Source organism: Abramis brama, assembly GCF_963993115.1.
Source record: "Abramis brama genome assembly, chromosome: 5".
Classification (NCBI taxonomy): domain Eukaryota; kingdom Metazoa; phylum Chordata; class Actinopteri; order Cypriniformes; family Leuciscidae; genus Abramis; species Abramis brama.
The window spans coordinates 16185441-16762156 of record NC_139967.1 but is presented as its reverse complement, the minus strand read 5'-3'; the positions used below and the strand labels follow the sequence as shown (position 1 = coordinate 16762156).

General features: G+C 37.3%; 14 protein-coding genes across 31 annotated transcripts; 4 read left to right on the top strand and 10 right to left on the bottom strand.

Annotated features, from left to right (window-relative positions):
• Window positions 1–13611: 13611 nt before the first annotated feature.
• On the bottom strand, window positions 13612–151483 carry zmat4a (zinc finger, matrin-type 4a). 2 transcript variants are annotated; one of them, XM_084115302.1, is made up of 7 exons: window positions 151343–151483; window positions 132264–132365; window positions 111209–111298; window positions 92246–92402; window positions 82995–83219; window positions 68441–68537; window positions 13612–14382 (listed from the first exon to the last, which is right to left on the bottom strand). In XM_084115302.1, the coding sequence occupies exons 1-7, from the start codon at window positions 151427–151429 to the stop codon at window positions 14346–14348; spliced, it is 795 nt and encodes a 264-aa protein (XP_083971428.1). In that variant the 5' UTR covers window positions 151430–151483; the 3' UTR covers window positions 13612–14345. The 2 variants fall into 2 exon arrangements, with proteins under 2 accessions (XP_083971428.1, XP_083971429.1); XM_084115303.1 differs by lacking the exon at window positions 13612–14382 and adding an exon at window positions 53176–54690.
• On the top strand, window positions 17341–18380 carry tcima (transcriptional and immune response regulator a). Its single transcript, XM_084115707.1, has one exon. It carries the CDS (start codon window positions 17547–17549, stop codon window positions 17847–17849), a length of 303 nt encoding a protein of 100 aa, XP_083971833.1. The 5' UTR covers window positions 17341–17546; the 3' UTR covers window positions 17850–18380.
• Window positions 151484–171704: 20221 nt separating the features above from the next.
• On the bottom strand, window positions 171705–183440 carry sfrp1a (secreted frizzled-related protein 1a). Its single transcript, XM_084115670.1, has 3 exons — window positions 182700–183440; window positions 179979–180059; window positions 171705–173205 (listed from the first exon to the last, which is right to left on the bottom strand). The coding sequence occupies exons 1-3, from the start codon at window positions 183211–183213 to the stop codon at window positions 172880–172882; spliced, it is 921 nt and encodes a 306-aa protein (XP_083971796.1). The 5' UTR covers window positions 183214–183440; the 3' UTR covers window positions 171705–172879.
• A 22780-nt stretch (window positions 183441–206220) lies between these two features.
• Window positions 206221–233378, bottom strand: loxl2b (lysyl oxidase-like 2b). The gene is given in 15 exon segments (XM_084114002.1): window positions 206221–207532; window positions 208327–208438; window positions 208570–208706; window positions 208878–208993; window positions 209749–209871; window positions 209873–209990; window positions 211109–211274; window positions 213415–213582; window positions 213670–213827; window positions 214880–215063; window positions 216280–216496; window positions 218862–219073; window positions 230568–230743; window positions 230964–231333; window positions 233274–233378. Coding segments are annotated over 14 exon segments (2298 nt in total). The 5' UTR covers window positions 231304–231333; window positions 233274–233378; the 3' UTR covers window positions 206221–207461.
• Window positions 233379–234825: 1447 nt separating this feature from the next.
• On the top strand, window positions 234826–236869 carry drd7 (dopamine receptor D7). The gene has a single exon (XM_084114788.1). The coding sequence runs from the start codon at window positions 234993–234995 to the stop codon at window positions 236322–236324; it is 1332 nt and encodes a 443-aa protein (XP_083970914.1). The 5' UTR covers window positions 234826–234992; the 3' UTR covers window positions 236325–236869.
• An 830-nt stretch (window positions 236870–237699) lies between these two features.
• histh1l1 (histone H1 like1) lies at window positions 237700–239123 on the bottom strand. The gene has a single exon (XM_084114789.1). The coding sequence runs from the start codon at window positions 239047–239049 to the stop codon at window positions 238447–238449; it is 603 nt and encodes a 200-aa protein (XP_083970915.1). The 5' UTR covers window positions 239050–239123; the 3' UTR covers window positions 237700–238446.
• Window positions 239124–241461: 2338 nt separating this feature from the next.
• LOC311083334 (histone H4) lies at window positions 241462–241816 on the bottom strand. The gene has a single exon (XM_084114790.1). It carries the CDS (start codon window positions 241789–241791, stop codon window positions 241480–241482), a length of 312 nt encoding a protein of 103 aa, XP_083970916.1. The 5' UTR covers window positions 241792–241816; the 3' UTR covers window positions 241462–241479.
• Window positions 241817–242544: 728 nt separating this feature from the next.
• On the bottom strand, window positions 242545–245519 carry cyb561a3a (cytochrome b561 family, member A3a). 11 transcript variants are annotated; one of them, XM_084114815.1, is made up of 7 exons: window positions 245434–245512; window positions 244890–245003; window positions 244440–244636; window positions 244001–244209; window positions 243425–243579; window positions 242997–243165; window positions 242545–242811 (listed from the first exon to the last, which is right to left on the bottom strand). In XM_084114815.1, exons 3-7 carry the CDS (start codon window positions 244624–244626, stop codon window positions 242788–242790), a joined length of 744 nt encoding a protein of 247 aa, XP_083970941.1. In that variant the 5' UTR covers window positions 244627–244636; window positions 244890–245003; window positions 245434–245512; the 3' UTR covers window positions 242545–242787. The 11 variants fall into 11 exon arrangements, with proteins under 11 accessions (XP_083970941.1, XP_083970936.1, XP_083970937.1 ...); XM_084114810.1 differs by having other exon boundaries at window positions 244838–245003; window positions 245233–245506; XM_084114811.1 differs by having other exon boundaries at window positions 244838–245003; window positions 245434–245506.
• Window positions 245520–246533: 1014 nt separating this feature from the next.
• hdr (hematopoietic death receptor) lies at window positions 246534–252657 on the bottom strand. Of its 2 annotated transcripts, none has more exons than XM_084114805.1 (10): window positions 252456–252657; window positions 249829–249970; window positions 249607–249735; window positions 249332–249443; window positions 248779–248870; window positions 248528–248617; window positions 248401–248441; window positions 247984–248265; window positions 247294–247330; window positions 246534–247189 (listed from the first exon to the last, which is right to left on the bottom strand). In XM_084114805.1, the coding sequence occupies exons 1-10, from the start codon at window positions 252474–252476 to the stop codon at window positions 246897–246899; spliced, it is 1239 nt and encodes a 412-aa protein (XP_083970931.1). In that variant the 5' UTR covers window positions 252477–252657; the 3' UTR covers window positions 246534–246896. The 2 variants fall into 2 exon arrangements, with proteins under 2 accessions (XP_083970931.1, XP_083970932.1); XM_084114806.1 differs by having other exon boundaries at window positions 248167–248265; window positions 252456–252623.
• A 2000-nt stretch (window positions 252658–254657) lies between these two features.
• On the bottom strand, window positions 254658–437325 carry unc5db (unc-5 netrin receptor Db). Of its 4 annotated transcripts, none has more exons than XM_084115269.1 (17): window positions 437024–437325; window positions 318704–318919; window positions 292786–292929; window positions 290899–291002; window positions 282193–282373; window positions 280758–280925; window positions 278834–278998; window positions 277750–277782; window positions 275205–275390; window positions 271506–271862; window positions 270716–270800; window positions 265605–265776; window positions 261443–261670; window positions 260173–260322; window positions 258217–258381; window positions 257160–257338; window positions 254658–256335 (listed from the first exon to the last, which is right to left on the bottom strand). In XM_084115269.1, the coding sequence occupies exons 1-17, from the start codon at window positions 437136–437138 to the stop codon at window positions 256152–256154; spliced, it is 2832 nt and encodes a 943-aa protein (XP_083971395.1). In that variant the 5' UTR covers window positions 437139–437325; the 3' UTR covers window positions 254658–256151. The 4 variants fall into 4 exon arrangements, with proteins under 4 accessions (XP_083971395.1, XP_083971394.1, XP_083971397.1 ...); XM_084115268.1 differs by having other exon boundaries at window positions 277750–277785; window positions 437024–437270; XM_084115270.1 differs by having other exon boundaries at window positions 255999–256335; window positions 258217–258315; window positions 277750–277785; window positions 437024–437270.
• Window positions 437326–520253: 82928 nt separating this feature from the next.
• htra4 (HtrA serine peptidase 4) lies at window positions 520254–545182 on the top strand. The gene is made up of 9 exons (XM_084114101.1): window positions 520254–520869; window positions 524650–524749; window positions 525686–525890; window positions 542230–542424; window positions 542528–542560; window positions 543217–543331; window positions 543410–543467; window positions 543557–543652; window positions 544647–545182. The coding sequence occupies exons 1-9, from the start codon at window positions 520461–520463 to the stop codon at window positions 544810–544812; spliced, it is 1377 nt and encodes a 458-aa protein (XP_083970227.1). The 5' UTR covers window positions 520254–520460; the 3' UTR covers window positions 544813–545182.
• A 624-nt stretch (window positions 545183–545806) lies between these two features.
• On the bottom strand, window positions 545807–550019 carry tm2d2 (TM2 domain containing 2). Its single transcript, XM_084114102.1, has 4 exons — window positions 549478–550019; window positions 549260–549347; window positions 548563–548678; window positions 545807–546281 (listed from the first exon to the last, which is right to left on the bottom strand). Exons 1-4 carry the CDS (start codon window positions 549837–549839, stop codon window positions 546068–546070), a joined length of 780 nt encoding a protein of 259 aa, XP_083970228.1. The 5' UTR covers window positions 549840–550019; the 3' UTR covers window positions 545807–546067.
• Window positions 550020–551423: 1404 nt separating this feature from the next.
• On the bottom strand, window positions 551424–555298 carry tbx3b (T-box transcription factor 3b). 3 transcript variants are annotated; one of them, XM_084115917.1, is made up of 7 exons: window positions 554962–555298; window positions 554058–554325; window positions 553650–553796; window positions 553454–553530; window positions 552831–552964; window positions 552157–552707; window positions 551424–551929 (listed from the first exon to the last, which is right to left on the bottom strand). In XM_084115917.1, exons 1-7 carry the CDS (start codon window positions 555255–555257, stop codon window positions 551618–551620), a joined length of 1785 nt encoding a protein of 594 aa, XP_083972043.1. In that variant the 5' UTR covers window positions 555258–555298; the 3' UTR covers window positions 551424–551617. The 3 variants fall into 3 exon arrangements, with proteins under 3 accessions (XP_083972043.1, XP_083972044.1, XP_083972045.1); XM_084115918.1 differs by having other exon boundaries at window positions 551434–551884; window positions 554962–555222; XM_084115919.1 differs by having other exon boundaries at window positions 551661–551903; window positions 554962–555222.
• Window positions 555299–570201: 14903 nt separating this feature from the next.
• On the top strand, window positions 570202–575536 carry lman2lb (lectin, mannose-binding 2-like b). Its single transcript, XM_084115286.1, has 8 exons — window positions 570202–570430; window positions 570968–571086; window positions 571229–571346; window positions 571439–571521; window positions 571708–571869; window positions 572119–572233; window positions 573984–574103; window positions 574189–575536. The coding sequence occupies exons 1-8, from the start codon at window positions 570226–570228 to the stop codon at window positions 574329–574331; spliced, it is 1065 nt and encodes a 354-aa protein (XP_083971412.1). The 5' UTR covers window positions 570202–570225; the 3' UTR covers window positions 574332–575536.
• The last annotated feature ends 1180 nt before the right edge of the window (window positions 575537–576716 follow it).

Here is a 576716-nt window from a genome sequence, read left to right as displayed (position 1 = left end):
AAACTGTATGCTAATTGTCAATCATATTTGACGGTAGTGGTCCTGACAGAATTCTAGTAATATGCATGCTAATTAGCCATTAGTTAATAGTGAGTATTGGACCCTAAACTAAAATGTTACCATTTTTATCCACCTGTAGCCAGTGGCGTCAGGTACTGAGGGAACTGTATGAAACTATTATATAACGTTCGACTACGCCACCCGGTATATACCGGGAACTATCAGCCCCAAATCAGGGAGCGCACAGGTTCGTTACCAAAAGAAATGGGTAAGCAGAGAGATAGGCCAGGGAATATCAATGATGAGGCAGTTTTATTCAAATACAAAATTTAAAACTATCAATACATTAATCTATCAAGGGCTCAATATTCACATGTCAAAAAGAAAAGGAAAACAAACACCACTTTACAAAACTTCAAAATAAAGAAATAAATACAAAAATACAAATACACAAGAAAGCTTAATTAGGAGGGAGATGGCCTGCTGTGACCCTCAATTCACACAACACACTTAATATCCACACACACCCGCTCTGGTGAAGTCAGGTCACTCAAACACAGCACTCAATGTAAACCCCGTTAAACAGCAGCTATAAACCCCTCCTCAATACACTTTCTTCGTCACGTTGTTTACGAGAAAAAAGAAAGGACACCGTCAGTTCACAAACATTAAATAAATAAAAATACACAAACCAAACATAAACTAATTAAACTTAAACAAAGAAAAATAAATTACATACAAAATACGCAAAAATGAGCACAAGACAAAAATAAAGAAATCTAAATTAAAATTCGAAACAAACCAAAAGACACATCAAAATAAAACAAACATGCCACGATCGGCCGCACACACACTCAAAGAGCAGAACAAGTCAGCGAGGAAACAGCCGCGCTTCCACGTTAATTCGCACACTGCGGCGAGGAATCGTCCCAGCTCGCTGTTATGCAAGTTCAAGTTCGCTCCAACGAAAAGACGACAAAACTAAGCCCAGGCAAGACAGCAGTGCGTTACGTCAACAGACGCGCATCTCTTCCCGCAATATAGAGGTGAAACCCTTGCTCTCGTCACTCAAATCTGTCGAACATGAAACAGAAAAAATTACTAATAAAACAATAAAAGGGACAAACCACGCGAATGGCTCTCATACATACCGGAAACGTTCTCAGCGCAGCACTATGCGTGTTCGCTGGCCTCAACATACCGCCGGTTGCTCGTCAATGAACTACACAGACTCAAAATAGTAAATACACATTCCATTGATGAAAATCCTCAAAACAGACGTAGGTTACCAACCTCAAAGCCCGGGGCAGACTGTGCACGGCCGCACAGAGCCGAGACAGCACTTCATACTCTCCATTCATAAATGGCGGCCTCCGTAAAGGGGCGGTACGGGTGTCGACGACGTATCCCAAGTGACAAACAACCTCCCCATTTTATACCATGACACCAGACTGTTGATAGGTTCAATGGTTTCACATGACACTGGCCAATAATCAACACAGATACACTTCACCCTGCTACATTCCACCCCCACATTATGAATCGTCGCCCCGACGATTAGTCCCCAGCCCCAAGAGACTCACCTCTGCCGTGGGTCCCAGCAAACACTAAGGGGGAACCTTATTATGAGTCTTCTTGCCATGACGGCTATACAACGAAAAACACAAATGAGATACTTGTTACAAGTACTCTGCCATGACGGCCACACGACGAGGAACAAGTGATACACAAGTTCTCAGCTACGACAGCTACACAAGAAACACGAATGAGATACTTGTTACAAGTACTCTGCCATGGCGGCTATACGACGAGGAACAAGTGATACACAAGTTCTCAGCTATGACAGCTACACAACGGGAAACACGAGACACTGGTTACAGTGCTCTGCCATGACGGCTATACGACGAGGAACAAGTGATACACAAGTTCTCAGCTATGACAGCTACACAACGGGAAACACGAGACACTGGTTAGTGCTCTGCCATGACGGCCACACAACGGGAAACACGAGACACTGGTTAGTGCTCTGCCATGACGGCCACACAACGGGAAACACGAGACACTGGTTACAGTGCTCTGCCATGACGGCTATACGATGAGGAACAAGTGATACACAAGTTCTCAGCTATGACAGCTACACAACGGGAAACACGAGACACTGGTTACAGTGCTCTGCCATGACGGCTATACGACGAGGAACAAGTGATACACAAGTTCTCAGCTATGACAGCTACACAACGGGAAACACGAGACACTGGTTAGTGCTCTGCCATGACGGCCACACAACGGGAAACACGAGACACTGGTTACAGTGCTCTGCCATGACGGCTATACGATGAGGAACAAGTGATACACAAGTTCTCAGCTATGACAGCTACACAACGAGAAACACGAGACACTGGTTACAGTGCTCTGCCATGACGGCCACACAACGGGAAACACGAGACACTGATTACAGTGCTCTGCCATGACGGCTACATATGACTGAGAACAGCCAAATAATTCCCGCAATGCAAATATAACTAGTGCAATCCCCCCGTTCAACACTAGGGCGAAGCCTAATCTCTTCCCATGCTTCCATTGCTACACACTTACCACATGCAGAGGGAGTCACCAACAGAGGGGACTTACAAACACACTGCTGCCTTGCCTTTAGAAAAAAAAGAAAAGAGAAAACAAGGAAAAAAAAGAGAAAAAAAGAAAAACAAAAAGAAATTAAACTTCAAACATACAATGTACCAACAGTAAAAAAATATATAAAATATTGCCTCAAGTAGCCTACTCCCAGACCCACTTCTCAAAATAAGCTCACCCAAAATATGGAAACCCTGCCGACACTACGCCAAATGTAGCCAGTGGCGTCAGGTACTGAGGGAACTGTATGAAACTATTATATAACGTTCGACTACGCCACCCGGTATATACCGGGAACTATCAGCCCCAAATCAGGGAGCGCACAGGTTCGTTACCAAAAGAAATGGGTAAGCAGAGAGATAGGCCAGGGAATATCAATGATGAGGCAGTTTTATTCAAATACAAAATTTAAAACTATCAATACATTAATCTATCAAGGGCTCAATATTCACATGTCAAAAAGAAAAGGAAAACAAACACCACTTTACAAAACTTCAAAATAAAGAAATAAATACAAAAATACAAATACACAAGAAAGCTTAATTAGGAGGGAGATGGCCTGCTGTGACCCTCAATTCACACAACACACTTAATATCCACACACACCCGCTCTGGTGAAGTCAGGTCACTCAAACACAGCACTCAATGTAAACCCCGTTAAACAGCAGCTATAAACCCCTCCTCAATACACTTTCTTCGTCACGTTGTTTACGAGAAAAAAAGAAAGGACACCGTCAGTTCACAAACATTAAATAAATAAAAATACACAAACCAAACATAAACTAATTAAACTTAAACAAAGAAAAATAAATTACATACAAAATACGCAAAAATGAGCACAAGACAAAAATAAAGAAATCTAAATTAAAATTCGAAACAAACCAAAAGACACATCAAAATAAAACAAACATGCCACGATCGGCCGCACACACACTCAAAGAGCAGAACAAGTCAGCGAGGAAACAGCCGCGCTTCCACGTTAATTCGCACACTGCGGCGAGGAATCGTCCCAGCTCGCTGTTATGCAAGTTCAAGTTCGCTCCAACGAAAAGACGACAAAACTAAGCCCAGGCAAGACAGCAGTGCGTTACGTCAACAGACGCGCATCTCTTCCCGCAATATAGAGGTGAAACCCTTGCTCTCGTCACTCAAATCTGTCGAACATGAAACAGAAAAAATTACTAATAAAACAATAAAAGGGACAAACCACGCGAATGGCTCTCATACATACCGGAAACGTTCTCAGCGCAGCACTATGCGTGTTCGCTGGCCTCAACATACCGCCGGTTGCTCGTCAATGAACTACACAGACTCAAAATAGTAAATACACATTCCATTGATGAAAATCCTCAAAACAGACGTAGGTTACCAACCTCAAAGCCCGGGGCAGACTGTGCACGGCCGCACAGAGCCGAGACAGCACTTCATACTCTCCATTCATAAATGGCGGCCTCCGTAAAGGGGCGGTACGGGTGTCGACGACGTATCCCAAGTGACAAACAACCTCCCCATTTTATACCATGACACCAGACTGTTGATAGGTTCAATGGTTTCACATGACACTGGCCAATAATCAACACAGATACACTTCACCCTGCTACACACCTGATATTTGCTCTTCTCCACTGTATGAAAGAGTCTAAAAAACTAAATTTGTGCAAACTCATTTTTTTTCCCATGTCCACTACAATGGACACCAGGACTGAAGCAACAGAAAAATTCTTCATATATAAAAGAAATATGACCTATAGTTTAAACACAGTATGTGAACTAGCATTGAAGAGTTTGAAAAGAACACATACCGTAATAATGAGCAATGCAATAAGAATGTAGAAAAAATGTAAGATGATAGAATAAGTCTCAAAACACTTATTTGATTTTTTTTTTTTTTTTGTCAGTTATACATTGGTAAATATATGTGTGTATAATATATGTCTGGGGTGTTTGTGTGTACTAGCTGATTTTGATAAATATATGATTGTGTGCATATAGCATCAAGGCATCAGTGTGTGTATTTGTGTGGTGTGTGTGTGTGTGTGTTGCTGTGTATGCACTCATTTCACATTCGCTGTTGCTGTTTTTCACTAAAACTAATGAAAAACTTCACTAAAATTCACTAAAACTAATTATAAAAACATAAAATCTTATTGTGGCTATCAAAACCATGTGGTGTCGATTCCAATGGCCGCATGGCTTTTGTCTCTTTGTGTGAACATTTTTAGAGTGATATCTTGTGAGTGTAGCCTAAGTATAATTGTTGACCACTTGGTGGCAATGTCCCCAAACTGCTCAATGCCAAGAAATAAACATTAGCCTATTGCCCTCACTAAAATGTCTGTCTTCCCAAAGTTAGACAGATTTTCCAGAAAATGCTGCTTTATGCCACACCACGACGAATATGTTGAAACTACAGAAAGGTGTTATGGTTTGTCTTTGTTTGTTCACTTTAAGCCTAGAACACACACCAAGCCGACGGTCGGCCGTGGTGCAGTTTTTGTGCGTCGGCCGACTAAGTTTTCTCAGTGTAAGACAACTGTGTAATCCGCACGGTTCCGCACAGTCGGCTGAAATTGGTCCTCATAGGCTTTTTTTCGGCTGATTCGACATGTTGAGTCGGCGTCGGGCCGTCGGTGAGAAAGAGAACTCTTGGCTGAACCTTAGTGAAGGAGTCACTGCACGAGAATAATAGCAAAACAGTGAGCAAAGAATTCAAAACGGTACAGATAGAAGGCTGTTATACGTCATCTTACCTGAGTGTTCCTTGCCGAATTTTTCAATATTAACATGAGCGGAGTGGAATAAAGAAAGTGTTTTGAATCTGCTTAGGCCTAGCATTATGTCTATTTCTAGGTTGGTTTTCAGTCTGTTAATTGGTTCAGTTCTCTCCCTGTATGTTTAACAAACTGAATATAATTTAATCGTAAAACTTACAGACAATGCTTTCTACAGAGGAATTATGACCAATAGCAAATATAAAACATTAATAAATGATCCAGAACAAACATAAACAGTCTTTTTTTTTTCTTTTTTTTTTTGATTTCTTGTGAATAAAATAAATCAGATTTCTCATCACAAAGTTAAACCACAGATGCTACATCTCATTCAATCACTAGCCTAGCCTACTTTTATCTGAGTGTTGTTTACATAACTTTTTTTCTTTCTGGGCACATATGAATAATGTGCTCTGTTGCTAAACTCTAAAAACAGAAACAGTTAAGGCCACAAGAGGGCTTTCCATGACCACTATTTGCACATTGTCTTGCAGATTCCCTTTTCACATTGTGAAATAACTCTTCATTGTTAGTAACAATTAATACAGTGTGTGTGTGTGTGTGCGGTGTGTGTTATTGCATAATGGTGTTACAGCTCGAATAGGTTGACAACAGTGAGCATTCTGAGCAATAAGTTCTGCTACATTTTCTGAGGACACCTCAGTGTTTACAGTAAAATAGTATATACTGTATGAAGAGTTCAGATGCAAAAGCCTCTAAGTTCCATCTGAAATTTTCTTCTAGAATGATCATTTTTATCAAGCTCGCATATTTAAGTTCAGCAATTTTGCTTAAATGGCAATGAAAATAACCTATTAATTGTCATTTAAGTGAAATTACTGAACTTAAATATACAAGCTTGATAAAAATCATTCTAGAAGAAAATTTCAGATGGCACTTAGAGGCTTTTGCATCTGAATATATATGTATATAGTCTATATCTCTATATATGTATATGACAATGTGACAATGACAATGTTTTAAGCTTTCATCTTTTAAATCTTTCCTTTTTGCAAAAGAAAAGTGGATGCATAAGTTTGTTTAATTTCTTAGTCTGTTTTTGTTTTATGCATTTCCCTCCAGTCAATGATGAAAGGAAACTTCTATAGAAAGAGGGAAAGAGAAGAGCAGACATTGCATGTGATTTGTTTAGTCTTCTCTCTTTTAAGTTTTATAGAGATGAAGTGATGGAGATCTCATCTCTCAGATGTCAGGATGATGTAATTGCTTTTAAACTTATTAATATGATGTCTGCGGCTTGTTTTATTCATAATACAGTCCAAACGTCTCATTCACTGTCTATGTGTGTATCTGTTAAAAGTGACTTATTGTTTAGCCGACTTGATCTGTTTTATATGATATGGCTTACCATGTATCTCTATTTTATTGCATAGCTTATACTGTATAGCCTATATGGAGTGCATTCCAGTGTGTATTCCGTCTGTGAGGACAATGAGTTGGCATTCAAATGTTTGCACACTGCAGATGTAAGAACGTTTGCATTCATACAACAGTGATTGTGCTGGGGATAAATGATCAGCTCCAGCCACAACAAATGGCATGATTGGCACATGTGACTCTTTTAGGTTGTGGATCTGTGTTTAATTTGCAGCCTCTAACTGCATCACCACTTTAAATGGATGAACATTTGCTGTGTGTATTTCTGCTGATATTACCTCAATGATCTGCTTCCCCCATTGTCAGTGCTTCTGATGAGTATCCAAGGCTTTTCTGGTGAGTTAAATCTTCCGCAAGACTGATTCCTTAGTGACTGGTTCAAAGCTGCTGACATACCAGGCTTTTGTTTTCCACTCACTGCACAGTGCCTGCTCCAGGCACCCATATTAAACCCAATTAAACCACAATTTCTCAAGCTAATTTGAGCAGGGCACTCAGCAGAAAGCTGTAATAGGACAGTGGAGGCATATTTTTTTTTTTTTTTTTTTTTTTTTTTTGCTTTTGATGTTCTTGCATGTGGCTGTACGTCTTCTTTACGATTTCTGCTGATGTAGATGTTATTGAAGTTCCAGTTTCAGCATCCTGTATGACTCAAGTGCTATTTTCCCTTTACTTAGATTCTACAATCTGGAGAAGAGGTTCTTGACCTCCGATTAAACGGATTTCTGTGCATATCTTCTACCTCTGGATATGAAACATGAGCATACACTGTAAAAAATTTGCTGTAGTTTTGCAGCTGTTTGCCAGTAACTTACTGTAGATTTAAATCGATGTTATTTACTGGCAACAGTTTGCTCAAAGTTAAATGAACATTAAACATTAACAAGTCTTTGTCTTTACAGAATAAAACTATAAAATAACAACATAATGCAAAGCATTCTGGGAACCAGAAATCTTCATCAACCTTTTTCTGTTTTTTTTCCTTCAGATTTTGGTTCCCAGAATGCTTTGCATGAGGCTGTTATTTTAGTTTTATTCTGTAAAGATAAAGACTTGTTAATGTTTAATGTTCATTTAACTTTGAACAAACTGTTGCCAGTAAATAACAGCAATTTAAATCTACAGTAAGTTACTGGCAAGTAGCTGCCAATAATACTGTAATTTCTACAGATTTTTTTAACAGTGTACCTTATACACCAACTCTGTACCACAGTAATAAAATGGGCCTTCTTACAGTATAAGAAAATATATAAGAAATATATAAAATAATAAACCAGGTTTTATATTTATTTTTCAGATTTTAGGAAAATCTGATCCTTTAAGAAAAAAGAAAAAAACTAATAGCCTTCATACTTCAGTGGCTCAAGGCTAATTTCCCAAAGCTTGTCATTCTGTCTCACTCTCTGTCTGTGTCTCTCCCATGACCTGTCCATGACAGGCAAGATCTCTTTGGTGGACAGCCAAAAGAGAAAGAGAAAGAAGAGCCTGGAGTATGCCGACATGTTATTGTTCATCCTGGCCAGGGAACAAGGTTGAGGAAGGCTGCAATTCCCTGCCTGCCAAAAGGCTTTGACCAACAACCCACACCCTGTCAGCCGTTTCCTGTTACTTAATAATAAAAACTGGCCCAATTGCCAAAACACTAGTTTGGACAAACAGACAATAGGGCCTCTGTCATATGGTTGTTCATCACCTAAACACCTTTGTTTGACACTCCCACTAATATTACAGACCTGTACCAGGTCAAATACTGGCAGAGGTTATTTATGACCAGTTGCACAGGAAAAAAACATATAAGCAACATATGAATTAAACCCTCTATACACAAAGGACTGCATACTTTTCCTCTTACTTATTTTTCACATTCTAAAGTTCCAATCACAAAAGTGACGAAAACAGATGAAATTGATGCCAAAATAGGAAAAAAGTTTAATGCTTTATATTTCAGTATAATTTGAGGTATTTTAATGGTTTGAATTATTTTATTTGTATTCCAAGCTTTAATATATTCTAGTTTTAGTTATAGTTAAGGAATCCACTGAGGAACCAAGAGAACAACAGTTTAGAGTTCCTTCTAAATTAAGCAAGATCTCACACTTGTGTCCATACAATCTCAGGAAGCACCGCATTAGCTCAGTGTGTCTGCCACTTCTCGTAAAGCAAACAAAAATGAATACAGTAAACTATACCACAATGTTTAAAAAGAAATTCTCTGCCCATGTAAATGCTTTCCTGTTTGGACAACAGTATGAGGAGAGCAACTGCAGGGCCCTCAGCGATAGGCTCGTGCTAATCTCACATTGGCAACAGGAGTCCAGGTTTACTCATGGCTAATGAGGATCATTTGGAGAATGTTTGTCAGTGTGACCGCACTATGACGCAGTTTGCTCTCAAAACACTCTGCGTTTGTGACTGTGACAATCTGTAACATCTGTGTGAGTTTCCCGTTTGTAATGTAAGAGCACAAATTCATAATGATTTTTTTTTTAAGAGTGGGCCAAACTATTTTCAAAGTCAACACATGCTTTATCTAAGTTGTATTTGGGCATGCTTCCGTTCTCCCACGTTTATACTGTCATGGGGACAGTGGCTCACAGAGACCAGATACCATGACGACGCTCTTCAGTAACCATATACAGTGTAAACACTGCTGGTAGTGTTTACAACACAATGAGTCTCCAAAGCAGTGATAAGAAACAGTGGCAGTTATGATGTACCACAGATTTATTTTTTTTATTTTTATAAATTCACTTTATAATACTTCCACAATTTATATATAGATTTTTTTTAAAAGTGCATAATTGAAAATTTTTTTTTTTTTTATGTTATGATACACACCGTTCAAAAGTTAGTAGGCTACACTTTTCTTTTTTTAAAGAAATTAATACTTTTTTTATTCAGCACAGATGTTTTAAATTGATCAAAAGTCACAGTAAAGACATTTTATAATGTTACAAATGATTTATATTTCAATAAATGCTGTTCTTTTGAACTTTCTATTCACCAAAGAATCCAGAAAAACAATGTAACTGAGTTTCCACAAAAATATTAAGCAGCACAACTGTTTTCAACATTGATAATAATAATAAGAAGAATAAATGTTTCCTTGAGAACAAAATTAGCATATTAGAATGATTTCTGATGGATCATGTGACCTACCTCTTACTGTGACATAGGCAAAATACATTCTTTTTTCAGGGTTCAGGGTTTTTTTTTTTTAGACACATAAGGGTATGATACTGATATGATTACCCATTGACTTGACTACGTTATCAACCAGCTAATAATGTGTTACACACATTACTAATTGTGTAATGTTACACAAACCATGTTTCCGTTCATCATCTCAGAGTCAGACAGCTGCCTTCTAAAAATCAGCATCCTTAGAAACACTTGGAACATCATAGAATGTCAGTGGAGAAAGGTATAGTTCATCATGACATCGTAATATACATAATTCACTCGCTATATTGCTAAATCTACACGATTTTTCATACCAACAGAAAAATATACCGGGATAACCTGGCTTCTCTTGAGACTTATCATTCAGTTAATGATATGCTAAAGACCGCCAGCACGGTGATGTGATTGGTTACATGTTTGTGACGTACAGAACAGGGGTGGTTTCAAACTGTTTTTGAGACTGTTTTTGGTAAACTGAAAATACTCAGCAATGGTGTTGACTGATGAATTTGTGCATGGTTTGTCTTAAAGCATATTTAAAACTCCACATATAAAAAAACCCCCTTGATTTTCACCGCAGGGTTGACAGTATTAACTATGACTCAACGACAAATGCTATAAGACTCTATTCTCCGCTCCTCATGAATCATTAGCCTTCATGTATAGCATTTTTCGAGTAAAGAAAAAGCTGTGCTTCTTCAAAGAAGTTCTTTATTTACCCTTGCAAACAAGCAGAGACGGTCCAATCTGAGTTCAGCACTTCATTCACGACAGAGGCGGGGTGGAGTTATGAGGTTTGACCGACAGTTTGAGGTTAAGTCGCAAGTTCTTTTAAATACTTTTTATTGGTTAAATATTTGCAAAACCCACAGACGTAAGGGTGACCAATAGTAATGATTTATGATAAAAATGATGAAATATGGAGATACAAGCTTCTGCCCGACAGCAACAATATTATAATTCATAAAGTAATTCTCGTACAGAGTTTTAGCATTTAAGTGAAATAATAATAATAACAATAATTATTATAATATCAATAATAATAGCCTATATATTTCTCCTCATTGAAATTGTGCCTTTTTAATGACTGTCCTGCACACATTAGCCTTCTATTTTGTCACACTGACTATTGAAATGATTGTCTGTGGTAACTGACAGTGATGTCACAGATGGAGCTTAACCCAGAATATCCCTGTGATACATTGTCATTTGTGAGTACAGTTTGCATGTTGATAAACATACATTATACTTTATGTTAACATTGTTGTTGTTAAATATCCACCTAACTGCTTCATGATCCAGAACAATTATAAACAGCGATCAGAACGCTCAGTACGGGACAAGCGGCTCGTGGTGTGAGATATTCAAGGAAGTGAGGGGCTTCATGGAACAGGATACTGAAACCACCTAGGGAGAGGGAGAGATTGAGTTGCCCCTGCCTGACGCTGTGACCTTAGCAAGCTATGGCTCACAGTGCTAACTCGGACACACGGGGTCCGGCTGTCATCAATCTGACTGTGAGATATCACACTTAATGAAAAGAGTGGTTGAAAGAACAAGAGAGATAGGGAAACAGAAACAGAGGGCAATGCACTGTGAGATAGGGAATGGGTGGTGCCTTAGCCGGTTCTGGCTAGTTTCGTGCGTAATGCTGCCTGGGTGCCTGTGTGGGAGAAGTGCTGATGACTCATGTAATCCTCATGCTCGGGCTTGTCCCTGGATGCTGAGCGTGTGTGTGTGTGTGTGTGGAAGTGTGAGGAAACACAAGCTGTTGCTCTTGGTACTGTGCCAGTGGCCACTATAGTGTGTTCTACCCTTGTTGACCAATTATACACCCTCTCTGGTAGTTATGTGTGGGTTATGCAAACTCTGGGAAAAGAGGATTAATCCATTATTATTATTTTGTTGTCTAAAAATCACTATGGATTATTTCAGAAACATTTGAAGCTTTCTCCAACAGATCCAATAATATGGCTCTCCCTCTAATATTAACTCTGAAATCACCATGAAATCAAAATTGATGCATCTTCTTCTTTGTCCTATAGCGTGTGTCCCATATTTGCACAGGGTCCGCTTTTTCGCATGCCTTTGGCTCGATCCAGGGCATCATCAGGGGCGATATTGACTGCGTGCAATTTTGATTTCATGGTGACTTCAGAGTTAATATGAGAGGGAGAGCCATATTTTATGCATGATGCATGTTCCTGGTTTTATTGTCATTTAATTCATAAGTGCATGTTATTTGAAAATATCTGCACTTTCAGAAAAAAAGCTGTCACTGGGGCGGTACCTTTTCAAAAGGTACACTTTTGTACCTAAAGTGTACATACTAGTACCTAAAAGGAACAAAACCTTTTTAAAAGGTACCGCCCCAGTGACAGCTTTTGTACCATTTTTTTCCTGAGTGTGCAGTCAAAATGTAATAACTCGCTCTTCCACTGAAACAGTAGCATCCATATGATAATTAACCTTTTAGGATCCAATCAATTCCCTCAAAGTAATGAGATAAAAAATGTAATTAGACAAAAAGAAAGTCAAAATTATGAGAGAGCAATAATTATGACATAAGTCAAAATGATGAAAAAACAAATTTTTTTAAAGAGTCTTTTTTATCTTATAATTGTGACATTTTTAAATAATAATTCTGACTTTTTATCTTGTAATTATGATTTAACAAAGCATGATTTTAATGTGGCGGAAATGGGATTGCATTAGTTTCTCTTAGAAATCAGCTGTTTGCTTATTTGGGGGACACTTTTATATTTATTTATTTGAACCATTAAGATTAATAAAAAACAACAACAACAAATATCGAATTCTGAAAGGAGATTGGTTTATAAATGGCCAATCCTATAGGCTTTTTGTTAATAGGCATCCTTCTTTGAGGTTTAGGCATTTTGAGGGTCCAAAAGAGGGAATATGAAGCACTTTAAGAAGATATTGTTCATGTCTGAGAGATATTACCGCCAGTGGCTTTTCTCTCTTAATATGGTCAGGATCCTTCCGGTTCCATAGTCGTTTTGGCCAAGCAAAGACAACAGGAGAATGTGAATGGTATTTGGGCCAAGATTTAGCATGCACCACTGGCGGACTACCAATAGTTCCTTTGGCGTTACATGCTTGTTTAATTGCTTTTTCTTAAGAAGTTGCCTTTCCATGCTGATCGTGGTTTTGCTGTTTATGATGGATTAGGTCAAGACATGAGTGTTTGTTTAAAAAACTGTTAGATGCCAGATCTCTGTCTTTTATTGTGGATCCATGAAGCACAATGCCAAAACTGGGATTGCAAAACACAGCACTTGAGTCCCGGAATCAGGCTGTCATAAAAGACGATTACCGTTAACCTTACATCTTCCTGTAAACGGCCTCCAGCAGGCATTATTAAAAGGTGCCATTTGTAAGTCTGTGAACTAACAAATGCCGAGTTATTAGATTAAGCTGCATAGTTGTGGTTTTGGAATGACTGAGGCCTGTGGTTTGAGTAGTTGTGAAGGTCAATAAGTTCAGTTCCAATTTCCATATACTGTAGTATGACCTGAAATCTGACTTTTAAAAAACACATCTAATAAGTTTAGAGTTGTTTCAATGTCACCGTTGATGAAAGTTTTTGGTAAAAAAAAAAAAAAATGAAAAAAAATGACTTGCTGACTACTTGGACAGTATGTTCAAATGCTGAATCTCTACAAACAGATGCAAATGATACTATTAAAAACAAGTCCTTTAATTAAACTGGAATCTCCTGCCACAGACATTCCCCTGTGGCCAGATTTGACTGCAGTGCCCCGATGCCATTACACAACCACTATTATAGCAACAGTACTAATGTTTCTGAGAATTGTGTCAAAGGTTTGTGTTGCTGATTATATGCATGTTTACATTTTATATATTAGAGTTTATTCAGTTCATAAAATATGACAACACAGTTTTGCAAATAAACAATGAAACCTGTTTTTTGAACATAGGCTAAACAGATTAATCAAAACCATTAAAATGCATGCATATTCAGTTACACTATCATTGTTCATTTTTTCCAAACAAGTTAATACATCAGTCTAAACTTACAGTCTGCACTGAATGGCTGATATGTCATGTCTGAGTTATTGTAGAGAATTGGGTCAACTGAAATTAATTTATGCACCATAAAATATAAAGGCTGCAATAGGTCTCTTTGTTTAAGAAGTGTCTTAATGCATTTTCTTGTTTCAGAATTTTCTCATAGGCAAAAAATAAAACGATGATGACAGCATTACAACATTTGATCAATAATTCATGGTCAGAGTTTAAAAGTTAAATGAAGTTTGGTAATGCAGGTAGGTCTGCTGCAGCACATCAAGTCTTCTGCTCCAGGGACAAATGTTGTCACATCCGACAAGATGAAGACTCGGGTCCCACAGTGCTGAGATAAGCAAAGCATGCAGGAAGGGACGAAAACAAAGCACAACATTGTTTACTTCATACAGCACACTGAGGTAAATGCTTTTTTTTTTTTTAAACATCTTCACAGCTGCTTCCTTTGATTTTTGCCATTCAATAATCCTTACATTCCATTACATTGTGTCACTGTTTGTTTTGTTGCACGATGTCATTCTCTACAGAGATGAAAGCTGCAAGCTTATAAAATATTAAAATAATGAAGTGATGATTCTATACACACAATAAATCTGTGCAGTTTAGCCACAATGAATGTTAATATCTGTTAACATGGCAATCCTGATCTCCATTTAGTCGCATAACGTCATTGCAAACAGCACAGTAAATGAAATGCCTTCATGTGTAAAACTACTTCATTTTCATTTACTTTATTGCTCTGCTTACTTCTCCTCTGCTTTGAAGTTTTATGGGCTTGAAAATGGACAGCAAATAACAGACTGGCAGTGTAGTCGGAAAATGATGGATCTATGGAGACGATTATATTTTAGAAGTTTGTTTATTATTTATTTATTAATTTACATTTTATTTTACATATTATTTGTTCGAGATCAATTTATGGAATTTAAAACATTCAATGTATAATAATACAAGAAGGTATAGTTCATTTTTTTTATGTAAAAACCACATACACTATCATGTATTTGCACAAATTTGTCTCCAATTCAAAGGAGTACAGTAATGTCCGTGTCAGTATGGGTTCTCAGTGTTAAGTGGGTTTACTCTTTTAAATCAGCTATGGCTCCAGGAGTGTGCAGGGGAGGGGACTCTTTATCCTTCAGACAGACCAGCTGACGCGACTTTTGACCTGAGATAAATTTACTTTTCCCATTGTTAGGATTGATAAAGTACACTCAGCTTGTGTTAAAGAGGGCAGGACCAGGCTCTCAATCCAATGCTTCCTTTTCCCTGTCAAAAGGTCATATCGTGCTCTATATGCAAGACTCCGGAGAACGCTCTGCTTATTTTTATGACATGTTCCTGGCGTCTCCTTCTCCACATTTCCCAACCTCCTTGACTCCAGTCATAACTGTGCCAGCCTGAGAAAGACAAGTATCCTGCTTCACGCCAGACTCACAATGAATGCCAAGTAACAGGCATTCCAGAAGATTATTGCAACAATGGCACATTTTTGGGGGGTCTCTGGTGGCCAAATAATATGTCACTACAGAACTTGGTATTTTGGAAATCCCTTTGTCTGACTTGCTTGTTTTCCACCAAGACTGCAATGAAGGTTCAACAGCAAACCAGAAAGAGAGTAAAACAGAGTGCCCGAGAATGTGTGTGTTGTTTTGTTTTACTCAGAAAATGCTCAAATGAGTTCCTAGTTATGTTATCTAAAAAGTCCTCAGCGATTTAGCAATTATCATTCGTTTCCAGCTCAAAAGTAGAAAATGGATATTTATAGTTTTTGTTTTTACTGGAAAGCCTTTAATTGTTTTTTTATTTATTTTTTTTATTCCCAAACCTATCTTAGTTTTACATTATAAAAAAGACACAAATATGAGTTTTACTGGATAGATGGCTATACTATGGGCAATTTCATAATATTATTGTAATAATATTAATGAAATCGGTCTTTTAAACAATCATGTGAATATTACCTAATCCATGACATAGTTATAAAAGAATTTGTTATACAGGTTAATATATTTAATGACTCCTAATTAGAGCACCATTGTGATGACACTATAATTATTCAGAATTCTAAGACAAGAGTCAAGTGAGTTTTGTCACGACAATACAGTACAGTAATTTAAAGTGTTCGCAACAAGAACACTATGTATCAAATGACCATTTAACAACACACTGACACTGTAAACAGTATTTTAAAATTTACAATATCCATCTCCATTTGCATTCAAGTAAACACAAAATACAAATGCAACCAAATGTGAACCCATGTTTTGTTCTCTAGTAAATATAGGCCTAGTTTATTTATTTAATACTAACACTATACTATTCTATCCTATTCTTTTTTTTTTTTAAAAAACTTGCTATGTGTCCTGTAACTGGGACTAGTCACACTGGCATATTGTTGCTCTTTTGTGGGTTTGATTGCTTCTATTGTTCTCATTTTTAAGTCACTTTGGATAAAAGCGTCTGCTAAATGATTAAATGTAAGGATAATTGCTCTAGTTCAAACGTTTGGTGTCTGATTTTTTTCTTCATTTCATTCTTTGATGCATAGAGTTAAAAAACAACAATATTTATTTGACATAGATTTTTTGTAGCAATGTAGAATTATTTGCTCTCATTTTAATGCTGCAATTTAATGTATTCTAAAAATAGTTTATTTAAAAACAATCTTACTGATCCCAAACATTTGAATGGTAGGCCTAGTGTTTTTGTTTTTTTTTTTTTTTTTTTGTTAGTTTGTTTAGGGCGTGAGGTCAAGTCATCTTGCATCGGGCACAAGAATCACCACCAGATTTTAGGATTCCCATCCAAAATCCCAGTTTAAAACTTACAAAATGTGCTTCCTGTGGTAAAATCTAAAAGATCTGATTTTATAGTCTATATTATTTTATAGGGCCTGGTTTCACAGACAGGTTTAGATTAAGCCAGATTTAGTTCAATTAGGACATTTGAGTAGCTTTTATAAACGTGCCCTAGAAAAAAAAAACATTACAGGTGTGGACCTTGAGACAAAACGGCACTGATATATTTTGAGATTTGTCAGTGAGTGCAAGTTGCTTTCAGTTAAAACTGCTCAAACATGCATTTTAGTCTGGGACCAAGTGTAAGCCTTGTCTGTGAAACCACCGTGGGAATATGTCTGAAGGGTCAGGTCAGGTAGAAAAAAAAACAAAAAAACTCTTTAGGTTGCAATTACACAACTCTATCTATGAGATAAACCTTGCGCACTTATGTCGTCAGCATTCTCATCCATAATTACTAGCATTTCCAAAGCTGGTGGCATGTTGGCGAAATAGCAGCTGAAGGCGTTTCTCCAGAGAGGCAGCGCGGATGATGTCATCTCCGTGAGCGGGACATGAGCGGGCTCTCTATAAAGAGCAAGCCGTCACTACAAACTCCTCACTCTTCTCAGTCACACTCACAGCCATCAAAGCTGCTCAGCTCGGTCGAGTTGGCGACTCCAGCGCTGCTAAACGACACAAAAGCCGCAAGATGTCGACCGACATGTACTCAGAATCTCGCCGGGTCTGCCCTTCGATCCACGGCAACAAGTTTGACACAGCGAGCCGCAAGCGGGCAGTGGCGAACATCTTCGAGAACGTCAACCAGGACGCGCTCATGAGACTCTTCCAGAAAGCGGGAGACATGAAAGCCGAGGAGAGAGTGAGAAGCATCTTCTCCTTCGCGCAAGACCCCGAAGAGACGGCCAGAGCTCTGATGGCCCTCAAGCAGAGGAAGAAGGACAAGTTCCTGCGGATCGCGGGGATGCTGCGACACTTTCTGAAGCTGCGTTGAGCGTCTTCACGCGATGACTCGCGGCTGCAGGGTCGTTCATTTCAGACCGCCGGTGTCATTTACAACCTGGCGATGACGGACACGTCCAGAGCGGACGAGAAAGGTCCACACGGACATGAAGGAAAGCCTCGTCAATGACACCAGCCCATTGACGCAAGACATGAAGGACGGGACGCACAGTATCTGGAGCTGTGGAGGAGCTCAGTGTGAAGGAGTCCCCTCGTGCATCATACTATGAAGACGCGCGAAAATGTTTCTCGTGAACTATGCATTTTAAAAATGGACATTTTCACGTACTACTGCACCTTATAGGTGTATTTGTTGGAGCACAAGAACTGTGATTAGAGACAGAAGTTATATTGCCTGAAAACTGCCTATAAATAGTATACCTTGTCTATGCCACTTTGATATTGTGATACGTGTTTAACACAATGGCCACTTATTTATTTGTCACAATGTTATAATAACACCAGTTAATGCATTTTTCACAATACTATTTTTCATTATTTGTATAATAAATTATTAACTAAACAGTGACTCTTCTCTTTCTTGAATTTACATTTGGTTTTAAAATGCCTGGGATGGAGTTAGATGATTTAAAGTCAGTTCTCTAGGCTGCTTAATTGTACATTGTTTTAGGCACTTTCTATTAATTAAAAAAAAAAAAAAAAAAAAAAAAAAATATATATATATATATATATATATATATATATATATATATATATATATATATATAATTAAAATTGGGGGTTCTCCTGGAGTTGTTCCCAACTTTAACTTTAATAGATACGGCCTTGTTTGCCGTTAAGGTCCCATATATCTACTCTACAAAATCAAGTTTGACACATTGATGTGTGAAATCTGAAAACTATACAGCTATTGCTGCAAAGCGTAACCCACAAACCCACAATTTCAGTTGTATAGTACAAAATATAATATCAACAATACAGCTTTTATTAGAGATCAGAGGTATTACTTCTTTTCTTTTTACTTTCACTTTTTGTGAAATAAGGCTGAAATAAGGACGGACGGTCACACCTGTCACTCATCACTTGGTCTGGTTAATTTACATGCAGGCTCGTCCCTTTGCTTTGCAGCTTACCAGACCAGCGTGAACCAGTTTCTAGTTGAATCAGCCGTTTGTTAAAGGTGTAGGCTATTGCATTACCGTGGTGTGTAGATAAGAAGCTTTAACAGGGGCTCATCTCTTTAGATCTTTCTCTGTGTCCGTTTTTTTTAATAATTTGATATATACACTGTGAAAAAAGTTGCTGCCTTAAATTTTTAAGTACAATCAACTTGGATGTTTAAGTCATTTAAACTTAAATTTCATTAAACTGACTTTTAAAAATGAATTGAATATCATACAACTTATAAGAAAAGTTGAAAATTGCTTAACTTATTTTGGTGAGTTAAAGCAATGTAAAAACACATGTTGTCATAACTTATTGATCATATATATATATTTTTACAGTGTAGCGATAAGTAGTTTAGCACATTCAGGTGCTTTGTCAGACTTTTGGCATGGTTTAGGATTAGGGCTGCAAGAGGGGAAGATCAGTGGATGCCTGATAATCTTAATGCTCTGATCAGTTGCCGTATACTGGCTCAAACCAGTTCTGATGGGCTGGGAATGCGTCATCTGACATCTGACTACCTTGCGGTCGTGTAAGGTCTAGACGACAGAGAGCTCAACCCCCTACCTTTGCTTCATCGCTGCCAAGAGGGAGTTTCCTATGTAAATATTCACCTGGCAAAGGTGAATGTGGTGGAGACGAACACACACACACACACACACACACACACACACACACACACACACACACACACACACACACACACACACACACACTTAAACGTGATTGTTACAGGCAGTGTGAAGTGTGAGCTATTATTAAAACCTTTTGAACTAGAGCAGCTGTGGGAGTTTAATAAAATAATGACATTCAACATGACATTGTTAGAACGCAGATGCAGTGTGCTTAATCATCCAACTTTCTGTTTAAGCAAACTACAATATATTTTTTTGTTCAATTTGTCTGTCAGCATTCATTTCCTTGTTTTTTTTCCTTTTATGGTAACATGCTTGTTTAGGTCTACTACTGCTAAATATTTAAGCCAATTGTCCTGTCTGTCTTGTGTGCTGTATGATATGCTTGACACAAGATTGTCCTCTTTCTCCCACCCATTTCCTGTCTTTCACTGTGTTCAGAACAAGGAACTTTGAAGTGAATAGACTGCGTGGAAGCAATATGTGTATGTGTGTGTGTAAGTTGCTATAGTGACAGAAGGAGCAAGGTAGAACTGACAGCAAAGCTGCTTTTATCAGTTTACACCGGACTCAGGCCTCTCCGGTACAAACTCGTTCAGAGACTGACAAGTGATAAAGGAACCAAAACTGCTTGTGGTGTTGCATCAGAAAAGTGAAAAGAAAAAGGTTAATTTAGGTGAACAAGAAAAAGTGGCATTTTGTGGACTTAAAGTAAAGTCCACTGTTCTGTTCTGAGTTAGTTTTTTTTAGTTCCAGTATAAATTAATGTCCCAGGTCCATTTTGTGTTAACATGGTTTCCAGATAGCAAGTGGAATATTTTAATGTTTGCATTAACATACTATTTATTTAACCTGTTAACTGTCACTCCACTTTTTCAGCATAGATCTGAACTTAAATGGTTGTAATTCATGAATGCTTTGGAATACAGACATAAGGTTGGTATTATGTCTGATGCAGACGCGGTGTAGAAAAGTTATAGTAGTTTAATTTTACTGTAAAGCAAATGTACCGAACTAAACATTTTTTATTTTAAACAAAATATATATTTTACTAAATATTTTGGACTCTAAGTCATTTGTCTAACCAAGCTGTGCTCCAAATTTGAAGTCAAACCACTAAATAGTTTAAAGTACAATTACCATGGTAATGCAATGTCCAATTGCATTACCACAAGCTGTGTGTCGTGCTTATCTCACATTAGCAATCGCTCCAGCTGCCTCGTTCCGCTCCAACGGCTTTTGTAACGTTAATAAATCTTTAATACATTACTGGTAATCCATGAATATGAATTCTGGCCGAGTCCTGTCATATTCTCCACCTGCTGTAGAGGTGAAGACAGCAACTCCCATGATTCCGCGAAATCAAGGCGTCATCAAGCTATGCCTTTGTTTTGAATAAACGACCTCTAGTGGCGAAAAATTACATAGTGTTCCTTTAAGCTTTCAAATTTCGAACCAATATCAATAATCAATAAATAATAACCAATATCAATAAAAAAATTGGCATCTTTAATTTATTAACAGCTGTTGTTTGGCCATTATTTAAAAAAATAAATAAAAATAAATATATATATATATATATATATATATATATATATATATATATATATATATATATTAATAGTCACCTATTTTTTCGCAGAGTGTCCACCTTTTTACTGAGGTGACTGTTCACTTAAAAATACATAAATTCAGTAATCAATTCAGTGATCTAAAATAGTGATGTCAGAGTGGTTGAGTTTGTAATTATTAGTCTGTCCGTTTCCAGCAGTTTAAACCATTCAGGGAATTTTGTTGACTGAAAGTTTAAAAGTACTTGAATTTTCCTCTGTATTTTGTGGTTATCTTTTAATATATCTCTGGTTTGATTTTTGTACTTTTGATTATCTAGATCTGAGAGAACCGGGTATCGCAGACACATATTGTCCTCCGGGGTTTAATGGATTTCTGCATGTGCACATAAATTCAGTTTGCAATTGCAAGAGTTTTTCCATTTATACTGTACCTTTAGGCTGAGAATTTAATATCTGGGTGTAACATTTAAATTCATTCTTAAGTTGGCATGCCATTGGCTATTTTTGTTTTAGATAAAGCTGCGAACATTATAAAAGTGATTCCATTTAATGTCTTCTGAAACAAATGTGGTTGTCACAAAAGCAGAACCAGACAGCTTCACCCAGACATTTCTGTACACATTTTTCCTCAGCTGAGTAAGAAGTCTGTTTCTGTCATGTCACCAGCCCAGCTGCTGACAGACTAGTTTCTCTACACACAAATGCTCATTTAATGCGCATTGTGACCATGGTTCCTCTATTGGCATCAAATAACCTATTATGAAAGTGGTGATAGGGAAATATCCACCACACCACAGCCGTCCAACAGACGTCAAGCAGGATGAGAAATGCTTGTTTTACAGGAAAGAAGGGGTTACAAGTGGGGCTGGCATTAAGTGGTGTGTTCAGACTGCTTTCCGCTATGCATGCGGACATGATTCTCTGTTTCCTAAAAGCACATACTTTTTCTGTAAGTCACTTCAAGCCTAGATGGCGCTGAGTGAGAGATGACCCACAATGTTGATGAAAAGCCCATTGTTACCAATGGATGAATCAATTCTTTGTGTTTGTTTGTATGTGTATGTCTACATTTGTGCGTATATGTGGTACGTCAGTGCAGTGTATTACATCTGACCTCTACAGCCCCGACGTCACTCGAGACCAGCTCTGCTGACTTGTGTTGACGCAAAATCCACATCCCAAGCAAAATATTTGGGACATTTCAGCCATATTTCTGCAATTCCCCGTACACTTATATCCATCAAAAGTGATGATTTGATGATTTTTGCGGTCGATAAATGAAAATGTAACATAGAAAATAAAAAACAAGTGTACAAGACCATGTTTTTGAGAATGAAGGAAACAGTTTAAGCCAATCTAAATGACTAAGTGACACAATCTTAAATCCCATTAATATTCTGTTCAAAAGTTCAGGGTCATATAATTATATAATCGTCTTATATAATTGAAAATACTGTGTATCTGCTACTGTTGATGTTGGAGTGTTATTTTCGAAAACGAATGCTTTACACACTATTGGACCTCACATTTTATTATTATTTTTATACTCTTTTCTCTGAATTGTTTTTGAGGAGACACCGTAAAAGCAACCCTTTGTCACACTCGTACAAAATGCCTCCGACAATAAGATAGATGACGCTCTAATCGTATTAAGTGTTTTTCTGTGTTAAATCTGCAGGCTGAGAAAAGAATATCTGTGAGTAACATCAAAATGTATTCTGAACCTTTTTTTTCTTTCAATGGAGCAATATGAACAAAACTATAAAAATGATTTCAATAAAAAGGTGAAAAAAATGGCAAATGATTTCTTTCAGATTTTTTAACTTAAATTTTAAGTATAGGACTAAATCACCTAACAATGTTCCAGGTAAATCTGAAAGAATAATCATTTTGCAGCATGCAGTAATTTACATTCACTGCCCCATATTGCACTTTAACCTTGTGTTTCTCCAGGACCTCGGATAGACTCAGTCATCAAATGCGTTCTCTCTGGAGGGGATCTCCTCTCTATTGTTCTCTCCCTGTCGTGTGTGTTCTGGACAGAGGAGTGAAGCCTCTTCCTGTGTGGCTCTTCTGGCTGCCCCGGGCAGGGCGGCTGTCTCGGCCCGCAGACTCTCTGTCTCGTTGCAGTTCCACTGGCCGGCCTTGCCATTGTTCTATCCCTCCTCTCCTTTGTCCTGCTCCCCTCTCCACCTCTCTCCCCACTCCCTATGTCCTCCTTTTTCTCTGCAGGTGTTGAGAAGGAAGCCCTCTCAATACCACACAATGGCAGAACAGCCCTACTATTTATATATCCATTTCTCTGCTTATTTATTTATTCTCCTGGGTATTTTTGGAGTGCTGTTAATTGTGCTCAGAAGAAGTGATTTAATAATAATGGGCTTATAATTACTTAATATAGAGAGACAAACAACTTTTATATATAGTTGGTTATATATTGCAACCATTTAGATACTTTTTCTTAGAATTGATCAATATATTGGCGGTTATATGTGCCATTTTGATAAATGTCATACAGATAAATGTATGAATTTTTAATGTTAGGTATTGGTCATCTAAATAAAAATGTGCTGATGTTTATATTATATATGTATATATGCTTCAAATGACACTAAATATCATATATATAGATATACAGGGTGGGCCATTTATATGGATACACCGTAATAACATGGGAATGGTTGGTGATATTAAAGTCCTGTTTGTGGCACATTAGTATATGTGAGGGGGCAAACTCCTCAAGATGGGTGGTGTGTACTAATATATACTAATGTGCCACAAACAGGACTTTAATATCACCAACCATTCCCATGTTATTACGGTGTATCCATATAAATGGCCCACCCTGTATATATATGTGTGATATTTAGTGTCATTTGAAGCATGTAGGGATCTAGATGACTCTTAGGAAAAATGGTTCAATTGGATTCTATATAAAACCCTAGGGCTCTTGACTCAATTTTATAGAACTTTAATGCCACAATGAAGAAGAAGAAATGTATATAGCAGAAGAAATGTCTTAAATTAAACTGAAGAAATCACATGTAAGAGCTCTTGATAATATTATTCACTTTACCTGTATTACACAGAATGAAGGAGTGTAGAGTTAAACACGTCACAAAATGTTTCAGTGTTTCATCAAGGCGAATGAGGTAACAGTCTGTTTCAAAACTGATGACAGGCTAAACATCGTCAGAATGTTGTCTTAATCTTTTAAAGACTTAAAAGTTTGAATCTTGTGGTTGCTGGCAAAGTGTCAACTGTGTGTGTGTCAGATATAAAGATGTGCGAACTTTTGGAGTCTTCACTAAACATGTTTTCTGTTGACAGACAGCCAGTGTCTAGTGGCTTAGTTAGACAGAATACTAGAATCCTGCTTAAATCACTGATTTCATCACATCAGCATTCAACAAATCAGAGAGGCTGTTCTTTGGCCCTTGTTACGTGGCTTGTTCAATTACTCATTGAGCGTTGTCTGGGTAACATGGTAAATGCTGTGCTACCTATTTATCTACAGTAAATGATTTCATAGTACATCCTGTCTGTTACGTCATATCAAACTCCGAGAATGCCTCTTCAGAAATTCATTTTGCGTGAGGTGTTTCCTCTGAGAAGCCTCTTTAAAAAAAATAAAAAGTCAAAGAAAATAATAAAACAAAACATATTACAAAATAAGATTTTGTAAAATTATTTTATTTACTTTAGGGAAAACACCTCATCCTCCTCATAAAATACTCAGATAATTGTAGCTAGAGAGAACAGTGCATCACAGAAACATTTTGCGCACACAATTTCAGTACAGGTGTGTTTCCATGTTATGCCCTCAGGAATATATGCGTGTAACACTGACATTTGTGTATTTCATAATCGAGATCTTGGCTAATACACAGTTTTCTCATCAATAAAGGTACGACTTCTGTAGAACTACCCAGCTGCGCTCTGTTTAACATAGGAGGTTGATAAGAGAAACGCATGCTGATAAGATCCTAATATACAAGGTTTGAACCTACAAACGACTGGGAAGGAAGTGAAAGGAGCCTGGCGTTGTCACCTTTTTCCAGTTCAGTCTCTCGCCACATTGAGGCCCTGCAAATGCTCTTAACTTCCTATACATGATGTTATCGCACCGAGTCATGGGAAGGACTCATTGTTATAGATTCAGGTGAAGCATTTATGATAAAATCACAAAGAAAAGCTATCATAAATTATGTCTGCTATTGTGAGCCTGCCTTTGTGAAGAGCTCTGCCGTTTCCTCGGAAAGATGTAATCAGTGTTGATACTGAATCTGAGTTACTTTTCTTTATAAACTCTCACTCCCGCCATGCACTTTCCAGAATCCTCTGCCTATTCTTGCATGTAGTTTTATGTCTTTTATATAACTTGTGATATTTTAAGGAACAGTAGGAGGTCATTATTTTGCTCGTTCCATCCATCTGGGCTTTTTATCACTGCTTCTGCATTTATTCCCACATCGAAAAATCGGTCCAAATAGATAGTGAGGAGAGAAGAGAGAAAGCAGTAAGAATGCAAAAGATGAGATGGATGAAGTAGTATGTCGGGTGATGATGGTGAGGTATCTGGCAGGACAAGGAGGCCACATGATGGGAGTATGACCACTGTAGTGGGAAGGATTAGAATGGGTAGCCAATGGCAAATGAGCCAGGTCACATCAGGGGCACCGATAAAACAATGTGACCTAAATAGACACCAGCTGACTAACATATTTGTAACTTGAATGGAACATCTTGAAGGCATCTCAGACAGGTCTAGTTAGATTACAGTTTCAAACCAAACAGACTCACTTTTTGACATTACTGTGAAGGTTAACTTCTGGAAAAAAGAAAGGACAAATTAAAAAGTCATTTGCATCTAATTTCTTCATTCTTCTGTGTAGCTCAAAGAGTAGAGCACTGTACTACAGCAAAGTCATAGGTTCAATTCCCATGGAATGTAAGAACTGATAAAATGTATGCTTTTTAATTGCAGTTTGAGTTGCATTGGTTTACAAGCCACTTAACTACATGCAAAATTGGGTTCAATTCCTTTTGCCTAAATAAGTACTAAAATCACTAACTGAAAAATAAAAGCAAAACTGAACTAAAACGTAAAATAAAACTATTTAGAAAAATACAAAAACGAATAAAAATAACAAAATACTAAAACTTAAACTAGTTACTTAAAAGCTTCAAATTTAAAATAATACAAACTATAACAGTAAATAAATAATACTAAACCAATAATGGACGGTTTTCACTCGTCTTAAATTATCTAAATGTTTTTAACAATTTTGGCCATTGATTGTTTTTGTAAAATGTACATAACGTAACTCTCCTGTCATTCACAATAACATTACTGATTGCATAAGTCTGCAGCGCCTCGGTTTAGTTTACTTTTTGTTCAGTGCTTGGGAAGAGTTCCAGCATAACAAAGCCCTGCATTGACTCCTATTATAACATAACATTAACAGAAAAGACCACACTGAAATGATCAAGTGTCAAAACAACAGACGCAGCCCCAGACCCCATGACACTTTTGGAGCCATCTGAGATCCAAGACATCTGGCTGTGTTTTTCTAGTGGCAGCAGCAAGTGAATGCAGGTGCTCTGGGCCTGTGAAAGAACTGGTCTCAAACCTGTTCAGCTTAACCACAGCCAGATCAGTCCAGAAAGAGTAGAAGAGAGAGCACATGGGCTTAATGCTGCCGCCTGGTATCTAAAGCCATTAAGCAGCTCAGCTCTCCGAGCCGTGCACTGTCAACTCCACTTCACACCCAACCTGGGCTGCGATGTACAGCAGCACGAAACCAGTTGCTTTTTGATACTTTTGGTGGGTTTGTTTGGTGTAACTCATTTTGGAATCTGTTTTATGCAAATGCAATTTAGGTTTCTTCCAATGCCCTCTAGGCTAGTGAAATGTGCTCCTGACTGAAGCTTTAGGTCACCTGAACACTCATCCTTACCTCTGCATTCCTGCTGGAACCTGATTAGCTGGTTCTGAATGACCCCTCTTCATGCTGAGATTATTTGAGATATTCATTTTATTATGGGTTCAGATAGAATTTGGTTGTGAGAAACAAGTATTAGAACATTTATAAGGGGAAATTTGGCAGGTGTATTGTACACAAAATAATATATCAGTCAGAGAGGTAATAGTAAAGATGCAATTATATCATATACATCTCAGCATAAGTTGCTCCGCAAAACTTTAAGATCCTTACTATAATAGAAAAACAACAAACTGGGCAAAGTTGAGTTGTGTATTAAATCACTCCATGCCCTTCAGAGAGAGTGTAAAGAGGGTTTGTTTAACAAAAGTATGTGGCTCTGATCCAGTAGGGGCCAAAAATAGTGTCTTAAGATTATTTATCGACTATTCAGTTGTATAGTTTACCCGACTGAATGTGCCAAAAAGACAAGAGCTATTTGTTTATGTAGACTGCTTCTCCTTCAGTTAAGGCCAGCCAGGCACGTGGCGTCTGCTAAGAGCATCCCGTTTGTTTGAGTGAGTGTGTGTGTGTGTGTGTGTGTGTGTGTGTGTGTGTGTGTGTGTGTGTGTGTGTGTGTGTGTGTGTAGAGGAGGATGAAAGAATAAGCATGCTTAGCTCAGGTCAGGCATGCACTTTCTAAAATTGTTTTTGTGGACCTGTAAAGGAATGTGTCTTTTCTGAGTGTACACAAACAGAAGAGAAAGGAGGGAAGTAAATAATTTTGCAGGCATTCAAAAATAAGACTGATCTTTCGTCTAATTGGCCTGAATCCTTGGTCTTGAATGCTCTCGTTTTTTTTTTTTTTTTTTTTTTTTTGGTTGCTATTGTTAGTCAGTGATGATCATTGTAACATTATTTTGTTCTATTCTGCTCAAACTTGCTGCAAATGGTAACACTTTACAATAAGGTTCATTAGTTAACTACATTAGTTAACATTAACTAATAATGAACTGCACTTATACAGCATTTGTTCATCTTTGTTAATGTTAATTTCAACATTTACTAATACTTTATTAAAATATTGTTAACATTAGGTAATGCACTATGAACTAACATGAACAAACAATGAACAGCTTTATTTTCATTAACTAACATTAACAAAGATTAACAAAAACAGCAGTAAATGTATTGCTCATTGTTAGTTCATGTTAGTTAATACATTTACTAATGTTTAATAAAGGAACCTTATTGTAAAGTGTTACCCTGTAAATAAATGAAAACACACTTGTTGCTTTTTGATTCCTTTAGGGAAATGGTCAGGGGAGCCATCTAGTGGATAATCAGTGAAACACACCAACAATATGTATTTTGCATCAATATGAATATACTAAATGAAAAAAAAAATTTGTCCATTTGGAATTTGTGTACACTTAAAAAAAAAAAAAAAAAAAAAAAACGCCAGTATTGTAGTATTCTACTTCCTCATATTGTTTGAAGCTCTCTTGTTGTATAGAATAACTAAAACAATTTTGGGGTAAAAAACAAACAAAAAACAAGAAATTAAATTCAGAATGAGAGATGAAACTGTTCAATTTCACAAGATCATTTCTGACTAAAAGTGATATGAAAGCATGTGATATACAGTACATGTGTTGAATATGTTTGTGATACTACCATCTTGTGGTGAAGAGTTGTGAAGGGGTCAAGGTTTGATAGGCTTGGTCCAGTTAGATGAATTTTCTATTTTGTCAAAATACACAGATATTTTTTAAAATGGCAGTCGGTGCACTTTGCATTTGTCTTCGTCCACAGAGAAATTCAAATAATTATAAAGACACAACATTTCAAGTCGATCATACCAACAGTACTAGTTCTAGTCATTTTTAGATTTAGCATCATTATAGAATCTATGTCATTTGTGTGTCCTCAGAGTCAAAACACACACACACACACACACACACACACACACACACACACACACATATATATATATATATATATTTGTCCTACATTTAAAAAAAAATCGTTCATTCCTTTCAGGAGTTATAACCATGAATAAATTATGCCATTTATAATACTTTTAGTTGCTGGTATGTGTGATTAAAAATTCAGCATGTTTTTGATAATTAAAGGGACCCCAGAGAATCTTTCTGCACTAGTTTTATTTTAATTGGCTGAAAATCCGTTTCATAAAAAAATGGAATAGCACATGGCCTGTAGATTTGAGCCCACTTAAAGGAATAGTTCACCCAAAAATGTAAATTATCCCATAATTTACTCACATTCAAGCCATCCTAAGGGTGTAAGACTTTCTTTCTTCAGCCGAACACAATCAAAATTATATGTATATATATATATATATATATATATATATATATATATATATATATATATATATATATATATCCTGGATCTTCTCAACTTTGTAATAGCATTGTGTCCGAGTTTTTGCTAAGAGATCCAGTAAAGAAAGCATTTGAATTCGCCACAAAAGTAATAAGTCACTTTGTCACTTCGCTGCGAGATCTAGTGAAAAGCATTCCAATTTCTCTGTTATTAACCTATTAGATCAATCTCTATTAGATCAAACAGCGCTGACGTGGAAACCAGGAGAAATTGTGTGCCAATGAATAGGATTTAAGTCCACAAATCAGCAACATTCACCATAGATTTAATGTAGTAACACTAACTGTAATCATAACCATGGAAGTTTGGCAGGAACAGTAAAATGATTTCAAGTACATCACACATCTTTTCCCAGCACTTCAAAACTCAAATATTATCATATTTAAATGTTATTTTTAATGTGTAACGTACCGAACCGTGACACCACTGTCGCGTCGAACCAAACCGAGAATTTTGTAAACGGACTCGATTGTTCACCACACCGGCATCAGCCGTACCCGCATTCCCGAGAGAGTCGAGTTGGTCGGCGGAAGGGGGACCTCTGACCCAACGTATGACGTCGCTCCTCTTCTCTTATATCGAAATCCTCCAAAAAATTTCTTTAAAACTTCTCATTTTAGACTTCTAATTCGTGACCAGCATTTTGTCTTGCTCTATCCTCTGTGCCTGCGCATTCATCAATTTTCACCTAAGCTTATGCTACGGGTCAACCTACTTAAAGGATTAGTTGACTTTCAAAAAGTTTTTTGCTGATAATTTACTCACCCCGATGTCATCCAAGATATCCATGTCTTTCTTTCTTCAGTCGAAAAGAAATTAAGGTTTTTGAGGAAAACATTCCAGGATTTTTCTCCATATAATGGACTTTAATGGCAACTAACGGTTTGAAGGTTCAAATGTCTATCTCAATGCAGCTTCAAAGTCTCTACACGATCCCTGGCGAGAAATAAGGGTCTTATCTAGTGAAACGATCAGTCATTTTCAAAAAAAAAAAAAAAAAAAAAAAAAAAAAAAATATATATATATACTTTTTAACCACAAATGCTCATCGTGTACCATCTCTGAGATGCGCCACGCATTGTGTCATCACGTTGGAAAGGTCACGAGTCACGTCATCTATCTAAGTTATTTGTCTGTGTACTCCGGTTCAAAAAGGTAGGGAAGGGCGAAAAATTCCATCTCGTTTTCTCCTCCAACTTCAAAATCGTCCGACATCTTTGTTTTAATTTATTATTATTATTATTTTTATTTATTTTCGTGACCTTTCCAACGTGATGACGTAATACATATATATCTATATACATCTATATATGCGCTATATATATATATATATATATTTTTTTTTTTTTTAGAAAATGACCGATCGTTTCACTAGATAAGACCCTTATTTCTCGACTTGGATCGTGTAGAGACTTTGAAGCTGCATTGAGACGGACATTTGAACCTTCTTTGAACATTGAAATAGTTGGTTGCCATTGAAGTCCATTCTGTGTAGAAAAATCCTGGAATGTTTTCCTCAAAAACCTTAATTTCTTTTCGACTGAAGAAAGAAAGACATGGATATCTTGGATGACATCGGGGTGAGTAAATTATCAGCAAAAAATGTTTTGAAAGTGAACTAATCCTTTAAGATGGACTATGACGCTATTTTCTTCTAGATCTGCTGTACAGCAGAAACAAACTTTGTTGCATTATTTTCCTGTTATCACTGTAAAGCAGCTTTGAAACAATCTGTACTGTAAAAAGCGCTATATAAATAAAGGTGACTTGACTTGACTTGACTTGAGAGGTCACCCTCCCGCGACCAACTCGACTTTCTCGTGAACGCGCGTTCGGCCGTTGCCAGAAGCCAGTGATTATAGTTTATAAAGATTTAAATATGGATATTTTTCTGGTATAATTTTTATTTTTGGGTTAACTATTCCTTTAATTAATGGAAAAAAGAAAAAGCTTATTCTAACACATACTGTATAGGTCCTGAGCAATTTTAAATTGCCATTTTGTGGCAAAACTTTTGAAGGCACATCCTTTCTAAAACTGAAATCACTGGCTACTAAAATAAAATGAAGGCAGAGTTACAGGGATGTTTTCAAGGGGTCAAGGTTTGAACTGTTAGCATGTCCTTGTTCTGACTAAATGAGATTTGCAAGCAAAAAATATTTTAAAAATTAAAACAGTTTAATTGTTTACAAAGGATTCTTGTACGGTTTTACTCCCAGATGGCAGAAAACCTAGGACAAAGTAAATTTTTCATAAATGGCAAAACCTTTTTTGCAGGAAAAAAAAGATGTCCTTAGTTATGAGTGAAAATCAAATTGTGCTCATTACAGCGGCAGTGCGGCACCTAGTGTTTCGAGAAAATATGTGCATCCATCCACATACCAATGTTTGAGTAGTGCGGGACCATCCTACCCAGTTTGCATCTCTGTGCTTTACATGCTGTGACGCCCCGAGACATTTGAGGGCAGAAAAACAAGATGAGGAAGGTCAGTGGTTACTGAACATTTCATGTCAAAAATCCAGTCCACATATTCCCAGTAAAAATAAACAGAAGTTTTTATCCATCTTTCGGTTTGACCTTAACTCACTTCCAGCACTGCAGTAATGCAGCTCTTCAACCCCCAGTCCATCTGTCTCCTACCATTAATCTCAGCTTCATTTTGCCCTCAGCAACGAGACATAATTGTACATCCTCCCCCTGGTTCGGGTCACCTAATCAGGGCAGCACTCTAAAACCTCCTACATCTTCACATCTCACTTCCACTTACATTCTCTCTCTGCACAAAACTATAGTGAGATGACATGACTGCGTAAGTGGCCACATGACAACAATCAACGACTTGACAGCAATAAAATAATTATTCTATGACTTTTAAGGGTTTGCTTTTGTAAAGGAATTTGTATAGGTAATTTTTGCTTCTTGCACAACACAAATTGTCTTTTTGGCTCAGTTAGACAATTAAAACCAGGTTTTGCTTCAGGACCCATTGTACATTAGGCAACCCTATGTTGACAAACCATCTTTATTCTTGTGCAAGTGAACCTGTATTTAAAAGTCTGGGTCTTTATATGTTCTCTTACTTTGCTTTAAAGAGAATGTCAGCTAGTTTCTACAAAGTGATGAATTTGTGCCAAAATATCTTGTTAACAACAAAAGATACGGGAGGCATTTTTTTTTCTCCTTTGATGCCCATGTACATTTATATTTACTATGAATGGTTAGTGTATATACTACCGTTCTAAAGTTTGGGGTCATTGTGTGTGTGTTTTTGATAAAATTAATACTTTTACTAAGTTTTAAATTGATAAAAAGTGGCAGTAAAGACAGTCATAACGTTACAAAAGATTTATATGAATGCTGTTAATAATAAGAAAATGCTGCTATAATAAGAAATGTTATGTTTTTTTTATTGTAATAATAATTTACAATATTAATGTGTTTACTTGGTGAGCATAAGGGACTTCTTTCTAAATCAATAAAAAATCTTACACTGTAAAAAAAAAGTTGCTGCCTTAAATTTTTATTTACAACTTGTAACTGTTCAAGTCATTTCAACTAAAATTACATTAAACTGACTTAAAAAATTACTTGAATCTTGTATAACTTATGAAAAAGTTGAAAATGGCTTAACTTATTGTAAAAACATACGTTGCCATCACTTATTGATCATATATATTTTTCACAGTGCACCAAATTCTAAAGTTTTTAACTGTAGATATTTACACTTAGGAAGTCACTTGTAACAAAAGTCCACTGAGTTGCAGTGAGAACCCAGGTGCAGTTTTATTAACAAAACAAACTAAAACATGGACTGGACTAGAGTGGACTGGACTGGACTTGACTTGACTCACCAAACAATGGGTTACACGGATAAAGCAAGACAAGAGACAATGGTATACCATGAGGGCTATATATGCACAACCATATATGCATAACAATCGGCTTGCATAAATCATGCATAAATTTAAATCACCTGGCTTGTCGAATGTATGCATCTGAGAGTGGCACAGCAGTAAATAGCATGCATATACTGTAACTGCAGTTTTTTTTTTTGTGGGGAGAGATTTCACAAAAACATGAAACTCAATTAAGCCTCACACAAGGACATGCAGAGAATGTAAAATGGGCTGCGTTTAAAGCATCTGTCTGTTTATCCATTCACCTGTCCAATAGCATAACTTACTGATTTTCCTTTTTGATCGTCACTTCTGCTGGTAAAAAGTGGCTAGTAGGGGGTTAGAAGAATGTATTTGCACGTAGTGTTGGGGATAATGTTTCGGATAATAATCTAGTCTCCTGGTGATTAATTATAACAGTAATTCATCCATTCACTCATCTGTCCATATAGCTTAACTTTCTGATTTTCCCTCTATATCTTCAATTCTTCTTATTAAAATACCATTGCACAGGCAGGCAGATGAACACTTTCTTCAGTTTGCACATAGTGTTGGAGGATAATGTTTCAGATAATAATCTAGTCTCCTGTTGATTAATTATAAAAATAAGAGGATTTCGTTTCAGACGCAGAATACCAGGATAAGATCAAAAGGAAGTCTCAAGTTATTTCTCTACAGTGTTAACACAGCCTATTTTTTTTTCAATAAGATTGCCTCAGGTTAGACTTAAGCTTGTGGTAATCATGCCTCAAATTTTTGTTTACTGGTAATAACTGAACCTGCTCCAAACTGTGGGAATGTTTGATTTGTATTTTTGCTCCAAACAAGTCCAAATTCAGATAGTATCTACTTGTAACCTCAGTAACAGGTCAGCAATTGGCTATTGGATTTTTGAGGGCTGGAGAAATGTCAGGTCACTGCAAAGTTTCTATAGCAGTGTGTTGTTCTGTAGCTGTTTCTTCTCATTCTTTTCGTCTCTCACATTCTCACTGTGTATTTCCCAAATCCTTGTGACAGAGTAGCTGCATTACCTCTAAATCATCGTCCCATGAATAGCAAACAAAGAGTTGACATAAAATCATTACGGAAACATGTTTGCTTGTGCTTCTTGTATATCTGTTTGTAATACAATTCAGGCAGTCCAGAGGCAACAAAGCAAACGGTCAAGACAGCAAATCTCTGTGGAAAAAAAAGGAGTTGACTCTAAATGTCTAAAATCATCACCTTTTGCTTGTACACTACTTTCACTAACTGACATGTTGTTGAATTGCACCCGCGAGCCTTGTGCAATCTATTTTCCGTGATCTGTCTGCTTGAGAAATGGCTTGTTTTGTGTGGTATTATAGCTGTAGTGGGACAAAATGGATCGGTACCTCAGCATGATATCAGTTATTAGTCTCTTTATTCAGTTTGTGATAATGAGGCACTTATAGAGCAAATAATCATAGCAGCTTAAACTGATTAGCTTCTCTGAAACAGTTAATAATTCAGCACATATGTCTCACTTTATTAAAGATGACCTTTTGTTGGTAATATTAAACATAATGACTTTCTGCCACATTATCACATTGCACAGTCTAGACTTAATTTAATAGCATATTAATAAGCATATGTTCGCTCCTCCTTAGTATTGCATTCTCTGAAGATCCTGTGGCACAGGTTGTTAAAATAACTCAGTGCCTGTCTTTCAGGTTTTTGACACAGAACCTTGCATTTGATTTTCTGTGCTAAACAGAAATTGATGAATAGCCTTAGCTTGCTAGTATGGCAGTGTCAAAGTGCTTCATTTAAGTTTTTTGACCTTTTGACTGACACCAGATCAATACTTTGACATTGTTTTTATCCTTGTCACTGCATAGAATACTTTCATTGTGGAGCAGTGTACAGTCGTTGTTTCGTTTAACAGTCAGTGAACCACATCTGTATTCTAGAGGATGAAGTGCACATTATGGTCAATTCAGAATGTTGTTAGAAATAAATGTGAACATCCATACATCCAAACGTGGATAATTTAGTGCATGTAATTTATGTGTGTCATTTTATTCATTTTTTAAATTTATTTTATTCAATAATCCAAGCAAAACTGCAAATAAACCTGACAACCAATGATCATAATGCATTCTTGTTGCATTGAAAGAGCAGCTTTGATATTTTATTCCATGGGTAAAAAGTAATATGAAATACGAAAGGCTGACATGAGGGTGGGTAGATGATGACAAATTTTTTGTGTAAAACGACTGACCAAATGTACACATTTTTCTTTAATTCTTATGATAATAATAATAATAATATTTTTAGTATAATAATTCTATACAATAATCATGCAATGTAACTTTCAAAGATGCAAATCTTTTTTAGAAGTTGCATTTAATATCCACTTGGCTCAAAAGTCAGTTTAATGGGCATGATACTTCTGGCCCTGTTGGCACTTTTGGAGTTAGTGTAAAATGCTCTGCTCAATGGGTTCCACTGAGAATAAAGTGGGGAACAGCCAGATGGGCCCCTACAGCACATAAATCAAGATTAATGGCCATGCACTATTGACTGCCAGATCCATCCATTATTTAAATTTTGAAAAGCTACAAATCAATTGTTTCTATGTAGGGGGAGGGAAGATGCTATAACACACCACACATGCTTTTTATTCATTTTAAATGTCTAACGTTTCAAAAAGATTTATTTGCAGGATGTATAATATGATAGGAGTTTTGCTACATTGCAGCAGGAAAATAGATAGGAAACTCTTTCCTTGCATGTTAAAGTGTAATCAATCATTTTATCCCTTAAAACTCATCTTTGATCACCAAAATGACATATTTAAGCGCTTTTTCCATGAAATTTTTTGATGACTTAAAATAGCTTGAATGTAACTCTACACCCTTGCCTCATTTAGTATGCAAATTAGCCCCGCCTCCACTCAGCTCAGAGATCAACTGGTTGAGGATCATACATTGACGTGATTGGTTACAAGGTAGTTGGATTTCAAACCATGTTTTTGAGACTGTCTTTGGTTCACTAAGGAGAAAATACTCAGCAATGGTGTTGACTTGTGAATTTGCACATGGTTTGTCTGAAGGCATATTGGAAAAAACACATAGACATACAGTATAAACAATATTAAAACCTTGATTTTCACCACAGGGGGACTTTAAAATCTCCCTAAAATTGTGCAATTGTCAACTTTTTCTAACCAATCTGACCATTACAAATTACTTTCATGAGTTATTGTAATTAAGTTGATTTGCTCATATAAAAGAATTTTGACTTGACTTTTTTTTTAACAAAAATATAGATATTTTGCTTCCAAGCTTCCAGTCATAAATCTCACCTTAGGGAAGGAATGGATATTATCTAATAGTATTATTGTGTGTATGTGTACTTGTAAATCCCTGATGTTGTACATGGACCATTGTTAATGAATGATTTCAAAATCAATGATCCTGCATCAGAGTCTGCATCAAGTTTTATAGCCCGGCAAACTGCACTTAATCCCTTTTCACGGTCATTTAAATCACCAATTCTGACTGGTATTGTGCTGTGTAAAACAAAACCTTCTGAAAAGCGAATGTGTTTACCATGCGATCAAAGGCAGAAATCACTGTTCCCAGAACTATGAGTCAAGCAAAGACGAAAAAAAAAAACCATAGTGTGGTGGACCAACACTTGTGTTTTTGCCCCGCCATCTCATTTAGCACGCATTTCCTCTTCGCTGCTAGATTATGCTGAATCTTCAAAACATGATTAGGATGCTTGTGACACAACATTCCTCATCTTGATCTGCATTGCATTTTCTCTGCCTTTCTTCTTCTCTCTCGCTGCAGCTGTTAATTTCACAGTCAGAGTAGATAAAGAACCCCAGTTCCCATTCAATCATTATGCTTGTAAAGTGCTAGTTTGGGGACACTATAAAATGAAATGCTCAAACAAACAAAATGGTCTCTCTTCTCTACTCCGTAATGCATGTGAGTGATCAAACACATAGGTTAGAAAGGAAATTGGACTGATCCTCATTAAATATGTCCTCATTAAATATGTTCCTCATGATTTATGTCCTCAGGAATATAAAATCAGGGGGCTATTGGCATCAAAGGGAGGCCGGACTGAACAGTCTCTTTAATGTCTGTTTGGAATTCACTTCCAAGGATACTGAAGGCTTAATGTCATTAGTTGCATGGTGCATATTTCCCCTTTTTCTACTGACGCATGTGGTTTCATCGAACTTGTCAAACTGGAGATCATTTTTAATATTTAAACAGCATTTTCTACTTCTACTTCTTCTAGAACTATTTCTGACTATCTTGTTGAAAAGACTAGTTTAGACCAGTGTAAGCAGGCTGGTGTGTCCTATAATGCTGGTGTTGTGCTGTAGCATCAATGGTCGCAGTGAGGCTGGTTGACCACGGAAGTCTTGCTGGTTAAGCTGATTAAACAGTCTTGTGGAGACATCGACACACAAGAGCATCCAATACTGGCCTTTTTTCATCAGGGTCAATGGTCTCTTTTCCCTTCAAGTTCTTAGAGTGTGAATTTAAATGCTGTTTCCTTTATAATTCGCCTTCAGCACGTAACATAGTATTTCAATTACTTAGGCCTTGAGATCAGTGGAAAGGTGTTTTAAGTTGCAGCCTTTGAAGTGAGAGCTCAGATATGTGGGTATCAGCACAGTCCCGTTAGATTTTAAAACCCCCACCCCATCCTCCCACACTAGAAGAGAGAAATGAGAGAAACATCAGCCTAGAATAATGTAGCACTACTGCAGGGTTCGTTGAGACTCAATGTCACCCATGACTAACTGTAGCCATATGCCTTTACATTCAATCTCTCACAGAAAAGCTGATTGTTTCTGCTTTGCTTTACTGGGATATTGTTTGCTTGCATTTTATTTTGGCCTTTGTATTTAATGCTCTTTAAATAAATTTAAATTAAACTTATGCTTTTTTATTTTAGGTTGGACACACTTATTATTGCTTGTATTTCACATTTAAACTTCCCTGTTTTTTGTAAAACTTTGAAAATCAACTCATGTTGTCTCTGAACAGGTAAAGCTAAATTGTAGAACAGTTACATGGCGATACCTTACAGTTCGGTTAGGTTCCATTTGTTAACATTTGTGACCCTGGATCAATTTTTGAAATTGAGATTTATACATATATACAGACCCTTTCCAAAAAATTTGAATATCATGGAAAAGTTTATTTATTTCCATAATTCCATTCAAAACGTTAAACTTCCATAGATTATAGATTCAGGGCCCACAACTTAAACGATTTCAAGTATTTAGTTGTTTATTTGTACATAATTTGGGCTTCCAGCTCATAAAACCCACGAAAACAGGATTTCAAAATTTTTTCCATGATATTCTAATTTTTTGGAAAGGGTCTGTATGTGTGTGTGTGGGTGTGTGTGTGTATAAATGCTGTTGTAGTGTAACCTTCCTGGTCTACGTAAAAGACTGTTGTAAAGCATAAACATTGTTTAAAATAAAACTTTTAAGGTGTAAGGCTGAAACTGGTTGAGGAAGTTAGGGGTTGTAGGTAATGGAACTTTAACTGGATTTCTTCAGCCGTGACTTTTTAAAGGTCAGCGCAAGCGCGTTAAGAAGTCCCTGAGGATTTTCAGTACTCAGAGACATCTTTGTTCTTGCCTTCTATAAGAAGACATGCATTTATATTTCTATTGAGTCCAATTTTGAGAGCATGTGCCCCCGAGAGCTTATCTGTAAAATGTATGTATTAGCTGATCCTGCTGCATGTATAGACTATTGTAATTTCAAAACGATTTCTAAATCAATCTCCCTGTGTTGCTCTCTGTGATCCCTACAGCAAACAACCAAAACTTTAAAATCCTGTGACCATCTCCCACGAAAATGGCCACAATTTACAGAGAAAAACTTGCTCTTGATCAGATCACAATAACCAAACCCCTGCTCCACATCACTTGTTCATGTTATTCAAGCAAACATTGCCCACAGTTCTCAGACAAAATTACATTCACACCAGTGGTCCTTTGTCACAGAAACAGTAATGTGAATCAATTTCATTCCTGCACACTAATTTAAGAGTCGTAATTATTGCTTTCCTCTGCGGTTTCCAACCGAATACAAGAGCCTCTCTGGCACTGGTTGATTAGCACAACATTTGGCATTGAGGACACATCAAGAGAATAACTCCAGATGTGCTTTTGTTGCCTGGCGACGGAGATTATGTCACTAAAACCTGACAATTCTGACAATGAGCCAGATTTCCTTAACAGTTTGCTGATTCAAAAATTTAGAAAAATACTACTTTTGTTGTGAAAGGAAAATAATTACTACATATCTAATTGCTACATAGAGGATATAATAAATACTGTACATTAAAGGTATGGTATGGGATTTGCAAAACGGCCGGCAGATTTTGAAAATACATAACTCAAATGGTCCTACCTTCTTTCCTCCAAAGCTGGCCATGACTCCACCCATTACTCTATCTCTGTCTCTCACGGTCACGCACGCGAGGGGGATGGGGGGAGGGGGGTATGGTACGACCGTTTGACTGACGAACTTACTGTCCAATGATTCTAGGTGGTCTTGGAAATGATTGGCTGGAGTTTTTCGAGTCCTGCCCGTTCCACAGATGATTAAATTGCTTAATTTTAATTTCAGTGCTTCTAACTCAGTGGCTGTAAGTGGGTTAGGAATAGGATTTCAAGTGATTTTGAAAAAATGGACAAAAAAGAAAATCACATACCCCACCTTTAAATAATTTTTATTGTAAAGCTTCTATTTCAGAGATGTGTCTTGCTGGCTATTTTAGCATACTTAATATATGTTTTGCATATATTCAATATTCCTTATTTACTGAGATATAACAACAAGTTTGTTTCTGAGGTTTCCATTATGGCCCAGGCTCCTAGTGTGATATCAATAACAAAAGTATCAGTGGGCCGATCTCTCCCTAGAGGCTCGCTGGTTCCAGCACGAGCGATCTGCATGCTCCATATTAATCCAACCCAGTTTCCGCTCGATCAGAGTTGAGTTTAAGTGTGTGGATCAGCTGAGCCATGCCCTCCATGCAGTCTGCTTGTATAGGTCATCACCAATGTTTGATGCAATTATCTGCCAGCAGGAAGGAAGTGGGGTGCAGGGAATGGTTAAAAGCCCAAATGTCAAGTGATTCCACAGTGAGATGATGTCTATGAACCTGCGGACAGAGAAGCAAAAACCTTCCCTATATGAAGCCTCCTGAGAGAACTTGTCACCTATCCAACAAGTTTTAACTGCGCTGTTACTGAGGCTTTGAAAAGCAAAGCTAAGAAACAAAGAGGTCTGATTATTTACGACAACATTTGCTTTTTGTGGTATCCTGTGCTGTGCTACATGCTACCAGTCAGTGACATCTGGTAAAAGAAACATCCAATTTGTTTCATAATGTGTGTAAAGGGTAATTTGTACTTCAGTAATTGCTGAATAATTCAGCTGATGACTCTGTGCTCAGCATTGTGATTGATCTCAGATATGATTAATGGAATAGTCTGCTTCCTAATAAAGTATCTCCCTAGGTTCTGTATCATTTCTTATCACTCTGCACTACTTATTCTAAGCTGCCGGAAGTAGAGAACAGTGCCTATGAACTCTCAGTCATAAATCAGTTTGTGTTTACTTTGGCCAGATGAGTCATTTTAAATAGACATTTACTGGAAAATTAATTGGTTTCAATAATACTATCACTAAGTAAAATATGGTAAAAATCATCACAGTGGCATCCATAAAAACAACATTATCTTAATAACTGGCAATAAAGTTTAGTGCATTGGTGCACTCTGATGGAGTAGGAGTGATCACTTACAATTTAGCATGACACAAACCCTCTGGGAATTCCAATTTTTTGCCACACTTTATTTATTTTGTCATGTTGTATGTATTTCATTTTGTTTGTTTGTGTGTGTGTGTGTGTGTGTGTGTGTGTGTGTGTGTGCGTGCGTGCGTGCGTGCGTGCGAGCGAGCGAGCGAGTGAGAGAGAGAGAGAGAGAGAGAGAGAGAGAGAGAGAGAGAGATCTGTGCCTAAGATGCTAATGGCAGAAACAGTGTCAGGATTTGGAAATGTTCAGTGCTACATAATTTCATTCGTTTTTACTGATCGGATAGCTCTCTGATTTGTTAAAACGGTTCTTCTGCAGCGATGCGTGTTGCGGTAGCGCCGTAATATCTGGCTATAATATGTCATAGCCTAGAACATGCTCTCACACGTTTATTTTCGAACATTTTGGGAGGAGTAAAATGTACACATGTGGTTTCAACAACCAGTTGCAGACTTGTCCAGTTTCGTCTGGAATGCGGCCCAGACCACCTTCTGATGTGGTTTGAGTGATCAGATTTAAATCCGTCTGCGTTTTGGAGGGCAGTAAGGCTACACCTGGTCTTTTCGTGATCGGACAGCTATCCGATCTGAGAGAACGCATTAAAGGAACACTCCACCGTTTTTTGAAATAGGGCTTATTCACCTTCTTTCCTACATTTAGATAGGTGGGCAAATGCATTTTTGTCTCAGTGCATGCATTGTTTTAGTTTGACAGGGTTGGCCCTAGCTTAGCTTAGCATAATGAATGGAATCCTTTGTTGCCAGCTAGCATGTCCTGAGTAAAAGAAATAAAAAAAATAAAAAAAACCCACCTAATTACTTATTGTGGCCTGCGTATTCACAACGAGTACAAATAGCGATGCAGATTAACACTAGGCGATTTCCTAGGCAGATATTGACTTGGGACTATATTAGGGGGAAGCACAGGCGAAGCACTGCTACTTGGGCGCAGAGATATCACGCCCAAGTAGCAGTGCTTCGCCTGTGCTTCCCCCTAATATAGTCCTTAATATATAAGTCAATATCTGCCTAGGAAATCGCCTAGTGTTAATCTGCATCGCTATTTGTACTCGTTGTGAATACGCAGGCCACAAGAAGTAATTAGGTGGGTTTTTATTTATTTTTTATATCACTTTTACTCAGGACATGCTAGTTGGCAACAAAGGATTCCATTCATTATGCTAAGCTAAGCTAGCGCCGACCCTGTCAAACTTAAACAATGCATGCACTGAGACAAAAATGCATTTGCCCACCTATCTAAATGTAGGAAAGAAGGTGAATAAGCCCTATTTCAAAAAACGGTGGAGTGTTCCTTTAAGTGACCAGGTGTAAACAGGCCTATGTAGTGCTGAAAAGTGCATTATTTTAAATTTATTTTATTTATGTTATCAATTGCCCATTGACAGCATCACAAAAAAGCTTACATCAGTATCACTGAAAATAAATAATTCCTTTCTTTTTCTCTCTCTCACACACACTTTCATCTTCATGTCAAGCTGACATTTCTTTGGTGATGTGCAGGAGGAACATTATAAGTGTGTGAAAATCCATCTTTGCCTCTCTCCTCACCTCTGTCTCATCACACATAGAAAAAGCCTCACTTCCCAATCCTCTACGGGGGTCTTTTAAACTGCAGTCAGGGGGAAAAACCCACCAATGTCAAATCACCACCACAATGGCATACTAGCTTCCTAGCATCATAACTCATTATAAATCTTTTCCTGACACAAAGCTGTTGCCTGACGGGCTGTGTAAAGGAAAGGCTCATGTAAATGTCATTCAAAACGATTACTGAAACAACCTTCATGTAAAATAGAGCTGGGTGAGTGGCCCTGACCAGCTATAACCTATTGCATAACGACATCCTAGGGCCAACCTTAACAGCACTTTTATTGCTAGAAAAAGAGAGAGAGGTAAGAGAGCAGCAAACATAAGGAACTGAGAAATATTCCAGAATTTTATATAATAATCTATTTTTTACAGATTTATTTATTTATTGGTTGGTTGGTGTTCAAATCAACATACAGAAACTGTGGCTAGAGAAAACAAGGATTTGAGCAGTTGTGTTTTTTGGCTCAAAATCATATAGTTATTGTGATTTAGGGCCCTATTTTAACGACCTAAGCACATGGTCTAAAGCGCAGGGCACAAGTGCACTTAGGGCGTATCCGAATCCACTTTTTCTAGTTTAACGACAGGAAAAATGGTCTGCGCGCCCGGCGCATGGTCTAAAAGGGTTGTCCCTATTCTCTAAATGAGTAATGGGTGTGTTTTGGGTGTAACGTGCAGTAAACCAATCAGAGTCTCATCTCCCATTCCCTTTCAAAGCCAGTTGCGCTCGTGCCATGGCGGATTTGCTATTTACATGCCGGAATTCGCAAGCGGAAAACAATGCTCCTCTAGCGAGGAAACGGATCTGTTAGACCATCTACGGGACAAAGTGTACACACGTTGTGGACCCGCCTATTAGTCCAGTCATTTTTAGCCAAAATGGGGGTCAACCTAGGACAAATTGCAACAGAAGCAAACTCAACTGATTTTGTATCCTCAATATGTCCCGAGTAAGGAAAAAATCCTCGAAGAATCCCATTAGGGGAAAGTTTCGAAAAAGTCCCAAATATAGCCTATTTATACGCCTATTCATTCTTTTTCTCGTGTGAATAGGGTAAAAATTTTAACCTTTAGATATCACCATGAAACTTTCTGAGTTGATTACTTACATCAAGACAAACAAAAAATGTATTACAAGTTTTTGGAAATTGTTTGTTAACATGGGCAAACAGTGCATAATCTAATTACGTATGTGCTAATTTGCATAAATACCACAACAGATCTAAACATTGGGTCTAGACAGGTGGAAATGTCTTGTTGAATCTTGTTGGCATATAACAGTAAAAGACTTAATGTTAAGGTCTGAATGGAACCCATTTAGGCTACCGATGAGCATTAATACATAGAGGCAGGAAGAAGTACTTTAAACCAGCCTTTATTAATTATTATTGCAGAGATGGGGTTTGGGGCTGGGTCCGTGGGACTGTTTCTGGGGGATGAGTCTGAGGGAAGAACAGGAGACAAGGGTAAGGAGAATGCAGAAGACAAAAGGTAGGTAAAATAAAAAGTAAACCCCCAGAAACAGTCCCACGGACAGTCCTACAGATTGCTCTAAGATCATGCCTGCTTATTTAAAGGCATAGTTCACCCAAAAATGAAAATTCTGTCATCATTTACTCACCCCCAAAACTTGAAAAGAAGATATTTTGAAGAATATGGGTAACCAAACAGTTGATGGGCCCCATTGACTTCCATAGTATGGAAAGAAATACTACGAAAGTCAATGGGGCCCATCAACTGTTTGGTTACTGAAATCCTTCAAAATATCTTCTTTTATGTTCAGCAGAAGAAAGAAACTCATACAAGTTTGGAACAACTTGATGGTGAGTAAATTATGACAGAATTTTCATTTTTGGGTGAACAATCCCTTTAAGGATCCTTGGCATCAAAAAGTTTGAAAACGTTGAAGTTGTTTCTGCAGGCATAATTGTACATTAGCAATGCATCGTAACTTGACATTGCCTGACCACTCAGCTGAATCTGATATTTTGTTTCAACTGCAAACAGATCCAGCAACAGGTTCTGAACCTGGCCGCAGTCATGTGTAGTAGCAAGGTTAATAGGGGTCAGTGCATGTCTTGTCTCCTCTCACATCTGAAGACCACCTGATACTTGATGCAGTCTGTTAAAAAGGTCTGATAGCTCATATCAGCTATCTAACGTGAGAGCAATGCCAGCCGGTCAGCTAAAAGCATGTCGACATGTCCTTTCCACATCACTGCTGGGGACAGTAACACAGCACTGGTGGTGAGTGGAACTGGGCTCTGGGGCCTTTGTCCTATATTATACAGAGGTTATGACCTATCTCTATTTGAAAAAAAACAAGCTGTAACTTCAGAGATGTGTCTTGTTCATCTAGGCTATGCCTCTGAAAAGAGCGAATAAGTAACAGTTGTAAATTATACTCGATTGCATTAGAAACATTTTGATGCAAAATACAAACTTCTGGATCAGTTATTTTACTATCATTTAGATACAATTAGTTTTGTTAAAATATTTTAATAATATTTATAATCTTTTTTCTGTCTTTTTGTCATTTTTTAAATGTTGTCATTGTTTTTTTAATGTCTATATTGTTTTCATAATTTTTTTATTTCAGTTTAAGTTTTGTACTGAAAAAAACATAGGTTCACATGGACACTATTAACACGACTATATGCATGAAACCATTCAAAAAAATTTGGCCACAAATGGGTTAAGCTAAGGGCAGAAAACTGACTATTGATAAGCATCCTGATTACATTTGGCAATACTGTCTAGAATTGTGATAGGTTTATTTTAATGTTTACTTAGTAGAAACAGAATTATAAAATATTCTAGCCACAGATTGAATCAATCACATCTCTAAGTGAAACAAGCCATTTTAATAGGCTCCGTTATTTGAACAGATATAATCTTCTTTCCCATAATGGTTCAATATTGTGGCAAGGGAAACAAAACAGCTGATGTAGGCTAAAGCAGTAATCTAAAAAAAAAAAAAAAAAAGAAAGAAAGTTGCAGGGAGGACTAAACGTGAATGTGAATGGATGTGACCTAAATCTATTACAATAACACGCTGTAATATATATATCTGTGTCTCATAACTGTATTTCATGTCATCTCATAATGTGGCTCCTTAATGGCCCATGTCCTCCCCTTTATTGCTGATGCTGGATCCACTGGAAAAAAAACCCCATTTAGTTCACAACATTGCACTTAGACAGTGTACTCTCTCACTGTTGAGTGGAAAAATAACAACCATTCAAGAGTAATCCGTGTCAAATGCTATGACCCTCTCTTATGCATCATATTGCAATTAGAGGATATTTATTTATGTTTGATAAAAGCAATGAATAATTGACGACATACAGTTGTATTATTAGAAAAATAATGCACACCTGATGTGGTAATGTGGCTAAGACTGTCAATGTCTTTGTGTGTGTTTGGTTCTTTTGCTGTAAGGACCTTTGAAAGAACTGTTATAATTTGGTGAGGTGATATTGAACTGTAATGCGGTCAAGATCTGCCTGGAACTACTTTAGCTGTGCATTTACTGAAAAATAATTGCACACCTTAGAACATTTGTCAACTAATCAGAATCAAACATTCAACAGCCCCGCAGTATAAAACATGTAAATGGAGTTTGTTATGCATCAGTTAAATCACTTTTAATAACTGAAGCATGAGCATATGGCATGTACACACTGTGCACTAATGATTAAATCTCTCTTAATTCCAGTCAATTTGTGTGAAATTCATAATCATCCTGCAATCATGACAGCCTAATAACTTATTTTTGTGTCATTTTTGTGTATAAATTTACAGTATCTGCAGAGTATTGGAGAGAATCATATAAATGTATAAATGAAGGATTGCCACAGAAGAACCATGGTAAATCTTGGAGAAATGGAGCATCCGCCACTGCAGAGTTATAAATTAAAGGCGGATTTCATATTAATGAAGATAATTTCCTCTTTCACAGGAGACACAGATGTAAAGCTTGCCCATTTATGATGAGGCACAGTTTTAATCATAGAATATTATATCCTGGGAGTGATATTACAGCAGGTCAGGTGCATCTGATGTTAAACCTAGTTCTATCATTTATAAATTAGATACATTTTAAATGTTAACCCCTGTGAATGTCCAGCAGAGCTCATTTACAACAAACTGCAAATGTCTTTCACCTGTGATTAAGGGACAATGACCCGCTAGAGAGCACTAAGCCAGAGATCATTTTACAATATATATTTTATATTATATATGTGTGTAATATCCTATGCCTACATATAGCTCTGCCTTGGGCTGCCTGCAACCAACCTTTTTATATGAGCTTAAATATCTATCCATCCATCCACGCATCCAAATAAGCTTATAGGCGAACAGTGCAATAAATATACGTGAAAAAAATCAGGATGCAACTTTCTGTTTTTTTTTTACACAGACTGACTAATCTTCATCAGTGACAGGTGTCATGTAAGCATGCCAGACTAATGCAAACATAACTATCTTACATGGGTAAGTGTCCTAGATGTCAGTCAGCGGTATAACATGATAAAATGAAAATAATCACATGCAATATCAAAATAAAACTCAATATTCTCTGATTTCACATACAGGCTTCTTTTAGTGGTGTAGTTATAGTATTTTTTTATTCAAATCTGAACATTTACTTATCCCCCTTAATGTCTGTGGTGGTTATGGCCCTGACTCTAATGTCTTCGTTTCATTAAGGATGAATGAAAGTAGAACTAGATGTGGGTGTGATAGATAGATGTAGATGTAGACGCATGATGTGCATGATATTCATGATAGATGTCCATGAGAGGTTCAAATTTTTGCAACATACAATGCAATATGCACACACTAAGTTCGTAGTAGACCTTAATTGATTTATTGTGTCTTGAAGATGCACAACTCAATAAGTCATACCAGTGAATTATTAAAGTCTAAAGAACATTAAACCTTTGTACTGTTGCCCTATGCTCAATGTTCATCTAAACACATACAGTAAATGGGTTGAAGCAGTGGCGTATAGCGTAGTAGGGTATGCACGTGCATATGGGCCCGAGGCAGATTTATATAATGTTTGATCACCAGCACAGTAAAAGAAGCTCAGTCTGACAGCTGAAACTTGCACACAAATTATACAGTGCAGGATTATGGCCCTCATAAATAAAATAAAAAATGTAATGTTTGAAAATATTTACCTTTTAGGTGAATCGGTTCTTGAATGCTGTGAATGGAATACTTGACTAGACCTTGATTTGAAGGCCTCTGGTCCTCTCCTCTGATCTCTCGTTATTATGCTGTTGCAATAACAGTTTGTGAATGTCTTGAGCTCTTCTTCAATTAGACCTGAAATGAATTGGGATATGCTATACAGAAGACCCACTGCAGCTTGAATTTGTTAAGACTGATCCCACAGAGATGAAGGAAAGGAGAATGAGGAGAAGGAAGAGCGGTTGCACTCTGGAGTAGCTGCTGGCCTTTGAACTGATGAATAATGGATGAATAGATGAATTTATTCTCTGAAGCTTGAAGAAAAGTTTCATAGTACAAGCTGAATGTTTTTTTCCTCAGCGACTAAAAGTGAGTAATGTACAGCTTATGAAATCAGTAAGTGGAAGTTTTGCACCCATGATTTAGTTGGCAGTGTTGCACTTTTGTGAACTGCCAATGTTGGATTTGCACAGTAATATAAACATTTTTTAATGAATGATGAAATCATGATGACTAAGTTGAACTGATTTAAAAACATGTTCATAAACTGCAATCTTTAATTAGGATTAATTCAAAGTAAAAAGAACCGAAATATATACGGTAATAATCAACTAAATAAACATCATATTAGTAAACAATACACCGTGCTGTTTTGTTCCATTGTTTTGCACAAATCTGTTGAATAAATTATTCAATTACTCATTCATAAAGACTGGCTACATTCGAATATGCATACTTCCCAACTATGTACAGTAGTAGGCAAAAAACAGCATGTGTCCAAAATCATTAAAAAAAACCCCAATATGGACACTTTTAACTGTCACATAGTTATTACTGTACTTATTTAAAAGATGTACCCACTCAGAGAGCACGCGATTTCGGATGTAGCCACAGTCACGTTTCTTTCCAGAATCAGTTCATTTGAACAAATCGGTTGAATGAAGGACTCAGTCAATTATGCAGAAATAGTTAAGGGGTTCCAGGGACTGAAACTAATTTATTTATACTGTGTAAAGTCATTTTAAATACGGTATTAATACAAAAACTCATTTGAAATGCAAACCTTGTTCTATACAGTTATATCTTGATTATGTATGCACAATTTTCAGACAAGCTTTCCTGCTTTTCATCACAATCTGCAACAAGTGAATACATGATCAGTTCTTCAATTACACGATTTAATAATTACATTTAAATCAGCTTTATATTATTGTCATGCAGAGCATTTCATCCAGAATAAATTGTGGTCTAGTGGAACATTAAAAAGATTATTAATTTTATGTCAGAAAGCCACAGCACATATTATCCTTACTGTGCTTCCTCACGTCGGGAAATTACAGTGCCGTGTTGATGGGGTTAGGAGTCACGGACGGTCACAAAAACCTTGGGGGAACAGGGGTTAAATTAAGTCGCCTTTCGAGGAAGGTGGCCCCGGGCTGAGGATATGGGTGCCAGGGTATACGGCTCTGGCTCTCTGGAGCTTTGTGATGCTGACTGGCACAAGCGCGGCAGAAACATTGCTCCGATTTAGCCTCTGACTGCAGGCCTTGACTGGTTGCGAACTAACATGCACTGACAGACATTCCACCCCCTCTGCCCACAGCATAGTAATGTCTGAGCAAGCAAGAGAGAGATGGAGCTGTTTACAAACACGCACTCTAAAAGCAAATAACCACTATAGTGCCGCAGCGAATAGATGCACATGGCAGTGTGGGGGACGGGCCAAGGGCCGTATTTTCCTCATAATTTGACATACACAAAATACATTTTTGGGCTCCACCCCAACCCCGGTAGCTGACATGCATACTAATATCTGACTGATCTAAACTAAATAAACTAAAATGATGAACTATGGAGATACTAGTTTTAAGATATTTTAAATTGTATTAATTTATATAGTAAATGTCTTAATGTGTTTTACAATTACAGTGAAGAAAAAAAAAAATTCTATATATATATATATATATATATATATATATATATATATATGTTTTTCCTCATTGTAATTGGGCCCCCCTGCATGGAAGTGCGAGCATAGACGCGTGCCTAGAATGCCTATGCCGGGCCGGATGGATGTACCCTGCCAACCTGTATGTCTCCCACTGGCCAAAGCCTGGGCTTCATCCATGCTGGTGCTAACTGGAACAGACAGCAGCTAATCTATTCTGCGCTCTCCTCATTCACAAACCTACTCTATATGACTCATTCCATTTATGTTCGTGACCGTGTATGAGCATTAAGGTTAGTTGTTAACAGTGCTTGAAGAGAAAAAAAAAAGTGCCAGAGGTTCCCCCTCGGTTGAAATCGAGCTCCGGGAGTGGGGGGGTTGGACCTTCAACTTGTGAGAAGTGCCTGTACGCATAGGAAGGTGGTGTGGTGTTTCAGGTGCATTGAGGCAGTTTATCTGATTGGACCGAAGACGTTTATTATCATATATGGAGATTGTAACAAGGTTTGTGTTCAAGGAAGGAGGAGGCGGGAACCAGCGAATGTTTAACATAATCTTTAATCCAAAAATTGCTTTTCGTCAGCTTGCGAACCCCCTGCAGTTCTCTTACAAACCCCCAGGGGGTTTCCCAAACCCTACCCTATAATCTGTTATTTATTTATAAATTACATAAATATGCGTAAAGAATAGAATGTATTAATGCATCATTAATTGGGATTTATTTTTCTTCTAATGCCTTTTGTCGAGTTTTATTGTAATGCCCAAAATCTATTTGCAAAAAGAAAGAATTATAATAGCATTAAAGCAACACTAAGGAACATTTTTTACCTTAAAATAATGTTTCCAAAATCGTATCAGTGGTTCATCAAGTCGTAACAAGGTGAAAGGCACTTCTGGATTCGCTTTGCAGCCCTATATCTGCTATAACCACACCATGCAAGTTTGCCAAACCGGGTCGCGTTTCTGTAGTTCGAATGAGACATAAGAAAACTACAAATTTGACTTGCTTTACGGCAAGCGTTACAATAGTCATTATTTAGTTTTCCTTCGTTTCTGATGTCGCAATACATCATACTTTCATGAAATCATGCAACATACTCTACTTTGTCAGTGGACATTGTTCATTCCAAAGCCGGTGCTAGATAAACAGCGAGTGTGCGTGCGACAGTAGGCTGCGGGCGGCGAAATTATTTACGACAGCGGTAATGGACAATTCCGCTTCCAACCTGTAGGGCGACCAAAGAGGAAAAGTTCCTTAGTGTTGCTTTAAAGTTTTAAATTAATATTTTCATTTACAGTGGAGACTACAAGGTTCAACAATTTTCCCTGATAGCCAGTCGGGCCAGTAGTTCCTACTTGCCTTGTATCAAATAAGAATAATCTGTTTATTTCTGGCAATGCATTTTTATTGTTTGCTAAAAATAGGTATAATTTCCATTAAACAGATTATTTTTTTCTTTACAAACCTGGAAAGTATATAAAGATAGAAAGCAACTCCATGAATTCATAAACACACTTGAGTGTTCCATCAACCTGACCTGGGCCAGCAGGCCATCCCAATAATGAGCCGTGGACTAGCAATAGACACTTTCCATCACGTTTTCATATATATTACATCTTCACATGCAGTTATTTAGTAGTGAAACCATGTTATGCATGGTTTGGGTAGATTGTTGATCTCATGTACATCTACAAAAACATTTGATCTCTTCACTAAGTGGATGTTCTTAGAAAACACAAATGTGGAAAAACGGATACCCCTGATCGTTTCAGGCCTCCAATGGATCTGCTTTTCCAGTGCAACGAAACAGAACAGGGACTTGGAGGATTAGATTATTTATGGCTCTGGTGAGTTGCGGTCTATGGGGCCTAAAAGGCACTTACCTATATACCAAAAATAACAATCAGGCGGACGGAGATAGCTCTGCCATCCTGAACCTGAGTGAAACTGAAAGCACATCAAAGCTTTCACATTGAACTTAGGGATGAGTTATATATCGTTTTTTTTCTTTTTCAGGCCAGTCCCTGGACTCTGTTGGGATGGACAGAGCTGCTTTATTACATACTGTCATTTGCTCACATTAACATCACCCCACAGACAGATCCCTTTTGGGAGCATTCCCCATTTACATTCCATTATTTAAATTTCCTCATGAGCAGAATTAATGACTCAGGCCTTCTGATGAGGTGCCGCTGTTGCCGGCATCACTTAATTAGAATAATCTATCTCTACGGGTCAGGATGCATGAAAGGGGAGCACAGCAATGGAACGTTTCATTAGAAAAGTTCATTATCAAATAAATGGCTTTGACTCGCAGAGAGACCGAAAGTGCAGAGGTGCTTAGAATGAACATGGTTGTCTGAATATCTGTCCTTAGAGAGGGAAAGGAGGACAAAAAGCACAACAGCTGATTTCTTTTTTCTTTTCTTTTTTTTTTTGGTATCTAAGGTAAAGTATCAGAAGCATAGTGGGATTCTGCCAGTCAATTTCATGTCATGCTGCAGCTTAATTAGTGTCGGAAATGGGACGTCTGAATGTTAATTACATTTGATGAAGGCCTGTGCTCACTGCAGAGTGAATTATGAACCTGTGTCATTCATTGCAGCTCAAATTGGGAAATAATGATGTCCCAAAGAGAAATGACCCACTAAGAATATAAAAAAAGCATATCTACTGTAAATGAAGGTGAAAATCAAAACACTGTATCAGAAGTGATTTTAAGTGTCTTTTATTTTTTTTAGACACAGTAGATCACATGACCCAGAGCACAAAGAGGGAGAGAACAGGATTTTTTTCCCTTTTCTCTCTTTAAAGGGAACACACACTGGTTCCAATGAAACAATGCATAAATGAATTCTTCCATCTTTGCGACAGAGCAGTGATTATTTGTGCACTGAATTGTTTTCGGTTAATAATAAAATCTTTAATTATATACATTATGACCGATTACATCCGGCCACACTTGGCTAAATAATATGTTATGTTTTGCTCAAGAGATCTGGCTTTGATAAAGTGTTATGTCATGTGTCAAATATATTTTGCTTTTTCCTGATTGCATGAAGGGATAAACATATTTCTATAAAGAGTAAAATAAAGAAGGAATACTGTACTGACAGTCAACCATTATCACAAAAAAAAAAAGCGTCAGGTGTCCTTTATCAACCTAAAGGAGTTTATTTCGGGATAATGACCATGTATCTGTACATTAACGTACACATTTTTGAGATGATATTGGTTGAAATTATTCTATTAGCTCAATTACAGAGACAATAGAGAAACAGAGTAAAGGATTCTTGGATTCCACAACTGCCATTATGGAGAAATATTTGACAGTTGAATGCAACAATTGAATTGAATTGAATGGACCAATCAGAATCAAGTATTCCATAGAGTCATAAATTAATACATTTTTAAAGTAAACTGCTATTTTTACTCTTAAAAAAAATAATTAAAAAATAAAGAATAGAAATGCAGAAAGTGCAAATCAATAATGATCATTGAATAATTATATTTAATATCTTTTAACATTTAACGTTTTTAATAATAACAATAATTTTCAAGTATTATTAGAATATTATTAAAAACCAATTATTACAGTATGTTTGCACACATCTTCTAACCTGTTTTCACAGTGGCATGTAAAAAGAAACGGGCATGTAAAATAAGTGATGGATAAGGAAGGATTAGCTGCTTGATCTGTGTTTTCTGATCTTCTTTTGAAGACTTATAACTTCATTTTGTCCAAAACTTCAAAAACGTATTAAAAACCAGACCAGAAATCTAAATAGGCTAACATTAGCTTACAAATATTCTCAAATGCCCATTCATCAAACAGCTATCTACAGATCACACATACACATACAACAAACACATCTAGTAAATTTTGTTTCTGTAGAACCCTGCCCCGAATGCCCATATTTTTAGGCCAAAAACACACAGATATTTGTATAACGTGTATTGTTTGCACACAAACAACAAAGAGTGCATACAAATGAGAGACAGAAAAGTAAATGTGGACAACAGTTTCTATAGAGTGCATTCTCTTTTTACGTCAACTTTTGTTATGATTTTAATGATTCATTTGGCAGATTTTTGGATGGATATTGCTTAGCTGAGAAAGTGACCACAAGTACGGTATTCAGTCATGCACACAACAACTGACTGAGTTTAGCTATATAAACTTCTGGTGCAATAACAGAATAACTAGCAGATGGGTGTCACTGGATGAAGTCACATCTCCTCCAGAGATTCAGAGCCTGATGTCTGTGTTTGAGTCATGAGGAGGTGAGCTGCTGTAGAGGAGGCTGGGAGGTAGAGAAAGGGTTCGGGATGACTAAAGGCTGACTTTAAGAGGATCTTTAATCTTCTTTTGCAGTCAAGTTGAGAGTAAGACAACAGAGTAAAAAAGAAGGAGAGAGAGAGAGAGAGAGAGAGAGAGAGAGAGAGAGAGAGAGAGAGAGAGAGAGAGAGAGAGAGAGAGAGAGAGAGAGAGAGAGAGAGAGAGAGAGAGAGAGAGAGAGAGAGAGAGAGAGAGAGAGAGAGAGAGAGAGAGAGAGACAGAATAGAGGCAGAAAATCCCGGGCAAGCTGATCACAGCTTGTCTGACATCAATCCAATCATCTAGTTTTTCCCATTGGCTCACTGGACACACAGCTGATTTTTTAGGCTAAAAAGAGAAAAAGAAAGTTCAGAAGGTCAGATGATACCTTATAATGCTCATTACAGAGAACCACTGTAGAAACCTTTGAATTTTCACCTATCCAACCCTGTAATCTAATCGGAAAGCTCAAGGAAAACATTTCAGACCTCTGCTTTAGGGCTTGGAGTGGTTGGTGTTCAATCCCGTGTCTCTATCAGACAGGTTTAAAAGCAAAAGTCAAAACACAGTACATGTACCCCGCACTCAAAACAAAAGTACCCATCCATTTCTCGCTGTAATGACAGGATGGAAAATCTGTGAAATTTCATTGGAACAAAAGATAATAATGAGCTGTGTAAAAACATGAGGGTGTTATGTCATTACACATTACCATAACCCGAACTCTAATGCTATACCACCAATGCAGCTACAGGGAGAGAGAAAAAATAGATCTTGCAGTAAAATATAAGGGGGAAATTTTGCCAGCAGAATCATTTCTATATCCTGTAAACCATGTTCACGTCTCATTAAATATTTACAATGAAATGTAAAAAAGTGGCTTTTACCCTTGAAAAGGACAAATCTTTAAAAGTAACACAGTAAAACGGTGGAAAATTGGTGATATTTGTCTTCTGGTTGTCAAAGAATATTCTATTGCTCCGACGGTTTTACACGGTAAAACTTGAATCAGGTTAGCAATTCAAGGATCAAGCTATAGCCATTAAATTTTGTCATTTAGTACAAGTTGCGTATAAACGGAGTAGAATTTGTCGAATCTTGCAAGTTTCTAATAACTTGTGTCCAATAAAATATCCTATATTTTTTTCTGGATAACACCACAGTTATAAGGGATCATTATCCAAGAGTTACGCTATCTCAAGAAAAGCTGAAGGTTCAAGAATAGAATAGAATAGAATAGAATAGAATAGAATATAATAGAATAGAATAGAATAGAATAGAATAGAATAGAATGAGGCATTTATATAGCGCTTTCATATGTACTACTGTACACCCAAAGCGCTTTACAATCATATCAGGGGATCTCTCCTCAACCACCACCAGTGTGCAGCATCCACTTGGATGATGCGACGGCAGCCACAGTACAACGGCGCCAGTGCGCTCACCACACACCAGCTATAGGTGGAGAGGAGAGAGAGTGATAAGAGTCAATTCAGTGGATGGGGATTATTAGGAGGCCATGATTGGTAAGGGCCAAGGGGTGGAATGTGGCCAGGACACCGGGGTTACACAACTACTCTTTACGAGAAATGCCATGGGATTTTTAATGACCACAGAGAGTCAGGACCTCGGTTTTACGTCTCATCCGAATGATGGATGAGAACATTCTATAAATTCAGAACATTCAAGAACATTCTATAAAGTTAGAGATTTGTGGGCTCTGTTGATTCAGTTATCAAGAAGGAGAGGCTGTAAATACCTAGATGTTTCTAGAACAGGCAGTCATTCAAAACTCTCCACACAAGCAAGATAAAGACTTTGTATGGAAGCCATGGAAAAGCAGTAATGAGTTGTAAGAGCACCAGTAGACTACAGTATATCAAGAGCTCTGCAGAACACTTGTCTGCAGGTGATGGTGAAGCTATTACTCAAAAAGAACCATGTCATAAGAAAGTGATTGTGTCTGAGCTGCAATGAATGTGAGGGATAAAACTGATTAAATGATCAACATCCCTCTAAACCTTATCTAAAGAGGAATGGATGGTAAAAAAAAAAAAAAAAAAAGATAATCTGTTTTACCATAAATTCAAGCTTGCAGGACAATGACCTTAAACATTAGATCAGATTAACACTGGAACGGCTCAAGAAAATGCAACAATAGTCTGATGTCAATCCAACTAATATATAAATCTGTATTTGAAAACACAATAAACTGTTCTTGCTTTGGATAAAAGCATTTGCTAAGTGACTGAATGTGAAAGTAACCACTTTAAAACATCCATGACAGTGTGCTATTTTTTTTTTTTTTTTTTTAATAATGTGTAATTTTTTCAGTTCTTTGAAATGAAAGTGTCAAGAAGGTGAAATGAGAGACTTGATAAAGGTTCTGGTTTATAGTGCACCGTATGTGATTTGTAACCAAAAACCAAAAGCAGAAAAAACATGTAGATGGCTCATTATGTTAAATTAAGCCCACAATCAGAGTAACGCTAGAACTGATTGCATGGAGCAATAACAGCAACAGCGAGAGCACTAAATGCAGCCCTAATCTTTGATGCGCTCCACTATTGTTACAACCAACATGAGCCAGAACGGACACAAAAACCCTGCGAAAACACCACTTCATGTGACATATCGAAGGACTCTGCTGAGGTTCAGGTCACTTGATACAGTGAGAGGGAGAGGACTGTTTATCTTTGCCATAGTAATGAAATACCCCAGATGCCTCTTCAAAGGGCAATTTGCATTCCAGGCCTCAGCACTAAAACCATCCTTCATTTCCAAATGCCAGGCCTCAGAGGATTATACACATAAATTCTGTAGCACACAATCTTTTTAAAACAGCCCAGTAAAATCTAGGAAGACCCCCACCCCCAGTTGTCAAAAGTAAATGAAAAGCCTTCAATCAAGACTCTCTCTTTGACCATCACTTGAGTGGCTAATTGTTTCAAAATTGCTTGAATGCAGTAAAACGGTTGTTTTACATACTGTGGCATTCAATTATAATTTTGTTTGTTATTTCCTCATAAACTTCATATTCTTTCACAATAAAAAATACAGTTATTTATGCATTAAGCATTACAGCATATCTTTATATTTGACTATTTTTACTGTGCTACGTATTTAAATGAACAATACACAACTTTGGAAAGTTACATTAGTATATGCATCACATGCATCATTTTTAAAGGTGCACACAGAACCTTGGCCTTTCTATCCCCATCTGTGGTCTTCTGCACAAATGAATCTGATGGTTTAAGGTAGACGCATGGTTGCCTGTGATCTCCATATACTGTAAGAGCAGATCTGTCATTCTACACCATGACCCACTGACATTAAGAAGAAAGTCCTAAAGTCATATATGGATGCATAAAATGTTACCTGAGCAAGTAGCATAAACTGCCAGTAGTACATTTTACCTAAAAAAAAATATCTGTAATGCACCTTTAATGCAGAACAAAGCAAAAACATTAAATGGGTAATGGGTCATTGGATATCATTCAACAACAAAAAAAAAAATATATATATATATATTTTTTTGTCATAACACAAAACATGTATTTTTGTATTGTCTTTATTGCGAATTGTTATCAGCAGCCAAAAATAATCCAAGCGCTGAAATGCATTAATTTTGCATATTTTTTTTAATTTTTTTTTACTTTTATGACAAAGGTAAGCTTTATCCTATTTCCAAGATGTTTCTGATTACTTAACAGGTCAAGCTCACAAGCTGAAATTTGTTCTGCAGAAGACAAACTGTAAGCCTACCTTCATCATGATGTTTTCATACAGCATTTGAACTTGTTGCCTTTCCACTTAAAATAGCTGTACAAAACATGCCATCCGTAGTTAATAATTTACAGTTCTCACATCCCAAATTAAGCAAAACTAAGGTAGCCTGGAGCAAAATATTACATAATAATCTTCACAGCTTTAGGTCCCACGTTCAAACTAAATTGCTGTTGCCAAACCAACGCTGACCTCCATCCACCTTCTCCCTCCTACCTTCCCTTCTTTCCTCCCTCCAGTGTTATTTTCAAGTGCTGAGCTTAAGTACAACGTAATGGTCCGATTTACACCCGTGCAGTGTTTTATGGTTCTACCTTGCAGTGTAATTGAGATTCTGAACAAATACATTTAACAATTTTATATTTTAGTTTTGTGAAGAAAACGTATTAAATTTAAAGTGTTAAATGAAACAAACATTTCATAAAATTTCACACTGACATTGTACTTTTGATCCTGAGACCCTGTCAATTCCATGGACTGACACAGGGTCATTCATGTGTGATTTCAATAACACAGACCTCTGTATGAGCAGGACTCGGGTAGCAGGACCCTAAAAGTAAATGAGTTGCAGTTGTGGTGATTCATTCTTCTCCTAAGGCAATGCTCAAGCAGCTTCCCTATTAAGCTTCTGAGTGGAGGGTGGGTGTCTCAGGATAGAGACATCAAAGAGTCATGGTCTGATCTTCTGCAATCGCAGCTGTGATGTAAAATGGAGGAAGCACTTGGGGCATACAATTTGCATTGACGTTGTGGGATTTTGTGTGCTAAATGCTGTTCTTCATGCGTAGGGTCTTCAGAATGGATCTGCCCTCTATAGTGATATTTCAGAATTTTACAGTCATTTACAGTACATAAAAAAAGTTGTCAATACTGATTTTTATTTTTTTTTAAATTAAAGATTCATTGAGTCAATTTCTGTCATGACAACTCTGAGTGTTTGACACGGTAATGGATATGAAAATGTTGATATGTTAGATCTGCTACGCTGCTGCTGTTGGTTATTGCTGCTGCTGCAGAGCAAGTACAGGACTTGCTACTGCCAATACATACACAACACTCTGCTGTGAGCATGACAGACATACTGCTGCTGTACAATATAGCATATATGAATTAACCATAGCAGATCTATACAGGTGGAGCTGAGGAAGGTGGAGGGTTTCTGAAAACGCGCTGCAACTGCTACAGCAAATGCTGAGTATTTGAAGGTTGAGCAGCGATACAGCAGGAACACTGTAAAAAATGATTTTTTGGTGAAGTAAATACTACTGAAAAAAAACAATGTAATTTACATGAAAAAGTTAGTTCAGGCAAGAATAAAAAAAACTAAGTAAATTCCATATCAGTACTTAATTCAGGCGAGTAGAAATGAAAGCGTAAATATCAACTCAATAAAATTAAGTAAAAAGTACTCAACTTTTCTGATACTGGGGTTCCCATCATGCACTGGACCTTGAATAATTAATGAGGTTCATTTTTCACTGGTTTCCAGCTGTATTTACACTGTTTTATCATTGCTTTTGTTGTCAGGATTAGTAACCTGCCATTTTGTGACATTTCGAGTACATTTTCTGCTCAAAATGACACATTCAAACACAAAAATGATCCATCAAATGTTACCGTCATTGTGTATTGTCTACCAAGTATTGAGGTCTTTGCATTCACATGAAACTTAACATCTGACATGATGTAGTATAAATTACTTAGATAATCTAAGTAAAGCACATACTATAAATGACTGGTATAATTCAATATTATTGTTTGAGTCAAATGTAATGCAAAGGAAATTTCAACTAAATCGATATTAATCAACCTTTAACTAGCCAAGTTAAAATTACTTATTTTCTTTGTTACTTTCACTTAACTAGGTTAAGTAAAGTTTACTTAATTCCATATTCCAAGTAAATTTAACGTAAAGATTTCTAATTAAAGCTACTGATAAATATGTTTAGGTTTTTACTTGGCAAATCTTTGTAATTTTACTAGCATTTTCTGAGTGGAAAAAGTTGCCTAGCTTTTTTCAAGTAAATCCTACTCCAAATTTTTTTCAGTGAACCAATTAGCTGTGCCCTATAAAGGAATGATGTGATTGCAAGCAGATTGAGTAAAGGACCTATCAGCCTGCGCCATCTAGAGTTTCATGACAGAACTTTGTTTTAATAGAAATTCAGCTTTGTGTTAAATGAAGAGGCTGTTTAGGCTTGTTTTGACAGACCTGGATGCTTATCTAGGATCTGTCCAGTCTAAAATCCAAGATGGCAATCTACAAGCAAACATTACATGTAACAGTTTAATATGAACAATAAATAATAAACAAAAGATAAACTTTTTGGCATAATGTTTCCATGAAGAACATTCATAGAACTTTTCCATTGGACCGTTTTAGTGGTTACCAGGACAAAATCAGCAATGCTATTGAAGAACCATTTTTTGTTCCCCAAAGAATCATTCAGTGAAAAGAACCTTTTTTTTTTCTTAGCGTAAAAAAACATTAAAATAATTGAAAACACCATTGAACACTACACTCCAACACTACAGGACAAGCAGTTGAATGGATTGGATGAGAGCAAAAATGGAAATTCTGTCATGTTGTTCTAACCTGTATGGCTTGCTTACTTCTGTGAAAAAAGATGGTATTTTGATTTATTTATTTTTCTCTCTACACAATGAAAGTTAATGTTGGCTAATGATGTTTCGAACTCCACTGACTTTCCTTTTATTTCTTCAAAATACCTTCTTTTGTGTTCCACAGAAGTAATAAACAACATGAAGGCGAGTAAATGCTATACTATCCCAGGAGAGTAGTAGTTACTTTTAAACATTTGTCTTCTCCACATTGTAATTTGTCAAGACAAGTAGCGTATAATTAGTTAAGCGGAGAAGAAAATAATTTTTAAATGTATCAAATTAATTTCAATCTCTCAAAAGACGATACTCATTTGACATGATATAAATCAAGTCAGAGCAACTGGGATACAAACGTATGTTACTTTAAGCAAAAATAACTTTTTACTGTGATATAATTTTGGGATTAATGGGACTTAAGCGCAGAGTAAGGCTGAATAAACCAAAAACACACCGCTTCTGTCTCTGTTTTTATCCTCTGTCACACATAATAAGTCTCATCACAATATGAAGCCAAAAGCAAACAATTTTGTTTGAAGACTGTCTTAGGCTATTTGTTCAGACTGTAACAAAATCAATACTTCATGTTTTATCACTGCTTGGAGTGTAGACATGTTTATTTTACACAGAAAAATCAAGATTACCCTAGGGAGCTTACTTCTTGTGTGAGACAAACAAATCAGCCAAGATGGTGTTTGGAAAATGGGGCAAGCAAGATTGAAGGCAAATAGCTTGTTGCAGACAAGATGAGACTGGAATCAAAGAGCTGTCAGGTGGCTGAGCGCACAGAGACATATCTTCCTGGCTGTAAGGTTGCTGAGCAGGAGAATTGTAGGGGGAATGAGATGACGGACAGGAGAGGGACCAGGGTGAAAGGATTTCATTAACCAACAGGGTTAAAAGCGGCAGTTGGGGTAGAGGAACATTGATGAGAAGTTCATAAGGGAGGCATTTTATTGTATACTGTTCAGTTAAATGTACTGAACATCACCTTTAATAACTTGCTGAAAAACAATGGGGACAGAAGAGATTCCTAATACATTTTATAGGCACTTTCATTACCGTTAAGTTGTCGTTCGTGACAGCTAGTAAATTGAGATTTGTAGTCGCCATGTGTGGGAGTCTTTTTATTTAAAGGTAGGGTAGGCAATTTTTGGAGAGGCTAGCAACAGCAAGCTAGCTTTGGAAGCATAAGATCAAAGCACATAGCATTACAATAACAATGAATGTAAACAACTTAAAAGACAAAACTTGTACCACGCTTGTACCAACTTGTACGACAAAACTCGTACCATCTGACTGCTGCCGATTAATTTCCGTGAAAATTGCGCATAATTGCGAGTCAGAAGACATTAACAGCTCTGAGTAGAATGTCACGGGTTGCCATCTCTTAAACATGGCATGAAGGCAGCATAAGCTCATTGGGTCACATTCACTAATTGCGTGGATTATTTCGTATTTGTACGCACAGGAGAACTTCTCATGAAAAATCTCCACCTAATTCATAACACGTTCGTACACACATGAATTTGTCCTTAACATCATTCTGATGTTAGTGAATTTGGAATATTCTAAATGATCGGCCAAGCACAAGCTCAGTAATTTGCATAAGACATGCCCAAACCATCTTCATATAAGGGCTTTCCGCACACGCTTTCCTCACAGCCTTTCATCATTCTCGTCAAACTTGCCGCTGTTTGCAGACACGCTCTCGCCCGATCCTTGAGCAGTGTCAAATGTGCCATTCTCACAATAAACACCTTTTATACAGACCCAGATTACAGACCTCTCATTAGCCAGCTGTGCACACGCGTATATCTGCGTTATTCAGAAAAACCTCGCAGCTGAACATATAATGCAGATTTTCCTACGCTTTAACTGTATGTATATGATGGAATGTATTTAAAATAAATTAAATTGTATTATTTAATAATTTTATTATAGAATTTTATACTGTATATGGGTTATATAATACAGTTAATGAAACATACTTCAATATAAATATAGTCATGTTAGGATGAAATATAACTTCTTAACACGATTATAAGGCAGCACAGAGCAAGTGCTTTTTGTGTACGTGTGGTTTTAGTTATATTTTTTCGTAAATTTAGAATCAATTTTATTACAAAATTTCTGGTGAATCGTGATTTGTTCTTAAATACGTTCAGACGCACATTTCACGCACATATTTGTGTGTACGCATGCTTAGTGAATGAGATCCATTGGTTTGGTTTAGGAGGAACTGTAAATGGTGGCTGTTGTTTGTTTGTGGTGCTCAGTAACTGTCAGTCTACAACTCTGCATAGCTTCATGGAAAATGCTGTTGATGTCTGCGTGAGCAGGGTATGCAGAGGTATGAAAATACATACATTGACAGGCAGGTAGGACATCCTATATATATAACAATTGTCTTTGTTTCTGTTTTCTACAGTTGATATAATGTGATGAGAGACTGACAAGCAAGGCATCTGCTTTCTGACAGACTCATTAAATCTGTATTATCAGGTCTAACAATATAAATGCAACCTAAAAGGTGTTCAGCTGTCCTTTTGTCATTAATATAAATTATATATTATATGTCATTGTATATTAAAATATACAATATAAAAAAAAATACTACATGCATTTGTTTTATTTATTATTTAGAACTATTACTTCACATTAATATTTAACTATTATTTTTAAGTTAAATAAAATATGTGTGTTCAAATTAGTTTTTGCTGTGGTATAGAATTGATAATCGTGAAATTTGTCTATTGGTACCAACCACTGAAATTCTGGAACCATGACAACACTGGTAACAAATGTAACTGAATGGTGATATTAAGTAATTTTTCACTGTAGAACAACAAATATTTTCCATAAGAATGTTGTTAGTTCTTAGACATACTTTATGACAAAGGACATGAACACAGTGGGAAACAACAGTTGCAGTTACCAGTTATCAATTTATAGTGAAACCTTTCAAAACACCAACCAGAAGTGCTGTACACTGCATAAGAGAAAGAGTGTTTGTTGATGATGGGAATGGAGGAAGGTGTGATTTTGTATGTAGGAAGCATGCTGTTCCTGTGCACATGCTTTGATGGTGGGACACTGATGGATGGTGCAACAAGAGTGTAGTGATGTCATGGTAATGAGCCTGTCGGCCAGGCTTGACCTATTGATACTGAAGTTGAGGAGGAATGAGTCTTTTTCCTCTTTCTTATTCTGTCCATATCCTATAGCCTCTATGTCCTTTCTTTATCATCGGTCTTCTCAGTGTTAATCTGAAAATCACATGTAGGCCTACATAGAACCCAGGTGTCACTGGCCACTTGCTTATGAGTGTGTAACCACACTAAAATGTTTGTTTCTTACAGAAACAATGTATCAGACCAGAGCCACTTTATTAGGTACACCTTGCTAGTTCCTTCAGAACCGCCTTAAAGGGTTAGTTCACCCAAAAATGAAAATTCTGTCAGTAATTACTCACCCTCATGTTTTTCCAACCCCGTAAGACTTTCGTTCGTCTTCGAAACACAAATTAAGATATTTTTTATGTAATCTGAGAGCTGTCTCACTCCTAGGCTCACGCATCACACACATGACCAGTGTCGGCCAATAGTGAGCCTACGTGGTGACATACAACACAGAAGCGCTGCGCTGTTACACTATGTGAATTCACTCAGGCCCACACAAAAGAAAATGAATAGTTGAATAAAGTTGTTATTTTTGTTTTTTCCCCCCACAAAAATTAGTCTCGTCACTTGATAAACTTATGGTTGAGCCGCTGTAGTCACTTGGACTATTTTATCGATGTCTTTACTAACTTTTCTGGGCCGGCAAGTTTCGATCCCATGGAAGCCTATGGAGGAGTGATCCAGCTCTCAGATTTCATCAAAAATATCTTAATTTGTGTTCCGAAGATGAACGAAAGTCTTACGGGGTTGGAACAACATGAGGGTGAGTAATTACTGACAGAATTTTCATTTTTGGGTGAACAAACCCTTTAATTATTCATGGCATATATTCAACAAGGTGCTGGAAACATTCCTCTGAGATTCAGGAGAGGGATCTCAGATGAGGTCTGAGATGAGGTCCATATTGACATGATCGCATCATGCAGCTGCAGCAGATTTGTATTTATATATACAATTGTTTGTGTATATACAGTACACACACACACACATATACATTATATATATAAAAATACACACACAATTGCATATATAAATACAAATCTGCTGCAACTGCATGATACAATCATATCACACACACTACTAGACACACTACAGTATTACTAGATAATACATTCATCAGCAATGCCATGCCCCCAAATAAACCTAAGAAACATGTGTTCCTCTAAATTAAAACACTCCAATGGAGAGTAGATAATACAGAGCTGAATTGAATTACTCAATATAAGGTTGTTCTCAATTTGGCAGGGGAGACATATTTGGCTTGTTGGCTGAGAGTGTGTTTGATTGAATGGAGAATGGAAGGGGCAGGGGGGTTCATTTAGTCTGTTGGAGGACATGCAGTGTGTGTCTATTTAGACTGTTAAGCAGGCTTATCAGTACTCTTATCACACATACACACACAGTTATTTTGAGTACCATATAGCACTGAAATAGACCTCTGTGGTCAGCTCAGGTCATGCCCAAATATCTGATACAGTTTCCTGTGTGCAAATAGCTTTGGTCTTGGTCTTTTTTTCCTGTCAGCCACTGCAAGGATCAGTGGTTTATGGAAATCATTTTCATCAAGTTATTTGCCACAGGAAAGAATATACTACTTAGTTTCAATATGCTACTCAAGTTTTGATTCCGAGTTAAAAATCAACAAGCAAATATATTGTTGTTAGAGCCATTTTTTTCCAATTAGGGCCTTAAAGAAGCTTATTTTTTATCTTTTAATGACCTAGAGACAGTCTTTAATGCCTTCATTTCAATAAGGCTTGATTGTTGTAATGCCCAACATGCTGGTGTCAACCAGTTTTCCCTTTCACGTTTGCAACTGGTTCAAATTGCTGCAGCTAGTTTCTTGACGGGGAAAAAAAGAGGGAGCATATCACCCCTGTCTTAGCACATGTGTAGGATTGAAAATAATCCAAGATATTTTAAATGAACAAAGATATTTGCTTTACTGTTTCCACCCCCTCTTTCTACCACAAGGACCATTTGGAGTTCCTAAAGGCACAGAGGTTTCTGATAGTGATCTAGGCCTGTAGGCCAATATGTTTGTACTTTGGGTGTCGATGAATTGTCACACCTTGAGTACGGTGGGGGAAGTGTAATTATCTGATTGGTCAGTTTGAATGTCTCACATCTGGGTTTTAGTCACATGGTCAGGAAAGGATAAAAGAAGATTGAAACTGTTGCTCTGTCTCTTTTGATGCTCTGGCTCTCTTCTTCTCTGGGTCCCTTTCTTGGGTCTCTCTCTCTCGTAACATTTTTCATCTATGCTGCGTACAATTAATAATATAAGTTATCATCATCTCATACATCTATTTTGTAACTATTTTAAGTGTAACCATAACCATATTTTGTCATTAAACCTTTTCAATTACAACTAATGTGCTAACTAGTTTTGATTTGGCATTGAGTGCTACAAATTGCAATACAATACTGTCACTTTCTATAGCAACGCTCTCCCACATATTAAGCTATTGTAACTGCGCTTATTTCCGTCGCTGGTATACGTGGCAGTGGGTGGAATAGACAAGAAATGTGCAGTTTTCTACCATCTTGCTAATAACGTTTCTTTAGTCATTCGGCAGTCTTGCAGCTTGAACCACTGCAGGAATCCACCCTTACACATGTACACTGGCTACCGGTAAAATTTAGAATTAATTATAATGTTTTAACTTTTGTATTTAAAGCCTTGCATGGCCTGGCTCCAGTTTACATTACAGATCTTATTTGGTAACCCTGATTCTAAATTACAAATGTAAAACGTTACTTTCCTGTGTGAAAAGCCCTTCTGTGTTATACAGTAAAATATAATTTTTATAACTGGATTCCGAAATTCCTTCTGCATTACAGGGCAGACTATATATGTGCAACACGCCAATGTCCAGCTCTGTTTGTTTGGTTATACATTTTTGTGTGTCAGTATGTATTTGTGTGTGAAACTAGTTGAGGTGGTCCACAAACTACCTGAATACAGATCAGCAGACAGAGAACAGAACACCCCCAAAACATATGCTACTGGACCACAGGATAGGGAAGACATCCAATATGATGATGAAAAGGCTGGACATCTGACAGCTATGTAGGTGGAGTGAAGCTGGACGTTTTAAAGGACTTTAAGATATAAAATAGCAGATTTTTTTTTCTACTGAGGAGAAACGTTGAAGGATTTTTCTTAGTGATGCACTGTAGAGCTGACTGAGAGTGTAGTCTTAATGCTAACTAAAATCTCAATTTTGGATGAGCTCCTAATGTTTGCACAGCTAATGACCCGCACGTGTGTGTAAACAGAGGAACTGGGGTCAGCACCAAAATTATGGAGTAATTATTTAAAATAAGCTTGGAGCAGAGTGTTGAAAGAAGGGGGAGGCTCCAAACAAAAAGATGAACTGCCAATTCAAAGTACTGAAAGCACAAGACTCATAAAGCCAAGAATACAGTAGATTTAAAACAGGCCTCATTCACGGGTATATCAATGGGAACAAAAACTCCACTTTAATGATCAATAAATTCAAGAGCAATCCAAAATGCCCTGGAACCTATCACCACTTCCAGGAAATCTATTTAGTACACTAAATACTCCAACCTTAGACATTCTACTAAATATAAATAACTCAACTAGCAGTCAATAGAGTGTTAGTAGTCTATCTGTTTAATATCTGCTATCACTTTATTTTGATGGTCCCCCAACAGACATTCTACTGACTATTAGTAACTTTTCAAGTACGTCAACTTAATCTACCCTAACCTAACAGTCTACTAATACTCTAATGAGAGTTAGTTGACATTTAGTTGCAAATTAATTTGAATTAGTTGACATGTAGATACAAAGTTACTTACAGTTAGTTAAATGTCTAAGGTGAACATTCAAAATGAATTGTAACGGTTTAGTCTCCTTTTGTATCATCATCATCATCATCATCATCATCATCATCATCATCTACTGTGACAATTATAATATCTCACTTTCATTGATAGACATATATATATAAATACATAAATATAATATTCTCCCAAAGCAAACTGTGGTAGTAGCACATTTCAATTAAATGTTGATCACAACTAATTATATTATAATATAATGCATCTATGTTTTTAACTATAATAAACATACCATAAACATAAACATTTGAGTTAATTATATTAAAATAAAAGGTTTTATTTTTAAGGTCCAGGAGCTTTAAATACTATGTGTGGATTGTATCGGTATTTCGACATTTCCTCAAGGTTTAATTTTGTGCTTAATTTTCCTCACAATTTCCACACACTGCTCTGGACCAGAATTTGCAGTGGCAATGTGTAAAAATAGCTGCCCACTGCTCCGGTTGTGTGTGTCCACGTTTTGCAGTGCGTGTGTGTGTGTTCACAACTCGCTGCTCCTAATGTGGGTGCACTAACTTGGATGGGTTAAATGCAGAGGGCAAATTCCGATTATGGTTTACCTTACTTGGCCTTGACATGTCACTTTCAATTTCACTTTCACTTAAGAGTACACATTTCACATTTGCACTTACTTATTTTGGTGCTTGGAGCCCTGCAGGTGTGCATGATACTGTGCCACTGAATTCAGTGTGACACTGCAGACATCACATGTGTAGCAGCGTTTTAGACCTACACAGAAAACAGACACAAACAATTTTGTGTTATTAGCAAGTACAAAAAATCAAATGCACATAACCTAACATGGCAACCAAGAAGCTGTGAAATATCATCACGTATGCCTTTCTATGACATTATCTTTATAACATTTAGAGGACAAAATGTAATATTTTATTTTGTTATATTTGGGTTGTGGCATTAAAAAAAAACAAGCACTCTTGTTTTGCCCACGGCCTCTCCACCATGTTAGCTAAAAGCAGAATGGTCAATAAACCCTTATCATGTCATTCCCGAGAACAGAAGGACAAACTGCGGAATGAGATAACACTGGTCTCGATCTCTCTCAGTCAGCAGAGGCTCACACGGGTCACTGCTCGGCTGTGTTTCGCAGTTCTGCCTGATCAACTCTCCTGATTACTGTACCCTGAGGGAATGTGTGTGTGTATGTGGAGAGAATCAATTAGAGACATACATATAGAAATGCCTTTTTTATTTATTTATTTGAGTTTTTAAGAACTACTGTGCAATTACAATGGAAGGTCTCTCCATGAAAAGAGATCAATGTCGAGGGAGGGGGGACCTTTTGAGGAGAGGAGGCTCCTGTGTTCTCTCTTGTGTGTGAGTCTGTGTCAAGTGACATTATAAATAATTGAGAATACCATGTGGCTTGTAATGCAGTTTGGGATACTAATGTTGTCGCACCTGTAAGGGCGAGAGAGGGGAAGCCAGGAACCAGGTCGCTCTTATGCAGTTATGAAAGAATATGAAAAGAGTGAAAATTGGCTGAAATGAAACAACACTTCATATTATTAATCCGTGTTTGGGAAGCCACTTTAAAACTTTAAAGCTGCTCATAATTTTAAGTATAGTTCATAAACCGATAGATGATGCTATTAAATTTAGCAATTACAGCACTTAAAAACATCTAAATTAGAATGAAAGCATTAAATTGAAATAAACTTGAAGATAAGTACAACTAAGAAAGCTAATTTAGTACTAATTCACAAATACTGTATAGTGTCAAATACTCTAAACAACTTTACAAAATATTGTGCTTCAAATTACAACCCTGAATGTGTGGATGAAAAAAAATATTCAGGGGATAAAATATATCAGTAAATTGTTTTTTTTTATTTTTATAAATGTATTTTTTTTATTGTGAATCATTTATTCAATCAGTGAATTGTTTTTATTTACATAAACTGTGAAAAGTTATCCACTATTTATTTACAAAACATATACATACATATATATACATACACACATATACATATACACACACACACACACACACATATATACACATACATATACACACACCCACACACACATATATGGGTGATTCTCCAACTAGGAGCACTTTTGGCACTGTGAGCTTATGGAAAATCCACTCTCTTAAAACACACTTAAAAGAATCTTCCTAGCTTCATTAATTTGTCTTCTAACCCAATATAACAGTGGGCAGTTTTAGAATTCCATGGAATATTATTATTTTTAGCGCTTTCAAAGATGTAATTTCCACCACTTTTCAATTTATGTATTTTATTACAATATAATATTGTAAAACTGATTATATAAAATTATGTATCAGTCAATAACATCAGTGACTACCTAATCATGTAACAAAATAAATCTTAATACTTCATGAACTTAATGTATTTTTATTTAAAGTTGCTAAATGCCACGAGTTGCCACGAGTTGGGATTTTTGCCTACAGCATTTCATTTTTGCTCACTCACACATATATTGTAAGTAATGAACTATTACTACTTGATTTAAAATACATTTAGATCCATGTCATTGGTTATTCTTTTTTTTTTTTCTTAAAAACTGTAGTGGTGGAAAGTTGTGGAAATGACGGTTTATGGTAGAAAGATTGTTTCTGTTTATTTTTACTTAAATTGCCAGTCCAAAATATTTTTAACCATGTATTTTATTATTTAACATATATGAGTTGAACAGTATACCTAATAGTTTTAAAAATAATGATTACAAATGATATGCAAATTATATGAACCTGCTCAAAACATTCATATAAATATAGATAAATAAAAATAAAAATAAATATAGAGTGTACTGGAATGGTGATATATAAAGTTCTCAAATATGTCATGAGAACATGCAAATAGCGCACAAAAACGGCATATATCATGTCCAAAGCTACGCCTGTAATTTCTCAGAGGTGGAAATGACATTTTAGCGGTTTGTCTATTTTATTTTCATATTTGTTGTACATAATTCAACCGAACTACAGCCAAGGTGGAAATGATGCTGAAAAAAAAATCTATACATACATATATTTATGTATATGTATATATTTATGTATATGTATATATGTATATATGTGTATATATATATATATATACACATATATACATATATACATATACATAAATATATATATGTGTGTGTGTGTATGTGTATGTGTATATGTATTATATATATATATACATATACATACATATATATATATATATATATATATATATATATATATATATATATATATATATATACACATACACACATATATATACACATACATACATATACATACATACATACATACAGGGTGCGATTTGCCGGGGGGGATGCGTGGGATTTCCCCCTTTCTGGTCAATGTATCCCTGCCTCTGCTTAATAATTTTTATCCCCCACTCAAAGTGATCAGTGCTACTACACTAGTGGAGAGACGGATCACAAAACTTATCCCGGATCCGTGGTTTGATTAAAGTCAATTTTATTTTAAAATGCGCTACTTTGGCTGGCTCTGACCATAGACTGTAAAAAATGGCTCTGACATAGCCTCTTACCACTCTGCAGACTTGTTCAATGTCCCGCCCACGGTGCTATCTGATTGGTTACACCTCACGAGTAATAGCCTATCAACACTTGCGAGATGCCACCCACTTTTCAACAGGCCCACCCAAAACTAAAACTAAAATCATAATGTGTACTAAAATAGTCTAAATGTTTAGTTTTAAAATCAATTTTAAAAAGCTGGCTATGTCTATTTTGATGTTTCTGCGCAAGTTCTGCAGACAGTGAGGTTCGGGTTTGTTCTGATCAGAGCTCATGAGCGGAGAGCGCATTTCTGAATATTCGCACCGCTCGCTCATTCTGCAGGGTCGCTCGCTCAACCCAGAATGGCCTGCTGGTTCGAAAATATGTGAAATAAGGGCTCCCTCCGACTAATTTTTTTTTTCTAGTCGACTAGTAGTTGTTCATTTAAGCCATTTGTGGACAAATCGCCTCTTTATATTAATTTAATTACTTAAATATGCTATATAACCAAATATTAAATATGCTATATACAGGATAATGAGCGTTATGACAGCACGCATAAAGCTTGCCACAAAGAACCGGTTAAAGTAATGATTATGAATGTGTCTAAATTAGCAAGGAGACATTTAATTGTTTATTAATAAACTGGTGTTTTCTATGTCGCTGCAAAGATGAAGTTGACGATGCGGACTCGCCATGAACGCCAGAGAGAAATGCACATTTCATGGATTACATAATCAGAGAGTAGCCTATTTATTTTGGTTTGAATATTTTCGTTTAAAAGTAGACATTTCAAGCTTTCTTTAATATATAGCCTATATTTCTCAAATCTGTGAGGCACAAGCTGAGTTTCGGCGCCCTCCAGTTCACGTGCAATGCAAGTGATTGTGCCTGCGCCTTATTACATTGTCTGCTATATATTTGCTTCTTATTTATTAAATACGGGCAATTGGTTGATAAAACATTGATCAAAATTAAGATACAATTTATACAAAACGAAAATCTTTTAAAAAGAGTTTTCTACAAAACAAAACTTAATGAAGTGGTCAAAATCATGTTTTACCAAAAACAGCGCCATTGCTAGGAGGGCGCCAGCGCCTCTGCCTCGCAAGTGGATGATAGCCCTGAAGACGCCTAGCAATGACATACCTTTAGTTAAGTTATACCTTAAGAGTCTTCGTAGCGCGCTAAGAGACAACGTCAATGGAAAATGCAGCCCAGGTATGATGCGTATGATGCGTAATGGAGATTCCAAAGCGCTCTTCTTTGGTCAGAACCACGGAGAGCGATCGCGGATAGGTCTGTCCTATGCACCGAAACTTTTAACTATGCAACAAAATATTTAAAGAGCATCAAGCTATTAAAATCTAGATTATGTATACGCACAGATAATATAACAGTAGGCTATATTAGTCAATATTTTTTTAATAGGTTAAACAGTGATTGGATAACGTTTTTAATTTAACGTTTTTAATTTAAAGGAGCTGTATGTAAGAAATGTATTTCAATTAATCATAAAATGGCCCTGATATGTCACTAGACATTAAGAAATCATTTTCATTTCAAATACTTATATCACTGACAACAGTAGTCCGGCCAGGATATTGTCATTTAAAAAGTGAAGTTGCAGCCCTCAACTGATGTTGATGTTGTCATCTTGTGTTTTGGCGTGAAGCGCCACCCTCCACCTATCTACCAATCACAAAGTCAGTAGTGTTTCAGCATCCGGGTTGCCAGCTCTGCTCTAGTTACCACAGCTACGTATGCTGGATCCTGCAGCCTATCTGGCAACCTCGAGAGTGATTGCAGTACCAGTTTTGGCCACAATCTTACATACGGCTCCTTTAAGGCTCACCCACAATTGGTCTGGCCCATCCAAAACTGGAATCCTGGCGCCGTGCCTGGGCTAAAGCAAAGGTTTTTTGATTGCTCACTCACTCTTGAGCGTCTGGTGCGAGTGATTTCAATGTTAAGTCAATGTAAAGAGGTCCTGCGGCGCGAATGAGGCGTTTAGCGGTATACGCGAATAAGGCGAATTGACTAACACACAGATAATGCATCTGTCTTTTCTATCATTTCACTGTAGCTCAGCATCGCGATGTAAAGTTAACGTTATTACTTTAACAGCAGCAGTAAAACTGTTTCTACTGTGATGGTTTAACTTTGCAATCAATCCGTGGTTCAGCAGAGGCTGATATATGACAATAGATGACATTGCGGCTAATTTATCCGATCCTGTCCATTAGCTTTGATCCATGTACGGCTTTTCAGAATGTCACCAAGTACAAATATTTATGTAATTTCAGCGCAAAAACTCTAGCTAGCTAGCTGGGAACAATGAAAAGGGTCCAGAGCAGCATATCATCATATTTTACAGGACCGTCACAAAAAAAAAAAAAAACTAAAACTGCAAATGAGAATGTTACTACAGGTAGGATGGACGGCAACTCCCAGCTTCAGCAGAATTCACAGTCCCAGGTTGACTCAAATGAACAAGGACCACAGTGTTGGGAAAGATAAGCTATAGAGTAAAAATATTGCGTTAGGCTACTTCATGAGTTAATAAGAAAAAAGATGTTACAATTCCTGCAAATGCAGTGATGAAGTTCATGTTCTCATGATTTATTTTTATGAATAAAAATGTTTCAAAACATCCCCCCCTCTGTTTTTTTTCACAAATCGCACCCTGCATACATACATACATACAAACATACATACATACATACATATTATTGCCTCAGCTAACTCTGCTATATAATAAAACATGGCAAAAATAGAATCATATAGCATTCTGTCACATCACAGTTATACTTGTTAGACACAAATGGTCACTACTAAAAATGTGGATGAGTAAGTAGCATCACTACTTATAGTTCGTTACTCCCCTGCAGTCTACCCGTTTTGTGTTGACTTTGGACAGCAAAAAGCTTGTGACTAACATGACACAGAAACACTTTGGCTCTCCATCAGTGCCGTTTCCTGCCTGCGCCCCCCGTTATGGATTGAGCGTCCCGTGTAATTGCTGTCATGTTGCACTAATGATATTGTAGCTGGAAAATGGCTTTTGCAATCTCCTCCACCAGATTGAGTTAAACCCATAAACAACGTTTGGAGGAGAAGGGCATGCAGAAATGTGTGTCTTACTCTTGATTCACCATCATGCTTAATTTTACTCATTCCCATACATCTTGAGTGTGCTGTTGATATGCACTTGCTGTGTATTACAGCAGGTTAGCCAAAAAAAAAAAACTCTGACACTGACAGACCGGGAACAAAGCCTTCCTTGTGCCTGTCTCTGTTATACCCAAGAGTCTGATTATTTCAGCCACTGGGCAGCCAGCAGGAGTTTTTAAAAGTTGCTAATCATATCAGCAACAGTGAAACTGAAAAGCACAGCAAAAAATGTCCTTTCCCTCCACAACTTTTTAATGCACCTAGATACACGGTCATAAACAAAATATTTTTTGACTTCAGCAGTTTAACATTTGTACAATGTGCTTATGGTTTGTCTCAGACGGATGGCCCATAAAGAATCTGAAGATTTTGGGGTTGTGCAGAATTCTGTGAAAAGTGTCTTTCCGCTGAGTTTTGTGGGTACCGATACAGTCTGGTCTGCTGATGACCATATTCAGTGTATTTTATTGGTGGGATAAATAAACCCCTCCTTATTATCCACACACACACACACACACACTCCAGGGTACTGACATTGAGAGGATGTGGCGGAACCGTGTATCTTGTGGTGACTCCCAGCTGGCCTTTTGACAGGCCGCCTCACAAACGCTTTTTGAAAAGGTGAAATAATGGAGCACCGCCCAGGCATCCATCAATGTTGGCCATCAGTTCCGCTTGTCGCGCTGCCCACGGAACACATGAGCAATGAAGAGTCGACCAGTGCGTAACTCCTAGAAGTCTCTCTCATCTTTGTCGCCATTGTCTCAGATTTATTACTGTTAGCACAGAACATCTTCCAAGTGGGAATTAGAGGAACCACAAGTGGAATAAATGAACTGAGATTGAATGTGGCCTCTTTGCTCACCCAGTTTACAGCTGGTTATAAATACAATACACAAACTTTCACTCACTTAAATAGAAATGTAGAAAGGAAAGGATTTTTGTATACATTACATTTTGACCATTTGGCTGAGAATGTTATTCAGAATAAAAATGTGAAGAAGATGGAATGGAACCAACAGCTTGCAGAATTCCTGGGGCACAATAAAGTTTAATGATGCCTTCAGGGATATTATCACCTCAGGCTTCTCGTCTCGTCAGGACAGGGATCATAACACCACTGAACTGGGACATGCCCTGGGACATTCTTACTGAGATCCCCATCTGTCGATCCTATAGTTTATCGAACTTAAACTACTTAGAATAATAGTTAGACTATTAGTCACTAACCATTACACACACACACACACACACACACACACACACACACACACACACACATATATATATTTTAATTACTATTTTACCTCTTCCACATGCTCTCTCCACTCTTGCCTCTACATATCTGGTAATGGTAATGCAGTACAGGACAAGCTCTCTGGCAAGTTGAACATTTATGAGCTTTAAGGCAACACTGGTTCATCTATTTTTACCTCCAGGCATCTGCCTGCCTGATGGTACAGAACAGACCTCGCTTCGACCCTCTCACTGAGCCAGGAGACCCAATATGATTGTAACGGGAAATGAGAACAGAAAGATTTTTAAAATTATAATTACATCATTGTACATGGGCAGTGATCCATGCATGAGCATAAGGACAGAGGTCAAATTCAAAACATCCCATAATGATCAGCACTATGATTATCGAGCACTAACCTGTCAGACATGCTTGAATCAGCATGTTTTTAGTGTGAATGAACAATGTTTATGCCACAAAGTTCCATGTGATTACATCATTAGCTCTGCTGTGTGGATTTAAATATGGGCAAAAATATGCTGAACAACAATGAATGAGAAAAATATGCCCATATTTGTACAGCGACAGGCAGATGGCATCTAAGTGGTGGGTAATTCAGCAAATGTTGATTCACTTCTGCTGCAGAAAAAAACACATCAACCATATCAAATTGAAAAAGCCCGCGGCTAGTGCCCATATTTAGCAGTGCAAATACAACACAATTCAATTAGTATCTTACCTGATTATATTCAAATAGGCTACTAATAATTACAGTACCTCAATTATGTGGTAAAAGCACCTTATATAGTTTACCCAAAATATAAAATTCAGTCATCATTTACCTGTATGACTTTCTCTTTTCTGCAGAAAACAAATTTTGGCCCCTGAATAATTCACATAAGTAACCTAGAGATACATATGTGACCCTGGACCACATGGGTCAATTTTTTGAAATTGAGATTTATACATCAAAGCTGATTAAATAAGCTTCCATTGATATATGGTTTGTTAGAACAGGAAAATATTTGGCCGAGATACAACTATTTGAAAATCTGGAATCTGAGGGTTAAAAAAAAAAAAAAAAAAAAAAAAAAAAAAATCGAAACATTGAGAAAATTGTCTTTAAAGTTGTCCATTTATGTTCGCAATTGTGCTGCATTCACTCACAAATATAAATGTTTTATATATTTACGGTAGGACATTTACAAAATATCTTCATGGAACATTCCCAAGTGGATGCTGCACATGGGTGGTGGTTGAGGAGAGATCCCGATATGATTGTAAAGCGCTTTGGGTGTACAGTAGTACATATGAAAGCGCTATCTAAATGCCTCATAAAAAAAAATTAAAAAAATAAAAACATGACCTTTACTTAATATCCAAATGATTTTTGGCATAAAAGAAAAAATGATAATTTTGACCCATACAATTGTTGGCTATTGCCACAAATATACCCGTGTTACTTGTGACTGGTTTTGTGATCCAGGTCACATATTAGCTATAGTGTATATTTTAAAAGTGTAAAAACAGCTAAAATGTTTTGACAAATATTTTCTTTTGAGTTCCACAGACGAATGTAAATGCAACATGAAGATAAGTGAATGATGACAGAATTAAATTTTTTGGGTGAACTATATATATATTTTTTTTTAACGGAGCGAGGGGGTATGTCTTAAATGAGATATTTTTCCAAGACAGCTAGAAAAATTATGTAGCCTAATGCTTTTTTTTTAAGAGTAAGATTTACAAAAATCATTTAAGAAACAACAGCTAACTTCTTACCAAAAACTGAAAGTATAATTTCAACCAAGACTAGAGAATACAGCTAACATGTCACCTCAGCATGAAAACGCATTATCCACCAACACTCCTCGATCGGTTTCAGAGTGGCACGTGAGGCCAATCATAGACTGAAGCACTAGGCAGGAAGAATGTAATTGCACAGTCCTTCGGAGTGAAGATGCTGATTAACTGATGAGCCAAATTATATCTCCCATTTTGTCTTTCCAATTAACCAGCAGGACAGTGTTTGGATATATGGAACTTGTCACAGGCACTACCTGATTAGCTTGGTGATGACACTAAAAGAAAATAGCCATAATCACTTCTGAAATCAGATAATTTTGCATTATATCAGCATTCTTCATTATAATGAGGACAGCTAATGCTGGGTACACACCAAAATATTTTTTACATCTTATAAGACTTTCAAAATGTGACAGACCACAAACATGAGGACAAAAAATCCTAGATTTAAGCGTTTTGCTCCTATAGTGTGTGGTGTGCCATGATGTGACAAAGACAGCACACCACACACAAACAGATTTTCAACCAGAGTCTCGACTGTGAACACAGGAAATCTCGCAAAATCTCGTGAGACTTCAGAATAAGCATGGCGGATGATATGCAGGAAGAAATTGCGATGGTAGCCTATTGTTTGGAATGATTTTCACAGAAAATTCACGTGAAAAAAAACACATTGTACCCACCATTATATATAACCGTTTATACATAAATATATTCATTCTTTATTGTCTTTATTTATTCTTTATTGGACTTATTGTCTCTTCAGAAAAAGTTATTTAATCCCTCTATAGAACCTCACTGAACCCTTAACACTCAGCTTCCTGCAAGTGTGTGTGTGTGAGAATGACCGTGTCTTCCATCATCTCACTTTCTGATTGGATATTGTTTCGTTTCACGTGATAATCTCCAGAACGTGCACGCGTTTGTCCTCGGAGTTCCCCCCACACATCAGGATTTCTGATCGTAAATATTAAACATGTTGAATATTTACGATTCGCGATCGGGACGGCTCCGACGTTCTTCCGAGCAGGTTCGGACACTCTTAACACACCTCACACCAAGGGAAAATCTGATAAGATAATCTGTTGAACCATCAAGATAATCGGGACATTGCTAGGAATTGTTGGAAGGGGGGAAATCGGCCCAAAATCAGCCCGATTATCTTTTGGTGTGTACCCAACATAAGCAGACTTGATTGATAAAGTCTGTGAAACTAAAGCTCTTTTCCTCAAAGGCAAACCAAAGCATTAACCAAAGTCCAGTTTTCAACATTTATTCCAGTCATTGTGTTGCTAAATATATTGCAATAATAAAATAACTGTCTAAAAACACGACGAAAAGCAAGTTACCATGCTGTTTTGTTAAAAATGTGGTGAAAACCTCAGTTTGATGTTACATATTCGATGGTTTTGTGGAATGTTGCTGCTTTGCAGTGTTGCATTGCAAGCATTATACTTTCTTTGAATAGAGAATATGGATATATTTTTTGCACTAATTTATATTTTGAAAACATAAAATGTTGTCAGTGTGAAAACTGCAACATGATAGCTGTGTGAGACTGTTAAATGTGAAAAAAGAGGCCACTATGCATAATTCCGACACATTGCAATGACGGCTCAAATCACAAGGGCTTCCTCCACTCTCTATCAGAGTGTTGTGAAAGAGGAAAATAATCCCCATTTGCTGCCTCTTCTTCAAAATGACTATGGATTGGCACTCTAATGAGTTGGGTTTTTGTTCAGTGTTAAGTGTTAAAAGGATGTGTTGGATGAATGCGAGTGTGAAAATAGCAACTACACACTCATATATGAGGAAAACGACTCAGAGCGAAGAGCAAAAGAGGAAGAGACAGAAAATGAGGTTTGCTCTTCAGTTCACTGCAGAAAAACTAAAATGTGACAGGCTTTAGACACCTATTACTGCACACCACAAACACCTCACTGTACTGATGTAGTTTAGTCCCAGAGCAGGAAACATTTCTGTGCACTGAATATGTCGGTACAAACAAAATTAGGTCCTAAAAAAGCCAACAAGGATTAAATTAAAATAAAACTTAAAAGGAGGAGATAAAAGGGAGGAAAAACACCTGCACACTAACAGCAAAAAAGATAAAATATATAGATAAGTTATAAATACACATGTAAATAAATCATTAGCTAACCGCTACAAATTATGATTTTCAAATACATGTATTAAGTTATTGCATTTTATTGTATTTTTGTCCTTATATATTCAAATATAACTTCTGATCAGGACATCATGAAGAAGAGATGACCTCCAAAAAGGCCTGTCAATTATATTATCTGTATCATGAATGTGTGTATATTACAATTTATTTATTTATTTATCTATACTCCAATCAACTTATTTTAACCCATCTTTATTTCAGTCATATGTATCAAATCATATGTATTAAATTACTTATATTTATTTATTTTCCTTATTATTGTTAAATATCTTTTGATCAGTACATCATGCTTGCTAGTTACAGAGAAGCGATGACTGCAAAATTATTTGTCAGTGCATCATAAACTGTATAACTGCACCAATCGCTGCATACAGTTGAAGTTCATAGTTGTAAAAAACTGTATGTATTTGTTATAATGTTCAACTGGCACCCTGATGGAGTACTGTACACCACCTGAATACTGGCCCTGTTTCTACAGTGCAGGAGAACCTCTTGATGTTTACCCTTCTTAAAGCCTGCAGAACACAGAGGTAACGGGTAGCCCTCCCTTTGTGTACTTTAAATAGAGAGGTGCTGCAATTCAAAGCCGCAGGAAGAGAAAACGTGCATTGCACTCACAGATACACACACACATTGATGAGAAACCACGCAGACATAGCGCTCAACAGAAAATCTATGAATATTTCATGATGTTGCGGTCTTCAAAGTGTGACTGCTGCCTCCCTCTCTGATGTTCTGAACAGCAGACAACACTCAAAGGATGCCCGGGACAGATCAATGCAAAGAGAGGAAAAGGAAGAAAAGTCTAAGGCAAGCAGACAGAAGGAGAAAAAAAACATGGGATGGATACTGAAAGACAGACAGAGGCAAGTGTTGTAGGTGTTAACGCTTTGTGTGAAAGATGAGCCTGCCACCAGCAGCTCCCAGCCCGATGATTTAGGCAGCAAGTTCTCCTGCAACATTTCCCTCTCTGGCCGTTAGGGTGATTTGCCACATCATTACTAATTGATAATCACGTTGGAGAGAAGCCATCAGAGGCGTACTCCCAAACGGTGCGGTGTCTGCGCTGACATATCCTGGCTGGAGTAATGACTAGGTGACATTAGTGGGAGACCTTGCAGACAGTGAGAACAAGCAGCTGAGGGGAAAATTGCAGAGATGGTTGGCCCATCCATTTTCCCCTCCTTAACCCAGTGAAAAGGAAATGTGTATGAAAGATTGAGTATGAAAGACAGTTGTGGTGCAGTATACAGACTGGCTATTTCTACAGGTCCATTTTGGTCCACGACTGCCTGATCCACAGATGACAGTGTGTGACAGTGAATGCTAACTGAAAGCATCAAAGTAATAACTGAAAAACAAACAGATAAATAGGGAAGGCTAGGAACAGTTGTAACACCATCAGTTTAAACCAATTTCAATTGAAAGAATGATCCTTTGATGAATAGAAAGTTCATTTATTTGAAATAAAAATCTTTTGTAACAATATAAATGTCTTTACTGTAACTTTTGATCAACTGAATGCATCTCTCCTGAATATTGAAAAGTATTGTTAAAAATCTCACTGAACTCAAACTTTTGAATGGCAGTGTAAAAAAAAAGAAAAAAAAAGAAATATCAGGTCCAAAAAAACTGTGAAAGTGAATAACATCCTCACACACTATCTGTTATGATTTTTCCAACCTCTTTGCTGATTTAGAATAAAACGTTCCCTAAATGTTTCTTTAATATTTTTTTTTAATGAAATTGGGTGGATAAACGTGGGAAAATTATATTCAAGTTTGATATAAATAGAGCAAAGATTACTTACATATGAAGTGAAGTGTGTTACAAAAATCCCATCCCCCACTGTAAAGTATTACCTATTGTGCGTACAACAAACAGGTATAAAATAAAATATAAAACCTGTTCATTATATGCTCTTGGAAAGTGTGGATAACTGGAGAAAATCCAGTTTATTTTCTCATTCAGCACTCATCCTAATTGTTTTTCTATTTTAATCTTGTGCTGACTGAGCCTGGCCAAGTCTCCGTGTGTCTTCCATTAACAAGGAAGCTCTGAATCCACCATCCATCACTCTAAGCTGGGGATAACCTTCAGTCCAAACAAACTAAACCCAACATCAGCACAGTCTCACAGCAGCAATCTCTCCAAAGCTTTGAGCTGTACCGGAGTGAGTCCTGTAGCTCTAATGAGTGGAAACATCCCATGTTAACAGTTCTGCTAGGCAGTGGAATCCCTTGCAGCAGTGGCCGCTGGCCTGGACTCTCTCGCTCAGCAGAGAGAACATTTATTAGTAATTGTTATTGACATAATGTGAGCCATGAGACAATGGGAGATCACACTCTTCATCCCATAGAAATTAATAGCCTGTATCGGAGTCTCTGGACGCACAAACCTATTGCTTTTATTCTCTTGGAGCCCAAGCTAGAGATGAGGCAAGGGAAGTAAAAGACACATTGAGAGGAAGTTTTATTGTATTATGTGAGGAGTTTCATTAATCTATCAAGGAAGTGAGCCCCATGGCACCAACTATCGCTCTGAGCTGGGAATAGCCTTCAATAAAAAACAAAGTGATATAACATGAGCAACAGAGGTTTGTGACCTCACAATTTGGCACTGAGCTCTCATTCTTTGAGTAACAGTCACACAACTCTGAATTCCTTCTTCAAGAGAAATAAAGTTACTTTTTAAAGACATCACAGCATCAAAGGAAAATGAGCAAACATTTGTGACATTTCTGTGATGCATGATAGACAAGTCTTAAAATAAAAAATAAAAAAACTGTAATACTGAAACAGAAAACATGATGTAAAAATGATTATGAAATACTTCAGCTTATGCACTACTTTTAGGTCACTATTCAAAATAGTCAATTTGTGACATCGATCAGATGATGGTCAGATGTTCTATATTTCTGGGGCGGGGCATAAATTGAAATGTAAATCAGTAATGTAAATCACACTAAGAAAGACTTCACGAAAACCACATTGAAAAAATTTGCATTCAACCCATTTCCCCATGAACATCAATAACCATATAACGGCAACGTACCTAGTCATTTCAAGCCTAATTATATGACATAGTATGTAATTTCACATAGCCAATACATTTCCAGTCAGCTGCACTGCCCATTATCATCAGCATTCTCATTCACAGGACAGTAAAGCAATACGGATCTTTTATCATTCAATTCAGTGGCTCAGCCTGAAATGAACTAATAGCGAAAGTAATCATGCAGCCATAAACAGCAATTAAGACAGGGTTTAAAAGTCAGTACCTTTCATCTCTCCCATGTCTAAAGTCTTCCCTAGTTGTTCCAGCAGGTCTGCACGTGCTGCGTTCTTCTTGTGCTTTTTGCCATCGTAGTGTTGCTGTGCCATTCCAGGGTTGTTGAACCAAGCATTACACAGCTGACAGTAGCGATCAGAATCCCGGTGCTGACGGGTCGAGCTCACAGGTGAAGTTTCTGAGGAGGGTGTTTTCACTGGACTAGGTGGCACCTCTGAAGAAACAAAACAGAACAAGGCTTACAATGGAATAGTCATTTATTATTATTTATTTTATATTGGGTGTATTAAGACTTTGGATTTGAGCGCAATAGCAAAATATGCTGGGGGAAGGTGTGTTTATTAAGTCTGCAGAGGTTTGGCAACCAAGGACAAGATGGTAAATTCTGTATATTGCTACATAAAACTTAAGTCAGTGGCAGAGAGTCCGTGCTCTGTGTGACACACCCCTAAATATTCTAGGAGAGATTCACCGCAGGTTGCAGGAGACAACTTTTATCTCCACATTTTCATTACACTCTCTGTACATCAAGTTTTATGTTGGACAAATTGAGAAAAAATACTGGTCAATAATATTTCTTGGCCATGAACCTGTACTTTGAATTATTTTTATTTTAAAGATATATACAGTGCCATTCAAAAGTTTGGGGTCAGTAAGATTTATTTTTAATTAATGCTTTTATTTAGCAAGGATGCTTTAAATTCATCACAAATGTCAGTAAACACTTTTCATTGCTACAAAAGACTTATATTTCAAATAAATGCTGTTGTTTTAAACTTCCAATTTATCAAAAAATCCTGAAAAAACTTGTTGTGAATGTTGTGAACTTGTTAAAAAATATTAAGCAGTGCAAATGTTTTTAACAATGAAAATAATAACACATATTCCCTGAGCATCAAATCAGCATATTAGAATGATTTCTAAAGAATAATGGTTGCTGAAAATTCAGTTTTGTCTTCCCAGAAATAAATGACATTATAATAATATATATATATATATATATATATATATATATATATATATATATATATATATATATATATATATATATATACACATTTTAAAAAGTTTTAAATTGTAATAATAGTTATATTATACAATATTACTGTTTTTACAGTAGGCTACTTTTGATCAAATAAAGCCTTTGTGAAGTTAAGAGACTTCTTTCAAAATCATTTAGAAATCTTACCAACCACAAACTTATGAAAAGTAGTGTAAATGTTATTTTATTATATTAGCCATTTTTCCATTCATATTTTGGACAAACATCACAGGATGTCACTTGCAACATTACTGTATCCGTCGTTCAACTGCACATGCCAGAAAGATTGTGATTGTGTCTTTCTTGTTATTTTGGAGAATTAATGTAGATAATATTCTACACATTATTTGCAACAGACTTCTGGAGAAAAAAAGCCTTTAGGCATCCTATATAAACAAAAAGTTGTTAAAAGAAGTGAGGATCAGAGAATGTTTTACTGTTTGTACTTCTTTGTTTTGAATAGCTCACATCCCTTACATCATGAGGGGCAGACTATCTGTCTTAAAGCATGTAATGTTGCCATTTCTTATTACCCACTGGCACTGAACTTTGTTTTATTTACTTGCCAAAGCCAAGTCTTACACTCAATTGAAGAATGTGATTTTGGATCCTGGTTGGAATCCAGATAGCTTGAGGATTTTTGGACCTCTGTCTCCACAAGTACAAGCTCAGAAAGCAAATGAGAAACTCGTATAAATTATTCCCAGCAGTGCAAGTACATTTTACTGCTTGGATAACCCAATGAAACAAACAATGTGTGTTTTATTCTCGTTCACCACTGACTAGTTGGAAACTACTAGAATCAAAAGTTATTTCTGATCTTGACAGCAACAACACAATTACTGAGACTGTATCTGTCCTTCTGTTTAGATGTGTATTCTGCTATACAACTAACAAGCCTTTGTCATTGACTTTAACAAGATGGTGAAGCTTTGCACTGTTTGACCCACAATACACAACACCACACACAAAGCCAAGCTTCTTTACTCATTTTGCTGTATGCTTTTATGCATTCCTATGCATGAATGTCACCATCACATCATCATCATCAGTTTTAACACCTCAGTGGCTGTCCACTCTGCCATAGACAATGTTTACAAAAGCTCTGTTCACCATCGACATCACATCCTATTATTCAGCAGAGGAGACAATTGGAGAGAATAGGCCACTTTGTGTCTCAGTTTGTCAGTGTTCATAGGTGTCACTGAGGGGTGACAGTGATCTGACCCAGTATCTTTTCCAGAGTTGACAATTCAACATAGACTTACACAGAACTTACACAGACTTACACAGAAAGTAAGTAGTCATTTACTAGTTAAGTTACAAATTATGGTGGAATAAATCGAACTCTGTTCTCTGTTCAGCCAGCAGCTGCATCACCCTGTAGCTCAAGACAGGACATTTATACCCCGCCAAAACGTGTCTATTAGTCCTTCAGTCGGGTTTTCACTCTTCTTTCGAGCTGGGTTGATACAAGTATAATGCACGCTTTACTTGGGTCACAAAATTTAATTTAGGCAATTAACAACCACTGCTGCAAAACTGAAATTTGATACTGTAAATTAAAAAGCTATATGAGATGAAAATGTAATGAAGATAAATGAGCTGCCACAAGAGAGGGCGACAGTACATGAGCAAGCAACTTCATTTCAATAAAGCTCAATTTAGTTTATTTTTAACTGACAGTGATTCTCTGTCAAGAAATGTTGCAGGGCTTATCAGTTCATGTCACTTTAAAAACACATAGAATTTGCATTAAAGCCATTAAATTAATTAGTCCTGTGTCTGAAGATTATTCACACCTCTTCCTTTAGAATATTTAGATAAACAAGCATTTTTATGTGTGGTAAGGCTAAGCAGTTTAAGAACAAATGTTGCCTTGACAAACCAAATGTTAAAAGTGCAACAAGCAAATACAAATTTAATATAAAAGAGACAGGAAAATAATGCACATAATGTGTTAAACTCCCTTAAGTCCTGGCTGCAGTTATTGGAGTATCTGACAGACTCTTGCAGTATAACACTATGGATATTAGCAGAATCTGGCACTGAAACAGAGCATTGATTTAGAAGCTCACGGGTTTACAGAATGACATCCATCAAAAGGAAAAACAGGAAAGATTCTAGTTTCCAGGAAACAAACACAAGAGCATCCCTGTACAAGATAGCCATTTCATTTTACCATGTGTCTCTAGTATGTTTATTATGGCTTCTTTTTAATACAGGGCTTATACAAGCTTTTTGACATTATTTACTAAATTATTTGTACTGTTGTGTTCATTGTTCCCTTTGAGTCATGTGTCACGTAGTGAAAATTATAGTTTATAGAGTTGTTTTAAGTGTCACTTTCACTTTGTTTTGTGTGTGGAATAGAATATGTGGAGATGAATGTCTTTATTCATTGTTATATCAATGCGTGTACTCAAAATGCCATATTCTGCACAGATCCTCATTATAAAACATTGCTTGCGTGACATTCGAGCAATGCATAGCCTTATTTGTGTGACAGTTTACTTTTTGAAGAAATATTGTGAAATATTATTACAATTTAAAATTTATTTTTATTCCTGTGATGGCAAAGCTGAATTTTCAGCATCATTACTCCGATCACGTCACATGACACTTCAGAAATCATGCTAATAAGCTTATTTGATGCTCAAGAGACATTTCTAATTATTATCAACATTGTGCTGCTTAATATTTTTGTTTTTAAACATTGTTTTTCAGGATTCTTTGAGAAACAGAAAGTTTAGGAGAACAGCACTTTTTGGAAGTCTTTACTGTCACTTTTGATCAATTGAATGCGTCCAGTATTTTTTAAAAAAAGAAGAATTGACTGACCCCAAACTGTTAAACCGTAGCATATATACAGTATACACTGCATACTACTGCTCATAAGGATGAAGTTGGTGGTGTGAAGTGGAAATATCACGCTGGGCATATTTAAGCATATTAGATGAGCCCCCACAAAAATGATAAAGGATAAATTAATATATTCCCAGGGAATGTCTCCAATAACACCATCACTCCCCATCACTAGGTCTCCCAATGCAGACAGCAGTGTCTCGCCCAATGTAATTACAGCAACCCGACTTCTGCCTCTACAGTCCGTCTGTATTGCTTAAATTAAATTTTGTGCCATGGGCCTGTGACACTAAAGTCATTCATTACTGCCATCTCAGTTTTACTTAATGTTCTCTTGATCACTACAGGTGGCCTCAACCTTGTTCTTAACCGCTATTCCTCACTCTGTTTTTGGCATGAAACTAGCTCTTTTACATTATTTTAGTGTATCATTAGCACCTTACTATTCACTCCCCCCACTGTGCCTCTCATTGCCAAGCTCAAGAAGGATTGATGAGCATGTCTGAACCCCAAAAGTTGGAAATACCTCCATTCTTCCATTCATTTGCTGCCCTTTGCCTTCTGCAGCATAAAAGCACTTTAAAATCACTTAGAATGCTCCTGAGTATCCCTGGCTAAGGATAGGCTAATATATAACAGGAATGTAATTAGGGACAGAGGAGGGGATAGCGGGTCAGAAGTGAAAACCTTTGTGCTAAAGAAAACCTTCATAATGCAGTGACTGAAATCACCTCAAGTTTCTTACATTCAAAAAATTCATTTCAGGGCCACTGCAGCTGTAAAAAGATTGACCGGCAATGCGTTTCTGTCTTCTTTATAACAAACAATACTCTGACACTAGCAGGCAGGAGATATGAAACATTAATGAGATTCTGTGGGAGGAAATAACAGAGAAACTTCAGGTAATTCCAGGTGACAGTTTAGGCAATAAGGGAAGAGTCATCTATCAGGAGATTTACTGCAGGCACAAAGACAGCTGCAAGATTTGGGTGACATAAAGATGGAGAGGGACATTCTGAGAGATCATTCATCCAAGCATAAGACCTGCTCAAGTCATATGCACAAAACTTTGTTAGGTTGATTTCTAGGCGACAACTGCTGCACCCACACGTCTGCACACTTTTATCACATTCAGTTGTGGGGGAAAACATGCAAAATATCCGATATATTTAACAAACGAACATGCAAGGAGCAGGGGATGAGTGTACAACTATGTGAATGATCCTTTGTCAAACTTTACAGATTCCCTTAAGGCCTAGATATGAGGTTTATGCTGCCTTCACGTGTTACCTGAATTAACGTAAATTCGTACTGACTCAGAGGTTGCACATATACAAGTCGCAATTTCCAAGTCAATATTGTAAATACAAATACATATATCAGAAACCAATTGATGTACATTTTATAGTTTTAACAGACAAAACATCATGAAACCATCAAAACACCAACATTCCATTGTGCGTACAGTAAAGCTACATTTTTGCAAATGTCTTATTTACATTCTAACTACATTTATATTATATTTCACCCAAATACACAACTCGTGTATTGTAAACAGCTTTGGCGTGCAGAAAATGGCATGAACCACCGAATATGCATTTCACGTGCATTTCACATGCAATCTTATCCCAATGCAATGAAGGTATACAGCTTGAGAGAATCCATTTCTGGATCAACCAGAACAGGATCAAGCCTTTTCTTCTTTTTAAATCCTTGCAGTTATCTGCTTTCCTCTCTGAAAGAGTCCTTATAGGAGTGTCTGTACAATTTTCTCACTGCAGAATCTCATCCTGTTCCCTGCATAATAGAAGCCGGAAATTTTTGACCACATATTTGGAATATTTTACAACGTGAAAAGGTCTTAAAAATAAAGAAAACTGAATGCTTCTTGAAGACTTAAAAGGAAATTGTAAATAATATGATATATTATAATTAGGTATCAAGCACAATAAACTGCTGTATATCTAGTCTAGACACACATATGCATGAACAAAATATAATTTTCCCATATTCACAAGAGGCAAAAACATTCAGTAACAGGAAGCATAGACAAAAGCCCCTTTCACACAGAGATTCCGGAAAATACATGGATAAAGTGACCCGGGATTTGACCCGGGTTCGTTTGATTTTGGTTCATTCACACTGCCAGTGATTTTCCGGAATCAGAGAGTGCATTCACACACAACCCATAAAAATCCCGTAAAGACATGTGACATCGATGTGACTTTAATGTCTCAGCAGCGTCTTAAGTTTGCTTATGAGCTGCGATTTCTCTCTCGAAAAACCACGCTTGTGCATTTTTTCTCTGATTCGATCATAAACTTGCGCATTACGCACCGTTTCACAGCTGGGGAACGATCCTGGCTTCAGCGTCATCACTACGACACGGCATTATTACGGCTTTTGTTCACACAGCGCGAGTTCCGGGACTGAACACGGCAATGTTACTAGGTCCCCAACCCGGCATCGATCCCGGCATAAATCCCGGGTCGTGTTTGCATTCACACAGAAGGCGCTCTGGCAATTTGCCGGCAATTTCCCGGGTTCAAAGCGCTGTGTGAAAGGGGCTAAACAGACCTGATGGCAAAACACCCTGCTAAGTAACTTGATAAGATGGATGTAGTAGCCTCAAATGTCATGTATAAAGACGGATGTAAATGCAGGTCAATAATAGATGCGGCCTTCCAGTGGTTTCTCATTTGTCTTAATGAATTCAGAAGAGGAGGGGGAGAAAGAGACAGAATGTTTTGTGTTATTGGCTGATATCCGGCTAAAACAACAGTGTTTCCCAGGAGATGAGCTTGGCTCAGGGTCAGTGGCTTCACTCAGCCGCGTCACTTTCTGTTATGCAGAAATCAATAAGGGTCGCCTGTGAACGGCCTGGTTTTATTTCAATACTGTGGTAGAGCCACTGAGATCCAAACCCATCACACGATACATGTTTACTTCATGTTTACTTCAAGTATCTTCATTAAGCATTAATTAATTGTGTGCACATTTTTTTTTTTTTTTAATTGATCCATTAAATTATTCAAAAAAACATTAAAATGCAATTGATAAAGACAATGACTTGAATACACATCTATGACGAACATGATGTTTTTAATTTCTAAAATTATGTTGCCATGTTGCCAAGTCTCAATGTCAAAGTGGTGACCAGAGATTGTGATTTTAAAAGATAAAAAAAAATAAACAATAAAAAACCTTTGGCATACTTTGGCTTTTTATAAAAAGGTCATGTTAGTTCAGATAAAATGAGTAATTTCATTTGAAAAGTAGGTTTGAAGACTTTGAAATGTAATGATTAAGATGTGTACTCGAGGTTAATGGAAAATATTGTATTTCTTTATGCTTGACAGTTATATTACTCAACATTTTTTTAGAGTAATTAAATCAAAATTGAAAATGATCTAAACATTTTTCATAAATTAAAACAACATGAATACAAAGATTACATTTCTAAGAATGCCACACTTGTATTTCGGGCTAGATAAAAAAAATAAAAAAAAATAAATAATTTTCAAGACATGATCATTTGTCATTGACCAGGAACAGACTTTGAGGTAGTTCGTGACAATATTTCTAATCTAAAAATCAATAAACCACACATTCAAACATCACCTACCTAATGTCGTTCTCTCAAAAACACTTTTTGGCTACTGTGAACAAATTTTGAGGAAACACTGCAACATGTTTACAGTTTGTCCCCAGATTGTCAGGGCACTGAAAAGCTTACTGAGTTTAAAGAGAACTCCTCTCTGCTCAGTTAAACTGGGCCTGAGCTCGTCTGTCTCAGTATGCCACATGTCAGAGGGATTGATGGTCTGCCTCAATCCCCTCAGAGTGGGACACAAGCCTCGTCTGTCTCGAGCCATCAGACGCAGATGGCACAGCTAATGATGGCATCAGTCAGTGACAGGAAACATGGGAGGAACAAGCAGAGAGAGAGAGCAAAGGAAAAATCAAGACTACAGTAGCAATTCATTTTAAGCCAGACATGCTACATAGCCTTGTATTCAAAATCAGACTGTGAAAAAACTGAACCACTGAATTTTAAATGAACATGGCACACAAGACCATTAAACAATAATTAGGGTTGATAAGTAAAAGATTAATATACAATCAGTCTGTCATTACTGCAAAATGATCCCATTCGGGGGTGATCAGGTCAATGGGTTTATTTTGAATAGAATTTTAATTATTTAAAATTATTATTAAAATTATTATACACTTATAATTAATCATAATAATAATTTGTTTTTATTTAAATGTATTTTATTATAATTATTAAAACAATTTAAATAATCAAATTAATAATAAAAATACCCCTAAATAATAATACTAATTATTCCACTAACTGCACAGCCAATAAATGGGCATGACATTTCTGAGACCACGGGAGTCCTGATCAACCTGTCAGTTTTTATTCAGTGCAAAGTTTTCCCAGATAATGGTCAGTTATGTTGTGTTGCTATGGACAACATGGACCAATCAGAATCAAGTACCCCACAGTGATTTTCATCCACCAGTCTGCCTTGTACGCCCATTAGATTACGTCAGTTTGATACACAGAGTGTATCTCAAGCGTTAGAATTGTGTAATTGATCCTAAACACTGGATGTGATATGGTTAGCCTCCTAACTATGCCATATGTGGCGCAGCTGTCTATTGAAGAGTGCAATTAATAGACACATTGGGCATTTGGCGGCACAGCCAGTAGGAAAGCTGGTGAGTAATGGATGCTGAACAGAACTGAGAGTCAGCGTAGTCTCTCTCTCCAAAGGCTGAAATCGAAATGACACACGAAGCTTCCCTCTACTGTACTGTATTTCCTTTGTGTGTCCTCCTACAGGCAGATGATTTCTGAGAGCCCACTGATCCCCGAGTGTTTCCTGCTCATTCTCGACACAATCTCACACCCGCTATAAAGAGCTATAAACAGGTCAGAAACCTAACATGCACAGCAAAGCACTGCATGATAGAAGCATAATGCAAGAATGAACACAGACATAAACACAAATATGCAGACAGTGTGACGACTATTCCTCAAACACACTGCTTTCAGTTGGCTGCTTCCATAAAGCTCCTTTTATAAAGCCGCAGACAAGACACATAGGCCTTCTTCCTCCTTATTTTTAGGTCAATTACCCCTGTAGGCAAGTAGGCGGTGAGCACTGATGTGCAGTGCAAGGCTGAGAGTGTCCGGCTCTTTCAAACGCCTGCCCTGATCCTCCAGCAACACACAGTCTTCTCCGATTGATCTCTTCATCATATATAAGCACCCTCCCAGAGAACTTTTTAGTGCTATGTGTGTGTGAGTGCGCTACGCTTACCTTTGGCTGTTATGGCAGGCTGTTCGCCCAGCAGAAGTTTGAGCCTTTTAGCATGGATCTTGCCTTGGTAATGAGACTGCGCTACCACAGCTGAAGTAAAGGACATGTTACACAGCGTACAGCACTTGTTCTTATCCACATCTCCCTCCTCACTGCCCTGCAACACATCAGACACATTTATAACGGTCAGAAGGTCAGAAAGAGCAAGGGCATGGGGTTGAAAGAGGAAAGCAAGAACCTAGAACATTTTTTCTCACAGCACTTTTTTCTTCTAACCTCGGAGGTCAAACCCCCCAGGAACACTTGAGGGTAAATGTGCTGCAAATATAACAAAGTGAAGAATGAAAGCAAGGGGGGGAGAAAAGGTCTCGGCTACTTTGGGATTGCTTATGTGGTTCCTGGTAGGATGCAAATGGAGGTGATTTTACAGTAATAGGGCCAGTTTGATTGAACCATCACAGGCAGAATTTCACCCACTGACTGCAGTATGATCTATTACACATTTTATACAAAATAGAAGATGTGAAATCTGTGAAGCCATTTCATGACTGAGTTCATCTTTTCAGCGGTACATTCATAAGTATAGAATTCACTTTTAGGGATGCATGATTTCTGGCCTATACCAAAAAGCCAGCAACTAAATATGGTAGATATTAAACCTCTATATGATTTTCTCTACAAAAATAAACAAAAATAAACAAGGCATCCCAACATAATAAAGTACAGTATGAAAAATGGATACTCATTTTGAGATTGGTTAAAGATGACACTAATATAAGAAGAATAAATGTTTCTTGAGCACCAAATCAGCATACAATTATCACAGCAATGACTGCTGAAAATTCAGCTTTGATTAAATTTAAATGATACACTACTATTTACAATTTTGGGGTAAGTAGGTTTTAAAACAATAATATTATTATTATTATTATTATCATCAAGCATTTTAATTGCATTAAATGGTTTAAAAGTGACAGTAAAGACATTTATAAATGTTACAAAAGATTTATATTTCAAATAACTGCGCTTCGTTTGAACTTTCTATTCAGCAAAAATCCTGAAAAAAGAAAAAGAAAAGTATCACAGATCCCACACAAATATCAAGCAGCAAAAACATTATTAATAATTGAGCACCAATAATAAACAGATTACCAAATAAGAATGATTTCTGGAGAATAAGGACACTGAAGACTGGAGCAATGGCTGCTGGAAATTCTGCTTTGCCATCACATGAATAAATTACATTTTAAAATATATTCGAATTTTAATAATATATCGCAATATTACTGTTTCTACGTATTTGTGATGAAATAAATGCAGCCTTGGTAAGCATAAGAGACTTCTTTCAAATGTGAAACAAAAAAAATCTTAATTATACACATTTATATTATCAGATGATAACCGATACGCTACCCATATATTGTGCATCTCTAATCACTTTACAAATTAACTTATGCCCTCCACCCCTGACAGATATACCAACTAGTAGCCTACCTTGGATACTGGAATGGCTCCAACATCCCAAGAATACAATAAAGACACCAAACCTGATGTGATGTCTTTCTTTTTTTTGTTTGTCATGCCAACTCAAAGGTCTACTCTTCTCTTCCTTTCCCTAAAACATTGTAATTTTGTAAAGCTTCCACTGTGAACTTTGTTAGTCTTTGGCCTTGTTGGATGTTCCTTACAGGCGTTGTAGCTGTTAACTGTAATTACAGGGAGAGACTTTATATTGATGGTAATCAAAAACAATGGTTGCCCTACAGCTCAGTTTCCAGCTCTATGAATAAAACAAGGAACTAATTTACATAAATTTTCCAGCAATTTTGTTCCATTGCCACGGAGCCTTGGACTATAGGAAGGGTAAACTGGTGTGACACAAGTGTAGTGAAAACAGTCTTAGGTTGTGCCTGGACTGGAGGCATTCTTACACAAGCATGCAAACACACAAACTCCCTCTGTCTGAGAAGGAAACACATCTTCCTAAATTGCAAAGATGAAGAGACGTGTGCATGACAATCTGAAGTAGCCTACTAGAAAAGAGAGTGAGACAGGAAGAAGGTCAGAAGTATTTTCTCTATGCATGCAGATAGTATACTGGACACACATTACAAAACATACTACTGTACATCTGCAATGTTGGTGTTGTCCAAAGTATATTATTTGACTTATGACATATTAAAAACCACCATGAAAATAATTTAACCATAAGGAACAACTTTCTTGGTTCCTATAGCACTTACACTTCAGGGTCACAGGTTTATTATCAATAAAAAACTTTGAAGCTATTTTTCTCCATTCTACATTTTGCCTCTGAATTCCATATTGTTTACTTCATTTAATATACTGCTTTTGCACACTGTGTAGCAGGGAACTATGCACTTAGACTCGAGACTGGTCTGTAGAAAAGCATTGTCTTCTTTGTTTGTAAGTATCATGGAAGCCAAGCACCCTCAGTGCTAATGGAGGGAGCTGAAAAGACAGCACACACAAAATCAGCACTTCTCCAAATGACCTTGCTCTGTGCTCCGGTATGTGCGCTGTACATTCAGCTTATCCATTTATCCATATATACCTCAGCAGCTCTGAAAAGCAGAATCTCCCACACGAGTCCTCGTACAGTGCATTCAGTCTTTGTGTTACAGCGACATTCACAATATAATACAGCAAAATGAAATCATTATCAAAATCAAAACATAATGACTTTCCATTAAAAGCAAATTTGATAAAGAATACGGGTGTTAATGACTGTCATCTGCAAAGGTGTTGGAAAGTCACCATGTTGCAAATCTGCATTGGCTCAATGTACTGTAGTTTAAAGGGTTAGTTCACCCAAAAATGAAAATTCTGTCAGTAATTACTCACCCTCATGTTGTTCCAACCCCGTAAGACCTTCGTTCATCTTCGGAACACAGACGCGCTGCGCTAAAACACTACGTGAAAAAACTCGAGGCCCAGAGAGAAGGAAATGAATAGTGGAATAAAGTCGTTATTTTTGTTTTTGTTTGCGCACAAAAAGTATTCTCGTCGCTTTATAAACTTAAGATTGAGCTACTGTAGTCACTTGGACTATATTAACGATGTCTTTAATGCATTTTCTGGGCCAGCAAGTTATAACGTCTTTAGAAGCCTATGGAGGAGTGAGCCAGCTCTCAGATTTAATAAAAAATATCTTAATTTGTGTTCCGAAGATGAACGAAGGTCTTTGGGGGTTGGAACAACATGAGGGTGAGTAATTACTGACAGAATTTTCATTTTTGGGTGAACTAACCCTTTAATTGTTAAATTACTGTGTATGATTGTTTTAGACATTCTGAAAGTGTATTTGATACGCACAATGGTGCAAATTACCCTTGCAAAGCAAATTTGCATTGGTTATACAATTTTAGATATTGCAAAAATATTAAGTTTGAATTTAAGCTCAAATTAAAGGTGCAGTAAGTGATTTCTGAGAAACATTGTTGAACACTGTTGGTGAATACACAATACAAGAGTGGATGTCTCTTTAACATAGCAGAAGCGATGCAAAATAATAATTTGCGAAAAAAAGCGAACATGACAAATGAACGTCAAGAACAAAAAATTAACATACAGTACACAAGAGTATACAAAAGCAAGAGTTCATTGTTAGTCGCCAGCACACAAAGCTCCAGACAAACAATGACACTCAAAGCCAATGTTATTTATGTATGGAGCAGAAACAACAACACCTCTGTTTTTAGGCCTTCCCACTTTGGTCTCTCCAGCGCTGGAAAGCTTTTCTAATATTAATGCGGGTCCTAAAAGCTCTTGCCCGATCATAACCCTTTTTTCCGGTGATATTCCTCTGACAATTTCTCTTTTGTAATGTCTCTCAGCCGTCTCTCTTTCTACAGTCCTCCTTCAAATCTCCCTCTTGCTCACTCTCTCTCCTCCCCCATCATGAGTGGATACGCCCCCTACAGCTGATAGACTACATGTGTGTTGGTGTTTGGTCCGATCCACTTTCAACAGCACTCTTCAAAAATCACTTACTTCACCTATAATATGCAATTAAAAACTGCTAAATGAAGACTTTATGTAAGTGACTTTTACTTAAGCACATTTATTTTTATTTAAAAAAGGTTAATGTTAACAAGTGGAAAGATGGTCCACCAAATTCATGCGTCAAGATACTTTCTTAAAGCCTATGCCTGGTTTTATTAACAAACAATCAAACATTTTTTTTTACATTTTCTTCTTTTGAAGAAACTTTGGCATTGAAGGCATTCTGGTGTGACGACCAATCAACCCGGATTAAATCAAGTCTTGTACTACATATTTTCATGTTGGCTGATCTGTTTCACTTGGAAATACATCAAATTATGAAAGCAAACTGTGTTATGTTAACCCTTTGGCCACCTATATAATAAGTCCAATAAAGGTGAATTGGACTTATTCAGACATTAAAGATTAAATTATTGTTGTGCAGAAAAAATATACTTACACTGTTACCGGTCATTACAAAAGTTTTTACAAAAATAAATAAATGGGAAACAGGCATTTTTTTATAATTGTATTATTTTTTTACTTGTCATATTGTTTATAATGAATTGATTGAGGAATACTAAAGGTGGTTGATGTCTAACTTTAAAAAAATGAATAAGCGTGAGGGTAATGAATGACGTCCCGGGTCACTTAAAACCAGAGGTATGCGTTTAAGGGTTAAAAAATAATTTTGACTTTAAGATGAAAGAAAAATAAATGCTTATATCCAAGCATCAAATCATGAGTCAAAGGCAAAAATTCACAAATATGTATGTGCATGAACAATATACTGTATGTTGAACAGAAAAATGACATCCAGGAATCTTCTATAAGAAAATGCAACACAAAACCCCTGACTCAGCTGTATCCCTCCAGATTTAATCTCCAATGTGATTTGTCAGATATGTGCGGCTCACTTATTCTAAAGCCATGTGCAAAGCTGAAGATAATTACACATCTGAATATACGTCTACACAGCAATTCACAGCCTGTCACTTAGAAAGACGCATTGCTCCGCAGCAAAACATATGTGTCTTTTTCATTCATGCAATAAAATAATCTTTTTTTTTTTATCTGAAAGCAGCAAATTCATTTTTCTGTCAACACAAAAAATAGTGTCTTCCCCAGAGCTTTACAATAATAACAATATTATTGCAACTTCAATTGCTGAAAACAATCAGGGTATAAAAGGTTTGCATCTTCAGAAGACTGTTATAAACTCCATGCCACACTACTTTCCCTTCTTTGTGAAGTAGATTTGATTTAGTAGTAGATTTTTAGTAGATTTGTAAAATTCAGTAAACTTGCTATGTCATTAGCAAATAAAGTAAAAAGTTAACTTTTTTTACACTACAAAATCTCAATGTTAAAGATTTAAGGTATAATGTGTAATTTTTAATGCCACTAAATTCACCATTGTTCAGACAAAACTGGGCTAAATCATCAGCAGAGCACACTTCAGAGGAAGCAACAAGCAAATGTCTTATTGTTGTCCCTACATATTACAGTGGGAGAGGAGAGAATATTTTATATTACACACATCACTAACTGAAAATAAACAAACACTGCATGTCAAAGAAATGCAACTATGACCTGGGTACACACAACGCTCTCTTTAATTATTTTCCTACTCAAGATTAATGCTTGGTGAATGCTTGTTTTCTAAAGCAGCCCATTTACACACAACAATTAAGCTTCTTTGCATTCAACAATCATCAGCTTCAGCGATGCTAATCTTTTCCCATGAATAACCTTCGCCAACTCTACTCAGTTTAGAGCATTATTCCATTTTGGGTTTTAGCTAATGATAGAGACAGCTGAGAGGAGACAGAAAATAAAGGAGGGAGAGTAAAACGAGAATGAGAGTGGGACCCGTACATGACACATGAGCAAGGTTTTGCATTCCCCTGAGAAACTTTATGCAAAAGGTTTTGAGAACAAGTTTGCCTTTTTTCCTCCCATCCCGTAATTTTCCTCCACCATGACCCTTTAGGGGCTCTGTAACATTTCATTTCAACAACAAAATCAGTTTTCTTCCTTTTATGATAATCTGTATAATTATTTAGAAACCAATATTATGTTTCGATTCAATTCACTTTATTGGAATGATGAAAAAAAGAATGCGTTGCCAAAGCATAAAGCCACTCATGCAACAAATGTGAATCCATTAATCCATATTAGGTTAATGTACTACCCTTAGATCCTCAGAGCTCTTCTATTGAGAGGGACTTCCATGTTTTTGCATATGTTCCAACTTTTGTTAATGGCCCTGCTATTGTTAATGGTCTTGTTTTGATTACTGCTGTCGGTTGACACTTCATTTTACAGTATAGTATAATTTTCATACTCTTAAATGAACTTCACTTTGTACTTCATGCTGTTGTTCACTCATTTCTGACAACTGCTGAGAATAAAATCATGGGAAAATCTAACTACACCGTAACCTTTTCTCCAATGGATGCACAATAATGTTGGTTAAAGGGATAGTTCACTCAAAAATTAATTTACTCACCCTCAAGTCATTCTACACTGTAAAAGAAAAGTTGCTGCCTACATTTTTACGTATAATAAACTTGGATGTTTAAGTCACTTCAACTTAAATTGCATTAAACTGACTTAAAAAATGAGTTGAATCTTGCGTAACATAAAAAGTTTCAAAATTGCTTAACTTATTTTGATGAGTTAAAGCAATTTAAAAACATATGAATCATGTAATTTTTTACAGTGTAGGTGTATATGACTTTCTTCTTTCAGACGAATACAATCGGAGTTAAATAAAAAAAATGTCCTGGCTCTACCAAGCTTTATAATGGCAGTGAATGGAGGATATGATTTTGCACCCGATATCCTTCATAAAAGTACTCCACGAATTAGAAGTCTAAAATTAGATTTTTTAAAGAGAAATGTCGGAGGAGCTTGAGTTTGTTGCCCAGCCCATTTGTTTGAACCGCAAGAGGTGTCAAAGCTTTCACTACTCCTACATCCTACGTCATATATCATCAAGTGTTACTCTTCTGGCGTTAGTCAACTTGTGTAGGCCATCTGCCAGAAGCTAGTTATTTTAACTGATAAAGTTATAAAAATGGATATTTTTCTTACACAAACGCATCGCTTCACTTCAGAAGGACTTTATTAAACCCCATGGAGCCGAATGGATTACTTTTATGATGGATGGATGCAATTTTTTTGGGCTTCAAAATATCATCCTCCATTCACTGCCATTATAAAGCCTGGAAGAGCCAGGACATTTTTATATATACATATATATATATCTCAGATTGTATTTGTCTGAAAGAAGAAAGTCATATACACCTACAGTAGGAAGACTTGAGTGGAAGTAAATCATTTTCATTTTTAGGTGAACTATCCCTTTAACATTTAAGACACCGACTCATATACCCTGTGCAGATCTTGGTAAACACTTTCCATTATGTTCATTTTGCGGTTGCCCACATGCTAAAGCATGTCCAACTTACTGTGTCAAGGATCATATTGAGATCATATAACTCAAACTGAGTTTAGAGTTTGAAAGCTGAAATCAGTTTGTTTCATATTTTAGTGCTTAATTTGTGCAATAGGCCTGTATTTTGCATATCTCTAAAGTATTGTGTAAAGTCAATTCAAAGTGACAAATGACTGCCTATTGCCCAACTAAGCAGAGACAGAACTGTTAGTCTGACAGGGTTCATCAGGGCTTTGATGGAATAATCAGGAAGTTGATAACCATCTGATTGGAACAGCAGAACCAGCCTGTGGGGAAAAAGATGCTGAATTTGTAATAGCTGTCCAAATACCAAGAAGAGAGAAGGAGATATGACAATGTACACAGAGGATCAGTGAGTCCCTGAAGGAAAGGATCCTGTATGTATATATACACAAATATAAATTAAAGATACAAACTATGTGTTACTTTATATTTGTATGTACAAAAATGACATAAACAGTATATATAAAACTGGCTGAATATAAAACTGCCACAAATAAAAAAAACATTTAATCTGCATATACACATATAAATATACATATATACATACATATATGCATATATATATATATATATATATATATATATATATATATATATATATATATATATATATATATATATATATATATATATATATATATATATATATATATATATATATATATATATACACACACACACACACACACGCAGTACGCAGTATACAGTGAGGAAAATAAGTATTTGAACACCCTGCTATTTTGCAAGTTCTCCCACTTAGAAATCATGGAAGGGTCTGAAATTGTCATCGTAGGTGCATGTCCACTGTGAGAGACATAATCTAAAAAAAAAAATCCAGAAATCATGATTTTTTAACTATTTATTTGTATGATACAGCTGCAAATAAGTATTTGAACACCTGAGAAAATCAATGTTAATATTTGGTACAGTAGCCTTTGTTTGCAATTACAGAGGTCAAACGTTTCCTGTAGTTTTTCACCAGGTTTGCACACACTGCAGGAGGGATTTTGGCCCACTCCTCCACACAGATCTTCTCTAGATCAGTCAGGTTTCTGGGCTGTCGCTGAGAAACACGGAGTTTGAGCTCCCTCCAAAGATTCTCTATTGGGTTTAGGTCTGGAGACTGGCTAGGCCACTTGGTTATCCTGGCTGTGTGCTTCGGGTCATTGTCATGTTGGAAGACCCAGCCTCGAGCCATCTTCAATGCTCTAATTGAGGGAAGGAGGTTGTTCCCCAAAATCTCGAAATACATGGCCCCGGTCATCCTCTCCTTAATACAGTGCAGTCGCCCTGTCCCATGTGCAGAAAAACACCCCCAAAGCATGATGCTACCACCCCCATGCTTCACAGTAGGGATGGTGTTCTTGGGATGGTACTCATCATTCTTCTTCCTCCAAACACGTTTAGTGGAATTATGACCAAAAAGTTCTATTTTGGTCTCATCTGACCACATGACTTTCTCCCATGACTCCTCTGGATCATCCAAATGGTCATTGGCAAACTTAAGACGGGCCTTGACATGTGCTGGTTTAAGCAGGGGAACCTTCCGTGCCATGCATGATTTCAAACCATGACGTCTTAGTGTATTACCAACAGTAACCTTGGAAACGGTGGTCCCAGCTCTTTTCAGGTCATTGACCAGCTCCTCCCGTGTAGTTCTGGGCTGATTTCTCACCTTTCTTAGGATCATTGAGACCCCACGAGGTGAGATCTTGCATGGAGCCCCAGTCCGAGGGAGATTGACAGTCATGTTTAGCTTCTTCCATTTTCTAATGATTGCTCCAACAGTGGACCTTTTTTCACCAAGCTGCTTGGCAATTTCCCCGTAGCCCTTTCCAGCCTTGTGGAGGTGTACAATTTTGTCTCTAGTGTCTTTGGACAGCTCTTTGGTCTTGGCCATGTTAGTAGTTGGATTCTTACTGATTGTATGGGGTGGACAGGTGTCTTTATGCAGCTAACGACCTCAAACAGGTGCATCTAATTTAGGATAATAAATGGAGTGGAGGTGGACATTTTAAAGGCAGACTAACAGGTCTTTGAGGGTCAGAATTCTAGCTGATAGACAGGTGTTCAAATACTTATTTGCAGCTGTATCATACAAATAAATAGTTAAAAAATCATATATTGTGATTTCTGGATTTTTTTTTTTAGATTATGTCTCTCACAGTGGACATGCACCTACAATGACAATTTCAGACCCCTCCATGATTTCCAAGTGGGAGAACTTGCAAAATAGCAGGGTGTTCAAATACTTATTTTCCTCACTGTATATATATATATATATATATATATATATATATATATATATATATATATACACTGCTACAAGGGCAATGATGTACTGGTAACAATGTAAAAAATTCATGACAAAATACACATTGCATCATATCTTAAATATACATAGTACCACCATAAGAGCAACAATACATCTCCAAACAAAATGCACAAATACTTTTACCCTTCACACCTTTCTTTCAAAAGCTACATTCTATTTTCTCTGTTTTTATTTTTTTATTTTTAGGTTTTAGATCTGATACTGAGGCCTGTGTGCCTCTAAGAAAAAAAATTGTGAACAATGAAAGACCTCAGTTCAGCAGTGTACACTGTCTGAGGCTCACAGGCAATAGCTGCTGGTGAAAGTGCTCTGGGGGCTTTGCGGAGATTGCTTTAGTGTAAAAACCTTTTGAGGTTTAATTCTGTTTACACAATATATATGATTCTACAGTTGTGAAGCATTGCTATTCCATCATGGTATCAGAATCCTCAAAACCAATGTCACAAGAACAATGTGCTTTTAACTGGAGCAGGTATATTCACAATGATTATTCACTTATATTTCTTATTGTTTACTACATGTTCAATTTCAGACAGAACACAAAAAAAAGGTCAGAGATCCCATGACTCAGTCTGGTCTCCATGAGAACAAGATGCCATGCCAACCATGACAAGCACAGTGCTGTCAGTTCACATCGCATCAGTCAGGTTCCAACAGATACTTAAAAATCACTGTATAAAACCATCCCCGTATTTGAGACACTTATCTTGCAGGCCATAAATATATTTAGTTCTTACAAATTTATCCCTTAAGGTTTAGGTTCAAACCTGTGTCCCGTACATCAGCGTCTCGGACCAGTTAAAGTTAAGCTACATTCTGTTTTGCCGAACCTGCAATGCAGTGAAGCAGCATCGTCATCTTATTAGATCACAAACTAAATGTGCATTACCACCATCTATTGTTATATCACGCATCTCGCGGCATTACAGTTGACTGAGAAAAGATCGTCTGATGATTATGTTAAGGACATATAGAAGTGAGTTGTTATTTCACATAAATCGACTAGTAAAGGTTTTGAAATATTTGAAATAATTAATCAATTTGAATTGATTGATTATCCTCTATATCAAATGTCTACTTCTGATTTATGACTTGCAATATTTTAATCTGTCCAACAACAGTTTTGTAAACCAAAAAAAAAAAAAAAACTCTTGTCTCAAAAAAACCCTCAAAAAAAAACATTGTATTTTGCGTCGTTGCTTTGGCAAAATCATCTGTCAAAGCATCTATCAAACAGAAAACAGAATCACGAAATAGCTTGGTTGAAGCTCATAATTTGCGTCTCAGAGCGGTGCTGTTCACAGTAAATGCTGCGAGCTTCATCACTGCATATGCTGTGAGTTTAACATGCATTTTTGACTACTCTACTCCTGTGTATCCAATTTAAGTTGCATAACTTGCATACATTTTGTTCTTTTATTGATGTTACATTTGTAGCAATTTTAACTTTATATTTGAGTATTGTGTGCATCTTTAGATAGTTTACAAAATAAAACAATACTCATAATTTAAATACAATAATCATAATTGTATTGCATTATTTTGTTTTAAACCCCAAATCTTTTACTTAAAACTTTCTTCATTATCAATTATTCAGTTCACATTCACATGTCATTTGTAAGACGGTGTGCTATAGTATGATCCTAGTATGAATTACGATCCTAACCTTTACCTCCATAGCGAAATCTCAGTTGGCCAGACAGTGACTTATCTTTTTAATCTTAATCATTAAAATATTGGAGGAAAAAAGATATATATATATATATATATATATATATATATATATATATACAGTAAAACACAGTGAGCCCAGAGACTGTAGTGTACACTTCAAGTTTTTAAAAGTTTAGCTTAAAGTTGTGGTTTAAATGAAAATGAAACGGTATTCGATGTGTCTCGACGCAGCAAGTGGATAGAGCATTGTTTCTCAAAATAAAATAGTCAAAAAATAACATTTCTGGATTGTCAACAAAACTACTAAAACTATATGACAAGTGAGTCAAATCAAAGCGTGTTGTTATTGTTAACTAAAACTATTAAAAATATATATATTTTTTAAATACAATATAAAATATTAGATGCAAACTTAAATGAAAATTAGACATTATCCCCTGGCAAATACCTTTAATTTGGAGTACTACAATTAAATTAAAGCTAAACAGAAATGTTAAATAAAATTAATAAAATTGACAAAAGCACATCACAAAATTACTAAAACAATCAAAACTAAAATGAAAACTGAAAATCCACAACTAAAGATAACTCAACAGATTAATAAATTATAGTATATAAATAATACTAAAATAACACTGATCAGAAATGATAATACGATTACTGACTTTACATCATTTACTACAAATATAAATGTATAAATGCAGCAGAAGAGCAGGTCTAAACAAAGCCAAGTTTATGCTTTATCTGTGCACACACCCCATTAAGTCATTTCCTGCAGAAAAAAACAATCAGTGTTTTTTTTTTATACCTTTAAAATACACATTGTGATTATTGATGCAAGTGGAACCTTGATTGCCCATTTATTAAATTAGTTCTGCTAATACACAAACAGCATTCGAATGAAACGTAAACTCAAATGTAAATGTAAATAGGACACTAAACTGCTATATCAGTCTCATGTTGTCCGGACATTCCACACACAGTCACTGATCTGTCTTTAACTGAGTGAAACCAAGACTAGAACAAAAGCTGTAGATCGAGGCTCGAGTTCCAGCTCAATTTCTACTCTCTACTTTCTTTCTGGTCCTCCACACGCTCCCCACCTGCCTCCTCCCCCATGGAAACTGGAGCCCCAGCAGGGGTTGATTTAAATCACCGCTAATTAAATAGGAGTAAGTATCCAATGGGCTATTCGATCAGTGCAGAAGTTGTCCCAGGCTGCTAATTGTATCCTCCACCACAGCCCCTGCATAGAGTTACAGCGCTAGAGACTTGGGGAGAGATTTTTAGAGTGTCCTTAGGGGACCATGTAGCTATTAGTAGCTGCTGCCGACAGCTGATTTGTGTTAAGCAGATGGATGTGGTCAGTGATCTCTTGTACGATCTGCTGCCGCTTTATTAGGCGTTGAGAGAGCAAAGGACAGCTTGTTAGAACTTGGCTGCTCAATGACTTTTAATGCAGGTGGATTTTGCTTCTACACACTGGTCAAGGGCCAGTTTACTCTTACACAATCCTACGCTCTGAGAAAAGAGCGTTCTTTTTTCTGGTGAAAAAAAAGAAACCTAAAGAAAATGCAGGCAGCACGTTGTGTGTAGCACAGACTGACAAGTACAGTTGGACAGGTTGACATTATAATTAAATTAAGCAAGTTAAGTATTGACATTTCAACATTACACTTAACATTTAAACTGTTGAAAAGTTATTGCGTGTTTTTTTAAGAATGGCTTGGGGTGATTGATGAGATCAAGAAAAAAGTGATTAATGAGATAAAAAAAAAAAATCATTAGATCCAAGTAAAACTGCTTTTTTTTCTTTTTCTTGCTGCAGTCTCAAAAACATTACAACAATATCTGAGAGCAGCATACACACAACAGTAGCCTTGTAAAGTTCATTGATCTATAAATATCAGAAAGGGCAATGTAGTGGAAAAATAATTGCTCTCTGTTCAACTCTACTCCCTCAGTCCCACTGTGAAAAGTGCTGATTTTGACTGAATGCCTTCTGACTCCTGAGTGTTCACGTTTTTAGGTTAATGACAGCGAAAAGGTAATCACAAAAAATTCCACATCTTGCAATTTTTTTTATATTGATTTTCAGAAGTACATTAACTGATAAGTGATAAGAGAGCGTAAGAGGATTAACTCAATATTTAAGTGGGAAAAATTTGAAAGTTTAGGGTAAATTAATTAACTCAAACTAAGACTTAATTTAACAGTTCACTCTCCCCACAAATAAATATATATTGTAAAAGTATCATAAAAGTGATTTATATTCACATGCTACAGCATATTCCAAGTCTCCTGGAGTCATATGATTGGTTGAAAACAACCCTGAAAGGTTTTCACACCTTGCTCATTTGGAGTGATTATTTTGTAACCTGGCGGATTTTCTTTCTTAGCTCGGTTTTGTTTGGGGATATATAAATAAGGCAATCATGCTCGGATTCACACCAAAATATTATGTACAAGATCAGCTGAAGGAGGTCGTCTTGCTCTGATTAAAAACAACCTCTGGAGCGCAATCCAACCTAATGAACCAACAAACCAAGCTATACCATAATTTGTCATGTAAAATGCATTACGTAAAAAGCAGCAATGTCTAATTCTGTGGGTGAGCACATTAATTATCACAGTTCAACACCTCTTCATCTTAAAATGTAACCTACAGGTCTGAAAACACCCTAACTTGGTCTTGTAAATGTACTCCAAATACATGTCCAAATTTCTACTTCATTAACATCAGCTTCAGTGAGTTAATGGCTCATTAAAATTTGCACAAAGTCTAGTTTGTCTGCAGCCTATTGACACAACATGGAGATTGATGACTATTTGAATGTATGTTCGTTGTTACTATCGATCTGATACAAACTTAGTGTTAAAGTTCAGTCGAAAAAGCAGCACATGGTCTTTTGAAATCTGGCCATTGAAGGTGGATGTTCCCTACATGATAATCAAATACTAATCACCTTCATTACTGCTGCGAATATGTCCAGTTCTCTTCCAGTGTCCTCACCTAAATGCCTTGTCTAATGATGCATTCAATTACTGTGACCATATGGAATATCAATGAAACATACAGTATACAGCGTTCAATATCATTTAATTCTAACTGCATCCCATAACCATAATCTCTGACTCCCACATAAACATTTAGATGTGCATTTGGCCTCCTGTGGTGAGAGCTTTGTTGGTCTGTTTGGAGGCAGTCTAAATAACATAACATCTGCAAAAACCACAGGCATTATATACATTCTCTGCACACCAGAGAATGCAAAAAGGCTGATCCCAGCAACATTCACACAACCTTATGCTTGTGAACCCCTCATGTTGTGTGAATAGCCCAATAACACTGCAATAAAGCAGAAGCTTTGCTTTATCCTACTGCGAGAAGAACTGCAGACTGACTATCATCTCAGCAAGACTCATCTCAGATGATGGCTGAAGTTGAGAGTTTAGTTAGACTTGAATGAAACTTTCTTGTTTAATTGTTTCTTGAATTTAACTTGCCTTCATTCAAAATCTACAAACACAAGCTTAAACGCAGCAACACACCTTTTAACTCAGTGACAATGCAACACAAAACCAGATGGATCAAAACATATTTCACACTTGTCAAGCTGTTGTCTCCTTATGATGATAAGATGGACTAACGTGCTACAACTCTTGAGTCACCATACCACTATATTCATACATAAACAGGGCACCACCAGTCACTATAAGAACTCACAGACAACCAAACTGTAGTGCAGGGTTGCCAGAGCTCTCCTATAATCTCTGCAAATACACTTGATTTTAGGAAAACTGCCTATGATTTCACTCATAAACACAATCAAATATTCCCAGCTATAAAAAAATATATACATGAAATAAAACTAACTTTTGATTTTCTTTTTAAGTTGTTCTTTTTTTAAATGGTTGTGTAGATACAGTATGCGTCAATGGCTCATTTTTATTCAGTTGCGCTCCATCTTGCTGTTTTTAAATGAAAGAACATGTCCTACATGAACAATGTCTATAGTATCTCACAAAAGTGAGTACACCCCTCACATTTTAATATATCTACTCAAGTGACAATACTATAGAAATGAAACTTGGATATATTTTAGAGTAATCAATGTGCTGCTTGTATAGCAGTATATACAGTGAGGAAAATAAGTATTTGAACACCCTGCTATTTTGCAAGTTCTCCCACTTAGAAATCATGGAGGGGTCTGAAATTGTCATCGTAGGTGCATGTCCACTGTGAGAGACATAATCTAAAAAAACAAATCCAGAAATCATAATGTATGATTTTTTAACTATTTATTTGTATGATACAGCTACAAATAAGTATTTGAACACCTGTCTATCGGCTAGAATTCTGACCCTCAAAGACCTGTTAGTCTGCCTTTAAAATGTCCACCTCCACTCCATTTATTACCCTAAATTAGATGCACCTGTTTGAGGTCGTTAGCTGCATAAAGACACCTGTCCACCCCATACAATCAGTAAGAATCCAACTACTAACATGGCCAAGACCAAAGAGCTGTCCAAAGACACTAGAGACAAAATTGTACACCTCCACAAGGCTGGAAAGGGCTACGGGGAAATTGCCAAGCAGCTTGGTGAAAAAAGGTCCACTGTTGGAGCAATCATTAGAAAATGGAAGAAGCTAAACATGACTGTCAATCTCCCTCGGACTGGGGCTCCATGCAAGATCTCACCTCGTGGGGTCTCAATGATCCTAAGAAAGGTGAGAAATCAGCCCAGAACTACACGGGAGGAGCTGGTCAATGACCTGAAAAGAGCTGGGACCACCGTTTCCCAGGTTACTGTTGGTAATACACTAAGATGTCATGGTTTGAAATCATGCATGGCACGGAAGGTTCCCCTGCTTAAACCAGCACATGTCAAGGCCCGTTTTAAGTTTGCCAATGACCATTTGGATGATCCAGAGGAGTCATGGGAGAAAGTCATGTGGTCAGATGAGACCAAAATAGAACTTTTTGGTCATAATTCCACTAAACGTGTTTGGAGGAAGAAGAATGATGAGTACCATCCCAAGAACACCATCCCTACTGTGAAGCATGGGGGTGGTAGCATCATGCTTTGGGGGTGTTTTTCTGCACATGGGACAGGGCGACTGCACTGTATTAAGGAGAGGATGACCGGGGCCATGTATTGCGAGATTTTGGGGAACAACCTCCTTCCCTCAGTTAGAGCATTGAAGATGGGTCGAGGCTGGGTCTTCCAACATGACAATGACCCGAAGCACACAGCCAGGATAACCAAGGAGTGGCTCTGTAAGAAGCATATCAAGGTTCTGGCGTGGCCTAGCCAGTCTCCAGACCTAAACCCAATAGAGAATCTTTGGAGGGAGCTCAAACTCCGTGTTTCTCAGCGACAGCCCAGAAACCTGACTGATCTTGAGAAGATCTGTGTGGAGGAGTGGGCCAAATTCTCTCCTGCAGTGTGTGCAAACCTGGTGAAAAACTACAGGAAACTTTTGACCTCTGTAATTGCAAACAAAGGCTACTGTACCAAATATTAACATTGATTTTCTCAGGTGTTCAAATACTTATTTGCAGCTGTATCATACAAATAAATAGTTAAAAAATCATACATTGTGATTTCTGGATTTTTTTTTTAGATTATGTCTCTCACAGTGGACATGCACCTACGATGACAATTTCAGACCCCTCCATGATTTCCAAGTGGGAGACCTTGCAAAATAGCAGGGTGTTCAAATACTTATTTTCCTCACTGTATGTACTGTCCTCTGAAAATGACTGAACATATAGCCATTATTGTCAAAATAGCTGCCAACATGTCCTATTCATCATGTTCATGATTTTGTCTGCTTGACAGGACCATACAAATTGTTGTATCTTGTATTAGAGCAGTTAAAATTTGTGCTTTTGAGTACAATTCTCTCATACTGACTACTGGATGTTCAACATGGCACCTCATGGCAAAGAACTCTCTAAGGATTTGAGAATTAGAATTGTTGCTCTCCACAAAGTTGACCAAGGCTATAAGATTGGTAACACCCTGAAACTGAGTTAAAGTACAGTTGCCAGGTTCATACAGAGGTTTTCCAAGACGGGTTCCACTCGGAACAGCCCTCACAAGGGTCAATCAAAGAAGTTGAGTCCTCATGCTGTGCGTCAGGTGCAGAAGCTGGCTTCAAAAAACAGATGCATGAGTGCTGCCAGCATTGCTTTAGAGGTTGCAGAAGCGGAAGGTCAGCTTGTCAGTGCTCAGACCATACACCGCACACTGCAACAAGTTGGTTTGCATGGCCATCATCCCAGAAGGATGCCCTTCTGAAGCTGGCTCACAAGAAAGCCCGCAAACAGTTTGCTGAAAGCAACCTGTCCAAGAGCATTAATTACTGGAACCATGTCTTGTGGTCTGATGAGACTAAGATAAACTTGTTTGGCTCAGATGGTGTCCAGAATGTGTGGCGATGCCCTGGTGAGGAGTACCAAGAAAATTGTGTCTTGCCTACAGTCAAGCATGATGTTGGTAGCATCATGGTCTGGGGCTGCATGAGTGCTGCTGGTTCTGGGGAGCTGCCCTTCATTGAGGAAAACATGGATTCCAACATGTACTGTGACATTCTGAAGCAGATCATGATGCCCTCCCTTCAGAAACTGGGCCGAACAGCATGATAACGACCCCAAACACACCGCCAAGATGACAACTGCCTTGCAGAAGGTGATGAAGTGGCCAAGTATGTCTCCAGACCTGAACCCTATTGAGCACCTGTGGAGCATCCTCAAGCGGAAGGTGGAGAAGTGCGATGTGTCTAACATGAGCTCTGTGATGTCATTATGGAGGAGTGGAAGAGGGTCCCAGCAACAACCTGTGCAGCTCTGGTGAATTCCATGGCCAGGAGGATTAAGGCAATGCTAGATTTACAATGGTCCTCACACAAAATATTGACAATTAGGATACAGTTTTGACATGTTCACTTAGGGTGTACTCACTTTTGTTGCCAGCTATTTTGACAATATTGGCTGTATGTTGAGTAAATATATAGACATATCCAGATATATTCCATGGCAGGAAATGCAATACATTAATAACAGCAAAACTGTCCACAGATGCAGGGTGCTTCTTTGTAATTAAAATGTATTACTGATTTATTAAAATGTATTAGAGATTTCAAAAGATGTTTGCATCTTGACTACACAAGAAAACTTGAGTCTATTTAATTAAATGTTTGGATGTGTGAACAAAATGAAGTGTTTTAATGGCTGGGGTTCATGAAGCACATTACTGTGAAAAGGCTGGCTGTGGAGAGCACTGGCTAGAAAGCTCATTAAAAGAAAATGTTCACCACCCTGATCTTTTCAAAGAATGGTTCAGGGCAGAAGGTATGACTACAGCTATAATGTGAATATATGCTGGGATAAAAAAAGCAAGTGCAGTCATTTATGAACACATAATAGGGGTGTCATTTCTATAAAATACTCACATCATCTGTTCTGAGCTTCTTAGCTGGACATCCCCCATCTACTGGATGCAACATGTAATACAGACGCACTTTGTTTGCATGTTTCCGGCTCTGAAAGAGAAGAGTGGGGGTGGGGGGGTGGGGGGATGCGTGTTTATTAATTTTGTACACAATCACATTGTTCTGCAATCACAGTATTGTAAGAGAATAAGATGGCTGTATTGAATCAAAGTGAAAGATCTGTGCCTTTATTATCCTTATACATTTTTATATTTAATGGTTCACCTATCTGAGTTTACAATCCTTGGACAGACTAGAACATTTATGAATTGTGAAGAAAAACTAAAAAGTAAAAAATATCCAATAAAAGAGAGCACTGGAGCAGACTGAGTGAAGCGATTGGCAGCACCCATCATATGCACAGGCCAATAAATAATTACTGTGGTTGGCGTTAAGTGAGTGTGGAGCCACAAATCACAAACCCATCAATTACCTGGATTTGACAGCCCAGCTTTCAGAGAGTGGGCCAAATCAATTCACGGCTCAGTTTACCTGAAAATGATGTTGTTTGACAAGAGGGTAATTGAACTTCATCCTCAACACAAAGGCAAGAGGCAAAGTGTGCAAATGAAGGACAGAATGGCACTGGAATAATCTGCATTGAAAGCCTTTCCTCTTAAAGAAGTAAAAGATTTCCTGTCTGCTTTTCTTAGACTTATAAAAAAAAAAAATGACACATGGACCTGGATGAAACAGATCTGACGAATCAGATGAATGTGATATGTCACCTTGTGTTTGAAGATTGTCTGAGAGAATCTTATTAACCCAGTCCTCCTATTTCTCCCCTCAAGAGAGTAAATGCGAAAAAAGACATGGAGAGATCGAAAGAGACAGATGGAACTATTGAGAATTATTGAGAATGATGCAGCACCTGGAGAGTGTGCAAATACATACATACATATTTCTCTTCAACCTCTTCGACAACAATTCTATCCATAATTTCCTTTCAGTTTCCCATAACACCAGCAAACACTAAATATGCAAATTTGTCTGTATACACTTTTGCCTGTCAGTGTTTAATAGTCAGGAGCTATCAATTGATTTAAAAAAAATAAAAATTCACATTACAAAATATATATATTTTTGTTCTGTTTTCTTTTATTCAGAAATGAATGATGTGTTGTATTGATCAAAAGCGACAGTAAAAACATTTATTTTAAATATAATTTTTGTGACATTGTAAATGCTTTTCTTTTGAACTTTCTATTTATCAGAGAATCCTGAAAGGCACAACTGTTTTCTACAGAGCCCCTAAAGTGACATGGTGATTGGGGGGGGATGAGATGGGAGGAATAAATATAATTTAGTGATTTTGCATTCGCTCGCAAAATTTTTCTCCCTATCTCATATTTGGGAAGAAGAATAAAAAAAAAAAAAAAGAAGTAGGCCTAGTAGTAGTTTGAGATTAACCGCTTTACAGCCACACTCCTCAGCAACAAATAGTGGGGTTGCATTTGAAGAAATTACACTTGTGGACTAATCTGACCCGAAGTATACTGTTAAGTACTTTTGATTCCTGTCCTTATGGGAGTCTTGGGTAAGGTTATTACACGATGGAGGTAGACTAAACTAGTCTCGAAGAGTGAAGTAAACTCAGATTGGGGTTGAACTGTCACAGCAATAGATGTAGAGAGCCACAATTTAGCTCTAAGCACAACAAGCACATGATGTTCCAAACCTCACTGTCATTTGGCCAGAGGAAAACATCAAGATCTACTCATGGGTAAGCACAAGGGGAAAATAAATGGCAAATAGAGAAAGCTTTCAAGACTCATTACTGTAAAAGGACCCACACTCCACTGGTATGGACTGCTGGCTGAGACGTGTCTCCTTCAGGGTTTGCTTTATGTTTTCACATCAAAAGTGAGTTAAAGAGTAGATGACCCAATCAATACTGAGGGCTGTTCCACACACCGCATCCAAGTTTATTCACTTGAATAGGACTCAGTTTTACCTAAAACATATAATCACAATACTCACTAATTTACCTTTTTAAACAAGTAGTGTAGTTGTTGGAGAATATTCTCCTTTTCCAAGGGGGCTTTTTGAAATGGATTCATCAAGGGAAAAGCAGAAGCACCTTTAGAAATAACACCAGTTTGCATGCCATAAGGACGCACAAATTAAAGCCAGTCAAAGACTGTTTGGTAGCACATAGAGACTTCCATGCTGAGACACATTTTAGAAGAACCCCGATGGCAACCAAGCACTGAGTTGAATTTTGTCTTGTAGATTTTTCAATCTGACAATGTAATTGAAAGGAAAAATGGTTCATAAGGAAAAGACCAATTTATTCAACACATAAAATCCTGCTCATGCTGCGAACTGTCCTTAAGTTGTTCTGGGATTTTGTCAATACTGATTTACTGCATGGCTAGCTAGCTTGGTAGGGTTTTGACTGCTAGAAGAAAGACAGAATTATGTCATTACCATAGGGGGTAATGTTTAAGCACATTTCTAAAATATAGTTCAAAATATAGGCAAGGCAAGACAAGTTTATTTATATAGCACATTTCATACACTATGGCAATTCAAAGTGCTTTACAGAAAGGAATTAAAATAATCACAAAATAAAAGCAAGGAAAATTAAAACAGTTATAAAAGAAATTAAAATAGATATATGATACAGTTGAGCAATTGAATTGAATTAAAAGAGTAAAAAGATGATATATAGATAAACTTCTCATCTGGCAAAACACCGGTGTATCATATTTTTCACAACTCCCAGTTTTACTCTGAGATGTTCCCATGGTGATTACACTGTATAGTAAAAAAAAAAAAAAAAAAACCAGGCCAGGATTTATGCATTGGCATTCTAGGCATGCGTCTATGCTTGCACGTCCGGGGAGATTACAATGGGGAGAATTAAAAAAATAAAAAAAAATAAAAAAAAATAATAATAATAATATATATATATATATATATATATATATTATTTCACTCTAATGCTAAAACTCTGTAAGATAATTACTTTATATATAAATATATATATATATATATTTATATATATTTATATATAAAGTAATTATCTTACAGAGTTTTAGCATTAGAGTGAAATAATATTTATATATGGACCCAAAGGCTGTATTTGAGGAGCGGAGAAGAGTGTCTTAGTCTAGCATTTTCTGTCGAGTCATAGCCAGTACAGTCTTAAACAGCATGTGCGTAGCACTTCATCTTTTATAACAAGAGGTTTGGACAAATCAACTACAATAAACTTCATAACCAGTAAGTTGAGGAAAAAAAACGTACTGCCTCAGGTCATTCTAATGACAGAAAAAAGCACAGTCTATGTCTGACATTCGCACGTCAAAACCTTCGTAACTTCATGAGGTTGATTTAGGTAAAATGTTAATTATACAATGACACATGCAAGAATATGATCAAATAGAATACCACAATATAAACTTTGACAACACAGTGTTTAAATTATGTTTTTAAAAATAAAGTTTTTCCATTTCCTCAAAAGTAGCATTTTTTGGTACCAAATTTTTTGCCCTGAAAATACCAATAAAGTTACACCATTTTCCAGCACCACTTCTAAAGGTATACCAAGATATAAAAAAATGTGTTAAAGGGATAGTTCGCCCAAAAATGATATTTAAGCCATGATTTACTCACCCTCAAGCCGTTCGAGATGCATATGTCAATCTTTTTTCAGACGAACACATTTTCAGTTATTTTAGAAAATGTCTTAGATCTTTCAGTGGTTATAATGTGAAGCAATGGGGTAAAAAATATACATATTTAAAACTTTATAAACTAAAATAACTGGCTTCCGGTGGCGGTCGGTGCGCGTTCACAGAGATGGATGCTGGCGTATGACGTATGACGTAGCGTAGGAAGCGTCGTGACGTAGAACGAACGTTGAGTTTTGTTTTGCTCTGCTCTCTGGCTCCGCTGTCATGTTTGTTCTACGTCACGACGCTTCCTACGCTACGTCATACGCCAGCATCCATCTCTGTGAACGCGCACCGACCGCCACCGGAAGCCAGTTATTTTAGTTTATAAAGTTTTAAATATGTATATTTTTACGACAAAACCGCACGGATTACCCTCAGAAGGCCTTCGTTTATCCCCCTGGAGCCGGATAGATTATTTTTGAGAAGGATGCATGCCCATTTTCGGACCTGAATCAGCTGGACCCCATTGCTTCACATTATAACCACTGAAAGATCTAAGACATTTTCTAAAATAACTGAAAATGTGTTCGTCTGAAAAAAGATTGACGTATGCATCTCGAACGGCTTTAGGGTGAGTAAATCATGGCTTAAATATCATTTTTTGGCGAACTATCCCTTTAAGTTGTAAAAATCCAACAGATGGTGCTGAAAAATAAATGTACAGCTAGAAATTTAAATTAGTCATCTGCATCAAATTATCTGGGTTGACAACATGCCACAGATACACTGCATATTCTATTCCAAATCACTATTCACATCTTCCCTATTTGGCCTCCAGTTGCTTAGTCATTATACCATGTTCAGACCCAGAGTTTGGGGAGCAGGAAGACAGAATGCCAAGAAACAGAGTGGGATTTCAGATTCAAGCCAAAACGACCTTGCACCGGCATCTGCACCATGCGTCAGGTGTTGGAAGATTGATAGACACCTCTGGTGGTGGTACAGAAAAACAAAACTAGGACAGGCTTTTATTGCTTCTTATTGTTCTTCTTGTAACATTATTTTGTGGAAACATTTCAAACAAACCCTCAAGACATATTTTAACATGAACACCCTCCAGCAAAGTATTTATAGAAAAAAAGAAAGAAAAAAAAAACATGGATCTTCTTCTTATTAAAAGGAAAACATAACCTGAATGTGTATGAACTAAGTACTACTGGGGGGAAAACAGCCTCGAAATAATGAACAGACAAAACTTCATTAGCATAAATACAAGACAAACCAAATACTTCTTTACTGGTAGTAAAAATCCTGAGCATCATCAAACAGTAAGACATAACTTGACATTCTGAAAACATGGTGCATGGTGAATCTAATCAGGGATTAAAGTGTGGAAAAGTGAGTTCATTAGCAATCAGTTTTCGTCTTGGGTATGAAAGACTTCAGTTAGACCCAAGGACTCTTCACATGATATGTGTTCATGTTTTTCTGACAGGCCCTCATCCATATTTCATCAGTTTCACAAGCCTTTGTTCTGTCCATTAACACTTTCATCTTCCAATTTGTTTGCCGCTCCTCTCCCTCCTAAGAGAAAGCATCAGTAAAGACGATGAAGAATTTTGCTACGGCTTTAGTTTTGCCAGATAATCTGCAAGATTCTCAAAACATAACAACCCACTGCTTAAATAACGAAGATTTAAAAAGCATCTGCTTTCCTGAATGGATGTATTGTGCTTTGTGTCTTCAACAATACAATGTAAATTTCATGCCAATTAAAAAACAAATCTATTATGTATTAGGGCAGTCACTCACTAACAGTTATTTTGGAAATAGAGTAATCAATTGATTATTTTGAGGATTAATCAAGTAATCAGATTTTATTGTGGTAATAAAAATAAAACTAAGTGAACAATAACTATTAAAATTAATTAAAATGACTTAAAATACATAGGTATAATAGCAATGAGGCAATACTATTTGGTTCAAATTAAGTATTAAAAGCAAGTAATCATATGGTTTTATTGAACAACACTGTTAAAATACATAATATAAACAATCAACTTAAGTACATTACGTATTATAACAAATGCCTGCAGAGGGTGCCAATGGCCTGGTGATTGTTGTTGTTACACATACAGCATGATCAAATCCTTGTTTAATAGAGTGGTGCAGGTAGGACGTCACTTTGTAGACCAACAGGCAGTTAGCGTCACACTGGTTCCCTTGACTAAAACACAATAGCATTTTTCTATAGGCTTTTGGATTAGCGCAAAAAAACAAGTTCTGTGATCAACAAAAGTTTATGATACTTGCACATTTTGTCCATCAAGATAATTTTCAAAGATGCAGTCGCAGAAGTAAAAAGCTAAAGGTAGGCTATAAACAAACTACACCATGGTCCCACGTCACCACCACTAAGCTTCCGTTCAGTTTTTATCTAAAAACATTTTCCCAGAATGTTTGAGTTGGAATAGTTTATAAGAGCACAATCATAAGCAAAACGAGGCTATAAAAGCGGACTGAGTCTACCTGTTCGGCGTGATGGCGTTTAGTCTCCTCGACAGCCTCTGTAGTCCCATTTAACCACTTGTTAGCAACCTCCTTTTTCAACAGCCTAAAAAAAAAATCACGAGTGGGGTAATACTGATGTATTTTATGTCATAGAATAAAACGTGAAAGGGTCTTGAACTTGTGTTCGCCACAGACCTTATTTCAGGCATTTAACCAAAATCCCATTCAAAAAACCCATTGACTTCGGGACGATGGAACCAGAAGTGCTAAAATGCTAACTCGCTTTGGCGTTTTGGCCTACAAAGTGATGTCATACCTGTACCACTCTATATTGGCCAAACAACATTTTTAATTCAAATGTCCGCTTAATGTTTAATATTTGGCCACTTCTTTATGTTAGAAATGCTACAGCCACTGTAGTTTTTTTGAACAAGAACATGTGGACATCAAAACAACTTGAGTGAGGGTTTAAACTTTTATTTCGAAATCGCGATGATCAACAGTTTGCATATTTAGAAACAAATCAATGCATTCTTATATGTTGGCTTAGATTTATAAATGATTTAGGCCTACGTTACAAATCTGGTGAAATAGCGCACTTTTACCTAGATGAACGTTATAAGAAAATCAAACTCGCAGCATATGCAGAGAGAGATAGAGTCTGTCAGTCGAGCTGCTGAGATTTAAATGATAATAGTCCAAAATGTTGCATGAAACAAAGCGCATCAGACTTTATGGGTTCCCAAAAGCACGTTATTGGAAACCCAAACAAACAGCAGATGGAGAGGCTGAGTTTGTGTAGAGCTACATTAACTGTGAATGGAGTAGCTCTGAGAAACACTTGTACACATTTTCACAACAGCACAATGCTATATTATGATTTAAAATATCATGCAGCCTTTGAAAACCGTCTAATAATGCGGTTCATGGATTCTCATTTGTGGAATGTGCCACTTTGGGTATTTTGACGGTTAATCGACACAGACAAAGAGGATTTTTTTTAAATCAAGGAATAGTGACAGCCCTAATATTCATTAAAAAATTAAACATCATCCGAAATAGATTAAAAACATTTGGGGGGTTTACGGACTGTTTTTGCTCTTAATTTAAATATGTGACCAAAAACCATTTCACATTGCAAACAGTAAATCTCCCACTGTTATGGCTAGTTTGGCTTCTAATGCTAATCAGTGACAGAAACAAACCTGTGAAGTCACTGCTCTGACAATGAGAATAAACAGAAAAACATGTATGCAGGTGTGCATTAAGAACACATAGGGCCTTGGGACAAACCCACGGGCCCCCTTCATCTTGGTGCCACAACGTTTTCTACCGTAGAAATTAGTATTTACATATGTTCCGGGCTACAACACATTAAAAGCATAAATTCAGATATGAGGTCAAAGCAAACAGTTTTATCATTAGAGGGTCTTCTTTCCCTTCCTTAGAAGAGGAGAATCATCGTAATAGTTCTTGCTGTTTTGGCATGCTTCTGTCGCGAGCAACAATGCAGGTGACAATAGGATACAGAGATATAGTGGTTACATTTAACCATAGTTTACATTTGTTGGTTGGATTCCCGGAGATGTTCTTTTAGCCGCTGGAGGTTGTTGGCATGGTCTAGGCCTTTCCTCTGTATAGATCAGCCCTCCATTTAGCTTGGTCTTGCGCTGCCTGGGTCCAGGAGTTAATTGGTATGCTGAAATCTGTCAGATCTCTTTTTTTTTTTCTTTATACCCGTTTGGGTCTACTAACAGTGCAGGCACCCTCTTTGAGCACACAGTGCAGAATTGCATGGGGTATGTGGTAAACGGTAGAGTGTTGGCGCTTGCAATGCCCAGGTCATGGGTTCGATTCCCAGGGAAAGCAAGAACTGATAAGAATGTAAAATGTGTACCTTGAAATGCAAAGTAAGTCGCTTTGGATAAAAGCGCCTGCCAAATGCATAAAAATGTAATAATAAACTATGGTGAAGGGGGTGGATTGGAATCCACTGCTGCTTCAATGTATATGTAATGAGTGATTAATAATCAAGGATAAGCATTTCTACATAAATCATTTCTATATTCAATGAGTGATTCAAATATACTTTTAATCATATGGTTTGTTGTGAGTGTTAACCAGCTGCTTTTAGGTACATTCTTATGTGACCCTCAACATGTGTTGTCTATATATCTGTTTCTATCTGACGAGTTAAGGTTACAGGGGTCCACCTGTAACCTTAACCTGTACGTGACTTCACCTGATTTACAGAATTGTACCTCTTTCATGTGTATTTCTCTAGAAACTAAAGTGAATAGCAGTGATGGGGACAACGGTGTTATAAATAAACGGCGTTACTAACGGCGTTATTTTTTTCAGTAACGAGTAATCAAATTAATTACTGTTTCCTCCGTTACAACGCCATTACAAACGTTACCGTTACTGTCAATAAAATGCGCCGTTACTATAATTGAGCTCACTGAAGCGGTTTTCATCCGAGTAAGCTCTCTCTCAGCCATAGGAGCTGCAAAGATTTTTCTCTGGTGTGTGTGTGTGTGTGTATGAGGCGCCGGACTGGACAAAAGCGAGGCGAACGCCGCGAGTGCGCTTGACAGTGCACGAGAGAGACCGAGTGTGTCCGAGAACACGCTCGACAGTGTGTGAGAAAGACCGAATGTGTCCGAGCATAAATTTACATTTACATTTAGTCATCAGAGTAGCATAAGCCCGATAATTGAGGTTTTAAAGGGAAAGTTTTTTTTTTTTAATGAGGTTAAGTGCTCACGGAAGAGATGGGTTTTCAGCTGTCTTTTGAATGTTGTCAGGGATTCTGCATTCCAGATGAGGGTGGGGAGCGCATTCCACCAGCATGGAACTGTGAATGAGAATGTTCTGGAAAGTGACCGACAGAATGTTCATTTCTGTGACCGACAGTAATGCAGTCTCAGTAGAATGCCCTTTCTTGAAGCCAGATTGGTTGACATCCAGCTGGTTGTTTAGAGACAAGGATGTTACTTGGTTGAAAACAGCTCTTTCAAGTGTTTTCGCAATGAATGGTAGGAGAGAGATAGGTCTGTAATTCTCTACAGATGATGTGTTTAGTGTTGGTTTTTTAAACACATACTAAAATAAATACTTTATTCATAAATAAATTACACATTTCAGCATTAGAATAATCTCTGTAGCATATTGGTATCATATGCAATGTTTTAATTAGTTTATATAACATGGTTATAAAATAAAACTCCAAAATAACCTGCAGGGAACGTTCAAAGAAAACATCTTTGTTTGACCGGTTGTGAACACGGGCGGCAAACACGACTAGAATTTGGCTAAAATAACCTCTGATGATGAAGTTCTCTGTAGGTTATAAAAATAAACCCCCAAAAGATTATATTTTATTATTATTATTTATGTTGGTACATTGTTCAGTATTATATTGACAGCACTTTTTGTTAAACTTACTATTGTGAGGAAGAAAATACTTAAAGTAGGCTATACAGTATGTTTACCAGTTGTGTGAGTTTTAGAATTTTAATTATATGCACTAGTGTATGTGTATGTATATTTTTTATTTCTATTTAATTATTTTTGGTACATTTCTTAAGCATAATTTATTTTTAGACTTATGTGTTGGCCAGTTGTGGTCTGTGCAATAAATATTAAAAGTTCTAAACCATAATAGTAATGATAATATTTTAATATTTAAGTTAATAGGTGCCTCTCACATTGTCCCACAGCAACATTAAACTAGTGTAGATTAGTGTACAATGTTTTATAATAATAAGATGTTCTATTTGGTGTCCATTTCATTCATTTAACATTTCATATTGGGGGTATCCAGGAAAGTTCTTATATTTAAACTTTTTTTAAAAAAAAAATTTTAAGTAACGCAATAGTTACTTTCCCTGGTAATTAGTTACTTTTGTAATGATGTAATTCAGTTACTAACGCAGTTACTTTTTGTGAGAAGTAACTAGTAACTATAACTAATTACTTTTTTTAAGTAACTTACCCAACACTGGTGAATAGTATCTGTACTTCTTCCTGAAGAGGGAATGTATTATCAGTATGTTTTGGTAGTTTGTCCTGATGATAGTTAGCTCAGGGCCTCTTCAACCTTTGAGAAACTGCGATTCCCTAGTGCTTTTGTGTGTGTTCTGTGCAGGTCTTGTATAGGAGATATGGGACAATTCGGCATGCAACAACCGACCTAAATCTAAGAATCGTGCGACAACTATCTTGACTAATGGTGACATACTCTCCTATCTATCCATTTGTGGAAATTTGCTTAGACTATATGTGTTCTTAGCCAATCAGAAACTGCAACCTGAAGCAAGGTGTGAGTCTTGAAGCTGACTTCTGCTGATGAAACTGCAAACTATCTTCAATAAAACTTTTCTTCAATTTATTATAATTCTGTTTCCGGGTCTTCTTTCAAACATCTAGTCCTTGGGTCCTAAACTGTTACCCCCTAACAATGGTATTTGTAATGAACTCTTAAACACTATAAAACAACCTCTATAAAAGTGACTTGTTTGCCCTTATATTACCTAATATTTAATGTAGGCTAAGGATAATAATAGTAACATTAATAATGAATATCAGAATGTCATATTTCTACAGCTTTAGAAGCCTAACTGCATGGTAATTTGTATAGTGGTGGTGCTGTGTGTTTTGAAAAGCTTGTAATAACCGTTGTGTACAGTTTACCCCGACACATCAGTTTACGTGGAGCTATTCGATCTGGTTTCAGGTTCACCACAGAGCCTTTAAATCAGGGTCCCTCAAACTCGGTCCTGGAGGGCCGCTGTCCTGCAGAGTTTAGCTCCAACACTGATCAAACACACCCGAGCAAGCTAATCAATGTCTTCAGGATCACTAGAAACTCACAGATAGGTGTGTTTGATCAGGGTTAGAGCTAAACTGTGCAGGACAGTGACCCTGTCAGTGGCCCGAGTTTGAGGAACCCTGCTTTAAATGTTCACATATCATGTTGTGCTTGTGTCGAATTCAAATGAGTGAAGCGACTTGCATTGGTTATCTCTCAAATAGAGTGGCAAAACAGTCCAGCTGCTCACACGCTGCGACTGCTGGATGTGCACGCAGTTTAATCAGGTAGCCGTTTCATCGCTTGGCTTTTGGTCTTTGTTTCCCAGGCGTGCCATAATAACAGCGCTTAATATGTGGGGGTGTGGTTTATGGCAATCGGCCCAACGGGAAAAGTTCAGGTGCTGCCAGTGGCCATATCAATCTACTCCACAGCCAATTACGGGCCCCCTGCTTACTCGGGCCCTGAGGCTTCAGCCCTGCCTAGCCCGATAGTTAATGTGGCCCTGCATGTGTGGTGCATTTATCCTTTCTTGAGTAAATAAATAAATATAAATAAAAGGTTATCAGGTTGGCTTGACAAACATGCTTTATATAGCTGCCTGTTCTCAGCAATGAAAGGGGAAAAAATAGTCACATCAGCTTACAATGGATTCATTATACTGTAAAAGTGCAATATTAGCTACTTCACCCACAAACTGACTGGTGCCTTTTTCATACAAAAAATAAATAAAATTGAATTTGAAAGAGATACTGGGATGTAAAAAAAAAATATATATCTTGTTGAATGGTTATGTAATTTTATTCTAACTTGTTCTAATTACCACTATCTGAAGAAGCCCCTCACAGATAAATTATTTCTTCTCTTTATACAATTCTAACGGTTATTAGGCCAACAAGAACATCCTGATTTAGCCAACTGCACTGGAGCTAATTGAGGCAGCTAAATTTAGAGTCAAATTTAAAGACATTGCTGATCCTCACTTAGATAATAACAGAGTAGATGTGTTTAATAGAGTTGTGCTGAAACAAAGTCAGACCTCTCAAAAAAAATACACGTGTAAGGCAGCCTATATCTTATAACGTGAGGGCATTTAACCCATGACATATTTCCTGACTGATTTTGGATGTTGTACTGATTGTGAATGTTTTGGATCACACACTGTACTTTTGTGGAAGACAGTTTCCACCTTAAAATTAAAAATGGCAAAAAGATAGTTTAAAATAAGAAATAAAGCATCGTTATAATCATTATAAAAATTATAAAGTCACATTTACATCATATAGTCACATTTTGTAATATAAATGTTTTTTTACATTTGCGGTAGAAGCCGGCTTATTATACACACAATGAATATATAAACTATTGTTCAAAGTTTGGGGTTAGAAAGATTTATTAATGTTTTTGAAAGAAGACTCTTATGCTCACCAAGGTTGTATTGAATAGGATCAAAAATACTGAAAAAAAAAAACTGTAATAATGTCAAATATTATTTACTAAATATGAATTATTATAATATAAATAACTTCTATTTTAATATACATTTTTTAAGTAATTTATTCCTGTAATGGCAAAACTGAATTTTCAGCAGCCATTACAGTCTTCGGTAGGGGAGCGCGGGGCACAACGTAACACGGGGCTAGTTGTAACACGCTTGTTTTAAATACTTCCGCACAAGCTTGGATGACGAAACTTTGTGTATTTACTAGTTGCCATATCAACACTATATAGAAAAAAAAATTGCGCCAAAATTATAATTTTTTTTGAAGATATCCATAGACATTTATTAAACCATAGCAAAAGTAAATTTCTTACTTAAGTTAATTTTTCATCTCTATTTTTTGTGTTTATTTAAAATAAGACAAAAATGATATTATTTTAATCTCCAAGATGTTATTTAACAGTTGAGATAGTTATTTAATGCTTCGCTAACTAGCAGAAGACACTAGCAGGGTTTAAATCCCAATTGTGCAGGCGGGGCATGTTGTAACACTGCGTTACAATGTGCCCCTATTAGGAATATGCTATTATATTCTATACTTTTATTAATTTTATTGAGAAAACGTGAGAAAAAGGTGAATAAAGACTGAGAGTCAATGTTCAGAAATTACTAATTATTTATTTGTTTTGAACTATGTTGTATAGCTGTGTTTTCATGCGTTCATAGTCAAAACTCAAAAATTAGTTTATATTTAATTATTAAAAATTGCCATTATTTTATATGAAAAAGTTTTTTAATTGTATTTTATTTAGAAAATATTTTAGTTTGTTTTGTATATTTTTTTTATTAGATCAGATAACATTTTAAGCTGTCATATGTTATGTTACAATGTGCCCCTCACATGTTACAATGTACCCCACCTATGTGGCATGTTGTCACATTTCACTTCCATTCTTTCGGGTTATATCAAGAAAAAAGTATATAGGCTACTGTATTAATAAAACAAAAACACATAATTGTAGTAGACATGTGGGAAATTAATGTGGGGGAAAAAAAAATACTCTGAACCATAAGTAGATTTACACAAACTGAGAAAGTCAAAAAGCGTTACTTTGTGCCCCGCGCTCCCCTAATGGTTCATTATAATATGCTGATTATTTGAAAACACTTTTTTTTTGTTTTTTTTTAAACCTTGATACATTTTTTTCAGGTTTCTTTGATGAACGATTCAAAAGGACAGCATTCATTTGATATAGAAATCTTTACTAACATTACAAATGTCTTTACTGTCACTTATGGTCAATTTAATGCATCTTTGCTCAATAAAAATATTAATTTCTTTCAAAACAAAATCTTATTGACCCCAAGTTTTTGAAATGTACACACACACAGAGACAATATTCAGAAAGATCACAGAAAAATGCTGAAATGTAAAACTTGGTTGACCACCATTTATAGCATTAATGTAGATGAGGTGTAATTCTAAATGGTAAGTCAATGTATTTTTTTCTATCCTAATTTTAGAGGAAATTTTACATTAATTCTGTAGTATGTATTTTGACCATCTGCATAGGTCTTGTTTTGTGTCAGGTTAGAGAAAAAAAATAAAAAATCAACTAGCTTCCAAGCAATAGAATAGCACAGCGATTCCTGTGTTGATCTATGCACATTAATAGTTACTTACAGCAAGAACAATTCACCTGTGATTAGAGGTCGACCGATTCATTGGTTTTGCCGATATAACGTTACCGATAGTTGATTTGTGGAACTATCGATATCGGCAAAAATCCACACCGATAGTTTTTCTGGGTTGTGTCCGTTTCTGGAGCGGCTGAGAAGGGTGCGCAGTCATTACACAGTATGACAGCGCTGAAGAGACTGCTGGCATTATACAGAGCGAGAGTGGCCACTAGAGGCCAAATAAACTATCACTGGCTGAGTTGTTTACGTTAACACATGAGGCACGGAGAGAACACGCGCTGACACTTCAGATGCGCATTTAAAACACAGACAGCGAAGTGGAATGAATACAGAACACTAGAGCCCGACCGATATATCGGCGGGCCGATATTATCGGCCAATATTAGGCATTTTCCTAACTATCGGTATCGGCATTTATAATGGCCGATAAATTAATATTTAAAAAAATGCAGCGTGCGATGATTTATGTAAAGATGGCGCTGCCAATAAAGCACCTAAAAGCTGTCACAAAGAACTGGCAAAAGTGGCAAAAAATAACGGCCGCGTCCGGTGTAGAGTAGACACAGTGTTAAAGCTCATTCTGCTACGTTACAACATCAAGCAATATTCCAATAATTTATATAATTATAACACTTTATATAGGGCCATTTTGCATTGAGAGTAGCCTAGTTTCACGTTTAGTACATTTTGCTTACTACTTATTTAAAATAGTATAAAACTACTGTACATATGTAATTATAAACGTTTTCATTATGATATTATTAATTTTACTTTACTAAAAAGATCTGAGTTCTTCCTCCACTGGTAGATATTAGAGAAATTAAGATTAAAAATAGAAGATAAGGTTTTGTCAGTGACACTTTTGATATATTTATTGATACAAGTTATGTTTTAAATAACGTGACTAAATTAAAAGACAAAGTCGTTAGTGAAGATTATGCAACAGTATTTAGAATATAATATAATATAAAATGCAATGCAAACTAGTTTGGTTACAGCTCAAATTCTCATTCTATCATTCACCCTGCCTCCATTACATATCTTTGTCACACAAGTGTTTGATCACCACATTTGAGTGATCATTGCAAAACGTTTATATATTTATTCTGTTTATACTGTGTATTCTATATACAGTACCCATCAAAAGTTTGTACACACCAATTGGAAAGTGTGTCCAAACTTACTGTACTATAATACACATAAATAATATTGCTACTGTATTATAATATACACATAAATAATATCGGCCGATATATCGGTATCTGGCTTTTTTTTAATCGGTATCGGCATCGGCGCCCAAAAATCCATATCGGTCGGGCTCTACAGAACACTAAAGTACATATTGCCATATCATTATAAAGTAATTAATTTGTTGACTAGATGCTGCATTAGCAGAGAAAGAACAGAAGTATGTTTGCCGTCGAGTCTGAGAGGAATAACATTAGTATGGCTACCTCAAGCGGTTAAAACAATGTGACAACACACGCAAACCTGACCCAAATGTTTTATGTTGCAATTGTTACCATCTATTTATATCCAGCTGGTCACTTTTATGCATTCATTAGCCGGCGAATTTCATATTTAAAGCTAGTGACGTGATTGCTTTCTCAACATTGATATGTTCATGTAGCCGACAGAAACATAAGCAAATCAGAAACGCATTCGATTTCAGTTCTTTTTTCTTTAATAGCATATTGTTATTTAGATTATATATTTATCAAGTGTTCTAAAATAGAAGCAAATAAAGTGAGAGACTATACATGTAATATAGGCCTAGGTCTACATTTATGTAATTTTAATGCTCTGGCCTTTGCAGATATTTAAATGGCCATCTTCTTTAAGCATGACTCTTTGGATTTATATGAAATGGTAGCACTTTACAATAAGATTACAATTTTGTTAATTTCAACATTTACTAATACATTTTAAATTGAGTTTTAATTTTTATTTCATCTGTTATCACCTTAGTTAATGTTCAATGAACTAACATGAATGATCAAGTTACAGTTGTACTGCTCAAATATTAATACATGCAGTAAAAACGCATATTGCATAATGCATATAGTTCATGAAAGCTAGCTAATACATCCTTGTTAACAAATGGGACTTGCAAAGTGTTACCTATGAAATTTACATAGGCTATGTTTCTAGGTTATAGCTAAAGAAACACACATCTGACCTGTAATATTTTAATGTTTAAATTATTTTCTGTAGAGTCTTGGAAGCGTTTCCATGCAAAATTGAATAGGAAAATCTGTTTATTTGTCATTTTGACACGAATACATATTAATAAATGTCCTTTTGATGTTTAAAAGTGTCTAGGTTTTGACATAAATGCAAATATAAATGTAATTTACAAAATATGATCGATTTTCAAATACTGCTGTATTGAATGAACAGCTTTTAGCAAACTCTATTGCTATACTGAGATGAGGAATATATACTGTATGTGTTTTGTCAAAAATAAAGTCATCAACTAACTAATGAATGCTTTACTTTGAAATACGTATGACAAAATGTATACTTTAGTTTTGAAAGACGTTGACTAGTTTTGAAAAGATTATAAAGTATGTATGTGCATGCATATATATATATATGTGTGTGTGTGTGTATATATGAAGAGTTCAGATGCAAAAGCCTCTAAATGCCATCTGAAATTTTCTTCTAGAATGATCATTTTTATGAAGCTTGTATATTTAAGTTAGCTATAGGTGACACACCTGAATGAATGGCTCATTAAGTATGCAGGGACATTGTCTCACCAGGTGTGAACTACTAAATATGCATGATGCTGTTGGAGCGTTTACGCCCCATCCGCATATTGGCTTTCCAAACTAAAAGTGTTTCACAAAACTAAAATCAATGTATCGTTTTATGTGAATGATTAGGCAGGATGATTTTCACATCATTTTGAAGAAAAAACTCTAGGCGATGAAGTCAAAAGTATTATTGCCACATATTTAGTATGTGTTTTGTGGCCTTATTTCAGAAACTTTAATTTTTAGTTTTTTCGATAACCTTGCATAAACATTATTCTCTCAAAAATGAAAACATGTACATACATGTGGCTCACATATTATGGAAGTCCTGTTTGTGCTATATAGAGTGAATTTACACCTTTGCCATTAATATGTTTATAAGCAACTGAAAAAAGCACAAATGTCAGGGCATGTCAGAACATCTCAAGGACCCCAAAAACACCCCAGAGGGTTAATAAGGATTAGTCTATATTTAATTTATAATTTATGCAGTGCAAACTGTTTGATAACTTTATTCAATTTATGCATGTCCAGTCCTACCTGTTAGACAGTAAGGGCACAGGTAAATATGACATTTATTTTATACTATTGTACTATTGAGACAATAACAAGTTTGCAGTAATGCAAAGATGTCACTATTTAATTTTGTAAAAAATATTATTTTAATTTGAAAACACTGTGCATTTAGTTGTTGTTGCTAGTTTGAATTGAGAAATACACATTTCAGCATTATCACTAATCTGTGTGTGCATTTTACTTGAGAACCAAGCAAGGTGACTCATGAAACCATGTGTTTATTATATCGCAATCGCAATATTGACCTCAATAATCGCAATATGACAATTTTCCCCAAATCGTGCAGCCCTAGAGGAAACGCATAAGCCAAGGGGACAGTAAGAGAGAGAGACAACAAAAAGAAATCAACTAGCATAGTGCACCACAGAGATTACACCCAATGGGAGACACAGGCCACAGACCTCGCTTACTGCTTAAAAGATGCCAGATAACTTTTGTTTGCTTTAGGCATTGCATACCTATTGTCAGTAGTGGATATATAGAAAAAAGGAATCTTTAATTTCCTTATACCAAATGCTTGGATTTAACATTAAGAAGATGTTTTCCTGGAGCTCAACAATATTTATATCACTTCTATCACACCTGTACATGTGATATTCTCAGTCTTTGGTAATACACATGAAAAGGTATGGAATAGCATTGAGCACATAAAGGAAACTACCGGTGCCTTGAGGACTCTAAAATGGAATCCAATTCTGGAAGGGCTGTTCCTGTCAATGATTGTCTTTCTACATTATTAATGTCCCTTTTAATACAGCTGATGTTAATTTGTTCAGTTCAGATTTTCTCTCCCTCTTTTCTCCCCCTCCAATCTATCGCTCTCTGTCTCACATACACTCTCTCTCTCTGTCGTTGGCTCTCTTTCGTTCTTTCAGTCTTTGATGTTTCAGGGGTGAGGATTAAAAGCTCATCGCAAAGAAAAAAAATTGTGCCTCAGCATAATTTCTAAAACCATGACCTGAGAGCTAAAGCCTCTGTAGATGTTTCGACTCTACAGTTCAGATCCAATAAAATGAGCTCCAGGGCAATTTCAATGGAAACAGAATTTTTTCTATATAAAATCTAATGCCAACGTTTTTTGCACCTTATTAGTTCAGGAAAAATGTTTAAGTTTCTTTTGAACGACAGAAAGGATTGAGTAGACTATGTGCATACTTCAAATATGAATTTTAGTAAATGAACCATGCAAATGAATGAAAGTTTGAGTCATTTGTAATTGTTCTGTAATGCAGATGGAGAGGATGATGGGTGATAAACAGGATGTTTATTGAAAAACAAGTGGTGAAAATGATGGAAATTACGGTGGGTGACGAGGCAGATAAACACAGGAGGGAATGGAGACACTGTGAAAGGACGAGACGCTGGAGATAGTCCACAATGTGAAAACGAGACCGGACGATGAGCTGGGGTGAGGTGTCTGAATTTATAGAGGCAGTGATGAGGGTGATGATGAGGTGCAGGTGTGAGTGACTGGGAATGACGTGCAGGTGGGAACCAAGGAGAGTGATGGGAGATGTAGTGCAGATCTGTGACACTAATATGTTTCAGTTTATTGATTGCCATTGGAGTGTACTTGAGACATGCCCTTTATGTTCAGAGTATATATTTAATTTCAAAAGCATGCTGGTAGGGATGCACCAATATGAACATTTTGGCTCATACAGATAACCGATAATTCTTTATATTCGAAAGCCGATAACCGGCATATTGGCCAATAAATCTAAATCCTATTTTTGAGAGCCTGATTACAAAAAAAAAGTATCATCAGTAAAAGCCATGTCCCAGGCACACAATTATAATGTTCTCATTATAATTTTATGTAGCTTATGTGACAGATTTGCGCTGCACATGTTGCACTGAATTGTATTTTCCTTTTTTTGCATATTTCATATTTCAAACAATTTAAAACAATCATGGCAAACAGTGCACATCTAAAGTGTCTCAGCTGAAGGAAATAATCCATTATTTACTGCCTTTAATATATCAGCCAAATTATTTTTTGGGCCGATAACAATAACATTAAACATTAACATATCGGCTTATACCGATATGGTGGCCGATATATATCGTGCATCCCTACATGCTGGTACTCCTTACTGCATCTATGAAAATCATGATACAATGTTTTTTTTATATGGAGATCAAATATACTTTTTCCTTTTTCTGCCACTATAAAAATACATCATCATAAAAAAAGGTGATATTTGCTGGGCTGTAAATAAACACCAATTCTACACTTCTTCTGTATGTTCCCAAGCACTTTTCAAAGCCTCTTATAAAGACTTTAATAAAATGCTTAATAAGTCAGACATGTGGCTCTTTAAAAGTGGCGGTTAAATACTAATGTTTTCTCTAATAAACGTGGATACCTGAGCTTGCATTCGTTACACTTTGGAGTTTGTCTGAAGTGAGACAGCAAGAGAGACAAAAAAACTCTCCTTCACAAATCTGGGTCTCCACAAAAAATTACAGTTCCTACTGCATGTCTTTCCACATTAGGAGCATGACAGCATTTTTCATTTAATGCCTGGAGGTTTGCAAAATCTAAGCCAAAATCATCAAAAAGATTTTAGCTTTTTAGCAGCTTTTAGCAATTTACCCAGCTGTCTCAGATGCACTATGGACAGCCTTTTTCCACCGGATAATAAATTAGTAATGCCCCGAAATTAATTTTTTACTAAACCGCAGAAACCAAAGTATTCATTTAGCCGAAAATGGAAACCGAAAATAAAATCTCTGTAATGACATTTTGGGTAATTTAACTTTTCAGGGTGTGTTCACAGGTGATTAACCAGTAGTGGTAAAATTAACCAGCAAAGAGCATGCCTCTCAATATTTCAGCCGAACAAATTTTACACATTGCTACTCTACCATTTTGGGCGATGAAGTGCATTCACACTGTGTGAACTCTGACACAGTCAAAACGCATCAGAGTAAACAGTTTCTGTCAGTGACTGACCCAGCAGCCCAAATAATTTTTTGGTTTTTTTTGCTGTTTCACTCAATTAATTTCGGTTGCTGAATTTTCGGTGCATTACTAAGTGAAATTGTACTAGTTAAATAGCTAGATCGTTCAGTCCTCATGGGACAATCGAAATGAATTACATGCTCACACAAAACAAAACCAGAATGAATATTTTACACTGACCAGCAAACTATCTTCTTCTTGTACTCCATGCCTGTCTGGGCAAATACATTATGTTCCCGTCCGGGCCAGTTCAGGTTACAGCTCTGTTGACGAGTGGCCATATAACTCACAGTTCAGTGACCACAGGGAAACACTGTGCAATACAGCTAAGCTGCTATTCCTCACAACACAGATCAGAGGACATGCACACAGAGCCTTCTATGAGCAATCACAGAAAATGTCCAGAAAGCACGCTAACAGTGTGGGAGCTGTATTTACTGGTTGTTACTACTGTCAGTGTCCTTGAACAAGGCACTTAACCTCTGGTGGCTCCAGAGGGATTGTCCCTATGGTAAGTACACTTTGGATAAAAGCATCTAAAATTACTACCATCAAACAAACAAAAAGACAGAGAGAGATTTCTATATACAAGCAGACAGGATGTAGACAGAAACCTGGTCTCACCTCGTAATGCGCCACTCGCTGAGACTCTGAGATGAGCTGAGCGCTGCACACTTTGCAGTAACTGTCTGTGAAAAGGCCTTGATCCACCTCTGTTGACTTCATCTAGACAAAAAAATATATTTTAATATTGTTATATTTAAGCACTACATTATGCACATTACATACACTTTCATCACTAGGAACAAATTAATTTGAATATGATAGAAGTTGAATTGAAACCACTGCACAGCTATTATAGACGTACTTTAGGGAAAAACACAGTGCACTGTCATGAAAATGTGTCACATGAAATATTCATGAAGGCATGTTGTTTCCGTCACTTTAATTATTTCAGCATGCGTCACATATTAAAACACAGAGCAAGCACAAGGTCATGACATGTCTCTATTGGAGCTGCTTTTCACTCCCAGAACGGATTTTAAACAGACTGGAGTGGTTTAAGAGCAACAGATAAAAACCTTCATATGATTTTCATGTGACGAAATATGCATTTTTCAAATGGCAATCTAATGCAAAGCACCAACAAATAAAATACATTTTCGCAAAGTTAACTTTAAACCTCAATACCATGTGCTTTGCAGAAGATAACTGAACAAGTCAAGGGCTTAAAATTCCCATATTAGTTGCAGTCAGATACAGGTAGAGGAGAAAAAGTAATAAAGAGCTAAAGAAACAGTAAGAAACCTTCACTAAACAGCACAGCTTTTTTTTATTCTAGGTTATACATTAGGCAAATGCTAGAAAGAAAAATTTGATTTTGTACATTACCAATTTTTGTACAATGTATTTGTGTGCGTCCTGGATAATGAATGAACTGATCACTCTGTAGTTGTGCTTTGCACACTTTGCCTCGTGGACGAATTAGAATGTCTTTATTACAACCAATTACTAACAGCTGCACTGGAGACAAGGCTTTAAAAGGCCACTGACTGTGGGTGCATCTCAATTCGCAGGCTGCGGCCTAGTAAGGCTACATATCTAGGCTGCCACATCATCAAGCTCCGTCTCGAATTGACGGATTCTTGTAAGGCAGTCTTCGCTTTGTGTCCTTCGTTTGGATTATTTTGAAGGATTATCAAGTGTATCCTTAGCATCCTTTGCACACATTCCAACTACAAATAAAGAATTAGCTGAAAATGAATCTGCACTGAGCTTGTCCAATTTCATTATGTACTGCAATAAATAAATAAAAATCTGAGAGAAAGGCATTATGTTTTCTTTTGCTTTTTGTTGTAAATCACTCAATGCTAGCTCATAATGTAAGCCATCGGGAGACCAGACAGTTGTCATTCACTCTACTGCATTAATAGAAAGTCAGTTAATATAATTTTTTTTTATATTTTTCCACAATTAATTTTAATAGTATATTTGTTCTGTGACCGTGGGGGTGGAAACCTTTATGACATAGCTATGCACACTTACTAGTTTCATTCTCATCCTATTTAATGCTGAGGAGGACTCTAGTCTATGTATTGACTAGACAACAAAACAAATGTATTGCTCATGGTTCATGTTAGTTAGCCTAATACATTAATGTTAATAAATCAAACCACATTTACTCAGAACACCTCTTAAAATGAGAATGTAAGTGTGCTTACCCCATTTTTTTTTTTGTAAGAGTGGTTAGCAAGATTTAACCTTAAACTACAGTATTTTCAGGTTATTTATATGACAATGTGTAGAAAAATTACCAAAAAAAAAAAAAAAAACTTTTAGTTTAGACTGGATTTTGGAGTGAGGTGAAACCTGAAAAAAAAGTGCAAAGCAAGTTGTTGTTAGCTAGCTGCTAATTGTTTTCAATTGTATATGGTAGAAAATTAGACTATTAGTTAAAACAAACTTTATCCAGCAGCCATATCACCCTGTAGCCCAAGACTGGTTGCCCGCTGAGGCTAAGCAGGGCTGAGCCTGGTTAGTACCTGGATGGGAGACTTCCTGAGAAAAACCAGGTTGCTGCTGGAAGAGGTGTTAGTGAGGCCAGTAGGGGGTGCTCACCCTGTGGTCTGTGAGGGTCCTAACACCCCAGTGTAGTGATGGGGACACTATACTGTCAAAGAGCACCGTCCTTCGGATGAGACGTTAAACCGAGGTCCTGACTCTCTGTGGTCATTAAAAATCCCAGGATGTCCTTCGAAAAAGAGTAGGGGTGTAACCCCGGCATCCTGGCCAAATTTGCCCCATGGCATCCTAATCATCCCCATATACTGATTGGCTTCATCACTGTCTCCTCTCCACCAGTAAGCTGGTGTGTGGTGGGTGTTCTGGCGCAATATGGCTGCCGTCGCATCATCCAGGTGGATGCTGCACATTGGTGGTGGTTGAGGAGATTCCCCCCTTCCATGTAAAGCGCTTTGAGTACCTAGAAAAGCGCTATATAAATGTAACGAATTTATTATTATTATTATTATTATTATTATTATTATTATTATAAACTTTTTTAATGCAACCTTTACCAAAATAATTATTAGGTCTAACAAAGAACAATTTTATCTTACAAAGCTATGAAATCCAGTGGTAAAAATCACAGCTTTAAAAAAAAAAAAAAGAAGGGCAAGAAAGGATGACAGTGTCCATCGGCCACCACCGAAGACCAATTATGACCCAGGAAAAACCCTGTCGAGGGGAGGGTCTATGGACGAGTAAATGTATACTATGGGCTTTTGCCTTTTTCAGATCTTTCAATGTAATGAACAAAATAAGCTTGCGCAATTTACAGACCATGCTGACCACTCACTTCTATCAGAGTGTGTGATAGAAATCAGGAATTGTGGGAGAACATTGTGCTTGGTACGTTTTTCGTCTTCAAACCAAACTTGGGTCATCAGCCAAGTTTAAATGTGACCCTGGACCACAAAACCAGTCACAAGTCGTCAACAATACATTGTATGGGTCGAAATGATCGATTTTTCTTTTATGCCAAAAATCATTAGGATATTAAGTAAAGATCATCCATGAAGATATTTTGTAAATTTCCTACCGTAAATATATAAAACATTTATTTTTGTGAGTGAATGCAGCACAATCGCGAACATAAATGGACACATTTAAAGGCGATTTTCTCAATGTTTAAATTTTTTTGAACCCTCAGATTCCAGATTTTCAAATAGTTGTATCTCGGCCAAATAAGGTCCTATCCTAACAAACCATATGGAAAGCTTATTTATTCAGCTTTCAGATGTATAAATCCCATGTGACTGGTTTTGTGATCCAGGGTCACAAATCACCTGTGGCTGGTGCGTTTCCCATAATGTGCCCTTAATAAAGCTCTTTTGCGGCTGTTCAAACACATTCGACCACATCTAAACTACGACCCCGTTTACATGTCATCCACTTGAGATCCAATCTAAAACACATCTTAATACCAAGTGTAAACAGGGCCCATAGGATGCAGTCATCTAATTAAGAAGCAGCTGACATGCTGCACAGTCAGTCACTGATTTAACAGACAAGAGTTCTGTATGAAGACACCCAAGGAAACGGAGTTAATGCCAAGGAGGTCTGTAATACCTGGAGAGAGATGTCCGCTAACATCCCTATTCATCTCAAAGGCACGTGTGGAAGTGTGCAGCATGTTTGCTGCCATCTTAGCTTAAGGGCACAATGTTCTGCTAACATACACCTTCCCACACTCACAGGATTGTGGGAGATCATACATCTATGCTGCCTCAAAAAATGACCAGGCATCCAACGGTTGTTGATTGGATGGAGGCAGATCTGAATGTGAGATTACCGTTGATTGTAAGAAAGGGGTGGGTTTTAGCGGACTAAATTATTGGAGAAGTCCGGCATTACGTCACCAGAGAAAAGCCTGTTGTTGAAAAAAAATAATAATAATTATACATAAAAAAACAACAACAACAACAACAACAACAACAACACATGCATGGAAAAATCATTCACAATAAGATAAATAACATGCAATTAAAATATAGATGGGTGATAGGGTTGCGCGATATGCTCCATTTTCATATCGTCCTATCGTCAGCCTGTGAGATCGGCGATACACGATATTATCGTGAGGGGTCGGGGCTTACTTATTTGATTATTAACTTGCTTATTTACTCATCAATTTGCTTGTTTTATTACTTCGTTTTAAATGAGAATCTTTTTTCTATTTTGCTAGCAAAGGTGGAGTGTTTATTAATAGGCTAAATCAGGTTATTTCCTGGTATAGTGAGGTAAAAAAAAGATCCTAATCATTCTTGTATCTGACTCGGAGTATTTCAACATGTCAGCGGGAAATTTACGGACACACATTATCCTCTCATGCCGTTACAGATCTGCAGCATTTTGACTGTTTGACGAGATGTGAACACGTTTTAATTTCTTGATTCAAGAAAGAGTCGGAGTCTGCGATATATGTCCTCCTACCAGTGCTCTCTCTGTCTGGATGCACTTCACATGCGCACCGCACTTCAATGACGCAGGTGTTTTAAATGCCAGGAGAAATCAGAGGCAAAAATCTAAAAGTCGATCGGTTATACGCCGACTTAAACTTATGACTTGACTCTGATAAAGGAAAACGGGTTAATCCGTTTACATGACCACATGCATTGTCAGTTTATTCAGCATAATCGAGTTAATAACGTGCATGTAAACGCGCTCAATCCCTGAAAACGAAAGCAGAAACGGACTGAGCTTTCGCTGCATTAACAGCACGTTCTCTCAGAGTCGACGGTGGATAACGGTAGGCTACAGCAACTATCTTAATTACTGGCTGAATATTTCTCTTGTGGACTTACATTATTGACAGCGAAAAAATTAGAAGAATATTTCTTGTTAAACAAGTTTGAAGTTGCTTGTGATTTTCACAGATGGCAGAGTTTCACAGATGCTTCGTGAACTAAAGACTTTATTAGGCCTAGGCGGCCTATATCATTTTATTAATATAATTATTATAATTAATATTTTGTAATTGTATTGTTTTTAGTGTTATTCGTGTCATTAAATATTTTGTTAATGTGCTATGGAAACAAAATACTGACGAACAACGATGCCGCGTCTTCATCTAGGCTCTGTATAAAAATTATGCATCTGTTAAAGCACTCTTGACAATTTGTGAATGGATCACCTTGCAATGAAATTTCGTTTTGGGATGTAGTTTTTGTTTTGTCTGTTTTAAAAACATTTTCTTTGAGGAGTCCTCATACGCGCGTGATATGGCGCAAGTGTGGTTATGTGGTGATGTCGTTATGAATTTAGGCAAGGCATATAATTGTAGTTCCTAATTAATTTAATAACTATACTAGCTTCATAATAATAATAATGATTTAATACATTAATGGAAAAACGAGCCAATTATCGTATTGATATCGTCAAAGGCATCTGCCATCGGCGATATCTCTGTCTATCGTCGATACACGATACTATCGTCTATCGGCACAACCCTAATGGGTGAATTTAATTTCATATGTACTTTAAATTGGAATGTCCGTCAAGATGTTTCAATATATGTTTCAAATCAACAAAACTGGGAAATCAGATTTTTTTTCTTTAGCTCAAATTACAAAAAAAACATGGAACACAATGGATTATTTACCATTAAAATAATAATGGTGGGGGTGGGGGGGGGGGGGGGGGGGGGGGTTGGTTACTTTGGTGTTGCTGGTCCCTCTCTTGTAGCCTTGCTGTTAGCACTTTTATGTTGTGCAGCAGCTCTTGTTGGAAGCCAGATTAAGACACTGGGATCTAAACATTTTTAGCATGACCTGATTTGCAAATGCTAATGACTGCAACTTCTCTAAAACAGAATAAATAAACATACTGAATAGTTTCTAAATGGAGTCTGTTTGTTACACTAATTCATGCATACATATTAGATAGGCTATCACTCTATTACAGTATTCAAGATATTCATATGAACTTATTATAATTTTTCATTCAGTGGCTCAAATCTATCCCGTGCAGGGTGCCGCTACTCTAGAAATGTTCTAAATCTGCTTCAGATTTAAAGCTCAGGTAAATCTTCAATTGTGCTCAGTTGCACTCTCAACTCTTAATTTGAGTTTCTGATATGACACTGTTCTCATAGATTGTAGGGCAATGTTCAAAGTACTTTGCTGTTGCAACTTGTGACGCATCTACAAAAATATGTAGTAGCAATTACGGACTCTATACGTGGTCTTTCAGCCTTCTTTTGTTTGTGTCCTCAGTTTACCCATCATCAGAGAAAAGGCAACCTTCTCTGACAAACGTCTGTAGATGTGCTGAATTCAAGAAAAAAGTTTGCACAGTTGTGTCTGAAGTAGCTCTGGACAACAGATATAGGCATTCCAGCAGCAAGTTTACAGATATGAGAGTAAAACTATAAAAGATAACCCAAGCTGCTGCAGAGTAGGGGAGGAAGGGACAGAGAGAATAAAAGGAGAAGAAATAGAAAGAGGGTGTGGGGAGAAGAGCTCACTATCCCGCTCTGAGGAAACTGTGCATAAATTCAGCAGAACAAAATAGGCAAAATCACTGGAGCCCAAGCACCATTGCTCTGACGAACACATACACACACAGCTCCAAGGAACAATTGCATTATTAATCAGTCTGAGGCCTGCTTATAGTGAGAGAGATAGGGCAGACAGAGTTGAGTTTTCTCCCTCATTTAAACAGCGAAAGTTTTCATTATTGCCATGTGAATGTGATTAAAAGACAACATAATACAAATGTACCCTATTTCCTTAAAGTCTCAGGCTTTATTTTGCACGATTCATCAGTGCATGTTTTTCAAAGGTTTTTCTATATCTTCAATCAAAAACTTTCTTTGCCTCTGCTGCTGTCAAATGGATCACAGAAAAACAAGCGAAAAGCACTACACAAATAAAAATAACGACTCAAACTTCTCTCCTGATATAAACAAGGTTTATAATAGATTTTCAGACTTTTAAATGCCAAGGGGTGAGTAAGATTGTTTTTTGAAAGATGTTTTTGAAAGAAGTCTCTTATGCTCACCAAGGCTGCCTTTATTTGATCAAAAATGCAATACAAATTTTAATATTGTGAAATATTACGGGATTCTTTGATGAATGGATTTTTTTTACAGTGTAAAAATGTTTACTGTCACTTATATTCACCAAGGGCGTATTAAATTTATCAAAAGTATATGTTCTTTAAAACAAAAACAAAAAACACACTACCATTCAAAAGTAAATTTTTCACACAGAACTGCATGGCGTTTTATGTGGTATTTTACCAAATCATCGTCAAGACTAGACAAACCAAGTGAACAGATCTTACCGTTGAGCAATCAAACTCTATTCCAAACCCCACACCAACTGCATTAAAACAGAGATATGAAACAAAATATGATTTTGATTACTGTGCATGTGTGCTCGCAGTGAGGAGCATGCATGTGGGATGCAGCAGTAAGTGCAGAGAGGGCAGTGCAGTGGGCGGCCCTGACAAATGTTCCGGCTGTCAAAGGTGTGCTGTAATCTGTGGGAGGAGGTACTGCTGGACACCAGCTGCTTCAAGGTCTTCCTCTGTCACTTCAGCTGGAGAAAGTCCCGACACTGCAGACTCACTTTCAGAACTCACTCGCTCTTTAAAACATCAGGAAGTCACAGATGCTCCGCTCACAATCTCCAAACCAGTTTGGTGCTTTGGCTTCTTTGACCTCGACCCTAAGCTCAAAAATTTATATTCAGCACAACAGCACTCTTCCTCATGTGATATGGGTTATGTATATTTGGCTACTTTGTCAAGTGATTTACAAAAGGATGCAACCAAGCAAAGAAGCATGCTAACCAATTCAGTATGTTCCCAATCCCTGCTGGTGCTACAAACAGGCATGCACACACACACACATCAGTGCTGGTTGCTGAGTAATGTCCTCATGTCCTACTTGAGCTCATTAGCATTCCGAAGCAACACATCCCAGTGTACAGAGAAAAGCAACTGGAATCACAGGGAGAGAGTCTGTGTCCTCTATACTAATAAGAGGAATTACCATAGACAGTAGCAAGCACATGCACAGACAGACCCCAAGTGGTGCTTAAGCACCTGCACTTTTGGCCTCTGACTAGAGAAGTGCTCTTTTTGCAAGACATTTTTATTTTATATTATTTTAGTTTTTGTTTAAATTTGACCTGTGGCATAAATTCTCAATTAAGTGTGTGCCAGACAAGTCATTCTTAATAATTCTGTGAGACCGCACAAGCCCCTCCCTGCACATCCACGTCTCCCGGTCCTGCCTTCATTGATGACAGCGGAAGGTCGGAAATGCTACCAAAATTAATAAAAATTACCCCAAAATTCAGGATATGATTTGCCCTTGTATGAGTTCTTGTATTTTGTGTTTAAGTTAAGCTATATCACATGAGCAAGAAGGCTATTTTCTCGAATATCAACACGACTGCAAATGTAATATTCATTTTATACAACTATTAAATAAACAATAAGTTCATTATATGAATTGAGAATTATTAGACGCAATTAAATAATTAAATGTTGACTGTTTTTGCTCTATTTTGCCAACGAAAACAGTTCCAAACAAAGAAGAATAGTTGCGCCTTCCAGCAACAGTGGTTTTGTTCTTGAATGCACCGTTTTTGAACGTATCGGGTGAGTCAATGATTCAATGACACATTTATAAAGTCAGCGGACACTTGCATCTTTCATGAATGAATTAGCCAGTCTGAACGAATCTGTTGCCTTTTTTTTTACTTGAGCAACTGCCCCCCAAAATGTCTGTGCACGGCCCTGGGCAGCAGGTCATTATGGAGAAACAACTCTCATGGTTTTGTGTTAGATTACCTTAATGAAAAAAAAAAGAGAATTAAATGAACAAGGATATAAAGAAGTTAACAATGATTGTGCTGTTATCATACATTGTGAGTGTGAAAAGCTTTTCATGTCAGTCTTAATATGCTAGACTGGATTTTAATGAACCGATGCATGAGGGGGTCTAGAGCAGGATGTCGTTCGTTAAATTACTACAGCAACTCCATAACAGCTGTTTTGCTTGCCAAAAGTTAAAGCCAGTTTTTTTTTCACTGCCCAAGGACGAGCATGTGAAGAATCAGTGGTTAAAATAAATTTTTACCATGATACCACAGCAGTATAATCCTAAACTTTTGCTGTGTTCCCTTTATTTTACTGACGACTGCTTCTCAAATCTCGGAGTTCAATGCAGGATTCACAAACCACTTGCTCTTGAAAGATGGTGTTCAAAATACTTAGTTTTGAGTTTTATATTGTGTAGGTCTCCTGCTAACTGGTTAACTCACATTATTATTGTCTTACTGAAATTCTTCTGCTAATCAGTTGTGGGCCACTATTAACGTTACCTAAAACTGTCTATTAATGCAGATTGTCTGTCGTTCTCACTACTTTGAGGAAAGATTAAGCATGGAGCAAGATTTGTTTTAGCAACGTTTATGTTACATCAGTCATTCACGCTAGAGCTCAGCTAATGTATGCACTGTTATTGATACAGTTTCCACATGTTCACCACAATTAATTAGAAAAATACTTGGTAAATAAATAAGTGTAAGTAAAATAATCGGTTTGTTGATGGACATGCACTTGTTAATGCTGATGGTGAGGAATTAGTTGCAACATCTCAATGTACCTCAAACTGAGTAGTGGATTACTGAAAAATGTCCTGCTCGAGTTGTCCTTGCGATGGAGGTTTGGGTTGAATAACTAGTTCTTCCAGTGTTCCACTCGCGCTCGGATTGATATGGTAAAATACTGTGTTTAGTTTACGGTGTAGGAAGCCTCAGTACAAGCAGAGCTGACCATGGACTTATGTATGGTCTTATCACTCCGCAGAAGTAGCAGTGCTTCGCCTTCTGAGAATATAGTTCCCAGTATGTATACGGTTAGAAGATGGCTGTGTCTCATGTGACCTTGTTATTTGTACATGCTGTGACTATACAAATCACAACATGTAAATAGGAAAATGTTGCCGTTATTTTGTCACTGGAGCAGTATGCTAGCTGGAGCCGTTTACCTCCAGTCTTTGTGCTAAGCTAGGCTAGCGGTGGGTGCGTCAGACAGAGTTACGGCACGCACGGAGATGAGAAGGGTATGTATGGACTTATCTAACTCTGGGGGATATGGTGAATAAGCTAAAGTCCCAAAAAGACAGCATGTTCCTTTAATAATTACATAAAATATCTAAATCATACAAAATTATTATTCTAAATAAGTGTTCCTAAAAGCCAGACGATTTTGTCTTTATTTGCTATGTAGTGACCTTTAATTTGGAGTAGAAACAGGTGGAGTGACTTTATCCTTTGCTCACAGCTGATTGGTTCAATTTTCAGTTTGAGATCTCTTACCTGGAACATAACCTGCCCCAGACCAGGTTAGCCGTGGAGCGCAAGTTACTATGGCGATGAACACTGCTAAAAGCCAAACCACTTTCATGGTGCCTAAAACCCAGGGTTGGTGCAAACTAAATGGGAGCAAATGCTATTTAAACAACGTGGCGCAGGACGTGAAAATGTTAACTGCGTCGGACAGAAACTAGCAAAAACACTTGCGTCGCGCTTGGCGCTGCATTGCACCGGGTGTAAGATAGGGCCCTATAGGAAACTTTAAAATAGCATAATAGGGGCACTTTAAAATCCTCTTTTTTAAAATCTATCCTTTTCCTGTGCTGGCAAAGCTGAATTCTCAGCAGCCATTACTCCAGTCTTCAATGTCACGTGATCCAACAGAAATCAATTGTTGCTTAAAGAATCCTTACTTTTTTTTATCATCATCCATAATGAAAACAGTTGTGATGCTTAATATTTGACTAGAAAGTTCAGCATTTATTTGAAATGGAAATCTGGATTAACTTAATGCATCCTTGCTGAATAGAACTATTAATAAAAAAATAAAAACGTTTTTATCTAAACTCGACTCGATAAGAAGACTGAATGAAGGACAAAGATTTAACTTTATAAGCAAGGGCTATGTGCTCATTTGAAAATCAGGACAAAATTAGGACAAGCAAAGTGGAAAGACAAAAGATGTACATCTCTGTTACTGAGTGTTACTGAACTTTCAAGAACAGACAGAAACAAATTATAATATCACTATAAAGCTGGATTTAAAAGGTAAAGAGTATAAAATCACAAAGATTATTATCAAAACCATGTTTCATGAACCTAGAACTTGGTGACACTGACTTTGCTGCAAAAAGTTAAGTTCAGAAAATCCCTTAAGTAGGTCTATAAGCAGCCAAAAGCAAACAAGACTTCAGGGCAAGAAACAAGATTTGTTCCCTTTTCCCTAAACAAAATAACAGATCCCAAGCAGCTCCTCATACTGCGTAAACAGGAGTGACAGAAGAAGATGTCTCAAGAAAATAAGATAAATAATGTAAAAGAGAGAAAAGAGAGCCTTGAACTGTTCAGCGTCGGCCTGTTCTCAACTGCTAATCTTTCTAATGTTGTGTTGTATTCACAGTTGTTTAGTCTCCCTGACAGGGCTTTGAAACTTCCCTTGGAGTGCTTATGGATAATTCAGAACCTGTGCACAATATGTGCCGAGATAAATAATGAGAGAAAAACGATGCTGCTTGACTCCTCACCATCTCCAGAAACAGCTTCACACGCCAAATGCTGGGTGGGTCGGGTCCACTCCTGACCCCCAAAGGTTTTCAAAATAAAGCAACAGAGGAGATTCTTTTACACAGCAGATGTTTCGATGCACAAGAACAAAGTAACTCTCTCTTTGCCAGACTCATGAATTTTGGATGCTTCATGGACATGGGCTGTTATGTGGATATAGTACAAAATGCTTTTTCCACCATCCCACAGACGACAGTGGTGTTATGTGTCCAGGGGATGTGGAAAACATCTGCTGTCATGTGCAGAGGAGCAAGGAGATGTGATAGAATTTATTGATGCATGATGAAGGAAAGCGACCTGCTCCTGACAGCAGATAATAAATTTGTCACAGTGATTATCATGGAGTAAATTAAGATGGCTTTATGTAATAATGTGGCCATATAATAACCCACCATCTAACTAATTAAATGCTGTGTTGGTGAGCTGGACCTGTTTGCAATCAACGAACAATAGAACCGATCACATTTCTGACATTTTTAAAACCTTCTAGATTTAGCACAACACAAAGCACAATTACCAGTACGCTTGAAGGAAATATCTTGAGAAATTATCAACTTATTTCCCTCTTCACCTTTGCAAACGTATACCGTTTCAATGTCAGTCCATTTCTCAGAGCAAAACATTGCTCACTGCTTCTTCCCTGTGGCTAGCTGAAGGTCAAACATCATTATCCCGTTCCCGTTCTAACACTTTAATTGGAAGTTGTGCAACATTGAGATGGGCCTCCTGTGAGCAAAAGAAACAAAACCAGAGAGACAGGAGGTGTGTGACCCTCAGGGGGCCCATGGCAACACTACAGGGGGTCTGCCAATTATTTTTGGATCTCAAACAATCATGTTAAAAAAAGCTATTAATAGCTTATTGTATTGGCCAGAATTTGAATATCAGTGCTTCACACGGTCGGAAAGTGGTTCTCAACCTGGGGACCTCAAGAAACTTCCAAAGGGGCTGATTTAAATTAATTTTAAAAGTATGATTTCTAGGCCTAGAAGTCATATAAATTTGAGCAGGATGTTGTTTGTTCAATTACTACAGCAAGCAACCCTAAAACAGCTGTTTTGCTAGTCAAAACTGACAAATTGTCAATTGGTTGCTTTATCTGGTTGGCTCAGCTGGTGTGATTGAGTGGAGGCGGGATATAATTAGCATATTCATTGACATGCATATACTAAATCAAGGAAGGGTGTAGAGTAAATTTTTTTTTTAAATATGGTCCTTTAAAGGTTCTTTACATGTAGTAACAGTTCTATTTAGTACCGTATCGTCCTGAAGAACCCTTTATATGCTGAAATGGTTCTTTGTGTTGGAATTTAGGGTTCTTTATTCCCACCTTTTTGTTTTTCAAATCTGTAACTGTCAAAGCCTCCTCATTACTGATTTTCTGGAGCTCAGCTATACTACACAGATTGTCAACATACTCTCAACAGGTAAATTATTTATTTCTTAAAATGTCTATAAATTATAACTTTAAAAATTGTAACAATCATTTAATTTTCTCTTTCAGTTTAACAGAACATGTAGTGTGAGCAGCTCTGTTCAGTTAAAGGATAATCATGTTCTCTTCTCCACAAAGTAAGTAACAGAGATATGGAATTTATGATCCATATTGTTTGATTTTTTTTTTTATTATGACTTTATGCCTAAACATACCCAGTCACAAAAAAAAGTTAAAGCTATGCCATGACTTTATATCACTTTTAACATGGTAAAGGGCTCATTCTGTCAATTAAAAAAAAAAATAAAAAAAAAATAAATAAATATTAATAATAATAATAATAATAATAATGATAATAATAATAATAATATGAAGATAATACACTAATAGTAATGAAAATAAATATTGTTGAAAAGGTTAGTTATAACACCATTAAGGTTCTATATAGCACTTTCAAAGCATGGTTCTTTATTTAGCACCAAAACGGGTTCTGCTATTGTTACAAGCCAAAGAACCCTAATTTGGTACTGTTTAGAACCATTTTTCTTAGGAGTGTATTTTAAGGATGAATACAAATTTTCATCACATGGAAAAAAATGTTTAAATACAGTTGGGGTCAGAATTATTGGCACCCCTGGTAAATCTGATCAAAGATGGCTGTAAAGAAATAATCTGCATTGTTTATCCTTTTGATCTTTCATTCAAAAAATTCAAAAAAAATCGAACCTTTCATTAAAGTAAAATAATTGAAAGTGAAAAAAAAAAAAAACACATTATGAAATAATTGTTTTTCTCCAAAACACATTGGCCACAATTATTGGTATCCAATTTTATCCACACCAGGGTGACTAGGAACATGAAATTGTCCAGCCATGACTTCTTGTTATAACTTCTTGACTAGGAGTATAAATATAAGGAAACGCAAAGGCCAAATTCCATTAATTATCCATAACAATGAGTAAAATATAGTTCTGATGTGCATCAAAAGATTGTTGAGCTTCACAAAACAGAAAGTGGCTGTAAGAAAATAGCTAAATCATTTAAAATTCCCATTTCCACCTTCAGGGCAATAATTAAGAAGTTCCAATCAACTAAAGATGTTATGGATCTGCCTGGAAGAGGACATGTGTTTATATCGTCCTAATGCACAGTGAGGAGGAAAGTTTGAGTGGCCAAAGACTCTCCAAAGATCACAGATGGAGAATTGCAGAGATTACTTGAGTCTTGGGGTCAGAAAGCCTTAAACCCCCCAAAATCATCACAAAAATGTGTCACTGAGCACAAAATGAAGCTTCTGCCACTGCCATCCAGTCCACTGACCTGAACCCTGTTGAAAATGAGTAGGGTGAACTGTAGAGAAGAAGCGCCAGCATGGATCTGGCAATCTGAGGGATCTGGAGAGATTCTGTATGGAGGAATGGTCTGTTATCTTGGCAAAAGGAGGTTGCAAAAAGTATTTAATAAAAGGGTGCCAATAATTATGACCAATGTGTTTTGGAGAAAAACATTTATTTCATAATGTGACTTCCCCACCACCTCAATTCTTTTACTTCAATGAAAGGTTACATTTTTGCAATTTTTTTGAATGAAAGATCAAAATGATAAACAATGCAGATTTCTTTGTACAGCCATCTTTGATCAGATTTACCAGTGGTGCCAATAATTCTGACCACAACTCTGTCATTTTGATTTTAAAGGATAAAATTATTGACTGCAAGGGGATCAGAAATACAGTAAAAACAGTATTGTGAAATATTATGACAATTTTTTGTTGATATAAAAAAATCGGGTAGATTTAGCAATATAGTGAGTGTATGATGTATATTACGATCTTATGATGAACTATGCCTTTCTCCACTGACATTCTAATGCTGGTTTCACACTGCAAGCGTTAGCAGAGCTATAGCGTTAGCACTATTTTTGCTGCGCCGCTCATGCTGAATTAAAGCGACAATGCATTTATCATGGCCAAACTACACAGCAGTTTTACCCAAAAAGCGCATTGATGATATCTATTGTGTTTTAAACAGTCAATCAAATGACCTACAGCAATTTAAAAAGAAAACAAATGTCCAAAAACAAACTTTTTGCCCGAACTACAAAAACAAGTTTAAACAATTTATACTGCCAGTTTAGCTTAAGTTACATTAATTTAATTATGTGTGTGTATATATATATATATATATATATATATATAAAAGATGACAATAATGGACGACACGTCTCGTCATGGAGGTTGAGAAGCATAAAGTTATTTATGATCCACATAATGTGCTTTATAAAGGCTTGCAGGCAAAGATCATTTAAGTCATTTAAAAGTGTTTTTGACAACCTTTCTCTGGCCCACGAGTGAACAACAACTCAATATAGAAAGAACAAAAGAATAGACCAAATAATATAGCACACATACAGTATAGACATCTATGATGTGCATGAGTTTCCTCCAGTTTCCTCTACATAATATGGAAACATCATTCCAATGCTGTAATGTAAGTGAGGTGGAAGAGCACATAACTGTCTCACACCTGAGCTATGAATCAGCCTATAGCCCAAAGCCAGAGAACATAACAGGGTAAAATGTGCCTTTTTTGTTTTGCATTACTTATTTGTTAATTGGAAAACAGTTCATAATGCCCTTCTGTTCCACTCTAATGCCCCTGAATGGTGGACAGGCCACCCTGCATTACCTTGGGGCGTTCATCAACCGAACCCCTCCCCATTTCTTTCTTTATTTCAGTTATTTATTTATTTTTTATTTTTCTCTCCTTTTTCCTCAAATTCTCTGCCTTGTAGATACATGAAAGATATAGGTACACATGCACAACACAACCTCACACACTTCACATAATCACAACACTTTCTTGTTTTATTGTTATGATAGTTTGTTTCAGACTTTTGTATTTACAATGCTCTCTTTTTATATATTGTATTACCATGTCCTGTCCTAGAAGCTAATAAAAAAAAAGAAGAAAAAAAAGGTTCTCAACCGACAATGCATTCACTGGGTATAAGGACAAAAAACGACCTTGAACACCGCCATTGGTTATGCACTGTGACTGTGCCATTTAATTTGGAGCTACCTTTTTGCACCTTTAATATCTGCAGGGTGCTTTCAAAGCCAGCTAAGAATACACACCCTCAGTGTGAAGCCACACAACAAACATGCCTTACTCAGTCACACTAGGGCTTTTCTGTCGAATATGTATTATAAAATAGATTAATTGAGAAAACTAATTTTCTTCATCACACTAGGACACAAATAAAGGACACAAATACTCAACCTTCCTCACTCCATCAAACTTAATAACCCTTCCTGCCGATAAACAATACAAGACAATGAGCAGTATATGTTGAGACAACAATTGAGTTTTTCCTACCCATTTTACAAAATAAATGACCACTTAACACCATATTTTCAGTAAATATGAACACGTCTGGCACTTTAGGAGGTTTTTATCAGCATATGGTGCATTGAGCATAGCTAGTATTGCTGTAAATACTGCAGAGAGTCTAAACCTCAGCTCTGCTACTTAATTCCTGTGAGCAGAAATGGAGATAGATGGCGAAAGATAATATCATATCATATATCATATCCCTGGGCTTAGGCAAGGCATTTTCCTCAACAAAAGCTTTTCCATAAGTGTGGGCTTTGTCCCTCCCAGTGGAAAAACAGTATTGGAGAGGCAATGGGCTGTCACTTCTGGCTCAGAAGTCCTGGGAGGCGAATTACAATGCTCTTGTTTTTTCTTTTCTTTTTTTTACTGTATGTTATAAAAAAAACTTTGTGAAAATTATGCCACAAATCTGCTCTTATTATTATAAAACATATTTGCTAAGATATACATTGTGATCTTAACTGCGGCTCTTTTTAAATCTTAATTATTGCAATTTTATCACTCAGTAAACAAACTCTGAAGTATAAGCAGCCCATTACAGTGGGTAGGACAGTCCACAAAAATGAACCTCAACAGAAAATGCATCTGTAGGGTTAGGCAGGCTTTGCACAGGAGTGCAAAAGAAAGAAAAAAGGATTCAATCAGAGGTCATTCTGAGCATAGGTGTCTCTACACTAACAGAGCCACCTTGTGGTGCAAGGGATGAACATTTTCTGACAATTTAAACCAACCTCCCACCCAAAGCTGTGCAATTTCATTTCCCCGAATACTGAGAAAAAAAAAGAAAATGGCTTAATTTTAAAAACATGGCACGAGGCAGGGAGGCACACGTGTGAATCCTGACAGGAAATAATGGTCAAATGAGCAAACTTTGAAGTTGTTCTACTCTCTTATCGCTGAAAAGCACACTACAGTGGGACGGTTCGGAATATGACGCATCTATAATGCATGAACGCAATAAAAGTGATGCTGTTATATCTGGTATTCCTCTCTCTTTGTACTGTTTTCCACTGGCTAGCTTGAAGGCAGAGAATGTTAATTCGTAAACACGCCATATTAACAGAAATTAAAGATGAGCCCATTTTCTCTGCACAGGAAAAACACTGTCAAGAAAACATCAATAATTCACATCTTCCTCTCACTCTACTCTCTCCAAACAACTGTTTATTAGCTAAGCTTGTTAGACAGTACAGCAATGAATGGCTAAAATTGAAACATTATTTTTGTGTCACTTTTTTCATATTTAACCCTAATACTAGAATTTAATATAACATACACAAATAGTCTAAACTAGAGAAATAAGATCTGGCTCTTTACTTGACTAACTACAGCAAATATCAGCTGAAATATTGGGCAGACAAAGTACACATCCAGGGTTAATGAAGAGGGAAGCTACTTATTACGAAAAGACATCTGCTTTTGTGTGACATATTTGCACTCAAGGAATATGAAAGAGAAAATTGTATGCTGCCATTGTTCCCAAAAAAGATGATCTAAGCAGCACCTGGAGGAGAAACTTTAAAGGGACAGACTCACTTTCAAAGGCTAAAAATAAAAGAACGAATAGTTTAATACTTACATGTAATATACTTAGAATAAAAATATCTGCATGTGCATTATATTAGTTAACTAAATAAATGCAAACAAGTCACATTTATTAATATAGTGCTTTATAAAATACAGATCATTTCAAAACAGCTTCACAATAAACAGTACAATAACAGTGTCAAAAGGCATCAATGATGATAAAATGCATGAATTTAAATAAATATGACTACTTATGTGGGCATAATGCTTTTATGGAAAGAGATCACAAAACTTACAAAGGCTGCAAAAAATTAAAAAGTTTATGAAACATTCTGCTCCAGTCCTTTGTACGTTCAGTGTTCTGTACTGTAAACTGCACACAGCTTAAGCAATAACATTCAGCCAACAAGGATTCTGAAAAATAATTATTACTTTAAATAACTGTTGTAATTTGTTTCCTAGTACATAGTAAAACTGTACATTTTATATTATAAGTCCAAATCAATTGGTCTCCCAGTCAGCAAGATATAGGACAGGTAATAATCCTACAATTGCCCAGGGCACTAAATCCTGATATATTCAAGGGTTGACGCTACAACAGTCAAACAGCCAGATCACAACAGGTGAAAACGAAGATCAAAGCGCACTTGACTGAAAATTGACACTGTCTGCATCAACAGGGTTCCCGGGACTGTACGGTGATACATAATTGATCATTTGCAGTAAATGAAACAGCTGTGAGATTGACGAAACCGAGAGCAATGTCAACAGTGCCTCGTGCCACCAATATGTGCTTTTTTTAAGGGTCATCCTTGCTTCTCGTTGCAACAAAGATCATACGAAAATGATACTGTTAAAACCTCTCAAAATTAAACGCAATTACAATACTATGAAGTGTATCTACTACAGTTCCAACGTCCCTTAGCATGTAAACATCACAGCACGCGGCACATTCATCGAGCTCGCGCTAAAACTGGCGTTTAGCGTTCAACAGCGTCATGGAATCTGAGAAAGTATAACACTGCCATATTTTAGAGTACGAGATATCTGGTCTGGCAGTGTTGCTCATATGTTTGACAAGTATCTCCAAGAGTGTCGAGAGAAGGGTTCGTTTGGAACCGCGCTCATCACCGCGACTTTGACTTCATTTTTTAAAACATAGCCTACCTGTAACTCCAAGCTATAGTCCTCGCAAAAGTGCGTCGGGTACACGGTCAGATGGTGTTGCACTTGGAGAGAGAAGGTGTAATCCATTGACTGTGTGATGTGGGCGCGTGTGTAGAATCGAGGATGCTCGTGTACAGCTGCCTGCGGTCCTTTAGTTCAATTGCAGAGCGTTCTCCGCCCCACCGTCCTCCATTGGCTGGATTGCTGGAGTAGTTTTTTTCTGCAGTAGTTGCTTTACAAGCTGGGATAGATAATAAGACAACAGTGCGCGAATAAGAAAGATCAGAGAGAAAATGAAGCAGAATCAGATTAAGTCAGGATTCAACAAGCCAAAAGAGTATTTTTAAAGTGATTCTTTATTATTAAGTAAAATACTTTTGGAGTGGAAAAACATGACGTCCTCAAGATGTATATTTGACTATGTTATCTGACTGATTATCTTTTAAATAGCCTAGATATTGAAAGGTAGGCCTACACTATGTAGCCTATTTTTGTTTTGTTCAAAATGGCAAATAATGAGACAATACATCATCAATCCTTCCATCAAAACGTGTTGTCTTACCCTGATTCACTATGGTAAGCCTATTAAAAGGGTTTATACTTAGATCAGTGCTTTTTTTGTGCATCTGGTCTAGCCTGGATCTGAGTATGACGACGTCAGGCTACAACTGGTCATATCCATAAATAGAAATGTTGCTCCAGCTGCTCTAACACCTGTAAGGTGTAGAAGTGGCATGAATTTTTGTCACAAAAGTGAGAAAGATTGACATGAAGCATGCTAAGTCTAGAGAGAGAGAAAACACAGAGGAGAGTCTGCTGGCAAAAAAAGAACACGACCTTCACAGAGCTCATAATAAAACGAAAATCAACATTGGCTTGGCTTTTCGGAGATGGTGAGAACTGAGGGATTTGAAATGTTGTAAAGACGACGTGGAGATGAAGTTTTTATTACTTACTTTTATAAAGGTGTTTAAGGTATTTTATTGAACTGATAAATTCCCACGTTGTTTTCTAACAGAGTTGATTGTAAAGCATTGTGAAGGGTCGTTTCATTATGCTGTGCTGAAATTCAATAGTAATGGGTATAGCTACTGAAACGACTTACAGCTAGTCAGATCCTTTCCATCTAAATTGGTTATATCTCTTAAGCCTATTAGTGAATGTTTTTTGATATCTCTCTCTTTTTTTAGTTATGAGAAAGAACCGTATTCATACTATAGTCATGACGAAGCACAACCAAAACAATGTTCTTCCGCAAAATGCATTTTTTATCCGCTAGGGGGCCAAAAGTTATATAGTGTTCCTTGAAATAGTTTTGCGTGTTTTGTCACATTTTATGTTATTTAGTTAATGGTTAAAGTCACAGTGAAATCAAAATTGATAATTCGTATTACAGAATATTGCAGTATAGGCCTAATTATTATAAATACCCTCATAATCTCTAATCAATGTAACTTCCCTTCCCTCTTGCAACATTTCTTCTCTGATGATGTGTTTACTGGCACAAGGGAGGGACAATCTGGACACACACATGAGATTACATGATTTTCCTAATACCCATAATTGCGGTCTTGGCCATCTGGCACATGTACATAACAGGAAGTAAGTACGCAAGACTTTCCCACATATGAAAAATGCCAAAGCTCAGTGACCTTAACGTACACTAAGGCTGCATTCGAAATCACATACTTCCCTACTAGGCAAAAACAGTAAAGAGTAGTAGCCATATGTTAGAGTTCACAGTATTCATAAAATAGTACGAAAAGTACCAGAATGACTTACCACTTCCAGCAAGTGCACATACGTTGGAAATTTTACCATCCCATGAGGCCAGGAGAGAGGATTTGTTAATGGTATTGAAGTGACACAACTGACACTGGAAGGTCACATGACAATGACAACATTGCGAAAGTAGTAGGCTACATCCAGATTACATTCATACTATATAGAACATACTTTTTAGTGGTCACAAAGTAACTTATTCAAAAGTACTGTGATTTTGGACTCAGCCTCCACACTTCAGAGCAGTATTTGAGGCGTATCCCATTATTCATCATGTTCAGGAACTCCTGTGCCTCCAAAAAGTTTGAGGAAAACTTGTAAGTTAAATTAAGTTAAGTAAAAGTGTAAGTTAAATTAATTAAATATTACATTTAATTTGGTAGTAAAATACATTGTATTAGTGCAGACATGAGTCTGAGTATTTTGTTAAATGTTTATTTAAAACTGCTTTTTATCACATAGTTAGAAGCACCACGATTAAATTGTGTTGTCGGTTACATAAAGACTAAACAGACATTTGGGGCCAGATTTACTAAACAGGGCAAATTAGCGTGAGAGTGCAATTCCAAAAAAAGCTCAGATGGGAGTGGAAAGTTCTGCGAGTGATCTGACGACGCGCAAATTAAAGAACAGAGATGCAGCCAGATCATTTTTTATATTTGCGACCTTAACACCCACTTGAACACTTGATCAAAATACAGTAAATACATCATGCAGACAAGTACAAATACCACAAGTGTAGGTATTGAGACAGCCCTATATCTCTGCAATTCTTGATATTTTTGTATGTAAGTGGACCATTTGTTCTTAGCAGAAGATTTAACATACTTTTCTGGTAAGATCATTAAAATCTATTCAGTATGTCTATCTATTATTTTTTTTATTTTTTTTGGTGATCCATTTTATAGCAAAATGTGATGCATTATCACAGTATTATATGTGAATGTGAATTTCTGGGAACCACAGCTGCAAGGTGTTTTGATTGTTGTTGTTTGCTTTTTTAATTTAACATGATTTTTTTACAGTGCAGGTCAACGAGTGAAGTTCTTTTCTGACAGCAGGCTAAAATAAAAATGCATTTCCTCTTGGGGCTTTCAGAGTTTACTGCATTTTCATGTGCAAGTGTTTACCTTGAAAAGGTCCTAAAGAAAACATATCACGTGTTTTTACTCTGAAAAATCCATTGACCTTAGAGTGAATTTTGATTATGATTTGAAGTGATGCCAGGCTGTGTGGGGAGCAGTTCATCAGGATGACACTAAAGAGAATGTGGCCTTAGGCTAAACTCGACTTAGAGATCCTTTGCAAAACAGCAAATATTCTCTTTTGCTACAGAACCATTCATAAGATAGATTCCCATACATCTGTACACTACACATCAAATTAAAATTCTTTTAAAATAAAAGACAAAGATTCATATTGTGACATTAGACCCCCCTCCACATTTATAAAATGTCCGATTGATTTTGTTCATTCTGCTCAGCATTGCTTATGTTATGACATCAGATCATTACTGACATAATTATCTCAATGAATGGTTTTCTGTCATTAGCACTTCTTGTCTACACTGTTTAATAAAGCATAAATGCCTAAAAGATTGTGTTTATCCTTGGGTTTAAATAAACACAAAACCGTTCCACTCACTTCCTGTGGCTGTAGAGCCACTCAGCACCAAATCTCATTTTCAGGTAACAAGCCATTTCAGACTTTCAGGCCAGTTTTTTATGAGCTGTCATGCTCTGAAAATGTGAGCATTCGCTCAAGCTTCACAAACCCCACTTGAGAGGCCATGCTCCAAATCTGTGAGGTGTATAATGTAGGCAAAAGTGTGACACTAAATGATTAGAGGTTTTTAAATAAAATGTATAGAATTTTTCCTCCCTGTGGTGTGCCAGTTTTTTCTCTGCTATTCGTGTTTTTTAATGTATGCGCCTGATATATTTGGAATTTCTTGATTGGCGTTTTGGCACTCATGCTTCTGTTTGAATAAATGGACCACTGAAAAAGCAATTTATTCTTTCAGAATTTAGTGTCTTGGGACTTGTCAACTCGCCGGAGACGCATTTATTGATGTATCAATGCTTTTATTTAAATATATTATCATCTGGTTTATTCGCTGGTTGCTATATATGCACAAGTTTTAATTTGTCTCAGCTTGCAATTTTCAAGGCATTGAGTATATTAAATATATTTCAGATGTATTATAGAGTTTGATTTGAGGCACAGTAAATGGGACATCCTTGAGCTTAATTGTATATTCAGAAAGTCATGCACATTTGTTTGAGTAGATGATGGCAGAATGTTCATTTTTGGGTGAATTATCCCTTTAACTTTAACTGAACACCTGCAATGACTTGTTTGGCCTACTAACCAGAATTTGAGCTGCATATCTTAAAACATAATAAAATAAGAGCTTTCCAAAAATTAAAGGGCTTAATTATGCATTGATTTTAAAATATGATTTTTTTTTTTTTTCATTTTCAGTGTACACCAGAATACTTTGTGATACAAATCTATTATGTTAAATTTAAAAATAAAAAATTCTTATTATATCACCCTAATCATATAATAGACTCCTTTGTTACAATAAAAAAGGAGCCTACTTATCATTCTCACAGACTATTCTGAGATTCTGGAGAATGCCTGGAGAAAAAAAATCTCCTGTGGATATTCTTCCCTTTTCATTCGGTTCTTAGTCTCGTAGCTGGCTACATTCAAATTCCCAACAGCTCATTAACATTCTATTCAGGAATTCTGGGTAAATAGGCATCTAGAATTCAAAAGTAGAAGCTGCTGCATGGTTACTGCATGACTTTCTCTGTTCAATTGCCATTTCATACCAGCATAATAAATCACAAAGGCAAGCAAAGCAGCCATGGCAGATTGAAACAGTGGTGTGGTGTGAGGATCCCTAAATGGTTGAAACAAGTAAAAACTATTTTAAAATTTAGAGGCAGTGCCCTCTAAAAATAGAGAATGTGAAATAATGTAGCTCACAACTTATGCTAAAATAAATAGTCATTAAATGTACCACTGAGGTAGATATATAGCTTTGCTATATTGGTTGGTTGGTTGGTTCAGTCATTCATTCAATCATTCATTCATTCAATAATTCATTCATTCAATTTAAATGTATTAATATTTTCTGGAAAAGCATGATTAAATGACAATAATAAATAAATAAATAAATAAATAAATAAATGATTTGCTGGCATTTGATATATTGTAGCATAATAAATAAATAAATAAACAAGGATGAGGTTCATGCTAATCTTACATAATATGTAATACTGAAAATGCCAGGACATATAGTTTTGAATCCCATATGAAATGCCATGCAGTTTGATTTGGTTTTAGAGGAATTTCTAGATCATTTTGAGCAATTATATATATATATATTTAATGTCAATTATTATTACATTTATTTGTTTATTTTAGATCATATTTTCTGGTAAAGAAGTCAAACAAAATTAAGGGACAATAATTGCCAGTATTTGATATATTGTGGCATAATAGGTTGATTAGGATGAGTTTAATTTCCTGTTACTGTACTAAAAATAGAGATTTTTCTTACTGACAATATGGATGCTGAGCTCTGTACACAGGCATTTATGTCAGTTTTAAAAGTATTTATGTTATGACACAGTCAGCCACACAGGTTGCAGCTTTCTCCAGAAGACAGGAAAAAATAAAGAAAACCTGGTTTACACCTTCATTCAGGCTTTAGGCAAATGCACCTCAAAAGTTAAGCTAATGTTCTGCTTCATAGCCACTGCACAGCTCTATGCCTGAGCACACACACGTTTTAACACATGCACGCACACACTCGTACCAGTTTCCATACGGCTGTGCCTGACGGGGAACCAAGGTCACCTACAGTAATGTCACAGCTTCTTCCTTAGGCAACTCCAATCCCCCAACACAAACATAAAGAGAAAAGAAAAAGGAGAGAGATGGGGGAACTAATGGGCTATCAGTCCACTAGAGAAATGTTCTATAAAGATGGACATGCAGTGTGTCAAGATTCTAACAGCAATGCATTTGATCCAATTTCTATCCTTCATGCTTTGTAAGGCAGGATGTAATGCAGGATTTAGTAATAAAGGATTCAAGACACATTCAAGAAATTATGACATTCTGAACTGAATGTGACACAAAGTTGTTTCTATACTACAGAACTCTGCTAGAACATATTGGATATGCTTTCCACTGAATGGAAAATTCCCACTATAATTGACCAATATGTTTCCCCCCAAACCTTTGCTAATGCCTCATGTGAATATACCTGTGGAAAAGTCAAGAACCAGTATAAAAAGCACTTTATTTATTTAAAACATAAAAACGAGGAATTCTATAACCTCAGGCTAAAACATTCACAGTGATGTCATATTCGATGTACCCACAGGTGTCAAGACCTCACTCTTGGTTATGCTTGAAATGGTTTGGGACACTTCAATACCAATTTTGCCATTTCCTTTCCAACGCCCAAGGCCAGGATAAGAGAAGCTAAGATAAGCACATGAAGGCAGCCTCAACCTGAAACCTGAAGTGAAATAAATTCCGTTTTCAATTTAAAGGTAAGATGTCTTATCAATGCATGGTTGATTCTGCTGGGCTGTCAGTCACTGTGCATAGTCATTTTTAAAGTTTGATAAATGGTAAGGGTGAATGAATACGCCCAAGGAAATGATGTGAGGAGATGTGATTTTTCTTCCTCTGATATCATTCCAAGTGTGCACCAGTAGTGTAGCAGAATCAGGCCCTTGTGAAATTGAGGTCACTCACTCAGCTGCAAGCTCTTGTGTGCCACCAATGGTGATGCTGAGGGTTGTAAAGGACAGCTTGTAGCACTCTGTGCCAGTGTTCAAGGCTAATTTAATATACATTCCTGTGTGCTTACTGTCAAAAAAGAGCATTCATATTTCCCTTTGTCTTTTTATCAAGTAAACACTTCTAGACATTTTATTGTATTCTTCAGTCTTCTGGTTCAGAGGTCAAGGTAAGACCTCACAGCACTTGTGGCATAATGTTGATTACTACAAAAATTAATTTCCTTGTTCCTCCTTTTTTTGTAAAATGCAAAAACGACATTATACAGTCGCTTCAAGTCGAACACACCTATCCACCTTTTTCTGCAAACAATGAGTGCCGCCATTATGGATACTTACGTTTTGATGCTGTCCTGTTCTGGTCTCCATAGGATCCCATTGATAAAACGGGTTAAAAAAGAGAGACTAAATCAATTACATCACATCCATTATGATGAGCCTTGTGTTCTACAAAGGGGGATGGTAGGATAATGTTAGATAAACCCAGTTTTCCTTACAAAGCAAGTTTTGATGCTAACAGTTCCAGATAACTTTAAAAATTCTACAAAATATATTGAAACAACCAGAATATCAATTAATGGCATCGTCACTTTAATTTCGATATGATGATATATAACAATGATATAAGTAATCATTCGGATTTAAATCTACCTTGTATTTATAGTGTTGACTATAGCAGCTAAAGCATTAAAAGTACAATATGTAAGATTTTTGTTATAAAATATTCAAAAACCACTTGCACAGTGTGATATTTCATGCAGTTGTGTACTTACATTGTCCCAAAAGTTCCCAAGTATTTGTAAATCCAGAGAAATTCCAGTTTTAAATAATGGCTCGTCCCTTGTCATTGCCGCATATCAATGACGCAATATCCGCGTTATCCTCGGTTCCCGCTTGTAGAAACCATAGATTACATACTGTATGTAGATTCCTCATTAGCGCCCGTTTCAATGGGACGCTATACGTAAGTTGCTAATTACGAATCTATGTGTATATATACTATGATACAGTATCTCGCACGCCGCTGTTGTGTCGTTCAGTCATCATGGTTCACGATTATTGATTGGCGAGTACAGAAAATCAAAAAAAATGTAAACGTAGATTAACTGAGGCAAGCAGGCTTTAAGGACATAACAGAGAAATAAAACAAGGATCAATATCGGCGTGGCATTTTCGAGATGGAGATAGCTTCGCGAAAAACTTGGGCTTGACAGAGACTGCATGTGTTTTAATTGACAGGTAAGCAAATATATATTATGTATTGTACACATACAGTTATATTGCACTTTGTTTGTACTTCAGTAACTCTTTTTATCAAGTCTGGTGACCAAGTGGCAGTGAAATTAAATATAGTATGTGTTGCACAAAAATATTTAGCCATTACTTGCAAAATAATTTGTTCAAATGTATACTTTTAGTATGATTTCTTTAAACGTGTAAAACTGCGCAGCATTAACCCACCAAATCATTTGACAAATAGTCACATATCAGTAGCCTAACAGGCTAATATAGCATTATATTTCATGTTCCTTGCAGCTAATTGATTACGATGACATAAAATAGTGTGATCAAACGTATAGGTAATACAAAAACTAATTGATTAGCTGATATATAATAGCCTATAATTGTAACGTTTCTGGGCTGTAGAAAAGCACACGACGAAGGATATGCAGAAAAACAAGGTATTTAATAGTAAACTCGGGAGTAACATACACGTTCACACAAACAATAACTGACCAATAACTGGCGGCGAAAACTTTGATTGTTATCAAACAATCTGATTGTTAAAAATTGATCTGATTGTTAACAGGCTTTTCCTGATGTATTTCCCTGGTTTCCAAGGAAACACAATTCCATGACCACTGGTTCTTTGGTAAGTTGTAAGGATCACTGTTGAGTAAAAAAAGCTTTTAATTTAAGCTGATAATCGTTTATTTTACTCCCGTTTTCGCAGTTTCCTCTATAAAAGTCAGGAAGTTTTGCCACTCAGCTGGGCTGAGGAGGCATGTCCCGGCGGGAAAGTGATGTAAATGCATATCCTAAAACCAGCATGAAATGAAATTTCACCCTGTCTATTTTCTAAATACATGCTATTGATCTATTGTGATGAATGGTCCATTCATGCATATGTTTGTTTTTTTATTGACCTTGCCATTTTTAATCAAAATGTCATAATTTGACATTCCGGCAAAACGACAGGCTTCTCAAATAATTTAGTCCAGTTAAACCCCGCCCCTTTCTTACAATTTCCCGCAAGCTCGCATTCATTTCTGCCTCCATCTAATCATATAAAATGACCATATACCATATAATTGAAGAACAACTTTAGCTCAAATAATACTAGCTTTAATGGAATAATTAATGTAAATGCTTTCGTAAAATTGGCCTTATTTACTTTCATTGGAAGTGCCTAACTGTAACTGTTGTCAATTGAACTTGTATTGAACTTGGAATATTCCCTTAAGCTATATTGGGAGGGGATCTATGCTGCATTTAAAAAATATATATTCGAGGCATTTCCTCACATGCTCTACTTTTATTATTGCTATGCAACAGAGAGTGAGATAGGCGACCTATTTGTTTTAAATAGTAAAAATTCTTGTTGAGCCAGCAAATGAGGCACAAATCCTCCCCTAACCTTATTAATAGCCTGTTTTGTTTGATGTATTTGCAACAATACAGTGAATTAGTGCACAGACAAACTATACATTCTTTTCTTATAGCAGTAGCCTATCTCGCATCATTGTCTGTCAACTTAAAAAGAACATAAGAGATTTGAGAACACTGTAGGCAGAGAGGGCTAGGGATATTCATACAATCTGCCCACAAACACCCACAGATCAATGTGCCCGAGAGCAAATACTGCATCCATCAAACTACACACAAGGGGCTGTGCTGTTTATGATGGAGGTAGAATATGCATAAAGAAATCAAGGTCCATTTACAAATTTTCATTTTAATGCCTCTATTAAAATGTATCCCTTGGGAACTGTAAAAGTATTTCTCATCTAAATGGTTAATGATTTAAAAATGCTCTTAACACCAAAGTAGGCTGTTTCAAATGATTTTGTCTCCCTCTTGTGGTGGTCTGGAAAATATTGATTGACTACAGAAAGTTATAAAAAATTGTTTTTAAAACATATTTTTTCAGAAGGGAGTCAGCGGCTGAGAGCAGCAAAACTGGAAGGAAGGCTGTAGTTATTGTGGATTACGAGTATTTGGGCTTCCCTCTTCACTCTTCATTCCATACTCTTTCATTCCCTAAACCACATTTCTAGTCTGACTCCATTTAAACAAAATTTGGTGGGATGGAATATAAGCTGGAAAACTGTGAGTGAGGCATTCTGGGAATGTGTGGTGCTTGCAATTAGAGAAGGTGGTCAGAGCCAATGAGGTTCTGGCAGAGAAGTGCATGATGGGAGCCAGCCTTGCCCAGAGGGATGGAGAAGAGCCAGTGACTGTGCTGTTAGTCTTGGAATCCCTCTTCATCACATACGAGAAGCCCCCATCTTCCTCCCAGATGGAGTATCGGGTTGGGGTGTAAATGTCCAACAGCGTCTCACCTCCTTTCACACTGGAGCTCACAGTAAGTGAATCATAGTGAACGATGACTACCTTGCCTGCCGTGCCAGAGAAGACAATTTTCTTTTCCCAAGTAAAAATGAATGAAAAAGTTCAGGTTTCAAGTTTGTTTCAGGCCCGGCTGACCCTTGAATACAGTTTACAACAGTATATGGTGAAAAACAGTAAGCATGAATATATATCTGCAATTAACATCATGGGGGTGTAGAAAGTTGTTTTGATGCATCACTGAGTTAAATAGATGTTTCTGTTCACAGATAGTTTTATCTATATACATTAGTTTCAGTAAATGCTGTTTTAGAAAATATAAATGTTGTCATATAGCAATAAAGCAAAGTTTTTAGGAAATGCATTATAGTAATTTTGGCTTATGAATTGCCTAATGACAACATTCATATTTTCTAAAACAGAATTTATTTGTGGAAGTTTCATGTATGAATATACCAAAAAATGAATTTAATTAGTGAAACTAAAAATAAAAAAAATAAAAGTTACAGGTACAGAGTATGGCAGCACTTCCCAAATATTTGTTTGTTATTGGATCTATTAATATGCTATACATATATACATTCATACATTCCATAGAGTGTTAAATTGCTACATAAAGTAAATAGATACATTTTCAGCGCAGCATGAGCATGTCACTGCTGGTGTCTTTTAACGAAGTTTATGACTTAAGTTCAGGAGGAGCTTGAGCTTGCACTCAATTTAAGAACAAACTTTACCAATGGACAGCACGTCAAACATTTTTTCTATACATTTTTGCCCTATGATTATTTGATCAAGCGAACTCATGAATTTGTGTATTTCTCCTTGACATACATGAACAAGCAAAAGAATGAAGAACTCCTATATCAAATAGCAACAAATTTAACAAAGGCGACTGTCTAGCTTCAGAAACGTTTTTTTTTTTACATTCTGTGATCTGGTGAAAGGCTATAATGTCATTATCCACTTTTCTCCAACAGGGGGAGACTTGAGACAGACACAATTGTGGGAGTTTTGGCAAACTTCAGGGAAACTGATTCTCCAACAGATAAAATAACTTTATCTGCTCTCCCTGTTTTTTACTTTCTTCTCTTTTTTTAAAAAGTAAGGTAACGTTCAGTCAAATTTAGAAAAAAATAAGGTCTCTTTCCTCAGACTCTCTCTTTCTCTCTCTGTCTGACTAGCCATAGGCCAGTGGTTCTCAAACTGGGGGCCGCCAGATGGCGCCAGGGGGCGCACAGAAGTTCTAGAAAATTATTATTCAAAAAATGTTTTAATTAAAATATGTAAATTAAATGTTAGATATTTATCGGCATTTACTGTGAATAGTACATTAATGTTCAAAATTATTCACTTTTTAAGGGTATCGGTCAGCATGATAACTGGCCTATCACGGTGGCCGAGTAGGCTACCACCGGCAGTGGTAAGCCCCAAAAAAATGTTTTTGTGCCTGTGAATGCTAGTTTAAGTGGATATCAGGACACGAGTGAAGTAGCCTACAAAGTTTTGTTTACAAAAGAAATGGTTTAGCAACCAAAATGATATATCGCGACCATGGAAACATTTGGATTTGTGCCGAATGAGAGAGAGGTAGGCCAACGTGAGAGCCCATAAACTATGCTAAGCCAACACTATCTCACGACCAATTCGTACGAATTCGTACGAATGATAAAAAGATGGCTAATTTGTCTAAACCCACGTGATGGGTAGGTTTAGGGGCGGGGTCAGGGGTAGGTCATTCGGATGAATTCATACGAATTGGGCAATTCGTAAAAAAATATGTACGATTTTGCAAAAATCTTACTAATTCGTACGAGTGAGATCGTATGAATTCGTACGAATTAGCCACCTCGTAGAATTTGTACGTTTTCCCGTGAGATCGGGTTGGCTAAGCCATGTGTTGGTTTATTCTGTTTTGCGATTTTCCACAAATTTAACAATAACCTATTCCATTATTAGCCTGTTCCTATGGACATGGAATCTCTTGTTTCTTTTCCCAAATCGTAACTCGCTTCTCCTTTCAGAGGGGATTAGCCTACTTTCTTTCGTTAAATTTTAATCCCTGTATTCGCATCCTTTACTATGGCAAAGGAGAAAAACACTGTATCTCGTTAGTTTCAATCTTTATCTCACGTCCAACAAATCTTTTTTGTGCTTGTTGGACACGGTATAAGGCACGTAAAGTTATTTGTATAAGTTAGCGCATTTCACACACGCAGGTAACGTTAGCCTAATTCAGTTTAGTTTTCTTCGGCAGCACAGCAGCATCAAATAGGCTATTCATATCTTGCTCGTGTGGGAGATAAAATTCGCTCTTCTGACCTTTTACAATCAGTGTTCATTGCTTTGTAACATTGGAAGACAACACACAGATATTATGACAAGAGATGGGTTCTGTCCTGGTTGTGTCCCACAGTCACCTCAAAGGGCAGAGCGGGATATATACTACGAAACATTTAGCTAGGCCTATCTTTGTGGGGAAATATAATTAAACTTGGCTTACTTTCAAAATTTTCTGGCTTACAAAAATCTCATGTAATTTCTATTTGAATTTCACTTTTAAAGTTTGAATCACATTTAAAACGTAATTTCGGCATTGTTCATTTCTGCATAACATTCTACAGTTTTATGACAATTTGTTCCATTTTATGAAATATAGAACTATAATCAAGCATCAGAGAAATAGCCTAAGGCTACCAATCAACATTATTGATGTTCCAGCATTGTATAATTTAATATGCTTTTGCTTTTAATTAAAATTGTAAGTTTGAGGCTGTTTTGTGTCATGAATTGTCTTTGGGGGGCCCCAAAGTGATGCACCCTACACAAAGGGGGCCTTGCGCTGACAAAGTTTGAGAACCACTGCCATAGGCACTTGGAAAGATGATAGTCCTCCATCTCCAAGTCGAGCACAAAGACACATTGTCCAGGAGAAAAACACAGGTATGACTCTAGTTGGAGCTCATTAGCTCAGTCCATTCTTTAATGAGAATGCATTTTTTTTGCGATGCTTCACACATCTTATAAGATGTGTGTTCAGAAATTCTGTTTTAGTGTGTTCTGGATCCAGAATACTGTAACTTTGCATATACAAAAGTAAGAGAAGAGGAGAAATTTAGAAAGAAAGAAAAAAGCTGACCTCGTAAAGAGAGAAAGTTTGCCCAAAAATCAACATTCTGCCATCATGTAAGTTAACATCACGTCATTTTAAACCTGTATGATATACTTTCTTCTAATCAAAAAGAGATGTTAAAGTTCATGCTGTTATTTTTTATCAAATTATGTGTTAAATTACTAGGGGCTTTTAAGTATGACAAAAACAAGTCAAACTAACCAAAATTGTAGTGTTGTGTGAGTACAGACCAAAATTTCAATTGAAAAAGGTCAATTTAAATTTATATCCCCTCCTCTGTAACTCTCAGTTCTCTCTTTTTTTCTTTTCTTTTTTTTTATGTTGTCATTGGGGCATTTTTTTTATCATTTTTCTCATGGTCACCATTTACTTCAAATTATCTCCTTTTGAGTTCCATGAAAAAAAAAAAAAGAAGAAAAAAAGTCATACAGGTTTAGAACAAGTAAATTAATGTTAAACATGAAAAAAATTATGATTCTTTTTTTTTTTTGTAAACTGTTCCTTTAAATTGACATTTTGCAAAGATAGAAAGACCATGTGAAACTTAATATTGCATTAAACTTGAAGGTGAGTAAATGACGATAGAATTTTCATTTTTGGCTGAACTATCCCTTTAAATTGCAGAAATGAAACTGGGCACCATTCAGTTATGAATATTTTTTTCAGTTACAAAGATACAAAATCTTCTGACCAAAAAAAAAAAAGGAAATAGATAAGTAAAAGTTTTTTCTAAAAGGATCTATCTATCATTTTTCACCAAAAAATAAAAATAATCTGAACATTACAAGTGATTCTTGAGAATGCGCTGTATACTTTACCGGCACACACAAACTAATGATGATTGAATGATGGAATGAGCAGTTTGTGCATGTACATTTATGGCTCTGTGTGTGCTGGAGTCCGAGTGGGTTAAGTGTGTTTACAATATGAATAAATGTGGGTGCTGTATATGCTTGGTATAAAACACATTCTAACCATGACTCACCTCCCAAGCTCCACACTAAAATGAAAAATCGAGCCACAAGTGTGTTTCTGGTCAACGTTCTGTAAGTGGGAGCTGGGGGAGAATAATAAACAATAGTGGTCTGAGGTGCCTCAGGAGTAAGCTCCCCTTGGCAGATCTGGGAGGCGCTTTATAAATTAGAAATGAGTCTTGTGGCCAGGTGCACCAACAATAGCTGCCTGAGCTGCTTAGCTGGCAAACCCTGTCCTCCCACACCCCCACCCCTACAATCTTTCAGTCCCCCATCTCTCTCAGCACCCCGTCTTCTCAGAGTGTGAGGGGTCTGGAAAGCTTTGCACATTTCTGTTCATCTTAGTCTCGAGACACCTTGAAGCCAGAAGAAAATTAGAGAGAACGGCAAGTATGTCTGTTATATTTAAACCACTATAAAGTCGCTTTTGTGTGATCACGTTTTGTTCTCGTGAACCATAAATAATATGGCATATATGTAATGTACAATTACTGGACATTTCCCTGAGGCTGAAAGCTTTAGTGCGACATGTTTCAATAAAACCCTCTAAGCTAACCTGTACATTTATTTCTCTGCAGTAATGCTACCATTTTAATTTCCCTGGTCACTTAACACTTCATTACTCAATGTAATGTTTATGACTAATTTCAAGAAAGTTCAACCCTTAACCTTCATTTGGTTCGTCTGGTTTTTGGAAGGCTTAAAGGCGAGCGTTTCAGGCTGTAAATTACTTTTACATTCATGTTCCCTTTAGGGTCTTGCTATACCCAAAGGAATCCAACAATAGCAGCACAGAACACTGAACTTTCAACTGAAACTCCTGCACCGAATAAATTTATTTTTTCTTTTCTTTTTTCTCTCTCGTTCTATTGCAAACTCTACGTCAGTACACGGGAACCTGTTAAATAAAACCCTGGGTTTGCCAAATTGCGTCCTTTTTTCCAGCAACGAGAGACTAGAGGCCTTCATGAGAGCTGTAACAAATAATGGAACATTATGAAAGACTGAAAACAATATTAAATATATATATTTTCCACAAACTATTAGGTTTAAGTTGATTTTATAAAGTAGGTATTTCGTTTTTAAGTATCAATGCACTTTGCATGAGGATTTGAATGTTGGATTGTAAGATTGAGATGTTTACTTATTTCATTTTATGCTCTTGGGTTTCTTATATTATTAGGTGACCTACATTGATAAGTAAAGAGTGATGTGATGTCTAATCTATTTTTGAAAGCTGGACCACTAAGCTGCATTTTAATTCAAAGTTATAAACATCAGCAACAAATCATGGATATTTCATTCCTATCAAGCAATAATAAAAGTTTAACATAAAAGTGATTGATTCAGATATTTTTCACTTGCCTATATTTGTGATGAATGACAATGTTGCAAATATTTTAGTGAGTTGCATTCATATTTAACAATTAAAATGTCCTTATATTCACTTGCCATGGGTTGTTTGCCTTTGCTTCACCACAAAACTATTATTGCTAATCTGTTCCTAGGTTCCAGCCACCAAAGATTGTCTACATAATTTGATTTAACAAATATGTCAAAGTGTTGTCCTAAAAGTTTATATGATATACTCAGGGGAAAACATTTTTCTCTCTCCAGTCAGGTCAGCTGTACCAAGGCATGAGCAAAATCTCAACATCTAGAACTACAGGAATTCAGCCAGGTCAGATGAGTGTGTCCACTCATCAAATATCAGACTTGCTGGAAAGACCAGACCTCCCACGTTGCGCCAGAGCGCTATGTTAGATCTGTCTTGGCCACTGCATGAAGATAAGTAGCACTTACAGTTTATATTATGCCTTTAAAAAGTACAGAGGCTTTTTTCCAGCTTTATCAGCATTTATTTAATCAAGAGGTTGCTTGTTATCTATTCCTGGACATTATGAAGCAAATTCCTATGCAAGTAAGAGAGGAGTCAGAGACAAAACGGGCTAGAGGTGACTGAGAGATGCAAAGCACCTTAACATACTTTGATGCAAGCATTTTACAGAGTAATCATAACATAATATGTGTAAGGAATCTAAACGAGCATCATCTCATGAAAATTCCTTTTAAGTATCATTTTGGTTTTGTAAATAGATGCAATTCAAGAAGAGGTGTAGAAACAACCTGAAATGTTTTTTTTTGTTTTGTTTTTTTTCTTACATTTTCATTTTTTTAGTTTTAAATTCCACCAGCTGCTCTTCAAAATACAACACAGTTTTAAACATCTTTTAAAAAATAAATTCATATGGGACACAATTTAAAAGCACAAAAACTGGACAGGTTTAAGAAACATTAGTCAATCAAGAATCATGTATGAATTTAAAAGCTAATTTTCGTATTAAACTGTTCAGTAGCTGTGTTGAGACATCATTGATCATTCTGTGTTTCTGAGAAAAAAGTGATAATGAGGTCCGTGATTAACATTACAGTTGAAAAAAGCTTCTGTTTCGCCTTTAAACCTTTCCTTGGGGGGGTATTCCAGAAAGAAAGGTTAACTTACCGTCACAAATCTCGGTTGATTAACCCAAACCTTGCTGAGGTATTCAGATTCCACAACCGCAGTCTGGAGTAGGGCCTAAGTTCAGTCAACCTGGAGTATCTATATAGTATGAATGTGTGTTGTATTTGTATAAATGTAATCTGGATGTACTACATTCACCATGTTGCATATATCATGTGACCTATCAGCGTCAGTTGCGTCACGTCACCGCCATTCACAAATCCTCTCCCGTGGCCTCATGGGATAAACGTTTGCACACTTCAGAATCTCCTTGGAAGAAGTAGTTCCGGTTACTTTTTGCCTACTCTTTTGTCACATACTGTTTTTCGCCTACTATATACAGCAGTATGGATGTATGCGATGTTGCTTAGTAACGTGCATCCTATCACTGTTTAAACTGCCCTGTCAATCATCTTGTCACAGATAAAATCCTCCACAAATTGAATTTAATTTCCTACCGTTTCGGAGAGAAATGTTGTAGCACATTGATCTGTTAGTCGTGAGTCTTTCAATATAATATAATGTGCATAACATTGAATAAATCAATTTTGTCAGGTTAGATACCCCTTTATCTAAACCTCTCTACTTAACCGTCAGACTCGCACAATCGGCGAAAAACGATGAACGACGAATCCTTGTCCAACGCGCAGTGGGTTGTGGGCAGTATTAGGCGTTAGAGTGTGCACGGATCTGCACTTCGGATTATAACTGGAAAAAGTAGACCATCCTGGTATCTTTGTAATACTCATTTGAACATACTACGATTTGGGACAAACTAATTCTATTTTCAAATACTATTTAGGACGGATAGTATGTGAATTGGGACCCACCATATGTGTTTGGCCATACTTCTTTTCATCTTCTTTAGTTTAATGTCGATTTGCATTCTTAGTGCATATCGCCACCTATCGGGCGGTTTTGTAATCTTTTTTAATCTTATCTTTTAGAATTATATTGTTTGTTTGATAAATATACCAATTAAAAAGAAGAGATGGATTGACCTAAAAACAGTCTGAGCTTTCAGAGATAATATGGCTGTATAAGTTTTTACTTCCACACTTGTTGTGAGATGTATAACATATGCATTTTTTTGGTAGAAATACATTATACAGAAAATGTTATTCTTATTTTCATATTTAAAAACTTATTTTCATTCAGATGAATCACCAAATTAATCTATGATGTGTGAGAAGAGAATAAAATAAGATAAATAAATTGTAAAATAACATTGCTTTATGTTATGTTAATATACTGTATAACTATATAATAATACTGTGAAATATGTTATGCTCACTGGAGCCTCATCATGCTCTGAATACCTCTGAAACAAACTAACCCTTGAAAAGAACTTCTGAACCTGCTCCGGGGCAGGTTATGTTCAGAGAGTAAGTTGCTACTTACCCTGAAAGATACCTCAGTTTTTGGAACTGAAAGTCGAGGTTATCCGTTTACTCTGAGTAAACTTACCCGGGTATGTCACATAACCTGCTTTCTGGAAATACACCCTGGTATAGATCTCAGCTGTGTGTCTGACACTATGAATGTTTATCAAGTAGTTTGCGCTTCAAAATCATTTGCTGAAATCAAAACACTGATGGTGAAAGGTGAAAGGTGAGCACTAGCCAATGGGATTACCACTTTTGCATTAGTCTCGCCCACTTAGCGCCTGAGTATAAGTATTATAAGTAAGCATTGTTACAAGAACTCGAAAAAATGGCAGAAATTAACCTGGAATGTACCACTTATAATGGATGTAACTGATGTGTATTCAAATGTGTGGTGTGTCAAGCTTTTTGTATGCCAAAATGACTTATCTGATCTACAACAAGGTATAGTTCAGGCAGTCATTGACAGAACATACTACTAAGAATTTAGATGAGAATGACTCTTAAACAAGTTACTCAGCCTGTTATGTGGATTGTGCATCTAATTTATTTGCCCACACTTTTCTCTTGATCAAAATGATGTTTGTCCATATTTTCATAGCTTTCATTATTATTCAAACTCATCTCATTGATGTTTTACTATCGTAACCTCCAATAAACCCCACTGAAAGTATGCAAAACTCTAATTAAAAGCAGAAGGTGTTGTCTGACCTTTGGAAAGAGAGAGAGAGAGTTTTAATCATAGATTGTTTCCTAATAAGGCAAAGTTGCATCCTGACTCTTTCCAGGCTTTTGAAGACAGCTGCTTTGACTATGACAGGGATGAAACCACATCTGAAATACATTTTGCAATACTAGGTCATTTTCTAAAACCATATGTCCAAAGATTGGTTTTGGTATTATTCCTGCATTTTTCATTCTTTTATGTTTTTTTCTATTGAGATACACGCCAAAGTAATTATCTTTTTATTCATTACCGGTGTTAACAGGAACTCTGCATTTATTGGCATTTTAACAATAGTTCTGTGTTTGAACATTGCACCAATCAGTCTTGTTTCACTGATTGATTTAACATGTTAATTGACCGGTTGATGTGGTTTCTTGTTACCTGAAAAGATGAGTCATTGTGCCATAATGCTGTTTTATGAAAGGCAAGGGCGCTAAGCTAGACCACAAACAAGGACTATTCAAATGTAATTTTCAGAGCACACAAATGTTGAAAGGTGAAGAACCATTTCCAGCCTTAAAACTCACACCTCACCTCACACTCACCTTAAAAATCACAACATTTGTCATTATTAAAACCGCTCTGTCAGCAACGACCGTGCAATATATTTGGCGGTGTATAGTTGGTATATGGATATGCCATCAACCAAGACCAACTCTGTGAAATCAGTTTGACAGCTGGAACATAAGAGATTTGTAAGAGGTAGCATTTCATACCATGACCAAATTGAAACAAATACGAAAAGCATGCCTATGGGATTCTTCTCAAAACAGACTGAGCATAAAAACAACAATTAGCTGTATCTGGCAGTCATATCTGAGGATGCAGACAGTTTGATTAACTCTGACAGTCTATTGTACTCATCCATGCAATCGTTTCCAGAGCTGGCTTGTTTTTTTTTTTAACGTAGAGCCTGGCCCATAAATCATCTGAAACATGGCAGTGAAATTGCAGTTTATTGAACTTGTGCTCATTGTTGATATAAGACTGTTGCAACATTCCAGACAGGATTAACATGCTTAAAAAACATGTGACTTTAGACAGTAAGAATGAATACTGTTATAAAGTATGTTGAAGTAAAATCACTTTGTGAATAATTTATCTTGGCCAGCATGCACATACTCTTTTCTCTGTAATTATGTATCAGTGTGTGTGTCTGGCCTGAACTTTTCAGCTGCTACCTGTCATGGCATAACTCTCATTATGAAAAGTCCCTCATAAATCATAGTGCACCAAATTCACAGATATACTAATATCAACTAAGCAAAGTCAACAAGAAAATAATCTTAATGTTCCCAATGTGCAAACTGAATTCTAGTATGAATAATACAAGTGTTTTGTAATGGTGTGACCATACTGGTCAGGATGCTCCGTACATATATGATGTTTAAGAAACATTTTCTGCCTAAAACTACTAGTTTAACAAAGACTGGAAATAACATGGTGTGCAGAAGACATCAACAGTTTTATAGTGTTTATTTTATATTTGTGCTAGAATTTTATATACAGAATGATTGCCAACATAAAAAATGGGAATTGAGGAACATTGAAACTAAGAGTGAGTTCTACACCACAGCAAGATCATTTTAAGGAAAAAAATAAGAGATGCTTTACGTAATGCACACTATGCATTCTTAAATGATTAGTTTAGACAAAGCTTTTGGCTAAAATGTTAAGAGTTTTGCAATTAATAAAACCTCATTTGCAAACAGCGCTATACACTAATAACAGTAGCGAGTTGTGGGATTACATGGAAAAAATGTCCTGTACCAATGAACATTTTTAGCAGTATTGTTGATATAATACTATATACTGTTGAGTACTGTTCTTTTATAATCATTTTACTAGTCAGAAAACATAGTTTGTTCTACAGCAGATAAAGTATAGGCCTATGCATACAGTATTCTACCATCAAACAGAATCCATTAGCATCCCAATCATATGGGACTGGGTAATGCAATTCATCATATACATGGATTGAGCAGTGCAATAAATGTTATGCATATATATCTTGTCAATACTTACGGAAAGCAGACCTCTTATTCTTCACTAGTGTCAACAGAGAATTGCTAATCAAGTTTGATGACTGATTGCTTGATGGTCACAGTACAGGTCACAGAAAAGTATGTAACCAATGAACACTGCAAAATAATTTTGTCTTTTAAATTTACGGTAGACTCAATATGCTTAAAGAAATGGCTTATATGGTATTTGCCTTCACAGTGTGTATAAAATTGTACCAATAAATTGTGAACTATGGGTTGGAAATCTGTCATGTTTTAGTTTTTTTTTTGTGTGTGTTTTTTTTTTTTTTGTTAGAAAAGAAAGGTCAACAATCAATTGCAGGTGAATTCTGATAATTTCACAAGATATTATCAACAGTTACATATTTGGATATATACAAAAGTGATCAGTTGGTCGTGGTGGAGAGTTTGTCTACTGTTTCATTCATTATCTTTTCAGTCTTAAACAGCACAGATCCAAGACAAAGACAAGAGAAAACATCTCAAGTGTTTGATCTACAAAATACATGAGAAATATATATATATAGTATATAAACAATGAAAAATAAAACAATATTTTGGGTTGCCTGGATGTGCAAGTTCATAAAGTAAGTGGGAGCTCTGAGAGTGTTTATTTGAAGACATTCTCATAAGCAGGGCACTTGTGGCTTTTGAGTTTTTTCATGGCCTTTTTGAACTCTTTGCTGGATTTGTCCCACTTGTGAATATCGGTGAGAAGGTACTGTTTGTCCACCTTGCGTCCCATGATAAGATATGTGTTTCCGAGATTTTCTAGCTGCGTGCAGGGGCAGTCGGCTCCGTTCTTCAGGTACAGAGTGAGTTTCTTCAGGTCTTTCTTCTTTAAAGTGCCCATCTTTAGGGTTTTTTTCCTCTTCTGCAGGATCACCTTGCGATCCATGTTCTCCCGTTTGACCTCCTTGATCTTAGTCTTTATGGCTGTGGATAAAGAGAAAAGAGAGAACTGCGATCAGCTTTCTGAAGTTATCTTCTCCGGTGGGTGGAGAGGAGACCGAAGATTACATCATCTTGCCAGTAAATATTAGTATTCTGTATTTCTTCAAATAAGCCATTGTGTTCATTATAATGACATGGAGATTTTGAGAGCTGCCAGGAAAAGCCCCCACAGTGTTTTTTAAACACTGCTCCCACCTACTGCATCTGTTGTGGTCTATGATATTCCTAAGCTTCATTCAAACTTATGTTGTGTCCGGGACTGTGCAGCGCTCTCACATCTACAAAAAGTCATCTAATTTCCTCAGGCCATGTGCTGGGTTCAAAGAGGCAAAGAAGGGTTTGGGTTGCAAGGGGTATCGCTGGCAGTTCCCAAACGTCCAAGGCCATAAAAGAGAGATTATGCTGCCAAGTAATGCAAGGGGCAAAAGAGAGATGAAGGAATGGAAGAAAAAATGAAGAGAAGGTGTAATCAAGATCAGGCCTGTCTTCTCTGCCAATGGTCTCAGGGCAAAGCCATAATGATACTGGTCTCTCTGTCATGAACTCTGTCAAGTTCAAGAGAAAGCATCGATATCCATGCAAACCAAAACCGCTCTCATTGCTGTATTCTTTTCCCAGGGGGGCAAGAATGTCCCAAATTGCAGCTTCACTGCCCTCTGCCCCTCCAGATGTAACAGGATACTAGGTTTTGTTCCTTTGAATACCTCTCTTATAAGCTTAAGGCAATTAGTCAAAGGTCAAAAAATTTCTAGATGGATATATTGGTTGTAGGTGAAATGGGTCCCATTCAGCTGTTACTCCACTGGAGAAAACCATCAACATTTATCAAATATCAAAAGTATCCATGCACCAGTAACTAAAATTATGCTTGATACCTTGATAACTATTTTCCTGTTATGGCTGATAACCAATAAATGGCTGATATTAAAATTCTATACCATTTTGCCAACAATTTATATAATATATAGAAAATATAAACTAAAAAACTAAAATCAATTGTTTTAAATGAATTTAGCATCATTATAATGTACAGTATGTAAATTGATATTCATTCAACTTATATATTTGCTAAATTATTAGTTTTTAAAGATTAAGTGATTAATAAAGTAATTTAAATATAAAATGGGGGGAATTAGCAATTTAAATGAGCAAGTAAATATCTAATATTAACTGATACAGATTTAAAAAAAACTAATATATAAAAAAAACCTCTAATGGCTCGTTTCCACTGAGCGGTACGGTACGGAACGGTACGCATTTATTTGCGTTTCCACTATCAAAAGTTGTTAATGGTACCAAAATGCCGAACCGTACCGTACCACTTTTTAGGTACCCTTCCATTGGGGTACCTAGCACAGTGGTACGGTACTAAAGGGTGGATCTAGACTCGCTGCAGGACGTTGATTGGTTGACAGAGAATCGTCACTTGCGCGTGCTACAAGGGGAATGACAACATAAGAAGCGCCATTTTTTTATATACTGTTTAATATAATACTACTGTTACTGTGTCACAAAATGTAATTTTAAGAGTTTTTCAGGCGAGAATGTACTTGTTTAAAGCTCAAATCTGTGGTTAATTTATAAAAAAAAAATTCCCCCGGTTGTGAGATCCATGTGATCAGCGGGCGCTCGGCTCTCATGTTTCCCGGCTGGATGAGCCTTTCCTCGGCTAGTTCTTCTGACGTTCGCCGCTGACAGTAGTGGTTAAACATGAGAGATAATTCGTCTTGTGTAGACCTAACGGGCGATCTTTGGTCTCGTGAATATATTATTCATTCCGTCAATCGTTTTGGCTGAGGGCTAAGTTTAGTTTCATATTAACGTTATAGGCTATTTGTATTTAACTTTACTGTTGTAATGTTAGACTAGAGTGCTGCATTTGGATATTTGACTGAATTGTTTGCTTTATTTCTTATTGTATAGCTTCTTGTACCTTTTACTTAAACTTTTATATTGGCTATTATTGATAAAACTGAAATTTTACAAAAAGAAATATGGTTTCTTGTCATTTTTTATTACAAGATTATCACTACAAATGCATATATTGCCTGGAATATGTTTATTTTTTATTTTTTTAAACGAAAAGAGGTAACGTTAGGGTTGTGTTTTAAATTTCGTTTTGTTATAAATAGAATAACGTATAACGTGCAGTGAATAATCAATATGCGTTGTGCATGAACCACATTTGTGTCCCTATAATGTTTAATTTATTTAAATGAAAACGAAAAGAGGGAGAGTGGTGTTTTATAACATATTTCGTTTTATTGTTGCTTAAAATGTACATACAGAGTAACAGAGATAACCGGAGTAGCAGAGTGAGCTGAGTGACGCTTTTAAGAACGCGCTGTACCATTTATGTAGGAGTCGCACATGGCAAGTACAAACTTTGCGTACTTGATATTGAGAAAAGCCTAATGTCAGCGCTTGTCTTCTTGTGACAAACATGTCAAGGAGCAAGAACAAGATCTGCTGTATGTCATCCATTGTAGTTTACTATCTTCTTCGCGCGAAAATGACGACGATCGAAACACCACGCCTATCAAGTAAGGGTACTGTTGGCAGTGGAAACGCTAGCCAGATCATGGTTAACAGACCCGAACCGTACCGTACTGTACCGTACCGTACCGTACTGCTCAGTGGAAACGAGCCATAATAGTGGTAGATAACAGATGTGGTACCAATATACTGTGTAACCCTAAAAGTAACAGACAACCATTGGTAAAAACCAATGCAAAGATTTCATTTAAAAATTATGTACCTTGCCGTGTTTAATTGTAATATCAGACTCTTTTGAATTTTACTAGGTCATGACCTTGTAAACTCAGTCATGACCACTATGTTGACCATTAAACTCCTGGTTTAATCTTATGCCACATTCTTAGATTTGTCTTAATCTGTCTGATCTGTTAGTAAACTCTCTTTAACCTGTTAATCTTTTCATTTCCTTAACCTTCCAATGCACGAGTCAACTCCACGGTGGTCCTGCCAGAGAGTCAAACTTCAATGGCTGTTCCTCCTTCACACCGCCTTGCAGGTGATTTTTTTTTTTCGTCCTGGGTTAACGATGGAGAAACTTGCAGAGCGTAACATCTTATCATCTTCAGCTGACTAACATCAGTGACCCACAAGTGAACTTCAGGCCACCTTCAGAAGAATTTGGTCCAATTAGCAGGCCGATTCTAAAGACCCGTGGAAATGAGCAGACATCTACATTGAGATTTACTGCTAATTATGCTTTAACAACCTGATCAGTCGCCACTGGCTGTCAATGAGCAGACCACAATGAAACTAAATCCTCCCCATATCCTGTTGAACCTTGACTTATATAAAATCTCTACAGCCTGAAGCGAGAAAATATAATGCGTGGTCATTGCCAAGGAAAGTTAAAGTCCCCATCGAGACCCCTTTTAAGTCAGAAGAGTAGCTCTTAACAATTTAAGACATACTGTAATTCAAAAAGCTACATGATGAAATGTGTTCTATGCTGCAACCCATAACCTCACATCTCACACCTTCTCACTTCTAATGACTCTTGCAGAAATAAGCCAGTCTTCCCAGTATTATAAGTGCACATGGAAGGGATTAGAGCTTGATCTGAAGTCTATAAAAGGGCTTAGTGTTTGATGAAATAAAACAAAAATGGTCTGAAGGTTAAAGCATTATCAAGTCAGGCTAGAAAGAGTGTTGCCTACCTCCCACAACCACTTTATCTTAGCTTAAATCCCACTTTAACCCCATGGTGAACTCATTTTCCACTTTGTGTTTGTGAATGTAATCCTTACAAGTGCAAGGACATGGGGTACAGTCGAATACCTTCAGATGTGGCTTTACAGCTAATATATGTAACGCCACACTTTTATGAACAATAACAATGGGAAAGCTATAATAGGGTTAGTCTCTCTTGTTCACTGTAATCCAGTGTCTCGAAAAGGGCACGCCACAAAAAAGTGCCACATAAATCAAGCCATGTGAGGTGCCTTTCTAATCTCCCTCAAACTGATAAGACAATACTAGTTCCACTAGACTTCACAGATCTACATCAGCAGAACTAGTTTACTGAACCATGTGAGGATAATAAGCAAATATTGTGCTCAAAGACTCCGCATACAGATGCTGCATCTATATCGCATACCACAAAAACATCAAGCAGGCATAATAAAGCTAACATTTCCGAGCACACGCGGTAGATCATATTCTAAACACAAACCCAAGCAGATAATGTTTCAGTCTCAGATGGTCCAAATAAGTACTTCATGCATGAAAGCTTTGGTAAATATTTGATAAATAAGATATAAACAGAGAGAGCATATCTCAGAAATCGTGCGGTCACAATCAGTGTTCTTTCCAAAATGAAATTAATCATTTTGATAAAAAACAGTTAAAGTATTCACATTTCTTCTGTGATTAATATTACTTAAAAAACCTTTTAACCTTTGTCCCTGATCTTTGACCTCGCTTCCTCTGTCATTTTGGAGACATGTCCGCAGCCAGATGTAACGATGCCATAAACTCAGTAGGGAGAGTTTGGGCTGAAACAATTCACAAACATGGCACCTGTGGCTCGGGGTGAGCTCCACTTAAAATAGTGCTGCAACATAGGCTACAGTTTTACTACAGGAAAGCTGCATGCATCACTGACCACAGGATAGACAGCCAACTAAAGTGCGCTAATGCTGTACTGATTTGTCGGACAGCAAAGATAGAAAAGCAAAGCTGGAATGGCAATAAAACTCTATTCATACTTTGTATTCTGTTTCCATAGTCTATATTCAAATATATATTCAAAATCTGGATGGAACTTAATGCTTGATAGGAGTATCCAGGGCCGTTCGAAATGTCTAATAAGACAACAATATGTATTTAGGCTGGATGGAGAAACTATTCCTTGCATTTATTTTAATTTAATACTTCACAGCGTGAACCCTGTCTTCCTTCACTGTCTGTCTGTTTCAATTTTCTGTTTCTGTTTCCTGGATTAGAAATTTAGCACCGAGGTCACAGAGAGAGTGTCAGTGTTGTTGGTATACATAAAACTGACCAGAGAAAGGACGGCAGCTTTCCAGAGATAGCTTACCCATTTCAAACACTAAATGAAACTTTATGGTTTTGTCAGAGGCTAACCAAAACCAGCTTTTGTTTTCCTCTTCAGAGGAAAGCAGGAAGTCACTCTCACACTGCTCTCCTTTTGTTGAGGTTAACTCCTGCTGTGATTGGCCTTAATGGCTCCAGTTATAGGCTCATTTAACAGTCATTGTTGTTAACCATCCTCAAATCTAAATGCTCAGTCACCCTGAAAATCTAATAATTAAACCCGCTTTTCATAACAGTAGATAATACAGACCACCAATGTACCAATGTCCTACTATACACTACCTTTCCAAAAAAAAAATTTTTTGTAAAATAAGTCTCTTATGCTCACCAAGGCTGAATTTATTTGATCAGATATACAGTAAAAACAGTAATATTTTGAAATATTATTACAATTTAAAATAACTGCTTTCTATTTTTATCATTTGAAAAAGTAATTTATTTACACCAGTCTTCAGTGTCACATGATCCTTCAGAAATCATTCTAATATGCTGCTCAAGAAACATTTATTATCACTATCAATGTGGAAATGATAAATACAGTGATACATTCTTTCAGAATTTTTGATGAACATAAAGTAAAAAAAAAAAAAAAAGAATTAATTTGAAATATAAATCTTTTGTAATATTATAAATAAATGTCTTTTGGTCAATGTAATGCATCATTGCTGAATAAAATTATTAATTTCTTTAAAAAACTCCACTGACCTTATGAAACTATATAGAGAGAAATAATCTGCTGGAGGGTGTAACGGGTTCTCTGATTTACCCCAATGACCAAAGATTAAACTCAGACTTTTGTCAGATTCTGCCCAGAGGTCAACCCCTGGGCTGTTGTCACATCCAGACAGAAGAGCAAACATCCCAATTTAGAGCTGTTAGTAACAGCCAAATAAAGACTTTAGGGCCTCTGCGAATTACCTCAATTCATTAGCTAAACAGTTGTGGCCTCTCAAAGGGTAATCCAAACCATGACATAGATTTACAAGGGTTAAAACATTCTGCTGCTGCTGTTTTAAGTGTTTAAAACCATTGCATTGTTCTATTAAAAGTGGTTTTGGCAGTCAAAACAACCAAATATGTGCAAAATAACAAAATCTTGATCCAGTGATTCTAAAAGTGCTTGAATCTGTCCCAAAAGCAGTGTTAATGGCCATGAAATAAAATATCATTCTGGCACTCAACATTTATGGCTAAAGAAAGTTATGACTCAAAATGATGACTTAACACTGGTGAAAGGTGGACCTCATCTTTAAACTAAACTTAACTGAAAGATTCAATATAACAATAAGCAAGTCATTATACATTTTTTTTTTTTTTTAAATCATTGCTATGGTTTCCACTCCTGAAAGAATAAAGTTTTCCCTCATTATTCTAACATAAGACATTAAAAAATACATTTAAGATGAGCAAAAACATCTTTATGAGCCTGCTGGGGAAGCTGAAGGAATAGGTGAGTAGTTCTGGTTCAGGACTGTGTGGTTTTGGCTGTTCTTTCAAACTAATATATATCAGTCTTGGCTGTCTTTCATGCTTGCTCCATTTCCAGAATACAGACGATGAGAGGGGAAGATGGGCTGCACTCTTGGCAAGTTCAGTATGTGAGTGCAAAATAGCGTGAATGTGTGTGTGTTTAATGTGGTTGTTTAATGTATTGGTGTTCTTACCAAATTCACTGGCGCACATGTGCTCCAGAATCACATCCGTTTTCATTTCATTGTCACAAGGAGGACACACTGGAGAGTATCCTAAAACAGAGGACATGCTGTCAGTGAAATATCAGAGAAATTTGTAATTTTATTTATTTTTTGTCCACTTTGGTTGTCCCAAAGAAAATTGTGTGTGACTCTCTGGCAAGTCTGCAATTGACTTTAAACAGTGGGGAACCATTCACAGTGCAAAAAGAAGAGAATTCAAACTTCTTTAACTTTCTCTAATTATCTACCCATCAGGCGAGCTATGGGAATTTCTTCCTGGCTTTCTTCTATTTTTTGAAAGTGCCTGAAATACATCCTGTGCTTTGAATTGTTAGTATACTTTGGTGTTTTGCTTTGCTGTGCTCTTCTGATAGCATTAAAGATTAAAGTAAAAAAAAATGTTTGCCTGTTTCTTTCTTTGCCTGTCACGTGGTAATATGAAGTAAACTAATATGATTGTGTTATTTACATTTGTATATAACTATTGTTACGCAGGTTAGAAAAAGGAGGCATGGGACAACACCACAATAACTGGGGCTGACTGTAATTAGAACAACTATTGTTCCATGAACGCCTCCCTATAGTCATGGAAACAGGGAAATTAACCCTTGAATGAAAACTCTCTTAGTCCCTTTCTTAGATTTTGATTTAAAATCTATTCAAATTCAAGCAAATTATCATTATAATGTATTTTTCAACAGGATAAAACTCCCGTCTGTCTTTAATTATGCTAGACTTTGATTTAATTTCTGTTAACTAGTTGTTTTTTCATTTGAATCTATTTAACGGATTATTGTGGAAATTGCACTCAGGTGAAAAGAGCTTGTAAAGACAGCTGTTTGCAAGGAATTCCAGAGTAAACATTTTTATGTCACAACTTTTCTGCATAATGTAAATTATCACCCAATTACAAGCTGCCAGTGGATCAAAATTGTGCCAAATCTAGTATTTTAAAGCAACGCTGCATTTTTGGATGATGATATCAGCTCTAAACTTAAAATGTCCTGCGGAAGATAAAACAGTTCAAATTTCAGTGGCTCTTTTTGAGCGTTACTTTCTCCACAGGCATTATTACCATGCAATCACAAGAAAATAGTGGACAAATGGTAAGGCTTAGCCCCTTGTAGAGAAAAGGAAGTCCTTTCTTGTCTTTAACCCGGCACTGCTTGAAGTTTAACAGTGGGTCGATATGCGAGGGAGGGTCTAATGTATTAGTGGCTTTGGGTTCATTTGACTGTGATGCTGACAGCATGTGATAACAGCTGACAGGATCTCTATGGGGTGTTTATTAATTGAACTTCTCTGGTATTCCAGCTTCCAAGCCACCATGCTAGTGTTCTCTCACTCTGTACTGTGCGTCACTAACAGCAGGCTAGGGCAGATGGCTGAAGTCACAGAAGTATCTTCTCTCAGTGTGGTACATCGTTCTGGCACACAGTCTGTTCATACACCATGTTGTAACTTTGGAAATGGAAATTCCCTTGTAATTTATGAGCCATCTACATAAGCTAGTTTGTACTTTCCCTTGTCTGAGACATACAACTGTAGGGCTCAAGTGTTTCCATAGGGAAAGTTTGACATTGCCAGATGCCCTGACTTACCTGGTAAAATACTCCACATGACGACAAAAAGATATTCTGCAATACTCTAACCTACATTTGGTTTAAATTACAGGGGAGGTTTTTAATAAGAGTCTATAAGAGTGTGAAAATGTATTTATTTATTATCTAACCACTGAAAATTTAAATTTTCTGCTTAAGTGCCACCAGTAAATAAAAGCAGCTGTTCAAATCTCTCTGTGTGTCTGAACTAAGAGTACTATCCTCCTGCATTACCTTATGAAAAAAATGTGTTAACAAGCACAGCAGGGAAGCCTGGAAGAGGGTTTGCTTTAAAATAGCAGTATATTTACAGAAATAAAATGGTTACTCATATATACAGTAATTCATTTTAAGTCATGTTTGCTGCCTGCCTTCAGTGTCTTTTTTGCAAAGACAATTAGCTATTCCAGTTGCGAAATAACACCAAATAAATAGATATGTAATGGTCCGTTGTTGGAACACATCCCAGTGTTGTCCTGGAACTCAACTAACACCCTGAAATCAATTGCTACCAGCTGTTAAACAAGCAAAAACTTAAATATTTATCTATCAAGTTTTACAAATAGAGGCCACGTCCCCTGTGTCTTCTACAGATTTTTTATTTTTTTTTTGATAACCATGTTACCTAGAAATGTTCCCAAAACTGAATCATTTGTCCAATCGGACACAAACATGAGGTATTGAGCGCCCAAGAGGAAACAAAAGGTGTGATAACTCTAGATGAAAACCCCCAAATGGACGCCAGTCCCTGAAATAACATTGCAACTGCTTTTAAGAAGTTTAGGTGTTACTTCTCACACACAGCAAAAGGTGAAAGGTTGTAAAGTGGGTAAAATAATACGAAATGTATATAGTATACATTGAAACAGTCAGTATACCCTTACAATACATGATAAAAAGTGCCATCGCTGAAATATACATATGTAAAAAATTATATATTTTTTTGTATGTCAAAATATGCATTCTAATATATTTACGAGACATGTGTTTGGTTAGCTACACATTTATCTTCACGATTTAATGAAATGATACCTGATAAAAATGAATGAGGCCAAACTGAAAGTTTTCATAATTAGCCATTTGGACTTACCACTGGGATTGGTGGCCTTTGTGGCATTGGGCGCACTGATGCACACATCACCTTCAGGAAACTTATCGCAGGTGAGCATCTCAGGCCAGGGAAACCCAAATGCTTCCATGATGGGGGTGCAGCCATCACGAACATTTTCGCAGAACCAGCGGCATGGGTGGATGGGCCTCTCCAGGCACACAGGGGCAAAAAGGGAGCAGAGGAATACCTGAGTTCCCGGGTGGCAGTTCTTGTGCACCAGGGGCACCCAGCTCCCCGCTTGCTGCTTGATCTCAGCCATAGTCTCGTGCTCCAGCAAGTTGGGCAGCAGCATCTGGTTGTAGCCCACACCGTGACAGAGCCTCAGGTCATCTGGGATGTCCACACACTGGGGAGGCTTGTCGTAGATGCGGCCGCCGTTGTACACCTCTGGCTTCCAGTTATCGTAGACATACTCAGATGTCTGGCCCAATGAGACCAGTGACATAATCAAGATGATGATCCGCCAAAGGAACAAAGATGCAAGGGACTTCATTGTGACTCCTGGTCAGGATCCCCCAGTCAATGCAGCCCCCAAAAGTGGTGAGCCTTAAGTGAAATTAAGTCCTCTTTGTCTAGAAAATGGGGAGGGAAAGCCAAATACCTCTAAATTTTATAAGACTCCGAAGTCAAAGTAGCCTATTGAAGTTGTTGAAACTCCACCTCTGAACTGAAGCCCCGTAGCTGTTGCTGACTCGCACGGCTGAGTTGCTTGAAATGCGCAGCGCTCGAGACCAGGGGAGACTGAGACAGCCTCGGCGACCAATAGGAAACTTTCCGCACCTTTTGCTTCTCGTGTGTCAATCAAAGTATTCAATGACCCAATGAATGAGCCAATATCCCCGCCCGCGCGCGTTTCTCTCACTCTCCCTCTGTGGAAACAGATCCTTAATAACTTCATTTTGATAACATTATTCGAGGCATTGAAATGCATGAGGATTTATTCGCTTAAGGCTTGTGATAACTACATATTCTGAAAAGCCGGCAAGAGCCATTACCTGCAGAGTAAAACATCCACGCATTACCACGAAACTGGCGTGCATTTTTAATACCAGGCAAGTCTCTTTAAAACGCGAGTTAACGTTACCTACTTTAGCTGTAATATATTCTTGTTAAGCGATTACATAAGCGATTTCTCCACACACCGTGAACGTTTAAAGGTGCATTTAATAGCCTACCATAAGACATTATTTGCACTATGTTCATGGTCTCATTTGTATTTCAATGAACCAAATTAAGTTAAAATGTGACGTGTGAAATCGCCCAACGCATATTAGCTCTCCTCTGCGCAGTTGTTTTGCTAATCACATTGGTGAGAATGAGATAATTAAGTCTGAGGATAGCTCAGAGCTCATTACCACCAACTCACGTTGTCAGGACAATTTAAAGCAACTCGGCCACTACAGTGTGCAGAGTTTTAACTTGGGCTACTCGAGTATAAAAACAAAAATTATTACCATGTAGAATACACGCGAAATGTTTCCTCAACTTAGTCCTTCTGTGTAGAAAATTAGGAAGCTTAAGATGCTGATGTGGATAGATGCCACTGGAATGGTGTGTCTGTTAAAACACAAGGTTATCTCTCTTTTTCCAGTTTAGTTTCAAACGATGATTAAATCATCACAAATAGGATGGCATTCCTTAGAAATTGCAATTGTTGGTTTATACAACAACAATTAATAGACATTATTACATTTTTAATTATTAATTAGCTCTACACAGCACCATAATATTTGATACATGAACTCTTCTAAATTATCTGCATGATCAAAACATACTTTTTTAGTAAGTAAAAGGTACAATTCTAGAAATGTCCACCTTTTTTTAGCTGTGAAATCTTTAATGATTTTATAAAGTAAATATAAGCATGACATTTGTAATATTTCAAGATGGAATATCATCTTAAAACACATTATCCCCTGGTTTAACACACAAGGCTTAAGCTAGTCCCAGACTAAAATGCATGTTTGATCTGTTTTAACTGAATGCAACTTGCAATTACATATCTAAAAATATGTCAATGCCATTGTTTCCTCTCAAGATGCACACCAGTAAAGGCCTCTTCCCCTCCTGGAGTGTGAGCTATTCTCACTAGGCTATATCATTCTAGAAACTTTTATTTATTTATTTTATTTTTTTTTTTACATGATTTTGTCTAAAGGTTAAAAAAAACTTATTTTTAAAAAGAAAATTTTACATGTTTAACTTCCACTAGGTTTAGTAATTTACAATGATAGACATTAATTTGGAGATTTAAAATATAAAATTTCTGCAATCAAGTGAAATTTGTTTAAATGGTGACACTTTTGATTTTGAGTTTGATCTAATAAATTTTCTTAAATATGCTGACTCTTTTTCTATTTTAAATTTCTATTTATTTATTTATTTCAGTATGGCTACAAGTAACTAAGGAAAACTTTATAGATAAAGATAATAAATAGCTGTATATAATAGTTTGCTAAAATTAGAAATATGATGATGTGTTCCATGCTCCATGTATTTTAATATTTTTGATGTGGTTTCGTTTACCAGTGAATCAGGCTTTTGGAGACCTTAATTAATATAACTCACATTTCCACAAACACACTTATGCATTAGGTCTTCTATCATGAAAGACTATATGTTTCTATGAATTTGGTTAAACACACGTCAGCTGAAACTGCATTTCATCTAAACAACATGAAATGGTCTACATGATGTGGGTGAACATATCTTAAAGATATGGGGCTAAAAAAAACAATAGTGTCAGTAAAAGGGAGTGCTAGCTTATCGGAAGGAACAACGTGAAACCCTCAACAGCTCTCAACTGAAGCATTTTTCAGCCAGCACCTTTCCAGAGAATTTCTTGGCCGGCTGGCCGGCCGGCCTGGGAGTTTACGGAGTCTTTTAAGCTGAATAAATGAATGCCTTTTTCTGTTTGTATAGCCTCTGGTATAGTCCGAGAGAAAAGGACTTGATCAAGCTAATATCACACTGAGAGATGCCTGCATGAATGCTAATTGAAAGGCTGTGAGTGGAAAAGTGACCCAACAGTAGGCCTCTTAACATAACATTTAAACTAACAAAGCAAAGCTGTGGTTGTTGTATTGAGTGCCCATTGGACCTTATGCAAAGTGGTTTCCTCAGCCACAATGGAGATCATTATCAGTAAAATGCGCATGCAGGTACACGAAAGGTCTAATCTTATACTAACCGCAGTGCCTAAACACATCAACTTTTCCTGATTTAAAGGAGAATAGAGGGATAAATGCAGGAATGTGATGATGCATAATGGGAGGTCTTTGTCTCCCGCCGTAGTTCCAAACCCATGTGTGAAAAATAAGAATTCTTAATTAAATTACTCTACAAATTGCATCAGTACTAATTAAAGTGAATTCCAAAGTAGCCTGTATATGTTCTGTTAAATTGGAAATATGCATGCCATTTCATTTACTCACTACTTATCCCATTGAAGACTATCCTCATTTAAAATAATGTTGTCCTGACACCTCCTGGGGAATTCACAAGACTGTATACCGCATTTCCACATTTTACACCAACCTGTGAGTGCTTGTCTGCATGTGTTGCAAAGCCAATGACGAACATTTACAGACAGCTTGAACTTTCATGTTGGGATGAGGAAACAGAGAGAGAGAAGGAAATTCTTACACTCCTGTTGATTTAGGCTAAGAGCTCTTTACATGTCACATGTCAAGTTATAAAACATGTTCACACTCCATAATCACTCAGAATGGATAAAGCAGACTGCTTTATCGGAGAGAAACTGATTCTGGTTTATTGCATGTTTCTCAAGACTCTGCTAGACTTGAATTGGTTGCTTAATTTGTGTCTTTGTTAAGGCTTGTCAAGACACTATAAATGAGATGAAGCAGAGTGTCATCCTTGTGCCTTTTGGGGGTTGGCTGCTCTGTAAATCTTTAATTTTACGGTTTAAACTAGACCCAAATTTCAAATTAATTATAGCCAACTCTGCCTATGTCACATTGATTGCCAAGGTGGATCATAGCAACCATTATGTTTATGAACAAACAACTAGTTTATGTGGGAGTAGGAAAAAGTAACTGTACAGTGAAACATTTTGACAGTTGAAAGTTCACGCTCATTAAACCCTTGAATGTGAAGCCAGATATTTAGCAGGAGACAATATTTAAAAAATTCACATTTAATTGGGCATAGCAATTCAATCCTTTTTTTTTGTAGACCACCATAACATCTCCAGGGCTTTTCGGGATAAAGAGACAATATATCCACCATGCTGCACCGCAGGCCTTCAGAAAGTTTGCCAAAGAGTAAAAGATGGACTCTTAGACATTCACAATGTTCTCTCCAGCCGCCAGCAGGAATGACAGATTGATTTGCCCTGAGGAGAAAAGAGAAAAAAGTGAGGAGCAGTAAAACAAACATGCTGTTACTTTTCTTTCACAGCTCAAAGCCAAGGAAAGCAGAGAAAATCCCTTTGCCTCTAAAAGACCATTTAGGAGCCTGTCCCATGACGGTAGTAGCATTGCAACTGATAACCACTCTAGTCTATAGTCTACCGACCCCACTTTTTTGCACACCAAATGATATCATCATCTAACCTCACACACTATTACCAGCTTGTGTTCGAGTAGCCTATATCAGCTCAGAACTGACGCTGCCTATTCTCATTTTAATGTCTGTTTATAATCACAATATGACAGCATGCATTAAACCACTTATGACATTTTTCAAATTTGAGCAAAATGGAGGAGAGCTGCATAACAATTTGACTGCATTTTATCTTCTAAACTACTAGTTTATTATGATTTTGGATATTTATTTGTAGAACCATCTAACAATAGCGGCTTTCATAAAATTGACTGTTTTTTTTATTTTTTATAAAAGGGACACGGACAACAGGGATTAAACAAAAAATGGACTGTATTCTGTTATAAAAGGGGCATGGACAACAGGAATTAAACAATATTAAATGCAAAAACTTAAATTCAATCCAACCAGTTAGGAGAGCTAAATAAATAGGCTTATCATAAAAAGGGAGGAGCATTGCTATCTCTAAATCACAGGAGGCAGTCATATTGAAAAGGTTTTATGTTCCAGAGAGGAACACCGCAAACTGAGTCTTTACCAAATCCATGTCAGAACATCTTAATAAATATGGGGAACTAGAAGGGAGTGCTGGAGCTCAGAGCCATTTTGACATCCATCTGTTTATAATTACAGGAACCTCATGCCACCAAAAAAAAAAAAAAAAAAAAACGTTTTCCTCTTCTGTATTTTACCACTGAAACATATTTTCATCCGTAAATCAAATTCAGCCGGTTTGTCGTTTTATTTCCTTCTTCAAGAAGTGCTTCGATATTCCTGAGGGGTCTCTTTTTTCCAATTAGATATAAATAGGACAGACTTTAAAAAGAGTATATGTGGTTAAAAAAAAATAAAAAATAGACCCTAGCCCCCCGCCCACACACAATTAGTTTGTCTTTTTTAATTATTTCAAAAATCTGTTTTGATCCATTACATGTACATACAGTGCTGCCAGCTGTAAAAAACAGACATGTAAATAATCATTATGATCTAAATTAAACAGCATAATTATAAGGCTTACAAATCAAAACCACAATAGTTTTTCACCCATGGCTCTGGGAACTCCAGCACAAAGAACGACTAAAGTATAGGAATTAGGTTAGCTGATGCATGACATTCACCAGACATAGAAACATGTGTTGCGGTGTCTCTGTGACTTCATGCATGGGCAGAGACATTTGTCCAGCACTGCAACCTCGAGGCTCTCGTCTTTCTTTTGCATGATGCTAAACAGGACTCTTGGGACACCCTCTTTAACATCAGCACAAATAAACCCTCACATAAACAACATTTCACAGCCATGCTAGCTAAAATGAGTGCCATACATATAAACTGTCATTTCAGTTCATTTAATTGTGAATCACTGTTTGCCTGAGACTAGCAAGTAAATTACAACAAATCTTCCACTGCTAACTTCAGTGGATTTATTCTTTAATCAGTGGAGATGTGCTGTTAAATGAGTGCCTATAATTAAAGAAATGATGGTGTTGATGACCCTAAAATTCAGTGGCTGCTGATTATTGCAGATAAGGCTATTTATGTGACTTGTATACAGCAGCTGTTCATTGTCCAGTGAACTGAACAGAATGTAACTAGCATTGTGTTTTTTACAACAAAGAGTTTTTACATCATTGGCACTGAGAGCAACACTACACTGGTGACCATTTAAACAAAATGGGAACCTGTCCAGCTCTATGCATTTCTTTTTTTCACAAAGCAGCCTTAATGTGGTCTCATCAGGAACTCATTGCATTTTAACGAGGAAGGCATGGTGTGTTGCATTTAGTTATTCCAACCACTGAATAATCTGTCCTTCCAGAACCTCCACATTTTACCCACAAGTCTTTCTTTCCCCTGTTTACTGCAACATTGCTTTGTTTCTGGCATATGTGCAATAGCTTTTGTACAATACATCTATATCTATTATCTAGCTTACAAGGAACATTGTCAGAACATTCTGTAATACTTCTCTCAAAGTTACAAACAAAAGATTCTACAGAATCATTAACTTTCTTTCAACATTATCAAGCTTGATAAACATTCACCAAAATGATAGCATGAATGAAAAGCATTAATCACACTTTGTTAGAGAAATCTATAGGATTTAAAAATTAATATATGTCATTTGGATCATTTTTGTTTTAAAAATTGATATATTTCTATTATGTTTCTAAATTAATATATTGGTTCTGTTGAGATAATGTTGATCTTCACTTAATATTATGTGTAATTCCCACGTTAATACATTTAAAAAGAAAAATGTAGTAACTGAAAATTGGGCAAAGGATTTCAAATTCCCAGCATGCTTTGTATAAAGGACTGGATAAGGAATATAAATGTTGAAATAACTTAAAAATTTATGCTCATGCTACAAATGATTAAGTTCTTCTAACTCAATGTAGTTTGCTGGTTGAACATAATTTAGTTAGAAGTCGTAATAACTCAAAAAGACTGTTGCGAAACATTTGCATAATCATTCATAGAACATAAAGTTGTAAGCTGGGTAGAAGAAGCGGTTTCAAATATGCAAAATAAAAGCAAGTTCATATATTCCAAGATCTGTTTTTGATTTCTGACTTACATGTATGGTATATCAGCATGGACGTATGATTAATGAAAGGTCCAGCTGCTCCTAAGAGTGAAGTACAGGCCAGGAAGGTCACCTGCCTGGTGGCAAAGTTCCCAGAGAAAACAGCGTTCAGTTCAGTTCAGTTCAGTTCCTTGCTTAAGGAGACAGGCTGGATGTGACAGGAAAAGGGAGGGTTTTCCAGCCCACAAGCTTCATGGGAGTGCTGCCTCCACCGGCGCGCAGTAGGTCATCCCGTCGTCGTCTCAACTGACTGTCAAAATAATGTGAGTTTTGGCAGCCCATGGGCAACTTGATGCCATTAAGTGTGGTTCTAATTTGACTTGTCTGGTCAAGACCGTTCCAATGATTACACTTAATCATGGTCTCTAAATCTATAGGCTACACAGGAACCTAAAACTGTTAGGATATAAAATGTTTGGCAGTAATTTCATATATTTCTCTCGCCCCTTAGAGCTTATTCCAAGGAGAGCATTTCAAGGCACTGGAAAAGCAATTAAATCAAACATGGGTGAGTGACTACAGGACAAATGCCTTGTCAGCACTTCTCAACAGCAAGGGAAAGCTAGTCAGCTTTTTAAGGGAATGGGCACTGAAAAAAAAAAATGGTCGAAGGAAAACCCAAACAAAGGGAAGGAGAGAGAGTATGAAGAGATAGACAAGAGGTCAGTTACATACCGCCTTCAAATTTGGGGTCAGACACAGTGTTTGACCTTTGACCTCACAGTTCACATCACCCCATAATTGCCTTTTTGCAGCAACCCTCCTGCCTTCCATGGCCAAAGACAATGCAACAATTTGTCTTTTCAATTGTCTGTCACTCACTCAAGCCTAGAGCCTTTCAGAGGGCGTATATGGTTTCTTTCTCCATTCCTATTTATTTATTTATCTTGAATGGCAAAAGTGGGGGTCGTCTGGACCCTGGAAAAAGAGGCTCTTTGTCTAAGCTGGTTTCACATCTACCCCCTCCACTGTTCACTACCTCTCCATATTCAATCCTTCCCACTTTATGCCTGTAGGGGTCTTTAAGAGGGCTAAACATGCTTTACCCCTGGGCCATTTCAAGGTGGATTTCCATCCTCCCAAACTCATCAATAAGCTTTAATTTCCCTTAAATCTCAACCTGCGATTGTAATGGTCAGGATTGCAGTATATAGGCTACTCTTGTTTTTCCCTCAGCATTTTCTAAACAAATGAACATATTTGTTAGGCTATTTTTTGTTCTTCCCTTCCTTGTATATAATCAAAATGTCTTGATTGCATCATTTGAAACATAAGGACACTCAACATTCATAATCTGTGCCAAAATGTATAATTTAAACCTTTGCTTTGCTTGTTGTTTTAGTCTAAACATGTACCAGAATTCAAAAATCTTCATTGATCTCACTTGAACCTAAATGAAGGAATTCTAAAGAGTCAAAATTATTTTCGTTATTGCTTCACAAGAAAAATATACTTGTCACCCAGGCAGTTGAATTTGAGATGAAAAAGGAAAAGCATTTTTCTTTTGTTATTCCATTTTCTTTGCCTATATCAAAATGAGTGTTTTCAAGTGAAAGTAATTAGAAGAGAATGAAAGTCAACATTGTTTGCTTGCTTAGGAACAGCTTGACATGCTGGTAATTGAAACAAAAATATTTATTGAGAAATTTCAGTTGGGATTAAGCTGGTAGGATAATAAAACAGGTATTTGTGAGTCACGAAATGGAGACTTCGGAAAAGTTCTGGCTCCTTTCTGTCTTTCTTATATAATCACGTGTGCAGAGATTAGCTATCTTCAGCTGTCAGGAGTGTGATATCCCTCTTTCCTTTTTTCTCTGTTCCATTTCCCCCCTGTGTTGCTTGTTAAAATGTCTTGGTTCTATTGTTAAATATAATCAGAAGATTTAAAGGCTTAGTTTGGAAACATGCTACATTCCTTTTACACTAGTTATACATCAGATGGAGTGATGTAGCTTGTCTATTACTTTCGAATTTGGAGAGGCTGTTTTGTAATTTTAGATATGAAACTTCCATTTTATCTCAGTGTCATCAGCTATTTTATTATGGTGCTTCCTCCTAAAAAGTTACCAATCCAGCATAAATCATATTTTTGATTGGAAAAAGCCTGCGTATATATTTCCTATAAAAGTCTTATGCTTAATGAAAAATGAAACATTTTTTATAATCCTGATGGTTAAATCGAAGAGGATCCGACAATGAGCAAGCAGAAAAATGTTGTGTCCTTGTTTGGAGAAGAAATGGCTTTACGGAATGTAAAGGCATTCCAGAGAAATATCTGGTACAGATACTGTTACAGCTGAGATAGAGTGATAAACGCACTCTGAGACATGAAGTCTCTTTGCTAAATACAGCTCAATGTTTAAACACAGCATATTCAAAATGAAATATCTACAACCCTAATGCCCTTTTTTCCAACACCTCCAGCCTTGTTTCTCATGAATCATAAAATTTGAGAAGAACAAATAAAAAAAAAAGATGATAGTTTTATTTGGTTTTTTTGTATGGGAGAAAAGCCCAAACCCAGTTAAACAGCCCTTTTTATCATTTATAAATGATAAGTAGTCTAAATTGCCTAAAGCACACTGTTATATTAATTACTTATGAACTGTGTCAAACATTCAATGGTCTCCATGCTGGAAAAAGTCCCACTGAGCACCAAATCAGCATATTAGAATGATTTCTGAAGGATCAAGTGACACTGAAGACTGGAGAAATGATGATGCTAAAAATTCAGCTTTGCCATCACAGGAATAAATAACATCTTAGAATATATTCAAATAGAAAACAGTTGTTTTAATTTGTAATACATTTCGCAATATTGCTGCTTTTACTGTACTTTTTTATTAAATAAATGCAGCCTTGGTCAGCATAAGAAACTTCTTTCAAAAAAAACAAAAAAAACAAATGTTTCCATAACGCACTCCTATGATGATTTGTTCATTTGCAGCATTGGCCTCTGCATGTACATTTTTACAAATAATCAAGGAAGGTATACTACTCCGTCAAGCACAAGTTTACACACATGCACTAGTGTGGGAGAGAGAACAATAAAACTGTCAAATTTCACAGTATAAATGTTTGATTAACAGTTTTTATAGAGATGAGTGCAACATGAAGTAATTCACCTCTGGTTCAAACATGCAACTTAAATTAAATTCACTTGTTGGGTACAACTAGACATGACCCCACAGAGCCAATGAATGTCATCAGCAACATGCAAACCCTATAACTAGTCCAAGTTTCCCACATGCTTTACCACAAGGCGGGAAACCTTACTTAATAACACAAGTGTGATTCATACTCCATTTCTATTAAATATTAGAGAACATTTGGTTTGAAGGACAAGGGTTATTATAAATCTATTTTGATAGTGGCAAGACTTTGACCACAGGTTCATTGTCACAGCTTAAGCTAGAATAACAAAACTTAATGTTACCCTAAAAATGTGCTTGTGAGACACGGAGAGCAAAAGGAGCTAGTGGGTTGAACAGGAATGCAATGAATAAAAAGGAATCAAATGTAACCCGAATGATAAAAGAGACTCTAAGCAGGATATTAAACAGCTAATAAACATTAAGAGACACACTTTGCTTCTCTTTAATGCGTACCAGCTTGACAAAACAACATGGCTCACTTGGAAAAGTACAATTAATGTGTTTAGGGCACATTTTCTAGTAGTCTTCCATGTGTTGCAAAAACAAGGCCTCATTAGTTACAAACCAATGTTTGAGACTAGCTTAATTCAGGATATGTTGAGCACATGTTATTACTTTCTTTATATAGTTTTTTTTTTGTTTTGTTTTTTTTTGTGCCAAGTACTGTGCGTTTATTGAATATTATTTCTTATACTACTGGACGGCATGCTTGCTGTGTTAACACGTTTCATATCAGAAGATGCAGCTTAAAACAATTTATCAAAACACAAATTTAGAAGCCAGGAATACACTGAAATCCATCAGAACGTAAAACAGACATTTGGTTTATATTCTGGTAAATACAAGTGAAAATGTGTTCCAGTTGTATGTCCATATTTATTAGTCTCACAGTTATAAATGGCATTTTAAAAGAAACCAGCTGGCACATCTACAAGGCAACGGAGCAGCAGCCAAAAACCAGGGTAACCCTTGTCTAGAAATCTATCTATACTCACTCTGAATGATGTCATCTATAAACAGTTGGATGGCTAGTTCAATACTTGACAATGTATGGCGTAATCAAGTGTGAAAAATGCTGGGCAGGGAGCGCTCCAAGGTTGCACATGTCAGAGTTGCATGCACAACTGGATGAGATGGACTGAGCTGAGATTCTAGTCTCTTTGGGTCCCGAACATAATATGACCCAAAAACAAAGGCTGCATTGAAAGTTGATATTGTTCCTTTTTAAACAGTCCTAGAAGATACTTAAAAACATATTTTAGAACTTGTAAAGTTAAGCACTACTCTGTGAAGCTGACTGGGCTCAGCATTTCTCATTTTCAAAGTCATGGTGGAAAAGAATATTTCAGATAGTTTTTGTCTCAATCTTTTTTTCTTTTCTTACTTTTCTTGTACAGCTGGGCCATCCTGACGTTTGGCATATTGCATTCTGCTGATGGACTCGATCCAGGTATGGTTAAAGGAAGCTTTATTCTGTGCCTCAGATTCACCACATCTGTTGCCTATTTGTGTTTCTATTTTGCCCATAAAGCTACCATTTTAAAGTGCACATAGACATCACCGTGTTACTTTGACGTAACAGTAAGTCCTCTGCCTGAGTTACCCAAATCTGAGATAACATAAGAACAGATATTTTGATTATTGATTTGATATTGTGTTGTTATATTCTGTCATGGTCACTCTAACATCTGTTGTTTACACCAATTACCAATCATCTCAATAGAATGCATACGTTTTGGTGTGTAATGTGTGCTGGAAATGTGACATGTGGAGTTGCACATATGCTACAAATCAAATGTGAGTCATATTGTAATAAAATCAGTTTAAATCACATGTTCTTTGACCAGTTTTGATTTTATCCTTGAGATTTACATCAGTGCACTGCATTATTGCCACTATTTCCATTTTGCACATTTCTCATACATTTACATAGCACTTACTGCCATCTGTAGCATAGATAAGGTACTGCTTCAATAGAAGTCACATCCCTTGATAAAATCAACAACTTGTTGAATTATTTACCATTTATTATACCAGATTGCTGTGTTGCCATAATTATGTCATTTCACCTTAAGTTTGTATTGCAAACTGTAGTGTGACCACTACTCTGGGGAAAAATACCAGAAAAATGAACACAAAAAAAGCTGATTTACTTTTTAAGTAAATTCCTAACCCTCAACTAATGTTATGCATTTCTTTTATGTATTGTGTTTCTTCTAATCTGAAAAGGGATTGTATGTGTAAAAGTAAATGTGCTTCCAACTAAAAATGCTTTGTACAGGCTTGAATTAATAAGGATTTAGGGTACAGGGAAGCTGTGCGAAGTGGATACACACACACACACACACACACACACACACACAAATTCAAATGCTCTCGCACATGCCATAATAATACTTGGCTTTCTCATGAAACTGTAGTTCACATGAAATACTTAAAATTCTAGACTGCATTTCAGTTGCATGGTTTGTAATATATTATATCCCTCCAATTCCAAAAACACACAAGCCACACTCTGACAATGGAATTGAACTGCTTTTGAAACTGTGAATATTGGTACAACAGTACTATCATTGTCTTTAATTCCATTAGGGGCTGTGGTGGAAAAGGTTGGTGAAATGCTGAATACTTTTACTTGTCTCTCTGTATTTTCCATTGGCACATCACTGGTCTGCTGGCACAAAATAAAAATATCTTAGGTTATGCATGTAACCATGGTTCCCTGATAAGGGGAATGAGACACTGCATCCTCTAGAGCAGTGGTTCTCAAACCTGTCCTGGAGGACCCCCAACACTGCACGTTTTCTTTCTCTCCCTAATCAAACACACCTGATTCAACTCATCAGCTCATTATCACATGGGTTAATGAGCTGATGAGTTGAATCAGGTGTGTTTGATTAGTGAGAGAAAGAAAACGTGCAGTGTTGGGGGTCCTCCAGGACAGGTTTGAGAACCACTGCTCTAGAGCAGTGGTTCCCAACCCTGCTCCTGGAGTACCCCCAACACTGCACGTTTTCTTTGTCTCTCTAATCAAACACACCTGATTCAACTCATTTAACCCATGTGATAATGAGCTGATGAGATGAATCAGGTGTGTTTGATTAGGGAGACAAAGAAAACGTGCAGTGTTGGGGGTCCTCCAGGAGCAGGGTTGGGAACCACTGCTCTAGAGCAGGGTTCACCAATCTCGGTCCTGGAGGGCCGCTGTCCTGCAGAGTTTAGCTCCAACCCCAATTAAACACACCTGAACCAGCTAATCAAGGTCTCACTAGGCATACTAGAAACTTTCAAACAGGTGTGTTGGAGCTGGTTGGAGCTAAACTCTGCAGGGACAGCGGCCCTCCAGGACCGAGATTGGCGAACCCTACTCTAGAGGACACTTTGGGGAACACCTCCAACGTGACCAGTGTCTGAAGCATGTGTTATAAACACGACAATGTCATTGGTCGACGACAGTCCGTGACGTCACTACTGGTGTGACCGTGAGTTTAAAAGGGCACCTCTATTAGACATCATCAACTTCTTTGTCTGAAGGAGATGTAGATAGGCAGGCCTGATGCATGGCAGAGAGACACGGTGTCTTGTTTCCCTTCTCAGGGAACCATGGTTACATGCGTAACCTGAGACATTCCCTTATGAATGGGAACTTGCACTGCATCCTCTAGAGGATACTTTGGGGAACAAATGCCCACTCCACCATGCTGAAAGAATGACTCCTTAATTGGCTGTGACAAACACAAACAAGGACTCAACGGAATTAGATGCCGGAGTCAGATTCCCTTACTCAGGTCCACGGAACTGTCAGTGACACTATTCCCAACGGCCACCACTCAAACTTCAACCCCTAAGACGGGTGGAGCTCAAGGTCTGGTTATGTCAGCCGCTACGCCGAACATAATCTTTAAGGGGTTACTGGCGCAGGAAAACAATGGTACCCTCACCTGTCACTCATGACCTAAGGGAGGTGTCTACTTAAGATGTCTACTTACGCTATCAGGGGGAGACAGCTTCAACTTTAGTTTTGACTCATGAAGGGGCCACCTGCATGGAAACCCAGCCTGTGGGGAGGCAGTCTTGGCTTCACGAAACATAAGGAAGCTGCCTACTTAAGAAACCCACAATTAGGGGAGGCATCAACCTTATATAAATAGGGGGGATCTGTTTCAACCCCTAAACACCACAGGGGAGCATTTTACTAGCAAAATGCTTAACACCATCTGACGTAGGATCAGCATCTCGTAAGGCCAGCACTCCTGAATCAACCAGTAAGAAGGAATGCAAAGCTCAGGCAAAAACCCCTTCTCAACCAGAGCCCAGAGATGGGTTCTCTGGGGAGCTGAGGACTCAGCAGAAAGACCCTCTGAATGAGGGGAATCCGATGCTCACCCAAAACTGTGACCTCCAACTTTGACTAGGCTAGAACCAGGGACGATAGACCCTAATAAAGTCTCCCTTGTTTCTACTTCGCTGCTTACTCACCTACTTAATAACCCATTATAGTAGAGGCAGCTACGACCTTGCGAATATGCTCAAATTTGCATTCTAGGGAAACTGCCTGTTGAAGAACCCTAATAGGGAGGCAGTTTCATCTAGGTAAATGAAGGAGCCTTCAACGTGATGACTCCGATCTTCAACCAGATGGAACTGGATAATATTCTGAATGTTTCAATCCAATCATAATCATACACTGTTTGTTCGTTGGCCAGAGGAGAACTGGCCCCCCCAACTGAGCCTGGTTTCTCCCAAGGTTTTTTTTTCCATTATGTCACCTGATTGAATTTTGGTTCCTTGCCACTGTCGCCTTTTTCGTCCTTGTCGCCTTTGGCTTTTGGCTTGCTTAGTTGGGGACATTTAATTTAATATTCAACAATATTATTGATCTGCCTGCATTGACACCATTATAAGAGAATTGAACTGAGCTGGACGATGACATCATGGTTTTCTCCAGAGCGGCTATATACAGTATATAAATGAACTAAATTAATAACTTTTTTACAACAAAAATGAACCATCACTGAACTTACTTCAGCTGGACTGTGACTCTGTTTTCTTCTAGAAACAAACTTTGTTGCAATATTTTCCTGTTATCTCTGTACAGCTGCAGTTCTCATACAACAGCGTCAGTATAGTCAGATCAATAATATTGTTGAATATTAAGTGTCCCCAACTAAGCAAGCCAGAGGTGACAGTGACAAGGAACCCAAACTCCATCAGGTGACAGAATGGAGAAAAAAACCTTGGGAGAAACCAGGCACAGTCGGGGGGCCAGTTCTCCTCTGGTCAACAAACAAACACAGTGTGATTATGATTGCGGGAACAAGGACCTTACTTAAAACCTCAAAGGAGAAGGTGCCTCACCCTACCAGCATAACAAAATTAGGGTGAAGAGGCTTCACTAATTACCTGCAAAGGAATTTCCTACTTAAAGGGGCTCCAAGACTTGGGAGAGGAAGTTACACATCACTATCTAAGGGATCCACCTTCTTAAGGAACCCACTATCAGTGTGAGGCAGCCTCAACAAAATCCTTGTGTGTAGGGATGGGAACCGAGAACCGGTTCTTCTTCAGAACCGGTGCCCAGTAAATCGATTCCTTGGAACCGTTAGCATGCCTGCTTAACGATTCCGCTTATCGGTTCCGCTCGTTCAAATGTGACACGACGTCACACACGTGCTGCGTTGTTTTGGTTCAGAACGTAGCAAACACTATGAGCAAACATGGCATCGAGGCAGAAGCGCTCTGACCGCGTCCTAACTACATGCGACGCGACGGCGCGACACGCGATAAAAAGTATCATTTTCCATGTTAATCAAAGTTTAACCAGCCGCGACACGCGACGATTCTATTTGAAACGGATACTATTTTACTGCGACGTCGCGCTGGAACAACAATCTCAAAGTGTAGCAATGATAATATCAGGTACTATTTTTGTGCTTTATTTAATGTTAAAAGCGTGTATAATGTGACTGAATATCATTTAGTGCTCCCAGCTTTGTAGCTGTAAAAACAACAATGGATAAGTCACATCAAATCTTGAAATTAAACAAATGGAAACAAAAACGTTCAAAATGTGAAGAAAACCCGTGTATTATTTGACAAAGATTGTTTTAGTAACTCAATAGCCTAATCCAAATGAGCACTGTTAATATTCCAAAAGACACAAGCTCTTCCTAAACTGTTTTCAGTCTGTGTTTTTAGTTTTTATGGCACATAAATGGCAGTTTTATTTATTTTTTTGTCCGGACCAATGAATGTGAAAATTGTCAATTTCCTAATCCTAAGGCACTCTTCTTGATAATCTTTCAAGGCACACAGGTTGAGAAACACTGCCCTAGGCTATAGGTCCCTGGACTTTACTTTGAGAAGTAGCTCGCCTACTTTTAGGTTTGTTCTGAGGTTGCTACACATAATTTGTGTATACTCTGTGCTGTGTCTTCTGATCATAATTATATTAAAGCGAGTTAATACAAACAAATTTGTACTTATTCCCTCACCCAATAAGAATCGATAAGAGAATCGATAAGGAATCGGATCGATAAGCAATATCGATAATGGAATCGGAATCGTTAAATTCTTATCAATTCCCATCCCTACTTGTGTGTGCGTGTACACTTGGCGAATAAAGCTCATTTTGATTCAGATTCTGAACCCATTCACACTGGGGGAAGCAGTAACAGTTTCTGAGGTAAACCGCCCGCATAATAGAACCCACCTATGGACTTTCGTAATTATAAGCCCACACCAGGGAAGGCAATCTCCTTCCACATCGCACCTCAAGCACACCAACACATAAAGTCCTTCTACCCAACCTTCAGAGCGGTAGGGCATGCAATTTTAAAAACATGCACTCCACCATAACATCATTAGTTCAGTTTCAGGAGCTGTGTGTTAGGCATGGAAAACCTCTGTTACCACACCCCCCCTGAAATAGAGGGGAGGGGGAGGGGGGAGAAGGAGTGAGGGGTATGAGAGGAGAGAGGATGTTAATTCATTGTAAAGGTGGCTGTTTACCAGCACGCTTACTCTCAATGACCTTTCTCAAATCCCTCTTCGCCTTCCTCTGGTCATAACTTTTCTGTGTCCTGCTCCTGGAGGAGGAAGGGTACAGTTGGTGATGCTCTGCCTCTAAGCCTGTCTGTGGTCCTCAGACTGCCCAGGACCCCCGAGGTTTAAGGTGCAGATCTTGGGCGGCACAGTATAAATCTGTTAAACGTTGCAGACTGCACCCTACACTCTCTGAAACTCTCGACCACTGCCTTGAAAGATGTGTCGAAAAGCACAGAGGGTGATACTGGTGCTTCGAGGAGAAAGTGCTTTTCTTTCTCCCCGATATCTGCCAGGTTAACCCACAAAGTCTCTCTGTGGTCACCATTGCCACCGTCGAAAGGCCGACAGTGGCAGCTGTTTGTTTGGTGGCCCAGAGAGCAAGATCTGTGGTTCGGCACAGCTCAGTGACTGCTTCAGGGGACAGCCCCTGGCCGTCATCCAGATCTTTAAGCAGGTCCGCTTGGTAGGCTTGCAACATAGCCATTATGTGCAAAGCCCCACCGGCCTGACCTGCAGCCGCATATGCCCAGCCATTTAATTGAGAGGTAACCCTGGCTGGAGTCTTCAACATCAATATTTCACCCATAGAAAGATAGCACCTTTCATAGGAGGCATCAATGCTTAACCATGCTCGCGCATTCCCCTCAACGTTTGCATAATTCATGTGATAAAAAGTAATTCACCCTCCACAGCCACATCCTGCTCTTCCTGTCTGGAAGCCAAAAGGGCACTGTCTGCTAGATTGGATGACTCAAGAGAAGTCACGTCCGTATCTAGCAGCTCACTAGAATGAGTGGCAGGGGTATGACAGATAGCCATACCTCGATCGAATTCCTCCAGCAGCTTGACCTCTCTGAGTCTCCGGGGGGTGCAGACGCCTGTCCTAATTCCTTTTAGAAAACAGACGTAAACGAAGCAATGGAGACGCCCTTGCAATCTGCACATTCTTCTCCCTCGAGAACAGAACGCACATGATCTTCTCCAAAACAAATGACGCACAAGTGTATACCCGGTGTAAGATAACACTGACACAGCAGAGCACACTTCCTGAAATGCTTGTCAGAGGATGCATCCACTATCGCCAAAATCACGATTCAAAACAAACAGATTTCTTTTTTTCTCTCCTGAAGACAAAAAAGCTGATTTTGTCTAATACAGGTGCCCTTTATACTCACGGTCGCACCAGTAGTGACGTCAGGGACTGTCGTCGGCCAATGACACTGTCATGTTTAAACACATGCTTCAGACACCGGTCACACTGGAGGCATTCCTCAAAGTGTCCTTTAGAGGACGCAGTGCAAATTCCCATTCGAAAGGTAACAAGAATGTTGTTCACTTAGCGATTCATTCAATGTTATCCACTCATTCAGACTGGATTCTATAATTTGCTGGCTGCTGTACTGGTCAGTTACCTTGATCCACATCTAAATTTAAATTAAATTTAAATTTTCACTTAAAGTTTCAAATATTGTTAACATTAGATTACTATTTACAGTCCCAAGATAATAAATAAGTTACTTATTTTTAATATACTCTCATTTCTGCCAAAACTGTAACAAGATCAGATTTTGCTGAAAAGTGCTGAGTCAAAAGTGCTGAGTCACCACCGGAAGAGTATCTTTAATTAAAATACTTCCTCTTAAAGTCATATCTATTGATTCATATGTCTTTATTTGGCTACCCACCAAATAAATAAATACATGGACATGAAAAACTGACTTGAAATAATTTTAATAATTTTAATTGTATAAGCTATATCTTAAAGCTTCAACTAAGAAAATAAATGTATCCAATGCAACGTACAAATCGGTCAATAATAACAATAATACTGGTCTGTTGAAGTCACTGCAATCAATAAATGAAAGGCAAAATGGTGCTAGTTGCTTTATATGAAACGAGAGAGCCAGTCTGCACTGTGATACAACATGGTGATCGGATGAGCAGACTGATACAATCAACTCTATTATACAGCTGATATACAGCATAGCTAGACAACATGGAATATCAGGAAATATCTGACTGCTAAATGCTGCGAATGACCAATCAGAATCAAGTATAGAAAGCTGTGTAATAAGACTATCTAGAATGTACTTCATCATCCTCCCTGTTCTATGAATATGGGTCTGCTGTGAACTAGTCAGACAGTATAAGAAAAAAAAAAATCTTTCATTGCCTCTCTCAGGGCTTCTTTGTCATCTTGCATTCCTTCTCCGGTTAAGCAGACAGGATCAGACAGGACTCTAACAAGCATCATTTTGGGTGACCATTTAGATGCCATGCAGCTAGTGGCTGGTTTTATTGCTCAGTCTGTATTAAAGCAGCATACATCTTCACTGACTGACCAGTGTGGCCCACAGCCTTGATTTATACTGGGACAACACAATCATATAGCACAGTAAAACCTACTCTTGAGGGGTCATTAGATCTATCCTGATCCTTTAACATTTGACAACAATTAGGCCTACTCATGGGAGCTGTGTTGAAGTCACTCTGTAAATGTAGTATTTGTATATTATTTTGTGAGAACTATTTCCTGAATATCAAAATACTAAAAAATAAAAAAAAATAGGTAGGTATTATTTTAGGAGAGGTATTATTTGAAGAACACTTTATTAAGTTCACATACAAATATTTTGTAAAAAAAAATAAAATAAAATACTTATCAAAATTACATGGCAAAATGGACTTACGTTTACCTAAATGTGGACAATTGTTCTTTGGATATTACTTTTGGATATTAAAATAAATAAAAAATGTTTCTCTATAACAGACATAACCATTTATTCAGCCTGTCAGATTTTGAAGAAAGCCTGTGAGAGATGCAAGCATTAAATCACGTCTAAGGTTTTCTACACTTTTCCTCTTGTAAGGGTAGAGACAATACAAAAATCAACAATTTTTGCTTCTTCACTTCTCTTTTCTTAAACATTTCTAATTTCCCATTTAAGTTAAAATAAAAAAAATGTAAAAAACTGAACCACAGGCAAATGAAAAGCCCATTGAATTATATCTGCAGCTTCAATTCTGTAATACAAATGTTTAAAAAAAAAAGATATTTGAAGGGTGAAAACATGTTTTTACCCACTGAAAACTAAGACTTAGTGTTTGAATTTGATGATGATGAAGTTCTAGCATGTTTTTATCTTCTCTAAACAATGTCTGATATTGTATAACAAGCTACTTTATATTCGCACACTGTTATTTCAAGTTGATTTTAGAATGGTCTGCTGTTTATTTTTCTCCCAATTTATCTGTCATCGTCTAATAAGGCAAATACTCAACTGAGACATTTTGTAAACCATAGTTAGTAAAAATTGTCTAGGATTAAGCAGAGTGTTTTTTTTTTAATCAGAAATCAGTCATCCAAGTAGAGTAACAGTGAAGTCTGCATGAACGCCATGTCTTCTTTAGTTGAGACATAATTAATATCAATTCTGCCTGCTATGTTATGCAACACTACCCACTGTCCTGCCTTACAATGTGCCTAAACAATGCTGTAGACTACCGCTTTATTCATGCACATAAAATCACTATCTATCATTGTCTTTTCATTTAGGCCCCTATGACTTAATTCTTTTTTTATTTAACATTAACTTACCATTAATTATACATCTGTCTGTATCTACAGTTCAATGAGGACAGAGGATGAAACCCAGAGATGAGTCAAGCATCAAATTGTTTGTGTTTTAATGACTTGTTTTAATTATGTTTTGTTTATATTACTATTTAGTGCTGTTTATGATGTGCTGTGGCACTACCTAATATCCCTAAATATATAATCAAATCTAACTTAATCTAACATCTACATAGAATTAATAAACAACAGAGAATCAATTTATCTTTTTTTGCTGTCCCATAATGACTGTCAACATTTTTACACATTTAGTCCACAGCCATTTAATTCTAAATTAGACTAAATTAGTATTCAATAAAAAATATTTTCCAGATGATATCCAGAATATCATCCCATAAGTTCCAAAAGAGAAGACGAATTCCTTGAGATGAGTGAGCACACAAAGATGTTCGTCTGAATACTGAATTGAGAGGTTTTCAAACTTGTGAAATCACAGAGAAGCATAACTTCGATTTTGACAAATCCTGGCTACTTACAGTACCCAAATTCCAAGTTTCTGCATGCTCTGTTTTTTTTGTTGTTTTTTTCATGTAGAAAGATATAACCGATATAACAGACATAACCATTCATTCAGCCTGTCAGATTTGGAAGAAATCCTGTGAGAGAAGCAAGCATTAAATCACATCTATGGTTTTCTAGATTCCAAGACAAAATATGAAACCTTTTGGATGAAACTTCTGGTGATCTAATGAGGTGAAAATTGAGATGCGTGGCTTGAAAGAAAAGCTCTATGTTTGATGCAATAACAATAACCAAAAAGCACGGTGGTAACAGCAATAGCTATGAGGTTTAGCAGGAGAAAAAAGCATGTTACCATGAAAACAACGCAGATGGAACCACTGGCTATATAACCTCACATCTTGGCACTTTTAAAAAAAATACTTTTTCTTCTTTTAGTCCCTTTTTTTCCCCCGCTGGTTGTGTTCTTACAATTATTGTCTAAAAGACAAAGTCTAAAAAGTGTAGCTACAATAAATGCTGATGCATAACACTGAATTGCTCTAAACAGACAACAGTACCACATAAAAAAACTGACTGGTTCCAGAGAAAGTGCATTTGAGGTTGAGAGTGAAGGTCTGCAGTGCAGCCAGTCTCCATTGTCCTGGAAATGCAATTCAATATAGGCTAATTAATACATTTATTTCATTCGATGTTGTTTATGAACATGTACACATTTTCATATTCTGTGGGTGGTCTATGTACGTTTGAGGTTGAGGTTTAACCAGTAAGAACAATGACCATTCTCTCCAAAATAGACCTCCAACATCTAAAAGGTAAATCTAGGAAAATGATCTGTCATCGAGAGGAAATGACTCTGTTCCCACATGTCCTGTAGCAATGAATAAGATGAACTTTAATCTCAAAACTGGCCATCATCATTACTTTTAATACATAAACAAAACAAGAAATTATACACTCAGATTGTTTTTGTAAAAACAGATACTGTATGTAATTATTCATATGAAGAGCTTAGCTCTGTTTACAACTGAATGCTTTAAAAAACAAAGTGAACACATAGGTCCTACATTAATCTTCATAGACTCTGTATGGAATGGTTATGATAAGAAACATCTTTCAAATTCTGTTCATTTTATCATGAAATTCAAACAATGAATGTAATTAATTTATTCAACAATAAATGGCGTTTTGATGCTCTTAAATGTGACGTGACAGATCGCTGTAGGCTAGTCATAGATAGGCTATATAGGCCTACATTGTGAACTACTTGTGAACAATGTCACCTAACGTTGCATTTACCTAGGGAAATTTATCTGATATTCACAGTTCGTTTGGTTAGCAATAAAAAACACTAGAGGAGCTAATTTAATTTGATATATTATATATATTTGAATAAATGAAGACAAGTGCTTATGAAAACTATGTGCAACTGAGTTGTATAGCCTACAAACATTTAAGTTTTTACTTAATGTGTAATTATTATATATGAAAATAAAAAGAAGTTAAATAATACCCCTGTTGTTAATTGTAACCTCTAATATTATAGTAATGTACCAAATTAGAGGGTTCTATAGTTTGCAGCAATATTTGGGAGATTTTTTTCTTCTTAAGAAAAATCAAACTATCAGTATCAGCATCGGCATATATCATTCTGAATAATCGGCAGTCGTTATTGGCTGGGAAAATTAGTATCGGTGCATCTCTACTATGTAGTACACATGCTGTCTACTAATTAAACAATTGTATGTGAAACAGTATACGGTATGCAATGATAAAATTATCCAATCATTATATAGCTACAGTACATAGTTGTCAGGGTACATAATGCACACTGTGCAAAAAAAAAACCCCAAAAAACACTAAAGTACTGTAGAGTCCTGAGGTCTATCTTCTTTTTTTTTCATTTTGTTACTAGAGTATACTTTAGTGGATGAAGTGAATACAGCATCTGTGTTTCCCACCTTGGAAAACACCACAAGAGGGTGCAATGGGGAGGAGAGGAAAGAATGACTCCTGGAAAACAACTAGAAGAATGAACAGGCATACTACATATTGTTTTTCTTTGCCAAATAATGCATGTTTATTATGCTACATCGCATTCATCCATGATTTTTACATCCATTCAAGTAAGCATAATATAAAAGTAGCTGATATGGTCCCTCAAAAAACAGAGGATAACACTATGTTAGCACCAATGACAGACAACAAATGTAAGACATTCCACATTGAAAAAAGAAGAAATTACGAAATAGAATTTGAAATCCCTGTCTTAAAATAAGTTATTTAAAACTTACATGATGAAATACTATGAATGCTTGGAAAGGATCAGACTGCTTGTGACATTTTCAGTCAGCTTCATAAGAGTTACAGAATGGAGAGCATAAATAATTCATAATGATTGTCCACAAAAACTGACCGTCAGTCAAGGTCTGAGAAGAACAGGCAGGAAAACAACAACAACAACAACAAAAAAATTGTTTAAACAGGGTCACCTGCTCCCGGGATGCCAGTGTTTATGAACTTCTGATCTGAATTGGAATGCTTAAGGCTACTGGCAATATTTAAAGTATTCATACATTACAATTCATAATGTAAAATCATTTATAATAATACTGATAAAATAGGACTTTGGTAGAAAATATTATCCGTCTCATCATATCTTTCTTATGTATCAGTTGTTTCCTCTACAAACCCATATGACACTTAAATTATAACCAATAATATCTATAAGCAGAAGTAATCAGCTTGGTTTTCAAAATGCCAAAGTATATACCTGAAATGCATGTCACTAAAAAGGAAAGGAAATGGTCTCTTCAGGCCTTTATTTTTTGTAGATTTATGTAATATTCTTTCAGAAGACTCATCTGAGGAAACTCCTCTCACCTTGTCCAAACGCTTACGAAAAGACCTAAACCACAGATCCTTTTTAAAAGTTAAAAAGTGCACCAGAGTTCCTTTCATGTCTGAAGTGAGCTCACTTGAGAGTTATCCACAGTTTCATCTTCAACACCAGCAGCAAACAGAGAAAGAATGAGGTTTCAGAATTGCTACTGGCTCAGCGGTCAGAGGGGATAAAAAAACAGCTTTTCAGTCTGTTAATCGAGTTCTCTATTGAAAAAGTGATGTTCAGTCCTGTAATACAGTAGAGGAATGTTGTGACACTGAGCATAGTTGAACGAGTACCGTGAAATTACTGAGAGATGAAAGGTCCTCAAGAGAGGTGTAGTGGTTCAGGGCTCTTGATAATCTCACTGGTTGGCCGGGGTTTCTAGATGTTCTTTATCACCTCTCTTTTACCTATGGGTCACCTGGTTGTTGATCAGGCCAGGGAAAGTGTCTTCTGTCTCGGCACTAAAGGAGCCCCCTTAAAAGAGACACAGAATCACAGTGACGTTCACTATACAGGGTTCTATGCATGTTCATTCTAAGCATGACATTTCATGCAATTATGGTCCCAAAAATATCTGAACACTTTAGATTATACATATCAAGCCAAGCCTCTTCTTTACATTTAGACTACTATTCAAAATGTTGGGGTCTGTGAACTGTTTTAATGTTTTTGAAAGAAGGCTTTTTATGCTCACCAAGGCTGCATTTATTTGATCAAAAATACTAAATATTATTTTTTAAATATGAATAGAATTTAAACTAACTCTTTTCTTTTTTTAATACATTTTAATGTGTAATGTATTCCTGTGAATGAAATCATTCAAATATGATTTCTTATTATTATTATTGTTAAAAACAGTTGTGCTGATTCATATTTTTGTGGAAACCGTGATACATTTTTGCAGGATTCTTTGATGAATAGAAAGTTCAAAATAAAAGCAATTATTTCAGACAGAAATCTTTAATAAATGTCTTTATGGTCACTTTTGAACAATTTAATGCATCCTAGATGAATAAAAGTATTAATTAAAAACAAAAACAAATAGACCCTAAATATTTGAATAGTAGTGTACAAGAATAAGCTAACTTTTCAGGTAAGATAAAAAAAATAAAATAATAATCATAGTTGGCATGAAGGGACTAGTCACTAAAAAGAAGACGTATTTCTAAGTGTCACTAAAGCGTCCAAAAGTGAATCATTTATGTGAAAAAAGTAAGTCATGTTCATGACAAGACAATGTGAAGAGGCATTCATGACGTTTTGTTTACCTATATGGCAATTATACATCCATATACGATGACCATCATATCGACATCTGCATTTGACAATGTTATTGGTGTAATCCGACTCAGCAACCTCATAATTGGGGTTAATTACAATCTGTCAGAGAGAGTGAAAACAGTCAGCTCAAAGATCTAATCACGATGTCAGTTTCCAAGAATCAGGATAATATGATTAAAAGAATTTCTTTGGTACTAAAATTACTACTATTTCAGAAATGTCATTATTACCTGGAATGTGTAGTCTCCTGGTTTAACATCTGTAATGTCCACCCACTGGCAGTCAATATCATGCCTGTATGTATCCCAGCAGCCCACTGTGATCCCCTGCTCACCAAAGTTTGCACACTCGTATCTCTTCTCAATTCCTTAAAAAAAGTCAACAATACAAAGAGCACGTCATCAAGTTGATGACGAGTTTACGCTACTATAAAAAAGGAACAGAAAAACATAACTATGAGTTCAAAACCACAGAGTTAGAGTGAGGTCAACTTATTCTTACAATTGTCGGCTACAAAAACATGCACGTTCTTTCATACCTTCATCACATTCTGAGTCCTCCAGACAGAAACTTGCTTTGTGTCCTTCTGCCACCTTGGTGCCATTGTTGCTAAGTAGGTCATAGTGGGTGAACACTTCCATACTATGATAGTGCCTGTAACAGTAAAAAGAAAATGATTTTAAAAACATTTACCTACAAGTAAAAGCCTACCATACCATTTAAAAGTTTGTGGTTGGTAAGATTTTTTAATTGTTTTGAAAGTAGTATCTTATGCTCACCAAGGTTGCATTTATTTGATCAAAAACACAATAAAAATAGTTTATATTGTGAAATATGACTAATTTAAAATAACTGTTTTCTATTTTAATATATTTTCAAATGTAATTTTAAAAGCTGTATTTTCAGTAGCCATTACTCCATTCTTCTGGGTCACATGATCCTTCAGAAATGATCCTAATATGCTGATTTGCTGCTCAAAAACATTTCTTTTTATTAGCAACATTGAAAACAGTTGTCTCGCTTAATATTTTTGTGGACACCATGATCATTTTTTTTTCAGGATTCTTTGATTAATAGAAAAAGTTCAAAAGAACTGCATTTATTTAAAATAGAAATCATTACAAATGTCTTTACTGTCACTTTTGATCAATTAAATCTGTCCTTACTGAATAAAATGATTAATTTCTTTAAAAAAATAAAATTACTGACCCCCAAGTTTTGAACGATACTTTCCATGAGTACAAAAATGTAAACTGATACAGTTAGCCCCATCTCTGTTGTTTACCTATTTAGTATATTATTTTTGTTCATGATATCAAAACATGGATATATGTAATATATTTATGCTCTTATGAATGATATCTGAATTCTACCTCTATTGTCTCCAGCAGTTATCAGACCCCCCTCACCTGTGGCAGTCATGCCAAACCCAGGTCTCTCTGGAGGCTTTGGGTCTGAAGTCAGATTGTCCATTGTTGTGGATCTGGGAGGAGAAGCGGAGGAGTCGGCGATAGGAATTGGCTGGGGTGGCCACTGGAGGTTGAGCCCAGGCAGTTCTCCTCATAGGCACACTGTAACATGATCATAGGTCGGTCTTCTAAGTATGTGGTCTGTTCCACCACCTGGGGGTTGAGCACCAGATCTGGGGCAGCTGGACGGAAATAAAAAACTCTTAGCTTATGTTTTAAAACAAGTGTTCCTGTCAGAGTTCTAAAGAAAGGTTTCTTTTTCATTGTTTTTAACTCCATATGACCTGAAAAAGAGATTTGTTTTAAACACATAATATACCACAAACTATATTAGTAATCATGTAGTAGTATGCTAAGGGCCCTATCACATAGCCCGTGCAATGCGGCGCCAGGCGCGACGCAAGTGTTTTTGCTAGTTTCAGCCCGACGCAGTTACCATTTTCACGTCCTGCGTCACGTTGTTTAAATAGCAAATGCATTTGCGCCCATTTGTGCGCCCATGGGCATGTTGGTCTGAAAACGAGATGTGTTCAGGCGCATTGTTGGCGCGTTGCTATTTAGAGGCAACTGAAATATTCAGTATAATATTCGCAATATTTTTTTGTTATTTAAAGGGCGCATTAGTAATATGCGCCTATAGGCGGGTCCACAACGCGCGTACACTCTGCTTATTGCACACACAGGGACGTGCAGCAGCACACAGACATGCCAAATATTAAAAATAAAAGGATTATAATGTAAAAGATTAGTATTGTGTACATAAACATATGGTGGAATCCAGCTTGTCCCGTAGATGGTCTGCTCGCGTGCTTTAACCTCGCGCACGGGCAGATTTGATTCCTCTCTGGAGAATCGTTCAGTCTTTCCGCTTGCAAATTCCTCCATGTAAATACTGAATCCGCCATGGCGCTAGCGCAACTGGCTTTTAAAGGGAATGGGAGATGAGACTCTGATTGGTTTATTGCACGTTATGCCCAAAACACACCCATTACTCTACTTTTAGACCATGCGCTGGGCGCACCGACCATTTTAGCAAAAGTGGATTCAGACACGCCCTAAGTGCACTTGCGCCGTGCGATTTAGACCATGCACTTAGATCGTTAAAATTGGGCCCTAAGTGTTGATGACACAATACAAACAGGCTTGCATGGAATTGTCAAAGAGACCAGTAGAGGTCAGTGTTTCTCCAGAAAATAATTAGTTGAAGCTAATAGAATTACATACATATAGTAAGAACTCTGAAAGTCGATGCATAAATATAAGAATAACTGTATCTGAATATTCTGATGACAATACTTACTCTCAGAGCAGGAAACTCCAGCAGCAAAGCGTCCTCCACCTTTAGGGCAGCTGAGATATTGTCCATGATGCAGACAGTGGGAGAGAGACATCTCTGTTCCAGCACACCTCACCCCACTCATAACCACTGCATCTGCATTCACTGAACCAGGCCAGTACCATGTCTCCTATACAAACACAAAATCCCACCTCAGTTCAAGTGATTCATCCATCCCACAGGGGAAATGAAAGGTAGTGCATACACTGAATATAGAGACACCATTTATTATTAAACAAATGGCTACAGTATTAAAGATGCATCCAGTCATTTTTACTCATTAAAGTTTTAAACATAAAGAAAGTAATAGTAATTTTGAAAAACATGTTTGAAATTAAGACATTTTAAATGGAGCGAGTTGCATCATGGGAGCAGACATGTTGAGGTGTGTGTAATACTTATAAGACGTATATAATACTTGCTTTATCACAGTAAAGTGATGTTATTGTTAACTAGATCTATTCAAATAAAGCTGAAATAAAAATTAAATACAAATATTAGATAAAAAAAGAATGTTGCATTGGCAACTTACTGATAAGTTTATGTTGAAGTACTAAAATTACTCAAACTAAAAACTGAAATAAAAAGAGAATTGTTTATAAATAATACTAAAACAACACTGTCTCAGTAACCTGTCTGTTACTGGTCACTCTTTTAATAAAGGAATCAAAGCTTATCCAATGGCATTGGTAACTGAAAACATTTCGTTATGCTACATTCACATCGCTAGGTGTCACTATAAGACTGGCGTGAACTTTTTTTTTTGCACCAGTCTTATTGAATGCACCGTTATGAAAGAACATATGTTAGATATTAAAATGAGAGAACACAAAGTTGAGGCAAAATGTCAACAGAGAAAGAGAAATCACTAACAGCTAAATGTAAAATAACCACAAGATGGTGCTATTTCCTGTCACCTTATCAAAACCTCTGGGACTTTTTGTTCTAATCGAGAAAAGTCCTCAGCAGCAGCTAAGACCTAGCTTTGCACATCCGTGGCAAAATCAAAACACTAAATAGTATCCTAAGGAGAATTAAACGTAATACCCAGAGCAACAAAATGTTCTCTTTGATGTCATATTTTTATAGTAGGCTAAGTTGCCTACACTAAAGTCCTATCGGTTTCATATAATTGAACCATTTAATTATTTAAAATAAAAACAAACAGAGTCCGTATTGTTTAACCATTTCCAGACATAAATTACTTGTCAACACAACAGTAACATCTTCAAAAGCAAACCTCTCCTTCCCTGCGGCAGTCAACTGTTTCGTTCTTTCTTATCTATTTAAGATCCATTTGATGAAGAGATATAATTTCCTCTTGGAATAGACAGTCTCTAACTCTCTTAAACACTTCCCAGGTGTAACCGTTTATCTTCAACGCTGTCAAACCAGAAGGGAGTAATGGTTTCTCTTGGCAACCGTAAACACAGACATCTATAACAGTCAGAAAGCATGTATTTAAGAAGGTTAATCTGAGGAAAAAATACATGTCTTAACATCTGGTTGTTCTACTAATTACCATTAGAAACATCATTCTCACAGGACGACTTCAAGCCGAGCTGTGCCTCTAATAAAACGGATTCATTTCAGACTTTAAATATACAAGTACACGTTTTCTTGCAGTAACTCGTTTTGTCTAAGGCTATTAAAAGAAAGAATTCCACCTTGGACATGGTACAAGTGAGTAGAGAGTCAGTTGCACTACTGAAAAAAAAGTTTCTTTGTGGACATATTTGACAAATAAATCACAATACATTCTTTAGAAGGTACACCAGTCTATTCTGTTTACAAAATCCCTTCTGTGAATTGATCAATTAAATGTCATTAGACTAGACAACATGCCTGAGTATTGGAATGCTGCGATTTCTTATTAACAACCAGCAGGAACAGTTAAAGGACACCACAGGAATCCCATTGTCACAAGATAGTCGATAAAAATCAAATTGACCTGAAACATTCCAGAACTGATTTGATTTGGTTTTAATAAAGTTCAGAAATCATAATAGAACGTCACCGAAAAACTTTCAGCCCACACAGAGCTTTGATTTCACTAACATCAGTCCTCCACCATCCCTGCTTATACAAAAATAGCTGAATAGTAATGCGAGTTTGGAATACCATGAATTTCTTCAAAGGGCCAACATCCAATTTACTAAGATCAAGGGATGATCTGGTGAGAAGGATAGACATACAGCCTGTTGAGGTATCAGCTGTGTAAAAGGATCACAATGTGAGACTCAAATGTTCATTTCGAGTAGTAAACATACCTGGAAAGCACTGCTTGCAAAGCCCAGGCCCAGCTGTCTGCAGACCACCATGGCCTCCATAGTTCCCCAGCCCTCACCACACACAGTCCCCCACACCAGAGAACCGTTGCGCTCCATAAGAACCTCAACACGGCCTTCAAAGGGGTTATGTCCTCCACTCAACCGCAGCTGCAATAATAAAGAGCAGACTGGCCATGGTATACTATGACAGTAAAAATGCATTTCAGTAGTCAGTCAATTTGAGTGAGTTTTTACCCTCTGTTGGAAGCCCATGGCAGGAACATTGCACCTCACGCCTGCGTCCTCCTCGTGACTGCAGCCTTCAGAGTCTTTATCCATATTGAAGGGACACTCAGTGACAGACTTCTCAAAGCCAGAACATTGAACCTCATTCATATGTACAGGGCCCATTCCTGGAAAAATCCAGACACACCCATAAATGGTCATAGACACATGTTTAGTCCTAATAATAAAATCCCTACCTATATACACATATCTAATAACCCGAAATTTAAGTACATTTTTGAAAGTATTTGGGAAATTGTTGTTTTCAAGAAAGAAAGAACTGAAGGAATTGAACCTTTCAATCCAGAGTTTATATGAATCTACTATGCCATTAAAGCTGCAGTCCGTAGTTTTTCCTCTTTGTTGCCATCTCTGTTCGAAATCTGCAATTGCAGTTATTCACGATTTATCTACTTTACGTGGGTTGTGCCTCGGCATGGCACAGCGCGGATGAATCCAATGTTTTGAGGAGAATGTGCGGCTGTCAGTCACAGCGCTGGTGTGGATACTGACATTCAGAATCACAGATGCTACTTTTTGGAAGTATGACCAACATAAGAATTTTCGCCGTAAAATGTCATCTGAACAAGTAAGTAACATCCAGTTTTGTTCTGACCAACTAAGGGAAAAAAAGCATTGCAGTAAATCACGCTGATTAAATCTAACGATTGCTTATCATATCACGTTAAACCATGGAAATTATACTTTGTTCTCAAATTATACTTTGTATACTTTGTTCTCAACTGTTAATGTTAACAACATCAGTATTGCGTGACTACATTTAATGTGTATTAGGGCTACCTGTAGGTCAGTGCTCCGTAACTGTATGAATTAAGTGAACAAGTGCGCTATTGTTACATAATTGAGTAAAAGAGTATGTAATACTTTCTTCATGTGCAAATGTTACCCAATCATAGCAGTTCATGACCCCTTTAAATAACTGACTTTTATGTTGTTTATATTTATATTGTACTAAGGCCAAAAGAAATAATTAAAATATTATCTGAAAAATATTATCTGTAATGTCAGACCAGAAGAGAAACATTTTCAGCTTAATTAATTTTTATTACTTTCATTATAACATTGTATCAATTCCCTAAAGCACTTTGTGCTATGAATCCCTTAAAAGGGTCCAAGTAAATGCATTGAAGTCAGGGAGGTTGTAGCATTCCATACACACCTTGTCCAAGCTGACCTCCAGAAAGCGCCTCCTTGGCACTCCCTAATCCAAGCTCACGACACACCACAGTAGCTGCTACGAGATTCCAGTTGTCATCACAGATCGTGCCCCATTCTCCATTCTTCAACACCTCCACACGCCCCTCTCCAACTACAGCGCCACCTCTGAGACGCACCAGGGGTTGCTGTATGTGAAGGAAGAGGAAGACTAAATAAGAAAGACAGATTCCTTTTTGCAGAAAAGCTAAAGTGCTAAACTCAAAGTAGGAATTCATATTTGAGAAGTTTTACAGTAATTCAGGCAACGGGTTTACATCAGATGTGCATGACAAACTTTAAGAAATCATAATTAAGATGCTCATTACAAAAGTTGTTAAAACCATTATAATTATTCAATTAAAACACACTGTTGGGGTAACGTTTGGGGCCAGTAAGATTTTTTTTTTCTCTTATGCTCACCAATGCTGCATTTCTTTGAGCAAAAAAAAAAAAAAGAATAACAGTAAAATTGTCAAATACTATCACAATTTAAATTTTAATACATTTTAAAATGTAATTTATTTCTGTGATGGCAAAGCTGAATTTTCAGCATCATTACTCCAGTCTTCACTCAGTTTCACATGATCCTTCAGAAATCATTCTAATATGCTGATTTGGTGCAAGAAACATTTATTTTTATGATCAACATTGAAAACAGTTGTTCCGCTTAATATTTTTGTGGAAACCATGATAAAAAAAAAAAATCAGGATTCTTTGATGAATAGACGAAAAGTTCAAAGGAACAGCCTTTATTTAAAATGTATGTTTTTTTATAACATTATAAATGTTTTTTTTCAATTTGATACATCCTTGCAAAATTCCAAAACCTTCATCATTAAAAGAATGGATATATTCAGCAGGAATTCTTTCAGGATTACACAACAGACACTTCAATGGTGCAGATATACATCATGCTAATGAACTCACTGACCTCGCTGAATGGTATGTAACAGGCAGGCTTCCACATGGACTACTTAAATATGTAATTTGGAAAGAGTGATGTCATTTTCGGGTAAAATGTCTGTCATCATAAGGCTTTAGAGATTTAAAAATATCCTTTTCTCTGCTCTCTAACATTAGTATTCATGTAATCACACTTTGCGGCAACTGAAAATACTGGACTCGAAAACTGCCACTTTTGCCATACATTCTTCTTTAAATAAGTAAGAGACGATTCACTTTAAAGTAGCCGCTTAGTCTAGATCAAGATTTTCTATAACCATGGTGATAAAGTGTGTTGAGATCTGTTCCATATTTAATAGTCTTCTCACAGGTGAGAGTCAGAAGTTCAGTGCAAAGCAATACCTCATGTAGACATGTGGCTTCTTGTATTTTTGGAGTAAATGTATCATCTGGCCTCACCTCCTGTCTGAAGGCCTTCCTGTATCCTGACATGGGAGTCGGGGCGAAAGCTCTGCCAGGGACGCAGCTCACTACCACAGGAGTGCCCTGCTCACACGTGCTATTGGCTTTGATGGTGAGCGTGTGGCCCAGCTTACAGCTAGACAAATGAGCTTCATTTCCGGTGCAATTTATGGAGTAATCCCAGTAAGTTTGCTTTCTCCTGCGGGCAAACATCCTGAGAAACAAAGGAAAGGGAATTTGAGAATTGAGTTGAACAAACATAACTCACACAAAACCCATGTATAGGCCCAAGTGGAAGATTCTAGCCATAATAGGGCTAGTAAAGATTCATGACTGCATTAAACATTCAATACCCTTTGAACTGCAAAAGGATGAAGTGCAGCTGACGTGACGTCACATATTCCTGCAGGAAAAGCATTGCTCATCCTACAAAGAGAATATTTAACAAGCTCCACTGTCAGAAGTATACTGGCCATCATTCACAAAAAAAGACACAATCCACATTTGTTTTTTATTTAGACTCTAAGGGAGAGAATGTCTCACACTAGACTTGCTCCGAAGTCTATGTCAGATCCCAACTATTGGGAAAACAAATGTAGACAAACACGCACATAGGCTTTGAGAGATACAAAAGAAAAGCTAGACATAACATTTAACTCACAGATTTGATCTAAAGTTACAGAAGAAAAATTGTTACAAAAGCTTGAACATATAACCTGGTGTTTAATTATAGTGTTTGTGAGAACAGCTGGGAGAGCTGTTATACTTCCATGCTATATCATCTGAGAACATCATCTGCTTGTTCCAGCCAGGGAAAGACCCATATTATTTACAGGAGCCATTTACAGACGGTCCTCTGAAAGGATTGTCCAAGTTTTCTTATGAAAGCACGGTATAAAGCCACAGGGCAGACAGAGGTAGTTGAAAGGAAGCCCATTTTGGCTCCACGCTGAAAAAACTACAGCTTTCGGCTACGTGTCCCCCCTCCCCCCAACATAGAGCACAGATTTTAAAAAAAACAACGGTGCCTGCACATTTCATAAGGCACAGCATGTGCGGGGAAGCACGTAGCTTAGCCGAACAGTCCGAGATCATACAACCAACTATAAAGCTTTCATTTCTATTGTGCCTAAGTGATTGCTCATAAAGCACATTAATTACCATTAATAACTAACTAGGCATTTTAGTGCTGATTTCCACATAGTTATGAAAGTGCTCATGAAGATTTATGCAACTCTTGAGAGTCATTACGAACACAGTATGGAATGTAATAGCTTAGCAGAAAGTATGAGTTCAAGACTGTTCTCTGCAGATTTTCTCATTTATTTGCAGATTTTATATCAGGCATATACAGAGATTAAGAAGTCTTGAAGACTCGCTAGAAACATTCTTCATGATGCGTTTTCAAATACGGCAAATAATGTTTAATTTGCCTAAACCAGGTCAGGTTTATCTGACCAATGCTGATGGAAAAGCAGCTTGTCTATCTTTTTTATTTCCATGGGAGTATTTTCAGTCAGGCCTCCTCCCAACAGTTAATGGATTAAGACTGATGTCTGTCAGACACAAAAAATTACTGCTGTTCTTGATGAATGTGTCAGACTGTTTACTCTAAGAGATACTCTAACATATATTTAAGCAAAACAGCATGTTAAATTAAGATATATGATGTTTACATATGAATAAAAGGATCAAGGATCAATTCAAATTTAAAAAGCAATGCTATAGCTGAATTTGGGAATACACTACTAACAATGTGAAATGTCATGAGATGTATCCTGGTATGATTTAAAAAATATATGAAAATATATGAAAAAATAAAATAAAATTAGTTTTGTAATAAAACTCAAACTTTGGATAACTTACAGTTCATTAGTGTACAAAACTAAAACCCTACATATTTTACAAAATGTATATGGCCCAGTTTCACAGACAGGGCTTAGATTAAGCCAGGATTAGGCCTTAGTTCAATTAGGGCATTTAAGTGGCTTTTATAAATGTGCCTTAGAAAAAAAAACACTACAGGTGTACTGACATATTTTAAGATTTGTTAGTCAGTGCAAGTTGCCTTCAGTTAAAACTGCTCAAACATGCATTTTAGTCTGGGACAAGGCTTAAACCTTGTCTGTGAAACCGGGGGCATATGTTTTATACATCAGCTCACAGAGCCCCAGCAGTACCTTTATGGACCCCCAGGGGTCCCTGGATCTATAATTGATTACACACTATTAAATCACAATGGATGACAATTATGCTTCGTTCCATAGTTTAAATCCTGGGATGGATTTCCACAGACAACATGAACATCTTTTCAAGCAAAACATTTGGCAGCATAAATTCCAAATGAAACTATGACCAAACTGTGGACCTCCATGTTGTGTACTCTGTTAGCATTTTGCTGGAGTGGGAATGTAATGAAGTAGGAAATATTATCATAAGGCCATTTTTAATTATCAAAAATATTTTTTCTAAGGCCACCAAAGTTTCTTTAGCTTGTATGCAGATAAACCCTATAGGTTATATTCTAAAGAAATATCTGCACAAAAGACACCTCAACTTAAGGGAAAGCAGGCACTCACTTGTACACACGGGTATTATATCTCTTGTCTCCTGGAAAGCCGAACATGCCGCAGATGACCCTGCTGTTCATCTGAGTCCAGTCATCATCACAGATCTGCTTCCATTTGCCTCCATCCTTCACTTCCACGTAGCCCTCTGTCACTGGGATGCGCTTACGATATGATGACAGGATGGGGCGAATACGAACATCCTCCACCTGAATGTTCAGACTCTGAAGGGCAAAAGAAGTCAAGTATTGTTACTGAAGTTGATTTATGATGGACATTGATTCTTGTATTAGCAATAAATATAATAGCAGGAGGGTGACAAACTGCAGGCCAGACATTTTAGACACATTAAACATAAGTTTTAACAAGAAATGCCCTGTCTGTTAATAAGGTTACTCCATTTTCATATAATAAGGTTCCCTCTCAATAGCGGAAAGTTTCCATTTGTTCTGTGTTAGCATTATTCAATGTACCCATGTTGTGAAACTCGTAACTGGACACTTTAACCACGGCCACTATAAAACTAAACCGGTTCTACAGTACCATACTTCATTATAAACATCCTATCAGCAGGACTTGTTGACCTGCTCTACCTCTGAAAAATCTTCCAACTGTGTTTACCCTCAGGCCAACAACAATTCACGTCCGTGGCGAGACTATAAAAATGCATTTAATGGCTTCTGACGTATATAGTAGATGGATAAAAAGGCAAACAAGAGGTTACTGCTTTCAAGCTCGCATCAAATAATCCCAGACACCTCGATAATCAGGCAAAGGTGTGTGGTTGAAATTATTTCCCCAAAATGTACTAGAAAGTCTGGAAAATTTAAGCACATGGAGAGCATATTATGCAACACTGAAATATCAGAAGGCACTTCAACATACTGTATGGCATTAGAACATAGCGGCATCTAAATGCAGCTCATCCCATTTATTTATTTATTTATTATTACAATTTTGACGGATTCCACGGTGTATCTAGGCCTACATGAACTGTAAATCCATCAGGAGGAGTGAAGCTAGATCATTTCAGTAGACTCCAAGACTACATGAAGGGCTTTAGCTGCAGATTTACATTCCTGTGCTATGATACCATGTGGGTTGAGTTTTGAGAGACTGTGTGTTGCTGTGCTCAGCAAATACAGTGGCCTAACCATTCCATTGCCCTCTGAGTCTGAACCTCATGCTATAGAAGAGTGGTGGGACTGCAGTGGATTTCTGCCAATCCACCAGTGCCAATTATTGTTTGGTGTTGAACTCATATTTGTGAAATTCAAACCATTCAAATGTTGCCATTGAATAAAGGTAAAGCCATTGAATGATTATAATTAATCAAAATATTTTTTTGAACTTTCTATTTATCTAAGAACCATTTAACATTGATAATAATAAGAAATGTTTCCTGAGCACCAAATCAGCAGCATGTGGATCATGTGATACTGAAGACTGGAGTAATGGCAGCTAAAAATTCTGCTTTGCCATCATAGAAATAAAATACATTTTAAAATATATTAAAATAGGACATTTTTCATAATTTTACTGTTTTACTGTATTTTTGATCAAATAAATACAGCCTTGATGAGCATAAGAATATTTTTTCAAAACAATAAAAATCTCACCAACCCCAAACTTTTGAACTGTAGTGTATGTGTTAAATATAACATTAAAGTTCAATTTAACCAAAGCCAAAGTTAAGGCACTAAGGTTGAGCTAAACGTTTCATTGTCTCTCCCACAATACAATTGTATTAAGTCAAAGGAAAAGGGAAATAACTGCAATGACCAGACATTTAGGGGCTCTTTGGCCTGAAAAGAAGTTGAAGACCCCTGCTGTAGAACATAATTTTTCCATGAAATGAGTATGAGAAATGAAGTGGTCACCACTGGGAGACTCTTTCCTCTGATTCCCCAGACAACATAAACCGGAAAAAAAAGATGGTGTCTTTCATTAAAAAAAAGTCAAGCAAGTAATATAAGCTGAAGTCAGGGATTTCAAACTAGGAATGAGAATGTGGTTGTGGATAAACACGTGGCAAACTAAAATGGTATCCTTACTGTACCACACTGGAAATGCAAGCAGTGCAATTATGTGGGTTTATTCCAACATGGATACACTTTGGATAGAGTTCTAGAATGATAAGGCTATTATGTATTTTAAAATGTCTAGCATTTCCACATGAGGTAAAACTAAACAGATGAACCACCAAACACTCAAACACAAAATAGCCATTCCTGTAAATCAAGAGACTTTTTGTGAATGGAATGGTCAGTCATTTTCCCAGTGTCTCTGACCAAGCTGTTAGAGCTGCAGGTTGAGCGGATTTAATGAAGAACTGTGTGTTTCCAAAATCTAAATTGGACATTGTGGTCAACAACAGACTTCAAAATATAGAAGTGGTTTCCGTGTCATGGCGCAAAACCAAGTAAACTTTTCACAAACAGTTATTGTTATCCAAGCTACTTTGTGATGCAACAAAGCATTCCCATCAAAGGTTGAAATAATATTTTTTTTTAAAGATACGGGAATACACCAGCTAAAACGGCACAAGCAACAAAACCATCCTTACACAGCATCTTAACAAACAGCTTCATGAAGTTTTTAAATGCGTTAAATAAAACATTGTTTGATGGATAATCCAAGTAATTTCCCATGCGCCCTAAGAAAGTAACTCGGTAGTCTTGGTAAATGGGTTTTTCCAATAAATGAGTGAAGTCACCATTTACTTTGTGACTGGATCAGCGAGTTTAATGACCAGTGCACATATCTGCAGCTACACAGGGTTTCCATTAACTCTTTTCTAAACAGGCAATGTGCAAGGTTTCAAAACAGCTTGGAAGAAAAAAAACAACTGAGGTGAGATTTATTAGCACAAAAGAGGAAGAAAAAGATTTCCTAAACATGTGTGACTGGCTTCTATGTTAACTGGAAGAGGAGGGGATTCTGCAGAAAATCGGAAAGAAAAATAGAGCAGCTGGGATAGCGATTTGTGAGGGCTTGTCCTTCTGTAGATGCAAGTAAGCATCTCAGGAGATTAGTCTGTCTTTTAAAAAGAAAAAAAGTGAGCCCTTCTACTGCTCATACAGAAGAAGGAGTCAGAGGCACATGTGGTGAACTGACAGGCATTCTTCTACTGGCCGGTACTCAGACTGTGCAAAGGAAAATGTCACACAGCCCACATTGTTTTTCCATTAAAACAAGAAGAGTGAGAGAGCATGCATGTTCTCTTCAACTAAACAGATAAACCAACGCTTTCAGTCCACAAAAAAGGCAAACACACATCTTATGAGTGTTTTCTGTAAAAGGAATAATTACATAAAAGAATACAAATAACATAAAACTTTTCCACAATTCAAAAATTCAAAAATATAATGAAGCAACATGAAGCTCAAATGTCCGTTAAAATGTTCTACCTAAAAACTTTAACATTGAAATTAATGATTTTATTATTCTTTTTTACCACTTTTAATTACTTTACTCACAAAGGAATTTGAGATACATCTCGGAAAACAAAAATTTTGTACAAATGGCAGATATTATTATCAGAAGAAAACTGGATGGAAACAAAGAAAACAAAGACATTGTGGTAACATTTTTTAAATAATCGAATATAACAATCATCTTTCTGATTCAAAATATGTTTCAGTTAGTGTGACCTACCCCCAGAAGAAACTAAAGTAACTAAATATGGTGCCCTCTTTTAAAAACTCTAGTGACTCTTGTCGTTAATTGTTTGTGTTTGTAACTCTCTCTTTGCAAAGACATGTCAAAGAATGCCTCCTCTTCAGATGGAACCTATTTCCAACTACCCATTTCCCTCCCCCAACTCATAATAGAACAATGTTTTAGCAGTTAGCTCAAAGTTTTTGAATGCAGGTCTGTTACTGAGCTTTTCAAAATGGTCTAGATCGACAACAGTTAACAAAGAACACATAGACCATTGCTGGACAACAGTCCTGGCCTGTCTCGGCCTGAGCCATTACACAAACTGATGATTATCTGTTTCTTAAAATAGCAGGATTCGAGTAGCGTGGTCCATTCCACTTATCTGGTGCCCATGTATAATTGGCTTTAATTCTTTTTTCTGACTGCAACTCTTTGACCAGTTATTTCTGACCAAACAGTCTCCTATAAGAACACTGAGGGAAAAAAACATTAAACATCAGTGTTTTGTTTTCAAGGAAAACTTATACATACAGACATCTTTGAATCCTCAGGAATGTGAAAAATGTGTTTTTCCACTTGGGTCAAAAGCAAAATGTACTATGAAAACCACAAGCAATGATCGCATAATACGCTGAATGTGGACAACAAAGCATTAAAGGCCAAGCTAAGACTTAGGAACATAGAATAACTTCAAGTCTTCCCACAGTAAATATTACTGCAAGTCACATTAGCTGTGGTTAGATTGTCATTTTCAGAGATTACACTTGAACTAGAAATAAACATCCTGTTAAATATAGGGAGTGTCACCATCCCAAAAGTATGTAACTTGAAGGGGAGAGGCAGATAAATAAACAAGATGAAATTTGTCTAAAAGACAGAGAGAAAGCAATGTAAGTAAAATCCCTGCATTACAAGTAAATGCAAGTGATACCTTGTTACTAAGCAAATAACAGATGAGTAGATCGAAATGTAGTAGTTTAAGGAACATTATGGGTTATTTTCAATCTAACATCCATCAAGCATCTGTGGCATGCTATTCATTACCACAGACTGTAATTTTGACTCATTCCTCAGTTTTTAAAAGCAGGGGAAAAAACATTTACAATGAAATCCTATAACCAAAGTATTACTTTTTCCTTTGTCTGCACAAATGTAAGATATAAGCGAGTCATAATTTGACCTTTGTCTGTATAGGAACACATAGCTGCATAACATTTACATTATATGTATGCTTAATAAGAATATTATTAAGAATATCTGGAAATTTTGGTTTGAAAAATGTTTTAAAAAGGGGCTTTTATGGAACCTGTAGAGTAAGAATAAATGTACACATACTGGGCCAGACTCCAGAGAAGAACATATCAGTCACTAGAACAATAAAGGTGTTTCTGAGCTGATCAACAGCATCTGTCTGAGATGAAGTTCTGGCAGTGATCATGTTTAACTTCAGCTAACAAAACCAAATGATTTCTAACAAGAATTTCTATGAAATTCCTTACTATAAAAAATACATCCAAGTCATGTTGAGCCATTTGTGTTGTAACACTGTGAATGTTCCAGAATCCTCTATAGAGCTGAAAGAAACACATTCATCAACTCAACAAATAAATAATGTAACTTCTCTGAACTCTGTAGTTTCTCATAAAGGCACAAACCCCCTGTGATTGTAATTAAGGTATTGCATAACATGTGTCTGTATGACACAGGCTTCCAGCTGCTTCTGCGTGTCCCACTCTCCCATGATTATGGTGGACGAGACAAATTATGCTAATTTTATCGAGGACTTGGACTGTCTAGATTTATCAGAATAAAGAAAGTTGGGTTTATTCAGCTTTCAGGTATAACGCTAAATAAATGGACTAAAAGCCTAGACACAATAAAAAAACTTATGACTGGTTAACCAACCAGTCAAATTTTTTCTTTCCAAGCAGGGATAACATATTGTTCACTTACATTAAAATTAGGTTGTAAAAAAAAATAATTCATAGATTCGACCTGCCGATCCCCTAAGTCGTGCTGTAAACAAGTCATGCAGATTATAAATAATTGAGGCTTTTTTAGATGGGCTCAGAAAAGTACATTGTATCTTTGATCTGGTTTTGAGTCCAAAAACAACTTTAACAAATAATTAGATCAATGTATATGATAAAGTGGATTAGTGACCAAAAACATTACAGTTTTTTATGACAACTGTTATCCATATCGCTGCCTGGAAAATGTAGCGTTCACGTTTTCTCCCCATGGTCTGTTTGCATCTTGTTTTGGAGTCTCATCTTTGGCCTCTCCTCCACATCTCTGCACCACACTTGCATTACATCATTTTTCCCATTTTAACTCAAGGAAGGCTACAGTGGGTTGCTTATGAACATTCCCAGATGACTTGGATGTGGCCAGCATTATGGTGAACCTCCCTGTGATTTAACTGCCTTAATGTGGAGCCCCGTGCAGGCTATCAGTAGATGGAAAAGCTGACTCTGGCTTTCTCTCCAGGTTTCTCAGCTGGAGACTAGTAGAAGCTGATCTAAGATGTCTACTTTCCCCTAGCCCTTGCTTGACTCATATATTCCATGTTATATTAGAAAAGGCAATAATACTTTGAAATGAAATTCAGACACAATAGGCATCGTTTTGAAAACTGCGTATATTTATTCAGATATTTTCTTACTGCATATTAGTGGTGAATTCTGACTGCTCAGAAGGGCTTTCATTGAGGTTTCCATTTGGCTTTACACTGAGAATCACAATCAGGGTTTCCAAAATCTTATTTGTCACATCCTCTAAAGTCTGTGTTTCATCATAAGGCTCGAACTACACTTCCCTTTGTTTACATGAGTGCCTATCATGAAATATTTCTTTGATTGCTTAATGCATTCTTTCTAGATGACACTGTCGGCTCAAAGCAGCTTGTGTACGGAAAGAGACAGAGGATGGGGACAAATCCTGTTATTACTCTAACTGGACAAAGAAATTAATTGAGACAAAGCCAAGCAGCATAAATATGGGTAGTGTAAAAAATGTGTCAAGAAGGTGTTTGAACATTCCATTGCCATATTCCTTGCAACCAAAGCCACTTAGCTCTGGGTGGAAAAGTAAATGGAAAAGAATGCATTGAGGGACTGGAAAAGTGATCAAAAGGAAAAAAGCAACAATAGTTTCAGAGGTGTTATGCACCTAGTTTTCCCAGCCTGGAATGCAATTTTACGGGGGGCCACCACAGCAACAACCTGCACCTGGTCCCTGGACCCTGAAATCAACTGCCAGTGAGACCCAATTATATGCTTTTGAATTATGAACCAAACTGAGAACACAAGTTATTAACACCTTTACTGTTGCTATTCCAGAATATTAACTTTGTACCCGCCATTGACTGAATTTTCCGGGAATCTATGGTTTCACTTTTATATGGTAGAAGGTGCTATTATGCATCTGAAAGGGGACAGAATCTCTATATCAAAACACAGGCGAAAAAGAAGCAGAAACAAATGATAGAAGCATTGCTTTTGCACATGTTGTAGTCTTCACCAAAAATGCTTTTTGTTCAAAATGTTGCCACATTCCATTGTTAATAAAAAAAAGAATGCATGAATGGGCCATGAAATTTTTGTGAAAATTATCAAAAATGCTGGTGGTAGCTGGCAACATGTTAAAAAAATGCTGGCGGGGAAAAAAGTTACGAATATTAGGCCTATAAGTCCTGCATCAATTCAGTCTTCCACATATTCTGTAGCTTACAGAAACAAATGAACTGAACTGAACTATCAGCACTGGACACCACAAGGCTAAAATGCACCTTATCTCTGCGTTTGTGAATCAGAGGCTGCATGTCCGCTATATGTGACAGATTGCCCATGCAGTTCGGCCAATCAGCAGAAGTTTTTTTTTTAAAAAGCTGACATTTAAATGGATATATAATACATATCTAATTAAATACTAAATCTCTTTGTTATGTTGACACAATTTTGGAAAGATTCCCCCAACCACTTGCACACAATAACGGGTTGCTTCTGCATAAACCACATAGGTTGAATTACATATTTTGGCTTCAAAATGGCAAATCGGTATCGGGCCCGATACTGAGCTCATGTACTCGTACTTGTACTTGTAAAAATGCTCCGATACCAACAACCGATACCAGGCAGCGTTTTTACACTTGTGTCCAGACAAAGAAACACTGACAACATAGAGTATAATGGGGATAAAAAAGAAGGCTGTGAAGTAAATGTATCTTATTAGTGGAATATTAAACGAAATTTAGTAACACATAGCTGTGGTGCGCCAGCTGATACGAGAAAAACAAGCAGTGGATTGAGCGCGCAGCTGCACAGACGCACGAGCGCATCACTTTTTCACAGACATCAGTGGAAAGTTTGTAGTTCAGTCAGATGTCAATGGCAAAGAAAGAAGAATGAGGTATGTAGCTTATTATTAACGTTAACTGACGAGAGAGAGAGAGAGAGAGAGAGAGCACTTCTGTTGAATGCTCTTGATTGCTGATTGTTCACTCAGCACATGTTATTTGGATTCAAACTAAATCATATATATGCAAGTAAAAAATGAACTGTTACCTGATTTAGGTATAACGACTGATGCCCTACATTATTACAGGACGTGTGCAAGTCAAGAAGTTCCATGAACGGAAACATCCAAAGCGCGCACCCCCAAAACCAGCGTCTCAGCGCGCGAATACTGAATTGAATTGTCTTTCACGTCTTGCGCTTGTACTGACGAATTCAGACACACACAAATTATGCATTATATTTAATCAATAATCCAGCAAACTCACTCTCCCAACAAAGGCCCGTGAAACTTCCCCCAAAACTAACATCACAAGTGAAGCTAACACACTGGCAGAACGCGGTGTCCTGTTACAGGACACATTGAGACTGATAAGAGTTTTACGACCCCAAAAAGGAATTTGCAGAGGGCTGTGACGGTCACTTAATTCTTGCTGAGGATTTTAAATAAACCATGTTAATCCTATATATTGTATATATAACCACTTGAGAAATATATATAAACATGTATCTAATTTTCTCATCTAATGATTTTCCTTTTATGTGGTTTGGCCTTTGTATTCTTGTAAACTTTTGGGATTAATGTTTCAGACTTTGTTGCATACTATGGTTTACCAAAATCATATGTGTGGCATGTTTAGTCTCTATAATCTTCGTCCCCCATTTGTTCATTTACATTACATTTTGCTAACTTTGTGACGCATTAGTATTATAAGCATCTTAAAGATTCTTGTGTTAAACATCCAATCAAATTACATGTTCAAAGGCCTGCTTGAACAATGGGTCGTAAAGAAATTTCCCTCCAAAGGAAAACACTTCTTATTGGCTCACACACCTCCAGAGGGTGTGACATCTTCACGCTTTAAAAATCACTGATCACAAGATCAGCTCTCTTAGTCCCTTTCTGAAATGCTGACGTGAAGAAGATGCTGAACTAGAAGTTCCTAAGGACCCCCAAGCTTGTGCCAGGCTGCGGCCTTGTCTTTCCATTCACCAGCGATCCTCTGACTCCCACTGGTTCTCTCTCATCAAGACCACATCAGCAAAGATCAACTGGAGCCTCAACAAATTGCATCAGGACGGTTTAATTCAAATGGGCGAGACATGCAAGTATCGAACTTAGTCTCATTATTTGATACATTAAGTATCCTTACCCCTTTTAAAGAAGGGCGTGTTAGAACTAAACTGATGGTTTGCTCAAGGCTGTTGATCTGCTGAACTCCAAACAATGCTATAACTTCTTGCTTTCCTGTATTCAGCTTCAGCTCTCTTTCTCTTGATAAACTGTATGCATGTATGTCTAGTTAATAAAATCTTGTTCATGTCACATGTAAAGTTGTCTGTGTCTCAAGCTCATAACTGGAGTCACTAATCATAGTTTTGTCTACTTGCTCTTAGTAGTACTGTAAATTAAGAAAGACATTTCCCCATGCCCCGGAAATGTACATTTCTTAGAGTTAAAGGGGTCATATAATGGTGCATGCACTTTGACAAAGTTGATGCACAAGTTGATTGTACTGAAATGTGTGTTGGCAGTGCCTGTACACAACCATCATAAAATGATAAAAATCCATCCAGTGTTTTTTTTTTTAATCTTCTTATATGTTTTCCCCTCTCTCAAATTAAGCCGTTCGATTTTGTGACGTCACAAAATCGACACCCCTCCCACGATTGTTGATTGACAGCAGCATTTCAACACAGACCCGCCCACGCTCGTGAGCGAGCTGTCAATCATAGTCCGCGCGGACCGGCGCGGCCATTGTTGATACGCTGGAGCACTGTCTATGAGCAGAATGGCGTCTAAGCGATTGTGGTGTTCTGTTCTTGGGTGTAATAAGGAACACAGCAGTCATTTTGATGTTCCTAAATCCGAACCGCTGAAGAAGCAGTGGCTGAGTTTGTTTTCGAAGGGAATATTCCCCACGATCAACAGCGAGGTTAATATAAAGCTGGTTTTGCTAAGAAGCTGCTCCTGAAAAAAGGATCGGTACCAACTATTCGTGTTCCTGCTGCACCTCCAGAAGAAGAAGTGAGTGTAACGTTTTATTAACCTTTATATTAATATTTATATTAATCTTTGCAAATCGCTTGCTGCACGCTTCACGATGAATGTGGCTGTTTACACTCAGGGTATATTACGGCATGTTTTTGACCAGGTAAAATTTGTGTTTTCTTACAGTACTAATGAGAATTTTTAATTAATGTATATTACAAACTTTTAATTTAGACCCTAAAGAATCATATTAGCTTGTACAAAAATGGCATTATATGACCCCATTAATAAACAATTAACATTGAGTGTTCACGGGACAAACAGGTTAATTGATTGTAATATTAATTTACGACATTAAGTTAATTATAATAACTGATTCAAATATTCATAATCAATTATAACCAGTTATTATTGATTATTAATATTTCATAGAGCTAATTTGCTACAACAGTATATTCAAATGGGGTCCGTGCGTTCGGTCTTATAAACCTGCTGCAGTGTTTTAATGTTAATCAAACAAAGGACAAATAAATTACTCACTACTCTTGACTAAATAGGCTACCTTTTGTAACTTTACAAAAAGATCCATCTATATTTAATTTATTCAGTAATGAATATGCAGTGTTTTTTTTCACATTTTCACATTTGATTGATTACTGTAGTTTTTGTTGTAGTATCAAAATTGGAATAAAGAATTGATATTTGTCCAAACATTTGTACCACTGACTCAATCCTCAGCACTGAGCCCTGCTGGAGCAGCTCTAAATATGTGCTGTACTACTAAATGAAAAAGATAGAATATGATAGAGCAATATAATGAAGAGTGAAAGTAACAGAAGCTCATACAATGCATTTTAGCAGGCTTAATTAAGCATCAAAAATATTTATTTGATGAACAAATTAAGCCAACTATATGATTTATATTCTTTTGGTTTCTCTACCAATACATTTAAAAATGACAAATGCAGTGAAAATACAGGTATTGGTTATATGGTATCGGTGAGTACCAAAAATGAAGTATCGGTAAAAGTCGGAAAAGTATCGGTATCGAACTCGATACAAAAGTTGTATTGGTGCATCCCTACAAAAAGGAGATCACTTTGGGGGACTATTCATTTTGTACAAAATAATAATAATCACATGTTTATTTTTGTCTATTGGAAGTTGCATTCAAAATCCATTTGGCTCAAAAACTTGAATGGGCATGACGCCCCTGAATAGTTTTATACAATTGTTTAATGTGCTATGAATCATCACTGGTAGCGTATATATAGTGTAGACCTTTTACAGTATAGTTTTATACTCATATAATCATTTGTATTTGTTTTATCATTTTTTACCTTAGTATGTTAGCGCTCATTTCTTATTTCTTGTTAATTTTGATATATTATTTCTTTCTAATTTTTATATTGTAGAAATAACTTGTTTGTTATGTGTGGTGCTGTGTTTTTGTGTGTTGAAGCTGCTGTGACAATGCATTTTCCTGTATCAATAAAGTATCAACAACAACAATAACTGTGGAAACACATCTGTGCTGAAATTACTTACATTGATGTTGTTGGTCAGGGTGTTAACAAACTTGAATCCTGGGATTCTCTTGTCGCTGCAAACCACCCCGACATCCTCAGTATGCTTGCAATCAGACACACCTATGCCATTAGACTCACACTGAGCCAAACTCCTCTCCTTCCCCGTGCAGTGGACATTGTCAAACCAGATACGGCCTAAAAACACAGAAAGTCAATGCATATATATTATGACTAGTCATCAATTATCCATGGAAGAATATTATATTGAATGATTAAGTTTAACAATATAGGATGTAAACTGGCATTCACTTATATTTATTTTATATATTACATGTTATAATACTATACTGTACTATTTACTGCGACGTCGTTTTAGTTAGTTTTAGTTTATACATTCTGAACACAACAAGCTTACCTTCTCCCTTCCCATATTTAGATGATGGAAACCAAGAGACTGCTTCAAAATAACCCAGTTCTCTGCATACAACTTGGGCTGCGTGAATGGTGAAATCATCATCACACACAGTCCCCCATTCCCCTTCATAGAAGACCTCAACGCGCCCTTCGTTGTGCTTGCGTTTCTCTCCTGCCAGACGTAGCTGTATCCTGGGCGTATCTGCAGGAAGCTCTGGAGCAGTGTAAAGATCCTGGGAAGAGTCCTGGTAGCCCGGAGGGTAACCCAAGTGCTCATACTGTGCGTAGCTCTGACTCCATGTACACAATAGTACAAATGATACAGACCAGAGGGCCAGCATAATGATAGAGGCTCAGATGGTTTTTATGGCCTGCAAAAAAGCAAAAGTGAAGAAATGGATGTTTTAGAAGGACATGTTTGATGATAAAATACATAATTCATGCATTTTAAGATTTCAAGCCACCCATTCATCTGTACTTTTTTAATCAAAATAACTTTTATTAAAGCCATAAGCTGTGGGAGAATAGCATGTGAAGTCTCGTTCACCAAACCAGCCCACATCAAAGCGAGCAATAATGAGAACGCAGAGGCTTGTTTAGACCCCACTGTGGCAGACTATTCATCTACATTGCCCATGACCTAAGCAAAAAATAATTTTGAATACCATGGAAAAGAATCATGTTCTTAACAGAAAATACAGTTTAATTGAGCGTAACTGTTTGACAGATGTTTAAACACTTTGATTAGGATGGTAGATATTCTCTTTCAGTGACACAAGATAATGTGCTGATGGAAATATGGTAAGCATGAGTAGATGAGGTAACTGCTTTCCTGACTGAAAAAAAAAACAATTTATATACATGGAGTATAAAAGTCCACATTGAACATCTGGCATTCAAAATACATCAAATTGTATGGTTTTGAAATATGCAAAACAACTAAATGTTAGGATGTAAAATTAATAATAAATATTTAGGATTCTACACTAAGTTCTTTTGACATTGAGAGATATTTTGTGCAAAATGTCATTCTCAAACAATGTTGGTTTTGCACAAACATGTGCAGTGCTTTTATTTTTCCAATCCAGTTGACTCAAATTCATGTGATGATCATATAATTTGACTACAAAAATTATGGATAGAAAATTAGAAAAAAAGCAAAATATAAGACATAAATAAATGACATTCTCAGTGCAAAAATATAATCTGATTAATAGAGCGAGCCTTCAAGACTTTTATGTTCTCCAGTCTGGCACGTAAGCTGTTTCTTTCCAAAGGCGAGAAAATCAATAATGTAACCTGCTTCAAAGGGCTCCCGTAAGATTACCACTCCAAGATAAAAGAGGCACTTCTACAAAAGCATTTTTTAAAGACTTCCACTGACTTTCACACACACACACACACACACACACACACACACACACACACACACACACACACACACATTCAAAATGTTATTGTCTAAAATACATAAAAATGGTGAAGCTTGCAACCTAAACTAAAACTATTATTTACTATTAAATATTTCAGGATTATTAAAACAATGCATCTTCAAAATTAATCATCCAACATTTCCATCCTCTGCTCTACAGCAGCCAAACATCGCATTTATTTAAAGATGTGCTTGGTCTGAAGTGAATCTCTGTAAATCCCACCTCTCAGTACAGATAGTTCAGAAATGTAGGCTATTTGTGACATGCTTTTGTTCGTCTGGACAAAACCTATAGCTTTGTGTCTTCTACAGCTTTGGAAGTGACTCACATTCCTGTCCTAAAGAGCTGTTTGTCTGTTAGCATTCTGCACTTCCAGACAGCAAGTCCCTTGACCACCATGAATAGGATTCAGACCAGGATACAAGGGTTCACAAGTCAAAGGATCACAATTATGTGTAATACTACCTAAACACAATAACCCAGTGTTCGGCCTGATATTAATAATTAATAATAATAAAAATTTGTTGTTAAAAAATATGAGTTGATCTTATACATGCAGTCACATAAAAACACGGCACATCTTTCATCACTCATTTAGAAATAAAATGCTTGTACTTGCATCATATTCCACTGACTCATATAAGCATGTATATAAGCATGACGTCATACGTAACCATTAGAAAAAAATATTTTTTTCAAATATCTTACAAGAAAACGTGCTGTAGTCTACTGTAAAACAGAATGAAGCCAGAATGTAAGATGTTTAAAAACTAAATATTCAGTAGCCTACAACTCTCATGCTTTTTCTTTGAAAGAAGCAAAAACGAGATTATAAAATACAGTTTAATAACTCAAAGCAGATGCAGTTGTTAGCTTACTTTTGCTGCGAGTGCAAATTTCACAGTAGAATACTCCTCCGAAATGTGAATCTCTGCTTCTCTCAGCTGTTGCACACATCCCCTAAACTTTCACTGGTTGATCTCCTGTAATTTCAGGAAAGTCGAAACAAAGTTACGCCTTGTTGAACTGCCCCCTCACGCCCACCATTGAGCTGGTGACCTCATGGACCTCCAGTCGCACGGGGACATAACTGGAATTTTTTTTTAGAAACAGACATTATGTACGTGCCCAAAAGAAGAGGGTTATTTTAAACCAAAAAAAAAAAAAAAAAAATTATGACCTATTAAATAATCCCATAGCACAATGAGAGCACTGGGTGACGTGAAGGGTTTACGAGGGGAGGAAAACAAAACTTGCCTAATTTGATAGTGTAGACTTTCTTATGTAAGTTGGTTTTGTTGGTTAACGAGTGGTTGTGGTGAGTGTGTTCCAGACAGTAAGACGAACGTCGGTCGACAGATCTTTTCGGGTTGACAAAACCAGATTGAATGATTCATTCACGCAACTGAATCGGTCTGAGCAGTTCACGAGTCAATTGGCTTAATTCGGTATAGCATATTGAGCACAACGCTTTTCTTTCTGCACAACGCTTGTATTCCTCCTAGCACACATAGCCTACATCTTACTATTTCTACCACATGTAAAGGTAATGCAGCAAAAAGGGAAATAATATGGTATTCTGAATATAGCCATTGAACTAATAAACACTAAACTAATAAAAAATATAGCTAAAGTAGGCTAGGCTAGGCTACTACTTAATTTGACCGTTTTAACTGATGGTATATAGGCTACGAAATATTGGTTTACATAAACACCTCTTTTACAACAAAAATATAGATTATATGTGGTAAATAAACCTTGAACTATTGTGTATTGCAATGCAAATTATTATTATTATTATTTTTGCAATGTAAATTATTTGAAGATGTAATAGTTGCGATGTCAGAGACTACGTGATGACGCGTTTACGCAAAGACGTAGCCTATAATAACAGCTGAATCCAAAAAAACAAACAAAAAACAGCTGAATCCTGGTTCTTTGAAATGAACTGTTTGAAGGAATCGTTTCTCCTGAATTTGGAATTTATCGGACCGGGACCTTTCATCACTAGAACCTCTGTCTGTTTTCTTGTGGGACATTAATGTAGCCTACGTATACTGCCATCTTGTGGATAATGGTGTACATACGGGAGCAGAATTGTAAATTAATCCATAAACGCTAATTAAACTCCATTAGTCAGACAGCAGCTGTGTTCAAAGAAACATGATTTTCCACTTATGTTGCTTTATTTCTTTAATTATAAACATTCAGATTATTTCTATAAAGCCTAATACCCAATTGAAAACATAAAATATATCATAAATAAATAGGCTAGGCTAATACATAGCCCTAATTTACATGATATGAGTCACATTCTCCCCCTCTCCGTTTTTTTCTTAGGCTCCTCCCCCTAGTCCTACTTCCAAGATCATTAGTCTCACCCTCTGCACTGTATTCTCACTCACTTCTCTGGTTGAAGGAAGGAGGGAAGGTTATTTCAGAAATGTTCAAGTATTACAGGCAACTCTCTCATTAATGGATTAATAATTCCTTAAGTCTTTGGATATTAAACTGTCGGCAAATGTTCCCCAGAGGATGGATGCTTGATCAAAGACATTTTTCAGGTTGCAGCCAGGGTAATAGGGACATCCCAGAAGATGGTAAACCAGACTGAAGGTTATGTCTCAGAGCTAATAACTCGCTCCACGACTGCTTGTCTGCTTTCTATTTTTGTGCTGTCCACCTTTCTAGGGAATGCTCTGGTGTGCACCGCGGTGGTACGGTTCCGGCATCTGCGCTCCAAAGTGGCGTACGTGTTTGTAGTGTCTTTGGCTGTCTCAGATCTCTTAGTTGCCTCGCTTGTGATGCCATGGAAGGCAGCAGCTGAGATTATGGGTTTCTGGCCGTTCGGCAGTTTCTGTGAAGTATGGATAGCCTTTGACATCATGTGCTCCACTGCCTCCATTCTTAACCTGTGCATCATAAGTGTGGATCGTTACTGGGCTATTGCCATCCCGTTGAGCTATGAGCAGAAAATGACAAGAACAGTGGCATTCGTCATGATAGGAGTGGCATGGATTCTCTCTGTTCTGATCTCATTCATTCCCGTGCAGCTGAGTTGGCATAAGACTCCCGGCCATGAAGAAGACCTGGTAGAAATGTCTGAAAAATGCGATGCCAGTTTAAACCGCACTTACGCCATCACTTCATCTCTAATCAGCTTCTACATCCCTGTCTCCATAATGATTGTCACTTACACACGCATCTTCCTCATAGCGCAAAGGCAGATTCGAAGGATATCAATGCAAGAGTGCACCATTAAACATGTTCAGTCCTGCCAAAGCTGCAATAAAGCTCCTGAAGAGAAGTTAAAAAGCTCATTTAGGAGGGAAACCAAAGTCCTGAAAACTCTGTCGATGATCATGGGTGTGTTTGTCTGCTGTTGGCTTCCTTTCTTCATTCTCAACTGCATGGTGCCATTTTGTGACCCTGGCCTCCACAATGCCGGGCAGATCCCATGCGTCAATAAGACAACCTTTGACGTGTTTGTGTGGTGTGGATGGGCAAACTCTACCTTGAATCCTGTAGTCTATGCCTTTAATGCAGAATTCCGCAAAGCATTCTCCAGTCTCTTGGGATGTGGGAAGCTGTGTTCTCGGAATACTGTTAAAACGGTTGACTTCAGCAACGAGCTGGTGTCGTATCATCGCGACTCCACGAACCTTCGAGACGTTCACCTCTTCGGTCACCCCTGTCTGCATCCGCACGCTGTCAGGGAGGGAAGTGACAAAGACATGTGCTTTGATACAGTGTCACAGATGGATGAAGTCCCTTTTGAGACTGAATGTAACTTTGTTTATGGGGAAAGGCCTCCTATGGTAGATCATGGAGAAACAGAATTATCCTTGGATAAAATCATACCATTTACAAAAGCAGACGAGTTATTGTCTCATAATGAGGGTGACTCTCCTATCTCTGGGATACTGTGATCTGTAAATATGTTTAGGTGTACTTTGACTGAGAGTCATTATTTTGTATGTATTAGACAAACTGAGTGAGACTAATTGGTTTATAAGCCAATATTCTCTATAGAGAACAGATTTTGAATGCTGTTTCTACATACTCTGCTGCTCATGAATCTTTCAAAAGGTCACTCTCACTATGAGATATGATTAAATATCCTATAGAACCATACATTTAGTTTACCAGCTAAAGCTCATAATACTTTATCAACTGTTATTTCTACTTGAAAATGCCCAGTCTTTTTCGGTTTAACTTAGTGGAGGAAATAATAATCATATTCTGTCTGTCATTTTTGTTCACTTTGCTGAAAATGAATAACCCCCGACTTTGAAATGTCCTCTATTCTCTCTTAAAGGGAAAGACAGATTTTTTGTTTGTTTATTTGTTTGTTTGTTTGAGCATGGCATATGAGATTAATGGAAAGATTCATGCAACTATCTTGAGAATTATAATCTGTCTGGCAACTCTTTTGTCCAAACAAAGCTTCTGTTCATGTAATCGATTTGTTCACAGTATGTCCAACCTGTTGCAGGCTGGGATTTTGTTTTAAGATAATACAATTGAAACTTAAAAGATATGGATGTATAAAAGGATGGTTTACATGAAATGCTTTAAGGAAGTTGTTGTCCTGCAGTGTGATATGCAATACTCCATCTTAAATATTTCATTATTTTATCTTCTGTTTATATATTATTTGATTGACTACTTGGAAAAATTTGTACACCTGCCACTCCGCAGGACCATTTAAAAAAAAAACAAAAAAAACAATCACAATAGACCTTATTCAAAGCAGCGCCATGAGGTATGAAAGAGAGGCTGTGTGTTTCCAATGGCATCCGCTGTAAAAAGCTTTATAAGGCTCCTATATCACTTATAAATTTCCACAGCTCATGTCGTCTGTAGTTTTTTTTTTTTTTTTTTACTGGAATGTTTTTGCAGTGTTTCGTGAGCACAACAATCAAAAAACACATTCAATAATTGTACAACTCACTGAAGAGAAATGTATGTCTATCCCTGCAGCCTTGCTTTCACTCCCGTTAAAAATCAAAGAAGCGCTGCTGTGAATAAGGTCTATGGTCAAACTTTGAAATCATTCAGTAACAGGATCTTTTCATATACATTCATATGAAGTTTAACCTAAATTGTTTTGTTTTTTAAATCCCCCCACCCTCCTTTTTTTTCTTTTACAGAAATAATTAAATGTATTGATAAAACAAGGTCTACCCAAAATATGTTCACAAATTACTTTTAATAAGAATACATTCTCCTTAATTAAAAAACGAACAATTGAACAAGTGTAGCCTACATTGAGCAGATAAAGACAAATGAGCACTCAGATCATTCTGATATAATTTTTTTTTTTATTAGGAGTTTTATAACAAATTTTGAACAAAATATAAGTTTATGGATGTTAAGAACAACCGTATACAAAAAAAACACAAACAAGTCATTTCACTGATGGAATGTATTTTGCCTTTGGTAGTAACCTTTAACAAACCATCGCTTAACTATGAATAAATTAAGTGTTTGTTCTGTATTGCTGTATTTACAGGAAAGTCTCGTATAATCCAATACAAAATATAAATATAACGAATCATAGTGATAAAACACACTCATCATCTTTTTAGTCACATACGCACGTGCACTCACGCTCGCACACGATGAACTTTGAACAAACTGTAACGTTATTTAACGTATGCACATTTTGGACACTTTCCAACCAGCGGACTCTTCTGTATAATCTCTGAAGGGTTGAAAATCTACACCAAGTAATCGGCTTTGTGTACGTTATCAGGTACAGAGGTAGAGACTGTCGTGTGTTTAACGTTATACAAAGTAAACCGATCTTGATAAAAGTCTTCCACAGCATCTGCCCGCTCGCGCTGGTGATATTTTTTAGAAGCAATGAGACTCTAAAACAAGACAGCTCAAAACAGCGTCACATCCAACCTAAAAATCATTTTCTCAGTCTATAAAAAGGCAGTAGCCTTCTTAACGTTACATGCATCAGACAGGAACATTTGCACTTCAGTGAAGATGGGGTGGCTCTTACAAGAGCCTTTGGTTTATGGAGTGAAGTCTGTCAGTCTACTTCTTCCTGGCGGATGTCTTCTTCCCCTTGGCAGCCTTGGGCTTTGCGGCTTTAGGCTTCACTGCTTTGACCTTCTTAGGACTCTTTGCAACTTTCTTCACAGCCGGTTTCTTCACTTTCTTCGGGCTTTTGGTGGCTTTCTTGGGCGCTGCCGGTTTCTTCACTTTCTTGGGAGACTTCTTCGGGGCAGGTTTCTTTACCGCTGCCTTCTTGGGCTTCGCCGCCTTGGCCGCCGCCTTCTTCACTGCTGGCTTCTTCGGTTTCGCCACAACTTTCTTGACGGGTTTCTTGGCGGCTGGTTTCTTGCTCACCTTGAAAGATCCGGATGCCCCGGTGCCTTTAGTTTGAACAAGCGCCCCCTTTTTCACCAGAGATTTCAAAGCAATCTTGACGCGAGAGTTGTTTTTCTCAACGTCATATCCACCACCTGCCAAAGCCTTCTTTAGAGCCGCCAGGGAAACTCCTTTGCGCTCGTTGGAAGCGGCCACCGCCTTCATGATAAGGTCTGACACGCTTGCTCCAGGCTTTTTCGCCTTTGCCGCCTTCTTCTTCGGGGCTTTGGCCGGAGCAGCCGCGGGAGCAGGAGCAGTTTCTGTCATAGTTTCAGTAAACTTAGAGCCGATGTCTCGTAGTACAGAGCTGTCAAACAAACAATGTTTACATCCAACAGCTGAGGGCGGGATTTAAACGGGAGATGAGAACCATATAGACTCAACCGCCTCAACCGACGCTCTCAACAGGACGGAGTCGTTTGTAGATGTGCTTTCTGATCTTGAAAAACACAAGGTTTCCCGCGATACAGAGTGATAGATTGCAGACTTTAAACCACGTCCAGATAGCTGAGTCTTTCCTCTTTAAGGGCAGCTCATGTTTCGTGCAAAACATCGGTCCGTTTATTGTACAAAAATAAAAACGCGTCCAAATTTAGTGCGAGTCTCAGCGGTAAACGTCGCACTTCCTCTGTTCTTTTGTAGATTATATATTAAAATTCAAAAATCACAACTAAAACGATAGATGTTTTGCATAAAGGAGACCCTAATGTACACATTTGTGGTGGTTTTAGTCAAAGAATACTCACGGAATAAAAAAATTAAGCGGTTTTCTTTAGTGGAGGTAACACAGATCAGCGCTGTCGCCATTTCAACCTCCCCTAATCTCTCGGACATTCTTTCTACAACGACCTATCAATAATCATATCTGAACATCCAAGACATGATTCAAGTAACTTATTTACAAGCAAGTTTCCCAACATTACACACATTTAAAGACGTTGTCCGTCATTAATAAAACGGGAGTAGGCTATGTATTGTTTGTCCGAAGAGAAAGTGTAGAGGTGTGCGACAACAGCAGGAAGCAATCTTGGAGTATAATGTTGTATTCATGTATTTATTACCGTTTTAAATACTTATACACCAATACTATTAAACACTTTACTATTATTCTAATTATATTTAGTCGTTGTAAAAAGGTAATTTAGCCCCTTTTTAGGAGGCATAACAGCGAGGATTTTCAACACGTTGCTTCATTGGCCAGCAGGGTAATAAAATATTGCACTTTGTGTACTGCGATGTTGATCGACTTTAAACAATAAAACTATTTATCTGTCACAGATATTTATGAAATATTTCATAAATGTGTGTGACGAGTCACGTTCAATTGTAAACGTAATTTGAGTTTAGTAGGCTATTTAAACATTAGACTAAACTGAAAGCATGTGGACTCAAGCCTGTCATTAGCAATACTATCAAACATCAACTATGGCACCAAAAACAAATTTCTATGATAAATGATACTTTTATTAACAGTTGATTTTCACTCAAAACAAATCACAAAACGGATAGTTCCGGCCCTGGATGCTGATTGGTCAATAAGTTGTTCCAGCAGATGTAATTACTTTGACCTGTTAATACGCCTAGCAGCTTTCTGTTGTCTGCTTGCGGAACAATAAAACTTAATGAAGTTGCTTATGAAAATGTGCTTATGTTTTAGTGAATATTTGTATTCTTAATAATTTTATTAAGCAGATGCATTAATTGTCATTCCTAGACCACATAAAACTGCTTGCATTATGCAACAAAAAGTAAGCATTAATGAAAATTTGTGTTCTTAATATTATGTGGTGTTGTTTGTGAATAAGGCCATGCTGTGTTGTGCCTAACAACGCTATATAAGCCATGCATGGCTATATTCACAATTTAGCAGACCTCTTATAATAATTAAAATACACTAATTGCAGGCCAGGAATTTTGTGCTTACTCGAGTTTGTTGTTAAAAGTGAAAATTTCATTAAAATGTTATTTTACTAAGCAAATTCTTCCAGTGCCATTCCTCCGCTTGAAGATAAAGGCCGTGACATTACAAAACGTAGTTATGCAACTAAATAAACTATCGTTGTGTAATCTAATTATGTAGCTACTAGCCTACTATTTACCAATCAGCACTGAATAGGAACGCGTTACGATGTCTGGGACTATCTCATTGAAAAAAATAATGGTGGTTGGCTTGTTTTAAATTGTGTCCCTAATATTTTTTATTATGGTGTAACTGTTTTATAAAAGCAATAATAAATAAAGGGCCTTTTTCATGTGCGAATTTTTGCGCACATATTCATGCATTATTTATTATTTTATTAATTATTAACTTTACCCAATACATATTATAATTAGTAGTTTATACTAATAATTAGTAGTTTATATACATTTAAGAGTAAATGAAAACAAAAAAATCCTCACATTTCTGTCCGAGCACCCACTAATTAATGAACTGTTAAGTCATGTTTATGTTGTTAAAAGTAGTAGCCTACTGTTAATTCATGTAATTAACCATAAACAGCTTGCTTTTTTTGTTCCATTTTAAAATATGAACACAATAAAAAAGACGACTTAATGTGTTGTGGGAAACTTAAAAAACAATTATTTAAAATAAATAATAAAGAATACATTAAGACAGATTAATTTGCTCTTTTGATCGAATGTTTGGGCGGCTCTTAAAAGAGCCTTTTTTTTTAAAAAATCCGGTCCGGGTGAAATTTAACCGCCAAAACCATACAGAGTACGGCCTTGACGCTTCAGAGCGTACACTACGTCCATAGCAGTCACAGTCTTGCGCTTAGCATGTTCGGTGTAAGTTACAGCGTCGCGAATAACATTTTCAAGAAACACTTTCAGTACACCACGCGTCTCTTCGTAGATCAGACCAGAAATACGCTTCACACCACCGCGACGAGCTAAGCGGCGAATAGCTGGCTTTGTGATTCCTTGAATGTTGTCTCTCAGGACTTTGCGGTGACGTTTTGCACCACCTTTCCCAAGCCCCTTGCCGCCTTTTCCACGACCAGACATGGTAGCTAACTGAGATTTTAAAGAGCACGAATGAAATGGGATGGGCGTACTGGGGAAGACTGACAAGTATCTTTAAAGCGGACCTTGTTGAAACCATGCTTGTCACAACGCCACTGCGGGCGGAGCTCATCACGTCATGTAACAGTGCAAAACAAGAAGGGAAATAGGAAATGTTCTATTGAGCTTCTGTTTCTTTTCGAGTACAGATCATGGAATGGAAGAAAATGTATAACAAATAAACCATAGACTGTATAAAATAAAATAAACATGTATAATGTTGGGGTATTCACGATATTTCAGTTATTAGGACAGACCTCCTTATCCTATATCCTTGTAATATGCTGTCTGCTAGTTTTTCTGAGTACTATAATTACATTACTTTTGGGACCAAATTTAGTATGGATTTGCATTACATTTGTGTTTTAGTGCGTATATTTCAAACTATCAAACAATAGCTGATTGGATTTTTACTGAAATATGTAAATTTCAAACACCTCTGCCCAGCGCTTTGATTGGTACGAGACTGTCTCTGTTTCCTATTGGTTATTCACTGATGATGACGCGTGGTGGTTTGTCCCTGTCTGGTTTGAATGCCCTTCACAGCCGGTTTGAACCGGTTTGACAAACAAAGAGGAAAAACCTTCATCTGGTTTTCCTTCACAGACACAAACATTGATGTTTCATAAAATGATATTAATCATTTCTTATATACAGAGGCCTTCTTTAATAATAAATTAGCACAAAACACTGACAAATAGGCAGTGATTATTTATGATATTTTGCCTTTGCTCTACACAATTTCAAACAGCAGCAGCAACACAATCAAATCTAAGCAAAAACACATAAAGAGACGGGACTCTTCCCAGGAGTGCTCGGTATAATTAGAAATACAAAGACAAATGGTTGGAATTTTAGGGGATTTTGATTCAATTGAAGAGAGCTGATCAGTCAGAATGCAAATAAATATAACATTTTCAGACATTCAGCTTTGAGACATCAGCTTCCATCATATGCCAGGGGCTGAAAATGAGAGAAAGGGACAATATAAAAACATTTCTGTCAGAAAAAATTACTCCTATGAATACTTTCTTAGTTATTAATTTATGAATATAGAGAGGTTTATACTAAGGCAAGATAATTAAACATGACTTTTGTCACAATATTAGCAAGCCATTTCTTCATTTTCTTAAAATCCTTTGTCTTACCCTGTAAACTCCCTCATCATAGCCTGGCTCAGGACGCTGCCATATCTGATTGGACAAGATTTTCAAAACAACCAATCCAAATGCTACAATGATGACTCCCAAAGAATTTGCAGTGATTGCCTCTGGTGGTAATGCAGAATAAGACAGCGTCTCATTGGTGTTTGCTTTTCTGAGGAAAGAACCAATAGAAGAACGCATTTGCTATGGCACCACACTGAAGCTATTGAGAGCTCTACATTTATGAATACATGTTCTTTTCTATCTTCTTCTTTCTACATCATACTGCAAATCTTAAAACATATCGATTACAGCATAATGATCAGATCTACCAAATCAAACAGCACAAACGATCCATGAAGATCTCTCAAACATTAGTAGCCATATATACATAGGTTCTTCACCTGCAATAGCAGATTCAAGTCACTTACAGTGCAAAAAATAGCTTTTCGTTGATCCCTGAGATGCAAGATACAATGCTCAGTACCAAGATGATTCCTCCCATCCATACATGAGCTGGCTTTATAAGGGCACGTGCAGCCATTGGGGTGCAAGGTAAGAGGAACACGGTAAAACCCATGACCCACTGGGGGGGAATAGAGAAAAGGACATTTTTTTAGTTCCTGTGGGAAGACTCATACTTTTAATTTACTTCCTCTATGGAAGCATGTTTCTGCCACGGCATAAAACTAAAAAAGGTTATCGCAATTGTGAGTTTATATCTCACAATTCTGACTTTGTAACTTGCAATTGCAAGTTTATAGCTCACAATTCTGAGAAAAAAAGTCAGAGTTGTGAGTTATAAACTCATAATTGCCAGAAATAAAGTCAGAATTGTGAGATACAGACCCACAATTGTGAGTTTTAAGACAAAAGTCAGAATTACAAGATAAAAACTCGCACTTACCTTTTTAATTGTGTTTCATAGCGGAAACACGCTTCCATGGTCCTTCATATAACATATGAACATCTACACTGTACATGAGCAGTTTCAACACGATACACACCTGTGCAGTGAAAAGTGCAGTGGTACAAATCCCCACCCAGCTATGGAGGGAATAGAGGTTGGGTGTGTGGTTTTTGTTGTGGAAGTCGAACACAGCACAAAGCCCGAGAACAGACAGAATGAGAGAAAGGAGCAGAAGCCCAGCATGTAACAGCTTCCACGGGAGCTTATTGTGACCCCATGTCAGAGGAATACGGTACACTACGGCCGCTGGTTACAAGAGAAAAGGACATTAAGTTGACAAAAAAAAAAAACAAGTAGAATATTTTTCCCTATAACTAAAATCATATAATTTCACAAACAATGTAACACCGCAAACTAAAACAAACACAAACTTTCTACCACATACAGCTGAAACTATTGCTTGTGCAATGTCATGTGTTATATTACAGCTACAGTAGCATGAAACAAAAGGCAAAATAATACCCAATCAAACGTACCATTCCCATAAAGAACCACCATTCCAGTGACCATGAAGACCGGGTGCCAGTTGAAGTGCTTGGCTGAGCCGTCCCATGCAAATCCACCTCGGTAGGTGTAATTCCAGTGAGCTACTAATACCACACAGACAATCCCCAATATCAGGCACAGCAGATAGGTAACGTAAAATGCAACAATTCCTCTCATCTTGTGAGTGCTGCCGAGACAGAGAATGCAGATGAACTTTACTTACACACGTATTCAATCATAGAGGTGTTCACAAAGACAAACAACAACATTAATAAGCATTTAATAATATTTCAACTTGCCTTATAAAAACGCGTTGTGTCAGACTCAAATAAATATAATGCAGTGATATTTAAATAAAAAGAAAAAGAAAGAAGCAGTCAAAGTGTACCTATAAAAGGCTATATAAGCAGTGCAGCACATCTGAATGTACTGTAAGCTACCTTTATCTGGTATCTCACAAATATCAAACAACCTCGTGACAGGGTTTTTTTTTTTTTTCTGACTTGATCTCAGTTCCTCTTTCCATAATTCCCCATTATGATTTTCGATTTCGTCTGCAAACAGACCAGATGGCAAACAATAAATATTAGAAGAAATGAGGAACAGCAGAAAGGGAAAAACTAGCAATAGTAAGCATGAAATGGAAATTATGTCACTCAAAACTATAAATACTGTACAAAGAGAGAACTATACAAACTGCTTCCATGATGCAATGACATAATGTAACAAAACATTAAAAACATTTTGGTGTCAAAGACCTGTCGTATAAAAGAATAGACTTACGGAGCGGTTTATACTTTTTTTGTCTTACATTGCAGTTTGTGTCTTACATTACAGGTTGTTTTTGGTTGTGACGTAATGCCAGTCTGAGGACACTCGAAAACAGACGAGGTACCCACGCAAACTATTTTAAATATTGACTGTTAACGTAAGATAATATGATTTAATCAGATGTGATGCAAGAGAAAATAAGCGTGTACAAACTTTAACGACCAAGCTCTTGCGCTGATGATTTTGGGAAACGCAGAACCCAACATGGCATTTCCTGTTTAACTGCAAGGGTGCATGGGAAGTGTAGTGAACACGACCTATTTCGCAATAAAATACGATTACACAATTTATTTGAATTTTATCTCTTAACATTTGATAATCTAAAAAACACTGACGTAAGTAAAAAAAAAAACCAAAAAAAAAAAAAACCAATACAAATAATAACGTACAATAAGTGCCTATAAGGTGTCTTTAAAAGGCAATTACTACACAATTTTTTACACACTGAATCTCATTTTTTAAAACCAATACATACTGTAAGCTACGTAAGGCAAATGTCCCCAAAATGATATTTAAACACACACACACACACACACACACACGTCTGGTTCACTATCGTTGTGGGGACTCTCCATAGACTTAATGTTTTTTATACTGTACAAACTGTATATTCTATCTCCTTACACTAACCCCTAAACCTACCCATCACAGAAAACTTTCTTCATTTTTACATTTTCAAAAATATATAATTTAGTATGTTTATTAACCCATTTCCCTCGTGGGGACCGCTGGCTGGTCCCCACAATGGAGGTGATCTCAGGTTTTACTATCCTTGTGGGGACATTTGGTTCCCACAATGTAATATAAACCAAACGCACACACACACACACACACACATAAATATTCATATATATATACACACACACACACACACACACATATATATCACAAGTTAGGGATTTTGCACACGCGTCTTCAGAATGCACTGACAGCGTTCCTGTGTCATTTAGGATGAAGTGTTTTTCTTTTGCACCACGGTGGTTTGAAACTTGTTTTCCAGTGGGTCCTGCATCTCTAATCTGTCACTGTCATCCACTTTTTTCAACTATTTGTAAAGCCTAAAGATACATTTTGATGTTGAAATCCATATTTCGCAGGAGATCAGGTGACCTCTGGTGGCGAGCAAGCTGAAATACAGTTTTTATATACTAGAACTTGTAATGTATGCTGAGTTTGCGGACACTATATTCAGAACCTTAACATTATTTAAAACGTTATTGTAAAGTCACAATCATTAAGGGAAAAACAAAATGTACAAATGAATTGCTTTTATTAGTTCACAACAAAATAATTCACATGACATATGTTAACATATTCGAGATCATAATGCACAACAATTTTGTCTACAAAATGGGAAATAATACGACCACAATAATAGTAACACAACATTTCATAATATTAGAAGTCTTAAATATCACTTTTTTTTTTCCAAATGTAACTAATATTTGTAAACAACAGCATAGCATTTGTCTTTTCTAAACATTTGAACATTATTGGCCAACATAATAAATATTGAAACACTTTCCATTTTGGAATAGTTAGGAAATAACACTACATAAGGTAAGCCTTTGCTACCTGAGGTCACTAAAAGGGTGACAATATTTGTTTGTTTCCAGTCACTCATCTTCATATTTAAAGTAACCATTACTAATTGCCTTTGTCACAATATTGTCTGCTGACAGCCTTTGGTCTAAATAGATTAATGCTTCAATAAGACTGTTGAAATCTGCCTTCAGTCCCTCCTTTTCCATCCAGATTTTTAACAGTTCATAAACTCTGTCTTCTGGAAAAAGAGAATCTGTACTTTTGATTGAATTATCACTCAGTCCAATGAACCTGAAGAATCTGTTATGATAGTGGACATCAATTTCTTCAAAGAAATCAAACGTTTTCTTCAACGATTCATCTCCTGAAAAGGTGAGATGAAGTAAAACCAATTCAGCATAACCCTTTTTTTTTTCTTTTTTTTTAACGAATGCTGAAATTATGCAAGGAAAAAAGGTATGACCCTACCGTTCAAAGGAACAAGTCTTCTTGACAACTCTCGTTCCTAAAAGAGATGGAAGAATTTCATTTCATGGTAATTCAATTCAATTCACATGTATTTGTATAGTGAATTAATGTGATTTACTGATAGTTACAATAGCGGTTACTGGTGGTACTTATTTTTGAACAAGATGTCAACCAAAGCTTGACAAATCAAAATTTTAAATAACTTAGTTTTAGTCAATCTAACTTGTCTCACTGAGAGAGAGAGACAGACAAACAAACAAACACATATTTTTATACAGTATAAACTGCATATTCTAGATCTCTTGCCATACAGTCTGGGCTTCCAGATCAATATAAACATCATTATTTAATGGAGTAAGACATATTCCCAAAATTGACAGATTGCTCAAGAGTTACAGGAGACGTCAGGTCCAAAAATGCTGAACAAAAGGCATAAGCTGTCACCAATATCTAAATGAGTGCAAAAATATTGCGAAACATGACCTCTCCATGTTAAATTTAGTTTAAGATAGCCTGATTTTACAAAATATTACAAAACATAGAAAGTCTTTATCCTGAAAGCAAGCTATGACAATGCAGACACCAACAGATAGTAAATCTGCTACTTCATCCAGGCTTAGGAAATATTAAAAGCAGAGACTTAAGCATTGGTAGACGTGTTGTTAATACAAAGAAAGCGGCAACTCTCACCAAAGTGTGAGGCTGCCAGGCAATTGCAGAGCTTGGAGGCTGGTTAGTGTGGAGGGGCTGGAGGTTAATGGGCACAGCGGACATGGCCAGGCTAATTTGTGAGGAGTTGGCGGTGTTTGGGAGGCTGTCCCCTAGTCCCCTGTCTTTCTCCATCTCTGATGAAGCAGGTACATGGTTACACACCGCATAGTTTTGCTCAAGAAATGGCTGGAGCTGAGAGGAGTCATCTGTCTTGGAATTCTGGGCATTTTGCCTCTCCTCTATCACCTCCTCGCTGTCACCCTGCATGGCAAGAAAGACGTCATCTGGTCGTCATATTTACAGAGTTCAAATCAGTGCTGAGTTGCATCAAAATACATGAGTTTCTGTGGTTGGCTGATAAATCAAATGCACCAGATGCATGTCTTGTTGACCTACCATACAGATCTTAACCATTTCCCTTGGACTTCTTGATTTTACTGGAATTAAAAAAGATTTTGTACGATAAGCAAAAAAGAAACAAGGAAGAAATATTGAAAGAACTGAGGAAAGATGTGTGCCCTACCTGCTCCTTTACTTGGTTTTGACTTTGTCCAGTAGACGATACTCAAAATGCATGCCAGCATTGCAATTATTGGCACAACAATGAAAGTCACTGTAGGACAAAAGGGATGCAATCGCTATGAGAAACACTATGGAAACAAAACCTTTACAAAAGACAAATGTTGGACAGAATATCCCAGTTAACAACTATAAGTTCCTTTACTGAAATCACTGAAATCACTGGGCAACAGAGTGAGAAAGGTTTTCTACTACCTGAGATGGAGCTTCCCGAAGAGCTTCTCTTTCTACAAACTGTGTTGGAAATGTGTGTACAGCCTTTTACAATCTCCTCATCCTCTTTGCATCTGGGTTCAACAAATGAAATGATTTTGAGTCCAACAAATGAAACTACTGTCATCAGTTACTCACCTTCATGTCGTTCCAAACCTGTAAGACTTCCGTTCATCTTTGAAACACAAATTAAGATATTTTCTATTCCACCAAAACTTTGATGCTTCAAAAGACAGAAATCCCGGGGAATCGAGCCGTTTATTCCAAGAGTTCTGAAGAGATACTATTGCTTTATAGAATGAACAGATTTTATTTTATTCACATATAAACATTGATGAATGCAAATTAATAGAGCACATCAAATATAGTAAATAGAAGCTCAAAGTGCTTGCTTGTCATACCAGAACCAACGAAGTTTGTTCGTGCACATTTTCATTATTGGGTGTGCTATCCGTTCATGCTGATCAGTTTGATTAACATGAGACTTCTTTGTCCAAAATCTAAGTTTTGATCAAATTTTACATTAAGAACTTACCGGCTGCATTTCTTGCACACCTCACATGCCTGGTCAGGTAAGCAAAACGACCCCTGTTTGCACTTGCACTTTGTGTTCTGGGTAATTGTGCATTTCTCAGTGGTTTCCTGATCTACAGAAGGAAAGAAGGAGCACAAATAGCAGGCAATTTACAATTAAATATATCTGAAGGAAGTCTATCATGTGAGCACAAAATTGATTTGGCTTGCATGACCTTAAAAAATTTGCATAAATCTGAAAAACTTGACAATATTCTGTTCAAATAACAGAATTACCTATACGGCACATGGTGCACGATAAACACTTCTTCAGTCCATTTTCATGCTCAGTGTATGTGTCAAACTCGCATGTTTTACACTCTCCTTTTTTTGAAGCAGTAAGGCAGGCTGTTTTCACATAGGTTCCTGCAAAAAGATGAGGTGGTGGAATGTAAGTGCACATGCAAGACATTGTCTAACCAGAACTTAAAGTGTTTTTATTTATTTATTATCATGCACCAGCAGGGCAGTTCAGGCAGCAGATGTTATCATGTTCATACTCCAGGCTCTCTCTGCAGGAAACATCCCGGCTTGATCTGTTCTTGATGGACCCTTGAGCGCAGGACAGATCCAAGTGACTGATATTTAGCAACAACAAAACCTACACACAGAAGAAACAGTAAAAAGATGATGTGTGCTTCAATAAAGACTGACTTTCTGGTAAAAAGTGGTGTTGTATCTTATACTGACACCTATTGGTGTAAATCTTAGCGTACCTTTCATTTTATGTCTCGGAACACTTGAGTTTGTTTATGTGTGTTAGAAACTTAAAGGGATAGTTCAACCAAAAATGAAAATTCTGTCATAATTTACTTACCCTCAAGTTGTTCCTAACATATATGAAGTTCTTTGTTATGTGGAACACAAAAGAAGATATTCTGAAGAATGTCAGTAACCAAACAGTTGTGGGGCACCATTATGGGGCGCCGTTTGTAAAGCGGCTCACTCTGAAAATAACAGCAACATTTTGTCACATTTAGCTTCAAACTATGTTTAAAAAACTGGTATGAATTTTTGACGGTCACTTTTTAGCACATTTACAACAATATTTATCAACTTAGAGATATTTTAAATAGTTAAATATAAATATTAAATGTTACACCTAAATGTTAAATGTTAAATCTAAATGTTAAATCTAAATCTAAATGTTAAATCTAAATCTAAATGTTAAATCTAAATGTTAAATCTAAATCTAAATCTAAATGCTAAATCTAAATCTAAATGTTAAATCTAAATCTAAACCTAAATGTTAAATCTAAATGTTAAATCTAAATCTAAATGTTAAATCTAAATGTTAAATCTAAATGTTGATTCTAAATGTTAAATCTAAATCTAAATCTAAATGTTCAATCTAAATGTTTCGGGTGAAACTAAATATATAACTAATATGCAAATTCAAAATGCCGGTAACCGGAAGTGCCAAAATAAAAGCGCGAGGAGGTCAGTGTGTGTTTATAGCACGGTTTAGTGTCAAATAACGAATAAAAACCATTTCATCCGAGGAAATGGTCTCTTGGACATTGATTATCGTGATAATAACTACATAAAATAATAATCACGTTTGGAGAAACTGTATTTGTATATGATGACAGAGTGATGACATGACATTCAATCAAAGTGAGCCCCCTCGTGGCTGACTATTATAGCTACAGGTCATAAGTCCCGCACCTTTCATAAAAGTGACACTAGCCTACTCAAATACAGTTTCTCCAAACGTGTTGATTATTTTAGGTACTTATTACGATAATCCATGTCCAAGAGAGACCATTTCCTTGGATGAGATGGTTTTTATTCGTTATTTGACACTAAACCATGCTATAAACACACACTGACTTCCTCACGCTTTTATTTTGGCACTTCCGGTTACCGGCATTTTGAATTTGCATATTAGCTAAATATTTAGTTTCACCCGAAACATTTAGATTCAACATTTAGATTTAGATTTAGATTTAACATTTAGATTCAACATTTAGATTTAGATTTAACATTTAGATTTAGATTTAGATTTAACATTTAGATTTAGATTTAACATTTAGATTTAGATTTAACATTTAGATTTAGATTTAACATTTAGATTTAACATTTAGATTTAGCATTTAGATTTAGATTTAACATTTAGATTTAACATTTAGATTTAGATTTAGCATTTAGATTTAACATTTAACATTTAGGTTTAACATTTAATATTTAGATTTAACTATTTAAAATATCTCTAAGTTGACAAATATTGTTGTAAATGTGCTAAAAAGTGACCGTCAAAAATTCATACCAGTTTTTTAAACATAGTTTGAAGCTAAATGTGACAAAATGTTGCTGTTATTTTCAGAGTGAGCTACTTTACAAACGGCGCCCCATACACCATTGACTTGTATAGTGTATATGAAAAGAAATACTATAGAAATCAATGGTATTTCCCCCACAAATGTTTGCTTACAAACATTCTTCAAAATATCTTGTTTTATGCTCCACATAACAAAATAAATTTGTATATTCATATATATTAACCTGAAAAATTAATAGTCATGGAAATAAATAGGTTGTTTGTGTGTATTATATTAGGCTATATGCTATATATGTGTAAATTATATATATAATCTGAAAATTAAGTCAGAAATTAATCAGAAAATTTAATAGGCATGGAAATAAATAGGTTGTGTATATATATATATATATATATATATATATATATATATATATATATATATATATATATGCACAACCTATTTATTTCCATGCCTATTAAATTTTCTGATTAATTTTCTGACTTAAGTTTCAGATTAAGTCATTATCAATCCAATTTCCACGTTAAAACTGTTAAAACAGACTAAAGTTATGTGAGGATTTGTATATAGAGATAGATCAAATATAGATTCAGAGGTTACTCCATGGTTTCTAATTATTTTAAAACTTCTGTATTTTTTAATTGACAAAGATCTGTTGTGCCAGGTGGTTTATCGCCGCCGAACAGTCCAAGCATGTTTCAATTTAACGCGTCATGAAGCAAACTAAATTTCAAAGTTTCTCTATTACGACATTCAAATATACGGTATCTAAAAACAAATTAAATAAATGTTAAATTCACTTACCAAGAAAATAATGTATCGCATAGTAGTCAAATCATTGTGTCACTTTCTCCGTATAAACTGAAACAAGATTAAGTCCCAACACCAACCCACGGATAGTGCACCTCAGTATTTAGCTGTTGAGAAAACTTCCGGTCTTATATCATGGAATTGAGCGCTTCTTCAAACCTGAACACGCTGAATGCGAAGTGACCAATCCTACTATGGCCGAGGCTTTCCTTATGAATATTAATTAGGTTTCTTGTGACGTTACCCTTATAAGTGTCTGAGCGTTAATCACGTGGTCTAATTATTTTAGTGAACCAAGCCTTCGCTATAGTGGGATTCATACATTCTCAGGACTTCCCGAGACAACCTGGCTGGCACACAAATCGCTTACAAACTTCACATCGTGTTGAATAACTACTTTATATAATTCAATATTTTAAAATATGTCCGTCTATATTTTCTCACATCTTGGGAAAATATAGGGCCAGATAATCTTTCTACGTGTAAAACTTTAGTCAAATAACCATGTGAGTGAATCTCCAACAACCGTATATTCTCAGGACATCTGAACGCACACATACCATTATTATCAGTTTCCGCAATGCAAGGCCATCTCTGTCAGTTTGGCGCTATCTAGCAGACAGTTGACTGTGACAGTGCGATACTATGACTGTTGAGGGACACTGTAAACACAGGAAGCTGGCGGATGCTCTAGTTGACTGAGGAAGGTGGGACTTCTGTTTGTTTATTCATGTATCAAGTCTAAGGGGAATTTCATACTGATGCTTCAGAATGCAGACAAAGGTCGCTCCTTATACTCAAACACAATCAACCATGTGATCCATTCATTAGCAATATTAGATTAGCCTACACTGGGATTTTTCAACCAATTTTTAATTGTATTAGTGATAAGTTTTCCAGATAAACTACAATATTTGTATGGCCTGTTGTAAGGCATTACTGTGGCCCATTGAAAGCAGCATTCTTTCCTTTCGACAAATCTAGTCACTAGCCTAAATTGTTTTGTTGCTTCCTGAAAACTGATTTAGTTTTCTTCCCTCTGCCTTTCTTCAGACAGAGATGCCAAACAACCAATTACAGCAACATTAAGTGAATTTTCTTTAATGGAATTGCAGGCTTTATACACACTGTTATTGTATCATCTTCAAATTGGAGTTTTATTAATATGTATTTGCTTATTCATATTTCTCAATGTTGCTCAAAGAATTGATCTAACATTAACAAGAACAAACAAACAAACTCGTAGTTACCATGGTTATGAGGGCTGACTCTTTAGTCCCTTATGTGTCCTTTGATAAGAAGTTCCTGAAAGAGGAGGGGTTGTTTGAGATAAGACTACCAGCTGTGGACTTTGCATCAGCCATTTATAAAACTAAATTACGGCATGTCTGAGACATTAAATTTGCTGAAATGAACGTTTTCATTTCATTGCACTATTGGCTACAGTTCTGAGGATATTGGGCTGATTTACTGTATGCCTTAAACACAGAAGTGTATGTGTTAATCGCCTTGTTTTGTAGAGATTCATCAGGATATTAGTTTAATTTTTAAGAACTAAATTTGCTCAGATTAAGAGGAACAAGTTGCAGAACAATGCAAACGTCCTGTGCCGTTTCTGTAAGGCACAGAAACGGACAGAATAAAGACATGGGGCATGTTTGCTAGAGTTGCAGCTCTCTTTAGCTGTACATTTATTTCCAAAAGACTGCATATACATCCGCAAACTACTGTACAGAAAACATCCAAAATGTTCATAATCATAGATACAATATACCACAAAGCTGGCCTGGCGATACCAAACAAGTATATTTAGCACTAGAAAAGCTCTTGACCCCTGCATATCAGTGTAATATAGTGTTTGTTTTTTTTTAAACTGATATTTTACAGTACATTTGCATGATTCAGAACCATCTTCAGAACCTGTACAACATTCACCATTTACAGAAGTTATACAAGGCACAAGAATCATAATTTGAAGCAAAGGCCTAAATATAACATGAACGTGGGAAGGATTATTATCAACTTTACCGTTTGAAGGCTTTCTGGAAGTTTATCAAATAGTACCACTATAACTGTAGTCTACAATAATAGGGCAAAATCAGTTTTGCTGATTTTTGTTGTTGTTGTTGTTGTTGAAAGTTTTTGCTGAAGTTTGGTTTGATAGCCATTTCTAGATTTTTTTTTTTTTTTTTTTTTGCTTGAATTATTTCTGTACTTGAAGCTTAAACGTCATGTTCCATCATTTGGACATAAATATGAACTTGAATAAAGTTTAATGAGCACAAAAGCAATTTTCTTTCAAATTCATTAAAATGATGACACGATGTGTTTTAATTCGATTTTAGAGGGGGTGACAGCAAATTTGGTAATAAAATAAAATCAAGATTTTAATTTATTTGATAGTTATGTGGACAACTGGTGGTTTAGCAGCGTCTAAATAAGTCAAACAGGCTACTGATCTCAGTGCTGATCAGATTTGTTAAATGCTTCATAAAACTTATGTTAAAACTACAATTAAAATGTGGTGCGCATTGTAGTGTCTAAAACTAAAAAACAAATAAAATGAGCTCTTGGAGGCATTTCTGTTTGAGGGAGAAGGTTAATGAAGTAGATAACTTGGAAAAGCAGGACATAACTTTTTTTCCCCTGCAATTCTGACAGCATTTTTCCACATAGCTCCTTTCCTTTTATCAGACCTTAATTATAACTCTCTCTGCTCACCGGCCCGTGTTCCCCCATTGTGTTTCTCACTGCACGGTGGAATTTGGTCAGAGGAGATAAGAGAGGCTAATTTTACAGAGGTCTCTTGGAGCTCTTCCTTTTCAGCTGCATTTCAAAAGAAAGCTCTAAATGTTAACAAAAGGTATGTGCTGCCGTTGCACGGCGTGAGTAAACGCTTCTTCAGGTCGTCTCAGGCCTGACGCTCTCTACAAAAGGCATGATACCGCTCCTGATGACTACACACGCTCACAGGAACAGAGTAATGCATTTAAGCGTGTGATGGGGTTATGCTTTAAGGTCTTCAGAGGGAAAAACGTAATTGATTTTTTACCTCCTAACCTGCATAACTTTCATAGCTGAAAAAAAGTTAGAATCTTTATATCACCATATATTATTCATAATTATTCCTCAACTGATCTCATTAAGACGGCAAAATGACAATAAAACAACAATAGAAATAAAAGAACAGAGTGAGCCACAATCACAATGTGTTTTCAGGAGTGCATTTCCTTCTCTTCCCTTCTCTAAACATCATATAGTGCAAACAAAGCACACATCAGTAGTAACATGCAGAAGGAATATAAATACTGCGGAACTCTGGGACACTGTTGGAGAAATAGGAAAAGATTAACGAAATGCTCAAGAAAATCCCTGCCTGGCCACCAATCAAATCCCTCACAAAAAAAAAAAAAAAATCATAAACACCAAAGAAAGGCTAAGGCGGAATTTCATGTAACATGTGATGGATTGGCACTGTGATGTTTGCTTCGAGAAAAGCATCTTGAAGCTGTTGAATCTGTGCCGAATTCATGCCAACTTGCACATGTACAACTTTGCACATGGTCAGATACGTGAAACTGTCTGATTGGTCGCCTCCTTTCCCAGGCTTCTCTCAGCTCGGATACCTTAGCTGGTTGAAGATGCTGGCGAATTGCACCTGGTGGAATAAGTGTGGTCTTCAATAGTCCCTCAGAACGTAAAGTCTGTTTCTTTCTCATCTGGACTCTGAGGCAGACTTTTACAGTGGATCTTTCCAATCTCCTCCAAAGCACTTGCAAGTGAGTCAAGATCTCCACTGTCCTGATGCCTGGCCTCCCAGAGACTGAGAATGACAGCAGAGGGACTCTTCTGCTTGGTAAAGTAGGACAGGTTCCTGTGCAGGAAGGAAATGGAGGGTTCACAATAGAAGAAAATGTTAGTACATAGCAAGAGAATATTTTGAGTGTCAACCTACTCTCCTTCTATTGTTTTATTAGGTACAACAGTCTAAACAGATACATGTCGTGTGCACTGTCACATGTAAAGTGCCAGTAGATGGCAGTGTTGTAATATAATTCCAAACTCAAATGGTCATGTAGCACAGCATAGGTTCAAGTAAAGGTAACATAATGTTTACATAATTCAATTCTGAATTGCCATTTGATTATTTTAAATGGCACAATTTACAGAACTGTAATACCAGTTCATATCTTCAGAACTGTTCTCATAAATGACACATTAAAATATTAGTAGTAGGCTACCAGGGTGAATGAAAACGTCTTCAATTGCTCAGTTCTCTTTTTATTTGCATGGTTTCCTTTTGTGGAGTTACTTGGTTGCAAGTCTTGTTAAAAAAGAGCCAACTGACCAATAAATCATTCAGATTTAAAAGGAAAATTAAGGGTTTCAGCTCGTAGATCATCTACACAGAAATAAATATCAGCATAAACTATCAATATATGTCATACAATCGCTTTATAGATAAAGGGAAGGTGGCTCTCATCTCTCCAGTCTCTAGTGGTTATTTAACTTCTAACCTTTGCAGAAACTGAATTCAATAAAGATGAAAAGCCTGAAGAGTATGAGTTCTGAGTGAAATGATCGAGCAAAGTGGAGTGCAGTCTCAGCTTATTATTCAAGGGCATTGTTAACAAAGAGCACTGCCGCAATAAGTTTCAATCAGTCCTGTTGCCTTGGCTATATCTCTCCGGCGCTCACCTTTGAATGTGGAGTTTCTGAGCTAAGAGCTGCCAGTCCTTGCCCTTGGCGTTGGCAGTATCGAAGGTGGTGCATATCCGCTGACGTATGGACAGGGGGATTTTGAAGGCTTTGGCCCCTGTCTGTGACGTCACCGTGCAATCTGCCTGCATAAAAAATGGGACCGTCTCTTTCTCACTCTGAAAAACAACAACCAAAAAAAAAACTTTTTTTAGCATGCATTTGTGTTCATCTACAAAGGGGCTTGAAAAACCACTGACACACTAGAAAGGTTTAGAATATATTTTCCCCATATAGTAAAAGACCAACATTTTTAAAAGAATAGTTAAAGCGAAATCTCTTTCATTATTTCTTTATTTTATTATTGGTATTAACTAATTTAACTATTTTTGTCATTTCAAACCTGTAAAAAAGAATTTCTAAAGATTTATAAAAAATAAAATAAATTCAATACAACAACGTTCAATATGGGCTGTTAAGCTCTAAAAAGGACAAAAAAGCAGTCCAGATGACTTATGTGCGCTATATCCCAAGTCTTCTGAAGTTGTATGATAGCTCTGAGTGAATTTAAACTGAAATTTAAGTCACTATTCACATTGATCTTTACCTCTGCTGTGACTCTAAAATCAAATACACAAGATTCCAAAACTGAAAGTTTTTGCAGCAATGCCATAAAAGTACTATATTGGGTTCCCCAAAAACAGTTCTTAAAATAACCATTATTTTCTTAGTGTGAAGAACATTTTAATAATCTTAAAGAACCTTTTTTTTTCCTGCTTTTTGCACAGTGGAAAGGTTCCATGGATGTTAAAATTCCTTCATTGAACCATAGATGCCAATAAACAACCTTTATTTTTAAGAGTGTATAAGCAGCATATTTGACTTGAGAGCCGCATGCAGCGAAGGTGAAAAATCAGTAAATATTTGTTTGGAGCTTGACAGCCTGTTACAGTAAGCTGTCATTGTTTGGAAGAGACTTCTTTTTTTGACCAACAGGAAAAAAATAAACATGAGGCTGAGTAAACAGTGACAGAGATGACATCAGAGTGAATCTGACCTCTCCCACCGATGAGTAGACCTGCAGGAGCTGCTCATGACCTTTGACCTGCCGCACACTGATCTTGCAGGAGAGCTGGGTGGTTGAGGCGCTATGTCTCTGCAGCGAGAAGGCACAGTGCACAGGCTGCTGGTTACTATACCACACTTGGGTGAAGGAGAATTCCTGCAGCAGAGCGGGATGAGGACACCAGGAATGAAGAGAAGGAGAGAGAGAGAGAGAGAGAGAGAGAGAGAGATCAGAGAGCTGAGTCAGGAAAAGCACCTGATCCATGAAAAACGTGGAAGCATGCGTGTTAAGAGACTCGTCTATGAGACCATCAGTACAAAAGAGACACAAACTCTAATCCCTGTTAATTCCGATGATAGGGGTCACTGCTGGGGTATGTACAACACACAGAATCTGGGAGCAGGGCAGGGGAAGAGAAAGCAATTGCCTTTGATGTATTATTAATTTCCGTGAAGCAGCACGTCTGCAGGGAGTGTCCTTGACCTCTCCTGCGCCATTTCTCTAGCCTTGCATATTGAAATGACCTGTGAGATGCTCTAATGTCAACAGTGATAGGAACCCTGAGCAGAAGAAATGCTTGATGGGATGCCTTAATGCCGGGATTAATTTCTCCCTTGAGCAGGCATACAAATGCATGTTCAAGGAGACAGAAGCACTCCTGAACAGATCAATTGCATGAACCTAGAACCAGATACTGTCTTATCACTGTGTATTTGTATGCTAGGTAGGACGGTTTCGTTCTTCAGGGTTGAAACTTGTAGTTTCAACAAGACAAAAATATGGATCACATAAACTTTCCTCATATTGTATATGTATATTGTATACCTGGGATCTCCAAGCGTGTCCGACTTTGTACAGCAGTATGAAACAGACAATTAGCACCTTCCACTAGAATCGATGATAGTACCACGCTTCTTCTACTTCACTTTCCTTGCTTTTTTTAAGGTTCACAATCGCCACTTAGTGATTAGGCATACATATCATATTACACTGATCAGCAGACACCACAAGTCATCCTGTTTTGTTTTTAAAGTATTGTATTTATGAACTTCCACAGTAAATTTTAATTTTATTGAAGGGGTAGGGTTAAAGGTAGGTTTTTAGCTATAATTACCATAGCTCTGTGTTTGATTGTATACCGTATATACCCGAATATAAGACGAGGTTTTTGTCCTAAAAATAGGCTGAAAAATGGGGGGTCGTCTTATATTCGCGATATAGAAAAAATTACGGGGGGAAAGGGAGAAAGAACAACGGAATTAATATGAAATAGTGACTGAAACGCGACCCATTAAGACAAATGATTTCGGCTATACTTGCATGTAAAATTAGAGAAGCAACATAATATCTGTGTTTAACTGAATTAAAACGCTGCTCCTCTCTGCCATGCGAGACGAGAGAGAGGTGCGCGCGGGAGAGAGAGAGGTGCGCGCGCGAGACGCAGAGCAAGAGAGAGAGAGAGAGAAAGGTGCGCGCACGCGCTGGAAGAGAGAGAATGAATTATCACTGCAATTTTAAAATAAAATAATTTTCTGTTAAAACCAGATTTTTTCCACAAAAATCTCTTTTTGTCCCAAAAATAAGTCTGGAAAATAGGGGGTCGTCTTATATTCAGGGTCGTCTTATAGTCGGGTATATACGGTAATTTATTTTACGTTTTAATAATAGCTGTTATTTCATACTGCATAAGATTCGAAAGCAATATAAGTTAGCCTTACAAACATTTCATACATAAAACAAGAAATAAATGTTCTTGAAAAGATTGTTTCAGTCAATGACATCCACGCTTGTTTCTTTGCAGGAGGCGTAACTCGTGGGGGCGTGGCTGGTAGCACTGCGGGATGCAGACAGACCCTTCGCGGGATGTCTGCAATGCAATCGTGTAGGCAGCTGCCTATGGCACATTACAGCACTGGTCCTAGTAGCTTACTAATATTACTATGTTACCTGACAGGTGGTGAAGGGTTTGATGCTCCACAGAAACTGAGGGATATCCTGGATGGACACCTGTAGACTGAGACAGTTTCCTTTGAAGAACAGCGTCTTGGGCTCCTCTAGTAGTTGACCTCCTCTGCTGGTTTCAGCAGTGACCACTCCCTTTGGAAAAAATGGAGGTACAAGAAAAATAAAGTGAGAACACGGAAGGGCAGAGAGTGGTACAGAAAGAAAATGTGGATACATTTGACAACCTAGAACCACAGTATTGTGGCTAATCTGTTTAGAATGTGCTGAATGTTTATCCAGTTCAGAAGATAACTTAAAATGGCTAAAAAGGCTCAAACACTTACACACTGTGGTTAAAATTCAATTATAACAAATATTATCTGAAGCTGATTTCGAGTAGCTAAAAAAAGTACAATGTCTGGAAGGAACAAAAGCTTGACAGCTAATAAACATTCAGAAATATAAAAAAGTGCTTTCAAACAAAGTGTTGGTAAAAGCTTTGAAAAGAAAATTGAATTTAAATTGATTACTGCCTGCTTTGATTTCAAGCATGGCAGTGTTCATCTGTCAAAACTGCTTTGTGTGTCATTGCATTGCAGAGATGAGTGTTCTCTTTGTGTGTGTGTGTGTGTGTGTGTGTGTGTCTGAGCACTCGTGTAAGACAACAGTAATTGACTTTGACTTTTGTATCCTCTCTGTGTGCTTGTTTGAAAATAGCACTGACCATTTCGGTCATTCTGGTTACACAAATAAACTATAATAACTCCAAACTCACATTATTACTATTATATAACTTTTAGACCCCACTGCACATGCAGTCTAGTTTTCCTATAATATTGTGATGCACCACAGATTTACATTTAAACTTTGATTTGAAACATAAAAGTATAAAAAAAATACAAAATGTACAAGACTGTGTATTTTTAACATATTTTTAATTTTTAATGTATTATTCTTTAATAAGGGAAATAATTACAATCCCAAGAAGCATTGCTAATGACAAATTAAAATGATCACAAATATTAACTAGAAATGAACAATAAATACACATATTTAAGACATTTTAATGGCCTTAAAATCAGGAGATTCAAATTGTAGGCTATTAAGAGTTTTTAATGATCCATCGGAACACTGATATATATCAGTTTATACGTTAAAATTGTTAAAAATCAATTCCACTATGGAGAAAATGAAATGGGATTTGTACTTCCGGAACCCAACTGTTGCTCTCTATTTGAGTAATGTGAACATATGTTGACTGTCCAGCTCTCACCTGAAAGGCATGTGGTGTGTCATCTACACAGTGTACTCGCAGGTTGTAGTCCATGGAGGAGGCCTCCATGCTGCCGAACACAGCAATCCTTAGTCTCTTTATGGCAGAATCGGTGACGGGTTCCCCCACCAGTGCATAACAGCCCGGCTGATCCAGCAACAAATGACAGCAATGCGAGTCCATCAAGCAATAGCAGGAGGTTGATTCATCATCTACTGACATTATTTCCTGTGAACCCAAGAAAGAGATCAAATTATGATAACATGACATGCTCATGAAATCATACATACAAAGCTCTGTCATGAAACTAGATGACGCAGGCTAATAGGTCCTTAACTCAACCTGATTATAATCACATTGTTATCTACAGGGCACAACTGATTGGTTCCTGCTGTATCAGTAGCCAATGAGCTCGTTGATCAACCTTCAAATACTTGGTCAGCATTTGCTGTAGCAGTTGCAGCGCGCTTTCAGAAAACCCTCCACCTTCCCCAGCTCCACCTGTATAGATCTGCTATGGGTAATACATGTACAGCAGCAGCATGTCTTAGCAGCATTGCTCACAACAGAGTGTTGTGTATGTATTGGCAGTAGCAAGTCCTGTACTTGCCCTGCAGCAGCAGCAGCAGCAATAACCAACAGCAGCAGCGTAGCAGATCTATTCTGCCAAGACCAAACATATCAACATTGTCATACTCATTACCATGCCAAACACTCAGAGAGTTGTCATGACAGAAATAGTCACTTCTTCAGTGAATTTTTGATAGTGTATAAAAACTTGGTATAAAGTGCATGAACATATGAACTTTAAAGGGATAATTCACCCAAATATTTTCCACCCAAAATCCATTTTCTCACCTTCATGCAGAGAGTCATACAGGTTCATGAGGGAGAGTAAATGACAGGGCTTTTGTGCCCTTTTTGAAGCTTGAAGCCTCAGTCCTGATTCATCGTAGATGCATGGAATAGAACCACCAGTACATTTTTAAACAAATATCCTTTTGTGTTTCATAAAGGGGAAAATCATACAGGTTTGGAACAGCATGATGGTGTATGATGATGACAGAATTTTAATTTTTGGGGTGAACAATCCCTTTAATGGAGCAGTCGTGCTGTCACAATAAAACCGTAGGGAACATTAGCAATTAGAGTTAATTAACCTTATCAGACCTTTATCAGCCAAAAAGCTTATCAGAAACTGCATGTGCTAAACAGGGTTGCCTACAAAGTGTACATTTATCATGGGAAATGAGGCCATATTATATAAGGGTACATATGATTTTTTTTTTAAATGTTAATTTCACCAAGATGTAGGAGTGGATTTGTTTTAGTGTCCAGTGCTATGAAAGGTTCAAAGTAAAATGCTGCTCCCAGTAAAACATATCATGAATGTAGCTTTCAGGGGCCATGAACTGCAATTATTTTTATTTTATATATTTTATTTTAGAATTTTTCTTGGGGTGCACTTATAATGGCACTTATGATTTTTACATTGAAAACTGTCATAATTTAGAATTAAACTATTTTTCCTACCTTGACTTTAGTCCTCTAATTTGAACAATCTGTTTGAAGGGGCTTCAGTGTAAACGCCCACTGCTGTGATTGGCTAACATCTTTGCATTTGAAATTGTTAAGAATTACATGTGGAACTCTCGAAAACTTTTAGCACTTTTTACTGTTACAGCTCTCAACTAATCATGAAAAATGTTGATTATAGCATTATATTTAGATCTATAGCTTTATATTTAGATCTATAGCATTATATTTAGATCAACTCCCGTGGCATGAAAGGTTGCAGTGGATGAGGATTGTAGCCGATCACAGACATGTTGAGCGCATGAATGCAGCGATCTCATCATTGCAACTCGATTTCTGCACTCTCACGAATGCTTTCATCATAACTAACAGTGCAAACACGATGTAAATAAGAGATTCATTGATTATAACGGGAGTTTTGGCGAGAGCTCCGAACTCAGTCATTGATAAATTCACGCTGTTTGATTGACAGCTCCAGAGATTGTAAAGGGAGTGTTCTTTGATCGCTTTCTGTATATAATTTAATCACAATTTAAATATCAGATCATTTTCATCCTACTAAGAGAAACAATGTGAAGTTGACTGTTTAGTCACTGGTTTGATTTACTGAAAATAAACGAGTTTGAGACAAAGAGAGTCTGACTGTATATGTATCATTATATATCAGAAATCACTGGTCACTGGTGATTTTGGTTAGACATGTAGTGTACACATAAGCAGCACAACCTGGCACTGCACAACATTTTGCACTCTTTAAAGGCAGGTGTATCGCTTAGTTGCTCGATCCAGTGTTAGCGTCAAGTCTGTTATTTACTGATGTAGGTCCTGTCCAAAATGGCACCCTAAGCACTTGCGGTCTTCCTACGAATCTGCACTTTCGTGACGTAACGGCGTTTTGACTTTCGGGAAGAAGTCTGCTGTGGAGTCCACACTGCAAGTCCACAAGACCGAAAGTGCATATGAAATGTGTAATTTGGGACAGGGCTGTAGAAGTAGGTGTTGCTCTTCTTCAACAGTGGCGGTATTTCACCTATCTATGAGTCATTCTCTAGGTTTGGTTTCAATAAAAGCTGTTTTTGGACTAACAACGGAGTTTTCAGTTCTGAAACTTACAGGGTATTCTTATTGTATGATGACCTCTTATATTTAAAAAGCTGAAAATTGTTCCTTGATTCCAAGGTTTCTCATTGATATGGAAGCCTTCAAAGGAACCATCTTCATACAGACTTACAGCTGCTGCAAGATGTTTTTTTCACCTCAGCCAGTATTTTTGCCAGTGTAACTGTGTGATCAGCCAGTGAATGAAAAAGCTAAATTCACTCAGCCACACTGACATAGAATCACTCACAAATCTGCGAGGTCACTTCTCGCGCACAGCATGCGCATTTCTTTGACAAGGTTAGGCTAACATCATGTCAAGCACAGACATTTATACAATACATGCTCTTTTCAAATTTCTGACAGACAACCATTTATTTATGTGACTGCAGCTCTTCAAAGCAACGTAAATACCAAACAAAATGAACTCCTTGGGGAACCCACCCTTTGTAAACTGATAAAAAAAAAAGTAGATGTGAAATTTGTACTACTGCAGTCTTTTTCTGACTAGTCGGTGATTTAGCCGGCAGTTTTTATGTAATTACTTCAGCCATCACCAACACTGGAGCTGTCACTGGCTCAAATAAAACTGTTAAAAGCGAGGGAAAAACTCTTGACAGCAAATGAGTTTCCGTGAAGACTGCTGGTAGCAATCTCAAGGATAAGTACCGTGCATTGGAACAATCTGAAATTCATCGTAATAATGACTCGCGCTAGTGGTCAGACACAAAAGGAAGGTTATTATCTAATCGTCTTCAATAACGCTAGCAGCTTACAATAAACAAACTCTGTGCCGCTACAGTAAAATTTCATTGATACATCAACTTTCAGATCTAACAGTGTTAGGTTTTCAGAGGCTGATGCCAGAGTAAACATGGGAATAGGACAAATGTTAGTGATTGTAGTAGGGTCAGGAAGGAGGTTCCGTCCATGACTCCTGTCCTGATTGCCTCGTGTCAGCTCCTTTTTCAGGTGGTCCTCTAGTACAACCAGATCGATATATCCTGGGACTGATGGGACGGCTTGCCCTGATGCTCCCGCTGTTTGACTGCCATGAACTGTGTCTTCCCAGCTATTACAGGCTGTAATTGTTTTTTCCTTGAGCACTTCACTGCCGTAGCCTCCTCTGAGGAGCTGCTGTCCCTGGATCTCTTGTCGAGAGCGCAGGATCGCCTAATCAACACATTTTTAAAACGCTCACAGCTCCGAAGGCTGCCACAAGGATGTGGTTCAAATGCATTTACTTACAATTGGTTCATGGCACAGTTTGCAGGTTAACTGTAGCACAAGGATTTAGAAATATATTTAAATGGATTCAAAAATGTTTAATCGTCAGGGACTGGTGCTACAAAAGTGTTAAATCATTTTCAAATGGTATGTTGCCAAAGGTTTCCAGTGCATTGTACTATACTGGCCCAATGATAATAATTGACAATGTTTTCAAATGTAACATTCTTATGAGTCACACTAAAAGGAATTTGAAATGCATTTGCAGTGAAAAACACAGAAGTCATGTCTTTGTTCCTACCTCCCACTTGTTGTCCTTGGTTTGTCTCTTGAGTTTAATGTTCCAGTTTTCAGCGCTGACTTCAGCACAATGAGCTATCGTCATGGCAACAGGATAGGACAGGTTCAGCCCCGGAGGTCCATATGTGATCTCTGGCCCTAACAGAATCTCACACCTTTCCTCTGATTGGGCACTAGCAAAACAAGATAACACATATCACTGACAGTTTCAAGAGAAACACCCCTCATTATTTCAAAATAAGTAAGTAAACAGTTTGGGCTCAATTTAAGATTATGGTTTGAAAATAATAATAAAAATGATAATACTTTTAGTCAGCAAGGATGCATTAGGTTGATCAAAGGTGACAGTAAACACTGTACATTTATATTGTTACAAAAGATTTCTATTTCAAATAAATGCTGTTCTTTTAAACTTTCTAATAATCAAAGAATCCTGAAAAAATATGGAGCAGCGCAACACTGATAATAATATGAAATGTTTCTTGAGCTTTGTTTATTCAAAACTTGTAATAATTTTCTATACACTGTAACCATTATGATCACAACTTGTAATAATTGCTTTAATGAGATCATTGTTTCTGCCTAAATGAATACATGAGATTAGCTAACTGCATGATTTGTACCATCTTAGAACTGTACATTTTTGACATATGGACATTAATTTGATACAGTCACCCGTGATAACAGATTACTCTACATTGTAATGTAGAAACATGCAATTTTCTGTAAAGATGCTTTGAAAGTTTCCTGGTCAGAGCTAGAGCTCAACCAAATCCAATGTGTGTGTGTGTGTACTCTTTTGTTACGGGACCTGACGTTCGTGATGTGAACAACTGGCACGCAGGAGAGGTGAAATAACCATCTGGCATCCAGATAATCTATGGAGATATTCTTCTGACGAACAGCCGTTTGTGGAAAATTTTCTACGTTTATTTGTGTCTTAACCAATCAGAATCATTCAAACTGACTTGATGACGTAGCTTAGTGACCTGTGTAGAGTATAATTGCTGTTGTTTTGAGAATGAACGGCAGGGCGGACTACAAACTCCTTGCTGAGTGCTGAAGCTGGCTTCTGCTGATGAAACTGCAAACTAAACTTCAGTAAAATGTTCTTCAATTTACTGCATCTCTGACTCCTGGTCTTCATTCATCATATCTGTAAAATCCCCTATACAGGTATACTGTACATTTGATCAGTGCATGCAATTCTTGGAAATCAGTCCATGACCTTGGCTAGAGCTACACTCAACTTCTTGAGCTACACTAGACCCCTTTGGTCAATAATCAAAATAGTGAACACATTTAGCTAAATCAAATAAAGTGATCAGAAAAAGAAAAGAAAAAACACAATGAAATCTACATCACAACCCTCAATTATCCTGCATAGATACCGTAATGATAAAAGCTGTCACGTCGGCAGTCTACAGAATCATTAAAAACACGACTCAGAACCTTGATTTAGGGGAAGCTACTGATTCTCTGAGGGTACCGGAGTCGTTTTACCAGCTCCTGCATATTCATTAGTCATTGCTTATGATCTTCAGGCCATTATCGCTACCTTCCATATTTTCCTTGTGGTGGTAAACCATAACAGAAAACCCATTAATGAGAAAGAGTTAATGAAGGCTTTGGCCTTTCATGCAAATTTAGAGGTAAAAAAGAAAGGAAGGAAAAACCTTCCGGTTGACAACACTGCATATTTTCACTGCATATGAATATATATCTATAAAATATGTGGCACTATTTATTTTTGTTATTGTCTATCAATAAAAATGATCAAGTCATCAAAATGTAATAGACAAAATTGTGGGGAAAAAAACCCTCCAGGCAGGCCTGTGAATAGTTGTAAATTTAGCCAAAATTGTGTTAGATCATATAAATAAATAATTCTGTTAAATAATAGTTTGTCAAATGTATCTAATAAAATACATTGGGATTTGTGCTTTTAATACTAAGTAATGGGACACCAAAGTGCCATGTATATCCAAAGTTTTGTTCTATCTTTTCAACTAACCACATTGGAATATAAAATTCACAACAAACTTTGAAAGTCGAGGAGCACCACATCAACAGAACTTGCTTTAAGGACTTTTACAGTATGCCCAAAGGACGCCAGAAGCTTTTTCAGTTTATCTGAATCTATATTAATTCAGCTTTGCTGAAGAGGGAATAAGGACTAAACCACTCTTTACAGCCAATCAGGCCGTCCTCTTCCAAACTCTCTCCAAGTGTTCTTCTATTTACATCTAATTACTATTCAGGCATGTCAGGTGTGTAGGAACTTCAATGCGATTTAAACCACATTCAGGTTTAACTAAAAGAGGCTGTATGAAGAACAATGCATTATGAATGTTTGAAATGCCTTGGGTGTATCTGTTTGACATTGGCATTAAAAGTGAAAACATCATCCTTCAATTAACTTTTCTTTACTAGTGTGTATTTAAACAACAAGCAAGAAAATAACTACTTAATTGAAAGGTTTATTGTCTTTACATTTTTCAAATAATATCCTTCTTGTTCAACGGATTAAAACAGATAAAACTGCAAAGTAATGTCAGGAAAGTACTTAAAAGCTACATTTCATTATACCTCTCTGGTATTCACATCACAGAAAACCGAATTTCTCTACGTAAACAGTTCTTCACTGCAACACAACACTAGTTTGCATGTTTCATGCGAGTCAAGGATAGAGGCAGGTTACCTGGGTTGCATAAGGAACTGCACTTCTAAATGAGTCTTCACTCTTGTACCTTAAGTGTCTTGTCATGTTTTTTACAACTCTCCTCCTCCTCATCAAGGGTCTTATCCTGCAAGCTCCTAGGTCTGTATTGAGAAGCATTATTCAAAAAGACTGATGAGTCACTGCTAGGGGGTCGAGCAGCAGAGTACCGGAGCATTAACGGACACTGTAGGAGGCGATAGGCAAACTTAATGCTTCTATTATGTATTCATTCTTTCATTTAAGCATCTGACTGTGACTTAACTTCAGTGTGGCAAATTGATCAGTAACTTCATTTAAAGGAGTAGTTCCACAAAAATGAAAAGTCCATAATCCCTTACTCATCCTCATGTCTTTTAAAACTTGAATGACCTTCCTTCTGTGGAACACAAAAGGAGTTATTTTATATCAGTATGTCCAAACTGCTCTTTTCCATACAATGAAAGTAAATGGTGACCATGACTGTCAGGCATGATTTCAAAAACAAAGATTTCAAAGCAAGAATATTTGTGAATAAGCACCCAGTTATATTGCTTCGGAAGGGTTAGTTCGGATATTGCAGTTCGGAAAAGAAAAGTCGGGTGAGAGGCGTTAAACGATTAATGCTCTATATTGTGCAAGGAATCGTGTAGAAAGGAGTCTTTATTAATCGATAATCTGCCCCTGGCCGTAATCATTATTTGTGTAAAAAGGAATATGGGTTGTTGCCATTTTATTGCCTCTAGGGCTAATTTCAACTGGAAATTGCAGTGAATTGTATGAAAAGGTACGTTTTGGGAGTTTTGCACACCTGGAAAGTGATCTTGAGAAGTCACAACCCATTCCATAATATGATGGAGCAATCACCTCATGAGTACATCATTTTACATAATTTGTGAAAAATGCTATTCATTTATTTATTTATAAGTAAAACTATTTTTTAGTGTGGATAAACTTACAGAGTGCACCTTGAAGCTTCAGTCTAAATCAGTGATCTGCCACAGATGTGGTGAACAATGACTCATAATGTCCTCATTTGACACTCCTTAGTAGTAACTGTTTCCTCCATCATCCTGTGCCGTTATGAAGATGTATTCAGTCAGAGCAATAACAGTTGGCAGTTGTGTTAGATCTCCTTCAGGTTTTGTCAGAGTGCAACAGACATATTGTCTCCAGAGACACATCAAGACTCACGCAGGCTCATTACCTTTACATGCTGAGAATACATAATACACAACGTGTCAAAATGTAAGACCTTCAGAAACTCTCAAGTAAGTTTTATCAGGAAACAGCCAGATGGGGGCATAGACCATAACCTATATATGCCAAAACATCTCTCATAAAATGATCACTCAATGATCAGGATAAAAAAGATTCACTTCTGTGAACTTCACGTTTGACATGATAAAAGAAAATCAAGTCATAATCAGACTTCAGCTTTTCACCGAAAAGAGTTCAATAACTCATGAAGTCAGAATCCTGCTTGTTTGACAGAGCTTTTAAGGCATGACACGCTCCAGTGTGAAGTCAGACTACATCTCTAATATTCATAATCAGATCTCACTTTAAGGTAAGAGAGTCTTGACGATAAGCCAACTCTGATATTTTCATCCTGTATTAATTTGTTCCAAGTAATGGTATTTCTTCCTATAATACAGACGCCATCCCAGTACCAAAAAGCACAAATATATAACGCCATCTGCAATGTGTGTATGTCAATGTATCTGAAATGTTCATTTACCAAATGTTTATCCATTCATCTAATGTGTTACCATTTAAAACTGTAGCATCTGACTTCAAGAATGTAACCATTTAGAACAGTACTGTAAATAAACCCCAATAAACCACTGCATAAACTAGACTTAATGCTGATTTAATGATACACAATGCATTAACAACAGTCACATTTTAGCAGTTCTCTCCCACATATTTAGCTATTCTAACTGCACTTTTTCCATCAGTGTATAAGTAGCAGAGTGATTTTTGTCTTTCCTACAGAAAAAAAAAAAGAAAAAAAAAAAACATCCTACAACTGTATTACGACATGTCCTTGAAAGTCAATAGTAAATACATGGAAGCTGAAATCAAACGCACAAATATTTCTTCAAATTGCCTAAATGAATTAAAAGAATGTGTTTTTCAACAAAGTATTCAGAAACTCTAATGAACATAGCCCTAAACTATTTTGCTAATCTTTTTATTTTATTTATTTTTTATCTAAGTCTCTTATTTGGCATGAGTGGATTATATAAATTGAAATAGGTCTATAGTTTGAACATTTCTGTTTATTGTATAATGCTGGGCCTTGTTAAAAGCTTCTTGAACAACAGAAATTGGCATTTGTTAAGAATGAACGCTAATACTTACACAAAAAAATATGAAAGTGATACAGATATGCCAGTCTACAGTCTTACCTAGACTCCCCCTGATTTATGAGCATGTACATTTCCCAAGAGGTGTCATCAGCAATCGCCCCGTGAGGTACCAGTAAGCTCACTCCTAGAAAACCAACACCGTAAACATCAACACTGAGATACCATTTATGTGCAGCTACACAATACACATTTATTCCTATATTACATTCAATTAATGTCAATATCAAATTCATTAATAAACTAAATAACTTTTTATATCAAAAATTATACCATGTCCTTATATTTACAAATTAAAATATGTAAATTTGATTACAACCTTGTGAAAGTTCAAAATTCTCTCAGCAGCTGAACTGCATTTTTAAAATACAAAAACTTTGTAATCATCTTCCTCGTCTATTTATTACAGTTAACCTAATAAAAGTACATGTGCACTTGAATAACAATAGTTGTTTTTATGTAATCAGACTTTTTTTTCCCTCACTTCCCTCATGCACACATACAAGTAAAAATAACAATAATTGTGATTTTACGTCTTTCTTCTAACAAGCATTAGCCAAAGAGAACATTTGCTTGTGGGGCACTTATTAGATGCAAAACAATGATTAGAGAAAACAAATATTTCACATGCTGTTCATAGTTACCAAAGCCATTGTTTTGTGGGCTTGGAAGGGAATTAGTGTGAGTAAATGACAGTATTTTCATATTGGGTGAACTCTCCAAAACCAATTTCTAAAAGAATATGAATGACTGTAGCTTTCCTGTACCTTAAGATTACCTCCTATCTTGGTCATCATAAAAATAAAACACAAAAACACATACTTTCACTCACCTGCATTTGGAATGACCAATCGGCCACCCAGATGCCCAAACACTGCGCTTGTTTTCAACCAAGTCTTCCCGGGTGTGTGAAGTCCATTAGCAGCAATCAGGGTCGTCTTCTTTCCTTCTACTGTGCTGTAGTTTGGGTGAAGGTTAGCAGGGAGGGTCTCCAGGTGGGTTTTCACATGGTACTCGGCCCGGTCCGCCACACCTAGTGAAACCATAAAGGAGCTCTGAACTTTGACCTTGTCTGGCAGGGGGTCAAAGAGCTCTTTGTCTATGGAGTCCTGAAAGCAGATTGGACCGCTGTACGTCTGGCCGACAGTTAAATCGGGCTGCATGGAGGAATTCAGCAGAAGTGGATTGCCTGGGGAGATGAAAAGGCAGTCTTTGATATTTTGGGAGTTTTGTTGATACAGGTAAAAAGAAAAGAATACGGTTAGATGGGGTCCTGACATGCCAACTCCAGTGCAGCAGACCATGGCTTAAAAATCAAGGCGTGCAACAGAAAAGGATTAAATATTGAATTTACTGTTTTGGCTAAAATATTCATTCTAAGAGTGCTGGAAAAAGGGAAAAAAATGTATCTTGAAAAATACAAAAAGTGAAAAGGACAATTTTAAGTATGTGAGAGAAGTAAATGCTCTGGCACCAACTCAATTATTTAGTTAGGTTAGTTTAATTCTTGGCCCTTCAAAATCTATCCTTCAATCCTCCTAAAATGTGGTTCTGAATAGGTGTTAGTATATTAAGAGTATAGATTTTTAATTCCATACTTTTCTAAAATGTTACAGTCCATTTTATGACCCAGTTCGTTTTCTGGCTTGCATGGCAGCAATACGCTGTGTTTTCCAACAACTGGCAACCCGGGGTGTCGAAATACTAATGGGTAAATTGGCAGTGGGCAGGATTACACAGACCAAAACAAAAACAGACATTCCGACATGGAACGCACATTTCAAAGTAGAGGCTGTAGCATTGTTTTTGAGAGAAACAAGTATGTAAACTTAGCAACTTAGTAACTTAGTTTCCTAAATATCTGCAAACAAAGGGCATTTTTATGCTTTAGCACAGTCAAAGAAAATTACATACAGCACCTTTAATTAAAAAAGTATAGTTACACAGTTGTGCTGTGTGTTTCTGAACTACTTTAGAGCACACAACTTTGCATAATTTTAGATTATGCAAACTGACCTGAATAGCTTATGTACTTGTGTTTTTAGACCTTTATCATCAAAGATACAGTGCAGACCCTTTTGCTAGCATTCAGCTTAATTGCTTCCATGTTATTTGACTACTAGTCAGAGTAGTTTTTCATGACAACAGTTGCTTTCATGCATTGATTGATGTTAACAGTCACATCCTTAAATGGCTTGTCATCACCCATTACCACAGTTAGCATTGGTTCGCCAGTGGCATCATTAGGGATTTGCGCTTTCGCATAAAATTAATTCATTAAGTGAGAGAGCAACTAAATGGAGACAAAGATATATGAAGTATGCCTAAGTGACCTTTTTGTTTTTCCAAGTTTTTAAATCTGTCGCCTCCCAGCTTGGGCTCAGAACAGCTCTTGGAAGGGGGTCTTCATCTCTCGCTGTTGCTCTCTCACCTTTTCCAGTCCGAGGCAGACACACACCATCACAGAACCCCCACGATTCATCCCGATGCCAAAGTAGCTCTAACATTTGAGTCACTTAGTCCTTGCTGGCCAGCTGCTGCACAGTGAGGGGTGAGAGGCAGGAGGCTAATGGATCTTTATTTTTAGGAAAATCGTTAATTACCCCAGTATGGGCTGATCGGTGTCAGGCATTTGGGATATTTCTAGTCGCCATGCTTGGGCAGGCCAAGGCTTGTTATAGAGTGACAAGAGGTTTGTATTATAAATTTGACTGGTCCTGCAAAGTTCCAAGGTGTCAGGATGGGACAAATAATGGTGGGAAACTGCTGAAATTTAGGAAATATGCTGCTGCATACTCACATTTGGGATTATGAAAACTTATTCATTACCTTTTAACGGGTTTATTCACCTGAAAATGAATTGTCTCATCATTTACTTTCCCTCATGTTGCTCCAAACCTTTATGACAGTCGTTCTTCTGTAGAAAATATTTTGAAGAATATTTCCACTGTTTATGTCCATACAATGAAAGTCATTGGGTCTTGTCCAAAATAATTTTGGACCCCAGTGACATTTCTCAAATTATCTTATTTTGTGTTTCACTGAAGAAAGTAATTAATGCAGGTTTGGAATGACATGAGGGTGAGTAAATGATGGTCAATTTTATTTTTGGGGTGAATTATTCTCTTTGACCGCTCCTATAGAAGAGAACTGAACCAGATTTACCAGACATATACAGAGATTACAACATATTAAATGGTTCAAATTCTTAAATTCTCACCCACAACAAATCGTTCCCCCCCCCCCTATATCTCTTCAGAAGGAGGATATGATCACTGTGGGGCAGAAAATCTTTAAAATGGCAGTGAAATGAAAGGACGAGAAAGCAGGATGATAGGAGTTAATGAAACAGGCATGTAGTGGGCACCTTGCAGAGAAAGATCTGGAATTAGAGTCGTGATTAAAATGACTCAGTGGCTGAGATTTCAAGAGCAGACAGACGGGCAAAGGTCTGGAGTATCATACTGTTACCTGTGATTTAGAGAGTGGAATACTTCAGAAGCTTTATTATAATTACACACACTGAGAAAACTGCAACAGATATCATGTAGTGAGACAATGCATACTGAGTGAATAATGAATAATGAGAAATTATTTTGTAATAAAATAATAATAAATTAAATTATTTTTAATGAATAAATACAAAATCAAAATGAAATCAAATGCGCTACAATTTGGATTAATGTTTAAAATTGGATAAATGTTTAAAATGTTTAGTGAATAACTGTTTAGTGAAGCTTATAATTTCTCATTCTACATCCCACATCCTTAAATGAACATCCAACATGTTCTCTTTTCTATTGCATGGGGTTTGGTCGTTCCTGTGAGCGCTGATGGGACCCGGATTGGTTGTTGGAACAGGGCACAGCGGGAGGCTGAGAGAAAGTTGGCCTTTTTAAATAGGATTGATGACCTGACAGATGCGGCTCAGCTGAGCCTTGATCCCCCTCTTTCCTGTTGCATGGAAAAGGAGGGTGTTGCCATCTCAGGCCTTGAGCACAATAAACACAAGCTGCTAGTCGCGGGCTTTCACTGTGCTGTCACAAGCAGCCAGGATTGATTACCCTGTGGGGCGATGGCTATCACTTTCCCTGACCCAGAAGCGTCAGCGGTGGTAATATGGACGCGTGTAGCGGAACCAAATGTAGTTCAAACGACCGTAGACGTGGTCTTATCTACAGAAGTTATCGGCACAGCTGACAAAAAGGCAGAATTTAAGTTAGCGTAGCATGACTTTTTTTGGGTAAGAATGTGTTTAGTCAGGGGAAGCGGTTTTTGTGAGTAAAAAACATCTTAGTGTTTTACTGTGAAATAAAAGCATATGAGCATATACAGTGCATTCGGAAAGTATTCACAGTGCTGTATCTCATGGATTGTGTGTCTGTATGCTTTAACAAGCATTTCTCTATTTTGGAATTATTAAATATTCATTATGGTTTAGCCCATTACTGTGACTAGCGGCGCATGAACTTCAGAATCACAATAAATCAATTAATTTAACCGAAGCACTTTATCTACAATGAACTCTTACCCTGTCTGGTGGTTTTGAAGTTGAAGGACTGGAAGCCCCCAGCAAGAGCAGATGAGTCAATGACATCCACTCCGTACTCGCTCTGACTCTTCCTGTAGAGGGTGATAGCCACGATGAGGACGACCACAGCGATCACCCCCGCAGCCAGACCAGAGTACAGCGCAACATCAATAGAGTTCTCCATGCCTGGGATACAGCCAGAAACACACACAACACATATTTAGGCTCCATGGGAAAACTATTATTTATTGTGGAAATAATTGAAAATATGAAAATATACCAAATAGCACACATTTGATCAGGAAGTTCTTGAACAATTTAAATAAATATCTGTGCAACACATGTGAGCTACCTTACATAAATTATGATTATTAAATATAAAAAAAATCTTTAATATAAAATCTAAAATATTTAATAATAATAATATAAATATAAAATTACTTTAGATTTGGATTTATACACTTAAGGGTACAAAGTTACTTGGACATAATTTTTTGTTGTTTTTTTTTACTTTCTTGTAGTGTCATCATCGTTATTATTATATTTATTTTTCTTTTTTATCTCTTTTATTTATTTATTTATTTTAAATATTTTATTTAATTATTATTATTATTATTTTGCATTAGAAGTTACTGTTTTATTTGTGAAGGAGTTGGCTGGTTATAGCCATTCCCACTGGTTTACCAGCTGTTTTGGAATATTTTGTTGTTTCATCTGATATATGTGTTTATACCCCTGTAGCATACACAGTTGCCTCGTTTTCATTTACAAGTTTAATGTTAAGTAATATTTTATAATATTTCATAATTATTTTTTCTACAACTATTATATGGTGTTATGAAATATTAAAATAAGAAATGGTTCATTTAATAGTTTTGTAGATTTGTGCAAGTAAAATGTTTCACAATGCCATAAAATAAAATAACTAAAAAAGAATTAAATGTTTATTATTTCTGTGATTATTTTATTGTGATATGATGAAATGTTTAAATAAGATATAGTTTGTGTAATAGTTTTGTAGATTTTTGCAAGTGAAATGTTTTCACGCCACCGGAAAAAAAATACATTTTGGTGACGGAAACATTTAAAGCCGTCACGCCTGGTCATTGTGGTTAGGCTTGCAAATCTTTCAGACACCTGTGCAAATGGAACAGGTGCAATATGCACATGTTTAGCAGTGTATAAAGATATGCTTGGCACGTGAGCGCAGTTTGGGAGGTGTGAATTCCAGGGCTCTTACTACTTTAATAACTGGCAGGGTGGTGTGCCAACACCCCACGCAATGATACATCTGTTCAGCTGGCATCTATAGCACTGGCCCAAGTGACCTCTGCAGCAGGAGGGTTGGGCGGACCGAACTCGCCAGATCACAAAGGACACAGAGGACATTAATCATGCCGTGAGAGGAAGAATATGTTTTTAAAACTACAGCACTGCATTTCAAATATCCTGACACACTACATAAAGTTGAACAGGATTACACGCTTCAAGCTGGAAACAAGTTTCTGTCCAAGGGCAAAGGTGAATTAATTGCAAGTCCATCATGCAACAGATTTAATAGATTTAATTAGAAGCCTTATAACCCAGCTCACACATCAATGCACACGGAAGAGTCTCAGAGCCATAGCATTGTAACAATGCAGAAGCACCTGGTACTAATACATATTTAAAATGATGTTGTGCAAAGTGCCTCAATATGGTTAAAATAATACACAGGAGAAATGAAGACATAATGCTTGACGAGGTGAGTTAATATTCAATGATTACACCTCATTGCTTCCTCTAAATATAGCACGTTCAAACGCCACATCCAATCACTCACGCTCTCTAATCTGAAAGGACACAATACATTGTCTAGCACTTTGAAATTCTGCAAAATGTATAATATGGACAAGTTGATAAGAACACCTACAAAATATTTAGGATCCCTTAATCAGTGACTTTGACTTGTTTTCCGGATAAATTCAGCTGAGAAGAAAATTGTTGTAGGGTAAAAATACTTGTTTTAAATATTCTGAATATCTAAAATAATAATAATAATAATAATAATACAAAACTTACCACATTTATTTTATTGTTCCACTGCCAGTCCCCCCCCCCCCCCCCAATTATTTTATGAATAAACCTTTTTATTTTTATTTTTACTTGACTTTTCTATTATAAATGTATTATTTGATTTCATATTCTCTAACAACCCTTTTTGCCATACATAAACTCTTATTTCTCAAGGTTATTTGCTGTGGGTGCTTTAATTGGTTTGTAATTTCCATACTAAAATTAAAATTTTAGAGACTGTATTCTTGCCAATTAATCTTCTGCATCTTTTTTTCCACTTTGTTGCGAATGACACCTGTTGTCAGCATAATGATACAGGGTAACCAAGCGTAGAAGTGAACACACATTTGAGAGGATTGAGCTTATCTTAATTAAGGAGGGAGTAAAAAAAAAAAAGCTTTCACACAAATTCTAATTTCAAAAAAGGAAATTTAAGATAAAATGATTCAAACCAAAGTTTACTTAAGAATTCACATGGAGGAGAACTCACTCTGAGGATTGACATCATGCATCAGCTTCCCATCTGCTGGGAAAAAGAGACAGAACAACAAAAAGAAAGAAATAAAGGGAAAGAAAGAGGGAGAGAGAATTACAGTCCATCCCTGTAATGCCCAATTTTGGGCTGTCCCAGACGAAAGATGACCAATAGTGGGATTTCTCTTCGTACATTCAGAGAGGTTCAAGGATGGTTGTTGTCACGGTCTTGTGACCAAAGATAGCCAGTGTCAGAAATTTATTATGATCATCTCACAGTTTGCTTGCAGCTATGACCTATGTCTACTGACTAGCCAATAAAAATGCAACATGAAATGGCGTACTGATAAACGTGAAATGGCGCTAAAACCTAAAACCACTTACCTCAAGCTCCATTTGCAAAATTGGCATGACAAGTTGGCCTCTTTTCCCTAACAATGACCGCATCCTTATTCTCCTCTTTTGCGCACATAAAACCACAATTGCTGGTGTGATTCATCTCGCTCTATTTGTTTGCCACTAGCGCATGCTGATGACATTTTATTAATCTATTCTAACTTGCGTCGTAGACTACGATTCAATAGAATTCATCATCATACAGTCTACATACCCAAGTCATACCCAAGTTTATTAGATCCATGTCGAACAATGTGATCTGTAATTATCTTTTAGGATCTGTTACAGCAGGCATTACTTATAACAAATTCACTCTCTGATTCACATCATGGGTCGATGTCCAACTGCAGGCTATGCCAACATCAGCTGTGGATACTGTTGCTTGGCATCATTGCCATGGGAAACTACTGGCAGATGGTTTTGGATCACTTAGGCTGCATGATGTTTCCATCCTTCATTAAGAAGGAGAAATCAGAGAGCGTTCTCATCATAATAGCTATGAGGGAGATATTGAGAGGGATGATGTCGTCACTTTCATCCATTTTTAGCAGACAATTATCACACTTCCTAAAACATCACAATTCACACACTTCAGCTTTGTGATAAGTGTCAAGATCTAAGTGAGCAATAGCATGACCAACATATGATGATGATTGATGAAATGACAGTGTTTATGACACATTGAGGAATCAGCACATACTTACTCTGCGTACACAGACCCCCTGTGCAGTTCTCCGTGCCTTGACCTTCTCCCTCACACATCTTGCCTCTGTGACGGGGCGGGGGAGCGTTGCACTCCCTCCATCGCTGCCTCTCACACTGCGCGCTACACATCGTCCACTCGCTCCACTCCTCCCAGACTCCATCCACTGCAGAGCACACAACAGGGTTGCCGTTTAAGGAAGGTGAACAGCTGCTCTGTGCATTAACCGCACTCTGCAATGAACTTATGAGATTTCTAGAGACTTCATAAACTTAATTAAAAGTGTTTTAATAATCCAATTCTTGACCACACTGGCAGGGTTACATGCATTACATCAGCATATTTTCAGCCAATTGATCAAATTCTTAATAATACCTTTAGCTCAGTTACAGTTTTAATCTGTTCATCATCTTCTTTTCAAGCCACATAAACAAATTATTGTTTAAATAGCTTAAATAATGTTTGTGTTCTGAAGCTAAATATGTACACTGCTGTTCAATCGTTTGGGGTCAGTAAGATTTTGTTTTTGGAAAGAAATTTTCAACTGTGACAATAATAAATGAATTGAGCACCAAATCACTGAAGACTGGAGTAAAGATGCTAAAAATTCAGCTTTAACGTCACAGGAATAAATTACATTCTAAAATAGAAAACGCTTATTTATAATAATATTTCAGAATATGATTTTGGTAACACTTTATTTTGATGGTCCCTTTTGAACATGCTGTTGACTAAAAGTAATTTTGCAACTATATGTCAACTAACTTTCATTGGAGTATAAGTAGACTGTCTGCTTAATATCTGCAAACACTTTATTGTGATGGTCCTCCAACAGACACTCTACTGACTATAAGTAATTTTGCAACTACATGTCAACTTAATCTAATCCTAACCCTACCAGTCTATTAATACTTAACTAACACTCTAATGAGAGTTAGTATACATGTAGGTGCAGCGTTACTTATAGTCAACAGAACGTGTTAAAGGGACCATCAAAATAAAGTGAAACCATGATTTTTTTTACTGTATTTCTTTTTTTATATCAAATACAGCCTTGGGGAGCATAAGAGTCTTATGAACCTCACACTTTTTTGTAACATTGTTAAGCTTAATATGTAAAGGTACGTGTGTTGCTCATAACTTGTTTTGCTGCTTATAAAGATGCATTTTCACATGTGAAGAAAGTAAATACTGTGATATTTTAATCTACCTAATGGGACAGATGAGGTTTGATAAAGTAAGAATTTAATTATAAACAATTAATCAACAAAATATATTGAGTCATTTAATACATTTTTCAAAAAATAGTGACAACTATTTTATACAATTGCCTACTATTAACTATGGCAGAATCAAAGGAATGAATTTTTGCACCATAAGCCATTTGAGAATGCTATAAACACTATTAAATTTAATTTCTATAAAAATGACTTAATTTGTTTCTTAATTGTCATCGCATACCATATATAAACTCATTTCATGATTAAGAAATAAACAAATTTAATATGTTTCAAATTGATATGAATAATATGAACAAATTGAAATGTATTATGCAATCCAACTGTAACCATGCATCTGATCATAAAGGCAAAATGTATTTAAATATCACAAAGCCAGGCAATCAACTGAGTACAATATGAACAATAACTCTTCTAATTAAATTACACTAACTAGGGATTATTTCTTCATTCTCAGAGAACAGGAGGTCTCGTTTACATGCATGTTGTAGATCCTCAGTAATTCCATCATAATACCCTTACTTTGAATTATTACAGGACGTAGAGGGTATTACAGTGTCTGATGTATTATGAATGAAAAACACAGCTCTTAAGTGCTATATTGACACTAAAAACAGCTGTGAGTTTGGATGCTGGAAGACAAGCTGCACCTCCTCATGGTTGTGTTGGGGTTGAAGAGAATCTGACCTGGGCAGAGAGCATTGCAGGTGATCTTCTGCACAGACATGCCCTCACAGAACGCTCCTCCGTTCAGAGGAGCGGGGTTAGTGCAGGTACGAGATCGCTTCTGAACTCCTCTCCCACAGTTCACGCTGCAAGAAGACCACTCAGTCCACAGAGACCAACCACCGTTCACTGCAGAGAGAGATCATCCACTGAACAACACAACAAATTAACTTAAGAGATTTCCTTTCTCTCACCCTGCCAGAAGAAACACCCGGAGGACAAGTTAACTAAAAGGTTAAAGGAAAATCTTCACTTATATGTGTGGTTTGACTTTTTGTAGTCTAGCTTTGATATGTCTTAGCTGTACAACCAGTAATACTGGCACAACATTTTAACACCATTTTTTTCTGACATGGTCACACACAGCAGGAAAAAATAGAATGCTGAATACAAATAATAAAATACAACTAATCATATAATCATTCATAGTTAGACTAGCAAAATATACAGGGTTATCAACTTTTTGTTTACATCAAAGTCCTGTCTGTCCAATTAAATTCTATACTGCAATTTGGCCAAAAATCATTTGGCACTTTTGTACAAGCTAGCCAAATAGCCAGATACCAATATGGACAGTTTGTGTGACATAAACTCATTTTCGAAAACTATGCAAGGTTAATAAAAAGACCCGTTGCAAATATTACATACTGCTTCCAAACTGCTCCTTTCCAAATGTCTACCTCAAAAACCAACACTAAACACTGCAGTAGTAGATAACTACAGATCTGTATCTCTGCTTCCTTTCCTGTCCAAAACTCTTGAAAGATCTACTTTCAAACCATTCTGTTTTTTTTTTTTTTTTTCAAAGAACAACCTGATGGATACCAACCAATTGGGCTTCAAAAGTGGAAATTCCCCTGAAACGGCATGACTGGTGAAAACCACAAAATTCTGCTTGATCTTTCTGCTGGCTTCGACATGGTGAATCATCTGATTCTCCTATTAGTCCTGTCAAATGGGGTATCACTGGTAGTGTTCTTCATTAGCTTGACTCGTTTGGTGGAGTGTCCGAATCAAACCAGCAAACTCTTAAAGTAAGCTAATGATTGCTTATGTGAAAATATGATTATAGATTGTATAATTTCAGTTCTTTTGTACTTTGAGTGTCAATAATAATGATAATATTGACACATATATATATATATATATATATATATATATATATATATATATACACACACACACACGCACACACACACACACACTATATAGAAAGTCATGGGGGTGAGTAAATAATATAGACAATTTTCACTTTTGGATAAACTATCGCTTAAATGGGGTGTACAACTTAATGAATTCACTGTGCTGTTGCAAGCAGAAAGCCATTCAATAGTATTTTTAGCAAAGCTGAGGAGACAGAACATTAAGTCAATAAAGCATATCAGTGTCGTCTTACCAAACACAACTACAGTAGCTGTAGCACTGCGTCGTTTTGCGACTATGTTACTGGCGAGGCAGGTGTAGTTGGCGGAGTCAGAGAGTCTGGCTTCATTGATTATCAGATTGTGGTCAGCACGAGTGTCAATGTTGTCGTCTCCAAGGGAACGGACCAATTCTTCATTTTTCAACCACTCCACCTGACAAAAAGAAAAGCATTTATTAACCAAAGCTGCAATTAGCAAAAGAGATACCAGTTTTTACACTCTATGACACATTATTTTAATTTAAAATAATTATGTCCGCTCGTCTCACGGCACTGCACACTGCATTTATTCTAAGGAGAATTAGTTCCTATGTCACACCACAATGAAAACTGTCGCTTATTTTTGGCCTGTTTTGCCAGTGCTTTTTTTCTAGTGAGATCTGGCAACACTGACAGGAAAGTAAAAAAAAACACAGATGGAAGGGAAAACAGTGCTGTAAAAATACAGTTACAGCACTTAAAACATGATCATGTAAAAGTGCCTTTTTAAAAAGTCTTATTAAAGTTTAATTCCTGAAAATTCTACTCAATTACAGTAAAATGAGTATTAGCATTTAATTACTTCACACCTCTGGGAGGAACACAAGGGCTGAGACTATTGTGTTTTGTCAGTTTCTATCTTCAGTCACCATGAAATCAAAATGGACAATTCTTATTTCTTTACAGAATGTTGCAGTGTTTATTATAAAGGATTAATCTGTGCAAATATTTATTTCTTTTTAATTCATGTGCACTCGTAATATTTCATTAAAAATGTTAACCTCCCCTCCCCCTCGAAAAGGCATCTGTTCTCTTCATGATGTATGTTTCGACAGAAGATGGGACTAAATATCCTCCATAACTAACTGACTGCAAACTGCCATTCAGATCTGCCTTAATTTAGTTGGCAACGGCCAACTTCCTATGATCCAATCAATTCCAGAAGAAGAAATCCAGTCCCACCCCACATTTTTTTTCTCATTCCAAAAGCAGTTTCAATCGGATATACGTCACAATAGGGAAGAAAAGACTACTTCCGTTTCATGCCGACTTTAATTCAACAATCCGATTTGGATAGTTATTTTAATAGAACATGGTTACAAAATTAGTCACATTAAAGGGTTAGTTCACCCAAAAATTAAAATTCTGTCATTAATTACTCACCCTTATGTCGTTCCAAACCCGTAAGACCTTCGTTCATCTTCAGAACACAAATTAAGATATTTTTGATTAAATCCGAGAGGTTTCTGGACCACCCATAGGCAGCTTTCAAGGCCTAGAAAGCTAGTAAAGACATCTTTAAAATAGTCTGTGTGACTACAGTGGTTCAATCTTAATATTATGAAGCGACAAGAATACTTTTTGTGCGTAAAATCATTCTCCTGCGCTATGTCCCCCAAAGCATTTTTTCACACGGCTGGCGTATTTTTTCAATTGTTTTCAATGGGAGCGCCACGTTTTTAAAACGGCATGAGCGTAATGAGGCGTTGAGCATCTTTTTCACGCTGAAGCGCTGAGCGTTCTTTACAGGTCGCCGAGAGTTGAAGAATGTTCAACTTTGGGTAAAACGCAGCGCTCATCACTATCACTTTTTAACCAACCGTCCAATCACAGTGGAGGAGGGGCGGGACTAATACCACACCGCCACATTCTGCTTGTACAACGTCAACAGATGACAACAACAAGCATAATAACGGAACAAAATCATTTAAAACAAGAGCCAGAGAAAATACATTACATTGTATCGACATTTTAATATAGAATCAACACAGAAACAAAATATGTGTGACATGAGATACTAGTAACACTTTCACGGATATTCCGTATCATAACAAGCATGTCTCAACTGAAAAAAAACGCAACACTTCCAAAACGCTCTCAAGCGCCCACAGCTAGGCGTTTGCAGCAGAGCGCCTAACATTTTCAGCTGGCTAAAAACGCTTTGGTTGGCACACAGCCTTAGGCTCACTATTGGTCGACGTTGGTCATGTGAGCACCGCGACACAGGCGTGTGATGCTGCCGCAGGAGCTAGCCAATAATAAGCCGACGTTCTGACGTAGAACCAGGAAGCACCGCGCAGTGTTTACACTACGTCAACAGCGTATGAGGTGGAAGAAAAGAGATTGTTGAATAAAGTCGTTATTTTTGTTTGTTTTTTTTTGATCTGCCTGCATTGACACCATTATATGAGAACTGAACTGAGCTGGATGATGACCATCACGGTTTTCTCCAGAGCGGCTATATATATATATATATATATATATATATATATATATATATATATATATATAGTATATATAAATGAACTAAATTAATAACTTTTTTACAACAAAAATGAAACATCACTGAACTTACTTAAGCTGGACTGTGACTCTGTTTTCTTCTGGAAACAATCTTTGTTGCATTATTTTCTGGTTATCTCTGTAAAGCTGCTTTGAAACAATCTGTATTGTAAAAAGCGCTATATAAATAAATGTGACTTGACTTTATTATCTTTCTGAGCCTAGAAAGTTGCAATGACGTTGCTGCCTATGGGTGGTTCGGAAACCTCTCGGATTTCATCAAAAATATCTTGATTTGTGTTCCGAAGGTCTTACGGATTTGGAACGACATGAGGGCATGAACGACATCAATGACAGAATTTTCATTTTAGGTGAACTACCCCTTTAATGCTGTGTTCTGAGCAGTAACTGCAGTGATTCCCTCTTTGCCCTCTCTTCCTCAATCTCATCACAGCACTTTAGACTTTGCTCTATTCACAGATCATTTCTCAGAATCACATTAGCCCTCATGTTCATAGCTCACAGCATGCTTTAATTATTTTATAACTAATCCAGATGTATGATTACAGTAATTAAGTTCACAATGTTGCACTATGAAGCTGTAAAAATACAGTTGGTAAAGTCTTAAGTAAAATCAAACACTGTAAAAAAAATTATTGTAATTTTAATGGTAAAAGACCATTGTAATTTTAAAAGGTAAAAATATGCTACAGTAAAAAATGTCCTGGCAACTACAGCTGTCAGTTGTTTTTTGTTTTGTTTTTTTTTACAGTGTATTGCTGGGGGGAAAATAGCTTAATCTCCCAGTCTGGACAATCCTATTATCCAGGTATGTCTTGCTAGTTTAAGAGGGATTTTGGGCACTTTTCGGTTAGTCAGACAATGAAGACAGCTGGCCAGCCAGCTAAGACAAACAAATCACCTGGTTTAAGCTGTTTTTCAGCAGGGAGTCATACTACTTGTGTACTGAAGCAGAGAGCGCACTTCTCTAATGTATTTACTCAATTTTTCAGGGAAACTTGGGAGCTGAAATAGGCAATTAGCACACAGTGAAAGCAGAGCTCTCTGTTGAGACATTTGCCATGCTCTGCATTCTTGAGCACCACTTCCCATCAGCCTTTGAAAGGTGCAGAACACAGAAATGAAGAGCAGAGGGAGAAAGAAAGAAAAAAGGGGGGAAGACAGGATAGAGGAAGAGAGGCAGTGAGAAGAGGAAAGGTAGGGGACAAATACAAATTAGCTGGGTAAATGTGTGGCAGAAGATGTGAGAAATGAATGGCCTAATTGGCACATTTGTTTCAATTACAGCGTAGCTAACAGTGGCAGGGCTGACGGAGGAGTTTCCACAGTCTCAAGAGGATCTTGTGATTTCATTAGTGCCTCTATCCTGACCGATTAAGGTCCTGTTGACAGGAAGAGATCAGCCGAAGTGAAGATCTTACTATTATCACAGAACACAGGGGCTATTCGGCTGGCGCTCATAAAAGTGGGACAGGAGGTCAGAGCAGCTTGATAAGATGTCCAAAATATTTGGATCGGTTTTTGCAGGTGGTGTTAGAGGAGTTGTGAAGTGTGTTCATGTGTGTATGGTGGAGAAGAGGCTGTTGAAACTGCTTCATGTTTCAGCAGAGTAATTACTAAGATTAAACAGCTCTGATAGACGGCCCTCAGGGAGCAGAAATATAACGCCGCCTCACTGACTGTGAATTCAATCAAACCCACACGAGCACAACACATTGACAAGACTGACACAAGCAGACACACCTACAATCACTTTTTAAATTGCTTTTGACACCAACCTTTGATAGTGCAGATAGCTAAATCTGAATTTCTGCAAATGCTTTTGTTTTGATCTTTGGTATATAATGAGCATGCAATTCAACAAACAACTTTAAAGTGAGTATTAAGTTTAAACAAACTACTGCCGTTTCATCTATAAAATATGCTTGTGTAAATTCATTCACTTATAATTAATATTAGTTCACATTCTTGATGTATTTGTTGACTCGACATAAAAGGTTCTTGATGAGTAGCTGTCCAAATGTACACAATATACTCCACACAAGTCCACTAATAACATTAGGCAAGGTTTCTTGCACCAAAAACAGTCGTGCTTTATTTTCACATGACCATTGGTCCACCTTTCCTTCTAACATTTAGAATTAAACATGCTGCTTTTTGCCATGGTACCTTTAAGATTTCCACATGTAAGACATCTAAAACATCTGCCGTGACTGGATAATGTTTTTGCATGTGAAATGAGATTATTAACCAGAAAATTAACCAAGATACCGGTGTTTATATATGGCAGAATCTTTCTTGGGGACCCTTGCAAGGACGTGGCAGGAAGGGCTTACTCCAGTCTTGAGAAATGGCAGACCATGAGCTAGAGAGTGTGGGCAACACAAAGTGTCTGCAGTTTCTGAAAATTATCCAATTTTTCCAAGTTATTCAAAGGCTGCCAAGTTCTGACTGTGACTAGTGCTATTAAGCTTAACTGCAGAAATGCCAGGGCTTTGAAATCATTGAAATCATCATCAGCCAATCATTTTTTGCAAAAAATAGTCACTCTAAATCAGCAATCATCTCTGAAATGGTGTGCAGTCTGAAATAGTGAGGTCAGTTCATGGGTGGATGTGATCCCCAGCATGATCACCAGCTGTAATTCAAGTCATCCCAGTTAAATTAATGCCTGCGGTCTCAATCCACAAATTAATTCTATTTGCACAGACTTTTCTTATTCTCATCATCTCAATTTCAGAGTCAAATTCCAATTTATACCCAAGCTTTGATATCCCTTGATGCACTTTGAATTAATTATGATTCTTAAAATAACACACACACACACACACACACACACACACACACACACACACACACACACACACACACACACACACACACACACGCACACACACGCACACACACACAATGAATAAACCCCAGACCTGGAAAACACAGAGGAAAATGCTGTGCAAACACTCTAGGACTATGTTGGTCAATAATACAGAAGTAAAGGCAACCACAAGCATAAAGCACAGAGTTGTCCCTTTCATCCTCTCCTCAACACACAACCACATTACCATTCTTTCCAGATCAGCCTTATCACAGCTAAACACATAGAGACAGGATACCACCCAGCTCCGACCGGCCTGTAATTGGCTTGTTAGATCATGGGGATCATCACTCACTTTCATGGTGGCTGGAAATGGACAGGAGAGAGAAAAAGCAGGAAACAGGTAGGAACACATGAAGTGAGTGCTGAGCTATCGCTTTTTGAATGGAATGAAGCACTTAATGGTGCTAAGAAAACTTAATGGTGATCTCAATTATGTTTCATTGAAGTATCAACTTGGTCCCAGATAATACAATTAGACACAAATGAGACAATGATTATCATGCAGAAAAGGTTATAGAGCTATAAACGTGGATCGCAAAGGCTCAGATAATTTGGCCTTAGAAGAATTTGATGAGTTCATGTCGAAATATCTGACTTTTGATTGCAAATGCTGGTATTTTGACAAATTATTTTAAGAGATTTTTTTTAAAAAACCTTTATATGAGGAACATGCTGCATGATCTTTTCTTACAAGCAAAATATTTAAAAAATATCTATTTATACAAATGTAACTGTTTTCCCCTATGGGATCCTCTTAAAGATTTCTAAGTCAATAGCGGGTAAAGAAAACACAGTAAAAGGGAAGGTGTGAGCATTTTCTAACTTAAAATCAATACGTGCATTTCACAAAAAGTTTTGGGAGCAAAATCTCTCTTGGCCAAATTAACACTATTCCTCAGTAGCAAATTCAGAGTGCATAATCTCATTAAGAAGATTTTTATGATGACAGAGTCTAGACCAACTATGCAGAAAGGCTTAAGTAGCTCTCTGGGGAAACCCATTTATAGTTACAGTTTAGCTGTAAAACAGAAAACTTGTTCTTTCTAAAAGGTCATTTCAGAGTTTTTTTTTATGTTTAAGTTGTAATTACCGCAGTGCTAAGAAGCCCCCCTGCGTAGACACAGGATCATATCACAGTTTAATTCACCACTCAGATTCAACACATTAATACTGCTACTATTTAAAAGGAAAACACACCCATTTAAAGGAATAGATAACCACCAAAATAAAGATGTCATATTTTACGCTCCTTCTAACCCTGTGTTATCTTTGCACTTCACAAAAGGAGAAATTAGGCAGCAGAATGTCCAAGCTTTTGTGTCCCATACATTGAATGTGGATGGTCACTGTAGAAATGACAAAAAGCACAAATAACCATAAAAAAGCTTGCTGTATCACATTTGAAGGCCTATAATTTATCAACTTGAGCAAAACTTTTCTGGAAAACCTGTTGTACACAATCTACTACATGCCTTCCTTTGTCTGATTGATAGTTTACATTTTAGCAAGAAAAAAGGCCTTTAGTATAAATCTAAAAACATTCAAGTCATGGTTACACATGTCTTTTTTGCTGTGAAATATTTAAAGATTTTTATAAAGTAAACATAAAGATAACTTTTATATTGTTAGATACTGTATATATTACAATATGAACACTATACTGGAATGAAGCAACTTAAGTTTACTTTATTATTCATGCATAATGTTTTAGAAAAGTCAGGTTAAAAACGTGAATATCAAATATGATACATCAGGATTTTGAGGAACGTTTATTTGTACATCTCTCAATCACTATTGTGTTTCGTTGCATTATATGCTTTGTAGAATATATATATATATATATATATATATATTCTAAATATTACTACTGCTTTATGTCTTTATAAGCCTGATAGCTGTGTGTGAAGAGAGGGAAGATTAGCATTATCAATGAATAAGGGCTTAAATCTCAGTCTCTTCTTCACACAAAGCTATTATATGAAGAGGATGTAGTACAGAACACTTACAATATAGTCATCTTGATCACTTTTATTATGCTTTTTGTCTGTTTTTGGAGCTGGGCTGTATAAAACACCATACACTTTTGTAGTATAAAATAAAGCCGCTCAGATATTCTGCCTAATAAGAATGCATGCACAGTAACAATGACCAGCAACCACATTTACTTCAAAACACAATGGTATTTGTTTACTTATTAGAACAAAGATCAGGCTGGTTAATTATCCTAAGAGCCAACAGTGATGACAAACTGACTCTATCCAGAAAAATGTGTCTCATTAGCTTTGTGACCACAGAAATCCTACAGAGCATTTCTCAGAGGGGGTGTTTATGACAGTTTAAAACCACAAACACAGTCCACTAGGACAGAGCAAAGGAGAAGGTGAGAGAGATAGAGAGAGAGAGAGAGTTAGCATCTAGCATGCTGGTAAAATTATGCCATATAAATCTTTGCACTCCCCCTCACAGCTTGGATTTAAATTTTTCATGGCGGAGGTGTGCTGGAATGGACCCGATCGCCGATTGCTGGTCTGCACTCTACATTATTCACTAGCCCCTCTTATAGCTGACTTCATTTATGTTGACAAAGTACTTGAAGGGAGATTCTTGTCTTCCAGTACTTCCCAGATTTCCTCAGTTTCTGTCCAGCATGCACTCGAATAGACAGACGCTGGCAGAGCTCTTCCATTTCATCACTGAATCATTCACAAAGCATTGGTGGCTGCCAAGAACCAAATCCTACTATAATCACACACACACACACACACGTATATGGATATATCGTCTGCTCATAACCAATGATATGTGGACCTGTCGTTTTTGTCCCTTACTTGACCCTTGACTGCACACGAATGTGCATTAAACTGAAATCAATCCATCAAATTTGATGACAACAGTCAGTGCACTGTAAGTTGATGTTCTCTTTAGCGGGATAGTTCGCTAAAAAATGAAATCTGTCCATCAATTACTCACCCTCATGTCATTCCAAACCTGTATGACTTACTTCCTTGTGTGGAGCAGGAAAGGAGATATTTTTTAAAATAATTAGGGTTTTTCTGTCCATTCAATTAAAGTGAATATGGTCCTATACTTTTTAGTAGACCCCATTGACTTTTTTATATTGACCAAAATAGTTTATTTAAAACATCTGTATGACTTTCTTTTTCACGTAAAACTCAAATGAAGATAGTTTGAAAAAAATCACAGTGTTTGTTCCAGCAATGAAAGTCAATATGATCCTATGTTGTTTTGGACCCGATTGACTTTCAATATAAATGGGCCAAAGCAGTTCTTTAAAATATCTTCTTTTGTGTTCCATAGAAGAAAGAAGTCATACAGGTATGTAACGGCATGAGTAAATTACAATTATCTGGATGAACAAGCACAGAAACAGGCATCACTTAGTATAGATGTTTAAAAAAGCGCTGATGCTCTTTTCCAGTCAGCAGAGAGCATGTACTGCCCTTCCCAGATATCCTCCCTGTGGGAATGATGTCAGAGGCTGTGAGGACGGGTCTTACCTCTGCCATGGGCACTCCCTCTGGGGGACGGCAATGCAGCACAATCATGCCCTTGATTGGCACTTCCTTCCCTTGAGGATCCTGCTCGAAGTTTTTGCGAAGGTCTGTTTGAAAAGATAAGAGGCAGCTGTCACAGCGGGCAGAGTCCGAGCCGATATTTGGCCTATCTATGCCAATCGCTTTCACCGCTCAGCATGCTGCACTCTCTATGCCCCCTGCCTTTCGTTTTGGCAACCTTAGAAAGGCAGGGTAAAAGAGCTGCAGAGTGCAGACATTCTCAAGTGTGCTCCGGCCATCTGCTAGAGTTGCAGGTGTCATTGGTTCAGTTCAGTTGGACAGTTCTGCCTCATCCTCACTGTGCTTATACAGCAATAGATTTTTTTTTTTTTATGTACAATGCAAAAAATCTTTCAATTTGTAGAAAGAAAACACTAGAAAAAATGTCAAAAATGGTCCAGCTTCAGGTAGGATAAAAATAATGCTCCCTGTATTCAAGTGGAATAAATTTGTGAACTGATAACAACTGAATGATACAACATAATAATTCTTAAAAACAATAATAAATGATAATGATGATCACAGCAAATAATAATAAAAATTAAATAAAGCTGTTAATATAAATATGCCTTCAGATTTAACACATTACAAAACTTGTAAACAGAAAACACAAAACAGATTCTTGCCCCTTTTACATCTATGTGTTTATATTACGTTACAGAAAAAACACATGTGGTTACATGTGGAACACATACTTTGCAGATGGGAAACATGTGGTTTTGGAACAGTTCCCATGTGATCACATGTGGTGACATGTCAGGTGTGTTCGACTTCAGCTGCGGCTGGATGTAACCGATCTGCGAGAGTTGCCGCGTGCAGTCGGGGAGGAGCTGAAAACGGAGACGTGAAGTCGGACACTTTCTGCTCCCGTAGTGACGCTCGTGCTGTGTTTGCATACTTTAAATTCAATATTTGTCAAATACACAGATGTTTCAGAGACATTTTCATTGTACAGCTTAATACAGCATCTGTTTGTACAAGAATAAAGTTCAACATAAGCATATACTATTTAAATACCATTGTAGTGGGGTCTATTTTTTTGTATCAGTTTTTTTTGTGATAATTGACACAATATAATATCGCTACTACATGATAACTTTTACTGTTATGAAAATAGAGATTTGTGAGCATTAGTGGAACTGAAGGTGTCAGAATAAACACGAAATGCACGTGATCGTTGTCATGCGACAAATCGTGGAACAGCTGTGTCGTCATCAGAGCTCGTGCAGCCGCTCTTGAGAAGCTGCGCAGGCCGAGTCAGCCGTCTGTTCTCGAATTGCTCTCGCGGTACTTTGATGCCATACGTCACAGTCACATGGCATCGGCGTGGTCTCAAGTTGGACAAAATTCCTAACCGCCATGCACTGCTTCAAGTCAGCAGCCAATCGGTCTGCACAACGCTGCATGAAGTCGAACAAGCCTGTTGTCAACATGATGTGGAAAACGTGATCACGTGTAGTTTTGCAAGCTTTTATCTAAATCAGTTTCAAGAGACAAAATGCTAAAGGAGAAAAAAAAAATCTGATTGTTTAAAAGATTTGATAAATACAAGGGGTATTTTCAAACTTTTTGATACCCAAGACCCTCAAATTTATTAAATTATATCTTCGCATTTTTATCTTTTTCTATACAGTAGAGTTGTTCAGATGCATAAACCTTTAAAAAAATATACTCTGTTTTTATTTCTTATTTAAAAAGTAGCACTGTCAATACAAAAATTGCAAAAAGGACCACAATAAAAAAAATTGTGTTTTGACATCCTTAAAAACATTTCTTTATTATTTTCCCCAATTGGAGACCACCAATGGTCCCCTGACCTAGCATACTCACAGGCTATCCTCACTGTGGCCTTACGGCTCTTCGAGGTTCCTAGGTGACTCCAGGCCACACACAGGCACCAGTAGTCTTCTGGACCATGGAAATCCTCCACCTGCTGCCTAGTAACATTGATCGTCACTTCGCGGATTTTCAGCCCTGTATAGCGAGAAACAGAAAGCATTAACTTCTTCATCTGAATTCACTTCAGGTCAGAGCCCATTAGGTATTGATTTTCAGTGTTTGGTCACTTCAGTCAGGGTCCTTAATGTCGATTGACTGTAAGAATATACGCTGGGTGTCAGAAGGATGAAAGGGTGCCAGAATTCACTGAATTCTGAGACTGAAGTTTAAAAATATCTTATGCATTGTTATTATAATTTTTTTTTAAATCAATGAAAAATGTAATGGCCTCTGGTTGCTTTTCCATTCACGAGCTGCCCTACATAACTCCAGTTTCATGTCTCTCTGCTCCAAGTTTTTGAGTGCATTACTGAAAGAAAAAAAAACCTTTTTTTTTCTCCCTCTCCCAGGAGGCCCTTCCTTGTTGTCTGTGCCACAGATCGTTAGCTAGATGAAAATAGCTAGTTGAAGTTGCATTAGCCTAAAAGCACAAGAGCTAGGGATGCTTGTTACCCCTAAGGCTTCATTTAAGACAAATATCTTCAGATGAGATTGTCACAACCTGACCCCCCACTTCAAACTCTCAAATCTATGATTGTTAAAACTAAGGCGATACAATTTAATGTTCCTTGACTTTCAAAATGTCTGACTTTCCTGTTGTGAACCTGAAGTCACTCTTGGCAGATTCGTTGCATTAGTAAAGGCTTTCACTGTTAATCAGTTTCATCTTCCACATTTTTCCGACAGTACGCCTATACCCTACAGACTTTACAAAATAGTACAAATGGAATTTTATGCTATATGTTGAGAACCACGATAACCAATCCAGATTGTTTGCTCCACTTTAATGCACTCCACTTTTTCAAAAATAACTATCAACTATGTAATCTGGAATGCTCCTGTACCATACGTTTCCTAACAACAGTGCCAGAACACTTTAACCAAATAAATATCAAATAAATCTGAAAGTGCCTGCCAACTATACAGGGATTACTATTGCTGCTCAAAGATAAAAGGATGGAATGCATTTTATGTAAACAGATCAGTTCAAGAAGGCACAGCTCATTTTGAAACAATTTTCTTCTTGTGAGATTAGGATGAGCCCCAGTGCGGGGGGATAAACAGAAGAAATAATGCTGACACTGCATTCTGAATTTTGCCCTGGAAGATGGCAGCAAAGAAGACCAAACAAACATGATACTTCTCATCCGGAAGTGTTTCAAATCCTCACTTTTCCTCTCTCAAACTATATAGCCGGATATTGTGGTTCTCCTTAATACCAACACTACTGTTCAAAAAGGTTTTTTTTTTTTTGTGTGTGTGTGTGTGTGTGTGTGTGTGTGTGTGTGTGTGTGTGTGTGTGTGTGTGTGTGTGTGTGTAAGAAATGAATACTTTTATACAGCAAGGACACATTAAATTAATCAAAAGGGATAGTTAACATTTATAAATGTTACAAAGATTTATATTTCAAATGAATTATTTTCTGTTTTCTGTTCTTTCTAACTTTCTATTCATCGAAGAATTCTGAAAACATAGTTTCCACAAAAATTTAAGCAGCACAACTGTTTTCAACATTGACAATATTAGGAAATGTTTCTTGCGCACCAGATCAATTATTGATCTGGTGCCCAAGAAACATTTCCTATTAGAATGATTTCTGAAGGATCATGTGACACTGAAGACTTGAGTACTGATGCTGAAAATTCAGCTTTTCCATCACAGGAATAAATTATATTTTAAAATATATTAAAATAAAATGTTATTTTATTGTAACAATATTTCACAATATTATTGTTTTACTGTATTTTTGATCAAATAAATGTAACCTTGTTGAGCATGAGAAAAAAAAATAAAAAAAATGTAAAAAAATTATGAACGGTAGTGTAGTGTGTGTCAATGTACAACAAAGAGGATTTCAGACCTGAAAAACATTGGTGTGATTGCTAAAGAGGAATAACATTGTTATCGAGGCAGCTAAAACAATGCAAATCAGATGGGACGTCTGCCTCTTTACTGGTGACGTTTCGGCAGATCTCGGGGCAACTTTGAACAGTTAGATACTGGTGCAAAAAGCATTATATAAGTGGCATATCTGGTTGGTTGTTGAGAACAAATATTGCAATAATAATGGTTGACTAGACTGTTGGACAAGAAAGTTTCAATATCTTTTTTTTTTTTTTTTCTGAATATTTTTTTGCAGTGGAAGGGATGAAGCTTCTCAGAGAGGGGTTTAGCATGCTGGCAGTGTCTGCACTTTAGAGTTTAGTAACAGTAACTGCCAGACTGTCAGCACACTGAATTCCTCTCTATATTCATCCCCTTTAAAGCACCACTGCTCCAGCCATCAAAGCACTACTTTTGCAACAAATTCACCGCCCTCAACCAAAAAAAACTTAGACAATCCCTGCTGAAAAATCCAGCATAAACCAGCATGGATTCCATGGTGGTCCAAGCTGGTTTATGATGGTGTAAGTGCTGGTCCAGGCTGGTTTATGCATGTATAGTGCTGGTCTAGCTGGTGGACCAACATATTTATGCTCTCAAGCCAAACTGAGCTGGTTACGCTGTTTCACCAGCATGGTCTTGCGGGGTTGAGTATGAGTATAGTCTGTATGCAAGCAGTGTTTTGGAGACAAGTATTGTTTTTGCTTACATATTTAACAACAATTTAATTATGTAAAGTAAAAAAACAATAAATATAAGATTAAAACATATTATTGAATTATTTGATTATAATTATAAAATAAAATAAAATAAAAAAAATTACAAAGTTTTTTAATCATCCTTTGGTGAGATATTGATTTAATTTGTAGTTGATGTCATCTAAGGCTGTGTGGCTGTAAGTCAGTTGTAGTTGTTTTGTTTCTGTTCATCTTATCTTCAGTGATTCTGCTAACCACAGTGTCATCACTAATGCTCAATCATCACTTGTAGAGTGAATCTACTTTATTTCACTACTTTATAAGTAAATTCTAAGCACAAAACTTTGCAAGTTTTGTTGTGGTCGTACTGCAACCAGCATCCCATACTGGGGACCAACAAACCAGCAACCAGCACTCCATGCTGGAATCCAGAAAAACCAGGAACCAGCATCCCATGCTGGGATCCAGAAAACCAGCAACCAGCATCCCATGCTGGGATCCAGAAAACGCCTCGGTTACGACTGTAACCTCGGTTCCCTGAAGAGGGAACGAGACGCTGCGTCGATTGACGTTAAGTGAACGCTTTGCATGATGATGTCTTGAAGCACATGTAAAATCAGTCCAATGGTGTGGCGGAACGTCAGAGGCGGGTGACGTCATGAACCAGGAAACTATAAGGCCTGCCCATACAAAGCAGCGCTAGCTTCTTAAGGTCTGAGCAAGTCGCTTACAGGCACGTAGGAGATATGGCAGGTAACGCAGTGTCTCGTTCCTTCTTCAGGGAACCGAGGTTACAGTCGTAACCGAGGCGTTTCCTTTCAAGGGAACTTGCGCTGCGTCGATTGACGCTAAGGAAACGTCTATAGCAGTGCCACCATTGCGAGAAGTGTCTGTCCTGTATGAAATCATAAGAGCAGCAATAGGATGAAAGCACCCGAGACCCAGGTGTAGAGTCCAGGTCCAAAGAGTAAAACCTGACAAATGTATGCGGTGAGGACCACCCAGCCGCATCACAAAACATCCTGGAGGGGCACTCCTGACATTAGACCCTTAGAGGCCACCATACTCCTAGTAGAGTGGGACCGGACAGCCAAAGGTGAAGGTTGTCTGGTCGACTCATAAGCAAGTGAGATAGCCTCAACCACCCATTTGCTCATTCTCTGCTTACACATACGAACATACGAACAATTGTTCAGCTTTACGCCACAGGGCAGCTCTGTGGACATAGGCATCCAGTGCCCTAACTGGGCACAGCAGATTGTTCTTTTCCTGGTCCGAATCTTGAAAAGGAGGAGGACAGAGGGCCTGCAGAACTATAGATCTAGCCACATTAGTGGGGACCTTGGGAATATAGCCTGGTCTAGGGTGAAGGAATGCTTAAACCATGCCAGGCGCAAATTCTAAGCACAAGGGTGCAACCGACAATGCCTGTACTGCCGTGCAAAGGCAAAAGACCGTAACTTCGTTTTTGGTCGAAAATGAGTTATTTATATTTTTGGCACATTCAAGACCTCCTTTATCATGTGGATAAGTATCTTGAATCAATTCCGTTGTTTTTTCGAGAAAATAATTAATTGTCTTAACAGTAACTTCCAAAAGCCCATGAGAAACAAAGTCAGAACACCGTAACATCAGTTACCGCTCTGTGGCTTTGTTTTGGAACGCTCAAATGGAGTTACGGTGATCTGCCTTAGTTTAGCCGCGCGTCAATATGAAGTTATTGTGCCAGTGTTCTATCAGTTAATGCTACCTACCAGATTGTACGCTTATCAGTCCCTCTAACTTCTGATGTCCTCAGAGCTTTGTCCTGCACAGTTGCGGTCAGAACATTTGGTATGGTCTGAACCCGCCGTCGACAAACGTACGATATCGATCGCGAAGGATTATGCAGAGTTGACAGAAAAACGTTACACATTGCCGTATCAGATGAATACAACCAAGAATTAAAGCCCCACCTCACTCAGTTTGGGTACAGGACCTGGTTGAAACACTCATGCATCTAGCTGGCAGAGTGCCAAAACTTCGCCGGCGCCTTCAGCCCCACCCTAAACACGGTCGAGCCAACGCTGGACTAATATATCTATGGAGATATTTTGTCATGTCAAATGTATTAATAATGCCATCAGAATGCAACAAAAGCGCATGATAGCAATAAGTAGATGGCTATAAATAATTGTAAATCATACAAAATAAATGCCATGATCACTAGATTTTTATACAGGTGTTACTATAATGATTTTGTTAATCGTGATCAGCAACCAGATATTGATAATGTGGAAGTTACTGCCTTTTGCCTTGGCATGACTTCTCACTTTTTGCTGACAATACAAAGGCAGAGTACAGTAACTTTAAAATAGTGGTCAAAAGTCAAGTTTGAGCTCAAGATTTTTTTATGTATATAATTTCCATTACTAAAATATCTATTTGCCAGATTTCCAGTGTCCTACCTATAATTAATTTGACGGGACAACTAAAAATCTTTAAAGTCATTTTTCTCAGTTCCACACTCTAGCGACTTAAGGTCTTTTGCCTTTGTAGGGCAGTGTAGATCTCTTTTTCTTTTAAAAGATGAGATTGCGAGGAGGAACAGAGCTTTCAAAGTAAGAAATCTAGCTGGCACCTCCACCAAAGGCTCAAAGGGAGCCTGGGAAAGGCCTTGAAGGACAATGGCCAGATCCCATGTCGGCACCCTGGTGCGAGCTGCAGGCCTCAGCCTTAGAGTACCATGGAGGAAAGGAGATACCAAGGGGTCTTTACCCAAAGACATTCCACCTGAAGGAATGTGTTAAGCACCTATGGTCACCACAGAAACCTTTAAAGTGGATGGGGATAGCCCTGCAGTGAACCGCTCCTGCAGGAAGTCCAGCACTGTACCAACCGGGCAGCTAATTGGGTCCAACCGATGGTCACTACACCATGAAGTGAAGACTCTCCACTTCAGAGCGTAAAGTTTCATTGTGTATGGAGCTCTGGATTGTAGAATGGTCTCCACAACCTTGGTTGAGAGACATGTCGCTACGAGCTGGGCCCCCTCAGAGGCCAAACCCACAGTTTCCATAGTTCTGTTTGACAGAAGGGACAGAAGGTCCCTCCTGACGGGTAGCTCCAGAGAAGGCCCGACGAGGAGAGACACTAAATCGGGGAAACAAACTCTGCCCGGCCACCGCGGGGCTATAAGAAGTAGGCATACATAGTCCCTGCAAACTCTCTCAAGAACTCCCGGGAGTAGAGCGATCTGGGGAAAAGCATACAAACGTAGCCTTGGCATAGCGGACGCGAGCACAAACCCCCCCATATAATTTATATAGGCGACCACCGATGTGTTGTCTTTGCAGACCAACACATGGTGGCCCCTGAGGCAGGGCTATACAGTGCGACACGTGCTACAAAAAAATTGGTCTGTGCGATGGATAAATTTACCACTGTAGCACTGCGATACAGTTTTGCATGTTCCATAACACAGCCGCTTAGTAGTGTGAAGTGATTATTGTGCTTGTTTGCATGTGAGATTGATGGCGCACTGCTATTATACTTGGTAGTTGTAGTATATTGCGTGATTAAAACTTGTGTCCCGGCTGCATTGAGTAATTTTGTCCAACTCCATTTCCCACAATTCCTAAGTAACGCACCCATAATTTCTATGCAGCTGCTAGCTGACGAGAAAATGAAGCGCTATTTTCAGGTGATCCAAGAAAACCCCAAACGACCCCGCGAAGAAGAATCGACAGAAGCAATTTTACCAAATCAAAGCAAGGGAGAAACAAAAAGGAACATTTATAGATATAACCCCGAGTGGAAAAAGGATTTTCCGTGGTTAACTTAGATGCTGACCAACAGCTCTTTTTTTATAGCTGGTGCAAGGAGGCTCCAGAAAAGATTAAAATAGACAACCCCTTTGTGATGGGTAACAGCATTTTTTAAAAGGATAACATAAAAAAACACAACATTTCCCAGCGTCATCTGCTTGCAAGAGATGCATTCATTGCCAAACGGCAGGCTGGCACGCTGCTGCACACCCTCAGGACCCAGGCGGCCAAAGCAGATGATGCTGATTTCCGTGAAGTTAATATGAAAATGAATGTAGCGTATTGTATCGCTAAAGAATAACTTCCTTTCATGAAGTTTAAACCTTACGATAACCACGTATGATGTACAGAGATGATTTATCTGATAGCTGATGGAATGAAATTCGATCTGGCAGAGAAAATTAGACAATTTTTGAGATGGTTTGTATTTTTTGTGCTCTTGGTGGAACATCAATGCCTCTTTAAGTGATGAACTCCATTACTTGTGTTTGTTTTCAGGGATGATAACAGACGTTTTATACTTGTGCTACAACTGTTTGGCCTGTGCTACAAAACTTTCAACCTCTGTAGCACCAGTGCTATGTGCAAAAAAAGTTAACGTACAGCCCTGCCCTGAGGTCTGGGAGGAAATTCTTGAGGGCAAGAAATACAGCCAACATCTCTAGGCGATTGATGTGCCAGGAGAGATGATGGTCCCCCCATAGACCCTGAGTCGAGCGTCCTTCCAGGATCGCTCCCCAGCCCGTGAGGGAGGCATCTGCCATTAGCATCCTGCGACGACAAGAAGCTCCCAACATGGGGCCCTGGGACAGGAACCAAGGTTTCTTCCACATAACCAGGGCACATAGACATCGCCGCGTAACCCTGATCATGCGAAAGGGGTTGCTCCTCGGGGAAAACCCTTTGGTCCTGAGCCACCACTGCAAGGGTCTCATGTACAACAGGCCAAAAGGTATCACGTTGGACGCTGCTGCCATCAGACCCAACAGTCTCTGAAACTGTTTGACAGTGAGTGACTGGCCTAGCTTTATTCTTTTCATGGCTGACAGGATAGACTCTATGCGTGCTGGTTATAGGCATGCCCACATCAACATAGAATCCCAAACCACGGCCAGATAAGTGGTCCTCTGTAGTGGAGAAAGCACACTCGCGTTTAACCGTGACCCCAACTCTCTCACGTGGGCGAGAACAACATCTCGATGCCGAACCGCCAACTGATGTGACTGAGCTAGAATCAACCAGTCGTCGATGTAGTTCATGATGCGAAAACCCTGCAGACACAGTGGCGCCAGAGCTGCATCTACGCATTTCGTGAAGGGGGTTAGTGCTAGGCCGAACGGAAGAACTCAATATTGGTATGCTTTGCCCGAACTGACTGCTCTGGGACCCTCCTCCGAGGGGGCAGGCATCCCAGGACCACTATGTTTCCGGGTGGACCCTGAGATATGTGCTCGCCGGAGACCACTGCACCCTGAAGCACACGAGGTGCATAACGGTATCCTGAGGGCACCGAAGGGAGATGGGCACCGCATAATGAGGTGTTGACCGCTCTGCTTCGGGGGGGGACTGCCCTCATTGGCCTGCGCCCTTGGACGTCAGGCATCCTCAGATCCGTCTTACCCTTTGAAGACTGCGCTTGAGAGCGTGTCCCCAGCGTAATGACCACACATAAACCTCTTCTGACAAAAAAAAACTGTCTTACAAAGTTTAAATCAATGTATTGTTTTATGTGAACGATTAGGCAGGATGATTTTCACATCATTTTGAAGCCAGAACTCGAAGCGACAACATCCATTAGTCAAAAGTATTGTGGCCACATATTTAGTATGTGTTTTGTGGTCTTATTTCAGCAACTTTCATTTTTATTTTTTTCAATAACCACGCATAAACATTATTCTCTTAAAAATACAAACATGTACATACATGTTGCTCACATATTATGGTAGCTCCGTTTGTGCTATATAGAGTGAATTTACACCTTTGCCATTAACATGTTTATAAATAACTGAAAAAAGCACAAGTGTCAGGCATTTCAAAACATCCCAAGGGCCCCAAAAACACCTTGGTCCCCAGAGGGTTAAATAGCGTGGACAGGGGTGCACACACAGTCTGAACTGCTGCTGCTTACTTGCCATAATTGTATATAATTTGTATATATATATATATAGTGACAATACAACACCAAATAGACAAGAGAGAGTTTTACACAGAGTGCTTGTGAAAACACAGAAGCTAGTGCTGCTTTGTTTGGGCAGGCTTTATAGTTTCCTGGTTCATGACGTCACCCGCCTCTGACGTTCCACCACACCATTGGACTGATTTTACATGTGCTTCAAGACATCATCACGCAAAGCGTTCCCTTAGCGTCAATCGACGCAGCGCGAGTTCCCTTGAAAGGGAACCAGCAACCAGCATCCCATGCTGGTCCCAGCGTGCAAAACATACCTTGTGCCGGTGACCAGCAATGTTGTTACTGTTGATTCCAAATATGTTTTTACTTGCACATATTCAGATGATGGCTACCGCATTTTATCTTCTTGTTTTTTGTTCAGTGTCTCACACTGTGTTTTTAACCATTTAATGGACACATTAAGGGAAAACAGGGCAAAATTATTTATTTCCATTTTGTTACTCCTTAAGGTAATAAACACAAAGATTAATCAGATAGTGTATTGAACATTTACTGTTTTGTTAAATATGTATTCTATGTGATGTATTGAACCAGATATCTGGCTGCGTTTCTCAGAAGCATTGTACTTAGGCTTACGGTGCATTTGGGAAAGGCCACCCTGGTCTGTAGTAGAATATATGTTAATTTTCAATCCAAAACCGCTATGCTAATTTATTAATAACATCATGATTAGAAAAATAAATTGCAAAAACAATTTCAATTGCACATTATTTTAAGACAAAAAAAACAAGTTCAAGTTAGAATGACAATCATGGCCTGTTGTAATTATTAATATTAAACCCTCAATTAGTGTGTTTAGGGTTCTAATCACTATAATATAAGTTTTTGTTTTAATAAACCAAAAATGCATCTGTTTGTCAGAGGATGTGTCAGGAGTGGGACACATTTGTTTGCATATTCTTTCATGACTTCCCTAAAACAGATAGCGAGAACTGGCCAAATCATTCATGGCAAAAGTGGGGACACAATATATGATATTTTGAAGAAAGTTGGGGTCCAAACAACATCTCAAAAAGAGAGACATATTTCAAAAATATCTTCATTTGTGTTCCACAAAAGAAAGTTTTTCTCAGAAGAAAAGTGAAATTTCTTTAAGAGCAACTAGTTAAATAGTCATTCAGACATCCCACTGTCTAATCAATTTTGAAGATATGTCATTTAGTGCATTCCCAATTACGTTGTAGGTTTGCCGAAATTCACCTTCTGTCATTATGTGGTTAACAAAATAAAGTTTCGCAAATGAACACAAATCTTTAAAGACAGATCCTGCTGAGATGATGACACAAAATGAATGTTGTTCGCACCACATACGGCACTTACGTCTGATTTAGCAAATTTGGATGTGATTCTTCCCTTAATAAATGAGCAGCTCTCAGCCACAGCGGAAAGGAGTCATGGGAGAGCGGGGAGGCGAAACGCTAACATCTCATTTAATCAAGTGCCTTCTTGAATTGGTTTTCTCCCAAAAATGAATGACTGCAAAGAAAAAAGCAGACCAGAGCAGTGTGGTGCATCATGTCTGTCCCACAGGTTTATTGATCATGAAAGCAGATTGCCTTCGCTTCTGAGCTGACTCTACATGGTACTGTTAGTCAGGGGTAAACAAAGCAAGACAGACACCTGTGTTTCATGGACACTCTGAGAGACACAGACATTATTCATCATTCCCCAGCTGATATGTTCTATTGACAGCATAGTGTGGGGGATAAAACTCAGTGGCAGCCGGCAGGCAAGAAAATCATGACTAACGACGGCGTATAATCCTGCCTGATAGATGAAAGTATGAGTAATATGTTAATAGGAGATGGTCTTTCTCTCTGTTAGAAAGTCACATTTCCTGCAGGAATATCAACAGGTGACAGGTGACATTACGGAGAGACCTGCCTGACATGTTTTTATCTGTCAGCATCACTTTTTACAACAACTCTGGTCGGGAATCAGCAAGTACCTGGAAATACAAGGTTAAATTGACATTGGGGTCACAATACAATTATATAGAGATTCTCTGTTTAGAGTATAGATATTGAATATACAGTATACAGCAATCTTTTACTTTAAGTGGACTTTGTGGAATTACAGTCCTAACCAGACGCGACACACGATAAAAGGTATATTTTCCATGTTAATCAGAGTTTTTGTCCTAAACAGCTGCATTGGCAATACAAGGCTACTCTATTTTAGAAACGGTTTCTATTTTTGTGATGTTGAGGCTGGACAACAACACAAAGAATGACAATGGTAATCTCAGGTTCTCTTTATGTGCTTTATTTAATGTTATATGCGTTTAGTGAGAGTGAATACAATTTTGTGTGCCCTTTATAGCCACACTGAAAGCAACAATGAATAATCCACCTCAGATCTGTAAAATAAATAAAAGAAACATGTACTCTATGTACTTCTCCTAGTGGAATGATGTAATTTCTACCCTTCAGCATCTCATTTGCCTTTTGACACTGACCAAGATGGTCATCATGGGATTTAACTATGTCAGTAATGTAAAATAAAAATAAAAACACAGATTTCAGGTCTCCTCTAAGCTTTATTTAGAGCTAGTTAATCCAGCCTGCCTCAGCTGCAAAATGTGCCACTGCCACGGACTCAATTTAATGGCCAGAAAGTGACAGGACGTGACAATCATTGTCAGTTAATGCCTTACTAACTTTGCATAATATTATAAACAAAAAATCATAATTGTCATGTCGTTTGAAGCTGTGGCTCAAGCAGTATTAGATCTACTAAGCGGATGCTTCTTGTGCTCTGTGCGCAACGGACTGTTAGAGCTAAGTCTGTGTAAGCCTATCTGAGCGTCAGCCGGACAATAGGTGTGCTACATGATGAACATGAACTTAAAAACCTGATGTTAAAATGTATCTGATATCTTAATAAGATGTTTAGATAGGAGGCACATAGTTGTGACAGCATAGAATATGAAAAGCAGCACTCAAGAAGAACCACACTTTCAAGTTCACAATAGTACAACATCAATCAGCAACATTTCCAAGTCACATTTACTGTGCGTTGCTTTACACCAGTTCCTTTCATAATACTTCACTAGCTAGACTCAAAGAAAGCTGCTTACATTAAGAGGCAGCAGCCACAGGGATTGACTTTAGTAGTATTTCAGTGTTTGAACAGACTTAGAGCAGGACATGGCACAGCACAGCGAGAACTGTGTAATGTTTTGTTCCATGTGATTCCAGCAAAGGCTTCCAGCAACTGATTTTCAGCTTTTGTCTCTCCCGCTGTAGCAGAGAAAGATTATTTCAGCACCATGGAGAGTGACCTCAATTGGAGGACCAGCAAGTGAAGCTGCTGCATTCATACAGTATTTGGTGTATTCCAAATCAGATTTTTTTGCTTGCGTATGAATTTAGACTGGATAAATTAATTTCAAGTACTTTAAACAACCTATGGCACTATGGCAGCTTGGCATCCTAAACAACCAACAGAACTAAAAGTAAACATTTCTAAGTAACTGATGAGGAGATCAAGTAGCTAAAATGTGACATGCTATACTGCAAATTAAGCTTGAGCTTAAATTTGAGTTCATATGAATTAAGAGACCTAAAGGAAATATTGTACTTTTAGAAATTAATTTGTCACACACAGAAGTACCATGCCCATTCAAACTAAAAGAAGCACATGCACCTCAGAATTTTGAGCCAAGTGGAATTTAAATGCAACTCACTAAAATAATTCCCTGAAAATCTTTGAAAATTAAATTGCACTATTATTGCTAGTATGTAAGTATGTAAAACTGCCACTTGTAATACCTTGAAATAAATACATAAACATGATTGTAACATCACCTAAATAAAATGTTGCCCTGGCTTATACAATCATATAAATAAAAATACATGTATTTTTTATTTATATCAAGGTATTATTGCATATGGATTTTTATATATATATATATATATATATATATATATATACACACTCACCTAAAGGATTATTAGGAACACCATACTAATACTGTGTTTGACCCCCTTTCGCCTTCAGAACTGCCTTAATTCTACGTGGCATTGATTCAACAAGGTGTTAAAAGCATTCTTTAGAAATGTTGGCCCATATTGATAGGATAGCATCTTGCAGTTGATGGAGATTTGTGGGATGCACATCCAGGGCACGAAGCTCCCGTTCCACCACATCCCAAAGATGCTCTATTGGGTTGAGATCTGGTGACTGTGGGGGCCATTTTAGTACAGTGAACTCATTGTCATGTTCAAGAAACCAATTTGAAATGATTCGAGCTTTGTGACATGGTGCATTATCCTGCTGGAAGTAGTCATCAGAGGATGGGTACATGGTGGTCATAAAGGGATAGACATGGTCACAGGGATTAAAGTGAAAAAAATTCTTCTGACTGAAATTTTTTTTTAGGCCAAGTCATATTCCTTTAACTTTTTACATAGTCGAGACCAATAGCGTTTTAAGGGGAGACGTTTTAAACCGCTTTAATATTGCCAGTAGGCGTATTTTAAAAGCTATTTTAATCTATGAAAACGAGGCAGGGAGCATGTGTAGGCTACTGTAGAGCACGAACGGCAGCATTGTGACTAGCTTCTGATTGATGGTGACCTAGCACTTTTTTGCCATTATTGCCATATTGAAGTCTCCTGTGACATACTGTGCAAAGACACGTACCTGGTTGTTTGATTTTTTTAGTCCACAAACTAAAAGGCTTGCCATTCTCCCCCCATTTCGCTAAGCCTTCCCCTTTACTTAAACTTTCGTTAAGTAAAGGGGAAAATATTATATATAGGCAAATTATAACACGTTAACACAAAATTTGTTAACACACACAAGTACTTTTCCCCTTTACTTAACATAAATTGTAAGAATATAAAGACTAGTAATAAATAAACATTAGGCCTATGCTAAAGCTATTAAATAGCAGTCCCAAACTAGTTTTTGTTAATACAAAGTTGGTATGAGCCACTATAGTCATTTAAAAATATAAAAAATAATACAAAGAAAAATAGTGGCATTTTGGGGTTAATATGGAAACGACAGTTACCATGGCGAATACACAATATTAACAATAACTGTTAATGAAACATGGAAACTGCTCCTGGTGAATAGAATGAAAATCATCCCTGCATTACTTTTATTTCGGGTAATTTACAACGTAACGGCGTTGCATGCTCGTAGTTTCTTTTGCACTAGCTTGATCAGTGAGGCGATACAGCACGCGCCGCTGCATTTGCGCGTGCAATTGAGTGTGCGCTACGAGAACAGTATAACGGCTGACAGGACAAGAAAGTCCGTTTTTCTGAGGTGAAAAACTATATTTCAGCGTATACTCATGTCACTGCCTGGTAGTTCCTATTGTGCTGGGTTTTCTGAAGTAGTCATGATTCGCCTCTCATAACATGCTCTAATAAACACGCATGCAGAGTGGAAAAGGAGGAGCGGAGGCGCGGGGAGCAAGGATTACAGCTTAAACTATATCGATATATGCGATATGGTCTAATTCCATATCGCATTTCAAAAATATATCGATATATTTTTTATATCGATATATCGCCTAGCCCTACCTGCATTATAAGTGTGTCCATGGTAACTGAAATATAGTTATTCTAACTCAGCGCGCAACTGTAGCCTGACATGCACTTTCCGTGAGCGGTAATTGAAAACCCGGAGTGGACCATGAGCGACGTGATTACAGAACGCTTAGAATGGAGAGGAAGGTGCTTTTGCTCCACTCCAGGCTTTGATCACATCCCCCTCAGTAGGGTGAATACACCTCGTCTTTCCTTAATTTAAGACCTATTTAAACTAAAATTAAGACATTTATTACACTTTTTGAGAAATGAAATCCTATTTACGGCCTTAAAATTATTAAAAGTGAATTTAAGACATTAAGGACAGACTGGAACCATATTGACGGAAATCCGTCATAGACCTGCTGCAATTAACGGAAATCCGTCGTAGCGACGGAGAACTTTAATCCCTGTGGTCAGAAACAATGCTCAGGTAGGCCGTGGCATTTAAACGATGCCCAATTGGCACTAAGGGGCCTAAAGTGTGCCAAGAAAACATCCCCCACACCATTACACCACCACCACCAGCCTGCACAGTGGTAACAAGGCATGATGGATCCATGTTCTCATTCTGTTTACGCCAAATTCTGACTCTACCATCTAAATGTTCCAGTCTTCAACTGTCCAATTTTGGTGAGCTTGTGCAAATTGTAGCCTCTTTTTCCTATTTGTAGTGGAGATGAGTGGTACCCGGTGGGGTCTTCTGCTGTTGTAGCCCATCCGCCTCAAGGTTGTGCGTGTTGTGGCATCACAAATGCTTTGCTGCATACCTCGGTTGTAATGAGTGGTTATTTCAGTCAAAGTTGCTCTTCTATCAGCTTGAATCAGTCGGCCCATTCTCCTCTGACCTCTAGCATCAACAAGGCATTTTCGCCCACAGGACTGCCGCATACTGGATGTTTTTCCCTTTTCACACCATTCTTTGTAAACCCTAGAAATGGTTGTGCGTGAAAATCCCAGTAACTGAGCAGATTGTGAAATACTCAGACCGGCCCGTCTGGCACCAACAACCATGCCACGCTCAAAATTGCTTAAATCACCTTTCTTTCCCATTCTGACACTCAGTTTGGAGTTCAGGAGATTGTCTTGACCAGGACCACACCCCTAAATGCATTGAAGCAACTGCCATGTGATTGGTTGATTAGATAATTGCATTAATGAGAAATTGAACAGGTGTTCCTAATAATCCTTTAGGTGAGTGTATATACACACACACACCATTTTAACCAATTTTCTCACTGTCAGCAGATATATAAACAATTACACGTTGCACCCACGAACAGGGCATTTAACCCCAGCTTGCTCCAAGGGTGACTAACCAGATAATAAGAGTTGCTTTATACTAAAGCATCAGTTAAATTACTACTTGCATTACTAATGTGGGCCTATACAGTGTGAGATTCCAAATGGCTATGGGTAACAGGTCATTTCTCAACTAACTTATACAGCATTAGAGTGACCTCCTCCAAATGACTCATCTCATTGTGTGCATGTGTGTGTTCTTGAGCTCACAGTGGCGAATGTGACACTTTGCTCAGGGGGTAGAAGCTTTAATAGCACATTAATGTCATCCTCCATCACACGCTCATGTTCTTCCCACCCGCTCTGCATGGCAGCTCCCTCCAGCGTAACTCCAAATAAACAATTATCATAACTGTCATGGCTATTAGGAGCAATGAAGGGAAGACTTTAAGAATTTAAAAATAGAAAAATGAACTGAAAGACATATACGCATATATCTATATTCAAGGATGTTTCTGCAATAGCATGTCCATTGCATCTAAAGTTTGAATTCCTTTACATGCTACCTGAGGAACCATTACAGGTCTTTGAATTGTATCATACCAATGTTTCAGGGCTAACATTATTTAATTTTTTTAATTTTCTCTCATTATATACTGCACTCTGTAAGGTAGAGCTGCACGATTAATCATTAAAAGATCGCAATCTCGATTCAAATACCCACGCAATCTTATTACTAAATGACAGCGATTCAGCTATGTCTATTAAACCTTTGAAAAGTATGATCACAGCGAACATTAAAATCAGTGTTGGCGCTGTCACTGTGTCAGGTCCGGGTTGAGGAAGGAGACAAGCCAAGCGAAGTACCAAAATAACAAAGGTTTATTAGCAGAAGGAAACTCAAAACAAACAAGAAACAGTGTGCTGGTGCACAAACAATAACCGACAAAAGACGAGTGAAAACCAGGAACTTAAATACACACACAGATGAACACAAGACAGGTGATGCAGATGATGATAACGATGAACAGGTGGGTAATGAGGGAGTGAGTTCAGGTGTGGAGGCAAGGAGGATTCTGGGAACTGTAGTGAACAGGACGAAGACAGACGGTGAATGTGACACACTGAGCCAGTGAGAGCAGTTGTCATGTATAGGTATGAAACAGCTTCACAGTCTTTTCAACACAGTATCATTATTTGTTTGTTACAATAATTCAAATTATCACAGAAGTACTGGGATAAAAGCTTATTGTCAGGATATTAACACTGATGTCTATGGTATCAAAATAGAGTAAATCACCTTTTGAAAGTAACTTGACGTTTCAAATAATTACATCGTTACACCAGTAGGTGGTGACAAGTGACTGTTAAAAAATGTATTTGTCATTGAATCATTCATTTAAGAGATTCATTCAAAAATGCTGAATCATCCAGTAATGAAACAAGAGAAGTATTTATGAGTCATTGAATCATTTATTCAAACCAATTGTTTTTAAATTATTAATTTAATTATTAATTTATTTAATTATTTAATTATTTAAATTAGTTACACATTACTATTTTCGACCCTGTTTCCCACTCTTAGAATTAGGCTGTTTTTGTTACGGTACCATTAAAGTCGCAATGAAACGGAAGCTGTGTAATATATTTTCTTCTGTATTGTGACATACATACAAGCGAAATGTATTATTGCAAAAAAAAAAAAAAAGTAAGGCGAGCCAGAGTTTTATCCATTGGTTGTTGACTGGATTAAGGCAGATCTGAATGTGAGTTTGCAGTGGATTGTGAGAAAGGGGCGGAGTTTAAGCAGACTAAATGATTGGAGAAGATCAGCATATGCCACAGAGTCTTTCGTTTTACTGGAAGATCGAGGTTTGATTTAAAATTACGAGCTCAAAAATAATTAAATGAATTATGCTTGGATGAATCGTTCACAATAAGATCAATAAGAAGCATTTAGAAAATAGATGAATTTCCATTTCCATGGCAAAATATTAGCTGTTAATTGTACAACAACAAATGAAAGCTAAATTAATGGTTTCTGATACACAACAAATTACATATATAAATATGAGGGCGATATAATACATAAATGTCTTTATCTGAATCTTTTAAGAGAGATTGGAAACTATAAAGCGTACAGCTACAAAGAGCATTGTGTAACCCTGTTGAAAAATGGTTTAGTATGTGTCACCTCTGTTGGATCTGTTGACTTAAGGCTTGCCAGTTAACAGCTATCTAAAATTGAATAGCTTTCCTTATGAATATTAATGGCACGAATTGTTCACCCACGCCCAGTAGTCCAACTGATTTGCTAAAAGTTAGACATTGATAAGCAAGTGCTATATCCATTGTAGGATTACCGCTTACCAGTTTGTTCAGTCTACTGCTTACGCTATTGGTTAGCCAAGGCTTTTACTTGGTCTTAAAGTTGTCTACACCAAACCAAAACTGGTTTGGTCAAAACCAAAAAAACACAATGATTACCTCACAAAAAGTGGAAAGGACTAACATAACATTTTTAAAATACATATGGCAAGGACATATTCTCTCCAGTTAAATGGTTGCTTCACCCCTTGCTATTAAAGAAGTCCAACAGTCTGAAACTTGAAAGGCACAGGTTTTGCAGGTCTGATTTAAATTTGTAATTTCTCATAATATCCTCCCTCTAAAAAAAATAAAACAGCAAAATGAAGGTTAATGCCCTGTACTTGTCCTCTTTCACTGCCCTTGCTTTGCAGTCAGCTTCCATTTGTTGTGCTGCAAAAGTCCTCTCTCTTTTTCTCTGTCCTTCATTGGCAGTCAGCTTCCATCTATAGCGCAGAGGCACTTTCTCAGAGAGAAGCTTTTTTTTTTCTGAGAAGCTGTCGCTAACAGATGTCAACACCACATCACATGTCAACTCTGACACGTCATAACTCGCAGTAGTCAGCTGGCTCTCTCTTCCATGACACAGAGCTGGACTGAGCCACATGAGCTACAACTGCCCTGAAGCTTTGTGCAGTCATTGAAAAATGATTTGAGACAGAGGAGAGAAGAAATTAGTATAAATAGAAAAGAAGTGACACAGTAACAGGGCATTACTCTTAGATTTGTGTTTAGGAAAACCTGTAGCACTAAATTCAAATATTTATAGGCACAATCACAATGAGTTTTTTAATGCCACATACTGATCCAGTCCAATCAGAAAAAACAGTATAACAAGCAAATGGAGTAAAATACACAAAGCAACACAGGATACACAATTCAAATTCAACATATTTATGCACAAGCAAGCACTGAAAAATATAAAACTATATTAGATATCTTTTAGATCTTAAGACGCATTCATTTTTTCAGTTTCCATTGAGTTACCAGCATCAACAGTAGCCACAGCTGATCACATTATAAACCAATATATGTAACACGGTTTATAACATTCATTATTCATTAAAAAAAACTTTAATGAAAATATTGAAAATTCAAATATGAAATGAATGAGACATATAATATGGCGCACATGATACGAAAAAAAAAAAAAAAACGGACTGCTTGATGAATAAATTTACCATAGCATGCGTGCAACAGTTTTGTATGTGAGACAGAGTCGTCTGTTTGTGTGAAGTGAGAGTTTGTTGCGTCTAGATATGCAACGCTCTGCTTCCATTGCATTCCCAAATATATTTGCACAGCAAAAGCAACTGTAGCTACTGCTTAAAGTTTGACACATTTGAGCGATAAAGAAACATGCATGACTGAGTAAAAGCACAGAATGCTATTAAGCACAATAAGGTGCGAAAAATAACTTAATGCAGTACTTGCATGCTGACTCAAGCTTTGTTTTTACTTTCACAAAGCAACAAAGCAAAAACAAATCAAAAAATCCTCTAAACCAAAAGATGTATGATTTCGCATTCAAACACACTGAAGCCTCGTCTTCGCTCTTTGCACATGCATATGACTTAGACGTTTGAGGAAGTAATATTCGATCGAGGTATTTTAGGCAGGTCTGGATCAGTGTTCTCTGCTATATAGAATAAATTGCTTTCTGGGAGACTATAAGTTTTGTAACTTTGCAGATCGTATTCATGCACAAACAGATACATAACATAGTTAAGGAAAAGGAAAACATTTAAAGAATCATATGACCCCTTTAAAGTATAATAGTGGAATATATAGCACAGTTTAAAATAATTCTAGGGGAAATACAATATGCACAAGAAAAATGGGCTCTGAGCAGCAAAAGGTTCAACATCTGCAGCACAAAAAGTTAACATACAGCATTTGTAATTTAATAAGCATAAATTATATAATGTTTGTTAATAGTATTGATAATTATTACATTTACCAGTATGAAATGAATACCAATTAATGAAAGCGAAACCAATTTTTTATGAGGTGCACTTTTTTACTTGATACAATTTACTAAGGTAAAGAATATGCTTATGAATAATTAATTTTGTTATATGACTTTTGCCCAGAAGGCCTAACTAACGAAAGCAGAACAAATGATGGCTGAAAGGCAGATGATGTTAGGTGAGTGCTAATAAACTGGCAAATTAACACATCCATATGGTGAATCCTACTAAGGTTGCCAAGCAACTTTATATTTTAGTAATATTAGTAATATTCATACAAAAAAATAAAGTGAATGTGAACATACTAATAGAAATGCTAATATTTAATATGCAAGTGTGTACAATTCTAGACATTTAATATGCATATGCCATAAAATGCAGGTTTTCTCAGTTGGACTTGGAAAGGAATAAAACAGCAGCCAATCGCAGTGTGAAAGCGAACAGCATGACATGACAACTACATCAGTCCCATTATAATCAATTAGGCTGTTCAATGCAAGAGCGATAAGACATACAAGAGTTTTTATTCTGTGTTTTATTATATATACTTTCACAGGTTTTGAGTGGATGACAGTTGCAATATGCTCATAATTTTCTCTCAATTGCGTGAGAAAAGCTAGGGTTTTGAGCAGGCAACAACTCTATCTGTTTGACAGCTGCATTACTATATTCATGTGGAGCTGAAAATAAAGAATGAAATAAAGGACTCTGAACAAAACCAAATGCTTTAATGTTGAAATAAAAATTGCTCTTTTTTAAGTTGCAAACACCACAAAGTATATTTCAGATCCTAGTTAACAACTCCCACTCATTCAACCCATAAAACTCCAGGAACATATTGAATTGATTCTCGACAATAGCAGCCATTAGAATGTGACACTCCATTGCAAAGAAGAAAAGCATGCAGACACACTGCCAGGGGCCAGATCTTGTCATTGTTAGTTTGTCACTGCTGCTTGGTCGCCAGGACTCAAGGCCTTCACTTCAGGTATGACAGGGACACAAAGAGCTCATTATCAGGTCTAGGCATTGCCTGTGCCCCCTATGATGTTTAGAACTTGTCTGGATCTGCCTCTTTCTATTTGCCTCTAATCTATAGACAGGAAGAAAAAGCTTTGTCTAGTTTCTGGTCACATTCAATTGGATCCTCTCTCCACCAACACTATCAACACAGATTTATTTTTTTTATTTTTTTTCCACAATCCACAGGTTATAATCCTAAATGGAGTAGTCTGTGGGGCTTATTTGTGTGCTGCTGCATAAAAGTTTCAGCTTGTCATTTATCGGTAAAGGACAATAATAGAGGCACAGCGAGCAGCGCGGCAGTCGTGTCTTCCTCCTTTGGCAAATCCGTGATAAATGACTTAGAGGAGGATGATTTTTCATAAGATGGTTATGCTCTATAACTGTTCTCATGGGCTGATACTGCAGAGCCTGTAACAAATAAAACCTGAGGTAGTTCTCCAGGATGAGGTTCATCGAACACCTTTGAACATTTCAGATCTCTTCCCCAGTCAACACTGAAGAATAAAAAGGAAATATATTACACGTTTTTATATATTGTTTCTTAAAGCAGTATTAATGCTCATGTTGGAAGGGAAGAGAGCATCTTGCTGTTTTACCAATCACTTTAAGACTAGCATAAACGAGACGTTTTTCAACTCCTGCTGTGCTACAATTTAGCCGAGCAAATTACTGAAGCACCAGGGATGCTCAGTAACTAGCATCATAAGCGACATTCATCACCTTGAGGGTTGGATTATTAAGGCATTCAGTACATCAGCAATTGATTTGCTGGGGCAAAAACCGTAAGAGAGCATATAATTAGCTGATGTATTAAACATGTTTTTGTCACTGATTATGGCACTAATGTGCAAAAATATTACACTGCACAGATATATCCATCCATTCATGGAATTCCGGCAATCATGGAATTCACAGCAAATTTGCAAGTACCGTCAATCACAATGTGTGCCTCCAAGCAGGAATAGATGGAGGCACTATCACTTTGCTTACAATAATTTGCAACAATAATAAACAACTTTGCTCATGAAAATTTCCACTGTGTATCAGAAGAGACATTTTATAAATAAAAGATAACTGTTAGCTGGTCATTAATCACAAACTTACCATTTCAAAGTTTGTGGTTGGTAAGATTTTTGAATTGTTTTGAAATAAGTCTCTTATACTCAACAAGGTTGCGTTGATTTGATGAAAAATTCGGTAATAATGTAAAGTATTATTACAATTTAAAATAACCAATTTGAATACATTTTAATACAAGTATTTAATAGAGCCATGTAATGATTATTATAGTGAAATGGATGGGCCTGAATACTTACATGAGGTCTATAAAATTGACAGTAATAGAGGACAGTTTTCAGGATCATTCTCATTAAATTGTCCATTTGTTAAGAGTGACTCAATATGAAGGCATATTAATTGTCAGTTCTCACCAATTCTTCCCATCTGTATTGCCAACAGAAGTGTTTGTAATTGCGGAATGAGAGGAGCAATATTTGTGTGTTGTAATAGGAACTTTATCTGCAATAAAACATATTCTAACTAAATAAACTTTCTGCCATTACAAACATTTTCTGTCACACCCATATGTGTGCGTTCACCAAATTGAGAACCACATTAAAGAAATGCCAGTTAATGCACCATGGGAAAATGTTAAATGAATTTGATACAGAGACACATTTGAGTTGATCAACACTGTCTCCCGTTTCTTTATGAAGGAGAAAATCAGCTATATTTATCAGCTATAAACATGACAGTCCCTTCTGCTGGCCTTCTGTCATCTGTTTTCTGTTCCTAACATAAGAGTGAACATAAATTAAGACTGGATTGGATTGGATTGGTACCTCTCGATCTGCACGTGAACTAAACTCAAGGGCAATGTGTTGCTGCTTATCTGTCTGCCTGGTAAATAAGAGATCTTATCTTCCGCTTGCGATGACATTGAAGACCCATGCTTTAATCAATAAAATCCAATTCTTTGTAAGATCTGTGGCTCTGATTAGCGTCCTCCTAATCCCATCACCCTTTTTGTTATCCATTATGGTGGCATGCTGGGGTGCTATAAAGGATGTCGTTATCACTGGTTATGAGTTTAGCACTGATGTAAAGCTGGCAATGTGATTGGCCGAATGGAGACGTCCTCTGGCTCTTCTAATTGCAAATCCACTTGGGTCCGGACTGATACATTTCATCGCCTTGGCAACACTGCAGGCAGTGAACCTGGTAATGGGGGAAGTATATTCTCAAGAGAGGAAATTACTGATTTCCATATTGTGGCTGGACAAAGGCAGAAGGCCAGTAGGCAACGGTGAGCAACCTGTCCTAAGACATCTGCTCTAAATCTGTTGTACAACAGATAGCAAGCTAGATAAAGAAACAAAACTTTAAGTGGAATGAGCATGTGACTTCCTAGAACCTAAAGCATGCTATTTCACATATGAAATGTGATCGTTGTGGTTCGTCATTTATGACCACTGGACCAGACTCAAAGTTGTAATGATGATATGTCCTTTGAGGGCAATAGTGTGATGAATCTGTGTGCAAGGATACGTGAAATGCAAATGCTCAAGGGTGCAGAAATAGGGGTGAGAAAACATGCTGCAAAGTCTTGAGCATGCATGTACAGTATCGAGATGAAACTGGGATCAGCAAGCAGAAAATCTGTGTTAAATCGGCCAGCTAGCTCACCAGATGAATCATCACCTAAATAATGTCACCTCCATCTTTACTGGGGACAAAATGGTTCCAGGCTTTTCTGACCAATTGCTAAGCATATAATCAATATAAAAGCAGAAATTGACCATCTTAAGATGTCCATTTCAGTGATTACATGCTGAATGTACTGTAGCTTCCTCTTCCTGTTCTAAGCCACAACAATCCAGCACTAACTGAGTACAGCCATATAAATGTATGTATTTAAATTAGTTATTAAATTACACTCACCTAAAGGATTATTAGGAACACCTGTTCAATTTCTCATTAATGCAATTATCTAATCAACCAATCACATGGCAGTTGCTTCAATGCATTTAGGGGTGTGGTCCTGGTCAAGACAATCTCCTGAACTCCAAACTGAATGTCAGAATGGGAAAGAAAGGTGATTTAAGCAATTTTGAGCGTGGCATGGTTGTTGGTGCCAGACGGGCGGTCTGAGTATTTCACAATCTGCTCAGTTACTGGGATTTTCACTAACAAACATTTCTAGGGTTTACAAAGAATGGTGTGAAAAGGGAAAAACATCCAGTATGCGGCAGTCCTGTGGGCGAAAATGCCTTGTTGATGCTAGAGGTCAGAGGAGAATGGGCCGACTGATTCAAGCTGATAGAAGAGCAACTTTGACTGAAATAACCACTCGTTACAACCGAGGTATGCAGCAAAGCATTTGTGAAGCCACAACACGCACAACCTTGAGGCGGATGGGCTACAACAGCAGAAGACCCCACCGGGTACCACTCATCTCCACTACAAATAGGAAAAAGAGGCTACAATTTGCACGAGCTCACCAAAATTGGACAGTTGAAGACTGGAAAAATGTTGCCTGGTCTGATGAGTCTCGATTTCTGTTGAGACATTCAGATGGTAGAGTCAGAATTTGGTGTAAACAGAATGAGAACATGGATCCATCATGCCTTGTTACCACTGTGCAGGCTGGTGGTGGTGGTGTAATGGTGTGGGGGATGTTTTCTTGGCACACTTTAGGCCCCTTAGTGCCAATTGGGCATCGTTTAAATGCCACGGCCTACCTGAGCATTGTTTCTGACCATGTCCATCCCTTTATGACATCCCTCTGATGGCTACTTCCAGCAGGATAATGCACCATGTCACAAAGCTCGAATCATTTCAAATTGGTTTCTTGAACATGACAATGAGTTCACTGTACTAAAATGGCCCCCACAGTCACCAGATCTCAACCCAATAGAGCATATTTGGGATGTGGTGGAACGGGAGCTTCGTGCCCTGGATGTGCATCCCACAAATCTCCATCAACTGCAAGATGCTATCCTATCAATATGGGCCAACATTTCTAAAGAATGCTTTCAGCACCTTGTTGAATCAATGCCACGTAGAATTAAGGCAGTTCTGAAGGCGAAAGGGGGTCAAACACAGTATTAGTATGGTGTTCCTAATAATCCTTTAGGTGAGTGTAGTTATCAAAGTAATGTTTAAAACATAGCAAATCACTTTTTGTTTGGCAATGCATTTACAGTATGTGACGGTGGCAAGCAAGTTTGCCTAAACTTCTCTGACTTTTCCCACATGTAAATGAGAAAATAATTTGTTGTGATTTTTCATTTTTCAATTATAAGGCCCTCAACAATTTCACAGCACAGCAATCACACAATAATGAACTTCCAGAAACAATTAAATGGCTCCTCCTGCCACAAAGCCGCCATGTGAGGCAAACACCTATGTGGACTAATCACGGTATGCATCAGAGGAGCTGGTGGATTAGGCGTTTTCTTTTTTTGGTAATACAAAAGCAGAAATCCTCTAATAAAAGCACTGTCGAGTGTGTACCTATGACAGTTCCTGTAATTCAGCCTAAATTGCACTGGAAATTATTGTAGCCGGCAAGTTGCCAAGGAAACATGAAATTAACTTTACAGAACTTACAAAACAACATTACAGCCGACTTCACAAGTAGAGGTGGGGAAGAAGAAAATTTTTTTTATATGAGGTATTTTTTAGCTACATTTTTTACAGTAATTTTATTAGAAAAAAAGATTTCCGGCGTATTGAAGCATTAGTCAGTGCACACTCTATTCCTTTTCAACCAACTGCACAAAGCACTGATGTCCAGTGATGCTGAATGAGAAACAAGTGAGTACTGTATTATATCACAGTTCTGAATCACAAGCATAAAGAATAGCAATGTTATTGTATCATGAGCTAACAGGTCACAGATTTAAGTGAATTTGAACTACAGATTAACCAATAGGCTTGCCTGGACATACATAAAATATTCCTTGGAAAGAAATGATTAAGTAGGAGACAGTAGCAGTAAGATCATGTGTGTCTTACCAGTGTTTTGGTCCATGTACTCTTGTGAGGTATGTTGATTCTGATGGACCCATTCCCCGTTACATTTGAAGAAGATCTGCAGGGAAGGAGTTGCACGGCAGCGCAGCTTGATTGGGTTGTTTTTGACTATGTAAGCATCCTCAGGCTCTTGCAGGAAGTAGGGTAATGTCCCACCAACTGATGACAGGGAATCGGCAAGGGTATCACTGACAGCTCCTGTGAAATCAATGAAAGCATGCAAGAAATGAGCACATTTCTCCAGCACATTTATTCAGAATTTAAAGAATCTTAATTTTAGGACCATTTTTTAATTAATTAACATCCCAGACACATCATTTATATGTGTGCCTAGTACTTACAATTATTTGATGAAATATCTAAATGTGGTCTGCATTTCATACTACTTCAGGTTTGGAAATATGGTGCTTTTTCCTCTGGGGAATGTTCTTAGCTTCCCATTGATTTTAAACTGTGTGCCAAAGAGACAATTGCACTAAAACAATTCAAGCCATTTTCTACTTTAAAAACGCATTAGGTTTCCCTGAGTGCTTTTGTGATGAAAAGAATAAAAGAATTAGTGATGGAAGAGGGTGCGACTGATTGCTTTGTGTTTGACTGATGAGCTAAAATGCACCTCGGTGCAGAAGAAAGTGAGAAAGCTTTTCTTTAGGCTAAGTGTTTGTTTTATTTTTCTTTCTTTCTGCTACCATTCTCTTTAAAGGAAGGAAGAATTAAAACTGTAGAAAAACCAATATAGAAGAAGAAAAATAAAACAGGTTAAGGGGTGTTGATGATAGAGGGAAGAAAACAGGATTTTAGAGATATTTTACATCCATGTTATTTTAATAATAGTAATTGCACACGCATCCCTTGGACTCTGGAATAAAACTCGCCGCTTTTGGGAGACCGGCTGTAAAGTGTTGAATACTGCAAAGTCTGTCAGATGCGTAAAGTCCCATGAAAGCCATTAAACAAGCAGCTAATTCAACTCTGCCCACTGAAATCTAATGGTCTTTCATTCTATACCACCTCCGACATTTGCCGTCATTTGAAATGGATTGGAATTTATGGAATTTAGGCAAAAACATACACACTGGGTTTCCATGTTTTATGGGGACTTTCCATAGACATAATGAGTTTTATACTGTACAAACCATGGCTCTGAACCGGTACTAGGAAACAAAAAAAACAGAAACGAAAGAAATTTTGACCTGAACAAACAAAAGTGAAAATGAAATCAAGTTTAAACATTTTAAACAGAAACATTTATTTAAAATGACCATTATACCGTTTAACGTTATTTTATCGTTATGTTTAAGATTTTAATTAGGCAGTCAACCAATCATGAATTCAAATAGTACGGCCTATGCAAATGTGGCGTTGACGCATCCAACGTGAATTAAATGTCCACTATCAGTTTTCTAGTTTGTTTTCTTTATTTTACAAAAGCACAAAGATTTTTGTTATTGTGAGTGTACACAAATAAAAGACCTTTCATAGTTTTGAATGTTGTGTTTACTCTTATCTGTATGACCAAAAATTAGCGAGTATTTTAAGTTCTTTCCAGTTTTATCTAGAAAAAATGCAAGTGATCGCGCCGGCACCTCCAGGTTAGTATGCATGAACATTTAGATATGCGACAATAACTGCGCACATTTATACAGGTTACCATTAGAGCGAGCAGCCATGTAAAGTGGCAAACGTTAGGCTATTATGTACACGGTTTAAATTCTAAGCCATAGTTAGGTTGATGAATTATAGGCGAACATTTGGATTTCTTGCCCGACATACTATAATTACATCATGATCTGTCTTTCATGGACTGCATGACTTCGCCACTTCCTGTGGATTTGTTTTTCTGCATCTAACTGACTAATTAAAATAAGGTCAACTAAGCCTGTTCTCGTAGACTAACATTTGGTCAACTATTAGGGGCATCCCTAATTTTTTTTTTTTTTTATATATATATATATATATTTTACATTCCTCATGGGGACCAAAAAATTACCCCACAAAGTCAAAGATTTATTTTATTGCCATCCTTCTGGGTTCCTCACAACGTAGGGAATACCTGAACCAACCACACACACACACACACACACACAGTATGTTTTGTGAAGAGCAGTTTAGTTACATACTATTTCAGATTTTATTTTATTACTTTAGATACTGCAAGAGAACAGATTTTTAAGAAATTTATACTTTTATTCACCAAAGATGCATTAAATTGATCAAAAGTGACAAAGACAGTCATTTATAATGCTTACAAAAGATTTCAATTTCAAATAAATGTTCCTTTAAACTTTCTATTCAAAGAAAAAAAAAAATCCACAAATATTAAGCAGCACAACTCTTTTCACCATTTATGGTAATAAAAAATGTTTCTATGAATACTAAATCAGCATATTAGAATGATTTCTGAAGGATGCGACAGTTGTTTTAATTTGTAATATTTCACAATATAATTGTGTTTTTGATCAAATAAATGCAGACCGAAAGACATTATTAAAAAATCTCCAATAATCATTTGATAACTATAGTACAGACTATAATCATGCACCCCTAACTGCAACCAAATTTATGTAAATGAGCATTGTGTAGACTAGCATTGGAAGTACAAACAGCAAAACACCACCTCATATAGTTAGATACCACTGTCTGGACGGCTACTATAATAACCCAACAGCGTGAATGGCCCGGTGACCTTCCAGTGATTTAATTGCAGTCAATGTGAACAGCACTCAAGCGTCATCTCCCTAGCTTGTTTGTGAGAAATTTAGTGTTACAATTGCCCCTGGTCTCTACTACTTAACTTCAATCTTTAGACAAATGCACTGTGATTAAGAGAAAAGCAGAGAGCACCATTCCCCTCTCATCTTACATGATTTTCTTGACAAGCTTTTCTGAGGGGCAAAAATTTGCTGAAGAGTGGACATGTTAATTATGTATAAAATTAAACATGCCAACAGTATTTAGCCTCCAATTAAAAAACCTTCGTTGTTGAATGCTCTTTTGCTGTGTATTGAAAAACAGCTTGAATATGCACGAGAAGAATGACATTATTCAGAGTTATATTCCTAGGAGTGTGATACCTAGTTCACAGTGAAGTGCATTCAGATATTTGCAGAATCACCAAGTGGAAAAGCACAGTCACACTATATGTCAGGAGAATGTCACAGATCACCCCATGCCATGGGTAAGGAGGCAAAAGCAGGAAATCTTAGATGCACAATATTACACTGGGTTTCAAAGTTCAAGGTACAAAATATGGAGCTCACTCTAAATAATTCAAAAATGAAATGTTACTCTTCCTCTGCAGATGTTTGCTGGCAGTCTCATAGTGGGAAGGAATTTGTCTTGGTTGCACAGATTCACTAGGGGGAGGGGAAACCCACACGATTACACCAGTTTTTAAAGCATATTTGACTTCAGATCCTTCGTGAATTCTGGATGTTTTTGACCCCCATGACTAAAATTGAGAAAACTGTGAAAACTGTGAAATCTTTGATGTCAAAATCAGTTCACAGCTGTTATTTATTCAGTTTAGTATGGGGGTGATAACAGTTCAAAATTCTGGAAAGTATCACATTCACAGTTTAAAAAATTATTTTCTCTATGCATATAGACCACTTCGTAAAGCTTGTTTGAAAGACAAATGGATTTTAACAGAACAGGCCTGAAGCTTAAATCACATCAGTTCCCTTCCATTGTGTAAAAACGTGAATATCCACAGCATTTTGCTCCCAAGTGAAAGAGAAAGAGGACACAATCGTGCTGTGCAGTGTTGCAGATAGGTGGGTGACAAGAGCTGAATACGGCGGCATCACTTCCCTCCGCTACAGAGGGTCGATGGTAGAAAAGGCAGCCACAACCTTTGGACAGAATTCATTATTCTTCTTAGAATCTGTCTGGATCTGCCACTACAAAACCGAGTGCATCGCTATATTAGCTTGTTTCATGCAAATGTCTACCCTGCACGTCACTTGGTATATCTCCAATTTAAATGGTTCCAGTTAATTTAGTATTAGAAGTACAATTTCCTGTGAGTAGTCTGCTCCTTTCTATACCAGCACAAACACACTTTTTCCCCATATCTGTTGCTCAAATTTCAGTGATGAATAGAAGGAATAACCTGAAATTACTCCTGATCTATCTGCTGCTGTAAAGAGAGCATAAACTTTATTTTATCCAAACTGCCTTGCAATGAATTAAACATGAATCAGACAATTCAAATTGAGAATATGAGAACATTTAAATAGCTTTAAATATGAGAACATTTTGAAAGATTTAAATGTCATATGCATGTTATGTTTTTGACCTCTTGCTCTGTCATCTAAACGCAAAAGTCTATTGATCTGTACAAACTGATACCATCAATTTATTTGTAGAGCAGAAGAGCGACTTAAAATGCTATTTTACATTATGGGTCAGTGGGTGAATATGCAAGATCACTTTGTACTTTGACTTTGTCACTATTATATTTAAGCAATTACGAGATTAATTACTATTGACTAGTCACGAGCAAACCTGCATGTATGCTGGTTCAGCGATGGAAGGAAAGGCGTTTTAAAGGGATAGTTCACCCATAAATGAAAATTTTGTCATTTGCATTCTCTCAATGTTGTTTCTGTGTGCTTTTATTTATTTAGATGAAAAACAAAACAAAGAGGAGTCTTCATTCAGCTCGTTTTCACTGTTTTCATAGTGACCTTGTCTGTTACGTTAAAAGAATTACAGACACTAAAAAAACAAAAATCATAAAAGTATGTTGATATTACTTGTGCACTATGTTCAAAGACTTCTAGGCCTGGTTTCACATACAGGGCTTACATTTAGCCAGGATTAGACCTTAGTTCAATTAGGACATTTATGTATCTTTTTAAACATGCCTTAGAAAAACACTACAGGTGTGCATCTTGAGACAAAACAAAGGAAAAGTCCTAAAATTTAAGTCAGAAATAACAGCAAAGACCAAAAATCGACTCGTTTTCACTTGGTTGATCAAGTTAATAAACTTTTTATTTAAATTTTTTTAAGAATCAGAGTTGAACTCACTCAATTAATGATCCAGTCACAGAAGTTCTACTTTTAACATCTCACTATTATCAGTAAATAAGAATTAAAACATTTCTGACACAAAACTTTGCATGGACTTTTGCTAGTTTCTTAAAATGTTTGTATTTTAATACGTGAAAACGACATGAGGGTGGGTAAATAATATGTGAACTATCCCATTTATCTTCTAGGAAAATTTAATCAACACCAAGTTCAGCAGCAAGACAACAGTACAGTTGTCCATCATAAAACACACCTATTATAAACACCTTCCCATTTGCAGATTCAATGATGAACAGTAATGAAGTATAAAATAATGAAAAGGAGGTGTGGAGGTTAATGGGGTCTTGCATATATCCAACTAGGTTCGAGTTCACACTGATTCCCAGAGTGCTAATTGTTGGCCTTATCCTTTTAGCAATGCCTGCACACTTACTGCAATAAAAGGTAATGGATAATTGGCACAATCCATGCTCTATAAAAACAGAAGCCATTCTGGCTGCTATGATAAATTAAAGCATAAATTAGCATAAACGCAAGTCCTAATAACTAACAAGCAAGCCACAAATAAGGCAATCATTTACTCATGCTAGTAAATTTTACTACAACCTCAACCTGCAAAGAAGGTCCACAGCTTGTCCAATAGTTAGCAGGTAGAGAGGTATATAATATAGGTAATTCAGCAGGCGATTCAAATAATGATGAGCGTTTCAGTAAAGACTGCAAAAACTGCATAATGATATGTGTTTATCACACTCTTATAAAAACTGCAAACCATGCGGCGGCATCACACCAGCTCCCCAGAGTTTTTTTTTTTAATATGTGTGTTTTGTGCACTTCTCGCTTTCAACTCAACTGTCAGTTCATTACATGCAGTATAATATGCTCTGTTTTGATTGTTAAATCGTGGCCTTGTCTGTCTTTAGTGAGATTTATCATTTAAGTTAGGGCTGCACGATTAATCGAAATGAAACCGTACGCGATTTGGCAAAGGCTGCGATCATTTTATGTGCAGCTTGCCAGTGCAGCAGGACTCAGTGATGAGTAGTGAATGCTGCTCCATCTGAAAGCAAGAGGGCGCTCTCGCGCAGACACTCCAAATATGCCCCACAGAAGTAGATAAAGCAGATCATTGATAGTAATAAAATACAGAAATGAAAGTTTATAATATCAGGGCAGTTATATGTATTTGAAAAGCTTTAAAATTTGTATTATTTTTATAAGCTTTTTGTTTTGTGATCTCATGTTTGAAAGAGTTTCAAAGTATATTGTGAGATCGGTGTTATAAAAGGTAATATACGACGGTTTCTTTTGAGTTATTTTTGTCTTATGAATATAAAACTTCGCCAAAATAATTAAAAGATTAATGATATCATTTTGTTTTTCAGAAAAATATGGGTTTTGAAAACAAAGTAAAATGTCATGAGGTTCTAAATTAAGAGACCTATTTATTTTTTTGTCATGTCTATTTTAAAGGAGCATTCCGTAAGTTCTGAAATTTCTAACCGTTACTGACACCAGTGGCCGTTAGAGGAACTGCAGCCAGTCTCATGCTCGTTCTCGGTGCGCACGCTCGTACGAGCACGACCACATCAACCAGGGTTGCCGCGGCAACCACTGACGGCTCATCGAGATTCACCACTCACCAGCATAATGTTTGAGGTAGGAAAAGTTACAGTACTGTAAGGTTATTGTTTGACAGACCATATTTTAGTAAAATGTTGCAGTGCTGCTTTATATTATCAACTAAAGTCTACTTCTAAAAGTATTTTAACACAACACTGTAACACACACTCCCAGCACTCACAGACCCCTTATTTTGACTATTGTAGAGTAACGCTAAATTATATAACTGAGTTGAAGACGTTATGCTTATTTTTAGATACAGTACAATTACTATTATAGTTGTACTACTATACTATTTTGTAGAATAGCAATAACATTATGGTATTAAAGGTAAAGGAACTCTAACCTTGATGTATGAGCTTGTCATGCTTTATTTTCATTCAGAATACCACATGAAATTTTGCACTAAAAACACTTGTCATAGTAAATAATTCGTTTTTTTTTTTTTTTTTACACTTCCGAGGAGTGTCGGTGGGTGTCTGAGTTGTGCTGGGGGCTGGTCGCTTCTTTCCATCCGCAGAGTCCATTTGAAAACACCGATTGCCGCTGCTTACTATAATGGCTGCCGTGCCGTACGGTTGTAAGCCCAAGTAGACGAGAACGCGCATGACGTCACATTTTGTGAATTTTCGCGCCGATTCGGGCCCGACTCCTCCACACACGATTGAGCCTACAGGCTGATAGAGGCAACCGTGGTGGACAGTCGAGGTGTCATTCTTTTTATTACATCATGGTTGGCTCAAACATGTACAAATGAAAACTCTATCTTAAAGATTTTTTTAAGTAAAAACCTACGCAATGCTCCTTTAAAGTCAGTCCAAAAAGAAACAGAAAAAGGGCAATACAAAAATAAATATTCAATATCTTCAAGTGATGTGTTACAAAAAGTAAATTTATCACAAACAGTATGAATATATCTACTAATGGCTGCATTTACAGGATAACATCTATGAATAATTTTGTACATTACTTATTTTACTTTATTAGAAGAAATAACCCATTTATAGGGTAATGTCCAAATGCTGTGCCAAGATATACAATAAGGTTTAAGCCATTTTGATTTACAGTGCTATGCATAAGTTTAGACACCCATGCTAAAGTTGACTAAAAAAAGGAATAAAAAATCATCTTTTGGAAATTGAACTTAATGCCTTAATTAAAAAAATGAGGAAAAATCCAACCTTTAAGGACACCAATTTTCTTTGTGAATGAATAATGTATCGTAAATAAATAAATGTTCTTCCTTAAAAAGTCTGGACACCCCTATGTTAAATTCCCATAGAGGCAGGCAGATTTTTATTTTTAAAGGCCAGTTACTTCATGGATCCAGGATACTATGCATCCTGATAAAGTTCCCTTGGCCTTTGGAATTAAAATAGCCCTACATCATCACATAGCCTTCACCATACCTAGAGATTGGCATGGTTTTATTTCAGTTAGCCTAATAGCTGGTTTAATTTGCATTGAGAGATGATCTTATGGAAAGTACTCCATGCCAATCTCTAGGTATGGTGAAGGCTATGTGATGATGTGGGGCTATTTTAATTCCAAAGGCCAAGGGAACTTTATCAGGATGCATAGTATCCTGGATCCATGAAGTAACTGGCCTTTAAAAATAAAAATCTGCCTGCCTCTATGGGAATTTAACATAGGGGTGTCCAGACTTATGCACCCTGTAGGAAGAACATTTATTTATTTACGATACATTATTCATTCACAAAGAAAATTGGTGTCCTTAAAGGTTGGATTTCTCCATTAAGTTCAATTTCCAAAAGATGATTTTTTTATTCCTCTTTTTAGTCAACTTTAGTATGGGTGTCTAAACGTATGCATAGCACTGTACATGGAGGACTGGACACTGGACATAACATTAAAGGAATTTCTTATAAAATTGTTATTAAAACTTTTATCAAATAAGGAGAGACCATTTACAAAAAGTTGAGTATTTTGTAAGGTTGCATTATTAATATCTAAGTCTGAGAATTTGGTTAATATTATGATGCCATTAGGGATAGCCTTAATTACTTTGTTAAATTCTTTTTCATTTACAAATAAACCATATTTTGAAATAAAATTAGGGTACGTGTAAAATTGCCCATTCTTGTCAATAAGCTGGTTTACAATTAAAATGTTGTGTCAAACCCAATTCTCCATGTACAATGACTTCTTATTATGAATTATATTACCATTGTTCCATATAATACACCTGCTTAGGGCTGGGAATCACTGGGTACTTCACGATACGATACGATACGCGATACATTGTTCACGATACCGATAATATCACGATATGGCGATACTGCGATAATCGATATATTATCAGTAATAACTCACAATATATCATGTTTTAAGAAATAAATTTATTTTATTTTTTATTAGGAAAATGAATCTCCATTTATTTTTTTGGATGAAACAATAACAAAAACAACTTGTGTCTTATCAGTTGCAACAAAACAGTCACAGACACTATTTTTGTTTTGCTCGCAGATTATTTTTTTCACTCGGGAGAAATCGAGTGGAATCGGTGATGCTCGCATGGTCGCGGCTCGCAGCGTGTGAGAGGAATTACAAGCCGAGCCGAGCACGTTACGAGCACCTCCCGACCTCCCGATCATTTTTAAACATGTTTAAAAAATTCGGGGAGTCGGCCCGATTTTCACCAGCTGTCCCCTATTGCCAAATCATACACAACCACGTCGATGGGGCTATACCTCAGTGGCAGCAACCATACAGCATGCGCATACACTGTCACTGTCACACACACACACACACACACTTCTCTCTCTCTCTCTCTCTCTCACAAGTTTTTATGTTGAAAGGAATGGCTACTGTTCTCTGCTTTTCAACAAATCATTTGCACACACATTTATGTCATTTTTCTATCTGAAGCTTTGCCTGCATGCATGCAACATGACGGTCTCTGTGTTTAGCGCGAAAGCCCACGTGATTGCTGCCGGCTCGGGATAAAATTCATGCAGGATAGTCGTGCCGTGTACCAGCTGCTTTGACGCGATTATCAGTTAAACTGACTCGCAACGTGTGCAATATCTCACGACCTCCCGAGTGTCCGAACTCGCACCGTGTACGCCCGCCCTAACGGCTTTTAAGATCGATACTTGGCAAGAGCGCATCGAGAATCGATCGTGGGAGTAAATATCGCGAGATATCGCGAGATATCACCATATCGATATTTTGGCGCACCCCTACACCTGCTAGGAGAAAAATTGTGTTTGTACAAAAGCGACCAGAACAGAAATGCTTGTTTGTGATAATTGGCCAAAGCAATTGTAAGTTTACCAGATATATAAGGACACTGCAACAAACAATTTAATCCCCCAAGTCTTTCAAATAAAAATATGGGACTATATTGAAAATACTTGTTTGATTTTTTTTTTTAAGTTTAAGTTTTTAAGCCAATTCATTTTTAGAATTTGGTTGAAAATAGTAAAATTAAGAACATTTAACCCACCATCAGATAATTTATTAACAAGGACACTTTTCTTAATTTTATGAGGTCTGTTTCTCCAGATGAAATTAAAGAGTAATTTATCCATTTGTGAGCATATATCCTTTGGGGCACTAAGTGAAGAGAAAAGATATGCTGCTCTCGAAAGACCTTCTGCCTTACTCAATAGAATTCTCCCTTGAATAGAAAGATCTCTTGTTAACCATGAGTTATATTTCTTATGTATTTTTTCAATAACAGGTCTGAATTTAGAGTTGATCAGTGCATCAGTGGTTTTAGAGAAGCTATTAATCATATTTAGAGCAAAAGGTACCTCAGAACTATCACCAAGAAATATTGTCGTGTCATCAGCAAGTTGCGATATTTTTAATTTGTCTTTCATGAATTTCAATTCCTTTAAAGGGGTGTTGGTTTATCATATTACTTAACACTGGAGCTACAACTAAAAAAAGGAATGCAGAAATTGGGCTGCCTTGTCGGATGCCTCGTTTATTTCAAATCTGGGAGATGTTCCGTTAGCAAGTTTAATAGAGCTATTACTACCATAGTACATAGTTTTTACACTTTTTTATGAAATATTCAGGGACGTGCACAGGAATTTTGAGGGGCAGTTGCTCTGACCTGAAAAATCGTGTGATTAATCGTGCAGCCCTAATTTAAGTTTTTGATGACTTTTTGATTCTCTCCATGGTTTGCTGGATTTCTGTTCTAACAATGTCATATCCTCCATGATATAATGGAGGTTAGGCTATTTTGTACAGCTAATTCTAGTTGAATTATTAGTCTGATTCATAAAATTGAGCTTACTTGTCATATTTTCCTGCTAATTTATTGATCTTAATCTCTTTCACCCACATAAAAACACAAAAACAATTGAAATTATGAAAAATACTTCTTTTTTTTTTCAAGCAATCCATTTTTTAAATAAATAAACAATAATTTAAAAAAACTGCTTATTTAATTTATTTATTATTATAAATGGATTTCGGAAGGATCATGTGCCATTGAAGACTGGAGTAATGGCTACTGAAAATTCAGCTTTGCCATGACAGGAATAAATTACATTTTAAAATATAATAAAAGAGAATGCAGTTATTTTAAATTGTAATATTATTTCACAATACTGTTACCTACACATGACCTTTTTACTGTATTTTTTATTTTTAAAAATGCAGCCTAGGTGAGCATAAGAGACTTGTTTCAAAAACATGAAAAAATTACCCCTAACTTTTCAATATGTATGCTCATTTAAAAAAGAAACTAAATGAATCCTTTGAATAAATAAAAAAAAAACAGAAAAAAAACAGACCTTTATATGTCTTTATAACAACCAAAATGTTTCACAGTGTTTCTGTCAGACTGATGTTGTTGACCATGACTGAATTCAGTCATTACGAGTCAGTGCAACACTAAACCTCTCATTCTAATAATTTTAAAGCACATTTCCAAATAGCTCATAATGTGTCAGCAGCAATTCCCATGCCAGCTATTTTGGCCTCTCCAGCTTCCTGTAATGAAAGTGCATGGAAAGCAGCTTGGCTGGTGGAAGTGGGTTACATGGAAATGCATTTGACACATCAGTCTTCATCACCAAGCACCCACTTGATGTAGTTACACATCACGGTTTCAGCACATGCACCAAAAGCCCCTGCCCTTTAAAACCATGCACTTTACTTTCTCACCCAAGCCTCTCATGGATTTCAGAAAAGGGTTTGACATGAGAGGAGGAGAGTGTGTGTACAAGTGAGCATGGGGGGGTTATATGGTGAGAACTCTGTTGGATTTCAGCAAGCTGAGGATTTTAAGGCAGAAGTGTCAGAAAGAGTCAAGATAATCCCAGCTGGGTGAAAGGATGAGAGTGAGAGAAAGGAAGTGTGACAGAAAGTGAGAAAGCGTTTAAAAGGGAAGGAGGCTTTTGGGTTATAATTGATGTCTCAAATATCCCTACTGTTCATTCAATCACAATCCACGCACTGTCTACATGTAGGGCTGTCCCTTTACGTTCGAAAATCGATTGCACAATCGATCGGACCAACCAACACAAGTTTCGAAAACGAAAATAGGGAATCGATTTTAACGGTCTTTTCTCGGAGCGCGTCCAGGTCGTCACGATACGCCCGCAGCGAACGCGCGTCACACAGCAACTGCAGGCTCTGACAAGCACACATAACAGCAAATTATACTTCTGCATAATGTGCCTCTTTTTACTACAAAAATGTGAATTCTGTTGGTATTCAGACTACAGATTCACGGCATACAGATTTGAAATACAGCACGAAACTTCACGCCAATAAATCATAAGAAATATTGCTGACTTGTGCGCGTCTCAAGCGCCCTCTTTATGTTCATCCTAATGCCTGTTAGTTGTCCGTGGATTTGCCTATATTTGGCGTTTAAATGGAAACGTCTTTAGACATGGAAAATCGATTTTACAATCGATTCAATGAACACTTATGTCTCAAAAATCGAACAGGATTTTTTCACAAAAGTGACAGCCCTATCTACATGGGTCAAGGAAAATATGTGTTGCTGTGTTGCTGCCTTTAATTAACAATAAAGAAAAATAGTAATACTATTAAAATGATTCATTGTTAGTTTCAATACAAAAAATCCAATGTTTCCAATACAGATATAACAGTGAGGTTCATTAAATCCAGGAATAAGGTGAAAATAGGTTAGTTACACACAGAAATCACATTCAATTATGAGTGAACTATTCCTTTAAAATATAAGCAGCATTCATTTTATTTGTTGGTATTTTCTTTACCAGTTGGTGGAGTGTTCTCAAATTGCTCAAGTTCCCTCCAGGAGGAGAAAGATATGACAAATTCAAGTTTTCATTTTAATTAAACAAAGCAATGCTAAGATACCAGCTCATTCTCGATTGGCGTCCTCGTTGCCAAATTTGTTGATGCGCTACACATGAATAGTTTGGTCAAACAAAAATCTTAACCGGCAAGATGTATGCTGTAGGCCGGGCATGTCAAAAACAATAAGTGTTTGACAATTTCAAAACTGTGAAAAAATCCAGCTGGGCAGGTACTGACCGTATCTAGTTGGGTGGAAATACCACAAGGATCACTGAACCTAGCATGAACCAAGGAATCGTGGAAGAATTTATCTTTTTTGATATCCACAAAATATGTACATGAAAATGTAAATGGTTGGTGGTGCTAGATAGATGGTTTGAGACTCCAGATGGATAGATTAAGTTTTATGGGCCAATAGTCTCTCAGCCAGCAGAATATTAAAGAAAACCAACAGAAACAATACCAAAGGTGTCGTCAAAAATCAGGAGACAAAGAGCAGGGTCGGAAAAAAACATTATGGAATTGTTTGGAAAATAGAGATCCTGTTAACATAAATTAATTGAGGGACCCAGTGGGCTTTGATTATTTGATGAAGATCTTTAGAGCACATGACATTTTATGTCACTCTATGCATCTAATCTCGACAAACTTTCTGGCTTATTACCACTGAAGAAATATGCTTTCATGGTAATTAACATCACACTCATGCTGAAATTGGTGATCCTCTCATGCTTAGATGAGAGACACTTCATTTCCATTTTGATAAGTATCAACATTTTCAGCTGGTTTCTGGTCAGACCATGACAACATCTTAGGAAACTGAACTACAACTATCAAAAGCACCACAGCCAAACCATATAGTACAAACTGGGGCTAAACGGGAGTTAAACTGAGCAAAAGATGGAGTAAACCTAATGTCCAAAATACAGCCCAGACGGGGATTTTAAAAAAGAACATTCTTACTTCTGATGCAATTTTAGCTGTGAGTTGAGAAGCGATTGTAACAGCTCTGTCAACCATCTACTGTCCTGCATCCTTCACTAATGTGACAAGGAACAAAAAGGTTGCGACTGCAATAAGATGACTGCGATGAGCACATGGGCCTTGAGGACAAGGCTGACATGCTGTCTCTGCATGTTACTGATGGTAAAAGCAGAAAGCTGTCGAATGCTACTACTTAGATCATGTCACTTGTCAATACATAAATATTTTATAGCAAGTGGCGACCAAATGACAGGATGAACCTGTTGGTGACATGTTTGATGAAGGGCATAGATTATTTAGAGGCTAATATAGGAAGAGAAAAACCAGACTCAGCTCTTACAAACTATACAATCCACAGAACAAAGACCAATAGCTGCACACTTATACAGTAAGCTTTAAAGTCCCCCTGTGGTGAGCTTTTAATGTTGTGTATATGTCTATGTGGTGTTTTTAATATGCTTTAAGACAAACCATGTGCAAATTTATAAGTCAACACCATTGCTGAGTATTTTATCCTTAAAACTGCAGTGAACCAAAGACAGTCTCAAAAACACGGTTTGAAATCACTGGTGTTTATGACGTCACAAACTACCTTGTAACTAATCACGTCAATGTGTGATCCTCAACGAGTGGATCTCTGAGCTGGTGTGAGTGAGTGGAGACGGAGCTAATTTGCATAATCATAGAACAGCGTATACTAAATGAGGCAAGAGTTTAGAGTTATATTCAAGCTATTTTAAAGGACAATTCCGGTGAAAAATGAACCTAGTGGTAATTAACACATGGTTACCGAGTCGATCGTTCCCTGGGATGCGTTTTCATGAAAATCGAATGTAAAGAGTTTTATCTCTAAAAACAGATTAGCTTATAACGCTAGTATATGGGGCACAAAGTAAGTAAAAGTAAATCGCTAGTTACATGCAAACCGAAGCATTGAGAACTTTGTAAGTGTACAGACAGTTTAATAAGAAGATACTTTATAAAGACAGAACATTACGCGTTTACAGGCAGGCGTCATCTTGGAAAACAGTCTCAACTAATCGAGTCATGAACGCCGTGCTAAGTGAGCTGGTCGATAGGAATTACGTTTGTGAAATCTAACGTAGCGCGGCGTTCGTGACTCGATTAGTCGAGAATGTTTTCCAAGATGCCTGCTGCCTGTTAACGCGTAATGTACTGTCTTTATAAAGTCTCTTCTTATTAAACTGTCTGTACACTTACAAAGTTCTCAATGCTTCGGTTTGCATGTAGGGACCCTCATTATGCTACCGTGTTAGTGTGAGGCTATTTTGAGCCTTGTTAGTGGTATTAACTAGCGATTTACTTTTACTTACTCTGTGCCCCATATACTAGCGTTATAAGCTAATCTGTTTTTAGAGATAAAACTCTTTACATTCGATTTTTATGAAAACGCATCCCAGGAAACAATCGACTCGGTAACCATGTGTTAATTACCCCTAGGTTAATTTTTCACTGGAATTGTCCTTTAAGGCATGACACATTTTTTAAGGAATTTTTTCTTTTTAAATATGGCATTTTGGTGATCAAAGATGAGTTTTAAGGGATACAATTATTGACTACAGGGGGACTTTAAGATATATACTGATGAAAAACAGATAAACATATATTTTGTAATGATATCAAACACACAGAGCACAACATTAACAATTGTTTAGAGAGAATACTACAACATCAGTGACAAGAGTAAAATAAAACCGTACTTTCCAAAACCTTCACCTTCTCTGTTCCTCTATGGTGGACCTATCAACATCTGGTGAATAGTCTAAAATGACTACACTGAATAATTAATAAATAATATAATTTATATTATCTAAATAATTTTTAAACTTAAAAAAAAAAAAATGATACTGTGAGTAACAGACTCACCAAATAGCATCCTCTCCAACTTGAGTGTTTGAGAAATATAAAATCTGTTAATTTACAACTACATTGCATTTGACTGAAGTGGCAGAGTAAGTGAAAATGAGACAAATAAAGGGAACCGTTGCATAAATATACACCTTTATAACAAGTTTTATATATGCATGTTTGCTACTATCCAAATTGTCACACTTTTTTCCTTTAAAAGAAATGAGCTATTCAATCAAAATAAATATATCTATTTTTATAATGCAAGTTACATATACATACATATACATATATATATATATATATATATATATATATATATATATATATATATATATATAAATTATTTGAATATTTTGTCAGTTTTAATATTTCAAAGTTGATGTATCTTTTTTACAGATTTAACAAAGGCAAAGCAAAAGCAAAATCTTTTTAAAAAATCGTTTATAAAAATCTTTTATAAAAAAAAACAAAAACAATTTCCAATAACATTTCAATTATAGTAACTTTATTGGGTCCAGGACAACTAAATAAAAACAAATATGCAAAAAACAATAAACAAGTTGGCATATGGAATTAATTGTACAGGGCTTTCATTGTGAGGTTGAGTTACGACCTGAGGAACATAAAACCTCTTCAGAGTTCTCTCTGTGTGTGTGTGTGTGTGTGTGTGTTATTAGACGAGCTCCAGTTCACGTGCCGGCGCCTCCGTGTCCTGATTATCTTTTTTCTAATATATTTACTTCTTATTTATTAAATCCAGGCAATTGGTTGATGAAACATTGATTAAAATTAAGATACAATTAATACAAAACGAAATTCACTTTAAAGATAGGCTTTGTGCTTTCTGTTTTTTGGTCTCTGTGAAAGTTTTAAAGCAGTCTTTTAGTGCCGCTTTCAGAGCGCTCAAGTCCGTAACGGAGAACTGTCCCATCTGTAACATTGTTTTTTTGTTTTTTTTGTGTGAAATAAAATTCTAAATAAATGTCCAGTGCGACTTAGGCTATATGTTTTTTCTTCTTCATGACGCATTTTTTGACTGATGCGACTTATACTCCGGAGTGACTTATAGTCCAGAAAACATGGTAAGTTATTTATTCTTTCTGTGCCGCCCGGTACCAAATGTCCCACAGACCGGTACCGGTCCGCGGCCTGGGGGTTGGGGACCCATGCTCTAGACAACAACATCCATTAATCAAAAGTCTTGTGGACACATATTTAGTATGTGTTTTGTGGCCTTATTTCAGAAACTTTAATTTTTAGTTTTTTCAATAACCATGCATAAACATTATTCTCTCAAAAATACAAACATGTACATACATGTTGCTCACATATTATGGTAGCCCTTTTTGTGCTAAATAGAGTGTAATTACACCTTTGCCATTAATATGTTTATATAAGCAACTGAAAAAAGCACAAATGTCAGGGCATGTCAGAACATCTCAAGGACCCCAAAAACCCCTTAGACCCCAGAGGGTTAAAGAGCTAGGCATGTCTCGCTAACCATATGTTTCCTTAGCCTGGCTCCGCCCTCCTGCGTACTTCCGCTAAATTTTATTTCCCTTCAGTACTACGTCTGGGATTGTGGTGTATTCTTTGGTTTTCTCCGGCCAAATTTTTTGCGGCCCAATCAGCGAACAGAGGGAGTGGCTGAGAACGATGACGTTGATGTTGTGCGTTAGTTTGAGTTGTAGGGTTACGTCACGACCAAAGGTTAGCGATTGGTTATGGCAGATCCAGAGTGACTCTGGGCAGATCCAATAGTTTTAAACTTCAACAGAATACCCGCCTACAAGGAAGTTAACGCTTGTCAATGGAGAGAGGCCAGACTCTCTGTACAAATGAAATGTACGAAAGTCTGGTAGAACCAGGCTAATGTTTCCTGACCGCTGCACTAGAACCTGCTTAACTACCCCTGGATGGCAATCACTGTTCTAAAGGGTGGCTGCATGTCATGCAATAGAGAAAATTCACAATCTTTGATAAAATCTATAAACTAAATCTGTTGAGATTTCAAGTTATAGAAGTACAACCCACAAAACCCCCCAAACAGCTTTACACATTCAAATGAGTCTGGGCAGACTTCATTTCCTCCAGATAATAAGTCCAACACTCCTATTTTCACTCGAAGAGAAAGTTTTTGTTTTAGTTCCAGTTTTTTGCTCACTAACAGATGTGGCCTGCATGTTAAGAAAGTAGTTTCACAAGCTGAACGTATGGTCAGAAGTGTGAAAAGCAGCCAGTACTTGAAGCTCACACAAAAGCCTTCTCCTTCACTCACTTTTTTTCTCTCTCTCTCTCTACTTCACAGATCTGACTCTACTCTCAATTCCACACAATCAGCACTCCAGTCACACTTTTTCATTGTTGGGCATTCATTACAGGTGTCATTTTACCTTATCAGCAACATTAGTTCTCGGATTTGTCTGCAGTGACAAAGAGGAGTTTGCTGGCTCCCTCAACCCCTCTCACATTTGCCTTAGACTGCACTGATGCCCATCTGCTCTCCAGGCACTAGGAGCCATCAAACCAGCCTGGCAGAAGAGATCTGGGACAAAAAGCTCTGCTGCATCAACAATCCTCACAGTTAGGCCAGGGTTGACTGCCTTTTAGTGGCTAAAACAATAACATCAAGACTACTTGCTTTTTGTATTTTGCCATCTCATGGTGCCACTAATGATGCCCGTTGAGGATGTCAGATTTTGTCATTTTTAAGCATTTTTAAGAGTTTGTACTGTCTGTGAGCTTGCTAAAGGAGAAAGATACAGCACTCCAGCCTCCACTTTTGTAACTAATAATGATATTAAATCAAGAGAGTAATTTCCCAGAGAGCTTATCTGTGGTTTTCCTACACAGGTGATTACAAGAAATAAGTGGGGTCTGAGAACCCTCAAAGAGCGGCTAGATTAATTACATTTGCAAATGAGAAATGTTTGATGATTGAATTTTCTTTCTGCTTCATGTTGCATACTGGTATTTCCTGAAATTCCAGATATCAAATAATATCAAGTAATATCAATTAAATAACAATTGACTTGTTTCACTTCAAGAGATTTCATAAAGTAACAATAGATTAGAAAAACTTTCAGTTAGCTTGGGCCCTCCTCCAATGGCTTTAATTTTCCATTCTCTAGATAAGGCAATATATTCACAGTGGATACATAAAAGACGCACTTGAACAATAGAGCTTTAATGTCACGAATGCTGTTATGAGCAATATAATACGACATTCCACATTCAAATGCAACCCCACCTTACAGACATTCATTCCCATATTGCATTAGAAATCATCTAAAAGTAAGATGAGATAAGAAAATTCATTAAATTGAAACTACTGTCGTTTGGAGGGAGAAAAGTGAATAAATTGAATGTTAAGTGGTGAGTAAGTAAAGCTAAAAGAAACTCTTTCTGAGAACAATCACTCTCATCAAGTCACATCTTCTGTTTCATGCATAACATTAGGCATGTTTTATAATAGCAGAGAATATTATTACAGCAGCTACTGACTTTCTTGCCTTCCAGTAAAAAAAAAAAAAGAAAAAAGAAAAAGGAAAGAGTGAAAATACTATGACCAGTGTGTGCAGAAATATATTTTGGCCTCTTTATTCTAATAGATGGCAGTGATACAGTGAACAGTGATAGATGGCAGTTTGACTTTAAATGAAAGACTTTCAAGGGTGTTTTTGAAAATAAATCTAAGCTATCTAAAATCCAGTCAAATTAAATAACACCCAGAGAAATAAGATCCATTGCAATAAAGTACAAATGAAATGAAACTAAATATGATCAAATGAGATACAGTAGTGGCTATTATCCTATCAACATAAAATCTAAACATTAGTCTTTGGCTTATCTAAGTTTAGCGTGCACAAGCATTGAATGTGAATCATTTAAGCAGCATTCATATTCAGCACTCTTCCAGAGCATTCTGTTTGAGTAATCATATGAAATGCATTCATTCAGTATGAACATAAAATGGGTCACAAATCATAAAAAAATGCATAAAACTACAACTGTACATACACACAAGCAATCCAACACCATCTCCACTGTACTCTACTCTGTATTATACTTCTTTTGTCTGAAAAAATAATGCTGTATAAAAAGCCCTCTGTACAAATAATATCTGTAAAAAATACAACCAAATACATACCATTGTGGCACAGCAAAGAGCAGACAGTCATGTCTTACTCCTCTGCAGAAGATGAGAGAGTTTGACAGGCTCATTTATAATGACTAAATGTTCAGGCAGTTTTATGTGAATAATAGAATAATGTATTTGATGCACTGGCTGCTTCATTTGTTGTACAAATACTAAGCAGAACCTTTGTGTCTTGACTTGTTTTGGATGACACAAAGCATAAAAAGGTTAGAATGCATACTAATCTTAAAATACATCACCTTTTTCTTCCTCCATTTCTGTCTCAGTTCATTCTTTTGTGGCTACAGCCTCCCTGTAATTGGCAGGTGAGTAAAACAGCCCTCTCCAGCTCAGTGGTTGTGAGGTAAATTAAATCTCTTCAGAGGGAAGTTAGGTCACATAGGCTGATTTATTTACCATGTGGTAATACGAGGACTCTCAGGGGCTAGAGAAAGATCCAGGGGAAATGACCTATAAAACCAAACACTGGCCCACTCTGATCAATCTTTTTTAATACCCACTCTTCTTTATGCATGAGAACGAAGAACAAATAAACCCGTTTTAGCTATGGAAATAACCAATCGGACAAGTTCCGATTCTACAAGATTCTACTATGTAAATGACTTGCTTCAGAGTTATTGCCCACAGCATGCTCTCCTCACTTCCGAAAAAAAAAAAAAAAAAAAACATAAGCTGAATTATGTGTGCATTAAGGCATAAATGTGTGTGTGTGTGTGTGTGGGGGGGGCACAAATCAAGTGTGCTAAAAAAAATAGCTAACCACACAAATGCACTTACAGTATTTCATGAGTCACTATTAAAATGATGATATACATATACAGGGCCATTTCAGATCCATTTGCCGCATTGTAGCCAATTGTATTTCTTAATTGTACCATTAAAGCTATAGTGTTTCAAAAAATATGAATATAAGCCACTTAGCCCTCCATAATGTGCTATGTTCTAAGATAGCAGTGGAAGAAACAATCCAATGATCTTTAAATAGAAAAAAGAAAAATGTTGTCACTTCATTAATCTGCAAGTTTAACGTAATAAAGTCGATTACTTTCTCTCTACCCTCTCAAACAATTATATCTCCCAATATCTAAATGTAAACAAATCGTGGTACAGAGTTTCAATATTGCATCACTTTAGCGCCACAGTTGAAGCCATTATCCAGAGAAAAGTAACATGTTCACTGAGCAGTGAGCAGAATGTCAAATGGATTCAGTAGCAGATCCTGTAAACACTGATCCTGAAAACAAGGCCACCATCTAATAGTTAGACATCTAGTATATAGTTGTAGCCTATTTGTAATAGTAAAAAACGGTACATAGATATACAATTTTAAAAACTAATAATAATACAATTAATTTGAACAGATGTACTTAAATCATTTTACAGCTCAAATTAATAAGGGGAACATTAACATCATAGCTTTTTAAGTCTTATCTTTTTTTCTTTTTCTTAACATGGTATATAAGCCTCAATACTAAACAGAGAAAGTCAAAGAGAGGTCAGCTGTCCCCTGAGGCAATGTGTTTTCTGGAGCTCAGACTCTCTAAACCAGACCCGGTGTATGGAACAGAAAAATGAATACAATTACATCTCTTAGCAATGCAATCCATTTATGCTCACCATTTAGGTTATTAAATATGACATCACCACTGATGTCTTGGTCTATGTTGTGAGCTGTATCTTATTTGTAACTATCAATCATATTTTTCCAGCAGACTATGTTCATGGGTATATGGATATTGACATGGCAGACATGCAATACCGAAACTTTTCTGAGGCATCTGCTGTGCATCAGTTGCCAAAATGGCAAAAGAGTGAGCAATCTCATATAATCCAGCCCAACCTTAATGCATCATTCACTTCATATCCCAGTCCACCTGCCACCACTCATCGACTGACATTTTACCGCAGAATTGTAAGTCAACACTGTAACAGATTTTTCCCTCAAAGCACATTTAACCTTGTGGAATATGATGTCTAACCACACAGATGAAAGTATTCAGAAAGGTATACCAACACAGCTGGACATCATTTTCTCTGAGATTTTCTTGAAAATGGCACTGTTATCAGAAATAATGTTGTTTCATCACACATGGCAAGCAGTCGGATTCATCTCTGCATCAGCTGCAAGATATTCCCTTCTAACATGTAGCCTAATCTACAAAGTATAGGTGGGTGAAATGCAGACTACAAGATCAGTGGTGGCTTTTCATTATGTGGGTGCAAGTGTAAAAGTCTAAAGTGCAAACAAAATAGATGACAATAGCCTATCATTTAATTCATTTATTATTTATACTTCTTTAGCTCAAGCTAATATTGTAATTCCTTGCTTCATTAATAGTACATGATACTGTAAAATTCAATGTTGGATTTCACCATTTTTTTCATGATAAAAAAACAAACTTAGGAACTATATGAAAAAAGGTAAATAACAGTTTTAATTTATTAGTTTTCACATTTTTAATTTGAACCTCCTAATTATTTATTTGTGGTATAAATTAAACTAAGGAACACTTATTGCAAGAGGAGACATTTTTAAAAGTCACACATCCTTTGCTACTGTGGTTAATGCCTAAACATGAATTACTGTAGTACTACAGAAGAAGAAATTGAAGGCAGGAGATTAAGAAAAATAATCCCCTGCAACATACACTGTAATTCAGAAGATTCCAACTGGAGGACTAGGGCGATGTTATAGATTTATCGAACCAGTTCCATCTTTGGTCAGTCCTCCTCTATTGATCCAAACTTGGCATGTAACCTTGATGGAACTCAGTCGTGGATTTAATTAAAACTAAAAGAGAAGATTGACTGACATTCTAGACAGGTGAGTAAGGGGGGAAAATCAATTATCTGAAATGTAAAAGGGTTTTAATGTTTTGAATACTCCACAGTGTCTGGGAGTCAGAGGTACATCTTCAATGCTAATTTAAAAAATACTAATGTAATAGTATACTAAAAGTATTGCAAAGTCTAAATCAGATTATCTGATTGATGGTAGCTAAATGAGGGCTGTGCATTCAAAGGAAAGAAATGAATGAACCAGTCCACAATCCAGTATTAAAATTTTGTAATGATTGATTTACAAAACTGTTACAATAACCTGATAACCTGAGACAATACAATAACCTGAGAGTGCCCTGCAGGGCTAGATTTATGCATAGGCATTCTTCGGGAGTTGAGATGTTTACATGACACAAGAAGAACTCTTCACTCCAGTTTACAGTGAATTTTCATTATTCTGATTATTCGCTAATAAGTATGGTATACATACAGTATGCATGTTACCGGCCATTGTTTTAATCTACTCACATCATTATTCGGCACCGTGTTGAACATCGCAATACCGATGTTGTGCCGAACTGCCAGCCAAATTATTACCCCACTCGCTGAAGTCGCTACCTGATTGCCTAATCCTAACCCCAACCCCACAACTAATTCTAAACCTACCTATACTAGGGTAGTAATAATTTGGCGAGGGTCAGAATTTGGCACAACACCGGGTTTGCCTATGCTGCTGTCGCGTTTTTCGTGCCGCCTGGATGAAGATATGGAGCAGAGACTGCGCAGCGAGTTGTGTTGTGTTTAGCGATTTCGAGAAGAGAAAACTTCAGAATAATGTCACAGAGTTCATTCATGAAATTGTGAACAACACACGGCATCCGTGTAGAACCGAGTACATTCACACTTTGGTCAGAGCGGTAATAATGCAATTAAGGTGTTTACATGCCTGTTTATCACAATCAAAATCGGTGTACGCCACATAGTTTAATGCGAATATGGCTACGATTATGATTACATTAGTTTGTTTGAAGTATTGCATTTACAATATTATCAAAATCCCATTATCGCATTATGAGGGTGCATGTAATTCAATTATTTATTAATTATGCAATGTAATTTTATTATTAGTATTTTACTCTAATGCTAAAACAATCTAGCATTTGTCACTGAGTCATAGCCAATACTGTCTTAAATGGCCTCTGCGTAGAACTTCATCTTTTATAACAAGAGATTTTGGTCAAATGACAGAAAAAAATTGAGCATACACATAAGCTACAATAAATTTCATAACCTGAAAGTTGATGAAAACGTAATGCGATGCACTTATTGCCTAAGATGCAGCCATTCTAATGACAGGGGGAAAAACACGACATCAGAAACTTTGTAACTTCATTTGAGCTTAATTTTGGCAAAATGTTATTAATATAATGACACATGCACTTATATGATCATATATAACAATATCATCTTTGACAACACAGTTTTTAATTATTTTTAAAAGATAGTGGGGGTTTTTTCACTTCCTGAAAAGGTTTCAGACCAACAGTGGGGCAGTGTTTACAAAAATTGATTTTGCCTATATGTCAATAGAGGAAAATCCTGCCCTGGTGATTTTTCCCTCCAGCTAAAGGAGAAGAATCACTGATAATTGGCAGCTGGCAGTTTTTTTAAGGCGAGAAGTGTGAGAAGTGATTAATGCTAATTAAGGCTGGTGGATGAGATGAGGGGAAAGAAAGACAACGAAAAAGAGCGAGGGAGACGGCAGGGGCGGCTCTAGGGCTGGGCTAAGGGGGCTTAAGCCCCGAATGTTTTTAGTAAAGCCCCGAATATTTTGTTACCTTGTCTTTCTCATAGAGCAAAACAATTAATCAGAAAAACAAATGTGAATAAGATTACAGCAGCCGTGATTACCTAATCATGAAAAGTGCATATTACAGTTTTATTTATATTTTTCCCTTTGCATTAAAGGTACTTACGATGTGCTTTTGCAGCGTTGAGCATTGTAGCCAATCACAGACATGTCTGTTGAACGCGTCGGCCAATCAGAGATGTTTAAGTGAGTCGCTGTGCTGAAGATGTGTTTTTCGCGAGCTCACTGAGTTCTACACTTTCGCAAACCTGTCATTATTATTGGCAATAAACTTAAGATGCAAATAAGAGATTCACTGCAATGTATTTGATATTCTTGATGCTGCTCTGATGCACTTCATTAAGCACCGCTCTGTTAGTTGTTAGGATGACTAAAAGTTCAGCGGTCTAGCTCATCAGTGTCAAAATGACTAAAGAAGTGAACGAATGCCTGGTAAAATGTAAGTAGATAAACATTTATTTGACTGTTTTACAATAGAAATGTAAATAAAACTACTGACAGTATCCGGTGATGCAAATTACTCAACTTTTTTTATTTATTTATTAAATTTTGCCTTTTTGAATTGAAAATATGCTAGAATTTCCTTCATTCATTTAGAGAGAATGCATGCATAATTAAAAATTAAATATTATTTTCAAATAGTTACAATTATTTCACTAATACAATAAGCCTTTCTTTTTCTTTATTCCCTTAAATCGCTTTTATAATTAATTAATTCCTTTATATAAAATACCCAATTTTAGTTTGGGCTAAAGCCCCGAATATTCACTGACCTTAGAACCTCCCCTGGGAGATGGTATATAAGTATTGTTGGAAAAACCTCTGGCAGATGCACAAGAAAACATGATCAATAAAATAGACAATTATGATATTGAAAAAAACATGATCAATAAAATAGACAATTATGATATTGAAAAATCTGTAGTTTTTGTAGTTGCAACTAATATAGATATGTGCTGTCAAAATTAACACGTTAATGCATGTGATTACTGTTTTCAGTTGAATTTGTAAAAAATATTTAACGCAATTAACGCAGCATCTGTTTTTTCCCACCATCCTTTGCCTAGCGTTACATTGTATGACCATGCTCTTATTCATGCAAATGTTTTACACCATTCAAGTGTGATAAGACACAAAAGAGAACGCAGTGCAGTATTGGTGCATGTCTGTAAATCTCCTGACTCGTGTGCACAGAAAGCTGCTTTAGACAGCACTTGAACGGACAAAAACACACGAAATTATGCCAAAATTCCCGTTTTGTCGAGTATCCTCGCAAGCACAGTCTTAAATGAGATAAAGGAAGTCAGAATGTCACAATATGAGGTAAATCCGGCCCTGGTGCCCTGCGAAATGGATTTCACAGGTTATTCAGTTAGGGAATTCAAAATGTAAAAAAAAAAAATAATTAATAATTATATATATATATATATATATATATATATATATATATATATATATATATATGCTCAGTCTGAAAGACACTGCAAACAGAATAGGGAACCATTATGTAGGTTGTACTTAACAAATGGAGAGAGAAATGCACACACCATTCATTGCTCACCGCATCACTACTACAGGATCTGGCATCTACATTTACATATATCGGGAATGGTTACTAGGCAGTTAACAGTCAGTATAAAGAGCTTGACAATGCATGATCATGGGTTACATAACATAAAGAAAACAAATGTACATGTAGTAGGTTAATAAAATATTTGTCATATTAAAAATATTACAATAATTTATATAATACTGTAAATGTAGGGTTTGGGCTTTATGATTTATATTAATTTAAATGTATAAAACATATATTTTTTATATAAATGTACTTGAATATACAGTATCACAAAACTGCCATTTATATTTATTTATACTAGTAAAGTACATTGAATGGAATTTTATTGAGTTGAATATACTTTGTACCATTTTGGGGAATTTTGTCTTAGACTTCAAATGACATGGCCTGTTTTCAACATTAGACTCACATAACACATTTAATTCAAAATACAATAAAATGAAGAAGAAAAATAGTACAACAATCCAAATATATAATATATAACCCAATTTGGGAATTTTGTATTTAACAATTTAACCGAAGTTTTTGGTTTACACATCAGAATTCACCCCGAGAATGCTTTAAAATTCTCATGTAGGATGTTTTGTCAGTTGAAATTTATTTGGCTTGTTTTAAAGTAGACACCTCATACAACTGAATGGATCATTTTTTTCCACCCATAATTTTATGATTTATTCGATTTTGATTGAACAGTCAAGTTGCAATATCATCTTATCAAGCTTTCAAAAACAGACTGATAAAACAAAATCCCCAAATGCTTTTAACCTTCACAAAAAATTTAGCCTCTGCTGCAATCCAGAACACAGACTATTGAGAAGGCCAACATAATAAATTGTCTATATAAACACCCAAGTATATTGTAATAATACCGAAATCCTGAATCTGTTGTCACTGACATGACAGTTTGTTCAAAATGTGAACTTCCACAGAAATATCCTGCTCAGTGTGTAGTGTGTATTGAGCAGTGAACACTGCGAAGGACCCTGTGAATCAGAACATAACTTTTGACACCACATCCCCTCCCCCCAGCTAAAGGAGAAGAATCACTGATAATTGGCAGCTGGCAGTTTTTACAAGGCGAGAAGTGATTAATGCTAATTAAGGCTGGTGGGAGAGATGAGGGGAAAGAAAGACAACGAGAGTGGAGACGATATATAACCATTGTTGGAGAAAGCTCTGGCAGATGCACAAGAAAACATGTTCAATAAAATGGATGATTATGAAAAAATTCTGTCATTTTCTGTCTTTCAACTAATATATATTAGTGCTGTCAAAATTAATGCGTTAACGCATGCAATACATTTTTTCAGTTTAATGCGTTAAAAAGTGCAAGTGAAGTTTTAGCTCAAAATACCCAACAGATAAATGTTTAAATTGTCACTTTTTGGGGCTCAGAAAAACGCACCGTTTTAGTGTGTATCACTTTAAATGCAAATTAGCTGCAGCTGCCGACCCAGAGGGCGGAGCCTCACGAGCTCAGCTCTGTCAGGACAATCTCATCTCACAGAATGATAATATCAAAACAGAAACACTCAGTAGCTGTGTTTATTTCGACCCAGAGTCGAACAATAATGCCCACAGAGACAGAGAATACATGCTTGTATGGAAATAGAACAGGTACAGTCTAGTTTAATTACGGTTATAACTTATTTTTCATCTTGCTTTTATCCACTATTAGTACAAGCCTGTTGTAGCGGACGGTGTCCGAATGATGGCCAAAAATATATGGATGAGTTCAATGAAGTTTATTGTACATCACACAAAAGATGAAGCGTTAGTTTTACTCCAGAGAATCACTGTAAGAACTGAATAAACATAGTACCAGTAGTGCGCATTAAAGTCTTATCCATAAACTCTCTCTCCCTTTCATTATCATCAACATACACCGCGAATTACACCAAACACTTGTTACAACTAACGGTAAACATATATATACACACCTTTTCAGTGGATGCTTAATAAACTGGTAAACTTTATATCCGTAAAACGACTCAATGAGCTGTAATAAAGTGTGCGCTCTCACTTTCATTTCTGCCGTGATCAGTAATGTTAGGCGGCCTATCACTCCAGAGACTGTAAGCTGGATCACGAACAGATGTACTGATCCATCCTCGAGTAACAACGAGAGTAAATGAAGACTGGTATGTTCATTCTTACATCCAACAACATAACACCTCAAACGCTTAGGAGACATTCTTGTCTACAGCTGCTCCAGCGTCAAAACAATGGCGGACTGTGTTTAGCTCACTCGGGGCGGGTCTACGGTAAACCTGCAGTGTCAGTCAACAGTTGTGGGAGGGGCTTGTGCAAAAGTACGTCACATTGCCCAGAATCTGAGAACGGCTTGTTCGGAGACAGTGCTTATGATATATAGGGATTTTTAAAAAAGCACTGGGTGGATTTTTATCATTGTAGGGTGGTTTTGTACACACACTGCCAACACACATTTATGTTCAAACGCCATGTAAAAGTGAATTTTGCATATTTCCTACCTGTTAGACCTACCTAAAAACAATATTTTGAGCATTTTGACAAGGCAAGTAAAAATCTGAACTGGTCTGACTGGGTCAACAGAAATAACTAGTTATTGCACTATAACTAGTGCAAAATGCCTGTGCAAAATCAGTTTGTGTGTGTGTTTTTAGTAATTGTTGGTTTGGTGTGTTTGAGTGCTCATTGTTACAATTACACAGCAAAAGTTCAATGACATTTTTATTTGTGCATGGTAGAAAGCACACAGTGAACTCAGAGAAAACGCTATGCTTGAGCAAACAGTTTGTGAATAGGCTACTACAAATGATGCCCGTGAAAGAGACTGTGAAGGCATTGAATAGGATATGTTTAGTTGGTGAATAGCATAGGCTACTATTACACAGTAGCAATAACGTTAAGCGCACCAGAATGAAATATAATATTCAGAAGTAAACAGCACAGCTGACTTACAGATTCAGTTAACATCCACAAATGAATAAGCTCGTCGAATCAGGGAGCAGTGCAAAGTGCCCGTGCAAAATCAGTTTTTGTGTGTGTTTTTAGTAATTGTTGGTTGAGTTTGAGTGCTCATCGTTACAATTACACAGCAAAAGTTCAGTGACATTTTTATTTGTGCATGGTAGAAAGCAAATACTGATACTGACATAATGACATACAATAAATGTGGAAAATTGAACTACACGATTCAGGGAGCAGGCTACACAGTGAACTCTGAGAAAACGCTACTTAAGCTCCGCTGCTTTCTTCGCCCCTCTCTGTCTCTGGGCTGTGCTCACTCAGTGTGCAGTGTGAGAGGGGGAGTGGCCAGCTGTGCTCACTCAGTGTGCAATGTGAGAGGGGGAGGGGCCAGCTGTGCTTACTCAGTGTGCAGTGTGAGAGGGGGAGGAGCAGCAAAAGCCAGTGTGTGCTTCTTTTACCAATATATATTTAACGATATATTTTGCATTTCTAATCAACATCAAACTTGGCACTGCACTTACTCATGCTGTAGCAAGACACCTGTCAAGTTGTCTTGACAGGTGTAAAAACACCTGAAATCTACCGGACTAACGGTTCGAGAGATATGCGAATAACACACACACAGACAGAAAGACGTTCACGTAATTTATAGATAGATATAATATACAGAAGTAACAGCGTAGGTGACTTACAGATTCAGTTAACATCCACAAATGAATAAGTGCGACGATTCAGGGAGCAGGCTACACAGTGAACTCAACGATTCAGGGAGCAGGCGACGATTCAGGGGGCAGGCTACACAGTGAACTCGACGATTCAGGGAGCAGGCTACACAGTGAACTCCGAAAAAATGCTACGCTTGAGCAAACAGTTTGTGAATAGGTTACTACAAATGATGGCTGTGAATAAAATGAAGAGTTTGGTTCCAAAACGCAATAAATGCCATTTTTCCAAAAATTTAGTTCCTGCAAAAATCAGTATTGTGTAGGGTCGGTATTGAAAAGTCAATTTTTAATTTGACTTAAAATGTGATATCCGCCGTGTTATTTTGTCATGTTTTCTCCCTTTCTTTCCACACAGTGACAAACGCCAGTCTCCTTTCTCTGCAGAATGCGATAAATCCGCTCAACCAATCACAGCGCACCATTCCACGCATTGTAAACAGTAACGGCGGCACTTTGAATACACCCGGCATCCTAGTTTTCCTTATCTACTTTGTACTTTTTGATCAACAAACAAACAAAAAAAATAATACATTTGACTGTATTGAAGAAACTGTGGTGGATTTTGCTGTAGGGAATAAACGTACGCCATCAAAATCTAATCATCAACGTGAGGAGTTTAAGAAGATGAGGCACTCGGGGGGAGGAAAAATGCAGACTGTTGCTTGTTCTCACACGACAGCATCAAACTTCTGTCACACTGACACGTTGACCCCAGGGGATCTTTTAAAAAACTTTCAATTCTTGTACTCAAAGTCAACGAAAACCGAGCAGGACCAAGCCATTTTACAGCTGATCGCCTGGCTGAAGCCAGAGCCAGATTTCTGGCTGAAGCCAGAGCCAATGGTGAAAGTCTCAGCGCATGGAGACCCCGCCCCATTTTGGAGGTTCTGCCCACTTTTGGAGTTCATGCCCTATTTTGTGTTTCAATGTGTTGTAAGGAGAAGACACAAGACCTGTTCTAGGTTTCAGCCATGTCCGTTTTATCTGCACTTAACCCCACCCCGTAGCCCCAACATTACATTTATGCTTCAGGGTGGCAATAGGTGGCATTTATTACATATCATTACATCTCTTTTTCTTTTTCGTTTTTACATTCTGCAAAAGAACTTCAGTCACCTTGTATATAGCCCACGCCCACCACTACAAAACAAATGAGTATCACTGCACAGCATAACACAACAGCATTCCTTATTTATTTATTTTTAAAAGCATCTGTCAGGCTTTCATTTAACATAGCACTGTCCTTTGAACTGTGACATTGTTTAAACTTAAGGAAAAATCATATAACTACTCCTCAGTAAGCCTTCTTGGTTTTGAGACTACTCGTCCACTTGCAGTTTTCACAGGTAGACTTGAGAGTCCATTTCCTATTTTTCCTCTGTGTTGTCACACCCATTTTGTTGAGTCACATTTTGATTGTCCGCGTCCTTCCTTGGTGTGTCACTTTGTTCTTTTGATTTCATTAAAAACATTCTGTTCCTTCCGTACAACTTCACCTCAGGTGTCTGAACAACATAAGATCTTGGCTGCTCAGAAAGTCCAGTAACTTCAGCTGGATTCCATGTGCCATCTTGCCATATTCTTACATTGTCACCAACCTGAAGTTTCTGAAGAGGTCTGGATCTTTGGTTGAAATATTCCTTCTTTTGTCTGCTTTCTAACAACTGCTGTACTGGGTTAGTTACCATGCAAGGCTTCAACAACTCTGATGTAATCGGAAGTCTTGTTCTCAGTCTTCGACCCATCAACAGTTGGGCTGGAGATGCTCCGATATCCTCCATGGGTGTGCTTCTCAGTTTCAGCAGAGACAGGTAAGGATCTTTCCCATCAGCCTTAGCCTTCTTAAGCATATGTTTAACAGTCTGTACTCCTCTTTCTGCCATTCCATTCGACTGTGCGTGATGGGGGCTTGAGGTTTTGTGCATGAATTCCCACTCTTTCGCAAAATCTTGAAATTCACGTGAGCTAAACTATGGCCCATTGTCTGAAATTACTGTTTCAGGAATTCCATGTCTGGGGAATTGTGACTTCAGATGGGTAATGACTGTTGTACTTCTTGTATCTGATCTCAGCCATTCTACTTCAATGAATTTGGAATGATAATCCACTAAGAGTAGATACTCCTGTTGGTTAAAGGTAAACAAGTCAACACCTATTTTCTGCCAGGGTCTTTCAGAAACACTGTGTGAATGTAATGGCTCTTTGGTTTGGCGTTTTTGGTGTGTGCTGCACACATCACAGTTGTTTACCATCTCCGTTATGCTTTGTGACATTCCAGGCCAAAAGAGCACATATCTCGCTCTCCGTCTGCAGCTTTCTATGCCTAGGTGACTTTTATGAATTCGCTTTAGCATTTCTGCTCTCATTGATGCTGGAACTATGAGCCATTCTCCTTTGAACAAAACTCCATCCACAACTGAGATTTCCTCTCTGAAGTTCCAATCTCCTTGTATTTCTTTTGCTGCTTGGCTCTTCATTTCAGGCCATCCATTTAGCACTGTCTCTTTGAGTTTTGTCAGAATCACATCCTTTTTAGTTTCCTTTTTGAATTCATCTAGTTTCTTATTTGACACAGGTAAGTTTGATATTACCATATGCACCTGAGCTTCTATTTCTTTATCAGAAAGAGCAGGTTTCTGGTTAGTATGCTCTGGATAATGCATCAGCTATCTACATTTCCTTACCTGGCTTGTACTGTACATTCACTTGATATTTTTGTAATCTCATTAACAGTCTCTGTATTCTAGCTGGAGCACTGCTCAACGGCTTTTTCATTATTGCTTCAAGTGGTTTGTGGTCAGAGTGTATGTCTACCTCTCTTCCATAAACATACTGATGAAAACGCTCTGCTCCAAACAAAATTGCCAACTTCTCCTTTTCTATTTGCACGTAATGCTGTTCTGTTTCAGTCAATGCACGTGATGCATAAGCCACTGGCTTGTCTTCTTGAAGTAAAACAGCACCCAGTCCATTTTTAGATGTATCGACAGAAAGTGTTACTGGTAGCCTGACATCATCGTATCTGAGCAAGAGGGCCTTGTAAGCATTGTTTTCAATTTGTTGAATGCGCGCTGATGTTCCTCCTCCCACTGCCAGGCAACACCATCTCTGGCAAGTACACGCAATGGCTCAGTATGTTGTGACATGTTTGGAATGAACTTTGCGAGGTAAGTGAGCATGCCTAGAAATCTCTCCACATCCTTTTTGCATTCAGGAGTGGGCATTTTTCTGACAGCCTCTATTTTGGTCTGATCTGGTTTCAAACCATCCTTTGCGAAGATGTGACAGAAATATTTGATTTCCTCTAAGCCTATCTTGCATTTCTCTTTATTCAGCTTGAAGTTCTTGACCCTTTCTCTCTCTAACACTTGCCTCAGTTTGTAATCATGCTGCGCTTTTGTTTCTCCCCAGATCAAAAGATCATCAATGTATGTCTCAACGCCTTCAATTCCCTCAAAAAGTTGCTTCACCGTCCTGCGAAAAACTTCTGGAGTGGAGTTGAACCCAAATGGGAGTCGGAGGAATCTGAAGTGGCCAAAAGAAGTGTTGAATGTGCAAAGGCGAGAGCTGGCTTCATCTAATTTGAGTTGCCAAAAACCTGAACTAGTGTTCTCTCATTACCGCTTGAGATTTGTTGAGATCTCAGGGGTCTAAACATATTCTTAATTTCCCATTAGACTTTTCCACAATCACAATGGGGTTGACCCACTGAGTGGGCTCTTCAATTCTCACTATTACTTACATTTTTTCCATTCTGTTCAGTTCTGTTTTCAGGTTCTCTCTCAGGGTCACTGGAATTTTCCTAGGTGGATGAACTCTCGGAACCACATTTTCATCTAGCCTATTCAGATTGTGTGCTCGCTCTCCAGGCAACCTATGCCCTCAAACACATCAGCATACTCTGTGAAGATATTCATTTTGCGAAGGAAACTGACAAGAGGGGAAGGAGTGATGAGGTGTTAATTCTGCAAAGTCTCACATTGATGTGCTGGTTTCTCTGATGGATGAAGAAAGTGTGTTGTCAGCTGAGCTGCAGTCAGAGAGCAAGAAAGGGTGAGCAGTCCACAATCTACCCTGAATGCCAACAACGCCTCAGCCTGCAGCCCTCAAAATAACAACTGCTTAATAAGCAACGCTGTCCGCTAATGATCCCTGGGTCAGAATTTACAATGAATTATGACAGTATAACAGCATGTAATTGCATGCACAGTTTAAATAAGACAATGTCTAAATTCTTCCATTATCACTTAGGGTTTGTTTAAATATCGCTACACTGGGCTAGACACTATTGATCTGGAAAATCAATTACTAGCTGCACAGCTGATTTTGGACTGAGATTTAATAGCTCATAGGTAATTGTATAGCATAAACTACATAGCAGGACATCCTTAAAGATCCACAATACTTTCTGAGTATAACTAAAGCACAAGGTCAGATACAGCAGTAATCCCATTCCTAATCCTGACCTTTACTATACAGTCGACTAAAATCCAGTGATGGGCAGTACATCTGGACAAGTCGGTGTGGAAGTCTTTCTTCCCTATTGTGACGTATATCCGAGTGAATTGTTTTCTTGAACAAGAAAAAAAATGTAGGGCGGGACTTGATTTCGTCCATCGGGTATTGATTGGATCACTGAATAGTCATGTTTTGCTATTGCTGTGTGATTGACAGGTTTTCCTGCCCTCCCACCAGTAAGCACATCTTCAGAGAAGAGATGTCGCTGCAAGAGGGAGGTAAAGTTAGTTTTATTAAAGATTACGAGGAAACGAATTAAAAATAATGAATTAAAAATAATGATGTGCATGGATAACTCCTTTATAATAAATTCTGCAATATTCCATAAAAAAAAAATATTAAAAAAAATGTCAATTTTGATTTCAGAGTTTGATGTTTTAAATGTACACTGGGGACAAGCATTCCTGCAACCAAAGATACTGCAATTAGTAAAATGATTTATTTAGTTTATGATTATTGGATAAATTAGACAGAATATGTTATGACTTCATATGTTACACTATTGTTGAAAAGTTTTTGGGTCAGTAAGATTTGTATGTTTTTGAAAGAAGTCCCTTATGCTCACTAAGGCAGCATTCATGATCAAAAATAAAGTTAAAACAATAAAATTGTTAAGTATTATTGCAATTTAAAATAACTTTTGTATTCATTTAAAATTTACAATTTGTAATTTATTGTGATGGCAAAGCTGAATTTTCAGCAGTCATTACTCGAGTCCTCAGTGTCACATGATACTTCAGAATAATTCTAATATTCTGATCTGGTGCTCAAGAAATATTTCTTATAATTATCAATGCTGGGAACAGTCGTGCCACTTAATATGTGGAAACCGTGATACATTTTATCCATGATTATTTGTAAGGAAAATTCACATGATGCTATAATCCCAGATATTATGTGACACAAACCCACATTTTATTCACAATCTTAGCAACTCAAGCAATGATTTTACATCACCCTGACATGTTGAACACAACAGAATAACAAGTCTGGTTTGGTATTCTTTTCTGTTTGTCAAAAGATGTAAAGAAAAGAGCACTGAAAGCCATGGTGAAAACATAATTTGGTGCCCATCTTTGCTCCTTACATTGTTATGGCACAATGAATGACATTTAACAATGGCCAGATGGAGAATTGACCATCCTGTTCCTGACTCTGTCTTTAGATATAATGAGAGCATTTCCGACTGAGTCTAAACTGTCAACCTGAAGGGTAAAAGCAGATTTTTTACTAGATATATGGTATAACAAGACAGGGAGTTTGAAATGACAATGACTTGCGAGAAGTTTGAACTTTAATGGTGTGGTGTAGTGTTGTCACGATAATAGAATTTCTAACTTCGATATGATACCTTGAAAAATATCGATATTCGATACCATTTTCGATACCACGGAGGAAAAAAAAGCCACAATATTAAGTTTTTTTTTTTATTGTTTAAAGCTAAATATAACAAGTCTAGAACATGACAATGAGGTATATTTTACATGAACAAAAATGTCCTGAGGTAGTGCACTTGTTCAAAAGCATAAATGCTGCTAATACATTAACGTTTTTTGATGAACAGATTTAAACGCAAACGTGTGTGCATCACACGCGAAAACAATGCTCACTGGATCGACATGAAGTCAAGTAACGTCACCTTTATTTATATAGTGCTTTTAACAATACAGATTGTGTCAAAGCACTTAACCGTATCAAACTGGAGGACAGAGTGTCAGTAATGTAGGCTATAATAATAAGATTAAACATTAAATTTTCAGTTAAAGGCATTTCATTATTGAATTCAGAGATGTCATTGTCTAGCTCAGTTTAGTTTAATTAGTATCTGTGTAATCAAATTGATGATAATCGCTAATGAAGGCAAATTGCAGAATTAAATAATTTTTTTGAATAAAGTTAAATAAGCACAAGTTAATTTACATTTGACCACAGTTAAAATATTTACTTGTCTAAGATTCCTCAGTCAGATTACATTAACTTTAAGAATTACGGTGAAAAAACGAGACAACACACACTCATATCAACAACAAAGGCCATCTTGGTTAATGTTTCAGAAATGTTAAAATGAGAAGAGTTACCAACCTCTCGAAATTATTTATATAGATCCGGGTGTCTGTCTTTCAGGTGCTTTGCTATATTAGGCCCAGATCACTCAGGTTCGAAAACGCGAGGTGCACAGCACTTACCATCACACAGAACGAGCAGTGCGCTGTGTTTTTTATGTTGCTAGGCAACCACTGAAACAGCTGTCCTGTCAGTCAAGTAAACGTCAAATCAGCCTTTTATTAACTTTATTTACTTTCTGTTAACATTGTGGTAGTTACGGTTCGTGAAGTCGTTAAGCTCCTGGTAACCCGCGAGAGCACCACAAGTTTATCCTCCATCATCGCACTCTCCGGGCGTTCAAGCAACTAGTTTTCATCACTAAAACGGAAGGCCCGCATCTCCATTCAATCGATTGGACAGTGGAAAAAAACGCGATGACGTCGGGCACTTTTTCCGCTCGGAGTTGCTTTTTTTCCAACTTCAAAAACGCGAGGAGCAGCAGGCGCATTCACAGCACTCAGAACGCTCGCTGCCATAGGAAACCAATTGAAAATAGGTGCCTCTCACTGCAAAAAAACGCGTCAGGTGTGATCGGCCCCATTCACTTTACTTTTGCTATTTAACCAGAGCGAATGAGACGAGTACGCGTGTGATGTTTGTCAACGCGCCTTTGGAGAGAAGTGAAAGTGACAGCTCGGCTAGTATCGGTGTATCTATACTTCGGGAAATTAGTATTGGTACCGTTCAGATATTTCAGTATTGATATTTATCGAAATATCAATATTTTTGACAACACTAGTGTGGTGGTCCTAACAGACCAGGAAAATGCCTTTCTGTTTACTTACAAAAACTGATTCAACGAGGTGCACATGAACTATTAAAAGTGCAAAAGTCAGTCATTTAGATTTATTCATTCAGCACAACAATAAAACATATTAAATCAACTGTTAACCAAAGGGCTGTACAGTAAAATCAAATAGAAGAAAAAGAATACCCCAAACAAGTATGTTTTAAGGAGTAATTTAAAAGAAAAATTTAAAGGAGCTGTATGTAAGAAATGTATTTCAATTAATCATAAAATGGCCCTGATATGTCACTAGACATTAAGAAATCATGTTCATTTCAAATACTTATATCACTGACAACAGTAGTCCGGCCAGGATATTGTCATTTAAAAAGTGAAGTTGCAGCCCTCAACTGATGTTGATGTTGTCATGTTGTGTTTTGGCCTGATGCACCACCCTCCACCTATCTACCAATCACGAAGTCAGTAGTGTTTCGGCATCCGGGTTGCCAGCTCTGCTCTAGTTACCACAGCTGCAGCTACAAACGTTTGTGCTGGATCCTGCAGCATATCTGGCAACCTCGAGTCAGGGGGGAGGGGGAGGGGATACACCACTCTACAGCAATTTGAAAGTGATTGCAGTACCAGTTTTGGCCACAATCTTACATACGGCTCCTTTAAATGATGTGCCAATTTGACAGTGGTCTTAAACTTGTTGCATCTTGATGTTATGTTGCATCATGCAAGAGCTTTTATTAACTTTTATTTTACGCTGCAGTGATGAGTTATTCCAAAGCCACCATGATCAACTTATTCTATGAATGAAAGAATCTCGTAAAAGGTGGCTGTGGCGAGCAGGACGAGGTCGAGGGCCGTGGGAGGGCGGCGCAAGGCCAGTGGCGTGATTAATAATGAGCGACACCTGCGCGACGCACCTGTCTCGTATCTCTTTACTTTCGTTTTGTATTTGTTTATTTTACGTTTATTAAAGTCTTTGAATGTTCGCCGGTTCCCGCCTCCTTCTTCCTATAACATCTAACTTTGCTACATTGGTGCCGAAACCCGGGAAGAAGGAGGAACGTGCTGTCAAAGAGCCCTCGCCGCTGTGGGGAATCCGCGGTGCCGTCGAGCATGATGAGCAGAGTCCATCGCCATGGACGTTTGAGGTGAGTTGCCGGGGAATTGGACGAGCTTGCTGCCGGCTGCCTGGGTGCTGGAGCCGTTCGCCGTGGGCCGGGGCCTGCTGCCATCCACCATGTTGGGGAAGAGCAGGGAACGGGGGACTCCTGCGATCTGCCCGCACTCGGAGGAGCCGTCGCCGTCGCCGCCTACCAGGCGGCGGAGGAGTGTCGAGCCGTCCACCAAGGGCTATCCAGCACTACCGCCAAGCACCGCGGAGAAGATCACCCAGCTGGTGGAGGACCAGATGGCAGTGCGTTGTGGGAACTGGACCAAGATTTTTATTTATTTTTCCTCTCTCCCCTTCTCTCGTCTCTGTTGCTCCTCATGCTTCGTTCTCCTTTTCTCTCGCCTCGTCTGACCATACCCCTAGGTGCCGCGGCCGCCATGACCGGTCCCCGGAGGAGGTTAGAGCGCAGTCTCGGGTGTACCCCCCCCCCCCCCCCCATCCCTCAGGAGGCGACACACAAAAAAAAAAAAACATCTTATTTTTGGCCACTATGAGTCTTCATTTCATGTTACTGTATATCCTTTTAAACATTTTTTCATTTATTTTTCCTTTATGGTGTAAAACTGTTTTAAATGACAAAAAAAAATGATTAGGGGATGAAAAAGTCAGCAAATAGAAAAAATAATACTTTAAGAGTTTAAACACAGTCACGACTACCCTTAAGATGCTTTTTATGCTCTACACTGCAGTTCCTGTCCCTTTTTTACCAGTACATAAAATAACCTACTCCTCAACAGATTGTGTGTTCCTTTCATCAGGCACTTAATGAATGAAGTCATCTACTGAAATATTTGAAGACAAACAGTCAAGGTTTTATTACCTACAATCAAAGAGGATAAGGACACAACATATTTTACTCAGAAGGAAAATTTAAAGCTTCATCCTGAATTCATGTAGGTTAAAGCTTTAAAGTCATTTGTATTTATTTATTATATACATAAATTGTAAATGTAATGATGCTCATTTTAAATTAATAAAAAAAATAATCAAATGTTGATAAATAAACTTTATATAAAAAAGTAAATATAAATATTTTTAGATACATGCCATCATAAATAAATAAATATTTACATAAAATCCTATTCTCTCATTTTCTTTTCTCTTCATTTCTCTCTGACAGACCCTGTCTAGGGGGAATTCATTTATGCTAAACTCTTTTTGAGTTTGCAGCTTTCATAGTAAACTGGAGAGTGGAAAAAAGCCCAAATTGTGGTCAGCATTTACACAAATTAATTAAACAGCATACAATTATCTTCTGCTCTCATCTCTCTTTTGTCTAAGCTGTTCCACTCACAGAAAGTGCTGACTATTTTAAATGTGCTCTTCAGCACTGAAAACACAGAAGAGCATGCTTACATGCCAAAATAGAGATAGCGGGACCATAATGGATTTACACCCCATCCTTTTCAGCAACCTGTTATAAACACTATAAAAGTCATGACTTCAATTTAGTGCAGTGTTTTATGCAATTATGGGCAGAGCATGTGATTTAGGTGAGTTTGAAAGAGGACAGAAGTATTGGCCTAAGGGTCACTCCATCTCGGATACAGTAAACACCATGGGGATTCCCATGCCACACAGAGTGTACATATATAGATTAGGGCTGCACAATTTGGGGAAAATGTCATATTGCGATTATTGAGGTCAAAATTGCGATAGCGATATAATAAACAAACGGTTTCATGAGTCAGCTTGCTTAGTTCTCAAGTAAAATGCACACACAGATTAGTGATAATGCTGAAATGTGTATTTATCAACATTGATGTCTATGGAAGCGGCAATAACAATCCTATCAATTATAAATTGATTACGTGTTTAGATACACATTGTGTAGGTAACTATAAAATGTACTCTATTCTTCTCACACTTCACCAGTCACTTACTTTAATGTAGCCTATTTCGGGAGAAGTGTATGAATTAACGTGTTGTAGCCTGACAGATACAATTATCTGAACTGCGGTGCGTAGCCTACTAATTGTGCGTTATAGATCAAGTAACATGAATCATGATCATTATAAAGGTTTCTTAAATGACAAAACACATTCACTTACATGTATTTAAGAATAAAAATATCAGCCAAGGACTGACTGACATTTAACAACCAATCACAGTTCGTTATTTGTTCCGGTCATGTTTAGTGTGAAAATGTAAAGTCGATGTCCATGTACATCTAATATTATTCATTCAAGCGAACCTCACGTACTTTTGAAAATCCAGCCTTCAGTTGATCCTGATGAGCGCTCATTGTCACAGTTGTAAATGCCGGCGTTCTTCCACGAGGGGTTTCGCGATACAGCATAATTCTAAAATAATGCTCACCTTGTCAAAGAGTATAGAAGCACCAAGAGGCGAAACTCTGTTGTAGTTTTGACAACATCGCTAGATGGCGCTGCTGTCGCCATTTTGGACTGAACCAACGGCTTTACCGTTAGCACAACTACCGTATACAGCATTAACATTATGTCTGGAAATAATTGGAAAGAAAGAAAACAGTGTTCTGCCATCAACTGCAACAACTACCAGTGTACAACCAATCAACTAGCATTTCATAGATTCCACAAAGATCCAGAGAGGTAAAGTAGAAAAGGTTTTTATTAACGTTAAAGTGAGCTAACGTCAACGATAACAGGTGATCAGGTAAATCACTATCCAAACTTAAATGGTTGTAATTCAAGAATGCTTTGGAATGGTTGGTCTTGTTTTAAAGAAGACATTTGCCAGATTATTGTTGAAGTGAAATAAATTATGAAAGTGAAACAGAAAAAAAGTTATATAAGTTTGAGTTTATTAAAATGTACAAATTTATAAATATAATTATTTATATTTTATATAAAATATATATATTACAAAATATATTTTACTCTATAACTGCAAGAAAATGAAAGAAAAAAATCTGAACAAGTTGTGTTCCACATTTTAGGTTGATATCTCAAAAAATGAGCTTTCAGTAAGATTTTATTTGGGCGTAGTACCAAACTTTTTCACTAAATGGACAGCCAAGCTTCCTTACTGACCATATAAGGGCGCCTCTATTTTCATATATGTTTTGAGTGATCTGATCTGAAACATGTATTTCCATAATTTTCATACAATTTATGAAGTAGACATCCTATTCAGAGGTAGTATGGGTGGTTTGGCAGTATTTGATTTGAATTCAACCTCTAATAAACACATAAAAAGAGCACATATATGTGCGTTATAGCTCGCAGCCGCATCACAAATCGAGAATCCATAATATTTTTCTTTATGTCTAAAACATTTTCAGGCACACACGCACATTAGCACACACACGCAAGGTCTCTCGCTCCCTCACTCTTTCTGCCGTGTGCTCTACACGGTTTGGAGCTACGCGCTCTTGCTCGCTCGCTCGCTCTAGATTCCGGGAGATTTTAGCTAATTTGCGGGCATCAGGGAGCCGCTATCAATATGTGGGAGACTCCCGGAACTTCCGGAAGACTTGGGATGTCTGCTATAGAGATGTTAAAAACTTGAAACTACTATTTAGTTCCCTTAACCGCTTTTGAATTGGAACAGGTATTGTTCAATTCTATGACAGCTGTGTTGCGTTCAGTCCAAGATGGCGGAGCATTGGGTGCGTTTATTGCAATGGAACGTTCTTTTGAGTTTCGCCTCTTGGTATGCAAATTTGATGTGTTTTGTATTTAGACTAATATATTTACTATTTATATTTGAGAATTTTTTATTAAATTTTTTTCAAAAAAAAACAAAAACATTCTTTAATGTCATTCACCATTGTTTTGAGGCTCTCTTTTTTTTAAAGTATCGGTTCAGGCCGTTTAGGAACCGGTACCGTTTTAAAAATATTGTTTTGGCACCGGTATAAAAAATTAAAAAAAACAATACCCAACACTATTCATAATCCGCCATTCGCCGAATCTGCCATTTTTGTCCGACAAAGAAAGCCAGGAGAGTTAGTAGATTAACATCGGTGGATTTGAACTTGAAAAACAGTACTGACGTCTTTCCACAGTTGAAACATTCCTTCTGTTGCTTATTCATATTTATTTGATGCTAAATTAACTAGAAGGAAGAAATGATCGGTTAACGAGCAGCTTTAACTGAGGCTCTACAGCGATCTGTTATGACACATTTAAGATAAATAAACATTTATTGTTTAAATTTCTTTAAAAAATTACTAAATTTAAAAGGTGATACTTTGTTTCATATCAAAAGCAACCTGCTCTGTCCTGTCTGTCATCGCATTGTCAGTGTCCTCTTCGCTCCGCAATGTATTTTTCAGTGCGTGAGAACATGGTGTGTGGCATGAGAGCGGCATGGCTTGTCGGACATAGCAAGAGTAACTAAATGGAGCGGGTCTTTGCGAATGGTCAATTCCATTGTGTTGTGGCTTGTTTCCGTTGTGTTGTTTAAATTTCGTTGTGTTGTGCACTAGGCCTACCACCGTAAGACAATGCTCCTGAAAAGCCTCTTGTCCTTAAAATGACAGATTTAAGAACCAAAAGACTAGTCACCAAATCGCAAATTCACTTAAAATAAGCATTATACACTAAAATAAAGGGATAGTTCACCTAAAAATTAAACAAATGATTTAACTATTTAGAAAAGGGTTCCCACACTTTGGTTAATTAACTTCAAATTCAAGGACCTTTCAAGGACTTTCCAGGTCCAATACCCTCAAATTCAAGGACTTAATTTGGGGACACATTTCAAGTGAGAGCAAGGTTACATCGTGTTACCTTGTAAGATACATCGTTACAGTTTTGCGCGCGTGAACATGGCAATGCTTTCTCAACATTGATATGTTCATGTAGCCGACAGAAACATAAGCAAATCAGAAACGCATTCGATTTCAGTTATTTTTTCTTTAATAACATATTGTTATTTAGATTAGATATTTATCAAGTGTTCTAAAATAGAAGCAAATAAAGTGAGAGACTATGTAATATAGGTCTACATTTAAGAAATTGTAATGCTCTGGCCTTTGCAGATATTTAAATGGCCATCTTCTTTAAAGGGATAGTTCACTTTGAAATTAAATTTTGGTAAAATGTAGGTGTCTTTTTTTCCGCAGTAGTTTCAATTTTGATATTTTTAGGTCAAACCGTTCTTGTCTGTCAGTCATATAATGCAGGTCTTTATTCAGAGTCTCCGCCTCTATGTAATCCCTCCCCCTTGGAATGTATATAGCCACCATGCATACTGTATTAGAATTAGATAATGTTGGATTCCTGCAGCCACGTACAGCGGAGTTCTCAATAAAGAATAACTTCTGTTGAATGCGATCCCAACGTCTCCTGGTCTCTGCTTCGATGAAAGAAAACTTTCCAACACCTTTAAGCATGATTCTTTGGATTTATATGAAATGGTAGCACTTTACAATAAGATTCCAATTTTAACATTAACTAAGGTTAGTTAGTTTGTTAATTTCAACATTTACTAATACATTTTGAATTGAGTTTTCATTTTTATTTTATATGTTATTACCTTAGATAATTGTTAATGAACTAACATGAATGATCAAGTTACAATTGTACTGCACAATTATTAATACATGCAGTAAAAACGTATATTGCATAATGCATATTCATGAAAGCTAGCTAATACATCCTTGTTAACAATTGGGACTTGCAAAGTGTTACCTATGAAATTTACATAGGCTATGTTTCTAGGTTATAGCTAAAGAAACACACATCTGACCTGTAATATTTTAATATTTTTGTTCTGTACAACTTCTCATTTTAATATAATATTCATATTTATATATTTATTTCATTTAGCACATTTCAGTTCAGCACTGTTTTACTTGGAGTGTTATGTTTGTTTTTAATCCCAGTATCCATTAAAAAAAATATCGGTTGAATAATCAGTTATCGGCATGTACGGTCAAACCTAAATATCGATAAAATCCACTATCGGTTGACCTCTAATATGCATATGCATATGCAAAGTGTAACTGAGAACACTTTCAGATTTTTAACAGTCAATTTAGATGCCCAAATTTTTGTAAATGTTTTGTTTTAAACGTTTCGTTTTAAACTATGTCGTTTCACCAATGTGAGGATGAGAGTAGCCCCATAAAGTTGAGTGCATTTCAACAAACGTTTTTTATGTGCATAGAATAATGAATAATCTGTCAGACACCCAACTGACATTTATTGCATGAAAAAACTGTTTAAATATTTTTTCAAAATATCGACTACGTTTAGAACAACACAAGGGTGAGTAAATAATGAAAGAATTGTATTTTTTGGGTAAACTACAGTACTGTGCAAAAGTCTTAGGCACTAAGACTTATACTAAATAGAATCCTAACGCGCCTAAGACTGAACTGTATCTCTTTACATTTGCACAGCACACAGTGGAAAAAGATGTTGTAACATTTCTTTAAAGCCAGCCCAGCATCCTGTAGGTATTGAGTTAAGAATGGAGTATCCATAGCTGTGAGCGAGAGAGAGATGAATGAATGTCAGTGCATCTCCATCACTCAATAGATAAGGTGCCATTTACCCTGACAAGCAGGGATTCTTCTCTCTCTCTCTCACACACACAGGTCTAGAACCTCTGTATCATTAGCCTGCGAAGAAACCCGAGGAGCAGGCCTCATAACACCGCTGCTCTGGGACATCACTGGGTCAGAGGAAAGAGCAGGACAACCACTCAATTTCACGCTCACCTTTAGCTATTATTGATGAGGTAAGAAATGTGTAGAATATAAATGTGGTAAAAACAGAAACCAGAGGTTTGGTTTGAGGTAATTATGCCCATTGTGTGTTTTTACATGACATGGTGCACTCCACCATTTAAAAAGCACATTACAGCAAGAGACATTATGGGTCAACCGAGCATAAACCAAATAGTAAACATGTTGTTTTGAGCCTTTCTGAAACGGTGTTATGCTTTCGGGAAAAATCAATATGCTGTCCTGTTCTAACCTATAATAACTCTATAGTTTACCTAGAGTAAGACTGGTTACGAGATCATAGATTTCATTATGCATTTTATATTCAGCAGATCATCGCTGGAGATTGGCAGGTACCTATTCCATCATTAATTTAGTCCTCCTTATAATCTCTGAAACCCTGACAGTCTGTATTGTAATATGTGATGTTTAATTTAGCACTCTTTTTATCATTCAAGTAATAGATCTGTCGGAAACAAAGTGGAAGTTATGGACAGACTCCAAATAAGTCTTTCATCTTACGAAAAGCTTTTTAAATACATTTAAGGAATGGTTCAGCACTGCAAAACTACAGCTGTACAGTATATAAACAGTGTACCTAAAGAATCTGAACTCAAAATCTATTTCTTTTTCTGAGAACTTTCAGTTAGTCAAGGTCAAAAGGAAAATTGAAAATTCAAACAGCAATAAAAGTTGCAGAGGAGCCTTTATTGCTCTATATTAAAAGCTTTAGTGTTGGAAATTAACCATTAAAAAGCCAGACCACTTCAATGCCATATGTGCCACACAGAGTAGGGCTGGGACGGTATGGATTTTTTCTTACCGCGGTTGAAAAGCAAGAAATTCCCGCGGTATAGCGGTAAACCGCTTTAAATCAACCCCCCCCCCCCCCCCCCCCCCCCCACCCCCACCCCCACCAAATCTGTACATCTCACAGCACCCGCACCCAGTTCTTGCGTCTAGATTAGTTGCTTAAATAAACAAAATAATCCTACAATAGTAGACATAAGCCCTTTAAATACAAATAAATAGCCAATATAAAAGCCATGTTTTATAAAATTGTTCACAAAACTAAATGAAAATGTTGTATGTAAGATAACGTTAATTAAGTTGTAGGTTACGTTTCTAATGTCACAGGTAGCCTAATAATCTCAAGGTTTACTGCTTACACGATTCTTTTGTAGTTTGGTGTACTAAAGTGTTGTTCTAAAATAAACATTCACGAGTGTACCTTATTACTTCTTCTCACTGCTGATTCCTGATGGTTTAGAGGACGAGTCGCCCGCTGTCGTTTCAAAGAATAGTATACGGCGAGCGCGTCAAGCATAAAATGCCTCGTCCACTTGGGGAGGCGCGCGCGCAGTCAGAGAAGAAGAGATAAAAGCCCACCCACACTGACAACTGATTGGTTGACTTACCGAAACGGGCCAATCAGGATGCTCTCTCTCGCTTCCTCTCCCTCTCTGCCGTGGGCGCGCTACACGGTTTGGAACACAGGCTGCGTTCGAAACCGCATACTTCCCTACTATTTAGTATGGGAAAAAGAGTAGGCGAGCGAAAAAGTATGTACGAATCCAAAAGAGTAGGCGAGAATTACCTGGGCGACGTACTAATTATCGCGAGATTCGGACTTAAGTGCGTTCGAATATGCCTACTTTCCTACTATATAGTAGGCGAAAACAGTACGTGAAGGAAGCAGTACGTTCGAAACATCGATATTCATAAAAGAGTAGGCGAGAAGTTCCCGGATGGCTTACTGATTCTGGACAGATTTTTGAGTGCTCAACCGATGGATACTCTTCTATCCCAGGAGGCCACGCGAGAGGATACGTCATAAAAAAGAAGAAGAAGGATAGGTCATACTCGAACGTGACGGAAAGGATGACGGACGAGACTGTTTTCAAATGTGAGTTTTACAAATCAAATGATCGCATGTGTTGAACTACTGTTCAGTAAACTGTTGAATTGTTGAAGGTGTAAATACGCTATATGTTTGTGATTTTGCTGTAAATCACATTTTATTATGGGATAGGATGAGCAGCTTACATATAGCTAACAGAGAAGCTCCAGTAAGGACACATACGTCTCCAAAGTGGATTTGCATACATTTTAAACCGTATACATCTTAAATACAATTACTAAATGTCTATTTAATATCTGGCAAGAAACTCTTCTATAAGAATTGCAGATTACTACGTCTAATAGACATGAAATAGGCATCTGAGTGATGTGTGCTATTATGTAGAACCAATCTATAAAGTAACTAAACATAAGTTATCTATTTTATTTGTCCATTAGTACTGTTGATAAATTAAGGAACATTTATGTAGGATAAAAAGTTAAAACAACCTCAACATGTAAATGTAGTGTTGAGCTCATAAATCACAGAGGTTATGTGAGTCTGGTCTGGATGTTACAGGGACAGATGAACAGATGTGTGTTCATGAAGCTGAATGCTGCCATCAAAGGCTTTGTGACATTACAGAAATGAATAACAACAACTATTTAAATATTAAGTTGTAGTTTATTTAAATTATTGTAATTTCAAACTGAGCTACTACAGCACTTTTCTGATTCTTGATTTCTGTGCATTTGCTGCACAGCTGTTGTGGTGGAGCAGGACCTGCAAGGAAAGATGATGGCGGCATTTGTGGAAAAAAAGCATTTTTGTCTTCTAAAAATAATGACTGCTTTTGTGTTATGTTTGTGCATTTTTGCAGCATCTGAAATGTCAGCAGACTGGTGTGAGTACTGAGGATGAGGAGCCCAGAGCTGAATCCTGGAGATGGTGCCATGGATGAGACCCTCCATCACTCCACCTGCCCTTATGAGACCCTCCACCTGCCCTCATGAGACCCTCCATCACTCCACCTGCCCTCATGAGACCCTCCATCACTCCACCTGCCCTTATTGCCTCAGATTGTGAAGCACAACACATCACGCAACAACCTCAGGCACGAAGGCACGGCTCACCTCTGGCGGTCAGCTGATTCATCAGAATAAAGCCACAGAATAGGAACCGCTGTGTTGAGACGGCAGAAGGATGTGGGGTTCAGCGCCTGTAGCCTACATACATGATTGTAGTTTGAATAAAGCTTTGTTTCATGTGTTGACTTGTATATGCATTTGTTTATTGTGTGATGGTGACTTTGATTCATTCTTTAACTAATTTATTAATATTTCTCATTGTTGTCAGTAAATAAAATACAATTAATTCATGCTTTATTTATTGTTTGAATGAAAATGTAGGTATGTTCGCTATATACACATCTAGAGTGTATTCATGCATAGCTATTTCAAATGACATACATTACATTTTGTTTGTTTTATTGAATTATATCATTTTCAGTAAAAAGTAATATAATTAATTGGTCAGCATTTATCGTTGTTATTATTGTATGTTTTGGGGTGGGATAGCAATGCAATTCGTTCTGGGGTAATATTAATTTTTAATAATGATACTTAAATTTTTCGAGTATAAAATCAACAGTTTTCTCCAATCTTCGCACAGCAGCCCTTTGTGCAGACATTACAAACGCTGAGGAAAACCGTTCTAGGTAGGACTGTCGAGTTACTGATGTTATGAGATATATGTGTATATATATCTATCTATAGGCCTATATATATATATATCAATCATGGGTTTGCAAACATGAGATTTTATACACAGGAAAAAACCTATAAGGTTGAATATCTAAATATATATTTTCTTAAATAATTAATTATATAATACATTTAAAAAATGCATTTTCTGTTATTTATAGGCCTGAGGGATGAAACGAGAGTTAAATTTAACAAGAAAAAGAGGAAAACATAAAGCAGTAAGCCACTTTTGCTTATGGATGAAAATATTTGGATATAAAATAAAGAAATTAACAACATTCAAGAGATGACAATTTTGGGATTTCGTAATAAAAATAAATATCGTTAAGGATAAAACGGTGGGTCACATTAGTAGGGTATAAGAACTTAAATCAACCCTAAATGTACTCACAAAATAAATGGGCAGCAGTTTCTTCAAAAAGTCCACAAAAGGAGCAAGTTTAATCAATATCATGATATTTACAGACAGATTAATTAAACGTGTCGTTCAAATCTTTTAAGTTGTTGCGCGTGTGATAACGCGTCGTAGGTCACATGATAACGTCAACATGGCAGATGTCCGGTTCTCATTCATACTCAACGAGATCTGGCTATAAAGTACCTACTCTTTTAGCGCTCGTTAAGTAAGTACTTATTGAAATTAAGTACCTACTCATTGAGTATGCGGTTTCGAACGCAGCCACAGTCTCTGTCTCGCATGCGCACTCTTGCTCGCTCGCTCTAGATTCCGGGAGATTTTAACTAATTTGCGGGCATCATGGAGCCGCTATTTATATGCGGGAGACTCCCGGAACTTCTGGGAGACTTGGGATGTCTGTAGGTACTCTCGCATATAGGCCTAATAGTCAATACGAATGGAATGTTATTATGTGTCATGGAACATTGCGCTCCCCAACTCGCGAAAGGTCGGATGTGCTCCATCTTTTGATGGATTCAAGGTTTTCTAAACAAAACTTATGTAAGACACAATGTCATTAGATACAATCCATGTCATTAGAATCAATGTAATTAGACACAACGTGCACACATGTGCAGGCCAATGCTTTTTTTTTTTTTTGCGGTGATGACGGTGACGAGCTCAGACCCGCGGTAGGCATCATGTGACCGCGGTATTGCGGTAATGCGGTAACCGCCCCAGCCCTAACACAGAGGCTAAACTACAGTTCAGAACTTTGCTTTTGAAAGAATTTATTTTTATTTTTTTTCAGCCAGCATGCATTAAATTGATCAAAAGTAGCAGTAAAGACTTTCATAAAAGATTTTTAAAAAAAATTAAAAAAATTGGCAACTCGAAACTTTTACAACGGTTGTATTTGTAACATTGGCAGTTGGTTTTGATTTCTGTTCTTGTTGGTGTTTGGTTATCTGTTTATTAGTTCAGTTTAGTCTTCCTCCACCCCAGCCTGTTTCTTTCTATGCTTACATATTGATTAGTTAGTTCTGTTCAGGTGTGTCTCGTCTTATCTTGTTAGCTCTCCGGTTTGTTTGTGTATTTAAGCCCTGTGTCTAGTTCAGTCTTTGTCAGTTCTAAATGTGACCCGCTCTGGCGAAATGAGTCGGAAGTCGCAACGTTCCATTTTAGGATATGGGCCGATTATGTGGAAAAACAATGAAATAATTTTTTTTTTTTTTTTTGTGCTAATTTCAAAGAACAGACATTAAAAAATAATCTCCCAAAGTTTCGTAGTCCACATAATTGAGTAAAGGTATTTAAATGACTATTAAAGTTGACAAAGTTTTACTAAATTCGCTGGAAATGAACATTGCTTTTCTCAACTCCTCTCATCACCTCTGAGCATTTCCCGGGTATCCCCTGAAACGTCACTATCTCTGCTCTCCAAATATGGTGTTACATGTTGTATAGAACCAATCAAAAAGCTTAGAAATGTACACAAACGCTGATCATTTGTCAATGGGAAGCCCCGTTTCGACTGACCGGCACACCATTGGTCCAGCCATCCTCCTGTCAGACTCGCAGCGCTCTGTGTAAACAAGCTAGCAGATCTCCTCAGAAAGATTAAATATTATTAATTTGAGAAATGTCGCTGTCAAAAGAGAGCAAAGTCGCCAAAAAGTCGCCAAAGCGTTGAACTCACTGGAGGCTTCCAACCTAAGCTCTGCTGCTGGTCAGCAAGAGTGGCTAAGGCTAGTCAGTGATTTTTTTGGATCTGGAGACGTGTCATCCTCTGATGACAGCGACAGCGAAAGTGACAGCCCTGTGGTATTTATTGTGTATGGATGTGAGTGAGTGCAATTATTGTGTGAGTGTATTTATCTGCAAGGAGAATCCATTACAATGTGTTTGATTTATTTTAACCCAATATTTAACTGTTGGTATCTCCGTTATGAATTTGTTACACTGTTACTAGCCTACACAAAGATATGATTGCATAGGCTAACATTATTTGTTCTCTGTTTCCTTGCCTCTCTGCCTCTCTCTCACACACACACACACACACACAGACAGACACACACACACACACCCTCTCTCTCAAGCAAAAATGTAGCACCTCTGTTTAATCTTTCTGATTTTAGTAATTTTTTGTAAAAGTGCCTTTTAAATTATTTATTCAAATAAAAACTTTAAAATAATTTGAGCTTCAGCCTGGTTTAATAGCATTTATATATATTAATGTCTTTGGTCAAATTAAGCTGTAAAATAAATAGTTTATCCCTTTAAATGCAATGGATTTTGAAAGATATCAACAAAAAACGGGCAAAAAACGTTAAAAGCGATTTTCTCAGGTTTTCAATTGGAAAAAGAGGGCAGACGACCATAATTCAAATGTGTATATCTTTACAGCCATTCAAGGTATGACATTGACTAGGATATCATTTGAAAGCGTATGGTCGCCTCTTTCCATTAATACCAAAATCTCAATTTTGAAATTTGGGTCACTGTGACTCATTTTGCTGGATCAGGTCACCAATGTAGTACTATGTTGGTTGTGCCATTCCTGAGTCCGAGTCCGTATTTGTGAAGTTTTGAGTTTAATAAAAGACTGCTGCACATGGATCCTGCTTCCTCCTCTGCTTCAACCAACGTGACCGTATTAATGTATGTCATCAAATGAATGATTTTATTGAAATGTTCGTACAAAAATATTAGTACAAATGTTTTCAACATTGATAAGAAATGTTTCTTGAGCACCAAATCGGCATATTACAATGATTTTTTTAACTGCAATCACAAAAATAAATTACATATACAAATGACAATAATATTAAAATAGGGTAACACTTTATTTTAATGTGTCCTTGTTACACACGTTACATGTATTTACTATAGTAATAACTCTAAATTATGCATAATTACATGCAATTAACCCTCAACCAAATCCTGATCCTACCCAAACCCTATAGTAAGTACATGTAGTTAATTATTATTACTCAGTACTTAAATCTATAATTACACTGTAACAGGGACATATTAAAATAAAGTGTAACCTAAAATAGAAATTGTTGTTTTAAAATGTCTTGGTAAGTATAAAAGACATTAAATAAAATCTTGGCAACTCGAAACTTTTTGAACGGTTGTATTAATGTATGTCATCAACTGAATGATTTTGTTATCAAGTCACCCACCACACTGAGAAGAATGTGAGGACAAAATGACTGTATACACCTGAAGATAAAAAATTAATGTGAAAGCGCATTGTTAAAAATAAATACTGGGGGAAAAAAGGGGAAAAAAATCAGTATTTGTTTTTCTTATTTCACATTAAAAAAAAATCTAAACATTATTAAAATGAATAAGGTATTCAACTTAATATAGCAATATAGAAAATTGTTGTTGTTGTTGTTTTAAATATGAGGTTTATTGTTTGAAACAACCTAAGGAAAGCCATATGCCAATGGGTTAGGAAAAATAATTGAGCAATTGCACTTGTGTAAATTTATGTATTATATTAGATACAGGAAAAAATTAAAATACTGATATAAAAATACTGACAATAGGAAAAATACTATTTTGCAATTAATGCAAACCACAGAGAGAACACCTACAGCTTGCTTGAGTGTGGACACAATGAGACTAAGATAAACTGTGCATGTGTATTCAGCACCTTTAACGCAGTGTTGTTGAACTGCAGCGCACTGTACACAAAGGGAACAGGTGTGAACCTGAGAAGTTCTGCACAATGGGTTTTTGTGTGTAAGCATTGTCATGACATTGCATCATTGCCCTGCTGAAACTTGCACAGATAAAAACCAACTGCCTACTGGTACCAGAGAACAAAGTTGAGGATGGATAATGAGGACTGAATGCTGATTTTTTTTTTAAATGACACCAACATACTTAAGCCTCAAGAGACCACAATGACAGTTCTCGTCTTTGCTCTTGCACCAGGCCACTGGAAAGCTCCCTAGCATCTCTGGACCACAGCTGTGGCACAGGGTCATTGAAAGTTGGCTGTTTTGTAGCCTGTGAGCCGGAGAGTCCCAATTAAACAGCCCCACCTGTTCTCCAGAGGTTCAGCGACCCATCTGTCAGCCTGCTGCCCTGCTACAGACAGCTCACCTGCTGCAAATGACTTGTGTGAGGCTTGTGTGTGCTCTAGGTCTCTAAAATCATCACAATTTCCAAATGCTCCCCGTCTCCCGCTGACAGCACTTTGCTAACTCTCATATGAAAGAAGCATTTCCAGGTATTAACATCTGTTTAGCAGTTACAAAAGATGCCCCAAGGGAGCTTTTTAAAACTTCTGTAGATCAACATTCTGGGGCTCAGGGATTAGTTGTTGGATTGGTATCCATTCAGACACAACAAGGAGATGCATTAAAAAGTAAACTAACAAAAAGACACCACATGAATCCTCTAATCCTCTGAGCATAACAAATGACGTGAATTGGGCGATGCGGTTGCTGTGAACGCTCGATATTCGCCTCAATTGTGTCTTCCGCACAAGTTGAAAAATTTCAACTCAATCATAAAATGTGCATGGCGCGTTGTCGCGCAAGCCAATCAGTTGACAGCTTTTTGATAAGTCCGTGCACTGGGCACCTGTCATCCTCAAGTAGTGCTGGAAACGGCTGTCATTCAGGCGCAGTTCCTGGAGTAGACGGTGCAAATTACCAAGTTGTGTGCGCCTCTGGATGGTGCTGTGAACCCAGACACCTCGGCATTTGAGAGTTCCACAACAGGTACAATGCACCGAGAGTAATTATCTCCAATATGGTTGATGACTGAAATGGCAGAAAGAAATGTTATTGTTGTTGTTGATGACGTGCATGACACATGATGCGCAATGTTTTTATTGGCGCAAGTGAAGCGAAAAACAAGAAACATCCTTTAACCCTCTCGGGACGGATTGGGCGGTACCGCCCAAAATGGCATCCTTTTACAAATGTGTAATTATCTTAAAAACTATTAATGATAGAGAGATGCGGTCTTTTTGCCGTCTTCCTCAGATTCCGCTGAAAACAATGGTATATGGTATACACACTTCCTTGTTGCGTAATACCACTGCGTATAAGGCCAATGAAATCGATGTTGTTAGGAATATTCCACACTAGAGTGCGGATCGGGACGAATTTTTTTGTCCGAGCCCGGCCCGCGTCCGACAGAGCAGTAATCGAACCCGACCCGAGCCCGACAGGCATAAAGATATTTATGTCCGAGCCCGACCCGAGTCCGACAGTTAAAATCCCTTTTTTTTTCTCATACTAATGACACATGTACGTTTGTTTGTGTGGAAAACCCGCTTTTATTAAGCAACTGTAGGAAGGCATTCGGAAATGTCAGCAGGATAAGTGCATCAGCGCGCACGGAGCAACAAGCGCACTTAACGCAGGCGCGCATGCACGTGTTTCGTTGTCACGGCTACATAAACAAATTTCCGCACACAGGAAGACAGATGTTAAGGTAATATTTTACATGTATTTTAATCACAAAAACGAACGTTTGCATCAAGTGAAAGCATCAGGCACATTGGCTACCAACATAATAAGCTGTTTTAAATTTAAAATGTTCAATGCCTTATCGCGCTGATGTGACCGAGCCCGACCCGAACCCGAACATAATTTGTAAATATCTGTCCGAACCCGACCCGGCCCGTCGGGCTCGGGTCGGGTATCCATCCTCTATTCCACACGCAATGACCAATGGAAAAATTGCCGCTGGGAGGAATATTTTTCTTACCCAATCAGAAGAAGGTTACCATGACTTATTCTAGCTAATCAGAGGACTCTGTAGCCTTGCAAGGGGTGGTACTATAGTAAGTGATACGATGCAAACAGCCGCGTCGAGTGGAGAAGGAGACAGAGAGCGAACGGAGCAGCGTATTACACACAGAGATTTATATGAGAGAGAGACAGAACAGAACGATTATAATATTTATATATATTAGCAATATTTAATATTTATAGCATATTAGCAATTATAGCATTATTATTTTATTGTTTTAGCACTTGTATGATGGCAAGCAGTAAAAGATTTACCTCAGAACAAGCTCTGGAACAATTACTGGAAAGTGACGTGGAGAAATCCGAAGCTGACAGCTTTTTGAAAAAACGCTGTATATAAAGTTAATTATTTCATTGTTCTTTACACTTTTGATTGAACAATTACAAATATCTGTCTAGCAAAGGGTTTGAAAAATATATTTTTTGTTCAAAAACTGTTCACTATTGTTGTGTTAGGTGTGATTTTCAGTAATAAATTACTAAAATAAAATTTTCGTTTTTTGAAATTCTTTAGTTTATTGTACATTTTTTACTCATACTTCCTTTATAAACACATTACATGCATTCTTATGTTAGCTTAGGGTCTTCTGAATCCATAGATACCAAACACATGGTGTTCCATCTCCATTACATTTGGTTTATAAGCCCAAATGTAAAAATAGAGAAAACGGACCAAAAAGGGCTTAGTCCCCAGAGAGTCAAGGGGCGAATTTTCACTTCGCTTTGGTGTGAACACACCATTACAGTTGTCACAATCTTTTTATTTAGTTGTACTCTTATGAACTTTTGGTTATGAACTTTTGGTTATAGTCAGTTTCCTTTGTTCCTTGTTTCCTAGCTGCCAGTCATCAGTTTCCATGGACACTCATTAATCATCACAGCTGTTATTATCACTGTGTATTCCTGTGTTCTCACTTCAGTTGTCCGGTATTGTCGTGTATTACACGCTGTTACGTTACCTGTTCTTCATCTGTGGACTACTTGAGTTTGTTTTAAAATAAATACCTTTGTTTTGTACCTTTTGAATTTTCATCTTTATCATCTAGACCTTAACGTTACAATAGTAGAGGCCACAAGGTTTTAAAAATGTGAAAATACAGTTCAGGTCAAAGGGTCAGTAAGAACCAGAGATTTCTGGCACGGATCTGGGCACGACAACACAGCAAAGCTCAATCCCACAGGCTTACTGGACAACCCTGTTTGATGACATAATGATGTACGAGTACCCATTCAACTCCCCTCTTTCTCCTTGCTCTAAGGAGCAGGTGTGCAGATCAGTGCCTCTTGATCTGTCAGTATAAATACAAAAATAGCCATTACAATTCAGCTGAGACTGAGACTCCAATGACCAAACCATTGAACTCCAAATTGACCTTGACCAGCATTTCAAGGTTCCTGACATTTATAATTAAACTAAAAGCCTCTCAAGGTGAATTGGTCAATGATAGTATCCCAGATCTCTATTCTATGATCATTAAAGCGATCTTTCGTTCACCTGAAAGAAAGGTGCATTTTCATCCAGCATCCAGCATTTTTAAGTAACCCTCTTATCTTCTCATGGTATTGTATTGAACCATATGTTGCATTTTACGCCAGTTGTTTGGCCAGTTGTTGTATTCTACAGCAAGTTCTGCCCGATGGTCCAGAGTAAAAAAAAACCTGAACTTTTTTTTCAGATTTTGTTACTAACTGTTTAGTTAAGCTAGTTGTTTTTGCTGTGGTGTTAAATTGGAATCGAGAATTGTTATATTTTGCTGCTATCTAAAAGTTTGTTTTATTTATTAAATAAGATACAAGATTACATGGGTCAAAAACAATGGGAACATTAACTTCTATTATAAGTTATATTTAATGAATACTAGAGAAAATGCATTTGAAAAAATTATACATGATTCGTGATTAATATTTACGTTTACATTTAATAATTTAGCAGATGCTTTTATCCAAAGCGTCTTACTAATGAGGAGAGCAATTGAAGCAATCAAACCAACAATAGGGCAACAATATGCAAGTAGTGAGTTTAGGTATAGGGATGCAAAGCCAGTGGTTGTTCTGTAGGCAAACATCAGTGCCTTGAATTTGATGAGAGTGGCAATTGGCAACTCGTGCATTTTTATGACGAGAGGTGTGACGTGTGCTTTCTTAGGCTCGTTAAAAAACACTCTTGCTTCAGCATTCTGGATCAGTTGCAGAGGTTTGACAGTGCATGCTGGAAGGCCTGCCAAGAAAGCATTACAATAGTCCAGTCTGGATAGAACAAGAGCTTGAACAAGAGCTTGGACAAGGAGTTGTATAGCATGCTCCGATAGGAAGGGCCTGAACCTCCTAATGTTGTATAAGGCAAATCTGCAGGACCGGCAGGTCTAGCAATGTGGTCTGTGAAGTTTAGTTGATCATCAATCACAACTCCAAGGATCCTGGCTGACCTTGATGGAGTTATAGATGACGAACATAGCTGAATGGAAAAGTTGTGGTGGAGTGTTGGGTTTGCCTGGATCACAAGCAGTTCTGTCTTTGCAAGGTTGAGTTGCAGGTGGTGGTCCTTCATCCAGCAAGAAATATCTGTCAGGCAGGCCAAGATGCGAGCAGCTACCATTGGATCATATGGCTGGAATGAGAGGTAGAGTTGTGTGTCATCAACATAGCAGTGATAGAAAAAATTGTTTCTGAATGACAGATCCTAGTCATGTAGACATGTAGATGGAGAAGATAATTGGTTCAAGCACTGAGCCCTGAGGCACCCAGTAGGTAGATGTTGCGACTTAGACACCTCACCCCTCCACGACACCCTGAAGGACCTACCTGAGAGGTAAGACTTGAACCATTGGAGAGTGGTTCCTGAGATTCCCTTCATCATAAGGGTTGACAGGAGGATCTGGTGGTTAACTGTGTCAAAGGCAGCAGACAAATCCAGCAAGATGAGTACTGAGGATTTGGAAGCTGCTTTTGCTCATGTCAGAGCTTCAATAACCGAGAGCAAGGCAGTCTCATTTGAGTGAACGCTTTTGAAACCAAACTGTATGTAAGAAAGGTAGAGACTTGTTTTAGCAATAAATAGAAGAAGGGAAGTCTGTAGTTTTCTAAAAATACTGGATTTAGAGTGGGTTTCTTAATCAGTGGGTTTATCCGAGCCTGGGGGATGATAAACAACTACAAAGTGGATTTTAATAGGGCTGGTGATAGTAATTGCATGTGATTCAAAGTAGCTATTGTCACACGGTAGTGGAAAAAGTGGAGAAAATTAGTGGAGATGGCTGCAGGTGTGACAGTGTCCTCTGGTCTGATCTAGGTCTCAGTCAGGGCCATGAGGTTGAGACCTGAATGACTAGTAATAGATGTAATGAAGTCTGCTTTGTTTACAGCAGACTGGCAATTCCAGAGACCAATGAGAAAATAAAGTAATGTATAGAGAACATAGGGAAAGTACGCAGGTTGTTAGGATTGTGCTGCCTCCAACGTGTGACATGATTTACGAGTGTTAGAAATAGTAGGGATTTGGAAGCACGTAGTGAAGACAGGTCACAAAAACAGACAGATGAGAACAAGCTGTATAAAAGAGGAAGGAAATACAAAAAGAAATACTCAAGTGCCTTGGTGTCCTTGCTCAGTGGACTTGCACAGGTAGACTTGATAGTCTTTACACTCTTCTGTCTTTACACGATGAGGGCTTCACACGAGGGCTGCCGCGTCCACTGCCGCAGTATACCAATTAATTATAAACCCACCTGATACATCGTTATTGAATTCAGTCGGCCACGCCTTAGTATTTAACAGAACGAACCTGACAAACCATGCGACACAGCACGGTAAACAAAATGTTTCCTAGCAATGACAACTGTGCTAAAATCAAATGAAAATAGAAACAAATATACTTACAGGATGCTGTCCACTTCTGTTGCTTGACTGCTTCTCCTAATTAGTGTTTGCTAACACTGTTTAAGTACTTTACCTGGCTTTGGCCATGCCTTAGTATTTAACAGAACGAAACTGACAAACCACATGACACAGCACGAGAACAAACACAACTTTAGCATGGTAAACATGCTGCTTGACTGCTTCTCCTTGACTGCCTGTTAATCAGACCAAATTAAATTGTGCATTGAATAGAAATAAAACATTCTGTTTGCAAAAACATTTTTTTAAGAATAATCAAAACCCAGAAAATAGTGTATTGATTAAATTCATGATTCATTGAGATTCACAATTAATTTTTTTTCAAATACATTTTTCTGTTTTATTCTTTAAAGAATGCCGACCCATAAATTCACAGCCCTAGTAACTATTGCTTTAAAAAAAAGACAACATTTTCTGAAAATTACATTAGTTACTTTTTTTAAGCTTGATAGCAGTAGTCAACATTCACTTTCACTGTGTGAAAAAAAAAAAAACATTAATACCGTGTTGCACAAATAAACAACCTATTCACATTTAAAGCAACATGATAGTGATGGTTCCTTTTTGGCTTAACTATCCCAGGTCTAGGCAACCAGCACTCAAAGATCCTAGCTACTTTAACAGAGCTACTATGAGAAAACAGACCTTTAAAAAACAAAACAAAAAAGAGAAGAACAAAAAAAGAAAGAAAAGAACTACTGCAACCCAATTATTTCCCCTTATCTCAACAACCCCAGAGTAAAACAGACAACAAGAAGCACCTTTAAATATCCAACTCCATTCAATGTAATCCCTCTATCCCAATTCTACTGTCGTCAACATGCTTGCTCAGTGTTCTCCGTATCAGCCTTAAGTTCCAGTGAAAGTGCATCACTGAGAGTTTTCCATTGTGGTTTGTTGTTGGTGGTGTTGGTGTGGGTATGCAGTGTCAGCATGTTGTGCCGTAATGAGGCTGAACAACTACACAGAACCTATCACCAACCACCAGCCAATGTTCGCAAACTGCTGCCTCAAGTAATTACCCCTTCAGCACTTTGGATCAGCCCACCTAGCTTTCAATGTAAACACACCTCACTCGCCACTCTCAGAAAAAGACTGGTCCAATAGGTAGTTTCTCCTGAACATGTAACCTGCAAATATAGAATACGATTCAGTGGGCAGACTTGCCTTTAATAGGAACGGTTTTCCATTTTTACTCAACATGCCCCATTACCCAACACAAGCTCAGGCAAAAAAGGAGACACGTTTCATTAGGTAACAGGTTCTGTTTTCCCCAGTGCTGTAATTGTGATGTGACCAGAGCCATCATAATCAGGTCCATCCCTATGGCCCTTTAGCAGAGGTTCCGTAAAGAGCAGGGAACGGGGAACAGAGCACAGACAAGGGAAGCTATGGTGAGGCCCCCTGGCACAGACAAGGGTGGAAGAAGATAAAATCTTATTACAATATAGAGCATCGCTGTTGACTCTGCACTAATTATGTCCACTGAGTTTATATTATACTACCATTAGGGTCGGTAAGTTTTTGAAAGAAGCCTCTTAAGCTCACTAAGGATCAGAAACAGGGCCGGGGGGGGGTTATATTATATAACTACTATATAACTATACTATACTATATATTAGGGGTGGAACGGTACATGTATTCGTATTGAACCGAAACGGTACGGGCGTCACGGTTCGGTGCATGAATATACACGGAGAATACACGGTATAAAAATAAATAAAACTTGCGTGCAAATTAATTAATGTAATGCGGAACTACTGTTAGATACGCGGGTTCTTTAGGGACACCTAATCTGTAGCCCTACCTTAGCTCTGAAGCTCCGTGGCTATAATGAACATAATGAACAGGCTGCGACGTCAAGATTGCAATGCTGGAATATGTTGTGCGTGCGTGCGTGCGAGAGAGAGAGAGGCGCGGGAGCGATCGAACAGGGGAAACATATATATATATATTATTCTGTGTAAGAAACTACATCATCTGACAGAAGAATGCTCAACTGTCATTACGAAGGAGTAAAAAACTTTATTAAATGTTGTCTTTTGTTGGACAAGAGGTTCATAAATGCTTCTTATGTTCAGAAAGACGTTTGACGCGTTATAAGCGACTCGTTGTGCTTTCAGATGGAGCAGCATTTACTACTGATCACAGAGCCTTTTCATAATCGCAATAAGCCAAATCGGTTTAAGCGCGATTTCAGGTTAATTGAGATTAATCGTGTAGTCGTTCTGAAAGGTATATCTGAACTAATGCCTATATATCTAAATGGGTGCATGCAGAAAGAAAACGGGAGGAAACAAGACACCGATACATGCTGAAAGACAGCGATGGCATAAATTTAGCTGAAAAATAAACCAAGCATGGCCGTTTAATTGGCCTCTCTAACTTGGCCAGTCCCAAATCTCTCGGGAGCCAGAAAGCCCCTCATCTGAACAGCCATCAGAGAGAGAGAGAGAGAGAGAGAGAGAGAGAGAGAGAGAGAGAGAGAGGCTTAACAAGACTTTATTATTTACATAATAAAAACATTATTCACATCATCAAATACTCATTAATCAAAATAAAATAAATTAAAAATTCAGAACCAACTGGCCCTCATCAATTACACACAAAACATTTTTAAGACACCAAATATCCTCAAAACACCCCTCATTTTTTATAAGATTATAATATACAAACTCTATATTCAACCTTCCAGCTACAAGATTCTTGAACATTAATTCAGCATCAGTACTAAGAAGATTCAGCCCTTCATTCTTTCTCGTCTTCCAAATTGCTAATTTTGCAGTTCCGATCAAGTAGTTTAACAAACACGCTTTCCTTCTGATTAAAAATCTGTACATCACACCCCCAACAAACACTTCTTCTAAGAATTTCTCATCAAATGCTTGAAACCATCTATCAAGAAGATTAAAAAGACCTTTCAACCTATTACATCTTAAAAACAAATGTTCCAAATTTTCTACCATCCCACAAAACCTACACTGTTCACCCACTGCTGGATTCAGGTGCGCTACATGTCTGTCCGTAGCTATCGCCCCGTGAATAAGCCTCCACTACAGATCAGCAGTGCACTTCTCTATGGGAGGCTTATACAGGGCTCTCCACCTGTCCCTCACGAGGAAGTCTGGCTTCAACAAACCTGGCCACCTGGAGGTTTTCTGTCCTTTAAGAGAGTCCTGGTGTAAAACTTTGACTGTAGAGTGATATATTGCTTTTTTTGATGCAGACTCAAAATATTCTAGCTGCGGGGTTTTAAAAGATAGAATTGACCCCACATCTTCATCTTCATTTTCCGTCTTTATAAGATGAGAGATTTTAATTCCTGGGAGTTCCTGTTCATTCGACATGTCCATCCAAGTTCCAAGTTCCTCTCCCAATGTACTTTCTGTAACTACTTGGTAAGGTATTGACAATCTCCTCCATCAACTTTTCTGTCAAGCGTGAAGATCTTAAGCCAGTCATTTCTTTAAGTTCCTCCAACGACTTCCATCCATCTCTATTCAAGAGGTGTCCCAGCTTGACAATGCCATTTCTCTGTAAGCATGCACTTACACTTACAGAAGACAAAAGTCTTGTTTGAGTCATTGGATTAAAAAACAATGGTTCCTCTAGCACCCAGTTCCCAGGTTCATCAACCTCTCTTTCAACTTTAAAAACAGTTCTCCATGAATGCAACATTGTCCGGTAAAAATGCGAAAGCTCAGACATGTTTATCTTCTCCAGGTTCATTAAAAATAAATGTCTGTCCAATCCAAGGCCCCCAGTTTTTTGAAGAATTGCCTTTGCAGTCTGAGACCAAACCAAGTCCTTGTGGTAGAGAAGTCTCTGTGCTGCTTGGATTCGGAAAGCACAGATTCTGCTCTTCACTTCCACCAGACCTTGGCCTCCTTCTTCAACTGGAAGATACCGTGCTGCTGCACGAATCCAGTGCTCTCCACTCCAGAAGAAATTCACAAGAGTCCTTTGTATCCTGCAGATCAGCTCATCAGGTGGCTCCAGTACCATGAGTCTATGCCACAGGACAGAGGCAGCCAGGTTGTTTACCACCAGAACTCTTCCTCGGTACGACAATTGTGGTAATAGACATTTCCATTTAGACAATCGAGCATTCACCTTCTCCAGCATTCCCTCCCAATTTTTTCCTTTAAATGTTGTATTTCCTAAAAAAACACCTAAAATCTTTAACCCTTCACTTACCCACAGCAATCCACCTGGTAATTTTGGAGGCCCTAACCCTCCCCACTGACCAATAATAAGCCCTTCACTTTTCCCCCAGTTCATTTTTGCTGAAGATGCCTTCTCATATTTTCTAATAATTTCCGTTAAAATGTCAACATCATTTTGACTCGTGATAAAGACTGTGATATCGTCTGCATAGGCAGATAATGACACCCTACTACTACTATTTATACCAGGAAGTAAAATTCCATTCAGATCTCTCCTTATCCTACACAACAAAGGCTCAATAGCCAGACTATACAATTGTCCAGAGAGTGGGCAACCCTGCCTAATACCCCTTGACACCAGTACTGGTGCACTTAATCCTCCGCCCGCTTTAACCATCACAAAAACATTTGAATATAACAACTTAATATAAGATATAAAGTTCTCTCCAAATCCAAATTGTTTTAAAACCTTTAGAAGATACACATGGTCAACCCGATCGAATGCTTTCTCTTGGTCCAAACAAAGAATACCCAGGATTAAATTGGTTAAAATCAATTACATCCCTCAATAAAAAGAGATTATCCATGATTGTCCTTTTGGGAATGCAATGCGTCTGGTCATTTTGAACCAATAATTCTAAATAACACTTTAACCTATTTGCTAAACACTTTGACAGTATTTTGTAGTCCAAACATAATAGAGAAACTGGTCTCCAATTCTTTAGAAGACCTAGATTTCCTTTTTTTGGAAGCAAAGACAGTACAGCTCTTCGGCAGCTTATAGGAAGTGTTCCACTTCTGATGCTTTGAATGAGTACTTCATACAGATCTTGTCCTAATATATTCCAAAAAGCTTGGTAAAACTCAACTGGCAGTCCATCAATTCCCGGAGAATGTCCTCTTGATAACGGTTTCATTGCTTCTGTAATCTCCTGAAAAGTTATTTGACTGTCTAGTGATTTTCTCCCCTCTTCTTCCACCTGAGGTAAATCACTCAGCAAATCAGAAGCACTCTCAACGTCACAGTTCTCAGCGTCATACAGGTTTTTGTAGAAGTTAACCGCCAGCTTCTTTATTTCCACTGGGTCTGACGTTATAGTCCCATCAGGCCGTTGAAGATGATATATTTGTTTCTGTTGGGAGCTTTTCTTTTCAAGGTTGAAAAAGAATGATGTAGGAGCGTCCATGTCTTTAATAGAACAGATTCTCGCCCTTACGATTGCTCCTTTCACTTGCTCCTGTAATAACGAGCCAAGTTCTTTCTTTTTCTTATTCAACAGCTCACTCTGCCCAGTTCCATTATTATTAAAAATAGTGCTTTCCATTCTTTGAATGTCTTTCTCCAAGCTTTTTACTGCAAACTTCACCCTTGATGTATTATGTGAACTGTAATTTTGACAAAATATTCTTATATTTACTTTGCCAACATCCCACCACTGACACATGTTTTCAAAAGAATCTTTCTGCATTTTCCATTTATTCCAGAATAATTTAAAACTATCACAAAATAAAGCATCCTGTAATAATTTAACATTAAAATGCCAAAAATAATTTGGCTTTGTAATTGCCTTCATGTTAAAAATCAAATAAAACCAAGTGGTGATCTGAAAACCCAACAGGTAAAATAACAGCATTCATCACCTTATTATTCCATGTTTTATCAATATAAAATCTGTCTAGTCTTGCCCCACTAACCCTATTCTCAGATGCTTTAACCCATGTATATTGTCTAATTCCTATATTTCTTATCCTCCAGATATCAATCAAATTAAGCTCTTTTATGATTTTTGATAATACTACACTTGACTCATTATGAGGTTCCTCCCCATTCCTATCAATTATAAAATCAACAGTACAATTCCAGTCACCTCCAATGATAACACACACCTGATCTCCAATTTTCTGAACAGCATTTTTTAGTTTCATAAAAACCTCCACCCGCTCAGGCCCAATATTTGGTGCATAAACATTTATAAGCACAAACTCAGTTCCCTTATATTCTATATAATACTCTTCCCTTTACAACTTCTTCTACAACTAAAACGTTTACATTTATATTTTTTGAGAATAGTATGGCTACACCAGAACTCAAATTTGTCCCATGGCTTAGCACACATTTCCCTTCCCACCATCTATCCCATTCTGACTCATTTTCAGTATTAGAATGTGTCTCTTGCAAAAAAACAATATACACCTTCTTAATTCTAAACAATTCTGACACCATTGCCAACTTATTTCCATCCCTACCCCCATTTATATTTAAGGAGCCTGCTCTCAAACACTCCATAAAAAGGGAAAAATATAAACAGGACAGAAATAAAGTGAAAAGACAAAGAATAGCCGACACCCTGTGTGTTTTAATCATTTTGTGAAGCGTTCGCCTTACTCTTTCTTAACTTCGTTAAGATCTTCCTTAACCGAAATCTTTTCTGCTTGCTAAGAGCCTCATGACTAACGTTTCTTTGTAACAAAGTCACCGACGCTATAAATTTCCCTATATCTGGGAAGAAATCTTCAGAGAAATTATCATCATCTCCCATTTCAGAATCAGTACACATTTCAACACTGTTAACTACTTCAGAATCATCAGTTTGAACCATTTCAACATTTATTTTTCCTTTGGTGACATCATCAGTCATCACACTACTTTCCCCCATTTTAGATGCATCATTTTGTCCAATAGAAATCTCGTTTTCCTCAACATCATCTTTCTGATCATTACGGTCAATCAAATCAGCATTAACAACATTCCTTTCCCCTGTAATCTGAGTTGGTACTTTCTCATGATTTGCTTCATCAGTATTAATCTGGACAACATTTTGTTCCTGAACATCCTCAGCAGCAGCCCTATGTTCAGCTACCTCTTCCTGCCTATCCTGGGCCTTATGTGGGCACGCCATCCGCTTATGCCCAATATCCCCACACTCGAAGCACTTCATGCTACCAGTATTAGCGTACACCACATACGTTTTTCCCTCGTGGCCAACTCTAAATGACACATCCAGCTCTGGCGGATTCAAAAACATAAACACTTGCCTCCTGAAAGACATAACGTGCTTCAAAGCTTCGTTTCTGCATCTCAGTGGAATAGTTCTAATCCCACTTGCAAACTTTCCATATCTCGCTAACGCTCTTTCAATTTCATCAGAGAGAGAGAGAGAGAGAGAGGTTTAACAAGCATTTTATTATTATTATTATTATTACATGAACCACCTTACATCACATTACATTACTGGCAGTTTTAAAAAAATACTAATACATTTTTTAAAATAAATTACTTAATTAAAAAAATCACAATGAGCTGATCATTTTGTACTATACATAGTACCTCATTAAAACACCATACATCACAAGTCAAATTCGATTTTCAGTCTTCCTATTACCAACCGTCTAAACATCATTTCAGGATCTATTGTAGCAAGTTGTAGACCTTTGTTCTTTCTTGTTTTCCAAATTGCAAGTTTAGCTGTTCCCATCAAATAATTTAATAAACATATTTTCCTCCTCATTGAAAAACTATATTTCAATCCCCCAATAAACACTTTATTGGAAAAATCCCCATTAAAACTTTGAAACCAAGTCTTAAGCAAAACAAAAAGGTCTTGTAATCTGCTACACCTTAAAAACAAATGTTCTAGATCCTCCTGCTCCCCACAAAATCTACATTCCCCAACTACTGCCGGATTCAGGTGTGCCACATGTCGTGGCAGCAGCAGTACGTTTCTCTACAGGGGGTTTATACAGGGTCCGCCACCTGTCCCGCATGAGAAAGTCTGGTTGTAACAGTTTTGGCCATGTAGAAGCTTTTTGCCTCTTCTATGAATCTCGATGTGTGACTTTAACTGTAGTGCAGTATATTGCTTTTTTTTTTAATGGTCTAGCTGAGGGGTCTTGAAAGATAAAAATCGAGTCTGCAACTTCAGCTTCATCTTCTTCATTTATGACAGGTGAAATTTTTATTTCTGGAAAACCCTGACCAATTCTCATGTCCTGTTTTTGTCTCAGTCCTATCCAAGTCCTGCAGCTGCTTGGTAGTGCATTACAGATGTCTTCTTTCAATTTTGAAACAAGACGCAAGGACTTTAACCCTGTCATCTCTTGAAGTGCCTCAATGGATTTTCAACCCCTCTCATCCAGGAGATGTCCAAGTTTCTGAACACCAATCCTCAGCAAACATCTCCTCAAGCTCACGGAGGACAACATTCTAGTCTGGACCATTGGGTTGAAAAACAACGGTTCCTCTGGAGTCCAATGTCCTTGGTCCTTGAATATCTCTCTCCACTCTACAAACAGTTATCCATGTCTGCAGCATAGACTTATAAAAGGGTGGAAGCTCTGACAAGCTTACTTCCTTGAGTTTCATTAAAAACAGGTATCTATCAAATCCAAGTCCTCCTGCCCGCTTCAAAAACGCACTTGCAGTTTTGATCCATACCACATCCGTTTTGTAGAGAAGTCTCTGCACAGCTTGAATCCTAAAGGCCCGGATCCGACTCCTCACATCCACCAAGCCTTGACCGCCCTCTTGAACTGGTTATACTGCAGCTGCACGGATCCAATGCTGTCCACTCCAGAAAAAAATAACAAATGTCCTTTGTATCATAGAAATTAGTTCTTCAGGAGGCTCCATAGTTATAGTCCTGTGCCACAACATCGACGCAGCGAGATTATTAACAACCAGAGCTCTCCCCTATAGGACAATTGTGGCAATAGCCATTTCCATTTCGACAATTTAGCAGACACCTTCTCCAGCAGACCCTCCCAATTTTTCTTTTGAAATTGGTCATTCCCCAAAAAAACTCCTAGCATTTTCAATCCGTCCTGCACCCGGGAGTTGAGGAAACCCAGTACCTTCCCACCTACCAATAATAAACCCTTCACTTTTAGACCAATTAACTCCAGCAGAAGAGGCTTTTTCATATATTCCAATAGTTTGGTTTAAGGTTGTAATATCCTTTTGACTTGTGATAAAAACACTAATGTCATCTGCATACGCAGATAACAATAATTTAAAATTATCATTTGAATTAGGAATTACAACTCCTTCAAGATTCTTCCTCAATCTGCACAACAAAGGTTCAATAACCAAGCTGTATAATTGCCCAGAAAGTGGACATCCTTGTCTAATGCCTCTTGACACAGATATTGGTTCACTTAATCCACCACCTGCTTTCACCATAACAGAAACACTGCAATACAACAACCGAATATAGGATATAAATCTGTCACCAAACCCAAAATACTTTAACACATTAAAAAGATATCGATGATAAACTCGATCAAAAGCTTTTTCTTGATCTAGTGACAGAACTCCAACAAGTCTAAACAGTGTTTAAATGATAAACATTTGGAAAATATTTTATAATCAGAACATAATAAAGATACTGGTCTCCAGTTTTTGATAATGCAACTGACACATTGCCTCTCTAAGTTCTTTAAAAGTGATTAAATTGTCCAGTGCCATTTTCTGTTCATCCCCAAGCTGAGGTAATTCCTTAAGCAAATCATCAACACTTTCAGTATCACAGCTCTCAGCACTGTATAATTGTTTATAAAAATCTCTTGATAACTTTCTCATTTCAAATGGATTTGATGTTACTGATCCATCCTGACGACAAAGATGACACATCTGTTTTTGAGTAAAACATTTTTTCGAGATTAAAAAAGAAAGCACTTGGAGCATCCATATCTTTGATAGTGCAAAATCTTGCCCTTATCAATGCTCCTTTGGCCTGCTCTTGTAGAAAATAATTCAGTTCTTGTTTTTTTCTTTTTCAACGCATCACAATGTACACCTTCATTATTAGTTACAAGATTTTTTTCCAACAACTCAATGTCCTTTTGTAGAGTTTTTACTGTTGTTTTGACCATAGTTGATGTATGAAAAGCATAATTCTGACAAAATAATCTAATATTCGCCTTTCACACATCCCACCATTGACAAAGATTCTCAAACAAAAACTTCTTCAACTTCCATTCACTCCAAAACACTTTAAAACGCTCACAGAAAAAAAAAGCATCATGTAATAATTTAACATTCAAATGCCAGTAATAATTAGATCTTAATGTCTTCTTCACATTTAAAACCAAAGTGATCATGTGGTGGTCTGAAAACCCGTTTGGAAAAATACAAGCATCAATTACTCTATTATTCCACTTTTCTTTCATATAAAACCTATCCAATCATGCAACCCAAAATCCATTCTCACACACTTTCAACCATGTATAGGCCTACTGTTTCACACACGATATTTCTTGTTCTCCATACATCTATTAATTGAAATTCATGCATAACTTTTAACAGTGTGCTACTTGATTGACTATGAGGCTCTTCCCCATTTCTCTCCACTGTAAAATATGTTGTGCAATTCCAGTCCCCTCCAATTACAAGACACACACTATCATCATACTTCTGGATGGCATTTCTTAATTTCAAAAAAATATCTTGTCGCTCAGGACCACTATTGGGGGCATAGACATTAACAAACACAAACATATTTCCCTCATACTCAATTTCTATTAGCAATAATCTATAATTCCACATTTAAAAAGTTCATGAAAATAAAATAACCACTCCCGCACTATTAAATGCAAAGCAGACTTGCCTTCCCAGCACATACCCCATTAAATTTCATTATCCTTATTCGTATGTGTTTCTTGTAAAAAAGAAACATTAACCTTTTTAATTTTAAGAAATTCTGAAACCACTGCTAATTTACCCCTGTCTCTTCCCCCATTAATATTTAGAGAACCCACCCTCAAATTATCCATGTAAGAAGAGAAGTATAGAGTGAGGAGAGACAGAAAAAAACAGCAAAGTATAAAAGCCACGTGAGATTTATTCATCTTGATGTCTTTGAGAAACAAATTTATATTTTCGCAGTTTTGTTACCATCTTCTTCAATCGAAATCTTTTCTTCTTATTCAAAGCCTCATAGCTAACCTTTTTCTGCAACAACAACACTGTCGCAATAAATTTCTCAGCGTCCGGAAAAAAAAAATCTGTCACAACACCACACCGTCTTACCAAATGTAGAATCTAGGAAGTCATTTATCTCTTGTAAAGTGTACACCTCTCCCACTATCTGTGAGCCCATATCAGAAATCTCGGAAAGCGTATCATCATCTTTTATCTCTGTATCACAACTTTCTTCATCCCTTGATGTATCAAAATTAGCACTTGCTACTTCACCATAAATGTGGTCACTCACATCATTGGGCATTGGAGAATGTTCTTTCTGTGAGTTTTCCAAAGACAAACACCACTCATATTTGTAAGTAATACTATACTTACTATATTACTCCTGTACTTGCCTCTCTACACTGGCTACCGGTAAAGTTCCGTGCTAATTTTAAAATTTTGCTTTTTGTTTTTAAAGTTCTACATGGATGTGCTCCCCAGTATATTTGTAATCTCCTTACTCCATATACTACCTCTAGATCTCTTCAGTCATCAAATCAATTTCTCCTCTCAGTCCCTCGTTCACATCTTAAAACTAAAGGCGACTGGGAATTTTCTATGGCTGCTCCTAGGCTCTGGAATAGTCTTCCCTTTCACATAAGATCTCCCCCTTCTATTTCTATGTTTAAATCCTCTTTCAAGACTTTTATTCTTTATGTTTTAATTCTGTTTGAGGGTGTATAATTTTCATTTGTCCAATTGTTTTTTCGGATGTTTTATTATGTTCTTTATTTGTTGTACAGCACTTCAACATCTGTTGTTTTTAAATGTGCTTTATAAATTAATGAACTAAACTAAACTATTTACCTTTGTTCAGTGTTTTGAACAACATTACAACTCTCTATTGTTAAACCAAACAATGTTTTACAGCTGTGAAGTACTAGAAAATTGTTGATGTACTGTAGGCTATTGCTCTGATTGGGTTTATTTGCTCTCATTTTCATTAAATATAAGATATCAAATTAAACTCAATACCCAGAATTACAAATTTCCCCAACAACCAGTGCAGGACATTTGGAAACAGAAAAAAATTGTAATAAAAATATAACTGCGAGCAGCGATTACGGGCCCAAGCCGGTGGCACCGCAACCCCGGTGCCTTTAGTTACCTAAAGGCACCGGGGTGGCGGTGCCGCCGGCTTTGGCCCTTCATCGCTGCTCGCAGCTATATTTATATATATATATATATATATATATATATATATATATATATATATATATATATATATATATATATATATATACATACAGTGAGGAAAATAAGTATTTGAACACCCTGCTATTTTGCAAGTTCTCCCACTTGGAAATCATGGAGGGGTCTGAAATTGTCATCGTAGGTGCATGTCCACTGTGAGAGACATAATCTAAAAAAAAAAATCCAGAAATCACAATATATGATTTTTTAACTATTTATTTGTATGATACAGCTGCAAATAAGTATTTGAACACCTGTCTATCAGCTAGAATTCTGACCCTCAAAGACCTGTTAGTCTGCCTTTAAAATGTCCACCTCCACTCCATTTATTATCCTAAATTAGATGCACCTGTTTGAGGTTGTTAGCTGCATAAAGACACCTGTCCACCCCATACAATCAGTAAGAATCCAACTACTAACATGGCCAAGACCAAAGAGCTGTCCAAAGACACTAGAGACAAAATTGTACACCTCCATAAGGCTGGAAAGGGCTACGGGGAAATTGCCAAGCAGCTTGGTGAAAAAAGGTCCACTGTTGGAGCAATCATTAGAAAATGGAAGAAGCTAAACATGACTGTCAATCTCCCTCGGACTGGGGCTCCATGCAAGATCTCACCTCGTGGGGTCTCAATGATCCTAAGAAAGGTGAGAAATCAGCCCAGAACTACACGGGAGGAGCTGGTCAATGACCTGAAAAGAGCTGGGACCACCGTTTCCAAGGTTACTGTTGGTAATACACTAAGACGTCATGGTTTGAAATCATGCATGGCACGGAAGGTTCCCCTGCTTAACCCTCTGGGGACCACAAACGCGCCCGCGCGTTTTGCTCGTTTTTTTTTTTTTAGCAATGAAAATAAACACTAAATGCTCTGTTAATTTTGATCTTTCATTTTCGTGTAATACATCAATCGATCCTGTTCAGTTTCTATTTTTTTTCTGTATACTCACAATAAAAATAAAGTGTTTTGCTTTTTGACAAATAAAGAAAAATTAACATGATGCGATTTCTGCCTTCTCTCTGTCAGTAAACTCCCATTTGAAACGCGTTCGAAAATGATCTATAACTCCGCGAAAATTCAGTCAAACAGGCAAACAGACCCACGGGCATAAAGCTTGAGATCGCATCTTTTAAATGAAGTCATTTATATAAAAAACAAATATTCTCAGCTTCTGTAATCTGTATAAAAAGAGAGCGACTCCTGTCGAGCTCATTACGAGCTAATTCACAGTAATGTGACCACTCCCCGGAGAGCGCGTGCTATTCAAACGCAAATTCTGAGAACTATTTCAGAGCTGTGAAACGCCCACATCAGCTGTAAACAAAGCGCGTCGCGACTCCTCGCGAGTGAGACATTATAGCCTACCTTATGGAGAAAAGATTCCTCAGAACAGTGCTGATGAGGAGCAATATCTCCTGAAATGAGGAGCAGATTCCGCTGAGGAGTGAGGTAGGCTGTTTTCTTTTCTCACGTGTGGAATAACGTTATGGAATAACGTTAGTGTAGGCCTATGTAAACTGCAAAAAGATGAATCGCATTTCTATAATATGACTCGCCTTTCTGTGAGATGAATGAAGGGGACATATTTGTAAAGACTGTTTAGCCTAAATATGAATCGCTGTGTGTGAAAGAATAAACTGCTTTGCTATAGCCTACTGAGATGAGTAAAAATCGACTGGAATATGTTGAAATAAAATGTATTTGTATAAGCAACGTATTAAACTGCAAAAAAAAAAACTATTTTTGTCAAAAATAAATTCATAGACTAAGATGTTAGATGTTCCAATGTTGGCTATATTCAAACTAATGAATACATATGATAAAATGTAGGCCTATAATCTTTTTTTTTTTTTTTTTTACAAAGAAAGAGTACACTTGAAATATTGTTGAAATTGTAATTACTGTTGTAATTGTAACATTTTTAATAAAATAGCAAAACATATTTACAAGAGAGATGTAAGCGAAATCTTAAATGGTCAATATAAGTCTTCTTCTAAATACATCTTTTGTCCTTGCATTGTGGCTCAGTCAGTTTCACACCTGAGTGAATGGCTCATTATGCAGAGTGGGTGGGACATTGTAATCTAAGGTGTAAACTACTCCTCCCCCTCGCATATTGGCTTTCCAAGCAAAACCTGTTTTACACCATTTAAATCAATGTATTTTTTTTTTGTGAACGATAAAGCAAGACTATTTTTACATCATTTTGAAGCTAGAACTCAAAGGGACAACATCCATTAGTCAAAAGTCTTGTGGACACATATTTAATATGTGTTTTGTGGTCTTAATTCAGCAACTTTCATTTTAATTTTTTCCAATAACCACGCATAAACATTATTCTCTTAAAAATACAAACATCTACATACACGTTGCTCGCATATTATGGTAGCCCTGTTTGTGCTATATAGAGTGAATTTACACCTTTGCCATTAACATGTTTATAAATAACTGAAAAAAGCACAAATGTCAAGGCATGTCAGAACATCTCAAGGACCCCAAAAACAGCTTGGTCCCCAGAGGGTTAAACCAGCACATGTCACATGTCTTAAGTTTGCCAATGACCATTTGGATGATCCAGAGGAGTCATGGGAGAAAGTCATGTGGTCAGATGAGACCAAAATAGAACTTTTTGGTCATAATTCCACTAAACGTGTTTGGAGGAAGAAGAATGATGAGTACCATCCCAAGAACACCATCCCTACTGTGAAGCATGGGGGTGGTAGCATCATGCTTTGGGGGTGTTTTTCTGCACATGGGACAGGGCGACTGCACTGTATTAAGGAGAGGATGACCGAGGCCATGTTGTCACAGTTCTGTCACCCTTGTTCTGGGTTTTCTCTTGGTTGGTGACAGAGCTGTGACACTCCCGGTTTGTCATGTGTTTGTGTTGTTTGGTCTGTTGTGAGCACATGGCTGTCATGTTATTTCCTTGTGCCATGTGCTCTCCTGTCTATTGTCTAGCCCCTCCCATCTTGTTATCCGATTATTGGTTAATTTGTTCCACCTGCCCTTCTCGTTACCCTCCTTTGTTTGTTCCCCTATTTAGCCTCCCTGTGTTTGTAGTCCTGTGCTGGTTCGTTTGTCCTAGTTGCTTGTTCCTGGTGTTTCCTTCCCGTTTTGCAATCTGAGTTTTTGAGTTTGTACCTTGTCTGCCGGTTAATAAATTTCCTCTGCATTTGAATCCTCGTCTCACATTCATCCATTCCGTGACACATGTATTGCGAGATTTTGGGGAACAACCTCCTTCCCTCAGTTAGAGCATTGAAGATGGGTCGAAGCTGGGTCTTCCAACATGACAATGACCCGAAGCACACAGCCAGGATAACCAAGGAGTGGCTCTGTAAGAAGCATATCAAGGTTCTGGCGTGGCCTAGCCAGTCTCCAGACCTAAACCCAATAGAGAATCTTTGGAGGGAGCTCAAACTCCGTGTTTCTCAGCGACAGCCCAGAAACCTGACTGATTTAGAGAAGATCTGTATGGAGGAGTGGGCCAAAATCCCTCCTGCAGTGTGTGCAAACCTGGTGAAAAACTACAGGAAACGTTTGACCTCTGTAATTGCAAACAAAGGCTACTGTACCAAATATTAACATTGATTTTCTCAGGTGTTCAAATACTTATTTGCAGCTGTATCATACAAATAAATAGTTAAAAAATCATACATTGTGATTTCTGGATTTTTTTTTTTAGATTATGTCTCTCACAGTGGACATGCACCTACGATGACAATTTCAGACCCCTCCATGATTTCTAAGTGGGAGAACTTGCAAAATAGCAGGGTGTTCAAATACTTATTTTCCTCACTGTATATATATAAAAAAAATATATAAAAAAAAAAAAAATATATATATATATATATATATATATATGACAGAAAATATTACTTGACTTACCTTATTCTGATTTTATGATACACTCAAAATATTCCACAACAAATCCTTTAAATTTAATGTAAAAATAAAAACGAAAGTAAGCAGTGTTGGGCTCACGTAACCCTCTCTTTAGAATCAAAATGTTTCAACATTTGCAATGTATTTGGATGCTAAACTATTCTTTATTATAGGCTTTGTACTTCACTCGTGTTCCAGTATCGATGGAAAAAATCATCCTATTCACACGTGCAAAAATATGTTTGGAAAAATCACAGTGGAGTGGTGCTTACTGTGAATGTATGAATTGTACTACTGACTATTTAAACAAAGCAGTGTAATTTTTATATGTTAGGTTGACTATTTTAATTTTATATATTTTATTAAGGCTATAATGAACAGGCTGCAATGTCAAGTTTGCAATGCTGGAATGTGTGTGTGATTTAACAGTAGACACATAAAAACATACTCCGTAATTTTGTTAATTCAGGACATCATTCAAACTGCCAAGTGTTTACTTATATTTATGTACACTCGCAATAAAACAACATTGTGCTTTTGTAAAATAAATTCAAGCAATCCGCCCCCCGAAATGGCGTTAATTTTAAAATTAAACTAAAAGCCCATGGCTTAACAGGCATTCACAACTGTGCGTGCCCACGGCGAGGAACGAGCAGAACAGAGCGAACGTTTTTTAGTTCATTCCTACTTTCATTGGAATTCGTTGAAAATGCTCACTCTACTCAGCACCATTATTAATGTCTGTGCAGACGTTTGTATTTTACTTTAAGTTAGCGATTTAAAAGCCCCCAGCGGTGTCACACGTCTATTAACCGGTGGGAAAATTTTCCCACAGTCACACCCTAATATATTTATATATAAATACAATAGGCCTACCTGAAAGACAATTTTACTTGCCCGACCAGAGTAGCCTGATTAGAACATCAATGACAAAAAAAATAACTTGTGAATCACTAAAACGAGAGATTATTCAAATTTTATTACATTCATTTTAAGTTGCAATCAACAGTTGATAATAAATGTATTACTGATCAATGGTAACAAGGTTGCGATGCTGAGGCTTGTGCAGCTTCTCCAGGAGAAATGTAAACGAATGAGCGCAGCACACAAAAAAGAAACCCAGTTAACAACACTAATACGGACTATAAAAATTACAAATATGGAGTTTTTATATATTTTATAACATATGATAGAGTTAAGCAACCTCACTTGACGAGTAGGCTACTGTTTCCTGAATACAATCACGATTGAAACTGTGACATTGATTTCATACAACTTTAATAAACAGTTACAATTAAGTCACTTACATTTTAGATGCAATATTGACTGTTTTTGTTCTGTTTCAGCAGCAAAAATAGATAAACAAAGATCACAGCAGAACCATCGCAGATCTCACAGCAACTTGTTTTCTCATTACTGGATGATTCAGCATTTTGAACGAATCGGTTGACTCAAAGATTCAATGATCAATCCATAAACATCTGTCTCAATCATGAATGACTCAGTCATTCGAACAAATCGTTTGAACGAATGAATCAATGACTCGGTCATTAAGACGGTCGCCTGGCGACACCTAATGGCGGTTTAGTGTTATGTTTAAAAGTATCATTCTTTCCAACGTGTGTGCACCATTATCAATGTCCGTGCGGACATCCGTATTTTACTTTCACTTGTATATGGCGATTTAAAAGCACCCGCTCGTGTCACATGTCGATTTTTGTTGAACCAAATAGCACTAAATAGCCTGTTTTTAACTTTTTCATACTTCTTGAATTGCAAAAACAGAATAAAAATGGGTTTAGTTCTAATATTTGTATAATTTTATATAGGAACGAGCACTAAAGGCACCAGACACTAAAGGCACCAGGGTGGTGGTGCCGACGGCTTGGGCCCTCCATCGCTGCTCGCAGGTATATATATATATATATATATATATATATATTACATTTTTAGAAGATATGAGGCTTTTAGTGTTTCCTTTTTTGAAATTCCTTTAATCCCTCGCCATAGCAACACCGTTTGAGATATTTAATATCCGTTAACAATTTAGCATCTTTAATGTATTTTCATCATGTTGAAAAAGTTTGGTGTGAATAAAATAAACCACTTAGGAGAGTGTTTTAAACCACTAAAAACGCAGAGTCTGAAATATCCAAAAAATCTACATTCAAACCAAAATATCTGACTTCCTGTTGCTCGGAGCTAATGACTGTAAATTAGAAAATTGTCCGGCTCGATGAGACCAATAAGCGTACTGATTTTTGTAACTGTGGGTAAAAGTAACCCCCCCTCTTTTGTCAAAAGCATTTTGAAAGTGACGCACTTCCTGCTACCAGTTGGTGGCGCTCTAACTTTGACTCACAATAGTTACATCCATCTGATCTGCCTCTTACCACGAACACACTGCTGAAGTTTCATCAAGATCAGTTAATGTGTGCAGAAGTTATAACACTTTGTGTTTCTCTTTTCTCGCCATAAATGTGTGTCCTCGCCATGGCCAAACCGTTCGAGATATCAAAAATCCGTCCGCAATTTAGCATCCTCAATGTCTTGACTTCATGCTGACCGAGTTTGGAGGCGATTGGATGAATTGGAGTACATCAAATTCCACAGCATGCGTTTTTCAAACAACCCACAATAACCGACTTCCTGTTGGGCAGAGCTAATAACTTAGAGTGCAGAAGTTGTTGGGCCAGATGAGATCTATGTGTGTACCGAGTTTCATATTAATTCATGCAAGCGTGTTTGATATATGGACCAAGTTTTCAGACCGTGTTCAAGGGGGCGCTGTTGAGCCCCCCTGCCACGCCCGGGTACCAGCTTCAGCCCGGCCCTGATGACCGTGGGTTCTGACCTGTGTGAAAAGTTTCAAGAGTTTTTGAGCACGTTAAGGGCCCCAAAAGCCTGTGAAACCTTGAAAAACAAAGATTAAATGGAATAGCCAAATCCCCCCCAACCCCTCCACACACACACACACAGAGACAGAGAGAGAGAGAGAAAATTCTCCAGAAAATCCACATTCAAACCAAAATATCTGACTTCCTGTTGGTCTGAGCTAATGACTGTAAATTAGAAAGTTGTCCGGTTTGATGAGAACAATATACGTACTTACTTTTGTGATTCTAGGAAAAACTAAGCCCCCATTTTTGACTAAAGGTGGCGCTACTGAGCCATTCCACCACGCCCGTTTCTGAAACTTTGCACATGTCTACTGGATAATAAATGTGATGTGTCTGTCGAGTTTCATGCATTTTCAAGCATGTGAAGAGTCTCAAAAGCATCCGAAAAGAATATTAAATTTTGATGCGTTGCCACGACAACAGTATCTAAGATATCAATTATCCTTTCACAGGTCTACATCTGCCGTGTGTCTACATTACACACATAAAGTTTTAAGCAAATCGGGTAAAAATAAGAGGGTGATTTCAAAGCATTTTGAAAGTGACACACTTCCTGTTGCCAGTTGGTGGCGCTATAACTTTGATTCACAAAGGTCACATCCATGTGATCGGCCTCTTACAACGAACACACTGCTGAAGTTTAATCAAGATCAGTTAATGTATGCTGAAGTTATAACACACTTCCTGTTTCTGTTTTCTTGCCGTAAATTCGTTTCCTCGCCACGGCCAAACTGTTCGAGATATCAAAAATCCGTCTGCAATTTAGCATCCTCAATGTCTTGACTTCATCCTGACCGAGTTTGGTCGCGATTGGATGAATTCTCTAGGAGGAGTATTTCAAATTCCAGAGGATGCGTTTTTCAAACAACCCATAATAGCTGACTTCCTGTTGGGCGGAGCTAATAACATAGAGTGTGGAAGTTGTTCGGCCCGATGAGATCTATATGTGTACCGAGTTTCATATTAATTAATGCAAGCGTGTTTGATATATGGACCAAGTTTTTGGACCCGGTTCAAGGGGGCGCTGTTGAGCCCACCTGCCACGCCCGGGTACCAGCTTCAGCCCGGCCCTGATGGCCGCGGGTTCTGACCTGTGTGCAAAGTTTCAAGAGTTTTCGAGCACGTTAAGGGCCCCAAAAGCCTCTGAAACCTTGAAAAACAATTATAAAAGCAAATCTCTCCTAACAGACAAATCCCCCACACCCCACACACACACACTGAGACACAGATACAGAGAGAGAGAATTCTCCAAAAAAATCACATTCAAACCAAAATATCTGACTTCCTGTTGGTCGGAGCTAATGAGTGTAAATTAGAAATTTGTCCGGCTCGATGAGCTCAATATAAATACCGATTTTTGTGAGTCTAGGAAAAACTAAGCCCCCATTTTTGACTAAAGGTGGCGCTACTGAGCCCCTCACCACGCCCATTTCTGAAACTTTGCACATGTCTACTGGATAATAAATGTGATGTGTCTGTCGAGTTTCATGCATTTTCAAGCATGTGAAGAGTCTCAAAAGCATCCGAAAAGAATATTGAAGTTTGATGCGTTGCCACGGCAACAGTATCTAAGATATCAATAATCCTTTCACAGGTCTACATCTGCCGTGTGTCTACATTATACACATAAAGTTTGAAGCAAATCGGGTAAAAATAAGAGGGTGATTTCAAAGCTTTTTGAAAGTGACACACTTCCTGTTGCCAGTTAGTGGCGCTATAACTTTGACTCACAAAGGTCACATCCATGTGATCAGCCTCTTACATCGAACACACTGCTGAAGTTTCATCAAGATCAGTTAATGTATGCTGAAGTTATAATACACTTCCTGTGTATCTTATTCGCCATAAATTCGTTTCCTCGCCACAGCAAAACTGTTCGAGATATCAAAAATCCGTTCGCAAGAATTCATCCTCAATGTCTTGACTTCATTCACACCGAGTTTGGTGGCGATCGGATGAATTCCTTAGGAGGAGTATTTCACATTCCATTGTATGCGTTTTCCAAACAATGTATAATAACCGACTTCCTGTTGGGCTTTTGTAAAACTTAGAGCACGAAAGTTGTTCAGCCCGATGAGATCTATATGTGTACTGAGTTTCATATTATTACATGCAAGCGTGTTTGATTTATGGACCAAGTTTACGGACCCCATTCCAGGGGGCGCTGTCGAGCCCCCCTGCCACGCCCCGGTACCAGCTTCAGCCCGGCCCTGATGGCCTGATGGCCCTGATTCGCCCTTTCAGGGCTTGGGCCCTAATAATCCTTACGAAAACAATAGGGCCTTCGCCCTTTCAGGGCTTGGGCCCTAAAAATAATACTACCGAAAACAATAGGGCCTTCGCCCTTTCAGGGTTTGGGCCCTAATAATCCTACCGAAAACAATAGGGCCTTCGCCCTTTCAGGGCCTGGGCCCTAAAAATAGCTACTGACTGCAAAGTGTGGGTCAGTCTCTCAGATTCCTTGGGTGCCTGGTTAATTATAGCCATTTCCTTATATAGAATCTGATAGGCTGCAAAAGTAAATCTTACTTATATGAATATTTTATGTAAATGTCCTTGTCTTTCTGTTGGCTTCTGGTCCTAATGGAGTCTAACACTGTGCCATTGTGCATCCACTGTGAAACACGACTTCCTATTCCGTCTGTGAATAGAGGAAGTCAACTTATTGGCATTCAAGTGTTCCAAACATTATCTTTCAGCTGGCATAAACTCATTCTCACTTTTCAACGGCAAGGCAGATCAGATTCCTGCCTTCATTAGTTATTCATTGCTTCTGATGTCCAAGCAGCTGGTCAATCATGAACAATATGTTACGAATCACTAAACTCTCAGAGCAGCGCGATGTAACCAAAATGATTATGATAGCTTGAAGAAAATCCCACCTCACTTTATACTAAGAGCAACGATTCATATACAGTGCTGACATTGCTTTAAAACCCTTCAAGAACAGAGTATTTGAATAATTCAAAAGAATAAGGAACAACAAAACAAAGTAATAAATAGGATGGACGAGGGTGTTTGAGGCATGATGAAATAAACATCTCTTATGAGAAATGTACACATTCACATGCACATACATCAGCATACATACATCTTCATCAGCCACCATGTCTCAGTTCTCTGAAATTCCCACTCAGATGTCTGCAGCGAACAACTCAAGTGTCATAGAGGTGTGAAAAACTCAAAGGTATGAAATTTTACCGGAGCAAGAAAAATCCATTAGACTCAAACTCATACGCTTTTCCCAGAGCAGTGTGAACGACAAAAAGGATTAAACTTTAATTATGGAGTCACACTCTATTCTACCTCAAGGCTTTAGACCAGCCCTACACCTCTCTCTTTCTTACCCTCTATCTATAGGCAATGCAGTACAAAATATGTTAATATGCTGAAATATGAGAGTGGTGGATGGAACATCACCTCAGGATTATTCTCAAGTAACACAGATGAATCTCATCAAGGAGGAGAACAACAGATGGATGCAGTACCACGCTCTAAGACAGAATCCATAAGAAAGTGAACAGAGATACTAATAACCTTGGGAGGAGAAAGTAATTAGAAATCATAGATGTAGGTGTGTCATAGAAATGGAGGAGTCTTCTATGCCACTTTTCGTCAGGGCTGTTGTAAAGAAAAAAACATATTTGCTTCAATGTGCTTTTGTAGCTGTGGGGCTCAACACCGTCAGTTTTCTTAGGGGTGTAATGAAAACACACAAATAGGCCACAATTGTAACAGATTTGTCAGCAACCTCTGTCCTGACTTATGTTATAGCCTGATGCCCGGAAACCTGGTACAATAAGATTCAATAAGATTCCTCCATTAAATCTGAGTTAAGATGAAGTGGCAGGAAGGTAAACCAAGCACGGTCAGCAAGACTGATTATATTACAGTGTAATCATTGCGGTTTAAATCAATCACTCTCTGCTTGATGAGTTCAATTACTGTCCATACATTTGTATGATATTGCTTAGCTGGAAATTACACATTTGGAAAATTCAAAGAGACAGTCAGACACCGTTTTATTAAATCAATGAGAAAGCAATTATTTATGAAGTTTGAAGGACAAAGGCGGCAAAATCAATAAAAAAAAATGCCCATGCAAAACTCACTGCCACAATGCCAAGGTGTTTTGTTTGGTTGCTAGGTGGTTTCATACTTTACCAAATTAAAAGAGGCCAAGTCTGTGATATTATGGTCCCTAGATACAGTTCTGATCTTCTTTTAATGGAAGTCTATAGAATGTTTTGTACGTTTTATTTTTCGCCAGGCCAAACATTTTTTAGAAATGTAATAGCAAAGCATTCCTCAAAAGCGTAATACTCAAAATCAATGTATTAGCAACAGTAATACTCTTAGCTAGCACCACTATTAAGAAAATTAACAGATGATACATTCACATATGAAGCACTCAGTAGTTACATAATTCAAAAAGGAAAAGCTAAAATAAATCATTAGTTCATTGTCACATGAAATCAAAATGAAGATATATGTATCAATATAAATGAAACTGTCAAACAAACCCCCGAAACATCAAGACGCAAAGAGAACAGAGAGGCGTCCGCCTGAGCTTCTCTCAAGTCTTTGGAGCTCCATTGAAGAGCTGTCAAGAATTTGCTCAAATGAACTTCATCTGTCTCTTCACCATGTCACAACAAAGTTGATATCAATAATTCATCTGACTGCTTAACTCTCTTCGGAGTCAGTTCTGAAACAAAACATTGTTAGCTGGTCTGGCTTCAGGTCTTTTTTATTATATTCTCTCTGTGCAGTCGCTGTGTGTTATGGAGAAGATCATTAGAATATATCTACAGTACATGACTGTGTCCTTTAAAAAAGCAAGGGAATCAGGGCAAATGTGAGAATGTTCCTGTGAGACAGTCGATCTGACAGGCAGGTTCTGTCCTAACTCCCCTGAGCCATTCCTTTTAAAATATAAACTAGGGCTGGGGTAAACGATTATTTATTAAACGATTAGTCGGGCGATTATTTTATCAATTAGTCGACTAATCTAACGACTAATTTGAATTAATTATCCTGTCTGTTATTCGCATATCTCTCAAACCGTTACTCCGATGGATTTCAAACTTGACAGCTGTCTGGGCACGAGTAAGTGCAGTGCCAAGTTTGACGTTGTTTGGATGAGAAATGCAAAAGATATTGTTAAATATATCAGTAAAAGAAGCACTTAGAAGGTTGTGGTTTAAAAAAATAAACATTCTGACATAAACACACTGTCAGCTACAATGTTTACTTCTGAATAATATAGTATAAACGTGATAAATCCATTTTGATTAATTTGAGTAAAACATTTATTTTCTTTACCAAGAAAGTGGCAAGATGAAAACATCCATTTTCTGTTTCAAACTTTCACATAGCATCTTTAGGTTATAATAACATAAATAATTCAAATCCAGATTTTGATTTTCAAAGATTTATTATAAAAACAGAATATTTTTTCCCAAAAATGCAATCAATTCATTCTGCAGAGAAAGGAGACTGGCGTTTGTCGCGGTTTGGAAAAAGAGGGAGAAAACATGACAGAATAATACGGCGGGCGGTGTGTGTGTGGCGAGCTGTACCTCCGGGAATGGTACAAAAAAACACCGCTACAGCACTAATATAAACTTTAATATATCCTTATATTGAAACGGGTGCTTTGCTATGCAAAGAGACATTTCGAAACATTTCACCCACTGGCTGCTGGTACTTTCACTTTTGCCGCAGAGACCCTTTATGTTCTAAATGTGTCGTATTTTTGACAATCCGCGCACATTTCAGTCGACGATTCTGTTTAAAGTTATTAATAACATGAATGAATGAGAAAGAAAAGAGCAGGATGTGTTTTATATTGAAAAAAAATATTAAAAGCGCGTTAAGTCGCGAAAGAGAACTGAATTCTACTGACAGGATGCTGTGCGCGCTCCGAGCGCAACGCGGACAAGCATAGTAGCCTTTGTCTTCGTTTGCGCGCCTAAATGGCCAAATAAACTCAGAAATATATCAAAATGCCAAGTCGAGTATTCCCATAAACACAGTAGATGTAAGTACGGTGTTCATTCTCTCTCTCTCTCACATGCACACGAAGAGGATTTATGCTCATTTGTTGGTAACTCAACCTCACAGTGAAAGTCCTGCACAATTAATTCCATATTGCAACTTATTGTTTGCTGAATATATGTTTGTTTTAGTTGTCTATGGACCTAATAATTACTACTGTTGAAATTTTATTGAAAAAAATCACGTTTTTAATAATAATATTATAAATTAACCCCACCCCACCCCACGATATCATCGTCCATCGTCAACTGCCAAATTAGGGGACATCGCCCAACCCTAGTCTGTGTTCTCTTCTTTGTGTCCGTCTTTCGATTAGACCAGAGCAGAAATGCGTAGTGGAAACATCAAGCCAAGGCAGAACAAATGATGTGTGTGAGCAATAAAGTACTGACTATTAAAACCAAATTGCTGAACCTCATCTTAGGCTCAAAATCACTTAAGAGTCATTCAACTTTGACAGCAGTATAACTATTAGCCTGTTAATAAAATCCCAGCATGCATCTGTGTTAATTAATCTATCAAGTAGCTCAATGGACTGTAACTAAAACAAATAAGAGTGCAAATGCAGGCTCCAGATCTTATCTATTTTTATATTTATTTTTCATTTCTCTCTGAATACACGCAGTGATTTTTTTACAGATTGAATAATGGGTATAATTAGGACTGCAAGACATATGCTGATTGGCACAGCCAGTCTAATACTGATTTAATGTGATTGTTATGACACACCTCATTCATCTTGATATGGCTGCTGAAGCGGTGAATGACGCTTTGATATATGGGGTTCAAGATTTATTATCATAAAGAATCATGTTTAGATGTTGGGTATGGGCAATTTATCTTTGTTGACCATGGATTGCCTCTTTGCATGAAATTTAGCGCCACCGTAATACCACAAGTGGTCCTTAAGCATGGCTGACACATAAAAAGCCTTTCACTTTCAAACCACTATGGCTGGCATCAATTGACAATAGTGAACTCGCACAAACAGCTTGAAACAAAAATCACTACTGATAAGAGAGTGGCTCTACAGTCAACCAAATCAACAAAAATGGTTACGAATCAACTTGTGTTCAATGCAAAATGCTTGTATAAAAGCAATCTTTAACAGCCTATTTGTCAAAAATGTGTTCTAACATCTCCAAAAGACCATTCAAAAGCTGCAATTTCCCTTTATTTAACTATGCCACCCACCCTGTGCTGGACTGCATGAATCATATAAGCTTATTCGACAGGTAAAGTGCTGCCAAGCACAGCTCCAAAATTAGCCCTCAGAGAGGACATAATTTAAAACATAACAATTGGTGACCTCCAGAATAACCTTAAAGGAGCTGGAGAGCCACACCAGGAGCACAACACAAATGGCAGTGTTTCTCCCAGGAGGAACAGTTTGTTCTATTGTGCAAAGCAAACACCGTTAGACCCACAGATCCGCAGTGGTGTGGAAATCAGAAAGTAATGTGAGTCCAGAAGGCCATAGGATATGCAGAGAGGAGATTGTTCCTGTGATTGAGAGGTTGTCTTGGACTAAGCTGGAGCTCCAATTCAAACTGTGCCATGGATTACAGACAAATGTGCCAAACAGCACAGGCCAATTCAGAACACCTCATTGAGCAGCAATTTCTTCCAGTCTCCCTTTCCTTTTCATTTTCTCTTTCTCACTTTTGTTCTTGCACCCAAGCCCTTATTCAATTTGTCCTTTTCCATTTGGTCTGCCTGATGCATGCTGTCCCCATAAGAGGCTTCCAATGAGCATATCCACATTCTATGCTCCTAATTTACTCATTCATTAAATGAGTGATGATTAGCTATGGGTAATCAGTTCAGAGGTAGGACAGAGGTATCATCCTGCACTTTCAATGGTCCATTTGTTTAGGGCCATTAGGAAGAGTTGGTTGTAGCTTGTGGTACAATTAACTCTAATGCCCTTACACTCCACAGCATATGGCAGGGAAGCTCTACAATGCTTTGGTAATGGATAAACAGTTTCAGGTCCACAAGAACTACTGGGTATATCAGCATAAATATTCAATAATGATCCCACACAGCAGTTCTTTAAAGAGGAGCGTGCTACCTTATTCAGTATTTTATTTAATTTGACAGGAATGAAAAAGAGGCTGTGAAGGATTGACTACACTCTCTTCAATGGGTTGTACTACTAGTTGGCGTTGATTATTCAGCAGATGAAAGATTGGGGGAAAAACACATTTCCACACAATCATTAGACAAAAACTCCAATCTTTAAGATGTGTGTGACCATCATATGACAGTAAAGGAGCACACACAAACCTTATTCTAATATGGAATTGTATTGGAATGGTAAAGAGTGTTGGTACGTGACAGGAGGGCCTCCACTCAAGGATGCAATATGATGAACAAGTCTAAGAATGTTCCACGTATGGTTGAAAATACCATAACTGGCCTAGAAAGATAACATTCTGGGAGTCAAAACTATAAAAGAGGAAGGATGCCCTCCCTTCACTGTCACACTCTGCAGCCACTCTGTGTGACTGTATGACTGCTGACCTTTTCTGGCAAGAAAATAAACCTCAAAGACAATTGGAAATGTTTGTCTCTTATTCAGTGATATAATTTTGTTTGCCACCACAGTTACTTTTTTCCATTCAAAAGTTTGGGGTTGGTAAAATGTAGTAATGTTTTTGAAAGTATTTCAGTTTAAGTTTTTTACACTGATCTTACTGACCCCACACTTTTGATCACTAGTTTACTTGCTCTACAAATCTTTTTCAAGGTTGTGTCAGTACAATGTGTGGATTGCTAGAGAAGAGTAAAGGAGAAAAAGACTGAAAAGGAAAAATGTTTAATAAAAGCAAATAAAGTATATACTTTATTTATTAAGCTTAAGACTATTTGTATCTAAATGGCACATTAATTCAGTATGTTTTCAAAAATGTGTGTAGCAAAAAAAGTAGGCAAAGTAAAAAAAAAAAAAACCATAATTAGTACTCGTTCTAGAATATTAAATGAACCAATTACATAGTTGACTGGTATCTATGTGAGATTACTGCCAACAACTAGTCACTAATCTTTTAGAGGAAATGAATTAGAAATGTGAAAATTGAATCTCCACCTCAGTAACTGCTGGGGATTTACCATGGATTAATGAACTGCTTCCCTCACCACCAACACGCTTGTTTTAACTGTCAATCACTTTGGAGACAGCGTCTTTCTGTTATTCCACTCGGAATATTAAAGCCAAGACAACTTGGCCTTGGATCATATGCTTTGTCACTCAGAGAAAACGGGATTTCCAAGCAAATCAAACTTTTATGCATGTAAGCGGCTATCTCTAATTCAACAAAAACAACTTCTCATTTTGTCTATGCAAATGAAAAGTAGCTAATTTATTAAAAGGCAGTCTCTGGGTGTTAAGATAGCCTGCTGTTTGAACACTGATAGGACATAATGAGCAATCCTTCATAGAGACAGAAGCCAGGCCAGATGAGGTAAGTATTAAAATCCTCTCTCAGTGTTTTCTACTGTAACGGTTTTAGTTTGGTTGGTTCTTATGGAGCATATGACTTGTCTACTCTTAACCAGACTTCCTCATCACCCCGAGGCATTCTGTGCTTCTGTCGCTTTTACATTGCACAGTTCATATCGACACTGGTTAAACCTGAGAGGGAATTTCAGTCAACTTCCTGGAAACCTAAGTAGCTGAAAAACATCCATCATGCCCTCAGCTACTTTAAATGCAGACATCAAAAATGTAACCTTTTGCAATTGATCTCTCTGATCACGTAACAGATTTTGTGTCTGCCTGACTGACGGCTGTAATGGGATTCAGCTCTCCTTTGGCTGATAAGAGACCTAACAGTTCCTCAGGCCACCACGGCAAAGTTGCACACAATAGTAAATGGGGCTTCTCAAAACCATAACCTCTCAGGGCACATCAGGTAAAATTGGCAAGAGACTCAGTCAGGGGATAAATCCCACTACCACAAATAAGAGTGAGAGTTCAATGGTAACCATCTAAGTGAACATACTGCCAGTAATATCTTTCTTGGAAGAAACAACCCCATATGGCTCTAGAAATTTGTAAAAATGCTTAATATACTGAAGACACATATCATATATCATCATTGGGGATGTTGCGATCACCCGATTTCTCAATTAACCATGATAAAAGATTATTAAACAGCAAGAATTTGGAAGCTACAGTTAAAAAAGTCTATATAGTTATAGTCTTTCAGACTGGTGTCAACTTGTGCCACATGTTTGCTGTGTCCTGTGCCTGGATGCTCTGTGAGGCAGTTGCTATATTTACCGAGTTCACTAGGTGACTATGATTGGGTTATTTGAGACAGTCATAATCTTTTTAGATGTTTCTTTTTCAAAAACATTCATGATAGTACTAATAATCTAGCAGTGTTATTTTTTCTTATTTTTCAACAGTATGCCTACTTTTAATTACAATTGTTTCTTGATATAGTTTTGAAAACGTGCCGGGATGTCTGGAATCACTTGATAAAGATGAAAATAGAGTTAAGTGGAAGTTGTGCAGCACCATAACATTATAATAAGAACGCCATAGAACGTTGTGAGTTCTTTTTGCTTTAGTTGTCCGTGTTTCAGCACATTGTTACAGGAAGAGTGCATCCACAACGGGAGTAACACTTTCTGGCTAGCACTTAACTTAGTTCACTTGAATTTGGGTCCTTTTGTGCAGATACAAGTTGTAATGTTACCTTTATGTTGTGTATCTAGGATATCTGATTAATATCATATAATTATATAGAAACGGCTTCAGTTTACTGCTCATTTACTCTTCAGCTTCACCTCATGCAGCTATTCCTTTTAGATGTTTCATTTCAAAAACATTGATGCATTATTGATAATCTAGCAGTGTTATTTATCCAGTCATATGTTTTCATATTTTGATAGACATTTGCATGTCATATTTTTATTTGTCAACATTGATTTTAACATTGTAACTGTTTAAATAAAATAAAAGAATCATTTTGCCATGACGGACACGCCCCGCCCCCACACAAGCCCTGCCCTCCAGTACTAGTTTTTGAGATATATCAGTACTCAGAATGAAAAATTAACCTAAAAAAAACAACAACAAAAAAACACACATCCCTACTCCTGACTAGCCTGGCTAACGTCAGACCTCTTCTCATTGAGACGTGGTCTGGGAACCACATGTTCATTTTCTCGTATTTGAGGCGTGGTTTACGAATGCCCAGAGCCGTTTATTGGGCGCTACGAATGTCTATCAAATGTGCCTGTACGTAGCTCATAGCCAATCGTTTCAATTATACCAGATGACGTATGTAGAGCGGCAGAAATTCGACGAGGAAGAAGACGAAATAAACTTGCGTTCTAAACTACTTAGAACACTATCTAAGGCTGCATCGAAAGTAGGGCTGAAATGATTCATCGAGTTACTCGATTACAAAAATTCCTCGAGGCAAAAACTCTGCCTCGAAGCCTCGTTAAATTCTTATGACGCGCACTATACGCGCAGGGATCTGATTGTTTCACACGGACCGTTGTTCAATGTGCAGGAAGCACACCATAGCGCGTGATACATTTTGAATTTAGTTGGCGAGATGGCGGAGAGTAAACATGTCCATAAACGGCAGAGAATGTCTAAAGTTTGGGATCGCTTCCTTTCAGCATCGCTGAAACAAGGTAACGATTCTGTCCCCTGCATTTTTTTTTTATCCAGCGCCAATATTTCTGCCCGTGCCTAAGCCTATACATTGATGTTCGCTGATTTTAATCCCATACTGTATTTGTAGTGATGTCGTGATGCGGGTTGACTAGATATGATGTTTAGCTTTGATGTTTTTAAGTAGTAAACGTATTCACGTTCAATTGCAAGAGAGTAGCCTATAGCCTAGAAAAAGAACCCCTTCACACGCACCCTCGTCTCTCACACACGCCAGTCAGACCAATTGCGGCAATGCATCACATATGCTTAAACTTTTATGTAGCCACGCAACAATAATTTCAGCATGCATTCACTGTATACACCGGGACGTGATGGAGGAACAAATATTGTATTGCAGTCTTTGCGAGACCTTGTTTGTAGGCTATGTCACGACTGCCAAATAGTTACAGACAACAACAAAAAAATGAAACTCCCCAGCCTGCTTCTCCAAATCCACTCGTACTTTTGGGGAAGACATAATCGGCTACCAAAATAATTGAGCATAGAACATTTTCAATTAACAAAAAAATATAATACTACAAAACGTGCTAATATACTTAAACTAGCCTAAGTGAAAAACAAAATGCTGTTCTTTTTCTATTTAACAAAATGCATATTTGCAATAAAACATTCCCTTTTTCAAAGCTACACTTATTTTTTTTATAAATTGTATACATTGTGTACCTGTTTGGCTTGATATTTTATATTCATTTCATTTATTTTTGTTCTCCGGTGGGTAATTTGCAGAAGGTGCAATCCTTTTTTTGTAATGTTGTATTAAGAAGACAAAAACTAAGGCCAAATGGCCTTTACTATTTAAGTTTGTATTCATAGTTTTACATGTTATACATGTTTTACAGTAAGTTGACTTAACTGTATTGTTATATAATTGTTGGCACTGGCACTTATAAACACTAAATGGGTAAAGATTGCAATAAATAGGCTTAGTTTTGGAGCCAAATGTTGGAGTTGGAATAAATACCTCATTTTCGTTATGCATTATTTGTTTTGGTTGTTTAAAGGGGGGGTGAAATGCTCATTTTCACTCAATCTCCTGTTAATCTTGAGTACCTATAGAGTAGTACTGCATCCTTCATATCTCCAAAAAGTCTTTAGTTTTATTATATTTATAAAAGAAAGATAGGCTGTACCGAGTCTTTCCGGAAAAAAACGAGCGGCTGGAGGCGGGCCGTGTGGGCGAAGCTAAAGCTGTGCTTACGCGCTGAGCTAACAACAACACAGAGACATTTGAAGCAGTTTTACTCACCGCCCGGTTCCAACCACGACCGCGAACCTTTATCATTGCGACTGCTCGATCCTTAAGCATTAGACGATCTGCAAATCCGTCGATCTGGGCTTTGTTTATAAAAAAATCATCGTCAAATGCAGGGAACAAACAGTCTTACACAACTCCGTTGATGCTCAGGAAAAACAAACTCCATCCACTGGTCCCTTAACGCTGGGTTCTTTGGGAATCTGTGCAGGGTTGTCTTGCCCTGGCAACCAAAAACACACTTCTTTGGTGACATTGACTTCCCAAAAGCCGAGCAGAGCGCTTTGATGGCGTACTGCTTTCGCTCTCTTGCTCTGGTCTACGAGTGCGCGCGCGCCCGCGCTCTTCCAGGAGAAGTGCCCTTAGGACCCATATAAGGAAATCCCGCCCCAGCTGACGTCACACAGACCCATACTCGAAAAAAACTTTCCGAAACTTGTGACAAACCGGAAGGACAATTTTTGGCACAGAAATACTCATTCAAACGTACAATTTAATTTTTGAAACTTTGTCCATGTTTAGCATGGGAATCCAACTCTTTAACAGTGTAAAAAACATTTCACCCCCCCCCCTTTGCTTAAAAACACACAAAAAATTTTTATCCGATTACTCGATTAATCGATCAAGTGCTAGATTAATCGATTACAAAAAGAATCGATAGCTGCAGTCCTAATCGAAAGGTAACTTCGTGTCTGATGCCATGTTGGATCCATAGATATAAACAAACTGCTTCGGTGTGTCGCATCGACGTCGTCATCGTCTTGCTGCTCCCTCCCCGTTCTGTGATTGGTTCCCTTTTTGAGGGGAAAATCTAGTCCATGGTATCCAGGCTGCCTAGCAGCGTGAATAAAATCGTGCTGCGCTCAAGGCAGCATGGGGAAACCCAGGCTAACTCCTGACAACAAAATGGAAATATTTGCACGACTTCCTAACATTTACGGGTGGAGAATATAATGTACGCAGCAATATATAATGAATGTTCCTGGGAGATCCGTAGTTGCGCGGGATGTGGAAGCGCGCAAAAGTTCCAGAACCTTCTACTGCCTTGAAAAAAAAAAAAAAAAAAACTCACAAGCTGCTGTGCTGGCCGCCGCTGCAGCAGCAGATCATTTTTGTCAAGTTCAGCACAACGTTGGTTGTACAAAAAGTGCCCTGGCCTTGAATGACAAGGTAAGGAAAATATGTTTGGCACATTGTATGGGTCACTATATCATAACAAGGTAATACAATGTGTAATCAAGTGATGTCAATTCCAGCGTTATGGACGTGACATTTGCAGTAAAAACTTGAAATATAAATTCTCAGAAAATGCATTTAATACCAATATACTGAAACTGTTTATATATCCATACTCCCTTAATAAAAGAGTCATGCGTTTTATATTTAATATGAGGGAAATAGGCTACACATGCCGTGGACGTGACACAAAAAATCTTTAACTTTTAGGTGGCAAAATATTTTTTTGTAATTCTGTGAATTACACTGCAAACCAAAGTAATACTACCCACCGGATGAAGAAGGGTTGGCTCTCCGCAGAACATAACATATTAATTTTATTTTATTTTTCATGTTCGCATTTATGAGGAAAAAACAATGTTACGGACCGGACCGCTCTGAAAGCTGCACTAAAAGACTGTTTAAAACTTTCACTGAGACCTCAAACAGAAAGCACAAAGCCTTTCTTTAAAATGAATTTCGTTTTGTATTAATTGTATCTTAATTTTAATCAATGTTTCATCAACCAATTGCCTGGATTTAATAAATAAGAAGTAAATATAGCAGACATATAAACACGACACGGAGGCACCAGTGCGTGAACTGGAGCTCGTCTCATAAACGAACCGAAACTCAGCGTATAAGGTAGCCTACTTGCCTGACAGACCTGAGAAATATATCTATAGAAATGTCTTCTTTTAAACAGAACAATTCAAAACGAAAGAAAACTGACTGCTGCTTGTGTAATCCGTATGAAATGTGCATTTCTCTCTGGCGCGTTCACTACTGCGAAGATCGCGATTCAGCATCGTCAACTTCATCTATGCAGGGCACTGACACAGAAAACACTTGTTTATTAATAAACAATTAAAATATCTCCTTGCTATATTTTACATATTCATAATCATTACTTTTGCCGGTTCTTAGTGACAGCTTTTAGGTGCTTTATTGGCAGCGCCACCCTTACATGTTACATGAACGCGTCACCACCGCATCAGCACCGAAAACATGGAGATTATTTTCAATCCCTGTTTTGGCAGGGGAAAAACTGATCAGAAAATGTACTTTAACGAAAATGTAACAAAACGTTGTAGAAATTTAGTGGAGTAGAAAGTATAATAATTGCTGCAAAATGTAACGAAGTAAAAGTCAAAAGCCTATGCACTATTGATTCTACTTAAGTAAAGTACAGATACGTGAAAAATGTATTTCAGTAAAGTAACGAAGTATTTGTACTTCGTTACATTCCACCACTGCTGATTAACAGTTATGTAAATGCTAAATGTCCTAATGCCTGTTGATACTACAACAATGCAAAGTATATGCTCTTAACCTTGCAGTTTTTCACATATCATGTAAGACTCAATTTCTCCATTTCTTTGCACAAAACTCTCCAGAAAGTGCCATTTAATGGTTTATTTTTCAAAAAATATTCACGGGGGGCATATACACCCCCCCCCCCCCCCCCCCCCCCCACACACACACATAATAAATCCCAATTTAACCCCTGTGTATAAGTATTGTTGATTTGTTTTAATGTATTTTATCTGACATTACACCTGCCCTAAACTGGCACATTGACATAAATGTTTATTAATGTGCACTGTCCCTGTAAACACTAAACTGTATAAATAAATAAATAAATAAATAAATAAATAAATATGCATAGGAGCCAAGTTCGAGATGTTTAAAGGACGTGGAAGTCAAACCTTTGGCTTATACTCAGCTTTGCTGCAGCTGCAGGGTCGGTGTAAAACTCGGAATGACCCCATCCATTGGGGCCATACTAAATGGATGAGGCAGGACTTATGGCCGCCTTCGCTACTTGTGTCCTCCATCACTCAGCACAATGTCTGACCTTGTGTTATGGCACGGCATCCCTCCTCTCTCATCCTGAGATGAATAGTGTCTCTACTGACTCAAAGCCACTCCACTAAGGGCCGCTACTGACATTAACAGCTTCACTCTCATTGTCTAAGTGTCAAGGCAGCAGGCATCATCTATTTCAGCTCAATCAAGGACACAAAATGGGGGGAAATACAATCTATATGTGGTGCATGTGGAAAAACATTTAACATGTAAAAAAAAAAAAAAAAAAAGTTATTTGTGCTGAAAAAATAGTGGCTGAGGACTTGGTGTTACTTTGGTCGACTGTCAATAGACTTTCTAGGTTCTCATTTGATTTACAGCAATATGAAAAGCTATTCTTGTAATGTTAACCCTTTACATGCAATGTTTAAATAGGAAATACAATTGGAAATGTCATTTAGGTAACCTTGACGGAACAGATGGCTTATAAAACTAAGAGAAATCTGGGAGACCACAAACTAATCAATCAAACCAGTATAGCAGTCTTACACAAGCTACAATTAGAGAGAGAAAAAAAGCTTACCGAAGCTGTAAGCATTTTAAGTATGACGTGAAATAAAAACAAATGAATACAATGCTGCTACAAAATCACCCTTCTGTAATCCCTTTAGGACAACTGAGCACTTTTTCCAGATAAGATGGGTGGAATTAGTATTCAATAATAGGAGCATAGGCAATGCTTAACTACATCAGGGAAAAGACTAACAGAAATCTCATTTACATTGCTTCAAACACAGTCCCCTAATAGGCTAAAGTAATTCAAATTCAGAAATACTGTAGTCTCGCTGGCACTCACAGGCTTTGAGTTTCTACCATCTGTTTTTGAGCCAGTAACAGCAAATCTATAATGATTAGGGGTATGCGGTGGAACCTACGGCGGAGATATGGGCATATACTGCGGCAGCATTGCGTGCATGCAGCGTAGAGCACATTATGAAGAGTAAAGGTTTGGTGGGAACGGATTGGATTATGATGTGTCAATGAGAATGATTCCAGGGGGAGGAGAAACAGCTGTTGCCATTGATTAGCATGATGATTCTGGCACTGAGCCGTCTGCAATGAAACAGAAATCATAGAGGAAAAAGCTTTCTACACACAGCTGACTCTTAAGCTTCCTTGGCACCATGTTCACATTACTTTCAACAGGTATTATAAGATGCAGTACATCAATCATTGTCTTTTTTTTTTCTTTTTTTTTTTGGCTAGCAATTTCCTGAAAGGCAGTGATTTTTTTATTTTATTTTTTATTGCTTTGTGTTTTAACATTGTCATTTATGATTGTTAAACTGGCATGACAAAGTCGAAGATGCCAATTCGAAGTCCCTTTTGATGATTTCATAATTTCTTTCAGCTTCAATGTTGTGTAGTATGCTTTTAAAAAAAATCTATATATATTTGATTGTGTTCATTTCTATTTCTTTATCTGCTTCATCCCTCAATCTGAGTGCTGAAAACGCTGGATTTATCAAAAAAATATTGTCATATATTGAGAAACATTACTTGAGAAGCAATTAAATTATGGAATAATCTGACCAGTTTGAAATGTAACAGGTACCAAAATCAGAAGATGGTATTCATGGACAAGGTGACTTGCACTTTATTTGCATATAATTTAAGGACGTGAAGATAAATCTGCATAAATCAGGATTATGGAGTGACATGTTTCTATACGGCCTCTCCAACTTAAGTACAGGTTTATGCCCAATCAGCCATTCAGACGCCTACAACATTTTCCCAGTCAGTTTAAAGCACTGCTAACAGTAATTATTATTCTTGCTATTTCATTCTATTATGTGGTAAAAACTAAGGATGCATGATTTGAAGGGAAATTCTTTCTGATAATAACTGTGATTGTGATTTCTTTTTTCTTTTTTTATCCAGATTGTTTTTGTAGGGATGCACAACTTGTTCAAAATTGTATATCAATATGGCTATAATAATAATAATAATAATAATAATTTGTTACATGTATTTAATGCTTTTTCTGGGTACTCAAAGCGCTTTACATGGAAGGGGGAATCTCCTCAACCACCACCAATAATAATAATAATAATAATAATAATTATATAATAGTAATAATAATCAGTAGTAGTAGTAGTAGTAGTAGTAGCAGCAGTAGTAGTACAGTCATTTACTAAATAAAGCAAAATAAGAAATATTACACTTGTAATATTTAGATTTAAAAAAAAAAGAGTATTTATGAAAATTTGAATTAGGCTATATTTTTATTTTTCATTACAGCTCAAATGTATTCATTTTTAAACTTTATACCATCAAACTTTTATTTTGACTCAAAACTGCAGGGAGTACTTAAAGCTTCTCTTTTGTTGAGAAGCACTTCTTATTAGAAGTATGGGAATGGTTGGCGAATGTTGCGTTTTCAGATGGACATTAAAGTAACTCAGAGCACTTGCAGAGATGCTCATGTGGAGCAAAATTTACCGTGAACTGAGCCACTCTGAGATGCTGCAAACATGCAAGAACACACATTAGTTTATTTAATTAAATCACTGCTTCTGATAACTGCAATAAGCCATATCGCAATTTTGGTTTTATTTTGATTAATCATATAGCCCTCAATGAACCTCTCAATTCTCAAAAGCAATGTAAACATATTGTGCAGCTAGCTTTTAGAATTAAATGTGGTGCATAGGTAATCCTAATTCCCATGTTTACTGGAACATACTTATTAAAAACTAAAGCAAAGCTGTAATTGTGGTGCCATTAGCAGGTAGGCCATCTCACTCTTACTCTTTATGCAGATAATTATTGCAGATACACTAATAAATATGCTGTCATCAGCAAATATGATGGCTTGGTTGTTCTTTTAGACTGCACACAGCAGTCTAACGTGAACAGAAAGTACAATCTGAGGCTCAGATAGCAGTCTTTCAGAACTCCAGGGTTAAGAGTTGACTAAGATTCCAGCATGTGTCTTGCCAAAACTCTGACAACAATCTCCCTGTTAACTCTTACATGTCAACAAATACATGTCACTTTGACACATAGGAATGTGTATTTAACCATTCAAGTCCAATTAGTCGGCAAAAAGCACTGTCGCTCTGCTTCTCGGTGCTTTCTGAGAGACGTCTCTCAGAGAGCGCACGCATATACTGAAATTAGTTGTCTTTCACTTCTAATTGCGTTCAATGGTTTAAAATGGTTTTAAACCGCAGTGCTTAAAAACATACGCAAACGATAAGCTTTCATGACAAGCTTTTGCGTGATAAGCTTTTGCACAGCAACGTCACATGAGCGCAACCGAGATAGAGAGGTTAATCGTGTCTACCGGTATATCGCCAATCCCTATATCCTGTTTAGGTGGTAAAACTCAATCTGTCAATCAAAGCAATAGAAAGTCTTAAAAATCATTACGGTTGTATGATATTCAACAGTCAACAATCATATTTCATCTACTTTGCACATCTTTCTTTCTATTCTGACAAAAACTCATGAAATCAATCATGACTTGTTATCTTGCTTATGTTTGGTGTGAATACTTGGAAAGTTCCAGAATACATTCCAGAAAAAAAGTTTTTAATTAAAACTTTTCTTCCTTCTTGGCTGCCAGCCCATCAACAGCCTTCCCGCCCCTTAGTCTGTGAAAACAAAACTAAATTAGCTTTAGCACTCTCCTGCATCTCCTCTAAATGCAGAGATAACCCGTTTACTGTAGGAAACTTGTGACAAAACATGCTCCAAGAAAACAAAGGCAGCCGCAATGACATGTAAATGTCATACTAAGAGGAACCACTGCACCATTTTGTCATTAATGTAATAACACCACCCTCATCTCTCTCCCTCTAAATGATCTAAAAAGGCATTCAGGCCAATCTCCAATCCCACAAGTGGATTTTGGTCCAAAAAAAGGCTTCCAAGGTGCATTAGCAATGCCTCTTATTCACTTGAGTGGACTGGCATACTAATGTGACTTTCCAGTCCACACAGTGTTCAGGAGCGCAAAGGCGGTACTGTGCTGAAGGCCTTTTATTAGAAATTATACACATACGATTAATAAACATCATCCCAGCGCTGTCCCCTGGGATGTGGAGCCAGAAAAATTGGCCACTGATAATGGAGGCGTATCCATCTTGTTTGCCTGTCATGTCGTCCTCGCAGAGCCACATCTGCATGAAAAAGTGCTGAAGAGAAGCAGAATCATAAAAGCTGAGAGGAAAAGTTTTATAAAATACAATACACAAATTACATATGTTGGACAAAAGAGGAGATTAGCACTGAATTAAGATCATGATCTTGCTCATTCAGACAACTAAAAAAAATGGGTTAACAGAAATGAGAAAGCTACTATTATTTTGTATTTACTTATTTTTTCTTGCCCCACTAATGCAAATACTTCCAAAAGAAGCCAAAGAAAGATGACGCACAGAAAAAAAGAAGTAAAAAATTCTAGTACTGTTGGACTAAATAGACACCCTTGGAGAAATGCTTATGAAATCAAATGAGTAGACTGCAATTAATTGTTGCATAAAACAGTTCATAACTTAGCACATAATTGCAAGTATGCATATTAGAAATACTGAAAGGAACCGTTCACCCAAAAATAATAATTCTGCCTTAGAGCAGGGACATTTGAGCTTCCATTTACCATATTTGATAAATCTATGTATGTGCTTTGATCAATATTTATACATGAATAAAAGCCTAAATTAAATCTGTTCATCATTTAAAGCGACCATGTTTTTTCAGAAGACTTGGAATAAACGATTCAGATGTCAGTTTTGGTGGAATAGACCTTAGTGGAGAGGTTTCATTCAAAATACATTTCGAAGATGAACGGATATATTATGGGTTTGATATGACATGAGGGCAAGTAAATTATGATCATTTTAAATTTTGGGTGATCTATACCTTTATAGATCAATTTACACTGCACCGACAAAGGCCGGCCAACAGCCGACCAACATAATGTATATCGCATGACAATGACTACGTTTACAAGCTGTTAAAATTCGGGTTATGGTCGGGTTAAGGTCACTATTTGGGTTTCTGAAACATTCGGAATAACCCGTTTACATGCGTGAGCAGAGAGAGTTACTCCTGTATACATGGAATTTGTAATCAATTGGCAATATCCCGATGTAAACGGCGACGCACGGTTAGCATCTGGACGTACGGACAACCTTAAGACGCAATATGCGTCATTTCCGATTCTTCTTCCTGTATCCAAAGACAACAACAACAGCAGCAGCACGCGGATAATGAATAGTTTGGGGCAGATAGCGATCGCCTTTGTTTGCGCTTTCCTCCTCGCTCCAAAAGTGTGGTGCTGTGCTGCGTCTCGCCATGTTTACCTCTACTTCTTGTTTACTTCCGGTATACTGCACGCGGGGTTTTGTATGCGCCATCTCTCCTCAAAAGACCAAGATTCCTTGCGAATAGAACATGCGCAGAACATAGGGGTGTAACGATACACCAATGCCACGGTTCGGTTCATATCACGGTTTTGGAGCCACGGTTCGGTTCGGTTCGGTTCTGTTTGCTGTGGGGGCAGGGTTCATGGCTGGGCACCAGCAATAATAACACTAGATTCACTTTTAACTTAATAAAAACAACAACAACAACAATAATCTAACTTATTAACTTTAACTTTATTAACTTAACTTTATACAGTGGCTTCACGTTTTCTTTAGAGCAGTTAGCACACCTGAGTTAACTAAAATGAAATAAATGCCTCCACTGACTAGTCAGAAATAAACTGCACACCTGAGTAGGGTTGCCAACTTCAGAAAAGGAAAATGCGGGACAATCGTGGTTCTTTATAGGAAAACGAGGGACACTCAAAATATTTGTACTGTATCGCACAATGTACATAATTTCAGTGTCTGCAAACTGTAGTTAAGTATATGTTTAAAAGGTTATCAGACAAACACATTTGTATTGCTTAACCTATTTATGTACAATTTAATTCTAAAAATAATTTTAATGTCATACAAACAAAATGTCACATTACAAACAAACCACCATTCAAAATAACAGCATTTATCTGAAATAGAAAGCTTTTTTAACATTATACATAGGCCTACAGTTCAAAAGTTTGAGGTTAGTAAGATAATTTTTTTTGGGAAAGAAATTAAAGAAAGTAATTGCCTACTTTTATTCAGCAAGGATGCATTAGGCTAATCAAAAGTGACAGTAAATTATAGTGTTACACAAGCTTTCTATTTCAAATAAATCTATTATGATCTTTACATTCTTCAAAGAATCCTGGGGGAAAAAACAAAACAGTTTTAAACATTAATAATAATCAGAAATATTTTGCGAGCATATTATTCCCTCAGGTAGATTTCATGTTTTCTTGCGTGGCTGGATGTTGGACTCATGAACAATAATCACGTTGTTTGCATTCGGCAAAATTGATTTGCCGAAATCAAAACGTGGACAGTGAGAATTACCGTTAGCGCGAGACGAGTCCGGCTTGAAGCGGAAGCGACCAGACGGCAGAGGATTATGTTCGCAAATCAAACAATGATTTGTCTCAAAACGATGATTAAAAAAAGCTGTGATATGTCATCATATTGGATGATGACGGTGTCGGTGATCATTCTCAAGTGTCGTGATCAGCACTGCTGCTGTTGTATCAGTCAGTGGTTGTGACCGGAGGGTCTTCAATCTCAATATGCCGCGGAGTTGCCATCCTGAAGTGCGTATGTAAACTCCCGAGCGTGATCGATCACCCAAATCACGTGACATGCATTTTATTTAGTAAATAATATTTAGTAAAACTACAGCTCTTATTAGTTGTTAAAAGTGTACTCATTAATAACTATTTAATCAAATGTCAAGGAAGAAAAAAATAGTTTTGTGACAAAGTGATGTGAGAGTTGGGCCGGGGCAGCAGGGGGCGGGGCGCGTTCGGTTCGACATGAGAGTATCGCGGTTCGAACCGTGGCTGTTGTATCGCGGTTTTTCGGTTCGGTTCGAATATCGTTACACCCCTAGCAGAACACAAATCAATGTTCCTTTTGATGGGGATATGCCGATACGCGTTTACATGACCAAATATTCGGGTTAGAAAAGGGGTACCCCAGGTATTATATCCGGGTTTTTAAAAACCGGGATATGAGCATATCCGGGTTTTTGCCGGTGTTTACATGGCCGTGCGCGACCGGGTTATTGCTAATATTCCGGTTTTGAACAGGTTATTGGCTGCATGTAAACGTAGTCATTGTTATGCGCATCTCGTCAGTAAAGCCGGTTCCTTGATTAGTAGTAAATCGCCATCGCCTGCTTTCAAAAGGAGCAGCATTTACTACACAGAGCCGTAGTTCACTGACAAGCTGAGCCATATCGCATTAATTATCACGGACGTATCGCCTGCGATAATTAATGTGATATGGCTCAGCTTGTCAGTGAACTACGGCTCTGTGTTTTACCTGTCGCCATCTGTTGCCATTGGTTGGTTCTTGTTTTTGCCGATTGAACATGATGGTGCAGTGTGAATTGGCCTTCAGATACCAATATATTCTGTTACATAATGAACTGTCAGCTACATTTCTTAAGTTCAAACATTCTTGATAGTGCTCTTTTCTTGCAACACAGTATAGAAGAGAAGACACATGCTGTGTTTAAAATGTCAGTGAGGATTACAGAGAGATGTGCTCTGACAGAAACACATGACGAACGGGTTGATGGTTAATTTACAGTCATAACACTTAGAAGCCATTCACACAAGACGTGTGCTTGAATTTAAAAACAGCGGAGCAAAATGAATTGTGCAGAATGCAGGGAGCAAACATTATTAACTTCAACTTTCAACTTTAAAAGTTCAACTTCTTTTAACTTGACACTACATCTTAAAAACAAGGTGTTCATGGCCTGAGACACTAAAAAACATTTCAGTCATCCAATGAGGTCCATCTAGCAAGTTTACATGAAAAAGCACTAAATTAAATACTGTGAATAAAGGTGCAGTCACATTTACCGCTGTTCTGCAAATTTTCCATGCGATCTTGAATTTCGTGTGAGGTCAAAAGTTTTCCCCACACTGATTTCGCAGCGTGAATCCTGATCAAGTTGGTCAATCGGATGTACAGTGTTGACCAACAAAAACCCTTGAAAATGACTTATGGTTTGAAAGTGACCTTTATGTGAGCTGTGCTTCATAAAATCGCTACACTATTGACAATGGAACTTTTTTGCCTGTGAAATTTCGCTAATGTGACTGTACCTTAAGTCTCTGTTTTAGTACTTTTTTTCATATGAACTTTTCATTCACTTTCATTGAAAGTCCACAAAGACAATAAAAACAACAGAAAAAATAATTAAAATAAGATTGCGCAAACTCCGCAAAGGAATATTCTGCAATGTTTTGTATTGGTGTAAGTGGCATCTACAAAAGCTCTATGCTCTGTTCATGGTTTCTGCACAGAAATGCCTACATGATCTAAATAGAGATGAATTTGGCCCAAATTGTTCGGACTGTTGGAAAGAGGATTGTTTTCCGATATGCCTTGAATAAAAGCAGAGCAAGTAAAGCCTGCAGACCTGCTGCATAGAGAGCTCAGGGATTGTTCTCCTTTAGCAGCCCTGTAGCAGACCAATAGAGATAAATGTAATCACTGCACTTTGTTCTCCCCTGTGATATCATGCCTTCTTATTACTTCTCAACCGGTCTGCCTCTCAGTCCAAGATCAAGATCTTATTTTGTCGCACATTTGCTTTGGGCTTCAGCCCTCTCCGATTTCAGCAGGTAATTACACTAGTGTTGTTGTTGCCCTTAGACCGAAGACACATCAAGTCACAACTACGTTTGATAAAGCTGTGGAAAGCGCCAATGCAGTTTTTGTTTGTCCTTTTAAGATGAACTAATAGACCATGTATAATGAGAAGTATAGGATTTGAAACCAGTCTTAGATCAGTGAAAGAAGCTAATTCTAGCAGTGCACATGAATCCTACCCTGACATTTATGTCAGTGTTTTTTTTTTTTAAATCCTTATAACTGTGGCAAGTTTCAGCTCATCAAAAGGAAGTGGTGATGATGCCAAAGGTGGCCTTTAAGAAAGGCCTTTGACTGAAGACAAACCAAGGAAAATAACATTTATCAAAGTCTAATACCATGCTGCTGATGCAAAAGGAAAATGTCATTTATCAAGATATGCCACAATGCCAGACAATCCGTAGCATTATTATGGATTTTCTGCTAAAACAGTCTTGCCTTAAATGCAGATATTTTTAGATATCTGAAATTGTTAAACCAGGTTACGTCAAAAATCATTCCTAAATTTAGTCTTAGGTCTTGAACTTGACCACAACCCAGTTTTGACAAAGGAAGATTTGTAGCATATAATTTTATTTGTGCTTGGATTTGTGATGGTATTGTTTATCGTGTCAGCCAACCCCATTGTTGGTCACTAAAAAAATATTGAAAAAATATCATTTATCTATTTGTGATTTTGCTTTAAAATTACCACTAGAGTCTTTGACTTATCCAACAACAACAAAAAAATCAATGCCATCTCAATCCCCAGATTATCCCTCATGCCATGCTAACAGCTTTCAATCCAAGTTTCTTTATAATTAATTCAGTAATATTTATTAGATCAGATGGAGTATAAGGGATTATTATCTAGAAAAAATATCTGACAAAAAAAATAAGAAAATTTAATTGTGCAGGAATAAAAGAAGATTACCTTAAACCCTATTCGGACGGGACTACTTTTCTAAACGACGTTTGAGTTACAATTCTGATCACTCAATGTCTGTGATTTCATGTACCAATTTCGACAGGACTAACGATAAACATCTTGTTTATTACAGAAGTGTGAGTGTGTGCTTTCTAGACGTGGCCATTACAGAAGGTCATGTGCTGTGCATGCGTCACGTATGTCTTTTAATTTATTATTTATTGATATGACTTTAATTTATAATAAATAAAAAAAATGTAAGTAAACTTTATAGCAGTAGATGTTTATAATAAATAAGTGAGCAGAGAAATCTAGACAAGTATCTTACTCTTACCTGACACTGATATTAAAATATAAGCAGTCTTCACAGTTTTCTCATTTTGGCTCAATTTATTAATTGTATGTGTTATTTTTCCATCGGATACCATCCATATTGAAACTAAATTAAAGCATGCCAAAGTTTTGTGCGCAAACGGTAGCTCAGGTAGGTCAAAAACACATGAAGAGAAGCGTTAGGATAATACAACATCAGCAATCACAGATATTTGTGGGATTAGAATACTCACAGGACCACTGACATTGGCGAAAAACAGTAGGTAATTTTCCCCTGAATTTGTGTGAACAGGTTGTGTGAGAAAAACACAGACTTGGCAGATTCGGACGGGATTTAAATCGCAAAGTACGTCTGTGAAACACAAATTTCTCTAACGACCCCCTAGAAAACTAGTCCCGTCCGAATAGGGCTTTAGAGTGTAAAAACCATAGACTGTAAAAAAATATGGACGTAGTGTCCGTGACGTCACCCGTAGGTTTCTGAAGAGCATTTTTGAAGCCTAAAGTAGGCGGAGCCGGCCGTCGCCATCTTGGCCCCGCGTCACTCCCGGATAACAGAAAATAGGCAAACAGTGGAGCTGAGGAGCCGAAATCACCTAGCTCGACGTCATAGATATAAACACTGTTTTATATCTATGTTATAAAACTGTTTTATATCTATGATATATCTATAAACACTGTTTATATCTATGGCTCGACGTGATCGAGTTAGCTGATGATGTAAAGCCAATTAAAAGTTCCTGTTTTTGCCCTTCGAAATATTATATTATAATATTTAAAAGACATGGCTACAAGTGAGACTGTGTATTGTGATTCTGTTATATTCTGCTAACGTTAGTTGAAAATGTATTATGCAGTAACTTAATATTACTCTGAGAGCGTGTGTGTGACAGTGATTTATGTGCACATGTCAGTCACTCTTTCTTATGGTCCGTCAGCACGGCATCGCTCGTCAAGTTCGTAGAGAGCTTATTCAGTCCATTTTAAATTCTGATTTTGGCCGCCTCTCAAATGGGTTATAGATATATTGCCTATGAAGTTCAAGTAAATGCGCTAGAAAATCCGCGCTCATTCATGGATGTGCATTTATAGCATGGACGGAGAAAGCGCCGACGCCTGCATGATTTCATCTGACGGTACATAAGCATATTATAATCTATATCTGTTCCGTGAGAGCAGAACGAACGAGCCTTTATTGACGTTTTTAAATCTGAAAACTCCAAAAAGCAACGAAATTGTCAGACATCCATTAGTGCATGTTCACAGAGGAAAACTGAAATACAGCGCTGGTTGTTCTCTCGAACGATACTCGACGACAACAATCCTAAGCCGTGGGCGAAGTTAACGTTACTTAATGGGTGTATTCAATTGTATGAAATAATCCCGAAAAAAAAGCACAAAACACGGCAGAGATGGCAAGTTCAGCAGCTAACATTTGCTGAGGTGAAGTGACGGCTAGTAACAACAGACAAGCGGCTAGCATTGACATCAGCGACAACCCACCTGTCACTCAAGTGGCCACACCCTTAATTATGCAGAACTTTAAATATTAATCAACTAAACGGATGAGTTATAAAAAAAATACACCCCCCTCACAGTTGTCATGAAGGGCAAAAATAGCTGTATAGACCAAAGCCACATACAGACACCAGGCTGTAAACACGTTTTTTTCTGCTGTAAAATTTGGCATTTTAACATGGGGGAGATACAGATTTGACTCACTTTTGACATCAGCCTCAAGCGGCCAGTCAACGAATTGCAGTTTAACTCACTTCCGTGTTGGTTTCAAGAGAGAGACGGGGGAGGTTGCCGCTTGGTAAAAACACACTACACACCACCCAAGAGAGTGGTTTGTAGTATTTATTACAATATCCACACCCTACTGTGTCTAAGAGTCACTAATACTACTGCTGGAAATTAATCACGGACCAAATGAACCCCAGCTAATTCCCCTCCTGCTTTCTGTGCCTTTCCCTCTACTGATCTGAATGAAATCAGAGCCACAACTGTAACCACCAGACTCACGTGGGGATTCAAACCCATGAGCACAAATGGATTGAGCTGCCTCAAGTGCCACAAATGACTGGTGATCTTATGTTATCTGGCAGTACACTAGAGAGGTTTCAGCTACACAGTACTAAGAATTAGGAAAAAGATATTTACTCTGAAGTAAAATTTAAGAACACATTTTGCAGTCTGCTGCTTTTTAAAGGTTAAGGGAATTTGTGCATACTTATCTATAAAAATAATAAAAAAATCGATCTCAAGCATAAAAAAAAATTTAAACTGCTTCAACTTAATTGAAAATAAAATTAAACTGCTTTAACACATTTTCCTGTGCATGTCTTTTTCAAATGGTAATTTCAGAGAAGATACATCTCAAAATAGGCCTGGATGTAATAATCACTGTTAAGTTGACAGACCCTGTACCTTGTCTGATAAAGTGATTCAGTGTTTAAGTGACATCTGCTAAATTACTGGCGTGCTATTTTAGCAGCCCAGCAGTGGCACTGAATTATAGGCTTTCAGTCATAACCAAAGTACTGCAGATTCTGATGTGAAAGTTCCAAAATTTCATATTCAATAATATTTTTAGGAAAATGTGTTGAAATTCATACCTTGGGTCCAGCAAATAGAAAAGACAATAACAGTACAACAAACCTATGTTTATATCATGAATATGTAGCCTTAGGCTTTGAAATCATTACGACCTTTGACCTCAGACACATCATAATGATATAATGACAAAGCACTGCAATTCTCTCTAGCAAGGAACATAATTACTTTGATTCTGCTCTGATATTTTCCCGCAGCGCTCACTGATGAAAAGCGAGCTCACAGATTGATGTTTTGTTTAATATTTAGTAGAGGGGCTGGGTTTACTTTTCAGCCTTACTGCTTCAAGTGAAGTACTTCATTTAGACAGCATAAATATTTCAAAGTACCTCATTAATTATTTGAACCCTGGATGCACAATCAATGCGTTTCCATTAATTACAGTTTATTCAAAATTTATATTCGCCTGCCCACTCATTGATATATTTACACAAACAAATTACATCGTTAGACATGTATGCCCATTCTGTTGATGTAGTAGCTCATGTTTCCCTGATAAAATGTCACAGCCATTAATGCTGTCATTTTTGCCGACTCTGTATTCATACAAACAGTCCCTGAGTCCTGACCATAAGACATTCTAACGACGTTAGAAGGACAGTTTTAAAATCCCTGTCTGACCTAGAGTCAGTCTTTACATTCAAAGAGCTCAGGTGTGATTTTAATAGTATTTCCTAATTTGATATTTGCCCTTTGGATAGTAGGTAGTTTATACACAACAAGGACAAGTATTATATGGAAATTGGAATGGGGGATCCTTCAGTTCGCATAGATGGCTTTTATCTGCGTGTCCTTCCAGTGCCTGAGACATTAAATCACTACGAGCCAGATGCATCTATGAAGATGAAGAACAAAATGAAGGACAAGGTATGCATGCAGTAAACCTCAGTCATGCGAGCAGTCCTAAAAACATGCTTCTAGATGTGCACATATGGTGAACTGACATGATCCGTCACTTAAATGTATAACATGTTGCAAGGCAAGCAATACTTTAAGCATAGAAAACATAAACTGAGAAAAAAAATTGTATTTCATTAAAGCTTCATTGCTCAAGTGAAACTTCTTTCAAACTATAACTTTGAAATACTATGCATAAACAAAGATTTAATGCGGAATATTTACTAACAGCATTTTTTGTGATATGAATTGAATGTTTGATGATGGTCTGTGTTTTTATATTAAAAACGTATACGCTCATAAAAGCAAAAAAAAGAAGAAAAAAAAAACACTAAAAATGTAGTTATCAAGTATTGCCCTTTTTAAAAACTAAAAAAAAAAGGTTATTTCTGGCACTGACCTAATGTGCAATGTGATATTGTAAAGCACTTCAAGGTGAGAGTGTTATTACTCAGAGGGTTTTCCATTTGATTTAGTTTTCTCCTATCGTCTTATTGCTGTGTAAGCTAAATCTCATCTGGCCCATCAGCTGACCCAATGCTCTGACCCTTATTCTATATATGGATGTGAGTATATGGTCTGAGGTAAGAGCTTGAGATGTCTTCAACAAAAACTGTCCCTTTGAATACTTTTTAAGGTTTTATACACTGTTATAAAACCCTCCCACTCACCCTTATTCTGTGCATATGCCTCAAACAACGTGAATATCAATATGACTATTTTTGGACTACACATAATCTCTGGCAAATTTAATTTGAGTCATTGATATTGGTCACCTTCGTGTTAGGGTAGAAACATTGGCAAAAATGCTTTATAATCTGGGAAAGTCTTCAATAGTATGTGCCATGGGGTGCCTAATTGGTTGCTTATGATTTAAAGGTAGATTAACCTCTAAATGAACATTACGCTACTGGCTTGAACAGAGAACTGGCTGGTATATGAATAATCAACAGTTCTAATTTAGAAGAAAAAGCTGAAAGCTAATACATGAAACTGCACTGTTTTGCAGTATAATGTTTATGACCTACTTCATTCTAATGGATCAAAGGTATTGTGAAATTACTACAGAATATTCCAGAACACTTTTGTCCTTTTCTAGTTTTCTAGTCCTAAATGCAGCATCAAAAAAGCACAAGAATTACCATGACCCTTGGTGTAGGTGTAGGTTAAATCAAGAAAAAAGCTGCCAAGCATCCTCCTGGGATGGATAAGAAGAAATGTAGTGTCAGTGAGAGGCGGGTGGAGCCCACTGTAGGTTGCACTCAGAAAAACTTAGGCACTGGAACAAAAGAAAAGGGCACTTATGATCGAAACTTGGAAAGCACAGACAAGAGAGAGCAAAAATGGCTTGAGGCACTCAAACAGTGATTTTACACCACTCAAAGCAGATCGGAGAAAGTGTGTATGTATAATGTGGAAGTTAGTCAAGCAGAAAGAAGAAAAAAAATCAATAAATGCCACCAGAGATGATGAAAGTTTGGTTTCTCCCCCCACACTTATTGCTTCTTTTGATCTCCTGTTATACACGCCTACATAATTGTGAAACAGCGATACTACACATAACTTACGATCCAAAAAAGTCTGATTCAAACTATAGGGGAATGTATCACTCACTGCATTTCTGGTTATACAAAAAAAAACTTTGATAAATAGTGAGAAAAGGGAGATTTAAAAAAAAATGTATCCAATGGTTTGCACCTTCATTCAGAGACAGAAAACTGTGCTTCTTTAAGATGCACTTTCGAATTGCAATAATACTTTTCTGATGCCTTGGGAAGGCCTGCAAATTGTACTTTACTGCATGTAGCGGTAAATAAATCTGTAAAAGAGAGGAAGAACACTTTGGATATTTCATGGTTCACTTTAATGTGAGTGGATAAAACAATTTACTGGAGGACAGAGACTGATCTTCTTGCAGAGCAGACACAAATAAATCCTGCAAACCTAACAACTGCCTGGGCAAAAGGGACTATCATAAAACCGGCTTATAAAAAGCTCATTTGGTCTGTGCCATCTGTAAACACTGGTTCCTGAACCAGAAAAACACAAGGTCTAAGTATAATTGGCTTTTGGATTATTGCCGAAAATAAGCTCTGTGACCAACAAAAGTTTATGGATTGTACACATTTATTCATCAAGATAATCTTCACAAATTAACAACTTTTAAGAAATTTGATGCCCAAACATAATCGGCAGAAGTAAAAAAAAGCTAAGGTTAGGCTATAAATGAACTATAAATATAAATGAACTACAACTTCAGAATCTACATGTTGGAAAGTTCAAGCTAGAATCTCCCTCTTCTCGTTCATTCAGTTAAACATGCCCCCTGTCACAAGCGCAGCAGTTCATCTACATTACTCACCGATCAAATAAGACTTTGGCGGGCGCTAAAACAAGTTCAATTCAGGAAAATTCATGCGTGAATTTAACTGAGTAGGCTACATGACCATGCACTCGCACAAATGTGACCACATAAAATTTTAACTTGCACATTCTCAAAAAATGGTCGCAGTCTGGAACCCTGACAAGGTTGTAAAAGCAGTGAGTTGATGAGTTTTCACAACAACAACAAAATTCTACTAAATTTCTAGTTCTACTGATGTTTTTTTGTTTTTTTTTAAAGAATAAAATGTGAAAATATCTTGACACTAGGGCTGGACGATATGGCCAAAGTTTATATCACAATATATTTCTTAATTTTGGTCGATGCGATATATTTCTGATATCGATATGAAAAATATAAAAGCCTCAGAAAAAGAGCCAAGAATGCCCACAACGGATGTCTGTACCTACAAACTTCTGAAAAATGAATTTGCCAAGTCTATGAAACCTATAAACTATAAAATATTTTATAAAATAAAAAAGGTACAAATAAATTAATGTTCACCTTTTATTTGTATTTAGCCTTCATCCAAACAAGAAATGTGAAATCACTGTCAAATAAACAAGACTCTCAACTTATTAATATTAATATCTTTAAACTAGTGCTGCATGATTAATCGTATCGCAGTCGCAATCGCGATGTCAAGCCTACGCGATTATATGACGCAAAATGCTGCGATTTTATATTAAATAAACAAATTAGTGCTGTTAACAGCATCTGTTAATTTTTGGCATCCTTTGGCTAGTGTTACATGATCTCGCTCTTATTCATGCAAATGCTTTTAAACCATTCATGCGCGACAAGACAAAAAAGAACGCGCTGTCAGTGAATGTCCTCCTGACACACACACACACACGACCCAGATAGACGCGCGCCAGTATCGTACAGACAGCGCGCCAGTATCAAGTTCTCTTTCGCTGTAGAACGAACAACACACATGTATGCCAAAATCAACGCGCTGCCTGTGAATGTCCTGACTGTGACACACAGAAAGACTTGCGCTAATATCGTGCGTGCACACAAAACAGCATGCCAGAATACAGTTCTCTTTCGAGCTTGAACGAACAATAACACACACAATTATGCAAAAATGTCTTTTCGTCGAGTATCTTAACATAACATAAGAGTAGTCTTATGATGAATGTGAGTTGTGACTCGTGAAAGAATGAGGCGCGTGTGAGATCCGCGTCTCTGACAGCAGCGGCTGGTCTTAAAGGGACAGTACACAGTAGCCACTAATTATATCTGTCGCTAAAGTTAATCAAAGAACAAAGGGAACAGAGAAAAACACTCACTGTTCTTGACTAAAGAACTTTTTTTCTTTAGGCAGATTATCACTAATCTGTGTGTGCATTTATTTTCCTTGAGAACCAAGCAAGTTGACTCATGAAACCATTTGTTTATTATATCGCATATCGCAATCGCAATATTGACCTCTATTATCGCAATATGACATTTTACCCAAATCGTGCAGCCCTACTTTAAACTATAAAATAGGCTGATAATATTATTCTTATAGATTGAAACAAAACTGCTTCCGCCAGGATAAAGAATATGAAAAGTGCTCAGAGTTGCTACAGAAAACAGAAAAAAGAGTGATCAACAACAAAAACACAAGTTGCTGGGGCAAGGACATTGTTGAGTGTTTATGGCACCCTGAATCCATTCCGATTGATCAATCTGAATGTGGTGTTTACATGAACGCTAAACAAGTGATCGGGTTGATGTGCCCGCTTCAAATCGGAATATATATTTTTGACATGCGCTCACTGTACAAAAGAGTTTCCCGATGCTTGCGCATAACCATTCTTATTTGTTCTTTATTTGTTTTAAACAGCAGACTTAATATTTATCCGTTTCTGGTCATAATTTGGAGACAATGAGCATACAACCGTTGTGCCGTGCTGCTTATATTTATCACGCAGTAAAAATGCCCCTACCCACGCCCAAAACCAGACGTCTGTGGATGAGAATCGGAAACTAGGACTGGTGGGACGTTGTCCTGCTCCACTTCACAGACGCGGAATGAAAGAAGAATTTCAGAATGCCAGGAAACTCATTTATATGACACTTTATTCAATAGGAAGAACAGCTCGTTTCGTGCATCATTACGCTATTCTACGTCACTGCACATGCGCAGTCCTTTCAGTTTCGGTTGTCAATATGATCAAGTGTTTATATGTTCTCTCGATCTGATCTGATTAGAAAAGAAATAAACCACCTATTTTATTCGGATCAAGCTCAATCTGATCGATTAAGGTGTTTACATGAAGGCTTTGCAGTCTGATTAAGCCGTCAATACGATTACTAATGGATTATTTGGGTTACATGTAAAGTGCCAGTGACAAATGCTGTAATGATTATTGGAAATGTGTTTAAAAATCATATCACCGGTATTGAAAAAAATATATATCGCGATATACTGAATTATTGTCCAGCCCTACTTGACACGTGTTCACCACAGACCTTATTTCAGGCAGTAAACCAAAGACTAGGGCTGCACGATGTGTCGTTTAAGCATTGATATCGCGATGTGCGAATCCACGATAGTCACATTGCAGGATGTGCGATGTAGGCTGTCGTAGTTGATCCGTGATTCATTAACCGTACGGGCCAGCTGCTCCCCGGCCCTTGACGCATGTGATTCGCGGATTAATTGCACAGCTTAACCATCATAGAGTGAAAGTTTATCATTTGCATGTGTTTTTAAGTCCTGTCAGTTTAACAGGGCGCATATATGAACGAGCAGAGAGAGAGCGAGAGAGCCCCGGCCGCGCGCGCGCACTCACCTTCACCGTCTTCAAACAACACGAGCGCTGTCTTGCTCTCTCTCTCCCTCGCGCATATTAATCAAAATCAATTGACACGATGGTGTCGAACAAAAAAAAAAAAAACTATCCAGTGATGAAATGTTTTCTGTGTTGACAAATCTTGTGCGATATCCTAAACTGCCGAGAAAATTACACAACGCGTGCCGTAGACTACATGTCCGATTCGAGAACTAATGATTCCTTTGAACCGATTCAATTTAATGAATGGTTTAAACAACTGACCTGTCCAACACTGAACTCACGAGACGTCTGAATTGGTGTATAAAAAATCTGTAACACTTTACAATAATGTTCTATTCATTAAACTATTTAACTACATTAGTTAACATTTTCTATTAGTAAACTGCACTTCTACAACATTGTTAATTTCAACATTTAGGCTATAGCCTTATTGAAATCAAAAGTTGTACAATATGTGTTAACATAGTTAATGCACTGTGAAGTAACATTACCAAACAATGAACAGCTGTATTTTTATATAAACACAGATTAATAAATACAGTAACAAAAGTACTGCTCATGGCAAGTTCATGTTAGTTATTAGATACATTAACTAATGTTAACAATTCAAACCATATCCTAAAGTTACAAACAAATAATTTACTCTAATTTAAATAATACTCTGATGTTTAAATCATTTAAAATGAGAATGTAAGTGTGCTTACCCCATATTTGTTTGTAAGAAAAAATTAGATTAGATTTCATTTCATATCGCAATATATATCGCAGAAAAATAAAATATTGCAATGTCATTTTTTCCCAATATCATGCAGCCCTACCAAAAATCCATTAAAAAAAACATGACTTCCCAATGAAAAAAGCGAACTCATTTCCAGGTTTAAGGACTCATTCCTGCAGCACTCTTTACTGTCTTTGACATTAAACGAATTTACAACAGCAAAACTTGTGTAATTCTGTACACCACATTGCTCTACCACGGTGATCTACCACACTACAGTGATAAAGATAGTGCTGTGTGCTTATTTGATTTTTATTTAGCTACAAAAGTAGAAAAAAAAAACATTCATATGCATGATTGAGTTGGTCCTGTACACAAAAAGAAAGGGTAAATGGGGATATCTCTGAGGACGTGAAAACTGCAAGCTTCCAGATTTTATCAGCAATGCAATTTAGAGCATTTGTGTAGATTATTGCAAGAAGATTTGTGTTATTCTCTAGTCAAGGCAAAAAAAACAGCAGGTAAATATTCATTTTTAACCTTAAGGTCAAAACATATTGTGCATCTCTAAAGAGAAAAATAATATGCCATGAATAAGTGCATGTTTGATGAATTTAATTCTCTCTCTGTTATCTATGCTCATCATTTGTCTGGTAAAGTTGCATTCATAATGCCATTCACTCTCACCTGATGCTCAGGAATGCTCCAGCACACTGTATTCAGCTTTTAACAAGATCCACTCATTTAAAACTCCCTAAATTATATTAACATTTACTATATAACCTTTATTTTGCTAATAACATCTAAATCATTCACAAGAGAAGTTCTGTGTAAACGTATAGATAAAAAAGTGCTCTGTCAGCAAGGTATTTTATCATCTCTAGACCGACAAAAACTCTTGGCCTTGCCTATTAATAATTCTGATAACATGCCAGATGAGATGGACTCGGAAATTACGGTGATGCATTCGTCGTTTTGTTTATTTTTCTGACAATGTATGCACATTCCAGCGAATATATTTGTATTCCAGCAAATATTCCAGAGTGTTCTATTCTCTTCACTCTTTAGCCTATACAAAAACCTTTTAAAACTGTAGTTTAAAAACGAATGTTTATATTTATGCAAAGTTGATAGACTCCCCAGTCATTTATTTATGTTCTCCGTTTAAAACCTTAAGTCTTTGTAAATGTATTTACCCTATTATTAATATTACTGCTGTTGTGATAAATAAAGAGATGCAACTGGGAATACTAGCTACACTAAAGTAGTAATGTTTTTTTATTATTATTATTCAGGCTTTTAGACATTTTTTATTTTTTTATTTTCAATGTTAGAATTATTTTCACATGCTTTATTTGTTACCTGTTTGTTAACCTGATCAAAGCTTTTATTTATTTATTGATGTAGAAGTGTGTTTTGTTTTGTATGCAAGGAGGGAGTTAAATTACAGAAATTACAGTTTTGAAAAAAAAAGTGTTAAAACAGTTTGTTCAGTTCAGTGGTGTTATAATATAATTGTATATAATTGTCCAAATTAAACAAATATTGGTTCTTTATATCAGTTATCGGGGACATAAACATGCAAATAATCTGTATCGTTACATATAAAAGTGAATTTCTAAAATCAATATCGGTTGATGTCTACTTAAGACAATCATTCTCTAAATGTAAGTATTTAGTTAGCTACCGTATAAATCATGCACTGATGGTAGAAGAGTAATTTTTTTTTTTATTCTAATGCTCCAATTATCTTGATTCCAAAGATCTAACACGTATGACTAATACAAAATACTGCACATGTCCACATGTTATCGGAAGTTATCTTGCAAATGTTGCAGAATGTGTGAAAGCATCTGCTGAGCCCAGATATTATTTTGCGTCTTCAAACATAAGCTTGCATATCCTTAGAATAAAGGAAATTTGAATGACACAGAAATGCTAAAATGGGACATTTCTTGAATATGAGTGTGTTTATAGCATGTAAAAGCTTTTACTGACTGCACATGGTTAAACACTGATCATTCTGAAGGTGGGAGAGGTGTTGATGAAAACCAGAAAAAATGCCTGATGGTGGATAAGCCCACGTAGCTTCTACTTTAGACTAATGAAGTTAAATTCACTCTTTTGTCCAAAAAAAAAAATTATATTTGCACAGAGCCCCTAGCTGAAGAAGTGCATAGAGAAAGCAGTCACAGCAAGCCCATATTATTTTCTTCACACTCAAGTGTGGCAATAAGTTAATAATGCTCAAGGTTACACTACTCTAGGTACTTTCTCTTACCAGATTTATTCCATCTCTGGAGGCCATATATGAGAATAGTTTTTCTATCACAAAAACAAGGATCGATCATGTAATTTCCTTATATACCAACACAGATCCCATTAGGGCCTAATAACAGATTCAGGTAGAGAATAGTACTTTTGCAAAACAAGGAGGTGGTACTTTTTTTACTGACTCTCATCTGTGAGTGTTCAGTCATTTGGTTTCATTTAAATGTAAATTTGAGCAGTGAGCAGCACTGCATTGGCACACTGTTAGCAGAGCCGAGTTGGAGATGGATTTTTATAACCTCTGTCGCTTCCAGATTGGCTGCTTTTTCTCACCGAACGGTCCACTGGCAGAGTTTGGCGGTTAGACGATTTCGCTACTAAAATTAAATTGTTGCTGCTAAAACCGCATTGTATATGTGTGCAATAATTAAGCACAAGGCAAAAAAAAAGTTTACTTGCGCAGTTCTATAGTGGGTTTTTGCATAGTTAAGCTACATTCTTCATCCCTCTGCCCAAGTGTACATTACACAATGCTCAATCAAAAACTTGAACATTAAATAAACAATAGTCTTTCGGAGCATGTGCACAAGGACAAGTGTAGTCCGATTAGCGTACACGCAATTATGGCACACCTTTGCAAAGTTGGACTAACAGAGACCTACGTAATGCTATAACAAACATGAAAAAAAAAACAAGGACTGGTTAATTTTCAGTCAAACTAAAGCATTTACATGAAATTAAAAATATAATAATATTGTTTTAGTCTGAAATTGAACTTTTAAAGTGCGTATAAGCATATTTATGTATTAAATAAGAAAAAGGGTATCACATTGCATCCATATTTAAGTGTACAGCAACTTCTAATAAGAGGCATCTATAGCAAGATCTAGTAAAAAAAATGTGGTTAAAAGAGATGCATTGCCAAATCTACCTTTTCAATAGTGAGAATAAATGAATGCACCTCCGCCAAAAAACATATATGAACCTATATGGAGTCATATATTAGCTCAGTTTTTTCCAACCTTGCGCTGACGCACCTTAATTTACTCTCATGCAATCTGTGCCGCCTTCTGCTAGGGAAAAGAAAAGAAAGCTAACCATCGCGTGCCGTTATGTGGGGTCCACAGGGCACGCTCGCTCGGGTGGATGCATTGAGAACCCTTTTAAAGTTTCATATAGGCCCCATTGGGCTTGCTGAGAGCAGTGTAGCACGCAAGAGGTCTCAGTTCCTGCTCCTTCACGTGAGTTGCTCTCATTGTAAAGATTTGGTGTTATCCACACTGATTTCAGAATAGCTAAACCTGACAAGCTTCAAGACGTCCCAGACAAAAACAACAAGCCGTGACTTAAAAGCTGACTTTTTGTGCAGCTTACACAGCCTTAAGGATTTTACAGTCGTTTGTGACAACTGGATAGTTAAAAAAAAAATAAAGTTTTATAAAGATTGCACTCACAAACGATCGATTTTTAATCAAATGTTTTTGGAAAAATTAGATTTTATATAAGTCTGATACTTTAGCATTTTATTAAAATATTTTAAAAAAAAGTTCCATATGCATAACATAATTAACATTATAATGACCTTAGTTAACATGAAATTTCTTATAAAGCATTTATTACATTATCAAAATCAAAAGTTATCTTTTAATAACGGACAGATACAGATACAGTTCAACTAACAATGAACTGATGTATTTTTAATTAACTTACGTTTACAAAGATTAATAAATACTGGAACAAATGTATTGCTCATAGTTAAGCTCATAGTTAATGATAGCTAATTGCTTATCGTTAACTAAAGGGCCCTTATTGTAAAGTGTTAGGCTACTGTACACGAATAAATTACAAAACATGTAATAATACCAGTAGGCCTATATAAATGCTCAAAACCAATACTTTGTTTTAACTTCCCTTGATGTTTTCCATGAAGCCTTGTATATCTAAGGAAAAATAATATCTGGCATCAAATCGCCTGACAGTCCAACTTCACATAGTCACACAAGAGTAAAGAGACAGTATAGGAGAACAGCTACTTTTGAACACAGCATTTTAATATACTATCTTAAGTCATGTTTGTCTCGAGTCGGATATGCGCTCACAAACTGATTTCAGCACAAGGTTTAAATAACAGAGCTGCATTTAGAGAATTTAACAATGTCACAGTAGCCTAATGATTATTAGATTTATGTGAACTAGAAAGCTAGAACTACTAAAATATATGGTCGCCTGTTGAACATGGACTGTCTATCGAAATACTTAATGTAGGCTACTCCAGCTGTATCAACACATTTCTTCAGTTTCCTTTCATTTTCCCAATAATCTTAACACTGATGCTGTGGGAAAACTGCTGCTCTTTTTCAGAACAGAATGTTACAAACTTAACTGTCAGTCACCTCAGTGTTTACATCAACCGAATCCGTTAAAAACGGCGAATATACAGCCAAAACAACATTTAAAAAAATGCTCACTTAGTAGGTAGTCTAAAGATAGTCTACTTATTAAAAACTACGCAGTCTGTGTCAGTTTTTTCAGAGATAGACGCTACCGCGTGCGTGCACGATCGCGTGGGCAAAGAGGGAGATCAAGCAGGTCTCCTGATATTCTCTACCCAGTATAAAAGTTGAACAAATGACAACAGGAGATTTATTGCGCTTATAATACTGTAAATATCACAACATATTTCCTCCCGCTTACAGCTCTTACCTCGACCGTTGGTGCAGGTTGGACAAAGCGCGAGAACCAAGACGATCTCAAAAAAGCGCCGACGTCCCTTCACAGTAACGTTACTTCCCATTTCTATTCTGTTTCTCTCAGTCATTTTAGGGGGCAAATTCGCCCGTTATTATGATGTTGGGACAGTTCATTGTTTTCAGCTCTAACGGTCTCTCTCTCACTTTAATGCTCTGACTTCTTTCTGAATGATCAGGAAACATCATTCCTGTGCGCTGAACTTCAGACACCGTGCAGGCTCGCGCCCTCCCAGCCTGAGAGCCTCGTTCTAGTGCACTCAGACTTGCAGGTGCCGCACACTCACTACCCGAACCAGCCAATGGCGCACTGTGGTGGGCGGAGTCAAGTTCACCACAAGCATCAGCACCAGTCAGGTGGGAATATTCATGCGCGCAGTTACGCTGGGAAGAAATCGCGTTGTCATATAATTGAGTTTTGATGTTGCGTTTGAAGTGCGTCGTCTGGAATCTAATAGGGAGAAATATTGTCACCTGTCGTCAAATGACTTCACTAAAAACATTTAATTAAAAAATTCCAATTAATTAAAAAACTACATGCACTGTCGCTCCTCCTCCTATTTTATTTTAGATTTTAAAATATTGTCTTTCCAATATTTCATGGTACAAACAAGGTTTTGTACTTTTTTCTATAGACCTACATGTGAAAATATATAATTGGAGGTAAGAACCTTTAATTAATATTTTATGTTTATATACAAAACATTCTTAAGAATAAAATTCTTCTTAACTGCTATTTTCTTCTTATTTTCTGACTTAAGAAAAAAGATAAGAATATTTTGTATTCTCAAAAACTTTTTTTAAGATTGTTCTTAAGACAAAGTTTAAGAATTCATATTCCTGAAAAGAATGTTCTTAAAAAATCATCGTAAATTACTTCTTAAAGTTCTACAGTAATCTACAGGCAGCGCAAAAAGACAGATGCTGCGTCGGAAATCGAATTCTTCCCTACTATATAGAGTATGCAAAAAATAGTACGCCAACAGAGTAGCCTAGTATGTCCGAATACATAGTATTTAAAAAACAGAATAGGCAAAAAGTCCTTGAATGACCAACTACTTCCAGAAATTCTGAGGTGTGCATTGGACACTCTCCCATGAGGCCATGGGAGAGGATTTATGAAGCACTGCCCTTCATGAGGCCATGGGAGAGTGTCCAAGCGACGCAACTGACTGATGTACATCCGAATTTCATTCATATACCTACATTCATAATATATCGAACTGATAATATATCGGCTGTGAAGTAAGTTCAAATTCAAATGTAGTACCTACTCGGACAGTATGCGATTTCGGATGCAGCTAGGCCAGGGATGGGCAACTTCGGTCCTGGAGGGCCACTGTCCTACAGAGTTTAGCTTCAACCCTAATCAAACACACCTGAACAAGCTAATCAAGGTCCTCAGGATTACTAGAAAATTATAGGCAGGTGATTTTTTTAGGGTTGGAGCTAAACTCCGTAGGACAGTGGCCCTCCAGGACCAAAGTTGCCCATCCCTGAGCTAGGCTTTCAGGTTGTTTTCATGTGCCAAGTCTTCAGCAATACCCACCTTTCAATCAAATAACTCCAAACCTTAATTTTCTTCTTAAGAAAACATTTAAGATGTTCCTAAGGAAATATTTGAGAATTTTTCAAGAATTGCTGTTGAATCTATTATCAGCACAGCTGTGATTCAACTGTAGGCACAAGGTCACATAACAATCTTGCTGATATATTTAGTACTACTGCAACTTGATTACAAATTCAATTAAGTTAATTTTGATTAATGTTTTGGCTAATGTATGTTTCAGACAAAAACTGACCAGCTATTTCATATATTTCTTATCTGCCAATGAAAACAGTTCCAATAGAAGTCAAAGCATCAAGCTTTAATGTTGGACTAGAGATTCCAATCGACTCCAGCTCCACTCCAGTTTTTCCATTTCACACTCCCAGCATGCTAGAGAGAGAAATCCTGCTATTCATTTGCCAAAGAAAACACAGATATTTCGACTTTCAAAAAACCTGTTCTTTGCTCTAGGCAAACTCCACTTCCACTCTAGTGTTCACTTTTTTTAAGTTGACTATACAATTATTTTTTGCAGTATACTTTACGCTGAAGTGCTGCGAACACGTACAAGTGATAAAAACAGTGAAAAATCCTTATGCTGTGTAGTCTAAACTTTTGGAACATGTAAATATGAATATAGGCTAATATCTTCAGTCTTCCATTGCTTGTTTGTTTGTTGTTGTTTTTTATTTTGCTGAGCAAAATAATTCTGTAAATATTCTGTAATATTTTTATTCTGTAAATAGCGGCATCTCAAAATCTACATAATAGCTTAACACAAATAACATATATTATAAATGCATATAGCATTAAAGGATGTGTAATGTGGCCTATAATGGAGGAATGTGCAAACATGTATAATGGTTTCATACTATAGATTCACAATAATGCAATAATCTCCCCTTTAGTTGGATAGAGGCACTGAGTAAGAAACAATTTACATATCCAATAGACATAAATGATGCACCTGAGGGGGCAATATTACATTTGAGAAAGCAATTCGAATGTATAATGTGAATAACCTTTCATTGTGGGCGGCATTTAGAAACATAACGTTTTTCTGTAAACTGAGTTATGCAAAAGAGAAATATCATGCATTGTTTGTTTCCTACCAGAGGAAAACTGCATTACAAAGTTTGACGAAAAACAGTTTCATGATTTTTAGAGTGGGTATGAGTATTTGTGGTAGTTTGTATATCATTGTGCTTCAGGGGAAGTTTTATTTCATATAAGGAAAGTTTGAGGTAAAGGTCACATATTCAAATGGATACATTTCTATATCTGCAAGGAAATTCAAACTATTTAAGGTTGTTCGGGTTTAAAAACACAAAGTTAATGCCATACAGTAGCTTAATAATGGTTCTTGTGTAATCACACAGCTCCATCAACATACACAAACCAAAGCAAGCCAAGCTATAAAAACACTCCATAAAATCTTATTAATAATTAAGATTCCTCAAAACATAGGCCTATTGTTCTCAAAGGTGACAGCACCATACGTTTAACAGCTTGACCAAAAAAAAAAAAAAAAAAAAAAAAAAAAACAGATGAAAGAGCAATTTGTTGTAATTGTACATTATTCCTATAGGATTAGTTGTCCTAAATTAATCTGAGTCCAGTGAAAGTCACTGAAGATGGTTTTTCATTGTTACATTTAATTGTTTCAGCAAGGATAGTTTCCAGCAAGCTCTGAACGTCTTTGTTTTCCTCAGCTTTTTATGGTAAACTGAAATTTAATCTTTCAGACAAATTACAGAGTGAGTTGAGTATTATTCACCATTTGTATCAAATTTTAAAGACGAGTAGGGCACCAGAAAGCACTGCTTCCATGAACATGAAACAGAGAAGGATAGTGTTGAAGAACTACTAACAAGCAAGCTGTAATATATGCTTGGGGGTTACAGGGGAGGTCATTTTTCCATCATTATACTGATATCACTGAACATGTAAATATATGAATCAACCTTCAGGGCTTTGAAGTAGCTCTCTGAACAGCTCTCTAAACAGTAAGCTTCATAAGTAAATACTTTTTGGGAGATGGATTTTTTTTGTTTTGTTCTAGAGAGGTTCTAACTGGTCTGACTTTGCTACCATTTGCATGAGCTCTAACTTTACCAAAACATTGAAAGTACAGTAAGAATACACAATGGGATAGATCAAATGAGCCATGGGCAATATATTCAGGAAGGGAGAAATTTTAATGAGCAATGAGCCAGTGTTTTTGGCAGTTTTCTTATTCATCAAATACATGCACAGAAATGTTACTGCTTTTTCCATTTTACTGCTGATATAAAACAACTGTTCTTTGAATCCATTAAAATTTTGATACAATTTGATATGATACAAACAGTACAAAACGTCTCATCTCTTTGCATTCAGCAAACTTGTTAAGCAGTCTACGGATTGTGTAGTTTTTTGATGTTTCTGTTTAGAGGAAATTGTCAGATGCTCTTCAAATTATCCACAAATGATAACCTAATTTGAAATGTTCCTGAAGGCACGCTTGTGTATGATTTAAATGCACCATCTGGTTAACAGCTAGGAAGCTGAATAGATATTAGGTTACTGACACCAGAGACTAGACTACAACACAGACAATTCACTGGTCTAACCTTTTTTTCCACAGAGATTCTCCATATGGTGAGTCTGCAGTAAACGTTTGCTATTGGAGAGGTCTAGCCTTAGAGTTTCTTAAGTGGCCCTGAACTTGCTCTGTGGTTAACCTCCTCAGGGTGAGTAAATGGAGTAATCGACTTGCAGCTGGCAGAGCAGAACAATGGAATGAAAATCTGGTATTTGAGCTGTACCCCTGAGCGGAGAAGGCAAACTGATAGTCAGCACTTATAGGTAATCTAAGAAGGCATCAATATCTGCCTTCATTTTGATATCTCTGTGAGGTCTGAAGGCAATTCAGAATGGTCTTTCCGTTTGTTTACGCTGTGACTTTTTCTAGAAAAATTGAAGCATCTTATAGTTTACAGTTAAAGGAATAGTTACTCCAAAAACATTCTGTCATCATTTACTCAACCATGTCTTTTTTTTTTCAAATCTGGATGACTTTCTTTTTTTTATGGACCACAAAATATATTTAGCAAAATTATCATTTTTTACTCCATACACTCAGAAAAAAAGCTGTCATTAGGGTGGTCACAAACTTCAAGGAGTCTGCAGCAAGAAAGGAAAAACAAGTTTATACTGTAAACCATATATATTCATATGATTGTTTGCTGACCAATTTCTTTTGATTAACAACTGTGAAGCTATACCCACTTGTTGTGATGAAGAGTTTCATCACAGTGATGTTTGTTTCCACTGTCACATAAATATAAATATTTCTCAACTTTTTCTTGCATTATTTTTATGTAGCCTACTGCAACGAATGAAAAATCAAGGCTAAATTAAAAGTAACTCTTTCACAATGCATCCATCAAGTATACTTAAATATAACAGCTAGTGCTTTCTCTGAGAAGTGGGCCACAGTATATCATGTCCGCCTCTACTAGCTTCTAATGTGAACAATGCCTCTGCCTGAGATATTCAATTTTCTCACAGTTGAACAAGTTATGGGCATGTCTGTCCTTCAACTCTAACATAGAGCATGAATCTTGTCACGTAAGCTGTACATAAAACAATCACAAACAGCATCAGATGTAATTAACGCATAAGCTGTTCAAATGTTCCGATGTGAAAGTGACTGTCTACAAGAATTGCAAAGTGTCAATAAAGATTCTCACTCTCTTCTATTTTTAAGCCTTTTTATCATTGCAAACAGTTCCTCAGCTTGTTGAAACATTTGAATCTGTGATATCACACAAAGGCTATACTGACACCCATCTGCACTCTTTCTCTAACTCTTTTGGCATACATCACCTTTACGACGTTCTGAAAAGGTCGCTCAATGCAGGGCTGGTTTCTGTTCACTATTTTATATATACTGCTGGCATTAATTATCAATTTAAGCTGGAAAATGTGTCATAGGGTGATGCTTGCACCAGACAAGAAGCTCAACCAGGTTAAACCTTTCTTACAATAGTCTGAAATGCAAAAAGTGAAAATATGGCTATTTAAAAAACATTAAGTTCTTAAAGTCTCATTATATTTATGTAGGTGCTGTACTGTATATGTGTTGGCACTTTTTCTGATAAAAGAAGCTTTTTCAAAGCCCTGCTCTTAGAGAGATACTCAACCACTAATCATGAGCTTCATTACAAACCAGCAAAAACTATGTTGCCTGACTAATGAATGTGCTTCTCATCATGCAGTGACCCAGATATAATGCACTGTTTTTAGTACAGATTTCTGTATACTTTTAACTGACTGTTAGGTTTCCATTTCTAGAATTCAGGGCCATCACAAATGATGACCATTGACAGATATTATCAATGGTTTGAAATGAAATGATGAAGTGTGATAGCGGCATGGCGTCTGTTGGACCAGCTGCTACTGGGACTTGATCAGACCTCCAGTCAATTATTTAGCACACAGCATGTTCACAAAGAGTTTAGCATAGACTGGGAGACTGTTGGCTCTCTCAGCAGGGGAGCCAGTGAAGTGCATCAAAGAAATTAAAATCACCAGAATCACAGGGTGAACAAATAAATTATTTTAATGCATCTGTTAGGAGTCGCTCAAAGATCATCATTATGCACTCTTCAATGGTGCATTAGCAAATTTCTACTGCAGAAAAGAAAAAAAACACCAAAATCATCCATTCCCTTTTGTCGCCATGGGTCACATGATCACCCTGCTGCCCCTTCCAGTGTCAAAACTCAGGTATCTCTGCTGCCTTCAAATGTACCTGGGAAACTTGTACCTCAGAGTTGGGCATTCGATAGTGCATTTCAATTGGTATTCAATTGGTAATCAACACGGAAGTAACTTAAACAATACAAAAGAATTATATTGTGAATAATAAACCCAAATAACTACTGTACATGTTCATTCAAAATGAGGGAAATTAATTTCTATTACTTATTTATACATTGTATCAAAACTAAATGTTTGTAACAAATAAAGTTGAGGGAAAGTCGAGTGATTAACTTGATTAAGCTGTACCCATCACTTAAAATTACATGATTGAAATGCAGCTTGTAAAAATGAAAATTAATGCAAAGTCATTCATTTTGATTCACCAAAGACTTGGTTTCTGCTTACAAAATTTTGGATCAATAGAATATAGATATATTACATAATAGCATCTATATTATAGATGTGTTTCTGCAATGTTTCAAATCGACATGCCTAACTTGTGTATCATCAAGAATTCAGAGTTTCCCACTTGTAAATACAACATTACTTGGTCATTCATGTGCTTGGAACACATCATTTTTTAATATTTCTGACTCCACTTGATGGCCTCAGCATGAGGACCCTCCACAGTTTGTTCATTGATAAAAAATGGCAAGCGCCGAGTCAGATCACCAGCTCACATCAGATCATTTGACTTTACTTAACTTACAAGTGTATCAAACGGCACATTGCTGTGTTTTCTTATATGTTGTTTGAAAGTCCAATTCATTCTAGTGAATCGACTAGTTCTAAACAATCCTTTCTCTCATATGTAGCGCTGCAAAATCAGATTCATTCTAGTAAATCAGTTCATTCAAACGGTTCATGTAAATGTACACATTACAAAATTCACTGATTTGAGTCTCTGAACTTTGTGAATATGCTGTATAACACATGCAATATACAGTATATCTAATATAATCATCTTAAAGCAGTTTAGCATTCATTTATAGTTACATGATAGCATCCAGAAAGCTTATGGTCCGACATGTATTCAGAGCATAATTGCCTTAATATATCTTTCATTAGGCACAAGACCAACTTTTATTATGCAAACTATTGAAACTTTTGTGCATGCTCCTGATATTTTTTTCTAGAGGCCCCACATGGAATGCTTTTCAGTTCTGCATATAATTGTCATCAATCATGATTCTGATATAAGTACCAGCAGTGTGGTGTGTTACACCTCTCACCCAGTGGAGGAGACACTGGGCTAGATAAGCCATAGAGAGTTATTGCCTGCTAGATATTAATTTGTCTAAATCAAGGACAAGGCTATCCAAAGGAGCTATAGACCTTCACTCATGCCCGTCATCAGTCTGGCTCCCTCTCCATGCTAGTAAATCAATCAGTGAATCAATGGGCTGCAAAAGAGTCACAACTGCACAAAAAAAGCCATGTAACAGTCAGCCAGCTCAGCATATGTGGCACTATATCTCTAGGACATGATATTGATAAATCAGAACAACCTTAACCCTAATGTAAATAACCAATTGGGGCAAAAAGGACCAATAAATGAACATCCAAATGACAAATAGTAGTGTGATATTTTGGTATGATTTTCATCATCGAAGAAAACTCACTGGCAAATAACACTAGACTTGTGACAAAGGACTCGCCCACTGTGAAAGGAAGATAATAAAAAAAATAAGACTGTTTCTCATATTCGATTTTTCCTCAAAGAAAAGTACATGATCAGTACCGAAGTACTGTGAATAGGGAACACTATGAAGGTGGTCTATTTGAAAACAAAAAGAAAAGGCCCAAAGCCAAACTCTAATTCTGAAGAGGTTATTGGAGACAGGAACGGGAGACCAGGAAGGACACATGGAGAGACTCAGTAATCGGCCCAGAGATCACGTCAGTGTGTTTTATCAGCCTGACTGCCCTGTGAATCAGCCATTGTGCCTCTGCTCAGGTGATAAATATACAAGCAAGGGGTCTAACATACAAGATAGGACTCCTTGTTCGGGGAGCTCGGTCTGTATTTCATTGGGCGGTTTCAGCTTGTGATGGATGGGGTGAGCCTAAACCATATTTCTCCCACCGTCTTGTCCCTGGCACAGTGTTGAATCTGGGGAGTACAGACGAGGAAGAGAGTACAGGGAAAGGTGGAACAGGGTATTCTGGGATAGAATGTCAACATAACCATTGCTATTCAGTACTGCACTCATACTGTATACCAATAAAACAAAACATTCACTCCAAACAATTACAGTTGCATACTGTAATTTGGTAATATCTGGTCATATTTAAATTCAAATGATTTCCAAATAATGTTACATTTTAGATGACTGAATCAGTGAGCCCTCATTCTCTTGAGCAGCAAGCAAATTTACTTCCTGAACAATTTCTAAACAGAGTCATGTTGAATGTGAAGACTGGAACGTGAGGATGAAACTGTAGCATAATTCAATCTACGCACCATACTCAGCTTTATTTTTTAAGTATTGAATAGTAACAAAAAGTACTCTACAAACATAAATTACCTGTTCATGACTTCTTCTTTTGATGAATGACAAATCTTTGTGACATATAATTTCTGTCATGACAACTCTCAGAGAGATTGGAATGGTAATGGATATGGCAATGTTAATGTATTTGGTCTTGGCGGAATAGATCTGCTGCAGCTGCAGAGCACAGAGACTAACTACTGCCAATACAGTACATTACAGACATGCTGCTGTGAGCATATAAGACATGCCACTGCTGTACATATAACACAGGGCCTCCATGAAATAACCCCTATAGCAGATCTATACAGGTGGAGCTGGGGAAGGTGGAGGGTTTCTGAAGCGCGTTGCAGACTGCTAAGTCTTTAAATGTTGAGCAGCGAGCTCATTGGCTGCTGATGTATTTGGTTGCTTTTTCAGGAATCTTATGTAAACTTGCAGATCACAGAATGAATTACTATTATAAGCTACAGTTCTTTTTAGTGAGTTATATAATAATGGTTCTAACGAGTCGAATGTGTTTTTAGTGAATTAAGCACATACAGCATTCAACTCTTAATCAGTGTTAAAAATCAAGAAAGAAAAAGGAACTCCAAGGCACTCTCAATTGCAAAAGTTAAAAAGCCTTTATTATTATGGCTTGGTCACATTAACCCACTAAAAAACTCCAACGCGTTTCGGCTACATGCCTTCTTCTGGGAGTTAAACAGATCTCAAACAAACAAAGTTTCTTATGATCTTAATCAGTGTTACTGACAGACACTCATTATGTTTTTTTTTGTTTTTTTTTGTCATAGTATTTTATAAAAACAAATGAATGAAATATGTTATTTATGTTTGTTTAGTATTGTGTTACCTGTAAGGTCAGTTATTTGATCATAATTATTGGACCACCTATAAACCTTTACCAGATTTTTTTTTTATTATTATAATCAAATTTTAGAACTTTAGAAGTAATAAAATAATGTTTAAATGCAACTGCTAAAGAAACGTCATTTGATTACAGCACACTGAGCATACCTTTGTAGAGCAGGGTTTTGGAAACAGATGTACTATGTCTAACTCACTGATTAAGTCTGGCAAAAGTTCTAGAACTTCACTTACAGCACTTTTAAGATGTTCTATCTCAGAGTGTGCTCTGCTTCATATCATTCAAACACATGCTCCATACTGTTCCTTCTGCTTCATAGTCACTTATAGAGCACAAGCATCAAAGCAAAGCAAGTTGAATTAGGTAGCTGATACATTTGCCCTCATGGAAGCCTTCAGAGGACAAAAAGGAATGTAGTATGAACTAATGGAACAGTTGTACAAATTAAGTGTGTTTTTTAGGTGTGTCATAAGGCTCAGAGGGGTGTTCAGTACCCTCAGGCTGTCTTTGATGAGTGTGCGAGTGAGCCAGAGCCCCGTGGTGTTGTCTAACAGCAGTTCATGCATTACCCATCTCCTGATGAGCATTTGAAGGCAGCACTGCTGCTTCTAAATCCTACTATATAGCTGTTACCTTTTATTTCTGCCTGCAACTGTCTCGCCAAGTCCATTCACTCTCTGAATAATTAAGCAATTAAAACAAGAAACCATTTTGCGGCTTCACAGGCTCTGCATTCCTATGCTGTTGAAGGTAAAATGTTCAAAGGCTAGAACAGGCTTTTTATTCTCATAAATCACTCAGTGGCTTATAAAAGGAGGTCAGCTTTGCTTAAAAGTGTCATATCATGAAATACCGGATTTTATCTTGATCTTCCAAAAGTTTAATGTAATACTGTTTATAAACACACCGTATCTGAATATATTCAGAATCATCAAAGCAACAATTTAGATGCAAATTGAAATGATGGTGACTGCCATCATGTGATGTTTTAAATCTAAAGGCACTTTTGAGGGGATTTTTTTTTAAATAATGTAGCGTTTTTTATTCACTCTCAATCCTAAGTGCTCCTTTTCCTCTGTTTCCTCATGTCCTTGAAAAACAATGAGTACATTTTCTGGATTTTCAACATCAACAACCCCAAACAACAAGGTTTCTGTTCTGATGATTATAGTTCAAGGTAATTTTGCAACATTACCTCGCCAGCACATTTCTCTCACACACACTAAGAATTTGTGCAAATGATTTCTATACAAAGCACGGTAATAGGTCTTGGCGCAAATAATATCTAACGAGAAGGAGTCACCCCCTCAGAGCACTCTGATTGGCAATTATGATAAATTCCTTTAATTACTGCATGCTCAGGGGAGGGTTTAAATCTTGAGTTTGGCACCAACATGGCAACTTTTTGTGTACTTAAAGAGAAAAATAGCATTTCCGTGCCATCCTATGGAGGCCATTACAACTGGTAGCGCAGCTGTTGGAGACGCACGTGAGGAATGGCTTTGGGACCTGGCCATCTATCACAATCTGGCCCTTTTTCCCTCGTTTTTTTTTCCCTTTCATAAGAGAATTCATCAGGCAGGTTTGGCCTGGGGTCACTTTCTCATGCAGGTAATCTCAGCTGGGCTGCAGCACGGTGGTGCTGGGTCAGGACTTTACAGCAGCTTTGCTCATACTGTTGACCTGGATGGAGAAAAAGCAGTGTTGATGCAGAGGTTTACTACCTCTTAAAACCACAGGAGGCTTATACAGGTCCAGAATGCTGATCAATCTCTCTGTTTGCATTCTTGTTATCTCTGTAAAACTATTATATAAAACTTCTGTGCTTCATATGATGAGGTAAATTCCCTTTGGACAATAGTTGTATTTTAGTTGTGTAGGAGTTTTGCTCAAAGTGTGTCATTTCTGCACTTCCAGCGACAAGAAACATAATGGCAAAATGATGGACAAAGTTTTTTTGTATATATATATTTATTTATTAAAAAAAAAATGAGTGTACACTTTACTTTCTGTTATAGGCCTATTACCTTGACATTAAATTACAGAAAACTAGTCAACGCTGCTGCACGAGTTTATCTAACACAACGGCTGAGGGAGTGATGGCAAATTTGACATCATTCTTTCTGCTGACTATCATAATCAATTTCTCAATCAGCCGTGGCTCGTGTGAAGGGCAGGTAAGGGCACTAAAATATTCATCCAAAACATAGACCCAAACTGAATCAATAACAAATTGTAAATGTATTCAGCATTCTGCAACAAATGGTTTTTTCTGATTTTCGAGGCATAAAGTGAGGATGATATCAAAATTGAACATATGGCTTCGGCAGGCATGTATTATGACACTAGGCAGCAGGGTGCCTGAGCCGTGCCCAGCTCTATACAGCGTCCCACAATTTTCTGATGGAAATCTGAAAAATTGGGGCAGATTTGAGACTACCCCGCTTGTTTTCGCATTAACTTACGTAAACCTCACTCCAAGACAATATCACTTCCCTTCAGTTTATATATTAGTGTATATTAGTCTGCATCAGGTCAGAAACTAGTTGGCATATCTGTTCTATGTGGAGTAGCGTATCAAATTAATGAAAACATAAATCCTTCAGGTTAAACATGCTCATGTGAATAGCCTTTATATAGTTCTGTTGTGTTTGTGTTATGTTTGTTCTGAGAATAGACATCCCTTTCTTTTCCTCACTGGAAGTCCTCGACAACTTGTAATATTCTGAAACATCATTCGAAGGCAATAAATGCTACATTACGACAGTTCTAAAGTAGCATTCTTTGCCTGTGCCTCAGCATGTGTTCAGAGATTAGAATAAAGCTTAAAATGTTTATCATAAACTATAGAGCTAAGACCCAGAATCTGCCCTACCTAAATTTACAGTCAGGAGCTGCAACAGCTCTCAATATTTTTTCTTCTTTTGTAAAGTCATAGAAACATTATCATAGATTTTTGTCTGTAGCTATTGAAGCAAATGGAAACACAAAAATCATATTGTTGTAGTTTCTGTTCACCACTATAGAATTATGGCGACTTCTGCCTCTGAGAACCCCGGGAATGTGAAAAGGGTCAATTGTTTTCAAACAGGTTTTCCAAAAGCTACTACCTCCCCCTGCTGACAATGTTCAGAGAAACACATGTGGGACCCCACAACCAAAATAAACTCTTTGGGATGTCAACTTATGAATGCTCCGCTAAGTAGTCTCTGCACATTAAACTTGGATAAAAGAAAGTAGATTGACTTCGAAGAAATTACACACTTCACCTTTGAAGTTTGACTGATTGTTCTGGCTTTTGACAGATTGTTTTCCCACTCAATTATGCTTTTTATACATTCATCTCCAGGTCCTGCTCATTAGAACAGATGCTAGTCATTTCCCCACCTTGTTTTATAATGTGATATCCTGGCAGCAGAACTCATCCTACACCCATATCCTCAGTAGTCTCTAAGCAGATGACAGATTCGAATGACAGATTGCCAATCAGAACAGTTCGGAAAACGCTGGATCTTGTCGATGTCAAACGAAAACAACACAGCTGTTGTTCTAATATCAAAGTTGTTACTCATCACGTAAGGATGCGTCTTGCTTTTATCAGCCGTCACTAATCTGATCTCGAGTCAAGAGAACAGTAACTTACTCCCTCAGGGGCTGACATGAAATCCGAAGCTTCTTATATGGCAGGTGAAATTTTCTGAAAGAGTTGTGAAGGCACTTTCAGCTTATGCACATGAAGTCATTCTTTATCATAGTGTTCAATAAAGCACTTAATGGACGTGAGCAGCACAGCCGGTGTTTGTTTATTCGCAGGGCTGATTTCTCCTTAATTATGTGAATGTAGGCTATGTACTCGTTATATTATGAATCAGAATCAAAATGTATGTGCATTTCATAATCTGAAAACAACGGATTGCATGCATATGAGTATTTCCCAATATTACTCTTTTTACTTATTTTTGATCAAACAAATGTAGCCTTGGTGAGGATAAAAGACTAAGAATAAAAATCAACTTTTAAACAGTAGTGTATGTGCAAAATGGTGCTAAGTCTATACTGTGAACTTCAAAGCCAGTCAACACCTGTCTATGATGTTTTGTCAGGTAAGACATTTCACCCAGTCATCTCTTACAAAATACACACTTTAACACTTTTTTTGTACTTTGCAATTTTCTTTGATACTCAGTAGTTCATTCAAAGTATAGACACTTAATCAGTGAATTGTTTTTCATTGGCCTGCAGTAACTTGTACTGAAATTGTAGAGACCGTTTCATTGTATAATAATGTGCGTTTTCTGTGTACATGGTAAATTTATATTGTTTATACTTTTGTATTTTTATTGCCTATAGGAACTACATTCCTCTCTTTTCTTCTTCTGTGGGAGGGCAGTGACAACAAGCTGTGACTTGACTTGAATAAATTCCATCGGACATGTTGTGTCCAAATTCGGTTATAAATTCAACAGAGACTGAAATAAAGTGAATTATTTTCATGTTTATGCCAGTGAAAACAACAAAGCAATCAGATGTAAACAAAGTTTTATAGGTGGAGCACTGCGACAGTAGTCAATCATGTAAAGTATTTCAGCAGTGATGACAGAGGGCAGCTAGACTATCTCATTCACTCTGCTGCCATGCACAAGAGCAGGACACCAACATCCATCAAAGCTGTCAATACCACTGTTTGCAAATAACATCAGGTCTGGCAGGGAGGACTGCTGAAAACTTCAGATTGACTTACAGTCCGACTCTATTTACATACAGTGGCCCCAACAATATTTTGCTCCACTTAAATATGAATATAACTACATTAGATGGTTCCCTCAAAAATGAAAATTCTGTCATCATTTACTCACCCTCATGTAATTTTAACCCTGTTTTAATTCCTTTCCTCTGTGGAACATAAAAGAAAATAATTTGAGAACTGTCTTGTTTTTTGTCCATACATTATAGACATCAATGGTAACCAAAATGGTTGGATGATGTGTCACAGCAGGCCTGACGTCAATGGAAGCTTGTTTCTGCCACGGAAATGAACAAATGTAAACAAAAGATAATTGCGAATCTCAGAATTATGAGATATAAACTTGTAATTGCGAGTTATAAAGTCAGAATTGCGAGATATAAATTTGCAATTCTGACTTTTTTTCTTGCAATTCTGACTTCTTATGAAGACCAGTGTTAACTCTTCAAAACCTCCCTCAACTTTAGTGTTCTATGAAAAAAACGAAAGTCATACAGTTTTGGAATGACATGAAGGAGGCTAAATGATGACAGAATTGTCATTTTTGGGTGAACTAATCCTTTTATAATTTCGAATAGATATAACTTGCCAGTCCAGGGATTATTATTTGAGGAAAATATCCCAGAATGTGTGTATACAAGCAACATTTGTGCTACACAATTCTGTAATAAATTTTTTTGAAGATGTTTTATTGACTAAGACAATTGAAGCAGCTGTACAGTATGTTATTCTCATCATCATTTTAAGCATTTTCAGCATCATACTGTCATGGGATAGCCTACAGCTCAGAGGATGGAGAATCATAAAATAAGATGACACACACCCAAGGTCTTGAGTTTATGAACTGTAGGATCATTACTAAAGCAACCTTAGCTAACTGAACCAGCGAAGAATCAAGGTTTCTCATCAACTCCCTTTAAGAGTCATATCATGGCACAGTGATTTCAGCACTAAAACACAATGCAGGGCTTTATTATTGTCCATTGAGCTGAGCTTGTATATTTTCTATTATATCTAGCACAAAATCAGTTGATATCAAAGATAGAATAAAAAAATTGAGATCTACTGAAAAACAGTTTGATGTGCTTTTTCAACATTTAGTGCTACTGTATGTCATTTGATTCCCTAATTTATTTCAATATCTATATTTTAACGACATGAAATTTAATGCAAATATTAAATATCAGGTGATGTAACACTTTGTAAAGGTGTAGTGAGAGCACTGTGCAGTGTATTAGAATAGAGGAGGGCACGCGACAGTTGCCCTGACATTGACAAATAGGAATAATCTAGCACAGGGCTATTATTTACATATTTATGTTTCGACTTTGTCCTACTATTCCTTCAGGATTAAATGAGCATCTATTATCAACTACCGTTTCAGTGGCGAGAACATTAATAAAATAAGGCTTTGTAGTGAGTCTGGAGTCTGGATTTCTTCCTGTGTGTGCATTATTTATCACCTGTCACAGTTTTAAATGCAAATCTTCAATGAACCTGGTTTTGGCTACGAGTCAAAGCACTCGGGTCTTTTTTGGGTAACCCACAAACAGTGTTAACACGGTTGCACGACATCAGCAAAATTTACACCGAACAGATTTCAGAGTTTTATTGTAGTTAATCATATAATGTGCGTGCACGTTAAAACAGAATCCAGATAAAGGTTTTGATGCTTTCTGTGTTTTCATTATCTGAGAACAAATGTTTGGTATTAAATGTGTGTTCTGGTGCAATAGCTTATTAGAGTAGAAGTGTCTTACTTCTCAGCATGGTACGGAGTAAGAGGCTTTGATAATGAGGATTAGTTTGCATCTTGTGTAGCATGTCACCTAACCGAGGAAGTGCCAAACAGCTCCTTTGGGACAATATTCAGTCTGTCTCACACAGCCTAGTCAAAAAAACAAAACAAAACAAAATATAATCTGACAGACACTGACAGGAATTCAACACTACCATAAGGTGCCAAACAAATGTTTAGCTCTTTACACAGTAGCTGAAAGAGTGCTGATAAGGAGAAACATATAGGTCAGGGTTGAGCATATAGCTCACAGCTAGAATGGCTGTGTTGGATGTTTGATTTCTCCTTCACCATTTACAACCGAAACTTACTCATTTTAAAAATTACTTTGATTTAAAAGTAATTTTATTGGGGTGAATTTTAGATCAGGTTGTCTATGTGCTCATCCAACAAATCTGTGTCATTTATTAACCATTCACATGTATTTGTGTGTAAAATGTACATATGGAAAACATCAACTCTATGATACCTTATGATAAAATTTAGACTAACTAAAAACAAATCAGTGTATGTAAAAAACATGCTCCAGGTTTTGCAAATGCCACACGTTGCTCAAAGATCTTGCTGCACATGCGGAGAGAGATCTGAAGTTGTACGGAAAGCCCTTATATGGATGACGCTCCGTCATTCATTAAAAATAGAACGAGGTAAATAAATATTTCATGTATGCACAGAATTGTATGAAATGAGTGAATGAGGTGCTGAATAACTCCACAGTGGCTGACAAATGTCTTCAACATCCTGAGGCTGATTTTACCAGACCCCCAGCTTTCTAGCTTCTCCTCACCTGGTCATCAGCAGAGCGAAGAGGAGGGAGGAGGGAGGAAATCTCACTGCTAGGGCATTTAAAATAAGGTGAAGATGAAGGCACAATCTCAATTATTGATAATTCATTGAGCATTTTATTAGGAGATGAATTTAAGAGCACTGCACTGGAACTTAATAACAAGAAGGATATTCCAGCATGTCCTATATCATATCACTATAAGAACAGTGTAAAGTGAAGGTCATTGGAAAGAAGATCACGGAATCAAGACTTCAGTGTTATATTAAATAAGTGCTTTAAGTGACATATGTCTTAACAGTGTTTATATATATATATATATATATATATATATATATATATATAATTATTTTTTAAATAAATGATTTATCTGTATTATATCTGCATATGGGGCCATGTCTTTATTACAGTTTCAAATTTGGCGGCATGTTGCTTACTTTTAGAAAACCGTTTCAGTGGGTTATAGAAGAAGAAATGTCTTAAATAATTGCATAATACTTTTATGCTTAATGGTTATTTCACTTTTTTAGAGATTAAGTAGTGATAAAGTATGTATGTATGTATGTATACTGATAAATTCATAAAATGTAATCAATATTAAAATCTAATTAATAAAATTAATTAATGAAATCTAAATCCAGCTAAAATATTCTGGTGAACGTAATTTCACCAAGTACAACATGTTCCTGGATCAAATACTTTGTTGATCCTGGAACAACATTCCAGTCAACCAATCATATTTGAGGGACAAGTTCACAGTTTATGTCAGGTTTAGGCTTACAAGCAGGGATTTTAGGTTATGGGTTTGGTGAGTTTAGGGATAGGGATAGGGTTAGGGTTAGGACTACATTTTCAGACATGAATGTCTTGGCACAATCATGGTGACCAGAAGATAAAGTGCCCGACAGGTTCTACATAGAACCTTTTCTTCTAAGAGTGGTAATTAAATGGGATGACAGGGGGTGCTTGGGCACACACTATTCTTACCTGAACATGAAGAAATTTTATGTTTCATTACTCTTTTTTAATCAACATATCACATTGTAATTGGTGACCACATGCACACACATGCGTTTCCCAAGATAATTAGCTTGATGTGTCTGACTTAAAGTCATGGTCACCACTGAACACATCTTGCCTTTTTTTACCAAAAACATCAGAGCAGGCCAAGAATCTTTAATGACTTCTCAGTGAAAGTTGCTTCAAGAAAAGTAGGAAATTATCACAGGGAAAGAAAATAACTAACAAGATGGATAAATAAATGAAGGAACACACATTGTCCCTGTTGTTAATTTGCCCCTGAGATAAATCAAGCAGCTCACCTCTGATAAAAACAGGCTGTCTGTGTACTCCACTAATTGAGTTAGGAGAGCAGCATATAGTAATGGCTTCATTATACAACTCGAAAATATCCTACAGCTCATTATATACTGCTTTGTGGACTAAATGAGGTCGTTAAGCAGACAAATGACAGAATGTGCACCATTCAAGTAAGGTGAAACACTACTATACAAATTGCTTCAATTATTATTGAGTTTTCGTGCAGGAACTATGCAAATACTGTTACTTACAGGTGTTTATGTATTGTAATTCTTTTGGGAACACTTACAAAATGAACATTTTAAGACATGGTAATATTTAATATCAGAATAAGTACTAGCCTGAGGGAAAAGCTGTAGTCTCATGAGAAGAAATCTGTAAGGATGCTAACCTAACAAATAAATATATGGGCTTTTGTTTACTTGGATGTGGGGTATAGGCCTAATCCATAGCATTGGAGAGGAAAAACATAATTTAGAGGGTTGCTGTGCTCAGATTCCTTCTGTATGATCCACTCTTTTGCTCTTGGCCAAAGTACTTAAATCAACAACAGTCCCACAGTGATTGACCTTGACTCTGGCCCTAGTGTTTTTCTTGGTGCATACATTTATCTTACTGTGTATCTTAGATGCAATTCAGATAACAAAAAAGGAAACTTACCCATCCAATTGATACTAGTTTTCTTTTTTTCCTTTCACTTTGAAGAGCTATATTGACATTTTAACTTTTTTGTTTGTGAATAAATTGTTACATGATGCCCCATGCATCACTTTCACTTTTATGTGTAAACAAGCCTTAGTGATGATTAATGAGTTATAGTTTTATCGTGTTTGGTTGTGTCTATCTTTATCTTAGAGTAAAAAAAAAAAAAGATGTCACACTGTGTAACAGAAGCCAGCTAGTAAGAGGGGTTACATTGCATTGGTGCCATGACCTGGATGGGAGTGAGGTTTAGGGGGGTGAGTGTAACAGAGACAAGCTAGTAGGAGCTATGCAATTACAACACACTCCCCTTGCCTCAAGAGGCGCACTAGCGACTAATGCTAGAGACTGCAGTCTCTAGAGTCCTTGTTAGCGAGCCCGTCTCCCAAGCCGGAGACGCCGGTTCGAGTCCCACTCGGAGCGGGGCGAGTAGGACCGGAGAGGGTTACATTAGCCGTGTTTCCACTGTCGGGCCAGGGCCGGGTCGTGCTGGAGCGTGCCAGGGCCAGTCGCGTTTCCACTGTCACTTCCGGGGCTTGATCGGGGCTTACTCGGGGCCAATGGCCAGGATTTCTGGCCCGTCGAATACCTTGGGCCAAAGCGGGCCAGCTCGGGCTAGAGGAGTGGTTACGAACAGAGGCGGAGTTCACCTGAGTCGGGAGACGGCAGCGCCGGATGATTCTGTTAGCATTAAAGACTTAAATGTAAATTTAACTCGTGTTCATGTTTGAATGCCTTCTGTTTGTGATGCAAAAGACTATGCGCGCTAACCGTTACCATAGTAAACATAGTAAACGCTTGAAGATACGCATAGTAAAAAAAAACATAGTGAACGCTTGAAGAAATCAGACCAATCTTAAAGGCTATCACAGTCATGTTTTTATTTTATCTGTCAGTATAGCCTACGTCTCGTCTCTTTAAACCGGACTATCATAAAATAAAGTAACTTTTTTTTCGGGAGCTTCCTCTGTTTCTCTGACTGAAAATATCTGTATGGGAGTCGAGAGAGTGCTAAAGCTCCTCAGGTCGTATGGCATATATTTGTAGAAATTATCATTCTTTCTAAATGTGATGTATCTATGTGTCCTGTAACTACCAGATAAAGAAACAGACGCGACTGAAAAAGTAAGTGTGTCCTCTTTTGTGAAATAGACCTAACGGTAATTTATGTGAGTGACTAATGTGCAATTTTGACATAAATTAATTCATTATGATCAATGTATCACTTTTTATTGTAAACCTGTGGTAAAACATCGATGCTTGGGTTTTAAATATTCAAGTAAACAAAACAAAAAAATTCCAGCAAACGGCCTCTTTTATCGTGTTTGTTTTCAACGCTGTTTCCAGTGATTTCTGATTAGTTTTATGATAAAACTTCCATTTGTTGGTGAAATGATGGGTTAGTGTGACGTTGTTCCAGAGAGTTACGGGCGTGTTTTAGTGAAGCACTGTGGAGCTTGTTGGATTACAAATTTATTAAATGTTTAATTTAGTTTGCAACAGTAAAAGTTGAGTACATTGAAGTTAGCATTTTAAGGTTAGGTTAGGATAATAGTAACAACAGTTTCTGCCAGTCCTGTTTTTCTCTATTGTAAGTCACCTTTTGTCTTTAATGGCTCGAGCCCGTAGCCCCAGACGCACCTTTTGTCTTTAATGGCTCGAGCCCCAGCCCTAGACGATGAATCGTTAGGCTGATTGGATTAGCACATATGCTTTTGAATGGTTATGCTGATTGGATTGAGACTGGTAACCCGCTGGAGTCGGGGGGGTTCCTTAACCTGTATACTTAATTTGCATGCTTTGTTCAGAGTCTCCACCTCTATGTAATCCCTCCCCCTTGGAATGTATATAACTACAATGCATACTGTATTAGAGTTAGATCATGTTGGAAGTACTACAGCAACGTACAGCGGAGTTCTCAATAAAGAATAACTTCCGTTGAACGCGATCCCAGCTGTCTCCTGGTCTCTGCTTCGATGAAAGAAAACTTTCCAACAAGCTTCTGGCCCGACAGTGGAAACGCAGGCCCGGTGCTATTGGCCCGAGGCTATTAGCCCGGCACGGCCCGTTTAAAGCCCTGGCTCGCACTGGCCCGACAGTGGAAACGCGGCTATGGGTGCTGTAACCTGGGTGGGAGAGAGGTTTAGGGGGTGAGTGTAATGGAGGCTAGCTAGTAGGAGCTGTGCGAATACAGTGCACTCCCCTCACCTCAAGAGGCATACTAGCAACTGATGCTAGAGGCTGCAGTCTCTAGAGTCCTTGTTAGTGAACCCGCCTCCCATGCCGGGTTTGGAGTCCCACTCGGAACGGGGCGAGTAGGACCAGAGAGGTTACATTGGTGCTGTGACCCGGATGGGAGTGAGGTTTAGGGGGGTCAGTGTAACAGAGGCTAGCTAGAAGGAGCTGTCCACCTCCCACCTCCCATGACGGTTTGAGTCGGGCTCAGAATGGGGCGAGTTGCACCGGAGGGGTTACAACTGCAAGATATAAAAACGTAATTGTGGATTTAAATAAACACTAAATAAACACTGCAAAATGCCACTTCCTATCTCAGAATGTGATGTAATTTCTTGCAATTTGACTTTACATCTCACAGTGTGACTTCAGATCTTATGTCAATTAATGCATCATAAATCCACATCATGTATCAAAAACTTTATTTCACCATTACTTTTTATTTTGTTCTCTGGAAATGGCTTCCATAATGGTTCTACAGTGTCCCACAAAACAGAACAGTAGCAGATTTTAGACCACCTCCTGAAATAAAAGGATTGGAAAGCTGAGTACCACTTAAAGTATGCTTTCCCTGACGATCATTAAAGAAGCAGTAAACGCTGAAGAGTAAATCAAATCCAGACATATGTCCTGTCCTTGGGTTGGTGATGTGCCCATTATGCTTACACAACAACAGACTGTAAATTGTTCATTTGTTTATTGGCTTTTCACACCTGGTATTCCATACTCTTCAAACTTGGTGTTAGAACATCTAAGCAGTAGGTGAAGTGCCTTTCATTGAGTTCATTAAGTGCTAGAATCTCACATTTCTTCAACTTAATGAGGCTATTTGTCAGACGCATGTCAAAGCAATATCCACTCACTGGAAATGTACAGACAATTAACAAAATACATCTAATAGTGTAGGTGCACTTTCAGCCAGATTTACAAAATTTGGACTTTTCTCAACACAGCATATCTGTTGATTGGACTGTCATCTAGCTGTCATCTAAGTCCAACTTTGGCACCACAACAGTGGAGAAGTTATTTATGGCAAAGAGTTTTACCGCGTACAGAAAATAATCAAAACAATGACATCTACCTTACTGGCCTCTTAATTAATGTCAAAATTATCTCTGCACTCACAGATGAATATTTTATTCACGCACAATTAAATTATCTCATGTGTGAATCTACTGTCTCCAGCAGAATTCAACAGGAGCCAACTCTGTTCTGCAAGTATCCAACTGTAGGGCTTTAGTAATTCGCAGAGCTCTGGAAAGAAAGAAAAAAACTAGAAAGCTTTGGAAATGTGCAAAAAAAGTAGCTTACAAATGCTGCGACCAAAAGTAGAGAAAGGCGTTACTCGACATTTTCATTTCAGTCTATTACCAGAGTTGACTTCAGCACCCTTCTTTCTGCACCAGGTTGAACTTTTACAATGGATGAGGGTCATTATTTTTTCATTTTCGGTTCCTCATGAAGTTGAGTGGCTGCCTGCTAACGCTCATAAACAGGGGAGAGGTTGAGCCTGTAAATCAATGGGGAAACGTTAAATATATTAAATAGTACATTCCAAGGTCTGTGGCACAGCAATATCAATAAAATGTCATGGTCAATGATATGCTCATGCATAGAGTCCAGTGTAAGAGCTTGCCATTCATTTTTAAATTAATAATTATAATTACAAACACATATAAACCTTGAATCTACCTCCTCATGAATGAATGAATGAATGAATGTTTCCATGTCACCCCACTTTAGAGCAGAAATCTTCAGCCAAAATGCTTCTGAAATAAATGTAGTCCAACTTTACTAATTCTGGCTCACTGTGAATGAAAATAATACTTAAAAATGTTTTATTGGCTCTTATCAAAGTATTTGGTCAGTATATACGACATATACGAGACTATAAACTTAAAGTTGTTTTGCTGCATAATGGCAACGTTTTGCCATCAATTCCATTTGGTCATGCAGTCCAAATGAAGGAAACATATGACAACATGAAACAACTTTTTAGGTGCGTTAACTATGACCAACTGATCAGTGGCAGCTATGTGGCGAATTGAAGGTTGTTGCTCTCTTTCTTGATCTGCAGATTGGATACACAAAGTACTACTGTTTTTTCATGCGAATGGGTTAGTCGTGCAAGAGATTCCCACTACATCAAGAAAGATTGGCCACTCCAACAGTCATTAGAGCCTAGAAAGAAAAGTGTGCAGCTTCCACCACTTGTTGAATCAAGGAAGATTTTGTTACCACCCTTACACATCAATCTGGATAAAGACGGAATGGAAAGCCTTCCAGTGGGAATACATTTTCTTGGAAACAACAAAGCAGACAACTACAGGTTGTTGGTGGAAAACCTCCTCAAGGAATACAAAAGCCTTGGTTGCAACATGCCTCTAAAGATATATTTTTTGCACTCTCATCTACATTTTTTCCTACCGAACTGCAGAGCACTGAGCAAATGGAGCCCATCAATGCATGCAGGCTGTTGCTGGACAGTGACAAGAGATGCTCCATTTAATGAATACAAGAGACAAGCCAAGAAGCGCAGAATAGACACTGAAAAGGACTAAACTATGTAGACAACCCTTTTGCTGATAGTTAAAGTGTTACTTAAACAGGACGTGAGAGAGGTACTATCTACACAATATACATAGATGTTAAATGTAAAAACTTTAGTATCTTGGAAAAAGTAGCCAATTAGTTGTTTTAATTGTTATATTTGAATTAAGCACATCATAATAATATACATAATAAATAGCACATTTTATCTCTGAAACAGACAACTTGTAGACCAATGTAATCGGCAGTGCCTGTCATCACTAATTAATGGTTTGCAATAAGACAGGAGTGTTGAGAAAATCTTTTATTAGCGTAAAATCAAACAGGAAACAGGTGTTTGCTAATTAAATCTCAGAAAATAATGAGTGACCCATGATGCCTGATAATGAATCAATATAGCCCCTGCATATGCTGCCTGCATTACTATCAAGTTATTTCAACCATTACCAAGGCTTTAATTGCACTGGTACAATGATTTCACTGAGGGGCTGTTTACACAACACCGTTTTCAACTAAAATCGGAAAACTTTTTATGCATTTTGGCCATTTACACTTACAATACATTGGGGGCCTGAAAATGCAAACTTTTGAAACAAAGTTTCAAAGTGCACATTTTTGAAAACGATGCTGTTATCGTCTCCATGTTAACTAAAAAAATGTGATTTTGTGAAAGCAGTGATATCATGCGCATGCATAGTATGTGTAACACAGTCTCACCCCAAAACGTCACGTACTGACGGGTCTTGACCAAACGGCAACATACGACGAAAAGGGTACCCCTAAAACGTCCATATTTGACGATTCGGGTTATGGGTAGGTTTAGGTATGCGTTAGGGTACCGCTAGGAAGCGCTACTGGTGCGCTTATGTCTTCGTCTCATATGGACGTTTTAGGGGTACCCTTTTCGTCGTATGTTGCCGTTTGGTCAAGACCCGTCAGTACGTGACGTTTTGGGGTGCTCGTGCGCGCTGCTGGCCAATGGAGGTCGACGTCCGCACGTGGCGGCCATCTTGCGGCAGTGCGCTCGCTCACTCGTTTAATGGTGCAAATACTTTTAAATAACCATAACTTGCCCAATTTTCTACCGATTTTCAAACGGTTTGGTTTGTTATAAACGTCAGAGATGTAGTTATGACACTACATACATACACTGCATACATATGAAAAATTATAACATACATGTTCAAGCATTCGGAATTATAGCCACGTTAATAACGTTTGTAAGAAACCAAACCGTTTGTAAATCCGTCAATATTTCAGCGAGATATGAGGATTTGTGTGCATGCTGATCACTCACCTTAATACACAGAGCACTGACATAAGATGGCCGAACGGTGATGCCGGAAGTGACTGCGCCATAAGACATCTAGCGTTTATATATGATATCTATGGTTGTAACAGCCTATAGGCACGTAGTGTTTCTTTGCAAAGTGACATCGCCAACTACTGGCCTGGCATGCATAATACAGTGTTTTTCTGCGTTTCCGTGGATCCATGTGAACAGAGATCATTTTGACAACATTGTCGTCTGTAAGTACATCATTGTTGTGTAAACGTACCCTCAGATGACTGCAACATTATTTTAACAGAATGTCTAATCAAAAATGACAAATTGGATCAAGGTACTGATGTGTAATCTGACACTGAGCTAAGTTGATGACAGCATAAAAAATTCCTTAAAATACATATATTATGTATATTAAATAATCACATATTATTTGATGTCCTTAATTTTTCTAATTAACTGATTATAGTTTACCAACAGTAAATAAACTAAAACTGTTATATTTTTTAGTAACATTTTACAATAAGGTTCCATTAGTTAATGTTAGTAATGTTAACTAACAATAAGCAATACATTTGTTACAGTTTTTATTAATATTTGTAAATGTAGTTAATAAAAAATAGAATTGTTTATTGTTAGTTCATGTTAGCTCAGGTCTATTATATAATATTAGCAGATAAATTATACATAAATTAACTAAAATTAATGAATGCTTTAGAAGTATTTTTGGTAAAACTTTACAATAAGGTTTCATTTGTTAACATGTGAGCAATACAATACATAGTTAATGTGTGAGCAATACAATTATTACTATCTTTGTTAACGTTAGTTAAATAAAAAAAAACAGCTGTTCATTGTTTGTTCATGTTAGTTCACAATTTATTAACTAATTTTAACAAATAAAACTTTGGATTTTAATAATGTATTAATAAATGATGAAATTAACATTAACAAAGATTAATAAATACTTTAGAAGTGCAGTTCATTATTAGTATTTTTCATAGTTCATGTTAACTGTGTTACCCATTTCTTATTGTTGAACTATTATTAAAATAATATAGGCTACACATCAAAATAACCAATGACAACTGACAAAAACACACATATCACTACATTATTTTTTGCCATTTCTTGCCTAAAATAAAACATTTTGAAATAAAATTGTCTGCTTGGAAAGTAAATGTTCATTGGTCAGGTTGGCCCATCTAATTTACTCTTGTTTTATCTGCCATAAACTACAGAGTTATGCATTTGGCCAACACTTTAATCCAAAGTGACTTGCAGTAGTGCATTTAAAGTATAGTATATTATGCCAGTATATCTCCCCTTACATGCTGCATCAGTTGAGCTATGGGGCAAACAAAATAATAAACAAAGTAAAAAGGAGCCACTCACAAGCTTTCAAATCTTCACCAGTTTGATAAAGATGGATCTCACCGTCTGCTCACAAGAAGTCATTGAGGAGTCAGTGATATATAGAGCATAAAGAAGGTTCCTAATTAAAATCCATACTCTTAATGAGCTTTTAGACAACAATTGGTTAACATGATTACAAAAGATAAGGGTGGTAAATCAAGGTCTTTTTAATTAAGTCTAAGATATGCTTCCTTGCAAAGATAAAGAAAAGGTGCCATTAGCTGTGCTTGCTCTGTTTTATGGGCCTTGTATTGATTCACAATTATGTAAGTGTAATTCTTTAAAACAAATCACATTAACATTTAATGCAGTGAGACACACCATGCTAAAAGAGAAAAGGGCATGTTATAATGAAATGCTTAAAGATATATGAAATAAGCATTTTAATAAGTGGAAATTTTACATTAAACAATCAAACAATTTTTTAAACAATCAAATCAGGTGAATATAGCAGTTGGGAGTCCGCTAATAACATTTTATTCTATTCATTATGATATGCGGGTGATCCCCCCTGCTTACTTTGATTAAAAAATAATTTAAAAAAACGTGAGTATATTTCAAACACTGCCGCAGATTCGCAGAATGAAACAAGCCCACTAAAAATAATGAAACAAATCTGGTTCTCTTATTAAAACATCTTTCCAGCTGAGCCATTAAACACAAATTATGATTGATTCTTATTATCAATGCTCAAACACAACAAATGCTTCATAGGGTTTACATGAGCTCTAATGTGAGCCAAACACAAAAACAAAACTCTGTGAAGCAAGACAGCCATACAAATCTGAAGTTCAAGCTTTGTTATTCAAAGCTTTGCCATCACAGGAATAAATTACATTTTAAAATATATTCAAATAGAAGACAATTCTTTTAAAATGTAATAATGTTTCATGATTTCATAACATGTTTTTACTGTTTTTTATCAAACAAATGCAGCCTTGATGATGAGCATCAGAGACTTCTTCCAAAAAAAAAATTGCTGACCCCAAACTTTTTAACAGTTTTAAAGCATTTTTTATTTATTATCTGAACAAATCCACCGATGACACTGTCACTAAACCCATCTGGACTTAATACTTGACTAAAGGTCATCACAAGTGCTCATTTTAATGCAATGTAAACGAAGTTTGAACATTTTCTCCTCCCCTCTGTCTCCATATTGCCTGACATTTGAATTCAGTCAGTCACTGATCTCTCTGACATTTCCCCACAGGAGGCATGTGAATTCTGACACATCTTTCATGCCTGTAATGATACTCTTCTGACCTTTGTGTTGATACAACACAAGGATTTTTCTACTTAAAGAAATAACACTGCATTTGTGCTGCACGAATATTCTCCATTTAACTGTAAACTGCATGTAAAATGCCAGGATAGAGACAGACCCGCCTCTGTGTTGGATAGACTGAAAAACACTTTTATAACAACTCCAAATATGAGAAGCAAATAGTATGATTAGATTTGATTGGAGCACTCTAAACTTGTATTTGTAGATTCTGTAATCTACATTTGAATTGTTGCCTCAAGATCCACACAGACACCACAGCATGTAGTGACGGCACTTGGAATAAGACATCACCATGGATACCAGAAGTGTTTTTCTCTTGTCTTCCACTTTTAGGGTACAATTGTCTGCGAGGAAATAAATTAGGACCCATATGGCTTTTAAAGGATGCAATTATAGTTTTTTTGACTTAGTAAACAACACATTTAGAGCTGCTGGGAGGCAATTGGACTAAACATGAACCGGACCTTCAGGTCATTTTCCTCATATGCTGTGGTATCAGAAGAGGGTTTAGTGGTATATTTTACATGATTGCCTCTAATAAAACATTTGATAAGGAGCAGTTTGTCTTCATAGATATTGGCAAATGTCCTGTGTGGCATCAAAATACACAATGTTCTCATTGTACCTTGGTTTTATGGACTAAAATCTGGTTAGAGACCTTAGTTTTTTGTTCAAGTGATCCAGTTACTTCCAGAATCCCTTAAAGTAGAGTAAATGAAAAAGACATTTCATAAACCTCTTGCAGATATAATACTACAAAACAGGAGGATACATAGTGTGTTAGCATGTGAGATTTAAGGGGGTCTGTCTAAATTTCATTCTATTTGATCCTCATGAATTATGTTCAGCTCTTTATTATGCTAATAATGTGGAGTTATTTCAACAATCTTAAATTACCACAGGAACATTTGTGCTTTTTCCAATTGTTGCTTGCACTTTTTTAATAAACTATGCAGCAATAAGATTAGATGTGTTAAAACCACAAGCCAAACTAAGACTTTTACATTGTTACATCTATTTAAAACAAATGCTGTTCTTTTGCACTTTCTAATCATGAAATAATCCTAAAAAGCAATAATATAATAATATGAGAGTATAATAAGAAATGTTATGTCTTGAGCACCAAATCAGCATATTAGAATGATTTCCAAACTGAAGACTGAAAATTCAGCTTTGCCATGGCAGGAATAAATTTCATTTTTAAAGACATTAAAATAGAAAACTGTTTATTTTAAATGGTAATAATACTACACAGCATTATTTTTTCTATATGTTTCATCAAATGGTCATCAAAAAGTACTAGATAATCGATATAGGAAATAGTATGGGACCACTCTTAATTAATATTGATTTCTACATAAATTGGTACATTCTACATTTTATGTACCCTTCAAAAAAGTCCCAACAATAGTCCCAACACTCAAACAATGATAGAATTCCATGTTTGTACTAAACACACCATGCAGACATTCACAGTGCTGGAGGAATGTGAATGTGTGATTTCATGACTGGTTGACCCTCCTTTGGCAGCAATCACCTCCACCAAACATTTCCTGTAATTGTGGATCAGACCTGCACAACGATCAGGAAGAATACAGCACCATTCCTCTTTACAAAAAGCCTTTGAGTTCAGGGATATTCTTGTGATTTCTGGTGTGAATTGCTCTCTTACCAAAGCATCTCAATCAGGATGAGGTCAGGACACTGACCTGGCCACTCCAGAAGGCCTGTTGTTGTTTTTTTTCTGTTGTCATTCTGTTATAGATTTACTCTTGTGCTTTGAGTCGTTGTCCTGTTGCATCACCCAACTTCTAATTTAATTGCCAGACAGATGGCCTTATATTCTCCTGACGAACTTGGGAATTCATTTTCCCGATGATGATTACAAGCTGCCCGGGCCCTGAGGCAGCAAAGCAGACCCAAACCAGGATGGTCATCTTTTGCAGGATATACACTCCTAAGGAGAGCAGCCCTTTCCTCTATTTATAGACCATTTTTAAACATCAAGCTTTGAAGTACTTTTGTAACTCTTTCCAGCATTACCAAGATCATCTCACAAAGATGCATAAACAAAAGTCTGCTATTGGGACCTCTAAGATTTTACCCCATTTCTACAAAAACGGGGAAACGTTTTTTTTTTTTTATACATCATGTAAGCTATATTAATTATACTGTCTTTAAGAATACTGATTTACATTCAATAATTATTTTTAAACCAAAGTACAAGAGAACAATCATAAAAAAGAAAAGAAAAACATTACCAGACCCATGAGAATTCTGCTTAACTGTCCTGAAAATAATTTCATGAAGCAAAAAATTGAGACATAGGCTACCTAATGGTAGATTATATCTTTATGCAGAATATGATTTAGGTTTTGGGGTGATATTTCTTTTCTGACAGGTTTTGTGAGAAATATCCAGTGGTACTTTTTCCAGCCTGTACTGTAAAACGTTAGATGTTGTGTTCAATAAAGACATGAAAATAAACATTGTTTTTTCGAATATCAGATCAATGCAGAAATCCATTGATACAATAATTTTCAGATGACTATACTTGAAAATTGGGTACATATTTTGAACTTTTTGTTGATGCGCACTCTATTTCAGTCTGAATCCTAAAGTCTGTCTTGGGGTATTCAGTACTTGACTGCAGTTCCTTGTGAATAACCACAAAATCAAGCAACAAATTCTTATGTAAAATGCAGAAAAATTCAAATAAGACAAAGTATTCTATTTGGAAAAACTTGCTTTATACCACTACAGTAATGTGTTTTTGTGCTTTCTTACCAAGGCCGAGCAGTAATTTTCTATGTGCGTATAAGAAATCTCAAAAATATTTGAAGCCTTGAAGGTTTCTTTACATTGGATTGGCAAAACATAACTTTCATTAGCATTCCTTTCAACTGTTATTCACATTCCCTCCTATTAACAGCTGTGCTCATTCAGCTATGCAGCATTTGTCAATCAAGCCATGCAATCAGGAGAAACAGATTACCTGTGCAATCACGCAAAAAATGTTTAAGTGCAAATGTCACCATGATAGTCTGTAACAGATTAGGCACTGAGGGTGGCTGCTGAAAAGTTTAGTTTATCACTGAAACTTGCATGTGCCAAGAGAGCCTTGAAAAAGAAGAGAGAAGTCACAGAGAAGGTATTCCATAATAAAGCTGCCTTCAAGCTCCTTATTATACGGTAAGAAGATATCAGTCAAGATCAAACAAGACTAATGCCTCTCATGATCTAACTGCCCCAAGGGTGAAAGAGGCAAGGAAAATATACAGATGAACCTCAAGGACAATATATGAACTTCTGTCCATAACTCTAGATCTTTAGTAAAAAACAAATCCTTTAAAAACTATTAAATAAAAATAAGTTGTGTCACTTGTAACACTTCTAAGTACTCGATAAATTGAGCAAATGCTCCTCAAAATGCTAAATGCTCAAAATGCTAAATTAAAACTTTTAAAAGGTAAACTTTAAATGAAAAGTTTTCCTTTGTTTCTATAAACTATAGTTTTCAGTAAGAAAAAGAGGAAAAATTAATCAGTTAATTCTGTGCATAGTAAAATTTCCTTATTAAAAAAGTTTATACATTGTGGGACGAGGGTGAGATGCAAGGGCTGAGGAAGTGAAGCAAGACATATTTGTAAAATGGAATATCCTGCTCTCTCAAGCATCACTTCAAAGCAACATCAGTTACTGATGACATCGCACTAAAACATTATGGAATGACTTTTGTAAATTTAATTTACTGAAAATTTGCTTGTGCGCTTTTCAATGTATTTTGACTGTTTTCTTTTATATCAGTAAATTTCTTTTACTTGTACTTATTAAATCAAATTATCAAATCACCAAAACAAATTTTAGAAACATACTCAAGCAGTCTATCAATATACCTTGTTATTACCGATAAGTGTGGTAGCAACGCACACAAAGACGACTTGGAATATCAAGCAAAAATAGTCCATTTAAATAGACTAAATTTACAGGAGATCACTAGAGAATAATCAGTAACAGGAAATCGCAAACCTCACATACATCAACAAGAATAGACCAAGAACAACTGAGGACTATATATCAACAGGATAACGGAGGAGAAAAACAAGGCACACGGAGGGACTAATCAATTCAACTAATGAATCAGCGACAACATGCTTATATATCACCTGAAAGTATGTATTGTTTTTGTGAAAAAAAAAGTATAATTTTTGTTTAGCAGAATAGGCAAGCTTATTCATCATACTTCATCATAATTGTGTCTTTAACGGACCGCTCTGTCGCCTTATGTGCATTCTGTCACTGTTTAAACTGCCCTGTCAATCTTGTCACAGTAAAAATTCTCCACATTCAATTCATTTAATTTCCTACCATATCAGAGAGAAATGTAGTACGTTAATCTGCCAGTTGCGAGTCTTTTATGCAGAGAACTCTCCTCATGTGTTTGCATAATGATGCATTTAAAAATTAATGAGCAACCAAACGTATCTTTACGAAAGTTCACAATGCTGTTGCAGATGAAATATAATGTGGATAACATTGAATAAATATATTTTAATCAGGTTAGATACTGATTATTATACACTCAAACCCCTTTATCTAAACCACCCTACTTCACAGTTGGTCTCACACATCCACCATATCCACCATGTCCATGTCCTATTAGCCGTTATAGTTATATGTATATGTAGAGGCCACAAACAAAAAATTAAAAACACTTTAAGGATCTGCCATTATATGTTGTTTGACCTTGGTTAATAAAGACATTTATTCAAAGAGCAAAATGAACTGTTGAAATATGTGAAATATATAAATTCTTTACTTTTCATTCTTTCTTAGACATCTTTATTTGACATTGACCCAAATATATTCATTGAAGAAGTTCAAAACAAGAAATTTATGTGGCTTAGTTTCAACAAATGGTGGCCTGGAGCAGAAGTTTCAAATGTTACAGTATACCGGTATTTTCATAATATATTTAAAAGATCAAGGAAAAGCTTATATGGTCCCTTTAATTAGAACAGTACTATCATGTCTTATTATTAATGAACCTTGCTGTTCAATGCAAATCATTACCGAAGTACAATATGTACAGTACTGTTTGAGTGCACTGCTGTAATGGTGAAAGAAAGTCATTCTATGTATAAGGATTTTACACTTTTCAGCTTATTAGTGAGTGAGTGAGTGAAATGACCTTAGAGAATATATACAGTAAAATAATGGCACAGTGCTGAAGGGTTAACCCACAAACACATCAGGCCAACCAGTGCACAGCAAACAATAAAGGAGTACAATAAAAGGGCAAGTACTGTGTATGTAAAGCCTCATAAGATTTATGGTATAGGTGCTACATAAAGTGAAATACTTTATCTCAGAACTAACACCATGAAACTTGTGAATGTGACTGCCATTTTTCTTGCCTGATGTCCCTCTGCATCCTCATTTTGCATTCAATCGGCATGTGCATTACAGATTCAAGACTGGAAGTCAGATGAAACGTCCTCCAATCTCTTGAGGATTTGTCCTCACTACAGGTAATGTAGGTGCACCTTGTCTTTGTGTTGTTTCAGTTGTTCATCTGTAGCCTTTTGCAGACAGGCAATGAGAGAAAAGGGCAAGCCATGTGATTCATAACTTTCTCAACATGGGAAGAGTTGCCAAAATCAATTTCACTTCATTCGTTCAATCAGTAGAAAAATTGAGCACTCTGCTGTACTGACTTTATTATGATTTACGTAGCGGGAAATCTTTTATGTTTTGCTGTGGTTTATGTTGTTGTCATTCAGTTTTTCATTTCTTGCTACAAATGTTATGGCAATAGGGAAACATGCAAAGCGAAAATAGAATTTAGAGTAATAAACAGGGGAAGATGAGCAATACTAATAAACTAGCAAATTTAGAGGTGAGTTTAGCATGTACAGGAATAAGAGATGAAAGGGGGTCAAAAGTGTGTATTGTGTATTTTTTGTGTATTGTATGACAAATCAAATATTATATATAATGATATATTCTAATTATTTCAATCATTTACAAGCCTATATTTTTTAAATAAAAGAACGTCAAAATAGCCAAAAATGAATTGAATTGAATTATTCATTCCTTGGTCTAATGTTATAAGTAATATGAAATATGTCTGAAATTTTTTAAAGAAATTTATACTTTTTAGATAGATAGATAGATAGATAGATAGATAGATAGATAGATAGATAGATAGATAGATAGATAGATAGATAGATAGATAGATAGATAGATAGATAGATAGATAGATAGATAGATAGATAGATAGATAGATAGATAGATCACTTAACATTTAACTGAACATCATCTTTCAATAAATGTGTTGATGTGACATTTCGTGACATCTATGGTCAAGTGATATACCTTACTGCATCATTCTGTTTACTTCTTTTGCTATCTAAGCACTATTGATTAAAGACAGTTCGATGCTGAAGGTTAATGCTAGTTAAATTGAAAATGGAAAACATGAAGCATTCAATAGTTCACAAAAATAATATATTAGCAAATCCAGATCATTCTAGCTGGGCTGGGAGGTTTCCTGGCTGTGACTGATAATAAAGTGTTCAACAAGAGGCAGGAACAAGGAGTTTGAATTAGTACAAACTGGCCAGAAAGAAATGGTGGGGGACAGAGTTTCTCTGATGGGATGGACAGGCAGAGAATGAGTACAAGGGTGGTAGCCATCACTTGTTCCCTTTTAATCAGTCCCACTGAAAGAAAGAAATGAGCACTGTGTCCCCAAACAGGGTGCAATTCAGTGCCACAGAGATTGGGCTGTTCTGAGGTAAAGACAAACACACAGACAAAAAGAGACAAAAGGCAATATCACAGTGTATAATTGTACAAAACCATTGCATTCTGCATAACTTCTTGTAACAAAGGAACGGAGGAAGACCCTCTTACTGTAAATTATGCCTTGCATCCATTTCTTGCTGTGTAAAATCAGCAAAAAATATCCTATAGATAGCACATACTGTACTGTATAGACAGATGTGAAATAGTACTTGGGTTCTAAGAGGCAACCAGTTGCTCAAACAGCTAGATTTTACATCCTAGCTTTTAATAGCAGGACATCTGGCAAATTATGGCAGTTTGCTCCCTGTAGTGAAATTAGCTGAGATTAAAAAAAAAAAAAAAGAGTAAAATGCATTAGTATACAGAGTACATAATCACTAATAAAGCTGAGCTCTGGTGTTGAAAGCAGGGCAACAGCTTCACAGCTTAATAAACCAAAAAAAATCTGTAAACATCCAAAACTCACAGCTCTAATAATGCCAGAACACATATGAATGCACAAACGACCTGATACAAGGTGTTTGATTACTACTTTTTAGCAGATTCTTGATTGTAATCATATTATGCTAACATACCAGGTTCTATACTACCATTCTTTTGTTTACCATCTATCCCATCGCTCTTTCACAGCATATAATTTTAAGCTCACCATATCACTTGCACAACATCTTACAAGCTGTTCCACTCCCAATCAAGTTTAAAGGCACATTACCTTCAAACTGACATGGAGAGGAACATCTGCTCCACAAGTCTTCAGAGGAGCTGAAGAACGAGAGCAGACTCCCGAATAACACCCCCATGTGGCCCAAGTGACACATCATGCAAATCCAAATGGATGCCTACGACTTTATTGGAAAAAAAGAAAGAATAATAATGCGAGTGCTCCACACTTGGAGGTTACTTGTTCGAAAACACCACATGGCACCATATGCTTGTTTGTCAGAGCCAAATATCTATTTATGAAAAGAAAGAATGGAGATACACATGAGTGTGTTCATTTTTAAAAGAATCAGGATTGAATTGGTGCTAAGAGGAGGAAATACTGTAGAGGATGTGGATGATCTATGACTTTATACTCAGGTGTATTACAAACGTGTGTTATCTGTTGCAGTTTTTTTTCCTGTTTCTGATCAAATTAAATATCAAAAAACTTTCTGGAAAACTTTCAAAATTGGGCTTTTTGGGGGAATCATTGAGTGTGTGCAATATCTATGGGGCGTCATGTATTGCAGCAGCTGTCACAGATGAGTAGTCCCTTGGACCAAATGTTGCCACTTCAAATACCAAAGGTCTAGACACCAGACATTATATTTTATTGCAATAAGTTCTTGCTAAGCTCTGTAAATTTCACTGCAATATACGACTTCTATGACTTAATAAAATCATATCAGAAAGCAGGCAACGTCTCAGGGGAGCTACAAAAAAGATCCCATCCAAATTGCAGAAATTGTTTTCTTGTGGAAGAACTAAGGGAACAGTATCCTTTGGAAGAACCAAAGGCCGACTAAGAACAAATGCTTCTACTGTATTTCTGCATAGCTTAAAAGCAATGCATAGGAGATATGAACCAACATATTTATTATAAAATGGTAACATGATGTTTTATCTACATCCAAATGCAAGACATTATAAAATACATTTACATTAAGCAGAATCATAGTGAACACTTCAAAATTAATTACAAGTAATAAGAGTACTATTTGTGCAGACATATCAGCAATTGCACACATTCAACTACCTGCAGGCCTTTTCTACTACTCTTACTTGTAAATAAACTTTTCTTATTGCAACTAATTTCCCTTTTAACCATCTTAAAAAAAAGTAAAGCTGCCATATATAAACAAGCAAACTCTTAAAGGTTCAAATGTTGCATGGTTGTGCCAATTAGCTTAATTTCAAGTAACTAACCTTTCGGAAACACTTTCAAGAATAACAAAGTTCTATCACATATTGGAAAACAGTGTTGTCTAATTAATCATTGAAAATGTTGCTACTATTGTTGGTTACATTACAATATTTGTGTTTTAACATTCTTGCTCTGGTGGACCAACACATGAGCTTAAATAAGAATAGACTAGATTGGAAATGAGTTGTTGTGGGTCATGACAGAATTAATAGGATTTATCCTTATGAAGATAAAATCAATGCAGAATGTATTAACTGTTGAATTAAACTGGACCCTAAAGTCTTTTCACGACAATTTGAGAGAAAAACAGTCTGATATCTGATATCTTGTTACACGAGTATATTGACACTTCTGTATAACTCATGCTGGGATTATTTGACATTTGACCTTTGGTTTGAGTCAATTATGGAAGTCTGAATATTATGTGCTGAGAAAACACACCACGAGTTTAATGAATGGATGCCCAGAGAAAGTCGAGTGCTTAAAGTCAAAGCATTATTATAAATTGATATATTTACATATTTAAACTAAGTTTCTACAGTTAAACCTATCTCACCTGTTCACATTAATTGCGTTTCTATTCAAGTTTCTTTATTTTTTCAGTTGTTTTTGCTCTTTCTTATTTATTGTTTTCCAGACCATGGAGGAAAGTGAAAGTGATGAAAAGTTCCATGTCTTGCTTACGGAAACGAATGGGTAGCCAATGTAATTGAGTAAAACAGAAGTAATGTGGGAGGATTTCTTGATATGTGTGAGGACCCGGGCTGTAGAGTTCTGAATATATTGGAGCTTATTTAATATTGTAGTGGGTAAGCCAAAAAAAAAAAAGAGAGATTTACAGTAGTGTATAGGCGGGAAGAAAGGAAAGCATAAACTAGGGTCTCAGCATCACTGATATTTAAGAATGGACGTAAACAAGCAATATTCCAGAGGTGGAAAAAGGCAGATTTGGTAAGTGATGAGATATGAGGAGAGAAAGAGGTTTTAAACAATCGTGAAAAGTCAAACTAGGACACCAGCAATATTACTTGTTTTTTTCAATGATTAGTTCATCAGTTGCCATTGTTTTTTATTTGCCCTCATGTGTTACACCTGTGTCTTGTTAATTTCCTCATTTAGTCGTATTTATACCCTTGTGTTTTTTCGGTCTTTGTCAGATCTCGTCATTTTATTGGTCATTTTTGTGTTTTTGTTTCTCAATATCCTGAAGAAGTGTTATTTTGAGTTTGTTTTTCAGTAAAACTGCTGGCAAATAGATGCAGCTCTATTATTTCCTTCTGTATTTCAACCCCTTGCAGACAATACCACTATACTACAAAACTTTGTAGCAAAGGTTTGTCGATAAGGGAAGGAGGAGGTGGGAATACCTCCTCCAAACATAACTTTAATAATAAAATAAAAATAAACAACAAAACGTCCCTTCACGGATGGCAGCCACCCCTCCTTGAACTAGCGAGTATCCGTCCCACATCCATTGCTCCAGCACCACCGCCTCTGTCAACCACCGGCGGTCACCGCTCCTCCGTGCTGCCCGATCTCCTCAGCACCGCAATCCCCCTCAGCAGCTGGGGCTCTCCAAAAGATTGCCCCTCCTTCCTCTCGGGTTTCGGCACCAATGTTACAAAGGTTTTTTTGGAATGAAGAAGGAGGTGGGAACCGGTAGCCTGTATGTACTTGTTATAGTTATTACAATAACTGAGTAATAACTAGGTACTAATCCTCAACCTACCCCTAAACCTAACATTAAACCATGTAGTTACCTTAAATTAACCAGTATTTTCTTCGATAAGTACCCTGTAAGTACACGTAATTGCACGTACTGTAAAATAAAGTGTAACCACAAAAAAAAACAAAAAAACATAAATGTTGCAGGCCTGGTTCTCTCTCGTCTTGCACTGCCGTCACTCCTCCTTTTATCCTTCCGGAGCTCCACCCTGGGACATTCATTAACACTCGCGCCACGGCATCGCTCCGATCACACAGCTCTCAGTTGTCAACAGTTACAAACAAAGAGCAAGCCGAATCAATTAACATGTATCACTTTTAAGGATTATATGAGCATTTGAACTATTACAGAGCAACATTCTGTAAACTTACACATTATCAAAGCTGTTGCATTTAAATATAAAAATAACAGTATAAGTCATAAATAGAGATATGCAAGAAAGTGACAACATTCACAGGAAGTGTTCTTTTGCAGGTAAACTTCTTTTACAGAGACTTTAGAACCAATAAAATATCAAATGCACCATAAGCCCTGTGAGGAGGGAGGATTGTGAGAGCTTATGAAATATTGTCACGTGAACCTTCAAAAGAAAATGCATACAGAAGTTAAACTCTCTGTCTGTGCCTCATATTAAATCTTTGCACTCTGAAATAATGGTCAGATAAGCATTGCTCCCAGTGTTGCAAAGTGCTCTAAGCACATCTATTCAGGACCTTAAGCTCACAAAAGAGCAAGCAGTAATACACGGGTTTGTTCCAATTTCCTCCTCCTGCAAAGGGAATACAAAATGTCAAGCAGCATTCCTTTCGAGCAGTTAAATAATTACAGCAGTAGAGGACACAGCAGGGGCAGAGGCCTTCAAAATAATGCTACAAGTCTCACCTTCTACTGTCATAGTGAAAATGAGAATCGACTCCTCCACAAATGGCTGTCTTTTATCGTGTTCACCTGCCAAATACTTTTTGAAAACATAATAATTGGATTTGGAAAGTGTAATGAATTTCCTCTGACGTACAATTTATTGCTGGAAAACACCAACACAAAGACTTGAAACTTCCAAACTGATTTATAGGCACTGATGGAGTAATTGTCCCGTAATCGCTGTGCGTAGTATAATACACAGAACAAGGAAAACGTGTGACGCAGGCAAATAGGTACAAAGAGACTTTTATTCACACTACACATTCAAAATTGGCGTTGATGACGCCAAACAGAAGAGAGGGAACTGAGGGCATATATACACAGAGAAACTGTACCACGAAAGGAGATGTTTAGGATGTTCATGCAATGAGAGAAAATGGTGAGCAAGGGGTTGTCAAACTCCAAAAAATGACAAAAAGCACCATAATAAAAAGTATACACATTTTTGTACTATATTCCAATTGTTTTAGACTGAAATTGACAATTTGCTGAAAATTATTTACATTTTTGAGTTAATTATCTCTAAATTTAGTTACTAATCTATTTATTGTGGTGGCTTTATAATGATTAAAGCAGTATCAGTGCTCTGAACTGCAGGAAGGGTTAGTCTGTTTGTTAAGTTGACCACACCACTATGATCAAAAAGCATCACTGTCATGGAGATCAGTTGTTAGTCTGAAACAACCACAGCACTACAACACTGACACAGATAAAGCAAACCACTGGGGCTTGAGCCTCCCTCTATCCTATCTTCTCTGGCAGTTCAATCTTGGAATTCCTTTTGAAGTGCATTGTGCAGCACTAATGTCGGTGTAATTTCAGATCCCTAAAGCCATGAGTCGCCTTGAAAGTGTGGCTTCATTTTCTCTCTATCCTTTCATTGTAGATGCAGTAGGAGAGCGCTGGAGGAGCCGGCCCTGATCTCTGGGCTGCAGACTACACAGATCAAACATTTAATCTCATTTGGGGATATGAGGAAAAATATAAGAAGTGCCTGGACTGACAGTGAGGAAGATTGATGCGAGTAAGATGCACATAATGTAAACAATACAGACATGTGTTCAATCACAATGGTAATACATTAATTCAGCGTCATGTTTTAGGTCATGATATGAAAAAGGTTTGCTTAATTTGGAGTTATGCAAAATTTAGAATTCAAAAATTGGCTCCCTTTCAATCTATCTTTTACCCATCTATATACCTATCTATCCATCTACCCATCTATCTTCTACCTACCTATCTACCAATCTGTCCATCCATCCATCCATCCATCCATCCCTTTACCTATTAATCTACCTATCCATCTACCTATCTATCTTCTACCAACCTACCAACCAATCTATAAATTCCATCCATCCCTCTACCCATCTATCTTTCTACCATCCATCCATTTAAAAAATTTCAAACAAAGTTTGAATTTACAAGATTTTCTAAGATTAAGATTAACATTCATCTTGATATTCTGCACCCTGCCTCAACCCTGGCTTTATTTGACAGTGAAGAACGTAATGGAACAAGTCTTGACTTGTGGTTTGCTTTGAAAAAAGTTTTCAGTTCAGGTAATCAATAAATCCATCCATCCATCTGACCTATAAACTTTCAAACCTCTAGGCTTTTTAAACAACGTGAAGGAACATGTCTCGACTTGTGGTTTTATTTGAAAACCACCCTCAGCTAATATCTAACTGTAGGTTGTGGTCAGTGGGCCCTTGGACCTCTGGATTTAATCTGAACTCATATGATCAATCTCCTTGTCCTATATTCCACCACTGTGCCAAGCATGTCACCACAAGCCTTCCAGCACATCTCCAGACACCCAAAACACAAAGCAACTCACTATCCCCTGACCCCTGTCTTCATTGTGCATGTAATGTGCTCACACAGTCTTAAAGCAACTTTCTTAGCTTCATTCTCCAATAGAGTTGTCCCTGTTTACTAGCCTGTTCTGACATTTAAAGTTAATTCAAAAGAGTTATTAAAAGAGAGAGAAAAAGAGTAAAAGAGTCCTGCATGCATTCAGCTGGACCCAAAAATGACCAGCTCATGCCATCCCAGAGTAGTCTATAATGTTTAAAACTGGTAATTCCCCAGATTTTGTGGCCTCACATTAAAATGTAAACACAATAAACTGTGAGTCCAAAGATGCAAAGGAGCTACAGCTGAGAAGTGAAATATCTGTAAACGATAAAGAAGCCCTAACTTTAATCCGCAAAGATTAAAATTGTAAACCAGCACAGCAGACAGCCATACGGAAGAGGCAAATGTGAAGTCAAATGATGGGGGAGAAGGAGTCTTACTTTCATGATGAGTTATTGACACGATCCACACACGGGAAACAGGGGTTAGATCCAAAAGCAGTTTAATAGGGAAATCCGTACTCACAAACAGTCCAGGCAGGGGTCAAAACCAAAGAAGCAATCCAAAACATAAAACAATACAAAACAGGCAACAAAGCAGAACTCGGAAGTGGTTTGATAATAGACAAGGACTCTGTGACAAACACTGAAACAACCAGGGTATAAATACACACAGAACTAACAATGAAACAGGGAACAGCTGGGAACAATGATGACGGGGAACAGCTGAGTGCAATGACCAGTGATTGGTACAGACAAGGATTGTGGGGAATGCAGTTCATAATGTGGATGACACCGTGGGGAAGAGGACCTCTAGTGGACACCAGGAATACACAAACCAGACACTGTGACATAACCCCCCCTCTACGGAGTGGCTACCAGACGCTCCAAGACGAAAAAGACAAAACAAAAGTCCAGGCGGGAGGTGGAATGGTGGAGGATCAGGGGGAGGGATGGGGAGCCAGGTCCATGAAGGGGAAGAGGAACAGTGAATGACGGCTTAGCCGACGACCAGAGTGAAACAGACAGTCCATCGGGCGGCCAGGGCGGAGCAGACAGTCCATCGGGCGACCACGGCGGAAACGACTCCTCGGGCGGGCACGGCGGAGACTTTCCCTCGGGCGGCCAGGGCGGAGACTTTCCCTCGGGCGGCCAGGGCGGAGACTTTCCCTCGGGCGGCCAGGGCGGAGACTTTCCCTCGGGCGGCCAGGGCGGAGACTACCCTTCAGGAGGCCAGGGCGGAGACGACCCTTCAGGAGGCCATGGCACAGGAACAGGCTCAGGTGGCCATGGCACAGGAACAGGAGCTGACACCGGCTCAGGAAGAGACACCGGCTCGGCGGCGGCCATCTTGTCCGGAGACACAGGCTCGGCGGCGGCCATCTTGTCCGGAGACACAGGCTCGGCGGCGACCATCTTGTACGGAGACACAGGCTCGGCGGCGACCATCTTGTACGGAGACACAGGCTCGGCTGCGGCCATCTTGTACGGAGACACAGGCTCGACGGCGGCCATCTTGTCCGGAGACACAGGCTCGGCGGCGGCCATCTTGTCCAGAGACACAGGCTCGGCAGACGTGACGTGAACCTGAACGGTCTCTGGATCGGCAGACGTGACGTGAACCTGAACGGTCTCTGGATCGGCAGACGTGACGTGACGTGAACGGTCTCTGGATCGGCAGACGTGACGTGACCGGTCTCTGGATCGGCAGACGTGACGTGAACCTGAACGGTCTCTGGATCGGTAAACGTGACCTGAACGGTCTCTGGATCGGCAGACGTGACCTGAACGGTCTCTGGATCGGCAGACGTGACCTGAACGGGCTCTGGATCGGCAGACGTGACCTGAACGGGCTCTGGATCGGCAGACATGACCTGAACAGTCTCTGGATCGGCCGACGTCCTGTGCCTCCTCCATGCATGCAGTACCGCCACAGCAAAAAAGAGGAAGACAGCCTTCTTGGACGTGGCCGGACTGATGGTGGGCAGTTCCGAGACGATCTCAGGGATGATAGCGGGCTGCACGGGAACACTCTCCGGGACGACAGCGGGCTGCACAGGGACGGCCTCCGGGACGACAGCGGGCTGCACGGGAACGGCCTCCGGGACAACAGCGGGCTACACGGGAACGGCCTCCGGGACAACAGCTGGCTGCACGGGCACAGCTTCCGGGAAAACAGCGGCCTGCTCGGGCATGGCCTCTGGGTCTTTGGGGAGGCTGGAGGTCCTCCTCCTCCTCCGCCGTTTCTGATGGCGAGGAGTAGGCTCCGGGCGGGACAGGAACAACGGTGAAGAGAGCTCTGGGTCGAGCATCACCGGCCCAGGGTGGAGGAGAGACTGAGGCGGAGAGTGGTGCTGGGAGTCGCCTCTAGTACCTCCTCCCCTGCGTCCTCCACGGGTCCCAGAAAACTTGGCCAGGCGGGTTCCCTCAAATGATTGCTCATGCTTAACTGAAGGAGGCTCGGGGGATTTGGTCGCCATGATCTCCTCCGTTTGACGGGCCCATAGCGCAAAACATTGAAAAATGTTCATCCGCGGTGGAACCTCTTCGTCCTTCGAATTCCCCCTCTTGATGGCTGGGGAAGAGCTACGAAAACCCTTACCGCTGGATCTGTTCATGACGGAGTCCTTCTGTCACGATCCACACACGGGAAACAGGGGTTAGATCCAAAAGCAGTTTAATAGGGAAATCCGTACTCACAAACAGTCCAGGCAAGGGTCAAAACCAAAGAAGCAATCCAAAACATAAAACAATACAAAACAGGCAACAAAGCAGAAATCGGAAGTGGTGTGATAATAGACAAGGACTCTGTGACAAACACTGAAACAACCAGGGTATAAATACACACAGAACTAACAATGAAACAGGGAACAGCTGGGAACAATGATGACGGGGAACAGCTGAGTGCAATGAACAGTGATTGGTACAGACAAGGATTGTGGGGAATGCAGTTCATAATGTGGATGACACCGTGGGGAAGAGGACCTCTAGTGGACACCAGGAATACACAAACCAGACACTGTGACAGTTATAATCATAAAGTACTTTTAGCTTCTAAGCATTTTAGAAAGTCTGCATAATATATCATATAACTGTTAGAATATACTGTACACAAAGTCATTTTCCACAATAAGCACACACCTCTCTTTGGAGAACTAAATAAAATAACATAATTTTACAAACAACACTGTTTGTACATCACCACAAACTCTATTGCTTGCTTTGTGCTTCTAAATGACTGTCTTTGAATGTGTTTGAATTGGGAATGTTCAAAAACGCTTTATCTTTGCATCAAAATTTGAATATACACAGGAATATTTATTTTAATTAAATGGTGCTTTTGGTGACTATATTTATGCGAATACACATACATGTTTTTAAAATATTGACAATTTGCTGTAAACACGAATAAAGAAACATGAATAATCAATGCTCCTGTGCCATTTTTGCTAAAATATTTACAATGCTTTCTATAGAAAATGTCTGAACATGTACAAAATATAAAATATTTTGGTATTGAGACAGCTACATTTTTCGATTAATGAATACAAACTACTACTACAATTTATGCTGCAAATTTTTATTTTCTCTTCATCTTCATCCTTTTCTCTTGTCTACCAATGGAAGGATCAGAGACTTCACTTTCAATCCAATTTTAATTAAATATCACTAAATGATTATGAAAGTGAGCACAGAAACACTTCAATGATTCTTTTAAATGTACTGTAATGGGAGACTGAACAGTTTCTTTCTAGTTAATCTTACTACATTCTAATGAAGCTACTTACCCCTTTAAAACCAAGCACGAGAAAGGAGTTCACTTTTTCTGGAGAGTGGAATTCGTTTATTTCGCAAAATCTTTCAAAAAGGCATTTTGACAGAAAGACATTGAGTGCTGATGGTGACAAATATGGCACAGAGATTAAAATATAAATATAAGAGGAAGTAAGCTGAATACTTTAACTGAACTACTTCAGGGTGTAGAATATTATACAGTATTGCCATGCAAATTCTCTTAAAGATTGAGGCCCTATTTAAAAGGAAAATTCTGTAATCATCTACTCACTCTCATGTTGATCTTAAGGACAAAATTATGGACAAAAGTTGTATGGACTACAAATTGATGCCATTTGATGCCATTTATCAGATGCCACTGGTTCATAAGCAAAGGTCAAGTCGATGGTCCTTTTTTGATTTGGGAGGCAGTCTAAAGGAAGATTTTCAATAAGTAAATGATGGCAGAATTAACATTTTTGGTTGACTTGAACTATAACTTTTAGTATATAAAGCTGATTAATTTAGCTTTACCTTTTTTTTATAAAAGGTACCTTTTTGTGGGGTAATACATGTGACTTTATAGAGAATAACTGAAAACCAAATCCATGCTAACATGGAGCCATGAGCCAAAGTAAAAAGTTTATCAGCCAGTGATCCAACCTCTCTGTTTTACTTTGAATAATCTGTCTTATCATGTTTCCACTACATAAGAAAAAAAGGAAATATTAGCAGGAAAAAGGAGAGCAGGGAAGCTCTCTTTCTAAGGTTTGACAGGCACCATAGGCCCATAGATCCGCTCCAATCAATTTCCAGTGGACAAAATCAAGTCCCGCCCTTACTTTTTTCTTGTTCGAGAAGCCGCGTCACTTGGAAATATGTCACAATAGGGAATTTCATACCGACTTTAAACACAACAGATACGATTTGAACAAACAATAAGCAATTTATAATTTTTTTGTCAATGTTAAAAAAATACAGTTGTTCACTTTGTTCATGTTAGTTCACAGCACATTAATGTTTTTATTAATTATTCATTTCAAATTTTAATAAAAGTAAATGTTGAAATTAACATGAACTAAGATTAGTAAATGCTGATAAATAAGTATTGTTCATTGCTTGTTCATGTTCAGTAATGTAGTTAACTAACGTTAAATGAATCATTATTGTAGAATATTTTTAAAACAATATACAAAGACAGCAATACAAAGAGCTGGACTAGACATATCTTCTCTCAGGTCAGCAGGAGCACATTCTCACTATGAGGACATTAATAAGACTAATTAAGTATAGAATGAGGCAGACAGCAAGTGTGCAGTGCCGTCATGAATAAAGCAATATAGACGAGAGACTACCAGCAGCAAAACATGGTAAATAAGCTTGAATAAACTTACTAAATTATAAAATCATGATAATTAAAATGGTAAAAAAGGTAGATAGGTTATGGTAGCAACAACTCTGGCTATGATGCCAGGTTTTAGTATTTAAAAAATACAGTTTTGATTAAAAAATACATTAAACTCACAAATGAATATTGGTGTTAGAAAGAAAAAAAAGCATTAGCATTTTCTCATACAGGGTATGACTTTCAAACATCTCTCTGTGGAAAGGTAAATGACAGTGGGGTGTTTGTGGCAATGTTAAGACAGGAAAGCTAAACAGCCTCTTTTACCTATAGTGTTCTCTTAACATATGGCACAGCAGGAGAAAAATAGACGTGTTTAGAATATGACAGGTAACATCAATCAGGTAGAAGCCCGTAAGGCAACACACTTTGGGGGGAACATGCAGCTCCACACCGGGAAATTTCCACCTCTCCGCCCAGTCAAAGCATTTCGTGTGAATACTGACAGACTCAGTCAAATAGGAGCAAAACCAAAGTGCACAATCACTGCATGCTATGCTTCCTAAGACAATATTTCATGCTTATCCATTTTAAAGGCTTGGGAATAAATACAATTACATTTTACAGCTCACTGAACTATATTTTTGAGGCACCGATTTGTTAGAACCATAATCATGAAGCTTTAGAAGACCAAATATTAAATTGGTCTACAATAAAAATAAAAAAAACAATAACAGTAGAAAAACTTTCAGTATCTTCATCCCGCACAGCATGACAGCAGCAGTCTGCACTTACAAAAGGCTGAGATGCAGTGCAGGATTAAAGCCTTATATACACAGTTAGTCCCAGGGACCAGCTGTTTGAAGCCCCCTGCTACGCATGTTCTAAAGCTCTGACTGTGTTCCTGGAGGGCCAATCACCATGTGACAAGAAAGTCAACACACAGCGCTGCTCCGCAGGGAAGACGTCACTTACTTTCAGAAACAGTCCCAGTATGCTCAGCCTCAGTTCACTGGCGTAAATGAGTAATTGCTCCGAAATCATTCAGCTCTCAGTGCATATGTTTCCCCATGTAATATGATGAGAGAATATAAGGATTTTATCTGCAATTTAAATCCTTAACCACTGGGATGTAACCATTTAATGTATGATATAATATAATGCAAACTTCCACAAAGAAAAAACATTCCTAGCAAGCGAATAGCGCTGACTTCAGTTACCTGGATGAGCCTGTGTTATCAGTTTTTACCGGTTGTTATTGGGGAATAACATTCCACTGAATGGCGCCATTGACCAATCAGCATCAAGTATTCCACAGAGCCGTGTAATAACAATTAATTAACATCAACCTACAGAAGATGCTAAAACATAATCATTTTAGCAGTCTTAATGCATTGTCTATTTTTTAACTGCTTTATCTATTAATGGATTTAACCTTATTGAAATGCAATACCATTTTTTTTTATCTAGCTGTTTATATACCATCGTAGTTGCTCCACGTTTATTTAACAATGATTTTAAAATATTCAACACAAGAACAAAAGGTTGAACATCCACTTATTTTGTAGTCGCAGCTGGGTTATTTTTCATTGCTGTTGACATTTCACAAGCTACCTCGACCAAACTCCCAGGATCAGTCATCTCACATTGGTCTTACTAGTATAGATTAGGTGACAATTAGTTGAAAATGTCACCTTGTCTTCTGGTGTTAGCTTGGTGCATTTATCTTAAGATGTTCCACCAGGGCTTAGTTTCAGTGGATTTTAGAAAATGGCACTACCTCATGTCTCTATCAATGCTTGCTCATCCTCAGCCTGATCCATAAAATCAGTCATGAGAGAGATTACTATCATATGGCAGATCACTTACATCCATGAAATCTCTCTTCTCTCAAAGATTTATATTACTTCTTGCCTTTATCTTTATAGAGGATTGGGAGTGCCATGTTAATAAACACATTTGTCATTAAAACAACTTGGCAATCATTAAATAAATAAATAATTTCATTTAAAAAAAAAATCCCAATAAATAAACAAACCATAACATGTGGCAATTAATAAATTAACAAATACATAAATTAAACATTTTTAAAAAACGATTAAATGTGTCAAATATATATGTATATATATATATTTAAAAAAACTATATAGCCTATTACAAGTTATTTATTGAAACATTTCTTGATTTATGTTTTTAATTAAAGAAATATTTAAAGGGGCTACATGTAAGATTTTTCATGTATTAAACGCTTGCAATGAAACTTAAAAAACAAGACCATCTCTGACTTCCTGGGTTGTCTGGAAGCATGTAGTATACCGATTTTTACGTGACGAACGGTTTAGCCGGGAAAATTAAATGGATGTGATATTTATGCATGCTCCCAAGAGCCTCTCTTCCGTTCTTTGATGCTACAGTGTCCAGGATAATGCTGAGAGCTATTCTGAACTGTAATGTTAATGTGTCATCCAAAGAAAAGGGATTAATTCAAACTATAGTTTCACATAGCCAAATCTATATAGTGTACAGTCTCAGATATACTTTATAATCAAACTAACAGTCTAATTTTAATTATCTCATCTGTCAACATAATGAATTGCAGAGCTGGTGCAAACATATCCACATCCCTATGATCTGATGCTTTTTCTAACTGCTGCTTTCTCACTATTGTCATTTTTGTTGTGTTTATTTTGTTATTGAGAGGAAAGCGCAAAGCACATATTGACATATTCATCTAAATGTGGACGGCGTTGGGATGTTCATTAACAATCCATTATATCACTTCAAAGGTATTTCCAACTTCTTTTTATCCCTAAACGAAGAACGAAAAAGAACTTCGCAGTGAGTATAGTATATCGTGGCACTGAATCACGTTCAGTCACTTGTATCTTATGTGTGCACGAATGCGAGCACAAGCAATGAGTTGCTGGCTGCAGTTCACTTAATGACCACCGGGGTGTCGCTAATAACAAGGGGTTTTGAATAATACATAGCCTCTTTAATGATATTGCACTCCAAATCCTCTATACAGGTGCTGGTCATAAAATTAGAATATCATCAAAAAGTTGATTTATTTCAAGAATTCAACTTAACAGGTGAAACTAATATATTACATAGACTCATTACATGCAAAGTGAGATATTTCAAGCCTTTATTTGTTATAATTTTGATGATTATGGCTTACAGCTTATGAAACCCACGAAATCAATATTACATGAAATCACACAGTAATTACACAGTAATACCATAATCATTGAACCAGGTTTTGGTTCTTTTGGCAGTGTGCACTGAGAAAAACAATAAGTAGAATTTACTCAATTTTTATAAGGCAAGTTTTTGCACAAATTTTTTTCAAGTAAATTTCACATTGATGGAAATTAAGTAAATCTACTTAACTAAGCCGAGTAAAATTCACAAAGTGAATAAGTACATATAACTTGGCCTGTTAAATTATATTGAGTAATTTTTACTTACAAATCTGATATAATTAATATAATTAAGTAAAACCACTTGATATTTTAAATACATTTTACTTGTTTTATGCAGTGCTGGTAATTATTTTAAATTAAATTAAATGTTACTCTTATAATGTGACAAAATAATACTGTGACAATGTGCAGTTAAGAGTAATTTATTAAGAAATAAGCATATACAGAAACCTATAATGACAATAATAACAATTCAGTGTGTTCGGTCTCTCTCTTTGTCCCTCTCAACCGGTTTACAGCAACGGAGGCACAAAGGGCTGAATGCATTTGAGAAATATCCTGAAATTAAGAAAAGAGAGAGAGAAAAAAACAATAATCAGTAAACAGCTAATACTTTTAAATTAAAAGTTAATTAATTTGCATTCACATTATTCATTTCATTTAAACCAAATCATTAAAAACATCCTGCATGACCTTACTCTCATAGTCAATTTACACACATTAATGCTAACATGTGACACACAGCAGATATCAAGGCTACGAATTAGGAATTTGGGAGTACGAATTATTGTCATTTACAACGTGGTTACGATTTAGTAAAAGCAGGGACCATTTAATAGATAGTATGCACGATTTAGCAAATGAATGAGGAAATGAATTATATTGTGCACGATGAGGGAACGAGAACCTTCTCACTTAGGCCTATTGTTAATTCGTGGCCAATATTTGTCATCTATAAAGAAAATTGCACACAAAATAAATATTAAACAAAAAGATCATGATTTAAGTGACATATTCATGGTTTTTAGGCGTAATTACTGATAAATCGTGTAAAACGTAAAGTTTAAAACTGAGAAAAAAATATGGCTAACGTCTACAAAGTTAACTCGTCATTAACCCTCTTGAGTCGGCAAAAGCGCCCGCGCGTAGCAGCAAATTAGACTTATACTCCGTCATTTTTGGTCATAAAGATTACAGACTTAAGAAATATGAAAAAATAAACTGTTAAATGTCTACTTTTTCCACTTTCAATCGAAATAAAACATTGTGCTTTTGTAAAATAAAGAAAATAAACAGGGTGCTTTCTGCCTCTGCCTCTCCCTTAACTTTTTTCTGGAGCACGTCTCTAAACTTAAGAACACTAAACTTTTCAAATGTATAGCATGAAGTGATGACAAGACAATCGTTGAATTAATCAAAAAATCATTATAAATCCGTAATATAATGCAGTTTTTTACTGTTGCTTACCTGTCGAGAGCCGTTGGAGTGGAGATTCGAAATCCCTCAATCATCGCGTGTTTTCTTCTTTCTGCGCATGCGCAGATTCCTTTCTTCAAGGACTAAATTTTACTTGATTTTTTTAAATTTGCTTCAAGTACTTAATTAATGCATGTAAATATGCCAGAGAGTCAGAAGTCAATTTCACTTGTTTGTTGGATGTCTAATATTTACAAGTAAAAAATTAGTATATAATTAGGATTTACTTAATATACTAAAGTTTTCATTTTTACAAAATTATTCTTAGCAAAAGATACATGATTTTTCCTGTTTTATTTACTTTGACATAAAATCATTTTTTACAGTGTGGGCAGGTGCAAATCCTGCTGGAAAATGAAGGAAGCATGAAGTGCTCTGAAAATGTCGTCTACCAGGACATTTTCAGAGCACTTCATGCTTCCTTCAGCAGACAAGCTTTATGGAGATGCTGACTTCATTTTCCAGCAGGATTTGCACCTGCCCACACTGCCAAAAGAACCAAAACCTGGTTCAATGATTATGGTATTACTGTGTAATTACTGTGTGATTTCATGTAATATTGATTTCGTGGGTTTCATAAGCTGTAAGCCATAATCATCAAAATTATAACAAATAAAGGCTTGAAATATCTCACTTTGCATGTAATGAGTATATATATGTATATTTTCACCTGACATACGTACAAACAATGACATTTGTTTGAGTTCAACTTTTCAATTCCAAAAAACCATCAACCACAACCACAACTAGCAGATATCATATCTGGGCCCTCCTGCCACATCTTTTCCAGGTCACAGAAAGATATATTCAGTCTTCAACAAATCAACACTGACACAAACTGTGTTACAAAACCCTGCAATGCCATATGGGAAATCATTTGTAGCCACAAGGGTAGCCCACACAAAAGAAAAGGGTTTGTGCCTTACAACTAAAGGCAAACAAGAATGCAAGAGCCAATTCAGGTTATGTATCTACAGGGATACATGAAAGAGGTCCTTGTGTACCCAATTTTACATGGTAGAATTCTAAAAACATTTGTATATCAATAGAATTGAATGTGTGGAGGAAGGATGAAAAAGAGAGACATGAAACAATAACCTTCACAGTCAACCCAGGAATTTGAATACCCACGACTCACAATCCAGGAGGTACAATCGTAACGAAAGCAATAAAGCAGCAAAGGTGGAATATGTAATGCCAACAGGAGAGTGCTCACTGTTTTCCCAAACGGACAAAAGTGATGTGCGAGTAAAACCTGCATTGCATTTCCATAGCATTTAGACAATGTCTCCCTGCTCCCACGATGACCTTCAAGCATTTACTGAATCCAATGGTGGGGCGGAGTAATATATTCTCATATGCGTGGTGATGGCGAACACACATCACATACGAGTGGCTGTGTTGGAAAAACATATGCATGCATAACGCTTTTGTCAAATGTGATTTTTTTTAACATTGCAGCGACTGCTTCAGCCTGTTTGCTTTACAGATTAGATGGTAAAACAGCCCTGCTTTATGACAGAGAGTCTATGCAGGTGCTGAGTGAGGAGACGTGAAAGACTCTCCATCATCACATTCCTGCCCGAAGGCCTCTGGAGTCTCAACATTGAAACCAGCTGGTTTAAATGTAAATACAAGCACAACCATGTGCTACATGTAAATGCGAAATTCCCATCAGCACACGCAGTCTCTGTTCAGCTTGTTCGCAAAAAATCCCACCTGAATCCTCAACGACTAATTGCTTATTTTTCCAACAAATTAAATGAGCTGAGTTTGTGAGCTACTGTGACCCCATTCCACTTATCCTTGGAAGATGGGTAAAAGTGTGTGTGGGGGGGGGGGCGAAATGTCAAAAATATATCATGATTTTTTTTTCAGGAAAATCATGATTCCCGATTTTATCACAATTCTTTTTTGTGTTGGTTTACTATTTTGCAAGTGACTGAGCATTACAGCCAAACTAATGTCCCTATATTAAAAATAAAGCCTTACAAGGTAACAAAATATAAAATAAAAGAGAATGGCAGACATTTAGGCCATAGTGGCAAAGATAAAAATCTTTGTCATTATTTGCTTTGTAATTAAAAGATAAGAACAAAGCTACACATTACATATACACAACATATAATATACAAATTAAATAAACAGTGCTTTATTTTTTTCAGCTACAGTAGGTGTATTTAACAGAAATATCCAAGAAAGAAATTGAACAAATATAAAAAATAAAACACTACATAGACTTCACTGTATAGAAGAAGCAGTCGAGCAACAGGAGAGGACATCAGTCTGTGAATTTTTACTTTTCTCATTAGATTTTAGCGCAGTTCTTCGTTGCTAGGAAACGTTGCTTCGTTGTTGTTTTTTACTGTGTTTACCGTGGTAAAGCGCGTGCTGAAGTCGCGTTTGTTTGTTTTTTTGTTTGTCGTGCATCTCGCGTGGCTTTTGTGTTTCGCTTTGCTAAGTAGTAGGGCGTGGCCTGCTGAATTCAATAACGAGGTATTAGGTGTGTATATAATTGGTTAGTGCACCGCAGCAGCGGTTGCAGCAGCCCTTGTGTGAAGCCCTCATCCTGTGAAGACCGGAGAGTGTGAAGACCAGCGACTCTACCTGTTTCCTTTCTCTTCTACACAACTTTTCTTCTCATCTTTATGTTTGTGACCTCTCTTTCACTATGTGTTTTCAAATCCCTACTATTACTAACATACGTAAATCAAATGTTACACGTAGGAGGCAGTACAATCCTAACAACCTGCGTACCTTTCCGGTGTCTTCTAGTACTTTATTCTCTTTTCCTATTGGTCTCTGGAATTGCCAGTCTGCTGTAAACAAAGCTGACTTCATTACATCTATTTCTAGTCATTCAGGTCTCAGCCTATTGGCCCTGACTGAGACCTGGATCAGACCAGAGGACACTGCCACACCTGCTGCCCTCTTCACTAACTTCACTTTCACACACACCCCTCGCCTGATCAGAAGGGGTGGAGGTACTGGTCTTCTCATCTCAAACGATTGGAAATTTGATCCTTTACCACCTCTGTGTGACAATAGCTCATTTGAATCGCATTCAATTACCATCACCAGTCCTATTAAAATCCATTTTGTAGTTGTTTATCGTCCCCCAGGTCAGCTTTGCAGCTTCTTGGAGGAGCCTAAGGTGCTACTCTCATCCTTCCCGGAGGATGGTACTCCTCTCATAGTTCTTGGAGACTTCCAACATCCACCTAGAAAAACCTCAGGCTGCTGATTTCCACACTCTGCTTGCCTCATTCGACCTCAAACGAGTATCTACTGCGGCTACTCACAAATCAGGTAACCAATTGGACCTTATTTACACGCACTACTACTCCACTGCACACCTCAGATCACTTCCTCCTCATTCTCAAGCTCAACCTGCCTCAGAACACAACACACATTCCTCCACAGGTCACGCTCGCCTATCCTCTTTGGTCTCATCCACACTTCCTCCACCTGATCAGCTCTCAACACTAGATACTCTTTTCTCCACTTTAACATCTTGCTTGGACAACTTCTGCCCCCTTTCCTCCAGGCCAGCCCACGCCACACCCTCTGCCCCCTGGTTATCTGATGTTCTCCGCGAACATCGTTCTAAACTCAGGGGTGCAGAGAGGAAGTGGCACAAATCGAAAGATCCTACTGACCTTGGTCTTTATCAATCCCTCCTCTCTTCCTTCTCTGCTAATATCTCTACTGCTAAAATGACTTCACAACAAAATTAACAATTCTTCTGACTCTCGCATGCTATTCAAAACCTTCTCTTCTCTTCCCTCCTCTTCCTCCTCCTTCATCAACCCTAATAGCTGATGACCACATTCTACATAAATAAAACAACCACCATCAGCGGCCAATTTACCAATCCACAAACTGACACACACATCTTACCAGCTAACACACACATTCTACCATCCTTCTCTCTGCGTTCAGAGGCAGAAGTCTCCAAACTCCTCCTTTCCAATCACCCTCCTACCTGTCTGCTTGATCCTATTCCCACTAATCTACTTCAAGCCATTTCTTCCTCCGTTGTACCTGCACTCACGCACATCATCAACACCTCTCTTCACAATGGTACCTTTCCCACAGCATTTAAGAAGGCACGGGTAACCCCAATGCTTAAGAAACCCACTCTAAATCCAGCACATCTGGAAAATTACAGACCGGTATCCCTTCTTCCATTCGTCGTGAAAACACTTGAACGAGTTGTTTTCAACCAGATCTCTTCCTTTCTTACACAGAACAACCTCCTGGACAACAACCAGTCTGGTTTCAAAAGCGGACACTCATCTGAGACTGTCCTGCTCTCAGTAGTTGAAGCTCTGAGACTGGCAAGAGCAGCTTCCAAATCCTCAGTTCTCATCCTGCTGGATCTGTCTGCTGCCTTTGACACAGTTAACCACCAGATCCTCCTGTCAATCCTAAAGATGAAGGGCATCTCGGGAACCGCACTCCAATGGTTCAAGTCTTACCTCTCAGGTAGGTCCTTTAGGGTGTCGTGGAGGGGTGAGGTGCAGTGGTGGAATGTAACAAAGTACAAATACTTCGTTACTTTACTTAAGTACATTTTTCACGTATCTGTACTTTACTTAAAGGGGTGGTTGATTATGATTTCACTTTTCTAACTTTAGTTAATGTGTAATGTTGCTGTTTGAGCATAAACAACATCAGCAAAGTTACGACGCTCAAAGTTCAAAGCAAAGGAAGATATTTTCTTTTAAAGAAATCGTTTTTTAAGGACTACAACAAACGGCTGGTAGGGACTACATCACATTCCTCCCGGGTTAGTGACATCACCAACCCTAGAATTTACATAAACCCTGCCCCCTGAGCACGAGTTATAGATTATTATGACAGAATATGCTAATCAATGACTAGAAGATAACTACACATCGTCTACATAAATTCATCAACTAACCATTCAGAAATGTCCTGTTGCTTCTACATGTTGTCACTTCTTCTTGAGTCTCTCCATCTTTTTCTGACTCCGGTTTGAACATAAAAGGCTAAAAGTTTTTGAAATTTTCAGTGCATGCATGTGTGAGGTAAAAGGACATGAGCTCTTGAAGCTCCGCCCCCTGTGCCGGGAGCAGCAGCTCATTTGCATTTAAAGGAACTGACACAAAACTATGCGTTTTTGCTCACCCTCAAAAAGTGACAACTTTAACATGCTATATAAAAATATCTGTGGGGTATTTTGAGCTAAAACTTTACATACACACTCTGGGGACATCAGAGACTTATTTTACATCTTGTGAAAAGGGCATTATACCACCCCTTTAAATAGAATCAGTAGTGCATACTTTTGACTTTTACTTCGTTACATTTTGCAGCAATTATTATACTTTCTACTCCACTACATTTCTACAACGTTCCGTTACATTTTCATTACATTTTCTGATCAGTGTTTCCCCCTGCCAAAACGTCTTCCTGACCGTCCGTCCATCACACGTTTGTCTCACCAGTGAGGTTTGGTTGCCATAGATATATATGGGTTGCTATCAAAGATTCTAGAACGCTAATCTTTGACCCAATCAGCACTCTATAAGGCTCTGGACCCAATCAGGTATGATCCTTCGATCCAAAGATTCTAGAGCCCGGCCCCTTCCGCTTTTCCAATGGCCGCATAGGTGTGGGGGGGGGCGCAGATGCGTTGCGGCTGTGAAAGCGTACAATGAAATAAGCTTTAGGCTTTAGTCATGGTTATATGGATGGTTATGGTATTTAGCAGATGCTTTTGTCCAAAGCAACATACAATATAGTCATAGAGGAGCAGTTTCTAAATTAGCCACATTTTCAATACTTGCACTCATCAACAGTTTATGAATAATTTTTTTGCCAGACTGCTGGACGGCTTTTCGTCAAAGTTTTATTGGGGTGACCGCCCACTGGATCGAGCCAGACAGCCTAGAGAGATGTTCGGTTGCTCTTGCATGCAAAAGGCTTAAAGGAGCTAATACATTTGATGTATTAGCTGGAGCCCTTAATGACATCCATACTGAATACAACATTTGCAAAAAGATTGTCAGGACCACTACTGACAATGCTTCATATTTCATCGAGGCCTTCAGGCTTTATGGGTGAGACGAAGAAAGTTCGGGGGGTATGGTGTGTGCAAAAATTTGGAGGATCAGGCCCTTCCTATCAGATCATGCTACACAACTCATTGTCCAAGCGCTTGTTCTATCCAGACTGGACTATTGTAATGCTTTCCTGGCTGGTCTTCCAGCTTGCACTGTCAAACCACGATCCAAAATGCTGCAGCTAGAGTGATCTTTAACGAGCCGAAGAGAGCACATGTCACTCCTCTCCTCACAAAATTGCACTGGTTGCCGCTCGCATCAAATTCAAGTCACTGACGCTTGCCTACAGAACAACCACTGGCTCTGCTCCCTTTTATCTAAACTCATTACTTCAGACCTATATGTGCCATCCAGAAACTTGCACTCTGCAAGTGAACGTCGTCTTGTGGTGCCATCTCAAAGAGGCACAAAATCTCTTTCTTGGACCTTTACCTTGACTGTTCCCTGCTGGTGGAATGACCTGCCTAACTCAACCAGACCTGCTGAGTCCGTAGCCATTTTCAAGAAACGGCTGAAGACACATCTTTTACGGCTGCACTTGATCCAGTAATACTAACACTTTATCTTCTATTCTATTTATAAAAAAAAAAAAAAAAATAAAAGAACAGAAATTTACATGCACTGCGTTAGATTAAACTGAGAAGGGTCATAGCACGTGCATATTGTTGTCCTGTTGTTAGTTTAACTGCTTCTATTGTTTTCATTTGTAAGTTGCTTTGGATAAAAGTGTCTGCTAAATGAATAAATGAATAAATGTATAAATTATACATTGATACTTATTAAAGCTACTATTAAAGTTCTCAGTGCAGTAAGTGATTTCTCTTTGTTTTTTGTTATTTTATTAACATTAAAGGGATTGTTCCCCAAAAAATAAAAATTGTCATTTACTCTCTCAAGTTGTTTTAAACCCAAATAGGTTTCTTTCTTCTGTTGAAAATAAAAGTTATTTTGAAGAATGTGGCTAACCAAACAGTTGATGGTTCCGAGTGACTTCCATATATTTTCCTACTATGGAAGTCAATGGCAACCAGCAAATGTTTGGTTAGCCACATTCTTCAAAATATCTTCTTTTGTGTTCATCACAAAAAACAAATGAATAAAGGTTTGGAACAACTATAGAGTGAGTAAATGAGGACAGAATTTTAATTTCTGGGTGAACTATTCCTAAGGATAAGCGGCAGCATGTTTACCATTAGGCTACTGTCATTAATGGTGCGTTCCAGGCAACCTGTAACCCGTGTTTTTCCAACCTTATACCCGTGAAAGTGCACTGGAACGGCAGTCAAACCCGTGACTTCCCACCCGTGAACTCGTACTAGATCGATGTACTCCCAGTTACGAGCTCTGACGTCACATAGCCCGCGAAACCATACAAAACAACAATGGCAGCCCCTACGGATGCAGTGTTTCTGCAGGCGGTACACGGTGAGAATACACTTTAGGACAATATAACGTTGCAGTCAAATTAATAATAATATAATAATAATGATAATAATACACACACGATTATGTATTACAATGTTATGTGTCTGAAATAATAAGTATGTCGTGAAAGTGTATTGCCGCATGGGAATGTTAAGGTGACGTAAACCTGAACTTGACAGGTAGTTTGGCCTGACTGGCCTGGAACGCTACAAAGTCGTGAGTCGTGGTTTGAAGTCGTCATTTACGTGCTCAAAAACATGCCTGGAACGCAGCGTAAGACCGGCCGATCTAATATACACGCATATGATACGTACCCGATTTTCTCTCAAATGTTTGCTTTCACTTTAGACACACCGGCACGGATACCGGCCTCACAGCACGGACATGGACACAGGCACCGACACCGGCAAGGACACCGAACATAGCCCCCGGCACGGATACCAGCACGGTGCACCGGCACGGACACTGGACATCGGTCCGTGCACAGACACAGACACGAACACGGACACCAGCACGGATACAGAATGGACAACAGAACGGACACCGGAACGGACACTGGCACGGACACTGACATAGACACGGCACGGACACTGGCACATCCTGATTCCTAATGCAGTCTTATTTGACATCTACAACTCAAACATTGTCACTTAAAGGCAGGATTTCATTAAATGGAGTTATTGAAATAATGAGAACATTTGTGCCTACATAAGTTATATTTACCACCAAAAACACATGAAAACACAATTTCAACATGCACTGATCTACTTATCTTTCTGTTCTTCTCTTGATGCCAAGGAACCCAAAAGACGATGATCCCCTTGCAAGGGACCCCCCTTACCAAAATATAATGCCAGCTCTATAACTTTACAGTTTGTACTGTGGGAGAAAATGCTAAGCATCATAGTTTAAGTTGTGTCCAAAATTAAATAATTCGCTTTTATATTATACTAAAGACAAAGCTAATAAATGTAATAATATCTGGAGAATATTTACTTTGTATTAAGTTGACAGTGAATCTTTTTTCTACTCATTATTAGTGTAATATTAAATGTATAAACCTTTAAGGATTTGTTTTTTTAATTTGTGCTGTTTATAACTAGGTCTTACAATAGAATACATTAATTGATATCGTTCATGATTTCCAACCGAAAGCAACATGTATCAATATATAAAAATCAGTAAATGCATTTAAAAAAATACTGTTTAAAAATAATTTTCTCTAAAAATTTCCACAGACTCCCTACCACTTACAGCCATTTGAAAACTTCTGCATTAGGTGACAGAGAAATATATACATTTTTTCAGCCATCTTAACATTTACCTTAACTAACTCTAGAATAGAAAAATGTCAGAATTGACATGGAAGGTGATCGATTTTTATGTATTGTCATTACCCTGGGAAAGTAGTCAGATTTCATACAGCAAAACAATCAATGCATGACTTCAGGAAAGACGATCAATGAGGGGTCATTATGCATATGCACTCTTTTTTAGACCTTTAGGAGTGGCTTGTTAACATTGTGGGAGGATTTGTCCAGACAGCATTAATATTGATCAGAAAAAATCACTTTGCAGCATTTTTCTTCATTCCCCAGCTATCATTTTCACATCTGTGCATCTGCCATGTACGAACACCCAAACAAACCTGACCGAGTAAACACTGTGGAATGAAAGTGACAAAATGATGTTTAGCAGAGTAAAATTCCCTTGCCTCTTTTCGGTTTTTCATTTCCAAAAGCATCTGCTAGGTTGCAACAAACAAGGGAAGATAAATTGTCCATCAACAGCTTTTGTGAGGAAGATCTGCAGATTTCTTTCCTTTCACAGCAATTTATCTGCGTTCAGTCAAGCTTAAGTCAGATGGAGGTTTTATTTCTTCAGTCATGAAAAGAGGGAAGAAAAACACGAGCTAGTCAGTTCCTGAACGATGATGGCCAATAAATGAGTTTCAGTTGCAGTTCATCTGAAATCCGCAAGCTTTGTAGGCCAACTGTCCCTAAAAAAGTCATTGGCTGCAATCAGTCTAAAAGACCCATTTAAATATTCTTGGGAAATGGGTCACCTGCCATCCTACAACATGGAGACATTTAATCATTTGTGCTGGTGTCTCTCTCCTTGTCTGCAATTAGTCACCATCAACCTTAAAATAACCCCAATGTTAAAGATACAAAAAGATAAAGCTGTCCTGTAGCTGTCTATAAATCATGGCTAGGAGATCTTACTCAAAACAGTAACTGACTTTTGCACTATGCCAATAGGGATATCATTCAGGGTTAATATCATAGAACATTTCCACCACAAAATAAATCATGCAGACTTTGTTTCTGGTGTATTATTCACTTTTAATGCACTTTTTTTTCTTTTTTTTTATAAGGTACCTGCTGATAGAAAAGAATCTATGATAAAAGATGTTCTAAAGAAGATATTTTTTTGCTGAGCAGTGAGCAAAAAAAAAAAAGTGAACCTGTCCTCCCAGGTGCTGAAAAACACCACGAACCAACTGGGGCAAACCTCATTAACCCTGCATAAGTTCCCCCATGCTAACATCACTCCCTTATTCCTCTGTGTTGTTCTATCTATGTACAGTTCCATTTAAAAGTTTGTGGACAGTAAGTTTTTTTTTTTTTAAAGAAATTAATAATTTTATTCAGCAAGGATGAATTCAATTGATCAAAAAAAAGACACTTATAATGTAACAAATTATTGATATTTCAAATTCTTTTGAACTTTCTATTGATCAAAGAATACTGAAAAAATGTATCATGGTTTCCACAAAAATATTAAGAAGCACAACTGGTTTAACATTTGTAATAATAAATGTTTCTTAAAACTGGCGTAATGGCTGCTGAAAACTCCCATGATTAGCCCATGATTTACTCACCCTCAAGTCATCCTAGGTGTATATGACATTCTTCTTTCAGATGAATACAATCAAAGTTATATTAAAGGTCCCCTATTATGCAAAATTCACTTTTGCATGCTGTTTGGACATAAATGTGTGTTGGCAGTGTGTGTACACAACCAGCCAATAGTGATAAAAATCCACTCACTCCTTTTTTATTAATCCCCATAAATCATCAGCAGTGTCTCCCAACGACCTGTTTTCAGAATGCTGTTTTAGTGACGTCACTAAGCACAGGCCCCGCCCACGAGTGTTGACAGACACTGCCGTTTCAACATAGACCCGCCCTGATCGAGTTCACAGCTGCTGCACTGACGAGAATGTCTCCCAAGCGTTGTAGGTGTTGTGTGGCTGGATGTATTAATGTATTAATCCACATAGCTCTCTCTATTTACTCCCGAAATCTGAGGCAGCCAAGACGAGGTGGAATTATTTTGTTTTTAAAGAAAATGCTCCCTCAACTCTACCGAAATTCGTTTATGTACTTGCGCACTTCTTATAACTTACTGTGTTTACTCAGCTCTTACGGTGATTTTCTGAAGTAAAACTGACGCTTCATCTTTTGTGTGATGTACAATAAACTTTATTAAACTCATCAGTATATGTTTGATCATCATTCGGACCTGATCCGAAACAGCAGACTTGTAGGCTATTAAAGGTCCCGTATTATGCCCCTTTTCACAAGATGTAAAATAAGTCTCTGATGTCCCCAGAGTGTGTATGTGAAGTTTCAGCTCAAAATACCCAACAGATCATTTTTTACAGCATGTTTAAATTGTCATTTTTTGGGGCTCAGAAAAACACGCTGTTTTAGTGTGTGCCCTTTAAATGCAAATAAGCTGCTGCTGGATGGCACAGGGGGTGGAGCTTCATGAGCTCGCGCTCAGTCTCTCAGGACAATTTCATCTCACGGAATGATGATAATATCAGAAACTCTCAGTAACAGTGTTCATTTCGAGTCGGACAATAATGCCTACAGAGTCAGAGTGCTGTATAGAGATGGAACAGGTATAGTTTAGTAGTTTAATTACGGTTATTATAACGTATTTGTCATCTGCCTGTATGTATCCATTATTTATTAATAGCCTACAAGTCTGCTGTTTCGGACCAGGTCCGAATGATGATCAAACATATACTGATGAGTTTAATAAAGTTTATTGTACATCACACAAAAGATGAAGCGTCAGTTTTACTTCAGAAAATCACCGTAAGAGCTGAGTAAACACAGTAAGTTATAAGAAGTGCGCAAGTACATAAACGAATTTCGGTAGAGTTGAGGGAGCATTCCTGTGGGCGGAGGTTAGTCAAAAAACTGTTCTAGTGACGTCATTAAAGGAAGTAGAGGGATGTAGTCCAAACGGGCCGTTCGATGTAGGCGACTTCTGTTAAATAAAATATCTCGCTTGGCATTGAACTTTGAGCTTTATAATTTTACAGATATTATTTATACTCTAACAACAACATTACACACTAACTAAAGTTTGAAACATGGGATCATGAAGAACGGGACCTTTAATAGTGGATACATACAAGCAGATGACAAATATGTTATAACCGTAATTAAACTACTAAACTATAACTGTTCCATCTCTATACAGCACTCTGACTCTGTAGGCATTATTGTCCGACTCGAAATGAACACCGTTACTGAGAGTTTCTGATATTATCATCATTCCGTGAGATGAAATTGTCCTGAGAGACTGAGCGCGAACTCATGAAGCTCTGCCCCCTGTGCCATCCAGCAGCAGCTTATTTGCATTTAAAGGGCACACGCTAAAACAGCACGTTTTTCTGAGCCCCAAAAAATGACAATTTAAACATGAAACAAAAATGATCTGTTGGGTATTTTGAGCTAAAACTTCACATACACACTCTGGGGACATCAGAGACTTATTTTACATCTTGTGAAAAGGGGCATAATACAGGACCTTTAAAAAATTTCATCAAGTCCATCAAAGTGCATCCATCCATGATAAAAGTGCTCCACACAGCTCTGGGGGGTTAATAAAGACCTTCTGAAGTGAAGCGATGCATTCATGTAAGAAAAATATCCATATTTAAAACTTTATCGACTAAAATAACTAGCTTCCGGCAGACGGCCTACGCAAGTCGACTTGCGCCAAAAGAGTAACACTTGACAATGTATGACGTAGGATGTTGGAGTTGTGAAAGCTTTGACATCTCTCGCGGTTCAAACAAACAGGGCTGGGCAACAAACTCAAGCTCATGCGACATTTCTCTTTAAAAATTGTCATTTTAGACTTCTAATTCGTGACTAGTGTTTTATTTTGCTCTATCCTCTGCGCTTCTGTGTTCGTCATTACGTTGTGCGTCAAGGCTTACTCTTTCGCCATAAATCGATGTGTACCACCGTCTGCCGGAAGATAGTTATTTTAGTCGATAAAGTTTTAAATATGGATTTTTTTTACACAAACGCATCGCTTCACTTAAAAAGGCCTTTATTAACCCCCCCAGAGCCATGTGGAGCACTTTTATCATGGATGGATGCACTTTGATGGATTTCAAAACTTAAACGGCCATTCACTGCCATTATAAAGCTTGGACTATCCCTTTAATAAGCTTGTCTTTAGGTTTTTTTGTTGTTTGGAATGTCCTAATTTTGAGGGGAATGAATGATCTTGACAGAAATTGATGTAGCCAGTAATGATTTGATGCCAAAGTTTGATTTGTAGAACATATCCCTACACACAGCTTACTCTATCATCTTTTTCCACTTTCATATAGTCCTGGTGATGATGGACAGCTGCAGGATATGTATTTGGGAATGAAGATATACCAAGTTGTTTTCCAGTCTACCCAAGGGAAGTAAAGCAACAGATCAGAGTTCAGTTTCCTGAGGTTAGGCAATCAATACGCTGACAAACAACTGGTGAAAGCGGAGTTGAATACACCATTCAAATCCTGAAAGGTGAATTAATTGTGTTGAGTTTGCTGACCCTAGTGTTTATTGCCTCTGCAGAGGGCAGGGAGTTCAGTCAAAAACAACAGCATGTGAGCAAGTCCTGCTGTAGAAAATATGGCCACAATTCAACAGTGAATAGATGTACATATGGGTTACAAACCATGTGTCTTGGTCTGAACCATCTGTTGTTCACAAAAATGGCAAGTCCACCTCCTGTCTTCTAGCAGATCTTGCTCACACATCTGTGTGAGTGTACCGTCAGTGAGCAGAGGTTAAGCATGTAAAAGCAGCTTTATCATGTGAGCAAAATATGCACACACAGACAAAATTCACTGAAGAACGAGACACTTGATCACAATCATCATGTGGATTAAGAAGAAGGCTGACTGTGGGCAGTCCTGAAAACTAACTCGCAGTGACAATTCAAGGTAAAACTTTCAATCATGTTAGCTAATTAATAATCAGGAGCCAAGCATACATTGGCCTAATGCAATATTAATCCACCTTTATGTTTCCTCAGATATTTTTACATTTTCTTTTATTAATAATTAATACATAATCTGGAGACTGAGCCTGTAAATCTTAAATGAAGATTTAACTTCAAGACTGGAAATTAAAAAATAAAATGTACATTCAAATGTTTTGGTCGGTAAGATTTTTTAAATATTTTATGCTCACCAAGAAATATTATTACGATGTGCCAGCAATAGGGATGGAACGGTACACAGAAGTCACGGTTCAGTTCATACCTCGGTTTAGACATCACGGTTCGGTACAAGTTCGGTACAATGGAGGGAAAAGCAAAACAAAACTGCAGAAGGCAAAAATATATATATTTTGCATGTCTCAGGCTGTACCACCTAGTGTCATAGTCTCTCCCCTGACCTATCTGCAACAGCCTGAAGTGTGTAAAGTAAGATGTAAACAGTAAACATTAAGTAGGCTACCCCACATCATCTCCAGACTCCATCTGTAACTTGTAAACAAAATAAGACAATCAGCTATAAAACTGAAAATACAGCATCTCTTATTTATGAAAGTGCAAATTACATAGAATAATAACACCAACAAAAAATTTCTCGTTCCAGTGATTGGCACATCTGGGTGATGGCGTTGGATATGCGTTAGCATGTTAGATGTATTACATCTCACATACCCAACAACTGCGGAACAGCGGCGACACACAGTCCTCGTCTTATCCACCACTCTCTCGCCTGTACTAATGTAACTGACTGGGAAACCGAAGTTTTCCAAAACTGGCGATCTTAAAGAGGCCGGCGGGTCCTCTAACTCTTGTGGGTCGCCACCACTCGCCATACTCATCCTTAGTGCTGCTATCTCTGAGGGGCTGTTTACACCTGGCCACTTCATGCGTTTTCTTAGATCGGATAGCTATCTGATTTATCAAAACGATTCCATTTACACCTGGGTCACATAAATGTGTTTTTGCAAAACGGATTTAAATCTGTTTATATCCGCTAAAAAAAAAAACTTTAATGGAGTGCACGTCACCGAAAGCAACAGATATGAGCTGCATTTTATTGATCATCAGCTAAAATTTCAAAACCAAAGACCGCAATAAGAGAGAGCGGCAACAGCCGTTGTAAAAAATTTACATATGTGGTTTCAACAACCGGATGATGCATTTACACTTGTCCAGTTTCGTCTGGAATGCGGCCCAGATCTCCTCCTGATGTGGTTTGAGCGATCGGATTCAAATCCGTCTCAAATGCGTTTCGGATGGCATTTACACCTGGTCTTTTCACGATCGGATAGCTATCTGACCACAGAAAACGCATGAAGTGACCAGGTGTAAACAGCCCCTGACTCACTGGACTGTCGACCTGACAAAAAACTGCATACATAGGCGGAGCTCGGCTACTAAGGCGCCAATCATAGCTTCAGAGCTAAGGCAGGGCTACAGATTAGGTGTCCCTAAAGAACCCGCGTATCTAACAGTAGTTCCGCATTACATTAATTAATTCTAAAGCTCATCAAACCTTCAATACAAAAACCACCTCAGATTGCTTTTAATCAATGCACAAATCGTAAAAACAGATTAGCACTATCTGTTCCTAAATTCTGCAGGCGGCAGGTGTTTGGGTGGGCTGTTAACATGCCGTTATGTTGCTAGCATGATTTAACATGTTGCTAGCAAGTTTTATCCTTTTGGTAACATGAATTAGCATGCAACAAGCATTATTTAAAATGTTGTTAACATTAATTAACATGTTGCTAACATGATTTGACATTTGTTAAGCATGTTTTAGCATGTTGATAGCATGGATTAGCATGCTGCTAGCATGATTTAACACACTTGTAACATGAATTAGCATGTTGCTAGCATTAATTATTGTGTTCCTAGAATAAATTACCTTGTTGCTAGCATGATTTAACATGTTGTTAAATTGTTTTAACATGTTGATAACATGAATTAACATTTTGTTAATATGAATTAACATGATGCTATCATGTTTTAACGCTGCTAACATGAATTAACATGTTGTTAACATGTTTTAGCATGCTGCTAGCATGAATTAGCATGTTGCTACCATGATTTAGCATGTTACTTTCATTATATAGCATGTTGCTAGCATGATTTATCTGGGTTTTTTTTATATTTTTATATATTTTTCATACAATATAGCCTATATTTAAACATTTATTCCTGTGATGGCAAAGCTGAATTCTCAACATCATTACTCCAATCTTCAGGGTCACATTTTTTCAGGATTATTTTGATGAATAGAAAGTTTAAAATAGAAAAAGTTAGAAACAGAAATCTTTTGTAAAATTATAAATGTCTTTACTGACACTTTTGATCAATTTAATTCATCCTTGCATTAAAAAGGTTATTTCAAAAAGTATTAATTTCTTTTTTTTTTAAATATGAAGCTATTGTACAATATAATTTAAACACAAGAACGTCAATATCAATATAATTGTAAACTTTTTTGCGTAAACGTAAATTGTAACGTGGTATCTTACAAATGTAACATATCAGAAGTGTGCTTTTAATGCGAGCCAACAAGTTACATATTTTAATATCAGCCAAAGGGATAAAAGTATAGAAGGGTTCCAAACAGAAAGGGGTTACTTTAAAATAAACAACAACACATAATCAACTACATGATGTGAAATCAGTTTGGTGCATACATTTAGCCATGAGTATTAGCTCCAAGCCAAGTTTCAGCAGAGTAAATCAAACTTCAGTATCACCATTCCCAACAGCTTATAGCAACAAGAGCTCATTCATTGCATTTGTTTGTATGCTTGCATAATGTCTAAAGGCAAATCTGTATCTAGTCCTCTTCCTCAGTCTAAAACTACTGTAGTATCAGCTCTCTATCCGCTATATATGTCGCTATAAACTTCAACCTTATCTGCAAGTGGAGATTTCAGAACTCTTGCTGTCCATTGTCAAAAAAGGGGACTTGAAAACCTTGTTTGTAATATTACTATAAATAAGACCACATAAACCACACTTTAGCAGACCTTATTTACAATGTAAATTGTCAAACTGGCCTCATCCGAATACGTGCTGAGGATATGAAAATGTCAGTATGATTTCTATGGCTCTCTAATGTTAGACTCGTTCTTTTCAGAAACTAACCTCAATCATCATAAGCCTTTTGAAGCGCTTGTGGAATCCAGAATTTGTTTTGTGTTCTAGGGCCAAACATGAGTAGTTTTCTCTAGATCTACATATTGATTTATTTTAGTGGAGAGTGGGTTAATTAAATGTGAATTGTAAGCCTGAAACAAAATATTGAGCATGCTGGACAGAGGAGAGGAATCTGTCCTTTAGATGTTAAAACAGCAATCAATACAGCATAACCTGGGAATATCCGTCAACACACTGCAAACGAACGGTATTGAGAAAGATCTGGAGCAGGATTAAGTAGCTGGCTTCAGACACCGCAGCTCAATCTGAGGCCCTGCAGAGCATTTGTAATGAGGTGTGTGTATCGTCTAAACATTCAGGGCTGCAAATCAGATTCCCAATCAGGTGAATGTACAGAACATTTCAGTAACAGAAAGAAAACAAACTGTAAAAAGAAGTAGCCTACATTTTCCTTTGCTGAAATGCATTCTTAAGACACAGAAAGATTTTAGTCATTCAAAATGATGAAAATTGGCTTATAATACAGAATTAGATGAGGCTAATTAAAAAAGTAATTAAAATAGAGTCATGAGACTCATAACGAAGGTCACATAAAAATGGTGACATGGTGAGTTGAAATTTCTAAGCTTTCCCTGGTAGCATGAACTGGAAACTGAACTGACAAAAATGTTTGGGTTTTTTTCAAATGCAAAGTCAACTAAAAATATGCATTATTTATATAATACTTATAACAGAGTTCATCCTTCATTTATGCATACAAAACAAACACTGACACTTTTGTTTTCCTTCATCTATCATCCATGAAGGACATAACGGAGGAAAACAACTCTAATTCAAACTGTGTCACTTTGAAACTTGTGCGCAATTGCACATTTATGGAAATTTCCAAACCGAACATTGAGCTATATAGTGGCCTCCTGAGGATAGGAAATCAGCAGTGAAGTCGCAGAAAAACTACCATGTGACGTGTAATTTACAAAGTGTGCTACATCAACCAGCCCGAGATGGTGCTGGTGGTAATGGAGAGATGCTCCCACGTCACCTCAAGCTGTATATGAAATCGTGACGTTCCCAGAGATTTAGCTATGGATTTCTGTCAGTACAAGATCCTATAAGTCTTCCTCTTTAGATGCAGACACTGTCTTATTGTAGCGAGAAATATATTCAGCGTGATTCACCAGCAAATTCTTTTGATCCTCACGCAGGTCTGATTTGTGCCTGATATCATTTCCTGCATCAAGAGTCTGTGAAAGAACTCAGGGGTCGCCAGACTGCATTAAAGCAGGAACATTTTGATTACAAAAAAAATAAACCTTTAAGACGGCAGGAATTACATTTTGATGGAAAGTGTGGTGCCTTCAGTTCCAGGGAATTGAATGGTGCACCATTTTTTTAGACAAACATGCTATTTATTATGTCCAAACAAAGCCAGCGCCCTGGGCAGCTGTTGAATATTAAAAGATAGAAAGAAGCTGTGCTGTTTGCTTTGTGGTTGATCAAGGAAGAAAACATGTTGAGTTGCTTAAAAACATTATGGTAATATCAAGTAATACCTATAGACTCAATCTCGCTACTGGATGGCAAAGGATAGCGTGAAAAAAAAAAGTGAATGACTATTTTCCAGAGCACAATATAATGATGACAAAAGGATAAATGGAAAACATGAAGGCACAAATTTTATATCTTTTTTGTTGTTGTTGCTGTTTAAATAAAGAAAGAAAGAAAGAAAGAAAAAAACTAAACTGTTTAATGACTTTAGACATCCAAATTTTTTATTTTGAGATTTGGTAAAGATTACATTTAACAGTGTTACTAAATTAATAGTAATTTTAAAGATTACATTTAAAAAGCGTTAGATGTAAAAGTGGGTGAAATGCACAATTAAATATACATAATATATTTTGCATGCCTTGTGTTATGAGCATAATGTTCATTGAAGAACAAAAAAGGCTTTCTCTCTAGAGCTCCAAGAAAAATGTGTCACCTTTGCAGAACATATTTTGAACATAAGGCCTTATTATTACCACACGCTGTTAAATTCTCCCTTAAGTGCAGTGAGTGAAGAAGAGCAGAAGAAGAACTGAAGGTCAATGGTAAATGTGGCAGGGTTCTTTAAGTGCCCAGCTGTCTTCTGATGTCCTATTGATTGAGTTCAGTGGGGGGATTCTTGGAAACAGCTGGACACAATAAAAGAACAGGACTTCAGTCTTTATCGGAGGATGGCATTACAAAAATCATTATGTGCCTGACATATATTTTTGTTAAAACATATTTGAACATACACAGATGTGAATTATATTTGATTGGTGCATGCTAAAGAAACTCATATTACACGCAACTCGTTACATGAAAATATCTTGTTATAATTGTAACTGAATTTTTATACTGTTGAGTTAATATCAAATTGATCATCCTTGGAAATAAAGAACAGCTGTGACATATTAGGATACCCACAAGATTGTTAAAATCTGATATTTCACAAAAAGTAAGGAAAGCAATTACCTGGAAAAATAAGTACACTAAAAATAATCTTGTTTGCATTGCATATAATTGTCCGAATTGAAGACATTTCTGTCTACTCTGATTCACAGATATCTTCTACATGTGTGATTTTGAGAGCTTGTTTGCCTGTACAGAATGTTTCATTTAAAGCAATTTAGTTTCTTTTCTTTTTTTGTTGTTGCAAGGTCAAGGCTTTTTTTTTAGACTGCCTCTAACGCTCTTGTACAGTGTGGAATTTCTGATTGACTCTTTGATTAAAGTTACAATAAAGGGCTTATTTGGTCAAATAGTTTTTGTTGTTGTTGTAGTTAAACATTATGCCACTGTGGCCGTCGGTTTTATCTTTGAACTGAGCAACACTGACAGGAGCAACTTTTCTAAGCACATCCAAGAATAACTTTTCCAACAGCATCTCAACATCTTGCATTTGGTTAGAAGCTTCAAAAGATGCCATGAGAACCCAAAAACATGTAAATCTCTATGATTTACACAACATATAAAAAATAAAACCTTTTACATTATTTTTTGTTCTTTTCCTTACTACTCTTCACTCTTTTGGATCTGTAATATCAGAATATATCAGATATTCAGCACATCAGAGGTGAATATGCACAAAAGGGCAAAAACATGCAGCTAGTTTAAGTGCCTTTTTAAATCCCTGTGGACCAAACTTCAAAATGTTCAAAGCAAAACCACAGTCAAAATTCCTCTTCAAGTTTTTATGCATTCATCTATGGCATACCAGAGAGCGAGATCTTACTTTGGACGTTTGCAACCTTCACTTCATGAAAAATTGAAGCCTAAATACACCAGACAATAACTAGTATTTTGTGCACTATCCTATTTTAGAGCAACATCATAGACACATCTTATAGAAAAACAATCACTCTATGACATGACAGAGTCACTAAAGTCATTTACATCAAATTAATGTTTTAAGCACTGTAGAATAAAAATGACATCAATATGCAATTACAGAAGAAAATAACAGCGATAGTCCTTACTAATGGCTCTTACTAATTAAATTGACAGTAAAGACATTTTTAATGTTACAGAAAAATTATATTTCAAATAAATGAACTTTCTATACATCAAAGAATCCTGAAAAACAGTATCACGGTTTCCACAAAAATATAAAGCAGCACAACCGTTTTCAACTTTGATAATAATTTGAATAATAGTAATGTTTATTGAGCATATTAGAAGGATTTCTGAAGGATCATGTGACACTGAAGACTGGCTGCTAAAAATCAGTATTGTCAACACAGTTTTATAAATATATCAAAATAAAACACAGGTATTACTGTTTTTAATTGCATTTTTTAATCAAATAAATGCAGCCGTAGAACATTTTTAAAAATCTTACTGACCCCAAACTTTTGACTGTTAATGTATATTAAAATGGTTTATGATTGTTTCACTCATTGATCAGCTTTAAACATGTAATAATTCATATTTTCATAAAAGATTTTCATATTTTAAGACAACGTCTGGGTAAAATATCTGTTAATTTTAATTAACCCCTGGGACATAAAAGTGCCAGAAGTTAAAGAAACAGCCATCAATAAGAATCCACATTCTGCCTATAAAAATCACAAATTCCTTGCCTGGATGGTCCGATTCAGTAGGCCCACGTGTTGATATAATGCCATAAGAAATTCAGAGAAAAAACAAATCAACAAATATTCCAAAGCACAGAGAGAGACATAGGATAACTGTAAGATGGTTGTATTAAACTAAATGAGTCACCGTGCCAAACCAAACACATTTTTCTTATTAGTATAATTAACCTATCCTGACTGAGCCACCAACTCCAAATCACTTCCCATCTGTCAGCGCTATATGAAAGTGTCATCTTTGCTCCCCCACCTCTGTTTCCACTGACATGCCAGCAATCAGTCTGATTCATGAATGTGTGCGAGTGACTGTCGCCGTTCGCATATTAGCACAGTAGTGCTGAAACCAACTTTGAACCAACGCTGAAACCACGAGTGTGCACATCCATTAGTATGATACACTTCCTCCTGTTATAGGTCTACTGTAGATATAGGTCAGATGTTGGAAGCTGAAGAAATTCAACAATGAAAAGTGTCTGAGAATATTGTGGACGAAAGAAGATGACCCACAGACCACTATGGCCAATGATTTGTTTCAAATGAATGTTGGGTGGACATATCTTTATTTAACAGGAGCCAGAGCCCAGCTGTCCACACATACCTGTCATGCTGGCCAATTCTACATCCTTGAACACACTAACATTGCACTGGGGTGATATTATTTTACTTTATTTAATTTTTATTAATTGTTATTAGTAATATTTATTATAATAATTTACTTTTTATTGAAAAGGCATATATAGAAATCATATTGCAACAATTTTAAATAATGTAATAATTAAAAAAAAAAAAAATTCAATAAAGGCCAGTAAAAAGATAAAGACATAGACATTATAGATGAAGAAACCCTACTGTTCTGTCATGATAATGTCATAAATCGCTGTACAGATGCTTGTATGGGAACTGTTGTAAGATGCCTACAGAGCCAGAGAATATATGCTGCATGGATATAAAACAGTAGCCTATTATAGTTTAGTTTAATTACGGTTATAAGTATAACTTATGTTGTCATCTTGCTTTTATCCTATTATTAGTACAAACCTGTTGTAGCGGTCCCCGTCTGAATGATGGCCAAAACTTTACTGATGAAGTTTATTGTGCATCACACAAAAGATGAAGAGTTCGTTTTCACTCCAGAAACACACGGTAAGAGTTGAATACACATACAAGAAGTGCGGATTAAAGTCTTATCCATAGACTCTCTCTCTCTCTCTCTCCCTTGTATTATCATGAACACACAGCGAATTACACAAAAACACTCATTACAACTAACAACTCAGATGAATTGTAATAAAGTGCATGCTCTTCCTTTCATTACTGCCGTAACAAGTATCACTCCGGAGACTATAAGATTGATCACGAACAGTTGGTACTGATCCATCCTTGACCTTAGTAACAATTTTTTGGCAAAACCTGTTTTGTATTGACCCGCGTTCACAAAGCAGTCGGGTGTAAAATGATTCGAGCAGACATAAACAAATTTAGGTATGTTGGGGTGAGCATTCCTTTCAAAAACAAAACTAATTCACTGCATCTTCAGCTGCTCTGATGTCAGGAGTAAATGGAGACTGCTATGTTCACTCTTACAACCAAAGTCCGTCAGCAGTCGTGGGCGGGGCCTGCGCAATGTGAGGTCACATTGCTCAGAAAATGAAAACAGCTTGTTCTATGAGACTGTTGAGGTTGTATGGCTATTTAAAGGCACACTATGTAATTTTTCGCCACTAGAGGTCGCTTATTCAAAACAAAGGCGCAGCTTGATGACGCTGCCGGCTCAAGAGCAGTGGAGCTTTTTTTTATGCCGCAGACGACCTCTTCTTTAGGTCATATATCTGGGGTAACAGTTAAGATACATTTGAGTGTGTTGAAAGTTATGTTATAATGTTACTCTGTGCATTCGCTACCATGAGAACACACTGTTACATGCAATGTTACACACTGCAGTATGCCAGATCAATATTAGGTATGGTAAAACAGTACTCGTGGTAAATCAAGCAAACAAGATTTAAACAATAAGACTAACTGTGTTGAGCTATATAACAATGATTATTTTTCTGGTGATTAATGTATCCAAACAGTTGCTCACCTGTAAGTACACAAGTCAACAAAAATATATAACATTGTTCTAGTGGTTTTTGGATATTTTAATCCAAAGATATTACATACTGTGCCTTTAAAAAAATGAGTGGGTGGATTTTTATCATTAGGGTGCACACACTGCCAGCACACATTTATGTTCAAACACCATATAAAAGTAAATTTGGCATAATAGGTCCCATAATATGACAATTTTTCAAATTTTAAACACATTTGACAGATCCTATCCAGAGGTCTGGGAAAACCCTGTATTGAAGGGTTGGACTGAAAAAAATAGCAGATTGTGACAACAGATGTATATCTTTCAAATCCATCACACACACACACACACACACACACACAGGGACATACGCTGGCAAATCTTTAAAAAAGCAACACTCTGTCATGCCAGATTTGTTTTCCCCTTGCAGATGGCTCATATATGTTACAACTTGTACCCTTAGTCTTGAGTCCTGCTTACATCCTCATCCATATTCATCATGTACACAAGGAAATAACAAAAGCAATTAGACAGAGCTGAACTTCTTTACCAAGAATAAAAAAATAACAATAAAGCAGAGTTTTTAATTCATTATCTTAAAGGCGAATGTCATCCTTGGTTAAATCACTGAGGCTGAAGTTGTTGTTTTTTTGTTTTTTTTAACAAAGACTGGCCTTTGTAGCGAATTCTTAGGTTCCATTGATATTGCACAGGGAAATTGGGACACCCTTGTCCTTTCAAGAGAATTTTCAGATCACTGTTGCTAACCAGCTAGGAAAAAGTAGAGTAAATTAAGCCATGACAACGAAACATGCAATGAGATCTCATACTGTCAATGATCTCTCCAAACTTACAAAGTCCTATAAATGAGACTAAAACAACATTCAGATACACTTGAAAAGTGCACGTTACTTCATCCGATCCCTTCAAATTCTATTATGTAATTTTCCAAATAATCTGTGCTCTTTACAAATAAAGCTCGTTTTCTCTAGGACCATCAGAATGTATGACATATAGACTGAATCAGCACTGTTAGTAAGATACATGACTCAGCTTGTTTCTCATCATGTCTCTCCTGGCAGCTGATGTAAAGTGCATGAAAGTGTTCTCCTTGTTTTCCACCACTGTCCACAGCCACCTAATATCATATCTATATCCGTCTTTTCTACAGTCTCATGTGACAAGCATCACGTGAAAACCTTAGGAGACCAGTATGGCAATAAAGGCATTGGGTCAACTGTATGTTCTCTGAGGACCACTGAATCAAGGTGATAAAGAACAAGGAAAAATCAAAAGCAGAGCACCAGTCCATGCAATATTAACATACTGTAGGTTTATGCAGATATGAAACTCTGTGCAGGGCGTCTCTCTATTACTATTGTGCTCATCTCAAAAGAGAGCATAGATCACCACTGCCCCCTATTGGTGCAATGGCAACACAAAGAGACAGGAGTGTTGTGTGACACTGTTAAGGTGTTTATTGCTCTCAAAGTCTTACACAGTGCATTGATAAAGCCAAGTATTGAACAGAGATTTGCATTGATCATGCTTTTTTTTTTCAGAATTCTATTATAGGATATAGGAAACCACTACAAAATATCAATAATAACAATACAGTGAAAAAAATATCATGATTACCCCACTGAAATAGCCGTATCTTGATGACTGGCTAGTTTAAGCTCATCTCCCAGCGTGATCCCCTCTAAAAATTGACAAACTAAGGCTGATTATTTGACATTATTTTATTGATGTAACTGTGTATTTTTGACAATTTTTGACTATTAATACTTTCAAAAGTTCTTTAGCACACCAACAACACAGACACCCTGCTAACTTACAGTATCCAGTTCACATGCCATCTAGGCACTTTAATTGTTCCACACTAAAGCCATGAAGAAATCGGAACCATAAAAACTTTCTTTCAGTCAGTCAGTTTTCACTTCTAAAACTGGCCCAATCCGAGTTAGAAAACTGACCCAAGGCTTTCTAACAGGCTTATAAATTATGAGTATTCCATCTAAAATACCATGGAGTTGTACAAGACAGAATGAAATAGGTTGCAGAACGAGGAAAAAAAAGGCAGGCTGCCAGATTTATGGTTAAGTAACGTGTCTGAAGTCAATCCATCAATATTTTTGACTTATATGACTCAAAAAAGGTGCCAATTATAATAGTCATTAAAGTGGAAAGGCTATAAAGGTCATTCTGTCATGTTCAATATCACTAATGCAAGCCGGCATATATATTACAAGTTGAAACACTGTACTTGTCTAATTTCAGGCCACATAAGAAAGACGTTTAATAAAAATCATTGCAAAAAATCAAAGTTTGGTCACACAAATGGTTATTTGTTCAGTTTCTATAACATTATTAGAGTCTTTGCTTCAGCTTTTTCTGACCTTTCCTGCAGATAGACTATAAAAAAGGAAAATGTGCCATTTTTACTACCTCTCTAACCTTTCGCTGGAATAACTTAAATAATTTTCATGACAAAATCAGGTAGTTTAAATGTTACCCCAGGAAGAACATTGTTAGGCTATGTGACAGTCATTTTCAGTGTAAGATCATACTTGTAACTCTGAGGTGTTAATGGGGGATGGGGGGAGGGTAAAAAAAATGCAACTTGCATGACAATAAAGTGTATTGTGGTTGTCAAAACATTTGGCAACTAAACAGAATTTTATTAAGGTCAGTGACAACAATGTTTACATGGTTACAAATTTCACGATTTTAATTCAATTCTTGGGATTTTATTCTGATCTTGATTCTATTAAGGTCAGTAGATACATGTTAATTTTTCTCAAGAAAAAAAACTCACCTAATGCTGTGAACATACAGAGAGCCCTGTCAGCTGGTAGCCTATTATTATTAAAGGTTAAAAATAACAACTCAAATATAAATATAATGCGTTTTATTATAATAACAACGTTATAATATTTCAATGAAGTAAAACATCATAAAAATGTTATATTGTTATACATGTAGGCTATATTATGTTAACATGTTATACATAATCGAAATTATGTATGAGGCATACATTTCGGTACGTTGTACTGCATCTTTCAACATAGGTCTATTGTTCATTCGTGTTTATACTACAGGGCCGTTGAATGCTTGAATCTGATTGGTTGACGAACGTTCTAAGGTGTGCATTATTTTCAGGGAAACGCACAGCTAAAGTAGTTCCAGGCAGGTCTTGACCGCATTACAGTTCCATATCACTTCGCGTAGTCAACTGTAATAACGGAAGATAGGATACAATTCATAACAAGAAAAAACATTTAGCCCCATGCGCTTGATCTGCAATTTTCAATGTCTAGCTTCACAATCAATGGAAACATGCAGTTTAATTTTAATAAATTAAGTATATAGTCCTATATAATCAATAGAAAATTAAACTGAATATAGGCTAAATAAATGGATAGTCCTGCAGCACGGATTTTTATTGCAGATAATTTAACAAATAAATAATTATTGATTGGCCTACTTGTTAAAAGGGCTTTGTGTTTCATTTATTTGGCTAGTCTAGGCTACTGTCATCTGTCAATAATAGAAACAAAAGAATAAATAAACGAATTAATTAAAACGAATTGAATTAATAAATAAATAATAATATTGACGCACATGCTTTTCTGTCTCATTATTGCAACATCTCTCTCTAATAACTGCATTAATAACTGCATAAAGCCGGGGACACACTTTAAGGCCGGTTATGAATGTTATTTGTTTCTTATGACTTATCATGTCCAAACGCGTGTTCAGCGCATTCAGTCTGTGTTTAAAGTCGGTTTTTAAAATATGCTGCGATGAAAACAGTCAGAGAATGTGTCAGCTAGTCGTGTGTCCCCAGCATTAGTCTGCTATCAGTGGCTCAAACCTCCGTTACTAACTCTAAAATGACGTTTTGGAATTAGCAACGGAGGCAGGGGATTAGATGCGTAAGAAATTAGTCCTACATACAAGAGCGTTTTAATGACAAAAAACTTTACAAACGTCTTGAAATACATAATCTGAACAATGTTTCGAGGTGTGGTAACTGTAGTATAAGCGGAATAATTGACTTCAGGCCGTTGAATTATTAGAAAAATAATGCACACCCGAGGTGAACGGCCACTCCGCTTCGCGTCGTGACCGCATTACCACCTCGAGTGTGCATTATTTTTCTAATAATTCAACGGCCTGTCGTCAATTATTCCTTACTTATTTACTAGTCTAGTTGTAAAGAGTATGTTTGGTTCACTGTTTGAGCTGAGGCGCTACAGCGATCTGTCACGTCACATTTACAAGCACCAAAACGGTATAATTGTTTAATTTCGTGATAAAATTGACAGAATCTGAGTGCTGAGAATTTGATTCATATCAAAAGTAACCAGCTCTTTCTTGTCTGTCGGTATCATTAGTGTCTTTGCTTCGCGATTTTTCTCTGCGTGAGAAAATGGATGTGTGGCGTGATAGCGTGTAAAAAGTGTCAATTGCGTGAGTCTCACGCTGAATGCGTTAGAGTTGGCAGCCTTGCTGTCAGTATATTCATGTGTGAATTACTTTTGAAGTATAAAGCATCCACATCAAATCTGGAGTCAGCACAACTCACACACCCTGCCGGCAGAGCAAGAGAGAGGCAAAGTGAAATGCTGCTGTAAACACAAGATCAGAGGCAGGATTTTGTTGCTTCAGTAGGACACATCTCTGCACTCATTTACTGTGCAGTTGTTTAGATGTCAGCGGGAGTTAAGTGAACATGCCAAACTTTTCTTCAGGAATACTGCCAGAGGTTGTTCAAGAAGAAAAAAAACTTTCCAGGTAGCACTGAATGATGCAATAAGCACAGCTATTTGTCTGAATAGTTTGCATGCAATGGTATTATACAAAGAGACAAGATGATGCTCGCTGTCGTCTGAAAAAAAGGAGACTGCACAATGCAGCAGTCCACAAAAATATTAAGTTGCACAACTGTTTTCAACTTTTATAATAATATAATTAAAGGGTTAGTTCACCCAAAAATTTAAATGTTTACTCACTCCCATAATTTACTCAACCCTCAAACCATAGGTGTATATGAGTTTCTTCTTTCTGCCGAACACAACTGGAGTTATATAAAAAAAAAATATCCTGGCTCTTCTAAGCTTTATAAATAGGAGTGGATAGTAACTGAGATTTTGAAGTCCAAAACAGCACATCCATCCATCATAAAAGTAATCGGCTCCAGGGGATTAATAAAGGCCTTCTGAAGCGAAACAATGCGTTGTTGTACAACAACAAAAAATATCCATCCTTATAACTTTATGGACTGTAATCACTAGCTTCCAGTAAGGGCCGTCCGCGCGTTCACGAGAGAGTCGAGTTCCGCCATATGACGTAGGATGTAGGTAAGCTTAGATGAGTGAGTTTAAACGCCTCTCGTGGTTAAAATAAATAGGGCTGGGCAACAAACTTAAGCTCCTTCGACGTTTAAAAATTCTCGTTTTAGACTTCTAATTCGTGACCGGTGTTTGTTCCATCATCTGAGCTTCTGTGTTCATCATATTCCAGTCCTTGATTCTGATTGGTCAACCGCTTACACAACACTCTTAGCAATGTAAACATTTTTCAATCTCATTGATATTTTTAAGTGAAGCTAAGCTCAATCTAATTGAACATTAGTCTGGGGAGTCTGCTCTGTATTTTCTACTGCACAAGAGGCGTGATCAACAGGCATAGTTCAAATGACTCTGTACTCAACTGGATAGTCTTTCAACCAATCAGACCAACGATCCAGGTGAAAACCATAGACTGTAAAAAATGGTGAAAACTCCAGGCAGGATGAAACGTGTCAACAACCGTGTGTAGGTTTGGAGCATGATCAGCGGTTTGCAGAAGCAGCAATTTTTGCAGGTTGTGAAAAAAAAACAAAAAAAAAACCTTTAAAGTGAGTGGTATTTACACCCACTCGAGCGATTTGATTGCTAAAGAAGTCAATAGCCACGTTTCCATAATTTGTCGGGCCAGGGCCGGGCGTGCTAGTGCGTGCCAGTCACGTTTCCACTGTCACTTCCGGGGCCTACTCGGTGGGGTCAGGATTGTCTGGCCCGTCAAATACCTTGGGCCAAAGCGGGCCAACTCTGGCTACGAACAGAGGAGTTTACCTGAGTCTGGAGACGCCAGCACCGGATGATTCTGTCAGCATTAAAGACTTTTAAAATAAATTAACTCACTTTCATGTTTGAATGCCTTCTGTTTGTGATCCGATGTGGATTCTGATCACCGTAGAAGGTAGAAATATGTATACGCGATGCAAAAGTCTGTGCACGCTATAATCATTACCATAGTAAACAAAGTAAATACGCTTGAAGATATATGCATAGGAAAAGAACAAAGTGAACGCTTGAAGAAATCAGACAAATCATAATGGCTATTACAATCATGTTTTTATTTTATATCAGAAGCCTATTCTCGTCTCTTACCGGACTATAAAATAAAGCAACTTTTTTTTCGGGAGCTTTCCTCTGTTTCTCTGACTGAAAATATCTGTAGCCTACTGGGAGTCGAGAGAGTGCTAAAGCTCCTCAGGTCATATTTTTGGTGGCATATATATTTGTAGAAATTATCATTCTTTCTTAATGTGATGTAAATATGTCCTGTAACTACCAAATAAACAGAAACAGACGCGACTGAATGTGTGTCCTCTTTCTTTTGTGAAATGAACCTAACTGTAGGCTAATAATTTATTTCTGTGTGACTAATGTGCAATTTTGACAAATTAATTCTGATCAATGTATCACTTTTTATTGTAAACCTGTGGTAAAACATCGATGCTTGGATTTTAAATATTCAAGTAGCCTAAACAACAAAAATGCCAGCAAACGGTCGCATCATGCTTGTTTTGCGATCACTCTGTTTCCAGTGATTTCTGTCTGATTAGTTTTCTGATAAAACTTCCATTTGTTGGTGAAAAGATGGGTTAGTGTGACGTTGTTCCAGAGAGGCGTGTTACGGGCGTGTTTTAGTGAAGCGCTGTGGAGCTTCTGGCCCGACAGTGGAAACGCAGCAGATTTTGGGCCCGGTGCTACTGGCCCGAGGCTTTTGAGCATCATCGAGAGGTTAAAAGGAATTGGATTGGATTAAACCCGCCAATAGCGTGCCAGGTGGATAAGCCAGTTTGTGATTGGTCCCCGCAAAAAAACTGTAATGGAAGCAGGATAGAAGAATGTACAGGTTTCCAGCCTGAGCTCCAGGGCGAAATCAAATCGCCGGCAGATCGGCCTGGGTTTACCCAGTCTACAGCCATAACTTGCTTAAATCATGCGTTGGGTCAGAGTTCACACTTCGGCTGTCATATATGGCTTGAGAGGGTGAGTAAATTATGGGATAATTTTCATTTTTGGGTGAACCCTTTAAAACAATATATATATATATATATATATATATATATATATCAGATATATATCAGTGGGGATTTCTTTAAGACTGCAAGGGAAGCTCAGCTTCCCCTGTAATGTCAAAAATGTAATGGTCAAATTTTATTGACTAAAAATGCGACGAGTTCGTTCAGAATCAGTTACATATAGCAGGTCGGCTGACTCGATTTCCTTCTCATACATTCCAGTAGAGTCACAGTGCATTTCCCTGTTGAAGCCATAGACAGTAAAAGAAATGGACACAGCGACCCCATTGGATTCAACGGAGAAAAGTGAAGTCAATTAGAAGCACTCACTTCCTGATGGCTGAGCGTACTGCGCAGACTCAAGCTGAGCTTGACGACGTAGATGGGACGTGAGCAACCTGTCTGTCTTCTAGTAGCTGTGCCAAGAGAAATCTGAATCATTCCCTTCCGAAACTTGCAGAGACGGAGAGTGTGAGTAGGAGGTGTCCATGAGCTAGGAGCAGGAGAAACTTTTGCTAAGTATTCTGATTAATTATTTTGTCATTTTGCCTCCACGTTCCCCCGATTGCCCGCGAGCTTCTCCTCCTGTCCATTCAGAATTTATTTACTGTTGGTTATGATGCAATCGTTAGCCTATTTTTACAAAAACTGCTTCTACGGGGCCATAACGTAAGATACAAGGTAATGGAGCCTTTTATACATTTTCGTGTTTCTTTAGAAATAAATAATGGACAAATGGAGTCTTTAAACACCTCAGATGTAAAGTTATTCGCTGTCAAAGTGACGCCAAAATGAATGGGAGTCAATGGAATGCTAACAGCAGGTGATGGTCTGCTAATCAATGGCGGCGCCCGAGGAAGCTTCAGTGTTTTCTGAAACATTGGCCCCCTGGATGAGGCCCAGCGTCCATTGACTTCTATGGGGCTGCTTTGAACAGTTTTTTTCAGTGCTACGAAACTAGACGGTCATTGGATAAATGCTGCGATTATGTCCTGCCCACGGATGCTCAGCGTCTCTGGGGGTGAATGAGGAGTGGGCTGGCCTGGACTCCGGGCTTCTGCGTGATGATTGGAGGGTCTGTCGAAAGGCTGCATCTCCTTTTGATTGACAGCGATTTCATACAATAAAAAGTCGCTGATGCTAAAGCTATTCGAGCTCAGTCCCATCACGGATTTTTCAAGTATAGTCGAAAGACAAACTGCAGCAACCTATTTCTTGGTATTTGCTTGTCGAAATTGCTAGCCAATTTTAATAATACATTTCACACAATTATACATTTATACCTTTATTATATTATTACTTATTATATTTTTTTATATTATTATTAGTAATAATTAAAAAATAATTATTAAAATAATTTTAAAATATATATTAGTAGTAGTAGTATTATTATACTTTATTATATTATTATTTATACCTTTATTATATTATTACATTTATACAATTATATTTAACTCTGCTGGCCATTGAGAGGACACTGGTCAAGTCACTGGAAAAGACGGCTAGATGGTACGACAGGGTCACAGAGCATTTTCTTGAAAAGGAACGTAGAATTTACGTAAATAAATGGACAATTTTTATGATGTAGGCCGAAAATGAGCTTCCCCTCTTTGAAAGACCAGCAGCCGCATATATATATATATATAGATAGATAGATAGATAGATAGATAGATAGATAGATAGATAGATAGATAGATAGATAGATATTTAATAAAAAATAAACTAAGGGATGTAAGGTGAAGTTATCACCTTCAGGGATGACAGGCACAGAGGGAGGTAAACTTTTGAACTCCTCCCTTAAAATTCCTTTCCTGAAGACCCAAAACACAAAACCTGCGTTCCAGCATGTTGTCCCTTCATAAAGAGTTGTAACAACGAGCCGCAACTTGAGCGTCATTATATATGACATTAAAGCAATATGCAACGATTCTTGAGTTTAAACTTGAACATTTTCATTGTGGAGTTGAGCAAGAGGCCGGACATCTGTTGATTTTGTCAAAGCGAAGTTTACTTGAAACTGAAATTCCATCTGTACTTACATTGATTCTCAAGATTATTGTTCATCATGTGGAAACTGTTGGCCTGCGTTCTCATGGCCTCTGAATTACAGGCGCGTGATTTAAGGAAAAGACAGACACTGTGCCCGGATGTGTGCGACCTGTCCCGCTGCTCATCTGCACCCGAGTTTTGTTACTTCGGCGTGGTGAAGGACAGCTGTGGCTGCTGTACGATGTGTGCTGCGGAAGAGGGGGGGTATTGTGGGGAGCTCGGACATGGATTTTGCGGTCAGGGGATGACCTGTGAATATCGCGCCTCTGAGCGCGGCACGTGCGTTTGCGACTCCCATGAGCCAGTGTGCGGCAGCGATGGGAGAACTTATCCCAGTATCTGTCGACTGAAAGCTGAGAACAGACGGGCGAAGATGAGCGGCATACCTGCTGTCATTTTCATCCAGAGAGGCCCCTGTGAGACCGGTGAGGGGAATTTTTTTTTTGTGGATGTTCATAACACCTGACTTGACAGAAGTTAATGACAGTGTAAACTGTGCAGTTGTTTTTCCCCCTCACAAAGTTACTTGCGGCGGACGCAACTATGCCAGATGACAAAAAAAAAAAAAAAGCCTAAAAAAATAAATAAATAAAAAATAGGCATATATATATATATATATATATATATATATATATATATATATATAAATGGGTTATATAATATATTATATATATATATATATATATATATATATATATATATATATATATAATATATTATATAACCCATTTTTTTGTCGCAACTAAACTCACAAAATTAAGCTATTGTAAATCGGGAAACTAACAAAGCTAAAATATTGTAGGCCTATATCTATTTCTTTCTCTTTTTTTTTTTTTTTTTTTTTCTTATGTAGCTCGACAAAACACTTACTTTTACTGTAAAATATGTAGGCTAGGCTTATTTACAAGTAAAACTACAAATCGTCTTAGAATTTATGGGGTAATCCCATGCAGAATTCCCTGTGAATCAATTTTGTTTAGATTTTATTTCTTATAAGATAGTTTCTCCTTATTTTTATTTTATTTTTTTCTTAATTTTGTTTCATTTTAAGTTTGTTTATTGCATTTAAATGTTAGGTGCGTGCGTGTGTGTGCGTGTACAGAGCGGTTTTGGGAAGGATACTTTCAATACTTTTTTGTAACGTATTCCGTTACATTACTCAATCTGAGTAACTTTATAATGCGGCGGTGCACCTGCGTGGTGACGCGTTCATGTAACATGTAAGGGTGGCGCTGCCAATAAAGCACCTAAAAGCTGTATCAAAGAACCAGCAAAAGTAATGATTATGAATATGTCAAATATAGCAAGGAGATATTTTAATTGTGTATTAATAACCAAGTGTTTTCTGTGTCATTGTCTGCTGCAAAGATGAAGTTGACGATGCTGTGCACATGTCGGCTGCAAAGATGAAGTTGACGATGCTGTGCACATTTCATACAGATTACATAAGCAGAGAGCAGTCTGTTTTCTAAATGCATGGAGTTCCCTTAATTTATTTAGAGAGTGAATAATCTCGTGAAACAGAGAAGTATCGTCATGTAATCCATTGATTTCAGCAATGTAACTGTATTCTAAATACCAACTATTTAAATTGTAACTGTAACGGAATACATTTACGTATTTCTATTCTGAATACGTAACGCCGGTGCATGTACTCACCTACACTGGTGCAGTTACTTTTCAATACTGAGAAGGTGAAAAATCAAAAAGTCATTCAAGGGGCATATATCAGATATGAGTGAGTACAGCTTGACTTTACAGCTTCATGCAAAATTCAACCAAATCCCCTCATAAAAAGTAAGAAGAGGCATTTATGTGATAATAGATTTATGACTTGAGCCACAAACCTCTGCAGTAAAAGAGGTGCAGCATTTCAATTCTATTTCAATGTCAAAGGAACTTTGATAGCATTCATTTCAGCACATGTCAGTGCTGGCATTCAGCTGTTTTACATATTGCAGAAGCAGTGCTTGACTAATGTCAGCTCTTTCTTTCTTTCTTTCTTTGACACTTGTTGTTACAAGCCAAATCATAGAACAACTTTTAAACATCAATATTATCATAGCATGTTGATTTTATAAATAAACTGAAAACTTGGAATGATATTGCTACTACTACCAAAACATGTACCATACCGTATTAGTAGGCTAAAGCATCCCTCCACAACTCCGACTCCTCACTCTTGGCCTGTTCTTTCACAGCCAGGAATACGGGGGGAGTACTTTGGGTTCAGGCCAAATACCGAGCCCGGAGCCCTCTCCTCAGACAGCACGCCAAATTCTATCTGACTTATTTGTAAGTGTGAACTCGTGAAATTTGTAACAATAATGCAAGTAATCATACTGTGTTCTTCTCTCATGCTCACAGCTTTGAGATATGATTTGACAGACAAATGTTTGTGTCAGATGTTCCCCTTACATTGTTAGTACACTGAGAAACCATTTTCTAAAAATGAAATGTGGTGCAGGCAGTGATGATCACTGTCAATGTGTGAGTTCTCAATCCCACTGACAACAGATTCATTCCAGCTGATGAGAACAGTGTGGGATTTTATTTTACTTTCAGAGAAGACAAGAAGCTAATTAATGCTTCAGGATGATAAGGAATTGTGTAAATTAAAAGGTTGGTATATAGTAAATAAGTCTACTCTTTTAAATGGACTGTTCACCCAAAAATAAAAATTCTGCTATCATTGACTCGCCCTCATGTCATCCAAGCCCATATGACTTGCATTATTCCATGGAGAGCCTCTCAGCCGTTCTCTTCTATACAGTAAAAGTGGATTGCGACCAGAGGCTGTCAGGCTTCATAAAAGTGCATATGACTCATGCATTATATTCAAAGTCTTCTGAAGTCATATGATAGCTGTGAAGGAAGAATCTTAAATTTATGTTATTCACAGAAAATCTGAACTTGAATCTCTTGCTTGACAGCCATGGTTTGGTTACTTTTCATTGTATGGAAAAGAGCAATTTTGACTTCTTTTATTTTCCAAGGAAGAAATAAAGTAAGGTTTTCAAAAGTAAATTATTTAATTTATGTATTTAAAAATGAAATAATATATTATGTAACTCTGAACTATTGTTTGAAAAATGTTCAGAAGGTTTGGGGGGAAAATAAATATAAACATTTTAATATAGGCTATATATATATATATATATATATATATATATATATATATATATAATATATATATATATAATATATATATGTACACTAAAATATTTACTAAAAACAGATTCTCAGGTAAGGTTTGTGTTTCAGGTGAACCCCCTGTTTTTATGCATACAAATGTTCTGTGGCTTCTGGCCAAGAGGTTCACATTCATTTTGTTATGACAGATATGCCTTGGATATATGATTCATCTATGAAAACCATGTGGCATGTTCTGTCAGCTATGCCTTGCCTAATTCAGGGTTCCCAAAAGGCTGAAATTCAGTTCAGCTCTGAAAGTCGACTCGGTATGCAAAAATAGTCAAGGGAACATCAATTTCGTCTAGTAGTAACATGTTATGTGGATTACATAACCTTCATCTTGTGCTTTGTATCCACTTCCACTACAAATTTGCATTTATGAAGCGTCAGCTGATTCTGCTCAGGTTTCTTTGACAGAAACGTGAGAGAGGAGATCAGTTATGTCTGTAACTTAAACAGTTATGTCTGTATTTATTTAAACATGTTTTTAACGTGCTGCACCGGTGGTTTAGATTTCTCATTTCCCACAATAGATTTTTTTTTTGTATGTGTTTACCTGTTGTGGTTCACCTCAGGGAAACCTGTTCATGTAATGTCTGGACCGTGACTTTCTCTCAGAGGAGCAAGGCTGCTGTCAGCTGCCACAGACTTGGAGATAAGCATGTAACATCAATTTATGCAGAGACTTTGTGACAAGTTCTCCCACCAGTGCCATCAGGTAGCAGGGTGAAGAAAAGAGCTCCACATGTTTGCTTTACTTCAGCTTGTGCCCACATGTTACTGTTGTTGATGTGTGACAAAACAAGAGCTACATTGTGACATTTGTAATGCATTTTAGATTTTAATCTTGGGTTGTCAAGCTCTTTTTTTATTCAGATGTTTTGGCTTGGTCTCAATTTTTTTAAAGAAAATGTTTTCTTATTAAGCTGGCAAGTTTTCCATCCCAAGTACGGTAATATATGTTCTAATGTAATTTGTGTCATTTTTGTCTGTTTTCTTTGCTCTGATAGGCTCTCGAAATCCAAGCAGCATGCGCTACAAATTTAACTTCATAGCAGATGTGGTGGATAAGATTGCCCCTGCAGTGGTCCATCTAGAACTGTTTAGTCGGTAAGGACAGATGGTGGTAGTTGTTTAGATGCTGAGCAGAGTGTCACATGCTAGTTATGATGCTTGGTATTCTTAGCTGGCTCAGAATAAACTCTTCATATGTGATTAAATTATGAGAATATAATTGTTTTTGCTAGCTTGTTTAGACAGAGGTTCAAAAATGAGAGTAGATTAAGTATGTAAACACTGCTGTTTAGATCAGATTTGGATGTAAAGATATTTCATTTTGCATAAGTAAACGTTAGTATATAATTATGTGAGAAAATATGAACAGTTTCACCACCACCAAACATTTAAACAGTTGCTGTTACATTTCATAACACAATTTATAACACACTACCTTTCTAAGGTTTGGGGTCACTAAGATTATATTAATGTTTTTGAAAGAAGTCTCTTATGCTCATCTAGGCTGCATTTATTTGAACAAAAATACAGTACAAAATAGTAATATTATGAAATACATTGTTATTATAATGTAAAATAACCATTTTTTATATATCTATATAATTTTAGAAATGTAATTTATTCTTGTAATTGCACATTTTATTATACTGATTTGCTGCTTAAGAAACATTTAATTATTATCAATGTTGAAAACAGTTGTGCTGCTTAATATTTTTGTGGAAACCGTGGTACATTTTTAGAATTCTTTGATGAATAGAAAGTTGTAACTATATATACTTTACTGTCTTTGCTGTCACTGTTGATCAATTTAATGCATCCTTGTTGAATAAAAGCATTCATTTCTTAAAAAAAAAAAAAAACTTTTTAAATGCTTTTCAATAATATAGTATTTTTACTATAAATATTTGGTGGTATCTTAAACAGACAAGATGAAAATGTTGTGATTCAAAACTTAGAAATCTCTCTGTAAATAATAGGCAACCTAAGTTTTGCATGTACTTATACACCAAGGGATTCATTATTTCCTTCCAGACTACCATTTTCCAACCAAGAGGTTCCTGTATCCACTGGCTCAGGGTTTATAGTGTCAGAGGATGGGTGGATCGTCACCAATGCACATGTCCTGTCCAATAAGCAACGTGTCAAAGTGGAGATGAAAAATGGCATGCTGTATGATGCCACAATTAAAGATGTGGATCAAAAATTAGACATCGCTCTAATTAAGATCGACTCAGAGGTAAGTAGGCCAATGACAAAAACTAACCTCCAGAGGTCTTAAGTGGTTAAAATCTCTTTGGTTGCTTGGTAAAAATGTTGTCTTTGCATGTTATGGCTCAGGTCCTCTGGTTTATCATCAGCGAGTAGCTTCACAGCTGCTGGAAGTAAATTAATCTTGCGGAGGCAGTCCAGCAGATGTTTCTGGAGTCAGCAAGGGCTTGTGCCACCAAAAATTATATTATCCTTCTTGACATGGTTCATTTGTTTTCTGATTTTCTCAGGAGAAAATTGATCACATCCCAACTTTCTGCCTATTTTCGGTGTGCGCTTGTGACCATGCAAGATAACATGTCTGTTTGGCACTGACAGGCCGCATTTGTAAACAGGACCAGCACACAGCCCTGAAAAAACAAAACAAAGCCAAACCAGTAAAAATGGCATTTCTATGGAAGCTTGTTTCCGCCACAGAATAAAAAAGGTAACTGTGACTTTTTATTAGGGGTGTAACAATACATCGATATGGATCGATCAAACGTCTAACGATACGATGCATCGATACCACACGTAAAATATCGATATGAGGACAATGAGGTACCTTTATTTGGACACTCTCTCTCCACGTCCTCACGTAACGTCCGTCTATGCAATTCCGCCAAAGCGCACCATACTGTCTGCCGGTGTGTCTTTATATAAAGATAACGTTATATTACATTAATCTCCTCAGCTGAAATAAACGCCTTACAACAGGGCTATTCAATTAGTTTAATTCGAGGGCCGCATTATCAAATCGAAAAGTTGAGGTGGGCCAGTGGGTCGGTTTGGGGGTTTATCTTATTTATTGAGACATAACAGTTTCAATAAATAAGTGAAAGTAACCCTAAAAAAGTATGGTATTTACTTGGAAATGTGGTACCCAACAGTAGCCTATGCAAATATATAAAACCATAATAAATAAAAAACTTGATAATTTACAGCTGTGTACAACTATTTTCCTTGGAACAAATAAACTTATAGCTGTTGGTGAGAAATAATAATTATTTTATTTATAATTGTTATGCTTAAATGAAAATATCCTGACAGTGAGACTTGTTAACCACAGGCTACTCACTCCCAATGTATAAAAAATGCCTACATTTTTATAGTTAAAAACTATATGCAGCTTTACAAAGAAACTGACATAATTTCATAACAAGCATTAATTATATATTCCTCTACCCACCTAATAAAACGTACTCGGTTACCTAATGTAACCTCGGTTCTCTCTAGAAGAGGGAACGAGTATTGCGTAAGTTGCTTACGCTACGGGAAAGTCTTCTTTCTTCGAGATCTGAAGCCAAAAATTATCCTTAATTTTGTATTCATTGTCAACGCAGTGCGGCAGCCGGCAGACCAAGGCAGGCTGTATAAGCGTGCTTATTGGCTGCTCGGCGGCAACTGCTTAAGCCTATCAGTGAGCCTCGTGAAACGTGGCCTCCAATGAGGGCGCTTCGCACCCTCCACACCCTTCTAACCATCAAGATGGGTGTGGCCAGAGTGTATATAACGAAGGCTCACAGGTTGAATATCTGGTTTTCGTAGTCTGAAGCGCAAAAGCTTGTGGCGCGACACGGTAGGTTACGCAATACTCGTTCCCTCTTCTAGAGAGAACCGAGGTTACATTAGGTAACCGAGTACGTTCTCTTACGAGAGGTTCTCTCGTATTGCGTAAGTTGCTTACGCTACGGGAACCCCTTGTCAACGCCGTGCGCGCCCAGCATCCAGCACTTGAAACCCAGGGAGACTGGGGAAAAACATTCTGCTGGAACAGGTGGCCGGTCGGAGAGACGGGCCAACACAGTACAAAGCACTTCACTCAGTGTATAAAATAGAGCGGCGCGGCCGGTCTATAAGTACATATCAGTGCAAAACAGTGGGGGTGGCAGCGCGAGCCCACACAGTACATAAGCACACATTAGGGTAAGAAAAGAGCGACATCATCGGTCTTTTACGAAGAGAATAACCCCCCGCGCAGCAGAGTGGAAGACGGGCGGCCAGCAGCGCGGGCCAGCACCGGTAAACAGCGCGTAACGGGGAATGAGAAACAGAGCGGACCAGCCGGTCTGAGTATAAAACACTTCACCCTAAGTAACATACCAGAAATATCGTCAGCATGCGAACGTAGTCTGCACATGAGCGACTGGGCAGAGCATACATGTCACTTATACTGACAGCAATTTAGCCTGTAAGGCGGGAACTTCCAGGTTATAAAACCTCACGAATGTCGATGGGGAGGCCCAGCCCGCCGCCATACAAATATCGTGGATAGAAATTCCACTGGACCATGCCCACGAAGAGGCCATGCTTCTAGTAGAGTGGGCTCTGATACCCAGAGGGCACTGCAGGTGTTTGGAGGCATAAGCTGCTGCAATCGCGTCCACTATCCACCTGGACAGGCTCTGTTTCGAGGCGGCGAGACCCTTGGTGCGCCCGCCGAAGGAAACAAAGAGCTGCTCGGAACGCCTGAAAGCGGCGGAGCGCGTGATGTAAACTCTCGCGAAACTCTCTAAAAAGGCGAAAGGGAAATAATTTGTGCCCTAAAAGGGGTTCCAATCGCTTTGGGGATGTAACCGTGTCTCGGTCTGAGAATGACTTTCGAGTCGTTCGGTCCGAACTCAAGACATGCAGGGCTAACAGATAGCGCGTGCAAATCCCCCACGCGTTTTACTGAAGACAGAGCTATCAGAAAAACGGTTTTGAGCGACAGGTACTTTAAATCCACAGATTCAAGCGGTTCAAAGGGAAAAGCCTTCAGGCCTCCAGGACCAAGGACAGATCCCAAGTAGGAACCGAGGGGGGCCGCGGGGGATTCATCCGTCTGGCTCCTCTGAGGAAGCGGATAATAAGCTTGTTCCTTCCTAATGTCTGGCCGCGCGTCGTCTCAGCGAACGCTGCAATAGCCGCCACATACACTTTGAGCGTGGAAGGGGACCTGCCCTTGTCCAACAGCTCTTGTAGGAAGGAGAGCACCCGTGGGACCCCACATGCACGTGGATCTAAGCTCTTAGTAGCGCACCATTTAGAAAACACCGACCACTTAGACGCGTAGAGCCGTCTCGTGGAGGGGGCTCTAGACTGCGTGATCGTGTTCACGACCCCTTCTGGCAGGTCAACGGGTATCCGTTGATTACCCATGCATGCAGAGACCATCGTTCTGGATGGGGATGCCAGATCGATCCACCGGCTTGAGAGAGGAGATCCTTTCTCACGGGGATCGGCCATGGGGATGAGTGCGACAGCCTCACCAGCTCTGGGTACCAGGTTTGGTTCTCCCAACGCGGGGCTATAAGAAGCACTGGGTGGTGCGTTTCCCTGATCCTCGCAATGACCTGTGGTAACAGGGAGATCGGGGGAAAAGCGTACAGCGGGAGGCTGGGCCATGTCTGGGACAGCGCGTCCTCGCTTTTCGAGAAAAATTTCGGGCAGTGAGCGTTGTCTCTCGACGCAAAGAGATCGACCTCCGCTCTGCCGAATAGGCGCCAGAGAAACTGGACTGTCTGGGGGTGCAGGGACCATTCTCCCGGGGGAATGATGTCTCTGGACAGTCTGTCTGGACCGACATTCAGGTGGCCCGGCACGTGCGCGGCTCTCAGCGAGCGCAACGAGCGGTGAGCCCACACGAGAAGGCGTTCTGTCAGCTTGCACAGGTTTCTGGATCTGACGCCGCCCTGTCGGTTCACATAGGATACCACTGACATGTTGTCTGAGCGGACTAGCACATGGTGATCCTGTATAAATGGGAGGAAGCGCTTGAGCGCGTTCTCGACCGCTATCATCTCCAAACAGTTTATGTGGAGGCATTTCTCCTGGTCTGACCACAGGCCAAAGACCGGTTTGCCCTCGAAAAGAGCGCCCCAACCTGAGGTGGAAGCGTCCGTCGAGATAACTTTGCGGTGCGAGATGGCTCCCATTGTCACTCCCCGCTGGTACCAGTGGGCCGCTAACCAGGGCTTCAGTGCTGAAACGCAGCTCTGAGTCACTCTGATTCGAATGCCGCCGGAAGCCCAGGCTCTGTGAGGCACTCGGGCATTCAGCCAGCGTTGTAGCGGGCGCATACGTAACAGACCCAGCTGAAGCACTGCTGCAGCTGAAGCCATACAACCCAGCATCCTCTGAAATGTCTTGAGAGGTGCGGTGCTGCCCGGCTGGAAAGACGCGGCCAGGCGTCGAATGCAGCGTGCGCGCTGTGTCGACAGGCGGGCCGTCATTGCCACAGTGTCCAGATCCAAACCCAGAAAAGAGGTTGATTGACTGGGCACTAATGAGCTCTTGGTCCAGCTGACCGTGAGCCCCAGGCTGTCCAGGTGGCTTAGAAGCACTGTTCTGTGGGCGATGAGTTCGGCCTCTGACTGTGCTAGAATTAGCCAATCGTCCAAGTAGTTCAGAATTCGCATTCCCCGACCCCTCAGGGGAGCGAGAGCCGTGTCCATGCACTTCGTAAATGTACGGGGTGCCAGCGACAGGCCGAAAGGCAGGACGGTGTACTGATATACCTGACCGTCGAAGGCGAATCTCAAGAATGGCCTGTGACGGGGTATTATCTGGATCTGAAAGTACGCGTCTTTTAGATCGAGAGATATAAACCAGTCCCTCGGGCGAATTTGCGCGAGAATTTGCCTGGTTGTGAGCATTTTGAACGGTCTTCTCATAAGAGTCTTGTTCAAACGTCTCAGATCCAAAATTGGTCTGAGAGCTCCGTCCTTCTTGGGAACGAGGAAATAACGGCTGTAAAAGCCCGACTCGCTCATAGAAGGGGAAACCGGTTCTATAGCCCCTTTGCACAGAAGTGTAGCTATTTCTGCTCGAAGTAGATGTGCTACTTCCCCATTCACTCTGGTCTCGGTACGCGCTTGAAAGCGCGGAGGGCGGCGAGCGAACTGCAGAGTATAGCCCTGTTTTACTGTGCTTAGCACCCATTCTGACGCGCCTGGAATAGCTTCCCACGCTTTCGCGTGTGCAGCCAGGGGCAGAATGGCCTCCGGGCTCTGATCGCCGCTCATCGCGGGCTCGAGAGCTCGAAACGGAGGGGCGCGCTCTCGGTGCTTAGATACGGCGGGTCGCATGCAGCGATAACTGGCCGTTTCACACCCAGCGTCCCGGTAGCTTTGGACGGGGAACATACAGTGTGAGGCACGACGCGTGATAGCGGCGTCGGGGGCGAAATGTTCGAAAGAATGTGTGAGCGCGTGGGAGCGGGCACAGCATCTGTTTTTAAAACATGACCGGTCGTGAGGGGATGTGTCACAGAGCGGGCAGTGAGTAGGTGTGGGCACAGCGAGGTGGACAAGTGACCTACTTTTAACACTCGAGCGGCTTCTGCCTGCTTTATGAGAGCGGGCTCTGTGAGAGACACGGGATTTATAGTGCTTGTGTGCAGAGGTGAACACAGAGAAGTGGGCACGTTTACTGCATTTGAAACACATACGGCGCGAGCCGTGCAACCAGACATAATGCTCTTTTCGAGATTTCTCTGGGTCGCCGTGAAAACGGCGGTTGTGTGCAGGCGAGAGGGTGGATTCACCGGCTCGTTGGCTGCGATATGAGTGTCTGCAGTAACCGTGGCAATGGGGACTGACAGGGCATGAAGCTTTGACGATGGTCCGGCCGTGGCGGGACACAATCGTTGCTTCTTTCCTCGGGCTAGGAGGTCTTTGCAGGCTCAGGTTTTACCGCAATCCTCTGCCGGGGTCCCCGGGAAGGAGGCGGTCTGTTTCGGCTGGTCGAGCGAGAACGAGGACGGCCGCCCTGTCGTCGCTGCGAGGACAGAGGTCGAGCTGGGCGCTGGGTAGAGCTTTGCGCAGGCTGGTCACGAGGACGGCGTGCGGCAGAGCTAGAGCGCTGAGGCAGAAAAAGATTCATCGCCTGCGTGGTCTTCTGAACCTCCGAGAAGCGGTCCACGATCCCGTTTACCGCTGGGCCAAACAGGCCGGTGGGGGAGAGGGGGGCGTTAAGGAACAGCGCGCGTGTCATGTCAGCGAGCGTGAGCCAGAGATGCCTCTCTGTAACAGTCAGAGAGGCCATGCACCGTCCAACGGCCTGGGCAGCGGATTTCGTGGCGCGAAGGGAAAGGTCCGTCGCGCTCCTTAAATCCGTGATGGAAGCAGACTCCAAACCTTTCTCGTCCAAATCACGGAGGAGGTTAGCTTGGAGAATCTGCAGTACGGCCATAGAGTGGAGTGCAGATGCAGCCTGTCCGGCGGCGGTGAAAGCGCGGCCGACAAGGGCTGATGTGGTCCTGCAAGCCTTGGACGGGAGGGCAGCCTTTGAGCACCAACCAGAGGGCGGGCAAAGGTGCGCTGCGACCGCCTCTTCCACGGGGGGAATAGCATTGTACCCCTTCTCAGCGGCGCCGTCAACCTGTGAGAGCGTTGATGAGGCATGTGAAGAAACTCTCGCGGAGAATGGAGCATTCCACGATTTAGAGAGCTCGCTGTGAAGCTCAGGCAGGAAGGGCGCGGTTCTGGACACTGGCTGTCGGCGGCGGTGATGAAGGAAGCAGCCGTCGAGCCTGTTCGGTGCTGGCTCCTTAGGAGGAGACCAATCAAGGCCCAGCTGTTCAACAGCCCGCGTGAGGAGGCGTAAAAGCTCCGCGTCCTCGCCCGCTCGAGTACGGCCCGAATCCTGGACTGAAGAGGAGGCAGTAGACCATTCCTCGCTGTCAGAGGCCAGGATGGAACAGCTGTCAGCGCGTTCATCAAACTCGTCCGCCTCATCCCCTGAAGCGGCGGCGGCGCGGGCGGGAGCCGGCGGCTGCGCGGCCAAGAGGGGGGGCGGGGAAGGCGAGAGAGAAGCTCGAGGGAGAGGTTCCGGCGAGCTTCTAAGTGCCTCGTCGGTCTCCGGTGGTCGCTGTGAGCGGCGCTTTTTCTTGCGCGGCCCAGCAGGGACAGGCGGAGCGACATCTTGGTTAAAAACTTCAAGTCGAGCCCGCAGGGTCGACATTGAAAGTTCCTCGCACTCAGGGCAGCCGCCCATAGAGAGTGCGGTGGCGGCGTGCTCGCGGCCCAGGCAGAGAGCGCAGATGAGGTGGCGGTCTCCGTTGCTGAGCGGGTCGCGGCACGAGCCGCAGGAAAAACGGGGCATTTTGAGAAAAACGCCCGGTGCTCTTTTAGAGTGAGAGAAAGCGTGTGTCGCAGGGCGAACACACACAGCAGTAGAAAAGGATACGTCGCCGGATAGCGTAGCAGGCACGGATGGCTGAAGGCGGCGAAGGCGGCCTGCTTCTTCAGGCGCTGTCCTAAGCTTGCTTGGTCGCTGGTTTCAACGGCGAAGGCTCTCAAGATCCAGCGATGCGAAGAGCTTCGCTGAAGACAAGAAAATCAGATATTCAGCCTGTGAGCCTTCGTTATATACACTCTGGCCACACCCATCTTGACGGTTAGAAGGGTATGGAGGGTGCGAAGCGCCCTCATTGGAGGCCACGTTTCACGAGGCTCACTGATAGGCTTAAGCAGTTGCCGCCAAGCAGCCAATGAGCACGCTTATACAGCCTGCCTTGGTCTGCCAGCTGCCGCACTGCGTTGACAATGAATACAAAATTAAGGATAATTTTTGGCTTCAGATCTCGAAGAAAGAAGACTTTCCCGTAGCGTAAGCAACTTACGCAATACGAGAGAACCTCTCGTTAGAGAACTAATGCAATATAAATCACTATATTTACTATTATACTATATAATATTATAGTGTATATATATTTACTATATTTATGTATTACTACATAGTATTCAATATAAATATTGCACATTTCTGCCCAACCATGGTAAATTACTACAGTAAATTCATGGTAAATGTTTGTAAGGGTGATTAGGGGATTTAAAGTCTTCTAATTTCGTTCATGCCACAATGTTTCTCCTGCTTTCCTCATCAGTCTTGTTGGGAATGTTGAGGCTGTTTCATCCGATTTAATGCTAGTTAAATCATCGAGTGATTTGTGGTTTGTAGCAGAGAGGTTTCTGTCGAACTGAAACACTTCCCACTGGTTGTCGCAACGCTGTTTAATATAGTGTCCGGGACCGGGAGTAAACGCAACTCCGTGCTGGGCCGTGTTGAAACAACTAGTGAAACAACTGAAAACAGCGCTATTTGTTGTTATACTGTACTGAACGAGAAACCGCTTCAGATGATTCAGTGACGGAGCGGTCCGAATGAATCCGAATAGTTTTAGACCGTTATGCAAGCGCGTTTAGAATCGAACCAAAATAATGATTCATTCACGAATGATTGGTATCGCTGGTTCAGTCGACATAAATTCGGGACACATATAATAACTGCTGAAATATTCGCACGTAAAACGTTTCTCGGGTCAGTCGGAGTGAGTATCAAACTGAATTAGCTGCACCGCCAGGAAAAGAGGAGGAGGGAGGTTGGTGCCGTCGGGCCGCATGGAGATGATTGGCGGGCCGCATTTGGCCCGCGGGCCGCCAATTGAATAGCCCTGCCTTACAAGATTGACTGACCCCAAAATACGCTTTGTCACAAAAGCCGGTATTGTCCACTGTCAAGGCATCGCAAGTTTATGTTTTACAGCAGAAACCAACAAGCACCCTTGTTGTTTGTGAGCACAACCCGATATATTCAGGTCAGGTGGCAAGGCTTCTATAGAGAGCCTAAGTCCCTCCCCTCCGCTTCCGGCTCATGGGACCTTATTTCGGAAAAAATATGTATGGTAGTCAATGGCAAGAGACAACTTAACTTTTTATTCCGTCTGAACTGTGCCCTGAATTACACATATGATGTTTGTCAATTTAAAAGATAATTATGAAAGTCAAGAAAGTCACAGTTTGTCATAAAACATTTAGTTTTATGTGAAAATCGCTCAATGAACTACATCTCTCGTCTCGCATTATGTACGTCACCATCTGTTGCTCGTATGTGTGCAGTCTGGTACAAAACACTCAGGCATGACGGCGTAACGTTACGATTATAACTTAAGACTATAGAAAAAATGACAGACGTTAGCTTCAGTAAAGTTAGCTTCATTCTTTGAGAGAAAAGGTATGACGTCACATGTGCGCCTTTTGGGTTTGTAGTCTTTGTAATTACGTATTTTCACAGTCTTATACCTCAACAGTTTTACATCAAACTGCGACTTTCTTGACTTTAAAATGTATCTTTTAAATTGACAAACATCATATGTGTAATTCAGGGCACAATTCAAACGAGATCAAAATATTTGTTGTCTCTTGCCATTGACTACCATACAATATTTTTCCGAAATAAGGTCCCATGGTGGTCCACCGGAAGGGGAGGGACTTAGGCTCTCTATAGCTAGTCTAAGCTGACTAAAAGTGACAGAGGATGGATAATTTAAACGAACTCAAACCCGAGATATCTTCTTTGGGGTTATAACCTTTATAAAGCAGAATGTTACAGAGGTGAGGGAAAAGCTCCCTGTATTGCGTGTAATCACAACAATAAAGTTTGTAAGGCGTCTATGTCAGCTGAGGAGATTAACGTTACAAACATTAACCGAGTATTTTATTTTATATATATATATATATATATTATAGCAATTACTTGGTTTTGTTTAACTCTTTGAGTTATTTGCTTTTGCCAAAAAACGACTGTTGGAGTTTTTGCTAAATAAGAAACTTTTAATGTATAAAAAATACTTTTAATGAACTTTAGTTTTGTAGTTACCTGTATTTAGTTTTTTGAGTTATTATTACTTAATCAAAACAACCCAGCTGCAGTTTGATTGATATTACTTGGAGTGCACAATAAAAAAAAAAACCTGATTTAATGAAAATGAACCAGAACGGAGTGATCTGTTTTTGCAAATGAACTCTTCTGTTGTAAATGTCTCAATTGGGAGAGGGTGTGCAATTTTCAAAGAGTTTAATTAAATGTTCATGTTATACATTTTGTTTGCATTTGTGAGTTAATAAAAATGTAACTGGTTGTGTAAACTTGGCACACACTATCTAAATATCGATTAATCAATCGATATAGCCCTGAATCGAATCGAATCGTAATCGTATCGCAGAATTTTTTGAGGTATTGGCAAATAGGCTATCGTATCGCTGGCTGAGAGAATCAATATCATATTGTATCGTGATGAACTGTCCGATTTACACCCCTTCTTTTTATCTCACAATTCAGACTTTTTTTCTCACAATTGCAGGTTTACATTCTGAGAATTGCGTGATATAAAGTCGCAATTGCGAGTTATAAAGTCCGAATTGCATGATATAAAGTCGCAATTGCATGTTATAAAGTCAAAATAGTGAGATATAAACTCTAGAAATAAACTTCAAATATATCTCGAAATTCTGACTTTAAAACACGCAGTTGCGAGATATAAAGTCAAAATTGCATGATGTAAAGTTGCAATTGCGAGTTTATACCTCACAATTCTGAGAAAAGGTTGTCAGAATTGCGAGATATAAACTTGCAATTGCGTGTTAAAGAGAGTCTTTGATCAGCGGCATAGAGCCCCTTACGAAAAAGAAGTACACTTCAAGTTAATTTTATGAAGTATACTTAAGTAATGTTCAAGTATATTTTAAGTATACTTCATGTAGTAAGTATACTAATATCAAGGTGTACTTGTAGTAATCTTGTAAGTATACTATTTCAATACTGCTTGGGACTAAATTGGCCCACTTTTAGTATATAAAAGTATACGTTTAAGTGTACTATAAGTGTTAGAGTATAGTAAACTACTTAGTTTACTATTTTAATACAAGTAGTAGGCTACACTTTTTAGTTTATGAAAGTACATACTGAAGTGTACTCTCAGTAAACTAGTAATTTATTATTTTATACTGCAAGTATACTTTTGCACTTGCAGTATACTATGTTCAAATGTAGATATTATTTTTTATACTTGAAAAATACCAAACTGTACTTTAATTTTAAAAACACTGAATTAGCTTCATGCATCCTTTTTTAATCAACGCTTGAATGTCGGTAAGTTTCATAAAGAAAGGCAACATTTGAAACAAAAACGTTGAGAAAATCACATTGTTGTCAAAGACTACACGCCTTGATCCGATTCAGAACGATGATCAAAACACAGTCCAGTCATTTTAAGCCAAAATTGGGGTCAACCTTGAACAAATTGCAACAGAAGCAAAATCAACTGATTTTGTATCCTCAATATGTCCTGAGTAAAGAAAAAAAAGTCCCGAAGAATCCCATTAGGGGAAAGTTTTGAAAAAGACCCAAATATAGCCTATTCATACGCCTGTTCATTCTTTTTCTTACGTGAATAGGGTAAAAATTTTAACCTTTAGATATCACCATGAAACTTTCTGAGTTGATTAATTACATCAAGACAAACAAAAATTGTATTACAAGGTTTTTGAAATTGTTTGTTAACATGGACAAACGGTGCATAATCTAATTATGTATGTGCTAATTTGCATAAATACCACAACAGATCTAAACATTGGGTCTAGACAGGTGGAAATGTCTTGTTGAATCTTGTTGACACATAACAGTCAAATTCTTAATGTTAAGGTCTGAATGGAACCCATTTAAGCTACCCATGAGCATTAATACATAGAGGCAGGAAGAAGTACTTTAAACCAGCCTTACTATTCACGTAAGAAAAATAATGAATAGGCGTATGAATAGGCTATATTTGGGTCTTTTTCAAAACTTTCCCCTAATGGGATTCTTAGGGACTTTTTTTCCCTTACTCAGGACATATTGAGGATACAAAATCAGTTGAGTTTACTTCTGTTGCAATTTGTTCAACCTTTTTTCATAAAATGACTGGACTACAGATGGAGTAGATTGAGTCCAACACCCCCAAAGCTTCACAGTCCTTTTCTCTTCATGGGTTACGCTTCATTTAATTTGGTAATATTACGCAGTTTTGATTTACACAATGTTTAATGTTTGATGCTCACGTTATTTTACATTTGAGTGAACAATCTTCTATGTTTCAGCTGCTTCTTCACCTGTGTTTTGATCCGGAGATTCTGTACTAGAAGATGTGTCATGTAGCGCTCCCTACTGTATAACAGTGAAAACATGGATAGCTGGAAATTTCAGTCAATGGTGGGGAAAAGTAGAATTAGAGTAAATTCCTGTACACTACCAGTGGACTAGCCTACACAAAAATTCAGATACGCAGAATTAGAAACATATCTGTTTTATATCAATATTCTAATCAATGTTTTCAAACAATGTAAGTTTCATAAGACTATATATGAAAAACTGTGTAAAAAAAAGATGATTTAATAGGCTACTCGATCAAAAGGGTTAACACAACTACAAGCCAAGTATACTTTGAATAGTCTACTTAATTATACTTTTAAGTATATCTTGATCAAAAGATTGAATACAAGTACAGGCCAAATATTTGGACTTTTCTCTCAGTATAAGTCAAGTACACTTAAGTGTAATTTTAAGTATATTTCTGAGAAGTACATAAAGTATATTTTTGAGAAGTATATAAAATGTAGACTGAAAGTATTCTTTCTTATTTTTAGTTTAAAAGAATTATACTAATAGAACACTTGAATAAACTTCTTTTTCATAAGGGGCATCTTCTGCCAACACCGATAACGTCTCGCCATAACCCAGACTATAGCAACAGCATGTAGCACAATGATTGGTAATCACTTTAATTCAGTCCCAGACTGTGTACGGCTACCTGTGGTTTCAGAAAGGAGTAGAAAAGTAGAAGAAAAGTGCTGGGGAGGCAGATGGCAATCTGTTATTTTGCAGCGCTCAGGCCCCCAGCAGTAGCCTGCGGAGTCAAGGTTGAGACAGAGTGTAAAGCTGTCCTGCTCTAGAAGCACTGGTAATCAAGCCTGGTGCATCAGCCTGAAGTCAAAGAAATGCCCCCTACAGAGCGCAGGCAGGCAGGGGCAGGCTCAGGCCCAGACTGACTGCTGGCTTCAAACATTTCACTAAAACCTATTAGACTTTTCTAAAAGGGTGACAGCACAGAAGTCTTTTTTTTTCTTCCTGAACAAGACATGTGACTTGCTATTTATCTAAAATTTGACGCGCTGTATCATGAGTTGGTCCGGAAGTAGCAATGAGTCGTTTGTAGAGAATTGTGTATTTTTTATTTTTTTAAAAGTTATCGCTTTCAAATTTTGTAAATGTAATGGGTCTTCCAGGGGTCAAGCCTACAGAATGGAGCTACAAAACTTAGTAAACAAAACTGGTGCTCAGAGAACAACCTGACCCTCAACAGAAAACAACAAGGAGCTAATTATCTACTTAGAGATCACAGAAGTTTTAATATGCTTCCGTCTTTATCAATGGAGACAGAGTGGAGAGTGTGTCCAGTTTTAAGTTTCTGGGCACATACATCTCAGAAGACATCACATGGTCCATAAACACTACTGCATTGATTAAGAAAGCACAGCAACAACTGTTTTTCCCAAGGATGTTAAAGCTGGTTTGCACTCCGGAGGGTTGTCCTGCGAGCACAGAAGATAATAGGTGTTGAACTTCTAGCACTAGAGGACATCTATAGATCACACTATCTGACGAAAGCTATGCCACACACACCCCTATGCCATCACATGTTTGAACTACTCCCGTCTGCCAGGTGTTACAAGGCATTTTATGCCCGTACCTCAAAACTGAGGAATATATTTATTCCCAGAGCTAAATATGCTCAGTGCGAACCAAGCCAATAAACATTTTTTGACTTTTCAACTGTCTGTAACCTTTTATTTGTTTGGTAAAATTAATGGAATGCATAGAAAATGGTGTGTAGCTGCAACGTGATCTCATGAGAATACGTGTGTATTTTTACGTAAAGTGTAGTTCTACCATACGTACATTTATTTACGTTTTATACACACAGAAACGTATAATACTGACGTATTTACAGCACTAAAACGTATAAAATGCACGTAATTGACAGCACAAAAACGTAATTTATTTACGTATTAAACAACTTTACCGACGTACAAATTTGTACGTATTCCTATTTAACTTATGCATATTCAAATCGTGGTATTAATGTTTTGACTCTATTGCATTCAATTGTCTTATCAATTAAATTTTCAGTTGCATTTATTAGTTTAACGTTACTCATAATAACGTTAGGCTACTCATAAATAATAACATTTCGCTCTGTTCGTGCCTTCTGCTGCAAACTCGTTTTGGAGGATTAGCCTATATGGTGTTAAACAAGAATAACGTTACACTTTAAAACCTTAAAAATACCTTCTTTAATCGTTTAACCATTTTGTAATATTTGGTTTATTTACCGTGAGACACAAAAGGCGTTTTCTCCTATAGACCCATAATACCAACCCGATCTCACGGGAAAACGTACAAATTCTACGAGGTGGCTAATTCGTACGAATTCATACGACCTCACTCGTACGAATTCGTACGATTTTTGCAAAATCGTACATATTTTACGAATTGCCCAATTCGTATGAATTCATACGAATGACCTACCCCTGACCCCGCCCCTAAACCTACCCATCACGTGGGTTTAGACAAATCGTACAAATTCGTACGAGTGAGGTCGTACGAATTCGTACGAATTAGCCATCTTTTTATCATTCGTACGAATTGGTCGTGAGATAGCGTTGCATAATACACTAAAACACAACATAAATTCACAAAAGACATCAATTTTATTAGCTTGATGTAATCCAAATCTTTAGAATCCATACATTGTTTGCAAGAAACAGATCCAAATTCAGCCCTTTATCCAGCGATCTCCATTCTCAGCAGAGACCGTAAACGTCAAATCCCGCGCTCGTAGTGAATTCAAATTCAAAAATTGCGCCCGAAGCGTTACGACATGTTTTACGGCAGTGATATCAAACGCTCATTGGCTCTCGCATGCTTCGTCACAGATTGCGACATGCTGTGTTTAAGTTGGTGTGCTACATTTGAAATGGAGAAGCGCGCGCGCCTTCACAGAGCGAACAGCGAACCGAAACCGGATTAACATTTTCATGGATTAATAACTTAAATTCTGCTCTGTAACGTTACTTCATAAAAAACTATTATATACTGCCAGAGAGGACTGCGACACATCGTCATGTGAACGAATTTTGGTACCGGTTTTGGCATTTTCTCAATAAATAAATTATTGTGATTATACGTGTCTGTCTGTTTTTCTTTATAATTGTAGCCTGTAGACGTAGTTTTAAGAAATTGTTAGGGGTAGGGGTAGGATTAGTGGCTCAAACTATTTTTGAATGCTATATTGTTAATAAAACTCCCATTTCCCTACACATATGTCCATTACGTTTTAATATTGTCAATAAAATGGGTATGTTTAGGTGTGGGAGTAGGGTTAAGGGATCTTACATTTATAATCTATAAAATGGTAAAAAGGAAATTATACAGATATCTTTATGATATGAAATATTCGTAAATAGTTTACGTTTTTTAGCTGTAAAAACGTAATAATACGTACGTTTAAACGTTGAAGGAACGTCATATTATACGTTTCAGCATCTATCCAAACGTACAAAAAAGTACGTTTTCTATCTTTGAAAATTACGTATTAATACCTACGTATTAACAATGAGACCAGGCTGGTAATTGCTACAATTGTTAGAGGGGTATTTGTCTGAACAATTAATATTGTTGACATTGTTTTATATTTTTACAGTGGTTTATAGGTGTGCTGCTGTGTTAGCTATCGTCACTGTCTTTTCCACACAGTACTGATTATTTATTTTTAAATTGTTCTTTTTATTTAATCTATTTTTATGCTATTTGTATTTTATTGAATGTATAGTATTAGTATAATTCTTACCATTATTCTTATTATTTTATTACTGCATCTAAGGAAGTTTCGAGTGTAATTCCGTTGGACAGGTGCAATGAGAGTAAATAGCATACAATGACAATAAAGAAATTCAATTCAAAAGTAATTATGAAATTCAAATGATAAATGTCATTGTTATGCTCTTTTAGTATGGTGTGACAGATCGCTGTAATTGACTTTACTTTGATTTAAATTTATTTGGAACTTTTTAAAGTTTACATTTTTAGTAATTTTAGTATTTTAACTTAAACTTTTTTATTTCAGTTAGTTGTCAAGGCAACATTTCTGATTCTATTTTATTGCAGCTTCATTTCAATATGCGAAATTTTAACAAATATTTTTAACAGATTTAATAACAGTAATAACACTGGCTGGAATAAATCTAATTTGGTCAAAAAAGTCCGAAAATTGTTTATAATCTTGAGCCCTTTTCTCAAAAGTTTTATTTTACGACAGCCAAAGATATAATTTGTGCTCAAAACTGTGTTTCGGGGTCAAAACAACTCAACATGATGGAGTAGACAAGCTGCAAAAATGAGCAAGCTGGCAAAATATGTTTTAGAGGAATTAATGAAATACAGTATTTCTATGTCTCTCTTTTATACAGACTCCCCTGCCTGTGCTTTTACTCGGTCATTCATCAGACTTGAGGCCAGGAGAGTTTGTAGTGGCTGTGGGAAGCCCGTTTTCCCTTCAAAACACAGTGACCACCGGTATCATCAGCACTACCCACAGAGGAGGTCATGAACTTGGCCTGCAGAACTCTGATATGGAATATATTCAAACAGATGCCATTATAAATGTAACCATTCTACACATAGACATTATCGTCAGTATAGACAGTTTTAGCTGTATTTCCATGTAAATGAATGGAATATAATAGTTTGTTTTTTTTTCTTTCACAGTATGGCAACTCAGGAGGCCCCCTTGTAAACTTGGTAAGAAGCATTTATTCTCCTGTATCTTATTTGGCATTAAATATATTTTGAAAATAATTCTCTCTCAGCTGCTACAGCTCTTGTGTATCTTTATTTCAGTAAAACTTCCCCCAAGGTTATAACTCTTGTTTTTATTTGTTCATCATTCAGTGATGGTATTCATGGTTCATTACTGTGCAGAATATACTATTTCAATGTCTGCTTCCATCTGGAAATTTAGTATACCCTGGGCAAATTACCTGCGGTGGTTTATATTATTCTATTGATCTTTGTAAAGGAAAACACAACATGTGTCCTTGAAGAAGCCTCAGGCTCAAGCATGCATCTGGCTCTGCAGTAAAAAAAAAAAATCCATTTATAGTGCACAATAGGAGCTTGAAAATGTGTAAAAAGCATTGCACAGATACACCATAAAACTGGAATCAAACAATGGCTTTTTTCATACATATATATATATATAATATAGGCTTTATAGTTTTTCATATACTTCATAAAAGAATCTTTCATTTCAGTTATTTAAACAGTCACCTCAGTATTTCTATTACTGTTCAATTAAATCATTAAACCCATTGACCACCGTCCCTCGTGTGTCTCAAGGTAGCTGTTCATTCATTACAGTGCATTTCAATATTATGCTCCCTCTTTGCGGTTTCAAGGATGGGGATGTAGTTGGCATAAATACTTTGAAGGTTACGCCTGGAATATCATTTGCCATTCCCTCACACCGCATACGGCAGTTCCTTGCAGACTCCTATGACAGACAAATAAAAGGTTTGCAAACAATTTCTGTTTAGCTGTTTGGTTGTTTTTATCTTGTTTGGATTAAGTAGCTGTTTTCTTACACTTCAGGAAGAATGCTGACTAAAAAGAAATATATGGGAGTGCGAATGCTTCAACTTTCAGCTGCGTAAGTTTGATTTATTTGTATTTTTTTCAAACATGCTTTGATGACGATATAAAGTTATCTTGACAGTGTTTTTGACATTATTGAATCAGTTTGATTAGGGAGCTTAAGGAGAAGGACAGCAAGTTCCCAGATGTGAGCTCAGGAGTGTATGTGTATGAGGTTATTCCAGGGACAGCTGCCTTCAGGTAAAGGGATTTGCCTACACCACCTCATCTTACTCATTAACTCTATACCGCAGCTCTTTCTTCACTCATCTAGGCCCAGAGGCCCGTTTCATACCATCATAACCTTCAGTCAGATGAAGATTTATATCCTCATCACATATACCACAGGGGCTTTTACATATTTACCCTATGAATACATTTTTTCCTGAAGCACCTCTGTCCCATGATGAAATTTCCCCCTGTGGTATTTTGATTTCATATGATAAGTGCCCGGCATTAGAAACTTAAAAGGATAATCAATCCAAAAATGAAAATTCTGTCATCATTTATGTCATTCCAAACCTGTATGACTTACTTTCTTCAGTGAAACCTAATAAAATATATTTGGAAGAATGTTGGTAAAACAAATGTTTCGGTTCCCATTGACTTTTGTTGTATTTTTTTTCTGTTCTTATTGACTTCCATTGTGTGGACAAAAATACAGTGGAAGTCAATGGGAACCAAAACATTTTGAGTACCATCATTTTTCAAAACATCTTCTATTGTGTTCCACAGAAGAAAGGAAGTCATACAGGTTTGGCATTTCATTTATGAAGATATTTTAAATAATGTTGTTAATCAAACAATTGACGGAAGCCATTGACTTCCATGGCAGGAAAAAATACTATGGAAGTCAGTGGCTACTGTCAACTTTCTGGTCACCAACATTCTTCAAAATATATTTTTTGTGTTGAACAGAAGAAAGAAATTTGAACAACTTGAGTACGAGTAAGTGAAGACATTATTTTCATTTTTGTGTGAACTATCCCTTTAGTGGATACAGCTATTGGATTGAGCTATGAACTTTTCAGCTGCATTGTCCACTTGAACAAACTAGAAAAAAATCATGGGACGGTTTAAATCCAAAGCCTGATCAGTTCGCTGTTGCAATTAACATTTATATATGTGCTGTTCTGTGGTACAATGATGAAGAGTATCACAAATATTTCACATACATATTGTGATTTGTTTGTAGTGCTGGCTTGGTCAACCAAGATGTGATCATCAGCATTAATGGACATCCAATGCGTTCTACAGAGGACGTGAGTCAGGCCGTGCAGTCGGACAAAGTCCTCTCTTTGGTGGTGCGCCGTGCTAATGAAGAAGTCACACTAACAGTGGTTCCTGACGAAGTGGACTGAGAAAGATTTCTGTTGCTAGTTTTCATCTAAACAATGCATTATCCACAAACATGCTTTATTTGAAAAGGACATTATAATGATAACATAGAGTATCATGATGAAGTGTCAAAGGCCAGTGATGCATTTTGATACAAGTATTTTATCTGTAGAATGATCTTGTTCTTCTGTATATATTCTCCTGACTGGGTTTAATGTCACGTTTTTATTATTTGTCATATAATTCTTTGATTATAAAGTTCAAAAGAACAGCATTTATTTGAAATATTATCTTTTGTAACATTTTCTTTACTAAATCTGACTGACCTCAAATGTTGTAGTAGTGTATGATGGTATTGTTGAACGCACTTAATAAATAACAGCTTGTACTCTTGCAGTGTTTTAAATTAGAGACTTCTAGTGCATGAAATATTGAGGTTGATGATCTGTCATGCTGAATTCAGTCATGGTCAACAAACACACCACATGTACTTACTACCTGCTGCTTTCAAGTGTTGTTAAGTAAGGAATCATTTCACTGCCACACACCAGTCAAACAAGTCTTTTTATCCATATGATTTTAACAAAAATTGTGAGAACATGTTGTTTTAAAGCAGTAATCTTGGATGTGTTGCATGCACCATATCCCAAAGTACCCCTTTCTTCAGTAGAGCAACTGTTCAGCAGGAAACAAATCTCATACATAATGAACAAAGAACACGCAATCTGCAAAACATGAAAGAGGAAATTAATGGGTGGGACTTCTGCCAAGGGATACATGTCTAATGGAGTCAATTGTTGTATGTATTTTTTATTGCAAGCTGTTTCATAACATCTGTCCGTTGACAGCTCTTTGTAGGTGTTCGGTCTAAAATAAGGTCTGTAAAATTTCTGCAGCTGTTTTGGCTCAGTCAGCAATAAACTTGGTGATTTTAAACATAATTTGCTCAAACAGATCATACAACAAAAAAGAAACAAAGGCAGAGAAGTGTAGTGTGTATTGAAAATACCAAACTAATTTCCGAGACAACTTTGTTGCATGTTTAATAAAGATTACACTTGGATCATCATACATATTGATGTATAATGTAAGAGTTTTACTCTTGGAAGATGGCATTTATTTACATTGCTGCTTCACAAACACTTTACAAAAGAAATAAGAGAAACAGTATTTTACAAATAAGCATGGCAAATAAGGCCTATGTAAGCCCACATGCATTCAGTGTATGTGATTTAACTTGCGAGTACAAAAAAGGTGAAAAGCTGCAGTCACTTTACGTCAGTAGAAAGTGCACCAGTTGCTGCTGTCGCTAGGAGTCAGTCCCCCTGTTATCAGGAGAATGAGGTCTACAAACCACCAGATGCCAAGGCCACCCAGGGTAAGCAGCTTTCCCACCGCAGTCCCAGTGTGCCCGAGACAGAACCGATCGACACCAAAACATCCCAGGAAAAATGAGTACAGTAGGGTGGTGATGAAGTAGTGTCCTGTGTATCTTAAATATCAAAGAGGAAAAACAATCCATTAATGTCAATGCATTAATAGACTGTGTAACTTCAAAAAATAAAAAAAATTGCGCAAACACATGTAAGCTATGCATGCACTGAACACACTGTCGACAGTTAAAGTTCATAATGAGAATAGTTAATGTTTAGTGTAAAGCTTGTGAATTGATACAACTCTATTTATTGATGGCCAGATACATTATGCACGTATAGACTTCTTAGTGAAAGGAATCTACAGTACCTAACTGCCCTCTTGTGGTAAAGAAATGAAAAATGATGCAATGCTCTCTTGTGAAGCAGAAGTCAAACAACAGGAAACACTTTGTGTAACTGTAACTGGCTGTCATCTCATATTAGTGTTATTTTCTTAAAATAATAAATATGTGAAACGAATGATCAGTTAAAGCTATTACCAAGGTTCTGACGTTTTTGACACATTTGTGATTACTGGATAACGATTTTAAAAAAAATCATTATATTCAGAACAGTTTGCTAATGAATCATTCAGACATTTTGTGAACCATTTTTGTGATTCATTAAAACGAACCGACTCAAAAGAACACTTCGCTTACAAAAACATTTACATGGCTAGCAAACAAGTTTTACTCTACAAAAGAGCAATAACTAGCTGATGAAATATTTTACAGCTAAATCAAGTATAGATATTTCCTTATTTTTTAAGTTTATAATAATTTCTATGATTTTATGATATTGTTATGTCCCAGGACATGTTGTTTCTTTTGTTTATTATATTTGGGGATGTTATTAAAGTTATTGCTATGCGTATTGCTGTTTTTGGTGTATTTCTCCTCTTGGTTTCCCTACCGGTTGTGATTGATTGGCAGATGACTGGAAGGAAGTGGTATAAAGCTTCAGTGCTCATTAAGAAGAGAAGAGAGACCAAATTGAGCGTGTTGTGTGGAGAGGGTTCATTTCTCCTGCCCCAGACCCTGTTGTTGTTAACTTTGAAGACTGAATTTGTTGTATGATTATATGATTGGTGTGCTGCCCAACAATAAACTGTAAGAAATTTCATCAATTGAACCAAATTACTTCTTTTTGAGTAGGAAGGTGGGTGCCACCTTTTGTTATAGTTTTCTCCTGATTTTGGTTTAGTTAGGGAGGTAGGGAAGTTCCCTGTTTATTTTTTATTTTTTCCTTTGTTGACCAGGAAAGTTCGTTTTTCTTTAACCACGGAAAGAATTGGATTTTGTTTGTTGTTTTAGCTTAACCCCCTCCTGAGACTCTATGACTAATTCTGTTTGTTCTTTATTTCTTACTAAAATAAAAGACTAAATTTAATTTTACCAGATTAAGTGTCTAGGTTGTAGTGCTGGGGTTGGACACGGAAAAACCTCCTTGTCTTTCTCAAATTATTTAACCTTGTTCGTTATTCCTCCTAACACTCCTTGACCGGGGAGCGACATAACAGTATGAAATAATTTATCTAATTAAAATATCGGAGTGTCTATTTACACTAAGTGCAAATAGCGCATTTTGTTATTATATAGACTAAATATGTTGTTGTTATTATTGCATACTGTTTTATAATGTACTACAAAATTGATTTATGCATTTATTACATCAAGGCTGGACTACTGTAATTCTTTATACCATGGTCTTCCTCAATCTTCATTGACACATTTACAGATGGTTCAGAACGCAGCAGCTAGACTGTTAACTAGTGCAAAAAAAAGTGATCATATCTCTCCAATTTTAGCTTCGCTTCACTGGCTCAAGTGTTTCTCCCTTTTTTAGAATTTAATTTAAAATTTTGCTGATTATTTTTAAAGCTCTTATGCACAAGCACCATCTTATATACCAATAAAGCTCTCCTACATCGAAAAATCTTAAATCGAAAGGTGACAGAGCCTTTGCAGTTTTCTGCTCCCCGGTTATGGAATCAGTCGCCACCTGACATTAAGAGTGCTCCTTCTATTTCTGTTTTTATATCTAGACTCAAGACACATCTTTACTCTTTTAAATTATGGATTAGCAACTGTTATCTTTGATTTGATGAAAATATTGTATTTTATGTTTGTTTTGTACAGCACATTATGTAGTCAGTGTAAGCTGAATTTAAATGTGCCCTATAAATAAAATGTACTTACAATACAGACACTGAGATGCAAATACTGTAGTATCTACCACTATTTGTACTAAAGTATGAATAGCATATACTTAGTGCAAAAAGAAAATGCTGTTATTTCCACTTTCCAGATTTCCAGAATGTCCACGAGATGGAGCCCTGCTATATTTTATTTCACTTACTTGATGCATGGCTCATTGCCTCTGAAAAACTCCCGTGGTCCAGCACACTCTATGCCATCCAGTGCCGTGCATAACACCTTGGTATGGTTCACATCTTTGTACACTTGACCACCAAACTACAAGAACAAGTCAATTGTATTTTTTTAGCTTTGCGACAAATACATAAACATCAGCTGGAAGGGATTTTATTAAAAAAAAAATAATAATTAAAAAGTTTTCCAAGGCTCTGAACTGCAGATTATGGGCGCAACATATCTTTCCAATAAAAATGTAGGTAAAAATGTACTTGTTACACTCACATGTAGTTACAATATAGTTACAACTATAAATTATGCATAATTACATGCTGCTAACCCTACAACAAACCTAATCCTAACCATAACCCTTTATATTAAGTACACATAGACCTGGTTTCACAGACAGGTCTTAGATAAAGCCAGGATTAGCCCTTAGGACATTAAAGTAGCTTTTAAAAAAATGCATCTTTAAACAAAACAAAGGCACTGACATATTTTAAGATATTTCAGTACAAGTTGCTTTCAGTTAAAACAGCTCAAACATGCATTTTAGAGTTAAGCCTTGTCTGTGAAACCGGGGGATAGTTAATTAATAGCCTACTACTCAGTATTTAAATGTATAGGCTAATTGCACTGTAACAAAGACACCTTAAAATAAAGTGTAACCCAACTGAACTTGCCTTTACACATCCATAGCCCATCTCCTGAAAGGCAGAGACATTTCCTCCGTGATCGACTGGATCTTGGCAGAATATGAATTCCTCTGGTCTAAATGAGATATCAGCACATCGTCATAAACTATAACAGCGCCCACTGAACTGTAAGTCGTTGTTGTTGTTGTTGTTTACATAAAACAGATGTAAACTTTCTGTGCTTCAGAAAGATGAAGTGAACTTACAGGTATCGACAGAGGACGACGGGTGATGGAGGGTTGTACTCGTACTGCTCCGTGTGATTTGATGTTTCAGTAGGTATAACACTCTCCGTCACAAGTGTTTCTCCCGGTTGTTCGCTGAACAGAACTGTTTTGCTGGTCGTTACTCTGTTTCCGGGTGGGTCGGTTGAATTTTCCGAGTGAATCCCGTCCAGACACTGTAAAAGTAGCACTGTAAAGAGCAATAAGAACTGTCCGCATAACAAAATGTAGTTGACTGAAATCTGCGGCATGATTTCTGAACGGCTAACGTTGGCTGATCTTTCAGCTAATGAACGAGACAGCAGCCAGCTAACGTTACCTAGCGGTGATTTTGCCAGTCGCATCTGTAAATGCCAGTCGACAACATATTACTGGCGGTATTATTTAAATATTATGCGACTTGTGTACCATATTGTGACCGAATATGAACCATATTACACTGCTACTAATGAACACAAGCTAAAACTGAGCCGTACAGTAGTCAATGTAGGCGGCGCATTGTGATGACGCTATTTGTGTAGCGTTACGTCATTTCACATTCATTTTCAGCCATTTGAATATTGAAAACTTATGTGAATTTTGTGGCAATGCCAAAGAATCTGTAACTCATCTTTTTTTTTCTTTTTTTTTTTGTATATATTCAAAAATGTTTTGGTTGGATGTTTCAAATTTAATTTCACAAATTGATCTGTATGATGTAGTATTTTTATTTTATTTTTGTACAGGACAATGTTGATTCCAAAAGTACGATGTGCTTCCTTATACAACTTTTTATTTTACTTGTAAAATATCACATTCATGTGAAAAAATGAACTAAAGCTAAGCCAAGCTTTGAACATTTTATAAAAGAGATTAAACAATATGGTAATACATTAGATCAAATTAAGAACAAAAAAGCAAAAAAAAAACTATGAAGCTTTTTGTTACTTTAAATTATTGTGATTTTACCCCTGGCATGACCTATTTTATTTTACATATTCTTATGTATGTTATTTTCTGCTTGTTGTGAGGCGTATATGCATGTACAAATCTTTGTATATTTTTTGTTGCATTAAAAAAACAAAAAAAACATTCATTTTCAGTAGGCTACTTGGTACTTATTCTGGACTGAAAAACTGAAGGAACTTAATTCGGATTGAAAGATTGAAGGAAATTAATCTGGACTGAAAGACTAAAGGACTCTGGAGTATTGTTGTATTATGTTATGACAATTACAATAATGAATAAATAAATTGGAAAAAAATTATTTAAAAAAACCCATTAATTTTAAGTATTAAGTATTTGTATCAAGAAATACATCAATATTATTAAACATATGTCGGAGTAAAGTTCAACATCAGTTTTTTGTGGCAAATGTATTATGGGGAACTTTTTTTTTCCAAGAAACGTTACTTGACAGGATAGATTTTATGGAGGAATAGTACTGTTTGTGAATAGTACGTTGTGCTCATTAGGGTAGAATCTAATGTGTGACTATTTTATTTCGAAAGAATAATATATTTAGAAATGTAATAAATCTTAATATGTATCACTGAAGTTGTTTTTAACTCAGTAGCCCACTAGATCTTGCACCATAATTTTTATTTTGCTCTCATGAATACTAAAGGTATGAGGTTGTATGTAAACTTTCTTGAACTATAAATAAAAATTCTCAATGTAAGATTTATTTATTTACATATTATTTAAAATGGGTATCCCAACAATCTTAAATAAACAATTATATTGCTAAGACTGTGATATAGTAAAATATGCTTAAGTGAGATGTACTGTATAGATTAGCCATATGGTTACTGTCAATTACAGACTGTTGTTGAAAATAAATAAAACATTTTTTTTATTTTAAAAATTCTTAAAAATAGAATGGTGCTTGATATAGTGCAGTTTAAATAATAATAATAGAAGCAAATAAATGGGAAAACAGAGAAAATGGTATGAAATTTATTTAATGGTTGCTCTGCAACTTCATGTTTTTTTATGCATTTTTCACACATTTACACAGCAGATAAAGACTAAAGAATAAATAGTATATATTATTTTTTAATCCAGACCTTCACATTCCATAGACTTATAATGCACATAATTACAGCTTACTAAATTTGTTGTTGTTCCTGTACAGACATCTCTAGAGATCCCGACACGTTGTGTTTTGATCCTCATTAGGTTTTGATCTAAACTCAGTTGATGCAGAAGTTGTAATACCAGCATGCTCATTTGAATCAGTTTCACCATATGGAATAAATACTGAGGTTTGTGGCATTTTTCGGCCATGCACCCACATTGGTACAGGGTAGGGTCTGCAGCGGGATTGGTAGCTAACGTTGAGAAAAGGGGTGCGTTGAACTTGGTATGGTACCGCAGAGGAGGTGGCAGCAGATGTAGTCATGTAACTCTGTGGATAAGGTAAGACACTTCCATACGTCGAAACAAGCACATTCTGTGAAAATTAGATCAAATATATACTGCATATTCTTTATATATTTTTGTTATAATTTACATGCAAGTTAAAGGCTATAAAACAACACAACATATTTCATTTAGCATGTTTTGTGTATTTTTATATTTTATTATATATGTTTTATTATTTTCAAATCAATCAATTTATTTTAAATTATATTTATTTTTAGTGATATATTAGGCTTACATCATGAATTATGGACCTACCTGAGAGGTCGTTCTGTGCTGCTGAAAGTAAGGTGGTAAATCTGGCATGCCAGTAAGTCTTTGTGGTGAGGTTGAGACTGAAGTGGTGTGACTTTGACCATCCCCTTCATTTGACCTTCGGGATAACCAAGGACCAGTTGCTTCAGATGCCAAAAGTGGAAGTGTTCCAACATAATGAAACTGACATAAATTTGACAAGACTTGTGCCGGCACACGCAGCGAATTAATTAGGCCTGGATGGGGGATGTAATAGGGCCGAGCGAGCAAACCCTTCTGAGAAACATCAGTCACATCAGCTGCAAACTTGGATTGTTCAGCATGTTTTTTATCAAAGGGTAAATGTTCAGTAGCGTCCTCCTCAACAAGCTTTTCCTTGTTGTTGGCTTCTATGTTCCAATCTCCTTGTATCTTCTCTTTTGAATTGTCCTTGGACTCTTTCACTGTTGTAGAGATTACTCTGGAATTTTGCTCATCTTGAGAAACTGACTGATTCTCATCTTCATTGCTTTCCTTCTCATCTCCATTTCCATCAATGTCGCTCTCATTCGTATCTGTTCAATAAATATAATAAAAATATCTCATAAATGTGTGTTAGGAATACCAATATTATTAATAGCCTATAAAATAGAACATAAAAAGCATATATATAGTATAAATTAAATTCCAATTGAAACCTGTTGAAGTTGATGTAACGACATTAGTTTCTTGAATCAAATAATTTGATGAACTTTGGTCAAAAAATGAGTCGTCTGTGAACACACTGGCTTTTTTCGCTTCCACATCGCACCTCTGTTGCAACATCTGTTTCCTAAGTATTGAAAAATAATCATGTCAGTGGGTATTAAAACGATTCTTTTCAGACCGTGCTGTTCATAAGTCCACATTGAACATCTGAGATTCAAAATGGAAATAAAGAGAAAGTTTGTGAGAAATTTAAAACAAAGACAAATAAGAAAGATTGTCACTAATCAAATATGTGAACTCCTTTGTTCCAAAGGTTAATGATCCTTTGTGAATCAATCTCAAATCATGCTGGAGAACATAATCATAAGGTTTTACACAAAGTTGGGTTCATACAGCTCAAGTGCTGCTGTCATTAAAACAAAAAAGGGCAGACCAAATAGCCTCCGAAATGATCCTATGGATTAGGCCTAGTTCAACTTTTCAGTAGGCTAAAGGCTAATCATATAATTTATACTGAAAATCAATGAAAATGCAAAATAGAATCATTAAGTGGAATTTTAAACAGGATATGTATAGGCATATTTATGAAATCTGAAAGGGGGAAAAAACTGACCTTTTCTCTCGTCTCCCATTTCCGGTATCGCGGAATCCTTTTGCAAATGGATTATTATCGATTTTCAACTGAGTTATCTGTAAGGTTAACGTGTCCATTAAGATTTCACATTTCTTAAGTGTTGTGAAAATTGTTTACAACTTTATTAGGATAATATGTGGTTTCATTGATTAAACATTTGAATCCATCCTGTCACCTTTTCGTTTTGGTATGCCGTAACAGCGATAAATTCAGTCTCAGGAAACACGTATGTTTTGAATGTGCTGTAAGGAAGTTTGAGGATGTCGTTGGCTCGAACGATATGAAACCTCGGCTGATATTTGTGCATGGAGTTTAAAATTGTCTGCAAAACAAAATCATATCATTTTTCATAATCATTGCAAACAAATTATTTTTAAACAATAATTTAAAAACATTTCTGTTCGGATTCCACCATTTTTAAAATCTTTTCACACAGAGCTGTTTGATAGCCTACACGCAACTTGTTGAATTTTCATAGAGCAATTTGCCTTTTATACAAGCTTGGTGACAGAGAAAATTAGTTTAAGGAGAAATTTACAATAAAGGTCGTTCATAAATTATGAATCACATATTAAATACTCACAAATCCATGTTTGTCAGATATATTGTTCGTCAGTTTTAGTTTATGAAAGGTGACAGCTTTGGACATCCATTGCTCCCCGGTAGCAGGACTGTCTGGGTGGATGTACATTCGTTTGGGCATTTCTGGATCGGCCTTTCCAGCCACCATCCAACGGGAGTTGTGAAACTTGTATCTGAAGTCGTCAGCCGCCACTATATCCATCAGCAGGATGTACCTCGCCTTCCTGTCAAAGCCGCTGCAGCGCACTTTAAACGCTGGAAACATGCGCCTCAAAAAAGCAAAATACATATTTCACTATGTCGTTTACACTCAAATAACAAAAATATGTTCTAAGAATGTTTTGTTACCTAATGTTCAAATATGGAAACGTTATTTCTGATTCTGAATATTCTTTAAAATGTCAAAATTACCAGTAAAAAAACAAAACAAAAAACAAAAACAAAAAAAAACAACAAAAAAAAAACAATTGGTAAAGCGAACGTTAAAGAAACAACTTTGCAAACATTATGGGATACTTTTGAATCTTCTTTGAACATTCTGCAACGAGTAGCCTAACATTTAAGATATGTTACATGAACGTCCAACTAAAACGTTCAGGGGAAGAAAAACTGTTATAGGCCTAGTAACGTTTTGAGAGCATAGAGGCTATATTGAAGGCCAGGTAACTTCGAACGAACATTCTATTAACGTTACTGTAAGAATGTTCGTTCTTAACGTTGAGAGAACCTTGCCAGAACGTCAGTCAAAGTTCTGAAAACCTTATGTGCACGTGTCCAATTCAGAATTACATAGTGACACTGACAGCACAAAATAAATAAATTGCTTACACATGAATAGCTGAGATCGTCACGCTGATTTTTTAAAAGACACTCACGGGTCTAGTCGTTTTAAATATTTTTCTTACCTTCCAGACTTTGTTATGACCATCTCCGTGCCGCATTTGTGAAACTGCCCCCACAGTTCCTTGGCTTCCAGGTGAACCACGGGGTCATCTTCAGGTGTCAGTCCGAGGTCTCTCGTCGTCTCCACAGAGAGGTGCGCGGGAGAAGCGGCTTCTTTGAGTGCCAGGCGAATAGAGTTATGGAGAACGTTCGCAATCTGCTGTTTCCCGTATCCAACAGGAAAAAACTGTGACTGCTGTCCAAGCATCGAACTAATGGTGAAGTCAGTGGAACTGGCCGGTATAAAGTGATACGCCATTCTCTCAACTTATTTTCACTCCATCCCCACAACTCCTCCCTGAAATCTTCAGCATTCACTCCTTATGTGGAATCATGCTTTCAGTGTGTCAGAAGTTGTAGGCTACTGTTTGTCAAAATGAATCTCGCGTTTTTGAATGAGTCATTCATTCATGCTTTCATGTCTTTGTCCTGTTGAGAGAAAAGCCCAAATGCAGAGACAGTAAAGGTTGTTTTATGGGGTCTCGTGCGCACAGATGAACCCTGGGGACCTAATGCCGGATCTCTAGACAGCATGGTGGTTTCTGGTCGGGACGGGTCAGTCGGGGGTTCTGATTGGCTCCGCGGACACATGCAAACCAATTGTGCTTCATAAGGGCGTGGTAAATCGATTTGTATATAAAGAATCAACTGCAACAAAGTGATTTGATACAAATGGAACATCAGCTGTCCAGAGTTTAGTGCTGCCCATGTTTGTGAAGAAATAATGTAGGGCATTTAAGGGAGATCGGGGCTAGTTGTCACAAAGGTTGTGTCAAAAGTGCAGTTACTCAGATCAGGTGTATGTTTTCTCTTACCTGCGATTTTGTATATTCTAAACCCTTTTATGACACATGAACAAAAATTCACTAATAGTTGAATGGCAGAAGAACACAATATTGCCCTATAACTGATTCTCTTTATACAACTGTCACATTAAATTACCCACCCACTCACCTCCCACAAGTCCACCCATAATCAATATATCCCTGTAATCTGTATCTGTGCAAAAGCACCTAACAGCACAATCACAAACTATAGTCCAACATGAGAAAACTGTTTAATCGTATATGTGACATATTTCTCACAGTGAAACACAACCATCTTATAATAACACTATTTTAAGGGGGTGCCATTAATTATATGTCCCGTCTTTTCTTGCTCCCAGACTCCGTCCCATAAGATCATGCTGTGATATGAGTGGGAAGTGACTGAGGATTCAACTGATGTATGCTTTTGATTGTCCTGGCTGGATTAGGAAGTGTATTCAGTTACACTTTTCTATTGCAGAAGAGTTTTGGATACACATTCCATAAAGGCTCAAAAACTACACAGAGGACTAAGTGAGACCAGCAGAACACAAGCCTCTTGAAACCATCAGTTGTGTAAACTTTGTGTTCAACACAAACCATTTTTCTTCTTTGTCATGTTACCAATCAAATATTCTAAACCTCTCGTTCTATTCATTTGGATATAAGGTTTGATGTTTTTGAAGGCTGGGGCCAAACTATCATGTTGACAATTTGATAGTCCATACCGTAATGGGGAAGTCCCATCGCTCTTGCTGTTTTTTTAATAAGGATCTATTTCTGTTTCTGCTTCCTCAAGGCATCAGCACTTCAGCAGTGTTTTTCTCAGGGGGAGGCACTAAGAATACATTTCACTAACTGGTGAAACTTTTGTGTTGTTTTTGCATTAGTGTATAGTACAGTGTAAAATACCTGACGGCACATTGTTTTAGTATCAGGACAGTTTTGAGTACGTCATAAACATTTAAATGCATGCGTCTCTGGTGCCATTTTCCCTCTCTATTATCTCAGAGAAAAGGAGGTATTTTTGTTATCCATAGTAATTTTTTAATTATTTCATAGACTGCTGTTTTTTTAATGATTTTATTTCCCTATATATATCATAAACAGAACCAAAAAATAGATACTGCCATTCAAAAGTTTTAAAAGTTTATAATTTTCGGTAAGATTTAAAATAAAATAAAAAAATGCAAAAGATGTCTCTCTCCATGGCTGCATTTATTCAAACATTAATATTGTTATTATTATTACAATTTAAAATAACTGTTTTCTATAATGTAATATTTTTTACATAATATTTTGTGTGTGTGGTGTGTACCCAAAGATAGTAAACCAGTGTGTGTGTGTGTGTGTGTATGTTTATGTAAAAAAACAGCTGTTGTATTGACTAAGGGTGGTGAAAACTCCACTCACAGAGATACAGCTTTATTTTGAACATTGCCTTCATTCTGAAGCATTTAAATTATTTCACGCCCTGCTTCTGTAATGGGTAAATCTGCAAATTTATGACAACGCTCTGCTATGACAGCTTTATGTCCTGTGTTCAGCTGCGCTGCCATGGTGGCTACGAGTACAGAGAAAGATCCACACACCGGATTATAAGAGATATGCCATCTGCAGCCATCCACTACTGGTGACCCAATCTTTATTGGGCAAGGAGCAACCCTGGCTGTCAATCATCCCTACTTCAAAGGGAGAGCAGGCAGAGATTTGTGGGAGGGAGAGAGAGCTGATGCCAGTCGGATATTTGTGAGAACACTAACAGGCATTGTGTGTAACTTAAAACCAAGGATAAATAGTTGCTTTAAACTGTACCACCACCACTTGGTTAAGAAGCTGCAAAGTTCTAAACAGGAACACTGTAAAAAAAAAAAAATAATAATAATAATAATAATTGCTGCATGCCTTAAATTTTGTAAGTACAATCAACTTGGATGTTTAAGTAATTTCAACTTAAATTACACACTCTAAAAAGTTGTACTATGATTTACTCAATTTTTTAGTGAAACATTTTTACACTTAAAAATATCGATTAGCCTACATTTTAAAGCAGTGAAATCAATTAGCCTACAATACACTGTATGGAAATGTAAGTTAAAAAGATCTGATCTGAGTAACTGCATCTAGTACATTAACAAATAAAACTGAGTAGTAATACTTGGGGAAAAAACATTTAATAAAACAATATGTATGTGTAATATTAACTGTTTTTATTTATGAGTAATAAATACTCATTACTAAACTTATTACTAAACCTTTGTAAACTAGTATTCCATACAACCACCAGTAGGCTATAGGCTACATGACATTGGCCTTTATTGTCCAGGAGTATAACGTTACATCAATACAGCATATTTTACACTGTTTAAACATGTAGGCTATACAATATATCCTACATTTAAACTCATGTCACAAACATTTTAGAAGTAAAAATGAAACATTTAAACATTCAGGTGAGGTAGCCTAATTCAAGTGTAATCAACCGGTCTGTTAGCCTATCCAATTTCCACAGAGGTTTGCAGGAAATGCACCAATACTGCGATGCTGAGAAGAGAGAACTGTTCTGGACTGGAGATAATTCAAACAGCCCGCGCTCACTCAACCGTTGAGTTGTCGTCACGTCAGAGGGTGGTGGGGGAGGGGTGCATTGTTTTAATTGCACCCTCTGACGTTTACAATTTCTTAAGAGTGTGTTAAATATATTAATGATATTGATTTGAATTAAGTAATATTTGTGGTTCTTGAAACAGATCAGTTTAATTCTCCATTCTCAAATATTTTGATAGAAATTTCACAAATATATTAAGTGTATTACAAATAAATAATTGGTTAGTCAAATACTAAATTATTTTAGTGAAAAAAAACTTCATTATTTTAACTTCATTCATTATCATTAATCAAATAAATGATATTCAGAGATTTTAATAAAGTTAAATATTACTGTGATATTTACTAAGCCACAGAATTAGAGTGCACTAAACTGACTAAAAAAAATTAGTTGAATCTTGTATAACTTGAAATCTAAAAAAATAAAAAAAAAATCTGAAAATTGCTTAATTTATTTTGATCAGTTAAACTTAAAGCAATGTCAAAACATGTTGTCATAATTTATTGATCATATAATTTTTTACATTATTCTGTAATGAATTTATAATACACCTATTTTTACTATTGCAAGCATTGTGGTATCTTTTAATCAATCTTCATACAGTTTTTTTGTATAGCCTAAAAGATGTTATTAGCAGCATAACAATCGGCTCACGATTCACGAACCTAAAGAGACAACCTTGGGTAGAGGGTCCTCAATAAGCATTACAACAGTAAAAGCATAAAAGTGATTCATTTTGCAGACGTGCACATGAAGGGATTGCGTTTTGAGAATATATCCATGAGGAAAAATAAAGGATAACACAATCACTGAATGTTAGTAATTGAAGTTACTTTGCTCCAGTAATATGTGGCCATCTCTCAAACACCTCAGCTGTTTATTTAGAGGGGCTGTGATGAATAGTCGGCCGCTAACAGACTGGTGTGACTGGACATGTTTGGACTGTGGAGGTGGGAGGAATGTAGTTAAACCATGGCACTGAGAAGGTGTGAGGAGAGAGAGAGAGGTTGCAAAAGAGCAGAGGTTGAGAGCACGTCATGCTGTCAAATTGATGAGGCTGCTTAGAAACAAAAACAGGACAGGCAGGATTTTTTTTCCCCCATCTAATTTTTTAATGACCACATTCAAGAGTAAGTAAACAGCAGAAATCAGCACATCTCTCAGACAGGCTTTCTGGGAGCAGGTCCAGCAGCAGATGAATGAGCACTGGGGGAAATGAGAGTAAATGACTGATTGTCCAGTGAGTCTGCAGTGTAGTCATCAGTCTGATTCAGTTCACATCAATTTACATTTCATGAAGATCATCACTTCCTGAAATATTGTTTATTAATAGATAAATACACTAACGTTCAAAAATATGGGGTCAGTAAGATTTTTCTTTAAAAGAAATGAATACTTTTATACAGTATGGATGCATTAGATTAATTAAAAGTGGCGGTAAATACATTTATTACAAATGATTTTTTTCAGATTTCTGTTTCAATTTTCTATTTGATCTTTCTATTCATCAAAGAATCCGGGAAAAAAAAAATCATGTTTTACTTAAACATCTGACACTTGCCTATACACCGTTTGTGATGATTGACATACTAAGCAGTGTTGGGGAAAGTTACTTTGAAAAGTAATGCATTACAATATTGCGTTACTCCCTTAAAAAGTTACTAATTGCGTTACTTAGTTACTTTTTTTTAGAAAAGTAATGCATTATGTTACTTTTACGTTACTAAGTTACTTTTTTCCACCTTTTCCACCTGGGCTGGGCTTGTTTTTTTATAACAAAAAAGTTATATTTTTTATATATTACATTCACACCAAATTACATTCACACCAAAAGTGAAATAATAAGAAGGAAATGCACATTTACTCCTGTATAGTATAGGGTGCCGCTCAAACAAACCTTTCAGCTGCTGTTCTGGATAACAGAAGAATAGGATGCAGGAGAGAAAAGTTTAACACGAAAAGAAAAAAAATCTATTTTATTTTATTTAACATATTTAGTTATTGGAGGTTTGCTTAGTATTCTGATTCTGCATTTCACTGATTTTATTCATTTTGAGGGATATTGAATCTCTTTTTGTGCAAGTGAGTAAATACACGCTCACATTTAGTCTAGAACTACAATAACCATCGTGTTTACACACACACACACACACACACAACGCCTCTGCACTTCTATTTGTCTCAACATGGGGACGAGGGAGCTGTCAGTCAATAAATGGGAAAACAAAGTAACTTGCGTTACTTATTTGAAAAAGTAACTCAGATATTTGGTTGTAAATTTTAAAAGTAATGCGTTACTTTACTTGTATTACTTGAAAAAGTAATCTGATTACGTAACTCAAATTACCTGAATGAGTTACCCCCAACATTGATTAAGTGAACCTCAAGGAACATATTAAAATTTAAAAATAAAAAATAAAAAAACATCTGATGACCCCTTTTATAATAAAAAGAAATGTTTCTTGAGCAGCAAATCAGCATTAGAATGATTTCTGAAAGATCATGTGACACTGAAGACTGGAGTAATGATGCTGAAAATTCAGATTTGCCAGCACAGGAATAAATTACATTTTAAAAAGATTGCAATAGAAAATTATTCATTTAAATTGGAATATTTCACAACATTATTTTTTAATTGTATTTTTTATCAAATAAATGCAGTGTTTGTGAGCATAATTGTGATTACAATTTCTTACCAACATCAAACTTTAGAATGATATTATAAAGGTAAATATATAAATATTTAATCAGAGAGATCAGTCTATAGAGTGACTAAATTAAATATTGTAAAATATTATGATATGTCGTTATGAGAGTTTGTATATACTGTATCACTCAGTACATTTCAAGTTCATTGCTAATCTTGTTAAATGATATCTGCATTTGAAAAAGCTAAATGTTTGTCCTTCTACTTTTTTGTAGATTCTTATAAAATTGGATATATTATTGTCACACCGATCTTTGATGGTTCAAGTACTTATTCCCACATTTTAAAGAATAAAAGAAATCAGTTTGAAAATAAATGAGACCTGAGTCTCCTTTCAGTGGAGCCCAGGTGAAAGCTTTTTTATTTTATTATTATTTTAGATCATTTTGTGATCCTTTTTTTTTTAAACAACAAAAAAGACACATAATAACAAAATCCGTTCTGAAGGTTCTGTGAATTTTCTGAGAAATGCTTCATAGAATAACACATTGTTCAAGGCAATGAGAAAAACATCTTATGTGATTGTACTTGATAAAGAAAGAAATCAATTTCATTGCACATCTGCACTTCGAGAATCAAAAACAACTTTCTTGCACAGATATTGATGATGTCAGAAGGTCAATGATAACTGGCAGGGTTGAATGTGCTTTGATTCAGATGAAGGTCAGTCCTCAAGAACCATTGAAACAATTCAAATACTCGCTTTGCTCATACTGGATGGCAACCACAATCTGCCTCATATTGAGCACAAATATATCATCACTATAGTTCTGCTGAAATCTTCTGTCTGTATTTTTGTTTATTCTTTTATGTATGCAAATGAAGCTCTTTGCTGAACAGTCGTTGGGCCCTATTTTAATGGTCTAAGCGCTTGGTCTAAAGCGCACGGCGTAAGTGCATTTAGGGCGTGTCCGAATCCACTTTTGCTAACGACGGGGAAAATGGTCGGCGCGCCCGGCGCATGGTCTAAAAGGGTTGTCCCTATTCTCTTAATGAGTAATAGGTGTGTTTTGGGCTTTACGTGCAATAAACCAACCAGAGTCTCATCTCCCATTCCCTTTAAAAGCCAGTTGGGCTTGAGCCATAGCGGATTCGCTATTTACATAACGGAATTTGATAGTGGAAAGACCTAACGCGTCTCCAGAGCCAGGGGCGTAGTTTGTGGGGGGGTTAGGGGGGTTATCTCCCCCCCAATATTTGAATCTATGCATTACAACCCCCCCAATATTTATACCATGATCACAATATCAGGAGGCATACCCAAACTTCAACCCCCCCAATGTTCAAACCAAATCTACGCCCTTGTCCAGAGCGCAAACCATACAGGACAAGCCGGATTCCACCATATCTTTATGTACACAATAATAATCTTTTATTTCTTTAATATTTGCCATGTTTTTGTGCTGCTGCCCTGTGTTTAATAAGCAGAGTGTACGCGGACCCGCCTATAGGCGCACATTACAAACGCACTCTTTAAATAACAAAGAAAAATATTGCGCATTGACTTTAGACCAGGTTTTTGTTGGTCAATGGCGCTGTCTATTTCAGTTGCCTCAAAATAGCAACGCGCCAACAATGTGCCTGAACGCACCTCGTTTTCAGACCAGCACGCCTATGGGCGAACAGATGGGCGCAAATGCATTTGCTATTTAAACAGTGTGGTGCAGGACGTGAAAATGATAACTGCGTCAGGCTGAAACTAGCAAAAAAAACTTGTGTCATGCCTGGCGCCGCATTGCACCGAGTGTATGGACCCAATGTCTTTTAAAAATGGCTTCTGTAGGTCATGGTTATAAATAAAAACTGAAGTGAAATCAAAAAGATTTAATGGGAGTGACTCTGTAGAACTGATCTTGGATCATTGTTGAAGTATTTTTTTTAAAAAATATAAATGTTTTGAAATTCTTCAGGGAAAACTGGCCCCGAATCTGCTCTTTGGGGGCCATTGTGAGGCTCAGGGGACATGGCTCATTGGAACGCAACTAATGCCATGAACACCCACACCAAAAAGACTGTATTGATGTTTTTGAGCAGTGAAAACCTACTCTGGTAGATTAGGAAAGGTCTGCCAGGCTCAGTAAACCTGTGATTAAAAGCTGTAGTAGTCCTTAGAGTATTAAACATGAATCTGGGTAATGAACACAGAGGGTAAATAAGGGAAGCTTTTCAGTAAATTAAATTAGATGGAAACATTTGTTTACTTTGGAGGTCTTACTTTCGGTATCTGATATTCCAACCCGATCTCACGGGAAAACGTACAAATTCTACGAGGATTCTAAAATCGTACATATTTTACGAATTGCCCAATTCGTAGGAATTCATACGAATGACCTACCCCTGACCTCGCCCCTAAACCTACCCATCACGTGGGTTTAGACAGAGTGAGGTCGTACGAATTCGTACGAATTAGCCAACTTTTTATCATTCGTACGAATTGGTCGTGAGATAGAGTTGGATATTCGGGTTTTTGAATGTAGGCCTATGTTTATTTAGATTTAAAGGAATTTCAAGACTTTTGTTTTTAACTAAATTCAGATTTTTTTTTACTGAAAATATTCTGTAAATGAAAGAGCTTAAAAAGTATGTACTGTGTCCCAAAGATTATTGTAGTAAGCAGTTATAGCAGTAAGCTATTTTTTTTTTTTTTTTTTTTACAGTACGGGGTAAAGTTACGTCAGCAAAGGTTTTTACTTTGTGATTTTACTAGTTCTGGGATGGACAAAACCACTAGTTGTCACTGGAATGTAACGAATACTGGGGTAGGCAAGGCTGTGAAGGGTCCATCTATTGTATCCTTAATTTCCCGCGAAACGGAGGCTGCATTTCGAGGCCACATTTGAAGGAGTCTTCGAAATGGGACAGCTTTCATTGTGCCATGGTGACACAATCAGCCTTTAAATGCGCTCTTCGAAGGATGCAGCCTCTGAATTGGGACGCAGCATACAGCTCTGGATAGCCTTACAGAACGCACTGATGACGTGCATATGCATATGTTGAAAGGTTTTCTGGTTGATTTTTTGGTCCTCAGACTTCCAGAGAAGATATAGGACTATGTACATTTTTTACATTTAGACCACTTCTATTACTGATTGCTCTCAGGATGTGAAGAGAGTTTCAACCAGTAACAAAAAGTGTTTATAAAAAACATTGCCTACCCTACCTTTAAATCTCTTTGTAAAAGCTCTTTTGTCAGGTCTACCTATGGTATATATCAACATTCTACCTGCCTATAATTCCAACAAATGTGCCTGTGAGATAAACGTTTTTCAAAAATAAATATTTTTAGATTTATTTTATATAAATATTTTAAATTTCAGATTTTATTATACGCAATAATAAAGTTGATTGTAATTTTAGGATTTAATGCATATACTGAATAGAAGATTTTCTGCAGTCTAAAAGTTTCTTCAGAGGAGCCCTTGAAGCTTTCTATGATTTCCATATGTCATCCATTTCTTAATATAGATAATAGCTCTAATGTGTGAAAATTGATTTCCTTCCCTTTGCCTCCTGAATTGTTTTTCTATTTCTGTTTGCTTCAGACAAGTGATTTACTCCCTTTATATGAAAATGCCTGGATTGATTTTGCAATGCAATAAAGCCAATAAAGCTATGTTTATTTAAACTTTACAAGGGCTTTGGTGTGTTTATTTGCCAAAGTGAATGGGTCAGGACAAAGTACATTGTGAAAGGAGAATCAAAAATCAGAAAGGGATAGATAGATAGATAGATAGATGGATGGATGGATGGATGGATGGATGGATGGATGGATGGATGGATGGATGGATGGATGGATGGATGGATGGATGGATGGATGGATGGATGGATGGATGGATGGATAGATAGATAGATAGATAGATAGATAGATAGATAGATAGATAGATAGATAGATAGATAGATAGATAGATAGATAGATAGATAGATATTGTGGTGTTCAGTAGCACATGCACAAAGGTTCTCTGGTCTAAGTTTGACCACAGTATGGATCTAAGAGCTTGAGAAATGTTTGGAATTTATCATGTCTGCCTGTGAATCTGTCACAAACCTACAATTGTTTCCCAGCATCCAGTTTACTCTAGTTTCAATCCCTGTGGAGCAGAGACTTTTCTTCCACCCATTGTTGACTCTGAGAGTGTCTCTTTGAAGTGTCTCTCCATAAGATTTGTGTGGGGGGGGGGGGGGGGGGGGGTTTAATGTATAACAAAATGATGACAAATTCTTGATTCACAAAAACTTGAAAATTGTATTTGTAAAATGAAAGGATTCATTTTAAGAACAATAATAAAATCAAAATATATAACTCAAATGATTAGTAAAGTATAACTAAATGTTGTTATCGATGAGATACTGTGTAAGTATAATACCTACAAATTGAAGTCTAGGGAAGAATGAGTAAATAGCACGGCCTCGAGATCTGAAGAATGCCAGAAGGCGATTGCTCTTAAAACCCCAGTGAAAAAGTTGCACTATACTGAGTAGGAGTCCCTTTGGGGCCCATTCTGCATATGTTAGCACTTATCAGTATGTTTATCACCTGTCATACCCTAAAAGTCATGATGACCTCGCCAGTTTGCAGCAGTTTGGAGCAGAAAAGCCATTGTGGTTTTGACACCTTTAAGAGAATACTGAAGTTTGTGCATTATCGTATGTCTGCAGAGAACACTATTACATAAACATGTAACTTTTCCTGCAAATGTGTACCATGTAGCCAATTCTAAGAAAACACAGCCGGTAACAGAATAAACACCCGTCCTGACAACGCAGAAGAGCACAAAAGATAATACAACAGTACAATATCAGCTTAAAAGAATAAAACATAGCCTACATAAAAGAATGATTACGCAACATTATGAATATAATGAGAGTATTCAAAAGGAATATGACAACTATATGATGAATAAATTAACACATAACTACATATGAGTAAAATAATAGATTCATAAAGAAAATAGATTAATACAATTCTTAAAAGTAAGAGACAAATAATTAATAATCAAAACTAATTATTGACCAAAACCAAGTATGAACAAATTTGAAGACAAATATGCATATTTATATACGCACTACCGTTCAAAATTTTATGTCAGTAAGATTAGTACTTTTATGGGATGCATTAACTGATCAAAAGTGACAGTAAAAACAATTTTATGCTACAAGGTTTCTATTTCATATAAATGGTGTTATTTTGAACATTCTATTCAGGATCACGTGGCACTGAAGACTGGAGTAATGGCTGTTGAAAATTCAGCTTTGCCATCACAGGAATAAATTACAATTTAAAATAGAAAAATATATTTTTTTAAATGGTAGTGATATTTCACAATAGCTTTTACTGATTTATTTATTTTTTGTCAAATGAATGCAACCTTTGTGAGCATTCTTTTCAAAAACATTAAAAGGAATCTTATCTTGAACAAGTTTAGTCAGATATAGTCAGCATTCCGGTATGATGGAATAAATAAATAAATAAATAAAACGAGCAGACGACAGGCTTGCTTTAATGTTAATGAGGCATATTGATCAAAGTCGACAGTAAAAATCGGCAGAGAGATAATAAGTGAGTGGAGGCTTCCTCTGGGAGAAGATGTCAGACCTGGAGTGAATAAAGGCCTTCTTCAGTAGAGGAAGATAGTTTGGAAAATAACTGTTAACCAAAGTGACTAATATTATACTAATATTCTTCAGCTGAACAGCAGGTTTAACAAATAACCATTCCAATTTTCCATTATTGATAAATAATATAAAACAATTTAATGTAAAGAAATATTTTATTAGAACAAAATGTTATTTAAAAATATTTATATCTAATAAAAATGTATATCTAATTTTTGTAGACTGTTAAAATGGCAAAAATAAATAAAAAATTATGCACTTTCACTGTCAAACTGACACTTAAGGAATCACTATTGGTGTGAATTATAGACTGAGACAGGCATTCTGATGAGAATGGCTTTGGAGCAGTGCTGTTTAATTAAGGAAATGTATTCTTTCTCTTCCGCTCCCTTTTGTCAGCACAAACACCTCAATGGAAGAAGAGGCACACACTGAGGACACCTCAGCACAAAGAGGCCCATCATTCCTCATGCAGATGCCCTTCCTGCCTGTAATTACAGCCTCGGATTCAAACAGCGTCAAAATGTATGTCTGAAGGTGTTCTTAATGTCTGCGCTGAGATATACAAACGGCAAATTATTCACAGGTGGACCATTTCTCAGCGTAGCCTTATACTTTAGAAAAAATATATCTAAAAGACTTACCATTTCTGCAATGGAGATATCCTTGTTAGCTTTAAAATACTAAATAAATGACTCCGCTTCATTATAACGTGCTCAACGAATCCAGTACTGAATGAACAGGTGCAGCCTGATGTGAAATGATCTGTGTCAAATACAGGATTACGGACCCTGAGTAATTGGTGATGGAATATAAAAACAGCAGGTGATACTGACCTCACAAAAATGGATTACACTGAATGAGGGCCAGCGAAGCAGCTGCAGGCAATGGACTTAAAGAGTTTTAAGGGTTAAAACTTGTGTGTGAACATTTATTTACTAGCAAAACCTGTTTTACTCGACTCGTCCGCATTAAAAAACATCACATAGGCCTAAATGTGGAAAAAACAATTTAATGTAGAAAAAAAAGAAGCAATTTTTGGCTAAACTGACTGGATTTGCTGTGTCAGATATCCATCTGTATACTCTGAATTGGAATATCTTTGCTCAGAAACGGCTTATTATGATTTTTTTTGGTCCCAGTGTATATACTCCTTGACTAGCTGTACACTTCCTTATCTTGAGTCTAGTTGAATGAAAGGTGCTGACAAAGACAGGACATGTTAATCATGGTGTGGCTAACATAGAAAGAGAAATGGAGAGATCAAAAAGCAAACAAAGATTCATGATCCAAGATTCAAAAGAAAGGTGCATGGCAAACCTTTGAAAGATGAGTTCTGTTTGATGCGCTTAGTAATATTCTTGGGATATCCTCAAGAACAGCATATTCCACTTTTGTTTTTACATCTGTGATATAATCTACAGAAGTTCTGTAGATCTGTAAATATTTAAATGAAATGTAGCTTTGTTGCACGGAATCCTTAGTAGGCTATCATTTATTTTAGATTTATCCACCCCTCATAAAAACAAAAAAAACAAACCTGAGGTCATTTTACATGCTGCAACCTTCCTGACTAGGTGGGCTGTTCGATTTAAAGTATTCAAAGTTCCTACAGTTTTGTTGTTGTTGTTGTTTTTAATAATGTAATGGCAATTGTTAAGGAATAAAAGCAATCGAGCTGAGAAATACAAGCAGAACTTTCTAATATAATGTCTCAATGGTCAATTTAGACATTATATTATTTTTACAAATTCTAAATGTCTTTGTTGTAAAGTAAAATAAATAAAAACTTACACTTCTTTAAATAATACTCTGTTGATTCATATAATTTCTTAGTTTTGATTTATATTCATTTTTTATTATTAGGCTATTTTATTTTTACTGACTGCATTTGATCCGTAATTGAACAAGTTCTTCAGTGCCAAATTTTCCCAAGACCAATCTACTTGTGTAACTGGATTTCCCTCATTAAAGTGTTGGTAATCAAGCCTTCATAAACCTGATAGGAAAACAGTGTGTGGGAAAAGCAGAGGAGGCGACTCAGTGAAGTAACCTGAGCTGGTATAAATTGTATTTTCTATCTTGCCTGATTAGGTATGACAGCTTAGGTGTGAACATGTTTGCCTCTGATTATAGCCTAAAGAGGCCATCAAACTCAAAACCACACTTTAGTCCAACATGCTGTATACAAGTGTGGTGCGACCTGCCACTGTATACAGTTACAGGTTGGACTCAACAAGGAAACCTAATAACTTCACGAACACCCACGGAAAAGGGCCAGACACCATATCGTCACCTTCCTAAAATAATTGTCCATGTCATTTTTTTCAGGTTTCTCAGAAAACACAAAAAAACTGAACCAATAATTGTGGTTGAGTAGATTTTCGTTCTTCTTGATGCAGCTGCCATCTTGAAAAGCTTGTGAAATTACCTAAGTCTCACTGTCTTTTGACTTAGGCAAAATAAAACGACCTAAGTCACAGTCTTGACATAGGCCATTAGGCTACAGGGGTAGAATTGCATGATCTGTTCAACTGAGGATGTGGGCGATTTTACCGGAGGTGGCCAGCATCATGAGGAGATGACTTATGCAAAAAAATAATAATAATTGTCACAAAATGACTTAGGCAATTATTTTAGGAAGGTGACGATATTCTGAAAACACTTAAGCAGTAATCCACTTAAAGCAGTGAGGATTTGTGTGCAGAGAGTAAAGGCAGAGAAAGACGGGCTCTGGTAAAGGCCAAGGTGAGAACTAGGCCTATTCCAGTCCTCGGGTGACCTCTAGCGGTGAGTAATTTAAACTGCTGCCAGTATGAAATGTCAAACATCTCTACGAGATGGATTGTATTCATTGCAATAATAACACATTTTATTACAATAGGAGAACACATTATTTGTGATTGACTGTAGAAGTGAGTGTGCTATTTTACTTAGAGCCTGTTTAATCAATTGCTTATTGATTCTTCTGGCATTTACAGTTATTATTTTTAGTAGCCTAACTGAAATAAAAAAGCACAACCCTCTTAAATTGTTATAATATCATCACATTTGTATAATATCTGTAAACAAATCAACACAATAAAACCAAACTGGCAGCTATAGGCCCACTTCAAAATGTCAGCTTATTTGAATGACAAATATTTGTACTAAGTACTAAACAAACAACTGACCAAGAATCTAAGAAAGGCATAGGGCATGATGATTTGCATAATAGTTTAGATATGTAAATCAAATTGAAATATTTGGAAGTAAGATTTAGATTTAGAACGCAGATTTAGATTATCATTTTAACATTTAAAATAGGTTTTTAGCTTAATTTTCTGGGCATGTTCTTATTTTATTGGCACACATACTCACCAAACGCAACGCAGGGAAAACGGTGATTGGTCGAAAATGTGATTGACAATACTGTGAACCAACCATTGCAGTGCACGAATGAAAATAGACCAATAGCGACAAGGGGCGTACATTTTGAAGTAAACGAGGAAAAATGGCGACCACCGCGATGAAGTTGAACGGGACTATTTACACAACTGTAATGAATTTGCCGTACAGTCTGGCAAACAAAATTAGAGTATCTGCGTTATTAGTTTTAATACTCACTTTTGTGTGTAGTAGTTCTGGAGAAAACACATATGAAGATAATGCTTATGAATTTCTAAAGCGAGAGTATTCGCTGACTAAGCCGTACCAAGGTAAGCGTCTATTCCTATTCGCCCAGTTACGTTTAACCGGTGTCCTGCCAAAAGTGGCACCTGTTTCAGCAAAGTCAACTAGCTAAGAAGAAAATAGTTCAGTGAGACCACAAGTTTATTGTTAGGACGATAACTGTCTCCTTTTTTTTCTTTTGTTATTTTTGGTTGTCCTTTTCTTGCTCTCGTAAGAGTGGTTGTTTTATTTCGCAACTGCAGTGATTTCTCACGTCGTCCATAGGGCGGAAGTACAGGACAAGTGTAGATATTCCGGTTCATATGCTTTATTAAACAACGTGAACGTGTATTTATTGTAACTTATCATGAACTATCCCTTGCATTTACTCATACAGCTTGATGGAGATAAGGTCATGGTTATCTAGAAACAAAAATAAAACATGCTAAATAAATAAACTGACAAAAATATTATGCTAATGTTAAGATGCTTATATATATATAGTATATAATATGAGTGTGTGTGTGCGCGAACGTGCGTGCATGCATTTACATTTACTTTAAAATGTTGATGAATGTTCACAGGACTGGGCTCCTCCAGCTCCTCACACTGGGAGTTCATGGGCAACACCATGATCATGCCTGAACACATACGGCTGACACCAGACTTGCAGAGCAGACAAGGAGCTGTGTGGAGTCGCATTGTGAGTTTGAATGACAAGAAAACCTGAAACGCCACCTTGGGTTGAATCTAGAGCGATTAGGCAGCTCAACCTACTAGACGAAGAGGTTCTTGAGATAATCTGTAATAGTCAGGCTTGTTAATCAGTGTGTTTTTGTATGTAGCCCTGTTACCTTAGGGACTGGGAGCTACGAGTGCAATTTAAGATCCATGGAGAGGGCAAGAAGAACCTGAATGGGGACGGCCTTGCAATATGGCTGACTAAAGAGAGAATGCAAATTGGTAAGAAATCATCATTATTACAAATTTTCACAAAATATTGATTTTCCATGATATGACTATTATGGGTTTTTGTTCTTTGTGTTTTCCTCTAGGACAAGTGTTTGGAAACGCAAATCTTTTTACTGGTCTGGGTGTTTTTGTAGACACTTATCCGAATGATGTCAAGCAGATTGAGGTATAAAAAACAGAATTACCATAGTATACATATCATGTCCTTATCATTATATCATGTCAGCTTTAAAAGTCATGAGAAACCATTTATTAACCAAGAAGTGTTTGTTATATCATGGTGAATATTTTAAAACCCCTGGCCTGCAAGGAAGAAATAATCTAACCTGTTTCATTTCTGTCTCTTTATCAGAGAACATTTCCTTTTATCTCTGCAATGGTCGGAAATGGGAGTGTAGAATATGAACATGACCGAGACGGACGGTCTACTGATCTTGGTGGCTGCACTGCTCACGTTCGCAACGTTGAATATGACACGTTCCTCTTGATCAGATACATGAAGAACAGACTTACAGTAAGAGACATCTTTACATTCTGTGTTTCTTTATTCAGCCAAAGAGTAATACAATACTGTTGCAGTGCCGCACCAGTTGTCTTATTATCTTACCAGTCTCTTATACTGCCATGATGATACATAAGACATGGGAAAGGTTCAATTTTCTTGATCTCGTGATGATACAGATAATGGAAGTATTGTTTAGACAGATGTTGGAAAGCATCCTTCAGTTCCATTTGCACCTTCATTTGCTGTTATGTCTTTCAGGTGATGACGGATACTGATGGGAAGCAAGAGTGGAAGGACTGTCTGGACATGCCTGGAGTGAGGCTGCCACAAGGGTACCACTTCGGTGTCTCGTCGGCCACTGGAGATTTATCAGGTTAGGACCAGTGAAGTGTTCCTTTCACTCCATTTTAGTCCAGCGGATATTCAAATCCTATCTGAACCAAGGCTTAAAGGGTTAGTTCACCCAAAAATGAGTTAGTTCTCCCAAAAATTATCCAATAATTTACTCACCTTCAAGCCTAGGTGTATATGATTTTCTTCTTTCAGCCATAAAATATATCCTTGCTCTTCCAAGCTTTATAATGGGAGTGAATGGAGCCTGTTTTTGAAGCCGATAAAAGTGCATCCATCCATCAATCATAAAAGTAATCCATATAGCTCCAGGGGGTTAATAAAGGCCTTAAGAAGCAAAGCGAAGCGTTTGTGTAAGAACAATTTCCATTTTTAAAACATTATAAACTAAAATAAATAGCTTCCGACAGACTGCTATACGCATCGATGTACAGCGAAAGAGTAACCCCTGACCTGACGCATGATGTATTGATGAACGTGGAAGTGCAGAGGATAGAGTAAAACATAACACCGGTCACGAATTAGAAGTCGATTGAAATTGTCGATTGAAATAGAAGAAATTGTCGGAGGACCTTGAGTTTGTTGCCCAGCCCTATTTGTTTGAACCGCGAGCAGCGACTACTCTCTCCGAAGTTTATGCTACTCCTACATCCTACATCATATGCCTCAGATGCAACCAATCTAATGACAGACAAAACCCAAATTTCAGACATTCGCTGGTGAAAAACCGCGTAACTCCATTTGAGCTTGATTTCCGAAAAATGTTAATAGTATAACGACACAAGTCCACGATTGGTTGACTGCCAAATTAAAATCTTAAACAGAATGATAAAATAACTTTATTAACCGGTTAATTGTAATTTCAAACAAGAGTTTCTGTTCAGAACTTTGAAACATGATTTAGTTTTTGTTTATGTTCCTGTTTGGTTTGTTCCTGCTTTTTGTTTTCATTCCTTGAACCATTTCAGAGCCCTAATGTGAACTGCATTACTCAAACATTTTGGGTCAATCTTAAATTTTACATTAGATTTAATGTTACACTAACTAATAAACATGAACTAATTTATATAATTTATTTGTATGTTAAACAAGATTTCAGTCAATTCACCCAATAGATTTTACCCTCAAACAATTATCAGAGCCAGTGCCTGGAGAGGTTATTTGCTCTAATGTATTTTACATAAAAAAAATACATTTTTTGTTTTACATTTAACCAATTCAAGGGCTCCACATCCTTTTAAATATTAAAAACAACAGATGGATATGACTGAAATAAGGACCAGCAAACCAAACCAATCACTGCTCGGTATACTTGGTGCTAAATTATATAAAATTAATTTCAAATATTTTTTTGTTATGATTCCTACTTGTTCAAAAGAAATAAAGTGGTTTGTAGTCTTTAGATTTTTTCTATTAAAAAATGTAGTAGTATTTATATATATATATATATATATATATATATATATATATATACACACACACACACACACACACACACACACACACACACACACACTTTTGTATACTACTACTAGGCAGTGATGGATTTACTGGTCCTGTTTTTAAAAATGTATTATCTACTATTCAAAAAAACATTCATTTGTTTGCAAGTGCTTTACATTCTTTACAATTTATATATACATTTTTAAAGAATGTAAACCACTTTTAGCACATTATTAACCAATAAGAATCATTAGAATCTTTTTTAATCATTTTTAAAAATTAATTTTGTTTTTCCATTTTTATTTTATTTATGTTTTTTTTTTTTCTAGATAACCATGACCTGATCTCCCTCAAGCTCTATGAGCTTACAGTGGAACGGAGTCCTGAAGAGGAAGAGGAACAGCAGGAGATCACGTTGCCTAGTGTAGACTACCGAGCGGACCCTAATGGTAATACAGTTCATTATATGTTCCGTATAAGATATTTGGCGGAGGAGTACATTAGCAGTATCTTACAAATGTGTTCTTTACACAGTTTACGTGGAGGATGAAGGAAGGAGCATCATCACCGTCTTCTTTCTCTTCATTGTTTCCGTCGTTGCACTGGTTGTAGTGATTGTGGTAATTATCTTTCTATATAATCGCTATAAAGAAAACCGCCGCAAGCGCTTCTACTGAGCAGATTAAAGAGAGTGTGACAGGTAGGAAATGGGACGAAAGATCCAACGTGAGTGTGACTGGCATTTTTGCAAAGGACCACTTCTGGTCCTCACCTCTGCCACCAACAGGAAGGACCTGAAGGCCAACAATGAACTAAAAAAAACATACCTGACCTCTCAAGTGGAAACCGACCACCTCAATCATGATTATCATCTCAAAAAACTGTTCAAAAGTATTTGAAAGAGTGTGCGTCTGTTTTTGAAGGTCTCTCCAGACTTTTGTGTATGTTTGCTGTATTTTTGTACCAGTTACACTGACCTTGGCCTTTCACCCTGAGGAGAACAATGTGTGACAGCATTTACAGAGTTAAACAAACTGTTGTGATCTCAGGTTGTCTATTGCAATGCCACTGCAGAAATCCCCAGATCCCCTTTGTTTTTCTTTAAATTAGACAGAAATTGATCAAAAGAAAATCTCGACTTTGAAATGTCATGATCTTGTTTACCAGTCATCAGTAAATAGCAGTGCCAGAAAACCCCCATCTGTTATCATAATCACTTAGTTGTCAGCAGTCATGTTTAACTTACATCAAGGTAATTATACTGTCAGTTATACTGGCCAGCTGTACTGTTATAAACAGACAGTAACAACCATCAATGTGAATGTGAAGAATATTTTTCCCAAACTTCTTTTTGTAATTAATATAGGTAAATCTTGGTGCTTTGATGTATTTTGTTATATGTGGTCCCTTTTTATGTATCCAAAACTGCACTGAACTGCTTGGCCACGTGTAGCTTATCCAAAGTTTCTTTATGAAACATAATTTAACTACTTTAGCTTTCAACTTGTGATAAACCTGTTATTTACATGATGAACTTTTATTTTACATGTCTCCATGGCCTTATTTCAATACCATGTTTAATAATCTTGATATATATAAGAAATTTATGAAGGCATGTTGTGAATTCCTAAATCGTAATATCTTCCATAAAGAGGCAGAGATGCACTGCAAGCATTTTTGTCCATGTTTCAGTCTTTTTGCTGATCTCTGCAGTTGAGCAACATTTGTCCATTGTTTTATACTGGCCAGAGATTGCATTGCTGTTCTCATGAGCTCAGTGATTGAGCAAGCTGCTGTATCAAACTGCTGTTTAATGTTTTCATGGTTCTCACAAACATGTTGAATGACAAAAATTCTAAAATTAAACAAAAAACAAAATTAAGTTTGTCTTAAAAATGGATGTTTGCTAACTCAATATTTATTTTGATTGAAAATGTCAGGAATTGTCTTCCAAAAAACATTTTACGACACAGTTATTTTTATACACTCTAAAAACATGTTTTGGCTCAACAAAGAATGCAACCTTTTTGCATCAGTCTTTTAATTGAGTTTGAGGGACTTGATTTGTAGCATTAACAAAATTCGTTAAAAAAAGTTATTCCAACTAATTTCAACATATTGAGTGGTTGTGGGACAAATTCATCTTTTATCTATTCCAGTTCAAATTGACAGCTAGTATGACATGCTAAATATACAGGACCTCATTTAGCATTTAAATTCACTGGATAAGTAAGCCATTAGTTTTCACTGATATTATCACATATGTTGCTAATATGTATTAAACATACCTTCATGTAGCAACCCACAACCTAACCACAAGCACTAGGCCTACTCTTAAGCACAGTGCTAACCAAAAAACATCAACATAACAGAATCTCTCGTTACTTATTCGACTGTTGCATATTGACGCGTGGACCTCCCCTCTTAACGCCCCCATATGGGCCAACAATGTGATTAACTCTTCTAACTGTATTGTCAGATTGGGTCCATAACTTTAAAATGGTACAGTAACTGTACCACAAACTGTATGATTTCACATGAGTCTCTTCAGACCTTACTGTACATTTATGAGTTTTCAGAACTTCTGAGGCTGTGTGTGACCTCCTAACTGAACTCCTTTACACAAATTGAATATAGAAATAAAAACAGTATAAATAACCGTTTTCTCTTAGTCTTATTAAGTGCAAACAATAAGTGCAAGTGCAACCAGTGGTGTAGTCTACGTGATACGCAGGTATACGCCGTATACCCACTAGAAAAGGCCAAGGATTTCCGTATACCCACTTAAAAAATCGTGAGGATGCGTAACAACTTCGTTTTGTGTCAGAACTTTCACTTTCATTCATAAATTCACCCCGTCTGTGTTTGCGAAGCGACACCGAATCGCGGAATCCAGTCACAAATGGAGCTTGCTAAGCAGAACGTCACCGAATTTGGCTATTTTTGAATGAATAAATCAAAAGTAGGGCTGTACAATGAATCAAATCTCGATATGGACTAGTGTCTGTGAATATTAAAGTTAAAAGAGACTGCAATTGTTCTACGCGTCTCTGGGAATGAAT

Excerpts from the sequence above, each read along its gene's own strand:
- tcima (XM_084115707.1), top strand. The coding sequence starts at position 17,547 with ATGTCGACCGACATGTACTCAGAATCTCGCCGGGTCTGCCCTTCGATC.
- zmat4a (XM_084115302.1), bottom strand. The coding sequence starts at position 151,429 with ATGGATTACACCTTCTCTCTCCAAGTGCAACACCATCTGACCGTGTAC. Across the intron at positions 132,366-151,342 it reads ACTATAGCTTGGAGTTACAG|ATGAAGTCAACAGAGGTGGA; the intron begins GTAGGCTATGTT and ends TTTTTTGTCTAG. Across the intron at positions 14,383-68,440 it reads GGCTCCAAGCACCAAAATAA|CACTGTGGGACCCGAGTCTT; the intron begins GTAAGTGCAAAT and ends TGCTTATCTCAG.
- sfrp1a (XM_084115670.1), bottom strand. The coding sequence starts at position 183,213 with ATGAAGTCCCTTGCATCTTTGTTCCTTTGGCGGATCATCATCTTGATT. Across the intron at positions 180,060-182,699 it reads AAAGGCCACCAATCCCAGTG|GATACTCTCCAGTGTGTCCT; the intron begins GTAAGTCCAAAT and ends CCTCTGTTTTAG. Across the intron at positions 173,206-179,978 it reads CATGTGCGCCAGTGAATTTG|CCATAAAGACTAAGATCAAG; the intron begins GTAAGAACACCA and ends CTTTATCCACAG.
- drd7 (XM_084114788.1), top strand. The coding sequence starts at position 234,993 with ATGGTAAACCAGACTGAAGGTTATGTCTCAGAGCTAATAACTCGCTCC.
- histh1l1 (XM_084114789.1), bottom strand. The coding sequence starts at position 239,049 with ATGACAGAAACTGCTCCTGCTCCCGCGGCTGCTCCGGCCAAAGCCCCG.
- LOC311083334 (XM_084114790.1), bottom strand. The coding sequence starts at position 241,791 with ATGTCTGGTCGTGGAAAAGGCGGCAAGGGGCTTGGGAAAGGTGGTGCA.
- cyb561a3a (XM_084114807.1), bottom strand. The coding sequence starts at position 245,486 with ATGTTGGGTTCTGCGTTTCCCAAAATCATCAGCGCAAGAGCTTGGTCG. Across the intron at positions 244,210-244,439 it reads GGTGGTTCTTTATGGGAATG|CGGCCGTAGTGTACCGTATT; the intron begins GTACGTTTGATT and ends TCTTGTAACCAG. Across the intron at positions 243,580-244,000 it reads CTGCACTTTTCACTGCACAG|TGGGTCATGGGTTTTACCGT; the intron begins GTGTGTATCGTG and ends ATTCCCCCCCAG.
- hdr (XM_084114805.1), bottom strand. The coding sequence starts at position 252,476 with ATGCGATACATTATTTTCTTG. Across the intron at positions 248,266-248,400 it reads AAATGGTTAAGATCTGTATG|GGTGACAGCGAGGAGGTGAT; the intron begins GTAGGTCAACAA and ends CTTGCCATGCAG. Across the intron at positions 247,331-247,983 it reads CCTGGCAGCCTCACACTTTG|GAACGAGAGTTGTCAAGAAG; the intron begins GTGAGAGTTGCC and ends CATCTCTTTTAG.
- unc5db (XM_084115268.1), bottom strand. The coding sequence starts at position 437,138 with ATGACTGAGAGAAACAGAATAGAAATGGGAAGTAACGTTACTGTGAAG. Across the intron at positions 280,926-282,192 it reads AGCTACTGTAGTTGTGTTTG|TGAACGGTGGTTGGTCTCTG; the intron begins GTAAGACGACAC and ends CTCTCTCTGCAG. Across the intron at positions 265,777-270,715 it reads ATAAATCAGGGGGAGTCTAG|TGCCCAATCAGAGGAAAGGT; the intron begins GTAAGACTGTAG and ends TTGTTTTGCTAG.
- htra4 (XM_084114101.1), top strand. The coding sequence starts at position 520,461 with ATGTGGAAACTGTTGGCCTGCGTTCTCATGGCCTCTGAATTACAGGCG. Across the intron at positions 542,561-543,216 it reads GAGGCCCCCTTGTAAACTTG|GATGGGGATGTAGTTGGCAT; the intron begins GTAAGAAGCATT and ends TGCGGTTTCAAG. Across the intron at positions 543,653-544,646 it reads CCAGGGACAGCTGCCTTCAG|TGCTGGCTTGGTCAACCAAG; the intron begins GTAAAGGGATTT and ends ATTTGTTTGTAG.
- tm2d2 (XM_084114102.1), bottom strand. The coding sequence starts at position 549,839 with ATGCGACTGGCAAAATCACCGCTAGGTAACGTTAGCTGGCTGCTGTCT. Across the intron at positions 549,348-549,477 it reads GTCGTCCTCTGTCGATACCT|ACCAGAGGAATTCATATTCT; the intron begins GTAAGTTCACTT and ends TATCTCATTTAG. Across the intron at positions 548,679-549,259 it reads TGGGCTATGGATGTGTAAAG|TTTGGTGGTCAAGTGTACAA; the intron begins GCAAGTTCAGTT and ends TTGTTCTTGTAG.
- tbx3b (XM_084115917.1), bottom strand. The coding sequence starts at position 555,257 with ATGGCGTATCACTTTATACCGGCCAGTTCCACTGACTTCACCATTAGT. Across the intron at positions 553,797-554,057 it reads TATCTGACAAACATGGATTT|ACAATTTTAAACTCCATGCA; the intron begins GTGAGTATTTAA and ends TTTGTTTTGCAG. Across the intron at positions 553,531-553,649 it reads CGGCATACCAAAACGAAAAG|ATAACTCAGTTGAAAATCGA; the intron begins GTGACAGGATGG and ends TTAACCTTACAG.
- lman2lb (XM_084115286.1), top strand. The coding sequence starts at position 570,226 with ATGGCGACCACCGCGATGAAGTTGAACGGGACTATTTACACAACTGTA. Across the intron at positions 570,431-570,967 it reads GCTGACTAAGCCGTACCAAG|GACTGGGCTCCTCCAGCTCC; the intron begins GTAAGCGTCTAT and ends GAATGTTCACAG. Across the intron at positions 572,234-573,983 it reads GGCCACTGGAGATTTATCAG|ATAACCATGACCTGATCTCC; the intron begins GTTAGGACCAGT and ends TTTTTTTTCTAG.